Source organism: Anolis sagrei, chromosome 6 (genome assembly GCF_037176765.1).
Source record: "Anolis sagrei isolate rAnoSag1 chromosome 6, rAnoSag1.mat, whole genome shotgun sequence".
NCBI lineage: Eukaryota > Metazoa > Chordata > Lepidosauria > Squamata > Dactyloidae > Anolis > Anolis sagrei.
The window spans coordinates 72,057,600-72,634,315 of record NC_090026.1 but is presented as its reverse complement, the minus strand read 5'-3'; the positions used below and the strand labels follow the sequence as shown (position 1 = coordinate 72,634,315).

At 39.8% G+C, this 576,716-nt stretch overlaps 4 protein-coding genes across 12 annotated transcripts; 2 read left to right on the top strand and 2 right to left on the bottom strand.

The window, feature by feature from the left end:
* The first annotated feature begins 59,424 nt into the window (after positions 1–59,424).
* On the top strand, positions 59,425–109,992 carry ITPRID1 (ITPR interacting domain containing 1). Of its 2 annotated transcripts, none has more exons than XM_060781650.2 (15): positions 59,425–59,893; positions 70,661–70,835; positions 71,247–71,295; positions 74,299–74,345; positions 77,704–77,755; positions 79,700–79,786; positions 81,338–81,540; positions 83,873–84,456; positions 86,819–86,873; positions 99,728–99,810; positions 100,702–102,129; positions 103,623–103,750; positions 104,860–104,950; positions 106,108–106,461; positions 107,870–109,992. In XM_060781650.2, exons 2-15 carry the CDS (start codon positions 70,682–70,684, stop codon positions 107,924–107,926), a joined length of 3,372 nt encoding a protein of 1,123 aa, XP_060637633.2. In that variant the 5' UTR covers positions 59,425–59,893; positions 70,661–70,681; the 3' UTR covers positions 107,927–109,992. The 2 variants fall into 2 exon arrangements, with proteins under 2 accessions (XP_060637633.2, XP_060637632.2); XM_060781649.2 differs by having other exon boundaries at positions 104,860–104,971.
* An 11,646-nt stretch (positions 109,993–121,638) lies between these two features.
* PPP1R17 (protein phosphatase 1 regulatory subunit 17) lies at positions 121,639–146,186 on the top strand. Of its 2 annotated transcripts, XM_060781648.2 has the most exons (6): positions 121,639–121,945; positions 123,298–123,339; positions 135,757–135,858; positions 137,840–137,992; positions 139,328–139,480; positions 145,150–146,186. In XM_060781648.2, the coding sequence occupies exons 3-6, from the start codon at positions 135,777–135,779 to the stop codon at positions 145,227–145,229; spliced, it is 468 nt and encodes a 155-aa protein (XP_060637631.2). In that variant the 5' UTR covers positions 121,639–121,945; positions 123,298–123,339; positions 135,757–135,776; the 3' UTR covers positions 145,230–146,186. The 2 variants fall into 2 exon arrangements, with proteins under 2 accessions (XP_060637631.2, XP_060637630.2); XM_060781647.2 differs by lacking the exon at positions 123,298–123,339 and having other exon boundaries at positions 121,650–121,945.
* A 6,485-nt stretch (positions 146,187–152,671) lies between these two features.
* Positions 152,672–541,778, bottom strand: PDE1C (phosphodiesterase 1C). Of its 7 annotated transcripts, XR_009631756.2 has the most exons (19): positions 541,487–541,778; positions 380,591–380,641; positions 375,463–375,634; positions 230,207–230,320; positions 228,504–228,686; positions 226,678–226,744; positions 216,235–216,351; positions 213,179–213,319; positions 206,438–206,538; positions 202,714–202,842; positions 200,574–200,675; positions 198,268–198,388; positions 194,594–194,675; positions 185,175–185,295; positions 183,401–183,576; positions 182,150–182,449; positions 159,496–159,558; positions 157,623–157,729; positions 155,109–155,364 (listed from the first exon to the last, which is right to left on the bottom strand). XR_009631756.2 is itself a non-coding variant. In XM_060781641.2 (18 exons), the coding sequence occupies exons 1-18, from the start codon at positions 541,761–541,763 to the stop codon at positions 153,491–153,493; spliced, it is 2,490 nt and encodes an 829-aa protein (XP_060637624.2). In that variant the 5' UTR covers positions 541,764–541,778; the 3' UTR covers positions 152,672–153,490. The 7 variants fall into 7 exon arrangements, 6 of the variants coding, with proteins under 6 accessions (XP_060637624.2, XP_060637627.2, XP_067326289.1 ...); XM_060781641.2 differs by lacking the exons at positions 155,109–155,364; positions 157,623–157,729 and adding an exon at positions 152,672–153,663; XM_060781644.2 differs by lacking the exons at positions 155,109–155,364; positions 157,623–157,729; positions 541,487–541,778 and adding exons at positions 152,672–153,663; positions 451,322–451,655.
* Positions 541,779–566,691: 24,913 nt separating this feature from the next.
* Positions 566,692–575,396, bottom strand: LSM5 (LSM5 homolog, U6 small nuclear RNA and mRNA degradation associated). Its single transcript, XM_060781640.2, has 5 exons — positions 575,299–575,396; positions 571,520–571,615; positions 570,730–570,757; positions 567,669–567,741; positions 566,692–567,229 (listed from the first exon to the last, which is right to left on the bottom strand). The coding sequence occupies exons 1-5, from the start codon at positions 575,342–575,344 to the stop codon at positions 567,197–567,199; spliced, it is 276 nt and encodes a 91-aa protein (XP_060637623.1). The 5' UTR covers positions 575,345–575,396; the 3' UTR covers positions 566,692–567,196.
* Between the last annotated feature and the right edge of the window lie 1,320 nt (positions 575,397–576,716).

Sequence of the window (576,716 nt, the reverse complement as noted above, 5' to 3'; positions counted from 1 at the left end):
CTACCATGAAGCACAGTATGACCAAGCAGAGTGGCTTCAGGGCCTTTACAGTAAAGGTCAGTGTGGAGCTTTAGATGAAGATGTGGAAGGAAAGGTATATCAATCACTACACTGCCCCCAAAAGGACTTCCACATGTATAAGGGACACTTACAAAATTCTAGCTTGTAATGGCTGTGAACGTGTGTCTGTAGTGGAAAGGGGCAGCATATTAACCCAGTGGAGGACTGATATTTTTGCTTTTTGAACATAAATCCAAATGCTCAGATGACTCCTTTGAGACCATTCAAAGAGTCGGCTTTAATGTATAAAGAATACAAATGCTTTTCAATAAAAAGCCCAAGCTGTTTGTCCGTCTTCACCATACAGGCCACAGAAGAACAAACCAGAGAGAAAATCAAACTGAATAAAAAGAACAGTTGCTCAAAGGAGGTGTTTAAGAATTTTAGATGCTTTAAGGGAACATTCTCAAAATAATTCCCATTCCCCATGACTGGGGATCCATCTACACATGCTGTAAAATCCAAAATGATATGGATTATAGTGGAGGTGGCTAGAAATCACACACCCCTAATGTACACTGCATTGCACATCCACATGGAAGAAGAAATACAGTAAAGGTAAAGAACAAGTGGGAATTTGTTTGCACCCATCTTAGTCTAGCATTCTGACCACTATTTGACCCCATCAGCACCTGCTTTACAATCCAGAATGATGTGGATTGTAGCAACGGGGGGGGGGGGGGGGGTTGATGAGAAAACACACAACCTGAATGTGCATTGCAACATGTATTCATATGGAAAACACGTGTTTAAAAAGTCAGGAGAAAGTCTGAAATCAGCGATAAAATGTGTTGCAGCTGATTAGCATATGGATGCAGCAGGACACAAATTCAGGAGGAACATGCATAGCATTTGTGTAAGCAACGCTACCACTGGAAAATTTGTATAAAGGAACTGGATATGGTGCTCTCAGGAAGGTAAACACACACCTTTTCCCCACATCCCAGAGAAGAAATTACCTTCCTCTTTTTGTTTTTGCGTTGGAAGATGAGCTCCACTGCTGATTCTCATCTCAGTGTATTTCTCCAAAAGGGATAAGAAAAAAAAGTTGTTCTGCTGGATCAATTCAGCACGAGGGGAGCTTTCTGGATGCTGCAGGAGCTTTTTCATGGTCCTCGGGGAATGTGTGGAGACTTTTTGAGTTGAAATTGAATTTCTTTCATCCATATTCCAATCTGAATTACGTAGAAACAGTCTGGGACTTCCCATGCCAGATTTCTCTCCCACTGCCATCTAAGAAGACTTGGACAGCATTGACCAGGAGATGGCAACCTAGGAGTAGCTTAAGAGTGCCTACCACATCTCTCAGTGTGTAGAATCATACCTGTGTGGATTCTATTTGTGCTGTATTGACTGTATGAAATTAATATGGAAGGGAAATGCATGTATAAACCAATCATTTGAAAATATATGGAAGAAGTGGTGGAATGGATCACCTTCCCTGCAAAAGATAAACTATTCAGAGAATACACAGTTTTAGTTCCTCACTCCAGTAATCTCAATGCTTGGGTGAGAGTGAGATGCAGCATTTTTCTCCTGGGAAAGCCTGAAGCCCCTGATCATAAAGAACTTGTATGGATAAATGATCCCCCTGCCCCGTTTTACTGTCATTTCCTCCTGACAGGGTCCCCCGCCCCTTAGATAGCTTGTAATAACCACCCCCAACCTTCATTCTATTGTGCGCCCTGAGGGGTTTCTTTTGCATGTGTGCTTTTCTCAGCCATTACACATTTACCTCTGCAAGAGAAAGAGAGAATCAAAACCCCAGAAACACTTCCCTCTGCCCCCTGACACACTCCACACACTAGTGCTTTTATGTGTACATCTAGACTTTTGGCAACTGGCTGGCTGCTGAGGAAGGGGTTTTTAATTATGGGAGTGTGTGCACCTTTTTCCTGCTGTGCTTTTAAATTGCTTTTAATTCAGTTGTTATTTTTAAGATCACAATCTGTTTGATTGTGTTTTAATATTGTTCCCTACCTATTGTGCTTTTAAGTGTAGACGTTTACCACCTTGGATTCCAGTTTTTGGGAGAAAGGCAGGATATCAAGGGAACAAAATGAACACTACCTCTGAGGATGCTTGCCATAGATGCAGGCGAAACGTCAGGAGAAATGCCTCTAGAACATGGCCCTATAGCCCGAAAAAACCTACAAGAACCAAAATGAATAATATTTAAATATCTCCCTGCTTCCTTAGTGTATCATGAGATATGCATAACTTGAAAAACCTAGTTTTAAACTATGATGATCACTATATACTACGTCAATTTTTTTTATTTTTAAAATTGTGTCAGAAGCAACTTGAGAAACTGCAAGTTGTCGAAGGCTTTTGTGGCTGGAATCACTGGGTTGTTGTAGGTGCCTCTGGGGATGCTTGCCATAGATGCAGGCAAAACGACAAGAGATAATGCCTCTAGAACATGGCCATATAGCCCGAAAAAACCTACAACAACCCAAACTGCAAGTTGTTTCTGGTGTGAAATAATTGGCCATCTGTGTATGATCTTGTGGGAGGTTTCTCTCCTGTCCCCGCATCAGAAACTGGATCTCTGACAGCTCACCCCATCTCGTCTATTTGAACAGCTAACATGCAGGTCAGTAGTTCAGCTGGCACAAGGGTTTAACCCAATGGTTCTCAACCTGTGGGTCCCCAGATGTTTTGGCCTTCAACTTCAAGAAATCCTAACAGCTGGTAAACTGGCTGGGATTTCTGGGAGTTGTAGGCTAAAACACCTGGGGACCCACAAGTTGAGAACCAATGGTTTAACCCATTGCACCACTGTGGCTTTCAAAAAAAGTTTAAAATGTTTCACTACCAAATTTATTCATGCTTATGAAGGTAAGGCATCATAATAGTTTTTAAAGAATTAACCATGGGAATTGTAAAGCTGTTTGGAAATTTTACAGATGGCCTCCCAAGTGGCCATACATTCGAGGTAGGATTTTGAGGGAGAAAAACTTCCAGGTTCAATTGGTTTACCACATTTTGAACTGAGGTTGGTATCCTATTTGATCTTTATGTTAGCAAATCCAACCACCTAAATACCCCAGAAGCTAAGCAGGATAATTCTTAGGACACATCTAAACTGTTCTTTTAATGAAGACCGGAGGCATCTTGAAATCATAAACACAAACACACACATGCTTTAGAAGCCTTAAACTAAGTTTAACAAAACCATGGGATAGTCAAAATATGCCGCATAATGTGCACCAATGTGTGTAGGTGTAAACCACATTACATGGCAAATCAGTTAAAGGGCATGCTCTATTGTGATCCATACATGTGCACTGAGGCAAGGATGTTGGAGGAAAAAACAACCCCGAATCCTCTACAGTCATGAAGGCATGGATAATGTGGCTCCTAGAACCAGACTGGTGCCAAACTCTCCAGCATGTATAAGCATCACCAAGTCTTTGAACCAGTTCACATTCTTTATGTGGGATCAGCTGCATGCCTGTTCCCCTTCTACCTCTACTGCTTTTGTCCTACATTTCATGGTCAGTGTATACTTCTAATTTTACTTGGATGGAAGTCCAATAATGAATACCATATGTGAGAGATGATATTTCAGAGGAACTGGCCAAACCACCTTTGAGTATTCCTTGTCTCGTAAAACCCCATCAAATTAATGGGCTCAACATGTGGAACTTGAACACACACACATATAACCCAGGAAACACTGGGTACTCAATAAAAATAGATTGCTACTGTAGCTGAGACTCAAATAGGGTTTAGATCAAATCTACCAAATCTATCTAGCAGAAAAATCCACACAACCGTTAAGAAATGTTAATACTTTATTCTGGAAGATCCTGAGCCAAACTTCTGCTTCAGCCATAGTTTTATAAACTGAGATCAAATGCTGGAATAAAATGAGGGCTGCTGATTCAGTTACATAGTGTATCTCTTGTGTTACTTCAGATTCAACCAATCACTTCAGTTTAATAATTTACAGACAACTTCAAAAGAGCCAGCACAAAGTCCCTACACAACCCAGTAGGTATTAATTATTTATTGAGTACCTGTGGAGAATTGTTAAAACCCCTTACATATTTGTTGTAAACTTTGTGGTGTGGCTTGCTACATTTACTCTCTGCTATATTCAGAATAATCAAGCTTTATAAATCTGAAAGCTGCAGAAAACCATGTTACACTCACTTGATTAATCTGACCTGGTTTACAGTGGTGTACAAAAATTAGATGAAGAGTTCATAATATCACTTCCTCTGTGCAAAACTGGAAGGAAAAATCATTGTAACAAACAAAAGTGAGTGAAAACCTTGTTCTGGTCTTATTCTGGTGACAAGTCTGCTTCCTATGACAGAGCCTTCCCCAGGGCTGCTGATAGCAGATTAGGGCCCTAGTATTGTGTAATGCAACATTTTATATATCATCATGATTGTCATTGAAATTCAGTGGTTATACAATAATCTGATCATGATACTATTTAAAAAGGCAAACACATAGTTGGAGCTTGGATCACTGAGGGGCCATCCAGACAGGCCCTAAAACACGTGCCCTTCAAGTGGAGCATCCAGATGCACTTGATGAAAACACGAATGCTTTTGGTACAAAGCAAGGAAACTCTACTTTGTGCTGAGATCATTTGACTTCTGGAAAGAATGTCTTTCCAGCTGTGGGGGCTTTGTAGATGGAATCAGGGATTGCGCCATGTGACTTCCGGTGCCTCTCTACACAATCTGGCTTGGTTTTCTGAGCTCTTGGAGCCTGAAAAACCCAAGACAGCCCCCACCACCTCCCCAAACCCCTTGAAACAGCCTTTAAAAGGAAAATAACTCACCCTACAACCATTGTTCTCCTGGGTTGTACCAATGACATACCAAGAGAAGGAGGGATGAGGATACATCAGGGGGAAGCCCCCCCCCCCATGTATCATTGGCATGACCCAGGAGAACTCCGGAAAAGGGGAAATGGCTGCCAGGTGAGTTATTTTATTTTTTAAAGCCTTTTCTAAGGGGATTTATTTTCTGTCCTGGTGTCTGCTGGAAAGCCCTGCAGAGCATGTGGACACCCCCCCCCCCCAGAAAAACATGCACTTTCAGGGGGTGGGGGTGGACTTCAATATGAGTGCAATCACATTTTTAAAACTTGGTTGCACTTGCGTTAAAGTGCTGTCTGGAACTGTCCTGATTCCCAGTAAATTGTATCAGCTTCCCCTCTTACAAACACATCCTTGAGATGCCTTCATTGAAAAATAAGGCCATATGTTGGCTATACTGAAGGGAACAGTGGTAGCTGGTAGCATCTATATTAGCGTGGTGGCAAATCTTCTCCTAGGTTATTTTGAGTTCCACAGCAACTATCAAAGATGCTGAATTGTATTCCCAAATTGTTTTAACCATTTCTTAAAGTCAGGCTGGATTCACTGCTCCCACATACATGAACGCCATCTACCATATTTGGAAGTGGCCCCCTTAAATTTGAGCATTCAAAAGCAGCAGCAAAATTATGATTATTTATATTATTATTGTGTACCTTCACTGCCAGAGAAAGACAATTGTGTAATTTTTTTTGGATGATAAAATCTTTAGTTACTATTGACTTGATTTGGCAGGTTTGGAGTGTGGTTCTGCCTCAAGTGATTTGTTTTGAGACAGCCTTGTTTTAGGATGGGAGCAATTTGTTTATGGGCTAAACTAAGCTCTAATTGTTTTGTGTTCAAAAACATGTGATGCAGTCTGTAATAAAAAGAAGCAAAAAAGATTATGAAGTTACTTGAATTTCAGAAATATTTATTCATTCGAGAGAGTTGTCATTACAAGTGCTGCTTTACATATTGCCCTCTCCATCAGAAAACAGGCAATCTTTGTAATTAATTTCATTTGCACTACTACATATTTGCAAACACTTCACCCTGTCTTTAAATGCAAAGAAGGCTTTCAAATCGGCTAATAATGTACACGCAACTATTTAAACTCTCATCCCATTAGGTTGCTAAGAACAGCAGATCATTATGAAGCATTAACAATAGCTGTGATATCAGGCTACTTAAAGTGCATACGAGTAAAAGAAAAAACTATCAAACATCTATAAAACCTAGGAAAATAAGAAAAGGTTATCGCTTGACGCTGAAAGATAACAGAATTTGTGCTAGTTAAGCCTTTCTAAGGAAGACATTCCAAAATAAACAGGAATTACTAAACAGAGTGACTCTTCACATAGGCAAAAAATACTCATTCAAAAGGAGATTTGCATTTCCCAACTGCAGAAATTATTTAATTTCTCACAAGAATATATTCTAAAACATGGAATGTTCATCTCTCTGTGTGGGTATGTGCGAGAGAGGAAGAACAGATGGAACATGTAACATACACAGAGCAGTTGTCTGTTTCCTTGGGATTTTGTGAGATTATGGACCTTGTCATATTGATTTTCGGAATCATAGTGGATTGTGGCAAATCCAGTGGTGCCTGTTTGGGGGGGGGGGGGGCACCCATCGTCCCATGCTCCAAATCACCCAATTTACCAGAAACCCTATCCCACAAGGGGAAGGGTCTGCTGCCCAGCTTCCCACCATTGTTGCCAATGCAACACTGGAAGCCTCCCATGTTGTCACAGCAGTGGCATACACTGATTCCACTGTAGTTTTAGCAATGGAGCCCTGCTGGAAGTAGTTGTATGACAAGAGATGGGCGCCAGTGGGCTCCATGGCTAAAGCCAAACTGGTGTATGCCACCAAAAACAGCCCCACCTGATGACGTTGTATGAAGCAGATTTCTTTCCATTCCTCTGGGTATGAATGCATAGCCTTTAATTTCATACAACTGACCTCTACTTGGGAACTGCGATTCCCTTCCTTGGGCACCGATGCCCCATTCTGTACTGTGCTGGTCAAAGACCGTAATAAATCATTGATTGATTGATTGACATACAACTGACCCAAAGAATATCTACAATATAAAAGGCAATAATTTCTCTGGATAACAGTTACTCTAGGTATTCTTGTCTGACTACCTGGATACTTGAAATATTTGAATCTAACTCATACACCCCCCTCCCCCAAGTATATAGGCATATAAAATAGATATAACAAATTAACATTTACTGATTGCAAGACTTAGTAAACAGACAGGTTTCTTTTTTATGAAGTACAGCTGAAGCATTTTTTTTGCTGAACTACTGTAAAAACTGCATTCTGTTCCTAACAAATTTATGTAAATTGATGTGATATTACAATATAATGGTATAGTACAATATAGTAATATTTAATATTGACATTGTACTATAATAATAATGTAATATATTGTATGTATATATATCTTGTAAGCCACTCTGAGTCCCCTTCAGGGCGAGAAGGGTGGCATATAATTGTCGAAAATAAATAAATAAAATAAATGTAAATATTTATGTGGTGTTCAGAAACTTTTTATTGTTGCCATTTTTTGCAACCTCAGTACTGAGCTAAGGGGGTCCCACAGTTTAAGAAGCAGTGCACTCAGCAATGGTGACTCTAACAAATCCAAGTTCAGAGTTGCATGGAAAGGGTACATGAACTGGAGACTGAAGGCCCTTCAACAGAGCCATATAACCCAGAATATCAAGGCAGATAATCCACAATATCAGCTTTGAATTGGGTTATCTGAGTCCACACTGACATATAATCCAGTTCAATGGGGATTTTACACAGCAGTGTCAAAGGGACCAGAGTCATTGTCCCTTCTTGCATGTTGACTGAGGACATCCAAAACAACTGAAAAGGCACTGATATGTGTGCTAATGTGCAAAATGCACACGTGTTTTGCATTATCTACTCTGTTTGATTCAGTGGGATGGTTGTAACAATTGAATTAATCACACTCATAATCACACTTCACCATCTTGAAGTTACACATATTCATGATATAAATTTTGGCTCATCATCAGGATATTTCCCAGTGTAATTATTATGTAATGTTAGTTTTGAAATATTTTCTATTGATAAATCTGACTTCTCTTCGTTATACAGTACTGATATTCTAAAGCAGTGGTTTTCAAAATTTGGTCCACTGTGTATTTTGGACAATTCACAGAAGACACAGTAAACTTGCCCAAAAAACAGGACCCAAGGGAGCTGAAGTCCACAACCAAATAATGAGGACAACTGCTCTGAAAACCATCCAATACAAATAATCCTGTATTACCCCTTCACCCTCTTGCACCACCTTTTTTTCAAAGAAAATTCCCAGTGATGAGAATAATCAGTGTGTTCCCCTCTTTTGAAAAGAATCACGTCCAAACCAATAAAAGGATGCATGCATGGATTAAGGGGCAAAATTGCTTTACTGTTGGACTGGATTCTTTGCTAGCTACAACTCTTGCTTATCCACCACAGTACATATACCACTCGAATTTAGAAAACGCAACATTTCCTTCTGCATATTCATCTTTTGACTTAGAAGTGTTTGCAGGAAAATGTGTGAACCCAGTGAGCTCGAAGTCACAGCCTGCAGCACAGTAAACTGGTATTTTTTTTTCCTTCTGAAGCTCATAATGTGATAATTAAATTGCTAACAGGCACCTTAGCGATAGCATTTGCTGAAGATGTAGAAGCCTCTTCACAATGGTACCTATCTTTAGGAGACTCATCAGTAAGAGCTGGGTGATTGGAAGAGACTTTCAAAAATATATTTTCTCCAATGAGTGCGTTAAATTTTTATGTGGAGTGAAATGGGACAGGACTTGTTTCCTTTCCACTGCACAATGATTTATTACCCAAAAAGACCACAGAACTAATTAGCAGAGTAATTAATTAATATAAATTTGCATATTTGCATTTGCAATTAGTGCAGCCGACTGATTAGTCTGAAAATGGGAAGTTTGACTCATTAGATGCTAGTGTCTGCTGGACCGGAAAGCGGTTGCCAGATGAGGCGAAAAAGGGTGGAATAAGCATGAGCATGTGTGTGTGTGCTCATTGTGTCTTTTGTTAGGAAAATGGAGGATGATTAAAATACTTGCTCTTGGATCTATGTGTTTGGTATAAAAATTGTTGTGTTTCACTTGTCCCCACTCTACTTTCTTTTCTCTTTGCTTGCAATGGAACCACAAGATATGATCTTCCTCCCTCCCTCCCTTTCTTTCTTCCTTTCTTCCTTCCTTCCTACCTCTCTTGTCTTCAATTTCGGTCCCAGGTTTCCACTCAGTAGTGCTTTAGATAGCTAACAGTGAATGATATCACAATATATTAAAAAATGCAACTATCCAATGCAAAATAATATATACAAATCTCTAAGAAAGAAAGAAAGTTGTCATCATCATCATCATTTAATAACTTATTAATCGCCCTCCATCCGAGAATGCTCTAGGCAATTTACAGCTAAATTACAAAAGATAAAATACATACATACAAAAATTAAAAATCAACAGAGATCAAATGCTCTAGTAAAAAGCCAGGTCTTAAGTGCGAGAGTAAAAGGCCCTAAGTCACGCATGGCTCTCATGTAGGGCGGCAAGGAATTCCACAAGGCAGGGGCAGAAATAGAAAAAGCCCTGCGTCTGGTCCTTTCCAAGTGCACTTCTCTAGGACCCGGTATATGGAGTAAGTCACGTTGGGCTGGTCGTTGCGACCTCCGATGATGGGAGAAGGAGAGGCGGTCCCTAAGGTACGATGAACCCTGGCCGTAAAGAGTTTTAAAGGTCAGAACTAGCATCTTATACAGGCCACGGTACTCAGCTGGAAGCCAATGTAAATGTTGCAGCACTGGTGTTATATAGCATTTCATGGGCGTTCTTGTGAGTAGCCTGGCTGCCGCATCCTGAACAATACGAAGCTTTTGAGTCGTAGACATCAGAAGGCCCACATACAGGGCATTGCAATAGTCCAGCCTAGACGTGACCGTGGCATGGATGACAGTTGCCAGAGCCTCGTCAGATAGGTAGGGTGCCAGTTGCCTCGCTTGTCATAGATGGAAAAAGGCCTGTTTGCTGGCAGCAGCGACCTGAGCTTCCATTGTCAGCTGTGAATCCAGGATGACACTTCAGCTCTTAACAGTGGTCGATGGAGATAGGGCGGCACCATCGAAGGTGGGTAATGGAGGAGTTATATTTCCAGCTGAGACTCAAATGTGGTAAAAAATGTTGTTGATGCTCTGGAATGAAAAAGGACATCACCTTTTTCCCATGCTTTAAGGAAAAGGGACACAAGATCCAGTTTGACAGCAATTTAGTAATTTATCTAAAGGCTTCTATATCCCCCTTTGAGTGCCTATTCACAAACTTGGCTTCTCATCACACTAGAGAAAAAATTCACTTAAAATTCTGTTTCTGCTTCCTGCAGAATTCTAGGGTTTGTTGTTTAGGAAGGGGCATTTAACAGCCTCACTAAACTACAAACCCCAGAATTCTGCAGGAGGCAGAACCCGGATTTTAAGTGGATTTTTTCTCTAGTGTGATGAAGTAGTTTGTGTGTTTTACAACATTTTAAAATCACAGCCACCGATATTAGTGAGATGTATACCAAAGAAATTCTCAACTGAGTCACACTTAGACCATGTGGGACCCCCTACCCCCCACTCCAACACCCTTTATTACCTAAATAGGAGCAAGCTGCACCCGGATTGGAGAAAGTTCAAAGGTATTTCAGTCAGTATTAATATTGATATATTTAACAGAGCAAAAATAGCAAAAAACACACTTCCATTCCCACAGTGTTGTGATCACTGTCGATAGAGAGCATAATACTTCTTTTCACAAATAATGGAACAATGCATTTGGCAATTTTAAATGTACAAGAGAGAAAGAGATTTGTTGGCTTAATAATCATTTCTCCACTGAGAGTCTTATAACTGGTATGAGACAATGGAAACCACTAGTTCAAGAAGCATTTTTCTCATATTGTTCTGAATATCTCTGGTTTTGATGACCCTGTTGGTCTTATTCCCTATTCTTCTTTCTGTTCTGATCTAGGCTTAGCAAAAATATTTCATGAGAAGATTTTAGTGGTCATTGAACCACATTTCCTTTCTTTTATGAACTGGATTAGTACATGGATGAACTTCTCTAAAGCCCCTTCTACAATGCCAAATAAAATCCAGATTATCTGCTTTGAACTGGATTATATGGCAGTGTAAACTCATATAGGGTGCCCCGGTGGTGCAGTGGGTTAAAGCGCTGAGATGCTGAGCTTGTTGACCGAAAGGTCGCAGGTTCGAATCCGAAGAGTGGCGTGTGCTTTCGCTGTCAGCCCCAGCTTCTGCCAACCTAGCAGTTCGAAAACATGCAAATGTGGGTGGATAAATAGGTACTGCTCAGACAGGAAGGTAATGGCGCTCCATGCAGTCATGCCAGCCACATAACCTTGGAGGTGTCTATGGACAACATCGGCTCTTCAGCTTAGAAATGGAGATGAGCACCACCGGGGGCTCCCTATATGAGTTTACACTGCCATATAATCCAGTTCAAAGCAGATAATCTGGATTTTATTTGGCAGAGTTGGACACGACTGGACTTAATGTCAGGGGACAACCTTTACCTTTACCTTTAAACTCATATAATCTAATTCAAATCAGATAATGTAGATTATATATTTGATAATCTGGATTATATGGCAGTGTAGAAAGGACCACAGTCTTGCTTATACTGATTATAAGCAGCTCATAAGGTTTCACAAAGAGAAGTCTTTTTCAGTCTTGTGTGAAGATACCAAAGACTGGCCATGAGTCCTCTTGAATGTGAAACACGTGTTCTACTGCCAATGTATGGGACTACAATCTCCCAGTACTTATCCCTAATAAAACTAGTGCATGCTACACCTGGGTTGAGGATGGGTTACTGAATCACAAACCTTCAAGATCAGAGATGGAGCATTTTTCACTTTTGGAGGAGGATAGTGTCTAGATCAAGAGAAGTAATCATGCCCCTCTACTCTTCTTTAGTCAAACCTCATCTGAAATACTGTATTCCGTTCCAGGCACTACAGTTCAAGAGGAATATTGACAATCTGGAACATGGAGAGCAACTAAAATGATCAAAGATCTGGAAAGCATGCCCCATGAAGAGCGGCTTAAAGAGCTGTGTTTTTTTTAGTCTGCAGAAAAGAAGGTTGAGAGGAGATATGATCACCATGTTTTAAAATTTGAAAGGATAAAGAAGAGGGAGCAGGCTTGTTTCCCACTGCCCTGGAGACTAGGGACCTCTACACACAGGGCATTTTTGCCCTGTTATGCCACTTTTAATTGTGGCAAGAATGGGGCCTGCTGTGCACCATCACTTGACGCATTAACACATAATATAAAACCATAAAAAGAATATTAAAACATAGATCATTTGCATCTTTTAATAAAAAAAACTTTGTCCCATCTTGTCGTCCGGTCATTCCAATTCCTATGTCTTTTACTTTGCATTTTCAAACGCTTGCTCAAACGACCAAGTCTTGACTCTTTTCTGAAATGTTAAGAGGGAGGGAGCCGATCTAATGTCCCCAGGAAGGGTGTTCCACAGCCGAGGGGCCAGCACTGAGAAGGCCCTGCCTCTCTGTTTGTGACGCAGGCGGGATCAAGAGCAGGGCCTCTCCGGATGATTTTAAAGTCCTAGCAGGTTCATAAAGGAAGATACGTTCAGTCAGATAAGTTGGGCCAGACATTTAGGGCTCTATAGGCTAAAGCCAGCAATTTGAATTGTACCCGGTAGCAGACTGACAGCCAGTGGAGCAGACTGACAGCCAATGGAGCAGACTGACGCTCAGGGCGCAACAGAGGCATGCTCCCTGAGCGTCACTTCTGTTATTAATCTGGCTGCCATTTGTTGGACCATTTGTAGCTTCCGGACAGTCTTCAAAGACAACCCCACATAGAGCATGTTGCAGTAATCTATATGGGATGTAACCATAGCGAGGACTACCATGGCCAAGCCATAAGTTAGTATGATGACTGTGGTACTGACTATGCCATTGATTATAATGCGTTGAGCACTCCCCCCCCCCATTAACTATAGGACATTTAGCACTAATGGCCAACCACAATATCTATTTAAAGAAATATTATATGAGACTTTGGGGGGTACAAAAAAGGGTTTTGAGGCATAGTCTGTGCTTTGTCCACCTTTGTTCTGGATTTCAGCCATCAAAGCTATTCCTGAGCAAGACTTTCTCAATGGTATTTCTTAACAGTTTGTAAATGATTGCCTTTCCCAGTGCTATTATCCCCACTTGTCACACTAATCTTATTGTCCAAACTCGCTATTAATGTGTAATTTCATTCCAGATATGTGTAAATCATACTCTCACCTATCTAAGCATCTTATTATGAACATGTCACCTCCAAATAATGATGACGTTCATCAGCAATGCCAATTAAGAAAAAATGACCACCTCTCTGCTTTTCACAAAGATGTGTGATGCATCACTTGTGCCAAACACTCTAGCTCATAGACTTTCCCAGCAGGATTCTTTTTGTTCTTTCTACTGAAGATACAGCAGACCCCAAATATTGGCATCTGGCAAATCTGACAACATGAGCTTCAGATTATACCTTTCAGATTAGAGTCAATGCACTGTAGGGGTTGTTTGTTTGGCTCCCAGCTTCTCAACTCACACTCCTGGATAAAAAATTCATCAAAATGTCAAACTCAGAAAGATACCAGCTGCATTCACACACTGCAGTAATTGCAAATGTCCTCCATACCCTAGGGAAAACCTGCCTCCATCAATGGTGAGTTAGGTCACTGAAGCAATAATTAAAGTTGCAAAACAGTAGCAACAGTAGATCTTGTTGCAAAATATATTGGAGCAGAACTTCACTGCAGTTTCATAATGTCTACAGCATGTTGATGTTGAGAACCTGCCTTCATCAATGGTGGATTAGGTCACCAAAGCAATAGTTAAGGTGGCAAAACTTCTTGAAACCTTGCTGAAAAATATCTTGGCACAACACTTCATGGGATTTTTACAGCATAATAATTTTGAGATGCTCTTCCTCAAATGTCCTTGTCTCAAAAAGTCACAAATCAGGCAAAAAAGTATACTTGCAAGGAAGGTATATTTACAAGGGACATCTTTGTCTTTTGATGCCTAAGGGTGGGGCTAGAAACTATGTTCTGCTCTCTCTAACTGGAATCTATTCACGGTACTAGCCAGCCATGCTCCTTTTTAGGGTACTCCATTCAATAACCCACTCTTCCCCTTTCTATTGTTTTCTCCTCTCCAACAGTTACCCATAATTCTGGGACAAAAAGTATGTTCAGTATTTACCCTCCTCACCGTGTTTCTATGGGACTTGCAGTTTTCTGAAGCCAGGTCTGTAGCCAGAAAAACAAAACTTTGGGAGTGTGGGGGGAGTTGAAGCAATTTTTTCAGTGAATCATGTAAAATAGGTCCATAACACAAAATAATTTGAATTCTATGACCCATTCTATATTTGTATATATACTTAATTAAACCAAACTTCTATTTTGGCTACAGTTTTCAAGTATAAAAAAACTGAAAATGAGTCTTAATTGGTAATTTAGTGGTTACAAAAGAATACCACGTTTGTTGGAAACACTTGAAAACTATGCCAATACACTTTGAAATCAAAAAACAGACTCCATCAATAAACTTAATGGACAGTCAAGTGCAAGTCTAGTCAGTCTTTCTTGCCCCATTGTCCTTCTTATATGAGTACATGTTTTCAAACATTTAAGAATTGAAAATGACGTTTCATTTGTAGCTGTTGACACTGGCAATTTTGCAGAAATCTGAAGAAGTTTCTTCACATTCAGAAAAACTGTCTATCACAGAAAGACATGCTTCTAGTGCATTTGATGGTTTTTCTGCAGGTGTAATCTTTTTTTACATCACAGGTCAAACTCTTCCATCAGTATAGCAGTATCTTGAAGACATTCATTGTAAAATTCTGTACACTTCTTCAAGTTGGATATTAAATGGCCACAATTAATAGAGAGGAACACTTGTAGGTCCTGAACTACTTCCTCGAGCCTTTTAAACCTTTCTTGAAGCTGACTGCAGAAAAAGTCCAGAAATGAGATGTATACATTTGGCCCAAAATATTCCATTGGCATTCGTGAAGTTGCCCTGATGTTGCGTTGACAAGTCTGCTTAACTTCTCCACACATAGAATCCACCTCTGATCTTGCTGTTTCAAAGATCTCCTGAAATTCTTTCACAGATTCTGTGTGCATCTCCCTGGCTTTTTCTTTTGCAGACTACAGAAAATGTCCATAGCTACTCTTTGTAATGTTTTGCTAAGCTGAAGGAATGATGATAGAAGTCTTCTTAGGATGTGTATCGTTTGTTACTACAAAGTTAGCCTTCGGAACAGCTAAAAGAAGGTGTCCAGCTTGGGAAGAAATCTCACTGTTGTATAGAGGATTCTCTTTTAATTCTTCATTGTTTGCAGAATACCTGTGTACTGTGTACTTCCAGGTGGGCACAACCCGGCCAGTACTTTAAGGTAATTAAAATAAGGTCTTTTGAACAGTTTTTTAAAAATTAAAAAAGTTCACGGGTAGACAAAAGATGAAGATCATTATTGTAAAAGCCTACTATCAATAGAAAAGGTGTGCATCAGCGATGCCAATTAATAAAAATGCTCACGTCTATGTGTACAGTGTTCCCTCACTTATCGCAGGTGTTCCATTCCAGGAACACCAGCAATAAGTGAAAATCCGCAATGTAGGGATGCCTGGCTCCCCATTCACTCCTCCTCCTCTTCTCCCTCCTCGTCCTCCTTCCTAAATCTCCATCGACTTTGATGGGCTTTGTGGTGAGGCCGCTGAGGAAAGGCCAGGCAAGCAGGGAGGGAGGAAAGGATAACAAGAGAAGCATGCTGCCACCTCCTTTCTGCTCCGGTGGCTCCTTGGACAGGCAGGGAGGAAGGGAAAGAGCGTGTTTGCCCAGCCGAGGCCTGTGGTTGCTGCTGACGAGCTCTCCCTCCCTCCGCATCCTGGCCTGCCTGTGCCTCGAGGAGAACCAAAGAGGTGAGCAGGCCCTCACCTCCTGACCCTGTCCCCTCCACCTCCAGCGACTTTGGGCCTCTGGCCCGCTCACCTCTTTGGGGACTAGCTGGTTATCCTTGTGGTGCAGGTAGGTAGGCAGGCAGGCCAGGAGGTGGAGGGAGGAAGAGCTCATCAGCAGCAACATCAGACCTCGGCCAGGCAAGCATCCTCTTTCCCTTCCTCTCTGCCTGTCCAAGGAGCAGACTTCTCTCCTCCTCCTCCTCTTTCTCCAACTCATCCCACAATAAAATCATATTTATTTTTTAAAATCCCACGAAACAGCGAGTCTGTATAAAGCGAATCGCGAAACAGTGAGGGAACACTGTAATAGCTTTTTAAAATGTACATATTCCTTTGAATTCTATGTTCATAAACTCATTTCTAGTGCTGTGTTCTTTGTTGCCTTAAACCAACTATAACCAGTGCGTAAAATCAGCCAGAGTTTTAAGTACTGTCATTCCTCTTTACAAACGATGTAATGTGTAAATATTTGATCAAGGTGAGTGACTTGTTGTGTAAAGAAGGAAATAGATGGGTCAAAATCCTGTTGATTAGCTTCAACAAATTCCAAATATAGGAAGAATGCAAGCTGAGGCAGAGCAAAATAGGAATACATGAAATTCACTAGCCTTTAATCATTAAAATATAATTGGATCTCTTGTGAATATGGGTAAAGAGAGTGGAGCCGAGTACAGTATTTATAAAGATTTTAGATGTCTACTCAATTTTTCCCCTTGAAAGTTCTAGCAATTTGGAGTTATTCCAGCCTAAATTTTGTTTGGGTCTCAAGGTCTCACTATCCAGGTTGGAATGGTGTGTGATCAATGAAAATAGAGATTCCAATCAGTCTCAGTTTAGGTACTTATTTGATAACTAAAGTTATTTGTGTATAGGATCATTTTCTTGGACCACTTCTTTACATATTCCTAAATACCATGAAGGATAGAGTGTGTACAAAGAATATGTACTAATCAGCTCCCTCCATTGAAATGAATTATAGGAAGAAATAAATCAGTAAGTTCTTGTGGGTTTTTTCGGGCTATATGGCCATGTTCTAGAGGCATTTCTCCTGACGTTTCGCCTGCATCTATGGCAAGCATCCTCAGAGGTGAGGTCTGCTGGAACTGGGAAAAAGCCTTCGACAATACAATAAATCAGTAGCTGGAATTCTGATGGGATGCTATGCTAGCTCGTATAGTTGTAACTCCTAGTACAACCAGTCATTCTGCAAGCATAAGGACAGCTCTTTCTTGCATGTTTGACTTGAAGGCAGAGCTTTTAAACTGGTAATACATATAATGGGTGAGCTCAAGACGATGGTTCTGTTGTACAGTTGACTGAACAACTATGGAATTTAGTGTTAATTGCACTATCATATATTTATGCTAAAGTCTATGGGATCATGGTCTGAATATGACTTAGGCTTCTTGCAACCAAAACAGGTTTGGGGAAATCATAGTCCATAAGTTTAGTGGGAGGAAAGGTCAAAAGCACACAGCAATTTGTATGTAAAGATTGAAGATCTGGTTGCAAGCCACCTTTTAACAGCAGTTGCTCAAATTATTACTATTTTCACTGTGACCAGCCTACTACAGTCCTCTAAAGTTAGTTCACATATATAATATATAAGTTGTATAAGTCAAGGGCAGATTTCAAAATTATAGATTTTGATCTGACCCATGGAAATGTCAAGGATTATTATTATATGGATAGGGGAAAGCACTAGCACCACCTTGGTGGCAGCCACCTCTAGCCACTATATTTCTGCAATTTTCCTGCTACAGCACTTAAAAGGCCTTTTGCCAGTCCACTCTCTTTCTGAAGAGTAAAACGGAGAAAAGTGAGCCCTTAGTCCATCCTGGAAAACATAAAATACTATTGGTCCCCTATACTCTTACTGTCGTCATACTGTTTCTGGACTTTTTAAATGTCAGGGTGGGTAAATAGCAGCAGGGGGAGCTCTTTACCATTTTCCCTTCTGACAGAGTAAAGGGGCTCAGTATTTCTTTTATGTTTTCCCGGGATAGACTAAGCTCTAATATTTCCACACTCTGACCAGAGAAGGGGGTGGTTTCTTTTTTTAAAAAAAGAGTTAGATACAGTATTTACCTTGACTCATGGATCAGCCAACCTTGGTTTTTTGGTTTGACCTTCTAACTAAAATTCCCAGACTTGTACACAAGTACATACAGTAGTAATGATCACTTCAGACAAGACTCTGTACAGGGAATTAAGCACCAGTTTCCATATCTTTCTCTACACGTATACACCCAATTTTGAAACACGACTCAAGCAGCCCTGAGGGGAATATATTCTTGAGAGGATCATCTATATTTTAGGCATAGAATCAAACAATGAGAGCCAGGCTGATGTAGTCTTTTGAGGATTGGAGTACGAAACTAAGAGTGCTTCTACAGAGGTACTATAATGCAGCTTAAAGCTGGCTCAAGGTTGGTCTGTCTCCAAAACAAACACTTCCAATGCATGCTGCAGTACATTCGTTTTTTTAAAAAAAGCTCTCTAGAAAGTCTGGAATAAGTCACAAAATCTGCTGCAGCCAATCAGAGGAAAGGGATCTGGGATCAAAAATGCAGATCACTTGTCAGGATAGGGAAAGTGTTGATACACTTTAAAAATTCCCAAACACAGCTGGTTGGAAGATAGACAAGTACCTGCTCCAGAGAGGACACCATATAATTTTTTCTGGAACATACACTTCTTGCTATTTTGTCTCCATTTCTTGTGTCTTGCCACAGTGCAGCACTGATATTGAACAGACATGGATATCAGCATATATCAGCAGACTGAGTTAAAAAACAAATACTACTGGGGCCTGTTCCTATAGACTTTCAGCAGATACTATGGCCACTGCCCCAACCTCAGTTCCTGGGGCTATTGTGTAGGCACTCCATTGTGGAACCGGTTCTTTTAAATCTACTGCCTAACTTGGTTTAAATGATTGTGTAGAACTTTCCTGGGCAATCAGGATTTGAATCCCTTTTGTAGATGAGGCTGATGGGGTCTTCCAGACATAACTTAAACTTGCACAGAAGCACCACCAGTTTAAGTTCACCCCCCCCCCTCCAAACCCAGACTTTTCCAGGGAAATGTCTAGATACCATCCTGATAATTACCGGGATGACACCAAGCCAACCCGAAGCCCCCCAAACTACCCTTACGTTAAAAAAAACTTATCAGGCTGCCATTACTGTGGTTCTTGAATCCTCCTGGCATGTAGAAATGATGTGCCAGGAGACCAAAGGGGGCGGGGGCTTAGTAGGAAAATTGCTCCTTGCCCCTGTCTCCTGGCATGTTATTTATATGCACCATGAGGACTCAAGGACTATTGTAATGGAGGCCAGGTAAGTTTTTTTAAAAAAATTAAAGGGAGTTTTGGGGTCTTGGGGGAAGTGGGTGAGCTTGCCATATCTGGGCTTTTGGAAACTTGAAGGAGTGAGATGGCTGTGAGGACTCACACCACAGGTCCAGATATAATGAGATAACTCATTAATTCAGAACAAACCCTTACTAATTCAGGGAAATCCTGCTTTGTTCCAAAGTCGCTTTTAGCTGAGGCGGTGTTTGGACACCGCAAGTAAAAGCATGAAAGGACCCACATTTTTGGGCCTGTCTGGAAGAGCCCTGACTTTTGGCAAGTTAGAGTAAAGTAATGGCAAGCCTCCTCTGGAGAAAATCCTATAAGAAGTTTCTCATTAGTCAGTGTCAATCTGAGGACACATAACAATGAAAGCACAGTCACAAAAACTCATAGAAGTGTAGTTGTGTGAAGACTTCTATTTTCTCATAACAGAAAATTTATTTTCTATTTCAGTGTGAAGTAACTTCTATTCCAGTGGTTCCCAACCTGTGGTCCGTGGACCACCAGTGGTCCGCAAGACCTAAATTATGGTCCACAGCCTACACCATTGCAATGAGAGTGACTGTTCTGGCGAAACCCTCTTATAATGCTGAGGCTTATTAAAAATGGTTTTCTCTGTGTGAGCAGATGGCAAATACTGGATTGCATATTTTCTGTATCAGAAACTAGAGCTGATGTGGTCTATCAAATGCAATTTTCTGAATTAGCACCCCAAATAACCAAACCAAATCTAAAGTTGACCAAAAACCAATTTGTAACATTTCTGGTACTAATGTTGGAGAGTGGTCCCTGGCCAAAGTGGGTCCTGTTCAAAGTGTTCCCTGGTCAAGTGGTCCCTGGTAAAAAAAAGTTGGGAACCACTGTCCTATTCCAATATATCTTAGGATCTGGTCATATCTAACCCAAACAATTGTTGATAGGGAAAAAGCCAAGTGATATGCTTGTAAATATGTATGGACTCACAGCAGTTTTGCTGAGTTAACAGGAAACTGAAAAACTCAGGAAGAACAAGATTTTTACATGCATAATATATACAGTGTGTCCCTGCAAAAACTCGGCATAAGTGTTTTGAGTTTCAACTGGGTTAATTGTAGGAAGCACTCTATCTTCTAGAACAGGCATGGGGAACCTTCGGCCCTCCAGGTGTGGTGGACTTCAACTCCCACAATTCCTTGAGGCTCGGCATTTGCCCCAAAGGCTTACCTTGGCCCAAGGAATTGTGGGAGTTGAAGTCCACCACACCTGGAGGGCCGAAGGTTCCTGACCCCTGTTCTAGAACTTTTAGTGAGGGCGTCCCCTGGGCAACGTCCTTGCAGACGGCCAATTCTCTCACACCAGAAACGACTTGCAGTTTCTCAAGTCTCTCCTGACACGACAAAAAAAAAAGAGTTTATTCATAGGATAAACTACGAGAGAAAGATGGGATTTAAATTCAACTAATACAGAAATATAAGCCCAATCCAAACCCTAAATATTTGTCTAATTCTTGAAGGATATTTCCAATAACCATTGCACCATCAATGAGATACTTTGGAGTCATTCAACCTCCTCTCTTACATATTGTTCATCCATGTCATTTGTGTTTATATAATTAATTATCTTTTTCAGACAAGTGTTATATTTGAAGGAACAATACACATAACCCCCCCCCCCCACACACACACACACACACATATACACACCCTGGTAATTGAAACTTTACATCAGATAAACTTATTTTTCAATATGTCAGAAGTACACAAAGCATAAAACTGCTATAAAATCCAGACTGGAAAACCCCAGGCCAAACCATATTCTCAAAATTGAAGCCCATTTAAATTCCAAGAATAGGTAGCTAGCAAAGATAATTTTCATAGATTGACATTTTTCACCTGAGTTTTATATTTCTGGAAGAAATATACACTACATTGGTTATGCATTGATCAAACTTTTATTGTGCCAGCTGTACTTCACAGACCTGAAAAAGTGATTCAAGCAAAACAAAGGAGAACATAAAAGCACAAGTATAATGGTTTTAAATCCCAAAGAGGCAATTACAAGTTTGATTCCAGTGATGCAGCTGGACTACAATGGAAAACTAAACACTTTGCACATATTAAGTAGATATGAAGGCTAAGGCTAGGATTGTAAATAATGAATCTACACTGCAATTATATTGGCAAAGTGCAGCCCTTTTAATAAGTTGGGGAAATATGGAGGCAAAATTGGCATGAATTCACATCAAGCGATAGTTTCAGATGTGCTCAAACAGGTAAAATAAAAAGCCTATCCCTTGCATGATAATCATTTAGAAAAAGCAAATGGAGGGGGAAATGACAACTTATGCAATTGGGTGGGAAGAGGGAGGAGATTCCGTTACTTCCAATGTTTCCAAGTATAACACATTTTTAATCTTTTCATTAGAAAGATAGAACTACTAAACAAAATAGTATGGTTTTTCAAAAACAGAATGCAAGAGAGCCTTAATCCTCATGTGGTCAAAGCTTTCTGTATTTACAGTGTTCAAATATCGCCTGCCGTGTTGTTTCCATTTCCAGGTAATGGATCAGGATAAAAAAAAACCTAAGTACAAAATTCTAATCCTAGAACAGAAAGTCTGTCAAAGGGCAATTGGGTAAAAGTGCGGTACAGCCAGATCAATAAATATTCAAATCAGTAGGTGACATGTGCTGACGAAAACCAAAGCAATTTTACCACATGCTGGAAGTTTGCAATAGGGTTGCCATGTATCTTTCATATGGGGCTTAGACCCCTTCCACACAGCTGTATAAAATCCAAATTGAATTGGATTATATAGCAGTGTGGATTCATATAATTCAGTTCAAAGCAGATATTGTGGATTATCTGCCTTGATATTCTGGGTTGTATTGCTGTGTGGAAGAGCCCTTAGAAAGGGTTTTTCAGCATTGGAGACCACGAGAGAAAGCTTTGGTTCTGGTAATCCCCAAGTAAACATAGTGCAACTTTTAGCACTTCCAAAAGGTGGTACATGCAATATTTCTTTTATGTTTTTCTGGGAAAGACTAAGCTCTAATATTTACACACTCTGACCAGAGAAGGGGGTGGAGGTACCATGCAATATTCAGACAAGACAACGAGGGAGAAAGTGATCTCCAGCATGCCTTAGCTCCAAAACTTTTAGATTTCTCATTAAACAGGTTAATTTCCAAATCTTAAATTTGATTGTCAGTGCAATTATTTCCCCAAAGGTCTAACATCTTCATGGTTTACACAGACAAGCCTGTATCAAGGGGGGGGGGGGGTTATGGGTTCAACCCCCCCCCCCCCAAATTTTTCAGGTTGAAAAAAAAACTGGTTTACTCATGAATTTTAACTGGTTAACCAAATCCCCGTGCTAAGTCTATGAGACGCAAAAAATTAAGAGTCCCTCCAGAACTGCAAGCACTATCTCAAGCAAATATTGACAATGTATTCACACTGTCATTACTTGCAGCAATAGCCGATGTAGCGAAGCAACCAAGTGTTGAATGCTCTCATTAAGGAGGCCAGACTTGATGGAGGTGATTGACAGGGGCGGAGCTATAGGCTATTGAAGGCTGCTCTGCCCCTGCTGTGCTCTTTACTTCAGCATGAGCTAAGAGGCAGGTTTCAACCCCCCCCCCAATTTTCAACACCCCCCCCTGAAATTTTCAACCCTTCCCGCTATATGTGTATAAATCTAATTGCTGTATCCTTCATTCAACTGTAGCTTCTAAGTCAAAGATAAGGATAGCTCCAGACAGAACATTTTACATTTTCCAAAACATAAATTGGTGTGCAAATTTATTCCTGTCCATTGCTAGTGTGCTGCTCTCCTCTCTTGATAACCACAAACAACAAAATTCAGTTTCACACTCAATCTAGAGATGAACCAAATATTCAAAACATTCTCTTCGAACATTTTGCCTCCATCTGTGGCTGGCATTGTCAGAGGTTCTGTTGACAATGAGGCAAGTGGATTGTGTATATATCTGTGAAAAGTTCAGGGTGGGAAAAAGCACCCTTGTCTGTTTAAAGCAAGTGTGAATGTTGCAATTAGCAAGCTTGAATTAGCATTTGAGTAGTCATGAAGTTTGCAAAGTCAATTGGTGAGGGCATCTTCATAGAGGTAGCCTGGTCTTTATTGCCTGGATGGGTTAACTGGCCCTTGATTTCTTGTCTGGAGTTCTCCTGTTTCTAAGTGGTGTTCATTATTTACTGTCTCAATTCAGTTTTTTGTATACTACACTTCACTTTATACACTCTATGCACTGTATGCACTGCTGGAAGATGGCCATATAACCTAAGAAACTCACAGCATCCAAGTGATTCTGGCCATGAAAACCTTTGTCAATACATTCAAAAGATGTTTGAAGGTATATCTCAAATTCTGGAAACCCTGACAAGAAGAATTCTGGACTAAATGCATCTTTTTAGTTTAGAACTTATTGTATGCAAAATTTGCTCATAGCTTTAAGAAAAGAATTAATTCTGTTTAGAAATACTTCTTTTGCAAGAAAATGTTCTCTCCTAAAACAAATATGCTGTTTTATGTACAAAAACCTAGATATAGCAAAGAATCGCATCTCTAAATCAATACGGAACTTTGAAGCCAGGCTGAACCCAGCTCTGCATTCAGACTAAAATAACCCATTATAAATTTCCGTCAACCTCAATAGCAGTCTCATTTTTTTGTAGGATTGGCTTCTCGAGGAGCCCTTTATATCCATGGATACAGATCCTGTGGCTTGAATTTTTTTTAATCCTAAAAGCAAATCTTGATTTTGTCATTTTATGTAAGTGACACCATTTTGCTATGCCCTTGTATATAATGGGATTTGAGCATTCATGGATTTTGCCATCCCTGGGGAGGGAGGGAGGTTCCTGCAACCAAATGGCAGTGGCAACCAAAAGCTTGCTGTAGCCACATAATTCCTGCCTGAAGGACATCCAGTGTTACTTCCTTACACAAACACAATAGTCCATCATTATAATTCTTTCCTGTGCTTTTGCTTCAGAGGGAGAGAGAGAGGGATAAAGAGGGAGATAAAACAGCAGTATGAGAGTAATCTGAAGGGGAACAGTCTCTAAAAGGAGCAGGAGTGTGTCCAGCTCACTCCAAAAGCCCCCAGAGAACTGGACAGAATAAAATGCTGAAAGGCCGAAAGGAGAAAGCAGACAACATAATGTGAGGAGAAATAGAAGAGCAGACCTGGAAAGGAAGGGACAAGGAAAGAGAGCAACATGAATACATGTACCAGGAAATTTACCCAAAATTATTATTTTAAGATTCATTTATCGTGTCAGAAGCAGAATGAAGGTACAGTTGTAATATATTTAAAAACAAAACAAAGTTTAAAAACTTGGCATTATACTAAATGTCCTTTGACCAGTAGCTGGCCACTTGGAGTGCCTCTGGTGTTGCTGTAAGAAGGTCCTCCATTGTGCATGTGGTAGGGCTCAGGTTGCATTGTAGTAGGTGGTCTGTTGTTTACTCTTCTCCACACATGTCATGGACTCATTTCTTAAGGTTAGCTGATTTTAATGAAACAGGCATATAACTAGTGGCACCTACACTCCTCAATATTTATTTCATACTAGCTGTACATGGCCATGCGTTGCTGTAGCACTCAGAAAACAGAGGATTTGCAGACATGAAGCAATCTGGGCTAGGGTACTCCTCCCACCAAAGGTTTCCTGCTGGCTAGTAGAAGCCAGGCTATTAAGGTGCAAAGTGGTATGGAGCAAAGTGGTTAAGGTGCAAAGTGGTATGGAGAAGCAGCCACTGAAGCTGCAAGGCTTTTCAGTTATATTCATGCTGGCCAAAACACTCAAAAAAGCCTCTTTGAAGCAGAGGCTGGTTGGTCATCTGTTGGGTGATTTGAATGTGATTTTCCTGCTTCTTCACAGAATGGGGTTGGCCTGGATGGCCCACCAGGTGTCTCCCAAACTCTAGGACTCTCTGATTCTATATCCTTTTCTTCCCTTCACCAGTTTCCCTCTTTCTTTCTTTCTTTCTTTCTTTCTTTCTTTCTTTCTTTCTTTCTTTGTTCCTTCCCTGCTTCTTCCCTTCCTTTCCTCTCCCATCTCTGCCTCCTTTCCCTTCCTTCCTCTTTCTTTCCTTCTACCTTTCCTTCCATTCATAATCTTCTTTTCTCTTCACCAATCCCTTTCTTCCTTTCTTCTTTACTTTCCCTTTCTTTCCCCTCCCTCCTCCGGGACAGTTCATAAGGGTTTTTAAGGGTTTTTTGGGGTGTGTGTGTGAAAGGGGGGATGTGGAGCCAAAGTGGGAGAGTTCCTGGCCTTCTAATGGTTCACAGACTCCCTTCACCCAACTGGGGGGGGGGGGTGCAGCCACTCCTGCAGTCAAGCTTGCCTTGCAATCCTCTGGTTTAGGGAAAGGAGTTGCCTGGTAGCCACGTGGGCCTCACGGAGCTGCTGCAGTGGCTCCAGCTGCTGCTGGGACTTGCCTTACCAAGCCCCCACCCCTCCTTTGGGCCAGGCCTTCTCCTTTCTTCCCTCTTTCCTTTCCTCAATCCCTCCCCTCCCCAAAAGAAAAACGACTCTGCCTTCCTGCATGGAAAGGGACTCCATGGCAAGGCTTCTATTCCCTCACAACAGTTGGTGCTTCATTCTTCTCGTGCAATGGGGAGAGAGGCCTTTGTACATGGTCTGTAAGGCATTTTTTCTTTTTGGGGAGTGTTAAGTTATTTCCCCTTCATTTTTTTATGGGTTTTTTTTGTTTGACATAGATCGGATTAGATTGTGTTTTGCTGCCAAACTTGGTGTCAATTCATCCAGTGGTTTTTGAGTTCTGTTAATCCCACATTACATTTTTATTTACATAAGATCAGAGTTCACACAAAATGGAACAAAATGAACAATGTTTGCTCATTGCAGACATTTTTGAGATGGTAAACTAATTCTAAATATTGTTGTTCATTAAAACTGTTCATAATGATCATTGCAAAACAAAATGGTCCGGGTTTTGTACGTAGCAGAGCAGCTCCCTCGCTGCAATCTATTGAAAGTCAGCAAAACAAAAAAAAAGACTAAAAATCTGAAGTGTGTATTTGGAAAGTACTAGAGGCAATTGATGGACTGGGTCCAAAGCCATATTATAGTCTTCCTTTTCATTCCATTAGATCAGATACCAAGTGTGATGGCTGTGATCAGTCATGTGAAAGTGTATAGGAAGATACAACTTTTAATTATTATTATATATAGTATACAATTTTATTTTATTTTATTGCCTGACTAGATCACTTCTTGACTCTAAATAAAAACCATTTTTTGTTTCTTTCCCATACTCTAGAGAAGAGACTTCTGATCCCAATTTAATTTTGAAAAAAGATGTCTCCTAGGCCAAAATGTTCTTGCCTGTGCCTAGAAATATTGGGGAAACACTTGTGATCTATTTGTTGTTGTTGTTGTTGTTGTTGTTTGCAGAGGGATAGCCCTCTTAAGGTAAAGTTCCCTAGCTCTCTAGTTGCCCATCTCTGCCTTAAAGTCTAATATATATCTTTATTTTCTGGCATCAGAGTCGATCAACCATTAAATTATAATCCGTACAAGATTAAACTGCCTATTCCCGACACAGTCAAACAAAGCTGTTAATTTATATGGGACATCGTAGTTTAACATTTATGCTGCTAGTGTATGGGCCTGCGGTAGCAGAGTAATATCACAGCAATGCTGGCGTAAGCAACTTGATGACATGTGACATTGTGTTGGCTTTCATTGCTCTGGCACAGAGTGGGGTCTCATCTGCTGGTTCTTTAATTAAAAAGAATCTTGTTAAAGTCACTCCATTTTAGGATCAGATAAACACACTGGTCATTGTGAAGCAATCCAGTGACAGATATTTCTTTATACTTGTGGAGATGAATGGTACATGCCACATGCGTAATTTTACAACAGCAACCAGTAACCTGAATATTGTCTTCACACAAGACATTTCAGCATGTTCTCCTTTTTTATCATTTTTAGAAACTGTCCCTTATCCCAAGCTAGGCAAATGATGTAGCTGTGTCTGCCCTAGCTGGATGCACTATTGCATATTCACTCCATATGAGGCATGTGTTCGTATGTGCTTATGGGCCCTTTGGCTCCTACAACTACAGGAGACCCAAAATCCTACTGTACTGATCCCCACAATAATTTGATGACTATTAAATAAAGTGGAGATGAGTGATTTCCTCCATTTCCAAGAAGGGCTGCCCAGTTGCTAGGCAGAGTGTCCCAGGTGGAAGATGGAATCACAGAATTTGAAGAATCCCTAAGTGCCATCTAGTCCAATCTCCTGCCATGCAGGAAAACACAATCCAAGCACCCCAATAGAAGGTCATCTAGTCTCTGCTTTAAAAACTTGAAGGAAGGAGACTCCATCACACTCCAAGGCAGCACATTCCCTTGCCAAACAGCTCCTACCATCGGGAAGTTCTTTGTTATTTGTAGGTGCAATCCATTGTGTCCTCATCTCCAGATAAGCAGAAGATAGGCTTGCCCCCTCCTCAATGTAATAATAATAATAATAATAATAATAATAATACTTTATTTGTACCACGCTACCATCTCCCGGCTTCCATGAGGCCAAGCCCACAACACATCAATAAACAAAAGCAATAACAAATAATCAATACAAACGGTTAAAATAAAACTCAAAAACAAAAAATACACAATAGCAATAAACAATAACAATAATATACAGCATTTAAAAACCTATGGCCGGGCCAAATGTAGTAATTAAAATTCTAAAATGCTGGGCATGAAACAAGGTAAGGTAAACTAGGATAGGGTTTTCAAAGGAAGATGAGGGCGCGTAAACAATACTACATCAGTATTAAAGTGCATTTGAGGACATATTACTAAGAGTTTTCCTTATTCTGGGAAGGCACACTGGAACAACCATGTTTTCAGGCTCCTCCTAAAGACTGCCAGCATTGGGGCATGTCTGATGTCCTTAGGGAGTGAATTCCAGAGTCGAGGGGCTACCACCGAGAAGGCCCTCTCCCTCGTCCCCACCGATTGTGCTTGCGAATGAGGTGGGAGTGTGAGCAGGGCCTCTCCAAATGATCGAAGAGATCGTGTGGGTTCGTACACAGGAATGCGGTCACGCAGGTAGGTGGGTCCCAAACCATTCAGGGCTTTGTAGGTAAGAACCTGCACCTTGAATTGGGTCCAGAAAATGAACGGCAGCCAGTGGAGCTCCTTAAACAGGATGGTTGAGCGCTCCCTGTAAGAAGCACCGGTTAGTAACCTGGCTGCCGCCCATTGAACCAATTGAAATTTTTGGGCCGTTTTCCAGGGCAGCCCCACGTAGAATGCATTACAGTAATCAAATCTGGAGATGACTAAGGCATGGACCACCTTGGCCAGATCTGCCATATTTTCCAAAATTTAAGCATGGCTAACATGTCCCCTCTCATCTTTTTTTCTCCAAGCTACAAACAGCAATCTCTCTAAGCCACTCCTCACAGGCCTTGTTTTCCAGCACTCTGATCATTTCAGTCACCCTTCTCTGGACACATTCCCACTTTTCACTATCCTTCCTGTATTGCAGTGCCCAGAACTGGACATAGCATTCAAAATGAGAATTGATAGAATAGATGATAGGGATTATGGAACTAGAATCATAGGCAATTCCCTATAGTCTTGTACTTCATGTGCTATGTTAGCCGATTACCCCAGGTGAGATAGCTGATGCTGCCCATCACTGGTGTTGAAAAATATTAATTTATCATCTCTATATGGAATGGCAGAAGGCATCATTTTGTCCATTTTTTTCAGGTGGAAAAATATTAATTTATCATCTCTATATGGAATGGCAGAAGGCATCATTTTGTCCATTTTTTTCAGGTGGAAAAATATCTTGGACAAGCCTGCTTATTAGGGATAGTGGATCAAACTCTGCATTAAAAAAACCTTAAACTGGATGAGAGTAACAGTATACATTCCAATTGCATATGCTCTTCAACATATGCTCTTCAGCTTTCCATACTTTGTGAGTGGAGTTAGTACGCAAGGTGTGTCAATAGTACTTAAGTAAAAATGAGGCCTAAAGCAATTAAATTAAAACCTAAAAAGATTTGGAATCGTAAAAGCCAACATATTTTAATTGAACATAATTCTATTGAAGACTATTAAATTACCTCAGTGGAATAGCGGCACAAAACACATGCTAATGAGCTACCGCGTGAAATTTTTAAATGGGTAAACTGAAAAATTACAGGTACCCCGGTGTAAGACATGCCGAGTGCTGATGATATGAAAATATGAATAATTTATATCTTCTTTAAATGTGGAATGTAAATTTGTTTGGAATTAATTTCTGTTGGGAAATCACAACACAGTAAACATGTCTCTCTCTTAGGGCAGTAATAACCCTCCTGGAAAATATTAGTATTACTATTGTTATTATTTTATGATATTGTTTGGGGAAGAGTGGGAAATAGCCTGGCAGTAGACCATTACACAAGAGGAATGCAAAAAAGTAAAAACATATTTAGTTCTTGCCTAAAAGCATCAAATTCTGGATAATCTGGAGCCAGGTTCTCACAGTAGCTTGGCTGGTATGGAGCATATTGGGAGTACATAACTGCCAGCAAAATGCCAAGTCTCCTTAGCTACCATACGAGTTGGAATGGCTTGATTTTACTATTGGCATGTAATTTCCCTGAGGACTTCATCACACACAATAAAATCACCGTTTCTAGACATTAAGAAATCCATCACATGATGTAAGTCTGTACAGTGGGTTTCAGATATTTCACCTTTTCTAGTATGTTTTTTCCTACACTTCTTAAATAGATTGGCAGTTGACTTCTTTTTCAATTCCTCACATAGAGACATGTAAAAACACGCAAATTACCATGTGATGGGAATTCCCCCTTGCCCAGTTGTAAACATAACAATGATGTCATGGAGGGAGGCTAACAGCTCAGTTTTCTACCAACCCTGCTCTCTCTTCTTTTCTGCCTTCTCTCTTTCTCTTCTGCCTTTCAAACACATTCAGTGCTTAACTTAGCCACTTGGCTCCCTGGCTCCTCACCCCAGCCCTGTTCAGTGATTTCTGCTGACAGATTCTGAACTCAGACAGCTTGGCTTTTCTGTTTTTGTGCGGTGACCTGCTCCTGTTAACCAATCCGCTCAGAGGATAGCCCCAGAGCAGCTGCCCATTGGATGCGCTATACATCCGACAGCCTGCTTGATGGAGATGGATGAAATGAAAGGGGAGAGTAGGAGGAGGGATGCAGCAAAGTGCCACCACTATGTGCCCTGATGCCAGGAGTAGGAGGAGAAGGAGGGAAGAGGAGGAAAGCTGTATGGCACCGCCTCAAGCAGAACCCCTCACAAGTGGATTAATTAAACAACTCAACAGATCTTAACCTTATGGAAGGGTCTGGGTCTGTTGGGGTGCTGGGCCTGTGTGTAATTGACTTCCAGCACTGAGTTTTGTGATCCCCAGGGTCAATCCTCACAGCAATCGTGGTTTTTTGGGCTCCAGGAGCCCAAAGGAGTGGTAGGACATCCACCTCCTCCCCTCCCCAGTCCCCCATTCCTTCCTCAAAACTTAATGGAGGGGTCTGCAGGTACTCCAGGCCCTTCTGCAGAGTTCTCCTGATGCTTGGAAATGATGCATCAGAGCCCTCCTGACACATCATTTCTAAGTGTCAGGAGGGTTCTTCAGAGGGGCCTGCATTGCCAGAAGGCCTCCTCGAGTAAGTTTTGAAGAAGGAATGGGGGGCTTAATTGATCTGGGATGGCATCTATCCACCGGCTGAGGGAAAGCCTGAAACTGTGAGAGAGGGTGGGTACTCAAACCCAAGAGGAAGCTGATTATTTTAACTGCTTTCTCCTGGGTTTTTGGTAAGTGTAGAAGGGCCCTCAGAAATGGGACAGAGAAATAGAGGAGAGGACCAAGACTTAGCTTGGGATATGATTGCACTATGCATCTTTGGAGGTAAGTTGGGAGAAAGGAGTTTCTAATGGAATTCAAGTAGATTAAAAAGGGCTGAAAACATGTGAGGAGCAACTAGGAAGTTTTAGGTTCTGTCTCTATATGGAAAATGAGGACATTGGTCTAGAACAGTGTCAAATAAGCACTGAAATAAGGTTACAAGAACTTGGAAAAGATGAAAAAGGGGATGCTGTGTAAAACTAGGAATTCTAGTGTAATGCAAGTACTGAAAATTGATAATCTAGTGAGATTTCTTTACATCCCTACTAAGGTAGGCATTCTAGAGGAACTCACTTACTTGGGAAAACCATCATCATCAACTGCTTTTTTTTCTTTTTTTGACTGATAGGTCTCAAGATGCCAACCCCTTACTAAAAACATGCTTGGAAGAAGTTATTATAAAACTGATAATAAAGCAGCTAGCAGCAAATCCTTGATAATCTGAATCTATATATGTACAGGAAGCAATGTTTCATCGTAAGACACAACTACAATTATGGAACTCCATTATCATAGTTACATCTCATGGTACACCACCCCCCAAACTACCTTTTTAGCCTGGCAGAGTGTCAGTCAAAATATTTCGGTGGCCCTGCAGATGGAAATGCTGGGAAAGAACATCATCTCTCTCCTAGTATAATTTTGTATACTATAGAATTAAAGCAGCCCAGCACTACCTTGACTACCATGGCTCAATGCTATGGATTTGTGGAAGTTATAGTTTTAAAAGATCCAGTTTTAGCTTTCTTTGTCAAAGCGTGCTGGTGTCTCAACAAACTGCATTAATTCTACAATTTAGATACACCCTAAATCACAGGATTATCGAAAACAGCTGAGAGAGTGCTGCAGATTTAGGAAGTCATCACGTTGAGGTCCTTGATGCAGGGGGCACCAAGGGGCCCTGTAGGCAGCAGAGGAAATCATGGGGCAGCAGGGCAAATCTTTCACCCAGCACCCCACTACACCCACACCACCCACTTGCCCATCATTGTATAGCTTTCCGGCATGTGACCACAGGGTTCCCATTATTTATTTTTATTTATTTATTTCGGGTACTTCTACCCTGCCCTTCTCAACCCCCGAGGGGGGACTCAGGGCGGCTTACAAAAAGGCACAATTCGATGCCTGCATAAAATACACATACGTACAAAACAGCAGTTAAAAACAATTATCACAGTTAAGATAGTCGGTATATAACACAATCAATAAAACTAATCTCATGGTCCATGTTCGCCTTTCAGAGTTCCATAATTCCATTCCACTTAGTCAATTCCTGTCCATCGTCAAGGTCCTTTCTTCATCTGCCAGATTGTCCGAATGCCTGGTCCCAAATCCATGTTTTCAATTTTTTCCTAAAGGCAAGGAGGGATGTTGCTGATCTAATTTCCCTGGGGAGTAAATTCCACAGGTGAGGGGCCACCACCGAGAAGGCCCTGCTCCCCGTCCCTGCCAGCCTCGCTTGTGATAGAGGCGGAGTCAAGAGCAGGGCCTCCCCAGACGATCTTAGACTCCGAGGTGGGATGTAGAGGGAAATCCGTTCGGACAGATACACTGGGCCGGGACTGTATAGGGTTTTGTAGGTCAAGACCAGCACTTTGAATTGTGCTCAGAATTGGATCGGTAGACAGTGGAGATGACACAACAGGGGGGTGGTATGCTCCCTGTATGACGCTCCAAATACTAACATGGACAGTCTCCCAAGTTCAGGTTTTCCCTTGCTATCATGCTTCCTTGACAGAGCAGGCATGGAACTCCTGCCAAAAGTAGATGTACATTGTAGGATAAGATCCAGCGGGCTCCGTGCTGGCTGCATCAAGGAAGCGTCCTATGATGGGGATTTTTGGTAATGCGATGAGGTCCATAAACTTGCAGTGCCCTAATCTACACTGCCTTTGGCAGGACACTCTTTGACTAGGGTACTGCAAGGTTGAACATTCAGACTATGTCACATTTCTTGATTCATTCTTAGCCTCATAATTACTGAACTTGTAATTGCTGTCAACTGTTGCTTCTTTTTCTCACTTCAAACGTTGCCCTATTCTAAAAGTAGTCCCATCTAGACTTTACTTGTGAAATGATTCAGGCATAAAAACTCTCCTTTCTTCTTCCCCAACAGAAGGAGCTCACCAGAGAAGCAGATGTGATCCTGGCTCAGCCGAAGACAAAACTTCCAATGACTTCAGTGGGGCCAAGATTTCACTCTCCCCAAAGTCTGGTTGAATGTTTGTTGTTTTTCACCACTCAATCACCCCCCTCTGGATCTTTCTTTCAAAGCAGCCATCTTAAGAAGAGAGTTACTCCAGCTTCATTGTGAGAAGGGTAAAGAGACCACCAAGGAGGCCATTTTTATTTGCCTTGAATTAGAAACATGAATTTTCTTCCCCTCCTACTGGTTAGCTTTCAGCTGAGATGAACACCAAAAAAGGAAAATCAAATGAACAGCAAGGTTTCTTGGGGTATGGAAGTGCTTTACAATTAAGTAAGGTGCGACAGAGTTGGGAGAATTGTGCTGATCATCAGTTATTGGTAGCTCTCTGCTAGGCTGCAAATGAAATCAATCCAGGACAGCATTCCAAATTGCTCGCACAAGCTTTCTTTTTATTATTTTTATTCGGTTATGCTCTGACTCCCTTCCAGAATTGTACTTAATGTCCTCATCTGAAGTTGTTCAAACAGCACCCCATGGCATAGTGTGACAGTGAAAGGATATTGCCTTTGGAAGCTGCTAATGGTCCATGAAAAGAAAACAGCAGAAAAGGGGGAAGCAGTGCTTCCAAAATACTAAAGAACAAGGAAAGGAATGCTTTTGCGTTCATTGACTCCTTGCAGTCAGAAGCCTGCAAATGGACAAGTTGGGATTTTTAAAGGAAGCTGTGTTGAAGAATGTCACATTTGTGTAAATAGTAAGAAAGTAAAGAAAATAGTGGCCTTTAAAAAAACCCAGTAATTTATACCATGGGGTCACAATCATGTGGCTTTTTATTGTCAAAGGCTTTCACGGCTGGAATCACTGGGTTGTTGTAGGTTTTTTCGGGCTATATGACCATGTTTTAGAGGCATTCTCTCCTGATGTTTCTCCTGCATCTATGGCAAGCATCCTCAAAGATAGTGATGTCTGTTGGAACGAGGAAAATGGGTTTATATATCTGTGGAATGACCAGGGTGGGACAAAGGGCTCTTGTCTGCTGGAGCCAGGTGTGAATGTTTCAACTGACCACCTTGATCAGCATTTGATGGCCTGGCAGTGCCTGGGGGAATCTTTTGTTGAGAGGTGATTAGATGTCCCTGATTGTTTTCCCTCTCTTGTTTTGCTGTTGTAATTTTAGAGTTTTTAAATACTGTAGCCAGATTTTGTTCATTTTCATGGTTTCCTCCTTCCTGTTGAAATTGTCCACATGGTTGTGGATTTCAATGGCTTCTCTGTGTAGTCTGACATGGTGGTTGTGAGAGTGGTCCAGCATTTCTGTTTTCTCAAATAATATGCTGTGTCCAGGTTGGTTCATCAGGTGCTCTGCTATGGCTGACTTCTCTGGTTGAAGTAGTCTGCCGTGCCTTTCATGTTCCTTGATTTGTGTTTGGGCAATGCTGCATTTGGTGGTCCCTATGTAGACTTGTCCACAGCTGCATGGTATACGGTAGACTCCTGCAGAAGTGAGAGGTCCCCTCTTGTCCTTTGCTGAACATAGCATTTGTTGGATTTTCTTGGTGAAATATTCATTATTCAAGATTATTGTTTCTTGGGCACCGGATATGTACTTGTTGAACTTGTGTCAAAGGCTTATTAATGACATCCTAGTTATTTGTTTCCTTTTCTTGAACCGCTGACTTCATCTTAAAAACTTCTGTTTTTTAAACTTCCTAATAGCATTTCCTACCTGGATAGCCTGCTTCCTTCCATTCCCTTCTACAAAATAAAGTTTCACAAGAAATGACATCAGTAAAACAGCACTGGAATCAGAAAAAAATGATATATGAATATATCAAACTAAATTCAGTGTGAGTGAATGAGTTCAACATGGCCTTTTAACTCACTTTTATACATGTTAAACAAGTTGGATGCCTTTTCCAACCATTGTGGTTGCTGTGCATCATCAAGTTGCTTCTGATTTATGGTGACCTTTAGGTAAACCTAGGTTTTCTGGGATTGAGAGTAGGGACCTTGTCACATGGCTCAGCTGAGTTTTTCTGTTTTGCTGGCAACAACGAATAATCCTATGATGGGAAGCAGAATTTTACACTTAGCATTTTGTTAAGGCTCTGTTAATACCATTTAATGAAGAAATGGTCTGTGGCTATTTTCCTCAAAGTGTTCATTTAGTCAAAAAACTTGATTGCATTTGGCTCCAATTCAAGAGGGTGAATCTGGTTTGATAGGTAGATGTGTAGGCTAGTTTGGGCGGGACTACAGACAAGTATGGCTAGATGAAGTGAACTAAAATACCAGTTTTAGAGACATAAATTGTATTGGTATACATGTGGTTCTCGTAACACCAAGTTATTGAAGGAATGCAGCTGACCCTGTCTATCCCCATCTGTTAACATCAGCTGAGCAGCAACCAAAGTGAGTGCAGACAAGCATTCTTATTCCATCTGTTAGTGATGCAATTTGTGTGCAGATTTTACTAGCAGAGATAGTGGTGGGAAGGTGAAGAAATCTAGTATTTTGTTCATCACCAACTTCATGATAGCAAAACAAGTATGAAAATTTCAATTTTATTTTACTTTATGCTTCTGTATCCCATTCCTACCCTTCCTGCTGTACTGACAGGATTTCAAAGAAGGTGTGTGTCACCTTGTACTTGATAACATTAATTTTGCACTCATAATACAAGCATTAGATAGATATGTTTTATTGATTGGCCTAAAACCCAGTTGTCTTCCCAACCCTGCTATATACCTGCGAGACATGGATTGTCTACAGACGTCACATGCAACTCCTGGAACGATTCCATCAGTGCGACCTCCGGAAAATCCTACAAATCTCTTGGGAAGACAAGCGGACAAATGTCAGTGTGCTGGAAGAAGCAAAGAACACCAGCATTGAAGTGATGGTCCTCCGCCATCAATTCCGCTGGACTGGCCATGATGTCCGGATGGCTGACCACCATCTTCCAAAGCAGTTGCTCTACTCCAAACTCAAGAACAGAAAAATGAATGTTGGTGGGCAGGAAAAAAGATTTAAAGATGGGCTCAAAGCAAACCTTAAAAATTCTGGGATACACACTGAAAACTGGGAAGCCCTGGCTCTTGAGCGCTCCAGGTGGAGGTCAGCTGTGACCAGCACTGCTGTAGAATTTGAAGAGGCACAAATGGAGGACAAAAGAGAGAAACATGCCAAAATAAAGGTGCGTCAAGCCAATCCCGACCTAGACCACCTTCCCCCTGGAAACCAATGCCCTCACTGCGGGAGAAGATACAGAACAAGAATAGGGCTCAACAGTCACCTACGGACCTACCGCCAGTACACTGATCTTGGAAGACTATCCTACTCGGACAATGAGGAATCATCTAAGAAGAAGAAGAAGAAGAAGAAGAAGAAGAAGAAGAAGAAGAAGAAAACCCAGTGTGGTATTGTAGTTTGAGTGCTAGACTTTGGGCCTTTATTGTGGGAACTCTCACAATAAAAAGGGGCTGTCCAAACAATGTTCTGGTCAGTCCTGCATTAATTCGCTACAAACCAGGAAAACCCAGGTTTTTTGTGAATTAATTTGCTAGTGGATTTATTCCATGTCTTCTTGGAAGGTGCAAGATAAAGCCACTTTTCCCGGGTCTGGACTGCAGAATACTGCAGTCCAGACAGTATTCCCACAGTTTACCAGGTAAATAATTTCTCCAGTGGTGTAGACACCCCGTGATAATGCGGCATGTCTCATTAAGAGCCACATCCACTGTTTTAGCGTGGTGAGATGTGTCTCACACTGGGCATGCATACTCAGCAGCAGAGTAGCAAAGTGCAAGGGCAGATGCCTTCACTGTATCTGGTTGTGATCCCCAGGTTGTGCCAGTCAGCTTTCATATGATACTGTTTCTAGCGCCCACTTTTTGCTTGATATCAAAGGTCAGATACAAACAGTTTCGAATACAGCCAATAGCCTTTTATTACATTTCCTGCCAGACTGCCAATCTATAGCTGAGATTCAGGGGCATTTAAACTTCTAGCCAAACAGCAGCTAGAAGTGGACAAGTTCCTTCACCCAATGACACTGCAGATCCTTGAAGGTTCACCAGTCACCTCTGTCATGTTACCAGATGTGCATGTTTTTCTATATAATGCCTAGGTCTGTACCCTGAAAACACACTGGTTTTGGGAACTGTTTGCCCCCCATTTCCTATCTGACCAGGGCTGAATAAATTGATTTCTGTTTCTGCCTTCAACTCCTACATGTTTCATTGGACCTGATTGGAAGTTATAGCACACTGGGAGAACCTAATCTTTCAGATTGGTTTTGAAGTATTAGAAATACCCATTATTTCGGAATACTACTAGTACAGATCGTACTCTAGTTCTGCCATTTTACAGCTATTTAAACAACACCCTCTAGTCTCAAAAGTACATGTTCTCATGACTCAGTGTCTCTTTGGAAATCTTTTACAAAGGCATATGGAAATACGGTTTTTGTAATGAAGCCTTAGGTATGAGGAATAAGACTCTGTCACATTAAAGATCTGGCTGGTGAATTATTTCACTGCTTTCCGAGTTGCCATTACGCTATAAACAAAAATAAAACTGCACTCATAGAAGCTGTCATCATCAACAAATCCAACAACAAGGACAACAAAAACAACAGCAAAAAGATTGAATTGGGGAAAATACCATGTGTTTTAGGCTAAATATAATAAGTGTTGTAACAGGATCACAATAATTTCAAAGTATGAGAAATCCAAATATTTCATAATGAATGCAGCATATAGCTTTTAAACAGGGCTAACATATGGGCCACTAATGTGAATGTGAATGCAAATGAGGTACTTTTGATTGCCTTGAAATAAAGTCAGCAAAATCTGAGCTTCAAAAAGCAAATTGTGCAGCTTTAACCACCTGAGTGCCACAAAAGGAAGCATGCTCTTGCAGTATTTCCCTATGAAAGGCTGGCAATAAATGCAAAGCAAAGCCATTAATTTCAGGAAGCAATTCAAGATTATAGAGACTCTAACTTTGTCCTTTCTCTAGAAATAACCTTTGCATTGCTGGCTGGTATTTTAAGGAGGAGTTAAAGGCACAGATTGTTGGTGTGTGCATTTGTACTGTGTAGCAGCAGCTAGCCACATTGATATTCTGTTCACCATTAACTTCTCTAACCAGAGAATAATTTGGCAGATTTAGTGCTTAGTCCTCTTTTTTTTTTTTTTACAAATACACAATGACCTTCCATGAGTACTGATTGGACTACAGCCAGCCCTCCACCTTCTCTGGGGTTAGGGGCACAGGACCCCCATGAAAGTGAAAAATCATGAATAAAGAAATTGCTATTTTTTACCCGAGACAATACCTCTCTAGCAATGTATAGCTCCTTCAACACAACTCTGTAGTCAGCTTTGTTGTGCTAAGCGTATTTCAGTCAAGTCCAATGCAGTAGACACAATAACATTGCACATAGGCAAAAGCAAAAGAACAGAAAAATTTTACTCTTATTAGCAGAGTTAAAACATAAACTTGTAATGTTACAAACAGTGCAAAAAAATTACATAGTCTTTGTACGCAATACAGAATAAGGCTCCTTCATCTTCATCCAAATGAGAGAGCAGTAGAAATGGTTGAGCAAAATGCTTGAGCAAATACTCCTCGTAGCAAAAGCTGAACTGTATTCTAAAAACCATACAGTTATACCCCACTGGATGTGGTCCAAACTTACTAGGTGACCTATATTAGCAGCTTCACATAATAATTTACAGCATAAGGTTTCTTTAACACACACATACTTGATCCTTTTATGACTTACTGTAACAAGCTTTCACTGGAAGCTGATCACAGAATCATATTTTAGGACCTAGAACCTTTTAGAGAGGTGTTCTCTTGAGGAATCTCTGGGTCAGTGGTTCTCAACCTGGGGTCCCCAGATGTTTGTGGCCTCCAAATCCCAGAAATCCTAACAGCTGGTAAACTGGCTAGGATTTCTGGGAGTTGTAGGCCAAAAAAATCTGGGGACCCCAAGTTGAGAACCATTGCTCTAGGTCATCTATCTAGTGTGACCAGAGGAAGCTGACCATAGGGTTACAGTGGAAGAACAAGGGATTTACCATAGGGTTACAGTGGAAGAACAAGAGATTTCCAGAGAGAACATTTTAATCAAATCCATGAATCATCCATCAAATCTGCAAAAGTGAATCCCACAAATTGGTGTGGGGGGAGGGGGGAGGCAGAGCATTGTATATGGTAACCAAAGTCTAATCCACCAGCATTGTAGCATTAATGACAGGTGCTGAACATTTATTCCTTCTGTGGGAGAATTTTCTATGTGGATGTCAAGTACTACAAAATTGTTTGGGCTACATTAACTCAAGGACATCGGCACTAACTTAATAGTCATTGATTTCCAAGGCCCTACTAGATCCAACCCAATGGCTATTAATGACATAGCTGTCTCTGTGTATATTAGCACTACTAGTTGGATGAAACTGAGGCACTACTGTGATGAATACTAGTTGCTGTGGGTCAAACAGTAAGGCAAGGGTTAGGGAATGTAAGTCTGCCCCCCCCCCGCAATGTTCCCAGATGTCAATTCCAGAACTAGCCTCTGTAGCTAATGATGAGAGATTATGGGAGTCACAATCCAAAACAGGTTCACTACTCCTAAAGTAGGGATTGGCTATTGCCTTTGTGCTCCAGAGGCATGTCCCTTGGCTTAATAAAAGTCTTCTAGCAGAAGGACTTTGAGAATGGCAAGGAAGGATCTAATAATTTGAACCAGTTCTAACATCTGCTGTTACTGTTGATATTTATTGTGAATGTTGAATAAAATAGGGGAAGAAAAATGGGGCTGAGCATTCCAGAGTTACTGGTGGAATGTGAATCAGTGATCTGTAGGCACATGCCAGTGGACTACATTTCGTAGAAGACTGAACAATGAATAATTTTGCCTGAAAACCATTCTCTTCTGGAGAAAAGCAGGATGTGAGGGGAAGAATCCATTATTTTATTGATTGTGTTTGAGGATTTTTTTTAAAAAAATAAGAAATAAAAATATCCTTATGTAATTATTTGTCTGATAATTATTTACACAAAGCAATCTGTTTCTGGCAACAAGTCCCCATTTGCCCTTCTCATTGTGTGCTTTTCAGTCTTTGTGACTAATGAATCTCATCCTGCTTAAAAATCACCACTGAAGGGATGCATGCATCTAAGTGTGTTCGCTGAGTAATATGTCCTATTGGACAAAGTAATGTTTACTCCATAGCAAAGTTTTTTGGTATTGTAAATCGTGATTAAAAATAGATATAATGCCTGGGACTTGTGGATCTCTGTATCACCTCCTTGTCATTTAGCATTTACTCCTAAGTAGATCTCCTTTTCTGGTCACTGTGAAGGTTGGTATTCTTTTCTATCTTCCAGAACAACCAGTGCCCCATCCCCGTCCAAGATTCATGGTTTTGCTGTCATTTCAGTAGCCATCTCATGGTGAGTGGAGAGTGTGAGGCACCAGAGATCTCTTCCAGATGTTTTTCAATCATCCATACTCTCGGTTTTAATAATTCTTTATTCATGATTTTTCATTGACAATAAAAACAACTTTGAAGAGGGGAGGGGTGAGTTGGGGTGCGGGGGAAGTGAAGGGAGTGGGGGGAGACAGGGATAGGAAAGACACATGGGGGGGGGGTTGATTCTTCCGTCTCTCTCCATATAGGTAAGTGCTGTAAATATTTCTCAACTTTCTTCATTTTCATGGTAGTGAATCTGTATAAGTGAGTTTTGTTCTTATTATTGTTTCTGTTCTAATAAAAGAATTACTTTATTTTCTTTCAACCAATTACTCAGGGGTGTCCAATTCGTCGTCTTCATATGCTTATTGTGGGCTTCTGTCAGTAAGTAAGTCAGTTTAACCATACACATTATGTCCATAATTTTCTTTATCCATTCTTCTATCTGTGGCCTAGCTTCTTGTTTCCATGACTTAGCGTAGACTATTCTTGCTGCCGTAATCATATAGGAAAAGAGCCTGTCTTTGTTGATGTTCCACTGTATCTCCGTCATCCCTAAAAGAATACTTTCAGATTTGAATAGCAATTTCTTTTTTAGTACTTTTTGGCAAATTTCTGAAATTTCCATCCAATAAGATCTAGCCACTTCACAGGTCCACCACATATGAGTGAAGGACCCTCTACACTTCCTACATTTCCAGCACCTGTCATTCACATTATTGTTAAATTTTGCTATTTTGTGTGCAGTCATATACCATTGGTAGAACATCCATACTCTCCACCAACCATGGAATGGCTATTTAGGAGGGCTATCACAACAAAACCATGAGTTCTGAGGCTGATGAGCAGGGAACCAAAGTGGTGTCCTTCCTTTAGAAGTATTACACTACTCTGGGTATTATGTGATGCTATCTACTCTTCCATGAGGTGGAAATACATCGAGAAGCCAAGAATCTGGAAATGGCCATCCTTGGCCATTCTATGGTGCCAATAATATAGGAAAGAGATGGCAGAAACCATTGCTCTTGCAACCCAATAGGAATATAGTTGAGAATCATGATGAATCATGATGAATCATTGCTCATTTGCAGAAAGGGAGTGGTTTACATTTTGTCTCAACATATTTTGGTTTCACTATATTATGGTGCAGTCTTGTTTTGTACTGTCATGGTTTCAAGAAGTCTCTACAAAAAAAACAAGCCAAAATTACTTTTTTAAACTATTGCTTCAAGAATTTCATATCAGCTTGTATGCTGGCAATGAGGGAGGGGGGGATCTGCTATTACTAGTTCAGGCTTTGATAAAATTCACATGAGTTAGGGAGAAAGTATGAAGCCCTGATGTGTGTGATGTTTTAATTTAAAACAAAATGAGTTTTTAAATAAATAAATAAGTGAAGCATGCCCTGTTAAGTGTTAAGAAGTTGAGCAAACTTTGCTTGATCGAAGACACAGAGATAATGGTTAACAATTCTCAAATTCCCCATGGTTCATCCATCTCTAATTTAAATGTCACATACCATGTTGAGTATATGTGACTGGTTTTGTTGGTGAATACCTTGCAATCTAACATTCCAATTAATTTACTCCTTCTCCCACCGGTATGACTGCTATGATTCAAAATCTGCCCAGGTGGAGAAAATTATGCACTCATAAGGAAGACCTAACCTGCTATCCCTGGAGTGATAGAGACAAATTGGCATGATAACTTGATTCTTTGGGGCAGAAAGTCAGTCTCACATATTCTGTTTCTGTTTATTTGCCATGCAGTTACAACAAAATCAGACCAGATCATTTTAAAGATACAGGCTCCAATCCACCCTGGTCACAATCCACTCCAAATTAGGATGCTTTGAGACAGCACTCAAATCCATACCAAAGTGGGTTTTTAAAACTAACTTTGGCATGGATTTGAGTCCCCACAACTACCCCAAAAATCTGGGTTTTCCTGGAGGTGGAGGGGGTGTTTGCTTGTCACTCCAGTAACTACTGGGATGGCATGCAATCATCCCTTACCCCCCCTAAAACCACAGTTAAAAGTTTAAAAAACTTACCAGGCCACCATTTCATTGATCCTTCATTCCTTCTGGCACATAGAAATGAGCCCCCAGTGGCACACTTGTGCTGGTAGGACGGAAGACTGACAGGTCACAGGTTCTAATCCGGGGAGAGCGTGGATGAGCTCCCTCTATCAGCTCCAGCTCCTCATGTGGGGACATGAGAGAAGCCTCCCACAAGGATGATAAAATATCAAAACAACCGGGCGTCCCCTGGGCAACGTCCTTGCAAAAGGCCAATTCTCTCACACCAGAAGTGACTTGGAGTTTCTCAAGTCGCTCCTGACACTACAAAAAAAAATAGAAATGATGTGCCAGGAGATCGAGGTAGAGGGGAGCAAAATTTATTTATTTGTTTATTTATGCCATTTCTACCCCGCGCATATCAGCCTGAAGGCGACTCAGGGACGTGAACAAGTCGGCACAATTCAATGCCATATAAAAATACATACATCAATAAAAATGGATTATACTGCTTATGACTATGGGATCACGGTTATCCAGTTTAATGCAAACCTTACTCCACCCCCCCCCCAAGGCAAAGCAAGCATTATATTAAAGATGCAACAAGCAGCTACCTACCACTACTCCTTAATTCTGATTGAACTCAAGATTTCAACTGTTTCATTCTTACTATGGTCCAAATCTGTATCAGATTCCCCATTCCATCTCCCAAAAACAGAGGCTGTATCTACTAGGCTTGGGTGATCAAAAAAAAAAAAAGGTTCAAAACTCATTTCGGATGTAGGGGGCGCTGACGATTCGATTTTGAAATTATTTCAGAAATTTTCTTGAAAAAAAGATCAGAAATATCAGAAAATACGAATCGCTTCGTTTGCTTCATTAATGGAATATTTGCTTCATTAATGCCCCTCCCTCCCTCCAGAACCATAAAAATCTTGCCATGTAACGCTGTTTCGGATTGCAGATTAACTGAATTGAACTGGATTATATGAATCTACACTGCCGTATAACATCTAAATGAAGCCACTGGGAAATATAATCTGGAGTTTTGGAGTTCGATGCCATCTGTACGCAGATGATGCCCAACTCTACTACTCCTTTTCACCTGCTGCTAAGGAGGTTGCTCAGGTCCTGAACCGGTGCTTGGCCACTGTGACGGTCTGGATGAGGGCAAACAAATTGAATCTGATTCAGACAAGACAGAGGTACTCCTGATCAGTCATAATGGTATAGGGTTACAGCCTGTGCTGGATGGGGTTACACCCCTTCCTCTTGAAGAAACTGGTTCTCAGCTTGGAAGTTCTCCTGGATTCATTGCTGAGCCTGGAATTTCAGGTTTCGGTGGTGGCCAGGGGAGCATCTGCATAATTAAAACTTGTGTGCCAGTTGTGCCCATACCAGACTTGGCCACGGTGGTCCATGCTCGTCACATCTCGAATAGACTACTGCAACATGCTCTATGTCGCCCCGAGTTGCCTGAACTGCCCTGAGTAGCCTGAGGGCTGAGAAGGGTGGTATACAAATACAATAAATGAATAAATAAATAAATATGTGGAGTGCCTGTGAAGACCGTTGGGAAGCTTCAAGTAATCCAATGGGTGGCAGTCAGGTTGCTTACTGTAATGGTGTACAGGGAGCATACAACCCCCCTGTTGTGTCAGCTCTACTGGCTGCCAGTCTGCTACCGAGCAGAATTCAGTGCTGGCTTTAGCCTATAAATCTCTTAATGGCTCCAGTCCATTTTACCTGTCCGAACACATCTTCCTCTATGAGCCAGCTAGAACATTGAGATCTGCTGGGGAGCTCCTGCTCTCGGTCCTGCTGCCTTTGCAGGTGCACTTGGTGGGGATGAGAGACAGGGCCTTCTTTTTTTTCTTTTTTTAATAAATAATTTTTATTGATACAATATATAAATACATGGAAAGTGGGGGAATAATATGAAGAAGATAGCAAAGTGGGAAGTATCTTAGAGCACAAAAGACAATGCGAAATGCAAAGAGAAAAAAAAACAGATAACACACACGCTCGTAGAACAAAACTTGTTCCTAGGATATATTAGTCTCCTCCGTATGATGGGGGGAGATAGAGAAGAAAAAGGAATAAAAGGAAAAGGAGGTAAAAAAAACCTTGATTAAAAAGGCTTTCATCTAGTCTTTGAGGATCTTTACGAACCTTTCTGAGATTGATTCTGCGAGAGACGGCCTTCTTGGTGGTGGCCCCTTGGCTGTGGAACTCCCTCTTTCCTAGCATTTAGGAAACAACTTAACATCTGTTGTTCAAGAAGGCACTTGGTGAATCACAAGAATATGGAAATATGGAACTAAAGATAACCTCAAAATGGATGCAATGCCTTCATGTTTTATGTTGCTTTTTTATTGTTGTTTATAGTTTTATAGTTTTAATGGTTTTAATCTATTGTTATATGTGGTTGACTTGATATGATGTTTTATACGCATAAAGCATTGAATTTTGCCATGGATTATATCATGAACTGCTTTGAGTCCCCCCAGGGATGAGAAAAGTGGTATATAAATGCAATAAAATAAATAAATAATAAATATAATGCAGTTCAATGCCTTTAATCAGCATTCTGAAATTACATTATATGGCACTGTCAATCCAGCTAGAGTTGTAATACATAGAGCAAAATAGCAATGTAAATTGATCTGAGTACTTCAGAGTAAAATGGAGAAAAAGAAGATGTTGCTGCTGGCTATGTTTTAAAGTAATGTCTCTTTAGGCACACAAACTGATCTGTATGCATTGCAAGAAAACCAAATTCAGTAATTCTCTCACACACTAAGTGTGGAAGTATCTACACACGGTTTCTGTGTGTTACGATTAATGAACAACACTAGGATTTGTTACTCTAGTTTCTTCACATGCTGTTGTGGCCATCAGCTTCATGTGACAAGATCACCCTGCTGAATTAATTTTACAGCATTAGGGGAATTTGGGAAGCTTTATATAGTTGGATAATAATTTATCAGTTCGGCTCCCACAGTCCTTTGCTGCCTGGCTGCTCAGAAAGCACACAGTCTACAAGAGAGCAGTGAACAGGAATATTTTCAAGAGCAGATGGGATGTACCTTCAAAACCCAGGATTGTCCCAGTGAAACTGGGACAGCTGGCAACCCTAAAAAATTCAAACTAGATGAAATAAAAATTATGAGGTGGAGGAGCAGAAAAATATGTCTTCGCATTGATTAGCAGGGAATGTAATTAATCTTCTTCAACTCCCTTCTCAGCCCTTAATGTAAAAACGAGGAGAAATTGGGATCTTGTTATTTTGCCAAGCATTAATTTGTGAATCATAATTTCAAAGTAGTACATTTTAATGAACTTAGAAGGTGTGATTCACTATTTTTCTTCCCAAATACAATGCAAACTAATTTAACCAAACAGCCTGAGGGACATTCAGATAATCAGAAGTTTAGATATATGGGAGTGCTGTTGACACTGGGTTATCTAAGTATACGAATATATAATGAAGAGGCACACAAGGAATTCAGATCAGGAAGAGACTGTGCTCACTTTAGTTAGAAAGAACACAAAGCAGAGCTTTAAAAAGCAATGTCTCCTGCAAGAGCCCCCCAGCTCTTGGTTTTAGTTTGAACTTTAAAGGAATTATCCATGGTGCTAAACCAAGATGCACGTTCCATTGGCATCCCATTCACCTGTTTCCCTTGCCTTACAGCGATGAATTGGTATCAAAATAATAACTGTGAAGAATTTTGAATATTTGACACCATCAAAAATCCAAATACCCTAGTTACTTGAACTAAATGCTCACATTATTTGGCTAAATTACCTCGCCAAAATTAAGGTATGCATTAGACTCGCATAATACAGTAATCTAAGGCTCCTTCTACACTGCCATATAATCCAGATTATCAAAGCAGAATAATTCACATTATCTGCTTTGAACTGAATTATATGAGTGTACATTGCCATATAATCCAGTTCAAAGCAGATGATATAGATTTTACATGGCAGTGTAGAAGGGGACTTGGTGCTGAGTCAAAGCAAAAGGGGAAGCTGCTCAGGAATGCCTGGAGCTCCTATCTGAGGGATGTTATCTCTAATTTGGAACTGTGGTGTTGCAGTGGGTTAAACTGCTGAGCTGCTGAACTTGCTGACTGGAAGGTCAGTGGTTTGAATTTGCAGGACGGGGTGAGTTCCCGTTGATAGCCCCAGCTACTGCAACGCTCTCTACGTGGGGTTGCCTCTGAAGACTGCTCGGAAGCTTCAAATGGTCCAACGATCAGCAGCCAGGATGCTAACAGGAGTGGCACTCAGGGAGCATACAACTCCTCTGTTGCACCAGCTCCACTGGCTGTCAATTTGCTACTGGGCACAATTCAAGCCTTTAAAGCCCTAAACGGTTCTGGCCCAATCTACCTGTCCGAACGCATCTCCTCCTATGAACCAGTTGGGACATTAAGATCATCTGGGGAGGCCCTGCTCTCAATCCCGCCAGCTTCACAAGCACGCCTGGTGGGGACGAGAGACAGGACCTTCTCAGTGGTGGCCCCTCAGCTGTGGAATGCTCTTCCTACAGAAATCAGATCGGCCCCCTCCCTATTGGCATTCCGGAGGAAAGTGAAGACCTGGCTGTTTGAACAGGCATTCGACTAGGCAGTGTAATCAATTATTGGAACACGGAATAAGGATAATGAGACTGGATTCTGATTCTATCGATGAGATGTGATGGATGTGTTATATTGATGTTTGATGTTTAATTAATTGTTATGCTATTGCTTTTAAATGTCCAATGATTTTGAACTGTGTATATTGAAACTGTTGTTAACCGCTCTGAGTCGCCTAAGGGCTGAGAAGAGCGGTATACAAATGAAGCAAATAAATAAATAATTCTGCCAACTTAGTAGCTCGAAAACAGGAAAATGTGAATAAATAGGTACCACTCTGATGGGAAGATAACTGTGCTCCATGCAGGTCTTAAGCCTTCTCTGCCAAAGAATGCTGATGCACAACTAAGCTACAAATCCCAAGATTGCATAGCATTGAGTCATGGCAATTAAATTAGAGATTAAAGGTAAAGGCAAAAGTTTCCCCTTGATATTAAATCTAGTCAAGTCCAACTGGGGAGGTGGTGCTCATCTCTGTTTCTAAGATGAACAGCTGGCCACATAACCTAGGAGACATCTACGGACAATGCCAGCTCTTCATCTTAGAAACAGAGATGAGCACCACCTCCCCAGTTGGACTCGACTAGACTTAATGTCAAGCAGAAACCTTTGCCTTTACTTTTAATCTCTAATTTAATTGCCATGACTCAATGCTATGCAATCTTAGGATTTGTAGCTCAGTGATGCATCAGCATTCTTTGGCAGAGAAGGCTTAAGACCTGGTAAAACTAAAGCCTCCATGATTCCATAGCATTGAGCCAGGGCAGTTAAAGTGCATTCATTCTACAGCACACCCCAAAGTTTTCTTTTCCATTGCTGAAAGCTCTGGCATTCTAACACTTCTGTTTTAAAAAAAAGGAATTCTAAGCATGTAGCAACTATAATGGCCATATTACAAAGCGTGCACTTTTTGCCACTGCACATTACATTTGGCAGAAAATACTTTTTTTTTTGGTTTCATGGTTTTGAAAATTAAAGTGTGCATCAAATTCGATGGTGCATTAGACTTGAGTAAATACAGCATCTATTCATGGTTATTGCTGCTGCCATTGTTGCTAGAGTATAATTGCTGCTAAGAAGGGGAAAAAAAACCTTTCCCAACTAGAGGAAAAGGGATCGAAAAAACCTCTCCATGTCAAGCATAGAAAGTGAGCCCGTAACCTAAACACAGACAAACACACACATAAATGGAGATATCAGAATGGTTGCATTGTTAGTATTACATCTACAGATAATACTAAAAAATAAATGAAACAACCAAAATGTTTAGAATTCTACCCTTATGTTTTCTATCTTCATTTAGCAACTTAAAGAGCCATCTAGTCAACTATTTATGTTTGACACTTGTTTAAGTAGTAGTTTTTCACTTAATTTTCAAGCCTACAAGTCCAAATGACAGATAATAGAAGCAAACCCAAGGTGCATCTACACTGTGGAATGAATACGACACTATTTTAACTGCCAGAGCTCAATGCTATAGAATCATGAAAGTTATAGTTTGGTGAATCACCAACACTCTTTGGCAAAGCAGGCTAAAGAAAAACTACACCTCTTGTGATTCCATAACATGGAATAGTGACAGTTCATATGGTGTCAAATTTTCTACAGTTAGATGCACCCATAGTGAAAGATAATGTTAACAAAATAGGGGATAGTGAAGTGCTTCACTTCATATAAATAGCTCTACAGGATTTTTTTTAAAAAATAGCCACTTGTCCATGTGTTCATGCACACACATGTACATCCAGTTTGCATTCCAGGTTCTTCTTAGTAAAAGGTCAAAGCCTAAGAGTGATGCCACTAAAGTGGCATTGAGGACAACATCACTTCTTCAATAATCGGTTGCAACCCAGTGATTCTGCCCATGAAAGCCTTCGACAACACATTCTTCAATAATGTCCAAAGCTTCAGATACTGAAACTGAAATTGAATCCAGACAAGACAGATATCCTCCTGGTCAGTCAAAAGGCTGAATAGGGCATAGGGTTACAGCCTGTGTTGGATGGAGTTACACTCCCCCTGAAGATGCAGGTTCACAGCTTGGGGGTGATCCTGGATTCATCGCTGAGCCTGGAAACCCAGGTTTCGGAGGTAGTCAGGGGAGCTTTTGCACAGTTAAAGCTTGTGCGCCAGCTGTGCCCATACCTTGGGAAGTCTGATCTCGCTATGGTGGTCCATGCTCTTGTCACATCCCAAATAGATTACTTCAACACACTCTATGTGGGGCTGCCTTTGAAGACTGTTCGGAAACTCCAGCTAGTCCAATGGGCTGCAGCCAGATTGCTAACAGGAGCTACATAAAGGGAGCATAGCACCTCCTTGTTATGTCAGCTCCACTGGCTGCTGGTCTACTTCCGAACTCAATTCAAAGTGCTGGCTTTGACCTATAAAGCCCTATACGGTTCTGGCCCAGCTTACTTGTCCAAACACATCTCCCTCTATGTATCTCCCCACCTCACAGCTTAAGATCATCTGGGGTGGCCCTGCTCTCGCTCCTGCCAGCATTGCAAATGCATCTGGCAGGAACAAGAGACAGGGCCTTCTCGGTTGTGCCCCCACACCTGTGGAACTCACTTTCCAATGAAGTAAGATCAGCTTTATCCCTCCTTTCTTTTAGGAAGAATTTGAAATCGTGGTTCTGATACCAGGCTTTTGGACAGCAAGCATAAATAGCACTTTGGATATGGAATTTGACTGGAATGGTGATACGGCTGTTAATACTGTTTTATTGTTTTAATCAGTGTTCTATTCATTGTTTAAATTGTCGTTATATTGCATTGTTATATGTAATGGGTTGAGAAGAACGGGGTAGAAATACTGGAAATAAATAAATAATACTGGTGGAGCAATTCTGGAGAAAGGGTACAAAACAAATGACTCTTGGGCAGGAACATTATCATCACTGAAATTGTAATGCTTAAAGGGAACAGTTTTTAAAGCCATTTGTTATGCTTTACATTTCATTATTTATTTGCAATGACTTTGATCTAACCTTTTGTGTGGAGTGTTCAAATTAACATGTCACAACTTTTTTCTTTCAGTATTAAAATTTGGCCTCTTTCATACAGCTGCGTACTATTCTTAGGTGAAAATGACCCCTGGTGGTAGAAGACAATATCTCTGTTCAGTTAATCAATTACTATATTAAAAAGTCCAGTTTTTTCAAACCATATTTGACTTTAAATTATATATATATATATATATATATATATATATATATATATATATATTCTATCTATCTAGAATCTGTCAGTCTGTCTCTATAATAAATTCTCCAACTGTCTATGCTTATCAGGAACAAACTAACTTTTCCACTAAAGGACTTTAATTTTCCCTCTGCTGTGCACCATCTGCTATATCAATTTACCAGCACTTATTCTTATCTTATAGCAGCAATGAGTATCAGTTTTCAGCACCAGACAAAATTTTAGGAAGGACTGGAATTTCAGTAAGTTCAACTCAAAATTGGGAGAGTACATTGTCGTACAGGAGGTCACCAGTCCATGAACTACCGTAGCCAGTTTAGTTCTATCAAGATTGGTCTCAAATAATTTGAAACACAACCTCCCTGACCTCTGATGACGTAATTTTTTCTAGGAGTACCTCAAGTTATGCAGCTTCCCTTTCATGGAGATGACAAATATTTACATTGACATGACTAAATAAGACCATCTTCCAGGAGAACTATAACTCTTCCCTCCTCCCTTAATTTGTACTTAAATCAACATAATAAAATGTATCAAAACTAAAGAAAAAAATCCCCAACACTATGAAGAGTACATGGCCATAAAATGGGCGTTGGCATTCAGGGAGTGCTTAATCTTCATCAGATACCATTCCAGGATAGTGTATATGAATCTGGTGGGCCTCCAGCCTGGGCATGTTTGTTTGTTTGTAGTATTTATACCCCACTCTTCAGACACAAAGCCTCTTAGAGCTGCTTACAAATTATGTATCTGACATTTCCCTGTTCTCAAGTTTACATAAGGAAAAAGTGATGGCAGCATTGGGGGGGGGGGGGGGGGAGTCCAGCAGATGTAGTCTCCTCTTCTCACCCTCCGAGGTCAAGGCAGTGACCACTGGGATGTCAGGAAGGCCTTTCCTCTGACTCTGGGGCTAAGTGTGAATTCATGAATTCACTGAAGGAGAAGCACATGTCCCAAGTGGTGTCTCAGTCTCCATTGCCTTCCAAGTCTCTAGTCTGCTTCTCCATTAAAGCAGTATTCCACATTCTTGCCCACCACACACACACACACACACACACACACACACACATATATATCAGCTTTCTTTTTTTAAAAAAAAACAGAGAAGTATAACCCCTTGACAATCCCTTAGAGAAGTGCATTCCACAGCTCACCTGCAAAGATGAGACTGATACTCACAATAGAGTAACACTAAAAGGCCTTTGTGGTTTTTGCATAGAGTTCCAGAAATAGCTCTTATGGGAACAAGTTTGCCCTCATTAACAATACTTTCATTTATTTGCATAGCTGGAGAGTATGTGTGTTACACTGTGTACATTTTATTTATAGACCAAATTATTTGCATTTCTAACAAGGGGCATCGAGAGATACTGTATTTCTGGAACATTGTGGGTGAATGTATGTAGATTGCTTCCAATTCCAGGTAAATCAAAAACTGCAGAGAATGTTATTTTTCAGTTGTCATTAGTGGAAATTGTTTCCATTGGTATTCAGCATAGTGCCATAGTTTCATCATACAACTGGGGTTGCACTGACACATAGACTAAAAGCAGAGGCCAGTCCAGATGAGCAATACCCCAGACCAACTCCAGGGGTGACTATATTGTCCACCTCTATCCCACATTGGCAGTGGGGTAACGTCCAGATGATTCAGTAAGGCAAAAACAGTTTCAGTCCCGCTAGATTGTCACCTTACTTTGGTTGTCCCCATCACTACAACTCCCAAGGGCTCCTGACCATTGCCGTTGCCTTTGCTGACATCAGGAGGTCCCTGGATATTGTTTGAATATCTAGGAGCAATTTCTAGATATGTAACAGGGAGACAAATTTCAAGAACCTAGTTTGTTTCTGGGCACAATTTAAAGTGCTGGTTTCACAGGATTTAAAAATAAACTGTTCAACCTCTTGAAACCAGCACTTTAAATTGTGCCCGGAAACAAACTGGGTTCTTAAACTTTGTCTCCCTGTTACATATCCCACATGAGGTTGGAGTTAACCTGAATGTTAGCTTATTTCCTGACCAGGCATGTAGCCGGGGGGGGGGGGGGGCTTGAGGGGCTTCAGCCCCCCCCCCCCCGAGATTCTCGTGGTGGTTTGCGAAAAGGCCTTACTGATGCATTATTTAAACTGTTATATTTATTCATATCATGATCTGATCACCATACTCAATATATCCCATATGCATGGTGGTATTGGGGTAACAATACAAAAGGTTTGCTAGGCTAGACCCTCTTTCACTCAAACTCATTCCCCCCACGAAACTCAGCCCCCCTGAACCCCCCTGAAAATAATTTACCCCCCCCCCCCCCCCCGAAACAAAATCCTGGCTACGGGCCTGCTCCTGACTACACCAATTCAAGAACAAAGTAGTGGGGAAATTATAACTCCCTACTCTGAAAGGCAAGCACTACTAAATTAAGAAAGGACAGCTGAAACAGCTGAAAAGAAACATTCAGCACCTGACTGTAGACGTAATGGCAAGATATTTGTTTCTTTCTTGCATTCTTATCTCCTGCTCTTCCAAAGGAATAATATTCCTGGAAATTATCTGATTCACCTTCACAACAATCCTGCGTAATAAACCGAGGCACATCCAGACTTACTTAAAAAGATAAGAAATATAACATAATTTGTCCCTGTTCTTTCTGATTCTATTCTGGAAATCCATCCCATTAATACCAGCTCCCAAAGCTGGAAAGAACAGGAAAAAATATGGGATTTTCAATTACTCTGAGAGAAAGAAAGTGGCATGTTGGCTGAACAGGAATTTGAACATGAGTCATCTTAATTCTTTGATTCCCATATTTTTGGTTTTCATTTTGCTCTTAGCTAAACAGTAGCACAGTTCCAGAAAATACCCTATTTCTATCCAGTATGCAGTCCGTTCTGGAGCTTGTTCCATCCAATGTGGTATAGTGGTTAGGCAGTGTTGGATGGGAAATTGGTCGATCCATGTTCTATTTCTGCAGAGTCTTCATATCCACTGCTTGACCTTGGGACACAAACCCTATCCCAATGTGATCTACTTCACAGGATTGTGGTGAGAATGAAAGTGGGGAAGAGGAGATGAATATATACACTCCCTTGGACTCAATAGAGGAGACGTGCAATAGACAGCTATTTAAGAATGTGGGATTTGATCATCAATCACCTATAGTAGGAAGATGGGAGATGTTTTTCTCAAGGCCCTTCCAGACAGGTGCTTAATCCAGAAGTGTTATTAAAAGCCCCGTACCTTAAGTCCTCACATGAAGCCATTAGTCTCAGGAAATAGTCTCATGCCATCCAGAAAGGTTTGGATAATGTGGATTGAAGAGAACTGCAAAAGCTACAGGACACCTGCTGGAAGTTTTCTTTTCTTGTATTGTCGAAGGCTTTCATGGCTGGAATCACTAGGTTCTTGTAGGTTTTTTCGGGCTATAGAGCCATGTTCTAGAGGCATTTCTCCTGACGTTTCGCCTTCTTTTCTTCTTCTTCTTCTTCTTATTGACTCTCTGATATGCACTGCACCTCATCAGCGCTGATGTAGACATAACATAATGCACACAAGCAGATTTCCTGTCGTCCTCTCTCCTCACTGTCCTGGTGCCTTTAAGGTGTTGGATGCACCTTTGAGTACATGGTTATTGAGGTTCTGAGGAGGCTGTATTTCATAGATCAATATTAATAATAGTAGTGCTAGTAGTTGTTAGACTAGTTGTATTAATACCCCACATTTCCCCCAGTCTGGGAATCAAGGCACCTTAAAAAATACTTACAGCTAAAAAAAATTCACATGATAGAAAAGTTAAAAATATAATTGAACTTGAAATAGAATTAAAAATAGTGCAAATGTGGACAATAAACTATTCAGTACATTATTTACATTTCACCCAAGAAACCGACTATCAAAGGTCTGATGAGGCCCCATCTACAGAGCCATATAAAATCTAGATTATCTGCTTTCAACTAACTTATATGGTAGTGTAGGGTGGATCTACACTAGCACATAATCCAGTATCTGATCCTAGATTATCTTCTTGGGACTAGATTATATGAGTCTATACTGCCATATAATCTGGACTAAGAAGGGGCCTTAGTCTCTCAAATCTTATTTGTTTAAAATGCTTCAGCTGCTTCATATCTTCGAGCACAGTCAAAAAGAGTTATCTAAACATCAACAAAATCATCAGGTGACACATCCTGGGTTTAATAGGTAACAATTGGGTTTGTTTCATCAGATGACTTCTTTTCACTCTTCTTCTGCACACTGTTTATACTTGAGTGAGCAAAGTTTATACACGAGTGAGCAAAGCCCTCCTTATTCTTTCTGCTCTTATCTAAATGATACCAGATAAAGCAGATTTGAAAAACAGGTTTTGCTTTAGAAATGGGGCGGTCCTGGATTATGAAAATGTCAGCTGTCAGTGCAGAGTAGGCAAATGTTTGTTTTCACCTTGTCCTGAGTTTCCTTCTAAGAACTGCATCACAAAAGTGATTCAAACATTTTCGGGGCCGTCTTTTAGCTAACAAGTGATGGGACTTTCTTCTTTGGAGATTTACAACCAGCTTTCTGTCTCGACATAAGCCTTAGGGAAAACATGGAGGCATCACACTTCAAGAGGTACAAGAGGTAATGCTCTTTATTTTGGAGTGGTTGTTTAAGATTAGTTCCTTGATTTGGCTTTGGTTGCACAAGGTGTGAAGGGAGTTTAATTGTAAAAATCACTAGTACCCAGTACAAATCAAGCCAAATCTACTACTTCTTCACTTTCAAGTTAGAACAATTAGTACCTTAAGCATACAGATGGATTATCTGATTCATCCTAGGAGATTGCTGGGAGAAACAAAGGGTAGTTGTTGTTGGTGGAAATAACTTTATAGCACATTTAAAGGTTAAAACATTATCTCAAGGCAATTAGGAGATTTAAAAGGAAACAATGAAATGTTCAGATGTAAATACCATTTATGAAAATGTCAGCATTCAAATTCAATTTCACTCTGAATAAAATGAGGAAATTCAAAAGATGAAGAGAAAAGGCTGGGCATGATCTTGGGTGTTGATTTAATTCTTTATCATAAGTTAAAATATGAAGTTTTGGTGGTCTTGATTCTATAAGAGATTGATGAGCTTAAATGTGCCATGGTCAGATGCAAAAGGGAACTGGGGACATGTGCTTGTAAGGAATAGGGGATTTCTATACAGAAGTATAAATAACTGTACCTGCAGAAATTATCTCTGTCTTACAAGTATTAAAAGTACAAGAGCCTTGTCATCTTTTGTACCTGGCTGCATCACTGGAACAATTCAAAATAATGATGCTACTTTAGACAGTAATACAAGCAGTCTCCGAGTTACAAACATCTGACTTACAAATGAATCATAGTTAATAACAGGGGTGAGACAACAGGGAGTGAGGGAAATCTACCCCTCAAAAGGGAAAATCACTCCTGAAAGAGTTATCATAGGGAAAAGGTGTCTCAACAGAAGCTTTAACACAGCTGGTAAATCATCAGCAACTATAAGATCTATCAACCTAAAGTTTCCAAGTTCAAAGCCCTGGATCGGTGTGAGCGGCCAACCATCAGCTCTGCTCACTGTTTACTTAAGCAGTTCAAAACAGCTTTAGCTGTAATTAGAGAAATTAGGTTCTGTTAAAAGCGGGGGAGGTGTCTTACAAAGCCATAAAGAAAAAGAAGATTAGAAAATGCTGGAATGAGGAAGTCCTGATGGAGCGACAGCACCCCCTGTGGACTCGAGCCCAACCGTCTATGGCATCGAAACAACACCTCCTTCTGTGTTGTCTGTCTGTGTACTGTCTATACAAACAGCACTGAATGTTTGCTGTGTATGTGTACTTGTGATCTGCCCTGAGTCCCCTTCAGGGTGAGAAGGGCGGAATATAAATAAAGTATTATTATTATTATTATTATTATTATTATTATTATTAATCATTAATCCTTTCTACAAAAAGCTAATTTTTTCAAAATCCAATGATCATGGGGACAGAAAGTGAGGTGAAATCTTCTGAACAGGGCCACAGACAGCAAAACACCACAGGGATGTTAACCTTTCCCTATGTTATCCAAATCATTTTAAGTTGAGTCAAGTTACACTCTAAAAATATTCCTGTTTTGACTTACATACAAATTCAACTTAAGAACAAACCTACAGAACCTATTTTATTCATAACTTGGGCACTGTCTGTAAGGGCATATTCTTTGTCAAAGTAGCATCTTAAAAGTTTGCAATGAGTAATGATGATGAGTCTTTCTAAAATGAATCTTTACAAGTTAGCTTCACAACTCAATTCATAGAATTGTCCTTTGCTGCTTGATATGCATTTATTTGAGAGTAAGCCTAGCTGGAAGCAGTTAGTTCCAAGAAAAATGTGATGATTTGATGGGATGTTGCTGTCATGTTCGCTTCATAGAATGGATGGCTCTGGTTAGAAAGCAAAATGGTCAAACAAGGTGATAATCTTTTGCATCTTATAAGAAGAATGGCTATCTTTGGTCTTGTATTTGCTTTCCTGTGATATATTTCAGTGGGATGGCTTTGTTTCCCTTTGCTTTGAGTTTAATAATTTAAAATAATCTGAAGTTGTTTATGATATTCTGGTATAGAAGGCAATGAGAACCAGTGTGATGAGTTACCTGAGCATTCAAATATGACTACATCCACTCAGCCATGGAAACGTACGGGTGACTTTAAGGGTGAAATGTTGGCACAAATGTTACAGCAAATCAAGATGCAGAAAATATTTGTTGATATCACAGATTGAGCATCCCTTATCTGAAATCCCAGAATTTAATGAAGGTTCTGGAACACAAACAAAGTTTATAGAGTAGGAACACTACTTTTGAAGGCAGCACTACACAATCAAACATGAGTACACACTTTCAAGCCAGGAATAGAACTTATTACCACATTTTAGAGGCTGCCTGGCCATATGTGCAAGCAGGTTTTGTGGTATACTTATTGCATGGAACAACAGGGTGATGTGTCTGGGTTATGCATGGACCTCACTGCTTTTATCCTAAAAACGTGGGGAAAGTTGATTACATGGCAAAATCTTTGTTTGTGTGTCACAAACTTCATTACATGTGTGGAGGACAAAGTTTCTCTTGCCAGGATAATTTTTTTGTTGTCTAGTCAACTGTTGTCATGCTTTTAGGATAGAACTGATCAGGAACTGATGTGTATAACCCAGGAAGAAACCAACATAAAAAAATCCCATATTTTTTGAGTGTAGGGACATACAGAGATTCAAATATCCGCATTTCAAGCCAGAACTAGGATATTCCTGCAAGTGAAAACCTTGCCTTTTTTTTTTTTTTTTTGGCCTTTGTAATGATTGCTCCCATGTTTTCAGGATATGTTATTTGGCCACTCTCCATTTTGAATTAGGAGCTCCTGTGGTAAAGGTACTGTGTGAGTTGGCCCTAACACACTGCCCCCCCCCCCAACACACCTATGGCTGTGGTTCCCTGGACTAATGCTTTTAGCCCATTTTTTTTTCCTAATGGCAGGATTGCATTAAAACTTATTTTACATTCTTCAGTATAAGATATGCCATGTAATAGCCGGTCTCCTCTAAATGTTGTTCTTGGTAATCTTGCCCAAATTAACAATGGATGAAACAGTTATTGAACTCAGTGGCACTTCTTGAAGATATACCTATACTTGCCATTCTTACACATTCTGATATTTAATTATGAGTGGATAAGCAGCAAAGGCTGAAAAGCCACATGGATCTATCCAGGCCCATAGCCAGGATTTTGATTTTTTTTGGGGGGGGGGCTGAGTTTGATTTGGGGGGGGGGGTGAAGATCTACCCTAGCAAATCTTTTGTATCTTTATCCCAATAGCCCCATGCATATATTGCGCAGATCATGATATGAATAAACATAACAATTTAAATAATGTACCAGTAAGGCCTTCTCATGGACCACCCTGAGAATTTGGGGGGGGGGGGGCTGAAGCCCCTCAACCCCCCCCCCCCCCCCCAGCTACATGTCTGGATCTATCCAAATTTCAGGTTGAAAGTAATGCATTTCCCACCAAGGCTGATGGGAAGGCCATACCTAGAGGAAAAGACATTTACAAGGGAATTCTTCCACTGGATTTTGTGCAGTCTCTCCACACAAATTCCTCAAGCTGTGACTTTCTTCAGAATCAAGGGCTGGAGTGCAGCCCAGTTCAAATGATCCCTGGAAGCCTTCTCAATGACAAATCACATCTGGGAAGTATTCAAAACTTTTCATTTAACATAGGATTCTGTGGATACATGCACACCAATGCATGGTTCTACAGCAATACCTGTCTTAAACTAAGATTACAAGTATTCCAAATTACAATTTTCCTTGAGGGTCCCTCTGATAAACTATCACGAAGCCCTGCTCTTTGCAGGTTCATGCTTGCCAGCTCTCTGAAGTTCTTCAAGCAGTCTGCATTCAGAATATCAAGTTGTGTGTCCTTCATTGCTTGCTGTTGCTTTGCAATGCAAATTTGGAGGGCTTTGTACCAGGCAGCACTATAACCATGGCAACCAAAAAAGGGACGAGGGGTAAGTTTGCATTACTTCCTTAGTGGTGCATAACCCTTCCCCAAAAGGCCAAACTGCTTTATAGGGACAGCAGTGTCTTGCTCTGGAATGAAAGCAGAGAGGAGTTCCTGTTTTCCAATCTGCTTCAATTCAAGCCCCCCTCTCTGATTTTCTTCAACACAGTTTCCCTGACTCTCCACGATTCAAACTTTGACTGACTTCTTGTCCTACCCATCCTTTTGCAAAGAGGGCAAGGAAAGGAGCATCCAACCAATCATCCAGCCTGACTGTCAACCCAAACACAGCGTTTGGCTAAAAGCCCTTTTTGGCCTTTTATGGAAGGGCTTTTAATTCGATGGGATTTGGTAAGACAGGCCAGAGACACAAGTTCCTGTACCTTGGCATTTTGGCCCAGGGATTTGTGGAAAAACACAAGTCCCAAGGCGCCAGACTAGCAAGGATTGTCCAGTTGTCCATCCCCCGCAGCTGCAGAAGACAACACGGACTGGACTGAGAAATCTTCTAAGGACCTTATTCTGCCTTGGTAAATTTTTGTGATAATTCGTCTTCATATTCTTAATGCTTTTGCTAACATTTGCCAAGACTTTGCTTCTGTTCATTCTTAGATCTACTTTAAAGAGATGCTTTTTACAGCAAGAGCAGTAAAATCTCATGGTTGTATTGTGTTGTTCATGGCGGTGTTTCCTTACAGGCTGTTACATTTACAGGGAAGTAATCTTTTTGATTTGATGCAATAGAACACTATTTTTCTGAAAAGGTAGTTGAAATAGTAAACCTTTTGGCTATACAAAATTGTTGCTGCTGCTGTTGTTAGAATCAATAGCCACTGCTTTCAGAAGGCACTTACTTTGGCACTAGGCTAGAGAGAGAAAATTATGAAGTATCAAGATATACAAATTGCCACTTAGCACCTCTAGCCAAAGCAAATAAAAGAAATTGCTTCTTGTAATGCTCTAGTCCAAATTCCAAATTAATTGACAAAATATCTGAATGAAATTGCCACAGATAGGATCATAAAAGGACAGTTACAAAATGTGGCATTATCTAAGGATGTTTCACTGATTCCTAGATTCTTGGGCAGGATCAGAATCATTGATGGTCCAGAATTTCTGGAAGTGACAACTGGTAAACTAGGGGCACATCTACATTGTAAAATTAATGCAGTTTGGCACATTTTCTGGTGGTAAACTCCCAGAATTCCATAGCATTGAACCATCTCAGCTACTTGATGTCAAACTTCATAAATTCTATAGTGTAGTTATAACCTATGAAAGTGGTTTTCAACCTTGTGGATTCCCAAGTGTTTTGGCCTACAACTCCCTGAAATCCCAGCCAGCTGTTAGGATTTCTGGGAGTTGAAGGTCAAAACATCTGGGTAAACACAAGTTGAGAACCACTACCCTATGAAATGGAGAGACTGCTGTTGGTGGTAGTGATGACAGCAGATAATGGTTTGAAGCCTTTCTTGTTTTTTGAGAAGTAGAGATAGTTGATTTATTGTATATCCTCTAGTTTTGAACTCAAATTCAAGCTTTGTCTTCAACAAGTCAGATGATTACTGATTTAAGAGGACGTGCTTACCATTAAAAAAGAAAGAAAGAAAGGAGATGATTTTTAAATACCTTCTTATGTTGGATGTGCCCTAATCTGTTAAATAGCTAAAAACAGAATTCTGTCACATGATAAAGAAACCCAATATTAATTCTGATTCTGGCTGCCAGGTTCAAATTCAACTTGGTCTGCTCCTGGCACTTTAATAACAATTTGCTTTGAGCTAAGTAAGCTTTTACATCAAGGTTGCATTTGTTATTTTCACAGAGGGTCTTTTATACATTGATGAAGCATGGAAGCAGGAGTAGACCACAATTTGGGTGCATAACTAGCATCATGCACCTTCTTGCCACTGTTCCAAGCATCTCCTCATTTTTATTCAAAAATACAAACAAGGAGAAATATACTTGTAAAATACAACACAAAATAAAATTAAAATTACCACAAAACATTTTGATTATACATAAAAGTAGCTAACATACCTTCAACTGCAACATACAACCCATACACATTCTAAGCCAGTGGCTCCAACCTTTTTCAGACCAGGCACCACTCGACCAGGGACCACTCGACCAGGGACCACTTGACCAGGGAACATTGGAGTTTGGAACTACATCAGTGGTTTGTAACTTGTTTTTTTTACCAGAGACCACTTAACCAGGGACCACTCGCCAATATTAATACCAAAAAGGTTATGAATCAGTTTTTGGTCAACTTTAGATTCGGTTTGGTTATTTCAGGTGATTCAAAAAATTACATTGGATAGACCACATCACCTCGAGTTTCTGATACAGAATGTATGCCATCCAGTAGTTGCCATCTGCTTGCCCACAGAAAACCATATTTAACAAGCCTCAGCATTATAAGCAGGTTTTGCAAGACCAGTTCCTCTTCTTGCAATGGTGTAGTAATGGTAAGGCCGTTGGCCATATTTTATTTCTTGCAGACCACTGGTGGTCCATGGTTGGGAACCACTGTTCTAAACAAACAACTACTAAACTAATCTATGAGCCCCCACTCATTGCTTGTTGATTTTAACTTCTTATTTGTTGGTCTCTTTAAATATCACCTTATTTCTACTTCTACAGAAATTTTAATCAGATCAAGCTCAAGAGAGATGTGTTTTTCAAACAAGAAGAAAACTTGAAATGAGCATAGCAAGCTATGGCTTAGGAGTTGGTTTTAAAAGGAGTATGAGAGCTTTGGGGGCTGAACCCCCCCCCCCCCTTTCAACAGCTCTGCTCTAGTCTGTGCAGATGATGTATTTTGATTATGTGTTTTAAGCAATGTTGTAACCTGCCTCGAGACGTAAGGAGAGGTGAGTAATAATAATAATAATAATAATAATTTGAAACACCACAAGATTAGCACACAGCAAACAGGATCACTATGCTGGCTGTTGTATCGGATCCCACATCGGACACTTCCCAAGTGTCTAGGACTGTGTGATGCATCGGCGAATAATGCATGCAGATCCCAATAGGGTGGCCTTTTGCAACTGACAGATGGTAAATTTGTCAGCACCAGTTGTGTTCAAATGCAAGCCAAGGTCTTTAGGCACTGCACCCAATGTGCCGATCATTGGGAACACCTTTACTGGCTTGTGCCAGAGTCTTTGCAGTTCGATCTTTAAATCCTCATTTTGTGTCATTTTTTCCAGTTGTTTCGCTTCAATCCTGCTGTCACCTGAAATTGCAACATTGATGATCCATACTTGGTTTTTTTAACACGATTGTGAGTTCAGGAGCGTTGTGCTCCAAAACTGTCAGTCTGAGTTTGGAAGTCCCAGAGTAGTTTGACGTGTTCATTTTCTTTAACTTTTTCAGGCTTGTGATCCCACCCATTTTTTGTCACAGGCAGATGATATTTGTGGCACAAGTTCCAATGAATCATCTGAGCAATGGCATTATGCCTCTGCTTGTAGTCTGTCTGTGCAATCTTCTTGTAGCAGCTGAGAATGTGATCCATCTTTCGTCTGCTTCCTTGCAAAGTCTACACTTGGGATCTGTGTTTGACTTTTCAGTTCTGGTTATGATGGCATTTGTTCTAATGGCTTGTTCAGGCCCTCGTTCTCCTTTTTCAAAGTTCAATTTGTGAGCCACATCCATGTTTTTTCTTTGTCAATTTTGCTCTCGGTTTTCCCCAGGAACTGTCCATGGAGAGCCTTCTTTTTTCAGTTTTCTTTTCTGCTCTGTATTGCATTTTATGGTAATTAAATATAATAATAAATATTAAAATACAATAATAAAATGTGGTTATTATTATTATTATTATTATTATTATTATTATTATTAAGCAGGAACTGAAGATACCTTTGCAAGAGTGGTGCAAAAGAGGCTAACCCCTTTCTTATTTTTCTGGTCCATCTCTTTACCAATTCATTCAGTATATGGTTTAGATCCTGTCTCTGTTGAAGGAAGAACTTATTCTGTGATTTAAGCTACGTGTGTTTACCCATGCTTTTATTAGCTTAGTTAAATTACATTTCATACATTATCCAATTTTTTTTAATGTTGGTAACGCCTTAGGATTTGATTCACATCAATGGTAAACAGGTTTTCTTAATGCAGTTTTCAATCCATTCTTTTTCTTTGTCTCCAATCATTCTCTATTTAATATTTAACTAAACAGAAACCATCAGGAAGCATACTGAAAGTCTACCATAATGGAGCCTGAACTTTCTTGTTCATCTTGACTTGGATAGATCTGATAACAAAAAAAAAAAAAAGATGTGGTCCTCCTGACGTTGTTCACATTGTAGCTCTATTTATTGAACGACCTAGTGATGGAGTTAGTTCTGATTAAAGACAGAAAATATTTTCTGCATCAGATTATCATATGTGACTAGAATTTCCAATTTTTCAAATGTCAACTCCAAATATCTGTGTGCATGGTTTGTAAGAGAGGGGGAGAAAGAGACATTAGTATTCAGGGATGGGCAAGTTGTGATTTTTCCAGGTGACAATTCCCATCACCAAATATAGATAATGTTGAAGGATTCCCAAATGTCAAGGTCTATTTTCCCTAAACTCCACCAGTGTTTACATTTAGGCATATTGAGTACTTGTGCCAAGTTTGATCCAGATCCATCTTTGTTTGAGTCCACAGTGCTCTCTGGATGTAGGGCAACTAAAACTCCAAAACTCAAGATCAATGCCTCCAAAACCTTCCAGTATTTTCTGTTGGTCACAAGAGTTCTGTTTGCCAAGTTTGGTTCAATTCCATCACTGTTGGAATTTTGGAATGCTCTTTGATTGAAGGTAAATTATAAATCTTAGTAACTACAACTCCCAAATGACAAAATTAATCCCCCCCAGCCCCACCAGTATTCAAATTTGGGCATATCAAGTATTTGCCAAATTTGATCCAGTGAATGAAAATACATCCTGCATATCAGATATTTACATTATGATTCATAACAGTAGCGAAATAACAGTTGTGAAGTAGAAACAAAAATAATTTAATGGTTGGGGTCACTACAACATGAGGAACTGTATTAAGGGGTCGCAGCATTAGAAAGGTTGAGAATCACTGGACTATACTATGCCCACTTCGGATAGACAGAAATTAGAGAGAGAGAGAGAGAGAGAGAGAGAGAGAGAGATGATAGATATAGATAGATGATAGATAGATAGATAGATAGATAGATAGATGATAGATAGATGATAGATAGATGATAGATAGATAGATAGTAGGCATGAGCAAAAAAAATGGAATTACATGAAAAATCGGATATAGACACACAAATTTTACTTTTGAAGCGAGTTTTGAACTATGCAGGAAAGGTGTGTGTGGGGTGGGGGTGGGGGTGATTCCAAATTTGAACCACTTACCAATTTTTTCAGAAATATTCTGTAATGTTCGGATGTCTCCCAAGGTTATTTTAATTTTCACAACCATTAAGCAACTTTGGTAAAGGCAAGGGAACTTTAAAAATCTCATTATTTCAGCTGGTGATGTAAGAAGGGATGTGCTGGGCATAGCTAATCATAGCCATCTTAATTGTAGTTTGGGAAGGCCAGGCCCCCAATGATAGAGATTGCAGAAGGCCCTGCTGTTAAACTACATTTCCCATAATGCACGCCTGCTCAGTAGCCAAATGATGGCTGAAGGACCCAAAATATCTCTCTGTAGCAGTCTTCATCTAAATATAAAATCAAACGATTGAATCTACAAAGAGGTGTAAAAAAGGCAGCAAAGCAATAAGCAGCTTTTGCAAAGCCAAGAAAACATAAACTGCTTAAAAAACCAATCATTTTACTTTTGCCTGATTGCCATGAATGAGGCACTAGGGTAGCCAGCCACAGCCAGCCAGCCCTTTACAGTCAGTAAGTAATGATAAAATAAAATGATGATTGCATCTGCAAATAGGAATAAACAGATGTGTTGAGGGTCCCCTCCACCTCAGTAGAGAAAGCAAATGGATGTCAGGAAAGTTTGGATGGTGCCTTTCTGCCCAGAAGGGTGTCAGTCTAGATGTCCCTTGATGACGTCTGTACTATGATTTCTGTTCTTCACCAATTTAACACAGTTTGTGCCACACAAACAAAGTTTCTGGAGTAGAACAACTACTTTAAAAGTAAAGACCACCCAGTGAAACAGGAAATAACACTTTCAAACCAGGAACAGATTTTCTTTATTATTAAAAAATGTTTTTATTAAAACTTTGAAATTTACCAAAAATCAATGGATAAGTCAAAGGTTATGAAACATGGTGAGCTAACAGTGGTCCACGTTCCCTACCACTGTAGCAAATTTCATCAGGATTGGTCTAAAATGAGGGAGGGAGAATCCCCTGAAGTTTCCCAATGCCAGTGCTATTTTTCCCTACTGCACATGTGCATCCATTCGCATTAACAAATCGATTCGGAAGTTTTGGAAATTTCAGAAAGTTCTGACTTTTTTCAGAAAAAATCAGAAGTGACTTTGGAATTGAACCACCAGCGCCCCCTACATCCGTTTTGAACTATTTTGATTAACTAAGCCTAATAGATAAACAGATAGACCGATAAATACATAGAGAAATACAAAGATAGAGACAGACAGACACTTGGAAAATGGTAGACCCAGCATATTACAAAATGGCATGAAAAAAGAAGAAAAAATGGGACAAAAATGAGAACATAGAAACAAGGAATTTGAAAAAGACATGCAGAACAAGCAATAGTGCACTGGGAGGGAATATATATCCATCCCGATATTATTGGACTGCCACTTTCATCAGAAGCTCTTTAAACCTTGTGAATAATTGTTAGTTTTCTTTCTATCAAATACTTCATAGAAGCTGATGGGCTTAAATCATGAATCTCAATTTATATTCGCATCAGATAAAAAGAAAATAGAATCAGAGCTTGCAAATTTTGCATTTTGAAAATGACAGCTACTAGAATTCCCTCAGACCCTAATTCTCTGGTGGATTCTGGGAACTATAGTTCAAAAATCAGTCTTATGCATTCTGATTAGAATTGTGTCACGGGAAGCAGTAAACTACACTTAAGAACAAACAAAAAGTTTTAAATGGCATTGTGTCTCTTCTATTTATAGCAAAGAGAAATTTACTCCACCCCAGGGTTTGCAGTTGATCTTACAAATTTCTGCCGTTCACAGGCTGTTATGTGTAAATGTTTGCAGTGCCAGCCAGTGCTGTTGAGCTAGTGAAAGGAGTAAGTGCAGAATCACTCTTTCCACAAGTAACTTCACACTTCATGTGTCAGCCACCTCCTTGAGAAGGAGGGACCAAGAATCAGCTGACAGTCCAGACAATGACTTAAACTTCTAGGATTTCTGAGTTGAGAGCACTGTGACAATAGACAACACTAACTAAAACTGATTTTGAGTACATTCCAGATGGACTCACTGCAACCATGAAATTACATAAGACAATCCTTGAGCTTCTAGCAGCATTAGCAGCAACTATAAAGTACTTCTGCTGCAGGAGTGATGGATCTGTGTGACCCTCCCAATGCTACTGCACTGCAATTCCTATCCTAACAAGTCATCACCAGCAACCTTCTGCCAGTGAGCTGCTTGCTGGTGGCAGTATTGGCCCCAATATGTGTGAATGGGATATTTTTTGACTACACAAGAGCAGCTCCACAGTACTTTACAAAGGCCAGGTGAAGCATCTCGCTTCACCGCAGGATAGAGGGGGCAGCAGGGTGAATCTGTTGCCCCCATATGCCTCTCCCTTATGGCAACACTTTTCCCATCCATTACTTACTTACTTAGGTGATCCCTCATTGGACAAGTAAGATGGTCTTCCATGATGGGTTTCCTTGTGGATTCGTAGGTGGCTGTGGAGCCCTATTCTTGACCCATATCTTCTTCCACAGGGAAGGCATTGATTTCCAGGTGGAAGGAGGTCCCGGTCGGGGTTGGCTTGACATGCCTTCCTCCTGGCACATTTCTCTCTTTCACCCTCCACTCGTGCCTCCTCAAATTCTGCAGCACTGCTGGTCACAGCTGACCTTCAGCTGGAGCGCTCAAGGGCCAGGGCTTCCTACTTCTCAGTGTCTATGCCAGAGATTTTAAGGTTGGCTTTGAGGCCATCTTTAAATCTCTTTTCCTGTCCACCAACATTCTGTTTTCCGTTCTTAAGTTCAGAGTAGAGCAACTGCTTTGGGAGATGGTGGTCAGGTATCCGGACAACGTGGCTGGCCCAGCAGAGTTGATGGCAGAGGACCATCGCTTCAATGCTGGTGGTCTTTGCTTCTTCCAGCACGCTGACGTTTGTCCACTTGTCTTCCCAAGAGATTTGCAGGATTTTCCAGAGGCAGCGCTGATGGAATCGTTCCAGGAGTTGCATGTGATGTCTGTAGACAGTCCACGTTTCGCAGGCATATAGCAGGGTTGGGAGGACAATAGCTTTATAGACAAGCACCTTGGTATCCCTACGGATACCCCATCCATTAGAGTCAGCACAATACAGCAAAGTTACTGTGTTGGGAGAGAAGTGTCCACTTTCACTCCAGTTGGGGGCAGAGCCTCTGCCAGAAGTCACACGACGTCAGTGATGGCTGGCATGAGGCTGCATCCACAAAACAGGGTGGAAGCATCCTAGTAAAGGTAAAGGTAGTCCCCTGACATTAAGTCCAGTCATGTCTGACTCTGGGGTGTGGTGCTCATCTCCATTTCTAAGCCGTAGAGCCGGCGTTGTCCGTAGACACCTCCAAGGTCATGTGGCTGGCATGACTGCATGGAGCGCCGTTACCTTCCTGCCGGAGCGGTACCTATTGATCTACTCACATTTGCATGTGAGGAAGCATCCTAGGATGCTAAAATTGCCCCATCTGATGAGACCAATAATCTGTAATATTGCTCTGGTACAGTTGTTCCATGTCTCTTCAGGTTTTTGTGTTCAGATATGTGTCTTTTGAAACATTTCATTTCAGTCTTTTTGCTTATATCATTAGCCTTTTAAATTTTTTGTGCGTAAGTAGGCATTAATGTAATGAAAAGTACAACACAGTATCTCCCACTGCTGCTGAAATGAAAACCTTCAGCGATGGATTTGCAATTTTACTCTCTTGGAGTAGTAAATTGCTGGTTAAGTTAAATCTCCCTCTCTCTGCTATCTCTCAGCAATTCCCAGACTTGCTTTTCTAACTCCAGCTGCTCATATTTATATTTATTTCATGATTTTGGCTCATATAGGATTATGCAGCTTTTACAGCTTTATATCTCTATAGCTTATGTCTACATATGCTAAGGGTTTCTTTATGCTGTTTTCCACGATCATGTCGTATTATTTCTACAATTCCTTTCATTCCACCAGTGGAATGCTCTCTGCTGTCCAATGTCAAGAGGATTATGTTCTCATAAATTAAAGTTCATGGTCTGTACTGAACATTAGTGTATAATATCATGGCAAAAGGGATTTTACTATTAACATTGGATCAGTTTTATTATACACTAGTGCTCTCTTATAAAAGAGTACTAGTCTCCTTATATATGCCTCCAAAAATAAATAAATAAATTTGAAAAATCTGTATCCAGAGGTTTGACAGCTTATTACACTGCTATTGTTAGAATTTATTAATGTAGGGTAAAATAGCTTTTATCTGTATGCAGTATCATACTGCACACTCATGTTCAATTTAAGATCGGCAATAATCCCAAGAACCTGTAGTACTGCTGGACTATTATTTATCCTATACCTGTGCATTTGGCTTTTGTGACTTAAATATCAAATTTTGGTTTTGCCTCTATTGAATTTCATTTTATTAATGTCTGTCTAATCTTTTTACATTGTGTTCCCATCTTCCAATATGTGAACCACCCATCGTAGTTTTGTTTCATCTGCAAACTTGATAAGGATTCCCTCTACCACACCATCTAAGTCAGGGATCCTCAAACTTTTTAACAGAGGGCCAGGTCACATTCCCTCAAACTGTTGGAGGGCTGGATTATAATTTGAAAAAAACATGAATGAATTCCTATGCATATCTTATTTGTAGTTTAAAAAACATTTAAAAACAATGCAATAATTAAAATGAAGAACAATTTTAACAAATATAAACTTATTATTATTTCATTGGGAAGTGTGGGCTTGCTTTTGGCTGATGAAATAAGATTGTTGTTGTGTGCTTTCAAATCGTTTCAGACTTGGGTTGATCCTGAGCGAGGGCTGGGTAAATGACCTTGGAGGGCCGTATCCGGCCCCCGGGCCATAGTTTGAGGATCCCTGATCCTCATTGATAAAAATGTTAAAGAGGACTGGCCCAAAATTAAACTTGAAATCTCCTTCCAGTTTGAAGTGTAACAGTTAATAATTTTTTGCACTGTCTGTTTTGATAAGGCCAACTGGCTAATCAATAAAAAAAGTTGTTGATAACTTTTTGGGCTTGGTTCTTCAACAACTTACGAAGCTATCTGACTTTAGGAGCTGCAGCCCCTAAAGTTTATGGGCATCAGGTTGGAGAAGAGTATTCTGGCTTGTTCCCACATTTGGTTATTCTAATTTAGTCCATTTGTTTGCTGTTGTATGTTGGAATCTGCCATGAGTCCCCCTGGGGAGATAGGGCAGAATACAAATAAAGTATTACTACTACTACTACTACTACTACTACTATTACTATTTGAAACACAACAAGAAGAATCCACAGCAAAGAAGATCACTCTGCTGGCTGTTGTATTGGATCACTCGTCAGACACTTCCCAAGTGTCTAGCACTGTGTGATGTATAGATGAATAATGCGTGCAGATCCCAGTAAAGTGGCCTTCTGCAGCTGGCAGATAGTAATTTTGTCATTGCCGATTGTGTTTAAGTGCAGGTCAAGGTCTTTAGGCAATGCACCCAGTGTGCCAATCACCACTGGGACCACCTTGACTGGCTTGTGCCAGAGTCTTTGAAGTTCGATCTTTAAATCCTCATATCGTGTCAGCTTTTCCAGTTGTTTCGCTTCAATCCTGCTGTCACCTGAAATTGCAACATTGATGATCCATACTTTGTTTTTTAACATGATTGTGAGATCAGGAGTATTATTATTATTATTATTATCATCATACTTTTTCTCTTCTAGACTCAAAACACCTAACACTAAAAACGACAAAAATGTATAATTAAAATCTAAAGTATATAAACATTAAAATAGAATTAAATATTTAGATATTTTAAAAATAATTAAAATTCAGTCTTGCTTTCCACAGCTATGAAATTATTTCTCAGAATGGCTTATCTCAAAGTTATCAAACATTCACTCTTTCTTAAAAGTTTTTGCTTGTTTCTTGTTTTTGCAAGGCTTTATATTTGTGCACAGCGATGAACTCAGAGTACCGTTATCATGGAAGCCATAATATTGAAAAAAAGAAAAGAGAGCGCCTTTTATCCACCAGAAAATCATGGGTACAACAGGATGAAGATTTTTCCATTGCAGAAGTAACATTGGGGAAGCCGCCTTCTACCCCACATCTGGGTAAGGAATAGCAAAAAATGTTCAAGATCTCAATACTAAAAAGCCTTCTTTGCCCTCTTGCCACATTTCCTTCTGTTGTTTGTTGACATTCTGCTATTTCAATAGATCTAAATTATATCCATGTGCCATACTTTTGACCACTGCTCCACTCTTTGGACCATGCCATGCTATTTCCTGCCTCTTGCCCAAATAAGCACGCTATTTCTCTCTCTTAGTTAACTCAATGGCAACTACTGTTCACCCTCACATTTATAAGCTATCTTCCCTGCTTTTCAACCATTTTCACTCTGACTGTACCCTGGTCCCTAACTTATCAAAATAGCAGAGGATACATATTTTTCATCCTCTGAATTCAGCAGGTGATGAGTGCGATGGTTAAACAAATAATATTCTGTCCTATCTAATTTTCAGTGGATCGCAAGGAAGCAAATCTTTGCAGCTGGATGGATTCAGGTTTCTAGTAAGTAGGAGTGATCCTGAACAATATGCACATCTTAAAATAAAATATACGAACCTTATCCTTGTATACGTGTTTATCTTTATGGATAGATTGTTCCACTATAAGTAATTGTGACTCCATTATTGCAGTCCTAAGTATACTTTTCTGGAAAATGTCTAGTGGAAACAAAGTGTGAAATCCATCAGTTGTTATTTCCAAATTTTAGGGTGATGTGCCAAAAAGTAGAGCTGTTCTATATCTAGTATGCATATGAAGATTTGTCATTGAGATTTGATTTAAGACTGGCCTTGTCAACGCGACAAGCGTTTAGCAAACTCTTTGAGAGATTTTGAAGATAGAAACTTTGTAACTGTATTTTCTGCATATGTGCTATATCTCTTCTCTTCTTTCAAAACTTGCAAACATTCCAGGACACAGCATACTTTTCGATGAATTGTTTAATAAAGAATATCAAATTTGGAAAAAAAAAGTCCTGATATATTCATAGTCCGTGTTCCCTTCATAGGCAGAAATCAATATACATAGCTCCCCTTATCCCAGTTTGTCATTACAATCACAACTACATGATATATTTTAGGTTGAGTAAGCATGACTAGCCCAGAGCTATCTAGTGAGCTTCATGGATTAGTAAAGCTCAAATTTTAATTTTCCTAAATCGTAGTACAAATTCTAACCATATTATTTGTAAGAAGTCATACTGGTGCATTTGGAAGTATAAGGACCTCATCACATTGATGATTTTCAGTGTCCTAGGGTGCTTGCAGTGAGCTGGGAGGATGAGCCTGCTGGATGCCATCAGATGACACATGGCAGCTTTCGGCAGTCTTCCCGGCAGTCTTCCCATGTTCTCATAGAGAAGGATAGGGCTAATGTGAGGAGAAGTTGGGTGGTGATGCTCCCCCCCCCCATGGGATGAGCATCCTTCGTAACCTCCTCTTATCTTCTTGTTTCTTCCACTTTCACAAACTCACACATTGCAAAGCGGGGGAAAGGAAGGGTGTTGGAGAATAATAAGAACAAGTGCCAAAATCACACCAAATGTATCCAGGTCTTTTCCAGAAAAGATTCTTAAATCTTCCATTCTGAACTCTATAGTATTGCTCCTGTTAAATGAGTGATAGAGATACAATAGAAATCATAATAAGCAGAACATATAGCTTTCTAGTCAGGAAATGCAGAGTTCAACCTGGCTTAGGAAAGTGAAGGGTTTTTTTTCATGTCAGGAGTGACTTGAGAAGTCCCCAATGGTGCAATGGGTTAAACACCAGGATTGTGGCGCAGCTGGCTGAGTGTCAGCTGCATTAAGATCACTCTGACCAAAAGGTCATGAGTTCGATGCCAGCCTGGGTTGGAGTGGGTTTCCAACTAATTGTGTGTAGCCTGTTGTCGACCTTTGCAACCCGAAAGACAGTTGCATCTGTCAAGTGGGAAAATTAGGTACCACCTTAAAAAGTGTGGGGAGGCTAAATTAGCTGATTTATGAGGCCATAAAGAAGACTCCAGCAAAGCATTCCAGCGGGGAAGCATGCGGGGAATGCAGAAGTGTTTCATCAGTGTCGCAGATGGACGAGGAAAGCGACAGCTCCCCTGGTGGCCAGAAAAAGTTAAATAGCCTCTGTGTATGACATACAAACATATACAATGTTTGTATGTCAAAAATTGGCATTGAATGTTTGCCATATATGTGTACACTGTAATCCGCCCTGAGTCCCCTGCGGGGTGAGAAGGGTGGAATATAAAAGCTGTAAATAAAATAAATAATAATAATAAACCCTTGTGCTGGCAGGACTGCTGACCGAATGGTCAGTGGTTTGGATCCAGAGAACAGTGTGAGCTCCTGTTTGTCAACTCCAGCTTCTCATATGGGGACATGAGAGAAGCCTCCCATAAGATGGTAACACATCCGGGTGTCCCCTGGATAACGTCCTTGCAGACGGCCAATTCTCTCACACCAAAAGTGAAGAAAAGTGAAGCGAGTTGAAAAGTCTCAATGGAAGCTTTCAGCTTGAAATTGGGGAAAGCAAAGAATGAAAAACAAGGAGAGGAGTTGAAATTGCTTCCATTTCTTTACCATTTTTCAACAGCACTGCCAGTTTTGCAGCAGGAAGGCAAGCACTTCTCAGCGGCTGCCAATTACATGATAAAATGGCATTGTTCCCAGAGAGATTCTGGGTAATATATTTTTTTTTGTTAAAGGCTGCCACTAGTAAGAATGCTGTTTGATACTGTTGGTAAGCTGCCCCATTTTATTTCTATTCCCGAAATTGATGATATCCTTCTTTTTTGCCAAGGACAAATGCTGTGGAAAAGTGAAGGTGCATTTTGGCTCAGCCTGATTCAGTTTTTTATGCAAAGTGAACACTCCTAGAAACAGCGCTCAGCTGAACTCTGAGAATATCCTGTTTCATTCTTCCTGGTAAATGAATCAGAAAGAATGCTTACAAATCAAACAGTAAGAAGTGCTCTTCTTCCTAGAGTTCATATTGGCAGAAATATTTTGGAATGCAAACTTCTGTGTTGATATTGGATGCTGTATTTTTTTTCTCCTTCTGCCCCTTTGCAATGTGGTAAGTTTGTGAAACCGCTAAAAGAAGCCCTGATATTGAACCATTATGAGTTGGGAAGAAATCTGAAGAGGTTTGCATCTCATTTCACCTAACAATAGTGCATGAATGTCTCAACTGTGGGAGTTTGTTTCTAGACAACACATTTCCAAAATTCTTCTCTATTCCTGAAGAGAAGCACGTTTATTCATACTAAATTTTATTAGTATGCTGCCAGGATAAGCAAACTTTTTGCTATGAAGGTTATACATTAGGAGTTAGGATTGTGGAATGCTAAACTGGAAAAGAGCAATTGTAGAAAAACTAGATCAGCCCGCTTTCTAAGACGATTCACTTCTATTTTTTTAAAAAAGCCTTGTCACATCTGTTTTGTAAATATGTGAATGAGAATCCTCAATATTTAATCTTTTCTCTTCAACCACCACCCTGATTTCATCAGCCTATCTACAAGGAAAGACTCACAAGAAAGCAGAGACAAAGCAGCAGGTAAGACGATACTTGCATTTCAGAATAAAAGGCCATAAAGAGATTGCATAAAGTAGGTCAGTGGAAATCCTTCACAAAACATTGCACCATTTATTTAATCACACTAAACATTTGTTTAACCAAACTAACTCATTCTCTTTAGAAAGACAATTGAAAAGTGCAGGGGACAGAAGTATAGGTTAAAACTGAGTAAATAAGGAAAAGATAATGCAATTAAACAGATGGTTCTACAAGTAGTTTTCTTTCCCATTTATAACATACTTCACACCATTCTCAAACACTGCTATCCCAGAAATGTTTTTCACTCTCTGTCTTCCATTTTCTGCTTCTCGGGAAACTACTGTTTGATTTCAGATCCTCTAATAGTACATTACAGTGACTATTTTCTAAATTGATAGATTTTAAAAGACGGTGAAAGTGTTTGGGTACAGACTTTACTAGTAAAAAAATTAAAATAAAAAGGTTATCTTTATATATAATGTTTAAATACAAAACTATAAATGCTTTTATATACAATGTTTATTAACCCTTTATATACAATTTGTATGAAGCACTTGGGTGATATGTTGTCAGTGGCTCACAATGCCATACATTCTTACTTATGTTTAGGTGGAATCTTTTTCCTGAGTTTTAAAACCATCATTTATTTATTTACTTATTTACCACAGTAGTACCCCACCCTTCTTACCCAAAGGGGACTCAGGGCGACCTTACAACAGGCAGCAATTTGATGCCATACACATATATGTCCATTAAATAAACAATTAAAATCAAAGCAATTAAACATCAATTATTAAAACATCAATTAAATTCACGCAATCCAAATCATAATCCAGGGCCGTTCCATTAGTCAATCACATTAATTTGTAAATACAATACAGTTGCCATGCGGTTACACCTCATATTTGTGGTACTGGTATAAAATCAACTTCTTTAGGTAGAATTTGGAAAAGATTGTCTTTTACTGGTTTTTGTTGATTTGGGGATTATGGGTGATACAAAGAAAAATCAACATTCCCAAGCCCTTAGGATTTATGTACAACTGCTAGTTGCAATCGTTATTTGAAGTAAGAAACTTTTTGAAATAAATAAGTCTGAGGTTCCTGTTACCTAGGGATTTACACATTCCAAGCAAAGAGAGATATCTTCAAAACAACTTGGAAATATTTATAGAATATAGAAAACCTATAAAATTGATATATAGATGGGCTCTGAAATATCTCCTTGTCTCCCTTCGAAATTTGTCTAGAAGTGCGCACCTATTACTGCTGTAGAAATAAACCTTTTTTTTTCTCTATTCCTTCATGTTGTTTTTCAAATTTGGACCAATTGTGCTAGTCATTGAACCTCGTTATTGTGGCATATGCCCCTATTAATCCATCTTGCCTCATGTTGTTTTAGAAGTTTTATGATTGGGTTTAAGTCAACTGGGAACATCTCAATTCTTTGTATAGCAGAGCAAAAAAGGGTAACAGCATCTTTTACCTTCTGCACAAACCATTTTTAAAATAAATAATATTATTAGTTATGCAATAATCAAATCTACAAATAAACATTCCATACACTATCAATATAAACATAAAAATCCATAAAACAATACTATATTCTTCAGACTTCAAACTCCTTCAGCATAGTCTTCTCCCTTTCCATCATCTTCTTCGTCTGTTCATAGTTTTCTTAACCACAGCTGCATAAATTGGTTCTGAAATAAAATAAGATACCCGTATTTACTCAAGTCTAATGCACCATTGAATCTAATGCGTACCTCAATTTTGAAAACCTTGAAACCAAAAAAAGAATTTTCTGGCAAATGTAATGTGGAGTGGCGAAACAGTGCACTCTTTGTAATGTGGCCGAAAAAGGTGTGCATTACAGTGGCCGCCCGCTTATAATTCTTTCTTTAAAAACAAAGTATCGAACAATGGAAAAGAAAACCTTGGTGTGCATCTATGCTGTAGAATGATTCCACTTTAACTCCCCTAGTTCAATGTTATGGGGGTGGCCAAAGAATCTTGATGCCTGACCAAACTACAAATCCCAGCATTGCATAGCATTGAGCCATGACAATTAAATTAGAGATGACATCCCTCAAATAGGAGCTCCAGGTATAGCTGCTGAAGAAGCTTCTCCTTTTGCTTTGGTTCAGTACTAAGATTACCATATTACACTAATCTAATGACCACCCTAATTTTAAGAAGGTAATTTAGCCAAAAAAGATAAACATTAGATTCGAGTAAATCCAGTATCTTATATTCAGTAAAAGTCATTTAACTGCTTTGAGACTATGCTCCAGGTTAACCAATTAGAAGTTGCACTATCATCAAATCCCCCAATCTCGCAAACAAAAAGAAAGATATATATCAATTATTAAATCTTCTCAGTGCTGTTTGTCTAAACATTGTTCTTCTTTTCATCACTACTAGTCTTTTATAATCAAAGTTATTAGCAAATCGTTTTGATGGTCTTCTGAATCTATAGTGCAAAATGTCTCCTTGCACTATAAAACTGTAGTCTTAACAACACCATAAAGAGAGAGAATGGAACAGGTGGATGAGCTGACAACATCTGCTAGCAACACCTAAGAAGCTATACTATGAAATTTCATTTTTCATTAGATTAATCTAAAGATGTAGTTCTACTTTCTATTCCAAAAATGCTGGGCTAATGAGTTACTTTTATTTATTTATTTATTTATTTACCATATTTATACCCCGCTCTTCTCACCCCATAAGGGACTCAAGGCGGCTTACATATACAGGCAGCTATTCAATGCCATATGAACATAAATAGTAAAATAAACATATACATTAAAACAATAATTAAAAACATATGAAAACTTAATTTACCTTACTTCTATAGTATCGTACCATATATCTGTTTTATTTATGTCAATATATATCAAAATGCAAATGTATTATCCTAGGGGAAAAACTGTTCTTAAGATCTCTATTTACTTTTTCTTCTAATAAATAATTCTTGACATATTTGTGCTCCTTTCCAAAGCTATGCCTGGTTATCCAGTAAAGTTCACAACTTAATGTCTTTTCTTACTACAAAATTGTAGTATCATGATTCCACTATAAATCTTTGGGAATCCTGGAATCTTACAGAATGTTTTACTTTTCAGTTTGGGAGGTGGGTTGTATTTAAAATTCTCAACCATTATGGTATAAATGACTGTGTAACCGCACTCCATATCCCAGGAATCTCTAGAAGATTGCACGGTGAGTAAAGTGGGATCATGGTGCTGCGATTTTGTGATGTGAAAGGGCCCTAGTTAATTGATTGGTTCAACAGAACATCCACCGTTAGGTGTAATATAATAACTAACTAAATAAATATTTTTTTTTCTTTGTAGCTCTTTCACCCCCATTGGGAATGGTACAAATGACTGTGCAGAACTACATGAGGTGGGTACTCTGTGTTTAGATGTCCAATCCCAGCTTCTGCATTTCAAAATACCAAAAAGCAATCAAGGTCTATTAGATTAAATGCCTCCATGATGTTTTAACTATAGGATGGAAGAAAGAATATTCGTTAGCTTAATGATGGCATTTACATTTCCTAGTATTAAGCTTAATTACTTAATTAGTCAATGTTGTATTTGGGTGTCAATGTAATGCTTTCCCTGCTAAAATACTGATGCCTCTTTCATGCTAGTACAAGCAAGTAACCAAAAAGTTAAAGGACTACTGCACCCTCATGTATCACATCAACAGGGTGTGAGTAAGACTAGTGGCTGGTTCACACCATAAGGTTTTCCCACACATAATCAGCAATTATACATAAATCATCCAGCCAAGGAGTTGCACAGACGTGACTGTACACAGAGACATCTTAATGTCGTGTCAGTTGTTTGAGTTGCCCCATTTCCAGCTACCAGGATCATGGGAGAACTTAATAACATAACATTTCCCAATGTGGCACACATGTGCACACTACAGAATGAAGAAAACATATCAATACAACTGCAGCTAGCCCTCTCAGCCCCATTCTTTACTGCCATATAATTCAGATTATCAAAGCAGATAATCTACATTATCTGCTTTAAACTGGATTTTATTTGTTTCACTGCCATATAATCCAGTTCAAAGCAGATAATCTGGATTTTATATGACAGTGTAGATGAGGCCTCACTCACTAACACACACTGTACAATGCAGTCCCATAATGTATGTCCATAACAGGCTTTCTTCCACTTATAAGTGTTAAAAATGAGATGCCATCGCAACCATGATTCAGCACTCCTTACATTAAATATATAGGAATTCAAAATTGTATTTTTAAGAATTAAGTGTACTGAGCATAATCATAGAATCATAGAATCAAAGAGTTGGAAGAGACCTCATGGGCCATCCAATCCAACCCCCTGCCAAGAAGCAGGAATATTGCATTCAAATCACCCCTGACAGATGGCCATCCAGCCTCTGTTTAAAAGCTTCCAAAGAAGGAGCCTCCACCACACTCCGGGGCAAAGAGTTCCACTGCTGAACGGCTCTCACAGTCAGGAAGTTCTTCCTCATGTTCAGATGGAATCTCCTCTCTTGTAGTTTGAAGCCAAATGAATCTGTACATTTGGGTTCCTCCCAGATTTTTTTTTTTGGACATGGTTATCAAATTCTTTGCATTCCAAACAAACCATGTGAAGCCATGTCTTTATTTTGGTAAATATAGATTTAAAAATGAACTAAATACCTTGATCCGAATCTCTTATCAATGTTTAAGGTAACGGAACTAACCAAAGAAAAAGCCAATGTTTTGTTTATGCTGCCAGATCATGTCATTGTACCGACGAAAAAGATACCTAAAGTTGATGGATATCTGTGGTCATAGCAGTGAGAAGCAAATGAAGAACATTGTGGCTTTTGAAGACTTCACAGTCAAAATGCTCATCCTCCCTTAAAACAAACAAACAACTTAACAGAAATTGGCCAGAAATCTTGACCAAAATAAAGAGATCAATGTGAGGAACTTCCTTCAATACCCTTGACTATATATATTCTGCATGGAGCTTTATTAAAAGCTTCACGAATTATATCTTTCCTGAAGGTAGGTGGCTAGAGAAAGTGTGTTCCCCAAAGACTCCTGAAGATACACCATCTGTCAAAACCAAAGAAGATCTGCCACCTTTATAATTAGCATTTACTGGTACCTTAACACCTACATTCTAACACTTACTGTAACATACTGTTCCTGAGAATAAATGTGTTTGCCACAGTCTCAGACATGCTCTTACATAGTAACATTTTGAATTAAAATCAAGATGCAAATGTTTGCTCCGAAATGAAACTATAATGATGTCCTGGAGAACCTCACATATAAACAAACATTAATGCTGCATTCCTTTTCTGCAGATCCTTGCACAGATTTTCAGAAATGCCTGCTCTCTCACGATGGAACAGTGCAAACCCATCTCATTCTCTCCCCAGTACTCCAAAAAGGTCAGTTTTGGTTTGATTTCAATATTTATAACTGTTACATCATAGTCTAAATACCCTAAAGCCCTGATTGGTTTGGGACCATCCTACCTGCGTGACCGGATCTCCATCTACGAACCCACGCTCTCACTTCGGTCATCTGGAGAGGCCCTGCTCGTGATCCCACCTGCGTCGCAAGCGCGTTTGGTGGGGACACGAGACAGGGCCTTTTCCGTGGTGGTCCCCCAACTCTGGAACACTGTCCCCAAAGATCTTAGACAGGCCCCTACATTGGCAGTCTTCAGAAAGAACTTGAAGACCTGGCTGTTTCGCTGTGCCTTCCCAGATTAGGAAATCTCCAATACCAAGTCCCACAAGCATTTTACTAGAACTAAGATTGCTGCACACCGCACACTGCACTTGCCCTATAATGCCTTATATACCACCCGTCACATCAGCACTTTTAATCCTGTACCCATTACTCTGGCCCGGCCCAGTTTTATTGTGTCTTAGTGTATTGTTATTGCCTGTTGTTTATATTGCTTTAATTGTTTTTAATTTGCCTTAGGTTTTGTATTGTTGTATTGTGTGTTGAGGTCTTGGCCTTTGTAAACCACATCGAGTCCTTCGGGAGATGCTAGCGGGGTACAAATAAAGTTTAATAATAATAATAATAATAATAATAATAATAATAATAATGGCACCAGATCCCATCTGATCTTGAAAGCTAAGCAGGGTTAGCTCTGGTTACTGCTTAAATGTGTGATCACCGATGAATACTGGGTGCTGTAGACTATATTTCAAAAGACGGAACTGGCAAAATCACCTCTGTATATTTCATTCCTAAGAAACCCTATAGAATTCAAGGGATCACCGTAAGTCAACAAGTAACTCAAAGGCAGATACTTTCACATGAGTGCAGACAAAGTTGTTCCCCAAATATTGTGAGATACCTATTTACTTGAATCTAATGCTCATGTTTAGGGCTAAACTGCCTTCCCAAAATTAGGATGAGCATTAGATTCGCATAGTACGGTAATTCTTTTGCTGAGCCAAAACAAAAGAAGTATCTGGAGCTCCTATTTGAGGGATGTCATCTCTAATTTAATGGTCAGGGCTCAATGCTATGCAATCCTGGGATTTGCAGTTTGGCAAGGTATCAGCACTCTTTGGCAGAGAAAGTCAAAACGTTGTAAAACTACCGCTCCCATGAACCCATAGCATTGAGTCACGGAAGTTAAAGTAAATTTATTCTACAGCATAGATGCACCCCAAGATTTTCTTTTCCATTGATGGAAGAGTTGGTGTTCTAACACTTTTGTTTTTAAAGAAGGAATTCTAAGCATGCAGCAACTGTAATGCCCAAGGGGGGGCACTTTTGCCGCTGCACAGTACATTCGGCAGCAAATCCTTTTTTTGGTTTCAGGGTTTTGAAACTGGAGGAATGCATTAGATTTGATCGCTCATTAGACTCAAGTAAATACAGTGGTTTATAACATAACGATAGACTAGCTTAGTGAAAAAAGAGGTCACATTAGCCAGACGGCATAATTCTTACTGATGTTTTCTCCATAGCATCATTGAATGGCTAGATTTCTCGGAAAAGGACCCAGTTGAGGTTTTGCTGGATTTGGGATTTGGCACTGATGAGCCAGACATCTGCACTAAAATCCCTTCCCGCTTCATCAGTTGTGCATCCGCTGCTAAAGGAATCAATATCCGTGTCTTTATTGAAGCACAAAGACAGCGCATGGATTTGGAAAATCCCAATTTGTGTGGTAAGTAGTACATACTGCCTGGGAAAAGTGCTACTTCCATCTTTCTTCTTCACAAAATAGACTGTGACTTTTTTTTAAAGGAGAGCACAAGTAGGAACAATCTTCAACCGGTAATTTTAGTACTAACCTGGTATTTTGTTTAAGGGATGTGTTTTTATAAGCCATGGGTTGTTGAGTATGCAAGAGAACAGTTCATAACTCAATTTCTAACACACGTATTTTTTAAAAAAGAAAAAGAAAAGAAACTATTAAAGAATGCCATGCTATTAAAGAACCTTATAAGGCAACTTGATGCCTTCCTGTCGATACTGTCTATTGAATTATTGAGAAGATAAGAAAAAAACCCCAATTTTATGTCATGACCATTTTCAAAAGGTAGTCACCAGAAATACCACTCCTCTTTTTTTAAACTGTTTTTTTAAACTGAGTATTACAGAAGTGTATTGTTCCAAGTCCCCCAAATTCGATTTTCTTGAAAAGTGTTTTTGTTTTGTATTTCTATACAAAGGTGGGAAAGTAAAGATCTTTATTTTATTTATTTATTAAGTATTGTTTGCTAGCCCACAAGCACTCTTGAACAAATCAAACAATTAAAACAATCCAAGGATAAAACCATTTTTAAAAAAACATTATAATACACTTTAAAAATTCCTAAAATAAGTCTAAAACAATCCTAGAATCCAATTTTGAAGCATTTTCAAACACTGAATGCCATACTGTTTTGGTTGCCCACCAGAAGATTATAAGAGATAGGGCCAACCTAATAGCATGGGATTTCCTCAGTCAAGGTGCTACTATCGAGAAATCCCACTTATATGTACCCACCATCAGGAGGTTTTGGGACATGTAGCAGCAGGATCTCCTATGAAGATCTTAAATTTTTGACAGGTTCTTATGGAAGAAGGTGACATTTCAGATAGTTATTTAAGGTTTTATAAGTCAACACCAACACTTGAGTTGAGCTGGAAAGCATGCTGGAAGCTAGTACATTTCTTGCAGGACTGTTGTTACAGGTTCTCAAAAATATACATCTGATACCAGGTTGGCTGCTTCATTTTGCACTAGGCTCAGTTTTCTAACATTTTTAAAGGGTGTCTCTAGATAGAGTGCATCATAGTAGTCTAATTGGCAGATGACAAAGTTATGAACTACTTTGGCCAGATCTGCCTTTCCAAAGAAAGGATGAAGCTGGCATTCCAAGTAAAGTAAGGGAAAGACTTTCTTGGCCAATGTAACAACCTGGATTTTAAGGAGCAATGGGTGGACTAAACAGTTTACTGTTTCACCTTCACAAGAGATGAATAATCACCACAGTTTTCTTTCCACTTGTGGAGAAAATGAATATTTATGTGCAGTTCTTACCAAGTTTTCACACATCCCAGGTGAAAATTATTCTGCACAGAAATACAATTTTTCTTTGCATGAGAACTATGACTTTTTCCACAAACAAACCCCCAATTTTCAGACAGCATGGGTTCTGGATATCCACTTTTTAAATGCAAGATTGGTGGAGATTTAGGGACAGAAAATGGCAAACTTGCACGTGCACATTCATATGGCTAATTTGACTGGTTACATTTTGTACGAGTAAAAATTATTACATTCCTCCCTCATTTATTCTCAACTTCTATCACCCATTGTAAGTGATGAGAGTGAGTTAAAGAAAATAAAAATGTAGTTTAGAACATTCTAGTTAGATTAAACATGGCTGATTAAAACTTCAGATTTCTGATTACTCCCATACCTGAGGGACTTTCGTACTTTCGTATCCGTACTTTCATTACATATACCTGCATCCATACTTTCATTATATATACTTGCATCCATACTTTCATTACATATACCTGCACAGGAATTTTCTAGATCCTTAAGGTGATTCTATGGTATGCCTCCATTACAAGGTACCACAGAATCATGTTGGAGAACCTATCCTTAAGAGGATATATCTCTATCAATTGTCTAGGTCCTCCAGGATTACTTTAAGTTAATCTCCATTAGAATTTCAATAGGGACCTCATCACACTAGAGCATGGATCCACTTTAAATACTCAGCCAGACAGGTCCTAAGCCTCACTAAACTACAAACTCCATCATTCTTCAGGAGGCAGAAACCGGATTTAAAGTGGGTCCATGCTCTACTGTGATGAGGCAATAAGGCTTGTTGTTATCCATGATCTATCTGATAAGTTCAGGAACAAATCCCCTGTGGATACAGGAGTCAAACTGTACTCCTATTAATGCTACTTTTACATCTTGAATAACTTCAGAATTGAAAATTTGTTCCTCTGACAGTATAAATATATGATGTATTTTTTGCTCTCTCAAATTCAAGGGCGTTTTCGACAATTAGAAGTCCTGGATCATGTGACCAGTGCTTTTTCCTCTTTGCTACATGATGTCAGTGCAATGCAGCAGAAACCAGAAGATGAAAAAAGAGATAGGACAGCAGTAGACTCTCTGAAGGAGAAACCAGTGGTCACACAGACAAAGCGAAGGAGGATAGGCCAGCTCCTGAGAAAAGCATCCAGACAAACAACTGTACATGGTCCTCAAGCTTACCGAAGTGCTGGCCAATGCAAAGCCAAGGAAGACTATTGCCCTGCTGCTGATATGGACCTAAACATCATGACTAAGGCCAGCTTGTCAGATAGTACTGCCTTGGTCTGTCTGAAAGAGGAACTGTTCCCAAGTGAAGAGGCAGAAGCGGCAATGACTATAGCTCAACTTGCTCAGTCCAGAGCTAGCAAAACATGGGCATTGCCTCATCCAGCTATAAAGCAGCCCCGCCTTCCTTCATGCTATGAGATGGCTCTTAAAGACAGACCACATAAGGAATCCAATTTGCTGTTGACCCATATGCTCAGGAGAGTATCTGGCTTTGGTGGCAAGCCTGCAGAGTCCTTTGAAATGGAAGAGGTAAGCCAAATGGGTACATATTCCTTCCTTTTCTCTATCCCGTGTTAGTGTTTTGTCAACAAATATCAGGATAGTTGAACTCTTCCATTTCTACAACTCTTCTTTCTGAATGTGTGATCAACTGATCTAGAAAGACAACATCCATGTCCTTAGTTTGGCTTAGTTTACTCACATATTCTCAGCCTGGCTTTCAGGATTTAAGTCATGGATCTCCTCATAGGTGACATCCAATGCTACTCCTCATTCTTTCCAATTTGGTTTACTTCTGAGAAATAATCACTCTGTTGCCATAATCCAATCATGAAACTTGTATCACCACATTTCAGAGATTTCACTTATATCATATTTTCTTTGTTGTGTTAAGAGATTAAGTTCACCTTGTTTATTTCCCATGCTTTGTGCTTTGTGCATTAATGTAGAGACACCAGAGACCATGCATTATCCCCTCTCTGCTGTTTCTTTATGTTTTATCTCAACAGAGATAGGGGGGAAACTTTTTGCCCAGGTCTCTCTATAACTGTTGGGATATTCTCTCACAATAAACCCCCGTATTCAAAAACACTGTCTCCCTCCTTCAGATTCAGGTTTGTGAGATTTTTATTTTAAAAAATTCCTTCCAACCACTAAGAGACACAACCTATTCCTTACCAAAACTCCACTTTCCTTAAACCCCAGACCATGACCCAGGAAGCCAAATAGTTCCAGGATACACCATTTGGGGAAGCAGTTATGAATTTCTACTGTATTTCATCAATTATAAGGTGTACTTTTCCCAAATAAAAAGCTTCAAAAATGAAGCATACCTTAAATTCACAGTTGAATCTTACAATCACCATTTTTTCTAGTAAAATTGTCTTACCCCTCAGAGAGAGAGGGAGAAGAGAGGGCCACAGCCCCAAATTGCTATGCCAGGCCCCCACCATTTGACCCTAGCCTTAGCCAGATGATTGGTTATTTTTGCTTAGTGCTCTTCCTGCTTCTGGTGCCTCCCCAACAGTCTGGGAGAGTTGATAATAAAGATTTGTAGACAGATGACTTGTGGGCATTTCACCCCACAGGGGAGATTGGACTATAAAGATGCAAAAAAGTACTATATATATATATATATATATATATATATATATATATGCAGAAGAAATTCTAAAAGGTATTCTAAGAAAATTCCTTTTTTCCCCCTAAAATAAAACTTGAAAAATTGTGTGCACCTTATACTTGATGGTGCCTTAGAGTCAATGTTCTTGAACTGATAGGAGAGATGAAATGATAACCTGTGCATTAAGGCCCTTCAGCTTCCTACCCATGGGCTCATAATCTCATGTGATCTTCTAAAAGCTATGCCTTGTGGAGTCATTGGTTCCAACATGAAGCAAAAGGAAGAGGAAATGATTTGTGGGATTGATAAGTCTTGCCGGTCTCTTACATCACAGATTTTTGCCCAGGGAGACAACTCAAGCCATTCTGTCAGCTCTGCAAACCACTGCATCTTCCATCAAAACATGTCTCCTTGGAGTTTTGGCAGTTCCATTCCATGTGCTGACTCTTCCAGGGGCACGTGCACATTCCTTGAAGACAAAAAAAACCTCACAATTGCACTACTTGCTATTCTACATCATTACTTAAATCAATTCTGTACCTCCAGACTCACATAATGATTCCAGGTCCTTCTACTTCTATGTGCTGCATCCCACCAAGTGTCTATTTCCTGTACTGGGAAGTGGCCTCCTCCTCAAAGAAATCCACTGTGTGTTCCTCTTCCCAGACAGTCTCCTCCGCTGAGTCCAAGACAACCTCTTCTTTTCTAATATGTTGAAATGTTGATACATGGTTCTCAAGCTGCTGAACCTTTTCTTCCAAGAGGGCCATCAACTTGCACTTACTGCAAGTATAGCTAGCCACATCCTCCGGCAAGGACACAACCATACCACAACTGACTACATTGAGTTTCCTCCCTATACATTTTTAGAATTCTTAAGTGAGGAATGGAACAAAACTCAGGGCTTCCCCCTCAAACTCTCCTACTAAATACCCACATAAAGCACTCCTGTTGGCCTCACTTGGTCATCTTGCTCCTGTACTCTGAACTCCAGAAACTGGGACAGATAGACAAATTTCCAAAGGGCAATACTGTTAATTACCCAGGAATAGTGGAATATGGAAGGCATGTGTGATGTAGACCTGAAAAAATGAAAAGTAAAAATCAGTTTATTTTTAAAAGAATAAGGAAAAGATGTACCAACAACAGAGAAACATCTGGATGGTTTAGTGTTGTTTTAGTCTAAAAACCTAAAGTTAAAAGAGAAGAAATATACATTTAATAATTAAAACTCTAAACTGCTTTAAGAAGTGTTTTTCCCTGTCTCAGATCCAGAGCTTTGAAGATGAATCTTCCTGGGGAAATCCTCTTGAAAGCACTTCAGGTGGGTATTAGCAAACAAAATGACTCTGTATATTTTTAGAAGTTTGCATATGGGAAAGCCTTGAGCTATAAATGCCAAAGAAATGAACTGGTCAGCCAAACATTCCTTCACAGCCTGATGTCTTGAAACAATGCAATAATCCACACCACCTTCAGGGAGGACTTTATGGGTTTCTTGTTAGGAGCTGATTATAAATGACCAGGCGATCTGAAGGAATTGGACCACTTCCAGTTTTCAGAAACACTACAACAGGTGTTACAGAATTGAAAGAAAGGACATGCATTCAAGCCCCAACCTCTCTGCCTCTGACCTCCGCACACCTGAAAGTATAGAGACACACTATATTGTTGTTTTTTTGTTCAGTAACTTCTGACTCTTCATGACTTCCTAGCCAGCCCATGCCAGAACTCCCTGTCGGTCGTCACTACCCCCAGCTCCTTCAGAGTCTAGCCAGTCACTTCCAGGATACCATCCATCCATTTTGTCCTTAGTTGGCCCCTCTTTCTTTTTCCTTCCATTTTCCCCAGCAAACTATAAGGATGGTCAGATGAATACACCTTTGGTCCACCATCTCTGCCATTGAGAATTCAGATTGCAGAATGCTACTTTTAGCATGCAGGCATATATTTAATTGGCATGTATTTACGTTGTGTACAATGCCATGACTCTAGTCCTCATTTTTACATGTCATCATAAGATGCCATTAGACAGAGCTCAGGGCACATCTACTGGGCAGGTTAGCCTACTCTACATCTTTCCTTTAAAAGGCCCTTGATTCAGCACTTACATGCCAAATCCAGGTCTATTGTCCAGTTAGCCTTGACCACATTTGCCCTGCTTGGACTGTCACTTCCTCTGTGTCACCACTCTCAACACCACTTTTAGTCAGTCAAGCTCCATCTGAGATCCTAGCCATCACCTCTGCCAATGTCACAATGGGGCACCGCTCATGCAACCAGCAAGAAGGAGAGCAGACAAAGATGTAGGGATCAAATGGCTACAATACAGATGCTGTTGTAATTCTCCCTCATACCAGCTGGCACTTATAGCTATAAGTATGAAACAGAAAATGGTACTTGCGAGTGATAAGGCTTTTATTGTGCTCCTTTGTGCTGTTCAAACTGACATGCCTGATCTCAATCAGATAAGGCTTAAAAGTAAACATTGACTAGACTTGCTTGATTTGCAACTTCACCTATTTGCTCATTGCTAGCCATAGATTGGTCCTGCATGGAGTACATCAGATGGCATTTTTAATTTGTTTTATTGTATGTATTTCTAAAACATGGTCAAAAAAAGAATTGAGTTTGAATGTATGGTGGCCATTGGGGGTTGAGGGGGGAGAATTGTTGGACCCTTAAAGTGGCAAACAAAAATCAGCAAGTGAAATTTCTTGTAACACAAAAGGAACTCATGCATAAGCTGGAATTAGTTAATCACGCAGATAACTGGTAACAGTTGAACTTGGGCTGGAAGTGAAGTTAGGTCAGTAAGTGCTTGATGATAATAATGTTCAATTTGGTTGTATACCTCAGTTCCATGGTTGTCCACTTGCTAGAAGGTAGAGCAAAATTTGTTTTCTGTTGCTACAAACTCTAGGAAACTAACCAATGGATTAACATTGTAACATGAAAAAGTCCCCCTATCCATTAGGATGAACCTGATAGTAGTATCTGTTAGGGTTGTGTAGTCAGGGTAAATCTTGACCCGTTTTGTGTCCCGGCTTTCGATGGGGGCCCTGATCCATTTTTTGGGAGTCTCTTGAAATTGGGAGGGCAGGTATCTGTTTTTTCTCTTCAGTGCCAAAAGATCTGTTTTCTATCGGCCCATTATTTATTTATTTATTTACAGCTTTTATATTCCGCTCTTCTCACCCCGCAGGGGACTCAGAGCGGATTACAGTGTACACATATATGGCAAACATTCAATGCCAATTTTGACATACAAACATATACAGACATACACAGAGGCTATATTTAACTTTTTCTTGGCCGCCAGGGGAGCTGTCGCTTTCATCGTCCATCTGCGATGCTGATGAAGAACTTCCGCATTCCCTGCATGCTTCCCCGTTGGAATGCTTTTGCTGGAGTCTTCTTTATGGCCTCATAAATCAGTTAATTTAGCCTCCCCACACTTTAAGGTGGTACCTTATTTTTCTACTTGACAGATGCAACTGTCTTTCGGGTTGCAAAGGTCGACAACAGGCTACACACAATTGGTTGGAAACCCACTCCAACCCGGGCTGGCTTCGAACTCATGACCTTTTGGTCAGAGTGATCTTAATGCAGCTGACACTCAGCCAGCTGCGCCACAATCCCGGGAAGGTCCCCCCGACCTTCCCACCCAGGCTCCTTTTCCTGGTGCACACTTTAAGCAGGCTTCTTCTTACTTGCTTTCCAAGGAGAGTGTGTATGTGGCTTAAAAGCCCAGAAAGCCCCCGCGCTTGCCTGTGCCTGCAGCTGAGTGCCTTTTATTCTAGAGTAAGAGGCTCTCAGCTGCAGGCACTAGTAAGCGTGGGCACTCTTGCACACCACACATGCACTCTCCTTGGAAAAAGAGTGCATGTTTGTGGTGTGCAGGCCCAGAAAGCACCTGTGCCTCCCAGTGCCTGCATCCGAGCACCTCTAACTCTGTGATGCCAAAAAGCAGGCCAGGAGCCGGGACCCGCTCCTGCCGGCTTTCGTGTCAACCATATTTTTGTACCAGGAGGGGCATTCCTATTCCGTGTTCCTGAAGAAATGAAAGACACAAAGGGAACAGGAGGAACTACTTCTGCGCACAACTCTAGTATCTGTTCAGATGTGGAATAGATTGACTCAGGGTGTTGTGAAACTTAAAAGAAAACCAACAGTCCCAAATGCTTTACTTATCCAATGTGTTGTAGTCCTCAGTGAGAGGTGGCCGTCCTTTTATAAAAGGTTTTCATACAGAGGTTGAATTACTATATTTCAGAAGTGTTTTAGCTAAATAATCCAGTGTGAACTAGATGGCCCTTTGTCCCTTTCAACTCTATAATTCTGTGCTTAAATCAATGTGGCCCTGGGACTGTGTGCATCCCAAGTGTATTTGTGGCTAGATTCCTGAAATCCAAAAAAAGTGGTGAATGCCCTCTCCTGGGATCCTCAACTCCTATTTTAGTTGTAACCCTCTCTGAACTGTTTACTGTGAAGGCCCTTCTACACGGCCATATAAAATCCAGATTATCGGCTTTGAACTGGATTGTGTGGCACTGCAGACTCATATAATCCAGTTCAAAGAAGATAATCTGGATTATCTGATTTGATAATCTGGATTATGTGGCAGTATAGAAGGGGCCTGTGCGTGTGCATGTATTTCAAAACTAGAAACAATTTCAGTCTGTTTTTCCCCTTGAGGTGTTTGACAGTTGATAAATGCCCTAGATGGTCACAGAGACAGAATATTTTGGTCTTGGGTCCAATTGCACTTGTCCACTCTGTCTTAAATATTGAGTAGCCCAAGAAATGTTGCTATCTGAATCAGAGCAGCAAATAGTACATTTGCATAGCCAAGTCAAAGTACACAGGACTTAAAGTCAGCCAAGTTATTATGACCCATGAGGCCAAAAAACAAAAAGCCCTTAGGATCCTGTCACCATCCCTAGCAGTAACAATCCAATAAAAACAAGCAAAATAAATCATCACGAATACCCTTCTACTCATGCCCAAAACTGCTACTCTAATGGTGGGGCCATCTCTGGTGAAAGACCATCCCTTGGCTGCTCTATGTCATTTCTCTTCAGTCTTGTTACTTCTCTCTTTAACTGTGTCATGAGATTCCTTTATCTTTTCCTCCCTGTTCACAGAATGCAGACTTAATTCTAAAAGACACTCAAATCCCAGGCATCCCTAAATGACTTACAAGGAATACCGGAGTGTTTTTGAGCAGAAGTGAATGTGTAGATGCATGCATTTTTTTAAAAGGAAAAAAATTACAATTCTTTATTAGGCAATTTTATCATTGTTATAAATAAGTAATTGTACTGGGGAGAAGGGATAATCCTTATTTAATTAAATTCATCTATACTCCCAGGTTGGCAGCAACCAGACATATGTGAGACTAATACCCACAGCCTGCCTTGTATGCATGTGCAATTAAAAATTCACTCTACAGTTGCACTGGCAGTTTAGTGTTGCTTTTGGCATTTACAAATTCTTTTATTTTGTGACTTTTCCCCCCACCATACACATATGCTGGAGCAGATGTTGCTTATTTGTTGTTTATTCAAATCTGTAAGCTCTGGCAGCAAGCGCTATTGTTCTGTAATGAAGCCTCGCTCACTGCCCTGTATTAGGAAGCCCCAGTAAATGTCTGATGGGCAGTTAGCTCCAAGCAGGAGGGCTGTGCTATTTTACTATCTGTATCTAGCTATTCTCCTTTGAAGATATTGGCTGTGCAAAGGTACCGAAACCCACATGATATTCTGAAGAGCAGGACAGCACAGTTATGGTCTTCAGCCTCTTATTTGCATCCACATATATGGTTTAAACCAGCAGGGTGTTGTAGTTTAAGTAGTAGATTAAGAGAACAGGAATAGCCATCATAACACAGAGTCTGCAGTAGTAACTTCCCACTCTGACAGAGTAGTAATTTCCCGTGTCTCGTTTCCCTTCCTTTCTAGATTGTCTTTCCTCTTCTTTCTCTCTAGCTGTGGTCAGCTGGTTTTTCCAGGCAATAGAGGCATTGCTATTGGCTAGATTTCAGAGGAAGGAATTGGCATGATTTGCCTAAGAAAATCCTATGAAATTCATGAGGCCTCCGGAAGTCGACAGGAAACCTAAGGCACATACATAGAGACACACCACACAGAGGCATCAACCAAAGAAGGAATGGGGCTCATCCCTGTAGGGACTGCGCCAACATGGCAACAGTCATTGGCTGAGAGGCCCTCTTTGCAGCCCAAGAGGCAATCAATCAGAAAAGTAACCACCTCCATCTGGCACATGGTAGCCTGGAAACTCACTTTCATAGCATTTGTGATTCATCGTGTCCCAACAAGTGGTGCCAGGGACCAAATCGCACTTGAGGCTTTCCAGCAGCTGGGTACATTCTATTTCTCCAACATGCAGAGCTGACATATTAGCTCCCGTGACTTATTAAGTGGCAATTCTTTTAATTATCACACCTTCGCTCCTCTTTTTCTCCCATCCACCCACTTCCCACTACACATTTTGGCTCCATGGGAATATGTGGAGAAGGCAATTGGCATTTTCCTTAACTGACTGTGTTCCAATGGTGTGAATCCTCTTTATTATCCCTCTGTAAAGTACTGTACATATGGGAACGATTGCTTGATGGCAGGAGACAGAAAGAAAAAAAAAGAGAGGGAGAGGGGGAGAGAGAGAGAGAGAAAGCACACACCACAGCAATTTCCCTGTTTCTGATGGCATCAGGGCAAGTTCTGTTGGTTTTCACAGATGGTAGTTGCTTGCCAAATGCTACTGATCACAGCAAAAGGTATTATGTACTTAATCCTTTTCCCTCCTTGTCACATTTCATCAAAACCTGCCTAGTAGGGTTTTTTTTCATATGAAATTCTATGGCTTCTATATTTAGTCTCTCATTCACACATGTAGACATATACAGTAGTTCAGGGAAACAGATGCACAATCTCTTTTTGTTCATCTACAACAAAAGGTAGGATAAGGAAAATAGAATTATATTTGGACAGGAGGAGTTGTTGAGGGCCAGCATCATCTCAACTATATAGACTGTGTCTACAGTGGTGGCTTTATCCACGGCCAGAATTTTCACACAAAGTCTCACACAAATGAGACAAATCACTGAAAAATGAGCAGCAAATTGTGTTATCTGGGCCACTGGGGAAGCAACTTTTAACATTTTTAATTTCCCCTATGAAGGAATGAAATAATAAAAGGTTTACATCCCTGGGAAGGTGAGGAAAATTGGTTGTTAAAAAGTCCACCAACTACTTTAGGCAAGCAAAGAACCTGTCTTTGCCACTAAGTGCTGTAATGATGATTTAGTGAAGGCAACATCTTGGGAGCTTGCCAGCATTAGTTTGTTGTAGAACAATTATACATCATATCCATAGGAGTTCATGTGTGACTCCCCTGCTATCACTGTCAGCCTGTCATCCCGTGTCCCGCTCTTCCATGTCACCATGCCTCTGCATGTTAACAAACAAGAAAAGCATATCAGTTTGTCACTCAAAGATCCTGACCTATCAAGCTTGCCTTCCCCTCCTTCTTTGCCTTCAAAAAAGCTGTTGACACCCTGAGACCTGCTGATTGCCTCTTGGGGCCCTTCCACACAGTCATATAACCCAGAATATCAAGGCAGATAATCCACAATATCTGATTTGAACTGGATTATTTTAGGCCCCTTCCACACAGCTGAATAAAATCCCACATTATCTGCTTTGAATTGGTAGTGTGGACTCAGGGTTCATCCACACATCCCTATATCCCAGAATATCAAGGCATAAAATCCTACATTATCTGAGTGTGGACTCAGATAAGCCAGTTCAAATCAGATATTGTGGGATTTTCTGTCTTGATATTCTGGGATATAGGGCTGTGTGAAAGGGTCCTCTGATAACTCCGTTTAAAGCAAATATTGTGGGTTTTTCTGCCTTTATATTCTGGGCTATATGGCTGTATGGAAAGGCCCTATGTCCACACTGCCATATAATCCAATTCAATGTGGATTTTATACAGCAGTGTGGAAAGGGAGTTAGTTTAGTGCAGGGAGTTGAGAAAAAACTGGCTATGTCATGTGGTATGCATGTGCTTTGAGAGAAGATTTAACATAACTTTTCAGCAGTTTCAATAGCAACTTCCTTGCAGAACTCTGTTTACATTCTGATCTACATAAGGTCAGGCTAACAAAAGCTGTGGGGCCCTTCCACACAGCCCTATATCCCAGAATATCGAGGAAGAAAATCCCACAACATCTACTTTGAACTGGGTTATCTCAGTCCACACTCAGATAATGTGGGATCCTGTCTTGATATTCTGGGATATAGGGCTGTGTGGAAGGGTCCGTGGTCTCAAAGGTCTAGCATCTCTTTGACCAAGGACATAAGAAAAGCCCACTTCTGCATCTTGCTTTTCATAATGGGTAACCAGAAGCCTCTATGAGACCCATAAGAAGGGCATGAACATAGTAGGTTTTTTTGAAATTTAGAGCAATGCACTGCCTTCACAATCAGTAGTCAGCTACTTCTCAATGAAATTTTCTAAATCTCTTTGGCCCACAAGCTGTTGTTTGGGATCCTCTACTCTAGATAATCCCCTGATTTCTTCTAATGCAGGGTAAAATTGAGTCAACTGGTTTTATTCCATGTTAGGGACTGGAAATGGTTGTGGAATTCCCAGAAATGCAGTGATTTCAATTCATTTTGAACCAGCACTTCTCATAAACTGTGGAGGGAGAAGGCTTGAACAGGATCTCTGTACTTCTGACACTTGTAGCTTTGTGCCTCATTTCATTAGAACTCAGCACAGATGTCAGTCGGCTTTTTCACTGTTTGGCAGGGATTAGAAAATGGACTAAAGCCAGTTAGTAAGATGAAGATAATATGAAAAATTGGGAAGGAAGAACCTTGTTTAAATTTGGCAAAGATGTCTTAGTTATGGAGATATGGAGTCAGAGACTATTATTAAAGCAGATTAGTATGAATGTACTAGTCTCATCCACACAAAGCATAATTCCCAGCCCCAGTGAGCATTGGTTTGATCCCATTGCAGTCACACTCATTCATGTAGATCAGTGGTTCCTAACTTGTGATCCGTAGACCACCAGTGGGCCGCAAGAATGAAAATATGGTCCACGGCCTCACCATTACTACACCATTGCCTCAAAACCCATTGGCAATGAGAGCGACTGGTCTCATGAAACCCTCTTAGAGTGCCAAGGCAATGGGGATGTCGGGAGTGGAGAGGCGGACTACCCATGAAATATTACTACTATTACGTCAGCTCTAGATTATTAAATATGGTTTTCTATGGGCGAGAAGATGGTGACTACTGGATGGCATATGTTCTGTATCTGAAACTAGAGCCAATGTGGTCTATCCAATGCAATTTTTTGAATCAGCACCCCAAATAACCAAACCAAATCTAAAGTTGACCAAAAACTGATTCATAACCCTTTTGGTATTAATGTTGGTGAGTGGTCTCTGGTCAAGTGGTCTCTGGTCAAAAAAAGGTTGGGAACCACTGATGTAGATCCAAACTCCAATTGGTCTAGAAAGTCACACAGTCCTCTCTCTCCAAAGTCTCCTCAGAAATATGTTTCTGGATTATTTTAGATCATATGATCACAGTGACTGCACTTTTTTTTTCTTTTTGACATGTGTAGATAAATGAAAAAATAGGCTTCCCTGGTTTCCTATCAAGCCTTCCAAAGGAGGGCTCACATGTTGAAATCCCCTACTTTGCTCCTAATGCAAAAACTTTAAATACTGTGGCCTAAGCTCACTTGCTGCCTTTCTCTCCCTGTGCCTCCCTCAATCTTGAGCTGCTGGTTCGATATGGATTTTAATTTATGTAGACAGGGGACAGAATCTTTTCATTCTTCCTACTCTTCCATATGTATCTTGTTTGTCCTAATCTGAAATTATACTCATACACATACGTCCTTGTCCACTAGCAGCAGCTCTCTTGTTCCCCTCTTTCCATCCTTTTTGTTTCTATTTCTTTTCCCACCCTCTTCATTTTGTTTTTTTGCAAATGTTTCAGGAAGAGAATCATACCAGTCTGTGCAAATCTCTGTTGATGTTTAAAGAAAGACAAAATACAATCAAGATCACTTGTTCCTTTCAAAAATATTTTAATGCTAATGTTTAGTAGTAGTGAGGATATTAAACAATTATTATTCGTAGCACTAGGGGTAGGTTGAGGGGTAATTGTACTGTGGGTTGTGGGTTGTCTGCGTATATGTATGTGTATATGTTTGTAATGTATATGGTGGGTGTATTACATTTTTAAAATATTAAAATAATAAAAATGGAATTAAAGAGAAAAACAATTATTATTAATTGATTAATTATTATTCATTAAAAGCCAAATGTCAAATATAGGTTTGATATTTGGTTTTCCTGGGACATTTTTTGATCATAGCAGTGGTAGTATTGAACACACAATATACATTCAACACATTTCACAGCTTAAAGCAAAGACAAAATCAGTTTGTTATCAAGCCTGGCTTTTGTGTTGGGTTAATGACAAATGGAGACAGTCCCATTGGTGTCATGGGAGCTATTACACTTCAAGCCAAAAGTTGAGTGAGGGCCTCCATTCTGGATTCTTCACATAATCCTCAGGGCAAAACCATCTTTATTGGCGAGATTGTTGGTTTAAAGGCACTATTGAGGTGAAACTCTTTCCTTATTTTGTTGTAGCCTATAAGGATGGAAAATAAATTGAAGGTTCTATCATCTCTGGGTGAGGTTATAAGAGTTTTTACAGAATTTTCACATTTTGGGACTTTTGGCAAACATTTGTGGAAATGTCTTGGTACTGCAGAAAATTTCTAGTGAGAATTTTCACTCTTTTGCAAAAAGTAAAGGTTATTAATGAGGAAGAACAAAAAAAGCTAGGAAAGGCTGCCAAAAATTGCTTTTTACTGGGCCTCCTGGGAAAGGTAGATTTTGCCCCTTCTTCTCCTTTTCTCCCTGTTGAATTAATAAGGTACAAAACCACAAAAGCAGAGTGAAAAAATACATACCTCCAAACTATTAATTTGGGATAGTTTGTAGGTACATATTAAACTTACGGTTGTGTTTTAGTTGTAGCGCCATCCTCTCAACATTCACATGGAATGCAATGTCTTTGTGCTCAGTTCTTGCATTTATTCAGAAACAAGAGCTGTCAGGATCAGGTCCAAATTCTCTGAATGATTGTATTCTGTAATGTGAACTTTTTTGAGGTTGAAGGTGGGAACTTCTCTCAGATCCACCTCCCTTACAGAGGATATTCAAGAGGCATTCTCAGCAATTGATTGCAGCTTCTCAAAATCATTTTCCAGAAGGGCTTAACTGGTTCCCTCCATGGTGACCTTCCTCCTGCAAATAAATACTTTTTTTGTTTCAACAGGCCTTTGGGACATGATTAGAATTCTTACTTTTTAATGGATTTTTAAATTGTTATGATTTTGTTATGAATTGTTGAATAGTTGCCAGTTTGTAAGCTGCTCTGAATCCCCTTTGGGGTGAGAAGGGCAGGGTATAAATATAGTAAATAAATAAATAAATTCTACTTGTAATTTCATTGTATTTTAATGCTGCATTCAATTTTATAGACATATGCTTTTATGTCTTGCTTTTGTTGTTGTAATGTGCCATCAAGTCAAATCTGACTTGATGTGATGCCATCTTGACAAGATTTATCCAGAGGAGATTTGCCACTACCTTCTTCTTCAGCTGAGAGAATGTAACTTGCCCAAATTTATTCAGTTTCCATGACTCAGCCAGGACTCAGAACTGGTCTTCAAACTGCATAATATGGAACTGAAGTCACTACACCACACCCACTCTCTTACTTTATCTATTTTTGGGTTTTTTTCCAAGGCCCCATCTACACTGCTGTCTAAAATCCAGATTATCTACTTTGAACTGGCAGTGTAGACTCATATAACCCAGTTCAAAGCAGATGTGTATTATCTACTTGGATAATTTGGATTATATGGCAGTGTAGATCCAACCTAAGGTGTCTAAGTGCTAGGGAACAGATCAGGATGATGGTGATGACAGTGATGTTAAGTGAAAACACAAGTAAAAATATGAAGTTTTTAAAGGGGAGACCTTTGTAATTCTACTGAGAGGAAACTCCTATTTATATCAATGAGATTTTCTCCTAAGTAAATACATTTTGTATTGAGGCCTGAGTGTCTTTGTTTTTTAAAGGGAAAAAATATTTTGGTTCCATTGATTTTTAAAATGACCACATGAACAATGACTTCCTAGAACAAATGCCTGAGCCTCCAAGGAATTCCAAGAAAAGCGTTGTTTGAGGTGCTTCACTATTAGAAGTTCTACATTGGAGGTTTGTCTCCTGCTGCCACCTGCAGGCCATTACTTTGTGTTGATCTTGGTTGATCTTAACGTTATAACCCGGTAATGTAACTTTATTTGAATGATCAAAATATATGTATATTGCCTTTCAGCTTTACAAATATAATGGATATTTTTGATTTTTTTAAAAAATTAAAGCACAGATAATGTCATCAGAATAACAAGAAAGAAAATCAGCACATGGAGTAAAACAAGCATAATCCACCAATTAAAAAGTGGCACAGAAATTCTGCTGATAACAGATCTGTCGTGATTTGGACCATGCCATTGCCGGCTCTTGAGATCATCTAAGTTCCCATCATATGCAATATTTACAAGAATGTATATTGGGTTTTGCAGTTGTATAACTTGGGGGGGGGGGGGGTCATATTTATGGTGATCAGTGACTGAACATGACCCCTGCAAAAACTACCCCTCAAGTTAGGCAGCATCTCAAACAAAGAGCTTCTGAAGCCCTGCAGATTAGAGTGCTGGGAAATGATGATTGCAGCATTTTGTCAGCCATGGGGCATGTTGAAAGAAGCTGTGGCAGGACATTCTTTGTGTGCCTAAAGAACAAGGAAGGAACATAGTCATCATTTCTAGGAGCTTAAAGTAGATATAATGATGGTATTCAATGCATGATCTTATCCTTATGATGACATATTCTCACCTATAGACCAACAGACCTCAACCATGAAACCTTAGATCCAGATCTTTAGAAGGTTACATTTTTATGAGAACTCAGAATCCTTCAGCCAACAATAGCTTCTCCAAGCAGTACCTAAACCACTCTCTTGTCCTGAGCAACCTATTCAGTTTAAATATTTTTTCCATCTGGATTAATAGGATGCCTCCAGACAGAGGAGCTCTGGATTCCTAGGCCCCAGGCATGTAGCCGGGGAGGGGGGGGCTTGAGGGGCTGCAGCCCCCCCCCCCGAAATTCTCAGGGTGGTCTGCAAGAAGGCCTTACTGGTACATTATTTAAACCGTTATGTTGATTCATATCATGATCTGATCACCATGCTCAATATATCCTATATGCATGGGGTTTTTGGGATAATGATGGTTTGCTAGGGTAGATCCGCAGCCCCCCCCCCCCCCCCCGAATCAAAATCCAGGTTATGGGCCTATTAGGCTCCTTCTATGCTGCCATATTATGTAGTTTGAAGCCACATTATACTATCAGTGTACACTCCTATAATGCAATGTATCACCCCAGTGACTCCAGCCATGAAAGTCTTACTCCTGTGCAAAAGTTACATCTTCCTGTAGAAATTGGATGTAAAGTTCGCTGAGATTTTAAAAAGCTTGAATGTGAAAGAAAGCAAAAATAATCATAAAGAGAAGATGGCTAATTTGGAAAATATTTAGTCTTGTTCCTGGAGGCAGGGAGAGATAGAACCTCATCTTGTTCATCGGAACAGCTAGAATGCTAGACTTTATCCCAGGGATATTGAGTACCTGCTTAATAACTCTACATCATCAAGTGATTATGCAGCCAATTCTGTTCTGTCAGAGAGGTCATTTATTATTATTATAGACACTCCTGCCCTTGAGAAATAGCTAAAAGATGTATACTTTGCAATTTCATTCTAAGACATGTATACTTTACATTTCTTCAAGTGTTACATATAAGAGGAGCATGATGCTTCTATACTGTACAGAATATAGTCCATCTGTTTCTCTGTATCTCACTTTCCTTGGAATTGCATTCTTCAATTTCTACATGGCTTCAATATAAAACAAAATCAGGGATTGAACATGTAGATTTTTGTTTTAATTATTTTTCTTCTTGCCTTGATTTTTTTTATTATAGATATGATAGTAACAAGAACAAACAGTTGCCAGTCTGACAGCAGTGGTTTTCTGGAAGACCCTTCTGAGCCATTACCTCTACAGGTGAGTAGAGAACAAGAAGCTGAAACCTATGGAAAAGTCACATCTAGTTTTTAGAGAGGGTCAACATTTGGAAGAAAGGAACTGCAGAGTAAGTCTGTTGTTTTTATGTAAATCTGATTTTGAATGGGTGTAACATTTTTGGTCACGAAACTTTTCAGAGGTTGTTTTCTAACAAAAATGTTCCAGGATTCAGAAGCCTGTGTGGAAGTTATCCCTCATGGTGTATGCAATCTTACTTCAAGTTTCAAAAATATAGGAGTGCTCCATTGTCCTTTTTCTCTGTTACTTGTTCAATGCTAACTGCAACATTATTTCAGCCAAAATGCTAAAGTGGGTATGAAAGCTTCCTGAGAATAAAACTCATCAGGGATCTCCCTCATGTTGCTTGTACTTGTTATCCGTCTTCATTCTTCTCTCTCTGTTAAAAAACATGCCATTACTCTAACCTGATCTTGGTGAGCATATGTATTGTTTTCACATGCCAACACTAACTGACCACAATAAAGATCTTAAAGATATGTATCACCTTATGCTACCCTTTGAAAATTTAAGACAAAGAGTCATAATCTGTGTCCTTTTGGATCCTATTCCATTTCATTCTTCTCCCACAGCAGTGCAATGTGCTTTATGCCTGAGCATTTATTATCACTTTACACTGCATCCAAATAAGTGGGTTTAAATCCACAAAGGCTCGTGCAATAATAAAACTGGAAAGTCTTAAAATATCCTGCTGTAGTCCTTCCCCCACACTGCACTCTTCTCTTTTTTATGCTGCAAAATATTAATGTGGTTTCTTCTTTGGAAATTAGAACAAACTGTTTTTTCCTTAACGTTGAACTTGCTCTGGGGTCAGCTCACAGGAATATTAAGACAGTTTTCTTTCTCTTTCAGGCTTTGTCTCTGCCTGGAAACCTGAGACTTAGTTTCAGTTCCCACGATGGCCAATCATTTCTATGGTACAGAAAAGATTCCATTTCAACAAGTCAAGACCTTCAGTCCTATGCAGAGGGACCAAACGTTAACACAACAGCAGGCAGCAGCTATGTTGCATTATTGCCGAACCTAAGTAGAGAACATACTTTTCAAGGAGAGGAAATCTTTTATTCTATAAGTGAAGAAGATGATCTGTGTGTGAGTTCTGCTTGTCAGGAGGAGAGTGCAATCAGTGAAAATGGACATCAACTAGATGAAATGGAAATACGAAGGGAATTTGAGAAGGGAGATGTACAGGAAAGTTTTGTATGCCATCATAGTGATAATATGAATCAGGTTGAAATTAGATCTCCAGAAGAAAACTGCCTTTCTCATGGTAGGGAAGAAAACCCAAGTATATTTATTGATGGAGGACAAGTAGAAGACATTAGGAGAGAAGATGATGGAGTTTTGACTGAAGAAACAGAGATTAAAGAAATAAGCAAAGGAGATGTATGTTTAGAAGGTGTAGCAGAAGGTGTGGCAGAAAAGCTGAATGAATTGAAGGTTTGTGGAAAGTTGGACTCACCTCTTCCACTCACAGATCTCACAAGTGGCTGTCAGGATGCCGATTTAAGTGATCAAATGATAACTTTGGTTACAGCCAATACCTTCAAAATCAATAATGACATCAATACTGCACAATCAGAGGTCCATGTTATTTCCAGAACACTTCTTCCAGGTGATAGCTTTCTCCCCTCCTGCTCTGGAAAGGAAGAAACTGGCTCATTGGATAAGTTACCAAGGAGCATGGAACTGGACCAAGAGGGGTATGTTCCTTGCTTTGAAACAAATAGTAATAGCCCTTTAAAATCTGTCACTGTCCAGATGCCTTCAAGACTGCTGTCCAATATGCAAAGCATCTCACTGGGTGAAACAAGTGTTAAGAGCCATTCCATTGACTTCACATCCAAGATGTCCCAGTGCTCTAAGGATGATCCTCTCCTCACACCAGTTTCAGTGGCCTCAAACACAGAAGACAAACAAATAAAAGAAGTTTCTATTCAAACAGACAAGAATACAAGAAAGAAGGAAACTCTCTCTCAGATTCATTGTCTCCCTTCATTTCATCGGCATGGCCATCTTGTGAAGTCCACTTCCCTAGACACAGGACTTCACCGGAAACACAGATCTTGCTGTCATGAACCTTCAAGGGGTTGGTGTATCCAGCCTAGAGGTCATTGCTGCTCACTGAACTCACATCACTGCTGTTCGATGTGGCCTTTCTCCTTTGTTACTTCATGCAACCACCCTGCCGCATGTTGCTCATCTTACACCACCACAGAGCTACAGCTTCTGAAAACTCTCAAGCTATTGCAAGATACAGCACTGAGAAATATTTCTTCTGTGAGTACCATCTAGACAGGCCCAAAAACTGGGACCTGTATTAGTTTTTACCATAGGTGTCCAAATGCGAAAGCACCGGTTTTTGTTCGGGTGTGGGCAGATTTTAGTCCTGTGTGGAAGCACCTGTTAAGAGAAGCAATTGTGTCAGAATCATATACCAAAGAGAGGTTTCATATCAGTTTCCTTTTACTTGAATCTCATATCAATGTGGATAACATTGTTATCAGTGGTGTAAAATCAGTTTTATATTATTTCATTTGACTTGATTCAGATGTCATTTATGCCATCTTTATTTTTTATTGCATGGGTCTTGGAACTACCCTGACTTTTGGAGATGTCCACAAGATGGCAATGTTTCACAAATTGTCCTTGAAATGTTTTCAAGACATAGTCTGAGTATACTTTTTGATGATCTGCTGAAAAATAGCAATATTTTCCCCAACAACTCTGAGAAATGATGTGATAGATTCACAACACTGAATTTTACTAATATTGGTAGAGTTAATTCAACAATCCGGGTTGAATTGTGTGGTTTATGTCTTTCTGTAACCCATTAGCTTGATATGGAGAGAAATTTTTTTGATGTGTGCCTATTAGGGCTGGGCGGTTTTGTTTTGTTAATTCATAATTCGTTAAAAATTCGTTATTTTTTTTGTTAACGAAGCAATAACGAACCATTCTGGAGCAGCTTAAAAATGAAATGAATTTTTCAATTCGTTTCGTAAATGCTTCGTATTTCGTTATGTATTCGTTTCGTTATTGGTTTGAGGTCGTTTCGTTATTATTTCCGCATGTCTGGGGCAAGTTTTATAGTTGTTTTTTGTTTAATTAGTGAAAAAAATTATAATATCACACCAACAGTCAACAACAGAGGGAGAGGGAAGCTTCAGAAGTTCCCCCTATCCCATTTGGAGGTTTTTTAGCATATTGCGCGGTCGCGTCCGCCATTAATGAATCGATTCGTTATTGTTTCGTTATTGTTTTGTTATTGTTTTGAAATTTTTTTACCATTTACGAAATTTCGTAAATATCGAACTTTTTTTTAAAAAAAATCAGAATTCTTTTAAATATCGAAACGCAAAAAACCCCAAAAAACGAATCGATTTTAGAAACAAATTTTTCCGTTGTTACCCAGGCCTAGTGCCTATATCTTTAGCTTTGAAATGGGAACACATGAATTCTGGATCCTTTGTTTTATGAAGGCATCCTGGAGATATGCTTTAATAAAACAAATTTCTGACAACTTCTCATAAAGGTGTCTGATGGTTATGGTGAGAAATGGATATTGCCAACCAGAATCATCTATTAAAGACATAGATGTGCAGAAATGTACAAATGCAGATATACCCATGGAGACTATTAATACTTGGAAGTTTTTAGGTATGTTCTGCTCAAGACTATAGGGCTTCTTGATTTGGTACTTTTAAACAGTTTAGTCTACCAATCTTCAACAGGTATGAGAACACAGTAAATTGCTATATCTTTCTATCTAGAGTACCGTCCAGGAAATTGAAGTCATGAAAAATTCATGCCAAAAGTTTCGAGAACGTCTGGATGAGATAGAGCAACACATGCTAGAACAAGAGGCTATCTTTTCCACTTTAATGCCCAAGGAAGGACGGTAATAGCACCACAAATATATGCAGCTGCTATTTCTTTATATGACGCTGTGCACTTCTCACACAATAAAGTATGCAATGAAAGGCATCATTAAGGTAGAATGAGAGAAAGCCTACTGCTGACCCTGTGTGCTTGTGAAGGACATATTGCTGACTTTCTATTCCATGTACATAATGCAACTGCATTGATCACTTTTTTTTCTTTGTCATGTCAGGAGCGACTTGAGAAACTGCAAGTCACTTCTGGTGTGAGAGAATTGGCCGTCTGCAAGGACGTTGCCCAGGGGACGCCGGGATGATTTGATGTTTTTATCATCCTTGTGGAAGGCTTCTCTCATGTCCCTGCATGAGGAGCTGGAGTTGATAGAGGGAGCTCATTCGCCTCTCCCCGGATTCGAACCTGTGACCTGTCAGTCTTCAGTCCTGCCGGCACAGGGGTTTAACCCACTGCACCACCGGGGGCTCCATTGATCACTGAGAATCTTCATTATTGGTGATGGGAAGCCCATTATCTGCTACATTAGAGGCTTGTTTAAGAGGGAGGACAGTTCTATGTTCCAACCAAAAGAGAATTGCTGAAATGAGGCATAAGAAGGAACTTTTATGCAAATTGTGATGCTGCTTTTCAGCATCTGCAACCTAGGGGTCATTGCTTTACTCCATCTAATAGTAGGACTAGCCTGCCTCCACAAGAAAATACCAGAGGATATTCAAACTGATTAAAAAGATCAGAAAGATCAGATTTTGTTTACCTTCCTTCCAATTTTATTTTGGAGAGTCATAGCTGTTTTCTTTATTTCAGAATATTTTCTGCCAGGTCTTGGGAGGGTCAGAGATTGATTATATTAGCTCCAGTTTATTTTAACCCATAATAAAAAGAGCAGGAATGAAATCAGAGACGTCTCTATCCATATGGATGTGCCCACAGTTGGCTGAAATTGTACAATAAGGAAGTTTAGCATACAAATAAGATTTTTGGAATAAAATAAAGAAACAAGTCTGTTTCTAAATATTGAATCCAAAAATTACTATTAGATAAAAACATTGTACGTGACTGAGATTTTTGAACCATTTCTTGTCTTCTCTTTTGTCATTTTGTCATTTTCCACAGGGAGGAAAGAAGCCGACTGCAGGTCTTGAGGCAGGCTGTGCGTCGAGAGGTGGCCGAGCTGGAAGCCCAGCTACAGGATCGTATGCACCAGGTTAGGGAAGGAATTCTTACGGTATGTCCTGCAAGTAGACAGTCTGGTGATCAATGACACTGCAGTCCACATGAGCCTTTTCTGTAAACCATTTGGTGTGAGGAGTTGAGACAATCAATGGCAGCAGGCATAACTATAGCTGGGGTATTGCAGCATCTGTCCTATCTTCCTATCATCTCCTATAACATTAGCCAACAAAATTTTTGGTGCCTCAAACGTTAGTTCTGTTCTGGGTATATTTGACCTACTGATTCCAAAAATGGTACCAGGTTTCCCCTATTAGTTCTAGTTTTTGAGATAAAAAAACATATGACATCTACCAGTTGCCATCTGCTCTCCCATAGAAAACCATGATAACTATATCTAAGAAACTAGAGATGATGCTGATGTTGTCTATCCAATACAATTATCTGAATCAGCACTCCAAATAAGCCCAGTAACAAATGTAAAATCCAAGACACCTAGAAAACATATTTTTGTTGCTCTGTGTAATCTTTTCAATGCCTGTTTTTTGAAATGACCTCAAAAAAACCCCGCAGAGCTCTTTTAAGATTTGAAATATTTTATATGTTTTCTCTTGCTTAAAATATGACTGAATTTAGTCTGGCATTGCATAAATATAGTGGGACCAGCCCCACAATTCCACTTACTCTTATTAAAAAAAAACTTCTCTTTAGACATTTTCTTGGTCTTCCAACATGTTCCTATGGTATGCTTCCACCAGAAGCTAACCACAGAATTCTGATCAAAGAAATGCAAGAGAGGTGTTGTTTCTAAGCATTTTACACCCTCCAGTACAGTTCTATGGTATGCTTCTTCTGGAAGTCATTCATTTCAATAGGGCTCACCATTATCTGCAGTTTCATATTTCTACAATCAGCCTAGGGACATATCCTTTGCAGAAATAAGGACTGTTTATATTGCTTTACTTTTTACCATGCAAAGATCATAAGAGAAGAGTAAGCTAAAAATAGAAATAAATTTATAAGTTGGTAAATGTATTATCATCATTGTCATCATTTGATGGTATTATTATTAGTTATTTTAACAAACTTATAAGAGTCATTGAGGCAAAGTAGCACTAGATGGCAATATAATCTGATGGATCCAGTTTTGATTTTTTTAAAAAGATGATTCTATCGCTCTTCTTTTTACAGAATCTGGATCAATTATTAGGTGAACAGTCTAATCTGTGCTCGGAGCTTGGAATTCCTGGCTGGAGGGAAGAAAAGGCATCCAAGAATGGCCATACTCCTCCAGATTCCGATGCTGCAACTTCTTCCAGAGCCAAGTACTCAAAGAAGAACTGTCCAAAATGGACATCAAGCAGAAGTGCCACAGTCCCAAGCACTGCTTCAACCTCTTCATTCAGACAAGATGAACTGCAAGCTTCAGCTTTCATAGCAGGGAAGCCCAGCTCTGCTTCAGACTCCGAGGAACTTCATGCTAGTAAAAAGGAACCTAAAGCTCCTTCTCAGACAAAACTGGATTTCAAAGCCTTTATACAGAATGTAAAAATAATTTATGTCTGATACCTTATCCTCTATGTGTGTCTGGGCAGGTAGAATCCTCCTGATTGTGTTGTTGCAGATGGTAGTACTGTGCCTATAAGACCCTGGCTCCTGTTATGCATTCATGGTGGGGGCATTGCATAAGGAGAAACAGCATAATTCCTCCTTCATTCTACTCCTACATTCAACATCTTTATTAATGACTTGGATGAAGGTTTAGACTGAGGGCTTGGTTATCAAGTTTGGATATGACACCAAATAGGGAGGGATAGCTAATACTCCAGAAGACAGGATCAGAATTCAAAGCAATCGTAACAGATTAGAGAGCTGGGCCAAAACTAACACAATGAATTTCAATAAGGAGAAATTTAAGATACTGTACTTTGGCAGAAAAAATGAAATGCAAAGATACAGAATGGGGGATGTCTGGCTCAACAGCAGTCCATGTGAGAAAGATCTTGGAGTCTTCATGGACAACAAGTTGAACATGAGTCAACAGTGTGATGAAGCAGCTTAAAACCCCATTGTGGTTTTGGGCTGCATCAAAAGGAGTATAGTTTGTAGATATAGGGAAGTCATGGTGCCTCACCTGGAATTCTTTGTCCAGATCTGGGCACCACAGGTTAAGAAAGATAATGACATGCTGAAAGGTGTCCAGAGGAGGGTGACGAAAATGATCAAAGGTCTGAAGACCATACTCTATGAGGAATGGCTTAAATAACTGGGCATGTTTAGTCTAAAGAAGAGGAGGTTGAGAGGAGACATGGTAGTCATATTTAAATGTTTGAAAGGATATCATAAGGAAGAGGGAGCAGCCTTGTTTTCTGTTGCCCTGGAGACTAGGACTCGAAGCAATGGGTTCAAATTACAGGAAAGGAGATTCTACCTGAACATTAGGAAGATCTTCCTGACCATAAAAGCTGTTCAACAATGGAACTCGAAGTGTGGTGGAGGCTCCTTTTTTGGAAGCTTTAAACAGAAGCTGGATAGCCATCTGTCATGGGTACTTTGATTGTGCTTTTCCTGCATGGCAGGGGGTTGGACTAGATGGCCCATGTGGTCTCTTCCAGCTATATGAATCTATGATTTCCCCAACCCCCAAAAGCCATATACTGACATAAGTGGAGATTATATCTAAGTATATTGACACTAGATTCCAGCTTCTATTTTTTTTCAGGAATCATTAAGAAAACTTCCTTGATAGAATTAACCTTCCATCAGGAAAAGCCTTGGTAGATTATGATACCTTTATCAGCAAATGCCTTTTTTTTTATTTTTCTTCACCAGTTTAATCTTCACTGTGTGTTCCAAGTGTCAATGTGTCATATTTTCTATTTGTTAATCTGACTAGCTTCCTTTTAATTTAATTTCCTAATTCCTTATTCTTTTTATTCTTATCTTTTCTCAGCTGAAAAGATCTTTCCGAAATTCTTTCAACCATGATGCAGCAGGAGGAAAAGTCTGATTTACAGCAATACTTTCCTAAACTCCTGGAAGTACCTCGCAGAATGGAAAATGAGCTGCTCTTTTATATACACAAGAAGTACTCACAAACATTCAAATCATTTTTTATGCGAGAATATGTCAAAATGTATGCAGAGAGAAGAAAAGCCCCCAGGAAAAGTTTGTATTAGAATTAAGAGAAGATTCAAGGACAGAAGACTGACTGAACAAGTCATCATAAGATAGAACCTTCATGGAAGTTCTGTACAAATTGATATGTGCTGAAGATTTTGTGATTTTTCCTAAAAACCTGTTACATAGAGGACTGGTGCTAGAGCTAATGAACCTCCAGATAATTATAGTCATTCTGTGACCTCTTCCAGTAAATATCTCCATGTTGGCCACTTGATTTCTTGATGTCAAGTGCCACCTGCTGGTAGAAATTTAAAGCAGCCGATAGAAGAACTTTTCTAGCTGATGTGTCTCCTTTCCATTCTTAGTGGGGCAGTATCTGTTTTATTGCATGGAGTGTTAAATTTGCTTTTAGTCCTGGAATTTGTTGTATAAATTCTATAGAGGAAAATAATGGCTTAAATCCAATTAATACAACCAACTGGAATAGACCCACCAATCAATGAAGCATGGCCACATCAACACTGCAATATAATGCATTTTCTGAATCCAGATTATCTTCTTTGAATTGAATTATATCACAGTGTAGATCCAGCCTTAAGTAAATGTTGGCTTTCCAAGTTCCCATCGATTCAACATTTGACTAACAAAAAGAATTAGGGCAAGGGTGGGCAAACTGCAAATTTCCAAGTGCTGCTGGGTTGCAGCTCCCAGCAGTCCTAGCCAGAATAACCAATGTTGAAAGATGCTTGGTGCTATCATCTAGTAAGAGCTGGAGGGATGCACTTTGTTGTTCCTTGAAACTGGCATTTTTTATTTTAACATTTGTAAAAATTTTCTGTGTTAGAGTGAACTTTTTAAAAGGAAGATAGGTGTCTTTCCAAATGCACTAATTCAGAACACATATGACCTCAGGCCCCACAATATCTTAAACCTTGCTTACAACTACCTTTTGACAAATCTCTTCATTTTTAAAATGCATCTTAACTTGTACAAAAATGTTGGGCTTCTTTGGTGATTTTTCAGTTTTGAATCTGACAACACTGTGGTCAGAGTTTCCACTTAGTTCAATAACACATTGTTCTTTAGGACCTAATTGCTGCTTGAGGTTAAATCCAGGGTCATTGCCCCTCTGGTTATGTGCATGGCTCCTCTTACATTAAGCCATTTATGGTGTCACTCTCTCCCTTCAACCCAAAATTGACCTCTTTCTTTCATCCACAACTTCCTGAGTGATTTGGGCTTCTGGTTACTTCTCAGACAATGTGTCCTAGTACTAAATTACTGTTAAAATTTCAGATTTTCACAAATATTTTATGCTATTGTTATTATTGATATAACAAAATATGTAAATGTTCTATGTAGCAAGAAGCTATACACATAAAGACCTATTTCCTCCACACTGTATTGCATCCCTATTCTTCCCCACACAATGACAAATGAAACCTATGCAGAAAAGTTTTACTATTTCACAGACCTGTCTTTCACTATGACCAATAGTCCATAAACTCCTAAAAGATAGACATTGTTAGGCAAAAGCTAAAAATGTGACATTTGGTGCAGTGAATTTCATTCATAACAAATAACAGCTTTTGGATAAAGTCAAACACCAGACGTACAGCACTGAGTTTGGCCGCTCTTACAATCTAATAAAAGGCATGTACCCAAGGACTTCTTTGGCTACAGGAGGCCTAATTATATTCTTCATTTTTGACATAATAGTAGAGGGGAACTCATGATTCTCCAGGTATTCCCAGATCAGTTATTATCTCTGCCTATCAACCATGTTGGTGTTGATGGGAGTCCAATAGCATCTAAAGGGTTACATTCTCCAGTCCAGCTATTACTATATATTTTATCCAAGAGGTACGAAGAGGTACTTTAACTTGCCAATGTAATAGGATTAACAGCCTTCCTGAATTATTTTAGCAATAAAAGCATCTGACCATTGGAGCAAAATTTCTTCCTGATGTATCCCCCGTTTCATTGGGTATAGCAAATCACCCAAAAACCAACAGGCAAACCTTTCTCAAACACAGCCTCTATTCATTTCAGCAGGGTGTTTTCAGCATGTAATGGTGCATTGCCTTTTGACAGCAGTCAAGAAGACTGGCCTTTCAGCTCCTTGTAGCCATCAAGGAAACTTGCCCAACATCTCTTTTGCTGGTTTATATCAAGCCCGTCATTTTCACAGGACACTGTGGGCTTAGCACAGTGTGAATTTTGTTTGGGGCATCTCACCACCAATAAACATGCAGTGTTCATTGGAAGGGGGAAATTTGGAAGCAATATTTATTTCTTACCTTTTGCAGATTGCAGGAAAATCTTCTTGAGGCTGTCACAAGCAGGGGCTGAACTTGCAAACACTGAATACCATGGAAAATATTGTCTCTGTTGTTCTTTCAATTCAGATGGGACTGTTCAGTCCAGCAGACAAGATCCAGAAAAATTAAATTTTCTTCTACTTAGAAGTCCTTACAAACAAAATGAATCATGAACCACAGTCTCCAAACTGTTTACTTCCCATTTTTCCTTTTATTACTCTTAAGGTTTTGCTCTTCAGCTCATCCCAAACCTTAGAACTTTTGGGGGAAAAATTGTGCAACAACCTGTGTTTATTTTTGTGAATACAAAATTCATGTTTTGTATGTAGTCATACACATGTACCTATACACACACACAAGGAAAATTAGCAAGTAATGCATTTCCTCATCACTGCATCTCTGTTCTAAAGAAGTGGTCCATCACCGTTTGGATTCTTGCTTTGTGCCGTCACACCCAAATGCCTTAAAGATGGAACTATGATGTGCTGCCTTTTGTTTGAGCAGACCGCTGGAATCTTTCTTTAAAGAACTTAAACTTTCTAAGTAACCAAGTCCACTTTGAGTATTGAAGAACAAACAGAATATTTATTAACAAAGTCCTTGTAGACTTGGCTCAGCTTAACGAAGTTACAGACAATCAATAGATGAAACCATATAGCTATTCTTTTCTTTCTTTTCCAGTCACTGAGTTGCCTTTCTTCAAATGGTAGAAAATCCTGAGATTTTTACCTTAACCCTGAACCACTATCTATAGAAGGCGTAGGCCTTCCCTATTCCAGCCCAGGGTTAGTTTAAAGATGAAGCAAATGGAGCTCAATAACTATCTTAAATTTTATCTATAACTCTAACTCAATTCTATCTCAAAATTCTATGAACTCAGTTGCTTTTCTATAGCTCAATAAACTCCTCTATAGCTCAATAGCTCCCTAAGCCTACCTACCTACCTACCTATCTACCTATCTATCTATCTATAAGCCCAATTTACTTATATTTAGTTTATATATAGTTCTTTCTATCTATAGCCTAATTGACCTTTCTATCCTAAATTATTTAACCTTTTATCTACAGCCCAATTTATTCAGTTTAGTTTAGTACTTGCGATGGTTTTCTCTAGGGTTTCCTTGATAGCTTCCAGCACATCAGGAAGTCTTTCCAAAACTGAAGGCAGGGAGGACTCCAAAATGGAGGTCTGGCCTGGTAAAAGGGGCGGGCTCAAAAGGGACAGGCTCAAAAGTTACTCTCTGGGCCAATAGCTGCAAAGGAGGCCTGCAGACTGGTTTGCAGACTTGCTACTATTAACCTTTGGGGCTCTTGCAAACTGCAGCAGCCCTGGGACAAAATGCAAAAGAAAGCAGCCTTAAGCAGCTGAAAGGTAGGGCAAATCAGGCTCCTGGGAGATGGAACATGCTTATTTACAGAAACAGGACTCCTGTCAGATAGATAAGTTGACCACATGAACATGTAAAGCCAAGGAGATGAAGGGCTATGTTGGGTTTGGAAAAGGCTAAAAAGAGTTCAGTCTTCCCCAACCTGTCTAGGGAATTCTGGGATTTACAATCCAAAGTATCTAGTGGCAACCAAGTTGGAGTAAGAGTACAAGACACTGTAGGGAAAGGAATAAATATGTCATTTGATTATTCTAATACACAGAAATAGGACAGAATCCACATCAAAGTAATGCAGATATTTTCAATAACTTTGTCAGCCTTGAGGAAAAGTATGTGGGAAATTTTAGATAATCTGCCAGCGTCCCCTTAAAGTCCTTTCCTTTTTGTTTTTCAAAACCCCTCATTGATTAATGATCAGCATTTATGCTCACATTATCTTTAAAAAGAAAAAAGAAGGGCTTTGCCTAATAACTTCAAGGTGTCAGTCCAATATCTTGTCATTTCCACAGCTTGTGTTTTCACTAGTCTTCACGTTTTATTAGGCAGCCCTGAAAAACTTATATTTAATATCACTTCATATCTGTTATGTTGTATATCATATTTTAGTAAAACAAATTGAAACAGATGTGTAACCACTGATTAAATTAAACAGCACAAGGAGTGAGCTGTCCATAAAATATGATTCGTGCCTACTGCCAAGGACAGAGAGAAAGAACTTGGGGGCTGTGGAAATCAATAACCACCTCATGTTGTCTTATCACCAAGCAAATATCAAGGGGATGTCAAATTGCATCTTCACATTCTGCTTAGAAACCACTTGGTTTTAGTCTGTATTATTTCCATTTTAGATGTTCAACTCAGATGAGATAATTTATTATTTATTTATTTCGAGTACTTCTACCCCGCCCTTCTTAACCCCCGAGGGGGGACTCAGGGCGGCTTACAAAAAGGCACAAGTCGATGCCTACACAAAATATACATAACGTACAAAACCATAGTTAAAACAATTATCATGGTTAAAACAGTCGGTATATAACACATCAATAAAACTAATCTCATGCTCAGCGTTCGTCTTTCAGAGTTCCATAATTCCATTCCATTAGTCAATTCCTGTCCATCGTCAAAGTCCTTTCTTTATCTGCCAGATTGCCCGAATGCCTGGTCCCAAATCCATGTTTTCAAATTTTTTCCTAAAGGAAAGGAGGGATGTTGCTGATCTAATTTCCCCGGGGAGTGAATTCCACAGGTGGGGGCCACCACCGAGAAGGCCCTGCTCCTCATCCCCACCAACCTCACTTGTGATAGAGGCTGGGTAGAGAGCAGGGCCTCCCCAGAAGATCTTAGACTCCGAGGTGGGACACAGAGGGAGATCCGTTTGGACAGATACACTGGGCTGGAACCATTTAGGGTTTTGTAGGTCAAAACCAGCACTTTGAAATGTGCTCGGAATTGGATCGGCAGCCAGTGGAGCTGACACAACAAGGGGGTGGTATGCTCCCTGTATGACGCTCCGGTGAGCAATCTGGCTGCCTCCCGCTGGACTAGTTGGAGTTTCCGAACAGTCTTCAAAGGCAACCCCACGTAGAGTGTGTTGCAGTAATCTAATTGGGATGTAACAAGAGCGTGGACCACCGTGGCCAGATCCAACTTCCCAAGATACAGGCGCAGCTGGCGCACAAGTTTTAGTTGTGCAAAAGCTCTCCTGGCCACTGCCGAGACCTGGGATTCCAGGCTCAGCGATGAGTCCAGGATCACTCCCAAACTGCGAACCTGCGTCTTCAGGGGGAGTGTAACCCCATCTAACACAGGCTGTAACCCTATGCCCTGTTCGACCTTACAACTGACCAGTAGGACCTCTGTCTTGTCTGGATTCAATTTCAATTTGTTAGCTCTCATCCAGTCCGATACAGAAGCCAAGCACAGTCCTGATTGGATTCAAAATTTCATATTCCATTTACTTACTGATCTATAGCCATTTCCCAACACTAGTGCATAATCAAACTCAATTTATTGTTGGTCACAACTTTCTGTCACTATCCTATTGTAACCAAGTTCAATGAATGGAAAAAAATCCCTTTTTACCCCTTTTTACCCCTGCTGTCATTACTTCCAAGTTTATCTTTTGTCTCTCCTGTGGCTGAATTTTAGACGCACACTGCTCAAACCAAATGCTTGTCTAGTCCACCATTCTCTTTGCAGTTTTGCCAGTCAGGTGTTTATTAGAAACTCACAACAGCCCTTTCCACTTGTTTTTCTCTACAATATATATTCAGGAATATATTGTGGCAATAACTAGTAGCTGCTGGCAGACACATTCTTATGAATTCACCTAATTGCCCTTTGAAGCCACCCAAGCTGATAACCACCATTGTATGTTAAGATAATATATTTCATAATTTCATTATGCACCTTATGAAGATTATTTCTTTTTTACAGGTTCCGAATCTTCCACCATTCAGCACATTTAGATAACTCCAGGTTCTGAGCAAAATTATCTGATTTCACTTTTTCTAAATCATACCTAATTATATGTATCTCCATCGTATCTCCCCCTTACTCACATTTTCCCATTAACTACACAGTTTCAAACATGGTAACCATCTTAAACAAGGAATGTGCTCACCTATACACTTTTGGGGCATGCAGAGATAAGAAAAGCATACATTCTAGGGCTACACATACATACATTAGTGTAAAAGCATTCTTCTGCCCCCATCTCCCAACAACCATAGAATCATAGAAGATTATTAGATGAGGTTCCTAAAATGGGTTCTAGTATTACTTGAGACTGGAGTATACCTGCTTAGCCCCTTTTCTTGTCATATCAAGCGTAATTGAAAGCACTTTGAGAAACCTGAAAGAATGTTTAGCTTACTGCAAATGCAGGAGCGTTACTCCTCCCTATCCTTGTATTTTCTTTCTTTATGGATATTTTTTTTGTGTGAGAATTGCAGAGGCTTGGGAGTTTTCAAAGTACTGAAATAATGTACACTTTAAAAATAATTTAAAAATAGATAAGCATTTTTCAATTAAAGTACTTTTTGTGTTTATTCTGCAAAGAGGAAGTATAGGTTTGACTTTGAAGGGTTTTTTTAGTGAGGAAAAAAACAAACAAAAGTGGGAAGTTCTGCAAAAGGGTCTTGCCTTGCAAGAAAAGGGAAAAAAATAGGGGACAAATTCATTTCAGCAGCTTGTTGTAGCCAGGAAATTACAAAGCTGCTTGATTTTAAAAAATAAGGAAGTAACTAGGAAGAAAGGTTAATTTTTGGCTTTGCAGCAGGAACAACACCTGAAAGAAGATAGATAAGCCAATCAATTTATTTCCAGCAATCATAACCATATTTATCTAGCCATGGACTAAATAAACAAATATGCCTGTATCTTCCACACTTAATAAAAACAGCTCATGATAAAATTAATTACACACATGCTCACATGTGTGAATGATCTTTTAACTGGGTCCACAATACTTTAAATCCTCATTTGGACACAGTAAGTGGGCCATATTTGAAATAATTAACAGTGTATTGAGGTCTTTCTTAACCTCACAAAGAAATTACAAATGAATTTCATAATACTAAACATAATATTATATTTTTATATTCTTCTGTTTCAGATATACTGTTATTCTGTCTAGTCTGTTTATTTTATCAGGGTCCCTTGTTTTTTGGATATAAAATATATCAATCTGTCCATATTTCTGATGTCAGGAAATTTCTCCATCCATTCTTCTTTCTTTGGTATCTCTTCTTTTTTCCATACTTTTGCATAACAAATTTCAGAGCTTTTAGGTCCACTTAGTATCTATCTGATATGGTCTGGCTAGCCTGGGAACACACCCAATTTCTGGGAACGGCTCACAAACAGACACAAGATGTCCAATCCATGAATGACAGTTTATCAAATTTCCTGCCTCATCTCTGATTGACTCAGAGGGAGAAGCAGACTCGTATCTCCTCCAATGGGGCTACAGATCCTAGCTGCCACCCTCCAGGAACAATGAGGAATAGACGCTATAATTTCCATGCCAATTTGTCTTTTTGTCAAATGCATTTGCAGTTGCAGGTATGTAGTTCTTTGGAAGGCTATCTCTGCTGACATCCTCTCTGGCCACTGAGAATAAAGCCTCTGATTTTGTCTTCCACATGTATGAAGTCTTATCTGGTTTAGAAGTTTGGCACTTCAGACCCCAAACCAGTGATTTTAGCAGAACTGAAATCACATAATATTTTTACAGGAGTCTGGTCTGGCCCACCTTTTATGGTCTTCACTATAGTTTTTTTTTTCAACACTGGTATTTGGAAGATGGCAAAGGAGAGCTGAAGAATGGCAAACATTCAGGATTGAGCTGCAACAGCATGTCTGCAGTTGATCGTGTTTGAAATTTCAGTATATGACTTTCTGGAAGCAAGTTAAAACATGGCTCTGGGACCAAGCTTTTGGCCAATAGTCCTGTGCAATAAGTAAAGTAGACTTATGTACAATAACAACCAGAACGGCCTTTGACTATGTCCTCAGATTACATGATTTTAAAATTGTGTTTAATTTTTTTTTATTTACTTACTTTATTTCTACCATGCCGGACTCAAGGTTTTATTGTTTTTAATTTGTTTTAATGTACATGTTTATTTTCTATTGTCTGTTCACAGCATCAAATTGCTGCCAATTGTAAGGCCGCTCTGAGTCCCCTTCAGGGTTGAGAAGGGCAGGATATAAATACAGTAAATAAATAAATCTGGGAAAGAATGTGATTCTATTCTAGGTGATCTTACTGTGGGTGTATGTGTTTGCATATAACAGGCAAAGTAAACAGCTGCCTCCAAAATACCTTTTATGAATTCTCTTATTTTGAACTCTACCCCTTCCACTCCTCTTTTACTCTAAGCATTCACATTGAATCTCTGTACCTTTCTTCCCACAAATAGACATGCTATATGAGAAAGCAACATATAAGCCTCATTCTTCCTGGGCCTGCCATCCATCCACCCTTCACTGTTTCTTTGAGCAGCCAAGTGTTGTTGTTTTTTTTTGGGGGGGGGGGGTTGTCTTTCCTAAGCTTGCAAGTGCATCAGGTAGCTGAGAGCAAGTTCTTGTGGCATGACCCCATCAACAGGTGCATATATATTACACTGGCCAACACACATTTTGATGTCTCAAATGTTAGCCCTCAAATGTTAGCCCTATATTTGAGCTGCTGATTCCAAAAATGGCACTGTTTTTCCCAAGCAGCTCTAGTTTTAAAGATACAGAACATATGCCAGATATATTACACTGGCCAACACACATTTTGATGTCTCAAATGTTAGCCCTACTTCCGGATATATTTGAGTCACCATCTTTTCACCCATAGAAAATCATGATAACCATATCTAGGAAACTAGCACTGATGCTGTCTATTCAATATAATTTTTTGAATCGGCACTACAAATAACCCCAGGAACAGACCTAAAACCTAGGAAATTCTTTTGTTAGGCTGTGTTACCATTGAATATAAAGTTTGCTTTAGTTAATTTGCTTTTGCTTAATTATTACATAATGAAAACAAAGCTCTTTATTAGTTGTCCTTTCTATAACCACTTGGCAAGATGTCAGTTTCCCCACATCTTTTGTTATTTGTTTCTTCATTGTGTTGCAGAACAATATGTGAAGAAAAACAACCACTTGATAACCTTTTTTCAGTTTTTAAATGATTTTCATTGCTTTCCAACTTATTTATCATGTCATCCGCAACCAGAACATTGTATTACATTTCTAACAGAACAAAACAAACAGATAAATACAACAACTGAAAAGGAGGTTTTCAAAGGCCTTTGTAAAAGCTGCTACTATGAAATGAAAACCATTATTTTCTGCTTTTTCTCTCTTGATGCGTAAATGAATACACATTTAATTAAAACCACAGGCAAGAGCAGCTCTCTTTGCATCAACACAGTTTAAGAGACTTCTTGAAATATTCTAATAGCAATTTAATTTGGAACTTTCATTAAACACATCTCTGTGGAAGAAATGTATTTACTATATTGATTATGTGGCTCTTCATAGAAATCACATAGTACTATCTTCGGCACAATGGTTCTGCTTTGATCACATTTTCCCCAGGTCTACATGTTATATCCTACAAATACATTGTCATTCTGAAATATACCACTTTCATGAAATGTTTTTATACAGACACAGCTGAGGCTAGAAGGAGGCATTTTGTATAATTTCATGTTTCTCTCTGCCTAATTTCAAAATCCCTCTTGAAAATTCTGCCTATCCTAGAATAACCTGTAGATAAATTGTTCAAACCTAAAATTCTTAAAATTGTGTAATAGACTTGAGCAAAAACAAAAAAAAATGGGTTGGTTGGTTCTCTTCAGCCAATCTGGCTTGTTCGGCTTGTTCAGCTGGCCGTAACAGCAAGAGCTCAGCTGCCATGTTTTTTTTGTGTGTGTTTGTTTTTGCTCGAAATAACCCACACGGTTGCCAGACATGGCTTCTTCCCTTCTATTAGGTAACATGCAGCATAAGCTTCCTTAACCCCAGTCCTCAAACCCAGACTTCCTTGAAAGGAAGAAAGAAAAGGGTCCCAGAAAGGATGCTTCCTTAACCCCATTCTTCAATCCCAGACTTCTTTGAAAGGAAGAAAAGAAAGGGTCCCAGAAAGGATGCTTCCTTAACCTTGTTCTTCAAACCCAGATTCCCTTGAAAGGAAGACAGGAAAGGATCCCAGGAGGGGTTCTTCCTTAATCCCATTCTTCAAACCCAGTTTCCCTTGAAAGGAAAATAGAAAAGGGGTCCAGGAAAGATTCTTCCTTAACCCCATTCCTCAAACACAGCCCCTCTTGAAAGGTAAAAAGGAAAGGATCCCAGAAATGGAAAGGGGAGCATCGTAAGTTCCCCATTCCCACCAACAGGCCAGATCTTCCTGGATCTTTTGGCTGTCTAACCGAAAACAAATTTGTCCATTAGTTGATTTTTGGGAGGCTCCTGAAAATGAATCTGGGTTCCCAATGAAATTCAGATACCAAAAATGGATCTCCCTCCATCCAAATTGCACAAGCCTATTGTTGAAGTCCCCTTAGTAGCTTCACCTCTTCTTTTTCTTTGAATATCTAAATTGTTTTTCCAAATACTCAGATGAAGCTTTAAGTTACAGCAATGTTAGAAATTTGGGGAATGAAAGAAAAATTCACAAAGTAGCAGAATTCTGGAAAGGGGGAAATATTTTCATTTTGTCTCTTTTGCAGAAACAACCCTGCCTAAGGGATAATAAAAAAGAAGAGGGAGTGAGAAGTTTGTGACAGCAAGAGAGAAAAAATCATAGATCTGTCCAATTTTAGTATTTGCCCTTCCCCACTTTGTCTGGCATGTGGCTCATACCAAATTACTTCAACACAGGCATGTAGCCGGGGGGGGGGGGGCTTGAGGGGCTTCATCCCCCCCCCCGAAATTCTCATGGTGGTTCGCGAAAAGGCCTTACTGGTGCATTATTTAAGCTGTTATGTTTATTCATATCATGATCTGATCACCCTACTCAATATATACCATATGCATGGGGGTATTGGGGTAACGATACAAAAGGTTTGCTAGGGTAGACCCTCTTTCGCTCAGACACAGCCCCCCCCGAAACTCAGCTCCCCCCAAAAAAACCTGAAAAAAACTCAGCCCCCCCCCCCCGAATCGAAATCCTGGCTACGGGCCTGCTTCAACATAATGAAACATAGTTTACAACCCAATATACAGAGATATATATATTGTGGGCTTTATCCCACCAATAAAACTAGCATGGATGTATTTAATGTTTTTTTTTAAAAAGTAGAACTCAGAAAATAAGAAAAATGAGAGTTCAAGATTTAAATTATGGATTGGTGTGGTGCAGGTTGTGAACCACATGCAGCACCTAAAGGTTTTATATGAGGCCCCTTTTGAAAAACAAGAAGGAAATGGAGGTGTACCTCCATTATCTGGACAAAATGGAAGAAAATTAAATTCAGATGCCACCAGAAAGCATGATTCCCATCTAAATGATATTACTTCCTTCCACCCACATACATATACCCTCCCATGCCACAAATAACATTTTCACTCACCTCCAGTTTTAGGGAAATGAATAGATGCAGCTTCTGGAGATCTGGAGGAAACAGGACACAGACCATCTGTAATTGATCATTCCATGCTACTACTTATCATGGGTGTTACGTTCCAGGACCACCCACAAAAAGTGAAAATCCATGAAGTAGGAGTGCTATATTTATTTTAATATTTATACATTATTTTAGTATTCATGGGAAAATCTTTTCCTTTACCTTATAAACAAAATCCTTCAGTCACTTTAGTTGAACAGCAACTTTTAGAAAGTTCAACCCTCCCCAAAAAAAAAAAAATCAGGTTAAAAAAAAACTGGTTTACTCATGAATTTTAACTGGTTAACCAAATCCCCATGCTAAGTCTATGAAACGCAAAAAATTAAGAGTCCCTCCAGAACTAAAAGCACTATCTCAAGCAAATATCGACAATTTATTCACATTGTCATTACTTACAGCAATAGCCGATGTAGCGAAGCAACCAAGTTGGGTGGGGGGGGGGGAGGTTGAATGTTCTCATTAAGGAGGCCAGACTTGGTGGAGGTGGTTGACAGGGGCGGAGCGGCAGGCTATTGAAGGCTGCTCTGCCCCCTGCTGTGCTCTTTGCTTCAGCGTGAGCTAGGAGGCCGGTTTCAAACCCCCCCCCCCCACCTGGAATGTTTTTCTGGCTACGGTCCTGTAGACCAACACTTTCCCAAGCCTCCCAACTCTTCTCTAGAACTAGATTGTACACATGGAGACACTGGCAGCTCTGCAGTAATTCGAGATTGCAAACTCTAATTGTTGCAGAGGAAAGAAGAGAATACCAACTGCTGAAGTGGCCAAAAATAGACATATGCAGGTATACTTCTCTCTGTGTGTGCTACTTACAGGATGCCATCCATTATGCATTATGATAACAAACTGGGTTGGATCAACAGGGGAAGGTCTATTTTTTAGATTCAAGTTAATGCAATGCTAGGCATTTGAAAACTGAAAAAAAATGCAAAGGGTGAAATCTTATTTGGTGGGTCATTAACTACATTCCTGTCTACAAATTATAACAAACGACTAGTATGTAGAAATATTGAAAGCAGAAGTGATCACACAGAAATTGTTTCTGCCCAAGAACTCAACAGAAACAGTGTTAACAAGTGTTTTCAAAGTTTATACTTTCCAAGGTAAGAGGCTTTGGAATTGGGAGAGGGAGTGGCTGGCCACTAAACAGACAGGGCATAGAAATAAGAAGAATGAGTTGTCAGCAAATCTGGCACTGCTAAAATTTTGAAAGGAAATGGCCCGGGCTAATCACCCTTCTCATGTGAATAGTTAAAGGGCTTTGATTCATTATGCTGCCAACTGTGCAGAAAGTTTCCTGTTGCTTTCCAGACCCAACATGTTTGTATATCTTTCCCCATTTCATACAAAACCTCTATCCAAAGCAAAAGGCTGAAATAGCAAATGCTGGTCACTGTTGGCATGTACACCATGGCCACAGAAGACTCCCCACTTGTGTCCCTAAATGGCACCAGTGTGTAACAAACCAACCCATAAACACACACAACCACCACCGTCGTCAGCTAAGCCTTATTGCTAGACATGCCGTACCTTGCTCTGAATGTTTATGTGTTGCATCCAAATCAGTTCCTTGCCTCTCCCATCACTGTTTCTTGCTCAGCAATGGTCTAGCTTGCTCGCCTTTGGGAAGAGATATGCCAAATCTAGCAGAGCTCTAATATTTAGATTTTTATTTGGGAAAACTTTAAACTGGTGTGGACTCTGTCCAGATAACATTCTTTCATTTTCCCTGTTCTTTAAGTGGTATCTCGACCACTATCTGTGGAAGATGATCTTTTAAGCTGTACATTTTCTGTTAGCATCTTGTTTGGTGTCTTGTTCTCCTCCTCTTTCAGACACAATTGGAAAAGCAGCAAGTACAACATCAGTATATGCTGCTAGTGCACAGGCTAAAGGTTACTCTTCTTTCCCTTCCTGGGGTACTTGGGAAACAAAGCATTGTCATAGCAACTGCTTGCTACTGCTGCTCCCTAGATAAGGCGTGCAGGAGCATTCACTGCCAGCAGAGGAGAAAGTTCTTGCTCCGGTGAACACTGACTCCATATCGCACCTCTTCCAGCTCCACTGGTTGGTAAGTTCTTCAGCACTGTTGCCAGGGGAGGGAGTGTGGTGTTTTTTGCCTATGGAAATCAGACAAATTTCTGCCTGCGATGTGATAGTAATAAAGGTCACAGATCAGTTCTTCATTCAGACAGCTTTCAAGCAGACTGATTCTATCAGGGAAAAGTTAGGTACTGAGTTGAAAGTGGTGAACTGAGAGATAAGTTGAAGTGGCAAATTTAGAAATATGTATTATAGATAATATAGATTGCTTGATGGTTATATTTACTGCTTGATTTGCATCCCTCCCTAGTGCTAAGTATTCTAGTTTTTTTAATTGACCAATTAAATAATAATAATAATAATAATAATAATAATAATATATTATTATTATTATTATTATTATTATTATTATTTAATACTTTATTTCTAGACTACCCTCTCCAGAAAGGGACTCAGGACAGTTTACATATAGAGACAGGCAAACATTCAATGCCAGTTCTGCTTTCAATGTACTGAAATGCAATTCAATCTCAATCACTGAAATGGAAAAGATTTCCAAGAATGTTTGGACTCCACTGTCCAATCGCACTTATCTGTCTATTCCCATACACATTTACTTGGAAGTAAATTCACCAGAGTTTAAGAGACTTCACCTACTTATTTACAAAACTTGTAAGCCGCATTTTAAAACAAATCCACTCAAAATGGTGCACTACATCGCAAAATGTAATAAAGTCATAGGCACCAAATTAGGATAGATTCACAGGCTGGAAACATGTATGTGTTCACACATAGCATTTCTCTTTAGAGGTGCAGTAGGAATCAGCTTGTGTGTGTGTGTTTGTGTGTGTGTGTGTGAACACTCTTTTTGGTCCTAAAAGTAGGGAAGTTTGATCCACCACCCAATTACATGTAAATTTTACAGATTTATCTTGGAATCTCAAGCAGCCTTGAGTTGCTAATAGGCTGAGAAAGACGGTATACAAGTATAGTAAATAAATAAATAAAACATATTTATGCAAATGTGTGTTGCACACTGGGTTTCTGTTTTCTGTTCATTGGGTTAAATCCCTCAACATTTTAAGAATTTCAGGTTAACAGCCACAAAAAGTTTTGAAAAACATTTACCACCATTTCCATATGTAAAAGCTTTTGTTTAGAATTTTTTTAGCAGAATCATTGCAATAATATGTAGTTCTTTTCTTGTGTTTCAAATTGGTTTGATTTGGTTCATAGTTCCCTTTTTAAAATGGTGTTCAATTCATACGCCTTTTTTTCCTGCAGATTGCCTGTGGGTGTGTGGGAGTGCTTGTAAAGTTTTAAGATTTCGTAAATTTTAAGAGAGATAATTGAAAATGACTGCCTTCTATGTTTTTAAAGCTTCTAGGTTTTATGCTGGAAGTGTTATTGCAACAATATCAGGTAAAGTGTAAAAACCAGCTATTTCCTTTTCATGGATTCTGATGTTAGAATGTGTTTGTACTTTCCATGACCTGCCCCATTCATCCTTCGGAAATCATTGCTAGTGCTTAAATCAAGTAGAATAATTGTATATCACTCTTAGTGGTTTAAGGAGGAAGTTCCATTGGTGTCAGGCAGGCCCGTAGCCAGGATTTCGTTTCGGGGGGGGGGGGGGGGGCTGAATTTTTTTCAGGGGGGGTTTCGGGGGGTGAGTTTCAGGGGAGCTGAGTCTGAGTGAAAGAGGGTCTAGCCTAGCAAACCTTTTGTATCATTACCCCAATACCCCCATGCATATGGGATATATTGAGTATGGTGATCAGATCATGATATGAATAAACAGTTTAAATAATGCACCAGTAAGGCCTTTTTGCAAACCACCATGGGAATTTTGGGGGGGGGGCTGAAGCCCCCCGAGCCCCCCCCCCCCCCCCGGCTACATGCCTGGTGTCAGGGAAGCATTTCTTTCAACCTAAAGGTAAATAATTGTATCAGTGTGGACAGGCAGAAGAGGATACAACTCTTTTTGTTATCTTCTAAACAAATATGCAGGGAAAATCATATCCTAATATAGACAATATTCCTATCCAGGGTTGGGGCACAAGTGGCCTGGGTAATCTAGGATCCCTTTGACATATTTATATTATATTATATTATATTATATTATATTATATTATATTATTATAATATTCCTTTTTATCTTGCTTTTCTCCCATGGGTGGGACTCAAAGTGGCCTACAATGGTTTTAAAACACAAATACATAAAACACATACATACATACGATAAATATTCAACTAAAAAACTTTGCAAGCCAATTTAAAGCCAATAACCCAATTTGTCTACACCATATACAACAAATTAATAGTTTACAACAAATATCATTAAAAATTCCCTAACCTCGGGCTACTGAGGGAAGAACTGTTCACAATATTATAAGCTGCTGGCGAATAAGAGTTACTACAGCATGAATTCTGTGAAAACACTTAGTAACAATGTCATGTTTGCTTGGATGTGAAGCCCTTTAGAAGGGCATTCTAAGGAACTTCAGAAGATTGACTTTAAGACTCATATCTTTCTGTCTTGGCCAACGACAACCTCGTTTTTTTCCCTTCTAGTCTCACCTTTATCCTATAAGGAAGAAGTTTGTGTATTTTTAGTATTGAGATGCATGTATTAGCTAAAGCAGTGTTTCTCAACTTAGGGGTGGGGAACCCTGGGGGGGAGGTCGCCAAAGACAGTCAGAAAACACATGTTTATGATTACCTTAGGAACCCATTTGGCAGAGAAGGCTGAAGATCTCTCCTCCTGTCCTTTTCTTCCTTTCTGGAAACAGACAGCGAATCCTCCTATAAGAATGCTCTTTGATTATGGGTGAACTATAAATCCCAACAACTACAACTCCCAAATGTCATGGACTATTTCCCCCAAATTCCACCAGTGGGCATGTTGAGTATTCATGTAAAGTTTGGTCAAGATCCATCATTGTTTGAGTCCACAGTGCTCTCTGGATGTAGGTGAACTACAACTCCAAAACTCAAGATTAATGCCCACCAAACCCTTCCAGTATTTTCTGTTGGTCATGGGAGTTCTATGTGTCAAGTTTGGTTCAATTCCATCATTGGTGCAGTTCAGAATGCTCTTTGATTGTAAGTGAACTATAAACCCCAGTAAGTACAATTCCCAAATGACAAAATCAATCTCCCCCCCCCCCCAACTCTATTCAAATTTGGACGTACCTGCTATTTGTTCCAAATTTGATCCAGTGAATGAAAATACATCCTGTATATCAGATATAGTTTTATGGTTGGGGGTCACCACAACATGAGGAACTGTATTAAGGGGTTGCGGAATTAGGAAGGTTGATGAGAGTTTTTTGTGAGCAGAAATGGAGATGCTTATGCTAGGATCATCATCAGCATGGTTCATAATAGTGCAAGGAGATCTGGAGTAATGCTCTGAATTTGTTGTGGTGTTTATTGTTTCAGAGAATTTGGACATTTAGGATGTGTAGCAATGTGTTGAGAGGCATTACTAAAAGCATGGCATTTGGGAACTACAGGGAACGGTTTGGAGCCAGGAAGCTGTAAAAGAACAAGATGATCACCAATATGGGAGGCTGATATTGCTCTTGCATAACTCAAATGCATTTTTGTGGATAGTTTAAATATAATTACTATAGTATTCTTGTACAAAACAAGGAACTCATTTTTACAGGAAAATAATAAAAGGAAAAATAAGTTCCTATGATCCAGATTCCATGACATATATCAACTGGTGCACAATGGTGCACAGCAATACTACAGAAACCAATTGTGTAATAATCATTTTCATTTTTCTATGAGTTACTGCTGATATATGTGGAAGTGAATCACTTGACTTCCATTTCTACATGAATCATAAGATAACCAGTTTCAATGGTCCAGGTATCATGTGAAAGATATTACAGATGTGCAATTCGGTTAAACCCCATGCCACTTTCAGTGTCCGGATTTGGGGGAAAACTGGGTTTTTGGTTTGGCAGCCAGAAGATCCAGGAAGATCTGGCCCATTGGAGACAATGGGGAAGTTAGGAGGCTCCCATTTTTAGGGCAACACTGTTAAGAAACTCTCTATTTCTGGTGTCCTTTTCTTTAATCTCCTTCAGCTAGATCTGGATTAAAGCATCAGGCTTAAGAAACCCCTGCTTCTGTCATCCTTTCCTTTAATCTTCTTCAGATAGATCTAGGTTAAAGCATCAGGCTTAAGAAACCCCTGTTTCTGGTGTCCTTTCCTCTAATATCCTTCAACTAAACCTGGGGAGGAATTGAATTCTCCCCATGGGGAATCAAGGGAGTCAGACTATCCCCTCCCTTCATTAAAACCCCAATATTTAAACAAACAATGCCCTCCCTGATGCACTTTCACAGCCATAAATGAAATTACCAAAGGAAAAGATTGGAATTGAGTCCAAAAGCAAGATCCTAAGAGCAGCAAAGGCACTGAGATAGAACATAGAGCATGTGAGTAGCTTGGATGCAACAGGGCTCACAACCACACAGAGAAACCCATGCGCACGTAGCACTGGCTGCCTCCTTCTCCACACTCCATGTGTAGCTGAAAGAAACTGAAGGCAACCATTTTCAGCAGGCACATGGTCTGTTGCATCCAGGGGAAAAACTGGTGGTGGTGCCTGTGCCGTTATGGCTGGTTGAAAGAGCTGGAACAGCCGAAGCCTATTTTGAAAACACATCCATGCACAACCCTAAAAGATATCCATATCAAACAGATGAGGCAGTGCTATAATGGGAGTTAGAGACCCTTATTCAAGTCTCCAGGGCTGTGCAAATAATGTAAGAAGGAAGATAACCATCTGTGCTACTTTGAACTCATTGAACAAAAGGCATAATATAAATCAAAATAATAAATAAATACATATGGGGAAATTCCAATAATATAATATTTTCTTTTAGGGTGCAATCCTGTACATGTATAGCTGGAAGACAGTTCCGTGGATCTCAAATGGGCTTATCTGAGTAGAAACACATAGTTTTATGGCACGTTGATTTACAATATTGATTCTTCACAGTTGATTGGAGTAGACCTTTCTGGTGTTGCAAGGCAATAGATAACGTGTCACTTTCCTTCCTTAGGAAAAAGACCTATTCCAATTATTGCTATGTATTGCCGAAATAACAGTGATTGGATAGAAAAGTTACATCATCATTAACATATATATACGGAGGGGATGCTACATGTATTTTACCCCTTCTAGGACTTTAAAGACTATGATGGAAAGTTTTCTTGTAAGGATTCTTAGGCACGTAAAGGAACACAAGAAGTGATAACAGAAAGGTCCCTTCTACACTGCCATATAATCCAGATAATCAAAACAGATAATCCACATTATCTGCTTTGAATTGGATTATATGAGTCTACACTTACAATCCAGTTCAAAGCAGATAATATGGATTTTATATGGCAGTGTAGAAGGAGCCAAAAACAGGCATTACTAGCATCTTTCTTTAAACATGATCACAATTCCAAGAATCACAGTGTTCTTTTTGCCTTGTGCCATTAACGCTCCGCTTCTCTTTCCTTCCATAAAGCTGTAATCTTACAGCTCAGATTAAAGCATGTGCATATGTACCACAGGCCATGAACTCTATAAAATATGCATGGCTGTCATTTACTGAGCAATTGTACATCAAAAACTGAGGAAAAAATATTCCCCACTTATGCACAGGGCTTGCCTTGATCATATTACTAATTTTTATATTAGTCATTAGGGGTAAGGTCTATAATAATTTTGTTTTGCAGCAGCAGACCAGAGACTATTAAGAATACACTCTGGTAGATGAATATAACACAGTTTAACTCTCCCTTTCTATGTCAAAGAGAGAAGGTACCCACTTTTAGTCAGATCACTGCAGATATCCAGATGCATCCCATTCCAGTGAGATGCTCAATATGTGATGCAAACCATTAAAGTCATTAAAAATGAAGGAAGAGAAAGAGAGACATGGTTGGGAAAGTGAACTCACAGCAGGTTCTTCAGCTGCAATATGAACTCAGCTCCCCCCTGGCTTTGTAAATGAAACGACAGGTGTGCATACCAGCAAATCAATTGCATGTACATTTATCTGCTCATTTGTCATGCTAATAGTTCAAGGAACCTTATTTTTTGTAAGTGAAAAAAATTTGGTGGGTGGGAGGGAGGATTCTTGATTATGAGTTAAGCAAAAGCCAGCCGTTCTTACGAACCATCCACTTTTACTGTGAAACAACTGATCTAAGGAAAGGAGAGCAGAGCAGAAGAGAGGAGAGAAAACTGGTTTAAAATAAGAAAGGAATATATTTATTTTACTATTTTTATATTTATTAATTCATTTAAAGAACTTCAGTGGCAAACACATTCAGGCACATGCACATATTTTCAACAGCTCCAAGAAGTTGGTTAAATTTAGAATAAACATCTGACCCAATGTCCTCGGGTGAACTTCAGCACTAAGTGGGGATTTGAAACTAAGTGTGTCAAGTCGTAGCCTAATACTCCGTTACAACTCCAGATGTGTTGAATTAGAATTCTTAAAAGGTCCACTCTTACCATTTCTTATATCTTCTACAAAAAGTTATGTTTGTCTTCTCTTTGAATAGAATTTGGCTCTTTCCAAGGCTAAGCACCATTTAGAACAGTGGTTCCCAACCTTTTTTTGCTACCATATCTCGTGAAGTCTGATTTGGCCAAGGTGGTCCACACCTTGGTTACATCCAGATTGGACTATTGCAATGCACTCTATGTAGGGCTGCCCTTGAACATGGCCCGAAAATTACAACTGGTACAACGGGTGGCAGCCAGGCTCCTTACTGGAGCAAACTATAGGGAGCATACACCGCCCCTATTAAAACAGCTTCTTTGGCTGCCAATAAGTTGCCAAGCCAAATTCAAAGTCCAGGTAATGACCTATAAAGCCCTAAAGGGTTCAGGCCCCACCTATCTTTGTGATAGCATCTCCATCTATGAACCGGTGCAAATTCTAAGATCCTGCGGGGAGGCCCTCCTCTCGCTCCCACCACTGTCACAAGCATGGTTGGTGTGGACAAGAGAGAGGGCCTTCTCAGTGGTGGCCCCTGTCTCTGGAACGCCCTTCCAAGGGAAATAAGACAGGCCCCATCCTTCCCCTCTTTTCATAAGAGTTTGAAGACCTGGTGGTTTCAACAAATCTTCGAGAGTGACCAGTGGTAGCTCAGCTCAGACACTGTCCATACACGACCTTGCCCCCCCCCCAATATATTACCCTGGTCATTCTCCTAATAGGCCCCTGGAAATAGCCCATCCCCACTTTTGTCACTTAACTATAAGAGTACTGTACCTAAAGGCTAGACCCACCTTATGTTAATTTGTATCAGTTTTGACCCGGCTTTTTAAATTGTCCTAACCCATTCCTTTTCTATGCCCTAACAAATAGACATGAAGAGCAGACAGATTTTCTTTTAATATTTATGTATTGTTGGGTAATTCTATGCTTATGTTGTTTTTGCTTATGTTGTGACTCTATGTTTTGATGTTGTTGCTTGGAAACAGCCCTGAGTCCCCCTGGGGAGATAGAGCGATATATAAATAAAGTATTGTTGTTGTTATTATTTTGACCAGGGTCCACATTAACCAAAGCCTACTTGACCAGGGACAACTTTGGCCAGGGACCACTTAACCGGGACCACTTTGATCAGGGACCACTTTGACCAGGGACCACTCTCCAATATTAGTACCGAAAGGGGTGGGGCTGGTCAGCTCTGTGAAAAGGAGAGTAAATAAAATAAAATAAAATAAAATAAAATAATGAAGTAGGAGGTTCACAGATTTTCATTCTTGCGGCCCACTGCTGGGCTGCGGCCCACAGGTTGAGAACCACTGATTTAGAATATATTGTTAAGAACATAGCTGGATTCGGAATGGAAAATATGACTGGGGAGAAAGAGCTGCTCTCAAGATCATACATACTCATGTCTGTATTAATCTGTTTTCTGGTTCTTCTCTTTTCCTGGAAAATTACCTCCACCACAGCTTGGTATTTGTAAGATGGCTTCTGCACAGAACATACATTTGAACTCAGAACTCAGTTGGCTCTTACAGGTTTCTAGGGCAGGAGTGAGTAGCTCTAGATTTGCAGGATAGGCTGTTAGGTTTGTTTTCATAGAATCATAGAGTTGCAAGAGACCGTGCAGGCCATTCAGTCCAACCACCTGCCATGCAGGAATACAGTTTCAAAGCACTTCTGGCAGATGGTCAACCAGACTTTGTTTTAAAACCTCTAGAAAAGGAGACTTCACCACACTCTGAGGCAGCACATTCCACTCTAAAACAGCTCTTTCCATCCAGATATTTTTCTTAATGTTTAGGTGATATCTCTTTTCCTGCAGTTTGATTCCAATGCTCCATAATCCAGTCTCTGAAGAAGCAGGCACAAGTTCACTGTGGTCTCAATAGGTAATGCTTAAAAATAACTATTATGTCCCCTCTTAACCTTCTCTTCTCTAGATGAAACTACACATATCACCTTATCTCATTGAGAAATTTCACAGGACACTTCAGCCACTTTTCAAGCATAGAAAGGCACTGAGCTCATCAAATGAGTTAAACTACTTCCAGCCATCATACATAACCCTCCACAGTTGAAAAGGGCCAAAGGTGTCCTGAAAGGATGGAAGTCTGGCAATTGACCTCATCACATTGAAAAATGTCCCCATCGTAGGACACTTCAGCCTCTTTTCAAGCATGGAGAGGCACGGAGCTTATTCAGAAGTGTCTTGAAAGGAGGGAACTTTGAACATGGACTACCAATCGTGTTCAGAACTCCTACCTCTTATTGCACTTTACTCCCACATTTACAACTCAAAAACAAGTGGGACGGGAACCATCAAAGTTTCCCATCCTTTTTCATTGTCCATCTGTCAACAGTCTCTTGTGTCATATGGGGTTTGATGATCCCATGGAAATAACCTGGATCACTGTCTCTAATATCACATGGGGATTGATGCAGAACAAAATGATCCCATGGAAAAACAGTTTTAACCTGGATTACTGTTTCTTGTATCACATGGGGTTTGGAGCATAACCATTTTATCCCATGGAAAGAAGTGATTTTAAACTGTCAGTCTCCTTTAATGTAAGGGTCTTTTGCCAGGAAAAGGAATGTCTTGGTTTTGGATTTTGTTGTTTCTCTTGCTTTTTTTAAAAAGTAGTACTGACCATGTGATTAATGTAAAATGAAGGTATTACCATCTCTTAAGTTTCTGCATGTGAGTGTGATGGGGAGGCAGATGAAATAAGAGGGGTGATTCTCTATGCTAAAAGGACAGTCACCCATGCTTTCCCCTCTCAATGTAATGAGGTCCATCATCAGCTCTCTAAGATGCTCCTCATAGGGCTTGACTTCCAGACCATTTGCCATAGCCCTTCTCTGGACATATTCTGTTTATGGAATATTCTGGACATATTCCATCAATTGGAATCAGGCAAAAATAAAATATATACAATTTAGAACTTTTAAAAAGCTGACCCGATGAATTTGTTCTGAGCACCAGAACTAAGCAGAACTCACAGTCCGGCCACACAAAAATCCACTCTTGGTTATTTCACTTCACATTTCAAGATTTTGAGAAAGAGGTCATTTTGTTAAATGATGATGAATTTTAAAAACCATGCTGATATAGACATGCCAAGACATACCTTCCAGCCCCAATTGACTTTATGATCAACTGTGCTCTTCTCAACCTGGTGGTCCATGAACTACTATCAGCATGCAAACTATTGGCTATGGTGCATGGTGCACTTCCAAGGAAGGAAGAAACAATTATAATCAACAGGTAGAAATATAATGTGGCTCCCTGGTACATTAGGGTTGGGAAACCTTGCCAGTTCCCTATATCAAGTAGTATAAGAAGCACAGTTCTAGATGATAAATCACCAAGAGGAGAAACAGGCACTTCCTTTCCTTTTCAGTCATTTCCTAAGCATCTCTTCTCTATCCAGATATAGGCATATAGCGATTCTAAACTATATGTGATGAAAGATGCTAAGTCTGAGATACTGTATTTCATTTCATTTCATTTTGAAAAAGGTTATCAAATAGTTGATTAGTAAAACTAATAACACCTTTTGATCTGTTGGACTTTGCATTAATGTACTACCAGATAAAACTGCTATCACACTATTAACAATTGCTTAGTTAATTATTTACACATTTTAAAAATAGTGTAATAAATATTAGATTATATCAGGTAGAAGAAGTCCACAAAATCTCAGCTGTGGCTTTTTCTCATCTTCTCCAAAGGAGAGATTACTGACAATAGTGAAAAATCATTCATGGGAAACTTTACATGATTTAAGGAGTTGCTCATGGTTCTTGCCAAGAAGGGAAATAGAAGACATGGATCTGGCATAGAACCCAAAACTTATACGCATATTCACACAAAACAAATAGACAAGAGCCTGCATCAGGACATAAAACAAACCACCAGAACCTTTGGCAGATCTATAAGAGCTCCAGGAGGATGCCTTTGTCATCATGTACATGGCCATTGGGACATAGCTAGACACTTCTCAAATACCCACTGCTCTCTACTAGCCATTAAATGGCTAGAGAGGTTGGGCACAGAAAGAAGGTCATTTCTATGGTGGTCTGGCTTGTTGCATGAAAAAGTAATAAATGTTTCTCTCTGCAATCATCAAAGGAGTTCAATATTTTCCATTACACTTGGATATGCCATTAACAGCATGCTAGCCAACAACAGGTGGAAATATCCACAATCACACCCATTTATCCATTTGGGGAAGCCATCCCAGAAAAAAACAAAAACAGCAACTCCAAAGCTGGTCACAAGTATACAGTCCTCAAGGGAAGGACAGATCACTCAACTCTTGTATGGTGCTCAGCTGGGCCCCTTCCCCAGTTTTGCCCCATTAGAGCTGGTTCAGTCCAAGTTTCTGAGATTGGCCTTGCAGGTACCTAAATGCGTTTCTAATGCCACCCTGCGACTAGAGACGGGTTTTATGAGAGTGGAGGCCAGGGTGTGGGTGGCCATACTCAACCTCTGGCTCAGACTGTCCCGTGCACCCCTTGGCCTTGCCCCACTAACCATGGAGGATGACTTCCAATCCACATGGAAGCAGGCGGTAGCATCCAAAATCTCCCCGTTGGGATTTTCTCCAGGTCTACTATTAGCTATGGATTACAATCAAGCCAAAGCACTTATTAAACAACGTATCACAGACACAGAGTGCCAACTAGATCTGGCCTCGGCTCCAACCTTCCTTATCAATGAAGACAGCAGATACCTTGCCTCCCCTATGGCATATTTAACATACTTAGAGGTTCCTCTTCATTGAAGGGCTTTCACCCTGGCCCGATGCCACGCTCTCCCATCAGCTGTACTTGAAGGCCGCTACCGGAAGATCCCTTTCCCAGAGAGACTCTGCCCCTGTGACTCGGGTCATGTAGAAACAATAGAACATGTGCTCCTTCAGTGCCCGTTCTACAGGGATACCTGTGCCAGGCTTATCTTACCTCTGATAGACAAGCACCCAGGCCATTCAGGACAATTTTATACCTCCCTGCTACTTGCAGATACTAATTCAGCTACAACCTACAATGTCGCAAAGTTCTGTGCAGCAGCATACAAAATCCGCCAGGGAATGACTAGTTCCAAAAGTCAACTGTGTGTCCAGTAATCTTCTTCCCTGAATCTACAATTTGGTGATGGATCTGGGCATTGTATGTTTTCACCCTGTTTCCCCTTCTGCTCCCTCACCCATATTGTGTTTTTAGTAGTTATATTTATATTTATATTTTTAATGTACCAAACATGCCAGGTTTGTATGGAAATGTGACACTATTTCCTGTGCTGGTCAATGACCGAAATAAATGTTTTGATTTGATTTTTGGACAGATCACTCACTGATTGATAGTCTTCAAATGATCAGTATTTGTTTATTTTTCTAGTTAACAAGAAGAACAAAAAAGCACTTATATAGAGAATTGTTGGACGTTTAGAAGCTTACTATGGTAAAAAAAAAAAGACAAGGAAGTAAAACAAAATTGTAAATGGTCTGAATGGGAGTGAACATCACTTCAACACTCCATCATACCTTCTATGATATGGAAGTGTAGCAGACTCACAAGACTCCATAGTATACAAACTCTATCCTCCAGCAGTGGAAAATGGCCAGGAGGCTGCTGCACTGACCCATATATATCTGCTATCTGGGTATTTGACTCATAGTAGAGCCAGCAGCAGATTAGATCAGGTTTTCCTAATTTTTTTCTACTTCCGACCCCTTTCTGTCTGAGAAAATTTTATGTGACCCCAGGTAAATAAAATAGGTGTAAATATCAAACATTTGCTGATTTTCCTTTTCGTGGAATACAGCTTTGATATTTACACCTATTTTATTTAAGTGCTGCTTAGTTCTGGTGCTCAGAACAAATTTATCAGGTCAGCTTTTTAAAAGTTTTTAAAAAGTACTACAGAAAAAGCATTTTCTGCAGAGTCCATTGCAAACACTACATGTTGTTGCAACCTTTTAATTTCAGAAACCTTTTAATTTTGCCAATTTTTTCATGACCTCAACGTTAAGCTAAGGGGATCCCATTCAGGGCCAGTACCTTCATTCTAAGAAGCAATGGACTAGATTAGCCTCTTGTTTTGTTTTGGACGGTTCCAGCCCAGCCTACCTATCTGAACGCATCTCTTCCTACGAACCCTCCAGGAAGTTAAGATCATCTGAGGAGGCCCTACTCTCGATCCCGTCTGCTTCGCAAGCACGCTTGGTGGGGACGAGGGACAGGGCCTTCTCTGTGGTGGCCCCTTGGCTGTGGAACTCCCTGCCTAGGGATATTAGATCAGCCCCCTCCCTCCTGACTTTTCGGAAGAAAGTAAAAACCTGGCTCTTCGAGCAAGCCTTGGGAACCCCGGAATAGATAGTCAAGCTTGAGATGGAGAATGACCCAGGAACGGCCAAGATGATGAAACAGATGAGGAGTGGAATGAGAGGATATAGCTCTTTTTAAATTGTTATTGCACTGTCTCTTTTGTCTAAATGCACTTAATTGTTTTTGCTGTTGTATTGTATTGATGGCATCGAATTGTGCCGATATGTAGACCACCCTGAGTCACCTGTGGGCTGATATGGGCAGGATATAAGTGATGTAAATAAATAAATAAATAAATATACTTATGCAGTGAGTTGTAGCCAGAGTGAGGCAGACATCTCACAGGCGCCAGACTTCGAGTGTCCTGAAACAAATTGTTAGCTATTTAATTTGTTATTAAATAAAATACTGGGGGTGAGTGGAGAGAGAGATGCTTGTGGGATAGTCTGCCTCATGTGCCAAAATAACTTGGTTAGCTTGATGTACCTTGATGGGAGGGTGATGAGTGGCATGTGTCTAAGGCAGTAAAATGTCCCAGGCAACCCATGCCTGCTTTGGCCTGCAAACAGTAACCTTACCAAAAACCTGATAAACCATAAAATGTGACTGACTGACTGCATTTAGTTTATGGGGCCACAAGTTGTGCCCCACAACTCAGAATAAGTCTTGAAATACCTGAAAGTGTTAGTGGTTCCTCCTGAGACATTCCTTTCAACTGCCAAAGCATTCTATACAAAACTGAAACATTCCTTATATTGTCATCATTATGGAGTGAGTAAAAGAGATTTTTTTAAAATGCAAAATTATTTTTTATGGTCATTTTGTCTTAATATAAAAAAGGAAGGAACATATCTCAAGGATTATATCTGGGGTGTTGAGGGACACAAATGTTTACTGTATCAATGAAGAAAAGAGATTGTGACATATACACTAGATCCCTCTATACTAGTTGTATTATTTTGTTTCTTTTAGTTTCTGGAGAAAATCCTGAAATGTCTACGGAATATATGCAGGCATCACATGATATCTCAGAAGACAGAGTGGATGGCCGAGATACTCACTGTAACCACATAGGTCAGTCTCGTGGTGGTGATGTCAGATTGGAGAAAATGGCTTCTTGCCAGCAATAAGCACTGTCCATTGTTTTCCCCCTCCCTCACCTCCCCTGCTGAACAACTGTTCCCAATGAAACCTGATAGACTGTGCCTTCTGGTGATACAAAGGATGACAGATGGAGAAGCAATGACAGGGTCTGGGTCTTTCTCCCTCCCTTTCCCTCTCCTTCTCTCTCTCTTTCTTTCCTTCCTCTTGCTGGGAAACATATAAATATTGCCTCAAGCTCTTGGGGGAAAGTGATTAATAAACAGGATGAAGTACAAGAGAAGGGAAACAAAAGATTTCTTCTTTGCACTCTTTACATGGCCACACATGCAAATTTTCCAAACGTGTTTTTATAATCATAGATTCTAAATCCACAGATTCAACCATTAACTAATAGAAAACATTCCCTCTCACATACAACCCCAAAAATCCCAAAAGCAAATCCTGATTTTGTCATTTTATATAAGGTTATACCATTTTACTATACAATTGGATATCATGGGACTTGAGCATGGATATTGGTATCCATCCAGGAGGGTCCCTAAAACCAAACCACGGGTTATACAAAATACAAACAAATTAATATTGCCAATGAATATGCAGTATGTTATATTTCAGAGAAAGTAACTGGAAAACCCCACTTCTGAGTAATCTTTACCTTTAAAAAATCTATAAAATTCCTAGAATCACCTTTTATTAATAGGAAACATGAAGGCACATACATATGTATTGTCTTTTGAACTTTTACTTTATTGCAATACTTTCATCCCTGAAACACTTTCCTTTTTCACCATTTGAAAACATTGCCATCAAAAGGTATTTGAACTTTGCTAGCTATGTGCTCTTCAAACCTCATGATTATTCATATTTTGGAATCCTTATTTTACCTCAACGTTATAAAGAGCTCTGGTTTTACAGAACCAGACACAAACATAAGAGTACATTCAATAAATGTCAGTGTCTGGTTTGGTAAAGTCATAAATCTGAAGTAAAATAAGAATTCTGAAACATGAACACCCACATACATTTTCTTGTGATCTGAATTAACTTACTTGCTGGAACTTCTTGGGTGTTCTTATTAATACTTGATTATAATTTAACTAAAATTACATTACGTTATATCAGTCTTTTTCAAGTTAATTCCTTCCACATCTTTTTGATAATAACTAGGAGATGGAAATGTTTGTGTTTGGAAATATTTGTGAATTTTAATCTTCTCCTCACTGTGAGGAAGTTGTTGACTACTGTAACTTTTCGAAGACTATTCTCAGATCAGGAATGATTGTGTGCAAAATAACGCATGTTGATTCTTCATTTGTAGGACAACCATAACCATGGTTGTTAACAACACAAAACATTTCCTGGGCAGAAAAGTGAATTTTCTGAGCAAATGTGTGGATTTTTTTAAAAATGTGCAGGAAGCGAACAAACTAGAAGCAATTAGTATTATAGACCATTCTGAACTGGAAAGAAGCTCACCTATCTACAATTGTCCTCAGACAACTTTCCTGACACTTAAGAAACACATTTTTGCATTTTCTGTAGAAATAACTTCCAACATCTCTAGCCAATGAGGAATCAATGGAGTTATAGTTCAACACATCTAGAGGACACAAGGGTAGGGAGCCAATTGTCTTGCTTTCCATGAACCTTTTAAGATCAACATCCCCTTTTTGGCAGCTTTTTGTTCATCTTCCTAACATGTTCCAAAGGACTTGGGGATCTTCTGGAATATGTTGGCAATGCTACACAGAGCTGTAGTATAAGAGAAGGACAAAATATCTGAATTCAACTGGAATTGGAGACAGAGCAGATCACTAAGAATTAATGCCCAGGCTGAGGAAGGCTAAGCTGGGGTTTTTTTTCAGGGAGGGCCAATTTGTTAAACAGTTACAACCGAAGTTTGAATTGTACATAATTGTTTTGATAATTTCTATGTTTTTTTTAACTGCAGATGATCTTTCTGAACAGTTGCTAAAGGGCTGTGAACTTAAAAAGTTACCAAGAAAAGGGGAAACTCTGCAAGAGTCTCCAAAAAGTGAGTTGGATCCAAAGAAACCAAAGAGGAAGGATACCCCAGCAATAAATACCCCGCCTCCAATAGCAGGTTAGCAGTACTGATTTGGGTCACATTAACTACTGCATATGGAACTACAGGTTGAGTATCCAGTAAGTTTCTCAGTATGAGATTGATTATGTGTGCTCGGGCCAAAGACCAGAGTTTTCAGTCTAGGATCTGGTCTAATTCCTGACTTAGCTCAGGATGAGTACCTAAGTAGTTGGTGTAAGATCAGTTCTAAGAAAGCCTTCTCCATTGGCCTTTCTGCGTCCCTCTTAAATCATCTGGACTTTTATATGGCTCTCAAAATAATCAAACAGAGACTGGGGGACACTGCCTTTTGTGAGCTGTGTTCTTGTTCATACGTATCTTGCTCCCCAACTGCTCTGTCCATACACTATGTCAGGACTTTCCACACAGCAAACTACTTAAAGAACTTGACTGTGGCCAAATACCACTGTCTATTTTCCAAAGCAAGATGCAATGTACTCCCGTCTGATCTGCTGTGTGGGAAATTTGCAGGTATCCCATATAAAGAAAGTCTCTGCCCATGTAACAATCAGAAAGTAGAATTCATGTACCATATTCTACTCTCATGCAGTTTCTATGAACAGGCCAAAGCATACACAATCAATCCCCTATTGAGAAACTCACCGGCTTGTTCAGTGAAACTTTATGTGAAGTTTCTACTTGGTGACAATTTTCTCCACGTGACCTTGGCAGTTGCCAAGTTTCTTTCCATGGCAGCCAGGATTAGACAATTCCCAATTTTAGACACAGGCTGAAACATGCCGGTACCTTTGTAATTTTTGACTTATGTTTTTAACCATCATGTACAGTATAAAGCAGTTTTAATCCTGTATTCTAAGCAGTTTTAACTGTTGCAAATTTTATCCAACTATGTGTCTAATCAGTTGGCTGTTGTTAATGTTATTAACCTTCTACACCTATGGAGAAAAAGGTTATTTGGACCATAAGAAAATGTTTTCGTTGTTGAGCATCCCTTATCCAAAATGCTTGGTACAAGAAACGTTTGGAATTTGGGTTTTTTTTCCTGGTATATCCAGAATGAGATATCTTGGAAATGGGACCCAAGTCTAAATGCAATATTTAAAAGATGTGGAATATCCCTGGGCCCTGGACTGAACCCTGTGGCACCCACTAGTCACTTCTCTCCAGGATGAAGAGGAACCATTGGTAAGCACCTTTTGCGTTCAGCTAGTTGACCAATTCCCACTCCACCTAACAGTAGCATCATCTAAACCACATTTTACTAGCTTCTTTATTTTTATAATTTGTGTGTCACTCATGCATCTCTTGCATCATCTTATGATCAGAATATTTTACAAAATCTAATTACCTTTTCATATGTCATTTCTGTAGGTATTCTTTCAGACCACTTAATTAGAAGGTTTGATCTCTCTCAGAAACCACTAAGGGGTCATCTCACTCTAGCATGTCAAAATGCAGAACAGGAACAGAAAAAACCCAGAAGGAAAAACACCCCTGCAATAAATACACCACCCCTGCTTGCAGGTAAGAAAACCGTAAACAAGAACTTCAACTGACTCCATCTGATGTTACACTTCCTACAAACAAGGTATAGGTTTGGAAATCCTGAACATATTTCTAAACTAAATTGAAGTGCTCAGAAGCAGAAAATAAGTTCAAAATGTTGCTAAGATATATATTTTCTGTGTTCTGTGCAAAACCACCATTGAGTATTCCTTACTTAAGAAAACCTGTGAAATTCATGTGGTCACCATAAGTTGATAGGTGACTTGAAGGCACACACACACAATAAAATTGTATTGATTGACAAGATTCAATAGAACAATCTCCTAAGCACAGACAGGACATTGCCCTCATTGATTATGAATAGCAAGTACTGGCCACAGTTTGTATGGAATTTACTTAATTATTGCCATTTTCTATTAAGCAAGTACATTTTATTCATGGATTTCACATTTATGACATATCTACAGTGAGAGCACATTTCTGAGTCACTGTGTCTGTCAGTCTCCAATAACTCCAAAAAGCATAAATCGCTCAGTTACTTGAAACTTGCCTTGGGTGCCAAAGGAAATCTTTCAGTGTGTATCACAGAGTGTTTTGATTTTTAACTGAATTAATGAGAGATAATAAAACTGTTTGCAGCCCCAACTTAAACATTAGGTTTCTCTAATTTCTCTAAAGACAAGGCTGCAGCACACCTGGGAATCATGACTTCACTGGATCTCTAGATAACTATGTCCTGCTTCCATCTGCAGAGGCCAGAAAAATCCAAGAGGAATAGGGAGGAACTCTTGCTGGCTGATAAGAGAATACAGAAAGGAATGACAGTTTTGACAGACACCTTCGTTCCCAGGATGATGGGGTAGGGCCAGGCTGAGGACATGGTGCCCCAGTGATCTTTTGCAGCTGGGAGATTACATGGGGAGTCACATGAGCATCACAGCCAATGGAAACCAAAGGATTCTTGGAATCTCATTGGTTCATTTGAGGGGACAGCAAACGTGATATATCAGGCAATCAAAGATGTAACCAGGTCGGGGAACCCCGGTGCTGTAAGCCTTGGCTATGGGCCCATCATTATTAATTTGATAACTGTGTGATAAGCCCAGAAGCTGCCACAGGATCAAGTTTAAGTTCATATTCATGGTGGCATTCCAGATGCATGATTTGATAGGATTCTCAACAAATGTAGTGTGCCAACCAATTAAACTATAATCAATGAAGTTGTGGTCTTATTTTATCCAACACGTGAGGCTTTGTCCTTCAATGTGCACAGAGGGCTACCTCCATGCCTGCTCCTTAAAGAGTGTGGTAGAGGGAGAGTCAAACTTTTGAGAAAGAAAATCATGGCAAGAGGGAAAGCAAAAGGAAAGAGAGGAGGAACTGAGAAAAAATATTGTAATTCTACTAATTTTTTAATATAAGGACCAGCAACAAATTTACTTACACCTGGATAAGGTACAAGCTATGCCTTCTGGCACCGCCCCCCACAGGTTCCTAAAAGGTGGGGATTGAGGAAAGTATAAGATGGAATGAGTAACACTGTAGAGAGAAGTGCTGGGTGAAGCAGTGAAAGTCACTGCCACCATAATCTTTTTCTTTTTTTTTTTTTTTGCCTAACGCCTTTTGGCTTCACTTCCTTTTAGTGCATTGGGAATACTCAATATATATACTGAGACTACAGCACAAAGCATCAGAGAAAAATAAGATAGCAGCAGCTATGGCTGTTAGACCAATTTCGTCTATTAAAATTTTGAGATAATTAACAATATTCCAAAGTCATTTTGAAGGGTCAGTATCAGTTATGGTAACCCCTCTGGGGTACACAAGTCCCAGCATTTCCTCTGCCACTCTAGCTGCAAATAACAATGTGACCTTTGTAGACACATAGGTTACTAATGGTTGCTGCAAATAGGCTGAATTTTTTATAGCCAAATGATTCACCTTATGAGAGATCTCACACTCATAACATGATTTAACGGTCATATCTTGAGAAGAGAATTGGTCCTGATGTTGTACATCAGAACCAGAAGCACATCACGAATTAAAGCCTTTACCTAACCATATGTTTACCTCAAAATATTAAGTCCTCAGTGTGGATTATTATTTGAATTACATCCCACCTTTCTCCAAGATGGGATCAATGGCAGTTTATAGCAATTTTAAACAAGATTAATCTAAAAGCTTACTTCAGTTTAAAAGTTTTAAAAATAATCAAATAGGAAGAACTAAAATTGTATTTACATGTCCTTGATAGTTTGTTAACCACCTTGAAGAACTTTATGAAATATGAGGAAGGGAACAACTAAATAGCTTTTTGTAGAAAATTTGACCAAATAAGATCTCATTCCTACATTAATTTATCTAAGTAAATTCCATGTAGTTATTCTGTGCAAGCAAAAATCTATGTGCATTTTCAGTTGCTTGTTTTTATTATCCTGTTCAGCCTTTGTGTGTTGACTGCATGGGCACTCTTAATAAATTTTCTTCTTTTCACTGAAGCTCAATATATGCTCCCAATTTTCTTCCTCTAAAGCAGCTGTCAAAGGCGGTGTCTCAAAGGAAACAGATGGCATCACATTGTGCAAACCAATACTAGTTACTTCAGTTGTTGTATCATATAACAGATACTTCTGTGAGTGCAACTGTCTGCCCAAATGATTTTCCTTGTAAAAAAAATCCAAATTGCCAAACCATGGCTAAAATGGTCTGGCATTTTCAGACCAAGAAAATGCAGGATCATCAGATCAAGATAAGCTTTCTGTTCTTTTTTGATTGTCTGAATTGGGTTGTTGTAGGTTTTTCGGGTTGTATGGCCATGTTCTAGAAATTACTGTAAGAAAACAATTCAAACTGTAAATTCCGGATTACAATTTAAACTATATGTGAATATGTAAAGCAAAGTGTAGCAACTTTGGAGAGTCAGGGAGATATGAGAACATTTGAACTAGAATCATGTTAGTGGCATAAGTCCACCTTTATGTCTCCATATGTCTGATGTTGTTGTTATTGTTGAGAGAACAACAAAAAAACCCTCCCCAGACTTACCACTGAACTCCTGCAGCCCCACTCCACCACCACACATAGCTATTCTGCGGTTAACCGAGTGTTAGAGTGAGAGAGGTTCAGAGAAATATCTGGCTATGTCACTGTAGTGAGAAACAAAGTGATTACAACTCCAGAAGACAGTAGCAAATCTAATAATTTTGTGTCTGGCCACATGCTTCTCCCATCCCATTCCCTTTACCTCTACCAATCATGGAATGGCAGTGCTGGGGGAAGCTCAGCAATGGCTTAGTGGTAAGGTAATGACCACACATAGCATAGTTCTGCATGCAGAAGCATTAACCAATATTCATAGATTTCTTCAAATTCAGAATTCTGGAGATAAACAAACATGAGTTTCCCCATTCCTAGGTAATGGAAAACCCATTATATCTTCAGTATTTAATAAAGCATGATAGATATAGAAATTTTTCTCTGAAAAGGAAAAAAGTTCATGCAGAAAGTCCTCTGGTTGCATTTTGGTCTGAGTAAGGTATATTGAAGTTGGTGTATAATGCAATTCCATTCATGTATGTAAGTCCCACTGTATTCAATGGAGCTTATTCCTGAGAAAGCGTTACAAGGACTGAATAAATGGGTTTGGCATTTCACCCACCTTGCATTCTGTGAAGTCAGTCTCCTTAAGTTCCTCATACTTTACCAAACATGGGGTTTTAAAATTATGGTTGGGCACAGCGATATTGTGGTCTATGAATGCATAGATACAACTTTCAGTCTCTGTAGCAAACCAGATGATATTTATGAGAATATCTGTATATACTTTCTGTGTTACATAGAGGTTAAACCAGGACACAGGGAGGACAGATGCTTCTAGAGCAAACCATGTGGTTTGGGACAGGTTTGGGTTTGGGACAGGTTTCTATAATTCAGGCCAATGTGGGAAACCCTTTAGAATAGCAGCACTTTGCCACCCAGCCTTTAGGAAAGAAACCCCGAAGAAAGAAAGAAACGGTCTTAATATTCAGTGCTGTATCTATACACAGTGAGAACCAAGAAGGAGATACTCAAATAGAATAAAACACAGATTCTTCTTGTCTTCTCTCACTCCCCATTATATATTTTTCTGTTGTAATTCTATTAAATCATTAATTAAACCCACTTTTTATTTCCCTAGTCTTGAAAAGGAGGGGAATTTCAGCTTCATCCAAGTTATGGGATATTATTGTTTTCACAGCTTTCAGACAGATTCCACACTATACAGTAATGGCACTATTATTTCACTTTAACAGCCATGTTTCCACCCTATAGAATCTCAGGTTTTTCATTCTGGGAGAGGTATGTAGAATTTTTAACCATAGGGATACAATGCCTTACCAAACCACAAACCTTAGGATTCTATTCTAGATTTAGCATGGTATTTGAAATGGGATCATGCTGTATTTTTTTTTCACACACTATGATTCATTTAAAAAAAAGTGAATATAAAAATAAAAAGAACAATTAAATTGTACTGGGTGTTTGGTTAAAAATACCATTAAAACATAATAAATACAATTAAAATGCAATTCTAAGTAATATATATTATTACACATGTATTGGTTTTTAGCAGCATTTTAAGGATTCTTTAACTGAACAGATCAGTACATATAACAGTGAATTAAAGAAAGCACAAGGCGTAGAGACAGAAATCTCAGAACAGAAAATGACAAGGAGTAAAGGAGTTATAGTAGAGGAGAAAGAAGAGAATTTTGCTATAATTGAGCTGTGTGATGAGCCCCCACTCTGCACGTGGAGAAAGTGATAGAATTGGTTGAACCACTAAATGATAGAAAGCATAATGTTTGTGGGGCAATGCCCAGACATCAATGTATATTGTCTGGGCACGGCCCCATGTAAGCCGCCCCGAGTCCCCTCGGGGAGATGGAGGCACAAATAAAAAGCCACAGCTGTGCTGAAATTGTTGTTTTCGATGTCTGACTTTGTGCATGTGTGTGTTACATGGTTTCGAACTAAATATTTTAGAACTCCTAACTCTAATTACAACCAGAAACAGTCCTGTTTGTTCTGCCACTTCATTTTCACTTCATTCAGGCTTGTATATACACTCAACCTCATACCTTTCACTAGGAAGGAAAAATAAGGATTACGCACACTTTTGTCCACCCTAATAATAGAGACATCCATAATTACATCTACAGTTTAGCTCACATTACAGATAACAGTTTCCTCCCCACTCATACAGATGCTACTCAGTTCAAACTAAAACACTCTGAAATTGAAACATTTGTTAAAAAATTCTTAGACCCAGGGTTATTTAAGTAATTTTTTTTTGTCTCAGAATAGTCTGAACACCTCTTGTATGTGCAGTTTATGGAACCAGAAACAGCATTACAAAGATTGGTCAACATTACCAGCCATGGTGTCAGAAGTCATGTGTAGTGGTTCACAGGTGGGAATGGGGAGGACAGGTGAAATAATATTTGTATTATGAGTGTTGAATTTTGAAGATTGTGTGTTGTTGTTGTTGTTGTTGTTGTTGTTGTTGTTATTTATCATATACCACAATAAAAATGTATACAAAAAAGAAAAAGAAAATGTGATGTAAACTCTGCAATCACACAGTTTATGGCCCAAAGAAAAGCTTATTTGTAACCATCTGTTGCATCTCCTTTTTCTTGTTGAAGGCATTAAACTACCAAAAGAAGAGAAGCAGACTGTGATTGTTGAAGATGACGAAAAGGAGGCTGAAACTTCACCTTTTTAGCTTGTTGTCATATTGCCATTTTTTGTAAATAATTGTATATGATTGAGTAGTAATAATTTCTAAAGCTGTTTCTTTTTTAAAAAAATCAGAAATATAATCCACGCTGCCTTTACAACACAATGTCTTAAATCTTATTACTTCTCACTAGAATAGACAGATTTAGTCAGTGGGATTTACCTATGTGTCACCTTACATCCAACTATTGATTCAGGAAGTTTATTTTAGTTAAGGATAATGAACAAAATCCAAGCTAATATAATGTATAAGACATATATTAAGCCTGCTGAGGCATGTCTGCAGAAATACAGATTTTTTAAAAAACCAAATTCTTCCTAACATAAAGTATGTTGTCTGTATGTATGTTCCGTAAAGACACTTACATGTCTTGATGGATCTGCACCGAAGGTGGTGTCCATGCCCTTCATTATCCAACTCAAAAATACTGGTGGAGTTTAAATTTTAAACACCTACCCCATTCAGGGCTAGGAACCCCCAAAATAAATACATTGGTAGGTATGCAGTGCTCAAATGAAGCTACAAGAGGGCAATAGATGGATAGAAAAGCTACCTCAGAGGGCGAGCTGACAAATGGAAGAGAAATGGAGTGTCAGCAGTAAGACACTTGAGGAGTCCCTTTTGGACAGCCATAGCATTGCTATGGAGACATTCTAAAGGAGACCTTCCCAGAGGGACTGGTAAAGATGGAAGCGAGCTGGAGACAGGAGAAATATTCCTTACAATAACAAAATTTGGGTAATAATTCAGTTCTTTACAGAATTCTATATTCAGAGCACTCTATTTTTGATGCATGGAGAAAAGAATTAACTTGAGTTAATCTGTGATGAGAAGCTGAGTAATGCAACTGTTATTTTGACAGTTGTTGAGAACTGTTCTGTATGGGTGTCATTTTTTATTTGGATAAAATTCGGAATATACTGTAACATTTGGCAACATTCAGCTTGAGTATGTCTCTGTAACTCCTTTGCCCTCTCCCTGTTCTTGCTTACCTCACAATGGATGATTCAGGTTGAATCTACACTGCCATATAATCCAGTTTCTGAATCCTGATTATCTGCTGTGAACTGGATTACGAGTCTACACTGTCATATAATCTAAACTCAGAATTTGGATTATATGGAAGTGTAGATGGGGCCTCATAGATACTTCACACTCGGGTGGTTCCCCACAACCACTACCACCACCACCACCTCCTCCAAACTAACCAACAAGCACTCAATGAAACATTAGTATTTTGGAAAAGAGTTGAATTAGAGTTTAGCACTGTCTCTAGTCTGCTATAGACCAATCTGTGGTCCAGTGTCTATCACACCCAGAGGCAGCCCTAGGTAATTTTAAACGGTAAGCAAACAGTATTTTGCCCCCCCCCCCCCCCCCCGCCAACCAATCATTGATATATATTTTATGTTTGTCATGGGAGTTTTGTGTGCCATATTTGGTTCAATTCCATTATTGGTGGAGTTCAGAATGCTCTTTGATTTTAGGTAAACTATACATCCCAATAACTACAACTCGCATATGTCAAGGTCTATTTTCCCCCAAGAGCACCTCAAGAGCGCCCCTGGGCAAAATCAACTATACTGCGTATGCTTACTTTGCGTAATGGGTTGAGCCGCCCCTGATCACACGTATCCACGAACCTCATTGCAGACCCCATTGCTTATTCCGATCCATTTACAATACATATTCTACAACAGCCTTCATCCCATCTGACTTTCTAATACCAACCCAGCACTACCCTGTCCTTCTCTTTCTGTGAGTTGTATGCAAGTACCACATCATGAGTGTTGTATCATATTCATCCCATTCAAATAGCCCCTTTACTTCAATCACTAACACCTTTGTGTTTGTTAGTATTCATTTGTTGCAATGGCCTTCCCTTCATCCCTTTAGCCAACATTGGGGTTTATTTCAATTGACGGTTACACCATTTCCTATTATTTCTCCTTATGAATTGTTTTGTTTCCTTGAGAAATTATAAAGTAATGATTATGCACACAACTATTCTTGACTGATTATTACCTGGAATAATCGAATGTATGAAAAATTCTAACTCTGTGTTATGAATCATTCTTATCATCGGGTTATCACCTAACCATGGGAGCAATGTAGCAAATGCTGTTTTTGATTTGTATTGCTTATAACTGAGTTAGCACACTTCTTGTATCTTAGTGAGACACCTCTGTAGACTATTCAAAATGAGCTTCTGCCTTTGAAAAAAATGCTGTTAATAAGTGATGAGTCCATGGTTGTTTATGTTAATCGAAGTATTTCAGTTGTAGTATGAAGTTTATTATCTTCATTTGTACAAGTGATTTGGTTGCATTTTCCTGATTATCAAATGTAGATTTAATGTAGCACTCAGAATTAGAATTTGATGAGTGCAATCCATCTTTGCAACTTGTAAATTAGAAAATGCAGTGCCATCTGTATAGAGACTGCCTGGCAGGGAAATGTCTGTAGAGTGCGTAGTTTTATGTACTATATAATCTAATAAGTATACAGTAGAATATGAATTATTTGAATAGATTATTCTTTTATCATCTTTGACCTACTTTTTTGGAAGACAAAACAGCTTTTGTTTTAATAATAATAATAATAATAATAATAATAATAATTTATTTCTAGACCACCCTCTCTTCCAAAAGGGACTCAGGGTGGTTTACACACAGAAACAGACAAACATTCAATGCCGTACAAAGTACAACATCAGGATGGTTATCATTTTAGGTTCAGTGCCTACATAAAGCTTGAATGTATGTGATCACTCTTTTTCAGAAATGTCAAACACTATGATATGACCTGGTGACATTTTGTGCTGTTGTTCTGTTTTATTCACTGCACTGGTCTCCATGGTGTGAGTGGAAATGGCACAACCACAATATTAGGTATAATTACAATGCTAGGTACAAATAGCTAGGGGTTTATAACACATTCATTATCTCAATAACAAAGAAAGAATTACAATACAACAGAAGCTTAGAGGGGTCATTTTAACTTAAGATACTTTTCTTGCTATAGGAGTGTGAATTTACTGGATGACTACCCTTTATCCCAAATGCTTCAGACCATAAGTGTTTCTGATTTTTTAAAATGTGGAATATCTGTATTTGCATACAGTAGACTCTCAGTTAACTGGCATCTCCTGCAAGTAGTAGGTGCCAGGTAGATGTAGTTTTTGGTTGCTTGAGAGTTACTATTAAGAATAAACTCTGTATTTTTTTTCTTAATTTTATTGTGGTTTTCAAGGGGGTACATCTGGAAGGGTGTTCAATCAACAACATCATAATTTATATTAAAATTGTATGGGGGGTTGACTTCATATCAAAATATAATAATTAAAAGAAAATAAAGACAAAGACAAACTTAATGTAACCATTTTACCATTTCACAGAATTATAAATTCTTTTTATTTAAAGCATTATTTCATTGTCTTTTTGAGAGTTTCAATTCTTTGAGTTCTGTTTAACTGAGGGTGCCTTTACACCAGTGGTTCCCAACCTGTGGTCCGTGGACCACCAGTAGTCCCCAAGAAACAATAATTATAAACAGTTAAAAACATTACATTAATACAATAAAAAGCCAGCCTGGTGGCCATCGTTTCGCCAAGTCCATAATTAATAAATTCATTCTGCTTATCATAGTCCATTTCCAAAGCTTTAGTTGTCATTGTCCTTGTCAGTCTGCCAGATTACCCAAAGGTCTGGTCCCATATCCATGTTTTTAATGTCCTTCTGAAAGAGAGGAGAGATGACAATGATCTAATTTCCCCGGGGAGTAAATTCCACAGACGGAGGCCATCACTGAGAAGGCCCTGTCCCTCGTCCCTGCCAATCACATCTGTGACAAGAGTGGGGCCGAGAGCAGGGCCCCTCCAGAAGATCTTAAATTCCTAGGCGGGACGTAGAAGGAGTTATGTTTGGACAGGTACGCTGGGCCGGTGCTGTATAGGGTTTTATAGGTCAAGACCAGCACTTTGAATTGTGCTTTGAACTGAATTGGCAGCCAGTGGAGCTGACATAACAGAAGGATGGTATGCTCTCTGTATGATGCTCCAGTGAGAAGTCTAGCTGCCGCCCGTTGAACAAGTTTCCGAACCCCACGTAGAGCGCGTTGCAGTAATCTATTCGGGATGTAACAAGACCACTGTGGCCAGATCTGACTTCCCAAGGTATGGGCGCAGCTGGCGCACAAGTTTTAATTGTGCAAAAGTTCTCCCAGCCACCACTGAGACCTGGGGTTCCAAGCTCAGCGATGAGTCCAGGATCACTCCCAAGCTGCAAACCTGTGTCTTCAGGGGGAGTGTAACCCCATCTAACACAGGCTGTAACCCTATGCCCTGTTCGGCATTGTGACTGACCAGTAGGACCTCTGTCTTGTCTGGATTCAGTTTCAATTTGTTAGCTCTCATCCAGTCCAACACAGCAGCCAAGCACCGGTTGAGTTTGGACAGCCTCCTTGGTGACAGGTGAGAAGGAGTGACAGATTTGGACATCATCTGCATAGAATCATAGAATCAAAGAGCTGGAAGAGACCTCATGGGCCATCCAGTCCAACCCCCTGCCAAGATGCAGGAATATTGCATTCAAATCACCCCTGACAGATGGCCATCCAGCCTCTGTTTAAAAGCTTCCAAGGAAGGAGCCTCCACCACACTCCGGGGCAGAGAGTTCCACTGCTGAACGGCTCTCACAGTCAGGAAGTTCTGCCTCATGTTCAGATGGAATCTCCTCTCTTGTAGTTTGAAGCCATTGTTTCATGTCCTAGTCTCCAAGGAAGCTTGCTCCCTCCTCCCTGTGGCTTCCTCTCACATATTTATACATGGCTATCATATCTCCTCTCAGCCTTCTCTTCTTCAGGCTAAACATGCCCAGCTCCTTAAGCCGCTCTTCATAGGGCTTGTTCTCCAGACCCTTGATTATCCAGGTGTCCCCTGGACAACGTCCTTGCAGACGGCCAATTCTCTCACACCAGAAGCGACTTGCAGTTTCTCAGGTTGCTCCTGACACGACAAAAAAAAAACCAAACCAAAACATCCCCCAGAGTTGTTTTGTCCAGACACAATTAAGTCCAGACACAACTGGACTTAATGCCAGGGGAAAACCTTTACCTTTAGACCTGTGAACCAGAATGTTATGTAATTCAGTTAAAAATCAAACATAAACTAAAACAGCATCTTGCAGATTTCTCTATAAGCACTAGATGTCAGTGTTGAATAAATAACGTGGACAGTTCTATCTCTACAGCTGAATTTGGCTGTCTTAATAGGTTGTTTAAATAGGTGCCTAAGAACATTGCCTTTCAAAAACCTAAATATTAAATAACTTACTAGATAGTCATCTACAAATCCAAAATGTGATGGCATATGGACACATATAGGGAAAAGAAAACCTCATCCACACAAATGCACATGTATACAAATTTCACTTGGAAGAAATAATATTGTATTTTATACAAGCTTTTATGCAGATACTCTAATAATTTTTACAAGACTTGTGTTGTCAAAATTATATGTTCCCTTTAGTCACAGAATTAAGGTAAGTCCTCCTCAAATGAGGAAGTGATGATCAGCAACATCTGGAATCAGAGGTGAAGACAAAGCACAGTTCCAATCAATTTTAAAAGATTATTTGGACAGTATTTTTCATTAAAAACATGCATGAATTGCTCAATTAATTACGTAAATGCATTCTTGGTTATTACTTGAACAAGAAATTTCTTATCAGAGCTCACCAAAAGGCAAAGCCGTTCACAACACATTTTAGCAAGCTTTTTATACATGCCTAAGAACATGCACATGTGGAATACAACAAGCAGATCAAGTATGCTTTGGTTAAGTAAACAAAAGCAGGTTGATTTTATAGACTTTGTTTGAAAGCTTCCAAAATTTATTCAGGAATATTTTTGTTCCTTTCAACAGCGTCCACTTTTCTCGTGGATTCCATTTTGATGGCAAGTTATATATTTATATTTTCTAGCATTCTGGGAGTAGCTGGTGAGGCAGGCTTTTCTGCTTTCCTCTTTCTCTCTGTTTTTCTATTCACATAAACTCAATAAAGAAGTCCGGGGCAGCTGTTGTTTATCTTGCCTTTTAAGGAAGGCCCACAGAATACTAAGGGATCAGTATTATTTCCCAGTTTTATTGCACTGTTTACATCAGATACGCTGCTGAAATCTGACACGGAAAGTCTGTATTCCTGCAGACTTCCTTTACCATTTTCACAATCCCAATGCTAATTAAAAATAAATATAACATTTCAGACAGCCAGAGAACAATTGGGGGGGGGGGGGCTTACAACTTTACAGAAACTTGATTGTCCGAGGCATTGTTAACTGAAATATTCCTGTTCTGCCTGTTTGTAGTGTGGTATTCAACTAGCTTAGGCACAAAATATATTTTGTCCCTGAGTCTTACCCAACACTTCTCATCTGAAATATAACTGTCACATTTTTGTACCTTTCCCCAAAATCTGATAAGGAGTTCATTTCACAGGCTTCTGAATATCATTCCAAGCATCCAATAAATGATATTCTGCTAATTTCTAGGAAATGAAGCATCATTTGGAGTGTCTACGTTTTTGGTGTACCAGAGTGAGATGCAGATGATCCTGCAGCACAATTGTCTTCCTAACTTCAATTATGAACTGAAGCCATTTTGGTCTTCCTAATTTGAAAAATGCATAAACTCATCACATTTGGGTAGGTCCAGTACAATTGATAAGAAGATCACTCTGGTGTCATGCCTAGTAACAAATTTATCTCCTATAATGGTTTATTATTATCTGTGTTGAACTGGACTTCTCCACTTCTTCAGTCTTGTGGCACTCAATAACTGATTCAAGCAAGGATCAGCAAACTATTTTCCAGTTCGGTGGAATGGTCCCATGAAATATAATACCCTATGGTATAATGTTTCCATGAGATTGGTCTAGAGAAGGAGGCCCTTGACTGTTCTATTCTTTGGTTGCCCTTTATACTTTATTCATGCAATGATGATACAGAAAGAAGTATTGGGGAAAATAAAGGAGACAAGTGACAAAATAGATGGCGGGTCGTAGCTGGGTAGTGTAGCAAATGAAAAAATACCTTTGGGTCAAATATAATATTTCACTGCATATCACACTATTTTTCCTTTTGTGACAATTATATAGTGGCAGGCATGTAGCCGGGGGGGGGGGGGGGGCTTGGGGGGCTTCGCCCCCCCCGAAATTCTCATGGTGGTCCACGAGAAGGCCTTACTGGTGCATTATTTAAACTGTTATGTTTATTCATATCATTATCTGATCACCATACTCAATATATCACATATGCATGGGGGTATTGGGGTAACGATACAAAAGGTTTGCTAGGGTAGACCCTCTTTCACTCAGACTCACACCCCCCCAAACCAAACTCAGCCCCCCCCCCCCTGAAACAAAATCCTGGCTCCGGGCCTGTATGGTGGTGACTATTACAGGGTGAATCACCCACCCGTGTACCTGTAAATGAGAGCTACTGGGCCTCCCTTGGCTCTCCCACACACACACCTGCATGCCTGCTCCTCGGTGTTATGGGGCTTCCCCCAGTTCCAAGGGGCAGGTGCATGGGTAGGCAGTGCAACTATTATGTAAGGAAATCAATTTATACCAATTTGCGGACCGCAAAAATGGGTGTGCGACTTATATGTGGTGGTGACTATTATGTAATGAAATACAGTGATCATGCATTCAAGATTGTGTGATGGCCTGCTTATTTGAAAAAGTATCTGTTTTTTGCTCCCTCCTCTACTTATGTATTGCATGTAACTGAAGGTAGCAATTTATGTTGTGTGGTATTGAAATAAATAAATAAATAATGTCCTTTCCCCAGAACTTGGAACTACAACTCACAGAATTCTCCCTGGATAATTCTCCTTGGAGAATTCTGGGCATAATATTATTTTAAGAAAATAATTTTCACAGGCTTTGCCTTTACAAATTGTTGGCTCTTCAGTCATGAATGACGGGATATGTTTGTGATACAATTCATAATGAAATTATCATGCTTGGCACACAGCCCTGAATGCAAATCCAGAGGTTTTGTCCTTTTCGGTTTTTTGTGTGGATTGTGGGATTTGGTGCAACTCTACCCCCAGCATATTTGTCAGTCGGGAGCCAATATGTCTAGAGGATTTGCCCATTGCATTTGTTATATTACATACTTGTTTGTTTCATTGTCCAGTTATTACTTTGCTTTCAAAATGTCTTCTAATAATAACTGGAGATCTATTTCCGATTCCAATGACGAGAAATATGCTGAATCTTCTTCATTCTGCCTCTCTGGTCAAGCAGTTTGTATTTCATTAAAGAATCCTCAGTTTTCTTATGGAAAGGTGGTAAAGTGGTGCTTGTTGAGACAAAGTTTGGTTGCTTGGGATGGTGTATTGGAGGTTTGATGACTAGAAGGAAAGAAGATAAAAACAAAAGTAATGTAGACTGACCAATTGTTGAAGTCTTTGGAATCCCCCTCTATTCCACAGCTAAATAGAATTCCACATATGTTAGAAGGAGAGCATGTTCAATATTTTTGCAAACAATTACTGGAAAGAAGCATGCAAATTATGTTGATACAAGTTATTTGTCTCAAATTATTGCATATTTTCACTTTCAAATCATACATTTAACATTAATGTGCCTAATTTCAGTTGTTCTCCAAGACTGCACAGGAGCTTCATCAAGAGACAAGAATGAATAGCAACAGAGTCACAAGCTTCTAAAGCAATGCTAAATATGACTATACAGATGTCAGTCTAACAGAATTCAGCTATGTGTATAAGACTGGAGACATGGTGACATATTCATAGTTGTATCTTCATTGTCTTTCTTCATTTGGGAATTATATTTTTAAGAAGACCTCAGTATTTTACTGAACAAGTTTAAAACAAAGTTTTAGATTACTGAAATAAAACTAGGAAAAGCTGGGCAGCTAAAAACTTCATCATTTTAGCTATTTATTCATGTTCATAAAAGAATTATGCAGCCCTGGGAGAGATCCATACAGATCATGGCTCCAACTATGTCAAGGATAATAATGAGTCCTCAAGTACACCATCCACATCAAGAAAAAAATAGTTCAACAAAGTCTGAGCCCAATTAACCAATTTTCTGTCAAACACCAGCCACAGTAAATTGGGGAAAGGCAGAATCACAAGCACAAACAATAGAAGCCCATCCAGGTGACACACTGGTACTCTTGTGAGTATCTAGATGGTCCCTACATTTGTTGACCAAAGCAGTAGGATAGGAGGAGGTCCTTACATTGGTGGCAGAGGTGGGAGAAAGGGTTCTCCCAAACCAGTTCTCCAAAACTGATTCCAAGCTGCATTGTAGTGTCCATGTATAAATGTACCCAGAATCTCAGAAAGAGCATCACATCTGGTGGAAAGGCAGCAGACTAAGAAGTAAATCCCATAATTGGTGACAGGATATGAATGAAAAATGAAAGTATATGAATCATAGAATCACAGAATCATATGCTCTAAGCTACATGATTCCAGCCTCCACACTCAATGAACACAATTCTGACTACTGGTTGCAGAGTATCTGCAGGAAGACACAGTTGATCCTCATACTAAGGTTATGCTTAGTGGAATCTGTATATGGAAGAAAGTGTTTTATTGAATTACTTTGCAGTTTACACTTTACTCTGTTGTGTTTACACATTGTTTTTGACTGGTATCATATACTTTAATTCATTTTTGACCCACTCTATGGACAAATGAAACTGATCTCAGCATTCTACTGTGGATATTCTGAAATGAAATGTGTGCAGTTGATAGTATCACTGGTCATACTGACCAAGAGAAACAACCATTTTACAAAGATGTCAGTTTCAAAATGAATATTTGTGTGGTAGAGCTTTATTAAAGACAGCATCACAGTACAGTTGGCTGTATAAAGATTGTAAGGACATAAAACTGTGCACAAAAGTAGAGTAGAATGATTCCGATGTTAATATAAATAAACAATGCAATTTGTTGGATAATGCAAAAAATGATGAAACTTTTTAAAGCAGTTTTTTCTAAGTCTTGTTTATACATTGTTGCTTCTGATTCTTCAAGGTGGATGTTCATTGTTGTTGGTTTTCTGGTTCAGGTGATCTGGGGAGAAATATGCAGATTAATGAATTAATATTTTAAAATTGTTGCTGACAACATGAGGCTTTTTCCTGAATATATTGCCATTTTCTACAATAGTCGAGTATTATTTGCTTTGTATAAGAGATAGGGCTAGTATCCTATGTGAGTTGCAGCCCATTTTGGGGCGGGGGGGGGAGAGAAATCTGACAAAACATCATTTTTAAAAAAATTCAACTCCCATTCTGCATCCCACAAGAAATAGCAGATTGGCTTGAACGATTGCAAAACCCCTCCTGAACTACAATCACCCAGCAAAACCAACTGCCTTTTGGTTGTGATTTTGATCTGCTCTGTGGAGTGAAAAATCAGCCCCTGTCACCTATGATATAAATCTCAGGAATACATACATAATTTAGGGATGCCAGAAATGTTGATTTATTTAACAAAGCATTTAGAAACAGACAAGTAATATATCTTGACCTAGCAAGACAGAGCACTGATGTGATTTCTAGTGTGCATACACACACACAAAATACAAAAAGCATAGTCATGATAATCATTTAAAAAATACACAAATCTGTATTAATGCTATAAACCTTTGACAGTGCTTACACAGCCACGCTGGGCAGGCAGAAACAAAGTTCCCTACAGACTAAAAGTTTAAAAGATCTCCAGACACTTCATCAAACAAAGTGGAACAAAAACCAAAGGCAAGGAAAGCTAGACTGAAGGAAAATTCTGCTTGAAATCATTCAGCAAACCATTTAAAAAGTTTACTTAGTTTAACATGGAAAGTACCTGCAATCTTTCCAAGGCACAACATTGGACGATTTTGCATAATGTTTTCCAATTCTGTCTGAGGGTTTGGAAAAATTACTCCTGTCTAAAAGGCTGTGCAGGCACACATACTTTCCAAAAAAATCACTCGTCTTCCTTTGACATACTAGTTCTGGCATCTTTCATCTACACCATCAGCAGCTATTTTGTAAAGAGAATAAGACTAGAATATTTTAAATTGTTTGGAAAATGGTTTTTAAAACCATGTTTCTCAAGGATCAATAAACCTTGATAAGGAGAATATTAAACAGTGCAAAATTTTCAGGTAATCAAATTTTATATGCAGGAAACAGCAAAAAAAATTGCAAAGAAATAGCTGAAATCCTGTTAGTCCCAACAAAAATATATCCATTAACTCAGTGGGACCCATGGATCGACTCACCACCCAGCAATTGTTTCAACGGCTTTGCTCTAGTTGGGATGAATCAACAGGTTTCCAGTCATTTTTTTCTGTGCAGAAAATGCTGTAGTTGGGGACTTATTAATTGCAAAATTTACATAATTTAATGCAGAAAATAGCATTTCAGCAAAAGAATTAGCATTTTCTGCACCTAAAGCAATATTTCTGTGCAGAAAGTGCTATTTTGTGTACAGAAAATATGCACATTTTGCAACAAATCAAATCCTCAGATACTGCAAGAAAGTATCCCCCCCCCCAAATAATATTTATGTGCAGAAATATTACTTTCTGTGCATATAATAGCTTTTCTACACAAACAAATTACATGCAAATTTTGCACAGAATAATTGCCAAACTGTAAATAATCGTTGAAAATACTTATCCATTGCTCCTTTAAAGAATGAAATTATGAAGAATTACATCCTTAAACACAATTTAATTGCCATTCAAGGCCAAGCTATACCAACATACATAACAATAGTACTTTGCAAGACATGGTTGTATATTTCTACCCCACTCTATCTCACCCCGAAAGGGGAATCAGAGTGGCTTGTTGGGAATTCAGGTTTTCCTGTAATGACTATGGAGTTTGCAACTAAACTCTGAGCAAAAAGAGAAGCGTGGGGGGTGCAAAAGGATGACATCTTTAGTTCTGATAATCAAAAGGCCAGTGTATTACAACCCCGACAACCCTGTTCCATTACACTACTGAAAAGGGTATTTTCATTCGAAGGGAGAAAGATCATTAGTTGACTGAACTGTAGCTAGCTATCCATGATGTCATCTTCACCATATGCCATTGTGTCTCTGTCCATAAAAGCGGACAGTTCCCAAGTAATCCCACATGTAACAAACAATAAGCACCTGGGAGCGTGCTTCCATGTATGGATGGCACTATATTTGATTGCACTCCACTGATAAAATTGGGTATACCAGGTATCAAAGGAGGCTCTGTATTTTTAGTTCAGATCTTCCTTTCATCTAGATCTCTGTATATCAGCATGTTATACAGAGGAACCATAATGGTTTCATTTATACTAACCTGAATATTTGGGGGAGGGGAAAGTGCATGCTTTTCTTTAAAATGCCTCCAAGCTACTGGGCTGGCACACTGATGTTGTAATGCTCTTTTCTGAAGGTCTTATTTTTCTGAAAGGTAGAACACCATACACAAACGTCAACCCAAATTGGGCATGCATTTTAAGAAAACCATGATAAAACTAAACAAGCTGAAGCAGAATATATCTACCTCTAATGCTACAAGAAGCAGTGCAGCTAGAGGAAATTAGGACTGGGTAGAATATTTGTATGCTATTGGTTGTACTGTACCTTAGTTTAAGAATGGTTCCAGACAACTGGCATAAAAGTGATCTTCATAAAATGCACCTGATTGGGTGCCACCTTTTTTTTTCAGCCACTGTCACTGTCCCTGTACATTTGATGATATTAGTGATGAATCAAAATGTCAGAGCATCCATGGATCACTATGACTTGTTTGCTGGATTGTCTGGAAGAAACATCTGCTGACCTTGTTTAGCTTTAGCTAATGAAACAGCTTGTTGTATTACAAATCTCCTCTATATGATTTTTCTTTACAGCTCTACAGTATTTTTCTTTAATAAAGTTGATTTATTTTTACTAAAAGTAGAAGAGGATCAAAATGTATAGTCAGAGTGTAGTTGCAGAAATGTGTTGTGTTTCCATTTTGCTATGAAAATCTTGATTTCCTGTCTTATTGAAATTAGAAATGAGATGTCCATACTATCCATTTTCAATACTTGTGATACTTCAATACTTGAAGAAGAAAAGCATGCATACAAAACTATACATATATCCAAAATATGAACACACAAAATACATTTTTGAAAATGTGCAGAAACACCACAGTCAAATGCATATAAAGCTTGTTATGAAATGTGCATGTCAAAAGTGCATGTGTTTTGATGCAATGTGAAGATTGGTGGGTTTCTGAAAAATGACATGAAATTCAGAATGACAGGTTGTCACATCTTTAAGCATAAGAGTGGAATTCATGTTGAATAGGTTTATTTTCATCATATTAGGATTCATCATATTAGAAGAACTGGAACAGAGATTAAAAAGTAGGATATCAAATCACTTCCAGTTTTCTGGAATTGGTCATATGGATCTTAACCTTGTTATGACTGGGACCAGTCATAAATAAGAGCTTCATCAAGGCTCCTCAAGCTTCCCAGAAGAAAATCTCCTAACACAGTGGATTCTAGAAATGGAAATCTATATAAATGAGACATTGCTTCTGAATTGCATGGCAGAAAAGCTCACAGATGATGCAGGTCAGACATTAAAAAGAATGCAAATTTCCTATGGTTAACTTATTTTTTCTTTCCACAGTAGTTTTCTTCAGCAATACATGCCACAGACAACAGATTTGTCCAATAAACCTGTGCTTAACTTCAAATGATGAATAACAAAAAAAAATCATGCTAAGAATTGAAAAAAAGTTGTTAACAACAATCAAATGTTTCAAAAAACAGAAATATTTTATTGGGTTGTTGTAGGTTTTTTGGGCTGTATGGTCATGTTCTATGGCAGGCATCCTCAGAGGTTTATTATTTGAGGTAGCACCTTGTCTAAAAATATAGCAAAGGGTAGCTGTTATTTCCTAAGCACACAATGCATATAAAACATACTATACAATGTGTGTCTTTCCTAAACACCATTTATTGGAACCAAAAATCTTCTTTGATGCAGTGAAACTAATTACAAAATTTAACTTCATTATTATTCATTTTATTATCAACTGTGGCATTGATGAATGGGCACATACATCTATATAAAGGTGCATATTCTCACAAAAGAATAAAAATGAGTAGCAACTATGGTACTTAAGATTATTTCTGATCAGGCATTTCAACACACTGGGACTCACTAACCTGGCAAAGTAAGCCGATTTGTGGACTCTGGAACTGGTGCAGTTTTCATATGCTGGTTTGAACCTTTTAATAAATTAAAAGGATTAATTATAGTATCATCTGTCATTCGCTGTACACCAATCTACATGCATAAAACAAATCCATGTACAAGTGTCTTCCAAGCAACAACATATTCAATTGCAGGTAAAAACATTTGTATCCAACAATTTAACATTATTATAGCCCAGTAACATTTAATATGGAGTTGTGGCCAGTCCAGGTACAGCATTAGTATGCCCTCAACCCAGTTGTTCACAATTGTAGTGGATAAGAAGCTTACAGTTCTGAATGATAACACATTAGGATCCAACAGAGATTTGCAATCCTGAATTATTTGAATGTAAATTATAATTTATACAAAGTATCATTTGCTTTTGGACAAAACAGCCATATATCGTTTATTGAATATCAAAATCATGAAAAAGATGAAAAATGAAAAAGAAGCAAAGTTTAGAATGCTACTTTAAAAAATGATTAGTTGACAATACTTTTCCAAAACAGCTTGCTATGTTACCCCTTTGTAACACCCTACTCTGTTCTTATATTTTTATTTTTTTAAAAAAACACTTCCTAACACCAAAAATGGGAAATCTATTTAATCCTCAACATGATACCCCAATTCAATGTTTGGTGAGTAACAATAAAAAATATTAATTATGCAAAAAATCATTATATCATCTTTCAAAAGCAGGAACATCAATAATATCACCAAAAGGTGATATGAAAAGGACCTCATCACAAAGGTCCATGGATGTTGAGGCCTATGAAGCCTCTGAGGATGAGAACAAGGATTTTCTGGTTGAACCTGGTGTTCCTGTGGGGAAAGGTTGTTTTATGAGTCGATCAGAATGTTTTTGGTATATCTGTTGTTGGGGAAACAGGCAGTGATTCTCATGAGAATCGGGAGGGGATTGGCTCTAAAAGGAATGGGGAGGAGATAGGAGGGTTACAGATAACACAGTGTTTACAGATATAAGGGATAGTGCAAAACAGAGACAAATTCAGTGTTCCCAGAGACTGAAAGATAAACAAAGGGAACCCAGGTGTGAGAAAGATTGATGTTATGGGCAAGGTGGAAAATTTTTAAGGAATTGGAGTTTATGTTTGGTGGGGAGATCAACGTTGGATTTTCATGTGTCAAGTTTCCTGTCTTGGGAGCACCAAGTTAGGAGTTCTGTTCTTGTTTTCTGTTAAAGTTCCATGCCTTCTGTTTGGATTACAAATCTTGTTTCAAGTTTCAAGCCTTTGGGATTATAGTCAAATTTGAGTATAAAGCCTTTGGATTATAGTCATGTTCATGCTTTCAAGCTTTTGGATATAATTCTAGGTTAAGTGCAACAACCCTTGAATTACAATTTCTTGCTTTTGCCTTAAGGGATTTTTGAATTCCTATTCAGAATTGGTCATTGCTTTTATTAAACCTCTGGAAATCTAGTTTATGGATGTATTTTGAAACTATTTTTACATTAGATATTCTTTTCGTAATACATTTACTATTCTTGTTCATCTGTGTGATGTTTGGGTGAAAAGGGGATCAAGTAGGCAGCTGGGCTGCAACAATGTATTTGCCATGCATCGTGGCATGGAGAACCCATCACTCTATGTCCCGCATCATGTGATTTACCCTGATCTCTATCCCATGGGAGAATCACCACCACCCAGCTTCCCCACATTATCCTGAAGGCAACAGAAGCCACCCCTGCTTGCTCTCCTCTTTCCTGAAAGAGCCCAACTGGAAGTACATGTGCATCATATAATGGGCTTCGTTCTGAAAGTATAACAGCAAGCAGCACATGACAGACAAAGTAGCCCATCTGACAATAATTTTGTTTTGCATTAGAAGTATGCTTTTAATATAGAAGGTCTCAGGTTCCAGTCCTGCCCCATTACGACAGCATCCGAACAGAGCTGTCAGCACTCAGTATGGACAAATCTGAGATAAAAGAACCAAAGCTGCCAATAAAAGACAACTTCTGATCTTCTGATATCACCAAACACATGATCTGTGTCACACTTGAAAGCTGCCAGAATTCTGTATTATTACTATTGAGAGATAAAACAGAATGTTTGCAGTCGCCATATATTTGTGTCTACCCTATAGACCTGATATCTTGCAATGAGTTATAGTGAGAGTGTGACTGGCATTGACCAAATTGAATATGCCTAAGAGCTTCATACAGGTTCTGCTACAGAAGCTATGCTCCATCCTATCCCAAGCATCTACACCAGATTTTCTCAATTTATTCTCACTTCAAGTTGTTAGCAATCCCACATATGATTAATGGGCTTTCAAACAAGGAGAGCTGTCAGGAACCTAGAAGGCCACAGTGCATATAACAGTTGCTAGGAATAAAATTGAAATATTAGTAAGGCAGACTGACCATGTCGGGTGGAAAAACTGGTTTTCTTGTACAAGCTTCTGTTTTCAGTCTGATTTACTAGGGAATGAAATACACTTAAGTCAAAGTATGATCTTGTCTTCAAATTTGATTGATTCGTTGAAAGACCTTCAAGACCTTTGACTGGTTCTGCAGATTTGTCCTGAAGTTGAATTTAGTCAGAATAGAGACATTTTAAGTGTAACTACAGTCATATATATAATCTGTGTGTGTTTTGGATAGCACAGTGAAGGCCCAACAACACTTGTTTTGCTGTCTGTGCCCCTATTCAGAAGATTTCACTTCACTTTCTGTCCTGGCAACTGGATTTTGAAAAATTTGGATTGTTGTAGAAACAGTGATTGATCATACAGCTTCAGTGGAGACTCCCCCCCCCCCCCCCATTACAACCGTTTCAGGACTGATTTTCCCTTTCTGGGGGTAGATTTCCTCTCACTTTCTATTGTTTGCCCCTGTTTTACTAGGAATCATATGTAAGTTGGATGTTTGTAACTCGAGGACTGTATGTATTACTTGGAACACATTTTTGTTGTTATGGTTACCCAAACATTTGTGTTCTAATAGCTATGACAATTTAAATGTGGTAAGGGACCACAACCATTGAACCCCTTTTCACTTCCTTATGTTGGTTATGAACATACACATACACAAACATCCTGCTCCAGTCTACTAGAGTGCAAGAAAAGTCAGACTAACATTCCAATCCTCCTAAAAGTGATGGTTGAAAGGGTAAATAGTAAATACCTTCAACCAGCCCTATTATTCTAATCAGAGCTACTTTTGCACACAATGGGAATTCATGTCAATAGTGATCTCATTGGTTTTATTTGGCGATAAGATGGATACAGAAAACCCTTTACAGAAAAACTGAAAAGCTGAAAATTAATTTACACATTTAGAGACAGCAAGCCTCTTCTCCTCATAAAAATACAATAAACACAATTTTATTTAAAATATTTACCAGAACAGCCAGCATCACATGCTCACAAGTCACTTATGTTTTATATGTTAAGCTGGAACAAACTCAGAACACTCCCCAGTACCTTTCTTATTCTGGCAATGAATTAGCATATTATTTTCTTGATTTGATGGAACAATATTTGTATGATATTCCACCCCAGCAAAAACTGTCATTTCTTTGCAAAATTACAGACATATATGCCTTGCTAATGCATCTTTGCACATCCTCTTTCAAATGTAATACTGTGTTCATATTTAATTCTTTTTAATGTTTGTATATTGTAGGTTTTAATTGCATTATATTGCTTTTACCATAAGCCACTTTGAGGCTCTTTTTAGAGAGAAAAAGTGAGCATATATATATAACAGGTACATTCCAATTACCATTGGACATATACTTGGTGATAAATAGGAGACATAACCTTTAGTTGATTCCATTACAAATTCCAGCAAATATGGCATAACCAAACATAATTTATTTTGTTTATGGTATGTTAACAATAATCATCATTGAGGAGGTTGGAGGTTGGATGTAAACCATTTGTTTACATCTACTTCAGTGTTGTAGTATTTTTCCGGATCTAGATTTTACAGAAAACTGCACTGTAAAATCTGACTAAAATTTATTATAAGTATAGAAACCATACAATGTTATACTGTTGTTCCAAATTTCTATTAAAGTCTCACTCATTCAACATTGAATAACTTAATAGAAAAAAGAAAGTCCAGGAAAACAAGAGGAATCCTAAAGGCTTGTCTAATTCAGCATCTTTTTCTCCCCTCAGTGGCCAGAAATCTTATACCCTTTTAAAGCTGTCTAAATTAGAGGCCAATACCAGACATTGTGGCAGGAAATTTCATTCTTCATACATGTGTCGAGTGAATAATTGCTGAAGTTGCTCTATCTCAGACATGAGCAGGACTGGGGGGGGGGGGCAGATGCAACATCTTGGGCTCTTTTCTCAGGGCCTCTCTCTCTCACTCACCATCCTATCCTATCCTTCCTTCCTTCTCTCTTTCTTTTCTCCTTCCCTTCATTCCTTCCCTCTTTCACCCTCCCTCCTTCCTTCCCTTTCAGAACCCTTTCATCCTTCTTTCCTCCCATCTTTCCTTCCCTCTTTCTCCTTCCTTCCTTCCTTCCTTCCCTTTTTGTCTTTCCTTGCTTCTCCCTTCCCTCAATCCATTTCCTTCCACCCTTCCTTCCGTCCACCCCTCCCTCCCTCCCTTCCTTCTCTTTTTCCTTCCTCCTTTCCTCCTGGGGAATGTTTAGTTGGGAGAAGAGAAGGTAGAGAGGGAATATGAGAACCATGTTTCAAGATTTAAAAGAGGTGTCCTATTGAGGAGGGAGGGAGAAATTGACTTTCTGCTGCTCTAGAGACCAGGGCACAAGGGACCAATGGATTCAAATGGCAGGGAAAGAGATTCGATTGAAAATACATATTAGGAAAAACTTCCTGAAGGTAAGAGCTGTTGGAGAGTGTCATAGGCTGCCTGGGAGTGTGGTGGAGTCTCCTTCTCTGGAGGCTTTTCTGCAGAAGCTGACTATCGGGAGTGCTTTGATTGTGCCTTCTTGAATGGTCAGTGGGTTGGACTAAATGGCCCGGGGGGGGGGGGCTCTTCAAGCTCTAGGATTCTGGGATTATATATTAGGAGTAGGAAATACAGGGTCTAATTGATACACCTTTTCTCTCCTATCCACCATTTCATCCTGACCAAGATCAACCCTTTTGGCATCCAAACGTTTCCTGTCTTTCCTTCACTTTCTGCCTCTGAAAGAGGAACCCCCATCCCATTCCCAGCCCACCCACCCCGCTCTGGCCTGCCATGTGGCTCCCAAGTTAGAAAGTTGCCCATGACTGCTCTATCCTGATGATATCATAAGATAGCATCAAGGTAAAGGACAACAGAGCTGAGTGTGCCATATATTCAATACCATGTTCCTAAGTTGGGCTGTGTCCTTCAGATATGATGAGAAATACTGCCTTCATAGTGGTATATTCATTTGCTAGTCCAGTTGGAATCTTTATTTTCAGGACACTGAAATAATTGAAGCTCTGTGTCTATGTAAATAAAATGCCCCCCCCAAAACTGTATAAATGTATAATCCAGGCAAAAGATAACAGAAAGCCCATTTCATTCTATCACTATGAATGAGTCACTACAAAATGCCCATGTCTGTAAAAGTTTTGGATACCATTCAACACTGATTCTTAAGCTAAAAAAGGAGAGGTTTCCTAAGTGATGCCTTTAAATTTGACTCAGGGTCTCATCATCATTAAGCAACTCAAGCAGGGAGCATCGGTGGGGCAGTGGTCAAATCTGGAGGGCAGTGAGGGAAACCGTCGCCCCATGCCCCGCATCACCCCTTTCCCCATCCCATGGGGGAAGCGTAGCCATCCAGCTTCCCCCTGCGCTTTCTCTATCTTCTTATGAGAAAATGGGATGCCCTTGACAAACTACCATCTCTGTCCTGTACTGCCTACATATCTGGAGGGATATCTGCTGCACATCTTCCAATCATCTTAAGTAGATTATCATGCTACATCTTCCCCTATCTTGCATTTTATTCCTCAATAGTAACGTTTGCCATCTCTGACCACATGTTGATGTTACATATGTCCCAGTTTCTATATCTGAAATGTTAGATGATATGGTGCTGTTCCCCAAAATATAGTATAGCAAACACTCCAGTTCTGAAAATGTAACGTACTCCAGAATCCACTGTGAGCTAGCCATCATGCTTTTGTGCCAGTTAATAGTGTTGGGGGTTCTTTTTGTTTTTGTTTTGTTTTGTTTTTTGAATTGGAAACACATGTTATTACCTCCATTTTCTAGAATTTGCAGCCAATGCAGTTTAAGGCTGGATTTATACTACCATATAAAATCAAATTATCTGTTTTGAACTGAATTATATGACAGACTGCATATAAATATATTATATGGTAGACTGCCGACTGCTTTGAACTGGATTATATTGGCAGTGTAGACTCAGGCCCCATTTAGAGATTTCTTCCCAGCCCAGCACAGAGATTTACTTACTAGAAGTATCCTTCAGTCCTCTTCTTTGCAGATTCAACCATTCATTGGAACTCTTGTTGGCTGCTGTTTGGGAGGGACAAATCTCTCCACTCCCCTGATTGGTGCTTTCTGATGCTCATGCATTCTGGGAAATGTAGTTTAGGGCAGGGCCTTTTGAATTTGTTGGCATAGAGCTCCTCCCTTCCCAAACTACATTTTCCATAGTTCCATGGTGTTCCTAGCAAACATTGCTCCCTCTTTTCCCCCACTCCTAATGCCAAGACTCCATTAATTTAGAGAAAAGACAAGACAAGGCACTTAGGCAATCTTTTTGGCTTTGCTTTGCTTCCTTGCTCTGAAAGGGAAACTGACTTTGGGAGCCTTCCTAGATTTACAAAACAAAAACAAAAAAGTATGGGGTAGGAATCAATTCAAAAAAATTTGGCACGGATATTGCCTTGTAAGTACAAAATTTAACACATTTGATCCGAATTACAAAGCAAATAAAAATGCACACTTTTAGCTCTTAAATTAGAAGCATCATAAACCTCATGACTTCTCACTATCTGAGGACTTGTATGCCAGAAATGGGAAAAAATCTTTGTTAGTGTAATAAATGTAATGCACCCAAACCTCCAATCCAATATCTTATCTCCACTTCGCCCAGTGAACCAGGTTACTGATATGTTTTTGCAGCATTGCTTGTAATGTGGAGTACAAAAGCAATTGTTTGAAAGCTGTTGTAAGACTAGAAGAAATAGACTAGCCTAGAAAAAAGAATCTAGATCATACAGTAATTTCAGCATATCAGGAAGTTTACATAGAAGGAAAAAATATTTTATTTTTGATTCTATAAATTGGGAAAGAGTGCCACTGCCAGGAAACCTAGGCATGTAGGTTCCAGCTGAACCTCACATTCCATGCCAGTGTATCTGTAATTCTCTGCCTTTACCAAAATACAGAATAGAATGAAATCATCATAAAACAACTATGCTCCTTCCATGTTTAAAAATTATGCTTCACCTCAAATACCCATAAGGTTCTAGGAAATTGTCACAATATGATTTCTATGAAGTGAAGAGGTATGTTAGAGTGTAATCCTAAAAAGTGATTTGCCCAAGTGAGTCTGTGATAAAGCCCCCTAAAAAAACTTTTAAAAACCCACCCAAAACATTATCTCTACCACATGCGCTCCATTCTTATTGATAATGTCCATTTACAGATGCAAAATAGCGAGTGAAAAAATGCTTTCCCATCCTTGAACTTGTTTCCATTTCCCTACTTAACTGTGAGGATGTTTACTTCTAAAGTTTTGAAGGAGATATGAATAATTAGAGGAAATCAATTGGTGTGGAATAAGGTGAGACAAAATGGGAATAGTTTTTAACTGCTCCAGGTTGACTCTGACTGAGAGTGAATCTATTCTAGTTTTCTCAGTGAAATGTATTAAGTGGAGGTTTGCCATTGCCACCTTTCGAGACGGTCATATAATCCAGTTCAAGCAAATAATCTAGATTTTATATGGCAGTGTGGAAGGGGCCTGTGACTTGCCCAAGGTCACCCAGTGGGTGAATCATGATTTGAATCATGGCTTCAAGGAAGCTTAGTCCAATACTCAGACTCCTACACTGGCTCTCCAAAATGGGAGAAATGACCCTGAAATGTTACCCATCCTCTTCCCTAAGAAGTAAAAACGAGGGAACAATACTTTCATCACTGTCGCCTACTCCATAATACTTTTTCTCTATCTTCACTCTTCTCCTGAGAGGCAATAGTCTTACAATTTACACATGAGAAATGGAGGTGGAGATAAAACTACTTTCACAGACCCTAACAAGAGGACTATGCAGCACTGACTCTACCATTAGAGGAAGGCAATTGCAAGCATTATAGAGAGGATCTTTTCCCAATCTTTGTGATGAGGAGAAGGCAAGTGAAGCATTCCAGATATTTAAAAGACAAGTTGGAAATGGAAGTGGAGAACTAGGCAAACCATCACAGCATTGTTATTATATAGAGGTATAAAACTGGATACTTTAAAACTTAATCTTTGAGAATAAAAACCTGCATTGTTTATAGGGATATTAAACATAATTTAGAACTTGAAACAACAAAGTATGAACTTTTCCTAACATCCAGTCTTGGAAAGTAAAATCAAGGCTGCTGTCTTCTGTCCACATTTACTTGGGAATAACCAATGCTAAAATCAGTGAGATTTATTCATGACTTAACCTACAAATAGTTAACCCCCACTGTTAAAGCTTTAAAGCATACGTCTAAAAATATTTCATTAAAAGTGGTTATTCTTTGGAATGTCTATCTTTAGCATCTATTGAATACATGGGTATTCAGTTGGTGTTAAGAAAATAAATCACCTTCCCCCTGCTCCTTGCCCCCCACTCTTCAGTTTCTGGTCTTCTAGCACAGTATTTCTTAAACTCTGGACTTCAACTCTTAGAAACTCCATACAGCTTACCAGCTGTTGTGGAAGTTGAAGCCCAAAACATTTGGGGGAGCACAGTTTGAGAAACTCTGTTCTAGAGCATAAGCAGGATGAGAAGGGGAATGTTGTTTTCTACCAGGGACCTCTTCACACTTACCTTTTTTTTTTAGTGGTGTAACATGGGTTTTTTTGGGGTTGTTGTGAGTTTTCTGAGCTGTATGGCCATGTTCATACAAAACTCACAGCAACCAACTGATTCCAGCCATGAAAGCCTTTGACAACACAGGGTTTTTCTTCTTTAGCTGATGGCTCCCATCACACCCTTGAGAACTACTACCAGGGTGGCTTGGCGCTGAACCACCGCCACCACTGAAAAAATAGTGGTGGCAGACAACAGCAGAATCTCTGTCTTTCCATTAGGAAAGATTGGTCAAGACACCATAAACAGGCTTTCTTGTGTAACTATGCAGGGGAGAAGCCATGATGGAGGGGGCACAGGGTGACAGGTCCCCATGCCCCCTGAGTGAGCGCTGCTGGGATACGGTAAGACAGCATCATTCTGGTGGTAAGTGTTGATGAAGTCGCTAGTGAGAAGATGTGTGTGTGGGAGGGGGTGTCTGCTCTAAAGCAGTTTAACATAAAGAGTTAGTGGTTATGAACACACAGAAGGCTTCTATCCATACAGTTATCAGGGTTCTTTTGGCGAAAGACTACCTCCCAGCCATATAGATTGGTCATTAGTCTTATGCACACTTATATTGGATGAGCTCTAACCTTTAGAAATCCACCAAATGTAGCAATTTGTTCAAAGAGCTTATCTTGTCTCTTGCTTCAACCATAAGTGTGATTCCTTCATCCATTTGCACTACACAGTAACAGCACTGATTCCCAATAACCGCCATGGTTGCATACCGGAAAACCTTTGAATTTGTACTTTTTTGAGGTAGTAAAACTCTGTAGCTAAGAATTCTAAATATCCACTCCCAGCAAGCAAATCCCAAGATTTCATAGGATGCTGGCACTGCAATTAAAAGGGGAATCACCAAACCATAACTGTGTAGTTTGAAATGAAAATGTAGAAGAGTCCTGTGATTGCTACACAGAGGTAGACCACTGCTGGAGTTTCGACATCTTGAAAGGGACAGTCCTTCCTCCAGTTCTCTCTGTATCATTTTTAAATATCCATAAATAGTGCTAATACATTCTCTCTGAGGGTCAGGTCAAGCACGTTACACCATGCATTTGTGTATGTGTGTGTAGGGCTGGTCACCTCCGGAAGGGAAAGTGGGTAAGACATTGAAGCCATTACTCTTAGTGGATGTAAATCATCAGCGGGGTCCTAAAGCTTCTGAAAGCATTACAGAGCTGAGATAAAATAGTCAGGATAGTTTTGCTGACAGACAGTAAGAAGAGAAAAAATTCATAAAAGGAGTGACATGCATTTGTACTGGACTCTCTTTGCCCCAGAGCTTTGACATTTTATTTTTTGGACTTTATAGCTTCCCAAATCTCTCATTTAGCTTGGCCAAGTGGCCATACCCAACCAGCTGGAGTCCAAAATATTGATCAGGCATAAAGATTTAGTTTTATTCATATTGAAGACTGAACTGTTTCTTTCTCAGTTTGTTCAATGATTAAAAAATGATGGGCCACAAATCTGACTAGAGGGACTGCCTTGTTTCCCTATAGTGGTTCTTGTTTGCTTTGAGGAATTTTATAAAGAGGCTAGAAATAATCACATAGTAGACACACCTTTGTTAAAATATGTGCTTATAGAAGACAATGAGAACAGCGCAATAACCCAGGATTTAAGCAATATCCTTGCTATAATATCAGAACAACAAAATGTATGATAACATACAAACTGAGAGAAAATCTAGCAAATGAAATTTACAGAACAGGGTGGGTTTGTGTTATTGTTGAAAAAAATACTATAAAGCAGTTTAGGAATCTAGCAATTAGCTTATTTGTAAAATAGCCTAATATCTTTTGTCTGTGTATATATATAAAAAATAAGCACAAAAAAGGCAAAACCAAAACCCCAAAGCTTTAAATCATGGCTTTAGATGGACAAGATTGTTCAGTGTTGCTGCTTCTTTCTCTCTCTCTTTTGCTCTCTGTACATGAAAATAGTTCATAGAAACCACAGTGTTTTCCAAGTCTCTTTCCAAAGATGGGTCAGTTCTGTGCTTCATCATGAGAAGATTTTTTTTTTCATAAGCTGGGACTGGTGATTTCATCAAAAGGTATGCAAATCCCAACAAAGGAATTGTAAAGGAAACTTCATTTCAAAAATAAAAATGTTTTTTTCACTTACATGGAAAAAATAAAATTTCAAAAATGAACATATTTAAGTGAAAACCCCCAAAGTCAAAGCTGTGAAATAGCCAGTGAAGAGAAGAAAAGAAGTGGCTTGGAAAGCTGCATAATGCCCTTCCCAGAAACTGGTCTTTGTGGAAGGAGGTGGAGAATAATGAAGAAAAGAAATTTGCAGTCTCTTTTTGATTACACATGTGTATTTTTTTTTTTACTCTTCTGTATCTGGAAAAGAGAGAGAGAAAGAGAGAGAGAAAGTTGTCAGTGTTCCTCATCTACTGCCCAAGAAGAAGTGAAAATTGAATAAAAATATAGTCTCTAGCAATATAATGCTCTCCAACATATTAAAGTAAATTCATTATTTAAGTGCCTGTCTTTAACTAGCCTTGCCCAAGGGTTTAGGGGGATATAAGAAAGCTCACATGAACCCCAATGTTTGCCAGAATAAAATGGAATTTAAATATATTTAGAAGAAAAATCTGAAGGGGAGGAAAACTCTGAAAACGACCAAGTGGAGAACAATCATACAGACAGTCCTTGAGTTACAAACACCCAACTCACATATGTCTCCTAGTAACAAATGGGGGTCAAATAATAGGAAGTGAGAGGAAATCTACCCTAGGAAAGAGTTATCATGGAGGAAAGGTGTCACAACCGAAGCTTTATCACCAATCCTTGTTTCCGCAACAACCCAAAATTTTCAAAATCTAATTGTCACAGGGACCGAGAGTGAGGTGAAATCTTCTGAACAGCAGCACAGGCAAGAAAACAAACACCGCAAGAGTGTTAACCCTTCCTTATGCTATCCAAATCTTTTAAAACATGTCTGGAGTTACACTTACAAAATGTACCTGTTTCGTCTTACATGCAAATTCAGCTTAAGAGGAAACTTTCAGTGTGCTGTCCACCCAGACACTATAAAAAATAAAACTGCGATGTGCTTCTCTCTATGTCTGAGCGAACTGCGGGTGTCTTTCTTGAGAAGCTTGAGATACTCAGCAAATGAGGCTATTACTGGTTTTAAACATCAAAAAAGGATATTTATTTATACAAAGTCCTTGCAGACTTGGCACAGTTCATCAAAGTTGCAAACAAACAGTCAATAGATAAAGCATAGAGATGGGTTTTCCCTTCCTCCAAAAAGTAAAAGGAATTCTGGAATCCCTCACCTTAACCCTGAGCTCCAATGGTCAGAAAAAAGCAGGTTTTTTTCCCTATCTATTGCTCAAAGTTAGCTTTGGAGGCAAATGCTCAATACTATCTATCTAACTCAATAGTTCTTTCTCAATAAACTCAATACTTTCTCAATAGCTTTTCTATTAATATATCTATAATTTCTCTATATAGCTCAATACACAATATACTATCTATATTAAGTTATACACAACATAAAATGTATAGTTTAATACTCAATATATAATGTATATTAACTTAATGTATATATAGTTTTTGCAATGGTTTTCCCAGAGCTACCTGCCTAACCATCAGCACGTCTGAAGTCTTTTTTCTAAACTGAAAAGGCAGGGGAGATTCCAAAATGGATATCTCTTCCCTGGGAGAAAAGGTGGTCCCTAGACCCAAAAAGATACCTTTCTGAACCAATAGCTGCAAAGGAGGCCTGCAGACTGGCTTTGCAGACTCTGATACTATTAACTTTCAGGGCTCTTGCAAAGCTGCAGCAGCCCTGGGAGAAAATGCAAGAGGGAGCAACCTCAAGCAACAGCAACCTAAAGCAAATCAGGCTCCTGGGAGATGGAACATTAAGAACTTATCTTGTCCATAACCACTGTACTCAGTGACAACAAAATGCTTACAACCCTCCAGAGGACAGAATTGGACAGAGTTGCAAATAACAAATGACCTCCAATGTATTTGTTTTCTCCCCAGTATCAATATTTAACTGGTAGGCACAATTCCATCCTCCTTAGGCCCAGCAGACGAACAAAGGCCCCCATCTATCCCAACTACCTCTGCTATGGCTTCTAAGGGAGAGAACAGTGGCCAACATTTGCTGAACTTAATCCCTCCCTCTATTTCCAATTTCCTTTCCTTGTTTGCATCTTTTTAAGGTTGTGAGACTGAAGACAAAGAGAAGAGGAGGAGGAGGAGGAGGAGGAGGAGGAGGAGGAGGAGGAGGAGGAGGAGGAGGAGGAGGAGGAGGAGGAAAGTGATAATGATAAACTCAGGATAGGAAAAGAGATGAAATCGGGGTTATTGAAGTATTTTCAGGCTATATGGCCATGTTCTAGAAGCAGTCTCTCCTGACGTTTTGCCTGCATCTATGGCAAGCATCCTCAGAGGTTGTGACATCTCAGAGGATGCTTGCCATATATTCAGAAGAAATATCAGGAGAGAATGCTTCTAGAACATGGCCATATAGCCCCAAAGAACCTACAACAGCTCAATGATTCCAGCCATGAAAGCCTTCGACAATATAGAGATGAAATCTTTTGAATTTTCATTATTAGTCACTCTCTCATTCACTCAACCCATCCTTTGGCATAAATCTATCCATGAGTGCTTCACACAGTGAATCAGATTGAATGGACTGAGTCTACAAAAACTTATGCTAAAAAGATTTTCCTCATTATAAGTCTACAAGGTTGCCATGTAAACCTGAAGTGTTAGCTAATTTTGAAATATTGTAAATTAAGCAAATTTTTGTTTTACATACAGCAACCATGTTAGGGTGGATAAAATTAGCCATCCGAAATACTGGGAAGTGAGACAGAAAATTTACAGTAAAATTAATTAATAAGTTTTCATTAATTAATTACAGTGGAGGATTTTTTTATATAGGTCTTGATATAAAAATAGAAAGACCATTCCCACATTGGCAGCCCACCCGTTTTCATGTGATAAAACATTATGTAACCAAATATTATGTGGCAAAATGGCCAGTTACTATATCCTGAAAATGGACAATTTACCAGTGATTATAATTTGATAGTTATGCATGATTTTTTTTTTCCACAGGAAGACTTACCAAACCTGCTTTTCAGGCACAAAAATATCTGATTGAATTGCTCCTATGTTTGGGCTTTTCCAGTAAGGAAGACAATAATAACAGTATTTATCCCAAGTCATGTTCCTTTTTTTAAATCAAAGCCATGGCTTAATTCACTAAACCTGAAATCCCAAATGCATTTACAAATGTTTGCTGACTTTCTTATAACATGTAAATAATGGCACTGTTAATTGTGTGGGCAGTTTTTTGCTGAGATGAAGAAATATCAGTGAAGAAAGTATCAAATGTATTGTCAAAAGCTTTCAATGTTTACAGTCTCAGACTCTTTTTATACATGAGGAAGTCTGTAATATATTTTGTAGCCACGAGAGGGAAACATAGCCTATGACATGCATGTTGAAGTGGCTATTAAGTGACAATGATATTTTACATAGGCTCTACAGGCCAATAGATACTCCAACACAGACATCAGAAGAGCTGCAAGACCAAGAACAAGCCACGAGAGTAAAAACAAAGATCCACCCAGAGGAAATGCGCTCTTGCCATACATCAAGGGAACCACTGACCGGATAGGGAAGCTGATGAAGAAACACAACCTACAAATTATCTACAGACCTACTAGGAAAATCCAACAAATACTACGTCCAGCAAAGGGCAAGAGGGATCTTCTCACCTCTGCAGGAGTCTACCATATACCATGCAGCTGTGGACAAGTCTACATAGGGACCACCAAACGCAGCATTGCCCAAACATAAATCAAGGAACATGAAAGGCACTGCAGACCAATTCAACCGGAGAAGTCTGCCATAGTAGAGCACCTGAAGAACCAACCTGGACACAGCATATTATTTGAGAACACAGAAATGCTAGACCTCTCTAACAACAACCAGGTCAGATGACACAGAGAAGCCATTGAAATCCACATGCATGTGAAGGAGGAGACCATGAAAATGAACATAATCTGGCTTCCAGTATTTTTTTTAAAAAACCTCCAAAATCAGGACAGTAAATAAAGAAAAACATAAAAACAAAACAGGCGTATTCCAGAGAAGAAACAATCAGAGCCAGCTAACACCTCCCAACAGGCAGGAAGCAACCAGGCTTTGAAGCTGCAAGGCCATTCAATGCTAATTAAGCTGGCCAACTGCAACATTCACACTTGCCTCCAACAGACAAGAGTTCTTTCTCCTACCTTGGCCATTCCACAGATACATAAACCTCACTTGCCTAATTTCCAACGGACCTCTCAAAATCTGAGGTTGCCTGCCATAGATCTGGGCAAAACATCGGGAGAGAATACTTCTGGAACATGGCCACACAGCCTGGAAAATTCACAGCAACCCAATGGTATTCTAGTTCATCCTTTCTAAGATTTTACTAGTATTATATTGGAACATTTTTCTAAATGGATAGTCTGTTCATTGCTCATGTCAAGTTTCTCGTGTGGTAGATCAGTCTTTTCCCCCAATTTCCATGATTTTTAAAGCCCTAATATAAATTCACTTTTACATTTCACATATACCCCAATAATACCCCAATAAATACATTTTCTCTTATAAGATACATTTTTGAACATTCCAATATGTATTCTCCTTAAAATATGCATTTTGTATGCATTCTTGACCTGATAATTTTATCATCCAATTTATAGAATTCAAAAACGTTGTTGCTCACGTAATCCACAATGCGTACACTTGATCTACTTAGTCTTGATCAGTTCTAGACATATGGACATTATTCATCAATGTTCTCTAAAAGACTGGATGAGTAATAGTCATACTATGGGGTCTGTTCAGCTATTCAGGCTGTTTGCCTACAGCATGAGTTTTCTGCTATGGATCTCATGTTTTGTGTGTGTGCGTGCTTTCAAGTAATCTGTCTACTTATAGTAACTCAATACATTTCACAGTGCTTTCTTAGGTAAGAGACACTCAAAGCTGATTTTACCAGCTCCTTCCTCTGAGGTATCACATACAGCAACTTGTATTCATTAGCAGTCTCCCATCCAAGTACTATCCAGGGCTTAGCTTCCAAGATCAGACAGGATCTAGTGCATTTAGGGTATTTAGAAATGACTCCCAGAATGGAACATAAACATTATAGAAGGAATGTAAGAGTTATTTAATGGTAAAACCCTAATCCTTACCCAAACCCTTACCCTAAACCTTACCCTACCCCAAACCCTAACCCTAAACCTTACCCTAACCCTAAACATTATCCTAACCCTCCCCTCCTTTCTCTCTGGACCACGTGGTCCTTTCCCTTATTCACAACCGCTGTTGTGGAATGTGCGTAATTCTTGGAGCTTTCGGACCCAACAGTCATACTATCACCAGCACAGGGAACCATTTCAAAGATATCTGAAACTGAACTAATACGTTTTTATACCTGTGTATGCTGAACACATGAAAGTCATGAGTAAACCAAATATTTTATTTCCATCAAAGTCTACTTCATTTCTGTCTCTTGAGTGCATGATATGAAACAAGTTGTTTTATGGGAAAATCCTTTTCTTGGCACTGATAAAAACACATCTAAAACTCTGCTGTTTTTATGCACTGGCAAATCTCAGTTTTCCTGACAGATCAGAGAACGAACAACTGAAACAATTGCCTAGCATTTCCTTGTATATTATAAGAGGAGATTCTGCTCTAAAGGAGTTTTTTTGGTTCTTCTCTAAAAGGTTATATTCTCTAATATTAAGAAATGCATTAAAAACTATTTCTTTGATTTGCTTAGAGATTTTGTGAGACTTATCAGTATTTTACTAACTTAAACACTTGTAGAAAGCTATTTTGAGGTTTAGCTGAGTACCCAACCTATCTGCCATGCAGTTAGCATGAGAAGCAGATGAAAGTCTTGGACTTCCTCTAAAGAGCTGGGAAAACAGGCCCTCGGACAAGATGTGGCATGTGATCATCTGCTATACATTTTACAAATAGTTGTGGAAATCTCTAAAGTGTGATAATGCTGCAGTCATGATGCTGTTTAACCTTCCCTAAATATTCAAATCAAAGATCTTCTGGGGAGGCCCTGGTCTCGGTCCTGCCTTCTTCATAGGTTCAGTTGGTGGGAATGAGAGATAGGGCCTTCTCAGTGGTGCCCCCTCGGCTATGGAATGCCCTCCATAGGGACATTAGATTGGCCCCCACCCTCTTAACATTTTGTAAAAAAGGTAAAACCTGGCTTTGTGAGCAAGCTTTCTCAAATGCAGTGTAGCAGATAATTTCTTGACCTCGGAACGGCTGGACAATTGCGATCGGATAATGATTTTGGAAATGAGTTGCGGAGGATTTATGTTTTATTGATTTTACTGTTCATTGAATTTTTATGGATATGATATGCTTTTAACTGTTTTTATATTATTGTGGCATCAAATTGTGCTGTTTTGTAAACCTCCCTGAGTCTCCCTCGGGCTGAGAAGGGCAGTCTAGAAATATAGGAAATAAATAAATAAATATTTTTCATGCAATGTTCTCCATGCAATAATATATGGGTCAACTGGTTTCTTAGCCGATCACTAGCAGAAGGCTGCTAGTCTCACCAGTTTTATTTATTTATTTATTTATTTACTTTACTTTACTTTACTTGTATACCGCCGTTTCTCAGCCTAACTGGCGACTCAACGAGGTTTACAACAAGATAATCAACAACAATATACAATTTAAAACCATAAAAGCACAATATACAATATCAACACAACAATAACAACACAATGCATCTCTTATTATTGTTATTCCATACTACCAGACTGATTTGGCATGACAGTCAGCTCAAAAGTCCCAGCCAAGCATGCCAGCACAGTGGAAAATCATAACCTCAAATGGAGAAAAAGAGAGAAAGCCTTTGGGGCTGAAGGAGCCCATCTATTATTTCCAGGGGCAGGAGAAAAAGAAAAAGAACTAGGATCCAGACATATTTCTAAAGTTCTTCAAGTTCTACTGTCTCAACCTGAACTATCACTACGGTCCAAAAAAAACTATGACACAAAATCTCACCAATCCTAAAGCCCATGTCAAACTGATGGAATAATGAAGACAATTCCCATTCCTAGTGCCAGCATCCAACATCTTTAGGAGTAGCCCAACAGTTATCATCTTGGCAAGTCTCACCTATGCTGAAATCTGCTCTGAGTTCTTATCTCATATGTCTTTTGGGATTCCACAGCTGCAACAACAGGCAGGTAGGAATTTTTCATTTTTCTGGAAATCCTATGAAATGGCTCTATATGAAACATTTGCATTTAATTACAGTGATGGTGGATCACATCTATCTGCTTAAAGAGTTCTGTTCCTCTTGAACATGTCAATTAAGTAATTAATTCTTATATGCCAGATATCAAAGGAAGTTATTTTTAGTAATTCAAAAAGTGGGAAAAGCTTCAAAGGCTCTGGAAGACAGCAAAAGTGAAGTTCATGAGGCTCATAGGTATGCTTTCCATACTTCTGATTTACAAGTAGTATTATTCCACAGTAGTATTTGCAAGTAGTATTGTTCCACCATTTGTGGAACAAGGGCCAAACTTGAAATAATACCATTCAGGCAATTAACAGTTATGTAAAATGACTTAAGTTTATAGCAGTCAGGATGGCAACCCAGGTTAGGACAAATGTGGGAGCAGAGACAATTTATATTTTACCTTGTCTGGTTCCAGTTTGGATCAAGGCCCTCACTTATTTGCATTAGGTGTAAAGTTCCAATTGAACTCCATGGAAGGAAAGCTCCCATGGGGTTCAATTGGAATTTCACACCTACTGCAACTAGGTGTATGGACTGGGGCTATGCTGAGGGTAAGGAGTTTAAGTGACCTTCATTCTCCATGGATCCTAATTCATATTTTTCTCCTTCTTCCTTTCATTGCTAATCAGGTGGACTGTTGTCGCACCTCAGAATAGGTTCACCTTGCTGAAAACACCAAACTGCACACAGCCAGAAGTCTTTATGGCTTATTAAAAAGTAAAAGATAAAAAGTTCTTAAAAGCAAAAGTAATGTTCCAAAAGATCAATACAAAATAACTCTTTAAAGCATAATCCAAAAAGACACCAGCAAAGCAAAATCCTATGAGAACATGACTGAGTCCTGAAACCATGAACACAAGAACTGCAAGATCATCCAGACAAGCAAAGTGCAAGCTTCTTGGTTAAACAAAAAGTTGCTCTGACAAAGGTTTGGTCCCAAAAACACAGCTTAATACTCTTTGCAAAACACGAAGGCATTTCTTTGGCCTCTGATCTCCTTGTTAGCTATTCTCACACTCCTTCGAACTCTGAATTCCAAACGGTCAGCTCGATCTAAGGTTCCTGTTTCGTCAAGGTCAGTTTGTTTGTTAAGTGTTTTCCAGTTTGCCTACCTGCTCATTATCAGGCTGAGAACTGTCCTCCTTTTCTGAGTCAATTTGCATCTGCACCTGGCTAGTTTCAGTATCAACAAACCCATCTCTTGCTGTGGGAAACTGAACTTCCACACCCTGTTCCTCACTGACTATAACAGGGACATTTTGAACCAGATTGTGATCCTGAATCCCATCATCCTCATCAGAGGCGCTCTGTGGTTCCAGCTGAGTCACAACAACTGTGTCATACCTACTTTGACCTTGCCACATTCACACCCCCCTAAGAGTGTTATACAGAAAGATTCTGAACTAATTCCTCTTCATTTTCTTGCCTGTGTATCATATACTTGCTCATTTATCTCATTGTCAAACCTTGCTCCTATCGCTTCCCTTAACTTTTTGCACAGATGAAGAAAAAGAAGAAAAAACTATTTCTTTCCCTCTGATTTCTTAAACTCATTTCCCTGATCTTTGCTCTCTGACTTCTTATCGTCTTTTAATTCACCTGGAAGTCGGAAATCATACACACAAGAAGGATCTTCAATCTGTGAAGTACTTATAAAATCCCTCCAACCTAATTAGAACATTCAAGCTGAGGCTGAAGTACACAGCAGGAATGACAAAATATTTTGGCTCACATTGGCCTAAACTACTCCAGTTTTTCCAATGTGCTAGTAATAAATCACCATCCTTTTTAACATTTGGGGGGTGCCTTATTAAAGTTTTGTCAGTGTTAGTTTCTCAATTTGTCATTCATTGGAGCTTAGCTCCCTCCACGGGATGAATAAACATTAAATCCCTGTCAACTGGAAGCCTATTAACTGTGATGCACATAGTATATAAAGCTATACTCATAAACACTATCACATAATGCGCATTCTAACTAGCTCTTCCTATATTGCAGCAACTGATTCATACATACTCCTGTACTTGCAATTATATTTACCAGCATCTGACAAAATATGTAGGCATTTTCTAGCTACTCCAAGAAATTCTATGACATGGCTCCATTGGAAGTTGACCACAGAATCATGCTTGAGGGCCTAGCAATGCCTACAGAGATGCCCTGGAGAACCTAGCAATGCCAATAAATGAGTCCTTTCCAGGAATTTCCAAGGTCATCCAGCATGAGTCTAGAGCAGGGGTCCTCAAACTAAGGCCCGGGGGCCGAATGTGGCCCTCCAAGGTCATTTTCCCGGCCCTCGCTCAGTGTCAACCTAAGTCTGAAACGACTTGAAAGCACAACAACAACAACAATCCTATCTCATCAGCCAAATGTAGGCCCACACTTCCCATTGAAATACTAATAATTTTATTGTTTTTAAGTGTTTTTGCACTACAAATAAGATATGTGCAGTGTGCATAGGAATTCATTCATGTTTTTTCAAATTATAATCCGGCCCTCCAACAGTTTGAGGGACTGTGACCTGGCCCTCTATTTAAAAAGTTTGAGAACCCCTGGTCTAGAGTATAGTAGAAGGCTTTCATGGCCGGAATCACTGGATTGTTGTAGATTTTTCGGGCTATATGGCCATGTTCTAAAGGCATTGCCTCTAGATTGCCTCTAGTCATATAGCTCGAAAAGCTACAACAACCCAGTCTATAGTATAGTATAGTATAGTATAGTATAGTATAGTATAGTATAGTATAGTATACTATACTATACTATACTATACTATACTATACTATACTATAGACTGGGTTGTTGTAGGTTTTTCGAGCTATACTTCAACCAGAAAGCATCCATTCAACATTTTTTACTATTGCCTGCTGTTTTGTGCATTCACACACAAAGTTCTGGAACGTATCCCCTGTGGATATGGTGATTGTAGCTTTTATAGAAATAAGTTTTATAGAAATATGTGTACATGTGGTGTTTTTGCAGTGTATATGTATTTAAATTATTCTGTAACCTGCCTTGATTCATGAGGAGAGACTGGTAAGTGTTGTTGTTGTTGTATCGTAGTGGATAATTGACTTCGAATTTCAATCCAAGTTGCTGTTAATAACTCCTAAGCAGTTTGTAGCCTCAATACACTGCTTCTACCTACATATGCCCCCACTAGGAATTAGATCTAGCAAGATGGCCAGTTTCATAAATACCCAAACAAACATTAAATGCCAATAGTGTTCCCTCTAAAAAGATGCTGAACTGTTTGTTAAACTAGATTCCAGGTGAATGCAGGGATGGTATTCCTGTTTGAACTTTTACAAAACTAAATTTCTTAATGAATAAGGTAGCTTTAGGGACTTAAAATAGCTGCATGGTAGAATGATGAATATAATGGACTCTAGAAATAAATGATGTAATCATCCCCAGATAGTAGAAGTTCAACAAATAAAGTGTTATGCATTCAAAGGGATTAATGTTGTGTATCGGTTCATTAAAAAAATGTTTTTCCATGTGGGCAACTAATTTAGTGAATGATGATACCAAAGTGAGAGACCAGAGGCAGCAAAAACATTTGATTCAAAAATGTTGAGTACTTTTTAGATTAACACATATTCTAGCTAAAAGTGACTTCTCATTAAATTCTACCATTACTTCATTTAGTTATATTATGAGCCATTAACTTTTGCAATCATAACATCAATAAGAAGAGGGTAGAGCACTGGGCGATTGGAGAAAACAGAAGGGATGGGATTTGCCTGCTTCATGTCTTCCAAAACCAGAAATATACAGGGTGAGTGAAGCCACCATTACAACAATGCCAGCTTATCATTCTGACAGCTGGAGCCTCAGACAAGACACATAGGCAATCCCAAACAAGATTGCTAATCCAGAATGCTAGGATCCATAATCCAGTAGACAATGTATCTTTACAAAGGCTTTCCCAATTTAGGGGAAAGCTGGGTACCAGGAGAGCAATGATATAAGGGTCACGACTAGCCCCCCCCCCCCCCCATTGGCATGCGCCGGTCTGTGGAAGGCTTGGTGGGAGGTGGCATGGCATATCCCTACCTGTTCTGTAATGTGTGTGAGAGAGTCAGTGAGAATGTGTCCATGTTTGTGTAATCCCAAAGGATCATTACACTGAGTATTAAAAAGTTGTAAATGATACTTGTGGGTAAATATGAAGCACTTGATTTTCATTGTATGCCAGTTCCAGGTCTATCAGTCATTCATGATTTTGACAACAAATTTACCCCTTCAAGGCCTGCTTAGACAAGGACTTACCATTCTGTACTTGCTGTTTCTGCTGTCCTGCTGTTGGATTGGACTCTGACTCCTTTTCCACCTGAGTGATATTTTTCCCTTGAGAAGCTTCGTGTTTGTTATCACCAGTTTGATGAGTCCCATTTACATTGCTTTTATTGGCTTCTGTGCTCTTACTCCCACTTGAATTTCCTTCCTTACTCTTGTCAGTTTTGGTAGCAGAGCTTTCTTCAGCTTGTTTTTTCCCTTCTCTTTCTTCTGGTTTCTTCTCATCTGAACCCTGCTGAGCATTTTCCTCTGTTTCTTTTTTTGTTTTTTCTTCTGCATCCTCAGCGAAAGCAAAGACAACATAGATGGAAGGAAAAAATCATTAGTGGGAACTTTCATCTCATTTTTATGTCCCAATCTTGGCCTTTCAAAATGATAATATGTGACACTGAGAGTCACTTATTACCCAATTCTTACTAGTCTAGAACTGAATCAGACTGCTCTGTCCTCATCACATTGTATATATGTAAAATGAATGAACATTGAATGCTGCATGTCACCTGTATTGCAATATGCAATTGTTAGATAGAATTTTGTTAAGTCCTGTGCATGGAGAATGTAATTCTTCTAATTTTCATGGATTCAAATTAGAAGAAAAGAAAAGTCCACCAAACCTTTAGGAAAATCTAAAGGTTTGACAATAGAATAGATTGCCTGATGGTTTGAAGTTGGACCCTCCTTTCTTTATTAATTTTTAAACATAGGTGGGGTGTCCATCTTTCAGATCTGCCATAACGTATCCTAGATCGCTCTTGCAGTCTCTTCAAATTTAATTTTTTCATTCTACCTGGCTGCTGTGAGATACTGTTATAGTGAGAAGAGATGTAGCTAAACTAAAAACAGTCAAAGGAAATAATGCAAAGTCAGACTAAATCATTTGTCAAAGGCTTTCATGGTCAGAATCACTGGGTTGTTGTAGGTTTTTTCAGGCTGTATGGCCACGTTCTAGAGGCCATGTCCTCTAGAACATGGCCATACAGCCCGAAAAAACCTACAACAACCCAGATTAAATCATATCAGGACCTCAGGGGATACCCATCAATAGAACCAGAACCAAGTTTACGCTCCAACTATAGATGCAAAGGGATAAGAAATTGAATGATTCTATGATGGAGCCCAAAAGGAAAGTAAGAAGGAAGCTATGAGTTTACCAGTTGTCAAACTCAAGATGTGGGAGAGCTAAACAACTTGCATACATAATGTTGTGAGCTCACACGTTATTACCTTTGGTTGCTTGTGCTTTCCACTTTTCTCGGTTTTGTTGCACCAGCTCAGTCCACGTGGTTTTAAAGCATTTGAAGTCCACAGTGAGGATGGAACAGTTGAGTGAGGCACTTCCTTCGGATCCAGTGCTCTTGACACTTGATCGTTTAACTTCTGAGGGGCTAATGCTATTCAGACTGAGATTGCAGAACAGAACAAGAATTAACACTATGGCAGTTGCTAATATTACTACTACCACTAAAATAGTTGTGGCTGCATAGACACCATTATACCACCAGATTTTCCATTTTATTCCCCCTCTAATCCAGCAGAAAATAGCTACAAGTTCTTTATATTTTATGTACAAAACTGTACTAAAGAAAATAATAGAATATAGAATAGAATATAGAATATATAGAATATATATAGAATAATAGAATATAGAATATATATAGAATATATAGAATATTTTATATATTCTATTATAGAATATTTGAGGTAATTTCTAATGTTCTAATGCTTTCACTCTTTGTTGAGTAAATCATTCCTGTTTAAAAGCATTTCTTTTGAATTAACACATTGGGTTTAAATGGAATGACATAATTGAACATAAATTACATTGATAGAAGTTTTAGTTCACAAATTTAAAGTCCCTTCTTTTGGCAAGTATATTATGATACATATCATATGGAGGCTATTACCCCTCATATCCATTAACAGTTGTTGTTAGTGTTGATATTTTCTTGCCCATGCAATTCAAAGCACTGCACTTTTTTCCCTTACATGTCAGTAAAATATATTTCATTTTATTCATTCTAACAATTGTTCTTGCAAGGAATGACATGTCTGGGTTTTCCTTTATTTGATGACAAGGTTGTTTTGCTCTCCAAAGTAATTACATCATCAACCACACTGACTAGACAGACAAAAGTTCTAAGGAGCCCCTGGGATAAGTCATGGATAGTTTACATTTCTATGCCCTTGGGCACCAAATTTTAGCCACTAGGGTCCCCTCTGCACAGCTGAATAAAATCACACATTATCTGCTATGAACTGGTATATATGGCAGCATAGACTTAGATAACCCAGTTCAAAGCAGATATTGTGAGATTCTCTGCCTTGATGTTTTGGATTATATGGCTGTCTGGAAGGGCTCTAGGTTGCAACCCAGACTTAATCATGATTAGATTAGACATACTGAATTCAATGAGACAAGGAAACATGGCTAACTTAGGCCATGTCTACACAGCCAAAACAGACTAGACTCACCACACAACTGCTTCAGGAAGTGCAACACCCACCATTAACTCGTGTCTACAGAAGATGGGGTTTATTTTGGATCCTCCTGACACCTCCAGATGGATCATGTAGTTTCAAAGGTGTGGACAGCTTGACCAGGCTGGATCCAAACCAATCTGCAGTCCACAGTACTAGCAATGTTCCCATCACTACAGTCCACCAGTAAGCAGCTCTTTCCTAGAGACTTGCTGGTGACATTACATTTCTGGTGATATCATTTCTGATACTGAACCAAGTGACCAGAAATGTAACATTACCTTTAAGCCTCTGTGAGACAACAGCATGCTGATGGTTGTACCAATGGCCAAAGAGCTCCAGGGGTACTACTAGGGCTGCAATGCAGATGTTCCAGGGCTCTTTGCATTGAATCTATCCAGTAGAGTAGATATAGCCTTAAATAGAACTGCATTCAGATCCTATCGGTTGAGTACATTAACAAACTCTTTTCAGATAGGAAAGTTGAGCACCCCCTGCAAAATGTATCCCCTATACAGACCTGGAACGCCTAAACCCTGTCATGCCAGAGTGAGAGGCTTCTTCAATGAGAGGTGTTACAATCTTCTCTGTCATGTCAGACAGCACAGTGAAGGTGGGCTCCACAATAAAATCAATAAAACCTAGAAGAGAGAGAGAAAAGAAGCAAATGGAGGAAGATCAGCTATATCAAAATCTAAATAGTTATCAAAATGCAAGAACAAATGCATGCAACAAATACGTGCAGCAAGTATATGACTAGACCAGAGAGGATATGCATCTAGTCAACAAGATGTTACCATCTAATTGTTAGGTAATTCCTTTAAAAAGGAAAATCAAACGTTACAAACATGGCAGATGGGATTCCGCTTGTTTTGTGCCATTTTTCTGCAAATCTGAGCCAAACTCTTAATAAAACTGGTTATGGCCCAGCTTCGAAAATGAAACTGATGGCCGCAGCATAATAATGAAGCTATAATAAGATATCATAAACATGCAAAATGAAGCAGAACATTAATTCCCTTGAACTTTCTCATTCTATACTTCACATTTGATTTATCAGCAAGAGTAATCAAATGTAGTTTTGGGTGTTTTCTGTACATCTAATTTGATATTCAGTGATTGGGACATACTCAATGAATAATGTAATAATAAAAATTAGCTAGTAGGAAGTGTTTAATATCAAAAGTAATATCTTGTAGTAGTTGGCACATATTTCAAACCAGTAAAATTGAAATATTATTAACAGTTTGTAGAGCAAATTAACCAAATTGAGTACTGGGTTACATGAGTTATCTAGAGAAGCACCATCATTAAAGTATTTGTCAAATGTAATTATGAGTTTACATAATCCACTTAGGTAATGCAGTTCGCATAGGGCATTGGCCCTAATCCCAATTGGCTAAAACTACATCAAAATTTAAAGTATTCAGAGTAACATTTTAGACCAGGAATAAGACTTGAGAACTTCACCTCTCGACTATCATCACCATTAGCTAAACTGGCTAAACTGGCTAGGGTTGTTGGGAGTTGTAGTCCAATAGAATCTGGAAGGCTGTGCAATTCAAATCTTTGTTTTAGACTCAGCTGCCTAAATATTTATTTATTTACAATATTTATAGCCCGCCTTTCTTAGCCATACGGTGACTCAAGGCGGGTTACAGATTGGCACAATTTGATGTCAGGCATTCATAAAAGTGCCATTAAAAACAATCAACATTACAATATAAAATATAATTAAAACCCATGAAAGCATATAATCATCGGTGTCATCTTGTTACATACAACAAATACACTCAACAGATTACTGATGATCCATGTCATAATGATTTTTCCCATTCTTCTCTCCTTTTCACAAACAAACTCAAATGACAGGCATATATCTGAGGTTTTCACTCGGCAGATAATGAGGGCTTTTTATATGTTGCATGGTTAGCTCTATAGCTATAGGGTTTTCGTTTTTTTTTTAGAAAAGCCAGTTTCTGAATAAATTCAGTATATGACTGGAAATAGGTATATTCGTGAGAAAAGTTGCCTTGCCTTCAGCAAGCTGCCAATTGTACAATTAATCTGTTGTTGTGTGACTTCAAGTAATTTCTTACTTATGGCAATGCTAAGACAACCCTATCATTGGGTTTTCTTGGCAAGGCTTGTTCATAAATCGTTTACCTTTGCTTTCCTTTGACAGAATGGGTTTCCATGGTCAAGAAGGGATTTGGAGTCTGGTCTCCAGAGTCATAATCCGGTGCTCAAACCAACACGCCAAATCCTAATTTATTGCTACTTAATGTAAATAACAATCCAATATTGCACATACATAGTCAGTTTGGAATTAGTATCATTGGGTATGGCTCAGATATCCTGCCAAATGCATTCAGACATATGTGTTTATTTATTTATTTATTTATTTATGATTTGAACTTATATGCCGCCACTCCCCTGGGGCTCGGAGCGGCTTACAAGAATAGCTAAAATCTAACAAAATTTAAAAGCAATTTAAAACAACTTAAAAACAGCGATATCAAACATTAAAAGCCTGTCGAACCAGGTATGTCTTACATGCCCTGCGGAAAGCTGGTAAGTCCCGCAAGGCATGGACTTCAGGTGGCAGAGTATTCCAGAGTGATGGTGCCACTGCTGTGAAGGCTCTGCGTCTGGTTGCTGTTAGACGCAAGGTCTTGACACTGGGGACTTCCAATAGATCTTGGTCCTCAGAACGGAGGGATCTCTGGGGTTGGTAGGGGGTGAGGTGGTCCTTCACCCACTTGTTATCCCACGGCTACCAGGTTCATTACATTTTGACTCATAAAGCTTTCAATTTGTTAACTCAGCAAAAAGGCTGAGATGTTCCACAAAAATAGCAAATCCAATCTTGTTTGCTTTATGAGACATGTCAATTTTTGACTAAAGCCAGAACACTACAACACAAAGGAATGGCAGTCTAGAAAATGATAAATGGACCGAAGTATATCCTTTTCTTCTATGAATTCTCCTCTAAGAAACTATTCCATTATATAAATGTTTGAATTTCTGGTTTGATTATAATCAAAATGGAATAAATAAACCATCCATTTCTTCATGTCAGTATGGGAAATGAGTGACTCTCCAGATTGTGATAAACCCTGAAACTAGTTATAGTCCAATGACTTCTGAAGAAACATGTGGCTTGAAGAAAAAGGTAAAGGAGAAGGAGGAGACCACTAATATTATTGGCAGCTCAAAAAGTGAAAATTGAGAGTATAAAGCATCCAGAACACATTTTTATTCAAAAGAAATGCAAAGGCCTGTTAGTCAATTCATAGTGGATTCAAGCATCTCCATCTGATCATTAACGTTTGCCCAGTATGTTCTGAAATAGTGGGCTTCCTTCCTATAATCAAAGGGCAAAAAATGAAGAAAAAAACACCACTATACTAATCACCAGAAGGAGGCATAGATGACAACAACAAGCCGTCTCCAATCAAACAAGACTCCTACAGCTTCAGACAGAAGGAGAAGATTTTACATCTTGCAGGGCTCCTGTTGAGCAACAGAAAATTCTTGGCATGGTATTCTACTGCAATTTGGCCTAACTGATGAAAAAGCAGATATCAGCTCTGGATTCATGGTGAAATATTTAGAAAAGCTGGTATTTAAAAATAGGCTCTGACATTTAAATTGCTTCATTTCACCAGGCACACAATTCTAAAGATGTATTAACTCTCCATCATTGAACACAGTTCATTGTAATTACAAAACATAAGGCTCATTGGATATGCTTCATTTTTTCTTGTGTGTGTGCATTCCTTTCTAATATAATTTGTATTTATTTTCAGTATATTGTTCTAATTACAAAAATATTAGAAATGGAAAAGAAGATAGGTAATGTGATCTTCTTGGGTAGAGGCAACTCCACCTTGTGTTCTGAATAATGTTGCAAAATTCTTTCCAACAATTGTTGTGCAACCTGAATCCTTTGTCAGTTCAATGTACTTTATTCAATTTACAAAGCTAGTCATTGTTATTTTTAGATTTTACAAGTAGACAGTTAATGGTTCCCCATGTTTTAAAAAAAGTATTTGCATCCTGATTCTGTAGCCATCTGGACAGTTTGTCCATTTCAGAGAGTTCCATGAGCTTCTTTTCCCATCCTTCCACAGTCGGCATTGTCTGTTGTCTGCAATATTTTGCAAATAATATCCTGGCTGCTGATATCATGTATTAAAAATTTAACTCATATTCTTTTGAAATTTATTTATGAATGAGACCTGAAAGAAAGGTTTTGCATTATTTTGTGTATTGTTGTCCAAAACTTTTTAGTTTATGGACATAGCTACCATATATGGTAAAAGGAGCCAACCACTGCATTACATTTCCAGAAAATCTTTTTTTTTTATCTTAGGGAGCCCCAGGTGGCACAGTGGGTTAAACCACTGAGCTGCTAAACTTGTTGACCGAAAGGTAGCAGGTTCAAATCCGGAGAGCGACGTGAGCTTCTGCTGTCAGCCCCAGCTTCTGCCAACCTAGTAGTTCAAAAACTTGCAAATGTGAGTAGATCAAAAGTACCTCTTTGACTGGAAGGTAACGGTGCTCCATGCAGTCACGCTGGCCACATGACCTTGGAGGTGTCTATGGACAATGCCAACTCTTCGGCTTAGAAATGGAGATGAGCACCTCCCCCCAGAGTCAAACATAACTGGACATAATGCCAGGGGAAAACCTTTACCTTTTACTAGATTTTACCTAGTTGTTCTGGCATCATATACCAATGATACATTATCTTATAAAAAATCTAATGGAACTTATAGTTGCGGGTGAATTTTATCCGCCTTTTCCACATGTGTTCACATGTACTCATTTCAATATTATGTCCAATGTTTTGTGCCCATTTTGTGCCTATTTAATCATGTGGTCTTTTACTTGATCTTCCTCTGTGTCATTTTTTTAGTAATACTTTGTAGATTCTAGCAATCAGTTTGTCTTTTCTTTGCAATTGTAGATCTAATTCTGTATCTACTTCTTGGATACCCACTTTTGATCATCTTGCCATCTCTGATGAATTTGAAAATATTGGAACCAGGAGATCGAGTTCCCATCCCTTTGGAATTCCGATAGGGATTTTATTATTTTATTGTTATTTTATTATTTCTTATTATTGCATGTTTTCATGTCAGCCAGGGTGTATATTTATAATTTGTGGAATGCTTCCTGCAGTGATGTCCAATTTGGGATTTTTGAAATATATTTGGAATGCTGTTTAAGTTACATTCTAAAAAGATTATTTCTTACCATACATTTTTTAAAATTAGTGTCATTTTTTCTTTTCTGTATATTATAGACGTGCTACCCAAATTTCAGATCATATCCTTCCAGCATTAGTGGATTTTTGTTTTCTAAGTTGATCCACTCTTTAACCCAAGATAGCGCTGCTGCTTTGTAATATAGAATCTCCCTTTCTCTTTTGCAAGCTATAAATACTTTAATTTTTTGTGGTTTTTTCTCATTCCAGATAAACTTTAAGATGTCAGTGTTACAATGTTTAAAGTAGTTGCCATTTTATGATTTTAAGTACAGATTCAAGAAGTTTTCCCATCATTAGGACCATATTATCCTCAAAAAGTCTGATTTTAAATGCTTCTTGTTTAACAATACCTGGAATTTATTCAGAATCTCAAATTTTATTGGCCAAAATGTCTATTGTTAAGATAAAGAGTAGGGGAATGAGTGGACTTCCCTCTGAATTGGAAAATACCCTGAATGTTCTCCATTGATTTGTATTGCTGCTCTTTGGTTGGAGTACATACTCTTTACTCCATTGAGGAATTTGTCACCGCAATTTATAATTTTTAAGGTCTTCTCCATGAATTTCCAATGGATATTATTGGATGCTTTTTCTGCATCTATGGAGAATTAGACCCATACTGATTGCTCCGCAATCTGGCTGGAAGTCCGAAAACGTTAAATGTATATGCACACACATAGGCACATTCACATAGGCTGGACACTTAAATCCAGTTCTCTGCAATTTATACACCATATTTTTTTTCTTTTCAAAATGTATAAATTTTGCATCCCATAGCAGATTTTCATTTCCTGAAACAATTACTTTGCCCACTATTCTGCATTAGACTTTTCTATCAGAAAATGGAGTGCAAAGTAGTGGAAAAAAATTATAAAACCGTTAACAGACTAAAAAGTGTGGTTGAAAGAAGAGGAGGTATTTTATAGGTCCCATACTTATAATATTTCCCATAATTTGCAATATTTATTCACTCACTATAGGTGACTTGTAGTCTGTGATCTATATTGCTACAAGACTTATTGTAAGAAAATGAATCCACTGCATATCACTAGGGCTGGATCCAGACAGGCTTTTATCCCTGCATTTTAAAAATGTGGATTTTCCTGGGGGCCTGTCCACGCTTTCTGGGTTGGGTGTCCAGACCTTCTCTCAGGACTAGCCCGAGTGAACATCTGGAGGCCCTGTCCCCCCCTTCCCCAAGATCCCTGCCCCTTTTGAAAAGTAAACAAAAAAAAAAAACCTTAGCCGGCCTGCAGTATATTCGCAGAGCAGCTCTCCTGGCACATACAAATGATGCGCCAGGAGAATGGGGGGGGGGATTTCCCTCCTCTCCGCCCCTCCGCTCTCCTGGAGCATCACTTGTATGCACCAGGAGAGCTGCTCCGCGTGTATACTGAAGGCCGGATAAGGTTTTTTTTTACTTTTCCAAGGAACCTGGAGGCTTGGGGGAGGGGAGTGGGTATTCCCACAGTTTACCAGGCTTATTTAGCCCAGTAAACTGTGGGAATGTAGTAGTGGCTTTATCTCGCGCCTTCCAAGAAAGTGCAGAATAAACCCACTATCTAATTAATTCGCTACAAACCAGGACTATCCAGAACACTGTCTGAACAGGCCTTCCTTTATTGCAGTAGATACCACAATAAACGTACTGTCTGGATGGGCCCTAGGAAACTGCTACCAGTTGCATAAGGAGAACTGGAATGGAGTACTTTCCTATTACCTTTTTACATCATCACTGGAGGAAAATATACCTTATTTTTTGTGCACAGGCAGGGAAAATGTAATAGTTCTTGATTTAATTGCAGGGCCACTATACACAGCCATTAGAAAATTGCCCACTGAACACTCAAATGAACATTTTATAGCATTAGTGCATGGGATTTACAGAACAAATGTGGCATTTAAGGATAGTGAGTTGCATTAAATGCTCACAAATTAAGTAAAATATTAAACGTTACAGTACTGTATAAATCAGTCTTTAGTACTGATTGAATGCTTGGCTTGTTTTCCATAATTATCTTTGCTGACAGTGTAATTCACCATTAATTCTCAAGTGCACTGAATAAAGGTACTTTGATTAAAGATGAAAAGATGTCTGAAGTTCTGGCCAGAAAAATAAGTTCAAGGAGTACATTTTCCTCCTTCATGACTACATTGGGCTACTTTCTGAGAAGTCAATTTAATCAGCCTTCATGCTAGCTTCTCAAGATCTGAGATCCTTTTAAAAGCAGGAATTAAACTGTAACAGTATCTATGCACAATTTGGTTGTACTACTGAATTGTGCCCTAACCCGATATGCTATCTGACTATTCCTAAATTCTTGTAGACATTTGACCTTTGTAAGAACATCCAGATTTGCCTCAAAACCATTCAAGTAACACCCAATAAAAATTCAATTACAACTTGCTCTACTGTTTTTTTTTTGTCTTGAAAATGCCCTTTCTTTTTTCACATTTTATCTCAACTGTCTATCCTGCCAAGATAACCTAAATTGGTATTACATGCCCATAGGGCTGTAATTCTTTACCAATTTTGTTCTTGAAAACAAGTCTATCATTTTTCTTGGTGCTGTGAGAAAATCATCAAACATTTGCAGTTGCCAGAAACTATTTTCAGGTTGGGACTTATTTGGTGCAAAAATCCTATTTTCAGTGCAGAAAATGCTATTTCTTATAGAAAGACAGTGAGCCAATGAATCAAGGAAAGTTACTGATACTGATTTTGTAACCAAAAAACATTGAGGTGTAACTATTACACATTGGCAACTATTATGCAATGAAATACAGTAAATTCATGGAAAGTGACAAAAATGTAGACCATTAGAAGAAGTCAAGATGTGAGAATCATCAGAACTAAAGATAGTAAATACAACTAAAGAAATGGGACTAAGGTATATTATTTTTCATTTCTACTTGTTAGCCCTTCATGTTTGTGGATTTAATTATTCACAGATTTGGTTAAAATGTTATCTCTAGCAACTCCTAGGCTCTCCAATGTCATTATATAATCAACTTTCTCCACACATACCAGAAGGCTTAACTATTTCTAGAGAGAAAACTTCTTTACGAATCTGTAGGTCCCCCAATACAATTCTGTGTTCAGTTTCCAACAGAAGTTGAGTATAGAGTCATGGTGTAAGCCTTAGAAATTCCTAAAGAGATGTTCTTTGGTTAAAAGCAAACCCAGCATTTATTTTTAGTTTTCATTTTCGCAGGGTTTCTATGCCATGAATCCCAGCAAATATGGAGGGCTGACTGTACTGAATTCTGCTGTAGCTATAGCATATGACTCAACAATCATTTTCAATGTGATAGGCAAAAAATTGTATATTGTGGTGTTTAATTTAAATTGAATATACACTACAGAATCTAACAGAATTAAAATGTTATTTCACTTCAAAATGCCTTGAAAGATCTCTTCAGCTAGTGCAAAGATAACCACCTAAAGCCTAACCCTGCCAAGACATAAGTGTGTGCTTTCCACCTATGCAACTGTGAAGCCAACAGGAAATTGAAAGTCACCTGGGAAGGTCAAGAGCTTGAACATTGTTTCCATCCTAAATATCTCAGTGTCACCTTAGATCGAACACTAGCATATAGGAAACATTGCTTGAACACCAAGCACAAAGTAGCTGCACACAATAATATCCTGAAAAAACTTACTGACAGCACATGGGGTACAGACCCAAAATTAGTAAGAACATCAGCCCTGGCCTTACCTTGCTCAACTGCAGAGTATGCCTGTCCTGTTTGGTATAAGTCGAACGTAGCATTGAATGAATCATGCAGAATAATCACAGGATGTCTTAAACCTACACCTGTTGATAAACTCTACAAGCTAGGTGGCATTGCCCCCCCCCCCCCCCGGATGTGCGATGGGAAGTTCTGCTAAATGTGAGAGAAATAAGGTTGAACACTCTGAAAGCCATCCACTACATGGCTACCAGCCTCCTCCCAGCAGACTCAAATCAAGGAAAAGCTTTATAAGAACTACCACTCCTCTTGGTGTCCCCTCAGCAACAGCAAAGGTATCCCTCTGGGCAGCTAAACCAGAAAATCCTAACTCGATGCCCCCCTGCGATGGTCTTTCCCCAGGGGCAAACCAAGAATGGGCAACTTGGAAGTCCCTGAATAGACTCAGAAGCGGAGTGGGCAGATCAAAAGACAACCTGGCAAAATGGCACTACCTAAAATAATCCCAAACCTTGTGTGACTGTGGAGCAGAACAGACAATTTCGTATCTGTATGCTTGTCCACTGTGCGACTGTGGAGCAGAACAGACAATTTTGTATCTGTATGCTTGTCCACTGTGCCCTGCCTCATGTACAGAGGAGGAATTGTTGGAGGCTACAGACAATGCCGTTGCTATGGCTCGTTTTTGGTCAAAAAGATATTTAGCCACCTGTGTGCCTTCTATTTTTATCATTTTTATACCAATTATGCAATGCTTTTGATACAAAATAAAATAAATAAACTTCAAAATTAAGTTACATTTAACAAAGTTCAAAAGTATCAGGATATTTATATCATTTCAGGGAAATAACCATTATTAAAGCCTGATTCTTCCATTTTATATCATGCAAAATAACACATCTCAAGCAACTGCATCCCTGCCAAAATTACTTTTTCTGTTTCAGATGTGCATTAGTGGATATGCCTACCTATTTGAGACTGAGGAACCATGGTGGATTTGCGGTCACAAAGCGGGGAAAAAGGAAGCCCTAGTTCGGCTTCTTTGTCACCCTGAGGAATAAAGAGAAGGGTAAATGAATTAGGGTAAACAAGAATTCAAACAGCATATAGACCAAAGTCTTGTGGATTTAACTGTCATACATACATGCTTGCCATAGATGCAGGTGAAACATCAGGAGAGAATGCTTCTAGAACATGGCCATGTAGCCTGAAAAACCTACAACAACCCAGTGATTCCAGCCATGAAAGCCTTTGACAATAAACTGGTAAACTGTCTGGGATTTCTGGGAGTTGTAGGCATAACACCTAGGGACCCACAGGTTGAGAACCACTGGTTTAGGCAGATTGTCACACACTCGCTCCTCCCTTTGCACATAGAACTAACTGTGGTTTAGAAACAACTTAGAATTAAAGCTTTGCATCTTCTTCCTCTCATAGAAAGAAAGGGAGAAGTACATGAGGCTAACACTGGTTCATGCTTCAGCCAAATACAGTGAGTACTCAGGATTGACTGTGCTTACAAATTCTTAATTCATTTTAAATAAAATAAACAGATATTTGCAAACTCTCCGTAGGTTAAGAAATGTATCTTTCTGGCCTCAATTGAATTTTTATTTACTAGCACTACATTATTTTTGCCTAATGTGTTTGCAAAAGCATCCCAAAAGCTTTAGGACCCACAGTCCAAACAGTTCTACCCTAGATATGAATCATCTAAAATAAAACATGGCAGAAGGCTTAAAACACATCTCTCCTTTAATATAATGCATTTTAATTAAAGGGCTACAGTTTAGTCAGATGGCAGTCCCTAGAGGGATAGGGCTTTATTACAAGCACACCAGTGCTATCAGTGAGACAGACTAATACTATGCATTTAATGAGATTAATCCAAGCCAAACCTATATACCCACAGCCACCTACCACCCCCACTACATGGCAGCTGATCACAGAAGTAATATACAAATTATCTGCCTTGTGCTTCTGTATAATTGAATGGATATTTTCATTTAATTTGATTGTCTTTTTTTTCCTTCTGAGCAAGAAAGCTACATAAGCTCTGGCAAAGCACTTCCCTGCTAAATATGCCTAAATCAGCAATGCAACCTTGTTTACCTAATTGAATTTTGGACACTGTTATCCTTTCAGAACAAGCAAGATATTGATTAGTGTTGCTAGCACGTTCGCTTCTGACCTTACTGGCATTTTGTTTTCAGCATGTGAAGGCTGTGTCATTCGCTAATACTGAATTGAAAATCCCCTGAATTTATTTTGCAGTGCAGTCTATCTGGTGGTACTTGGTCTATCTGGTGGAAGATGGTCTAAAACAGGTCTAAAACAGGGGTCCTCAAACTTTCTAAATAGAGGGCCACATCACAGTTCCTCAAACTGTTGGAGGGCCGGATTATAATTTGAAAAAAATATGAATGAATTCCTATGCACACTGCACATATCATATTTGCAGTGTCAAAAACACTTACAAACAATGCAATAATTAAAACAAAGAACAATTTTAACAAATATAAATTTATTCGTATTTCAATGGGAAGTGTGGGCCTGCTTTTGGCTGATGACATAGGATTGTTGTTGTTGTGTGCTTTCAAATAGTTTCAGACTTAGGTTGACCCTGAGCGAGGGCCGGGTAAATGACCTTGGAGGGCCGCATCCGGCCCCCGGGCCTTAGTTTGAGGACCTCTGGTCTAAAACTAGTAGATAGTACAGAACAAAGGAAGGCATTTATGGACAGAGAAGCCTCAGGGACAGCCCAGGACATTTTGCTACATGACAGAGATCAAAATTATGGTTGTCATTTCAAGTCTATCTCAGGCCCTGAGATTTCAGAACCAAAACCTGATACCTAGAGATGGCTTGGATCTCATCCCAGGAGAAAGGAGGGCTATAAAACCAATATATAAAATGATCTTGCAAGGGTGCTGTTAGAAATCCTTAGTGATAGCATGAAGCATGATGCATGACACATCACCATCAGTTGCACAAAGTATGCAATTCAAATAAAAAACATTAAGTCTACCAAATGAAGAATGTGTGTGTGTGTGATATCAGACTTTAAAATGTCCTTTAACCTTGCCCCAACCTCAGAGTCACAAGGGCTGTTGGATTGCAATTTCCATTATCCCCGGCCTGCATGGTGGATAATCAAAAGTGATGAGAGTTGCCTTTAAATAACATCTGAGGACTCTAATTTGGTAAATACTAAAGAGCACCAACCATTATGTAAAACATTATAGTTCATGGATTCTCCATTCATGGATTCAATGGCCCTTTGAAGGCAACCATAGCGCTGATGTGACCCTTAATCAAAATGAGTTTGATACCTCTGTCTTAAGGTTTTTCCCCCTTGTTGTTATTGCTTGTATTGTTGTATTGTGGCTCGGCCTCATGTAAGCCGCACCGAGTCCCTTGGGGAGATGGTAGCGGGGTATAAATAAAGTATTATTATTATTATTATTATTATTATTATTAATTATTATTCCAAGAACTGGAGAAGCAGGGTCAAATACTAAAATCTGGCAATCCTAGTCATAATTATTCCCCCATCCATATACTGAAGCAAACTGTTTTGGCAGTTTTCTCTTACTTTAAGGGGCCTTCCACCACACCCGAGAGTGGTACGGTCTTTTAGGGTATGTAGAGCAAGCTGTGTAATACACCTAGCTATATTCTTTGAGAGATTAGAGTATTTTGACCTTTCAGAGAAAAACAGTTGGGAGATTGTTTATGCTACCCCCAGTTTCTGCTATCAGGGGCTTCTGCCTTCCTCTGCATAACAGTAGAGCCACTATTAGCTAGCTAACACTATTTTGGCAATTTGCATTGGTTGTTTGTTAATCTTCTTAAAAGCATTACTTATGACAAGCCCTAAACATCAGCCCAGCATATGTGGAGGGATATTTTATTTGTTTGTTTGTTTGTTTGTTTATGGCATTTGTAGCCTGCCTTTCTCAACCTTACAATGACTCAAGGCGGATATCTCTTCTATACAATGCTCTCTGTTGAAAAATACTCTTCTTTGGAATTTGTTTCTACAGTGAAATCTTATATGGATCAGAGCACAGCATTCCTTGCAGTTTGGTCATCTTTTGCCATCAGCTTCTCAAGAAGGCCCAACAGCCCACACCTCTTATGTTCAGGGAAACAGTGAAAAATTATTTATCTCCATGTGCTGTTCAAAGATACCTTTAATGTGTGTTTTTATTTACTATTTAATCTATGTGTTTCAGTTTTTTATTGTTTTTAATGTACAACCAGCTTTTCTGTGCTTGAAACATGTTATACATTAACATTTAGTGAAATTAATTGGGTACTACTCACTGGAAGAAACTGATACAGACTGCTCAGAATAAAATCAGATGGATGACTCAAGAGCCCCAACATGTCAGTTTCCAGGATAAAAAGATAAGCCGGACTTAAGGAGGAGATGTTCAGAATTACATTGGTACTGATGAGTTTTGCAGACTAGGAATGTGTTTGAAATGTCCATAAGTGAGTTCAGACATGTCACATTAGGATACATTGGAAAAGTACCATTAATAATGAAATCTAACATATTTATCTAAACATTAAATGTCACTCGGTTCATCATCTTATCATTAAAAGTCCAAGACAGTTGGCGTTCTTACATTACCTGTCTGAAAAACTCTTCTAGTAATGACATGGTCCAGCGATGATGGAGATCCCATGCCTTGGCAGGATGACTGATGTCAGCTGTATGCAACATCAGTGATAAGGCTTTTGGTTTGTCGATTCTGTAATCCAAAACACTTAATTTGTTTGTAGCCTTAGATGAAAAAGAAACTACTAAGTAAGGAAAGAAGACTGTTTCTACAGGATACTTATGGAATGTATTTGTTAACCATATTTACCAATATTTGATATCAGACAAAAGATGCATTTCGAAGTATTAAGGTACTCATACAGAATCATGTGTGAAGCTACACTGTGATTCTAGCAAATATCTTGCTTTTCTGAGCTAAAGGTCCCAGAAATTCCAGGCCAGTATGGCCGTTGACAATGCTGAATAAGGGATTCTAGGAGTGGTCGCACAAAACTGCAATTCTTCCAAGCCTCAGAGGGGATTAAAAAAACAGCCTGCAGCTTGAGAATAATAAGAATATTTACAGAGTATGTTTCTGAGGCAGTAATATCTAGGAGTTGTCTTCATCTGAGAGCAAAGCTGACCTTCCATAGTACAACATTATAGCACTACAATTCTACTTTAACTGCCATGGCTGCACCCTATTAAATCCTGGGGTTTGTTTTTTGGGGAAACAAGGCATTAGAGCTCTCTAAATGACCATTCTAAATACTGTATTTCCTGAGATGGGAGAATTTATACACAATTGTCTGTTTCACTGATGGGTCTATAGACTGTAATAAATATTGTTATTGATGATGAAAAAAATACCATATTTACTTGAGTATAATGTACCATTGAATGTAATGCACACCTCCATTTTGCAAACACATATTACAAAAATAGATTTGCCCTTGAATGGAATGCACCTAATAGTCCAGGCATAGAATGCCATGGAGGCAGGCAACATGAATGAGGCAATTTGGGAAGCCATGCCTCTCCGTCAAGCTGAGGCTGGCGAACTTGGCAGCCTCGCATGATTCCCAATTGGACTCATTCACAAGGCTTTCTAAATCAAGGGAGAGTGAGCCCAGGGAGGGTGAGTGAGAGAAACCCAGTGGGCCACCTGGGAGGCACGATCCCCAGCTAAGAGGCAGGAAAAAACTGGGTCACCAGCTGAGCATTCCTTCTCCTTCTCCAGGTGCCATGGAGCCTTGAGGCTGCCGCCACCACCAGAAACAGTCTCTTCGTGCATGTATGCATGTACACCTCCATGTCCAGTGCTTGGGGTTCTGGGCACCTCTGGGCCTTTTTATGCAGGTGGGTTTATGTATATGATTCTAATGCACCATCAACTCTAATGTGCACCTCAATTTTGGCAATGTAATGTAATCAAAAAACGTGAGCTTTAAACTTGAGTAAATATGGTATCTTTCCCATGATTCAATTGGTGGCACCATGATAGTTACAGTGGAATAACAGTACTATAATTGTATAGTGTGGTAAGGATTCAAGTGAGGTGGAAATATGACTCCTGTCATTTTCATTTTCATATTACAAAACAGGTGATTTCGAAAAATAAAGCTATGGAAATAAAACAGGTTGAATGAGTAGAAATAGCTAACATAAGTGGATTCATAAAACCCAAACAAGGCCAACCTCCAATTATATTTATGCCTATATTGTATTATACATGAAGATTTGATACTTCCCCCTGCCTCTTGCCACAGGTGTTTTTCGCTAAGATAAGAGCAATACCTATTCCATACACAAAAAAACCCATCCCCGATAGATAAAATTGTGCATGGTGGGTCTCTTAAAGGGATTATGGATGGCTGTCACTGGAGTCCGTATCTTCGTAAAGCCACCCTCCCAACTTACTGATAGGAAGCAAGTACCAGAAGAATTCCTGGAAAGAAGCAAACATAAAAAGCCTTGCTCCCCATCCAGATGGTCTAAATTCTAATCCAGAACAGAAAACAGTCTTTCACCAGTAGGAAAGGCAATTCAGGATGCTTTTAGTGCCTTCTCTAATGCTTTTAGTAACAACCGCAACTCATTGTGACAGTGGAAATGATGTGTTCTCTTTTTCAGCTTTCTCTCTAGCTGAGAAGTATTGAGCTTTATTCCTAATACAAAAGCACAACAAATATGAGTTTTCTCAATTCCAGCTTCAAGTTTGTGTGTGAGAGTGTGCGTACGTATATACATTCCTCCACTGTGAAAAGAAATACACATTGGCATCAAAGGAGGCTGGATTCCCCCAGAGAGATGTTTTTGAAGCTTGTTTAATGAAGTGGCAAAGTACCAGCTGTAATACTGGCCTTCCCTCCACACAGTGTCACAATGTGACTCACCCTTCTGGCTGCTGCAATGCATTCTTCATGGCTTTGATTTGCTGGAAGTGACAAGACATATCTGTAGCCAGCACCATCTCGATCACCAGAGTCCTGAATTCCCTTTTGGGTAGATACCCAGTCAAGAAGAAGCAAGGAGAAGGGGGAAAGTATGAGACACATCTTTGTTGTTATTTCTATGTCTAGAGATTATGTTTGACATTCTCACTCTACACTCCCATGTGCGTCACTGAGTACTTCACATTATCTTAAGGGCAGAAGGAATATCTCTTGCAAATGCCAGACCTGGAATGAGCAAATTGTCAGACAATATAGTCTACGTGTTAAGAGTGTTTTTCCAAAACTGAGTTCAGCATATTCTTTTCTAAGAAATGCTAAACTCCTGAACCAATGATCCCAATGCAAATATGATTCTGAAGATTGACAAAGCATGAATTAAAGAAAGGAGGACGCTCCTTGATAAACCCAGGCACAGCTGCTAGCTCATTCTCCTATAATAATAATAGGACTTTATTTGTAACCCATCCTATCTCCATGAGGGGACTAAGGGTGGTTTCCATCAAAAGTAGTTAAATAAAACTTTCACAGAAAATGATAAATCATGTTTAAGATGGTAATATAGTTGTTTCTTCTTGTACATCTACAGGGTGATCAGAATTGCCAACATTTCTTGTCTGCATTACTTCTTGGAATTAACTTTTTTTATTGCTCAACTAATGTTGGATGCCTTTCCTCCTGTCACATTCAGTAAAACAGAAAGACCTGCTCCCTCATGGGAAGAAATATTAGAATTTGAGGAAATGAACTGCACCACTCTATTGTTAAGTAGGCCATTCTTGGGGAAAGACAGGGGGGATGAGAGGAAGATGGAAAACTTTTTGTAGCCTAAGTCAGAGTGGCCTGGATTTGTGGAGTAGAGGAAATGGCTGTAAGGAAAAGAAATATAAAAAGGAAAAATGAGCTTTGAAATGGACTGGACCATATGGAGTGGTCCATGTGGAAACCTCTTTGGGATGAGGGGAGGGGTGGATTATAATTCTCTCAACAACTTGTCTTCTTCTGTTCATTATATTCTGAACTGGTTTCTACTGTATATTGTTGAATAATACACATAATTGTGTAACATTATTTAAGTTGAGCTGCTGTGAATTCTTACTTATGTGGCAGTATGCATTTGCATAATCAACTGAATTTTTTTCCACATACACAAACTTCTATTTCCCTCATAGGTACTCCTTTCATCTCTCTCACTCCTCTTCCATTCTTTTTATTTCCTCTACTCTTCTTCTTTGTAACCACATCCTTTTAATTATAAATAAGGACACATAATCTCTGGCTCCCACATACATAACATGTAATCGACCACTGATTTTTTGTAAATTATAACTCCTGTTTGAGGTTGAGAAAGGATGCAGTGATTTAATTGTGCAAAAAATGCTTGGCACGTGCTCAGTAACCCTAAAGAAAAAAATTAAACATATTCACTCTTACAATACATACAATACAATCACACTCCATTCTTCTTCATGTACCTATTCAGAAACATCATAAACCACAGCACATTTATAAGTAATATAAACAGTTTAATAATATTATAAATAAAGGATAGATAGTAACAGAAACTGAATTGGTATCATGTGTAAGAACTTCTGATACCCATTTGAATAGAAAGCTTTTTTTTTTTTTTTTTTTTTTAGATTTTCAGTTTGGGATTTTTTAAATATTAACCCTGGCCACTGAAGATGTAACTAAACAAAAGAAAATGAAATTCATCAATATTGTTGAGATACATCTGTTGGAACACGTGGATTGTGTAAGCACAGCATTATACTTAGAATCACTTCTTGGTTAAATCTTTGATCCTACTCTCCCACTCACCAAATTGATTAGGTGGGGCAGTTCCATTAGACAGTATTATGTAAAGGCTATAGTCGAGGAAAAAATAGTTATGGACCACAATTATGGTTTATTTCGCTATGAACTGTGTTAGAATTCATGGGTTTCAATGCAAACTGAGTGCCACTTTTATCTTCTGCAATAAGTCTGCATCCTATGATTACTATCCATGAACAAAGACTCCTGCTGAGTACATCTGAGGGGAAGACTTGAGAGCAATTTCATGGTCTGTAGTCATTCTTACCTCCAATCATCCTTTGAGAGGTTAGACAAAATGTTCATCTCCTCATCATCTTGCAAAAGGCGAAATGCTGCACAAAGGTGATGATTTTCTAGCACAGAACGATCATTATAAAGAATGGCTGTATCTGACCTAGAAAGCAAGAAGATTCAATATATATAAACAAAGCCTTGAGACTGTTATTCCCATAGAGTGAATACTTTTGCCTCATAGTTAGGCATATATATCCATAATATGTCTGTATCAAGAGTGTGCATTTATTTCAGAACAAATGGAAGTTGGAGTGGAATCTCATTCCATTCTAGTTTTACCAACCACCCTTCAAAGTATGTAAGTTATTCATTTCCAGCTATTCAGGAATTGGAGTGTTTGAATGAAATGCATCTTACTGTTGTTTCCGATCACCTTTATTATTTTTTTAACCCACAAGATATTGTGATGTTTCAGGACATTTCATGTGGGAGGATACTAATGGAATGGGCAGTTTTTGTGGAGACCACCACTTCCCCCAAGAATGTTGTGGAATCCACATAATGTCTGGGGCATTCTAGATATATGCATTTTTTTACTTCCAGAAACAGGCAGAGATCTGCATTCACCAGCAGTACAAGTGGCACCTGCACAAACAAGGTTAGTCATGCAATTCTATCCATGTTTCTGGTGAAGTAAGCCCAAATTCAATCAATAGAGCCTACTCTGAGATAAGTAGTTATATTGATGGAAATACAGAAGAACAAGCAGGCTCATCACACCACAGCTTACAGGTGTAGCATCTTCAACAGAACATTTACTTTCTATCTTCTTTTCTTGGCAAGAAAATGTGTGAATATAAGTTTTATATTTGTTTTGTGTAAAGGGAAACGGTACAGTTTTCATCATTAGAATCCACTTCAATAAAAGCTCTCACCATCTCATCAGACTAATCCAGTCTGCAGGTTGATTTACTGATATGGAGGATGTTAAAAGACAATTACACATGACAGGCATCTTTCCCACTGCATTAATATGTGACAAAAATAGTTTTCTCTTCCACTTGGAAAAGGCTATATTTCAGTTCATTCTGACACTCTTTCATACACCAATTGCCTCTTTCTCTCACACATACATGCAATCTCTGTTTCCCCAGTTTTTCATCCCTTTTTCCTCTTGACATCTATCTTGAACAGTGGTTCTCAACCTATGGGTCCCCATGGGTTTTGGCCTACAACTCCCAGAAATCCCAGCCAGTTTACCAGCTGTTAGGATTTCTGGGAGTTGAAGGGCAAAAGATCTGGGGACCCACAGGTTGAGAACCAGTGATCTAGAACTTAGAGAGTTCTACATTTGTGTAGTGATATTCAAAGATTCACCCGTCATTGTGTTCCTCTTCTTATTATTATGTTTATTTATATTCTGCTTTTTCTCTCCGTAAAGAGCAGCAAACATTAAAAGCATTACAATATAATTTAAAATATTTAAAAACATTATTAAAAACAATTCAGATTCAAGCAATAAAAACATATGAAACCCCTTCTCCCATTGACTGGCACTTCTGGTCTACCTTTCCCCTGACCAATGCTTATCATCTTGGTTGCAGACTTATTTTTGCTTCTTGTATTGTTTCCAGATCCATTTGGGTCTGGGTACCAGCTCTCTATTACTTAGTCTACTTCTGGAACAAGTTGCAACGCTTAGTTGGGGAATTGCAGAGACCTTGCACCTTGACCTTACAGACCTTGCAGACATGAACGTGACATGACAAGATGAGAAGCTGTTGGGCTGCATGCAGAAAAGTAGAATACAATAGGGGGGACTCAGACTGATGGGCAAAATATACACCATTTTAGAGATATGGAAACTACACTTTTCATGTTGTATTTGTTTTTTTCTGCTAAGAAGAATTGTATAATATTTTTTTCCAGAATTGTTGTTTCTATTGTATTTCATATTGTATTTCTTTTACTGTATAATCTAAAAATTGGGCCCATGAACTCCCAGACTTATTGAAATACAAAGCTTCCTTCTTCTCAGTACAATATCAATTAAACCATTAATTTCTAGTGAATTGTATGTAGTAGGTTCATTATGGATAGAAATCAACTTTCATCATACGGCTTACATGAAGTGTATTCAATTGTATAAGCAACATTAAAACAGCGGCTGGAAGTTAATAGGGTGTAAGTACTATACAAAGTTTCATTAACGTGAAATCATGAGGCTGTTATTCAACGCTTACTCACTGAAATATTCAAAGCCTTACATTACAATACAGATTTTTTTATCCTTGTTATTTGTTCCAAGGTTATTATCTTCCCTCACCGCCGTGCTCCCTTCCCCACTATTATTAATAGATAATATGTATAAGCAGAAAAATAACACTAGATGCCAAAAGTATGGTAGGTTGTATTGAATAATATGTATCTGCTGTAAAACAAGCAATGTATAACAAATGTATTAAACCATGATAAAATAATTAAAATATATTTTTAAAAGGTTATTATCTTCATTAGGTTGGGTGTTTCCCTTATTTCTTTCCACTTGGAGACTAAAGTCTTGTTTAAAAATAACAAATGATTCATTTAGTCAACATTACTCATTCTAAAGGGACTGTGAGCTTTGATTTGCAACATCATGCTATGCTAATGATTTGGCTGAACCCAACAGTTAGTCTTCTGTTTCTTCTTGAGTCAGAAATTGATTGAAATCTTTTCATTTTTCCTGCATTGGGGATGCTTCTAAAAAATTCGCTTCATACAAATTTTGGAGGTCAGATAGGCTTAGTCTTCTCTCTACATGGAAATTACCAAGTAGGTCTTGTCTGTTATTCCATTTTTTATCCCAATTATTATACATAACACAATGAACACTTTCATTCCTTCAATTCATTTTTCTTCATTTCTTCATCTACACATGAATTGACAAGATATCATATAATTGACAAGTAATCATCTAAAGAAGATATCAGCATTTTGTTTGTACGGTTTCTACAGATGTTTGTGTACCTGTATGCATTGTCAGAATTAAATAGAGGAACAGCAACAAAGTACTTTTGTGAGAGATTTTAACAAATTGTTTCCATAGTGCACAGGTATCAGTACAACACTACAAAAGGATATTTCTGATAGGGTTAAAATATAACTCATTGCATTCCTAATATGATCTTTAGACTAGAGGTCTGTGTACAAATATTGCAAATAAATTATTGACTAAAAGTCTTGTTTTCGTCTAATCCTATTAATTCCTAAGGTTGTTAAGAAATGTCACAGAATGCTCTGAATTCTCTCCCAAAATTTAGCACAAATTGCGACTTCCGGCCACAAGTATTTACATGGCTCTCCCATATCCCCTTGGCTGTCAGTGCACATGACATGAGTCATCTGGAGTGGCGTCGGCTGGGGTGCCATGGCAATCAGATAAGGGAGAGGGGAAAGGAAGGGGGCAATTCCTCCTCTCCTCTCTCACTCTGGCATCTTGGCAAATATCACTTCAAGCAACTAGCAATACCATGTTGAATGGCTGTTGCTATGACAGGAACAGGAGGTGGACAGTAAGGATCCAGCTTGAGCTGGCAGCAACAAACTGGGTTTGGCACTGGGTTTTCTAACATTTTGCAGAAAGTTCTGAATTCAAGATACCTACAACTGTAAACTCCACTCCAGATTTGAGTTCCATTTGACTTTCACACCATTACTAATAATTTCTTTTTCTTTATCCTCTACTGTTTCCACAGGTTCCAATATGGCCTTACCTTGTCTGAATATGAAAGTTGTTGGTGGTTCCAGTGTGCTCATAGTCATGGATGGCAGCTGCAAAGATCATAGCAAAAATTTCCAGCTCTGTCAACCAGTGCTGAAAAAGAGATTTTAAGAGGAATCAGATAACATATAACTTTTTCAAACTTTAAAAGACATTTTGTTTTATAAAGATAAGGTTCTCTTTGTTAGCCAAGAATGCCACGCTCCTTTTAACACTAACATCCAACCACTGCAGCTCAAGCATAATCCTGCAGAAGGAGATAAGCATTTATCTGAGCCAATTTATGATTGCCTGAACTGACTAGCTTCACCGACCTGTCTCAGAAAACAATTTTTCAGAAATTCTGTGAAAATTTAGTTTGGAAGCTCCTTTCAAACTGTTGGGAGAATTCTTATCTAACTACAAGAATATTGGGTTAAAATGCCTGCCATCCATTTCATCACCTGCAAATAATATAGAGTATTTGAGCAACAAATATCTGTTCAAGCCTTGTATTTGCCTACTGGTGCCCTCAATATTCTCAGGGACTCATCTTTTCTAATCTTGTTACTTGAATTCAATGAATCAAAACCTTTCCAGTTGAGTGCATTAGATTAAAGACTGTCGATATTCACGTAAGGTTAAGAATGCCAGGAATTCCAGATGTTTATTTATTTATTGTATCAGAATACAAATACAGTTGTACTGTATTTTTTAAAAACAGCAAGTTTTAAAAGTTAGCATTATAGAATCATAGAATCATAGAATCTAAGAGTTGGAAGAGACCTCATGGGCCATCCAGTCCAACCCCCTGCCAAGAAGCAGGAACATCGCATTCAAATAACCCCCGACAGATGGCCATCCAGCCTCTGTTTAAAAGCTTCCAAAGAAGGAGCCTCCACTTTATATTAAACATCCTTTAATATAAAGGATATTTTATATTAAACAGCCTTATATTAAACATCCTTTGACCAGTAGCTGGTCACTTGCTATAAGAAGGTCCTCCATTTTGCATGTGGCAGTGCTCAGACTACATTGTAATAGGTGGTCTGTAGTTCGCTCTTTTCCACACTCGCATGTCATGGACTCCACTTTGTGGCCCCATTTCTTACGGTTGGCTCTGCATCTTGTGGTGCCAGAGCACAGTTTGTTCAGTGCCTTTCAAGTTGCCCAGTCTTCTGTGTGCCCATTCCCGATGTTACAAACCACACACCTAGCAGATATGCTAAACTGACAGTATAGCCATTGTATGTAGGGATGGCAAACATATTTGCCCTTAACTTAAACAAGACCCAACTTCCAAAATAACCAGAAAAACCAACACTCTGATTAAGAACTCCTCAATCAACTTCGACATACAACAACAGCTATGTAAATCAGAAGCCCTTCCACCTAGACTTTATGGACTCCCAAAAATCCATAAGGACTCCACCCCACTCAGACCCATCGTGAGTGCCATTGGATCCCCCACGTACAACTTAGCAAAATTTCTTGCTGCACAGTTACAAAGCCATATTGGGCTCACTACACACTACATCAAGGACTCAGCCCACTTCATAGAAAAAAAAACAGCAATCTCAAGCTAAATACCAACAACAAACTGATCAGCTTTGATGTGGTGTCTCTATTTACCATGGTCCCGGTAGCAGACACCATTGCACTAATCAACCAGAAGTTCCCAGAAGACATCACCGCTCTGTTTCACCATTGCCTCACCACCAGCTACTTTCAGTGGGACAATGAATTCTATGAACAGAAAGATGGAGTAGCTATGGGGAGCCCTCTCAGCCCAGTCATAGCAAATTTCTACATGGAACACTTTGAAAAAGAAAACTCCAAAGAGCCTGAAACACAGTTAGGTAATCACTGGCATGAAGTACAATTAGAAAAATCAGAAATATTGGTAGTTTTGTTGGATAGTTATGATGATTAAAACTGTCAAACAAAGGAATGGGAGAAACAGACATAAGGAAATATGATATCTCAGAAAGAGCTTATACGCATGGAAAGAAAAATGCAACACAGAACAGAAAAAGCATTCATCATTCTATTTCCTAATTATTCCGGTGATGATATCAATTTTTTACAGTGCATAATGAAGATTATCTGCTTATTAACCATGAAATAAGGCATGCTTTTTAATTAGTACAATGTAATTCAATTTACAGAGCTTACAGAGATTTTTGGGATGGGGTTGGAGAGAAATTGTTTAATTGCTATCATTATTTTTAGTCTTTGATAATGCCACATGCCTGTGAGGTCGGTAAGACTGAAAAAGAATGGGTGGGCCGCAATCACCCTGTGCATTTCCACTGAGACTCAAATTTAGATTTCCTAAATCTCCTTCCACCAATCTGGGAAGCATATAACCGATTTTGCTAACACTTTTGTTAGGAAATGCAGAAGAAAAGCAAGATAGCTCATCTGGAAAGATAACAAAAGGAATAGGGTCAAATTCCCCTTTCTCAGCATCATTTATTTTGAAGTCTTTTAAATAAATTGTGAAGTCACAGTTTATGTGACTTCATAATTTATTTTGTGGATCACTCACATCACATATAGTTTGGACCTCAGGTTTTCCTCAGATGAGCAAAAATATTACTGACCTTTCAGTTGTGAACTGTGAAAGGAAGTATAAGGTTCAGCACATATAGCAAAATGAGGACATTATGCTGGGAAATGGCAGCCAAATAAGCCACTCCATATTAGTTCCATGTAGACCTGAAAAAAACATTTCAGGGCACTTGTGCATGGCACAAGATTTGGATCAAAATTATTTAGAAAACTCTCAGGAGTATAGATGGAGACTGAGGAGCTCTAATGGAGACTGCTCAGTTATAGGTGGCTTCAGCATGTCACTATATTTATTCCTTTTAAAATTGAGCATCTAAGCATTGCTGCCATGTATACAAAGGACTGCAGAGCAATTTCCCATGGAAATGAATGGGACTTCAGTCTTAATCTTGTCCAACAGCGAGCAAATAGGGAGGTACCACCCCCCCCCCCACACCCCCCCCCCCACCCCACACACACAGGTTGAATGGTGAGTCTGACGCTACTAGAAGTACTGTCACATACTTCTAGATGTTATGTTTTTGCCCCTCTTCTTACAATTTTATATTATATGGGTTGTGAAGCCAAGACCACTGCATTTTGCTGCTCTTTTAACCCATTTGCAATGGGTGGGTGAAAACCATATACATGCACCAAAATATCAAAATGCCTATGACATTTGGGGGCCTTCAGGGGAAAGAGATTGGGGCCCTGAAGGCTGCATTTTCTTCAGTCTTGAATTAAGACATTAAACCTTTTTGGGTTCAGAATATTAACCTATTCAAACAATGACTGTTTCAGTAACATAACATAATCTATAATAATTCCTAAAGCCTATAGGCAAAGCATTTATATGCACCCAAATAGCTATTTGTTTTAATTATAAATGTGGTTGTATTTTGTCATTTTCATTCTTGTAATTTTTTTTATTTGACTGTTGCTTTTTATTATGCTTTTTATGAGAATGTAGTCCCTTTGGGCTATGGAATGGATAATGTAACTGTACTGACAGGGTTAATGGGAATTTATAGACATAAGAGAAAGTTACAAGGTATTTCTTTCCTTTTTAACTTGGGGGAGAGAGGTCCCCAACAAGTGAAATCTCAAACTCTTATGACAGACTTCCTTCCTCTAAAATCCCAATAAAGGAGTAAGAGTCTGCTGCATTAGAGCTTACGGGAAATTCTCTGCAACACTGCCAATTTCTTTTCAGACTCCTGCTTTCTGCAGGATTCTCATTACATTTCCTAACTTAAGTCCTATGTAAGCAATGCTTACTCAGACAATACTGCCCTTAGGGTGGCTTATAACTTCAGAGTTATTACACTGACCAAGTTTTAAAAAAAAACAACCTACCAGGGATAGTATCAGAGACTTTATAATCCATGATAGCTTTATTTTATCCCTATGCTTTGTACTACTACTACTACTACTACCACTATTTTACGTTGCAGTGGGGACCATTCCATTTACAGTACCAAATGCAAACTTTGTCCTTAGTCCCAAATAAACGTAGTCATCAGTGAGTTAAACTAGAAGAAACCAAGTGAATGACATGTAGCATTATGGTCAATAATTTCTGATTTATTTGGAATCCATGCTCATTTATCCTCCTGCCCCTTCCCAGAAGTGACACAAATGTCTGCTCTGCTCACACCGTTGGTGACACCTAAAAATAGTAGTAGGTGCAAGGAGCCTAGAGACATCATCATATTGATTACTGGATTTACATCATCATATTGATTACTGGATCATGGCAAATCTAGTGGGGCCTGGTGGAGGGCGGGAGAACTCTTCGCCCCACACCCCACATCACCCGCTTTGCTACTAACCCCATTCCATGGGGGAAGCATCCGCTGCCTGGTCCCCCCCCCCCTTGTTCCTTATGCAAAATGAGAAGCCCCTCTTCAGGCACAAGGCCCCTCCAGAAGTAGATCAATGTCATGGGATGGGAGCTGGCAGATTCCGTGCCTGAAGAGGGGTGAACACAGCATAGCATGGGCAATTTTGCCCATCTAATGAGGCTCTTGGGCCCTACAAGAGCTGCACAGGTTGCCAAAAATTCCTTCAAAGTGTAAGAAAACAAAACCAAAAATAATCCAGTTCTGATTCAATCAAAACTAAATCCACTTTAGCAAAAAGAAAAAAAAACCTCAGCCATTTCATACAAAAATTATGCAAATACTTTTGTTATGCACAGTTGCTGTTTTTGCATAGAAAAGTAGATATTTCTGCCTGGCAGGTTTTTGTGCAAATCCACACAATGCTTTCTCACACACTCAAAATCACCTATATTCCTTTGCAGACTAATTTCCTCCAAACATTTTGGGATAAGTGAACATCAGGGGAGAACTGTATATAAATACTCTTTTTCTGCAGAAGGGAGAAAACTGAAAAATATTTGTTTTCATTTGGAAGAAAAAACTTAAATTATATTATTCTACTAGCTGTACCCACCATGTATTGCTGTGGCCAATCTTCCTTCCCATTTTCTCTCCTCCTTTCTTTCTCTCCTTCCTTCCCTTCCTCTTCCTTTTTTTCTTTCATTCTCTCCCTCCTTCCTTCTCTTCCTCTTCCCTTCCCTTTCCATTCCTCTTTCTCCCCTTTGTTCCTTCTCTACCTATTCTTGGACTGCAACTCCTAGAAGTCTTCCTGACTGATCTATCTATCTATCTATCTATCTATCTATCTAATCTATCTGGAGGACTGCTGGGAGTTGCAGTCCATGAATAGGACTGCATGTGGGGATTGGGATGCTCTTAAAGAAATCCAAAGAGAAGAAAGCTTGCAGCTTGATAGCAATGCATTTGGATCATCCTCCTCTCCTAAAGGGCCTGGCCTGGGGGATGCTGGGAGCTGAAGTCTGGAAGAGAGTGTGGCTATGCTATGGGCATATCCAGATAGCCCATTTAATGCCGGAGTTGCTGCAATAAAAAGGGGGAATCCCTGGTTTGTGGTGAATTAATTTGTTAATGAGTTTATTCCATGCCTTCTTGGAAGGCATTGGATAAACCAGTACTTCTGGTGTCTGGACTGTAGTCCAGACAGTATTCCCATGGTTTTCTGGGCTAAATTAGCCTGGAAAACTGTGAGAGTATCAATCCCCTTCTCAAAAAAACCCCAAAAGCACTGGAAAAAAAACCAAAATAACTTACCTGGCCTCCATTAGAGGGCTGCCGGGAGGTGGAAAATCGCTCCCGCCTCCCTATCTGTTGGTGCGTTATTTGTATGCACAAGGAGAGCGCTGGAAGCCCACTAATGGAGGCCAGTAAGTTTTTTTGTTTTTTACAGTGTTTTGAGGGCCTTTTGGGGAGGGGGTTAGAACTTCCAGGAGAACATTTAGACACCCACCCCAGAAAGCATGCACTTTCTGGGATGTGTGTGGATAGGGGCCCAGAACACATTTTTAAACATGGATGCTCCTGGGATAAAGCACTGTGTGGGAGCGGCTTATATAGAATTGTGAAAACCTAGAATAACCTGCGCTCTCTTGCTCTTTTTTTCTGGCATTTCTATTCTCTCCTGAGTTGATTTCAACCTTTTTATTGCTTCCTGCATAAACATTCTTGAATATTTGTGTGGATGTGTTTTTTTAATCACAAATATTTTTGTATGCAGCTTTCTATATCTCTCTGTATATTTTAATAATGTTCATTTTTAAAATCCATTCATGTTTTAATGCATAATTATTCCTCAAAGACTGACTTTTTTTTCTCACAAGAGATGATGTATTCCATTCTCTTTCCAGACTTTGGGGGTGAAAAATAGATAAGTCTATCCCATTGCTGCCTCATCTACAGTTTAACAGATATGTGATAAAATGAAACACTAGGATAAACAAAAATGCATCCTTTAGAACTCACGTCTGCTATTTTAGCCAAATGTGGAGGTCATTACTATTTTAGTTAATAATGTAATCATAATTTCAACCTCTCTGTTCTCGTTCCAGAGTTTCTCAATTCAAAGTTCCACAAAATTCTATGAATATGAGCAACATACCAATTCCGTGATGTGGCTAATCAACAGTTAAAATTTAAAGGATCTGAACTGAAGGAGAAAGGCTTGCAAAAGCAGCCATCCCATATTGTGCTATAAAACCCTTGAAATCCTACCTAGTATATTGTACAATAAGCAATTAAGAAATTTTTCCCAAAGTGCAGTTTAGCTTTAGTGACTTAAGAAAAGAGATCAATCTACTTACTACTACACCCGTCTTAAAAAGGAGGTAATGAACTGTCTGTGTGACATCTGCAGCATGCATGAGATTGTGGTAAGGATTTTTATGCTTGCTGTAGCCAACTTCCAAGGCTTCCACAAAGGAGACAAGGGCAGAAATTGGAATCTGCGTAAAAACATAGAAAGAGCATGCATAAGGACATGAGCCCCGCAATAACAGGTTAGAATTTCATTGAGATTTTATGCCAAACTTTAGCTTCTTGTGTACTGGCAGATTATCATTTACTTTCCAAACAAATAGTATCACATAAACCAAGCATTCTGATATTGATTGCTTCCAAATATACAACTATATTAAACACTCTATAGAGAAATAAAATATTAAAAACAATTAAATTGGCTGTATCTTTCAGGCAAATATACTTAACATGTCTGATATTAAAACAGAGCTTGGAAAGTTGCTTTTAAGAAGAATTAATATAATGACATGAGGCCATCAACACAGTCTCATCTTATAATTGTTCCATTATTGATAACTCCAGCAGATCTTTATATTCATTCTTATGAAAAGTAACTTTCTAAGGTTTCATTCATGCTGCCATTATAATGTAGATTGAACTGCATTTTATAATTAGTGTACACTCATATAATTCAGTCTAACTGTTGTAACTCAGCGTGTGCCTTATGTATCTACTAGTGCTAGTAGGAGGAAACGAGGCTTGGAAGAGGAAGACGCTCAGCAACAGCTGAAGCGCATTAGGGACATTTTCCTTGAGACTACTGATGAGGAGGATTTTCAGGGGTTTACTCGTGAGGAGATGGAAACGGAGGATTACCGTGGTGTAAAGCGAGTAGCACGCAGTTCTGATAGCGATGAGGAATCTATTTCCAAGCGTCTTAAAGACATAGCGGATTGTTATGAATCTGACAGTGATGATGAAGAGCTGGACTGGACCAGGGTCCAGGAGGTTTTGGATGTGATTAATGCTCCAACCTCCAGCGATGAGTTCCAAGGGTTCACAGACCCATGGGTTTCGGATACTGCTTCTCAGGATGCAGCCCGGAGTGCAGACTGGCAACAATGGAGAGAACGCAGTTCACCTGTGGAACTAGATGCACCTGGAGGCGAATCTAGTGATTCTGATGGGATTTAAGGAGTAGCCTTGGGTCCATCATGTTGCAGAGTTCAAAGTGTCGTGTACCTGTGTATCCTGCTCTTAACTCTTGCCTTGAGTCTTTGCATCCAGAACCGTGTCTCCGTGATCGTGCTGACTACCTTGCCTGGCTTGGAACCGTGAGTCTTGTCTCCTGTCCTGACCTTGGAACGTCTTGACTACTCTTCGCTTCTGCCTGACTCCTACTTGGACTTCGGACTGCTCCTCATGCTGCTTTTTGTATTAAGATTTTTGAACTGACTGTATTTCGTTTCTGACTTCAGGCTATTTTGCCTGCCTTACTCCTGTTTTCCTTTTTGCAGCACAGACTGCCTGGGCTGCTGTTTGTTTACATTCCTGCCAGCCGCTGACTTTTTTGTTTACAAGCTGTGCTGATAAGAGCCTTTTGACTTGTTAGTTTGCCATTAAACACCTTCTGTTAACCCTTAAGCTGCTGTTTTGCCTCGTTGCTCTGCCTGGGTCTTGACACTAACTGCTCTGAACTCAATTATGTGACCGCATAATGGAGTTCAATCTACACTATAATGACAATGTGGATGGGGTCTAGGCTCTGCATAAGTTTAAAATAAAACATAGTTACATATGGATTATGCTGTGTTTATGAGAGAGGATAAGGAAATAGATAATCAGGATAGCTTCCGAGAGAGAGAGAGAAAGCACTTTGGTGATCTACTATGATAAATGTTTCAAAAAGTCCAAAAATGTTCTCATTGTAACATAACTTCTTTCCTTCACATGCTTTCTATATAATGCATTCCATACATGACATATTGACTGAGTTTAACTGCATTGAACTCAATTATATGACCATATAATGCAGTTCAATCTACATTATAATGGCAATGTGGATGTGGCCTAAGATTGAGAATGGCTGGGTGAAGCAACATCTACTTTCCACTTACCCTTGTATAACAAAATACCACTGCATATTTATCTAGAAATAATATGGTCACATATTATCATTTAGTTTCAGGTAGCCATTGTGTGTTTTGTTTTGTGTGTTTTGTACCGGATAGTAAGCAAAATGAAATTGCAGAAGACAGTGATAAGCACTCCCGAGGAGCCTCCTAAAGTGAGGACAACTTCTGCTTCTCCCCAATGTGGGTGACGCTGGAGTTCTATTTTGAATAGAAACAGCAATGCAGAAACAAAGAGCACAAGAAACTTGTGGCTCTCCCATACCATAACATTCAAAGCGATGACAAATAAAAAGCGAGAGCTCATCAGGATAGTGGGTGCAGAACAAAGATGTAGAAGGAAAGAGATAAGCCAACAGTCCTAACAAAGGTTGGTTGGTTGAAAGTGTGTAAGAACGTATGATGAGGAAAGTCCCATCTAGACATGAACCACCAAAAAAGGAAAGACAAAATAGATGGATGGACCATATGTAAGGAACACTTGTGGTGAAAACTCTACTGGAAGCAGTATTGAATTATTTTTACAGAAAAGTCAATATATGCTTCCCATTTCATTCCACAGGAAGTATAACTGAGCCCATTTTACTGAAATATTGAGATGCTATTACAAATTCTTCAATCTGGAATTAAATAGTTGTTGTTATTGTTGTTATAATAATAGTAATAACAATAATAATTATCTGTCTAAAAAGAGATCAAAGAGGCTAACAATACTAAAAACAATGTAATATACAATTTAAAACCTAAAAAATTACAAAACACTCAAAGAGGATTAAACATTGAAACTATTAAGAAGAAACAGCTAAAACAATTAAACCATTAAAAACCTATTAACATACCTTAAAACGCTATAATTCAGCTGACACGTGTGTTACTGTTAACATACATAACCAATATGCTAACAATAGCAGAAATACAACATTTGTGATATTTTTCCTACTGGTTAACTACACAAGATGAAGATGGAAAGGCACTGCAGGATCACTGACCTTGAAACGGCTGATCAGATCATAGCGGGTGAGCAATTCATAGAAAATGAATTTCAGTGCGTGTTCCCCACTAGCATCATTTAGTGCAAATACATCAAAGGACCACTTGTCAACATTCTAGGGGAGAAACACAGAACTAAGATGTTATCTTCATCAGCTAAAGAACAAAAGCATAATTTTATTAAATATGAAGCATAATGTTTATCATTTCTAAAGCTTTCATCTAAAGTAGCCAATGTATATTTTGCTTGATGCAATTTAACATCTTAACAATGTTTTTAGTTTTAAGCAGATAACTTACATTCAATTAGCGCCTTTTCAGAGTTTTGTCACAAAGAATCAAATTTAAGAACTGCATAAGGCTGTTTTAAAATTTAAAAATAATGGAGACCCATCTTTTTGTGTTTTGCATTTGCTCCTTAGAAACAACTACATTTTAATCAGTACTTTTCCTCCCTGTTTTTCATATTTCATTATATATATATTTTATAATAGTAGTATGTTTCCCCTCTTAAGCAACATTAGATTGCTATCTGGTCTCCTGTCAAGATTTGATTAGCTATATCAAGTTTGCTATGATAATGATGATGATAATAATAATAATAATAATAATAATAATAATAATAATAATAACTTTATTTCAATACCCCCGCCTCCATCTCCCAAAAGGGACTCGGGGTGGCTTACATGGGGCAAGCCCAATCACACAGATTTGAAGAACTTTAGGTGGTAAAGAATAGACTTTAGTCATTTTTCTTGCTGTTCTTGCTTTAATAAGAACACTAGCTTGGTTATCAGGTGATGCCCAGAGATTTTGTAAGGATAAACATAAGAATTATTCATTGTTAGAGATGTATTAATGGTGTAATAAGGGTATATTCATGTGATAGAAGTATATTAGAGGTGTATTAGTGGTGTGTTAGTAGTGTATTGGGGTATATTTGTGTGGTAGAGATGTGTTATAGGTGTATTAGGGTGTTAGAGGTATATTAGTGTGTTAGAGGTATATTAGGGTTGTATTGAAATGTATTAGAGCTGTATTAGTGTATTAGGGATGTATTTGTGATGTATTAGTGTGTTAAAGGTATATTAGGAGTGTATTAGGGATGTATAAGGGGTGTGATACAGGTGTATTAGAGGTGTATTTGTGCTATATTTGTATGTTAGAAGTGTATTAGGAGTGTACTGGGTTGTGTTTGTGGTATATTATTGTGTATTCATGGTGTATTCGTGTATTAGGGGTGTATTCTTCGGCTGTGGAATGCCCTTCCTACCGACATTAGACTAGCACCATCTCTAATGGTATTCCGCAAAAAAGTGAAGACCTGGCTGTTTGACCAGGCGTTCGAATAATGAGTGCAATGATTGGTTAATGAACACTGGAATGGATCAATGGATGACGAATCTGGATCATGTTTTTGATGATGAGATGATAGTGAATGGCTATTGTAGTAATTGTTAATTGTTAATTGTTTATTAATTGTGTAATGTGTTAAGTTGTTAACTGTTTTTATACTGTAACATTGAATTCTGCTGTCTCTTATTGTTGTGAACCGCTGTGAGTCGCCTTCGGGCTGAGAACAGCGGTATATAAGTAAGGTAAATAAATAAAATAAATAAATAAATAAATAATAGAGATGTATTAGGGGTGTATTGAGGTTTATTGGTGGTGTGTTAGTGGTGTATTAGTGGTGTATTAGTGATGCATTAGTGATGTATTAGATATGCCATTGATCCTGGGAAGGAAAGGGCCACTCTTGCCACCACACACCATATATTATTCCAACAATAGGCTTTTATAATAACTTACAATATTGTAAAGTACTTTCATGAATTCTGTAAGTGCTCAATGAACCATTGAAACAAACACACAAATAAGGTAGACCTTCAAACAGCATGCACAATTCATCACAAAGAAAAACCCAATGTAGCAGGCTTCAGTGCTTAACACATAAATCATCCCTCAGACAACTGTAGTTTGGATACCTGTTTTATTTAATAGGGTTCTTTTGGACTGAACTTTCTTTTTGGATATGGTATAATGGCAAGAAAATACCCCAATTTTTCTGGTGACTATAGCAGCTTATTTTTTAAAAAAACCACCATGTGGTAATAGCTACTATATAGATCAATATGAAATGACATTGTCAAATCACACACTCAAATTCTTCAGTGTTAAAATTATTAATTTTATAACAGTAATTAATGGCACCCTCTGGCCATTCAATATATTATCACATAGCTACCGAACTACAACAGCGACAAAGGACTTTTAATAAGAATTTTATTGCAGTTTTTAAATAATGTAGCTTCAAATGTACAAATTTAATGAACAGAGGCAGAAAAGGGGAAATACCAAATCGCACAGCAAATCAGACTTACAAGGTAATTTCTGTTAACACTTCTCATACATTATACATTTGATTATAAAACCAATATCCTAATGTGACTGTAATTTTCCCCCAATGTGTTTTCAGACTGAGTGAAATTCCTCCCAGCAACAAAAGAAACCAGTGGAGTAGGAAGGACACATGCTGATACAAAATTTACTGCCTGGTGTGAAAATAATATTTTGAAAACAGGAGTATACATTTTCAGCACACTCCAAATGCATTTCTGCCATCTTGCAAACAACTTTTAATCTGTTGCACAACAAGAGGTGGTAGGTGGCAAGATATAAAGAAATATTACTGTTTGGAGATTATAGCTTTTGAATCTCTGTTGTGCTAACATTGGGCAGAAAATGTGCCTGGTGAATAAAATGATCAGTTGAAACCTCCTGAAGCCATATTCACATCAGCAACACTGCAGGTTTCCTGTTCCATCTCAAGGACGCCAATTTGCCAAACACAGCACATTTATTTCAATGTCAGTAGCATACCATATATGTTTATATAGTCAGCCCTACACATTCACTAAGGTTAGGGACCTACAATCCTTGTAAATGTGTGTGTGTGGGGGGGCGGGGACAGAAATAAGAACTGCTATTTGTTTAATCTGGGAGAACACCTCCCTAGGAATCTCGAAGGGTACTTCCAGACAATGCCAAAATCTCTCTTCCCCCAATTCTTAGTGCAAGCTCTGTTTAATATTATAAACTCTGAAATAAAGAGTTTCAGAGAGTTCTAACTGCCAATCCCACCTTTGATATAAGCGACCAGACAACAGTGTGGATTGAAATATGGGAAACTTTCATTCAAATGTTACCTGAATTAACTTTATGCAACTTGCAACATGTAACTAAAAGGGCATAATCTAGTGTGGATTTAAGACGAGGTAGTGGCCCTCCATGACCTAACCCTCAGCTAAGTTGGGCAAAACACCTAAGTCCTCAGATATAGCAAACTTCAACGTTGGCAGGGTGACCGCTTAGCAAAACCTTTGGGATCTGCCTACCTGCGTGACCGCATCTCCACTTATGAACCCACACGCTCCCTTCGATCATCCGGAGAGGCCCTGCTCGCGATCTCACCTGCGTCGCAGGCGCGTTTGGTGGGGACGAGGGACAGGGCCTTCTCTGTGGTTGCCCCTCACTTTGGAACACCCTCCCCAAAGACATTAGACTAGCACCCCGTTGGCAGTCTTTAGGAAGAACTTGAAGACCTGGCTATTCTGATGTGCCTTCCCAGAATAGGATAACCCCCAGCACTATGGCCCAGAAGCACTTTATTAGAGTTTAAGACTCTCTGCACATTGCACTTGCCCAGAATTCCAACATACTACCTGTCACACCCAGCACTTTTTAACCTGTACCCATCACTGGCCTGGCCCTGGTTTTTATTGCGTAATAGTGTAATGTTTGTTATTGCTTATGTTTTTAATTTGCTTTGTATAGTATTTTTATTGTCTGTTGTGGGGTGTTGAGGCCTTGGCCTTTGTAAGCCGCATCGAGTCCTTCAGGAGATGCTAGCGAGGTACAAATAAAGTTTAATAATAAAAATAATAAAAAACATACAAAGAATTCTGCCTCAAGTCAAAAGGGTTTTACGGAGGACAGAACTCTCCCCATTTCAAGGCCAGTTCTGACCGCCCTCACCCCGGTTACGTAAACAAAGATAAGAGTTTATGTTCCAGGCCTACACCACACAGGGGTGTCTTAGGTGCACACTATATATAAACCTATGGCTGCTTCCCGAGGGCAGGTCTATTTAATGATGAGCTCGAACTGAGCTCAATGGGGCGAGCTGCTCCCAAAGGTAGCCATGCCCTTGAAAATAGTTCCTCTGGAATTATTTTCCTCTGGAAATATGGCTGGTGTCCCTTCAGCATGAGTTGCAAAAGGCTTCCCCCCCCCCCCCCAGCTGCGTGGGGATTGGGAAGAAAATTGCTCTCCTTTTGTGCTTCATTTAAACAATTTGACAGCCCAATCAGCTGATCAGTCATTTCGGGATTATTGAAAGCAGATGTGTGCTGGTGCAGTATCCACATGGGGGAGGGAAGGAAATCACATGTTTTGCATGACTGCAGGGTTATACAGTCATGTGAATATGCACATTTTATGGCCCAATTAGGAATATAAGAGGACCTTTTCACCACATTTTTTCCTCTGTTAATGTGAATGAGCGTGGATCATCATTTAGCCACCCCCTCCTTTTTAACCCAGTAAATTCTGCATTTTAAGTGGTGTGTTGAAGGGCCCTAGGTCTCCAGAACAATTCTCTAGTCAACGTCCAACAGAAGGACCTAGAGATTCCTAGGAAGGTCTAGTGTGATTTTCAAAATTACATCAGCTTCCATGTAACCCAGCAGTATGGGAGGTGTGTGAGCACTAAAGATGTGAACATGGTTTTAAAATGGGTTAGAGAAATATGGGACCAATATCCCCCCCTCAAAAAATGTCTCTATTCCTTCAAAAATTGCAGAAATAGATTAAAGTTTTTATTTGAGATGATGCACAGTAGTAGCATAGCACTCAGTATTTGTCATGTGAATGAATGTAGTCTGTCTCCTAGACATTATGGATTAGAGGCAAAACAAGTTTCTGTTATACTAATGTTGATTATTTATTCTGGGTTCCATGTTTGCTTTTGTGTTTCTCCTCCTTCTTAAACTGGTAAAACTAGATACTTATAGTAAAGGTTTCCTTATAGCCCAGGGCCTTGTAGTCTCATTTGTAACCAAAAAAGTTACAAGTTTTAAAAAAGAAATTTAATTCAAATTGTATTTACATTCTGAATAATCTGTGCTTTTAACATATCAAACATGCCAAATCCTATTATATGTAATGCATGTTATATTCTTAAAATAACTAAGAGTATCTGTAAAGGATGCTAATATTTCATTTCACTTTTTTAAATGTGCATTTTCTAGAGTAAATGGGAAATAACTGGTTTTCTGTATGGCTTCTTTTTTTTCTTTTTCTTTTTTTGAAAGCTTATATCTAGCTACAACTAACAATTTCTGAAGGGGACAAAGGACTTGCTTTAATTTGATTTAATCTAATAAATATGAATACTATAGAAGAAAGGGTTTACATTAAATAAATAGCCTTAGCCTTGGAAATCAAAGGGTGCTTCAAAGGAAGAGAGAAGGTTAAAATGGTGATCGATATATTGAATGATTGTAATCAGGGAAATTGTCGGGAAATTGCTGTTTGGACAAACAACTGATCAGGTAGACAATTGCTGACAATTTTGTAAAATTAATTGTCATTTTCACCCTTACTCCAGAATTATTACGAATGATAGAGCCTGCTGCTATACAAGGTCCAATTGTTTCATTTGGTTGCTGCAAACATAGTATACAGTTAAAGAATGGATGATCCCCGACACTTATTACAGAACCACCAATGCATATTGGAAGCATTTACTTAAACATAGAGTAAATGAGTTATATGAGAATATAAGTATTGGTTTTTAGTTAACAGTATGGTTTTCCCTTTTGTTCGCATAAGCTGTTACTATGAAATAGAGAACTATGCTATGAAAAATCCCTATGTCTGGAGATTTATTAGCATGAAATAAATACGATTTCTCCAAAGTTTGCGTAAGAGGTCTTTTTTAAAGTCTAGACATGCTGGGGCTTCAGTCTGTGATCTCAAGGAAACAAAGCATAAACACCACCACTGAGCTATGAACTCTCCTGTGTTAATAATTCTGTATAAACAGAGGTCATGTGTTAAACTTCACCTTCTACTACAAGTGTAGAATGAAATGTCTGAATGTTTACCATGAACAAATCTCTAAAGATAGAAAGAAATCTTGCTAGACAAAGAGCTATGTTTGGGTTTTTGCATGCGGTCAAGTTTGTTGCATGTGGTCAAGTCATTTTTGAATAAAAGTAACCCTAAGATAAATCTAGGACAGGATTTTCTTGGGAAGATCTGATCAAAGTGGGTTTGTCTTGGCCTTTCTCCAAGGCTGAGAGAATATGACTTGATAAAGGTCTCCTAGTGGGTCTCCATATTCAGGTAAAGATTCTGTTGTAGTAGAGCCTGTGAGTAATGTTACGAACAGTAGTATGGGTGCCAGAGGGGGGGAAAGGGTTCCTCGGGAGCAGGAATCTGATGATGAGCAGCAGAGAAAGAGGATCCAGGACATATTTACAGCATCTACAGATGAGGAGTCGTTTGAGGGATTCTTTGGGGATGATGGGTCCAGTAGTATGGGTGCCAGAAGGGGAAAAAGGGTTACTTGGGAGCAGGATTCTGATGATGAGCAGCAGAGAAAGAGGATCCAGGACATATTTACAGCACCTACAGATGAGGAGTCATTTGAGGGATTCTCTGGAGATGATGGGTTAATGAGTGAAGGAGAAGAAGGAGACACCATGGATTGGACTAAGATAAGAGAAGTGCAAGCTATTTGTGAGGAGCCAACAACTAGCAATACCTTTATTGGGTTCTCTGGGGGTGAAGACTGGCAATCAGGGGATCAAATGGAGTCTTAGGGGAACCTAAGTCTTGACAGGAGATGGAGGACTTGGAGGGAAAGACAAGGGAATTTACGTGAAGAGCTGGGAGCAGCTGCGGGGGATAATGATCAGGCGGTGCTCAGTTCATCGGATGATGATTTGTAAATGAAAGTGGGTTCAGGGGTCCTTGCAGAAGGCAAGGTGTTGATGAACGTTTGTGTGTTGGGTGCTGTGTATTGGAAAAGATTCTTGTAGACTCGTTGCTGCTTGTTTCGTGTTCGGCGTTGGATCTGCAGTTTGGATCTCCTGATCGTTTGCGTGTTCTTGACCCGGATTGGCTTCTTGTGAATGTGGACTTCTCCCTTCCTGGACCTGGACCAGTTTGGCTAAAGATGCTGCTTCTGCGGACACTGGAGCAGCGCTGTTTCGGATTTCTCCCGCTTCCACCCTGGACTTCGGCTGACGATGCTTCTCTTCCTACGGACCCTCCTTTTTGTTAACCATTTATATACTGTGCCTTTTGGTTTTGCCTCAGAGCGCTTTGTTTGATTCGTTCCTTTTGCATCCAATTAATCTGGATTATATTTCTGTTAACCTTTTGGACCAGGTCTGGTTGTTTCTTGAGTTTTGACCACAGGCACTGCATTTAAGTATCTCTGCGTCCTTTCTCTTTCTCTTTTTAATAAACTCTGTTTTGAAGCCACTTTTGAGTCTGGCCCTTTAAGGTGTCTGTGATTCCAACAGATTCAAACTCTGGTCTCTAGAGCCATAGTCCCATGATCAAACCACTACACAACATTGACTCTCATCATGACATATATAGGCAGTAATATCTTAATGTGGCCATGTATTCATGTTTGCTGTTGTTTTTATCTTACCTTTACATCAAAGGAACCCATATACTCTTCACAGCAAGCCTGTGATGGAGGTTGACACATGTCTGCATGTTTAGTCAGTATCACCCAACTGCATGTTTAAGCGCTAACTTAAAACAACAACCTACCCCACAATTTATAGCCTAAACAAGGTTTTTTTTTAAAAAAACTGCCTTGGCCATCAGTTATATTAAGCAAGATAGAAAAGTCTAGAAATGTGCGCTACTTGTTCCCTGCCTTCCTGGAAGAGACAAGAAGTACAGAAGCAAACTAGAATAACTTTTGAAATGGTCTGCAACTATCTCTGCATTTGCCAATTTACTTTGTAAAGCATATTTGTTCACAGTAGGGCTACGTATTCTTAATAATGCATTAGAGATCTAAATCGTTAAATGGAAGGTTTGCTTGCTTATACATTCGAACTCTGTTGCAGATTGCTTCCAAATTCCCTGAGGCATTCTAATTGGGGGGAAAAGGAGTGATTGAATTTCATATGTGCGCCTGTAGTCACAACTTGGCTCCAGCTGTGAGAGGAAAAGTAAAAGCCATTCTGCACAGGCCATTTGGAAACAGTGAAACCTATTTAGGCTAAAATCTAATGGGAGTGAACTGACAAGTTCTTCAGAAAGAAAGCCTGGAACAAATTCATGTGTGTGTGTGTGTGTGTGAGAGAGAGAGAGAGAGAGAGAGAGAGAGACTGATGGATGGAAGGAAGAGGAAGGAAGGAAGGAAGGAAGGAAGGAAGGAAGGAAGGAAGGAAGGAAGGAAGGAAAGAAAACAAGTTCTACCAGAGATTCCAGGGTTTAAAATAAGAAGCTCTACGTTGGTGGCTAGGATGTAACTTAGTAGCCTACAATATAAAGCTTCTAGACTGCAGAGCCCTGGTACCATTCACACTATGCATTTATAGCACTATAAATCTATTTTATCTGTAATAGCGATACTGCCTTTAATCCTGAGATGTGAAATTTAGGGAATCCTCAGCCTTAGAGTTTTCTACTACTTCACCAAACTATTTAGTCCAAGATACTGCAGGATAGAGGCATGTAGCCGGGGGGGGGGGGCTTGAGGGGCTTCAGCCCCCCCCCCGAAATTCTCAGGGTGGTCCACAAGAAAGCCTTACTCGTACATTATTTAAACTGTTATGTTTATTCATATCATGATCTGATCACCATGCTCAATATATCCCATATGCATGGGGCTATTGGGATAACGATACAAAAGGTTTGCTAGGGTAGATCCTCAGCCCCCCCCCCTTTGAATCAAACTCACCCCCCCCCCGAATCAAACTCAGCACCTCCCCCGCCCAATCAAAATCCTGGCTACGGGCCTGACAGGATGTAATCATGGCAATTGAAAAAGAATCATAGTACTACAACTGTGTAATGTGAAAGGGTCTCCACACTTTCCCCGTATGCTTTATAAAATGTAAGAGGACAAGGATAGAGCATCCCAAGTGGGTTGATTAAAGTGATATCCAAGATCTAACTTCCAACTCGGCCAGGCCAATCAAAATACGAGGAGAAAAGGCCCAAAGGTTTCCATCGGTCTTAATGAAAAAGGGGAACTTCCCTTGCAGAAATAAACTACAGTATTTGGATCCAAAAATATGTGTATAGCTATGTTAATGACAATTGTGTACTTAACAAACATTGGCATGGGTACCAATTATAATATCCACTTAAAAACAATGGCAGATGTTATTAATACCATAGATGATTTTAGTAGCTATTACCACAGGATGGCTTTTTTTAATGGCTGAGATTTTACTTTATTCATTTACCTTATAACTACCTAGTGTGAAATCTATACATAAGATCAGGTCAGCTTGGATTTATAGAGATTCTCTGAAGGTGTCTTGCAAAATGTTTCACCATTAATAGTCTTGGCTTCCTTGATTGACTCTATCCAGTCCTTCCCTTTTCATATAACTCCCACTTTAGTAAGTACCATATTTTCTAAAGAATCATATAATCTCGTGATATGTTAGAAATGCAAAAGCTTCAGTTTGGTCATTGTGACTTCTAGAGTGAGTTCAAGCATGATATACTTTAGGACATATTTTGCTCATCCATGGTTTTTGTAGACTTTTTTCCAGTACCATATTTCAAATAAGTTGATAAGTTATCTTCCTGTCAGTCTTCTACATTATCTAGCTTTCATAGCCAAAGCCAGGAATAGGTTATACCACTAGGTTAGAACCTATGGCAGCACACTCTCTTCTGGCACGTGCTCTATCACCTGCACCCCACTCGCCATCCCACCCCTTGCTCGCCCTTTTGCTCAGTTCCTAATTGTATAACTGCAATACAGAACACAGAGAAATCTATCTTAGCATCACATTTAACAATAGCAACAGGCTTTCTTCATTGGAGGAATAGAATTCCATCTTTCCACTTACACACAAAAAATGTATGATGCCTATATGCGATGCATGTCATACTCCCTCCCAGTTTTGAACAGAAATTTGTCACTCAAATAAAGAGGCAACATAAAGTATTCTTCATGTGGAATATGAAATTGAATTTCCATGGCCAAGCAAGAATATGAGTCTTGATCTCCAGAGTCATAGTCCAACATTTGAATCATTATACCAAGCTGTCTCTTTAGACTACTATGAAAATTAAATTAAAACTCAGAGAGACTCATGGATTTCAGCATACAATCACAATGTTCTTTCAGTGTTTCACAAGAGAGAACCAATCACTGACATTACCTTTAGCACTGCAATTACAGCTGGTGGATAGCTAAGTCCAACCATATTAGATGTTCGCCTGTACATTCTGTCAAGATAAAATAATAAAATGGGTCTACCAAAAAAAATCACATAATTTATCCAAATAAAATTGCTCATTGCACAGTGGAGATGAAAAAAATTATTATTTATTATTATTATTCATTTCGGTATAATTATTCATTTCAGCACAAAAACACTTATGTAAGGAAACTAATAATAATTCATGATTTTTCTCCTTGTTTTCAAGTAACCCAAAGTGTTACAGAGGAATTAGTCTGTTAAGAAGAAAAAAAACATGCTTTTTTGTACAAAATCTGTCTTCAGAGCAAAATATATAAATAAATGAATATCCTGCATCAAAAATACTGCTTCCTGAGCCAAACACTTCCTTTCTGTGCCGAAAGTTTTTTTCACCAAAAATTCCCAGTTTACAGAATAATTCCTCTGCAACACTTCAACATGTTTAAACATGTCAAGAAAAAGTACAGAAATATTACTCTAATTATTTATCCTTGCATGTGTGGGTGAAACAGTTCAGAATTTACATTCCTAGCACAGATATAGCTATGTACAAAACAGTATTTGGAAGAACTACTGCCAAGTAATGTGCTATGTTGTGGATGCAAATTAATTTAAGATGCATAGATTCCTTAGAGGAAGATACACAGGCTATCTCTACCACCTTATAATTATAATCTTTCATTTGTTGCTCTGATTCTGCAGAATTTACACAGTATTTTGTTAGGAATGCAGAAAAACTGCAAAGTTTTCATGCTTGCAAGGCATTGCACTGAATCTGGTCTTATTTACAGATCCTTTCCCCATAGGCTCCCACAGATTGCTGTACATGTAAAACAGTCTTCTAACCATAAAAAGGGATCAGAGGATCATATGTAATAATATCTATTTGGCAGAATAGATATTATTCTGCCAAATAATATCTATTTGAAAGTAAGTCTATTTGACTTATTTCAGAATGAACTACAATGGGCAGGACTAGTTTAATATCTTCTCTTGCTACTTTAAGGTGAAATACCAACACAAACATTGGTTGTCACTGCAAAAAAATAATTACAAAAGATCAGAATTTGAGAAAGTTACTTTTGGACTATAGATCCCAAAATCCCTAGATACTGTAGTCTTGCCTGAAATGATGTAGAGTGGCTTGGTGTCATCAGTTTGGTTCTTCTTCAGTAGCAATATCCAAAGCATTTCATAAACCTGAGATTACCATTTGTGGAATGGAGAAGATTGAGTTTCTTTTACAGAATCAATTCTACAGTTTAGATCCGGGCTGCACTACCTGTGGCCCTCCAGATATTTTGGGCATCAGCTCCAAGAATTCCTGTCCTTTGGATAAACCAGCTAGTACTTTTGGAAGCCGGACTCCCAAACACCTGGAGAGCCATAGGTTGTGCAGGCCTGGTGTAGAAGAACCAATGTACCTAACAGTCATTGAAAGTATACACAGAGATTTTTTTTGTGTATTTTTTTGACCGCCCCAATAAAATTATTATCAACATACGGACTTTGGAATTTTACTGACAGCCAAACACAACTGTCCTGTGATATCAATGAAATATAACTGAAGTGTAGCAGATCATGAGGTTGTATATAAATTGAACAAATGCTCCAACTATTTGTTTTGGTGTTATTACTCACAACCATTTACTTGTTCTTGGGTTTCTATCCCCGGTCTAGTATTTTTTTATTTACTAAAAAACTAGGTGAAATATTCTGTGCCAAAGATACATTCTGTGATGTTGGACTATTGTTGGAGAAAGAACAATCAAAGTCTTCATTACCTTTCCACAAATATTCCAGCTTGTACCGCATGGACAATGCTTCTGAAACGTGGTTTTTCCTCAGTCCTTTTCAGCATCATCCCCATCTGCCGTGTGAAGGTGGAAGCCAGCCAGTCCCGTACCTCAGAGGGCACAGAATCTGACTGGATATCACTGAGCTCATCTTCTGTATCCAACAGACGCCTATGGGAGTATAGGAAGACATGGTAAACAGAAGTTCCTTAAGAGATGGCACTTCTCCTGCAATATTCTTTACAATTATCACACATACAAATCAATCTGTTGGTTGCTTTTCATGTGTGTATTTGTGCTTTTCTTAAACAAGATAGTGCACATAGGTGTCCCACCAGATTGCAAAGTAACAAGCTAAAATATAATAATAACAATGGAAGAATGTTCTATTAATTTTCTACAATTATTTACATACATCGTTTTCCTACCATTATTTGCAATTACATCTGTAACACTGCAAGAACCTAGCTTGCATATTTTCAAAAGGCAACCTCATAATTATCAAATTTTATATGGAATAGTTTTCCATGCACTTTTCCCCAATTAAAAAATGGACAATCAGTGGAAGTTGAAGACTAGTGTTCATTCCACTTATATACTATCAAAAGGGATCAGAATAATAATTACATATTTAAAAACTCCCACAAATTGGAAAGAGAGGAAAGAGTTGGTATAACATGAAATAAAGATATAATAAAATGATCAGCATTAAACTGACACTTCCACTACGACAGAGGGGAATACAGTGCGCAAATAAATGAAGTCTCTGGAGTCTTTTGGGGAGGAAGAAGGTCATTCTCTCCGGATTCCTTGAATTTTTTCTTTTTCACATTAAAAAGTGTAGGAATATGAACTGCCTTTCCAGTGAGTCTTTTGGAGGTAATTCAAATACAAATAAGTTTGTAGAGTTCCCTCCCTCTTAGTAATGCCAGAAATTACACATTTTTTTTTCAAAACCAGAAATGGACTTCCATCTGTTCCTCTTTTTGTTGTTTGTTTGTTTGTTAACTGATGTGGTCCTCATTGTGACCAAGGGCAGAAACTTGACTCACATTTGCCTCTTCCAGCACTACTGGTTGTAGCATCCAAAGTCAGGTTTTTTCAAGGTTTGTACAGGAAACAGAAGTTTGTATCTTGTTTCTAAAGTGACCAAACCACTAAGAATTGAACAGATAACAGATATTCCCAATAACTCTGAAATAATTTCATTCCATTTACTCAGCCATTTTGCGATGCTGACAAAGCTGGGCAGATGGGATTTCAGGGTAATATTTACCATTTCATACCATTTTGGGATTGAAAGTCTAGATTTCATAAATAAACTATGTAAGAGCTTCAGAGCAACTGAGACAACTGCAGTGAAAATGTATGGGAAGCTTACCATACTCTCATGGGGGGGGGGGGGAGCTTATGTTTTAATTCCTTCATATTTCACATATGTGTGGCTAAATCCAGTAGCTAATCCCAACTAGAGTAGATCAGTTGAATCACTGCGACTTTCATAAATGCTGATTTAACAAGTTCCATTCATTCAGTGGGTCTGTTCTAGTTGGGACTAACAATTACTTTTATTCTATGATTCTTTCTCTAGAAAATCTGAATGAATATAGTTGTTCAGCGAATTCTAAATCAAAATAAGAGGTGAGTAATAAAGTTACTTTTCCTTTGAAAATATATTGAAATTGCTTTACCTGGTTTCATCAATGTACACTGATTCAAGGACAGTAGCTGCATATTCCAAGTTCTTTTTTAAATCAACAACAGATGCCTCTCCTCTCTCAAGTTGCTTTACCAAGGATCGTAACCTAAGGGAAGGAAAAAAGAACCAGATTCATTTATAGAATTCCAAGGAATTCAAATTAATGTCCCACAGTAAATCTTTTTCTTCCTCTCAATGTACAGTTGCAAGAATTATACACAGGCTAGTATACAATATATATCAGTAGGCAACAATTCATAAAGAGCATTATCTGGGCACACATACTGATGTTGACTAGTGGGGATTAATCAACATCCTTACACAAACTGCTTCCCTGCCATCCTGCCATCCTGACTAAGGGTTAGCTTTCATAAAACATTTTTATTCTTTTCATATGTCATTTTAATAGGTATGTCGAATCTGAATAGGTATGGAGAAAAATCTGTCTTTCTTTTGAAATCAGAAATGGGAGTATCAAGGTACTATTGGACAAACTGCACAAAAAGCACCAAGGGTTCTGAGTTTTTTGAGCCAAACCTGAAATTTAGAGATGGCTCCTGGTGATGTTTCAAATGGAAGCCTCTGGTGATATTACACCAGGCAGCCATTGATGATGTTAGAGAGTCAGGTCCTAGTAGTTATTAATTGTGATATATTAAACATCAATCACAGGAACCTTGTGTATGTCATTCAATTTTAAAAAGATAAACGTAATAAAAATATGTATCTGGTTGGCAATTAAGTTTCCCACAATCTACATTAAATATGAGGGGAATGATATTTCTCAATTATTTTTAAGAACATGTAGGAGAAATGTTGAAAATCTAATATATCCCAGTCTCAAAGTTTTCTTTGGAGATGAGGCTAAGAAGTGGAATAGCAAAACAGAGGAAGAGGGAAGAAGAAGGAAGGTGGTTGATATAATTTGGAGAAGTGAGTTTAGAAAGAAAAGGAGGATGGGAAAAAAGAGACTGGAGAGAGAAAATAAATTTAACTGAAAAACTTGGAAGAGGAAAAAGGATAACAAGAGAGGGAAATGGGACTATGGAAAGAAAGGGAAGATGAATAAAATCAAGAGATGACAAAATGGAGAAAAAGAGAAATGTGGAGAGTGGAGAAGAGGAAGGGGGAGAAAGGTGATGTTTAGGAATTTTTGAGGAAGGAAAAAGGAAGAAATTATGAAAGAAAGAGTCTAGGGAGTGAAGGAGAAGACTAGTACAATAGGAATTACAAGTTAGGACTGGAAAAAAGAACAATCAAAAGAAGGGAAATAAACAATTAAAAGAATCCAGTGTCTAAACAAAATTGATGACATTAGTGGCATACTTTATGACCTAAAAATGACACCACACACAAGTACTTCAGAAGAAGAAAGAAATGTGTAATGTGGCATCACGTATTTAGGGGTAGGTTCATGAAGGTGGGGAAAGTGTGTAAAAGTTAGTGGTAAGACAGGAAAATTGACAATGCAGCAATCCTGGGGTATCGGTTCAAGCAACAAATACTGAGCAGTTTAGTTATTTTCCCCACACCAAGAGGGCTCTTCTGCTGATCTGTATAATGCTATGTGCTGTTTAAGAGGTGAAGAACAGGTGGGAGGAGGCAGTCTTGGAGACATCCTAGAAAGTCTCCAACAGTCACTCCAAAGAATCCTTCAACTGTGCATTGGGGTAACCTGTTACCCTGCACCCCGCTTTGGCCACTTTGTCCCTCACCTCATCCCATGGTGGGGGGAGCATCGTCACTTGGCTTCCTCCCATTGTTTCCTATGCAACACAGGTAGCCTCTTGTATTGCCAGTACTGTCTCTTATGACACTTCAACTTCACTTGAGGCACGGAGACCACTGGAAGTAGACTGATGTCATGTGATGGGATTTTTCATTGAGTTGTATGTATTCTTTCACTAATACAATATTTAAAATCCACTTAGAATTTTTCAAATTATTATCTGTCCTCAATAAGGAACAGAAATGAAGTGAACCACCATCTTTTGCTTAGCAAACACCTAAAGAAAGAAGCAGCTGCTTACACTTCACATATTTCATTACTAAAAAAAAAACACCCTTGGTAAACAAGAATTGTATATCAAGACATGAATGATACCAGAAAGCCTTATTCATTCATCAATCCCTTCTTCCATGTATTACAGTAGAGTCTTGTTTATCCAACATAAACAGGCCGGCAGAATGTTGGATAAGTGAAAATGTTGGATAATAAGGAGGGATTAAGGAAAAGCCTATTAAACGTAAAATTACATTATGATTTTACAAATTAAGCACCAAAACATCATGTTTTACAACAAACTGACAGAAAAAGCAGTTCAATACATGGTAACATTATGTAGTAATTACTGTCTTTACAAATTTAGCACCAAAATATCGCAATATATTGAAACAGCTGTGGATCCGGGTGGGAGGCAGACTGTGTTGGATAATACAAAATATTGGATGAGTGAAGGTCAGATAAGCAAGGCTCTACTGCATTCCATTTCAGAAATATAACATCTAATAGTCATATTTGCTTTTTACTACCACCACCACTAAGTCTTTGTCCAGATAACCAATATCAAACACCAATGAGATAAAAGTAGAGATTTTGATGTTATTTAAAAAAAGTGATACTCTGACCTTGAGTGTGTGTATGCCTTCATGTCAACTGTCAATTTAGGGAAACCCCATGAATTGACAGTTTCCTTAGCCAAAGAATACTCAGAGGTGGTTTGCTTGTACCCTCTTCTGAAATATAGCCTACACCTATAGCCTATTTCATTGACAATCTCCCATTCATACTGACACTACGAAGTTTCCAAGATCATATAGGATTTGATGCCTTTAGGATATTTGTCACAACCCGTGTTAGCATTAGCTGTTACTTTTTTAAAAATGTGTTATCACAGATGCTAACTTCTTAAGGCAAAGGAGACCCTCACTGTTCAGATCTTGCCAAGAAAACCTGTGATAGGTAGATCCATCGTAGTTGGAGACGACTTGAGGGCACTCGACAACAACACATTTCTCCACATATTTGTAACCCTTGTAAAAGTGAATACGGAATAGTGCAAATCGACTGAAATGGCTTTGGACTATGATTTTGGATTCCGTGGTTTTAATAATTGGTTCTATTGTTGAGATGTTTTTAATGTTTTAGTTTTTAATGTATTCGTTTATTTTGTTTGTATGCATGTGTGACATCGGATTGTTGCCTACTCGTAATCTGCTCTGAGTCCCCTTCAGGGCGAGAAGGGCAGGGTATAAATAAATAAATAAATCTGTTTTTAAAATAGTAATCCATTGCACTTTTGTTATTGACTCTTTTTTATATAAAAAAATATTTCCAAAATAGGAAAATGTCCCAGAATCCCCATTTCTTAACTTAGTGCTTCCAAAAGTTTTAGAAGTAACAAGTAAAAAATATTTGTTACACCAAAATGGCATAATAGGTTGCTATACAATTTCATTTAAAAAGCACAATTACATTAGGCATTCTTAGCCTCAAATCCCAAAGTCAAAAAGTACATAAGGATTAACAAATAGCTTTACATGTTTCTCAAGGTATTTTGAACATCCATTGTCTCTACACAGAGAACACTCCTCAGAACAACAGGAATATAATAAATATTATAAACAGCTTGACAGAACTAAAACATAAATAGAGACATTGTTTGTATTTGGATGCCTTCCTTTTTGTAATTGGCAAAAAGCCTTCTGGCAGATTTGTTCTGCAGAGTGTTTAGAATTCACATACAAGAAAGGCAGGATGAATAGCTCTGAGGCACTCACATCTATCAAAGAAGACTAGAGGCAGTGCCCAGTACATCAATCACCTTGTAAAAAAGAAGAGCTCTAAAACAAAACAGTGCATTTTGCTTGCTTATTCTCACTATTTATTATTCAAAACACCAATAAGATTTTTCTAGGAGGGATGCTGGTGCAAACGTGCCTTCCCTGAGTCCATCATTTCCTTCATTTTTATGTGATAAATGCTTTTAAAGCATGAGGGAAGCCATTCAGAAGAAGCCATACATTTTATTGATAGCAATTCTTACATATCAATTCACTTTTCTGCTGCATTTCAGTAAAAAAGTTACTGAAACCTACTTTCAGTTACCTTTTTGGACACCAATTCCCAGAATCTCATTTTTTCCTATCTCTTTTTTGAGTTAAGTGAAGCAAATGGATAAAGCTTCTCTGTGGTTAAGCACTAACAGTATGAGTTTGATCAAAGGACTGAGAAGGTCTATCTAATGACAGGTCTTTCCACATACACTTCCTTTCATGCAAAACAAAAGGTAGAAGGCAACTTATTTGATCAATGGATCCTGTATGAGCAGTATTATATACTCAGATTACTAGGTGATTTGCAAGGTCACTCCCTTGAGGGTCATTGCAACCTTCATATTTCCTTTCAAACAGCCATGCCACAAACTGCTCTTGGAAACTCCCAGATGGAGGTCACAGAGAACTATGAAACAATGTCCATGAACCCAACAAGACCTTTTTAGCACATTTAAATATGATTTGTGTTACAAACAAGGTTGTCATAATCTACTTCCTTAAATCCTGACATGGATTTGTATATAGGCACAATCAATGTTCCATTTTTAATTTCACCATGTTTCCACCTTCACACCATTTTAAAGTTGCAACTGATTTGACAGAACCCTGTTAAACTGATGGACCCAAGTTCAAATATATGTCTAGCCATGGTACTTACCAAGCAGATATTGTGTCACCAATATCAACAAACCCACATTACAGAACTAATAGAGAGAGATAAAATAGACATGTAGATTCCCCATGCATTGCAAATAAACAACAATAATATAAGCATGTGTAAAGATACTTCCAATGGGCGTTTCCTCCCTTCCTTCTCCTTCCTCGCTCTCTTTTTGTCACATGTTTTCACTAATACCGTAAAACTATGAAAATATCACAGTAGTCCCTTGAGAGTAAATACCATCTGATTTATAGTGAAAGGTCTTTTAGGGGAAAATGGCATTCATAACCTTTTTGAAAAGGAAAAATGATGTCATATTCTTTCATCAAATGTGAATCTCCATGAACATCTGGAGACCACCTTTTGAAAACCAGTAGTCAAGGAAAGGCATGACCTTGTTAGTAGTCAACCCTTTGAAAAAGTGATGTTCACAAGCATTCATGTAATGTCACACATGTAACTCACCTGTTAAACTGATAAACCGTGTCTTTGAACTGCCAGGGACAAAGACATGCTACTGTACAAAAAACATATATTTGGCTAGCAGAGTTTTAAAAATGTTTCTTTGAAGATGAAGTTGAAATTGCAGCCGCCCAAAACATATACAGTACTCTCCCTCAAAACCTCTCAGTTTAAAATATGCAGTTAGGGACAAAAAATAAAATCTTCTTTAAAAAGTAAAATATCTTGTTTACTCACAAACATCTTATATCAATTCACCATACAGGCACATTTCTTATTAAGTTCAGTTTTAGATAGGATGTAGTTTCTCTATGTTGAGAACACAGGGCATCATTTTTAATTGACAGTCCATAGTCTAAAGTCTTTAAGTATATATCTTATGAAAATCCAAACTGTATAACTATACTCACTGCTTCTCAAAGCAAACATATAATAAACTGCTCATCTATAAGTCCAAATGACATCTGCTTCCATTGAAGTCCAAAAGCATACTGCATCCACCCCCACTGAGGTCTAAAGCGAACTGCTAACACTGAAGTCCAAAAGCATACTGATAAAAATGGAGTATTGAGCTTGAACATGCTTAGTACAATCACATGTTTGTAGCCCCTCTCACACCAAAGAGGTCAGTCAAACTGGCAAATCAATATATACTTACAATACAGGTTAGCAAATATGTACAAACAAATAGTGAAGGCTTGGAAGATCGCTATTTCCAACAAGGTCCACAAGAAAGTACAGAAAAACAGCAGTAATTGAACAAAAGGTATGGTCTGGATTTCTTCAGAGATACAGAATAAATGCATTATTATAGTTAGACAACAGTTTGCTTCAGGTTTCTTGCTTTGCACCCCACCTGGTTTTTCCTCCCAAGGAAAAGTCACATCTGCTGCAAGACACAGCTATGTATTACACCGTCTGATCTATACAAACTCGCAAGCCAAGTGGTCTGTTATCCTCAACCATGGTGGAAACTATGCTCCATCATTCGTACTGAAGAAAGATTCAGCTACTGGTGCAATCAACGTCTATACATAGAATGTGGGAATAGGTTAACAAAATGACTTTAGTCAAAATGACAAGCAAGGCTACTTGAGAAAAAGGTTAAGCCCCATCAAATTTGGTTCTGTAGGTCCAATTAGGGCCAGATCTATACCAACCCATTATCCTGGGCCAGTCCAGCATGGTGTGCACCAAATCAGATCCAGTATGGTTTTCACAGCTGCCACCCCCTGGCCTCTGTGGAGAGAGGAGGAAGTCCTGACTCAGTGTTGATGAATGGACACGTTTGCTTTCTCCTCCTGTTCTTTGTATCCTGGCAATCTCTGGGTGTGACTTGGGTCATGCCAATTGCTTGTTGCCTGCAGTGACTTCAACCACAGCAATGGAGGCACGAGGGAAGGGAAGAGGAGGAATCGACCCTTGTCTCCCCCTCCTTTCCTTGATCACTTGGTCACTCTGGAAGCAGCTGCAACATGGAGAATGTTCCCAGGCTGCCCGAGCCCAAGAAACACAGGATGGTAGTGCAAATGAATTCCTGGAGGAGGTAGTTGCAGCTGGTCCCACCTCAGAATCCTGTGTTATCCTGATCAACTCCATATGGTGTTTGGCCTCCACGGGGTTGATCTGGGGACTCTTTTGCATTAAGTGGTCAGTGTAGATGTTCTCCAAAATCGGGTGCGTATTTTTATGTCATCAATATGAACTATGTAAAAAAAACACCAAATTGCTTCTCCTAGAAACTTCCAATAAAGGGAATTCACCTCTGGGGTTCCAAGTCTGCGCCGGGTGCCTCCATAGCCACGCTGCCCATCATTTGGACATTGGAACACCTGTGCGAGTGCTCGTTTTTGGGGTTCCCCTGCCTCTCCTGTTGCTTCAGACCACTTTTTCCATCAACCCACTTTGGTTGGGATTCAATGTTTACTTTTAAGCTCTTTTTTGTATTTATATTTGAATTATTGTATGTTTACTTTTAAGTTTTTTTATTGCATTTCTATTTGTATTACTTCTAAGCTTGTTATTGTATTTATATTTGAATTATCATCTCATGTTTATTATTGTATACTTAAATAGACATTTAAATTGTTTAAATTCATATGTTATGCTTCTTATTATATGTGTAATGCGGCATTGTATACCATGGATTGTAAGCCACCCTGAGTCCCCCACTGGGGTGAGGAGGGTGGGGTATAAATGTAGTATAATAATAATAAGTCCCAACACCACATTGTGGTTCTGTTGACAGATCTCAGTATTAATTCAGTATCTGATTTGCCCGTTTAGAGTTAACTGTGCTATAGAACCACTACAATGTCCTATACATTAAATGACATTTGTGACAGAAGAAAAGACTAAAAGATTGTGTTCAGTCTGCACTTCAATTCAAACATACTAATCCAAATTCAATCTTCCTGAAACTGAATACAAAGCATAATGTATTCAGGATCCACATTTTTCTTAAATCTGTGATACAGTTCACAGAAAAACAAAAAAATGGGTATATTTCAGGTAAATCATACAAAATATGCATACATTTTTAAAATGCACACCAACACGCTACCTTCAGTCAAAAATTGCTTAGGAGTACAGACATTTTTATAAACTATGATAAAAAAATTTCAACTTTTCTTTAAAAAAAGTGCATATAAATACATATACATATGTTTGCACCATCTGAAACAAATAGCAAAATAATGCAATCTAACTGTGGAAAAAAATCTGACTGAAATTAAGTTTGCTAGATTTACTCATTTCAAAATTAGTTCAGCCTCTTTAATGACAAAACAACTAAACACAGGAGAAGACCTAAATCATTCATTTTTAATTAATGGAGCTTCCTTGCATATGGATTCAAACACTGAAAGAGTTTTGGAGCTTCTTAGTATCCATAAGAACATATGTCAACTCAGGAGGATATGTGAACCAAATACAGACATTATCCTAAACGGGACAGGGTGGAATAGACTTTCGCATTTCTAGCTGTAGCCACTTTGCTGCTGTTTGTTTCTTGGGTCTGCCTGCTAACAATAAGATTCAGGCACTTGGCAGGCCAGTCCTACATTCCTGCAGTGCAGCTGGATTATACCCAAGCTCTTTTCTTCTCTCTTTCCCTTGAGAGCAGATGTGAGAGATCAACAAGCAAAAATTACAAAGGACAAGGCTAATCCAGATAAGCACTGCCAAATTCAGCACATACTGTATTTACGCGATTCTAATGCACAACCTTTTTGCCCAAATTACATGATGAAAATTAGTGTGCGCATTACAGTTGCAAGAAGGAGGCATATTAGAAAAGAGTGTGAAAGAGAAAGACTTATTGATTTATTTGTCTTCAGCACCACCTACTCCAAGGGAAGGGTGACCTCGAGAAGTGCCTAGCTCTGTTAGAATTGCACTCCTTCTGCTCCAGAAAGAGAGGCCAAGTTGAGTAAACAGTCGACTTGGTGGCAGCACATCCACTGCTCAAATTCAGTGGGTCCTGAAGGAGGGAGGAGGAGGAGATTTTAATATCAGTGTAATATTTTCACTCCTGGATGTTTCTGTGACCAACCTGATTGCCATGTTTTGAACTAAAACTGAAGTTTATTTACTTGGTGCAGAAGTAGTTCAATGTACAAGCCATCGCCCATGGTCAGAAGAACCATGAATCTGAATCAGACTGAAGGGTTATCTAGTCTATTATTCCAAGACATCTTTAAGTGATAGCTATGTGCTCGAATGGGCATCTAGTTTTAAATTTGCAAAGCCATTGGAGACAAATAATCACATACAGTTCAATCAGTGAATTGTAATTCCAACTGTTCTTTCAGTGCCTTCTGCAAATGACTGCAAACCAGAACTAAAAATAATCTCCAAATAGATATCTTGGAATTTGAGGTAGACTGTGTTTTTAATTACCGTAATTGCTCTAGGGTTCTTCTTTTTAATTGAGGTGTATTCTAGTGACCAGTGCAATAATAAAAATTATTAGGATTTTTTGGGAGTGTGGAGTAAGTGAAACTCCAATTTAGTATGCCCTTTGTCTTTGACTTTTATTATGTTATTTTGCACTGTTTATTTTATTTTGTTATTTTATGTATTTTGTTGTGATGTAATTTTTCTGTTGTTTTGTGTCTCATTATGCTATATTATTTTTGGGGTTAGCCACCCCGAGTCCCCTTTGGGGAGATGGTAGCGGGTTATAAATAAAATTTATTATTATTATTATTATTATTATTATTATTATTATTTTAATTTAGTATGATCACACTATAGCTTTGTATAAAAACAGTATACTTTTGATTCCTTGTCTAGTTTTTATATTTATTTTTATAATTATTTTTTAAAACATTATCTTTTCTAATTTTAACCAAGATCCTTTGCCAGTTCAGATTCCATCGGTGTTATGTTGTTTTGCCCAAATATGCACCAATTTACACTTACTCATCTGCCATCTCAATGCCTCCTTCCTCAGTTTAGTTGCTTTCCAGATGCTGTCCCTGTCAGCAACAACCAATAATAAAAATTAGTTGTGGCTGTCTTGAGCCCACTGCTGCCTAAATGAAATTTTTGCTCCTGCATCACACCCTGCTCCACACTGCTGGCAATTTAATATATAGCAAGTTGAAACAGATTTCAAGCAATAAGTTCTTTGAGGAAATATCTGAAAATAGCTCTTCAAAGACTGCAGCTCTGCTGGAACTGCTAGCAACTGGAAAGGAATTTATTAATTTTACCACTATAAGCCAAAACTTTAAATTATGCTCCTGAAAGTTTTTAGAAACTTCATTTCCTGCTGGGGATATACTACTTTGTGAATAGAAAGTGCAGTGTAGTATGGTGTTGTGTGTGTGTGTGTGTGATTTGCATCAGAGATGGAGCTGGAGAAAAAGAATTAAACACATCTTCCCAACGTACTGCAGTCTTGCCAATTCCCTGATCCCATTTATGCTGCATTTTACCTTTCTTTTAACATGTGCATGGTAGGTGCCATTCATGTATTTTGGCCCAAATTATAAGTGTGTAACTATCTTGGCCCAAATTCTAGAGATGATTAATATTTAGCATCCACAGCTAGACTTCCTATCTGTGAACATCCCCTATTGTAGGGGTTCTCAAACTTTTTCAGCCTTGGAGTCCTTTTTTGAAGTTTCTCATGGAGCCCTATAAAGAAAATAATGAGATGGATCCCGGCGCTGCCACCAATTATAACATAATCATCATACTGATCCCGGGGATTATTATTTTCTCTAATATATCCCACCACTGTTCATCAATTATAACGAAAAGATCACACATACGGGGGAAGAGATCTCAAAATACTACAAATCCCACAACTACCAATCTGATTGGATATGTTTCTTGGTACGGAGCGTTTAGATTGATGAGGTAATGTATATAGACTGATTGTAGTTGCTGCCACCACCCAAAGAAGTTTTGGGAATACTAAAGATGTTGTTGTCCCTGAGGTAAATCTTCTTATCCACCAACCCTCCCTTTGGCTCTCTTCAAAGTGACTGAATTGAAAGGATGTTAAAATTCACTGGAAATGTCCTAATAGAATGAATCACTGCTGAGGCTGTTTAAACAGTGAAATAGAGAATAAGTTTATTAAGATATTTGAAACAAACAACTGTCTTCTTAACAAGGCACACAAGCTTAAATGGTTCCAGAACACAATAATCTTAGTGGTTACTAGAATAGGTTTCTGAACTTAAACGTGAGCTAGATCCCTCACTCTATCCTGGTCCAGTAGCAGTGAGTCCCTTAGACGAACCAAACCCAGTTGTCCCCAGAGTAAATAGCCACCCTCTTAACAGAGTTCACTACCAGCTAAACTACTCTGACTTCAGAGAGTAGAACACTTGTGTTCTCAATCCAACACAAGCCCACAGGAGTCTACTTTGACCCTTCTGGCCAAATAGATGTAGAATCACCTGCCCCAAAACTCTCTGTCAGTAAAAATCTGTGCTCACTCAAAACTCTGCCACCCTCTCCCTTCAAAGCAAATATATAGTATATTTTAATAATATTATTAACATTTGTTGTGAGATTAATTAAGTAAAAGAAACCCTTATGCAACTTTTCCTCTTATGGACTAAAACAAGTCATCCCAGGCCTTTTTATACTTTCTTCTTTTTTGTCTTTTCTTATCAAGAGTTTGAAGTGACGTGTTTGCAAAGAGAAATATTTTCTCTGAATCAGGCTTTGATCTAGTATCTTCTCCTAAACTAACAGACATCAATATTTCAAAAGACAGACATTCAGATCTCTATGAAATATTCAAAGAAAAGATAAATAGGAAAACACAGGTATATTTGTGGTTCTATACTGCTACATTTTCCTTGCATAATTTGGATTTGTTCAGACTGTCCGTCATTGACCAACAATCAATCCTGGTGATGCAGATGTTTTATAGATAGGGTATCCTTTATTACATTAGCTGCTCAATCAAAACATGATCAACTAAAGTTTCAGCAAGTTTTGTAGTTTGCATTTAGGATTCAATATATAAGCTATGTCATATAAGCTAAGTCACTCCCTTTTCATGTCGTACACCACAAAAGTCAAGCAAGACAATCAAGTAAACTTGCTTCCAAACAGATACACAGATCGAGCCACAACACTAAGCCCATCAGCCATCCTTTCCAATAGCTTTTTAGTTGTTACTACTGGTGAACCAGACCAAAAGTTACATTTTCACACTATGCAATTCACTGTTGAAAAATACCTTACTCCAATTAACCTTGTAGAGTTTCCTAGGCAAACACAAGGTACTCTGCTGGATGGAGGTCCAATTTCTGCCTTGAAGCATGAATCTTTAAAGAAAGTACAAGTAAATCTGCAATATCTATTGGTAAGTGACTGCTTCCATAGGATTCAGTGAAGAAGTAAATTCAATAGTAGTAAAGTGAAATTAGTTGAAAAACAGTACTTCAGGTATAATAAGAAGGATATTCTGTAAAAGTTTTATAATGTGTTGTTAATGCATAATTGTGTGTTTTAACCACCTTCCAGTAATGAAAAACAAAAATGCTTCAATGTGTACCCCTATTCAGCTTAGAAATTGACTAAAATAGAAAAGGGTTTTTAGACAAATGGAATCTTTTTAGTAGATATGAGGAATGCGGTCTTCTTAGTTCTGCTGAAATTCTGAGTGTCTTACAGTACCATCAAACTATTCCGGGACACCTAGCAGAGGTAGACCTTAAGGGTTTAGTGGTATGTGAGTGTGTGTGTGTTGTGTATCTGGTTCTGAATCATCCTGTAGCGTAGCTTCCAAAGGTAGTACTGAATCACTCTTGCTCAGTACCATGTCCCTGGGCAAGTCAGTTATTTTTTTCTTCGGTGCTGGAAAACCCTCTGTGCAACCATTGAAGGCAGGAGTCCTTTTTATTATTGTCTCTTGTTATTTTTTGCCTCCAAGTAATTTATGACTCACAGCAACCCTAAGGCAAATCTATCAAGGAGTTTTCTTGACAGAATTTTTTCAGAGTAGCTTTGCCTTTACCTTACCCTGGGGCAGAAAAATTTAACTCCACGGTTGCCCAATGAGTTTTCATGACTGAACAGAGATTTGAATCATGGTCTCTAGAATCATAGTCCATACTGGCTTCCCCGGCTTTTAACAACAACAACAACAACAACAACAACAACAACAACAATTTTATTTCTTACCTATCTCTCCTTGTGGTTCGAGGAGGATTGCAGAATAAATCACAACATATGAACATTTTTAAAATACCACAAATACACATATTAAAACATATTTCTATAAAAGGTAATATTAAAACATATATCTATAAAATACATATTAAAATAAACAAAACGGATTAAACAGAGGACATGAGTTTAAAATTCATGGTTAAAAACTGGCTGGATAGGTCTTATGTTTGCTTCTCAGTTATCAGTTAACTTCACAAACGAGGTTTCTGGTTTTGGCCATTCAGCTGTTCACTACCTCATTTCTCTGTTTGAAATATTCATTAATAAACAGCTCCACAGAACCAGAAAAAGTATATTGATTTTCTTGTAAATGCTTATTTACCAGCATTGCTAACACTAAATGCATAATTTTTCCAACTTTTTTTAAAAACTGGACCTCTGTTATAATTCTCCCCACAATTCTCATAGTTGACTTACATCTAAACAGGCCACTCTTTTAGACATACGTATAACAAAGGAGTATTTTTGGTTATTGTTATGTTATGTGTTTGAAATGAGAGATAAGTCCGAAATCTAATAATTAATAAATATTGTAGAACTGAACACAAACAGAATAAGCAGGTACAAGAGAATGTGGAGTTATTGCACATTCATCAAAACAGTTTAAATTATCATGTAAGCTCTGCTAAAATCTCCTCTTCTGTATAATTATTAAAGTGACAGGAGCTCTGCCCTTTTTTTCTATTTTTCTTTTTGCATCTCAACATCATCAGCAAATGTTATCAAGGGGATTGATGGGAGTTGCCTTCCATGAGAAATTCTGCTGTCTAGGACAGAGCTACAAATGGCACCTCCAAGTCACATTGTGCCAAATGCCAGCAAGGTAATTTTGGCATGAGAAGCAGAAAATCCCACAAGCACAAATCACTATCTCTGGTTGGGGGAAAAATTGTGATCACAACAAATTAAATACCTACATATTGAACACCCTTGCATGATACCTAAAATCCACTGAGGCCAAGGATCAGATGCATCCAATCAATGGCATACTTGCAGACAGCAAGTGATAATTATATAATGTCAAAGGTTTGCTTCATGAATCAAAATGGTATAGTTATGTGATCTGTACATTAATGTCTGTTGTAAGCTATTCTCTTGAATCTTAATATGGAGAACCTTGAAAGCTCTATACAGCTATCAGCAAAATAGAAGTTTAATAGGCCATTACTAATTGCTCAGAGCACAACATGCCCAAAGCACAGAAGCCATTTGAAGCCAAATACCTTCTTTAAAATAAAAAGAAGAGAAAAAAATCACTGTGTTCAAAAATTGTGTTTGCAGCACCATGCAACACTTGTTGCATGATTTTTCAAATAATTTTCACTAAATTAAACCCATCTTTAGTTTTGCTCCTATCTCTCAACGTACAGCTACTTCCGGCAGCAACACGGTAGGCTTCCCATGTTACAGTGGGATCAACGGGGGAAAGCCAAGCAGCAGGTGCTTCCCCCATGGGATGAGGTGCGGGGAACTGGGCAATACGAGGCATGGGCCCATGGGTTCCCCATGCCAGGCACTGCCAGATTTGATACAATGCATGCTGATTCCAATGGCACATATGATGAGGTACTTAAGAAATATAAGAAAATTCTACTCATTTATAATTAAATAAGAGTGCATTTCCCTATTTAACTTAAAACTGGATAATATTTGCTCTGGGGGCATATAGGACATAGAAATTATTTATGGACTTCTGATGGAAGGATACATTAACTCAAGGATTTGAATGATTGTAAAAAGCATTTTTAACAAATGTTCATAGCATTGTAATGCTATCAGCTGACTCCAACCACTTACACTCCAAAAATAATATTTCTACATCAAACTAATTAAGGTACACATGAGTTAACTTCTATAACCTATTATTTGAGAGGAGGAATAGAAGGGACGTATTATCCCTTTTCCCATGAAGAGGTGCATCCTCCTCCTTTGATTACGGTGAAGGATATTTGCTTAATAAGTTCTTGTGTTAAAATGTGCATGTGGAGACTAAGGTAAGGGTAGATGACTATTGGGGACCAATTTTTGGCCCTGTGAGTCCCCTGCAGACCAGATCATCATGGTTTGGTACAACAGAAATGACATTAACAGACCTATTGAGGTGGGTTACATTTTTTTCACAAGGGTTTTGTGATTTTTAAGGTGGACCAATGATTAAAAATGCCTTACATGGAACCATTTGGGTAGTTTTCAGGCAAATAAATGCTGTTCAGCTATGTATCCTCTAGCCTGTTTTGTTGTATCTATTTTTCCAGCAATTTAGGTTAAAGACCAGATTCTTGGATTCAAATTGACCTAATTTTTGATGTTTTCTGTGACACAGGACAAATATCAAAGCTCAGCATCCCAACTTTGGACCCGGTTCTCCTTTACCATGTGGTTAAAAGGGGGAATAGGAACCTCTACAGACAAAATAGGTGCCTCACACCACCTTGGTAGGTAGCAAGCATGCCATCTCAATAACTGAGCTTTAGCTTTGACATCACACCTAAAGATCATTTATGGGACTTCTCATTTGGGGGAGCAAAGTGTCATACCCCCCCCCCCATTATCACAGAGTCCACATTTGCTAACATCAAGTGAAATTGAAACCTTGAGCCAGTGAGATTAAACATTATGCACTAAAATGTGAGAATAGTGAGTTTTCTAATATCTTTTCTCTAGAAAACAAATAAGAAAAATTATGTTGTATGTGAATGCATACATGAGGAAGTACACTTTTCTTCCACGCAATTATCCTTATGGGAACTCTGCTGTGAAAAGCTGCCAGAAGGTTTATTTGTCCTAGTTTCTCATTTCATTCAGTGTGGTCAATCCTAAAAAAAAAAAAACCCATAACAAGCATGGGGATTAGTAGGGGATTTCCCTTGGCACACTGTCCCATCCCATTAGTTCCTACCCACATAGGCATGTTTTTCTTTTGCTGTGCAAACTATGCAAAGCTACTAGACATTTTATATAATTTAACAATTTAGCTTTACTTGTTATAAAAGAAACAAACATAAATGCAATGCATCACTCTATGAACTACACCTATGATTACTTTTTCTAATAAGAAAAAAAATGAAAAGGGAGTATTTTAGGTGAAACGTCAGTGTGATGTAGGGAATAGAGTGCTGTATTCAGGTGTGGAAGACCCAGGTATCAATTTTCATTTAGTTGTAAAGTTTGCTGGGTGACCTTAGGTCAGTCAAACTACTACTAAACCTCATAATTGCACAGGGTAATAGTGAGTATAAATGGGTATGACATCTTGGTCTCCTTTGGGGAGAAATGCGATGTAAAATTAGGAGGAAGAGGAGACAGAAAGAATGTAGTAGTGGTTTGCACTACTATAATTTTTTAAATAAGCATTTATATGATACCTTTAGTAAACAGGTCTGACAGAACCTCTATCCATACTGGTATTACAGTTCCAATCCTATTGCCCCTATCTTTTACTATGCTCCTTTGCCTCAAGATCCGTCCCTGGATCTGGTGCCTGGGCCTTCAGGGTACACTGTTCTGGAAAAATGTGTTAATCTTATTAATTATTAAATTAAACCAGAGCTTTCCAAACCATGTGTTGCAACATGTTTGTGTGTCAGCTACACTGTGTAGGTGTATTGTGCAAATGTAATAAGAAACTTCTGAGTCTATGTACCTTATCACACTGGGGCAAATTGGTCCCTTGAAACACTTGCATCACATGACACTCGGCAGGCCCTGCCCCATTGCTCCTCAAAGTGGCAAGGAAGCATCACAAGACGCTTCTTCGGCCTTGATTGGAAAGTAAGTGTTTTTCGGGTAACTCTTTTTCACCTATTTTCCCTATCTGATGGGGGAAAGGTCAATGCATGTTACCATCCTTTCTCCTGTCTGATAGGGACAGGGCACCAGTCCACTTTGTCCCGTTCCACCAATGTGATGGGTGAACCCGTGTAAACAGTTTGGCCAGTTCCAAGACAGGGTGTCCCACATGCCTCCTGTGGAACAAGTTTGGGGGGGGGGGGTAAATGTGAAGAATTCCTAAGTGAAATAAGCAATACCAACTTGCATACATTTTTATGCTGCAAAGCTCTGCAGTAGTATATTCCTCTTGGAAAATCATGGAAACGTATGTTGTTGTCTTACAAATAAAATATTTTTAAATAATGTAAATTACACTGGTTACACACATATATGATACTTTAATACATTATGCTAATTCCACACATAGCATATGATAGCACCTTGGTTTCAAAGGTTTTCATGAGAAATGTGTGACCCCATAGTTTTTGTTATTACAGTTTATGTATGTGTTCATATCCCTTATAAGGAATTGATTTAACCTCCTGTTTGCCAGTAAAATTGAAAAAGTATATTGCAAAACATTGCATGTCTACAAAGTGTGTCACCAACATGAAAAGTTTGTAAAGATAAGAATTAAACCATCAAAGCATAGATGAAAAAAACAAAACAATGAAATTTGACATTAGCAAATAAAATAAACATCTTTATTATTATTATTTTGCAAAGATAGTACATTACAGGAACCTGGTTTCAAAGAAAATAACAATTCTCCCTGAACAGTTTTCTACTTTGATTGGTTTCAGCTGTTTAGCAGAGTAGCCTACAGGTCCCGTCCCCCCTGAAATGTTTCAAGTTTTTTTTAAAAAACTGGTTTACTCATGAATTTTATCTGATTAACCAATTCATGAGTAAACCAGGGTTTTTTAAAACTTGAAACATTTCGAGAGAGAGGGTTGAATCCTTAACAACCACCACCACCACCAACCCCCCCCCCCCCCCACTCTGGCTACAGGCCCATATAGATTACAATCTTTTACCCCACTCTAAGGATTTTATGAGTTTGCAACAATGTAGATGGCTTCTTGCCAGATCGAGAAAGACATAGCATGACCTTAATAAGTAGAACTGTTGAAGATGAACTGCATGACAACATGCTCAACATTTCTCATCTTGCCTTCTCTGAACATGACCTGATTGTACTAAGTGAGTTGGAAGATGATCAGGGATGGTGGGATGGGGGTACAGAATGGATTGGAAACTGAATGTGAGGTCTCAAGAGTAAAGCATGTAGTCCATCAATCTTGGAGGGAGGGGCACACATTTACAAACCATGCACAAGAACACACTGAGGGCTTCTACATATTCATACCACTTCCTCCATTCTAACATTCTAGTTTAGTTTCTGTCTTTCTCAGACATGGGACTAAATGTAGACAACAGGTCTACTGGAAGATAAAGCTAAAAAAACTGATGACAAAATATTTAAAACACAATTTAGAAAACAATCATATTAATTTTAACAGTGCAATATCATTTAACAATAACACAACAATAAAGATAAAAGACAGCTACCATGAGAGCAAATGCCAATTGCTACTGCAGACATGAGACAATCAAATATTGATTGCTGTACACCAGATAGTACTGCTTGCTGGTATCTTCTATGTGTCTTGATTTTTTTTCTTGTTTAATTACCGTATTTGTTGGATGGTATCCTCAATGGAACGATTTTCACTAACTTACAAAAATAAAAGCATTTTAAACCAAATTCATGAAAGCAAGCATGGTGAAGATAAAATTTAGCACGAATGCCAAAATATGAAACATTTCTATAAAGCCACCATAAATCCTTATGGAAGTAGTGACTTCTCTTGGTTTTGCATCAATATTTAGTGCATGCATTTAGTTTCCATTGAGATAAATGGGATTCAAATTATCACTACAAACATTTCATATTCATTTCAATTGAATCTAAGTGCAACTAACAACATCTTGGATCATTTCCCCTTAATCAGCAAGTTTTGTCAAATGAGGGTAACTCCATGACAGATGATGTCATATTCTTACCACTTTTCTATTTGGATCATATATTGCCAAGTTTAGATGAGACATGCTGATGCTAGGCATTAGATATTTAACCAACTATTTGAACACCAATGGATTTCTTCATCCATTTCATCCACTACAGTACCAAATTACATTAGTGCTGTTTAATTAAGAGCAATATTTCATCTGGAGAGAGATACTCTATCTGCTTCTGCCAGAAAAAAAGTAGCAGCATAATCTTCAGAGCAGACAACAAATTGATTTTATGGAATTATTACCCACTCTATTCCAAGCCGCCATAATGACACTTTTATTTATTTATTTCACTTTAATTGAGAGGAGATTGCTCTGCTCGACAGTTCCAGAGATAGAAATACATTCACTCAAAGAAAGGGCTATAAGAAAATCCTTGGAACACCGTCAGGTGGTCTAGACATTACATTATCCTAGCTATTTCCACTTCCTTGGTGTTGTTTAATCATGGCAAGGAAATAGAAAGTTTTGCTACTCAGATAGAATGGATACATTGCAATAGATGGCAAAGAGAAAATGCAACCAGTCACCTCCTATATGGTCTCAAAAGGGGGAATCGTGTACATCACAAATAAGGAGTGAGTGTTTTTATTTTTGGATTGATAAGCCCTGACACCTGAGGGTCTCCGCATCGGCAGGGTGATGAACCTGCAGCAGGGTGCAAGTTTTAGTCTAGAACAGTGGTTCTCAACCTGGGGTCCCCAGATGTTTTTAGCCTTCAACTCCCAGAAATCCTAACAGCTGGTAAACTGTTTGGGATTTCTGGGAGTTGTATGCAAAAAACATCTGGGGACCCCAGGATGAGAACCACTGGTCTAGAACTTAAAGGGACTCGGACAATGCCAGCCACAGGTGCAGGCAAAACATCAGGAAAAATGCTGCTAGAACATGGCCATACAGCCCAGAAACCATGCAACACTCTAGTATAAAGGGACTGTACAAAATGCAGAACTCTAGGTCCAAAACTCTGCATAGTTCCTTTAAATGTCAACCCAAGAGTTGATTCACTATCTTATTGACATGAAAGCCACCCAACTACCAGCCTTTTGTTAGACCTAGAGAACATCTGTGCTGGCTACTTAACACGGAAGGGCTGTAGATCAGATGTGGTAGCCAAACACCACACAGAGTCGATCCAGAGTAACATGGGACAAGACCAACTTAACACAGGCTTGCCCCCTGACTTTGAACCCTTGTAAATTGTTTGGCCAGTTCCAAGACAGTTTTCACTGCCATTCCATGAATCCCAGGTCCCTCTTGTTCTCCAAGGTGATTCAGCAAAGGAGGGGGAGAGGAGGGATGATTCCTCCTCTTTTCTCTCCCTCACAGTCCCATCAGTCCAACCGATGTCACTGTAGTCAATGGCTGACTGGAAGAACACATGCCATGGCTAAAGACTGCCACAACACAAAATGGAAATAATAATAAGGGCAGTCATCCAGTGGCTATTCTGCTGTGGAGGCAGGGCTCCCTTCTGCCTCAGCCGCAGATGAGAAGGATGGATGGTGACGCATCTCAAGACGTGTGATATCCCAGCGAATTGGCCATTGTATAACACATCAGTGTACATTCATGTCAAGTTACTTAAAGACATGTCTTCAGGGTCAATTAGTTTAATGGCATTTGGTGTAATAAAAAAAACTTCATGAGTTCTTAAAATCTCTGTCAATCACCATTGAGAAATCCCAGAGAAAAAGGTAGGTACCATAGGACAAGAAAGAGGCAAATGTCCAATATATTCTTTTTTTTTTTTTTTTGTAAATAATCTTTATTGAAATTTTCGTATATATATAAAAAAAAAAGAGAAAGAGAAGGGAAAGAGAAAGAAAAAAGTAATAATAATAATAATTTAAAAAAAGAAAAGAAAAATTTAAGAAGAAGATAAAGTATATATATATATATATATATATATATATATATACATATATATAGACGGGCAGGGTATAGAGAATGTCGAAAGGTACCAAAAAAAAAAAACAGTTACCAAAAATCCGAAAAAGATGTACAACAAGTAAACATACAAAAATAAAGAGAAAAAAAATATAAATAATAAAAAAAATAAAAGAGAAAAAAGATGTTGACCTCCTGGTATCGTCGTGGGATCTTCCTTGTCAGTTCTATTCCTGCAGTTTTCTTCAGATATTTTTCTTTCCCTCCTTTGATTGTATTTCAGTCTTTATCTATCTAGTTCATATTACTATTTCTTTATTCTTATTTTTCAAGTATTCTGTAACTTCGCTCCAGTCAGTCTCTTTCCTTCTAGTTTCCTTATTCTTTAGCAATAAGAAGGTGAGTTTGTCTAAATTCCTGATGTCTAGCATTTTCGCTATCCATTCTTTGTCGCCCGGAATTTCTTCTTGTCTCCACATTTTTGCGTAGCACATTCTCGCCGCTGTCAGTGCTAGGAAAAGGATTTTGTCTTTATCCTTATCTAGTATTTTGTCATACATTCCTAGTAGAAGTATCTCCGGTTTTAGGGGAAGCTGTATTTTTAACATGTTCTGGATTTCCTTATGTATCACTCTCCAATACCTTTTTGCTTTCTCGCACGTCCACCATAGATGGAAAAAGGACCCCTCTTTACTTTTACACTTCCAGCACGTAGTGCTTGAGTTGTTGTAAATCCTCCCCAGCTTTTTGGGTGTCAAGTACCACCTTTGTGATATTTTGACCCAGTTCTCTCTGAGCTCCACTGCATACGTGAACTTCAGTCTTTTTTTCCATATTTTTTCCCATTGCTCTCTTCTGATGTTTCTATGTATATTTTCATTCCATCTTCTCATATAGTTTTTCTCCTCCTTCTGGTCCAGATACCAATCTAACAGTTTTTTGTAAATTTTGGTGATTAATTTTTTGTCCGTGTTCATTATACTGTCCCAAAATTCGTTACCCTGTGCAAATCCTAGTTTTCTGTCTAGTTTAAATTTCTCCTTAATCTGCCAATAATGAAACCATGATATATTTTTGTCCATTAAGATAAGCTCCTGTTGTTCTTTTAATTCTTTCTTACCAAGTTTATCTTTTAGGATTTCTTTATATATGGGCCAATCAAACCATCCGAGGCATCTTCTTTGTGTGGCCTCCAACGGGGAGACCCAAAGGGGTGTTTTATTATACAATTTAGTTTTATATTTATCCCAAATTTTTAAGATTGCGGACCTCGTGAAATGATTCCCAAAATTTTTTTCTTTTTCTTTCCCCTTGTACCAAATATATTGATGCCACCCTGCTCTTAGATCTATCCCCTCCAGGGTTAGTAGCTTTTTTTTCCTTAACATAGTCCAATCTCTGGCCCATGTTAGTGCCGCCGCTTCAAAGTATGTTTTCAAGTCTGGGGCTGCCAGACCGCCTTTTTCTTTTTGATCTATTAAGTTTTTGTAATGAATTCTTGGTTTTTTGTTGTTCCAAATGTATTTCGTGATCTCCCTATTCCAATTTTTAATCAGTCCCATGTTCCTAATTATAGGTAAGTTCTGAAATAAAAATATCATTTGGGGTAGGATTTTCATTTTCACAGAGGCGATCCTTCCTAATAGAGATAAATTTGAATTTTTCCATCTGTCCAGATCTTTTTTGATTTCTTTCCATTTGTTTATATAATTATTTTGTAACAGTTGCAGATTTTTCGCCGATATCTGAATCCCTAAATATTTAATTTTGGGGACAATTTGAATCTTCCATTTATTTTGTATTTCCTCTTTTTCCCTTTCACCAATGTTTTTAACTATTGCTTTTGTTTTATCCAAATTCATTCTAAATCCAGCCACCTCCCCGTAATTTCTTATTTCTTCTAGCCAAATTCCTATCTTTTCTTTTGGGTTCTATATAACACAGATAACATCATCTGCGAAGGCTTTATATTTATAATCAAATCCCTGTATTCTGGCCCCCTCCAAAGTCTTTTCCTCTCTTATCCTTTTTAACAGCACTTCTAATGATAGCACAAATAATAGGGGTGATAAAGGGCATCCCTGCCTGGTTCCCTTTTCTATTTGGATCGTTTCTGTTTCGTGTCCATTAATTATAATTTTGGCCTCCTGCTTGTCATAGATTGCTTCCACCGCATTTCGGAAATAGTATCCTACATCGATCTCCCTCATTACAAATTTAAAAAAATCCCAATTGACATTATCAAATGCCTTCTCGGCATCGATCGCCATAAACATAACTTTTTTTTGATGATAAATTTCATAGTATTCAATCAGGTCTATTACCGTCCTTACATTATCTCTCTGTTGCCTATTTGGTAGGAAGCCCGCTTGGTCTTCATCTATATATGTTACCAGAATCTTTTTTAATCTTTCCGCCATAATAGTACTAAAAATTTTGTAATCCACATTAAGTAACGATATTGGTCGGTAATTTTTGACATCCTCCGGGTCCGAATTTTCTTTATGAATAACTGTTATATTGGCCTGTCTCCACGAATTTGGTATTTCTTTATTTATTCTTGCATTATTCATTATTTTCATCAAGTATGGTGTGAGTTCTTGTTGGAATACTTTGTAATAGCCTGCTGACAGCCCGTCCGGGCCCGGTGCTTTGTTTGGTTTTAAGTTTTTTATTGTTGTTTTTATCTCTAATTCCGTTATTTCTTTATTTAGTATTTCCCTTTGTTTGTCTGAGATCTTATGAATTTTTTGCTTTCCCAAATATTGGTATATCTTTTCCCTATCAATCTTCTCGTCCTGATATAATTTCTTATAGAATTTAAAAAATTGATTCCTGATCTCTTTTTCTTCTGTGTATATTGTATTTTTATCTTTTATCCTTGTAATATGGGATTTCTCTCTTTTTTTCCTTAATTTATTCGCCAACCATTTTCCAGATTTATTTGCGTTCATAAAATAATTTTGCCTTATATATTTAAGATGTTTTTCTTTTTCTTCTAGTTCCAAATATTCTATTTGTTTGTAAAGATTTTCTAATCTATTTTTTATTTCTTTATTTTTAGGGTTCTTTTTGAGATTATCTTCCTCCCTCTCTAATTCTCTCATGATTTCCTCCCTCTTTTTCCCTTTTTGTTTATTTTTATATATTTTCTGTTGTATGAAATGGCCCCTCATTACAGCTTTACTTGCTTCCCACAGAATTGTTGTGTTTGTCTCTCTATTATCGTTCAGTTCGAAATACTCTTTTAATTTGTTTCTAATTCTCTCAATATCTTCCTCTCTTTTTATCAAATTCTCATCTAGTCTCCATCTTTTTGTTTTTTCTCCCAATTCTATCCTTAGCTCTAGAGGACAGTGGTCTGAGTCGATCCTTGGTAGGATTCTTAAGCTCTTAACTTTTCCTAATATTACCGTTGTTGCCCACATCATGTCGATCCTCGACCAATTTTGAAATCTTGCCGAATAAAATGTGTAATCTTTTTTATTTCCATTTTTTAATCTCCAGATATCTCTCAGGTGTAATTTTTCCATCATTTTTATCATTGTGATCGGAAGGTTCCCTTTATCTTTAGATTTCTTTATAATGTAGTCTGTCCTACTTCTGTCCAGATCCCTATCTAAGACCCCATTGAAGTCTCCCATAATTATTAAGTGATCATAGTTTTGGTCCTCTATCTTCTTTTTTAATTTCTCGGCAAATTTTATTTTGGATTCATTGGGTGCATATATATTGCAGATTAATATTTTCTGATCTTGTACTTTTATAATAACCCCCAAAAATCTTCCCTCTTCATCTTTAAATACTAGCTCAGCTGGGATATCTTTATCAATATAAGTTACCACTCCTTTCTTCTTTTCCTGTGCTGAGGCTATAAATGTTTGGCCCAGGTTTTTGTTTTCTAGATATTTTATGTGATCTTTCTTTATATGTGTCTCCTGTAATGCTATAATATGAAGCTTTTTCTTTTTCAGGTTGTAAAAAACTTTATTTCTTTTATTTGGGGAATTTAACCCATTGATATTGTTAGAATATAGTTTTAGTTCCTTCATTGCTTTTTCTCTTCTTCCCCTCTCTCTTCTTCCCTTTCTCCTACTCCTTCTTCTTCTGGTTCTTCTCCCTCTTCCTCTTCCTCTTCCACATTCTCCTCTACTTCTCCTTCTCCTGCCATTTCTTCTTGGGGTTCGTCTTGTTCCATGTTATTTAGATTTCGTCCATCACCATTTCTTTTCACGGCCCTCTCCTGCTCCTCTTTCTCTCTCTCGCTCTCCTCCATCCCTGTTTCTTCTTCTGGCTTTTTTATTTTCAGTTTACCTTTAGAAATGTATTTGATCTTTTCCTTCTCTTCCCTCTTTATCTTTTCTAGAAATTCTTTTGCTCTTTCTGTGTTCTTAATCCAGTATCTCTGGTCTCCGTAGGATGCCATCAGGCCTTCCTCTCGTTCCCATCTATATCTTATCCTTCTCTTCTTTAGCTCTTCTGTCAAAAAGTTGTATTTTCTTCTTCTCGTCAGGACCGTGGATGGATATTCCTTTAGGATGATGATTTTTTTTCCTCTGAAGTAGACCGTTCTTCTGTTATTTGTTCTTAGTATTTCGTCTCTTGTGGATTTCTTCGCAAAATGTACCACAACATCCCGTGCCACTCTGTTTCTCGTCGCGAAGTTTGTATTCACTCTATAGACTCTGTCTGTAAGTTCCTGCATTTCCTGATCCGTGTATTCTAGAAATTCAGCCAAGATTTCGATTACCTTTTCTTTTATGTTCTCTTTTGGATCTTCATCTACATTTCTTAATCTCAGCTGAAACTCCAGTTCCTTCGCCTCCATCCTTTCACATTTTTCTTCCAGTCTCGCCGCTTTCTGTTCTAGAGTTTTGACTTTAACTTGTAGAACTTCCTGTGTTTTCTTAATTTCTGTCTTTTCCATCTTTAGCTCTTTGAATTCTTGTTGCATTGATGTCAGTTCCTTTTTAACTCCTCCAATTTCTTCTTTTATTTCTCTTTTCAGATCAGCTATCTGTTCTTGGGAAGCTTTTTGTGCCGCGTCCTGTTTCTCTTTGACTGACTTCAGTTCCGTCATCATCTTCTCTGTCATCTTCTCCAACATATCTTTTATTGTTTGTTCCTCTACTACAGAGAGTCTCCTTGTATTACTTTTTACTTCCTTCTGCTCTTTCTCACTCTTCTCGTTCCTCTCTCCCTTCTCCATTTTCTCCGTCTTGTTTCTTGTGTTGTACATCTTCCCAGTATTTACCTGGCACTTTGTCTTCACTATTCCTCCTTGCCTCCACTTCCTTGACCTTCTTGTGTATTCTTTATCTTCTCTTATCCACTGCTTGTGTTTTCACAGTTCCTCTGCCGTTCTTTTCTCTATTTCTTTTGCGCTCTGTAGTGCTTCTCTCTGTTCCTATGACTCCCCCTTGCTGTACCGGGGCTTAATTAGGGCTGTATTTATCTAATTGGGCTTTCCTGACTCACCCCCGCCTCTTCTCGTCTCTTCTCACGATGTTTCCTATTCACTTCCTGGTTTTCTTCCCGTTGTGGCTCTCGCGATCTCTCCTGTTCTCGCGGTATTTTTTATGTCTCCTTCTCTTCCTCTTCTCGTTGGCCCCCACCTTTCCCTCCCTCGTCGCTTCTCGCGCTGCCTTTTCCCCTTCGCCGCTTCTCGCTACTTCTCGCCGCTTCTCGCGATGTCTTGGCGCGGGTTTTCACGCGTTCTTTCCGCGCGCTCCAGGCCAGCGGTCGCGCGGCTACCCAGCAAGCGGTTCGGCGACTCAGTGGGATCGGCGGTTATTCTCCAAGGTCGCCTCCCCCTCACTGCCACTCTCTGCCGCTCCTCCTACTGGCCTCCTCCTTGTTCCCTTCGCTTCTTCCCAGCCGGGGTACCTCCTCACTTCAAGGTCAGTTAAGTTTATCTCCTTTGTTTACTTATTCGCTTGGCCAACTCCTCTCTGGTCCTAACAAAGTCAGTCAAATCCAGTCCAATTCACCTCAGTTTTCCTTGTCTATTTAATTAAATATTTGAACGATTTCCGAGAGTCTTTGTTCTCCTTATTTCGCCTTGATTTTTACTTCATGTATATGTAGGGGTCCTCCTTTTTCTTTTCCTGCCCCTTAATTCTTGCTTTTTGTTTAATTTTAATTTATTTTATCTTGTTTCCTTATCCTTTTAAATTCTTTATTCTTTATCCTTGTTTCTCCGTTTCCTTTTATTCTCACCCTTTCCTTCCCGTCTTAACTCTTCTCTGTAATTATGTTCCGTTATATTGTTATATTGTTACTTATTACATTGATGTTATCTTTCCTTTCTTTCCTTACATAGGCTTCCGTTTCAATCCCTCCTCCTCCCTTTCTTCCTTCTTCCACGTTTAATGTTCTCAGCCCCCTTTCTTCTCTCTTCTTGTGGGAAAGCTCTTTAAAGATCCCTTTCGATACCCCTTCCTTCCTTTAATTGCTCTTACCTCCTCCTCCTTCTTTCCTTCTTTCTTTCTTTAAAAGAGCATGTGGCTGGAGATATGCAGGCTTTTCAGTCTGCTGCGTCCAGGAGCGATCCGCCGTACCTTGGGGCCAATACCGGGTCCGTTCGGAGATCTCCTCTTGAGGAGAAGACCCCCTTTTGGACCATCGGCTGACCCACCCGGTTTCGCTGTTCCCTCTGTTTCAATCCGCAGTAGGGAAGGGAGCTTAAGCTCTACCCGATCTGCTCCAGCGCTCACACACTTTGCAGAGCTCTAGTGTGTGCGACTCTCCGCCATCTTCATGCACCCGGAAGTCCCCGCAAATGTCCAATATATTCTTAAGGAATGCGGGGATTCCTTAAGAATATATTGGACATTTGCGGGGACTTCCGGGTGCATGAAGATGGCGGAGAGTCGCACACAAATGTCCAATATATTCTTAAGGAATGCGGGGATTCAGGAAACTATGACCAGGGAATCTGTTACGAAGATATTCACAGACTGCTCATAATCTGTTCTCTTCCTATTAGCAAAGAAATCAGAACATGTTATAAACAAATCCATTAGTAGAAAACCAGCATTAATCTGCCAAGAATAAATCCTGTTGAAGTAATTATATGTTTAAAGGCAAAGGAAGAAAACTTATTTTAGTATCACAGTGGATTACAGGAGTGCTATAGTTGTAGTTTATCTTGAACGAGATTGCACAGAGTATTGTCCTGTTTTGTGCCTGGTATAGTTCTAAACAGTGATGAAGAGGCAGAGAGTAAATGAAACAAAACTGGAACAAATAATATCCAAAAACAAATGAATAAAATTAAAAAATAATCTTAATAAAATAGAAAACTGGTCTGAAATTAATCTCCTTTTCTTAGTTTATTTATTTATTTATTTTTATTTCGAACATTTTTACCCCGCCCTTCTCAACCCCTGGGGGGACTCAGGCCAGCTTACAATTGGCAATAATTCAATGCTGCATCATAAAATACAGAATAACAAATATAACAATTATGCATGAACATTAATAAATAAAGATTAAAACAGTATACTTACACTCTGATTAGCTATTGCCCATCTGGTGGCTAGCCATCTACTAATGATTACTCCGCTTAACTTATCCAAATCCTCTTCCATGCCATAGTCAACATTATCAATTGTCCTTTAACCTGATTGCCCGAAGGCCTGCTCCCACAACAACATTTTAACCTTTTTTCTAAAGGTGAGGAGAGATGACGATGACCTAATTTCCCCGGGGAGCAAATTCCACAGGCAGGGGGCCACCACCGAGAAGGCTCTGTCCCTCGTCCCTGCCAAGCATGTTTGAGGCAAAGGCGGGGCCGAAAGCAGGGCCTCCCCAGACGATCTTAAGCTGTAGAAGGAGATACGTTCGGACGGTTTCATTCATTTGGCAAAAATAATCAATATGAAATTGAAATTGTTTTCTTGAAGACATGGAATAAATTACCAGCAAAATTGGGGTTCCTGGGACTCAAGATCTGAGAATGAACCTTTTCTCTTCACCATGAATAAGTCAAGAGGAAACATTGGGGTCATGCCTTCTTTTAAAAATACCTAAGGTGAACACACTTAGGAAGAATTGAAGGGAAGGAGAGGGTCTGTTTATTTGAGGGGTGTTGTGGGTGGGTGTTATTTTATGCCGCTGATCTTACAATATCTATACAAATACAGATAGATAAAGGAATATGCATTTGGGGTCGGGGGGGGGGGGTGAGAATACATTCTGAAAAAAGTGTGTGGGTGGGAGAATAGCAAGGAAAGTAACCTGTTTCTGTTAAGAATACAACCTGAAGAAAGCTACAACCAACAGAGGTGCAAATTTCCCATCTCATTACCCTTCCTTATTCAAACACCTTCTTTTTCAGCCTGTGTGGAATTCAGCAGCAACATGGAGGAGTCTGGGTTATTGTAGGTTTTTTTGGGCTATATGGCCATGTTCTAGAGGCATTCTCTCCTGACGTTTCGCCTGCATCTATGGCAAGCACCCTCAGAGGTAGTGAGATCTGACCTCACTACCTCTGAGGATGCTTGCCATATTTATTTATTTATTATTTGCAGCATTTATATTCCGCCCTTCTCACCCCACAGGGGACTCAGGGAGGATTACAGTGTACACATATATGGCAAACATTCAATGCCAATTTTGACATACAACATATACAAACATATACAGACATACACAGAGGCTATTTAATTTTTTCTGGCCGCCAGGGGAGCTGTCGCTTTCATCGTCCATCTGCGACACTGATGAAGTACTTCCGCATTCCCCGCATGCTTTTTTGCTGGAGTGTTTTTGCTGGAGTCTTTTTTATGGCCTCATAAATTAGTTAATTTAGCCTCCCCACACTTTAAGGTGGTACCTAATTTTCCTACTTGACAGATGCAACTGTCTTTCGGGTTGCAAGGTTGACAACAGGCTACACAATTGGTTGGAAACCCACTCCAACCCGGGCTGGCTTCGAACTCATGATCTTTTGGTCAGAGTGATCTTAACGCAGCTGACACTCAGCCAGCTGCACCACAATCCCAGTGCTCTACAATCACAGTGCAGGTGAAATGTCAAGAGAGAATGCCTCTAGAACAGGCATGGGGAACCTTCGGCCCTCCAGGTGTGGTGGACTTCAACTCCCACAATTCCTTGAGGCTCGGCATTCGCCCCAAAGGCTTACCTTGGCCCAACGAGGTTTGTTTGGCTCTTTTTCATGGAGGACAGGCAGCAAAGGGGGAGAGACGAGCGTAACGTAGCTGTGCAGATGGCGAGGAAGGATGCGGAGCCCACAGACTGGCCTCGGAGGGAGAGAGCGGGCGGAAACCCCTGCGGGCAACGCGCCTCCTCGCCGCTTCGGCCCTTAGCAACCGCCCCGCATGGACCCCCTCCCTAGCAACGACGCCGGCTGAGTGATGAGGAGGAGGCACGTTGCCCGCAGGGGTTTCCGCCCGCTCTCTCCCTCCGAGGCCAGTCTGTGGGCTCCGCATCCTTCCTCGCCATCTGCACAGCTACGTTACGCTCGTCTCTCCCCCTTTGCTGCCTGTCCTCCATGAAAAAGAGCCAAACAAACCTCGTTGGGCCAAGGTAAGCCTTTGGGGCGAATGCCGAGCCTCAAGGAATTGTGGGAGTTGAAGTCCACCACACCTGGAGGGCCGAAGGTTCCCGACCCCTGCTCTAGAACATGGCCATATAGCCTGAAAAACACTAAAACAGCCCAGTGATTCCAGCCATGAAAGCCTTCGACAATACATGGAGGAATCTGCTTGAAAGCTTAAGACATTTTCCCACCAGCATTACAGAATGCTGTAGTTCAGGATGGAGCCTTTGGAATACTCAGCTAGAGAGGTCCTCGGCTTCCCTAAACTATATTTCCCATTATTCTGCTGGTACAGATCAGACAATTGGCCTCCATTCAATAATGCTGTTGGGACAACATCCTAGGATTGAGTAGAGCAGCAGCATGCATAAGCATCTCTGCAGAGACATTGCAGTGGCCGTCACCATCTCTCTGCAGAGAAGCTTATGCAGGAAGTCCTTATTAAAAATGGACATCACCATTCCACTCCACTTCAAGCACTCCAAATCTCAGACATGCCACATTTTAGGTTCCCCTGTGTAGCTGATGACCATTACAAAATGGTGAGCTAGGGAAGGAGGGGAAGCTGCCCTTCTTTCTCCAGCTTTGGCAGATGAGGAGTAATGGGAAGGGAGCTTCTCGCTTCTGCCTCTTCTCACCATTATCATAAACTCCTTAGGACATACATCCTCATAGAAATCACAGTGGCAATCAAGTGGGTAAGAAAATTACCATCAAGTATAAATGACTCCATTGACATATAGCCGGCATTATGCAAAAGAGAATCTTTTATTACAAGCTGTAATCTCCATTTAATTGGATTAATACATTTAAATTTCACCAATAATTTACTTCAATCAAAGTTTTTAAAAGTCTCATATTAAACCATAATTATTCAAAAACTACAAAATGACTAAGATCTGTATGGCTAAGCAAATTGTTAAGATGAAAAACTGCACCTTGAGCAGTGAGTTGGCTGGGATGAAATACTGACTTGCCAAAACAATCCACCCACCCAAAAGTTCATGCCCAGATTTGACTTAATCATGCTATGGAGGAAAAGCTTTCCTTTTAGCCTGTGATCAGCTCTCAGGATTAGATGTGCTTTATGTTTTTAACACCTTGTATTGCAGATGTTAACTGGCTTCAAATAGATGTGTTTAATAGCAGCAGCAACAGTGATGGCTGAAGAAGCAGTAATAATAACATAATTCTGTTACCACCTTGGAGCTCATCATGGGAGAAAAGTGGACTATAAATCAAATAAATAAATTGTAATCTATATAAATAAAAATGTAGTGTTAGTTCGTGCTACCATCAGAACTAAAAAACCACTGGGGGAATTGACACCAAATTTGGACACAAGACACCTAACAGTCCAATTTCTGTCCTCCACTCAAAAAAAATGATTTTGTCATTTGGGAATTGTCGTTGCTGGGATTTATAGTTTACCTACAATCAAAGAGCATTCTGAACTCTACCAATGATGGAATTGGGCCAAACTTAGCACACAGGGCTCCCATGACCAACAGAAAAAACTGGAAGGGTTTGGTGGACATTGACCTTGAGTTTGGGAATTATAGTTCACACACATCCAGAGAGCACTGTGGACTCAAACAATTATGGATCTGGACCAAACTTAGCACGAATATTCCATATGCCCAAATATGAACATGGATGGAGTTTAAGGGAAATAGACCTTGACATTTGGGAGTTGTAGTTGCTGGGATTTATAGTTCACCTACAATCAAAGAGCATTCTGAACTCCAGCAATGATGGAATTGAACCAAACATGGCATACAGGACTTCCATGACCAACAGAACACACTGGAAGGGTTTGGTGGGCATTGACCTTGAGTTTGGGAGTTGTAGTTCACCTACATCCAGAGACCACTGTGAACTCAAACAATGATGGATCTGGACCAAACTTGACACAAATATTCCATATGCCCAAATATGAATACAGATGGAGTTTGGAGGAAATAGACCTTAACATTTGGGATTTGTAGTTACTGGGATGTATAGTTCACTACAATTAAAGAGCATTCTGAAACCCACAAATGACAGAAATGGGGCAAACTTCCCACACAGAACCCCCATGACCAACAGAAAATACTTAAGGCCATCCAGTCCAACTCTCTTCTCCAGGGCAAGAAAATGCAATCAGAGCCCTCCTGACAAAGAGCCATCCAGTCATAAATATAGATAGATAGATAGATAGATATGATTCTCTCTCATACACAGAGATATAGTATCATAGATTTGAAAGAGACCCTTAAAGGAGGACTATGATATCTTGCATATTTCAGAGTAGGCAAATCAGACACTCTCCATATCAACACTGACAAAGAAACAACAAGAAATACTGTTTACTCACAAGCATAAAGGAATTACATATATTAGAAACCAACACTTTCTCATTACTTTATTTTCCAGATCATCAGACTGGGCCACAGCAACGCGTGGCAGGGGACAGCTAGTAACAATGATAATAATAACAACCTCCTCTCCCCCAAACTGCTTTTAACCAATAGGCAAATAGATATGATGTACCATCCAGAATGCCTTGGTAAGTATAGTCTGCTTAGCTCAGGAGAGAGGATACTGGTGAAAAATTCTATAAAGCAATTTATACAATTTAAATACAACCAGTTTTCAGGCAGGAAAACACCAGGGAAAAAGATAAATCAAATATGTACACTCAAGAACCATGGTTTGTTTTATTTGCACTAGGAGATGGAATCAGCTGCATTTTGTAAAGAAGCTCATGACTTTCTAAAGAAAATTTAAGTCATGTCTAATCTGTCTCTATGAATATTTCAAATCAATATAAAGCTAATCAGTTTGCAGCTACGAAAACTTTAAAAAAAATAGATTGCCTCCTATCCCCACCATTTTTATTCTATTAAAAATTGCTGGGATCCCCCCCAGGATAAATGCATGAGGCAAAAGTGCTAGTATCCACATATTGGCTCAGAACAAGGGGTATATATTGGACTATAATGTGGTTTCTTGCCAAGAGCAAGTTAATAGAAGTTGTTTTTATTGAAAGGAAAAGCCAGCAGGCCTATAACAGATTCTTTTCGGTTTTTCCATTTACTACAATTCTGTGTAGATGAAGTCATATATTTACTCTTCCAATAACCAATTCCAGCCTTTTAAAAAACATTTAAAATGTTTTTGTCCTTAATTCCCCAGAGCAGCATCCCTATACGTTCCATTTTTCATTGAAAATCTCATTTATAAATAGTTTCAAATGAAAAAGGGGGACATACATAGAAATAAAATGCAGAAATATAACATCGTGCACATATACAAAGTTCTTTTTTAGAATGGGAGTGGGATAGGTTTCTGAAACCAAAGGTTTATTAAGCATGGCTTGGAATAGGTGTACTCAATCAAACCGAAAACCAAGTTTTGCGTAAGTTTTGCTTAAGTTTTGCAGTAAGACCAAACCTTCACATATATGGCACTGTGTTCCCAATTCTGATCACTTCATGCCATACTGGTTCTATTTACATTTGAAAAAAAGAATGTTGGCTACAATTACAACATTAATCATGTCTACTGTATTGGTCCACACAGAGGCTGGTCTGATAGTCCCTCCATCTCTGCTATAATGTAATGTCTCTTTAAATAAACCCTATTTTGTTACTAAGTCAACTACAATATATGATGACCCTATTACAGCTATTTATTCAGAGGATGTTTGTCACTACCTTCCTCTAAGACCAGGCATGGGGGGGGGGGCTTGAGGTGCTTCACCCCCACCCCCCGAAATTCTCATGTTGGTCCATGAGAAGGCCTTACTGGTACATTATTTAAACTGTTATGTTTATTCATATCATGATCTGATCACCATGCTCAATATATCCCATATGCATGGGGGTATTGGGGTAACAATACAAAAGGTTTGCTAGGGTAGACCCTCTTTCACTCAGACTCAGCCCCCCCCCCCCCCCGAATATCAAACTCAGCCCCTCCCGAATCAAAATCCTGGCTACAGGCCTGTCTGAGACTGAGAAAGTGTAAATTCCCAAGGTAACTTTGACTGGATCTAGACTGTAATATAATGCCACTTGAGTAGCATTATATGGTCAGCGTGGATTTAGACAATCCAGTTCAATGTCATTTGAACCGCATTATATGGGTCTACATTGACCATACAATACCACTCAAGCTGCAATATATGGCAGTGTAGATCCAGCCATAGTGTGTTTCCAAGCTCTCTGGGAATTTGAATTCTTTCTTCAACTTGGGTAAGGAAGGTCGAGTTGAAGTCTAAGGACCTCATCAGATGGAGGTCCATAAGCCAGGGGAGAGTGGGGGAATCCATATGACAGTGGGAGAATCCATGAGGCAGCATATTGCTCCGCCCCTTTACAATCACATGACATTTTCTAGATGCCCCCGGCTTCCCACTGCACTGTCCCCAGCTTAGTGAATGAGAACACAGCCTCTGAGCACGCTGCTGAGACACAGCCATGACAGACCCCCCCCCCCCCCCCCCCCGGAAGTAGCCCTGCGGTATGTGCTGGGCTCTGTTGGGCTCCATCCTGGCTGCGTCTCAGCAAAGTCCTAGGTTGGGGGAAAAGCCCTGTGTGATGAAGTCCCTAGTCAAACACTTGAACTACAGTGGCATACCGATATGCCTCAGCATAGATATATCTCTCAGTTTGTATACTTATTTAAAAGGTTTGTACACCTTATTTAAAAGGTGCTCTTCATAGAGATTCCCAGGAAGGCCATTCTTCTGGGAGGGATGCACTGTTTAACATCAAAACCATGCCCTCCTGGCTTTATCTTTATCTTTTTTAATTTTTGGCTATCTATATGGTCACTGAAGGGTCTCATGGTTTGAAATGTTCCCCCACACCCAGTTGCAGTTGCCCATCCCTAATATATATGCATATATTTATTCACAGATTCTGCACCCACATATTCTGTAGCTTTAAAATATTCATTTTTCCCCCAAAAGAAACCTTGACTTTGCCATTTATATAAGAGACACAATTGTACTACACCATTATATATAATGAGATTTAAACACTCACATATTTTGCTGTTCACAGGGAGTCCTGGAACCAAATTCCAGCAGATACCAAAGGGCCCACTGCACCGTTTTCATTTCTATTCTAGTTAAAACCTTTACCACGATTTTAAAAAGCATTAATAAGGAAGCTAACTTCCAGCAGCAGAAAAGGGCAAGTTTACCATTTAAATAGCATAGTCAAGATTTCTCAACTATGAAAAAGATCAATGGGCTGTCAGTGGAAAGCCAACAGGGTACTGCTATATTTGTACAAATACCTGCAAAAACCATTTTGTTCTCCCTAGCATATCCCAACCCAAATTAACACACTTCTCCACATTCTCCACATTAAAAAAAATAATCTGGTATTTGCCACCAGAAACGTCAACAGGCTCTTCTGAAAATTAGTCCCTGACTAAGTGAGAAATTCATTATTTGTATTATAATAGCAGATCTTTTACAAATCATAAAAAAGATTACCAACTGAGATAATTAGTCAGATGCCAGTTTAATAGGTCAATTTTCCTCTTATCGTTACAGCTAACAATCAACCAATCAAGAGATGGACACAAACAGAATAGCAATAATGAACTAATACAGAAGCATTACACATCTCTCTGGGTGTCGGCAGTTTTTAAGTATGTAGTAAGATCTTTATATATATATATATATATATATAGAGAGAGAGAGAGAGAGAGAGAGAGAGAGAGAGAGAATGTGTTACAAACTGGTCATCCCTTATCTAGAATCATGAAATCAAAAATACTCCAAAATCCAAAATTGGCTACACCTTTTCTTTCTGATGGTTCAATGTATGCAAAGTATTGTATTAAATTACCTTCCAGCTATATAAGGTGTATATAACACATACATGTATTTCATGTTTAGACTTGGGTCCTATATACAAGATATCTCATTATGTGCATATAATAATACAAGTATTACAGAACCTGGAAAAATGGAATTCAAAGCTTTTCAGAAAAGTATTATTATTATTATTATTATTATTATTACATTTATTTATACCCTGCTTTATCTCCCTAAAAGGAATAAAAGTGGCTTGACATGAAAGCATTAGTATGCAATTCACAATATACAAATATACAAACATTAAAACAGAATTAAACACAAACAACTCTAAAAAAAATTCCCAGGTAAAATCCAACATATTCAAAATTAAAATCCATAGCACCTTCCTGACTAGATCTTAAACACCCTCATCTTTAAACGCATACCTAAATAAAAAAGTTTTAGCCTGCTGCTGGAAGGACATTAGGGAGGAGGCCATTCTAGCTTCCCTGGGCAGAAGATTCCAGAGTCGAGGGCAGCCACCGAGAGAGAAGGTCCACTCTCTTGTCCCCACCAAGAAAGCTTGAGATGGAGGTGGGACCAAGAGAAGGGCCTCCCCTGAAGATCTCAGGGCATGGGCAGGTCATACAAGAGTGTGATCAGCCAAATAGCCTGGACCTGAACCATCTAGGGCTTTAAAGTTCATAACTAGCACCTTGAACTGTGACCGGAAGCAAACTGACAGCTAGTGGAGCTGTTCCAACGGGAGGGGGGGTCCACTCCCTGTAGCCACCCCCAGTGAGCAACCTGGCTGCGTGTCTTTGGACCAACTGAAGTTTCCAAGAACCTACAGTGGAATCATTTCATGAGATTATATACACAGATTTTTTTTAAAAAAAGCAAGAGAGCATTCAATGTGCAATTTGAAAAAGTCCAGTCTATTCCACCACATCAGGAGGTCTCTACCTCATTCCAACCACATGCTGCTACATGAATAGATCCAGCCAGTGCCATAAGCTATAAAGAGTGCAACTTTGAATACCACTTTACCCAAATTACATCACTGATATCTCATGTATTGTTTTAATGGCACTTTAATGATGCAAAACCAATTTACATACTTATTTATTTATTTATTTATTTATTTAAAACTCTTGATTATCTACAAATCCAGGAAGGAATAAAGTTGGTATTTAATCTACACAAGAAAACTTGGATGATAGTCTAACGTTTGAAAAGAAAGAAACTTTTCACAGACATAGGTTTTCATATAGCATTGGGGACTGTGCGGTGGTGGGGGTATGTGTGGAGGGATGGGTGTGTTGTTTTGTGGAGTGTACAATCTTTTTTTTGCCCCCAAATGTCTTTTAGGGAGACATGGGGCATTTTCACTATAGCTTTGGGCATAGAGGGGTTTTTAATAACAGAAGGAAGCAGATGTCACTCACAGTTTTAAAAAAAAGAGGTCCTAAATGCATCTGCAAAATTTGCAAAATGCATTCTTTCATTTCTGGAAGGCCAAGGTGTATCCAATGACCTTGTCATAAAGACCAGGCAAAAAAAAGAGGGAGCAGAGCGAATCTGTCTCTCCGCACACAGCTCACGACACTTTCCCCATCACATGGGGAAAGTGTCGCCCTCACGAGGAAGTCCTGTGCTGGTTCCATTGGAACCAGCACAACACAGGAAGTTTCCTGTGTTGGGGGGAAAGAGTCCAGCAATGCTTTCACCCTGGTATATGCATATCCCTTTCAGAATTTTTGAACAAAACATTCTTTTACTACTAGGGAACTTTGGGCATCACAAAAAGGGTCCAAGGGGAGGTAATTTGCCTACCCTTGCTTTAAAGCTTCATCAGTCAACTGTGGCCTTCATGATGTTTTTGGTCTTCGACTTTCACAATTCTTATCGTTGGCTATGCTGGCTGGTGAGAATCACAGGACAACACACTTGAAAAGCCATAGTTGCCCTCCCAAACTGAACATCTTGCTTTATTTAGAATACCTTACAGAAAACATTATGCTAATTATACAAACAAAAACTTTCTTGGGTATTCCAGTGACCAATTCTCAGAAGCTTTATGAAGCTTTATGCCAGCAGTTGGAAACTCCTCTCATCGGAGTCAAAGCAATGGATTCATGGACGGTCCTAACACAATAACAATGGCTTATAAGGTAGCAATTACAGTTATCTAATCAGCTAGAATGCCCAGGGGTAGGGAAATGTCTGGATGGAGGTGAAGATCTCCCCCAAAGATCTTTAACTCGGAAGTTTAGTAAGAAGGAATGATGTTCTTTGGTGGTTACATCCAAGACATATTTTTCTTGATTTTGCTTCTATGTAATTATGAATTAATGTGCTTCTGTTTAGTTCTGGGCTATCATTCTCCATGGCACAATCCAGCAACTGTTGCTACTTTTGCTGTTGTTGTTGGGGGGTGGTTATCCTAGAAGAAGCTTAAGATCTCAAGTACTTAGTGTAATTACACTGAATAAATGTGATAAGGAAGACATCTGTGTTATTGTTTAAATATAACTAATTACACTTTTTTCTGCTTATTCCTTTTACACTACATTTCATGCTGATGATTTTTTTCCAAATGACATTCAAAACAAATCTCCATAGAGACAGAAACTGAAAAGGACAGAATCTGCTTTTCCACTTAATGGAAAAAATAATAACTTGCACACCATAACAGAGGAAGACAATTAACAAGTATAATACTATGAGAGATACAAAACATGCCACAGCTCCTGAGAAGATCTTTGGATACTGTTACATCAAAGTCGTCAAACAATATTCTCCTCATATTATACAAACTGTTCATAATAGTAACTCATTTTCATCAGATGTCCATCTATCCTGTATGAGTGTCAGCTAGTAATCATGCAAATCAGTCTTAAGGGTACCACAAAATCCTTTCAAGCTCGTTTTTACACGGATATACATAATTTTGCAATGTTTATTCTTTCTTTCCTTCTTTTCTGCTGAAATAAGTTAACATGGCTAAGAAGCCAGCAGCAGGAAGATCCCTTTTTTGCAGGACAGAGTTCCCCTAAGAGCTCTGCGGAGCACAGTTTGAGAACCACTGTCCTAGGACAATATGAATTATCACGGTTACTGATTCCAGCCGTTTACTTGAAGGCTGCCCTAGGGGCATTTCCTGCCAAACCACAGAGTTTTTCAGGAGTGATAAACCCCCCTCTCTGGTCCCAAGTGGAGCCCCCTTGCTAACAAGCCAAGCCACATAACCTAATATGAAGGGAGCTGCTGTCCCTCATCATGTGCTGAGGGAAGAGGGCTTCAAAGCAGCCTTTTCCCATTGGCCTGGGAGACTCCCTTACATGAGGGCCCAAATTCCCCCCTTTGCCTCGGGATTCATCTTTTGAGGCTTTGAGTAGGACAACTCTGCACACATACACAGAAGCTTCAAGAGGGCAACATCTGAGTCCCATGAGGGGTGAGAAGAGCGGGAAAGAAATGAAGTAAATAAATAAATATAATTTCTTCAAGATACTCCATGGGATGTGTATGCCTATATGACACCAAGAAAATAGAAAGAGCTGTAATGTTTTGCCTATAAGCAGTAAAGTGGAAGTGAGTGAGAATGGTAACAATGCATACCATAACAGCAATGACATCTGAAAAATATTTCTCATGCTTCTCCAAAACATGCACTCAAACACATCAGTAAGGATGCTAAAGTCAACATTTAAAAAAAAAAGAAATGACAGGGTTTTATCTTGTAAAGTCCTCTTTGCAAACAGCAATCTTATCACACACAGTTGAACAGATTACATGGGGATTACTGGATGGAAGTATTCCAAATCTGAGAAAGTAGGTTTCCCTGTTCCCTGATGAGAGCATCATTTTCAGCAAAATGCAATGCCTGAAAAAGGTCAACATTCCCCACCCTGTTCTATCGTCACTCCTTTTGTGAAATCGAAATCTCTGGAGTAAAGGGGACAAAAATAAAACCATTCCATCTTTGACTATAAATATACATCAGGGAATAGAGGAAATGCCATTCCATAGAAAATTAAAAGTGGGCAACAGCAAACACTATAATCTTACTGACTGACACATCTCAGGGTAGAGGAAGCTTTGGGCCTCTATATATTTAGAATCACACTATTCACCACCCCTTAACATCGGCCATGCAAGCCTGGATCAATAGGAATTAAGCCAGAACAGCTGGGCCATTGAAGTTTCCCCATCTCCAATATACGAGCTGCTGTTTTGTGTCACTCCAATTTGTGAAATCTGAATGTTTGTAAAAACTCAGCTAAATCTTTGTCCTTGGGTGTTTTATACATGCAGAAAGGATTTTTATATAGGGGAGCAGGGGGCATGCTGTGGTACAATAGGGATGCCACAATCTCCAGTCCAGATGTTGGAGTATAACTCCATCTCACCCAGGATTTTAAAATCCTATCCTTGTGTTTGACCCTGCCCACTTGGCTCTATTTTTTCATTATTTATGCTATATTCTGTGTTTATTTTATATTATTTTCTTTTGAAATATTTTATTTGTATTTTATTTGATGTATTATTGTATGATTGTATGCTGTATTCTTTTGCCTTGTTGTAATTGTTGGACTTGGCCTTATGTTAGCCGCCCCAAGTCCCCTTGGGAAGATGGTGGGTATAAATAAAGTATTATTATTATTATTATTATTATTATTATTATTATTATTATTATGCCTCACTTGCTAAGGCTGATGGCAATTATCAGCAGCATCTGGAGGACCACGTTTCCCAGTTCTGTAGTAAAACAACGTAAGAATTTGGTCCTATGGAGCTTCTTCCCTTCTCAGTTTCAGTTCCCAAGTGGGTAACATTTTCAAATACATGCTAACTCCTAGCATCTTTAGGAATTACAGCCACATGAACAAAACAACCAAAAACTTAAAGGATGTTGTGTTGTTGTTTATTCATTCTGACTCTTTGTGACCTCATGGACCAGCCCACGCCAGAGTTCCCTGTCAGCCATTGCTACCCTCAGCTCCTTCAAAGTCAAGCCAGTCACTTCAAAGATACCATCTATCCATTTTGCCCTTGGTTGCCCCCCTTTCCTTTTCCCTTTCCTTTTCCCCAGCATAATTGTCTTCTCTAAGCTTTCCTGTCTTCTCAGTATGTGGCCAAAGTACTTCATCTTTGCCTCTAATATCCTTCCCTCCAGTGAGCAATCGGGCTTTATTTCCTAGAGGTTGGACTGGTTGGATCTTCTTGTGGTCCAAGGCACTCTCAGAATTTTCCTCCAACACCACAGTTCAAAAGCATCTATCTTCCTTCGCTCAGCCTTCCTTATGGTCCAGCTCTTGCATCCATAGGTTACTACAGGGAATATCATTGCTTTAACTATGCAGATCTTCATTGCCAGTGTGATGTCTCTACTCTTCACTACTGCTCTCCTCCCAAGAAGTAAACGTCTTCTGATTTCCTAACTGCAGTCTGTGTCTGCAGTGATCTTCGCAACTAGAAATACAAAGTCTGTCACTGCCTCTACATTTTCTCCCTCTATTTGCCAGTTATTGATAAATCCGGTTGCCATAATCTTGGTTTTTTAATGTTGTAATGGTAGCGATATCTACAAGATTTTATATATGCCATCCAAACATTACGACCCCATCTACACTGACCATATACAGTTCAAACTGCATCATATGGCAGTATAGATAGAGCCTCAGTGGAGAAAATAATTCTATCTCCATGGTGAAATTCTGCATAAGAACATCGAGCGACGCCAACAAGGAAAAATGTCAAGTAACTTCAACAGAATGACCTCTTTCACTGCACTATCCATTCTTCACAGATTCAGACAAAAGACCTGAGCTTAAACAGGAAACCCGAATAACAATAGTTTCATATTTATATAAAAAAGGTAAATATGGTGGAATATTATTTCCTCTGTATGTTTCCTGAATCAAGAGAATTCTCAGAGGATTAGAATTCCTATTTTGATTTTGCAACAATATGCCACTGATTGGAAAGCGGACTTTCTGCAGCAGTTAACAATGCTAAATGCTACTTCTCAAGTGGAAGGCAGCTGCTATCTGTACAAAGAAATGGAGTGTGTGTAGAATTAACCTACAAAACATTATTCTCTCAGGCCACTGCTCTTTCCTCAATATGATATAAAAGAAACCTTTTAAAAATACATTCTTCTGGCATCAGTCATACTCATGTCACAGATAACTCCAAAGGAGCCCTAATTTAGGAAAAGGAGCTGCAATTTAGGGAAAACAGGCTCTGATGTTCATACTGCATTATTCATAGTGAATGCATTTTAAAATGTAATCCTGCCATTGCAGTGAATGTGTTGGCAATCTGTAGGCAGATGTCAGCCATTATATGCTCAGGATGAGCTGAAACAGGGGCTGTTACTATTGTCACTTACGTCAATGGAAGTTTGGCAATTAACCATGCTGAATGCAGAATGGGATCTTATCAACTTTGAACATTTGCATTTCATTGTTAGGATTTTTTTCTCTGTACACTTAAAAATGTTAACATCCACAGAACTATTTTTGATGTCAAGACCAAGATCCCAAATTTACTTGTCCCAAATGTCAAGACCAAGATCCCAAATTTTATTTGTCCAATGATATTATTTTCAAACTTTTCTGTCTAATGAAAGTCACACACAAATTACTCGAGAAAACCCATAGTTTTCCTACAATGTCACTTGGGAAAGTAGAGGGGGCTGCTTTCCCAAGGAAGTACAATGTGACCTTGCTCATGCGGAATTAATCTTGTAGCCATTGGGAATTTAGAAGCAATACCAAGACATTTCATTCCTACCACTGTGATCATTTTGTTTCACAGAAGTCAAATCCTAGGCAAATTTGCTTGAAAGTAAATCCCATTAGCTTCAAATGGGCTTACTTCCAAGTGCTATTTAGGATATTATTCCGTAACTACTTTGAAATGTGGTTTGCCATATGTCTTTTTTGGTGTGGCCTTGATTGAATTGGGTTTTCACCTTTATAGGATTTCAATGCATACAAATTGAAAAAATCTGATTTTCAAAACACATCTGGTTCTAACCATTTCAGATAAAGGATATTCAACCTGCATCTCTTTACTATAATGCTGCTAAAGACTCCAGGCAGATCCTTTTATTTATTTATTTATTTAATTAATTAATTTTTTGTCATGTCAGGAGCAAGTCGTTTCTGGTGTGAGAGAATTGGCCGTCTGCAAGGACGTTGCCCAGGGGACGCCTGGATGATTTGATGTTTTTATCATCCTTGTGGGAGGCTTCTCTCATGTCCCCACATGAAGAGCTGGAGCTGATAGAGGGAGCTCATCCGCCTCTCCCCGGATTCAAACCTGCGACCTGTTGGTCTTCAGTCCTGCCAGCACAGGGGTTTAACCCACTGCGCCACCGGGGGCTCTTTAGGCAGATGCTAAACATGCTCCAATGCATGTGCCCCAAGGCTCCTTTACAACAGGAGATAGATATTGCCTGACAGTACACTGACAAATAAGAATTACAAAGGGAATAGTTAAGTAGAGAAGTGACAAAGTTTCTTGGTAACACCAATCTGTTTTAAAGAAAAGAAAAGAGAAAAAAGTCATTTGGGCAATGGCCCAAATATCTCACCTAGCTTAGCATACTAGATATGGTTTTCTGCAATAATAAAACTGCTATGTTCTATCCTGGTGTTTAGGAACATGCTCCTGATTTTAAAGGCGGGTTTGAACCCAAAGAGGCATGACCCTGGAGATACATGAATGGATTTTCAAACATTTGAAAGGCTTAAAAGTAGCAGTGGGAAACAGAATAGTTTTGAGGGCAGCAGTGCTGCAGGAAAGGTGTTTAAGATTTTCACGGTTTTCTTGATAGTGACTGCCTACACCCCTAGTCCCAAAGAAACTGTCAGCCCCATAAAGGAAAAAATGACTTGTATAATATTCTCCCTATGTATAAACACCCCGCTCTACCTCTCTAAAGTACTTCAAATTTAAAGAAGCTGCTAAAGAAGTCAGAAGAACAGTAGATTTAATCTATGCCCATTCAAGTGAGTTTTAAGCATTTATTTGGTTATTTGGTTAAATGTTGAAAGCTGATAAAACAAATGCCTCAGAACTTTAACACATGAACCCACTCTTCCACTATCCCATGTCCTCCCACAATACATTTCCCTTACTGGGTGGATGCAGAGGTGATCATATCTGGATGTGAGTGATAAAATCCTTATGGATGATACCAACTCCTTCCTTCTGGCCCCTTAGTCTAGACCAGTGTTTCTCAACCTAGGGGTCGGGACCCTGAGGGGTCATGAGGAGGTGTCAGAGGGATCGCCAAAGACCATCAGAAAACACAGTATTTTCTGTTGGTCATAGGGGGTCTTGTGTGGGAAGTTTGTCCTAATTCTCTCATTGGTGGGGTTCAGAATGTTTTTTGATTATAGGTGAACTATAAATCCCAGCAACTACATCTCCCAAATGTCAAGATCTGTTTTCCCAAACTCCATCAGTGTTCACATTCGGGCATACTGAATATTCGTGCCAAGTTTGGCCCAGATCTACAATTGTTTGAGTCCACATGCACTCTGGATGTAGATGAACTACAACTTCAAAACTCAAGGTCAATGCCCACCAAATCCTGAGACTTTTTGCTTCCAGTATTTTCTGTTGGTCATGGGAGTTCTGTGTGCTAAGTTTGGCTCAATTCCATTGTTGGTGGAGTTCAGAATGTAGGTGAACTATAAATCCCTGAAACTGCAACTCCCAAATTACAAAATCAATCCTCTTCAACCCCACCAGCATCCAAATTTGGGCGTATTGGGTATTTGTGCCCAATTTGGTCCAATGAATAAAATTAGATCCTGCATATCAGATATTAACATTACAATTCAGAACAGTAGCAAAGTTACAGTTATGAAGTAGCAACAAAAATAATTTTATGGTTGGGGGTCAGCACAACATGAGGAACTGTATTAAGGGGTTGCTGCATTAGGAAAGTTGAGAACCACTGCACTATAGCCACATTATTGTTGACAGTGGGTACGTAGAACATTGAGACCTTTGATAGTATACATCTCTTCAGTAGCACAACTGCTCCAGTTTGCCAATCCATGGTCGCACAACTGTACGACCATTGAACCTTTGAACCACGCTTTGAACCACACTTACCCTCCTTACTGCTGTTCCTTCTTTTTTTAATTCAATCATTTAATAAGGAAAAAATAAAATAAAAAGGAAAACAGCCAGTTTGGGAATAAGAGAGGGAGGAGAAGAAGGGGAGAGGAGAATCCTGCCCTTATCATGACTTTAGTACAGAAGCGAAAGGGACCCAACACACCAAGGTAGGTTATGGAAACATTGTGGGATTGAGAACTATTGACAGGTTTTACCAGTTAATAGCTAGAAATGGGATAACTAATTAGAGGGGAAGCAAACTGGCAGCAGGATTCCATGACATCTTGTGACAGGGACTAGCTGAAATGCCTGTTTTGCCTGCCTTATGCAATGAAGTCCTTAAGCATAATTCCTATTAGTCTCATTAATGTAAAAGCAATAGGCTGAAGTCTCAACTACAATAAACTCATTGAATCAGTGCTGAATAGAGAGGCAACACTTCAAGCCAAGACAAGTCATATTTTATTTGTATCGAGTCATTGCAATTTTAACAAGTACGGTACATTTCACTAACATGACAATCATAAAATAATGATACCATCACACTGCTGGTTAATTTAAACAATCATATATCAAAATTATCTCTCCGCTACTAAGACCAAAAAGCCTCTGTTTGTATTAATGAATACAAATAGCCCAAAATAAATTTGACCTAGAAAGAAAAATGGATTGTGTGTGGATTTTTTTTTTTACACATGGACAGGCTGAAGAAGAAGAAGAGTTAATTATAATCCTTAAACAATACAGGATTAAAATTGTTATCTTGGAACATAGCATGTTGGTCATCTAAGCAAATCAAAAACCACTTTTTACCTTATGGCACCTATTTGGTATTTTATTTTGCAGGAGACATGGCAGGAATAACCTATACAGCTGAATGTATATGAATAACATCACTTGGCAGCTACACCTTCTGCTCAGGATAGAAAGGCACTAGCAAGTTTTGTTTCACCAGTTAATAAGGCAGATGCATTTACAAACTTTGTAAATATCTGCCAACGACTTTGCCGATTAAATGTATTGATCAACACTTATGTTCAATGTTTCCAAAGTTATAATGACCCTTTTTATCATGTTCTTATCCTTACTGTTGCTATATGACCTATGCACTTTACTCACTAGCCCTGGTTGAAGCTTAATCCGGACAAGACAGAGGTCTTCTTGGTCAGTTGTGGGGCTGACTGGGGTATTGGGTGGCAACCTGTGCTCAACGGGATTACACTCCCCCTGAGGTCGCAGGTCTGTAGCTTGGGGGTCCTCCTGGACTCAACGCTGTCACTTGATGCTCAGGTGTCGGTGGTGGCCGAGAAGGCCTTTGCACCACTCAAATTCGTGTGCCCGCTGCGACCATACCTCATGAAGTCTGACTTGGTTACATCCACATTGGACTATTGCAATGTGCTCTATGTGGGGCTTCCAAGTCCCTTCAGGGAGATGGAGGCGGGGTATAAAAATAAAATTATTATTATTATTATTATTATTATTATTATTATTACTCCTGACCATACTGACGGATGGTGATGAATTTGTGATTTTACTGTGACGATCTGGCCTTATGTAATTGTATGATCTGTATTGTAATGTATTTTATGTATTAATGTATTATGATGTTGTATGTTTTTATACTATTGTCTATGAATCTCCTGTTGTGAACCGGCCTGAGTCCCTCTTCAAGATGACCGGGTTATAAAAGCTCTAAATAAATAAATAAATATGCTCTTGGTTCAGGACTTTGGAAATATAGGGTTCTGCTTTGCAATCATTCAAGCATGGAGAAAGCTAGACATGTGCACTTCCCTTGAGTCGGGACTATTTTTCTTTATTTCAGTGAACACGAAGTGTACCTTTCTTTCAATATGGGCCACTGTCCAACAGCACTTTTGTCATAATGCAGGACATTATGCATGTCACTCTTGACAATATAAAGTAAGGGTGAAAATTGTTTGGCCCTTTCAGATATAGACTGTAGCTACCAGTGGCTCTAATAACCTTTGGTTAATGGTGAAGCACACTGGGCATTGTAGTTCAACAACAGAACTAAAGTTACACAGACAACTAGGTCTCAGCCTCATGGACCTACAAATCAAAACTAAGAATGGGGAAATAAAAGGAAGAAAGAGAGAAAAAGGCAGGCAAGCACAGTTACATGTAATGACAGCTAGACTAAAGGTTGGAATGCAGATTGATGACATGAACTGTACAGAAATTGGTAGAGTGCGTTGTGAATGCAGAATCACCACATACATGTCAGGAAAGGAATTGTACACATGGTAGAACAGGGGTTATTGTCATTTGAGGACTTCTGTTAAGCCAATGAAGGTGGAGTTAGAGAGTCATTATTAGGATCAGATAGGATTATAACCAAAAAGTTGGCCATGAATATTGTCCAAAATGTAGTTGGGTTGTTGTAGGGTTTTTTCGGGCTATATGGCCATTGTCTAGAGGCATCCTCTCCTGACGTTTCGCCTGCATCTATGGCAAGCATCCTCAGAGGTAGTGAGGTCTGTTGGAACTAGGAAAAAGGGTTTATATATCTGTGGAATGACCAGAGTGAGACAAAGGACTCTTGTCTGCTGGAGCTAGGTATGAATATTTCAACTGATAGGGACCACCAAAAGCAGCGCCCAAACACGAATCAAGGAACATGAATCAAGGAACAGAGAAATCAGCCATAGCAGAACACCTGATGTACCAACCTATATCTGTGGAATGACCAGGGTGAGACAAAGGACTCTTGTCTGCTGGAGCTAGGTGTGAATGTTTCAACTGACCACCTTGATTAGCATACAATGGCCTGACTGTGCCTGGAGCAAACTTTTGTTGAGAGGTGATTAGATGTCCTTGTTTGTTTCCTCTCTGTTGTTGTTCTGTTGCAATTTTAGAGTTTTTTAATACTGGTAGCCAGATTTTGTTCATTTTCATAGTTTCCTCCATTCTGTTGAAATTGTCCACATGCTTGTTTATTTCAATGGCTTCTCTGTTTAGTCTGACATGGTGGTTGTGAGAGTGGTCCAGCATTTCTGTGTTCTCAAATAAAATGCTGTGTCCAGGTTGGTACATCAGGTGCTTTGCTATTGCTGATTTCTCTGGTTGAAGTAGTTTGCAGTGCCTTTCATGTTCCTTGATTCGTGTTTGGGCGCTGCTTTTGGTGGTCCCTATCAGTTGAAACATTCACACCTAGCTCCAGCAGACAAGAGTCCTTTGTCTCACCCTGGTCATTCCACAGATATATAAACCCTTTTCCTAGTTCCAACAGACCTCACCACCTCTGAGGATGCTTGCCACAGATGCAGGCGATACGTCAAGAGAGAATGCCTCTAGACCATGGCCATATAGCCCGAAAAAACCTACAACAACCCAGTGATTCCGGCCATGAAAGCCTTCGACAATACATCAAAATGTAGTTGTTTATTAGACATAGAAGAGAACTGGAAGTTAAGAGAAGGTTCTGGACTTCATCTTTCTGTTGTTCTTGGTGCCAGCGATTGCTATAGCTAGCTTTAAAGAATGTAAAAGTAACAAGCTGAAATAAATACCCATGTGATGGTCTGTTTTTCCAAGAGAATATTCGGTTTTCCCATTGGGTCTCAAACAGTTTGAACTCAGTACAAAAAGTTGCTATGTGCTTTTTGTGGATTGTCAGAAATAGTGCAGCCAGATGGGCCCTGTCTGCACTTTCTTTGCTTTTGGCGATAGCACCTTCATATACTATGGATCAAAAGAACAAAATGCACCAAAGGCAAACCACTCTGATCTTACAGGTCTGGCAGTACAACACATCTTCGCTTGACTGACAAATCGATATGCAAGGAATAGTCTTAGTAAAACTGAAATGCGGCTTTCACAGATGAACTTAATATATTTACCTCCTCATTAAGAAGAGCTCCCATATTATTTAGCCATATTGTGCAGGGAAGGAATGGAAATATGCTGCAAAGGAAAAGTTAATTAAATTTACTGGAGAAAATCAATGTGTAACTGATAAATAGCCAGAAGCTATAACTAGGCAATCATATTAAAGTAAAGAGAGCACAAGGAGTGCAATTCATTTCTAAGCAAAAGATTTATGAGAGGCTTGATGGCTGGCAGAAGGAAGCTAACATCTTGGTTAATAAGAAAGAAAAAGGTTGCTAAATCAATAGCTGACTGCTACTGAAAGCTCTATAATGATGGTTAGACAGGCACATGGAATTTCTGAAGAAATAGATTGCTCTGGGAATGCAGGTGGTAAAGCTCTCTTGTAAATTATATGAAGAAAGCTAAGTGGGTGGAAAGAAACAACACCAGAACAAAATACATCCTGTGATGGAATGAACTAAAAGGGATGTAATGGTTTTGGTCAGTAGTTTCTCCACTGAGGGTTTTAGGAGGCAATGAACAGGCTTCAGGCAACCTGGCTCAAATTCAACATGATTAGGATTCTGATAAAAATAAAATTTTAAAAAATCAACTTTAAAAGATAGAAACATAGAGTTGGAAGATACCTCGTGGGCTATCCAGTCCAACCTCCTGCCTAGAAGCAGGAAAATCACTTTCAAGGCACCCCCAACAGGCAGCCATCCAGCCTCTATTTAAAGGCCTCCAAAGAAGGAGCCTCCACCACACTCAGGGGTAGAGAGTTCCACTGCTGGAACAGCTCTCACAGTTAGGAAATTCTTCCTTATGTTCAGGTGGCATCTCCTTTCCTGTGGTTTGAAGCCATTGTTCCACATCCTAGTCTCCAGGGCAGCAGAAAACAAGCTTGCTCCCTCCTCCCTATGACTTCCCCTCACATATTTATACATGGCGATCATATCTCCTCTCAGCCTTCTCTTCTGCAGACTAAACATGCCCAGATTTTTAAGCTGCTCCTCATAGGGCTTGTTCTCCAGACCCTTAATCATTTTAGGCACCATCCTCTGGACACATTCCAGCTTGTCAACATCTCCCTTCAATTGCGGTGCCCAGAATTGAACACAATATTCCAAGTGTGATCTGACCAAGATGTCCTAAAATTCCTTGAGGTTTATGGTTTTTAAGCAACTTTTAATGTGGATATAAGTGATTTTAATGTTTGTATATATTTAGGGTTTATGTCCCGGCATTGAATGTTTGCTGTATATATGTTGTGCTCCGCCCTGAGTTCCCTGTGGGGTGAGAAGGGTGGAATATAAATGTTTTAAATAAATAAATAAATAAATAAATAAATCAGGATTTATTATATAATGGCTAGATAACTAAAAGGATTCATATCCAACACCCCCTAGAATTGCTAAATGGGTGCAAAGAATTTTATGAATGAGTGTATACGGTCAACTGTTCTGCTGAGGACTGTTCACAAAATGACATTTCTTGCCTTGTCAGAATATTATGCACACATTTAATTCAGGAGTATTGTAAGTGTCATATTCTATTATTACTAGTCACGGGATACTCTTTCAAGTGGAAAACAGTCCTCTGAGATGCCATCCTAGTTTCCAAGGATTATATACCTCACTAAAAAAAAAATTGAAAATAGTGTGACATATCTACACCAGCTATTCCCAACCTGAAAAACAGCATTTCTATCATTCCATCTAGATATCTACTTGAGCTGAGTATGTGCTCCAGAACAGTGGTCTCAGTCTTGGGATTGTAGTCTAAAAGAAAGGCCAGAATTTCACCAGAGAATTGGTTTATGGTTTATGCTGAAGTCAATTATTACCACCGGCCTTGGCCAAAACAATTGAGAAGGTTGTGTAAACTGATAATACTTATCAACATCTAAAATATGTAAATAACACAAAAACAGAAAACATCGCATTTTAAAGATGATCTGATGTGGCTGCACAGAAGACCTGAAAAAGCCAACTTTACCGGATTAGGGATAGATTTAGATATCAGTATTTTGTATCATGGATGTAGTCTAATAAGTGGGCTCCACAACCAACATTCTTCTGGTAAGCTAACAGACTACTTCGTACAATACTGAGATGGTTCCTGGGTCAACAAGGCAGGAAGATGACTATGAAAAACATTCATATTGAGTAACAAAGCCACTGAAAATAAGAAATAAATTGGAAGAGATGGAGGATTTCTCAAATACCATATAGATAAAAATTGCATTGATGTATACACAATTAAAAGAAGAAATAGAAATATGTTCCAATCCCTAGTCCAGTGGTTCCCAACCTTTGGTCCTCCAGGTGTTTTGGACTTCATCTCAGAAAACCCAGCCAGCTTTCCAACTGTTAGGAATTGTAGAAGCTGAAGTCCAAAACACCAGGAGGACCAAAGGTTGGGAACCACTGCCTGAGTCTCAAGGTTGCCACATTGTTTCTTTACTTCCGAATTGATCTCAAAATCTATATAACCTGCTGAACAGTAATAAAGATAATTCAGATGAAAGCTAACTCATTTCTGGCAGTCAAGATTTTTGATAGATGACCAGCTACAATTTGTTTCAAAAAGACTAATGGATCAGGCTTTAAAATATCTATTTATCCTAATGTATTCTGAATACTGTACTCAAGAGGAAACAGTAATTGTTACACTTAGACAATCTAATTAGGTTGTCTGATAAAGTATGGCAGTTTATGGCATGTCATTGATATTAATGATGAATGATAAATGCTACTTGGTTACCACAATGATAATTCCACTTTTGGCTGCAGAATCTTGTTAATGATTATGTACTAAAAGCCACCCATATTTTGGAGAGAAGAACTGTCTTATGAAAAGGTAAACAGATTTCAATTGCAAAACGTATTTACATCCCAAAATGTCTACAAAGATCTCAGTGAAGCTAACATGTGACATAACAAACACATACCAAAATCTTTGCTTCTAAATCTGCTTTGTTTTCCTCCTGTTTTGTTTAACATGTTATTTGCTACAATATTACAATATGATTCAATTTGAATATCATTTTTTAAATCAAAGACAACTAGTAAGGAATCTGTTAAATGAATCATTGTTTAAAAAGCAACAACTATGTGGGTTTGGTTACGATTACCAAAACAACAGCAACAACAAAAGATCTGCTGAAGATTACACACTCATTGAGGTCTACTTAGTAACTTCCAGGGTCATAGGTATATTTATTTATTTATTTAGTTAGTTATTTATTTATTTAGACCATTTTTACCCCGCCCTTCTCACCCCTGAGGGGGGACTCAGGGCGGCTAACACAGGCAACAATTCAATGCCAACAGTATCAAAACAACAATATAAAACAGCAATATAAAATCCATTACATAACAATTAAACAGTGATATTAATTAAAATTACATAACCACATAGAACAGATCACCATAATCACAGGTCATAAAGCTATTTCCAATTTTCAAACAATCCTATTGTCCAAGTTCAGTGCCTAAAGTGCTGTTGTGCCCAAAGGCCTGGCTCCAAAACCACGTCTTTAGTTTTTTCCTAAAAATAAGGAGGGAGGACGCCGATCAAATCTCGCTGGGGAGCGAATTCCACAAGCGGGGGGTCACCACCAAGAAGGCCCTGTCCCTCATCCCCACCAGACACATTTGAGACACTGGTGGGACCGAGAGCAGGGCCTCCCCAGTAAATCTTAAATGACGAGGTGGAACGTAGAGAGAGATATGTTCGGATAAGTAATTATGTATAGTTGCTATATATTATACACATGATTGGCATTCTGAAATAAGGCAAAATCTATGTCTTATATATAAATTAATCAAAATGGCAGATATTATCAAAAAAGCAATAGGGGAGAACAGATGAAAACTAGTTTGAAATTCCTCTCCTACATTCTGAAGTAGGTTGAAGCTGAGAAACTGTCAGCCAAAGTGCTTTTCAATGGAGACGTCAGACTGGAACTCTCTCTTTATATAATTTAAAAATTATACATTTGAAAAGAGAATACGATGCCCAGCCAGCAGTGATTTTTGCTAATTTAGGAAGTTTTGTGCATCACTTAATTGACAATGTTGATATTTCATTGTAGATGGGGCGGACTAGGATAGTGGGTTAAACCGCCTGCTATAGAAGATCCTGCCGTCTGGAAAGTTGGCAGTTCAAGCCAAGGTCAAGGTGAGCTCCTGCTGTCGGCCCAGCTTCTGCTCACCTAGCAGTTCTAAAACAACAATGTAAGTAGATAAATAGATACCACTTTGGCAGGGAGGTAAAGGGAGCCCTGAAAAACATGCTAGCAAAAATCCCACTAGGAAAGGGTACATGAACAACAGGCTCCTCGGCATGGAAAATGAAACAACAGCACCTCCCCATGGCCAAGTTGAGCATAGCCAGATGCTGGTGATGAAAAGAGAGAAGGAAGTCTTGCCTCTGTTTATGTACTATCTGTCTCTGTCAATTGTATAATGGCAATGAATTTTGTCATATATGTCCTTGTAATCTGCTCTGAATCCCCTCGGGGAGATAGAGCAGACTATAAATAAAATATATTATGATATTTCATCTGCTGCATGGACTTTGTATTTTCAAAGACACAGTTTAGTGATAAATAAGGACTACCACTTTGCTACTAAGCCATAAGCCAGAAACCGAATGATTTTAGCCCTACTCATTTGGTAGACCTCAACAAACACCATTTTTGAAAGGATAATAATTACTAATGTAAAGGTTTTCTACAAAAAAAACAGGTCATGCCCCTTTAGCATACTACCACATTACAAAGCAGTCTTATGCAGTAGTAGCATTTTTTCTTCTTTTTGGAAAAAGGTAATCCAGCTCAGAGGCAGGATTAGTGCAAGCACATCCTCTTAGGCATATTTTAGGTGCTGAATCTCATGGCAAAGAAGCTTTCCCACTTCCGCCTAGTAATCCGACTCACATTCATTCATTCATTCATTCACACTTTCACTCCCAAAAAATACTGCAACTGGGTTGACATCAATGGAATGGATGGATTCTCTGTACAAACGGAGGATCCCTATCCTCTGACAGATGAAAACCAGACTCCAGAGATTCAATTTAGTATTGAAATCATATTGCTCCAGAACTGAACCCCTACACATATTAAGCCCATACATGCAATAAGAAAACTGCAGTGTGTGTGTGTGTCTGTTTGCCTCTGTGTGGTTCTGGAATGAGAAGGGAAATTAGCTTATGTTACACAGATTGTGATCTTGTGAAACACTTGAAAGACAAAAAATAACTTTGCAACACCTTTGCCTTATCTAAGTTATTTAGTCAAACTCAGCACTGCCTTGGGACTGACAGCTGACAAAATTAAAAAACAAAACATAAAACACAAATAATTCACCCACATCACTAAAATCCAAAAAGGTATATTTAAACTATTAATAGAATTTTTTAAATGGTTTACTAAACAGTCACTTACAAAACAAATGTGGCATATTCTCCAAAATTTCACAGAGGAAACCAGGACACATGGCCAAGCAATATCAGAGTGCGGTCAAAATGCCAAATGTTGTTAATGAGGAAGAACGCCTACACTTTTTATTATTTAAAAGATCTTCGCACATAAACATTCAGTTGCCAAAGGCTTAAGGAACACCCCCCCCCCCAAAAAAAAAAAAAGGTTTCACTTGCTACCAGTTGAACAATGGGAAAGGAACCAGGCTAGTCTCTCATACTCATACAAGGCAGTTCTGCAAAATAATAAAATGGAACAAAATATATTTTCTTTCCAGTCTTGAAATTTGTTGTTTTTCTGTATTATCTACTTGTTTTCTGTATTATGTACTTTTTTCCCTTAAGCTGTCAAATGTATGCAGGAATGATCCCCACTTTTTTCTATTCCAGAACAGGAGAATTTGTAAATTAATCCCCCCCCACCAAATCTGATTTTAGACAGTTTCAGGCAGAGAGAGAGAGAGAGAGAGAGAGAGAGAGATGTTGCTGGGTGGGCAAGCTATTAAAATGCAACATTCATAAATGTATTTTAATGTTATATTAACTGTTATTTTATTTCAGTCCAAATGTTAGAATCATAGAATCAAAGAGTTGGAAGAGACCTCATGGGCCATCCAGTCCAACCCCCTGCCAAGAAGCAGGAATATTGTATTCAAATCAGGATTGAATGTAGTAGAAAAGGTTTTGCTCACAAATCGTTTGCATAAGATTACTGCCATCCAGGAACAAGTGTTTTAAAATGCCCTATCTGTGCATTTCTATGAATCCGTGGCAGTGAGAAGTCCAGCCGTGGAAGCTTCTCTTCACTCAATGTTGAGAGAAACAAAACAACTAGCCAATTAATATTACTATTCCATTCAAAGGTAAAGTCAAGTTAGTCTGTATGCAAGGCGATCTTTATAGCACCTTTGAGACTAGATGAGACCCCATATACACTGCCATATAATCCAGTTTCTGAATCCAGATTTTCTGCTTTGAACTGGATTATATGGCAGTGCAGACTTATATAATTCTGTTCAAAGCAAATAATCTGGATTCAGAAACTGGATTATGCAGCACTATAGATCCAGCCCGAGAGAAAGAAGTTTCTTGCATAAACTTTCATTGCCTTAAGTCTACAAAAGCTTATGCTACCAACTTCTTTCTCTCAGTTGGTCTCAAAAATGCTGTAAGATCTTCTTTCCTATTGCTATTAAAGTTATGGGAGCATAGTACAAAGTAAGATGTTGCCACTGGCAAACAAAATGACATATAACAGATAGCAACTAATATTTTATCTCAATATTGTGCAAATTCTCAACTATTTCATCTCAAATCCAAGAACAAATAATTGTAGCAGTTTTTTCCCTTCTTTACAAGAATAATTCCTCTGCATATTGAAATGTCCCAAATGTTAAGGAGGAAATATTTTTTGTGCTGTCGCGCGCTGGGCTCCTATAAAAGACTATAAACGGGACTTAATTTCTGTGAGCCCAACAGGAAGCCGGGGTTGCCTCAGAGAGAGGTTTTTTGGGATTTTCCTGAAAAGATGGGCTTCAAAGTCTTTAAAGATGCAAAAAAATCTTTATTACTGAACAAATAACAAGCTTCAATGATTGGATTCAAAGTTTTCTTAATAAACTGTTGGCTTTCTCGATCTTGCCCCCAAGGGCAGGCAACTGTTCCTTCACTGTTGGGAAAATCCCCGACCTCTACCCTGGGCAATCTGTCTTCTCTTCTGTTGGCATGGGGCCCCTACACCCGGTCCAATCTGCTTTATGGTTGCCGCGAAGGGCCCTTACCGAACAGAGACCTTTGCAGAACTTCCAGGAGGAGGAAGATGTTCACTTCCCAGTGATGGCTGGCTGAAGCGCTGTGGGACTGGATCCCTAGGAAGAGAGCTGAGAGGCTGTAAGTTCCTCAGCAAACTGTAAAGTCCCCAGCAAAAGCTGTGCTGAGACTGTATATCCCTGGCCAAGCTATGGGGTTGTTTCTCCCTTGCCAAGCTGTAAATGATAAAGCCTTTTACAGGAGGTCCTGGTTTAAGTCCTGTAAGAAAGACTTCTCTGTGTGGACTGACCTAAAATGGCTCCTATTCCCTCCAAAACCCAAAAAGGGGGCGGAACTAGGGAACCTAATGATAATTGACAGGTTATTGACCCAATAACTGCAAAGTAAGGGAAGCCATCTAACTGCAAATGCATAGAACTTTAAAACACATACAACACTCAACAAATAGCAAGATAAGCTGGAGCTCCTGGTACGGCTGTAACAGAACATTTTGTAGCAATAAACACACATGGATAGTTGCATAAATTTGGTTTATGTTGGCTTGTTTGCTGCATGTACACAAAAGATGCTGTTGAAGTCCTGAATTTAGAAAAAATCAGTCTAAACATATTTCCCCAAGTTTAATAACAGGAAATGTTACTGGTTTTGGGCACATCCATTTCTTTTTATTTCAATTAGAAAACAGAAAGATCTGCAATTGTTTTCTTTGTAGCAAGTTTAATCCAGAAGAAAGTATTGGTTTAATCAAGCCTCTGGTGTCTTGACAGTATTAACAAAGGAAAAGAAGGGATTAGTCATTTAATCTAAAATATAACTCGTGAAACAGCACACAAGCATTCCAGGAGCAGAAATTCATTGAAAGAGTATGTAATTTTTGTCTTTTGCCAGGATTCAAACAATATGCTTGAGATCAAACCATTGCATTCAAATTATTAGCCTTCAAAGATGAGCCACATTGCGTGATGCTGTCACCTGGATGCATATTCTTTCTTACAGACCTGTTCTTAACTGAAATTGCCCAGTCATGAACTCAAGAAATGTCCTCATTTTCAAACACAAGGGATGAGATCCACCCAATCAAAAAAATTTTTAAAAATTAACCCTTGTTGTTTTCAATTGGAGAGAACAGCATTCTGATTCAGTTAGAAATAGTCATGATCAAGCCTGGCTGAAAGAAAGAGGAATTAATCAGCATTTTAGTCACTCCTATCTTGCTGAAAAAGTCAGACAGAAAATTAGTCAGGACTGATTCTACCAAAGCAGGACAATTGTCAATTACAATAATATTGTGTAAGCCCTTTATAACGAATGCCTAGGACTGAGTTCTACCTGTCCAAGGAGAGCAGAGCTCTACTATGGAGAACCATGGCTACAGATGCTGGAGAGAAAGATATGATTTTGCAAATAAGTCAGAACATCAGTATAGGTTCCCATATATGTTTCCAAACACTCAGCTGTAAAGAAGCTTTACAAACTGTGTGTCATGACATGATATTGTGTCAGCTGTAGTGTGTAAATATTTTGCATGAACATGAGAAATGACAAAAAATCTTGGAAATGTTATTATCTTACAATTCAGATATTTTTAAAAATATAAATGAAAGGTTTTTTAGAGATATGTTGTGTCCCATACATCTCATTATCTTAATGTAAGTATGCATCTGTATTTCTTATAAAGGATTGTTTAACCTCCAATTCACTAGTAAAACTGAATTACTGTGTCACGAAATGATGCATCTCTAAAATTGTGTTGCAAATATGAAATGTTTGGAAAGTTCTGGGCTAAAGCATGTGCATGATTAAAGTGGTGGAGCACATGCATGCAAAGTGCCCCAGAATAAGTACCAAGCATCCTCACTTATGGTTGGGGAAAGCCTCTGTGTCTGAAACCCCGGAGGTGAGTCCTCCCTTTGAGTCCCCCCAGGGGTATATAAATACCGTAAATAAATAAGTAAATAAGTGTATACTGACAGGCCTGGAAAACTCTTGGCTGGAAAAGGCTGATGTAAACAATAATGGTATAACTCAGTGGTTCCAAACCTTTTTTTGACCAGGGACCACTTTAACCAGGGACCACTCTCCAACATGAGTACCAAAGGGATTATGAATCAGTTTCTGGTCAACTTTAGATTTGGTTATTTGGGGTGCTGATTCAGAAAATTGCATTGGATATACCACATCAGTTCTAGTTTCTGGTACAGAACATATGCTATCCAATAGTCATGATCTGCTTGCCCACAGAAAATCATATTTAATAAGCCTCAGCTCTATAAGAGGGTTTCATGAGTAAGTAATAATGGTGTAGTAACAGTGAGTAATGGTGAGGCCACAGAACATATTTTAGCTCTTGTGGATCACTGGTGGACCACTGGTGGTCCAGGTTGGGAACCACCGGAATAAATTAAAAATAATCAGCTTTGTATGTTTTAAAGCATTAAAAGAAACTAAACTCAATGTTGTATAATTGAGAATTAAGAGTCCAGTCCTTATAACACATTGGTCAGTGCCCTGGTAGGTGATGCGACTTTTACTTATTTGATATCTAGACAAAGTGTTGCCTCTGCTCTTTTTCTTATGCTTCCAAGAATTAAAAGATGAACAGGTTTCCTCCCAATCTTTTGCTTTAAATGGAAACTGAATATTTATGAAATGGCTGGATATCCTTGAGGAACCAGCTCCCACAGTTACAACCCTGCTGCTAAGTACAGCAATAACAACAACTATTTATTCTCGCCAAGTATTTGGAGTCTGATGAGGAAATTTACATTACACAAAGGTATTGCAGTTACGCTAATGTGTTCCGTTTCACATTTACCATCTGCCTTCATGTTTTAATTAAGATTTTTTTTTTAAAAAAAGAAAAAGCAGGTTGTAAATGTACATGAATGACTAAAGAGGAAGCCAACATACTCTGTATGGATAGATGTTTTAACTAGATCTTAGATAACTTCACACATGGAATGCATTTATCCCATTCATATCAAGTTGTATCCCTACTTGTAAAATTAGCAAATTATGTTTTGCTTTGGCATTTTCTTTATAAAGTCATGCTTTACTCAGCAGTATTTAGAGGTTCAACATAATTCTACAGAAAGTTACTCAAAACCATTCTGCAAAGGGGATTTTTTTAAAGAAAGATAGAATACAAATAAGTATCTTGGGAGGAGAATCATATAATCATAGAATCAAAGAGTTGGAAGAGACCTCATGGGCCATCCAGTCCAACCCCCTGCCAAGAAGCAGGAATATTGCATTCAGAGCAATGACAAATCTTGATAAAATAGTGAAGAGTAGAGACATCACACTAGCAACAAAGATCTGCATAGTCAAAGCAATGGTATTCCCAGTAATAACCTATGGATGTGAGAGCTGGACCATAGGGAAGGCTGAGCAAAGGAAGATAGATGCTTTTGATCTGTGGTGCTGGAGGAAAGTTCTGAGAGTGCCTTGGACAGCAAGAAGATCCAACCAGTCCATACTTCAAGAAATAAAGCCTGATTGCTCATTGGAGGGAAGAATAGTATAGGCCAAGATGCAGTACTTTGGCCACATCATGAGAAGAAAGGAAAGCTTAGAGAAGACAATTATGCTGGGGAAAACGGAAGGAAAAAGGAAGAGGGGCCAATGGATGGTATCCTTGAAGTGACTGGATTGACCTTGAAGGAGCTGGGGGTGGTGACAACTGACAGGGAGCTCTGGCGTGGGCTGGTCCATGAAGTCACAAAGAGTCGGAAACAACTGAACAAATGAACAACAACATCTTTGAATAACTGAAAAGAAAAAACTCTTAATACGATATGGTGTTCTAACAATGCAAGCTTTCCTTGTCACCAGCGGAATCAAGGTATCATTTCTTACTCATGTCATGCAAAAAAGGAAAAACAGATTATTTATTTGTGTGAATGCATAATTAATAAAAAAATCTACAGAATTTAAATGCAGAACATACTATTGTGTTTGTTGAATCTTCCTATCCTTTGATTTTCTTGGACTGCGGAGAGAGGTAAGACAGAAACTCAGAACAAAATCATTCAGCTACTCAGTAATAAATTCATATTTCATTTGGGCTGTAATCTTAAATACACTTACAAAGAAGTAAGGGCCCTTCCAGACAGGCCCTATATCCCAGGATCTGATCCAAGGTTCTCTGTTTATCCGAGATTATCTGGCAGTGCAGACTCATATAATCCAGTTTAAAGCAAAAAAAAACTGGGATTAGATCCTGAGCTATAGGGCCAGTCTGGAAGGAACTTAAGTCTCATTAAATATATGGAACATTATATCTGAGTAAGCATCTCACTTAGGATTCGGCTGCAAAGGAGATATACCAATTCAGTCATGCTAAGAGCAATTTAATTTTAGAAGTTGAATGTATAAAGGAAGAGGAAAGTCATGGCCAAGGTTATTATGCCATTTCTGCAGCAAAGACTTCGTAAATAAACTATAAGAGTAATTTTGCACCTATTTTAAGATTTATTATTCTTGACTGCTCACCTTGAAGGGGAAAAAATTAATTACTTTGGAAGTGAATGTCAACCCACCTGGTAAGTTCCCATAATAAACAGCAAGTTCTACCTCCCAAATTAAGCACAAATTTAACCAAGTGACAGTATCCACTCTTCTGGCTTTCTGAACTACCAAAAAGGTGCTGTGACAGAGCTCTAGGGGTCCTTGGAAAGTTTACTGAGAACCATGGAAGAATTGCACAAAAAAGATGGATCTGTAATTGTTTAAAAGGAGACAGAATATAAGAGTAGAAACCAGTTTCATTGTACAGATGGATCCTTTTATAAGTATACTCTTTAGCAGCTAGTTTGTGTAGCTTGCTGTTGACCTTTGCAGCCTGAAAGACAGTGGCATCTGACAAGTAGGAAATTTAGGTACCGCCTACAAGGGGAGGCTAATTTAACTAATTTACGATGCCATAAAAATCTCAAGCAAGCCTGCAAAAATGAGGAAGTACTTCATTAGTGTCACAAATGGATGGTGAAGCAACCGCTCCCCTGGTGGCCAGAAAACGCTCATGGAAAGTTAAATTGCCTCTGTGTCTGTTTATATATGTTGTGTGTCTATGGCATTGAATGTTTGCCATGTATGTGTACATTGTAATCCACCCTGAGTCCCCTGCAGGGTGAGAAGAGTGGAATATTAATACTGTAAATAAATACATAAATAAATAAATAAATAAATAAATAAATAAATAGACCAATGGGTTCCCTGCTGATTGGTTCAGCATCTTCTATCTTCTCTCTATATGTCACTTTTAGCTATAGTTATTATTATGTTTTTTTAATCTACCCTTTTTCCTGCCCTGGGACTTTTTTTTTACTGATGGAGAGACTCATTTTGAGTAAGAACTGGGAACATGAAGTCCTACAACTTAGATAGCTTCTTTTGTTACATCATTCGGTATGTAAATGGAATCCGGAATCTAACATATATTTTTAGCCAACTAAAATCACACAAGTGTAATAGGCTACTAGATCTGAAGGCATAATTACTGTAGAAGCTCTTTAGTCTCTTAAAAGCACATCTCAGAAACAAAGAGGCAGGTTTTCAGAATCTTGTAAAAAACCTCCAGTACAGGTACGTTTTGAATACTACTTACAGGAAGAAGAGTTTTGAAAGAGAGCACTCTATTTAGCAATTCTTAGCAGCAATTTTTACTCCATTCCTCTAAATGGTGACATTTTTACAAATTTGTGATTTTAAAAAGCCTACTGGGCTCTGGGTGGGGCTGCCCTTGAAGACGGCCCGGAAGCTTCAGCTAGTCCAGCGCGCGGCAGCCATGTTACTAACTGGAGCAGGACGCAGGGAGCATACAACGCCCTTGTTGTTCCAGCTCCACTGGCTGCCGATCTGCTACCGGGCCCAATTTAAGGTGCTGGTGCTATCCTACAAAGCCCTAAACGGTTCCAGCCCAAAATACCTTTCGGACCGCATCTCGGCCTATGAGCCCACGAGGACCTTGAGATCGTCTGGGGAGGCCCTTCTCTCGATCCCGCCTGCCTCACAGGCACGTCTGGCGGGGACGAGGGAGAGGGCCTTCTCGGTGGTGGCCCCCCGGCTGTGGAACACCCTCCCTGTTGACATCAGACAGGCGCCCTCCCTTATGTCCTTCCGTAAGAGCCTGAAGACATGGCTATTCGAGAAGGCATTTAATTAAGTGCTACAGTAACTGGAAATGACAACTGGAACGGAATATGACTATGAGACTGATTATGATTCTACGATAAGACGAAGCGGATTATTTTAGTGTAATTAGATGTTTGTGTAGTAGTGATATGTTGGTTTTTGTCATGTTGGTTCATTGTAAACTGTCTTTTGTAGGTTGTACACCGCCGCGAGTCGCCCTAGGGCTGAGAGCGGCGGTTAATAAATGCAGCAAATAAATAATAAATAAATAAATAATACAAGTTTTTATCTAGAAAAGAATATTACTGTGCAAAGCATGGTCACAGCGCCCAGCTTTTCAGTCTTTCCCCACTCTCCTAAAGCAGTTACACAGCTAAAGCAAATTTCACTGCACACCTTGGTAGCATTCTATTTTACTTTGAATACAAGTATCATTTGTCACTGAACCAGCAGTGTTCCTTCTTTGCCTGAAGGCAGAGCTAGACTTACACATTAAACAACTGGACTATTGATAAAGTGATGAATTTTTGGCACTGATATCTTCATCACTGCTTGGCAGTTCATTAATCATGTCAGTTTTTCTTCCTTATATCAATAGCTGCAATAAGAAAAGGAGTACGGTATATAAAAATAATTTAGATTTCCGTTTGAAACAAAACATGGATGAACATGATTCTGAATACAAGTCAAGACTCATAAGAGCAAAGTTCAAAAACTAATAACAATAGACTGATGGATGAATTGGAAATAACCAGAAGATTTTCTAGAGAACTTGCTCCAAAGTAAGCATAGTACACGAAGGGTCTGCTTCAAATATGATACACATCATATCCCAGAAGGGTGCTTTCCTCTAAGGTCAGAACCACACACGCATTATGAAATAATTACGCCAATTATGCAACAATATATTGCATTATATTATATAATATCATATCATATCATACTATATTATATTATTAGCATAGCACAGGGGACAAGGTGGAACTGTCCCTTGGCCTCCCCTCTCTTCACTCTGGCCCAGAGCAGCAGTGGGTCCTGGGGGGAGGGATCCCCAGCTGATGACATATGCAGGAGACAAGGTGGAACTGTCCCCTGCTCCCCCCTTCACTCTGGCCCTGATTAGAAATGTCTATCTAATCCAAATTCCAGGTACCCATAGTGACTACTCAGATTCCTTCCAGAAGCCCGGCACAAAGGCAGTACCACTCCTCAGTTATACTTTTGAGTAATGAGTATTCAGGTACATTTACATCTCATAATTACTAATAGCACATTTCAGTAGTCTGAATGCTTATCATGGCAATACTAGTATATTTTTGTCCCGAATTACTGTTGGCATTTTAGCTACACAAACAACACAAAAACATATATTCCTGATTAATGCTGCCTGACTTTAATTGAAATTAGAACATAAACAAAAGGAGTGTGCTTATTTTTGAAGCCCCAGATTTGATAGTGGTCAGCAAGTACGTGTTCCTTTCTACCTGCTTGCTATCAACATTATCTCCAAAGAGGAACTCTACCATGTAATATCAAAAAGGAATATCTATTTTTACCTGACATGTGCTGGAGGGTAAAGCTGGGGGAATAATGCCAAGCAATGAAGTCAGACTGGAGTTACAAGCCATATTAAGGTGAATGAAACCACAGTTCCCTAAGCCATTATCTGTTTTGAACAGGCTGCATCTCCTTGCCCAGCGCTGCTAGCATAAAAAATAGTACAATGCAGGTCTTTTTTCTTCTGCCTATTATCACTACTATGAGATGACAGGTGATGTGACAGGAAAGGTCCTTGTTGGATCTTCAGGTCTCTTATCCAAAGGAGGGATTCTATTGTGAGAGATGAACTCAAGCGTCATAAAAGCCGATAATAGTTTCATTCGTGAAAACCCCAAAGGCCTTTCCTAGCTTGATTTAACACAAGGAGTCTTTCTGTGAATAAAGACAAAATGTCAGAACAGTCCACAAGGAACTGAAACAAGGGCTGAATAGTCCCCTGCCCCTTGAAAGCTCTAAAAATGAATTATAATAGACAGCTCCTTGGGTGCCCATCTGTTATCATATACCGCACATTAAAATGTGTTCTAAGAACCTTGTCCACAAAATGACATGACAGACTCAAGTGGGTGAAACGAATACGGTATGACATTTGGAATGTTGATAAAGCTAGCTATTGAGATTAATTGGCAAGTCCCCAAATGCTACAGCTCCCTCCAACCAATTGCAATGGTGGTGGTAGTGTTGATGATAATGTTGTTATTATTGTTGCTGTTGTTAGCTGAGTTTCAGTGCCCAGAAATGGGCACGTGAGTTATTCCTGCATTTCAGAATGAGAGGGACTAGAAGATCTGGATAATGTACTTTTTATAAAGGAATGGGTTACCAACATGGACTGTTCCTTGAGCTTTTGCTCTCAGTAGAGACCTAAGAAGCTTTTGCTGCTCTTACTGGAGATCTAAGAAGCTTTTACCTCTGGGAACACCCATTTCCATTTTAGACTGGTACCTGAGTTATGCCACCTCCTGGAAAGAAATAGCCTAGCTACTTATTTATTTTTTATTTATTTGTCGTGTCAGGACAACCAGTCAAATTATATTACATTTCTAACAGAACAAAGCAAACAAACAGACAAAATACAAAATTTGTGAGTTTGGTAGTTGATTAAATGTCCTTTGACCAGTATCTGGCCACTTGGAGTGCTTCTGGTGTTGCCTAGCTACTGCCATCCATGTACTGATAGTCTCAAGATTGAACTAACTTTGAGTGTATCTACGTGTAGAATTAATGCAGTTTGACACCATTTTCACTGCCATGGCACAATCTTATGTGCTTAGGTAATGGAAGATTCATGCAAATGTGTCAATTTAATGGAAGAATGAATCAGAAACAGGGAGGGCAACGCTTTTATAGCGATGGAGCAGAAAGTACAGTCCATCACCTTTTTAATTTTTCTAAAGTCTGTTTGTGTCTGAAACATACTCTACAAATGGCCTTTTTCCAACCGAAAATTATGTCAAATTTTAGTTCTGGATCATGTCCAGCTGGAAAGGGGTCTTCCCAGGTCTAAAATGGCCCAGAGAGGATCAAAATGTGATGAAAATACCATCTAGAGGACATTTGGGAGTAAAATGTCACACTATGGATGTGTTTGGAGACATGACCATGCTAGATCCCATTGTAGGACGATAGGGTCTCCAATGTCCAACAGTGGGCCACCCCTACTCTAAAACAAAGGGATGTCTAATAAAGATGTCTCAAAAGACAGGTTCAATCAAATGGCTGGAAGGCCAGTTACAACTTTCAATGGCCCTCATTTCTTTTCCAGTTTCCCCAATTTTTTTTTAAAAAAAGCTGCTACCACTAGCAATGATTGAAACCATTTAACCAATCAGTGTTACATTAGAAAATGTTGACAATTTCTGCTACCTTGGCAGCCACCTCTCCACAAAAGTCAGCATTGACACTGAAATATAACACCTCCTGAGCTCTGTGAGTGCAGCATTTTTCTGAATGAAGCAGAGAGTGTTTGAGGATCAGGATATCCATAGGGATACCAAAGTGCTTGTTTACAAAGCTATTGGCCTCCCAACCCTGTTATATGCCTGCAAAATGTGGACTGTCTACAGACCTCGCACTCAACTCCTGGAATGATTCCATCAATGGTGCCTCCATAAAGTCCTGCAAATCTCTTGGGAAGACAGGCAGATAAATGTCAGTGTGCTGGAAGAAGCAAAGACCACCAGCATTGAAGCAGTGCTGTGTGCCATCAACTCCGCTGGACTGGCCGCATTGTCCAAATGACCAATCATTGTCTCCCAAAGCAGTTATTATACTCCGAACTCAAAAACGGAATGTTGGTGGACAGGAAAAGAGATTTAAAGATGTGCTTAAAGCTAACCTTAAAAATTGTGGCATAGACACTGAGAATTGGGAAGCTCTGGCCCTTGAGTGCTCTAACCGGAGGTCAGCTGTGACCAGCAGTGCTGTGGAATTTGAAGAGGCACGAATGGAGGGTGAAAGGGAGAAATGTGCCAAGAGGAAGGCACATCAAGCCAACCCTGACTTGGAAACCAATGCCCTCACTGTGAAAGAACATGCGGGTCAAGAATAGGGCTCCACATTCACCTCAGTATTCACTGCCAAGACACGACGCTTGAAAGGCCATCATACTTGGACAACAAGGGATCCCCTAAGTAAGTAAATAACCATTCATTCTCTTTTACATGGCAATTACATGAGAGAGAAGTAAGGATCCCAGCAACAGCTCCCCTACTTGTGCTGAAGAAAGAGGTGAGGTCATACAGATGCCAGCGCCTTCTAAAATATTATGCTCGCTTTGAGGTTTCTGGAAATAAAAATCCTCAGGAGAAATGACTGGGAAAATTCTCAGGATTCAAGCAAGCAGACAAGGCACTTTAGAATAATTGGCAGAAGTGCATTATCTGACTGGATGAAAAGGGGTTGTGTTGGCTGCTATGCTTCCAACAGTTGCTCCTACCATTGCTGTCTTTCTCCTCTTCCTTTGCCTTGCCTCCTCCTCATTTGGTGGTTTCTGGGTGCCAGGAGCAAAGGAGGAAGAGAGTGCCAGAAGGAGATGAAGCATCAGAGGAAGAAATAATTGGCTTACAATATTCAGTGGGAAAACATGATAACTGAAACAAACGGTCAATTGAAATGGGGATTGTGTAAACATTGGGGGGAATGGGAAGAATGAAGAGGCACTTTACAACTGCACAGGGGCCACAAGTGTTCTGTGGGCCATCCAATGTTCACCACTGCCGTACAGTGATCAGAAGCAATAAGAAGCAATAAGCATTAATTATGTCAACAACCAAAAATTACAACAAACCATATATAGTAGAACCTAGAAAAGAACAATTGTGAGGTTAGCAAATATCCTAATTACGCTTATCCACATGGCTTTGGACACCACAAAAGGCTACATATTTGAAAGGCATCTGTAATAGATTCTAACCTTTGCCGGCTAGGCTGAAGCCTGAGAGTCAGTGGGCTGGATCTCCATCTTGGTAGGGCAGCTTAGAAAAAGCTGACATCTTAGGATAGGCAAGGAGGCAGGGGAGGAGTCAGCCAACTCCTGATTGGTTTAAGCACCAAGGGGAGGAGTTGGGTGAGAGGGGAAAAGGCTGTCACTGCTAACAGAGAGGGAGAAGGGTTCTAACGAACAAAGAGAAAGATTCTAACAGAGCAGGGAGAAGGATTTTAACAGAGAGAGGGAAAGTTTTTAGACAGGGAGAAGGAAGTTTTGAGTGAGTTGATCTGATAGGGAATACAGAAAGGGACAAGGGCTTCAGCAGAGCTGTACTAGGATAGTCAGTGAGAAGACTTGTCAGCTTGTATTTAGGAGAGAATACAAGTAGGCTTATTGCCCTATAGTGAAGAATAGACTAGAGGAAGTCTGGTTACTCTGTAAAGACAGTCAGGGTGACTGATCTTAGAAACACACTGTTTCAAAGGGTTGAATAGTGTGAAGAAGATATCTCACTTCAAATAAAAGCTACTCCTTCTGTAGAAACCTTATGTCTAATAAGCCTGAGCCTCAGTAACAAAAATACGTGTGTGTATCTCTCATTTTATGAGTTGTCATCTTCTTGAAGTTCAATAAACCTGTTATTAGTTCATCGTTAACTGGTGTCTGCCTCGGTCTGTCATACTTAGTGAAACCAAGTCAGCCTAAATCTCTTTATAGTCCAGTCAGCAAGCAAAGGAGCCCAAAAAGAGGAACCAGAAGCCTGGGTGCATATTACCTCAAATACATTCACACCTTGTTTCCTCAAACAGTAAAATTGAGGTGGTGGCGGCAAAAATCTACCAGTATTATCGGTCTCTCATATCATTAGTCATTCCCTCACTCAAATTCCTGTCACACAAGGTGATCAGTCAGCATTTCTTTATTACATAGGTGGCAGCGGTGGGATTGAAAGGTTCCCCCCGTCACACAGGTGTGATAAGAGACCCCTCGCCTTTCGTTCTTTATTACATTGGTGGCAGCGGTGGGATTGAAAGGCTTCCCCCCTGTCACACAGGTGCGATAAAAGAGACCTCCTCGTCTCTCGTTCTCCCTTACAGCATCAGATACCATCTACACCAAAGTCATCTCCGGTTAGTACCTGGATGGAGGACCACCAATGAATACCAGGTGTTGTAGGCTATAGTTCAGAGGAAGCAACTGGCAAAAGCACCACTGTTCTTCTTTTTAAAAACTTCATGAAATTAATGTGGCTGTTACAAGTAGACAGATGACTTGAAGGCACATGTATACATACCCACACTGGAGGTAACAAATTTGCTGGAATCCTGTTGTGTTAGCATAATTATGCCAGTGCAAGCGATGCTTGCAGAAAGAAAAAAGACTGTAGGCATAGTAGATAGTGAGAAAAGAAAGCCTTGGATAAATAGGCTGCCTAGAGATAGCAGATTTTGTCTGCCTTCCCTAACCACTGCAGCACAATCCTTAGATCCTGGATCCCGGCCAATATCATTATCTTAAATTAAAATATTTATGCTATGCGCTACATCAAGAGATCTCAGGGCAACTTAAAATAGCATGGAGACTGGGTAACAGATTTAATATAGTAAAATAATTTAAATTAGCTAATGCATAATTAAAACATGTTAAAACAGATTTAAACATTTTTAAAAACTACATACAACAGTCGTTGGGTTGAATATCTTGCAGTTGTTAAAAGAAACTCGCATGATACATCAGATAAGTGAAGAGCAATGTTCTATTCAACGGTTTAGGATCATATATCTCACCTCTATATCCAGAAAGGTTAGGGGTGCTGGGCCCCACAAAAATAAAAGGTGATGTGTGCAACAGACACCTGTCAACAGATCCAACAAATATCTCCTTGACTCCAGAATCCCTCATCCAGATGTTTAAACCCTTTCCAGACTATCAGTCTCCTCACCCCATTCCTCTTTCTCCCAATCCTCTCTTTCCTTCCTTAAGAGCCAGTTAGATTTTCAACTTTTTTCCAGCCCATTGATTTAACTCCTCATAAATAATCAAATCTGTAAAAGAAAAACCACATATCTGGAGGGCCAACGGTAATAATCTCTTCATCCAAGAAATTAAAAAAGCATATGTTTTGTATTTCCTTTACAACCTAGAACTAAAAACATATAATTCTTATCTCAGGCAAGAAATGGAATCCAAACACTAAACTGATCCATCTCACTTGAATGGGTTATAACATGGTGGGTTACAAAATCTTTCTCACCATTGTGAAAGCAGCAAAGTGAATTGAAATTGAGCCAATATGTAGCTCTATATTTACATTAGAGAAAAGGATGCAGTTGGGCAAATAGAAAATCAGGTTATAAACTCCTGGTAGGAACCCTTTCTGTTTAGCATGTCTTCATGATTTCATGAAACTCATAATGTGGAGTACATCTGAAGCAAGAATTGACCAGCAGAAACTTAGATCCAAGTCAGATGCTACAATAATACATTAGCACTGTCCTAACAAAATTGTAGTGACAAGGTTGAAGACCACGTATGACTTTCAGGTCACTGATTTCAAAATCAACAAAACATTTGTCTACTTACACTGTGTAATGTTCCAATACTACTATAAATGTTCATAGAAATAACTGAAGAACCAAGAATCGAAAAGCACTTGAAATTCTAAGAAACTTTATTTGGAAAAGGCTACAGCTCACTTCCTTAGATGCCATCATTAAATAAAACTTGATGGTTTTGAGAGTGTCACAAAACTGTGGATTTTTACTGCAACAGACTAGCACAACAGTTTCTTTGAGGTTATGGCCAGGGGAAAAAGCAATGAAGCAACAGAGTGCGGCATTTAAAGATTTCATGGGGAATACTGGTGCCCATAGTCATATTACATTCCTTAGACATTTCAAACACTGTGCAAGGTGACAGATTAGGTTGCTCTGTTTATCAGCAGTTCATTAACACTACTTTACTTGTTAAAACGACTCTTCAAAGTGGATGTTCTTTTTGAGACATTGCATTGCCATACTTCTGCTGCTCAGTTGAAGCATTTTTTAAACATATGACATTGGAGAGTCTAAAATATATGTGCTTTTTATGGTAATAACTGGAAAGTATAGATTTAGGTCTGAACATAAAATGTAGCTAAAATTAAATAGTATTTTGTGATGTCACTTTGATAGAATCATGAAGTCCTACCTGACTAGAACACTCCATAGTTGCTGCTATGCCAGTAGGGTGCCTCATCTTACAGTGTTTCTTCAGTGCCTAACTCTTGGGAATTCTATGACTAAACCTTCTGGGATAGTGAGTTGAGAACTTAGCTCTCCCTTTTTGACAGCATTTCTGAAAAGGACACACTTCCCAAGCTATGCATTGACAAAACAGGTCACTCTAGAAACCTGTGCCACTTGTACCTTCTATACATAGATTTTTCTTTCAGTAATGTCACTCAAAGTAGAATTCAATTCAAACTCTTTGAAACTGAACACACGTTTTTCATGACCTTAAGGTGTTATAGTGGAGGCACCGTACAATTCAAACCTCGGTATGGTTGAGGAATAGTTAGAACATGGAGTTATAAATACATAGGACCTCTTCACATGGCCCACGGGGTCCATGCCGTTGTAGCGGCAATTGCCGGCAAAAGGGAAGGTGAGCGGTGTGACTCATGGCACCCCACACATTCTCCTTCCTTCCCTCATCATATGGTAGGGACAGGATAGGGTGTGTTGGTGTCCTGTTCCTGTCCCCATCAGATAGGACAGAGGGCTGCCAAGTGCATTGTCCCACTGACCTTTCCCTCATCATATGTGGGAAGGAGGAGGAAAGTACAGGTAGCTCCATCAGAGCTATCCAAAAAACAGTTCCATCCCTGTTGTGGAGGAGAAAGTGCCTTCTGATGCTTCACCTCCACTTTGGGACGAATGTGGGTGGGGCCTGCTGAGCATTGTCTGATGACGCTCAGCAGGCCCCATCCAAGCTCCAGCTAAAAGTGCCAAAATGGGGGTCCCTACCAAACATTACGTCACTGTCTCAATATATGCAACCCCAACTATCAACCAAGGAGTTAAAAGATGTCTTTGGCTATTACATAAAACAGAAGCATTTTGATATAAACAGTGACATCAGTTGTATGAGATTAGTTTACATGGTGCAGTAGTTTGAGCACTGAAATATCATGCTAGAGACCAAGATTAAAATCCTCACTCAGCCAGGGAAGTTGAACACATAACTTCTGGGTGACCCTCTCAACTGAGTGGCCTTCCTCTCAACTTCAGAGGAAAGCAAAGACAAATTTCATCTGAACAAATGTTGCCAAGAAAACCCTGTAACAGGTTCATCGTAGGGTTTCAATAAGTTGGAAACAACTTTGATGCATGTATCAGTAACAAATTGCATTACAAAATAATATATAGATTACAGTGAAATAATGAAGATTCTTGTGGCAACTTCATGTAAGCACCATAATTCATCAGACGCATCTGCTATGACAGCTCATTAACAAAATGAACTTGTTCGCTCCTTATTGTTTTTGCCATAACAAATAGATACTTCCGTTGAGCTAGACAAGACCAAAAATAAGAACAACTTAAGTCAGGGGTCTATAACCGATACATAAAGTTTCAATCTTATAGTATTCTGACAGAAATGCAATCATATATCTTTTACAAAACTTTTCACAAAAAAATTAAGGAATTCTGATTCACTGAAATTGGATGCATTATACAGTAAGGAGGAAGGTAATTCGTGGGTTGCATATAACTCAAAATTATGGCTTATACTAGCCTGTACCTAGCTAGAATCATTAGCTTTATATAGTGATGAGAGTAATATTTCAAAAATAAATTACAATTACTTGTAAAAAGATATTGTTGAATAATAGGGTATCCTCTTATGGATTCAAGCATCAAATTTTATAACATTCCCATTCCACTTACCTCAAATTAAATCAAAATGAGCACTAAGTACGATGGTGGTTCTTTTCATATTGCATGAATACAGCATGCATATTACTATTCCACCATTTTACAATACATATAATTTAGCCAGAATGACTTCATTTGTGCTAAACAGCATTGCAATTACTTGTGGAAATTTAAATGATTAAATAATTGTGACCATGCTGCAAGATGAGACAAAATATGAAAAGGAAACTAAGCAGAAGTTAACCGTGATGACTTTTAACAATACGTTGGAACCTGATATACATCAGATGCAATGGAAACTTTCTTCTTCACCCCAAATAATAGGAATAACTGCTGTCACTGAACCTGTGAATACTGTAGTTATTAATCACCTTTTTCTGCTCCTACTAATTATTCAGAAATTCAGTTAACTTCAACAGCTGAATAAATGGAAAGTATTTTTCCAAAGAGCAACAACACATGAGCTAATAGTGTGACAGATGCTAGCACTTGGAAGAGTTAGAGCTCTTGCCTTGTTTCCTCTTTTCAGAAGAGGAAAACTGCAATTTTAGGTTTTTCTGATTATGGCAGAAAAGGGATGTTCTGACATGGATTCCCTCTTCTGACACACTCACACGAATAGACAACATGTACTAGTAGGCCTTGTTGGGGGACACGGGTCAACTCTAGAATTCTAATTAGAAGGAAGTGAGATTCACTTATCCACTGATGAGTTTCTGGACAAGTTAGATCCTCTTTTTTAGGAAGGCATTTAGTATGTAGTTGTAATTGGTTGTCTTCATTTACCTATTTTGGCAACACACACACTATTAATTGCTTTTCATTCTTATGGTTTTGTGACTGATTTTGTTTCTTTATGTTTAGGATTTTTGTTATTATTAGAGGAAAGTTTTAAAATGTGAAATTGGTCAGTTAGTTCTAAGCCATTTCAGACTCCTTGGAGGCAGAATAAGATTATTAAATGACAAAATAAATAAATCCCTATAGCATATTTCTGTATTAATGCTCACAACAGATAGTGTATGTTATTTTGCTTATTATAGACGAATGGGTGAAGAAGTGCCACGAGAAGCACATGGTGAGTATCTGAAATGCCAATTGCATGTTGGTTTCTTATCTTTAGCAAACTGGTTGCATGTAAACCACTTCCAAATGTATGTAGTTGCAGGTTTTGACAAATTGACATACACTGGTGTCACTTGAAACACAATGCTTGTGGTTGCAAGCCAAACACAGAAATCTACATGCAATAGTAGCTTGAAGGGCAATGAGCCAGCATATTAAGGTTTTTGAGCACTTTTCAAGTAGCCACCTCTAATTCATGAGTGTTGGCCCTATGATCATAACTCATAGTTAAACACAGCTGGTTTCCCTCCCCATGTCTTTGCTTATGTGTTCTATATATTCATTTACACTTTAATTTCTAACATTCAAAGAGAAAGAGAGAAATTATCAAGTATAACCACATGAGAGCAAAAGATTTAACTTGCTACTGTAGTTAAAATTCCAGGCACAATCCATTTTCATACAGTTGACTTAAATGCACTCCAATCATATGTTTGTGTCTGGGATCAATTTATAAGAAATCACAAACTAACTAGCATAACCCTCCCATTTGTTTAATATGTTTAAAATTTAAGATTGAAATTGGCATGAGCAGATTTCAATTATAGGTTTGAGACTAAGATCTCATAGTACTTAACCAATAATGTAAATTTGATTTCATGTCATGCCTTCAAAAACTAGCTTTATTACAACTAAAATCCCCTCTTCTTTTTTGAATTTGTATTTAAATTTGAAGATTACAATCCATACAAACAGAACCAGTTGGCACCAGAAGTAAAAGCCTTGAAGGGAAATGTGTAAGTTTAGTTTGTATGTTTATTGTTTCTCTTCTGAAATTATTTGTCTTGATGCTCTTTTCATATTAGATATAGTGCGCTGGATTCAGACTTGTACTTCTGTTTATAGAAGGAATCCTTCACTTCATGAAGGGAAGGATTTCTAGTGGAATTCCTGCTGCAAAATTTGGGTGAGGCAATATTAATTTGCTGTCAAATAAAACAGGATGCCTCAAACCTACACCTGTTGATAGACTCTATAAGCTATCTGGCATTTCATCCCCCCCCCCCTCCCAATGTGCGACGGGATGTTGCTGTTAACTGCGAGAGAAATAAGGTTGAACACTGTGAAAGCCATTCACTGTATGGCTATAAACCTCCTCCCAGTAGACTCAAATCAAGGAAAAGCTTCATGAGAACCACCACTCCTCTAAATGTTTCCCCAGCAACAGCAAGAATATCCCTGTGGGCAGCTAAATCAGGAAATCCCAAATGGATGGGCCCCCATGAGGGTCTCCCTCCACGGGCAAACCAAGAATGGCTAACTTGGAAGTCCCTGAACAGACTCAGAAAAGGAGTGGGCAGATCAAAAGACAACCTGGCAAAATGGCACTACCTAGAAGAACCCTCCACCTTGTGTGACAGTGGAGCAGAACATTCAACTCCGTATCTGTATGCTTGCCCACAATGTCCCCCTCATGCATAGAGGAAGAATTGTTTAAAGCTACAGACAATGTGGTAGTTGTTGCCCGTTTTTGGTCTAAAATTATTTAGCCACTTGTGCTCCCTCTATTTTATCAGTTTTATACTTATGCAATGCTTTTGACACAAAATAAATAAATAAATTTGCTGTCAGCTACAATTCTCTCCATTAGCTCCTGTGCTGTTCTGGAAGATCCCTGATATTCCAGAGCAGCTTTTGTGTACAAAGCAGGTAACAGGGGAAAGGGAAAATTAATGGACATTGGTTACCTTGCCCCTTCCAGTAGTGTTAGATGCCATGGCCAGAATACCATGGACATTAGGTTCTATCCAACAGAATACATATGAAGGAGTTGTTGGCATAAAGTTACACATTACACATTCAGCTGGTCTATTGCAACTAGCCTGATTAATTCAATTTTGACCAAATCTGAAATCTCATCCATGCCCTGTATTGTTTTCCTGAACTCAGCCATTTATGCTATGCTAGAAATGCTGTAACTGCAATATCGTGTGCAAAAGGTCACCACATCTGATGTTACAATAACAGTGCCAGATCCTGAGAACATCCTCTTAAACAGCAATCTATCCCTGCATTCTGTGCAGGTCACATAGATAAGAATTACCATGTATGCATTAGATATTGCTCATGGACACTTTGTTTTTTTCTCTGTAGCTATGAAGTTCTATAACCACTGCTTCGTAAACTGTGGGTCCCCACCCCAAATGGGGTCTCTTTGGCTGAATGTTGGAGTCACAAAGCATTTGGCAACAATAAAATGTTTCTGCATGCAACCCAATTACAGAAATCTGTGAGCAACAACATACCATGTTTATAGTGGACTCTGCAGAAAACGCTTCAGCTGTACTTCGCAAAAGGGAAAAACAGCCTGTTTAGCAAGCCGTGCAAATGCTGATTTATTTTCAGTAAATATTTGCTTTTTATACCTATTTTATATACCTATATACGTAGAGCCACATAAAAATTTCTCAGGTGGAAAGGGATTGCAAGTGGAAAAGGTTTAAGAAACTGTTGTAATATACTGATACTTGAAATAAACTCTTAATTATCTCGACCAGTGCTGTTATACTATACTTAGTATTTCCTTTGGGCAGTTATTGTTTGTTCTCTGTTTGCCTTCCTGTTCAGGTTCAGGGATCATCCTGGCTTTGTCTTCCACTTAGGAGAATATTATGGAACTGACATTTAAGTCTTATCCCACAAAATAATCTCACCTTAAACAAAGCAGCACTTTTGTGGATTCTCCCACCAATGAATACACAGAACCTTTTTTCTTCTTCAGCTATCAGAGTGGGAGAATCTCTCCTTAATCTAGGAGTTCTTGGGGCCCACTTTAGAAACTGCTCCCCAAACAAAAATGAACTATCTTGAAAGAACGCAGGAAAAAGGATCTACTTGGTCACAGTTCAGACATAGTAGGATACACTGCCAGAAAAAGTGCAGAGCTATGCTTCCTCGCAGAGTTGTTGAAGGCTTTCATGGCCAGAATCACTGGGTTGTTGTAGGGTTTTCGGGCTGTATGGCCATGTTCTAGAGGCATCCAGATTTTGTTCATTTTCATGGTTTCTTACTTTCTGTAGAAATTGTCCAGAAGCTTGGACAGAGAAGCCATTGAAATCCTCAAGCATGTGGACAATTTCAACAGAAAGTAAGAACCATGAAAATGAACAAAATCTGGCTACCAGTATTTAAAAACTCTAAAATTAAAACAGTAAATAAAAAAACCAACACTCAAACACAGGGGAACTCCATACAAGAAACAATCAGGGAAAGCTAATCGCCCCTCAACAAAGAATTTCCCCAGGCAATAACAATCCATACCTAAAAACTGTCAGGCCATCAAATGCTAATCAAGGTGGCCAGTTGAAACATTCACACCTAGCTTCAACAGACAAGAATTTTTTCTTCCACCCAAGAATTTCCAAAGATATATAAACCCCTAGTTCCCAACAGACCTCACTACCTCTAAGGATGCCTGCCATAGATGCAGGTGAAACGTCAGGAGAGAATACTTCAAGATCATGGCCATACAGCCCAAAAAACCTACAACAACCCACTTCCTCACAGCCCAAAAGCCCAAAAGCCCTTTGTCTCACCCTGGTCATTCCACAGATATATAAACCCCTTTTTTCCCAGTTCCAGCAGACCACACCTCTGAGGATGCTTGCCATTGATGCAGGCAAAACGTCAGGAGAAATGCCTCTAGAACATGGCCATATAGCCCGAAAAAAACCACAAGAACTGAGTGATTCCAGCCATGAAAGCCTTCGACAATACATCTGAATATTAATCAGGTCTTACTTTGGCTTTTGGTATTTCATAACATACAATCATTTTAGTATGTACTTTTTAGCGAATATTTTTATATTATTTTGTACATTTGCCTTGTAAACTACCTTGAACCAAGGACCGGTAATACTTTAGCAGTATGGCTAATCTTGTAAGTAACTTCAGTAATCTTACAAGAGTCGTCACAGAAGCTGCTGTTTGTTGTATGCTGTTTGTTCTCTTTCTCAGCCTTTCCATTAATTTATTATGATCTGTATACGAAACTTGTGAAAATTTATGCTCAAATTACTTCCTCAAGGACAGACAATATACATTGTTCAAATGAGTTGAAATCCACAGACTTTATGCTCCTAATCAGCGCTGAGTTTCACTGACTCAGTAGAGGATCAATAAACCATCTTTTCACCAAGTTGATCTTGTTGAATGCTCAATGTTAATTTAAGCAGAGAGCTCTAAAGAATGAAACTTTCTTTGTAAACATTCAGATTTTCCAGAACAGAATGATGCTCAACAGATTGAAACTAGAGATTTCTAGATCATTTCTTCTCCCTTCCTCCAGTGAGTTCCCTAGTCCATAAAATAAATAGTCCAAACAGTTAACTACTCTTCTATCATTCAAGACTGTGTGGATGTGAAAAAAATGAGCAAACCTGATTAAATTCCCTGTGATTTCTGGTCTTGCGATGCTTGCTGATTAAATGCACTTCCAATCCTTAGATCAATGAAACTGCGGTTTGCTTAGAGATGTGAAATTCCCACCTTATAAGTGAAATTTTCAGCAGGCTTCAAAAATATTACCACGTGATGACCATATATTTCTTATTTAATTGCACACATGAGGGCATAAAGGGAACTTAATGGTTCATCTATTCCAGCCTTCAATTGCCCTGGCCTAAACTATAAATTATTAATTGCCACATCAAATGCAACCACAGTATTGTTATGTGTTCTCTAAAGATCCAAACAAATTCAGGTAGAAGGTCTTATTCAGGGGTACACAAACTAAGGCCTGGGGGTTGGATATGGCCCTCCGAGGTCATTTATTCAGCCCTCACTCAGCGTCAACCTAAGTCTGAAAGGACTTGAAAGCACAAAACAGCAGCAGCAACAACAACAACAATCCTATCTCATCAGCCAAAAGCAGGTCCACACTTCCCATTGAAATACTAATAAGTTTATATTTGTTAAAATTGTTCTTCATTTTAATTATTGTATTGTTTTAAAGTGTTTTTTGCACTACAAATACAATATGTGCAGTGTGCATAGGAATTCATGTTTTTTTTCAAATTATAATCCGGCCCTCCAACAGTTTGAGGGACTGTGGGCTGGCCCTGTTTAAAAAGTTTGTTGACCCTTGATCTTATGTATAGTTTCATAATTATTGAACATAAGGTTGCTATATCACCCTCACTGTTGCATTTTAATTCAGCTTTTAAGTACAATACCCTGTGCTAAATCTATTATATTCAAACCTGTAAAGCTGTAAAAATTCTAAGAAGGAAATAATTTTGATTCTGTAATTTTTTTGCTCTACTATTAGCGCCAAAAAAAAGACCTATCTCTAGGATTATCATCTAGAGCAGTGGTTCTCAACCTATGGGTCCCCAGGTGTTTTGGCTCACAACTCCCAGAAATCCCAGCCAGTTTACCCGTAGGGGTCTATATCGTTTGTGTTTTGTGTTTGTTTTTTACTTTTTCTGTTATGTAATTCTGCAGGGAGCTTCTGGGGCTCCTTTCTCCCAAGTTTCAAAAAGTTTCAGTCATTCACAGTTTTTGGGGAATTTAAAAAAGTTTTTATGAACAACATTTTTTAAAAACTAGGCTGATTCATATGTCCTGTCCTTCCTTTTGGTCCATGGCCGTGTGCTCTGTGTCAGGAGGCCTGATAGTTGGATGGCTTGAGATAGAGATCATGACAAAGAGCTATCTCCTTGAATTTCTATTTCCAATGATACAACATAACCAGGGCATCATTCTACCCAAGTTTCAAAAAGATTTGCACATCCACTGATTTTTAGGGAATTTTAACCAACATAAACTTTACAGTACTATTTCACTGGAAGACCCCAGAGGCCATCCAGTCCAACCCCCTTCTGCAGGCTGAAAAAGCACAGTCAAAGCATCCCCAACAGATGCCCATACATAATAATAACAAAGACGATGATGACAACAACAACAACAACAACAACAGGAGACCTACTCGGTAAATTTTGAAGTTACTGCTTTTCAACTTTGCCTACCTTACAGGGTTGATTCAACTCCCAACAATACCTTTTTATTTCAAAATCTCTTTAGAAAATTAACATGGGTTTTCCCCACCAAAACTTTCAGGGAAGAGAAGGAGGAGGTACAAGGCAGTAAGCAGAATTCTAGGAAAAGTCGCTTGAGAAAGGCAAGGACACCTGTAGCAGACAATTCAAAAGGCCCCACCCTAAACTACATTTCCCAGAATTCTGCTCACTTCCTATCTTAAAGCACTTGAGTTTTCCCGCTCCAATTTGGAGAAGTTACTTTTAAAATGCAGGTACTGCATTGCCTCCAGGTCAGCAGTGCCAGAGAATTCCAAAGCTTTGCCTTAAATTACATTTCCCAGAATTCTGCTCACTTCCTGCATTGCCTCAATGTGAGTGTGGTGTCTGCCCCTCTCTCTGGGTCAGTCATGTGCTGAAGAGGCTTCTTTTTTGCCTGGCCAGGCATCCCTTCCTCCCCCTCTCCTTGCTACCCTCTTTGGAGAAAAAAGCAGGGCTCCTCTGTCCACTCTGGTCTCACCACCCTCCTCTGGACCCTTTGAGGGAACCAACCCCAGCTCTCTTGGGGGAGAAGCGGTGCTCGCAACAGTGACCTGGAACCATTTACGAGATTTACATAACTCATCTGAAAGTCATAGGTCAATGTTTTGAATCGTAAGTTTTTTGCGTGGCTAACCCTCATGTTTCTAAATATAGCTTTGAACATACAAATCTAACAAATTTGATCCCCACTAATGAGTTATAAAGTTTTACACACCCCTATTAGACATCATTAGTAGAATTGATGGAAGTTGTGATTTGGTAGCATGTGGAAGACTGTAGTTTGTTCTGTTTAGTCAGGACAGTGGGGAATTGAGATACAAGGCTTGAGGATATGATTACTGACTTTAACATGTACTCAGAGCCACAAGTACTGTGGGGTTGCAATTCCCACTATCACCACTCCGCATAATCAAGTGATGGGAGCTGTCGTTCAATAGCACCTTGGGACCAAAAAATAAAGAGCACTGACCACTATGTACAAAAGTTATAGTTGGCCTTCTGTATCCATGGATTCTTCATGCATGGATTCAATTGACTTTTGATGGCAATCATACGGCTAATGTGATTCTCTGTAAAAGTGAGTTTGATATGCCTGATTTAGAGAATAAAACCACCCTAAAGAAAAGACAAAGTAATCTTTCATCCCTTTAACCCTTCCATCATGACAACTCTTGTTAAATTCATTAAATCGGGTGATCTCCAAAGGAAAAAATTGAGGAAAGTTACTTTTTATGTATGGTACTTACCATACAACATTCATCAAAAACTTAATGGTGTTAAATAAGTATGCAGAATGCGAGAGAAGGGTCACTATATAAACTATTTAAATAGAAAATAATTACTTTCCCTTATATTCTTTCACCTTTCCCTTATATTCTTGCATTATATATGATTACACTATTTCCGTATCCTGGGAGTATGATAACTACATGTTAAGTCAAACTACAATGAATACTGTGGAAAGTAATTATGTAGCATCTTTGAGACGAAATGAGGAAAAAAACTAGTTTGTAATGTAAGCTTTAAAGGACTCATATGACAAAAGATTGTCCTACAAATGTTTTTCTTTCTCAGTTAGCTACAAAGGTACCATAATGTCCCTTTGCATATTGAGTTAGATTAATATGGATATTTTCTTTGAATTCTGTGATGAATACTGTCTGTGAATACACAGAAGACTTATTCCCAGGAAATACCAAAAAGATGAAATTATCTCACTACTGCAAATAAATATGTATGCCACTCAGCAGAGTGGTGCCCAAGCCACACAGAAGAACATCCTCAATAGTCTCTTTATGGTTTGGTCTTTGCCATGTACTCAATACTTAGAACTTCCAAGGGAGCGAAGAAGAACCGAGAGTCCTTGGCAACATATGCTGAAATGTTCTGAACTTTATTAAGGAGGATTTTGATAACACCTTCCTTGATGGAAAAACCTGTTATAAGTCTAATCAACGTTTGATCCAAACTCTAAATGGTTACATACATAATCATGTGGGATTTACAAGGACCCTGTGTAAAATGTAATCTAGTTTTAATGAATTTCCCCACCAATCTTTGAATGATAGCACAGAGTTGCACTTCAAAATCATACTGTAAAAAAATAAATGGAAGTAACATCAAATGTTTCAGAACTGACACAATAGAAATAAAAATATTAAAAGACTTTTATCAGAGCTGCCCACAATAGAGATAACTACCAGCAACAGATACACATGAAAAATAACATATGTATTATGTAGTCCAAAAATATCCAGTATTACTCATTTTCATATAATGTACAGGATGGTAAAAGATTGGCTAAAGTCACAAATTAATTCTAATTTATAGGAACACGAATAAGGAATACAATTAAGCTGTATACCCTTCAATAGTTATCAGAACAACATGGCAGGATTTCTGGCCCTTTCAATTTTTATTTGCAAGAGTATGATGCCATTTTTATTTCTGTTACAAAGCACAATAGAAACAGGCAGATTAATCCAAAAAAAGGAGAAGTACATTTATTAAGATCCATACAGCTCAAGAAATCTATCCTGATAAACTCAGACGGATTGAGTTTTGGGTGCACATACACACATGCATACATAATTGCAGTGTAAAAGATTAGTTTAAAAATCCAGGAAAGTTTCTCTTTGACATGTATCAATTTACATAGTGAAGAACCAAGTGGCATGTAATCGATGGGCCAAACCACACCTGCCAATGCATATCTTAGAAAACCATTTATGGGTGAGTTGCAAAACCAGGCCATATAAGTCAATGGGAAAGTCTTTGGTGGAATGGGTTTTATTTACCTAGTCCTTATACTGGGCTCACAGCATTCCAAAAATCAAAATTATAAATAACAATGAATAATTTAATAACCATATTTTGAAGTCTGTCCAAAGATTCCTTTCAAGTTCTTCTGTGATTCTTACCTCTGTGATGTTTTCTTGTATTTTCTCCTGCAGGAAAAGAACACAGTAAAGAAAAGAGAACTAAGTAGGGTACTCCTGAAATGTTGGTGAAATTCAAGAGTGAATCAATGTTAAATATGACAAGGGAAAAAAACCAAGTTGTTCGTATTGAACTCAAGAAATAATAAGCTCACAAATTACAAAATTATATAGCTGATAAACTTCTTGCCATCAGCTCCAGCATAGACTGGTTTTCTTGGGATGTCTCAAATGTGATGTCTATAATTGGGAGAAAAGAATGTGTTCCATCCTACTTTGTACCTCTTCATGTAAAGACAAGTGTTCTCAAAAATAGTTTCATTCAGTTCATGGATGATCTAGGGGTTCTCCTGCTCACCAAACCACTGCACCTCTGAATTGCGGAGGAGTAAGGAACTCCCTATTTTATCTCAGCTCTCCTTAAACTGTCAAAATAGCATAGTTACTTTTAAATAATTTAAAGAAACATAAAATCTAATTAATATCTAGAATTTCCATAAGCCGGAGATATATAGATTTCTAAAATCAATATTAAACTTGGAAAGGACATTTTATTACCTAAAAAATAGTATTATGGCTTGCAATGTTTTTGTCGATACATCTGGGACTTTAGTACTTTCTCTCTTATATTGTGCTTAATTTGGTTTGTGATACAAAAATTGCAGTTGTTTTCTGACTTTCCTGAAGTTGCTCAGTAGCATTTTCTGAAAAGATTTTATTTCATCCAGAAAAGAAAAATGTATCTGTTATTACAGTTGGAGTGAGGGAGCAGACATAACAATTGTGAATATCTCTAAAAAGGCTCCCAAGCCAGCTAAAGTATAATACTCCTCCACATTAACTGTAATTGGAGTACAGGGCCTTTGTTAAAATAGAAAAATATGAATAAAAACACAATATTTTTAACCTAACACCTTTCTAGAAAGCTCTAGGTCCCCCAATGTGACTCTGTAATCATCTTGCAGCAAAGTCAATCATAGAGGTACACTGGAAGATTTAAAGATTCCCAGAAAGACCACATTAAACAAATCAATGAATGATAAAATGCATAAAATTCAAACTCGCAAATATGGAGGGTTGACTGTAATTCAAGTTTCCTTACTTTCAGCAGAACATAAGCTGGTTGATGACACCTCATAAAATGTTATTTCTAAACTGTGTATATCCATTCCAGTCACTATAAAGAAGCAATATAAATCAGTTGGTATATAAAACCGTCATTTGCATGTTACAGTGGAAAATAATGTACGAACAAGATGTTCCTATGTCGGCTTCTACAGTAGTAATGACTGAGGCCTCGTCGACATGGGTTGCTTAATCCAGAGCAGAAATGCCCAAGAGGTAGCCACACACATTTTGCCTAACTCATGGGCGGGCCAGATGGGTGAAAGAGGCGTATTTTTCTGGGCACAGGGCTGCTCTATCTCTTTTCCATATCCCGGGTGTCCCGGATGCCTGCAGCATGCTCCGCCCTTCACTTACACTTTCCTGGTTGCAGTCCTTTAGACTTACTTACACTTTCCATGTTTCAGTCCTTTAGACACCAAACGAATAGCTACAACTTCAGCACTACTCTCCAAATGTGTGATCCACTGAAACAAGGAGGGCAGGCATGTAGCCGGGGGGGGGGGGGGTCTTGAGTGGCTTCACCCCCCCCCCCGAAATTCTCATGGTGGTTCGCCAAAAGGCCTTACTGGTGCATTATTTAAACTGTTATGTTTATTCATATCATGATCTGATCACCATACTCAATATATCCCATATGCATGGGGGTATTGGGGTAATGATACAAAAGGTTTGCTAGGGTAGACCCTCTTCCACTCAGACTCAGCCCCCCCCCCCCCCGAAACTCAGCCCCCCTGAAACCCCCCTGAAAAAACTCAGCCCCCCCTCCCCCGAATCGAAATCCTGGCTATGGGCCTGTAGGGTGGGAATGGAAAGCTGCAAAAGGGGGGGGGGGGAGGGGGAAACACAACAAAAGGTAATGTTTGGGGAAATAAAAAATACAGAATAAAGGGGTTTTTAAAAGTAAACTACACAAACAGTGACTTAAAAAAAATAATTTATATGAAGTGGTGAGGTCTTGCTGTCACATGACCAGAATATGAGCAATACTGAAAGTGATCATCCTAGTAAATTTCCAGAAATCTGTAATTGTGTGAATGCCATGGGATGGCAGTAGTTTGCACTTAATAAACTTAAAAGAGGCAAGAAATAGGCAGAATAATGTAGTTCCCGGTAAGGTAAAGCAAATACAAAATTCTGTAGTCTCTCTTGGGCAGTGTATTCTTCCTCCTTACTAACTTTTGCCATCTTAATATCATCGGATGTTTCTTAGTTACACATTTCCCGGCTTTGATTTGTGAAATGTTGGAGGGTATGTTTCTGAAATATCCACACAAATCTGGACTGGGAAATGCCTATATCTGAGACCCAAGAACATTTGTAGTGGTACTAGATAGACCAATGGTCTTACAGCTTTACATGCTCAACAATTCATGTTGAAAATATACACATAACTTTAAGAAGCAACTCTTTGTGTCAGTTTGATCCAGTGAGCCAACACTACAGGATACCTGGGGGCTTATTATTAATTATCGCAATTAGAGCAGATCTATCTTAGAAAAGAGAAACACTGTTAAATATAAAGTGTGTTAATATTAAGGTTATGATTCATCAGTGAGTCCTCCAGGAAAACTTCATGGAGTTTGCACTGGTTCTTGAGAATATAATGACCACTTCAACTGGCTGTGCAAACTAACCCTTGGAAGTGGAGAAATTCCAGAAAACGCCTCACCGTGGGTGTTTTCCTTCATTAAAATGATATGGGATAATAGAAGACGTTTCTACAAAAGCACAATCTCTGCGCATCCCCAGTTGATCACATGACTTCATATCTTCGTCAAACGAAATGCTTCTTTACTCCTACTCAGGTTTTAAAAATAATCTGAATTACTTTATGTTAAATTTGCCTGTAGATAACACCTCAGTAATTGACACTGCACATCTCTCTATTTATTGTATCTGCACTTTCTTAAGTAAATTGAGTGCATTTGCAAGTGAGAATACCTTTTTTAAAATTTCCCAACCAAGCAAACTCCACTTTGTGCCTGTCATCCTAAAAGATAACTCCCTCCGTTAATACCACCTTTTGAAGCATTGTGATTCATAAGATTACAAACTACAATCTCATGCACATAACATTTCCTATATTGCATTTGTAACTAATATCAAAGCAAGATCTTTTCCCATAGCGGTATTCCTAGGCATTGGTGAAAACCCAGTTATATACTCTTCAACATTTCATATGTGAAAACCAGAACATCTGTGACTGAACCCCATCAGATCAAAAGGGTGTGACAAAGAGATATAAGTTATTGCAGAGGAATAACACATAAAACTACTAAGTTAAGAAATCCTGAAATGTATGTAGTAAGGTTAGGAAGGGCAAGACTCCAACCCCTCTTTTCTGCTCCCTTTTGCTCAATTAATCAACTGCAAATTACCTCTGCATTATAAAATCAGTTTGCATCAACTGAAATTAGATGAAGACAAAGGGGGGGAAATGGGAGAACGGGAAGAAACTTAGGCATTTTAAAAGGAGCTGAAAAGGTGGGAGAATTAATCAAGGCTGTCCCTGTCAAACTGGGACAATGTCATTCCTCTTCTAGGTACATTCATTGAGTCTGGCTAAGAAAGCTATAGAGGTCAGATCAGCGAAATCAAAATGGCTTGAACAGAATAAGTAGTTGGATTGTTTGCTACATATCAACCAGCTGTTTTACCAAAAATGTGCTCAGAAGTACTAACAGCACTAAACACAGAACTAAAAACAAAGTCTAGGTTAAAATATTAAACCCTATCAAAGATAATATATTTCTATATGGACCTGTTATAGTGTTGCAATCTTCAGGTGGGAGTGAGGCTTGTGTCTCTCTGCCATCTCAGAGTGCATTCAGAAATGCCTACAATGCGTGCCCTCCTGCGTTTTCCCCTGGGGCATCCAAATGAAACCTCAGGTAAAAGCCAATTCCTTCAGCATAAAGCAGAAAAACCCTGCTTAGTGCCAAAGTAATTTGACTCCTGGAAAGATCCGGGTCTTTCAGAAGACCCAGGTCTTTCTAGCTGTGGGCACTGTGTGGCTGGGGATCAGGGATTATGCCAGGTGACTTCTGGTGCCCACCCACACATCTGTTTCAGGTTTCTTGGGCTCCTGGAGCCCAAGAAACCCAAGACAAGCCCCACACCCTCCCAAAACCACTTAAGAGGTCTTTAAAAAGAAAATAACTTACCCGGACACCATTACTTTGCTGCTGCCCCCCTCCTCACACATAGAAATGATGTGCCAAGAGAAGGGGGAGGAGGAAAATCAATCCTGCCCCCTCTTCTCCTAGTGCATCATTTCCACATGCCAAGGCTGGCAGCAGAAAATGGTGGCCAGGTAAGTTATTTTGTTTTTTAAGGCTTTTCTGGGAGAGGTTGTTTTGTGTCCAGGTGCCCCGCCAGAATGTCCAGCATGGCATCTAAACACCCCCCCCCCCACCAGGAAAGTATGGATGTTGGGGGGAGGTGTGTGGGCTTTATACCGAGCACAATCATGTTTAAGAAACGTGATTGCGCTCAGCTTAAAGTCCTGTGTGGAACCGCCATCTGGTATGTTACACAATGACATAGGACAACATCTTCTTAGTAGCTGTTTCCAGACTTCCATGCAACAGGAAATTTGGTAACAATCTCCCCCCCCCCCCCCACCGGAGCTCTCGTTCAAACAGCAGGCAAATACCATTTTATTTAAGAGATCTTTGATTCTTTACTCTTGTTGCAGAAGGAACTTGCATTGGGGTGTGCTCTTTTTATTTCTTTTTTTTAAAGTTATATTTTAAATGTGTTTTAAATTAACCTTTTCTTCTTAGCTTTAAATTTTAACACAATCATTTATTTGTTTATTTTCAACTCTTATATAACAGAATTTTAGCTCTACTTTGTTTTAATTGGCTGTAAACCATATTCCCATTTTTCAATCAGCACGAGAGCAAAGGTGACTATAGCAAATTATAAGAACTAATTAAACAACTAATAACACAATAAAAGATAGATCAAGCAGTTAACCAGTTTTCATGCAAAAATCTACTTGAAACATCTATGATCTTTGCCAATGAAAGAGATTCGCCCTAGCCTTTGGATCAGGAGGAGTTCTGGACTTTAGTTATCATAACTGTTTAGACTTATTTTTATCTCCTTTTATGTCAAAAAGTTTAAAATCTCCTGCATAATGATGGAGTAACTGGAATACACTGAAATCCTTTCTGCCTGTCATCTTACTATATAAAATCAATACCCCATGTATTTTCTATTAATAGTAGAACTAAAGGCGCATGAACTAAAACATACTGTATTATTAATAAATCATAGACTGAATCATGTTGCTAGGAAAAGTTGGGTATAATTTAGTTGTATTTTTGTGTCATTAATGTATTGTAATGGCTTTGAGAGGTTTCAGGGATTTTTAGCTAGTTTTTATTTGCTTGAAATCAGTCATGCTACAGAAATAGGTAGAGATTTACAGAATTTTTATTGCTATTTCACATTTATTTCCTTTTTTTATTTAGAGATGCAAAGTGGACATTCTAAGGCCCTCTATAACCTCTGCCACCCCAGAAGCAGCGGAGGAGGCACCTCCTTGCCGCATGTGCCTCTTGCTGCCGCTTGGGCCCCGTGACGCCTCCACTGCCTCCTCAATCACTCCAGAAGCGGTGCATCCTCTGCTGGGACTGTCCATTTCTGAAGTGATTGAGGAGGCAGCGGAGATGTCACAGGACCCAAGCAGTGGCAAAAGGGCCAGGTGGTGACGAGGTGCCTCCTCCGCTGCTCCTGGAGCAGCAGCAGCTGTGGCGCCCGGGTCAGGCCTGTTAGCGGGAAGGGAGGCGGAGGAGGAGGAGGAGGAGGAGGAGGAGGAGGAGGAGGAGGAAGAAGAAGAAGAAGAAGAAGAAGAAGGTAAAGAGAGCAAGGAGGGAAGAAGAAGAGACAAACATAAACATAATTAATCAAATTTCCATTCTGTTGGTAGTGATGTCTGAAAGCTGGCTAAATCAAGATGGGAGCCAGGTGTTTTGTGCGCACCCAAGATAAAGGGGGTTCGCTGGCTACACAGTGTTTTGACCCGTTACAAGACCCAATTTTTGAGACAGATGGTATCCATCTTTCTGATTTTACCAACACGTTTGGTGATTAGAGGATGGTTTTTAGAGCTGTGGTGAGGACTTGGTAGGGGATGGGGCAAAATAGACATCTGTCCTCAATCTGTGGCGATAAATAATTCAGAAAAGCTAATAATTTGGTGTACGCCCAAGACACACCCTTCAGGGGTGAAGGCCATTAACTAAAACACTCGCCTAAGGTTCAGTTTGATGGTGAAGGGAATTATAATGGCCTAAAAATAGAGAGATTATGGTCTCGGATACTCTGAGAGGGACTTCTCCAACACATTTCCTTCAGAGGTTACATGGATTGGGTGTCCAGGGGACCCGGGTGTTTCACCCTAACTAGCCCAGAGGTAGGCCGGACAGCGACACTACCTCGGCTTTGCCACCAAGTTCAAGATCCATAAAATTGAGATCCAGTCAAAGTTAAACAGGTAACAATTAATAAAAGTTGCCCATATTTCAAATTCAAATATTGGTGTGTGGTCTGGTTATTTTTTTTTGGGGGGGGGGGTTAGCAGGCAAACATAATTAATCAAATTTCCATTCTAAGTAACTAGTTGCTGTGTGAAAAAATATTTAACATTTGATCAAAAATCAGATCAAATGCTTCTAAGCAGTTTTCTGTTAGATTTCAGCGACAGAACATTTGGTACCATCCTCAAAGTACAGAATGGGGGGGGGGGGGGAGATACCCAAACCACATGCTGGCTTTCATTCCTGTTCCTGCAAGCAGATTACAATGCTCCTTAAGTAACAAATACAGAGGTGAAAATTATTTCCCCCCAAGATTGTGTCTCAGATCCTGACAAATGTGTTGAACATTACATGGCAAGGCAGAAAACCGACCACTAAGACAAAAAAACGAGCCTATTTATTGATTTTTAGCCCCAGGAATGCATCAGTGTTTTCGACATGCTGCTTAAGTGTGTCCTCCCTACCTGTTTGCTAGAAAACAAAACATTCAAAAGCAAATAATATAATACATTTTGCCACTTAAGACACATTCATTTGGAACAGAGACAAAAAAGAATCTTAGCAAAATGAAGGGCGATTGTCCACATTAACGGCTCAAAGGCAAGAATCTTTTGCTTTCATCCTGCTTTAGTTTAAAAAACAGGGGTTTTTTGGGGAGGGGGGTTCCCGCAGCACTTGAAAGAAGTGAGTGAGCCACAACATCTCGGTGGCATTAATTAGCACATGAAAACTCTCAAGAATTCAATGGACAGTTGCTCAGTTTTGATTTGTTTGGGATGTTGACAGCAGGAGGCAGGAGAGGTGTATGGAAAGTCACCAGCTGCAACTCAGATTAAATACTGAGAAAAGAACCAGGAACTGGAGTTGTATCAGGCCAAGACATAGCTGCTTTCATCTGTATCTTACTCTAAGCTCTAGTAAACCTGTTACTGTTGCAAACCCCCTCCCATTACTACCGCCATCCTCCAGTCTGCTACTAGACAGCTGGCATGACGCAGAATTTTAAATCTCATGTTTGTGCCAGAACCTTGTCTTAGTCTGCAGTACAGGCTGAAACACTCAGAATAATCTTTAACAAACCTAAAACACACATATACACAGCACGTAAAGTTGCAGAGTTCCTTTATCTAAGCAAGCTTTTTTGTCGTGATGGTGGCGGCGATGTTTCTGCTAATTAGAGATCCTATCTTCCAGATTTTATTATTAATTTATTCATGTATTTAATTGTTTCTCCAATTACCCAAAGTCTGGTCCACTGCAGACTTAACACAAAGTAGATCAGTTTATTCTCCAGCAAATGAGCACAAGATTTTAACGTTTGCAAGTTTACGCAAGAAGCATGCATATATAGGAAAATAAAATCAATGCAGCTCATTTCTTATATTTAAGGATGCCCCAGATTTCAGCCTAACGTATTTTTTATTATGGTGAAAGCTTCTTCATCATCATCATCACCTATGGCTTGATCAGTTACATCACCTACAGGCCCCATCACTCCCCTCCTTTCGTAAGAGCTTGAAGACCTGGTGGTTTTAACAAGCCTTTGAGAACGACTAGTTTTAACTCAGGCCTAGACATTGTTGAATATAGCCTTATTTTTCCTACCAATTACCCAGGTCACTTCCTCTAATAGGCCCTGGAAATGAACAGCCACAGACCCATACCTATTATTGTTGTTGCCTGCTATAGAACTGCACTTAATTCCTGGGCTCCCTAGAATTTTTGAGCTTTCACTAATCTCGGCCCAGCCTCTTAAATTGCCTTGAACATGCAGGATTACTTTTAATATATATGTGTTATGGCGACAATTTTTATGCTTATATTGTTTTGTTAATCTTATCTTCATGTTGTTTACTCTGTATGTATCGTTACTTGGAAACCGCTCTGAGTCCCCTCAGGCAGATGGAGCGGTATATAAATAAATTTTTATTTTTATTTATATACAACATCATTAAAAAGAGAGATAAAATACTATTAAAAGACATACAATGAGATACACAGAGTTAAAATACAAGTTAAAATCCACTGATGAAATCCAGATTAAAATTCACAAACTTAAAATTGTCCGGATAGGTCTGTTGGAAGATATGGGTTTTCAATTGTGTCTTAAATTCCAAGAGCTAATCTAGCTCTTGACTCCCTTATGGCAGGTTATTCTGCAGCCTTGGCACAGCTGATGAAAAGGTCATCTGGGTGATAGTGGCCAGTCGGGCTCTGGCTGGCTGGAGTAGATGCCCTCCAAAGGACCTAAGCGTGTGGGGCCAATTGTACGGGATAAGGGAATTAAGTAGATAACTTGGACCCAAACCATGTAGAGCTTTAAAGGTCAAAACCAAAACTTTGTACTTTGCCCAGAAACTAATTGGCAACCAGTGGAATGACTTTAGAATAGGTGAAATATGCTTACTCCTGGATGTTCCTGTGACCAATATGGCTGCTGTGTTTTGAACTAATTCATTCAGTAATTACATTTTCCAGGCTGCCTAAATGTACACTTCATGCTTTTACTAGTTATGCATCTATCAGTTAGATCAGGGGTAGGAATCACACTGCCTTTCAGATGTTGTTAGGCTGCAACTCTCAGTAGTGTAACCAATGGTGAAGAATGTGGGGAGATGTGATCCAACATTTGGAGGACTCCCTAGGCTTTATGACTGAGATCTTGCTGATTGTCTTCTGTATACTCCACACTAGCTTAGTGATTCCTCCTGCACCAGAATATATTTAGGGTATGTGAAAGAATGGTGACAAGAAGAGTGGCACCAGTTATGACCAAAGACTCAAATTCAGAGTCATAAATACTATTTTCCAAACTGTCATAATTCACTCTAATCCCATCTTCTGAATTTCAGCAGATAGGTAGATAGATAGATAGACAGACAATAATTCTTATCAATATAATAACACCGATGGTGAAAAATACATAAATAATAGGCTTTCCTTATGCAAGCCTTTTTCCTTAAAATATTGATATAACTGCGCACAGCGTGAAAATAATGGTCAGTAATTCAAACAACAATATGAAGAAGCTTTGGATGAACTTGATAATATGTTGATACATCAGAAAAAGCAGCCATGTGCCAGGCAGCTTAAATGTACGCAATGGTAGAACATGATGCAACAACAGACTTCCCCTTAGTCCAGCAAGCAGTTTATTAGGTAATCATGTCATTTATGTGAGCTTAAATCAATGCTGGTAAAAGCATTGAGGCAAGGCAGAAGGGTCCTATTTAACACTCAAATCTTTTGTTCAAAATAATGGATGTCAAATTTTAAATCTCATGGTGATAGGAAACATTTTACCCATTGTGTGTGGTAAAAATTAAGCATGTTCCGTTCACACAGCAGCTAATATTTATTTTCTACTCTTAATGGAATATGATTAAAATTCAGAGGATGATGATTGAGGGTTAAAAGACCTAAGCTTCACCTCTGGAATATAGATGGGAAATCAGATATAGACTGATATTTATAGTGTTGGATATTCCCCCCTCCCCGTTGCTATCCCAACTACCTCTCTTTAGACTGCGTTTGGATAAGCTCGTGGGTTGAGTTAGGTTTTAATAACTACTTATATTGGTTTTTAGCTTCGATTTTTAAAAAAATTGAAGTTTGAAGTGTATAACCCCTTGGGTTTGATGTGGATGTACAGGACTGGGTCCCCCCTGTTATGATCTGGTCATAGACCGTAATAAAGTTTACTTACTTACTTACTCTTAATGGGAAATATGCATATTTTTTGTAACCTGCCCTGACAAATGTTTGAATGGAGAGGTGTTGTATAAATCATTTAAAAAATAACAGTACTAATTAAATACTTTACTTACTTACTTACTTACTTACTTACTTACTTAACAAGTAAGTAGGCCGCACCGGTGGAAGGGAGGCCCTGTAGGCTGTGCGGGTGGCAGCGAGGCTCCAGAAGCTGGGTGGCACAGGTGCCCAGCGGAGTCCCTGAATGCTTTGGATAGCCCTAAGGGCTCTGCAGAGCACTGTTTGAGAACTGCTGGTCTAGAGAACTGATGGGGTCCCCTTCTCTGAACATCTTCAAAAAGAAGCTAGTCTGCTACGGGTGCTTTAGCTAGAGATCTTACACTGAGCAGGGGGTTGAACTTGACAAAATGAGGCCCCTCCCAACATCATGATTTGATGATTTCATGACTGTTGTGATAGTATTTAAAACGAAAACATACTGTTCACTTGAAGAGCACATAGAAAAAATATTGTAAGAATATCTGGCCCAGACTTTGGACTTGGAGACTCTTGTCATATGTGGGGGAAATGTGCCCTCCTGTTTATAGTGGTTCCAATTTTTGTGTCCTTCAAACAACAAAAACTCATGCTAGAAAGCCTTCTGATGAATTGACTGCCTTCCAAAATTTTCATTTCTTTGCTTGTCCCAAAGAAATCACAACAGCAAGCACAACTCATAATTTAATTCATAATCAAAATATAATTTGGTCCATTCATCAAAATCAGAAATGTATGCTTTGGGGGCTGATTAAAATTATCGTAATTGTAACCACTCACACAAGGATGCTATTTAATGATAAAAATTCCCCAGAGAGATTCGGGGAGTTGGAGAGCAGCAACAGAAAAACCAGTAGTGACTGTCATACCTCCAGGAAAAATTAGCACATTTGTATTATTTTTTTTAAAAAAAGCAACAAAAACAACAACTACAACAACACTCAAACATGGACTAGCTTACAGATTACTTTAAAAAGATATGCTTTTTGGGAGATGTTGAAATTCTTCAATCACTGATGCCAGCTAAAATACTTAGGGGACAAGGCCAACTGTGTGTAGTCAACTTCTCAGGAAGAAGTTGACTTCACACAGTTGGCCTTGTCCCCTCCTTTCAAGACAGACAATTGAAAAGGGGTGCACAGAGTGCTAATATTTATGATATGCTTTCCTTTAAGGAGGAAAGGTCATTGCAAAGCCCATTTAAGATTCTAAATAATCATGTGCAAGGGACAACTTAAATGGCTATAGCCATTCCTTCATCAGTTGGTCAATCAGAGGAAACTTTATTGAGGAATTTTGCTGGCAGTCCTTGCGGAGCTACAGGTATCTATAGTGTACAAGATTCTTGTTCTTTAAGGGTTTTTTTTCCTTTGCAAGAAAAGGGAGATCATACACTCTGAAAAAGAAGTAAAATACATCATGGGGAACAGAATGCATTCAATTTTCAATTTCCTTTTCAACTGTATTGGAGACTGTACTAGAAATGGAGTAAAAGTCATTATGAATCAAGCAATTTAGCATTCTAATCCCACAGGCTGAAAGGAAGATTAAGGTTTTTTCGTTTCCTTCTTTACTGGGGTGGAGGGGGGGGGGGGATAGTCAATGCTTGGTTAAATATTGTATTATCAAAAATGAAGTGGATGGTTGTTGGAAGGTCTCTATAAAACCGATGCAGGAACTACATTACTACAGACTTACCAGAAGAGAAAGAAATTTATGTAACTGACCAAAAATAAGAGGAATGCTTGCATACTACTTCTTACATGATGTTTACTTTCCAAAAGGCTATCTCAGGCATGCTCGAGTAATGCCCTCTGCTTCTACCTGCTTTTATCAAATATTGGGGCTGTATTTGGTTTAGTTGATGCCTTTTAATGCTGCCTTTCATGTTAAACCTTGACAATGCTGGATTTTTTTTTTTTTGAGATTAACAGATTAAATTATGCTACGATTCCACCAGCAAGATGAATAAGCTTTGTGTAAGGACCTGTAAAACTGGTAAGACTGTTTCAGAGGCATTCGAACCCAAAATGCAATTGTATGTTAGCTATATCACAATTTCACCCCCTGCCTTATGTCCAGGGTATTGCTTCCAGTCCAGTCATTACAGCAAACTTGTCTCTAAGCGGGGGGGGGGGGGTCTACATAACCATATAATGCAGTGTAGAGTCACAACAACCTGGTTGGCTCTACATAATGCACTCTGACTCATGAATGTTTACTTGCTTAGTATGGTTGAGCCACAGGTTTAAAAAAACCCAGGGGAAAATCTGGACCCCGAATTTCCCCTGTGTTGTTGGAGTTGGAAAAGCCATCCTGGATCCCTATGCCTCGGAGGCAGGGCAACATCCACACAAGCTATGCAGGACCCAGGATTGTGTCACCACAGCCATCATTTGCTCCCCATGCTCAGGTGACAATACTGTCCCCCTACCACCTAGCACCCTAATTTAGTCCCCCAAAGACAGAAAATGGAATTTAGCTTGAGCTCTACTTGAGTTCCTGTATCCTTTCTACATTATTGGATCCAGAAGCTTTAGAGAAGAGGAGGGGGACTCACTCTGCACAATCAACTTTGCTCAGTCACATGGGGCAAACCAGGAAGTAGAGAACCGGCAGATTAAAGTAAGTGCTTTTTTCTGTCTTGGGAGGGGAAAATTGGTGTTGGAACCCTGCCCCATTCCCAGTCATACTAAGACCAGTTTCAGCATGGCTGGGCTGCGGGGTTACTGTCTCGCCTCCAAGGCAATTGATAGCAAGCCTGTGTAGCCATAATGCAGCACCAAACTGGTATTTTTTTCATATTGGCTGAAGCTGAACCACATTAAGCATACATTTACACTGTACAAATACTACAGTTTGGCACAACTCTATTTACCATGGCTCAATGCCATGGAATACTGGAATTTGTAGTTTGGTGAGGCACCAGGACTCTTTGTCATAGAAGGTTAGAAATATTGTAAAATTAGAACTCCAATGATTCCATAGCATTGGGCCATGGTAGTTACAATGGTGTCAAACTGCATGTATTCTACAATGTAGATGCACCATAAAGCTAAAAGAGCCCTCTACCTTTTCCTACATAAAAGGACATGGGCGGCTGACCTGGAGCCCTTCCACCCTACTAATTATAGCTCCACTTAATTGTTATGGAGTTCTGTAGTTTGTAGTCTGGGGAGCACTGGAACATTCTGGCTGATGCCATATTTACCTGAATCTAATGCTCACCTTTTTCAGCTAAATTACATAGCCAAAAGTGAGGGGCACATTGGATCTGATGCTGCATTAGAATTTATTTATTTATTTATTCGGTTTATTTATATCTCAATTTTTCTCTCCATACAGAGACTCAAAGCAACTCATAATTAAAAGCATTACAATACAACTTAAAACACACCAATATAAAATATTAAAACAGTATTAAACATCATTAATATTTTTAAAAAAATCAGGTTCAATCCATAAAAGCATATAAAACCACAGCAGCCTCTGACATGATCTTTAACACCTTCTTCTTTAAATACCTGTTTGAATAAAAAGGTCTTAGCCTATTGTTGTAAGGACAGCAGGGAAGCGGCCATTCTAACTTCCCTTGGCAGGGAGTTCTAGAGTTGAGGGGCAGCCACCAAGAAGACCCACTCTCTTGTTCCCACCACTGAGATGGAGATGGAGGTGGGACCAAGAGAAGGGCTTCTCCTGAAGATCTTAGGGCCTGGGCAGGTTCGTACAAGGGGATGTCGTCAGCCAAATAGTCTGGACCTGAACCATGCACATAAACCCACCTACATCCCTCCATCAGGCCAAAGATGGTGAAGTTGCCAGCCTCAGCTTGATTAAGAGGCACGGCTTTTCAATTGATCCCATTCATAAGGCCTGCTAAACCTCCCAGTCATTTTTGAAGTTCTTGGTTGAGAAGCCACTACCTGACTGTCAAGCCAAGCATGGCAAGTTTGCGAGCCTCAGCCTAATGGAGGGGCATGGCTTCCCCTTTGCCAACAGGCAAAGGGAAGTCATGCATTACATTTGACAAACTTTTTTGCAATGCAAAAAATGTGCATTACAATCAATGGTGCATTATACTCAAGTAAATATGAACTAAAAGCCCCTCCCTAAACTGAAAATCCAAAAATTTCACACTAGATGACCATGGCAGTTTCACTAGATCAAAATGTTCCTTACATTTTTGGGTAGAAGCAGAAACCACCAGAGAATGAATTCTTCCCTAATTTTTTTCTCAAAGAAAGAAAGTAATATTTGGAAACTATGCAGTTTCAAAATTTGGGAATTACTTGCATGGGTTTTACCCCATTGTAAACAGTATTTCTTAGCCAGACATTGCTTTTTCTGTACACAAAGTACTGTTTTCTATGCAAATCAGCCATTTGAAATGAGTTCTCAATTTCCACAATTTTTTGCACAGAAAACTTTTTTTTCCATCGAACAAATATTATTTCTATATTTTCTGCACTGAAAAATCTGTTTTCTGTGCAGAAAGTGTTGTAACTGGGTAACTGATCTGCACAAAATTAATGAGAGGTTGTTTTGACCAGAAAATAGCATTTTTGATGCAGGGAAAGAAATTCTACACAGAAAAGCCTGTTTCTTGCACAATTTTCATTTTGCACAGAATACGTTCTGAATTATGAAGATTACCATCAGTCAAAGCTTCTTTCTTTTGAAGTTTTTACATTTACAAATATGTTTGACTGTTATGTGTGTGTGTGTGTGTGCAGACAGTCATCTTCTGAACAGCACAAGGTAATACTGCTCTAGCCTGAGGCTCATGGGAAATTCAACGGTGCCGAGACCCAGTTACTCAGCACTACACAGCTCACCAGTTCGTGGGGAAATAAAAAGAGGCAGGCATCATAATGGATACTATCAATAGAGACAGTTTATGAGGGCAGAAAGATACCAAAAGTGTGCTATGAATTTTGTGACCCAGCTACTTTTTATTGGTGCATCGCTCACATTTCTCAAATCACTTTATTCATTGGGTGGATAATACATATGTAAAAACCATTCTTTGGTGGCTGTGGTGACACTGAGTAAGTTTGGACATGCTCATCCTATTCTGTTTCCAGCTCTCCCTGTTCCTGGTGCTTCCATGAGCATCTTGCCAACAGTGAAATCCCATTAAGAACCCAGAAGGAAAAAGCCATGCTGTCAGATTCACAGTAACAGATACTATTTGGCACTTAAGACATTTTAACAATCTATACTTAACCTTGCCTCCGTGTCATGTGATTTCCAAACTGTCTCATTTATGTGTCATTCGCCACCCTCAACTAAAGGCGTAGGCAGTGGGTAGGTGGAAAGAGAGTAAAGTGTAACCACCAAATGGAAGCTGCTAGGGCAGTGGTTCTCAACCTAGGGTCCCCAGATGTTTTTTGCCTACAACTCCCAGAAATCCCAGCCAGTTGACCAGCTGTTAGGATTTCTGGGAGTTGAAGGCCAAAAACATCTGGGGACCCCAGGTTGAGAACCACTGTGCTAGGGCATAAATTGTTCTCAAGAACAAATGTGAAGAGCAAAATAACTGGACGCTGGAAGCAACATACAGCCATGGAACTATTAAATCAGGGGTGGAAAAATACAACACTTTTTCTGCCATCCTCCAGGACCCCAAGACCTGGACTTTGACATCTCTCCAAACACACAGCAAAACAGGCCCCAAACATGTTTTTGCTCCATTTCCCTCAATCTCATAAAAGTTAAATTTTTGCCAAAGTAGCAACCAAAAATGTTGTGATGTCACATCTAGGTAACTGGTAATTAACTGGTCGGTTTGCTAGATGGAGCGTGAAGTTGCCTACCCCATAAGATAAAGGAATCTTGTTTTGTATTGTGACTGAAGCAGTAAGACTTAAGAAACCAATAAGAAAGAGGAATACAGCAGTAAATATGTAGCATTTTCAAAGTTAAATGTCGCTTTCTCCTTTCCTCTGCAGATTGCGTGTTCAAGTGCCTGGATTCACACACTGTTGCAAGTGACGGACTCAAATAAATTTCTTTTTTATCTCCACCACATTCTCAGAAATGCATATTCAGCTCAAAAGAATTTCTACATCTTTCTTCCTTTGCTATTTGCATTTTATTCCTCTGAGTGCATGTAGACAGCCATTTGCTAAAGTGAAAGCCATTTAAAGCAATTTTGCACAGATATAAGAAGTGAGAGCATTTCCCCTCCCAAGTACTTGATAATTAAACTAAAAATCCCTGTTTGCCTGTAGGCCTACACTGTATCTCATTCAGCATCTCACAAAATCCTAAACTGTTGGATGCAGAAAGGTGCTGAAGCACTAAGAATACATCTTCTGCCTGCTGTTTTGAGATGTGATTAAGAAGTATCTTTGAAGTAAGATTTCAGACTCCCAGATATAAAAGGTGTGAACCATCAGCCTTCCTCCTGTTCAGAGAATAAGTGAGTTTCTGCTTTTCCTTCTGTAATGAGCAGCAGTCAAGGAACTGTGAACACGTACTCAGCATGATCTAGAAACCGTCATTTGTATGGCTTTGTAAATCTGTCAGTTGTCAGGAGAGAATTCTCTTTAGAAACAAACATGAAGTTTGTTAAGTACACATTCCATCAAAATACATTGCTGGGTAGTATTATGTTCAGCCATCAAGAAATGAACAAAAGGAATATTTCCTCTTATTATAGACTGAAAACACCAAATAGGGCAGAAATGTCTACTGAACACAGATGTCTGGTGTAAATCAATAGCAGTGCTTTTACATTAAAAGGTGAGAAGTGTATAAAGGACAAACTCCTTCTGTTTTTATAAATGTTGAGAAAAATCAGAACCAAGTTTTTGATTCCTGATTCATTTCCTTAGTTAATTATGTGAATTAATTTCAACATCAATTAAGCAAACTTCAAGTTCAAAAACTAAGGAGCGGCATAAATGACTCTGGCCATGTGACTTAATGATTTAATGGCTGCAAAATCAAGAGTTGACTGGGAATATGAATTAGCCTTTATATATTAAGCGTTACACACCAAAAATAGAAAATTCTATCTGTTTAGATAACCTCAAAAGCATCATAATGTGGGTAGTCAAGACCGTACTTTCTGTCATAAATTAGTTTGCACTCATGGCCACAAATGATCAAGTACTGAGCGACCCAGTGATGAAAAACTCAGGGATGAATTCCAAGTGTGAAACATTACTTCGCCTTGAAATTATACTCTGCAGCAGTGGACATTTTATTATATTTTGTAATCTTGTTTAAGTTGAAATTTTATTTTAACAGCTTTCTTTTGGAAGGGTGCTCAATTTTTGTAATGTTCATCTCAGGAAAAATGTTCATCTGCCCTTGGAGAGAAAGTAAGTCAAATAATGTCATTTTGTAGAGTCACTAGACAGGCTAAGGTGCTCCTTACAGTCAAGAGGTGACATCTTGAGATGGATGGCACCACTTTTAGATTTGGAAATGTCATGTTAGGTACCTAAATAGCAGTAAGGCTTTTAAAGATTGAAACCATGTGGCTCTACCACCTGCTGGTGCTTAGCTGATGGGTCAGATTTTAACAAGTATAAAACCTAGAATGCCCTTCTGGACTGTTCTCAGCTACCGGTTGATGGTTATTGATGTTCTTATGTTTTTATGATGCTCCGTTTTATTGTTTTAATTATTGAAATGCAATAGATTTTAATTATGCTATATCTTATTTCTGATTTTTGCTGGGCTTGGTCCCCATGTAAGCTGCCCTGAGTCCCTTTGGGGAGATGGTGGTGGGATATAAGGATAAAGTTGTTGTTGATGTTATTGTTGTTGTTGTTTTTACACCCATCTAACCCTACACACTTCTCTAGAGGTCTTTGTTGACAGGTCAATACTGGTTTTGTTTCTCAGTGACTTTTTTCCTGCATTTTATATATGTTTGTATTATTTATTTAGTGGGGTACATTTTTTATTTTGTGTTTTTGTATCAGCCAGATGCTGACATTGGTTTTTTCCTTCTAACTGAAATTTGGACTTCATGAACAATGGGGTATACACTATATAAGCTCATCTTCAACCAGTCACCAATTTTTTTTTGAAAAATCAGAGTATTTTGCAGGAGACCAGAAAAGCAAGACTATTAGATAATGGTAGATTTTATATCAGTTAAAATCTCAACCATCAGCTACGATGCCTGATTGCTGGCTGCAACTTCTGTACCTTGGAATCTTGTCTGTCATGCAACTTTTGAAATTTGGGGTGCTCCTGAACTATGGCTCGTAAATTCTGGACACAACCTCATTGCTTGGCATTCTCGTATTTGGCTGATTCTGGACTGGACACTTGGTTTCTCCCTTTTTTTGCACTTTGGAAATACCCATGGGCAAAGTAACCATTTGATCAGTATCAAACTGTAAAACACCTCTTGAACTATAAAAAGATAGGCTGAGGTGATAATACTTAAGAACCCAGAGGTGTTTCAAAACCATTTCATTATGCCGTCAAATGTTCTTGTTGCACACAGAAATAGAATGAATATGCATTTAGAGGAGGGGTAAAGTATAGATACATCATGATTATATAGATCTCTATGCTGGATGGATGCTTTGCAGCATAAGATACCTTGCAACCTAAGTTGTGTAATAGAATTCACACAAGTCACTTTTGTTCTGGCACTGCTGAAATTTCATAACATTATGTTAATTTCCAGGTTGGAACAGTCTCTTATTATAGTAATATTATACCTATCAGCCATCAGAGTTGAAGCATTATCTTCATACTTACTGTGTAAAGTTAAAGAAAAAATAGGCAATGTATGAACCAAAAGCCTATCTAGTTCTCATAAAAGCAACCATTGCTCTCTATAACTTGGGAAGGAGCTGAGAAAGGAGGCTTAAAACTGCAAATAGTTTATTTTAGAATGGAACCAGGGTGTCACTATTCGATCGTGGGGACAAAACCACCTCCTACATCCAAACGTTTCTCTTAGTTTCCAAACAGCATTTCAGTCACTTCAAAATTCAGTTGGCAATTCGAAAATACGGTCAACTTAGGACCAAAACTGCAAAGCAACTGCAAGCACAGAAAATACAAGTTCTAAGTCCATTCTAGGCAATGGCAAAAATTTGAAGACTGGAGGAAAATCTGATTTGAGGGAGAATACATATTTGGGAGAGAGACAATCTCCCCCCCCCCCCCATATCTATACCCCTGAAGGGATACCCAACATCTCTTCCATAGGTAGGGCTAAGAAAGATACCTGTGTGAATTAGTTCAGTCAAAGAGTGAGAAAGGTCCAGAGCTCAGACATTCAGACTTATGGTGTGGCACAACAGCCCCTCTCCCCTCTATTTTAGGGCAAAATTGGAAATTATTATTTTTGTCTTTTGTTCCTGCAGCAATGGGTCTTCTACATGGTCTCAAAGGGGCATGTGGTCTTTAAAATACAGGGGTATATATGGCTCTCAGACCACAGTTTCTTGTCCTTTGTGGAGCAAATTCTGAACTAGATGAATCAATGGTCTGATCTTGTGTATGACAGTTTTCTTAGTTCCTAATACAACAGATTCTTTTCACCAACCTACTCATACTCAGTATCCCTCAACTATACACACAGAGAGATGCAAGAGACAATCTACCTTATTAACATAGATGCCTCTGAGCTAAATTAATTTCCAGAATGAAGCAGAACTTCATTTCTGAGTCACAGCAAATTTAATGTATCTACCCAGAGCCCATTAAGAGAATGATAATTTACACATTTGGAAAATAAACAAACATTGCCCACCAGTGGTTCTTCACTGGGGAAATGTGGTAGAAAAAGAGGAGCTATGCTTGCTCACGCCTTTAAATGGCCTGTTGCTTGAGTCATCTGGGAGTGCCTAGCTCAGTTTGCTCTTTGTCCTTCAGGCACAATTGGCTATGGCACTGCTTTTGCTTCCTGCACTCAGTTTGTGTCCAGTAATGATGATGAGAGGTTTGATAGCCAAATGATGTTGTACAGAAATGGCTTGGGACAGAGCAGTCCATTTCTATGCCTTTAGGGGAGCTGGGATGAAAAACGTCAAATGTTCCTTCCAGGCATGCAATTTTGCAATTAGACACTGATTACAGTCAACCTGTGATCAAGTGATGCTCAATCAATTCCAATTACTTGGTAAGCTGCCTGCTTTGAAGTAATACCTATATAACATAGAGCAGGCCCGTAGCCAGGATTTCGTTTCGGGGAGGGGGGGGGGGCTGAATTTTTTTCAGGGGGGTTGGGAGGGTGAGTTTCGGGGGGGCTGAGTCTGAGTGAAAGAGGGTCTAGCCTAGCAAACCTTTTGTATCATTACCCCAATACCCCCATGCATATGTGATATATTGAGTATGGTGATCGGATCATGATATGAATAAACATAACAGTTTAAATAATGCACCAGTAAGGCCTTTTCGCGAACCACCATCAGAATTTCGGGGGGGGGGGCTGAAGCCCCCCAAGCCCCCCCCCCCCCACTACATGCCTGACATAGAGGCATTGTACTTACCTGGCTGCGAGAAAGAGCAGATTTTGAGCAAATTTCAAGCTTTATGCCAATCTGTTGTCAATTCTAAAATGTTCCTCAAAAGCAGTTACACATTATTTTCAAATGTAATGATAATGTGTTTACAACACTGGGCTAGATGGACCTATGGTCTGATTCAGGATAAGAAAATTTCCTATGTTTTTATGATGGGAGGGACAGACCAACTGCATTGGGAGGGCAGCAATCACCCCACCTCTAAAATAACCCCATTATGAATGCCTGCTCTGAAAGCCAGTTTCCAAAGGATGGCTGCATAGCATTTAGAAATCCACAACTATAGGGGCAAAACTAATTGTGCAGTGCCACCCACCAACCCTTATTGATGGCAAGTTGCCAATCCTGCAGGGAAGAGTCAAACAATTGTCCTAGAAGTCTACAATTGGAAGGACGAATCCCGCAACAGGGATGCAAACAGCAGAGAGCATCAGACATACTGGATGCAAGCCCATGGGATAGTAAAAAAGCACACCTGTTTGCAAGAGCAGAGTTGCCAGAGTTGCTTTGCAGCTCCAGCCCTTTGAGTTTAATCAATAAAAATAATTTTATATATGTAAAATAATTTTATATATGTAAAAGAAAACACCACTGCGTGTGTGCAACCTTTACATCCTGACCACTGCCTTTTTAGCGGGTGTTGAATATTTGAGATTCTCTGTGCGCTTTTTTCCATGACTAAAAAGCATAGAATACATCAGCTTGAGGCAAAATGCTGAGTTCTTCTGGTAGCCCAAATAAAAAAAATTATTCATACAGTAGCCATCCTTTCCATATGAATATAAACACTTTACATAGAGATCTGATTTGTGTAATAAGGGCCATTCCTACTACTACTGTTAAGCTAATATTCTTTTGCCAATGTGTTTTTGTTTCCCTTCCCAAAGAACCACTCTCCAGAGGAATAATATTATGTGAAATTATGTGCCAATGGACGGATATATTAAATATATTTGGACAGGGCTGTGTACTTTTCGGGAAAATGCTGCTTGAACTTTTGCACTACGTCTTTATGTAAGTGCAGCTATTTGTTTTAAAATGACAGAATGTTTTTGCTTACATGTGGGAGATTAAAAAGGGGAAAGGAAATTGAGAGATCAACTATGAAATACGTATACCCCAGAGCTCAGCCGGTACATGGCACTCCCTGTTTGTAAACAGTTATGTCCCCAACTGAAATACTTGAAAACATCAGGATCTAAAATACAAAACATCTTGTAGAAAGAGATTGTAACACTTCACAGTAAAAGTTACAATTTTGGAAGTCTGTTTTTCAGTTCTGAAGCTACCCAGAGAACTATTAATGCAGAATCAAAAGGAATTCAGAGTGCTTATCATTCTGTGATAAATTATTAAGTATGATAGAAGCTGGACCCTTGGATATACCTACCTCATCTTCAGTCCAGGCAGAATCAGATCAGAACTTGGCCATGACAACAGTGTAGATGTTGATGTTGATGTTGATGTTGATGATGATGATGATGATGATGATGATGATGATGATTATTATTATTATTATTATTATTATTTGACACACAACAAGATTAGTCCACAGCTGTTGTATTGGATCGCACGTCGGACACTTCCCAAGTGTCTAGGACTGTGTGATATCAGTGAATAAAGCGTGCAGATCCCAGTAAGGTGGCCTTTTGCAGCTGGAAGATGGTAATCTTATCAGTACCAATTGTATTTAAGTGTAGGCCAAGGTCTTTAGGCACTGTACCCAGTGTGACAATCACCACTGGGGCCACCTTTACTGGTTATTATTATTATTATTATTATTATTATTATTATTATTATATAGCAATCTCACCAGCAATATTTTAAAACAGCACCTCGTGCTTTAGAGATTCAAACACAATATTTAGATATTTGAAAATCAAGGATTTTCATTCTAAAGAGCTATTCTATTTGGAACTTATATGAGACACCTGTTGTTTGGGTTGATTACATTTCTTCACAAAACAGACTCCTAGCAATGATCCTCAGAGTGATGCCAATTCATCTTGTTCTTAAATAATTACAATGCTTTCCGATAATACGATGCCCAAACACCAAGTTAAAAAATATCCTCTCCCCTGCATAGACTGAATGACTGCTTGATATTCACATGTGAATTCCTGAAAGGTGTTTGGAAAGAGAAGGTGGGAGTCAGGTTACTTTTATATGTATTCTTCTCATAGGCAGCCCATTCCTACAGAAATCACAACCTGCTACATTAAGACGAAGGGAGGAGGGAGAGACATTATGTTCTGAACATCTGGACAGATGCAGCTTAGCATTCTAACAGTCTCTTTAGGATTGATCAGAAATGGAATAAAGCAAATACTGTACATGCATTAAAGAGATTTAACATGTCTAATAACTCCTTGTCAAATATATACACACAACCTTCTGTCTGATGTGTGTGTACACATCAGACAGAAACAAGAGATGCAGCCATGGAACAAAAAACATGTAACACCTTCCCAAACTACTGAATCATACTTTTTCCTGTTACCTCAACCTTTCCCCTGTCATGCACTACTTTCAGAGTAGCACAAACTATGTTCCCTTGAAAAGTGGAATTAAACAAATACATACTGAATCACAAGCATAAACATGAAGCAATCTATGTTTGAAGTTCCTGCCATTAAACATACATTTCGATACTGTCTTTCTCTGCATGTTTCTGGGAAGCTTGGGGAGATGGGGAGCAGACTGTACCCGCAAATACAGAGAACTATGCATATTCCTAGTTTTTATAGGACAGAGATGTAACTCATTTAGCTTCGTGACTGCATATTAAAACATCATTGAAATATTTTGTTCCTAATGACTCCTTTTCCACTGTAACATGCAATTTTATCATACCAGATATAACATACTGTACTTGGTTTATCCTTCGGAGTGACTGGAAGTTACTAGGTATACAGTAAGCAGGTATAAAGAACATTGGATAGTATCAAAAAGCACATGGGAAAAGAACTGGAGTCTAAAACAATATCACAGGAGCTACAGGAGAGAGAGAGAGAGTGGGGAACAGAAGATAAAGTAATAAAGTTTTACTTACAATCCTCTGAGACGAAGCCATATTTTCTCTATTTGTTCCGGTTGCAGGTACTTCAAAGAGTTGCTCTCAAATTCTTCTATTTCCTTTGTCGGAGACTCCATCGCTCAATGTGGTTCACTTGGTTAAAGCTTAGAAAAAATGGATGCGTCCCCAGAAACATGCACACGATCCACGTTGGTTGTGGGGGTTCTTTTTTCAACACTGATCAAAAGCCAGCAAACATTTTTTCCTGCCTCTCAGTACTCCTGCCCCCCCCCCCTTGTTCCACACTTTGATTAGAAGGAGCGTGTGCAACCGGCAAGAATTCCAGGTGTGCACTGAGAGTAGTCGTGGGGGAATGCCATGCTCCTCAGAGTGATGGACGGGATTACAGGCTGATCTCCAGATTGAATGCAACCACAGATTTTTATTTTTATTTTTATAAGCCAAAGACACAAGCAGTAATACCAGCTTGAATGATCTTTACCACAGTGAGGGAGGGTGGAGCAGAAAACCCTTGCTGACAATTAAGCTGCCTGGATGGGAGGCCCGAAAGTATTGGCAGATATACAGATCCCAATTATACGCCTTGCTATTTGCTGGACCCTGCGTCTTCCTTGCTCTCTGCTATGAAAGGCAGTCCTCATTCCTTCCAGGACTGAATCTCACTCCCTCGCTCTCTTTTGGTGACACACACCCACAAATGCCCTCCCCTTCTCGTGTTCTTCCACTTACCAGCCGCTTTGCTGACAGGCAAGGAAACCGACAACTGAGGAAAAAGTCATCTTTTAATTCAAGTCTGGCCAGTCTCTCTGTGTGTGTGTTTCCCACACACACACAGAGGCACATACACACTTTTTCTTTCATGCAAAAGCTCACAGAACTATAGGAAAAAGGAAGGATAATCCCAAAAGGGGGAGAAGCCAGCTTCAATTAAAATGGAACAAGCAACAGAGTGAAGCAATTTCACTAATGCATCTCTGCAAAAGTCATCTGTCTGAGTATAGCTAGTGTTGCCTTCATGAGACGGAGCCAACAGCAAAGAGAAAAGCCACAGTCTGAAACTAGTCTTTGATAGGTAAAAATCAACTAGTGACTGTGTTGATTTTTGAAATTGATAGCGAACTGCTGATAGAATAAAACATAACCAATTAGTGTAACTAAAAGAAGTCAATTAATAATAATCATAATGATAATAATAATAATAATAATAATAATAATAATAATCTTTATTTCTACCCCGCCACCATCTCCCCGATGGGGACTTGGAGCGGCTTACATGGGGCCAAGCCGGACAACATAATACAGAAATAAAATCAAAGCATATACATCAGACAACAACAACATTATCAAAATGACATTAAAATAATAATAACATAATAATAGTAATAATAAAAATAAAATAAAATAAAAATTCCAATAGACACAATCATGATAGAGATGACAATGGGCGGGCCATGAAAGAGGAATCATTACTCTGTTGATTTGAGATGGCTTAAACAATTGATTTTAAAATTGGAGATGACTGGTTTTAATGTTTATTTATGTTTATAATTTATTGTATGTTCTCACATTGAATGTTTGCCGTATATATGTTGTGCTCCACCCTAAGTGCCCGTCGGGGTGAGAAGGGTGGAATATAAATGTTTAAAATAAATAAATAAATAAAATCATAGCTATGGGATGGTTTTAGTAAAGAAGACAAGTATCTGTCAACAGTTATTTCAGCACATGGTGTCTGTTTTAATGTAATGAATTCCACTGGATGATCTCAGTGACCTCCTGTGATCATGTTTTTCTACAGGTTTATGAAATCTGTAGATTGTGTTCGGTAGGATTATTTTAGCAATTTTAGTCTGCAGTGTTACTAAATACTTTACAAATCCTCAGTTGTGACACATCTGCCAGCAAAGGATTATCCTGTGTCGATCTGATGAAACAGACTTGTCCACAAAAGCTTACACTATAATTAATTTATTAGTATTTAAGATGCCGCAAGACTCTTTGATGTCAGTAACACAGTAACATGATTCTCTCCACAAAGCAGAAGTGATGTCGTTGTGATCCAAGAGGTGTTTCAAGGATCCATCTGTACAGTTTACAGTTTCTCCACCAAGACATTTGGCTTGTGGAATACAACCACTTATCAGTTGATATTTAGTACTCAGAGGTGACTGGTTCCAAAATATACGTCAGAATCCAATGGAGTTGTTCTATTGATGGAGTTGCTTCCATCAGCAGAACTATGGGGTAGTGGTGAAGTTCTGTTTCATGAGGCCCCCATGCACCATATAATTATAGCACTATCATTCCACTTTAATGACAAAGGCTGCATTCTGTAGAATAATGGAGTTTACTGTATGATGGGACACTGCAGCATTCCCACTGAGAATTTCCAGCAATTCTCCTTTGACCGTAAAGTCCAGGATTCTGTAATTGTAAGACTCTGTGTCACATTAAAGAGCCTTTGGATGATGCCAAGAGCTAGAGATGAGATAGGAAAGAAGGGGAACGGTGAAAGTCATATTGTGCTGCCATGTTGGGCTTAGGTCACAGAATGTGTATCCCCCTCTCCATTTTATAAAAGGTATTTTCATTTATTTTCTATGTTAATGTATGTTAATGTACACAAGTCTTCCCCTTCTGCTCATGATCAGATTCTTAAGATGGATTCACAAACTTATATGGAACAAGTATGAATTCATTATATATTCTACTTCCAAGACAGCCCTAATTCAGAAATACTACCTTTATACAGTAAGGAATGTGCATAAAGAGAAACATGCAGCTTGATAAATCCACCTTGACAATAAGTATTTAAAAGATTGCAATCAACAACAACAAAACTTTATTTATATACCGTTCTATCTCCCCGAGGAGACTCAGAGCAGTTTCCAAATAACATAATCAATACATACAAGAAAAACAGCATAAACATAAAATTAACAAGACAATATAAGCATTAAAAACCACAATAAAACATACATATTTAAAATAATCCTGCCTATTCAAGGCAATTTAAAAGGCTGGGCCGGGGCTAGTGCAATTTTAGAGGGCCTGGGAAATTAGGTAGAGTCTATGGCTGTACATTTCCAAGGCCTAATAGAAGAAAGTAATCTGGGTAATTGGTAGAAAAAGATATGGCCAATTTCAACAGTATCTGGGGCTAAGCTAGAACTAGTCGTTCTCAAAGGTTTGTTTCAACCACCAGGTTTTCAGGGTCTTATGAAAGGAAGGGAGGGATGGGGCCTGTCTTATTTCTCTAGGAAGGGTGTTCCAGAGGTGGGGGGCCACCACTGAGAAGGCCCTCTCTCTCGTCCCCATCAACCGTGCTTGGGACGGTGGTGGGAGCAAAAGGAGGGCCTCCCCAGAAGATCTTAAAGTCCGTGCCAGTTCATAGAGGGAGATGTGATCACAAAGATAGGCGGAGCTTTATAGGTCATAACCTGCACCTTGAATTTGGCTCTGCAGCTTATCGGCACCCAGTTAAGCTGTTTTAAAATTCAAAAAAAAATCCTCCATATGTCAAGATGGTTGAAATGGAAGGATGGGGACATGGGTTAAAATGGAGTAAAGTGTGAAGGAAATTTAATGCAAAGTGAAGGAAATGATTCTTAAGTAGAGATGGAGGGAAAGATATATATCCTCCATGGAACTTCACCAACAGTAACTAGCTTTCAAATTTCCCATCAGCCAGATGGGAGTATTGTCAGAACATCTGGATGGTTCCATGTCCTCCCTCCACACTTTATCCAAAGAGTTCGCACTTGATTCTTAGTAATAAAAACACACAAGAAGCATCACAATAATTGAAGAGTTCTTTCTTCCTATATGAATCAATGTGTTGTTCACCATCAAAGTCTTTCCTATGCATGTCACTAGTGAAAGAGATATTTATTTGGCAGGAACTGGGAGGGGGTCCTGCTTGCTATTGGCATCCCAGTTCTAGCCCTCAACTCAAGAGATTTGGATGGTCATCTCATTGTAGACTTTGAGGATTCTTTCAGACAAGATTGTGACTGTGCAATTGCACTGCTTTGATAATGGAAGTTTCTGGGAGATCTTCAATTCATAAACCTCTCAAGTTTCTCCCATCTTTCTTGAGTTCTTACTTTTACAAATAAAATGTATTAAGGTAGAAAGGCAGAATAGCTGCACGGTGCTTTTTAATTGTGAATAGTGAAAGGCTTTTGTCTGCCAACACCTTTAGGCACTTTTTAATTAAAGCGGTTTCCTCTGTTTTGCACTCTGGCTGGTTTCTTATTTCTCAGTTTTTGAAAAAGTTGTCCATTTTTAGGTTTTGCCTTGATGCTTTTAATGTTGTGACTCCCCTTGTGGCATCTTTTAAGCACTAAAAGGTGGAATAAAAATACATATACAAATAAAAACACACAATCATGCTGCTCTCTTATAATAATGTCATTGTCCTCTGAGGAGTAACAGGAAGTGCCGGTGGGCAGCAATCCTCACATTAGGTTCAGCAAGGCAAAGAGATTTTCTTTTTGTGTGCTTGTCTAATAGCACTTTGCTTTATTAACTCACCTGCTAAAATTAACATCATGAACTGCTAATTCCAAGGTCACTTTATTGCTTCCTTGTAATTGGATTGCAAGCTTTGCGTGCTGGACCCCCAATTTTTATTTATCTCTCAAAACAATACCTAGGGCTCTTTTATGCTAAATAAGTATCAAATTATGGTTCCATCCTATAGGATCCTTGGATATATGTTTTGGCCAGGAACTAGAACTCCCTGGCTGAGAATACAACTGTTCCCTGCATATTTAATAGGATGGAGCCATGGCAAGTGCTGCTCTCTTATAAGGGCCACTACTCAAAATAATCATTCATCATCACCACCATCATCATCATCATCCCTGAGACTCTTTTGTAGAGAGAGAAAATGGATATAAATAAGTATAATAATAATCATTATTATAATCGTAGATAATTATATACTCTGCCACCCGAAGTCCGTGCCTTGTGGGACTTACCAGCTTTCCGCAGGGCATGTAAGACGTACCTGTTTCTACAGGCCTTTGATTTTTAATATTGCTGTTTTTAAATTGTTTTAAATTGTTTTTAAATTGTTTTAGATTTTAGCCATTCTTGTAAGCCACTCCGAGCCCCAGGGGAGTGGCGGCATATAAGTTCGAATAATAAATAAATAAATAAATAAAATATAATCATCAATATTATTTATATTTATTTATCATTATATGGAGCCCTTGGTTGCACAGTGGGTTAAACCGCTGAGCTGCTAAAGGTCACAGGTTCGAATCTGGGGAGTGGTGTGAGCTTCTGCTGTCAGCTCCAGCTTCTGCCAACCTAGCAGTTTGAAAACATGCAAATGTGAGTAGATCAATAGGTACCGCTTCGGCGGGAAGGTAATGGTGCTCCATGCAGTCATGCTGGCTACATGACCTTGTAGGTGTCTATGGACAATGCCGGCTCTTCAGCTTAGAAATGGAGATGAGACCACTCCCCAGAGTCAGACACGGCTGGACTTAATATCAGGGGAAAACTTTGTTGTTGTTGTTCATTCGTTCAGTCGTCTCCGACTCTTCGTGACCTCATGGACCAGCCTACGCCAGAGCTCCCTGTCGGCCGTCACCACCCCCAGCTCCTTCAAGGTCAGTCCAATCACTTCAAGGATGCCATTCATCCATCTTGCCCTTGGTCGGCCCCTCTTCCTTTTACCTTCTACTTTCCCCAGCATAATTGTCTTCTCTAGGCTTTGCTGTCTCCTCATGATGTGGCCAAAGTACTTCAACTTTGTCTCTATTATCCTTCCCTCCAATTAGTAGTCGGGCTTTATTTCCTGGAGGATGGACTGGTTGGATCTTCTCGCAGTCCAAGGCACTCTCAGAACTTTCCTCCAACACCACAGTTCAAAAGCATCGATCTTCCTTCGCTCAGCCTTCCCTAAGGTCCAGCTCTCACATCCGTAGGTTACTACAGGGAATACCATGGCTTTGACTAGGCAGATCTTTGTTGCCAGTGTGATGTCTCTGCTCTTTACTATTTTATCGAGATTGGACATTGCTCTCCTCCCTTTACCTTTACCTTTACCTAATCATCATTACCATCATTGCATCCTCCATTCCTTGCACCTTGATTCATCTATGGCTCAGCTTGATCACCTGGTTCTCCTAACTCACTAGAAACTATATCATATTAGCATTTTAAAGCGGTCTCCCATTTTGCTATCATGTGGCTCCCTCCTGCAGAATTCTGGGAAATATAGTTTAGGGCAGGGCCTTTGGAGTCCTCAGTTAGAGAGGTCCTCAACTTCCCTAAACTACATTTCCCAGAATTCCGTAGAAGGCAGCCTCACAATAGCAAAGCAAGAGCACCCGCTTTAAAATGCTAATGTGATAACATTCTAGGACTTACCTACTTTGCAATAAAAAGAGTTATCCTTTTATATAAGGCTGTTTGCTATATTAAAAAACAATATTTTTTTCTGTCAACTTCATTTCCATTTATTTATTAACTATTTTGCAGCATTGAAACCTATTAGCCAATCTAGAACCCCCTAACTAGAGAACGAGCCTCGTTATATTGAATAGTTTTGAAAGTATCTTTCATTAAACATGTGTACATGTATGTTTTCAAACCACCTGATAACATATAGTGACCCCATGAACTTCACAGTTATTTCAGATCCTTTCCTTTCTCTGAAATACAATAATGGGGATACATTCCATGACTTTTCAGGGATACCCAAAATTGTGGATAGTAGTAAACCCAATATTTTGATTTTACTGGGACCAGAGACATACCACAGACTCACACTGGAGGACTTAGGCCCACATATAAAATCTTTCAGGGGGAAATATTCTTTTAAGCATGGCTAACTGAAGCCACAGGAAGGCATGTAGCCGGGGGGGGGGGGCTTGGGGGCTTCAGCCCCCCCCCCGAAATTCTGATGGTGGTCCACAAAAAGGCCTTACTGGTGCATTATTTAAACTGCTATGTTTATTCATATCATGATCTGATCACTATACTCAATATATCCCATATGCATGGGAGTATCGGGGTAATGATACAAAAAGTTTGCTAGGGTAGACCCTCTTTCACTCAGACTCAGCCCCCCCCCCCGAACCAAACTCAGCCCCCCCCCCCCAAAAAAACAAAATCCTGGCTATGGGCCTGGCCATAGGTATTGAATAAGGGGGTGTTCATTGCTGGTCTCCCATCCAAATAGAAGCCCTGCTTGGCTTCCACAGTCAATCAGGATCTGGTGCCTTTAGGGTATTTATAGAAAGAACAAAATTGATTCTGTAATGACAGACCAATACAGGCTCTAAATATCTGAAGCATACATAATGAACCAGCTAGGACAGATAGAACCATATTATTAGGAGAAAAATATCCATCAGCAGAAAGCCAAATAAGATAATTGGAATGGAAGCAGTACAGTTTTATGTGATATGAATTATCCCAACATCATACAACAGGGAAGTAATATTCAATTTTGTTTTAGTAAGAATTCATAATACAAGACCAAAAGAGTTTAAACGATCAATTTGATGTGCGCCTTCAAGTCATTACTGATTATGGCAAAGCTATAACGGGATTTTCTTGTCATGATTTGTTCAGAGGGGGTTTGCCTTTGCCTTCCTCTGAGGCTGAGCAAAGATTTGAACTAGGTCTCCACTACACCACACTGACTCTCTGAAAGCATCAGTAGAATTCAGATAAACCCAAGAAATGTCTCCATTATGGTGAACCAATTTTCTTTTCCGGCAGTAATTCATAACAGATTTCTACGCTAGAAGGAAGCAAACACTGTCACCCATTGAATGATAGAACCATTAGACTCATCTAAAAAGTACTTTACTTTTGTTTCTATATTCTAGTCTATAATTCAAAAATAATTCAAAAATCACCAAGAAAGCTATTAAAGAGGGAGCATGAAAAGAAAGTGCAGAAGGATATCTAACATTCCAAACCCACAAACACCAAACCTCTTTCAATTACTAGATAAAATATAGCATATGCTATATTTACAGGCAATCCCTAAGTTACAAACATCTGACTTATAAATTACTCATAGTTAAGAACAGGGGTGAGACAACAGGAAGTGAGATAAATCTACCTCTAGGGAGGGAAATTTACTCCTGAAAGAGGGGGAAAGGTGTCTTTACTGAACCTTTATTGCAAATCCTTGTTGCCAATTTTTTCAAAATACAATTCTCACAGGGACAGAAACTGAGGTGAAATCTTCTGAACAGGGGCAGAGACAGCAAAACAAACATCACAAGGGTGTTAACCAGCGGCGCCTCTGTAAATGCCCCTCGACCGCCACTTGAGGAGCGCCCCCCAGCTCATAACAGCCCTAGCAGTTCGGGGGGAGCTTCGGCTTTCTTGCCTCGCTGCCCTCTTCCCAAAGGGGCTGGGCCCTTGAGCCTTGCCTAGCCCCTCTCATTCCTGCTCCACCCAGCCACCGGGTGCGCGAGCAGAGTCGGCACTCAATCGTTCTCCACGTTCGATCCTTTCCCCATGACCGGCTCCCTTTCCCGATCCCCTGGTGCTCCACCCACCTCCTCTCCTCTCCCCAATCCGTGAGTGGGCCAGGGGGCGGAGCCGCCGCGTCTGGCCCACTTCGGGTCCGGAGGCGTATCTGAAGACCCCAGCGTTCGCACCAAAAGTCGCCTCTTCTCCTGACTTTCTCTTCAGCCATTGGGACCAAGAGAGAGAGAGAGAGCCCCCACCTCCGCTCCCTCCTTTGTTTTTGTGCCTACCTTCAGGAAAGGTGGGCATCTCCACCTCTGTCTCTGTCTCTCTCTCTTTCTCTTGGCTGAGGAGAAAGTCAGGAGAAGAGGTGACTTTTGATGCACATGCCGGGGTCTTCAGGCATGCCTCCGGACCCAAAGCAGGCCAGATAAGGGAGCAAGTGCGGCAAGTGTAGTTACTGGGATGTATAGTTCACTTACAATCAAAGAGCATTCTGAACTCCACCAATGATGGAATTGAACCAAATATGGCACATAGAACTCCCACGACGAAAAGAAAATATATATCAATGATTGGTTGGGGGGGGGGGGCGCCAAAATACTGTTTGCTTACCTAGAGCCGCCTCTGGTGTTAACCCCTCCCTATGCTATCCAAAGCTTGTATGTGTGTGTGTGTGCAGCTATAGTTACACTTTTAAAAAAGTATGACTTACAAACAAATTCAACTTAGTTGTTGTAGGTTTTTTCGGGCTATATGGCCATGTTCTAGAGGCATTCTCTCCTGACGTTTCGCCTGCATCTATGGCAAGCATCCTCACTACACCTGAGGATGCTTGCCATAGATGCAGGCGAAACATCAGGAGAGAATGCCTCGAGAATATGGCCATATAGCCCGAAAAAACCTACAACAACCCAGTGATTCTTAAGAACAAACCTACAGAACCCATCTTGTCTGTAATTTGGGGACTGCCTTATCAAATTATATATAACCTAGATTAAATTATTTAAATTCACTACTGGATTATGATTGGGTCTTTAAAATGCAAATGGGGATATAGTGGTATAATAATGGTTTTTCACATCTTTAGTATAAAACATTACAACACAGTATTTTGTGTCTTTTTTTGTATGTGTGCCCTTTGTTGCATAAGAGGCACATTCCGTAACACTGAAAAATTCATATAAAGTAGAAACAACACCAAAAAATGTTGCATTTGACAAGTGTTCTTGACTAGAGTGTTCTAGTCAAGCTCCACACAAGGCAAATCCAAAATTTCCAAGAAAAGTCCTTTGTTTGGAGTACAAAAAATCATTTACAAAAAAATAAAACAAGAGGTTGGGAAACAGTAAACAAACCCAAGAATATAGCTAGATTTTATATATGAAGGGAAACAGAGCATGGTCTAATACAGGGATGAGAATTATGTCATCTTTTAGCTGCTGCTGAACTGCAGCTTCTATCACTTTTAATCATGGGCTATGCTGGTTAATGTTGTGGGAACGTGTGGTTCAATAATATCTGGGACCTCTTCACAAGGAATGAAATTCAGTTGCAGCAACTGGTGGGTTTTGGGGGGGGGGGTGTTTTGTTTTTGCAATTTCGCCACAGAGCCTGCTGGCTCTCATAACACACAATAAAAGTACTTCCGAGGTGGCTCCAGAGCAAATATGCAAAAAAATCATTGCCAGCACCGAAAAATTGCCAGCGACACATTAGAAAAGATGGGTTGAGCCAGCTTAAAGAGTCTTCCATCCATGTGATGAGGGTGAAGCTGAGACAGTGTGGGCCAACTCTGGTAACATGAAACACAGGCTGAGTGAAGAAGAGAGAGTGGAGGGAGAAGAATTGGTTGCTTACCTTGAATCATGTTTCATGGATTTGTCCATGCAAGCGCGGTGCAGATCAGAAACTTTAGATCTCTAGAATGAAACATTTTGGCAGTAGCCCCGCCCATCCTCCCCATATAGTATAAGTAGCTATGGGCAGATCACCACTTGGTTACAAGTAAGCAACCAATTCTTCTTTGTGGTATCTGTGAAATCGCATATATGGGTGAATAGAAAGCTACCCACCTTGAAAGGCAGGATCATGCCAGTAAGGAGAAGGGCACGGTTCTGCCAAAGGCAGTTCCCTTCCTGGACAAGGCACCCAGTTTGTACAGTGGCTCGTGGATGTGAGAGGAGTGGACCACATTTCTGCCCAGCACCTGCCTTGAAGCTTGAAGCAGCTGAGGAAAAAAGGAAGAGTGAAAGAGAAAATTGCTGTGTTTCCCTTTTGAAAGCCTGAACCCAGGTGGCTTAGGCTTCCCTTCGTGTGATGAGAGGAATGAGGGGAAAACCTGGACGGTCCAGGGCACAGGGTGATAGGTCCCCATTCCCTCTGGGTGGGCGCCACCGGAATCACCTCAATTCGTAGCGATACTCGGTGATTCTGATTATGAGTGTGAAGAGGTCACTGGAAGCCAACAAGGTTCTCCCCCAATCTCAAACCATTTGCTAGTCTCAATTACAGTAAGGGTCTCATCACACTAGAGTTTGGATCCACTTTAAATCCAGTTTCTGTCTCCTGCAGAATTCTGGGGCTTGTAGTTTAGGGAGGGGCCTTTAAATTTCTCAGCCAGAGAGATCCTGGTCCTCACTAAACTACACATCCCAGAATTCTGCCAGAGGCAGAATCCAGATTTAAAGTGGATCCTTGCTCTATTGCAGTGATTCTCAACCTGTGGCTCTCCAGGTGTTTCGGCCTACAACTCCCAGAAATCCCAGCCAGTTTACCAGCTGTCATGATTTCTGGGAGTTGAAGCCCAAAACATCTGAGACCCATAGGTTGAGAACCACTGCTCTAGTGTGATGAGACTGTATATCTCATGCAATTTGGGATGAACTTGAGGTTCATGTTTTCATTCATCTCTTTGCACAGACCTGAGAACCTACAATGACCTGAGAACCTACAATGCTCGAGTGCATCAATGATGTTAAAATGTGGGTAACTTATCACCCCATAATGCATTTAGATGGAACATTGCTCTCTTCTTAAAGTTTAGTAATTTTGTCACTGGGTACATCCTTTGCTAAAATCTTGATAGCTTCAAATAACCTTTTAACACTGAGAACCACAGTAACTTCTGTGCCGATAACTTCAGACTTTGAAGACGCCATATGATTTTTCCCTTAAAAAGGAAAAGAATGGCAAACTGAACATATTTCTAGCATCAGACCAAGCTTATCATAACACTGACATGTTATCATGATGTGCCTAAGGGACCTCATATTCTGAAAAAAGGTTCTTCATGGTAAACATGATTGAGAAACAGTAGTGGGAAGATAATTGGCATGGAGAGGTAAGAAACAGCTTTACTTCATCAGGAACATATGGAGTTTGGCTGTGGAAATATACTTTATAGGTGCAACTACTTGTTCATTTGGCTGTCCTCTTGAGGACATCAGGTTCTGATGCTCACACTGCCTTATTATAAGCATCTTCTGTATATCTTAAATTCCCTCTTTTGGATGATAAAACATAACACATAAGTTGAATTTATTTAGTGTATGGTCAGTTGATCTCCCCTTGCATTAGCCATTGGCTTGTGAAAAACAACACTTTTACTGGTGGATTAAGATGTTTTTTCTCCACAAAGGAGACTCAAAGCAACATAACATAGCTGCTATTTTCTTTTGGTTAATTTATATGTTTCTTCGACAATATGTGAATGGGACCTCATGGAGTAACATGATGCAAAGAAATAGCCCTCACCCCCTTCTTGCATTTTGGGGTACAACTATTGGGCTTGATAGATTCACAGGACTCCATCAATCTCATTCACATATTATTGGAACAACATGGGTCCAGGCATAGGTGAAAATCCAATTATGTCACCCAAGGCTGTTTCAAAATGAGCGGCCAAATACAAAATGTGGAGCTGCCAAATATGTGGAAGGAATACATTTCTACAAGAAAATGTGGACAGTTAATTTCAAGTCATCCAAAAGTTGCTGATATTACCTTCCTTGGCTCGGCTTTCTTCTGTTTATTCACATTATCTGGGCACAAAACCAAAACAAGAGAGACAACAACAACAAACGCCAATGTTGTTGTTACTTCTCATGCCACCTCAAGCCTTGGCTTGTAGAAACAGCAATCACATGCCTAAACTTTATTTCAACCAGAAATGATTTGGTTATCCACATAGCAGGAAAAAGACATCTCCCCACTATTAACCCTACTACTGTTCAAGAAACACATACATTTTCTTCCTTCCTGCAAGATGTTTGCAGTACAATCTTCTGGGAAGTTCAGAGGAACTGTCATTGAAGTGGTGATTATATGAGAGAAAGTAGAAGATCGAAACAAAAAAGCAAGGGGAACCAGAGAGAAAAAGACCAGAAATCATCCAGATGGGAACACAGAACAGTTTTAACACACCTATCAATACTGAGAACTGAGAATTCTGCTAGGGCTGCTAGTAAGGCTGCGAGGAGTTGCAGTCGGAAAATATCTGGTGATCTGCATCATTCCCACTTCATCTCTAAGCAAATGAAAGTTAAGACATTTGTTCACTTTAGTGAATATCTTATGCCCAAATAAATGTCTTTAAGATGCCACTAGACACTTCTCTCTCTTTTTTTTTACTGCAACAGATTAACACAGCTATCCCTTGCAGTGGTGCTGGACCATGCCCCTTCGTAGTAGCCTGATATTGTAAAATCTCTAGTAATATAAAACATGTATTTCCATCTGAAAGTCACATTACACTTTCCTTTGCTTCCATTTCACCAATTCAAAATTATGACTCATTCTATCACAAATGTACTACGAGAACAGCAGCTATCAAACACAATTCCAGAAATCTTAGAAACTATGAACAGGTTTTTGTGGGTGTCTTGGGGACCTGTTTAAAATTTTATGATATGAAGGAAAGGCTGGCATAGTTTCTTACAAAGAGAGCATTTGCCCTCCAGGTATTGCTGTTACTTCACTGCAGCATATATCAATACACCAACTGTAATCATAAACCAAGGAAGGAAACCTCTGGTAATAACATCAAAAAGCACATTATTTCCTCAAACAATGAGGCACCCTGGGGAAAAAAGGCACTCGGTGTATAAACCATTTTTATCAGTCACCTGCAATACCAAGAGTACACATGCATACATTACTACATTGCTTTTTTTCAAAAAATAACCACATGTGAAGTTCCAGGAATAAATGTTGATCACTCAGTCACTGTAAGTGATGTCAATGTGCAAAACTGCTATTTCAGTTTTTTCTAAAATCCATTGAGCATTAATATAATTTAATGCATAATAGTTCAACTACACATCTTTGGATGAGAAAGTTCGGCATCCAAATCCCCACTCAGCCATAAAACTACCTGGTAGCTGTGGGCTATGTGCTGAATGATTTTCTTTTCCTCTTAAAAGTGCAAAACTGCAAACATCATGAAAGCATAGCAAAATAAAAAAGTTACAAACTTTTCCAAAAATAGATTTTTTTAAAAAATAAAAAAGATGATCAACCGTTATAACTAATCCATGACAACCACGCAATCGTTAAAACAGCTCACAATCAACAAGAAATGGAACAGAGTGAAAAAATGAATAATTCAGTGCAATTGGTTGGAACAACATAAATCATGAACAGAGTTGAAGGTTTAAACCATCCAGGTCATTAAAAGGCTTTAGACTTTGACAAGATCATTAACAAGGGCACAAAACAGGGCTTTCTTGACAAGCACTCAGACCATGAAGATCTATGAAGAGCTTTGGAAGTTGTGAATGTTTATAAAGTTGCACTAGCAACAGAATTGTTGCCTTTACAAACATATTGCATGTCCCTTGCAATCCCAGTTAACAATTCCGATGCAGCATTCTAGACCAACTTATAGTTTCTTGACACAAAGATTAAGGTTATTTATTATTGTTATAGCCCTCCATTCCATCTAAGGCATTAAAAGTAGTGGATGTGGTTCTAAACTAACCCATTTCATCTTCACAATGGTGTTCTACTCGGCAGAAGCTGTGTGGCTAATTCATAATCACCCAGAGAGTTTATATGGCTGCACAGGGATTTGAGTCATGATGTGAGTCCAACACTCTTATTGACTAGTGTGACTTCCCCCTGTCGAGCCGATTTTCTACATACAAGTTACTTGCATGTGGGTTCTGATAAAATCAGTGACTTCTCACATTAATTTTAGTGGGACTAAAATGCAGCTACATTAATCTTGAATGCTCCAATGCTTTCACCAAATGGGAGTCGCCCCACGGTGCACTCTATCAATATAATAAAAACAGCCATTCCTCGACATCCTACCACCATATTTCTAGTTGGCATCTCATTTGTGAGTTGGCAAATGCTTCCGTACTTCACTAAAATGAGTATTTCCAAATACATTACATTCCGGGGGGGGGGGGGGTTCACTCTTGTTTAGAACACTGGAAAGTGCACTTATCCATCCCTCAAGTTAATCTCAGAATTTTGTATTCTTAATGGATGCTAAGGCTTTATGCAAGCAGGAGTTAATGTTCAGAAATGAAATTCATAAGCTGAAAAAGAAAATAATAAGATACTATTTCTGCTGAGCTCCTTTTCAAATGCCTTGCCAATTAATCAGACAGACTGAGGCAAACATGTAACAAACAGACAAATTAATTTAGAATACTCACATGTTATGTGTTGTTAGCACACTTATATAAACTGTACAGATTAGTTATAGTCACTTCTGCTATTAAATATTGTGTTAAATCAATATTTTATTTTGCAATAATCTTAAGCCTCTGTGATAATTTCTAGGGTTGTTCCTTTCAACACTGTAGAATGAATGCAGTTTGACACCATGCTAACTGCCATGCAGGGGCGGCTCATCCATTACGCGAAGTAAGCGGTTGCAGAACACTTTTTTTTGCCAGGGGCGCAGAGGCGCCTCTGTAAATGCCCCTCGACTGCCACTTGAGGAGCGCCCCCTCAGCTCACAACAGCCCTAGCAGTCCGGGGGGAACCTCGGCTTTCTTGCCTCGCTGCTAGGCAATCCTCTTCCCAAAGGGGCCGGACCCTTGAGCCTCACCTAGCCCCTCTCATTCCTGTTCCACCCGGCCACCGGGTGTGCGAGCAGAGCCGGCGCTCAACCGTTCTCCGCATTAGATCCTTTCCCCATGACTGGCTCCCTTTCCCGATCCCCCGGCGCTTCACCTGTCTCCTCTCCTCTCCCCAATCCGCGGGTGGGCCAAGGGGTGGAGCCGCCGTGCCTGGCCCGCTTCGGGTCCGGAGGTATGTCTGAAGACCCCAGCATGTGCACCAAAAGTCGCCTCTTCTCCTGACTTTCTCTTCGGCCATTGGGACCAAGAGAGAGAGAGAGAGAGAGAGACCCTCCGGCTGGAGATATCTCCCACCTCCGGTCTCTCCTTTGTTTTTGCGCCTATCTTCAGGAAAGGTGGGCATCACCACCTCTCTCTCTCTCTCTCTCTCTCTCTCTCTCTCTCTCTCGGTCCCAATGGCTGAGGAGAAAGTCAGGAGAAGAGATTACTTTTGGTGCACACGTCGGTGTCTTCAGGCATGCCTCCGGACCCAAAGCGGGCCAGGCAAGGGAGTAAATGCGGCAAGTGTAGTTACTGGAATGTATAGTTCACCTAAAATCAAAGAGCATTCTGAACTCCACCAATGATGATATTGAACCAAATATGGCACACAGAACTCCCACAACAAACAGAAAATATAGATCAATGATTGGTTGGGGGGGGGGGGCAAAATACTGTTTGCATACTGTTGAAAATTATCTAGGGCCACCTCTGCTGCCATTGCTCAGTGTTATGGAATCCTAAGACAGTGGTTTTGAACCTGTGGATCCCCAGATGTTTTGGCCTTCAACTCCCAGAAATCCTAACAGCTGGTAAACTGGCTGGGATTTCAGAGAGTTGTAGGCGAAAACACCTGCGGATCCACAGGTTCAGAACCACTGCCCTAGGAATTATTTTATGAGATTTTAGCCTTCTCTATCAAAAAGTGATGGGGCCTCACAAAACTAAAAGTCCTGCTGTTTCATAGCATTGAACCATGGCGGTTAAAGAGGCATTGAATTGTAATACTTTTACAATATAGATACACCATGAGATTGACTAAAGTATCTTTCATATGTTAAGGAAGATACAAGTCTTACTTGTGCACTGTAATCCTCTTTGAGGTTACCAGCCACATAGGCTTTCAACAGCATTCCATTTAACTCTGGTAGAATTCTCTTTCAGACCTTTGTGCTGACCTGCTCCAGGTCCAATGCCCCCCTCACACACACACATATACACACATCAAATGAATGAAAATATGGAGGACGTGTAGCCAGTCTGTATAGATCAGTGGTTCATAACCTTTGGTCCTTTTGGAGTTTTGGACTTCAGATCCCACAATTCCTAACAGCTGATATATGGCTGGGATTTCTAGGAATTGAAGTCCTAAACACCTGGAGGATCAAAAGTTGGGATCCACTGACAGAGCGGCAGAAAAAAATAGGTATTGGACTGCAACACTCAGAATTCAACAAACAACATAGCCATACTGCCTGGTGGTTCTTAGAGTTGTAATCCAAACACGTAACTCTACCAGGACATGTATGTGGAACCCTACTTTTGCTTTTATGTGTGCAATTTTGAAAAGACCAAAATGGTAGGAGAAGAGACACATGACAAAGAACACAGGATAAACACTGTGGATCCAGTTCATGTCAAACTTTTTTTGAAGGGAAATACCCCCTTTTTAAAGAACTACTGGTGCAGACGGCTCTGGCAGTGACTGGACAAGAGCAATAGAGTTCCACAGGAAGAAGCGGTGGAACCAGACTTCAATTGATTCTTTCCCTCTTCAGACGTTTTCCTCCCTAGCGACAACTCTGTACAGTAATATCAGTTAGTTGCTGCAAAGTCCGTTTATTTAAAGCAGGAAAATAAATAAGAAAATCTGGCATTGATCGATGAATGTTTTTCTGCCATGCAAACTAGCACAGAGAACAAAGAGTACTTCACATCCCAGACAGCCAATCTGTTTGGGGGCTTGGGAGTCCCTCCCCACTTCCCACCTCTGCCCAATAAGTGGAGACTGATCTGTGTGCAGCATACAGTGGATACCAGCAGTACTAGCAGTATTATGACAATGCCACAGGCAAAAAAAACAGAGCTGTAGTCACAACAGCATGTTACCTATGTTTCACAAATTAAATATTTCAGAAGGCAAAGTAGCCCTTTCCCATAACAAATCAAGCCCCAATCATTTCAATAAAGGTATTGCGAATGAATAATTCATTTTCTGCACCCTTTTATACCAAAGCAGCTTGTGAGAGCTATGAGGAGCTGAGGAGCATCTAATTTCTTACTAAAGCTGTGCATTTTGCACATGATGGTTTATAATATCTTTCACATCAGCTTCATACAATGATAATGCCATGATAGTCCACAAGCCAAGCTACAAAATATGCTCATTATCATGCAACATAAGATCCTCCTTTTATGAAAAAATAAATGCAAGTTCCCCAAATGGCATCGGGATATGAACATTTATGAACTCATCACATGTACCTAAACAGCATCCTAGGATGCTTCCACCCTGTCTCCCCATGCTAGCCATCACATGACACCATTTCACTTCTGTTCGTGGCCCTGCCCCCAACTGGAGTGGAAGCATTGTTTGATAATAACATGGGATGTTTCCCATGTTGTGCTGGCTGTAATGGAGCCAGCAAGGATCCTCTGCAGAATAACCACGCTTCCCACCAGGGCCATAGCCAGAAAAAAAATTTGGGAGAGGTTGAAGTTTTCGGGGGGGGGGGTTGAAAATTTCGTGGGGGGGGGTTGAAACCTGCCTCCTAGCTCATGCTGAAGCAAAGAGCACAGCAGGTGGCAGGGCAGCCTTCCATAGCCTGCAGCTCCGCCCCTGTCAACCACCTCCACCAAGTCTGGCCTTCTTAATGAGAGCATTCAACACCCCCCCCCCCAACTTGGTTGCTTCACTACATCAGCTATTGCTGCAAGTAATGACAGTTTGAATAAATTGTCAATATTTGCTTGAGATAGAGTTTGCAGTTCTGGAGGGACTCTTAATTTTTTGCATCTCATAGACTTAGCATGGGGATTTGGTTAAGCAGTTAAAATTCATGTGTAAACCAGGGTTTTTAAAAATCTGAAACATTTCAGGGGGGGAATGAACCCCTAACCCCCCCCCCCCCTCGCTACAGGCCTGCTTCCCACATGTGATGGGGAAAGCATCACCGAGAAGGAGCTGTGCACAGGGCGACAGATTCACCCCACTGCCCTTCTCTTTTCACCATGCAGATTGGAAAAGTTTCAGCTGGTTTTTATTTAAGAATGTATAGGATAGAAAGATGGGTTTGAAAAACCAGAGGGAAAACTCAATTGACACCAATGCAGTATGTTTAATTTTTTGAAGAAAAAATAATAATTCTACGTAAAGCAACAAATATTTAGATTCAACTCAGGGAGTGAGATACACCTCCAGTTCGCACACTGGTATAAATCCTGATGGAAATCAATGTGTGAACACATAGTGTGACCTTATAAGAAGTTAGTTCTGGATCAATAGAGAGGCAGTCCCTTCTGAACAATAAACATTTGACTTAAATGAGAAGTCATAAAAACACCAGAAGCATCCTTGTGGGTCAGACCATAACTCCATCTAGCCAAATATTCTATTTTCCATTTTGTCTAACTAGATAACTTGATTAAGCCATGGATATTGTTGGAATACTTCCAGAACTGAGACTAGCATGCCAGATAACAACTGGCAATCCTATCCTGTAGATTTTTCCCTAAACCCCTCTGAAAGCTATCTAAATCAGCATCCATCACAAAGTCAATATCGTTCTAGCACTAGTGGTTTAACATCCCCTCAGATGCAGACTGTAATCAAGTACACAAATCAGCATTGAGTAACTTAGGGTGCATGTACACTATAGAACTGATATATTTTTTACACTACTTTAACTGTCATGGGCCAATGTCATGGAATCACAGGAGTTGTAGTTTTGTGAGGCACCAGTACTATTTGGTAGATAATGTAAAACTATAGCTCCTACTATTCCATAATATTGAGCCAGGATGGGTAAATTTATGTCAAACCGCATTAATTCTGCAGTGGATGCACCCCAAACAAGGAATTTGTTCATTATACAATGGAACCAAAATATAAGAGTTAAAATTCAGAGTACTGTATTTTATTACTAAGCAAAAAAAAAAAAACCCAAATCCTCCAGGCACTCAAAATTTCATGGGGGGGGGGGGGGGGGTGTTGAAAGGGGAAGAATATCTAACACATTCCCTTTGATAGCTAAGCTCCATGCCATGTTCCTTCCCTTTGTACATTTCTAAAAATGTTCATTTTTAGTCCTGCCAGGCTCACAGAATTTTATTAAAGAAAGATTCCATGCCTCCCTGCTGTTTACTGCCATTGCTCTTTGGCTGATTTAAAAGTTCAATCTCCCACTTCCGCTGTGGTGCAGCATGGCCATGGCATATCATTCAAAAGTTCAACAACTTCTTCAAAAGTCTTTAGGCCATGTGCAATGCATAGAATCGGAGTACCTTAAAAATCGAGATCCTAAATTATTTATGAATACAAGGCACAGTACAGAGTTTAGAAAAAAAACATTTGACACTTCTCTCAGAAACAGAAATATTGAAGAAAGAAGTATTCTCTCATATATGAATTAATTCTGAATGTAGGTAACTTTGAAGTACTCTCAAATGTCCTCTACTGCAGGAACCTGTACAAAGATCAGCCATACACTATTTTCATTCCCCCTACAGATACCATCTAAGCAAGAGGGGGGGCATCCTGAGGAATTCCATATACTCCAATATTTTATAGATGAAAATCAGGACACGTTATGGCCAAGCAACATCAGAATGTGATCAAACTAGTAACAGTTGTTAATGAGGAAGAATACACAAGCTAGGGAAAGTTATAGCAGTGCTCCTGGATTCGTCTATCCAAATATCATCCCAGGTAGATGTGATGGTCAGGAGTGCTTACTTTTAGCTTTGACTGATAAGCCAGAGGACCTAAAGATTGTAATGCATGTACTGGTAACCTCAAGGTTGGACTTCTGTAATGCGCTTTGCATTTGGCTACCTTTGTACCAAATTTGGAAACTCAAGTTGGTTCAAAATGAAGCAACCAAATTGGAACATCCAGAAGTGAGCATATTGCACCCATACTAAAGTCACTCCACTTGCTGCCAATTAGCTTCTGGACAAAGCAAAAAGTGTTGGTTTTGACCCCAACATGGATCGCCTTCCCCCATGCAATCCACTCCAAACTTTTAGGTCCTCTGGGAGTGTCTATTCCAGCCTGCCAGAACCCAACTGGCAAATCTTCACCCAGAGGGCCTTTTCATTAGCCCCAAAACTGCGGAACAACCTGCTGGAAAAGCTCCAAAAAGCTAAATGAGCTGTCAGAATTAAAAACACATATTAAGACCTATCTCTTCCAGCAAGCCTATCCAGTCAGTTTTAATCATGAATTTAAAACTCATGTCTTGTGTTCATAATATTTTAATCTTTGTTCTGCATATTTTTATATTTGAATGTGTAGAAATATGTTTTAATATACATACTTTAAATAATATGTATGGTATATCTATTTTATTTATCATGTCAAAAATGAAATGTGTATAGTGATTATATATTTTAACCATGTCATAACCTCCTAAAGCCGTTTCCTTTTTCCTGAGCCTTCTAGGAAGGGCCAAGACTCTGGCCTCTCTTCTCTCTCCTCATGATAGTATTAAATTCGAACTATTTTTGCATTTTGAACTCAGTTTGAAGTAATTAAGCAAGCTCGGGACAAGTTGGGAAACTGAAAGGAGGAGAGGAAAAGAAATGGGGTCATTTTTAAAGAAGCTGAAAAAGTGGGACAGCAAAAATTCATTGGAAGTGTGTCTGACAAATCAGGGCAATTGGAGGAAGACAAGTTTAGTCAATTCTAAAAATGCCTCTTTTGTAATACCAGGAGAGGTAATTGAAAGAAAAATGACTAGAATCATATGATGAAGCCATCCATAAGTGGACAGATCCAGAAAAACGCCATTCATTCTTCTTAGGTGTAACTTTCTAAGCTTTCATTCAATGACACATACTCAAAACAAAATGAAATGGATAAGGCCAATTGAACAGGTCATACTCTAGTATAAATTGACACGATCCACATCTCTGGAGCTAAAGTAAATATCAAGACAATGAGTCCCCTTTGGGGTGAGAAGAGCGGGGCATAAATATAGTAAACAAATACATAAGTTAATAAGAAAGAACAACACAATATTTAAAATGAAGAACAATTCTAACCAATATAAACTTGGAGGGGGGGAGGGGAGGGAAGTGAGGAGCCCCTGACTCTGCAGAGCACATTTTGAAAACCATTAATGTAGGCAATATAAGCATTTCGCAATAATATTCAGTGACAGAGAAAGCCACTCAGCACAGTATTTCTATTCAAAATGGGGAATATTTCAGGAACTGAACATCTCTACAGAGGGGGATAAAATAATGATGATGATGGGACAGCCATCTACCTACCTTAAAAAACAAGAAGTGGGTCACTGCAATATGTCCCAACGTGCAACCCTCTGCCATAGGACCATCCATGGTCACATCTGCCACACCAGTGGCCCCCAAGTAAGACCTGTGGGCCAGTTGCAGCCCTCCAAGGTTGTTTACCTGACCCCCGCCCTAAACATTAGACTTAGGATTGTCCTAAGTCTGAAACGACTGGAAGGCACACAACAATTCTAATTAATTTGTCTGTCCCAATCAAAAGCAGGCCTACAATTCCCACTGAAATACTGATAAGTTTATGTTGGTTAAAATTGTTCTTTACTTTAAATATTGTATTTAAGTCCCGTCCCCGTCCCCGTCCCCCCCCCCCAATCTGAGGGGCCATAAACTGGCCCTTGCTTGGTTTGCAGACTTCTGTCCTTTGTGAATTAGAGGTTACTGGGGCAATAGAACAAGCCTGACTCAGGAATTGACCTTCAGTTATAATAACTTTGATCTATAGTTGGAAGCAGCAATTTATTTTCAGATTCTTATATTAAAAAATAAATCAATTTACAGGATTAAGAACTGTAATAACATTCACCAACCAGACAGGAAAAATGTCTCTTCAACCGTGCAAGACTATTATCAATTCTGTCCCGAACCAATCTTCACCTTCGAGAATATTTTGCAAAATGATGAAGGTCTCCACTCGGGAAAGTTTGGGATACTTCTGTCCTTCTTTTGTAGATTTTACCAGTCATTAATACCTTCAACATCAGGAAAACTCTGCAGTCTTGCAACAGTGCTGCCAAGTTTGATGGGTAAGACATCCTTTAGAATCCCATCCTCCTCCCGAACCACCACCTCTGACCATCTAGGACAAACTAAGGCATGAGAGTCAGATACGACCCTCCAAGGTCATTTACCCGGCTCTCGTTCAGGATCAGCCTAAGTCTGAAATGACTTGAAAGCACACAACAACAACAACAACAACAACAACAACAACAATCCTATCCCATCAACCAAAAGCAGGCCCACACTTTCTATTAAAATACTAATAAGTTTATATTTGTTAAAATTGGTTTTAATTATTATATTGTTTTTAAGTTGTTGTTCTTTTTGTACTACAAATAAGATATGTGCAGTGTGCATAGGAATTCATTCATGTTTTTTTCAAATTATAATCCAACCCTCCCACAGTTTGAGGGACTGTGGCCGGCCCTCTATTTAAAAAGTTTGAAGACCCTGATCTAGGAAGTATGAAGGAGGCTAACCATTATCTGTTAAAGGGCTCTTTTGACTCATTTTTCCTAAACATTTTATATAGTTTTGTTTAGAACTCTTACTGGTGCATTATTTAAACTGTTATGTTTATTCATATCATGATCTGATCACCATGCTCAATATATCCCATATGCATGGGGGTATTGGGGTAACGATACAAAAGGTTTGCTAGGGTAGACCCTCTTTCACTCAGACTCAGCCCCCCCCCCCGGAACCAAACTCACCCCCCCCCCCCCCCAAAACAAAATCCTGGCTACAGGCCTGCTTCCTGCAGTACTGCCTGATTAGGGAATACCATTCAACTGTCGTAATTTGGTAAAGGAGGTCTCAATTCTCTGTCCTCCAACTATTTCTGAAGTGGTCCAGTTTTGCGTCTTTCCTCCTGCTTTTTCCCCTTTGTCCTCAGCTTCTGCAAACTATGCAGATCTGCCATGGAATTTATTTTGCACTCAAATTAATGCAGATATAGTTTTTACGCTATTAACACAGCAGAGGGAGAGGAGAGGGAAGATTTTTGGTCTTCCCAGAAGAAAACTTCTGCTACTTGGTTTTTCCCCCTCATTAATAACCTCGGCCATCTTCATCACACTCTGGTGTTGCCTGCCCACATGTATCCCAGGTTTTATCTACAAAATGTTGGAGGATATGAGTGTTTCAAAGTAAAGATAAATCATTTCAGTATCACCTTGCCTGGAAAGGACCACACTCTTGCGGTCTGAATAGTGTTAATGTAAAGGAGATAGAGCATAGAGAAGGGGGAACAAAGTACTCGTTGCATTCTTTCCTTTCAATTGTTATTTATTTATTTATTTATTTATTTATTTACAGCATTTATATTCCGCCCTTCTCACCCCGCAGGGGACTCAGGGCGGATTACAGTGTACACATATATGGCAAATATTCAATGCCAATTTTGACATACAACATATACAGACATAGACAGGCTATTTAACTTTTTCTGGCCGCCAGGGGAGCTGTCGCTTTCATCGTCCATCTGCGACACTGATGAAGTACTTCCGCATTCCCCGCATGCTTTTTGCTGGAGTGCTTGCTGGAGTCTTTTTTTATGGCCTCATAAATTAGTTAATTTAGCCTCACCACACTTTAAGGTGGTACCTAATTTTCCTACTTGACAGATGCAACTGTCTTTCGGGTTGCAAAGGTCGACAACAGGCTACACAATGGTTGGAAACCCACTCCAACCCGGGCTGGCTTCGAACTCATGACCTTTTGGTCAGAATGATCTTAATGCAGCTGACACTCAGACAGCTGTGCTATATTATTCTTAAAGCTATATTATTCCCGGTGCTATATTATTCTTAAAGCTATATGATTTTCCCCCTACCAGAATTTTATCCCATGACCCAGGTATCAGTTGCAAACAAGCCTGTAAAACCAAGTCAGCTGGAAATTAAATGCCTCGGGAGCTTGTTATCTTCCCAGTTCATTGCATCTGGATTTGATAAATATCACCACTTGTAAGAGAGATGGCATCTTAAAAATACAGCAGTAGCAATAAAAACCTTTCAGCAAGGCAACTTAAGAAAGAGGTAAAACTAATATGATTCCCTTGCTAGATGGCGCTCCTTCAGCTTGCAAACTTTTAATCAGCTGCATATTCCTAACATGTTGAAAGTTTTGGTTCACATAGAGAGTTGGTCACATTATCTTTTTATTGCTCTGTTTTTGCATGTGTTTAAAATAAAATTGTATTGAAGATAGTGATATTTTAAAATTAGTCTGAGTTCCTTGGTGTGTTTTCAAAGTCTGACAAGTGTTCAGTGAGACAACTATGGCCAGACCACAAGGAAATATTTTATATCACCCTTTCTGTAAAAGAAAAATGTTTCCAGAGCATGCATCTGCCCAGAAGTACTCTGGAAAATGAAATGGATGAGAGATGTGACTTTCTGGAGCTTCTCTCTGCTGCTGGTGGAAAGTCTTCCTAGCAGAATGCTTAAAGAAAAGAGACTGCATTATACTCTCCATCTAGTAATTAGGGAATATATGCACGCAAAGTCTGCTAACTCTAAAAAAAAAGTGCTGTACACTCATCTCAACAACTTCCATAAAATGGATAAGTTACAGTGACATCTCTTCTAATTGCATATGCGTTTTTAATAATGTGACAATTATGTCTTCTCAGGATTATTTTTCAGCATAATTAGAGAAGTGATTATAAAAAGGCCCTTAAAGAAAAAGTGAAAGATGACAAGGGGCTAAATATTATGCTTGGAAGTTATTGGTGATTTCATTGAGTCATCTAATTCTGAGAGTCTCTTTTGGCTTGTCTTCTTCGCCTGGCTGGAGAACAACCACTTTGAATAAGTCTAGACTGTTATTAGTTCCACAGTTTCTCTTTTTCATACAAAAACTTTTTCCAGAGGATTTCCAACACATTGTGTGTGTGTGTGTGTTTTAAAGAAGACTCAAATAAGTGTGGTAACAATAATCCCGACAGATAGCCCCATCCATGGATCATGGAGACAGTATTAGGAAGTCTGCTAAGTTTTATCTCACGTAACCCTTGATGGCTTATAGCACACTTCGTATCTACTGAGTGTTACCTGACTTTGAAAGCTTTTATTTATATGCATCTTTGGGAAGGTCAGTGCCAAGAGAAACTGAAATGTAAGAAGATCAAAAAGTTATTCCCATAAAGGAGCCCATTAACCAGCACTTGGTTGTGGTAACAGAAGACTCAGTTGACTCATGTAATGGGGGGGGGGAGGTGTTTTGTTCCTACTGAAGCCAGTGAAAAGAAAGTCCAACTTCTACTTGCTCAACCACTTCTTATTACAGTTGGTCTTGAAAGCAAGATGCTCTTTATTTTTTCCATTTTGCTGCAGGTTGCTTATTTATTTATTTATTTAGTATCAAAAGCATTGCATAAATTAGTATAAAACCGATAAAAATAGAAGGAGCACAGGTGGCTAAATATCTTTTGACTAAAAACGGCAACAGCAACGGCATTGTCTGTAGCCTCCAAGAGTTCTTCCTCTGTACATGAAGCAAGGCATAGTGGACAAGCAGACAGATGCAGAGTTGTCTGTTCTGCTCAACAGTCACATAAGGCATGGGATTCTTTTAAGTAGTGCCATTTTGCCAGGTTGTCCTTTCATCTGCCCACTCCACTTCTGAGTTTGTTCAGGGACTTTCAAGTTGCCCATTCTTGGTTTGCCCCTGGAGGAAGACCCTCACGGGGGGCCATCCAGTTGGGGTTTCCTAGTTTAGCTGCCCAGAAGGATACCCTTGCTGTTGCTGGGGGGATGCCAAGAGGAGTGGTAGTTCTCATAAAGCTTCTCCTTGATTTGAGTCTGCTGGGAGGAGGCTGATAGCCATGTAGTGGATGGTTTTCACACTGTTCAACTTTATTTCTCTCACATTTTGCAGCAACTTCCCATCGCACATCGGGGGGGGGGGGGGGAATGCCAGCTACCTTGTAGAGTTTATCAACAGGTGTAGGTTTAAGGCATCCTGTGATTATTCTGCATTTTTCATTCAATGCTATGTTCACCTGCTTTGCATGTGCAGACCTATGCCAAACAGGGCAGGCATACTCGGCAGTTGAGTAAGACAAGGCTAGGGCTGATGTTCTTACTAATTTTGGGTCTGCACCCCATGTGCTGCCAGTAAGTTTCCGCAGTTTTAAAACATTTGAAAAGTTGCTTATTGAAAACTTAGCATGGGAGGATTCTCTGATGAGTGAATTTGTCCACAGTGACCAAACAATTGTTAAAGATGAAAAAAGAAGATTTGTTTCCTTATTTCTTGATAATGGACTTAGAATGGAGCTTATCATTGATTGAATTCATTGATTCTTTTGCCAATTATTGGCTGAATTAGAGCAAGGGTCATCAAATTTTTAAAGTCAAGGGCCAGTTCATGGTTGCTCAGACTGTTGAGGGACTTGACCATAGTTTGAAAAAACCATGAGAGATTCTTATGCACATTGAACATATCATATTTATAGTGCAAAAAAAAAACCCATGAAAGAATAATAAAATGTTTAAAATGAAGAACAATTTTAACCAACATAAACTGCCCAGTACTTCAGTGGGAAATGTGGGTCTCTTTCGACTAATGAGATAGTCAAGTTAATGGGATTGTTGTTGTGTACCTTCAAGTCATTTCACACTTATGGAGACCCTAAGTCTAAAGCTTAGGATGGGGCCAGGTAAATTATCTTGGAGGGCCATAACTGGCCAGAGAGCCTTCGTTTAAGGACCCCTGAATTAGAACTTCAAAAAACAGTAATTGAAAAATATTATTTGTAGCATGACTGAGTAACAAAAGGAAAGCCTGTTCTCAAAGCTGCTTTGGGAAGGAGGTTCATTTACAGCTTTATTCGTATCTCTAATTTACATAGTGCATAGTCTATTTTAAGGTTTCCTGCACTAACATTATTTATTGTAATTTAATGCTAATGGTGGGTATAATGCACCCAACTTTAAGATTTTTAAATGAAATTCTATAGCAATGAATAAATTACATTTGCATTAATGGGCCTTGAAATCAATGTACTGTACTCTGGCTCCTAGCATTGTTTCAGTGCAAGAGGGATAAGCTTATATTTGGCTGTGCCAGCATGTGGTAGAAGGGGAATAAACCCTGCACATATAAAAGAATAACAAATAGAGATGAATGACAGTATAAATTACTCTGCGATACAATATCTGTCTCTCTCAAATGCCTGTTTTCCAGGGTCAATTAGCTGATTAGATGTTTGCTTACACAACCTCACACTTGTATCTTGAAAAGGTACTGTCAATGTGTTTTTGATGAATTTGCAGATCAGCTATCAGAGTTGTCCAGTTTAGGCTAGGCTGGGTAATGAAGTAACCAACAATATACACAGTTGTTGTTCATTCGTTCAATCATTTCCAACTCTCCGTAACCTCATGGACCAGCCCACCCCAGAGCAACCTGTTGGCCGCCGCCACCACCCCCAGCTCCTTCAAGATCAATGCAGTCACTATACATTAGAAATATGCAAAAAATTAAACACAGGTTGTAAATTGTAATTATTTTGGTAAATTCGTACTTACAATGCAATTTATGAACCCAGAGCCCCCCACCGAATGCAGGCGAATCAAAACTCCCATCCCTGAAAATTCTGGACTAAGTTCATTTTAACAAAGTTCAAGAAGAAAGACACAACAAAGCCAGATGAACCTTCATATTGTGACAAATTAATTTCTTTCTAGTACACAAACAATATCTTTCTGAATTAAATATATCAGAAGGGCAAACACAGCTTTATGCCTATGTAACATGTCACTTCTCTGGTTTAATGCTGCTGCTTCTGGATTCATCTATATCAGGGGTCCTCAAACTAAGGCCCAGGGGCCGGATGCGGCCCTCGCTCTGGGTCAACCTAAGTATGAAACGACTTGAAAGCACACAATAACAACAATAATACTATCTCATCAGCCAAAAGCAGGCTCACACTTTCCATTGAAATACTAATAAGTTTATATTTGTTAAAATTGTTCTTAATTTTAATTATTGTATTGTTTTAAAATGTTTTATGCACTACAAATAAGATGTTTGCAGTGTGCATAGGAATTCATTCATTTTTTTTCTAATTATAATCCGGGCCCCCAACAGTTTGAGGAACTGTGACCTGGCCTTCTGTTTAAAAAGTTTGAGGACCCCCGATCTATATGCTCATCTACAGTAATAAGGAGTGGGCAACCAAGAGGAATAGTTGGGTCTATTTGTCAGATGTGTATTTGTTTTATGCTTTGGGCCAAAAAATATTTCCCTGTCTATCTGGTAGGAAACTAGTACCAGAAGTCTCGATGATACTTTCATTGTAAACCTTTTCAAATAACACAGAGGTGAAATTGCTTTAAACACTCTCTTTCTTGCTATTCCTTAATTGTGTTTGGATTTATTCTGGTTCTACCTTATGAGGCTGAGATAAAATATCCAAGAAATATGACATTCTCCTCTACTGATTTCAATATACAGTGTTACCTCACTTATCACAGGTGTTCCATTCCAGGAACACCCGTGATAAGTGAAAATCCATTATGTAGGGATGCCTGGCTCCCCTCCACTCCTCTTTCTCCTCCTCTTCCCCATCCTCTTCCTCCTTCCTAAATCTCAATTGGCTTTGATGGGCTTTGAGGTGAGGCTGCTGAGAAAAGGCCAGGCCTGGCCCTCAGGCAGGCATGAAGGGAGGGAGAAAGGGAGAACAAGGGAAGCATCTCACCGCCTCCTTCCTGCTCTGGCAGCTCCTTGGACAGGCATGGAGAAAGGGAAAAGGTCCATTTGCCCAGCCATGGTCCTGCTATTGCTGCTGATGAGCTCTCCCTCCCACCGTCTCCCGCCCTCCTGAGCCACGAGGAAAACCAGTTGGTCCCCAAAGTGGTGAGCGGACCCTTGCCCTCCCGACTCTGTCCTCTCCGCCTCCAGCACCTTTGTGTTGGAACTCAGCCTGTGATTGTGTTTCAGGATCAGGATGCTTTGAATGTGGGTAGTGATGTCAATGAGTTTCAAGATGGCAATGGTTTGGTCAATGATATTGATGCAGAGAATGACCAGGAGATCCCCGTTCAAAGTGTAGTTTCCCATGAGAATTGCTATCAGAGAGTTCCCATGATTGGGAACGTGAAAACAGCTCGGCACCTGACCCAGCTGCAGAAATTAATGAGCAGATAGATAGATGGGATCCAGCGGCTATGCTTGTCCTATTAAAACAGAAATGACTGCAGAGCAACTTAAATGTCAAAATACTACAGCTACACTGTGTGCCCTTGAGTTCACCTTTAAACTGTACTTTTCTGTCAGTGGGGTGGCAGAGGATTAGTTTAGGACTATCCTGACAAATTGGGGCAGTTGGAGGGTGTTATATTCCCTAAATAACTTTTTTGCCTTTTTATAGGGATCAGCAAAAACTTCAATAGGTGCATGGAGACACTACTGTGGGTAAAGGAGAGATAACATGATGGGGGGAAAACCCTGAATTCACAGATTTTACCACTGAAAAAAAAAATATCAACCCTGCTCCATTCTGAATCCAGTGCCATCCCACAATGCATGTGAAGGAGGCTACAGCTGCGAAATTACACCCATTTAGCTGCATTGTGAAACTTAAAGAATGCTATATCATTACACAGCATTCTTCCTCAGAAATATTATGGAGCTAGAAGGCATTTGAAAGAGTGAATTATCACTTTCATCTACCAGCAAAATTTGTTTCTCAAAAGACAGTTGAAAACTGAGTCACTGACCACTAAAAATATAAGATCTCTATCCTACAGTAAGTGACCTTGAAAGCTTTTAGAATGGCTTTAGCCTACCCATTAGCATACAGAACTTTCATCTGCCCTCTGTGGCTTACATAGTGAATGATGTCTGCTTACAAGTCTGCTGCGTCTGGTAATTAATTAACCTAGGATGTAGATGTAGATCAAGAATAGGGCTCCACAGTCACCTACGGACCCACCGCCAGTACACCGATCTTGGAAGACAATCCTACTTGGACAACGAGGGATCACCTAAGTAAGTAAGGTTTCAGATACCTTTGGGGGTTGGGTGGAATGTAACTCCCACAGATATGATATTTTTAAGTACAATTTCATATCAGTGATTGCTTCATAATGTATTTGTAAAGACTGAGAAAAGCACATCACTGTGTATACACTTTTTGAAAAATCAAAGTAATTGTGGATTGTCAGTTAGAGCTGCCTCTGGGATTGGACTTTGAAAGCAATGTCTTTACCAACGGAATCAGGACAGTCAAAGGGTATGCTATCTATTACCCCAATTTCCTTGCAACTGATGTTTTCATTTGACTGTATCAGTGCTAAATTTAGAGGGTGTAAATCCCTCTGGCTTATGCACAGTTAACAGCTTGCTGTCAACAAATTCTTTTGCCTTACAGAGGCTTGGAACCATCTGCAACTATCACAGGCTGTTTTCAAAGAAGGAACCATATTAGTCTCTTGCAGTATAAAAAGGAGAAAAGGGGGAAGGGGGAAGTCAGAAAGGAAATAAGGCAGCATATTCAAGACTAACTGGTTTTCTTCTTGACTCATGATGAACTAGAAAACCTTGGTTTGCAGTATATCATGAGTTTTCGTGGATATACGCCCACCTTTTCAGATGCAATATCAGGTGCTGTTACAACCTTGGGTACAATGCATACCTATACAATTGTGGGGTGGGACAGAATGCAATAGAATCCAGAAATTGTAAATGCTGTCCATTGCTATAAATGTTCAAAGATGATACAAATCTTTCAGATCTTTACAGTGATCAATTGGTGTTGGTATGTTAAAGCAATACATCTACTTACCAAAGCCTTTTTCCCTGGGTTTACTACTCTCTTCTAATAAAAAGAATCTTCTTGGATAGAGTTTTGAAGAGAAACCAAGTGTGATATAGTTCTTGCTGGACTACACCACTTCTGGCAATTCACATCAGTCTTGTCAGTGAAAATTCGATGCTAGGGGTCACTACTAGCTCTGGGCCCTTCAAGGTAGTGGCAGGGCACTTTATGGTCATTTGGTAAACATTCACAACATGAACCCAGAAGGCTATACCTACTCTGGAGCAAGCAACACAATACTCACTCCAATAGAGTTAACCATATACATTCACTGAGGTTAGGACAGAAGACCTCTGTGAAAGTAAAACATCCACTATTTTCTTTACCTACATCCTACAAGAAATGCTCTGATCGGCTCACCAGGCAGAGACATTGTGGCAGTTGGCATCTTCCCACCTGCAATTGTGCCGGGGGGGGGGGGGGCTTCTCAATCCAAGAAGCCCCTATGTGGTGGGAAGGCTTCCTGGTACCCTCCTGATTGGCTGGGGTCGGCCACTACTCAATCCATCAGCAACCTACTTATGGCTGCCCTAGGCCGCTTACTGGCAGTTCACCTTTCTTTGATGTCTTCTACTAAAGAAGTATTCTCTATGTCCTTTCATGTGACTCTATCGGGAAAATGTCCGGCAGAAGTTGTCTACAGAGTTGCACTGGAGGATCTACAGATTCCTAGAGAGATAATTTTAATTGAATCTGAGAATAATAAAATCTGCAAAGGTCAAACCTGCAAATGTGGAGGACTAGCTGAAATAATATAAGAGAGAGGGTGATAGGGAGGGAAGAAAGTAATTCTATAATATTTTTTAAAAATTGTTTTATTGATTTTTCCCACTCCCACGCTCCCCTCCTTGTACACGCAATTTATACATCAAACTACAGAAGTTACATTTGAAATATCAGTCTCAGTCTTAATTTTTCTACTCCACATCTTAGCACATTCTCTAAATAATTCCTAACTGGTTCCCACATTCTTTTAGTTATTATAACTTTTTCAATTTTTTCTATATTATTCAATTTGCAATTTGTTATTTCCACATTTAATATATTAACTATATAGTTATACCAATGAATCAGTGTCCATTTTGTTTTATCTTTCCAACCCCTCACTAAAACAATTTGTGCACACGCTATTAATTTGTCAACCAATTTTTCCTTTTGTATATTCTTCACTTCTGTTATCCGTGCATGTAGTACATTTCTATTAATTATTACTATTTGTAAATTTAACATTCTATTGATTTCCCCTTCAATCATTTTCCAGTATTCTTGCACTTGATCACATTCCCATATCATATGATTAAACACCCCTCTTTGTTCACAGCCATGCCAACACCTATCCTTTATCCCTGGTACAAAGTGTGAAAGCAATTCTATAATACTTGATAATTCTTATTGCCACTCTTTACTCAAAGTACTGAAAACTGCTAGCAACAGAAATGAAACACTAATTATATGAAATTTCTGCCAGATTCTAATTTCCTTCCAATGTAGTTTTTAATAGCTTAAAAATGTTGTATCTTGGTCAGTGAACGTTCATTAGTATTTCCTATAACCTTCCTGTTTAATAAAATATTGCTGGCATTTACAATGATAATATTAACAGCATTGCTAAGGTAATTAAAGAAATGGAGAATGTCTCTGATGGATGCTGTTTTTAAAATCCAATATTCTCAAAATTTTGCTTATGGAGTAATTTGATACAGTGGCCAAGGAAAAAACATTATTGGAAATTAGTTAGTCATTAGAACTTGGCTGAGATGAAAAAAAATTGCCCATTTTGAATCCACATTGCAGATATTAGTAAAGGCATGACCCATCACTTTGGAAAAATTACTTTTTGCCAGCCGTTGCCTTGTGAATCTTACAGCCAGGGGCGGCTCAACCCATTATGCAAAGTAAGCATTTGCAGTATAGTTGATTTTACCCAAGGGCGCTCTTGAGGCACTCTTGGGGGAAAATAGACTTTGACATATGCGAGTTGTAGTTACTCGGATGTATAGTTCACCTGAAATCAAAGAGCATTCTGAACTCCACCAATGACGGAATTGAACCAAATATTGCACACAGAACTCCCATGACGAACACAAAATATATATCAATGTTTGGTTGGGGGGGGGGGGCATCAAAATACCGTTTGCTTACTGTTGAAAATTACCTAGGGCCACCTCTGCTTACAGCTACAGGTCTTTGAATCCTGCAGCAAATATGACCAGTGCCAACATAGGATTAGACATTACAGGACCTGCAGTCAAAAGCTATGGCAACGATCAATACATTTCATTAAGTCTTCATTTGGTTATTCTCAAAATCACAATGCATTCATGCCTGAGATTGCATCCCTAGCAATAGAGACCCAGAAAATGTCAGTCACATTTGAACAGAAGCCACACATTCATCAATTTATATTCCAATGTGCAGTCTATTTTAAAACTTGTAAAGTTTGCAGAAGTTCCTCCTCCTCCTAACCTATGAAACTACAACATATAAGCAATTCATTCCATCTCCAATGCAACTGCCTGACCTCATAATACAGGCTAATTTTCCCATCATACGCTGCTTCCTCTCCCCTTTTGCCATGGAGCCCATTCTGCGACGTGCATCTCCTTACAGCAGGGTTCGGTGGGAAAAGGGAAGAGGAAGCAACAGCAACCCGTGAGGCTTCCTGTGTTGCACTTGGAACAATGGGGGGAACCTGGGCAGTGGACCACTTTTTCCTCCCCCTATGGTATGGGGTCTGTGTAAGTCAGGCAATGCAGGGTGTGGGGTGACGGGTTCCCCAGGTCTCCTGCTGAGCCCCCACAGATTTGCCAGAATGTGTGGTGAATCCATAGGTTGATGTGATAAGTTTGAGACAACACCATAAAATGTCCTTTTTTCCTTTTTTTTCTCCCCCCCCCCTATTTTTTGATCCCCACCCTTTTCCCTTCCTACTTTTCTTTCACATATTGTTCTCACACTTTTGCTGTAAATCTATCGTGATTTTATTAGTTTTCTTACTCTCCAATCTTCTGGAAACAAATTATTTTCAATAAAAATAATGATTAAAAAAACCTATAGGTCATTATTTTATCAATTCCATGAGCAGCAGCCATGACTTCTATTCAAGCAATGCTGACAAGCAATGCCCCCCCCCCCCCCCCGGGGTTGAGAAGGTTGGGGTACAAATATCTGAAATAAATAAATAAAATAAAACTTCAATACAATGGAGTGACAATCATAAACTTTGAACCAGTGACATTGTCAATGTGATCCAGATTTTATTCTGTTTCTATCCTATCCTAATTTTCTACATAAAGCTTCTAAAGCAGCCCACACATTTTTTTAAAGTAAAATAATGCAATCTTTTGTAAATAAAACAAGCTTTTAAAAACGAAATCAAAACACAAAAAACAACTGTTAGGATTCTAGAAAAATGAAAGCAACAAAACAATCTACTAAATACCACTGACAGTTGAAAAGGTTAACAATCAACAAAATAATTAGGAAAATGTTTCAGCAAGAAAACAGATCTCTAATTGATATGAGAAATACCTAGCACTGGGTTCTCACCTAATCTCATTGAGGAGATAATTCCACATCATCATCATCATACATTTATTGCCCACCTCTCCTTACGATACAACATCATTAAAAGAAAGAGGTAAAGCACTATTAAAATACAAGATACACAGGGATAAAATTCACTGATAAAAGCTGATTAAAATTCCCAACCTAAAATTGACTGAGTAGTCTTACAAGAAGAGATGGATTTTCAATTGAATCTTTCATTCTGATAGAGTCTTCTAGCAGGTCATTCCACAGTCTTGTGGCAGCCAATGAAAATGTCCTCTGGGTGACAGTCGCCAGTCTGGTTGGGGCAAACTGGCTAGCTGTCCACCCCATCCCCCAGAGGACCTGAGTGTCCTAAAGGTCAGATTGTACAGGAGAAGGCAATCCTATAAGTAACCTGAACCCAAACCATGTAGGGATTTAAAGGTCAAAACCAATACTTTGTATTTTTCTCAGAAACTAATTGGCAAATGACTTTAGTATGGTGACTTTAGTATGAGTTTAGTGTGCTCATGCATAGACGTTCCTGTAATGAGTCTGGCTGCCATGCTTTGAGCCAGGGGTCCTCAAACTAAGGCCCGGGGGCCGGATGCGGCCCTCCAAGGTCATTTACCCAGCCCTCACTCAGGGTCAACCTAAATCTGATACTACTTGAAAGCACACAATAACAACAACAATCCTATAACATCAGCCAAAAGTAGACCCACACTTCCCATTGAAATACTAATAAGTTTATATTTGTTAAAATTGTTCTTCATTTTAATTATTGTATTGTTTTTAAGTGTCTTTTGCACTACAAATAATATATGTGCAGCATGCATAGGAATTCATTCATGTTTTCTTCAAATTATAATCCGGCCCTCCGACAGTTTGAGGGACTGTGACCTGGCCCTCTGTTTAAAAAGTTTGAGGACCCCTGCTTTGAGCTAACATTGCAGAAGTCCAACACTGAGGTGCTTTCCTCCAAATTGCAATTAAATGACCATAGGTTGTGGCATAGTAAGCAAAACTAACCTCTCACCCATCCTGAAATACCACCCTTGTACTTCATAAAGTAGTTTTAACCAAATGCATGGTTTCATCCTGTATAACTGAGAAGGAGCTTTCCTCCTCTCCTGTATCAAGGGCTAAGCCTCTCCCTCCTGGGACCTGTCATCATCTGCCTCTATCCTCAAAGGTACAAAATGTGAGCAGCCAATCTTAAATCTGACTCAGTAGGCATAGATTCACACTCACTAGATGAATCCTCTGATGGGAGATCAGTTACACCTTCATGAGACAGTTTGCTTCAGCCCCACTATTTCTATTTAGCATTTAAAATACAGTAAGCTCTCCACCTCTCGTCAAAGTTGAATATAAAGTTATGCCAGAGGACCTAGAGCTTCCTAGAAAGGACATAGTAATCAAATATGTGAATAATCAAATCCACAAAAGTTAAACCCGCAACTGTATTCAAAATGTTTTTGTTGCTCCAACATGCACAAAAGCTTTTTTACATAGCTATTAAAGTATACCATCATGAGTATATAGCTTTCTATTATGCAACTCCCATCATTGAAAATCAAGAGACTTCACTTTACAAAGTTTGTAGTCTCAATAGGTGAGGAAGTCAATGAAACATTTAAAAAATTAAACAAGAGTCTCCATTAAAACAGTTTTACGTTATAACTACCACATTGAATATGATTCAAGGGAAAATCAGATACTTCTTTTGTTCCTGTTGTCTTATCAGTTTCTCTCCAAATTACAGTTTAGCATAGATATAATAAGGAACTAAACTAAACTTAATCCGTCACTCTGAAGTTACTGTCAGAATGAGAAACATTTTGTTCTTACACTAGAAAATAAAATCACAAAGGTACTAACTTTAACAGATTATTCATGTAGAGAGGAGAGAGAGAGAGGGAGACCATTTTCTGGAAGTGCATTTTAAAGAGAAGTTAAATTACTTTAGTATAGCATAAAACCCAAAATTCTAATAACTTTCTGAATACAACAAAGGAACACCAAAGACCTATAGTTCCTGAATGATTAATTTCCTACTGAAATGAGTTTTCTACAAAAGGAAATGACAAGAAATATAAAAGCCATCACCACCCATTAATAATTTTGAATTGTACATGCCTCTTTTCAAAATTCTGACAGGGATTGTGTGGTGTCAATGATTATAGCAGAAGCTGCAGTAAATAAATACAATAATTTAGACCTCTACAGCATGGTCAACATGTATGATGTCCAGAGTAGTGTGAAAATTGTGAGTTTGAGGTCACTGGTTAACTGTTCAACAGTCTTACAGCAAAAGATCTATGATTGCAAAAGGAATTGGAAAATTTGATTGTTTCTGTGATTCCTTGCTGCATCCATTTGCAGCCATTTATGTATTATTAAAACTGCTTTTTAAAAATATATATTTCATCCTGGTTTAGAAGGGAAGGTGATGCTCTGTCTTCCAGATTGGTAGGTCTTTATGGTGCAAGAAGGCACTCTGGCACTTCTCTCCGTGACAAAGAGTTATCTCTGCAACGTTGCAGTGGCAATCTCATAGCTACCCTCAACTGTCACTGCCTCCCATGGTTTGGGAGACGTCCAAAGCTCCCCCTCCTCAGATGTTCCCCACACCTTGCATAGGCAAGAGATAGAGCTGTGCCCAATATCCCCTCAACCATGCAAGGGACATGCTTATTGAGAATGGAGTGAAAACAATATAAGAATTGGAGTCTCTGTGTGAAGCAGTCTGTCTGTGCCGCCGCTGGGTCTAAATAGAAGACAGCATTAACTTGGCTCTGAGCAGAAAATCCTATGGGAATAAGGATTCCTTTAGTCATGTGATGGTGTACAGAACTCTTTGGAAGTGTTCATGCCTCTTATGCTCAGCTTTTATATACTGTACATGTAAATAAACCTTTTATCACACAAATACCATATGTCTCTAACACCTCCTTGTAAGCGAAATGAAACTGGAGTGAGAGCTCAGCATTTGAAATGTCTCACTGCTCAGAAGCAAGGTGCATACTTGTGCTTTTCAGTATCACAGTTATTCTTGTATAACTAAAGAGGGAAAGCTGATGGTAACAAAGCAAGAATGTGTACAAGTAACTGTAGTTATCTGATATCAAAATCCACCTGTTCAGAGGAAGAGACTGCTAAGTATTATGAAAATTTCAGACCGCTCCCACCCAGAAATCTGTGTGGTTCATATAAAGTTGGAGACACATATAAGTACTGTATATTAGGGGGTTTTTTTACAAAGGCAAAATCAAATATGACATACTTGTTGACTCCTCTCTCTTATGTATGACCTGATGCCAAGCAGAGACAAATTCTCTTAAATCTGCATCTATTCCTAACCCATTCAACCCATTTTCCCTGTCCTTAATAAAGGCCAAACTACACTGCTTCCCCTTCTTGGGCTCCTCCTTCACAAATGTACTTTTTATACACTCTATCTCAGGGGTCCTCAAACTCAGGGGACAGAACAGTACTGATATGGACTCTAGAACCCATATGTCAGATGACAGGTGTCACCTCCACCACAGCCATTATTCAAATAAGAAATAATAAGTTACTTTTTGAAAGGAGTAAGTTCTTTAAAAATACAATCCCAAGCTCTGTTTCTGTGTTAAAATTTGAGAATTTTTTTTTACCACACTCTTCATTTTCCTTAGGGAAAAAAAAAGATCATCTGGTCATCTGGTTTACAGATTCAGTAGACTAATAGTTAAGAAAAATATGGTTTGACATCTATATCCATCAAACCTGAATGAAGTTTTGACAAGTGCTTCGGGACTCTCCACGGGTGGCAGTTCTTCTGCTAAGATTTCTTCAGGAGGTCTTGGATCAAAGACGATATTTGGTTTGGGCTTTTCCTTCAGATTTTCCGTAAGCCCGCCAATAATGGTGTTCCATAGGCAGTTCTGAGATTTTGACCCTGAGCAGAAATAAAAATATTAATCATAAATTAGGTTCAGTGCTCATCTTTTCAGTGGACTAGAGAAAGACACTGAAGAATTCTGTGCCTTTGATTATGAAGAATTGCAGATCATACAAGGGATAATTCCAGATAAGGCTTTGGCTGTCCATCACATTCCCTCATTCATGGAAGTTAACAGGAGATCTGAATTATGTTCTAAATTTGTTTTCCCTTTAACTTTTTTCAACTCTTTTCTTGCCAGAGAAAACCAATTTTGTGTATGCATGTGTGTAGAGAGAACGAGAAAGAGATTCACATGCATTATGTGCTTATGTATCACTGTCTCAATATGTGACAATCTTCTGAAAACACTCCCAGAAGATGTCTCTTGTATGAAAATTGAAAACCTAAGAAATTCCATGTGAGCTTTGCAAATTGGAATCTGATCTTATTCTTCTTTTAAAAAAAACCTGTGTGAGAAGATTTCACTTTGTTGTCCCAGAGGGACCGCCTTCCATTGCTGCAATTACCACTCATGCTTTTTTTATTTTCCCTTATTGTTCAGTGTCTCCCAAAGCTCCTCTCATAATGGAAGCATGAATGGGAAACAAATCCCTGAGAGCAGAGATTTATCCCTACATCCATACCAAAGAACACAAATTCTCAGTGATGAGGTAGCACTGGCTCTTCTGCTGGGGTTCTAATAGAATAAATTTAATGTAAAGCCATCTCATGTTCAAAACTTGGGATAGCAAGGGGAAATTTTATAAGTAGCGTTTAAGCAGAAATTACAGTAATGCATCCAAATTGCTCCCAACTCTATAATTTAACATGACAGACATAATTCCTATTCATGCAACCAAACAGTGTCCTATTCATGCAACCAAACAGCATGTAATAAGAAATTCAATGTGTAGATTTGATAAATGTGTTTTAATATGATGTGTGGGAATGAATGGAAGAATGAAAGATGAGTGTATGGATGGAGCTAATAATTTTGGAAACACCAGTAGAAGACCCAGGACTGCAATAACTAACTACCTGCTTGCTGGACTGTAATTAAAAGTAAGCTATGATAAGAACTGGGACAGTGATAACAAATGTTTGCAACATTCCTTATGTTAAGAAGGAATCAACATCTGGCCAGGAAACTGAGATGGAGCCAGGATGGAAGACGTCTATCATTCCATGGGACTACATCAGCAGAGGATTCCTATAAAATACTCAGACTAATAATGCTCAAAGTGTGGCACACTGAGGTCTGTTCTACCCGCTATGCTCTACTCCATGGGAAGGAGAGAGATAGTGTACCTATGGAGAGTGGCAGATCTGCACGGGAGCGGTCTGGTCACTTTGGGGCTTCTTTCTCAAGGGAAGAAGAAGAAGTACGCTTTTGGAGTCTTGGATTTTGTGCAGGGAGTCAGGTTCTGCTGTATGGAAAATAGAGATCTGGTCCTTGGCATTGTTCTTAGGGAAGAAGTTTTGGCATTTTGGCGTTTTGGAGTTATGTAGCATTATGGAAGTTATGGAACTGTATGTTGACAGGCTGCAGGAAAGCAAGGTCTAGCCTAACAAGTGCTTCTCCAAGGAGGGAGAAAAGGATATGGTAATATTTGAATGCCTGAGGATGAATGTGTGTACATGTGTGTGAATGCTGAGTGAAAATGTAATTCCCCTTTGTTTGTTAGCCATGTAATTGTAATTCCAATGTAATTGCATAGAATCTGTATGTCTGTATGTCTAAATGTTTTTCTGTAATCTGATATACCCTCTCACACTGGAAATTGCAATAAAAAGAACCTATGCTTCAAAGTGATTGAAAAGTCATTCATGACAAGCATATATGGATACACATCCATATTAAGAAATGTAGAGGACTAAGTAGGGAAGAGAAGATGTGCACAGCATGTCTGAACAACTGGGAATGTATATTGCTTGGGCAGTGGAGGGGAGGGTAGAAGAAAACTCTGAGTCTCTGGTCCAGCCGTCCCCCCAGTTGGCCATTTTGTGGAATTTGGAAAAACCAAAGCCAAACTGGGAAGTAATTCCAAAGCAGCTGCTTCCACTACGAGTATATTAAAGACAATTCCAATGGGTCTGTTCTACCACCCTAAATTTTAAAGGGGTGGCCAAAATTATGCTTTGTTCCATATGGAAAGCTGCTCCTATTTTTCCACTATTTCTTCTTTCTTTGTCTTTACTAGAGAAAATACATAAAAATGGATTAGACAGAATGGTTTGTTGACTACTACTTTTTAGCAGAAACTTGCAAAGTCTGACCAAGAAGACAAAAGGACATGGGATGCTTTTGAAGGAAGTGATATGGCTACAAAGTTGAAGACATAAAAATGGTTAGGATGGGGGCTACATGGCACCATGCCCCCATATACATCTCCCCTCCACATATGCACAACTGACTTGTTTACATTTTTGTATCTGTGTGGGACACAAATGTGCCTCCATCCCTTAAAGGAAAGAAAATAGAATACCACTTCAGGCTCTCAGGGAATCATTTTGAAGCTGGAAGTCTCCTAACTCTAAAATGCCCTAGGATATCCAAACATGGAAGGGGGTTTTAGCCCAAAAATCTTTCAGAAATGACTTTGGGATCTACATGTATTTGCAGCCTGGATCTTTGCTACCCTGGGACCAAAGGATGTCCACCACTGAAGAAACGAGATGAGATGGCCATATGTCCTCTTCAGGCATGTAGCCAGGGGGGGGCTCGGGGGGCTTCAGCCCCCCCCCCCCCCGAAATTCTCATGGTGGTTCGCGAAAAGGCCTTATTGGTGCATTATTTAAACTGTTATGTTTATTCATATCATGACCTGATCACCATACTCAATATATCCCATATGCATGGGGGTATTGGGGTAATGATACAAAAGGTTTGCTAGGCTAGACCCTCTTTCACTCAGACTCAGCCCCCCCCCCCGAAACTCAGCCCCCCCGAAACCCCCCTGAAAAAAAATTCAGCCCCCCCCCCCCCGAAACGAAATCCTGGCTACGGGCCTGGTCCTCTTTTATAAAGAGGAGTTCCATATTCAAAAGGCACATGAGACAATATTCCACCATTCAAAATCATCCATTTTCCATTTGAAGGGTTTCTGAGTCCAAATGCAATTTTAAAGAAAAGGATTATAACAAGGGACAACAGGAGCTTTGCATATTGAGCCAGTACACACACCAACAAGTCGCAGTCCTCCTCACCCAGGAGTGATGTACTATATTTCTATTTTTAAAACATAGTAATTTTAATGTTTTTATCTAAATATATCCATTTGCATATGAAAATTATTTGTATGTGTGCTTTGGAAATGATGCGAAAGTGGGACAATTATAAGTTTGTCTGAAAAGTAGTAGAAATGAATGCCTTGTGCAATTTGAGGGAAACAGTTTATCCCAATAAATGGCATCAATGTATTTCCTTCTCATATAAAATTTCTTATATATTAATGGCTAACAGATTTCAAAAAATGTAATCAGTAGCCAAAAACACTATATTAGTTGTTTGCTCTTTTTATATTATATTTTCCCTATTTACTTCTGGAATTGTGACCTTTTGGCATTATATCTGTCTACTCATTTTAATCACTTTTTCAGTATTATGTTTGATGTTCAGTACACATGAATCAATCCTTTGTTTATGGAATCTAACAACTTATAGCTGCACAACAACCATTTACTCCAATCTGAAGAGACTCTTTGCCTACATAGTAATATCCCCACATTTCAAAGGCATATTTTCTTGAGTCTTGGCAACAACATTCAACATAAAAACACAAAATTCCCACAACATATGTGAAATTAATAATCTGTTTATTTATATTGTAGCTATAATTTACTAGAGTGAGAAAATTCAAAACATGGTTAGAATGCCACCAAGTGATTATTTGGAAATACTGCATCCAAGTTATGAAGGTGAATTCAGATATTCTTTTTCTATCTGAATCTCTATGTTCATTTCTGAGCTTAAACTAAACAGACCGATTAGACTGGGCACCTACAATTCATGTGTTATCTTTTCTACCCTTTGTTTTGTTGTGTCCGGTTAACTGCAATCCTATCATAGGTGTTTATTGGAAAGATTTATTAAGAGGAGATTCTCGTAGATTCAGACAGCATGACATGTCTAAGGGTTTCCTTGGTTGAGCAAAGGTGTTAACTCTGGTAACCTACAGTACAAACACTGAAACCACTACACTGTCTCCAAAGAGCCAACAAAGGCCACTTTAAAATATCCAAGGATTTCTTCAATATATTGAGACGTGTCTCCCTTTCTTGTAGACATGTATACATTACTAGAACAGGCAAATACATATGTGGATATGTCATTCTCTAACCCTCAGTGCTTTATTTAAATAGAAATGCCATTCTTCTCATCATAGTAGGGAAGATTGTGACTAGTGAGAATGCTCGCCTGCTGTCCAGGTACTGAGCTATGAATCTAGAGGAAATCATCCAGCTCTCCAAAGGTTTTTGAACTACACATTCCAAGAGCCCAGGCCAATGTTAAGGAGTGCTGGGAGTTACAGTCCAAAAACATCTGGAGGACTATGTGTCCCCCACCCCTGTGCTACATGGTCAGCGGGAATCACATGGACCTTGGTCTCCTGTAGTTCTACCCCATGGTGGAGGCATCATGGAGAAAGACCTCAAAGGCCCCTTCTACACAGCCATATAAAATCCGGATTACCTGCTTTGAACTGGATTATATGGCAGTGTAAACTCAGATAATCCAGTTCAAAGCAGATAATGTGGATTATCTACTTTGATAATCTGGATTATATGGCAGTGTAGAAGGGGCCAAAGAGGGACTTGCTTTCAGGGAGGCAGAAAGGAAACAATGATCCATAGTTGGGTTGCAGCAACCTGGATTCAGATGGAAGGTTGTCTGGCCTCTTAGACCCAAGCTTCTGAATGCATTTTAAAAAAAAGGAACAGAGAGCAAATCAACAAGATTGGTTTACTTACGGGCAAATCGTGAAAGTGGCCGAGCATTTTTGTCGCCTGCCTCATTTGCAACTGAAAAAGAAAGCAAATATACTATTAAAATGTTGATGGTAAAGCAACATTTTGATGCCTCAGTCCAATATACATTTCCTCAATAGTATTCCAGATGTGCTTTCACTCCCAAATAATTTAAGTATCAAACAAGCAGAATGTATTTTAAAAATTAAAATTTTATTTGTTTTATTTGTTAGCAAGTCTCACTGAATTCATATGGCTTAATCCTAAATGAACAACATAACACTATAAGAAAGTTTGCACGTAATTGAAAAGTCTCTTTCCATTTTCATTGGCCAGTAGATGGAAATACTATAACATCCGGTATTGCAGAAATGTCTCTTTCAACCTTTTGCTCAAATTATTTTACATTATGTCCTTTGGAGCAGTCCCATCACTATTCTCCACGCCAGCTTTTTTGAGTCATCCTTCAAAATTTCCTCTCCCACTGGAAAAAAAATGAAATCTGTCTTAAGTGTATAATTAAAAGTGGATTCACTTGACAAGAATAATTTCAATTTTCAGAAAACAGCCCAAAGTTATTCTGAACTTTTCCCCTGTTTAAAATAAAATGACATGTGGAAAATATAAATGCTTTACCTCAGAAACACTTGAGGGACTGCATAGTGCATAGTGAGAATATTTCCAAAACTAACTGAAAAGCCAGACAACTCAGGTCCTCTGGGAAATATCGACAGTGGATTCTCCATATCCATGGGAATTGGTACCAGGAAGTACCCCCACCCACCTGCCTGTCCGCAGGATGCCAAAAAAAAAATGCTCATGCTCAATTCCCCTTTAAAAGCAATGTAGAGCACTAAGATGTGGTGGCAATCCCAGCCATCAGGCTCACTACATTGAGTGCAATACTCTCAATTTCTGAGCTACTGCCATTGGATGAAGTCCAGCTTAGATCGAACTTCTCTAAACCATCAACTGTAGGCATCCTTTCAAAAAGTAAGGGTACTCAAAACAGCCTCTTTTACCTTTTCATAATCCAAGGAATCAACCACCTCATGTGCTGATCTAACCAGTGATAAGGGCTGGTTTGCTCCAGACGTCAAATGCTCAAAAGTGTTTATAAATATATCTGGATCATTATCAGGCCCCATCTTATTCATCTTGATAGGAAGAGGGGAATGGAACATAAGCATCCCTGTTGGGTGAGTTGTTGCAGGATAAATGGCATGATAGTTGCTGGACAGTCACAGATTACTGATACTCGAGACTGTTGCATTGACATTTGTCAAAGTAGGTTTTGTTGCTGTTCTTCAAACCAGGAAAACATGTGTTGTTGAGTGCCATGTTGGGCACCAATGTGACATGGTAACCCTGTCCCCTTGGAAGGGAAATTTGGAAATCCTTGGGTTGCATCTTTAAGAAGCTCAGAAAGCATTGGAAAATAAATAACATCTACTTATTTCTCAGCAGTTCCAATAAATCAGGAACTTCACTCCCACTAATCATTAGATGGATCTAGTATTTAGCGGTTCTCTGGCAACAATTCCAAGTAGACTAATATCTACTCACAGTAGATTTATTTCTGATTTATCACAGATAAATCCATTGGCATTCTAGACACAGGAAATAACACAGAATCATTCCCTCTTCCAAGCATCTGTGCTTCAACAATGTTGCGCATAGTGTGTTTCAGTCAGGTCCAATGCAGAAGACACAACAACACTGCACACAGGCAAGAGGAAAAAGAACAGAAAAACTTTACTCTTCTCAGCAGAGTTAAAACATAAACTTGCAATGTTGCAAACAAAAAGAAACAGTGCAACAAATTTACATAGTACTTGTAAGCAATACAGAATAAGGCTTCTTCATCTTCATCCAAATGAGAGAGCAGTAGAAATGGTTGAGCAAAGCTGAACCGTATTCTAAAACACATACAGTTATACCCCACCGGCTGTGGTCCAAACTTACTTGCTGGCCTACATTAGCAGCAGCACATAACGATTAGCAGTATAAGGTTTCCTCTCTCACAACTCTCCCTCCCCATCATCTCCTCCCCACCTTCTTTTCACACATTCCTATACATTTCCCATTTGTTCTTCATCAAAGTGTCCTGTCCCTCTGCATTCTTTCAAACTCTACCAGGTCTCATTAACCTTATGAGCTTCTGGCATTGTTTGTCCTTGAGCACTTCCCTCCCACATCACAGCCTTCATACAGAAATGTATTAGCCAAAGTACAAAAGTCCTGCAACAATTTTGTATAGATTTCAGGGATAGTTTTTAATCTCATTCTATCTAGACCAGAGTTGCTATTTTTCCTGATAAGAAAGCCAGTGAAGGTTCAACAGCTTGCATAATATAATGTATACCTTGGAGTTGACCCACAAAAGATATTGCTGCTTGTGGATTTGGGGTTTTGTTGTATTTGATGCTTAGCCAACATGACAACCCCTGAATATTTCTTTTCCTAGGTTTCAAAATGCCAAACTTAGCCAATCTGAGGACTCATAAACAAGAAGGAACCAAAAACCGGAGACTTAACCCTTTGAGGTTTTCTGTCTCAAACAAAGGACTCTTTCATTGAACTACCTCTTGGGACTACAATTTAAGTTTTACCTCTACAGCACCTAAACATTTTTACAGATGTGACATTACAGAGACTCATTTACTCATCAAGGAACAGTTTACTTTATATAGGAAAGGGGCATCTACATCTCAAAAAATAATAGAATTATAGAGTTGGAAGAGACCTCATGGGCCAACCAATCCAAACCCCTGCCAAAAAACAGGAAATTTATTTATTTATTTACAGCTTTTATATTCCGCCCTTCTCATCCCGCAGGGGACTCAGGGAGGATTACAGTGTACACACATATGGCAAACATTCAATGCCAATTTTTGACATACAAACATATACAGACATACACAGAGGCTATTTAACTTTTTCTGGCCGCCAGGGGAGCTGTCGCTTTAATCGTCCATCTGCGACGCTGATGAAGCACTTCCGCATTCCCGCATGCTTCCCCGCTGGAATGCTGTGCTGGAGTCTTCTTTATGGCCTCATAAATCAGTTAATTTAGCCTCCCCACACTTTAAGGGGGTACCTTACTTTCCTACTTGACAGATGCAACTGTCTTTCAGGTTGCAAAGGTCGACAACAGGCTACACACTATTGGTTGGAAACCCACTCCAACCCAGGCTGGCTTTGAACTCATGACCTTTCAGTCAGAGTGATCTTAATGCAGCTGACATTCTGCCAGCTGCACCACAATCCCAGAAAATCGCATTCAAAGCACTCTTGACAGATGGCAGAACTTACTTGTCTGTTACTCATGAAATTTGAAACTTTATTATGTGTTTTCTATGACTCCTTATCTTTATCCCTGATAAGGGATTTCTGCCTGTACTGAAATTTCTCAATACCAACTGGCAACATCGCAGACAGAACATATGAGGTAGGTGACTCTAACATTTTAACCACTTTTGTCCTCTATTCTCCTTACATATTTACCTGATCAAGAACTCAATGAAGATTCAAAGATTTGGATAAAAGTGGGCCCCAGTCAAAGTGGCCCCAGTCAAGTGGGCCCTGGTCAAAGTGGACCCTGGTCAAAGTGGTCCCTGGACCTAGCCCCCAAAAGGTATTGCTGATTCTGGATTTTGTTGCATTTTGTTGCTCAGCCAACACATTACCACTGATTGTTATATTATCCTTCTAATGGTGGATCAGTTTAAATTGAGCATGATTAAGATCACTGTAGAAAGATGGAATTTATGTATTGAAACAACCAGCACCACCTATCCACAAGGGAATCTAGCTCTGTAAACAGAGCAATACCTTCTCCTCATTATATTAAACATTTGCCTGATTTTCAAGGTAAGTGACCAATCTATCTAGGAAAAGCTGGTCTTTTGAGCATATAAAGCAGTATAAACTTCCTCCTTTTTTCAAATTTTCCCATACATCATAAAATACCATAAATGAACATTTTATCCCTCCTCTAGTTTTATCTTTAAAAATTGTGCCTGCAAGGAACAGCACATGGATTATTTGTCCTTTGGAATCTAGGCCACCACTATAAATTATATATATGTTAATATTACAGTGCTTAAAGCTAACCTCGCACAGTCTATGCCAAAACATTACATGCCATGTGGAAAGAAACATATGGCTCTTTTTTCATATTGGCTTTCTCATATACCGATATAAAGTAGGTTTTTTTTACTGATTTTAACAGAAATATTACAAAGAAAAGCAAAAACAAGAAAAAGAGAGATGAGATATACAGTATATGTAAGAGTACACATGCAAATACCATAAAAACTAAACTAGAGCAAAGCAAAATAGAACTAAAATGAATAACCACACCCCTAACCTAAATTTCAGATAAAATCTCAGGGGGCTCATTCTTGCATTAAAAATACAAAAATAATTGTTCACTAAAAAAAAGTGGCTCGCTGTGTAGAATTACTGACTGACCAGAATTTACAGATCCTATCGACTGTTGTATCCTTGGTCTGTTAACAAATAATTTTAGAGGCAATATTATATATAGAATGGAAGGACACTAATGTTGTTCTTGTGTCATAAATTTCAAAGAGCACAATTCAAAGTGCTGGTTTTGACCTACAAAACCCTATACAGTTCCGGCCCAGCATATCTGTCCGAACGTATCTCCTTCTACGTCCCGCCTCGGAATTTAAGATCTTCTGGGGAGGCCCTGCTCTCGGCCCCACCTCTATCACAAGTGAGACTGGTGGGGACGAGAGACAGGGCCTTCTCGGTGGTGGCCTCTCACCTGTGGAATTCACTCCCTGGGAAATTAGGTCATCGACATCCCTCCTCTCTTTTAGAAGGAAATTAACATGGATTTGGGACCAGACCTTTGAGTAATCTGGCAGACAGACAAAGGACAAGTGACGACTAGAACTGATGGACTTGACAATGTGAAATTGAATTTACGGACTCTGAGCTGGCAAACGCTGAGCATAGATTGGTTTTATGGATTTTGATATATGATGCATAATGGATTGTTTTAACTGTTTTAATTACTGTTTATATATGCTTTATTTTTATCTTGTTGTGTTGGCATCAAATTGTACCTTTTGTAAGCCGCCCTGAATCCCCCCTCGGGGGTTGAGAAGGGCGGGGTAGAAGTGCGAGAAATAAATAAATAATAAAAATCACAGAGTTGAAAGAGACCACATGGGCCATCACGTCCAATTCCCTGCCATGCAGGAAAAGCACAATCAAAGTACCCCCAACAGATGGCCATCTGGACTCTCTGCTCAGAGTGCCTCTGCTGAAGGTGTCATATCTCTACTGGTGTGCATGTATGCACAGAAAACATAGGCACCGTGCAGCTGTGTTGAGTTTTTATTAATAGTGCCAATTTTTGGCACCACATTGACATCCAATTTTAGAATCTAGGACCCAGAGCAATGGGTTCAAATTACAGAAAAGGAGATTCCACCTGAACATTAGAAAGAACTTCCTAACAATGAGAGCTGTTCAGCAGTAGAACTCTCTGCCTCAGAGTGTGGTGGAAGCTCCTCTCTTGGAGACTTTTACACAGAGGCTGCATAGCCATCTGTCGAGGATGCTTTGATTGTGCTTTTCCTGCATGGCAGGGGGTTGCACCAGATGGCCCATGTGGTCTCTTCCAGTTCTATTATTCTATGAGTCCATTATTCTAATCTTTTCCACCCCAAAGGGATAAAATGTACAGAAAGTTTGAACATAACTTTTTTCCTGTATTTTTCGTGCAAGGTAAAATTAGAATATCTCATATAGAAAGATGACATGTGGGTGTAACAGTAAAGATAACAAGCAATATGAAATTGCAAAGGAACCAATCTCTGCATGCAAGGCTGTTGTTGACATGGAAAATTTTTCAGTCTGTTCTGCTAATAAATAAAAAAATCCTGTGGGATAGTTTGCTTTGTTGTCTTTCCCCAGAGGAGCTTAAAGCTGCAACTTTAAATAACATTCACATCATATTGTCACCACAGTGCCAAATGGAAAACTATTTCACTAGTAAAAGCAACAAAGATTTTTTTGCAGCATTTTCCTTTCAAACAATGATTTAGTCACTTTTAATTTCTTATTTTTGATTGAGCTTTTCCTACATGGCAGGGGGTTGGACTAGATGGCCCATATGGTCTCTTCCAATTCTATTATTCTATGATTGACATTTGTCCCAAACTAATGCAGACCTTCTTCCCACCAAGTCAATTCGTTGTCATTTTTTCAGGTTCCATTACCACTGAAGGGGATTCTTGTGATATATGTGAAACTGCATATCACCAGCACTTCACCTGCTTTGGAGATGTAACTTACGGCTTTTGGATTTGATCATTTTGTTCTGATTTTCTGCCCATTGCTAAATGAAATAGTTTGCAAGCTTAAAATCAATATGGTGTGTGTGTGTAAAATATCATTAAAATGAATTGATACAGCCTTGTTATCCCAAAAAAAGTTTCCTTTTACAACTGTAATTCAAGTCACTTGGCATAACAATCCTAATATGATTATTTAGAGCAGTGTTTCTCAACCTGGGGGTCGGGACCCCTGGGGGAGGGGTCGCGAGGAGGTGTCAGAGGGGTTGTGAAAGACCATCACAAAACACAGTATTTTCTGTTGGTTATAGTGGTTCTATGTGGGAAGTTTGGCCCAATTGTATTGTTGATGGAGATCAGAATGCTCTTTGATTCTGATGAACTATAAATATCAGCAACTACATCTCCCAAATACCAAGGTCTCTTTTCCTCAAACTCCGCCAGTGTTCACATTTGGGCATATTCAATATCCATACCAAGTATGGCCCAGATCCATTATTGTTTGAGTCCACAATGCTCTCTGGATATAGGTGAACTACAACACGAAACTCCTGGAAGACTATCCTACTCGGCCAACAAGGGATCGCCTAAGTAAGTAAGTACATCCCCATGTTATCTTTCTACTCTTAGGATTGACACATAACAAAAAGAATTCAAGCCCTACTTCAGCCCAATGGCCTCTCTTTTCCAGCATTTGGTTCTAATGGGGCAAATCATGTGCAATGGGAAATCTTGTGATGGATACAATAGTCACCAATAGTAGCCAATGATACCTTCATCTTTGAATTCTCTTGATTTGTGGTATGCACTGTGTGCAAATGCGACATAGCTAACTACATGGAACGCACTGCCATTTAGGCCGAAATGCACACTCATTTGTTCACATGTGGAAAATTTTAAGTGGCCTTTAAGGTGTCACCTTCAAGGTGTTACCTTAATTTATGAGCTACAAAATATTTCCCCATACTTTGTAAAATTCATATGAATAGAATTTGGGTGTTTTATGATGTTCCAGAAATGAAGAGTGGAGAACAGCTTGGAAATACCTTTCTTGTCAAGTACCAGTGAATCTGCTCTGGGCTTTTTTCAGAGGAAATCCAAGTTTATAAATCTATTTTAGGATCAGCACGATTGATAGCTCTTTTAAATTTGAGACTGTTAATATTACGCGGTATTACAAAGCCCAGTGTGGTTAAAGTAATAGGTATTATAACTCCAATGATAGCAAAAATGTCCCCGTTGGAGATTATGGACAAGGAACTGGATAATAAATGTGAATTACTTTTTTGAAACTTAACAGTGGCAATGAGAAAAGAATGGATTCTTGAAGTGGCTGTTAGCCCAAACTGCCGAATTAACATGGGTTTTAAGGTATAAATTATTTGAAGAATTTTTGACATTAATGGAATTTTTAAGAAATAAAAAATCGAATGGTGTAATAAGTTATGGTTATGAGTAATTCTATGACGTTTTTCAGTTGGATCTGTGATGGAAGAACATTATATTCTTTCTATCGATTTTTTTCATTACAGTTTGTAATGAGGAAATCAATGTTAGTGTTTTAGTTCATGTTGGGATTTGGTGGTTTCTTTAGTTCTAATTTAGTTTTAGATCTTCATGGATATATCTAACATATATAAGTCTTCTCTTCATTTTTTTGTTTTATATTTTTGTTTTTCCTTTATAATATTTTCTCTAAAATCAATTAAAAACTATTAAAAACTCAATCTGTGGAGCCCTTTTTCTTCCTCCAGCCTTTAGTCATTGGCACTAGTCACAAGCAAGGAAGTGCACTTTTTATGGCCTCTTAGCAAGGCTTTTTCATTATAGATTTTTAATACAGTGTTATTGGCCAGGAAAGCACTGGATGTGGGGAGACAGACTAAATGGATATTTCAGCACTATGAATAAATGCCATACATTAGCCAGCTACAGACTTTGTTACATAACCTTTTACTTTAGGTGCCTTGTTTGTAAAATCAACAACTAGTTCAGTGAGTCCCCAGGGCAGGCAATGTCAGCAAACACTATAATGCAGAAAAAGCAGACTTAATTCCTTGGGGCTTTTTTCTGATGCAGGAGTGTTTCTGTTTCTCAGTAGTCTCACCTATATTTCTTGGCTGAATGTTAACCCCAAAGGGTCTGGAACGGACTGGTGTAAAATACCTCCATTCTATTCATTTCTTGGCATGCATTTCCTTGGCAGGAGTACTTTCATTACCTAGGATCAAGTCTTCAGAAAAAAATAGCAATCCGGTCCTTGTGAGTTGTAAAGGGAGATTTGGAAGGGTCCAAGCAAGGAGCAAGTGGAAGATTACAATGCCTTGATTCCTCAGATTCAGCCATTACATAGACATTAGAGCAGTTGTTCTCAACCTGGGGTCCCCAGATGTTTTTGGCCTACAATTCCCAGAAATCCCAGCCAGTTTACCAGCTAGTAGGATTTCTGGGAGTTGTAGGCCAAAAACATCTGGGGACCCCAGGTTGAGAACCACTGCATTAGAGACAGTGGTACAGCTATGGAAGAAGGGGGTACGTTTCTTGCCCAGCACTCTATCCACCAGTAATTTTTTCCTTCAGTACCCAAGTTTTGGACCATTGCAATAACTTAAAACTTCAGTTGAGCTTTTAAAAATACAGTTAAGACATGCAGAGAAAGGGAGAAGGGGAAATTAATAAGGGGTAAGAAGATGACAAATATAAGAATTCTGGCTGCGAGTGATTTTCAAGGTATTTGTCTCTGCAAAGTGAGATATTGATGAATGAAGGACATTTTCATTAATAGGGTGGAATCCATGCTTCAATATATCCCATAAGTTTACCTTTAATCATAAAGTCCTTAGATCTTTTTCCTAGGCCCAGGCATGTAACTGGGAGGGGGGGCTTGGGGGGCTTCATTCCCTCCCCCCCCCCCCCAAATTCTCATGGTGGTCCACGAGAAGGCCTTACTGGGACATTATTTAAACTGTTATGTTTATTCATATCATAATCTGATCACCATGCTCAATATATCCCATATGCATGGGGGTATTGGGGTTACGATACAAAAGGTTTGCTAAGGTAGACCCTCTTTCACTCAGACTCAGCTCCCCCCCCCCCCCCGAATCAAACTCAGCTCCCCCCAAAACAAAATCCTGGCTACGGGCCTGCCTAGGGCAACACTTCCTCAGCCATTAACCAGGTATGTTTGGACCACAGCTTTCATCATCCCAAACCAGTGCAATCAATGGTTGAGCTGGAGGGGTCCAACACCCCTAATACTGCCCAATACACCCCCTAATAAACCCCCAATGCACCAATGTCTTAGGAGTGTGCTAGTGCTAGTGACCTTTTGACCTCTGATACCCCCTAGCCATGATGGGTATGTGTGCCAAGTTTAGTCTCTTGATGCGGCTGGATTGCAACTCCCATCATTTTGGGTCCACCCCCACAAAAAAACCACAAGTATTTTCCATTGGTCATTTGTGCCAGGTTTCATCCAGATCCATTGTTGGTGGGGTTCACGGGGTTCTCTGGATATGGCCGGAGTGCAACTGTCATCATTTTGGGTCATCCCCACACCCACCCAAGTCCTGCATTATTTTCTGTTGATTATGGAGGATCTGTGTGCCAAGTTTGGTACAGATTTATCATTGGCAGGAGTCACAGTGCTCTCTGGAAGTGGGGAGAGTTATCTTGAAAAATTGGTAAACAGATACATATTTTTTTTTACTTTTATTATAAGTATATTGAGATATAGAAGTGAGTTTGTGTTTATGCATATATTTCAATGCACATTTTTGTTGAATCCATTGTTTTTGTTTGATTTCTAAATCACCATGAACCTCAATGTCTGAGATTATTTGCTATTTTACTTCATTTCTATCTCACCTTTACCTCCAAAGAAACTCAAGATGGCTAACAATAACATGACACAACCCAATAACATTTAAGAAGAAGGCAAATACAAAAATTACAAAACAATGAAATATTTGTGCCATTAATACAAATTAAAATACAATTAAAATACAATTAAAATTTCATTTTAAAGCTAAACTGTAACCCAACACCCCACTTAGAATCATAGAGTTGGAAGAGACCTTGTGGGCCATCCAGTCCAACCACCTGCCAAGAAGCAGAAACATTGCATTCAAAGCACCCCTGTCAGATGGCCATCCAGCCTCTGCTTAAAAGCCTCCAAAGAAGGAGCCTCAACCACTTCCCCAGTAGCGTGCCCCTCATCCTCCCGCAAGTGCATGATGGCAAAGATATATATTCACCTGCTTCCAAAAGGCCAGCCTGGTCTCTCTTGGGAGATCTGCCAAGCCCTCCTCTGCCCTAACAATGGAGGAGGACATTGAAGAGAGCCTTCTCAGATGGGGTGCCCCACTTCTGAAATACCAGCTGGTAACAGTGTGGGTTTTTTATTGCACAAGATGAAGATTTTTTATAGAAATCTCTGGAGCCTAACTTACTTTTAATGTGGATTTTAAAACCTTTTTCTTTATTCTAACTTTTTGAGTTGATATATTTTTGTCTTGTTTAAATTAATGTCTTTAATCTGGTTTGTTTTAATTGTTGACTCTGTTTTATCTGTTTGTCACCCTGAGATAAAATCAAAGGGTAACCTAAAAATATTTTAAGAATAAACATTTAAAATAAAATCCTATTCATGTCAGTTCAGAACAAAATTCCATTGTGTTCAACTGGATTGTCTCTAGAGTAAGGGTGTTTATGCTTCCTTTGGACTGTCTTGATGATGTCATGACCAGATTTCATAGTGTGTGAAGCGGTCTTAAAAGCACTTTCAGCTTTCCCTTCTCCTCCCCTGAAACAAGATTGATTTTTCAAGTGTTAATTCCCCTTCTTGAAGCCATCATACAGTCAGACAAAAGGTTAAATCCTTCCTCCACATTCCTTAGAAAGTGAAGGAAGCGTGGGGAAAAGGCTGATAGAGAAGGCTGTTAAAGAGAATGGGCAAACATGCCACCACAGTAGAGATGTAACTAGATTTTCTTCTAGAATTAAGTAGTTTCCATCATGCAGTGAAAAGATCTTCAAAAATTGAGCAGTTTGAGCCTTGTTTCCTGTGCAGAAAATTCTTTCTCTCTCTTTGCAAAATTTTATGTGAATTTTGAACAGAATAAGATACCAAACAAAGCCATTCTGTACAGAAAATCCTATTTCAACCCCGAAAAGGCTGTTTTCTGTGGTGGCAGATAAAGACCTGGAACAGAACTTGCAGTTACTGGTTTACAGTGTTCCAATCACTTCAGGAGAGATGGACTCAGAAGATGATTGTGTTAGATTTTTGTCTGACACCCTGACCACTGCTGTATAGGGTTTCTCAGAGTTCAGTTCCGATCTCCATGCTGTTGAACGTGTAACTGAAACCATTAGGAAAGGGTGCTTGGAGTTTGGGAGTTTAATGTAATCTACATAATAATAATAATAATAATAATAATCCTTTATTTGTACCCCGCTACCATCTCCCGAAGGACTCGGTGCGGCTTACAAGAGGCCGAGCCCAAATACAACAATAAAAACAGCAGCAACAACAACAACACAATAACTCAAAAAACAAAGCAATAACATTAACAACACCCAATGACGCAATTAAAAACAATGGCCGGGCCAAATGTAATAATTAAAATTAAAAGTGCTGGGCATGACAAGGTGGGGTGTTTGGAGGGGGGTGGTCATGCAGATATCTGATAAAGTGCGTTGGGACATAATGCTAGGAGTTTACTTATTCTGGAAAGGCACACTGGAACAACCACTTTTTCAAGCTCTTCCTAAAGATTGCTAGCGACGAGGCCTGCCTGATGTCCTTAGGAAGAGAGTTCCAGAGTCAAGGGGCCACCACCGAGAACGCCCTATCCCTCGTCCCCACCAACCGCCCTTGCGATGCCAGTGGGATCGTAATTAGGGCCTCTCCAGATGAACAAAGATGATGATGACATCCAGGACTCCTGGTCAGTCATAAGGAATAGGGATTTCCTATGCTGGACAGGGTTACACTCCCCTTGGCTTGGTGTATCTTGAAGTCAACTTTGAGCCTTAAAGCCCAGGCTTCTGTGGTGGTCAGGAGGACATATGCACAGTTAAGAGTGGGCCATTCCTTGAGATGTTAGTTCTGGCTATGGTGACATCTGTCTTGGTGCCATTCTGTTTGAACGACTGTAACCTACTCTTTGCAAGACTGCCTTTCTGAACTGTTTGGAAACTTCCATGGGTCCAATTTCTGAATCAGAATGTACCATAAGCCTCAAGAGGCCAATCTCTTATTTAAAAGCCTTAGCATTAGTAAATGAGATCCCATGTGAATTTGTCAAGTGCCATTTTCCCCTCTGGTTGAATGTTGTTGAAACACCAAGGTTAATGTTCCAAATGGAAAAGTCTTGCAAACTTTCCAAAGGATAAAACAGCTACCCTTAAAAAGAACACAATGACATGTGCAATTTTACGTCTAATCCCTCCAAGATATCATTGGAGATGAGTGCTGGCTGATATTCTGAGATACTGTGATCCTCTTTAAGTAGCAAAACCTCAAAGCAAATACAGCTAACCACAACAAACAAAGCCAGTTCAAGATGGTGTCTCCAACTCACTGTCATCTATACAGATGGACAAATTATTTTAGCATGAGAAGAAAGTGCCTGACATCATCTCTAGAGGTAAAAATGTAATAATAACACATTTGAAAAACAGAACCTGGGCAGAAAATTTAAGAAGGCCCATCCAATTCAGAGAAATGTGGAATAAAAAGTTGAAATATACTTATGCGACGGATTTAAAGGAAAATTGGTATAAAATGTTCTATAGATGGTTCTATAGATAAATTAAGACACATGTATAAAAATGTCTCTGACAAATGCTGGAAGTGCAGTGAGCAAACAGGTACATTCTACCATATGTGGTGGTCCTGCAAAGAAACATCTAAATATTGGTCACTAATACATGAGGAAACACAAAAAATACTGAAAAGGAAGTTTAAGAAGAAGCCTGAGTATTATCTACTTGGCTTCACAGACCTGGATCTACAACTTGAAGAAAATGAAGACAAATTATTAACATACATTACAACGGCAGCGAGGATTATTTTTGCTAGATATTGGAAAAAAGAACAGATTCCTATTATTGACGAATGGATAGATAAGGTTAAAGAAATAAGAGACATGGATGAACTAACTTTTTTGATGAGGAAAAATACCGGAAAATCGATAAAAAGGACAGATTGGACCCTTTTTTATGACTATGAAAAAAAATAGAAGAAAAATAGAGGCTAAGAATACATAGATTAGACCAAGAAGTATCTAGAGAAGATCCTGAGGCTGGAGTGGAAGCCATTTTAGAACTGTTGAGGTGTGTGTGTGTTTTTGGACTTTTTTAATTTTTATTTTTAGGCCTTTTGGCCTAAAAAGGCCTAAAAAGTGGCTCCGGTCATTTCTGGAGGGTCGTACTCAGAAGGTGTTGCTGGGGGACTCCTGTTCAGCGCCACAGCCGTTGATCTGTGGCGTTCCTCAGGGTTCCATCTTGTCCCCCTTGCTGTTTAACATCTACATGAAGCCGCTGGGTGAGATCATCCGGAGTTTCGGGGTGCGGTGTCACCTGTACGCAGATGATGTCCAACTCTGTCACTCCTTCCCACCTGCTACTAAGGAGGCCGTCGAAGTCCTGAACCGGTGCCTGGCCGCTGTAATGGTCTGGATGAGGGCGAACAAACTGAAACTAAATCCAGACAAGACAGAGGTACTCCTGGTCAGTCGCAAGGCCGAACAGGGTATAGGGTTACAGCCTGTGCTGGACGGGGTCGCACTCCCCTTGAAGGCGCAGGTTCGCAGCTTGGGTGTGACCCTGGACTCATCGCTGAGCCTGGAGCCTCAGGTTTCAGCGGTGACCAGGGGAGCATTTGCACAGCTTAGGCTCGTGCGCCAGCTGCGCCCGTATCTTGGGAAGTCTGACTTGGCCACGGTGGTACATGCTTTGGTCACATCCCGCCTCGACTACTGCAACGCTCTCTACGTGGGGCTGCCCTTGAAGACGGCCCGGAAGCTTCAGCTAGTCCAACGCGCGGCAGCCATGTTGTTAACGGGAGCAGGACGCAGAGAGCATACAACGCCCCTGCTGTCCCAGCTCCACTGGCTGCCGATTCGCTACCGGGCCCAATTTAAGGTGCTGGTGTTATCCTACAAAGCCCTGAACGGTTCCGGCCCAAAATACCTTGCAGACCGCATCTCGGCCTATGAGCCCACGAGGGCCTTGAGATCTTCCGGGGAGGCCCTTCTCTCGGTCCCGCCTGCCTCACAGGCACGTCTGGCGGGGACGAGAGAGCGGGCCTTCTCGGTGGTGGCCCCCCGGCTGTGGAACACCCTCCCTGTTGAAGTTAGACAGGCGCCCTCCTTGATGGCCTTTCGTAGGGGCCTGAAAACTTGGCTCTTCGAGCAGGCCTTCAACTGAGTGTATCTTGAACGACACTGGAATGAACTAGGACTATGAATTTTGGCTATGACCCCAGGACTTGACGAAGCGGATTTTTAGTATAAGTATATGTTATGTTTGTATTGTCTGGTCTGTATTGTTGTGATTTATTGTACACTGTTTCTTTTTGTTGCTGTTCACCGCCCCGAGTCGCCCTCGGGCTGAGAGGGGCGGTCAATAAATGCAAAAAATAAATAAATAAATAAATAAATAAATAAATTTTTTCCCTCTTTTTTTCGGGTTTCCTACTTTTCTATCTTCTATAGTATTGTTCTCCCTCTTTCCTTGTGTTGATGTCTAAAATGTTTAATAAAAATTATTTAAAAAAGAAAAAGAAAAACAGAACCTGAATGCTGCTGTGGCTAGTAACCTTGAGGCTGGACTTCTGTAATGTACTATACATTGGGCTACCCCAATTAGTTCACAACATAGCAGCCAGATTAATCATAGAAACATCCAGAAATGAGCATATTATATCTATACTAAAGTCACTTCACTGGTGGCCAATTAGTTTCAGAACAAAGTACAAAGTGTTAGTTTTAGCCTTTAAATCCCTACATGGTTTGGGTCCAGGTTACTTCTCCATACAATCTGCCATGTATACTGAAGTCCTCTGGGGGGCATTTACTCCAACCATCAGAACCCGACAGGTGACCATCACCCAGAGGAATGGCAGTACTTATTGTAGAATATCAGGCAATCAGGATGGCCACCAAAGTAAACGGCCCTGCTAAAAGTATCAGTTCATGTGATAAAGTGCATAGAATGCTAATTGGCTGGTGTGGATTGAACATGTGGCAAATACACTAAGAGAAGGCACAGCTGGCTGTGTTGAGTGCATTTCCAAAGCAAGGGCTCCTCAGGTAGCAATTACAAAGCATTAAGACAGTTTTTTCTGGGGGTTTTCTGCACTCTACATTTTCCATGTCTAGGAAAAAGACAGAAGAAGTGGTAAGAAAGAGAGAGGACAGCAAGTGGAGGGCAATATTGACTTGCAAAGCTCTCAATGAATGAGTCAGGATGACATCTCAGTGAAAAGCCTTGCCTGTGATTGTGCTGAAACACGGAACCAGAGTGATTCTTTTTAGTCATAGCAGGCAACTTTTTCTGCACTGAGTCATAGCCAGGAGCAATTTCAGGGAAGATTTTACCAAAATTCAAGGCAAACCACCTGCTGCCTGTTTGGAGCATGATTTTAAAAGCTTTCATTTTTAAAATTAAAAAACCTATTTTCTAACCCATGTAGTACATGGGGCAAAATGTGGAGTCATTCTTCTATCCAATTGTTTGTGTGAAATAAGCCTGCTCCTGCCTTTAAAGGCAAGCTCACACCTCTGATTGACACTTGTGACCCACCCTTTTTCCCTTTTAGTTTTCAGTTCCTCCAATCTATGTTAAAAAGAGGAAAATCAAGCTTTTCAAGGGAAGTCTAGTATAAGCTTTTTGTTAATGTTGTTGTTGCTGAGTTTCTGGAAAAGAAATTTTTAAAAAACAATACAGCCTGTTCTGTCATGCGCTGGGCCTGTTATTAATTGCTTTTAAAATAGGACGTGCAACCTTTGCCCAGCGGGAAGCCAGGGCCCCCCGAAGAGAAGTTCTCAAGGATTTTCTACCACAAATGGTCTTTAGATGGCTTGTGAAGTATAACAAAGTCATTTATTAATGAACAATCAAACAGAAACTTCTCTTGTCTTCAATAAAGTTAAACAAATGCTTCCAGGCCTTTATGCAACTGGTGGCTTCCTAAATCACATCCATGAGGGAGAGGCAATTGTCTTCAATAACTGTTTCTTACTTTAAGAAAAATCCCTTTTTAACTTCTCCCAGGCTGACTGTAATCTAAGCCTTACTGATGTGGGCTCCGCTACCGGGTCGAACTGCGTCTCGAGCACCGAGTGGACCTACCAGTAAGGCCAGTAGATTCTCCAGCTGGAGTTCTTTGGTCTTCCAAACTGTTTACCCTCCGAAATTCCTCAAAGCTTTAGGGCTGCTTCCCTGGAAATCTTTGGAAATCTTTGTATGCTCTTAAGACTGTTCTCCCCCGGAAAGTCTTAAGGGTTGAAGCTTTTGTACAGGAGAAGCTTGTACATGTCCTCTAAATTAGCTTTCCTTACTGAAACTAACTAAAAATGGCTCCCTTCCCTTCCCAATTGCCCTGAACAAGGGGCGGAACCAAAACTTAACGATGATGGACAGGTGACTTGCCCTACGACTACAACCAAAGGAAGCCACCTTTCTGCAGTATCCCTGAAACCTTGGACTGCAAGCAAACATTTAATACAAAGCAAATAAAGTTGGAGCTCCTGGTACTGCCGTACCAGCACACAGCCATTGGGTTGCTGTGGGTTTTCCTGGCTTTATGGCCATGTTCTCTCCTGATGTTTCACCCACATCTATGGCAGGCATCTTCAGAGGTTGTGAAATCCATGGGCCCCTCAATACAGCCATATAACCTAGAATATCAAAGCAGAAAATCCCACAATATCTGCTCTGAACTGAGTTATCTGAGTCCCCACTGCCATATATTCCAGTTCAAAGCAGAAAATGTGGGATTATATTCAGCTGTGTGGAAGGAGCCTGTGACTTCACAACCTCTGAGGATACCTGACATAGTTGTGGGCAAAACTTCAGGAGAGAATGCTTTTGGAACATGGCCATACAGCCCAGAAGACTCACAGCAACCCAGTGATTCTGGTCATGAAAGCCTTCAACAACACAATACAATCATTGTATTGTTGAAGGCTTTCACAACAGGAATCACTGGGGTATTGTGTGGTCTCCAGGCTGTACGGCCATGTTCTAGCAGCATTTTCTCCTGATGTTTTGCCTTCATTTGTGGATGGCATCTTCAGATGATACCAGCCACAGATGCAGACAAAATGTTGAGAGAAAATGCTACTAAAACACAGCCATACAGTCCAGAATCCACACAACACCCCAATATAGCCATTGGGCTGGAGAAGATATAAGAAGGCAGCATAAGAGCTTAAAAAATAACAATATTTAAGGTTCTATTGAGACTTGGTTGTCTTGATGTAGCAACGCTGTACTGTTTTATTACATATTGAAAAAAATGCAAGTTCTTGTTTATGAGCAGTTTGCATTCTCCCACAGCCTTGATGAGGGAGGAAAAAAAGCCTTTCCTGTTATTGTCATCTTCTCACAACCCAAATTGACCCCACACTACTGTCCTCACTCCCATCTCTCCTCGCAGCACTTTGCTTCCCTCTCTCCCTGTTCTAGTCTCACAACAGCTATAACACTATTGCTGCCTTCTGTCTGCTTACCTGCTCTCTATCTAAAGCACTTCTGGCAGCTTTGTGCACCCACTGCTTCCTTAGAGGAGAGACATGAAATAGAGCAAGGAGGGAAATGAAGAGAGGGTAGGAGGTGAAGCTGTGAGTGCAAGGGAGGGAAGTGTGGCAAAGGACATGGGGAAGCACAGACATAAATGTAAGGAGCAAGAATCTAAGATGTGTGGAAAAGGGATGAAGACAATGAACCCTGCAACTGACAGTGATTGCAAGGAGCAAGGGAGGGAGGGATGGTGTGAAAGGAAGGTAAAGCAGGCAAGGGAGAATGAGAAATGTACCTTGAGATCATCCGGGGAGGCACTGCTCTCTCTCCCTCCACTGTCTCAAACACGGTTGGTGGGAACAAGGGAAAGGGCCTTCTCGGTGGTGCCCCCCCCCCCAGCTCTGGAACTCCCTCCCTAGGGAGATCAGACAGGCTCCTACTTTGTCCTCTTTCCAGAGACAACTAAATACCTGGATGTTCCGGTGTGCTTTTGATTAAGCAGTCCACCAGTAATTTTGCTGTCCCTACTTTAAGTTCAGCACTTTACATCGGCCCTCTTTTTGTCTACCTCAACACTTTTGATGACACTATTCCTAGCCCTGTTTACTTGATTGTTGTATTTTTCTTGTGCTCCCTTCAGGATGTATTGCCCTCATTGAGCCTGAACCTCAGCTATGTTCTTTTTCTCAACCATATTGTTTTGACGTTGTTTACAATTGTGAGTTTTATATTTTATCTGATGTTTTTAATTGGTTGTATTCTATTTGTAATTTTTGGGCTTGTCTCTTGTAAGCCACCCCGAGTCCCCTTGGGGAGATGGTTGGTGGGGTATAAAAATAAAATTATTATTATTTGAAACACAAGATGAGTCCACAGTGGACACTCTGCTGGCTGTTGAATTGGATCACACGTTGGACACTTCCCAAGTGTCTAGGACTGTGTGATGTATTCGCAAATGATGCGTGCAGATCGCAGTAAGGTGGCCTTCTGCACCTGGCAGATAGTAATTTTGTCAGCGCCAATTGTGTTTAAGTGCAGGCCAAGGTCTTTAGGCACTGCACCCAGTGTGCTGATCACCACTGGGACCACCTTTCCTGGTTTGTGCCAGAGTCTTTGCAGTTCGATTTTTAAATCCTCATATTGTGTCAACTTTTCCAGTTGTTTCCCTGCAATCCTGTTGTCACCTGGGACTGCTACATCAACAATCCATACTTTGTTTTTTAACACGATTGTGAGGTCAGGAGTATTATGCTCCAAAACTCTCTCTGTCTGAATCCAGAAGTCCCAGAGGAGTTTGGCGTGTTCATTCTCCGTAACATTTTCCAGCTTGTGATTCCACCAGTTCTTTGTCGCAGGCAAGTTCCAATGAATCATCTGAGAAACGGTGTTGTGCCTCTGCTTGTAGTCTGTCTTATTATTATTATTATTATTATTAATGGGAGGATGCAAGGAGCAAAAGGCAGATTTGAAGTGAAAGAAGGTAGAAAAAAACAGAATGGGAGGCAAGGAAGAAAGAGGGGATGGTTGCAAGCCATAGAAGACAAAAAGCAATAGAAGGGAATATGGAGAAGGTGCAAGGTGAAGCAAGGAAGGAAGAAAATGGTAGCCATTGAGTAGAGGAGAGGCATAAGGAAAGCGAGAACAAAATAGAGGGATGCAGCAATTGGGGGGGGGGGGAATACAGAGAACTGCAAAGACCAAGAGAAGTATGGTCAAAATGAAACAAAGCGCAAGGAAAAAATGTGTACATTGGTAAAATTGACCTCTTTTTATTAGCACATTTCCCTCTGAATCAAATGACAGGTTCATATTTTTTTAATTAATCAAAACAAAAAGAAAGATTTTTTTTGATCAGCCAATTGGCCTTATCAAAACACACAATATATAAACACAACGTACGGTATACGTCTAGTCCGAGTAGAAATATAAATATACAAGTACAGAGAGAAAAAATGAGGGTGGCCAACTTGTAATCAAATTAAGCTTAATATTAAGTGTATACATCAAATGTCCTTGTCTCCCTTACACTGTATACCAACCTGAGCAATATACTTTAATCTCCTTTTAGATGCTTTGTACAGATAAAGGGCAATAACCAGCTGGAAAAATGTGGGTTTGGCCGCTGTATCCCAGCTTGTTTTATTACAAATAAAAGGCCATAAATGTTGTTTCCTTTCTTTTTCGTACTAACAGCAGTTATGTGATATGTGGTTTAGATTTTCAACTTCGGCTTCAGGGGTGCTACAGATACAGAGTCTTTCTTCAGGTGGGATATGATTGAATCTACCATGAGTCCACAGGCTCCAAAGATTGTCCCTATGATACTATTTGAGGCCAACATTTGGGGTCTAAACAAATGATAGATAATGGAATAAATCCAATCAAAATTCCTAAGACAGATGCTGGGGGATATTAGAATATATTGATCAGGTTGGTATACAGTGTAAGGGGGACAAGGAGATTTGATGTATACACTCAATATTAAGCTAAATTTGGTAACAAGTTGGCCATCCCCACTTTTTCTCTCCGTACTTGTATATTTATATTTTTACTCGGACTAGATGTATACCGTACGTTGTGTTCATATATTGTGTGTTTTGTTTAGGCCAATTGGCTGATCAATAAAAGTCATTTCTTTTTGTTTTGATTAATTTTTTTTTTAAATCCTCTAATATTAAAAAAAAATTCTACAGTAGTAAGGGATGTGTGTGTGAGGGGAGGACATTCCAGCCTCAAATATCACTTCAGTACCAGAATGCCAGCACAGAAGTTGAATGACTCCATCACACAAGGTTCATGACAGAATTGGAAGCTATTGTCTGATTTTTTTTCCTGTCAACAGCAAGGGACTGGCTAAGAATGGGGAGGAGGCAGACAGGCATCATGCTTCGATATCAATTTGCCTCCCTTGTTTGATTAAGTCCCTAATCTTTCAACTAGAAATGCTGTTGACTGAGCGCAGAATCTTCTATATACCAAGCACATTTTTTTCACAAAGCTGTGTCCCTTAACCCTGTTATTAGGTAAATTAGCAGTTTTGCTTGCTCACTGCTAAGAATGGAAGAGTGGTGTTTTATTGGCAGATGTCTTGTCACATTATTTCTTTTACACCAGCTTCATAATTGCAGCATGTTGACTACAGATTACAAAGGGATCATTTCGACTGAATACAATAGAATAAGGAGTGCCATCTTCAATGGCAGCCAAAGAAAATTTGACGTACCTTATTTAGACTTCTTCAAAGTCTGAACAGAAGATTGTAGCCACAGATAAGTGTTCCACACAGCTGACATTCCAGCCACTTAAACTTATGTCATGTCATTGGCATGCCATCACAAAATCAATATTGGTTGCTGGGTGGCAGTGTATTAAGATTTCAGAGGCTGGAAATCAAGTTGAATTGGGCTAACTTCAAGTACTGCCTTGGAAAAAAACTGGCAAATTGAGTTGACACAACTATGTCATGAACGTTGCACTAAGTAGAACTGGAAATGGATATGTTGATCATTGAAAATCATTCCACTGATGAAGACCAACTAAATAACTCCATACATTCCCATTGTGGATCAACGTTCCCATCATATGTAGACTCGTCATAAACATTTTTGATTGATGTGTCTCAACTCAACATGTTAAATTAGATATAGTTGTCTTCTGATTCTAATTTAACATATTGAGAAATCGGAAAGGACTATGGTAATGATGAATGGACTTATGGCTATCAGAACTCGGTGAACGTTGGCCACTAGATTGGCTTTTAATTGTTATTGTTTTAATTGATTGTTTTTAACTATTGTGGTTATTGCTGTTATGTAATTTATCTGTTGAATTGTTGGCATCGAATTGTGCTGGTTGTAAGCCGCCCCGAGTTCCCCCTTGGGGGTTGAGAAGGGTGGGGTAGAAGTGCCTGAAATAAATAAATAATAAATAAATATTGAGTTGAAGCACAGAAATAAAAAAGGTTTATGACGAGTCTACATATGCTATAGTTGTCTTCGGAGCTACTGAGCTTGTTGACCGAAAGGTTTCAGGTTCGAAAGGTTGCAAGTTTGAACTGCTAGGTTGGCTTCTGCCAACCTAGCAGTTCAAAAACATGCAAATGTGAGTAGATCAATAAGTACCGCTCTGGAGGGAAGGTAATGGCACTCCATGCAGTCATGCCAGCCACATGACCTTGGAGATATCTATGGACAACACCGGCTCTTTGGCTTAGAAATGGAGATGAGCACCAACCCCCCAGAGTCAGACACGACTGGGCTTAATATCAGGGGACAACATTTACCTTTACTTTACCTGTCTTCTGGTTGATTCTTAGTTCTGCCACTAGTTTGTGAGATTCTCACCAAGCCTTCATTTTGGAGATGTTACTTATCTATTTTGTGCTACCTGCACAAAAAGTGGTATTAACATTGATTGGCTTTTTATATACTGTTTCTATTTTTTTTTCTGAAGCAGGTTTATTTATTTATTCTGGTTTTGTGTGGCATGGCTTCCTGAAATAAATACCATCATAGCGCTGTAACACAAGGTCGTCACGTATTTGCCTTGGTTTAAAATTCATTTTTTACGTGTAAATATGCTCTGCACCAAGAATATCTACCCACTCTGAGCCAGTTTGGATTATATAATAAGAATGCTGTCAGTATCAATCTGTAAGGGAAAGTGTAAATGAAAAAAATCAGTTTGCCAGCAGGCCCTTGCCCTGTGCCCATATGAAAAGCAGCTTAAGTTGCCCAGCATTATAACTGTCCAAAGTATTGAATCACTATATAAAACTATGCACTGGAGGCCCTCGTTTTCTTAGAATGCCCTTGAGCAGGATATGCCTAGAGGATTGAATAGAAATAAAATGTCACATAGCTTACAGCTATGTACAGAATAGTGCAACAATATACTGTATAACGTTACTGCTCCACATAACCAGCAAACAACCTCACCACTGGCCACAGAGCATTTTATGGAAAGAGGAGCCAAACCATGTGCCAGCCTTAAGTATTCATGGGAGTTGAAACAAACTTAATGGTGTTATCAAAGTGTGAAATGTTTACTGGAGTTTACTCTGCTGGTGAATGTCAGCCTTGTTCATGTCTGTTCCTCTGAACCAGACTGCACACAATTCACTATTGTAGGACCTCATTTTTTCTGTGATAGTGAACAAATTTGGTCTTTTCTCACCATGTTTGTCAGGAGTGTTTTCTACTCATTTGCCTCGCTTTTGGCATGGATCTTGTGACAAAAACTAGTTTCGGTTAAAGCACTGTGCCGGCAGGACTGAAGACCGACAGGTCACAGGTTCGAATATGGGGAGAGGCGGATGAGCTCCCTCTATTAGCTCCAGCTCCTCATCCTCGCACAAGGATGATAAAACATCAAAAATCATCCAGGCATCTCCTGGGCAACGTCCTTGCAGACGGCCAATTCTCTCACAACAGGAGCGGTTGCTCCTGACACGACAAAAAAAACTCAACAAGTTACAACTAGCCTTATTCAGATCTGCTTCTGGTGTGAGAGAACTGGCCGTCTGCAAGGATGTTACCCAGGGGACGCACGGATGTTTTGATGTTTTTACCATCCTTGTGGGAGGCTTCTTTCATGTCCCCACATGAGGAGCTGGAGCTGATAGAGGGAGCTCATCCATGCTCTCCCCTGATTCGAATCTGCAACCTGTTGGTCTCCAGTCCTGCCGGCACAGGGGTTTAACGCATTGCGCCACCGGGGGCTCCTAACCTCAGTGAACAGCACCCATATGATTTGGATCCAACTCCATGATAATGGACAAACTAAATCTTGTCTCCCTATAAGAGTGTGAGGAAGGCAGAGAGCCCCACCATTGGGAGTGAAGAAAGCAAAATCCCTGAATTGAACAGAAAAAGACACAATCTGTGGTTTAAGACATACCGATGAATATCGGCTGAGTGATTGTGTGGGTACTGTATATACTCAAGTATAAGCCTAGTTTTTCAGGTCTTTTGGGGGGCTGAAAAAGTCCCTCTCGGCTTATACTCGAGTCAAGTTATTTGTTATTTTACTCCATTATTATTATTATTATTATTATTATTATTATTATTACATTTATTATTTTACTTTATTGTTGTTATTATTACATTTATTATTTTACTCTATTTATTATTGTTGTTATTACATTTATTATTTTACTCTATTTTTATTGGAAGGGTATGCAAGTTTTATGTAAATATTCAAAAACATTTAACCTCCTGATGTCTCAATTAATGTAATTTTATTGGTATCTATTTTTATTTTGAAATTTACCAATATCTGTTGCATTTCCTACCCTTGGCTTATACTCGAGTAAATCTGTTTTCCCAGTTTTTTGTGGTAAAATTAAGTGCCTTGGCTTATATTCAGGTCACCTTATACTCAAGTATATACGGTATGTGTGAGGGGTGGGTCTGGGAGAAGATAAAAAGGAAAGATGCGGACAAGAGATGGGGAGGAAGGTCAAACGTCTTTGGATGTTACTGCCAAGAGACTGCAATAAAAGGACTATTGTGAGTATCTTAAGAGTTTGCCTGCTTCTGCTTGAAGACTCTTACCCTGTGTTTACCTTACTCAAACAGTGAATGAATACCTTTAAGGCATGCAATAACTATTACCTAGTTATTCAAAAAATACTTTATAGTTTAGGAAAAATTAAAGTATATTTTTTAAAAATAAGAACAAATTATCATAGTTGTTATATACCTGGAAAAAATCCATAAACAGTATTTAAACTTATGTTTTTCTTATGGAATTTATCCTCGGAAGTCTGATTCTGATGTCAGTTTTGGTGGATTATATTGTCTTTACATCAAAAATGTTGATTAAACATCTGTGACGTCAAAACATAGTGGCTTCCACTATGTCGATTATTGTTGCTATTGCAATGTAAATTGGCAAAAAGGTGGGCAATGATAATGTGAATAAATTATCGTAATTTGGTTGGGCTAGTCTTCCAGTTCTAGAGAAACTCTAATTTTTGTTTTCTCGTAGATTTAGCATGAGAATTTGGTTAACCAGTTAAAATTCATAAGTAAATCAAGTTTTTTTAGCCTGAAAAATTGGGTGAGGTGAACCTGTAAACACCCCCCCCCCCCCCCGGCTACGGGCTTGCTCCCACATGAGTATACCATGCTTTTTAGCATCATATCTGATGCTAAATAGACTTGTTGCTTCAACTGCTCAAAATTTACATTTTTGCTCACGAATTTTTCCTGCCTTCTGGGTGTTCATCACATCTGGCAAGCTACTCACCAGCTTTCAAAGCAGAAAAAGTCACATCAAGACCAAATCATCCTATGGAAAAATAATTACAGAGCTTTAGCCTCAAGGCAGATGTCTCCTTTCAAAGAAATTCTGGTATCAAGCTTAATGTTGTAAGATAATGGCCTTTCTTTCTTTCTTTCTTTCTTTTGGAAATACTACCCACAAAACAGACATCAGACACAAGTGACTAAGCATAACATATAAACATACACCACCGGATGGGAATCTCTCCCTAAGGTTTCATTTAAATATTGGTGTGGAGACAGATAGAGGTAATTAAGCATGTAAAGGAAAGCAAATGCCTGATATACTAAACAACTAGAACAAAATGGTTATGTCGTGCTCAAAAGGGCAGCATGTACAGAAATGACAAGGGCAAGATTTCGCTGGAAAAGCAATCTAAGAAAATAGCATAAAGTATTGTAATTAATGGAGCAAATTAGAATGAAGGTGTGAGAGAATAAACAGATCTCCTCTGGAAGAACATTCATGCTGACAACTTTGTCAGCTGAACAAGCACATCTTCCAGAAGAAGGCTGATCTTCGTAATCGGAGGTGTTGTAATTGGCATTCTCGGTGCTTATGCACACCCTGATTCATGAACAATTAAACATCCTGTATCAGCCATCAACTTGGGAATATGTATGAGAAACACAGAACGACACTGCAAAAGAAAACTAATGGCACATCTTGGAAAGGAACAAAACTGTGGACACTGGAAAATGCTAACGAACTACACTTATGACCTCATCATATGGGTTAATTTGCCCATTGTATGCTGCTTACTCTCCCCTTTTGCCACGGAGCCCATTACATGACATACATCTACGTCCGGTGGAGCTCCAGGGCAAAAGGGGAGAACAAGCAGCATCCACCACCACCATGACAGCACGTGGAGCTTCCCGTGTGGTCTTTGCAACAATGGGGGGAAGCTGGGAGGCGGGGCCAGTGGTAAGTCGAGTGATGTGGGGAGTGGGGTGGCAGGTTCTCCATGCTCTTCACCAGGATCTCATGGATTTGCCATGATGTGTGGTGAATCCTGATCTTAATGTGATAAGATCCTTAATGAGCCATACAGCAAAACTGCATTGTATGGCTATTCAAAAGTAAGATGCACTACATTCAGTTGCCCTTACTGCCACTTAGGAAGGAGCTGTGGAAATCATGCAACCCTCCAGATATCATTGGACTAGAACTCTCAGCATCCTCAATTAGTTGCTATTGAGACTAGGAATACTGGAACTGGAGACTTGGAGAATTGCATGACTCCCACTCCTCAAGTTCAAGATTTAAGCCCAAGAATATTGTATGACCTGGCTATGAAATCACATTAGCTGATAGATCTGTCAACGGAAAAACAACTTGGATCCAGGATTTAATCCTGGAGGAGCGGGCAGATCTGGCGTGCATCACGGAGACCTGGCTGGATGAAGCGGGGGGCGTAAACCTCTCCCAGCTCTGTCCTCCAGGTTTCTCCGTGCAACACCAACCAAGAGCCGGAGGACGGGGAGGCGGCGTCGCAGTGGTCTATAGAGATTCCATCCATCTAACCAGGAGCCCCATCCCGCAGACCACAAATTTTGAATGCATCCACCTGAGGGTGGGTGACCGGGACAGAACAGGGATTCTGCTAGTGTACCGTCCACCTCGCTGCACTACAGTCTCCCTACCTGAGCTAGCGGGGGTGGTCTCGAGCCTGGCGGTGGAGTCCCAACGGCTTCTTGTGCTGGGGGACTTCAACATCCACGCCGAGGCAACCCTCACAGGTGCGGCTCAGGACTTCATGTCTGCCATGGCAACCATGGGGCTGTCCCAACGAATAACTGGCCCCACCCACTGTGCTGGACACACATTGGACTTGGTTTTCTGCCAGGGATGGGAGCAGGGTGGCGGTGTGGAGGAGCTGTCTATCTCTCCGTTGCCATGGACCGACCACTTCCTGATTAGATTTAGGCTCACTGCGCCCCCTAACCTCCGCAAGGGTGGAGGACCCATTAGGATGGTCCGCCCCAGGAGGCTAATGGATCCGAGTGGATTCCTGATGGCTCTTGGGGAGTTTCCCGCCACCGCGGTAGGTGATCATGTCGAGGCCTTGGTCGCTCTCTGGAATGGGGAGATGACCAGGGCTATTGACAAGATCGCTCCGGAACGTCCCCTCTCAAGTAACCGAGCTAAACCAGCCCCTTGGTTTACTGAGGAGCTGGCAGCGATGAAGCGAAGGAAGAGGGTTCTAGAGAGCGTGTGGCGCTCGGACCCAAGCGAGTCAAACCGAACACGGTTTGTGTCCTTTTTAAGGGCATATGCCGTGGCAATAAAAGCCGCAAAGAAAACTTTCTTTGCGGCCACTATTGCGTCTGCAAAAAACCGTCCGGCGGAGTTGTTCCGGGTTGTCAGAGGTCTTTTAACTCCCCCTATTGCAGGTGGGAGCCATGACGACTCGGCAGCGCGCTGTGAAGCATTTGCTCGGTTCTTTGCAGACAAAGTCGCTTTGATCCGCTCTGGGCTGGACGCCACATTAGATGCAGTCTCTGTGGATGTGACACAAGCACCTGCTTGTCCGATTTTGTTGGATTCTTTTCAGTTTGTGAAACCCGAGGATGTGGACAAGATACTTGGAGGAATGAGACCCACCACGTCCATCCTAGACCCCTGCCCATCCTGGCTTCTAAAGGAGGCCAGAGGGGGATTGGCCGAGTGGGTAACGGTGGTGGTTAATGCCTCCCTTCGGGAAGGCAAGATTCCAGCGAGCCTAAAACAGGCTGTCGTAAAGCCGCTGTTGAAGAAACCATCACTCGACCCCACTAAATTGGACAACTTTCGGCCTGTTTCCAATCTTCCCTTCTTGGGCAAAGTCATGGAAAGCGTGGTGGCCTCACAACTCCAGGTATTCTTGAGAGACACGGATTATCTGGATCCGGCACAGTCTGGTTTCAGACCGGGGCATGGTACCGAGACGGTCTTGGTCGCCTTAGTGGATGATCTGCGCCGGGAGCTAGACAGGGGGAGTGTGTCCCTGTTGGTGCTCCTGGACCTCTCAGCGGCCTTCGATACCGTCGACCACGGTATTCTTCTGGGGCGCCTTGCAGAGATGGGTCTTGGGGGCACTGCTCTGCAGTGGCTCCGGTCATTTCTGGAGGGTCGTACTCAGAAGGTGTTGTGGGGGGACTCCTGTTCAACGCCACGGCCGTTGACCTGTGGCGTTCCTCAGGGTTCCATCTTGTCCCCCTTGCTGTTTAACATCTACATGAAGCCGCTGGGTGAGATCATCCGGAGTTTCGGGGTGCGGTGTCACCTGTACGCAGATGACGTCCAACTCTGTCACTCCTTCCCACCTGCTACTAAGGAGGCCGTCGAAGTCCTGAACCGGTGCCTGGCCGCTGTAATGGTCTGGATGAGGGCGAACAAACTGAAACTAAATCCAGACAAGACAGAGGTACTCCTGGTCAGTCGCAAGGCCGAACAGGGTATAGGGTTACAGCCTGTGCTGGACGGGGTCGCACTCCCCTTGAAGGCGCAGGTTCGCAGCTTGGGTGTGACCCTGGACTCATCGCTGAGCCTGGAGCCTCAGGTTTCAGCGGTGACCAGGGGAGCATTTGTACAGCTCCGGCTTGTGCGCCAGCTGCGCCCGTATCTTGGGAAGTCTGACTTGGCCACGGTGGTACACGCTTTGATCACATCCCGCCTCGACTACTGCAACGCTCTCTACGTGGGGCTGCCCTTGAAGACGGCCCGGAAGCTTCAGCTAGTCCAACGCGCGGCAGCCATGTTGTTAACGGGAGCAGGACGCAGAGAGCACACAACGCCCCTGCTGTCCCAGCTCCACTGGCTGCCGATTTGCTACCGGGCCCAATTTAAGGTGCTGGTGTTATCCTACAAAGCCCTAAACGGTTCCGGCCCAAAATACCTGGCAGACCGCATCTCGGCCTACGAGCCCACGAGGGCCTTGAGATCATCCGGGGAGGCCCGTCTCTCGGTCCCGCCCGCCTCACAGGCACGTCTGGCGGGGACGAGGGAGCGGGCCTTCTCGGTGGTGGCCCCCCGGCTGTGGAACACCCTCCCTACTGAAGTTAGGCAGGCGCCCTCCTTGATGGCCTTTCGGAGGGGCCTGAAAACATGGCTCTTCGAGCAGGCCTTCAACTGAGTGTATCATGGAATGACACTGGAATGAACTAGGACTACGAATTTTGGCTATGACCCCAGGACTTGACGAAGCGGATTTTTAGTATAAGTGTATGTTGTGTTATATATGTCTGGTTTGTATTGTCGTGATTCACTGTACACTGTCCTTCTTTGTTGCTGTTCACCGCCCCGAGTCGCCCTCGGGCTGAGAGGGGCGGTCAATAAATGCAAGAAATAAATAAATAAATAAATAAAATAAATAGACTCGCATCCAGTTGGTAATTGTGCAATGGTTTAAATCAGGGGTCCTCAAACTAAGGCCCAAGGGCCGGATACGACTCTCCAAGGTCATTTACCTAGCCCTTGCTCAGGGTCAACCTAAGTCTGAAACTACTTGAAAGCACACAACAACAATCCTATCTCATCAGCTAAAAGCAGGCCCACACTTCCCACTGAAATTCTAATAAGTTGATATTTGTTAAGATTGTTCATCATTTTAATTATTGTATTGTTTTTAAGTGTTTTTTGCACTACAAATAAGATATGTGTAGTGTGCATAGGAATTCATTCATGGTTTTGTTTTTTTCAAATTATAATCCGGCCCTTCAACAGTTTGAGGGACTGTGACTTGGCCCTCTGTTTAAAAAGTTTGAAGACCCCTGGTTTAAATGATAATTACCAGAACTATTATGTAATTAATTCCTAGAGATATTAAACAACTCCAAGATATATGTGTACTACAAAATGAATCCAAATGAGTTCAAGAAAGTGACTCATATTTCCGAGAACGGAGGCTATATAAGACACCATCAAAATCTCCTCCTACATTATTAAGCTAAATGAAGTAGCAGAATGGAGACATATCAGCAGCAATAAATCTTTTTCTTATTCCCTGGGATATTCTGGGAAGGATCATAGTCTCTGTGAGACCCCTGCCATCTCTGGCCTTGACAGAACAAACATCCCTGAAATAGCACAAAACTTCTAAGACAACACTGTGAAGAAAACCATGATTGCTATTCTTTCTAGCTCCTACACATGAGCTGGTGAACCACCCTCCCTGTGTGGCTTAGGATCAAGGAATATTGGATGCCCTTCTGTTCTGTTTTGAATGCATATTTTTCAGGTAAAGGCAAATCCAGATCCTTGTGGAGGCCAGCAGTCTTTAGTGTGAGTGCCACCTCCTCATTTCCTAATAAGACAATATCAGAATGGTAGAAACCCAACCCACCTTCCCATGCCAGTTTCCAAAGCAGGCAGAAGCTGCTGTAGAAGCTGGCGCTGGCTCATCCAGGTTTCTCATGTTTTTGCTAGGTGCAGGAAGGAGGAGTCCTATAGTAAGTCCCATGGGATTTGGGCAGGCTTGGAGTATTTTATTTATTTATTTATTTATTTATTTATTTGGGGCATTTATATCCCATCCTATCTCAACCTCCCTGAGGTTGAGATAGGGCAGTGGTTCTCAACCTGTGGGTCCCCAGGTGTTTTGGCCTACAACTCCCAGAAATCCCAGCCGGTTTACCAGTTGTTAGGATTTCTGGGAGTTGAAGGCCAAAAACATCTGGGGACCCCAGGTTGAGAACCACTGAGATAGGGACTCAGGGCGGCTACCAACTGGCACAGCACAGTGTCAACAACAGAGTAAAACAAGCACAAATATACATAATAAAAAAGATATAAAAATACATTTAAAACAGTTTGCTGATTTAAGTCATCACCCTAAAAACAGCCCCTCATAGTCCATTAAAACAGTATCTTTGCCAGCTATTGGCATTCAAGCCATTTCCAACTTATGGCATTCCTAGAGTAAACCTATCATGAGGTTTTCTTGGCAAGAAACAGTTTGCCTACCCCTGACAGAGTGTGACTTTGCCAGTATCACTGTGTGGTTTACAATTAGCAGGAATTCAAAATCTCATATCCAGTGTTGTAGTCCAATGCTCAAAGAATTACATTTGCAGCTCAGATGAGCTCACATACTGATACCAGAACATTACTGCTCAAGCAGGGAGCTTTGAGATGGTAGAACAGAAGCTCTCTGAAGCTCTAGGTGCTCTTACTGCCTATTACAGGGAAAACCAGCTGATCCCCAACCCATCTAAAACACAGACATGTGCCTTCCATCTCAAGAACAGAGAAGCACCCCGAGCTCTGAAGATCACCTGGGAAGGAATCCCACTGGAGCATTGCAGTGCACCCAAATACCTGGGAGTCACTCTGGACCGTGCTCTTACCTACAAGAAGCACTGCCTGAACATCAAGCAAAAAGTGGGTGCTAGAAACAATATCATACGAAAGCTGACTGGCACAACCTGGGGATCACAACCAGATACAGTGAAGACATCTGCCCTTGCGCTGTGCTACTCTGCTGCTGAGTATGCATGCCCAGTGTGGAACACATCTCACCACACTAAAACAGTGGATGTGGCTCTTAATGAGACAATGCCGCATTATCACGGGGTGTCTGCGCCCTACACCACTGGAGAAATTACACTGCTTAGCCAGTATTGCACCACCTGACATCCGCCGGGAAGTAGCAGCCAATAGTGAAAGGACCAAGGCAGAGACATCTCCAGCTCATCCCCTGTTTGGGTATCAGCCAGCACGTCAACGACTTAAATCTAGAAATAGTTTTCTAAGATCTACGGAGACACTCACTGGAACACCTCTGCAAGCGAGAGTCCAAAAGTGGCAGGCACAAACCCAGAACCTCAACCAATGGCTGATACCAAATGAGAGACTCTTCTTGCAGCAACACCAGAAGCACTCCAAGTGGCCAGATACTGGTCAAAGGACATTTAATCAACTACCAAACTCACAAATTTTCATAGAATCATAGAATCATAGAATCATAGAATCAAAGAGTTGGAAGAGACCTCATGGGCCATCCAGTCCAACCCCCTGCCAAGAAGCAGGAATATTGCATTCAAATCACCCCTGACAAATGGCCATCCAGCCTCTGTTTAAAAGCTTCCAAAGAAGGAGCCTCCACCACATTCCGGGGCAGAGAGTTCCACTGCTGAACGGCTCTCACAGTCAGGAAGTTCTTCCTCATGTTCAGATGGAATCTCCTCTCTTGTAGTTTGAAGCCATTGTTCCGCGTCCTAGTCTCCAAGGAAGCAGAAAACAAGCTTGCTCCCTCCTCCCTGTGGCTTCCTCTCACATATTTATACATGGCTATCATATCTCCTCTCAGCCTTCTCTTCTTCAGGCTAAACATGCCCAGTTCCCTAAGCCGCTCCTCATAGGGCTTGTTCTCCAGACCCTTGATCATTTTAGTCGCCCTCCTCTGGACACATTCCAGCTTGTCAATATCTCTCTTGAATTGTGGCGCCCAGAATTGGACACAATATTCCAGGTGTGGTCTAACCAGAGCAGAATAGAGGGGTAGCATTACTTCCTTAGATCTAGACACTATGCCCCTCTTGATGCAGGCCAAAATCCCATTGGCTTTTTTTGCCGCCACGTCACATTGTTGGCTCATGTTTAACTTGTTGTCCACGAGAACTCCAAGATCTTTTTCACACGTACTGCTCTCGAGCCAGGCGTCACCCATTCTGTATCTTGTATTTTGTCTGTTTGTTTGCTTTGTTCTGTTAGAAATATAATATATTTGACTGGTTGCCCTGACACGACAAATAAATAAAATAAACCAGAACATTGTTTTTCATAACTAGAACTTGGAAGGCTGAACAGAGAAATGTTGCTGCCTGAGGCAGGTGACAATATGCACACAAAAATAAGCAAAACACTATGCCATATAAAGCTGACTAACAAAGCTGAATTGTACCTCTCTTCAACATGAGTACCTTGATCATGTCTCCATCACACCCAAAACCCATTTATTAGCAACAATATCTTAACACAGTTATTGTTAATAGCTGTCCAGCAAACTTACAGGAAGAGATATGAGTATTCTAACAAATAGGAGATGATTAAGAGATAAGAAATGTGAAACAAAGTTGTTAAAGGTGGGATTTATAATCAGATGTTGATATTTCAGGATATGTGACAAATAACAGTCATTTGTTCTGGGGTAGATTGTAGCCATTTTTATGAACTAAGAAACATCACGTTGCATGTAAAATATACTTTATTCAAACATAGGTTGTAAGAAGTTTTATGGAATAGCTGCAGAAGACTGAGTTAGGTGAATTTAGTTCACATTGAAATCAATGGAATGACAGGCATAATTAAAGAGACACTGATCTCACCAGAACAAAAATACATAGCTTCTCTTCCATAACTAGGTTCATTCCAATGTAAAATAGGATACTATTCATGATTAAACTTTTTAAAAGTACTTTTCCTATTGTTATAATGGAGTTGTTAAAAATGACAATAGGAAAATACTTTTAAAACAACGATAAATGCAGGAATAGGAAACACTCTTTCTCCCTCTGGGAGAAATCAAAACCATCAGCTCCATGAGAAATTTGAGCACCAAATATTGTGAATAAATCTGACAGATTTGCAAAACAGGAGCCAAGTACATATGGACTCACACCTTGTCTTTAGCAATCATTCCTATGGAACTGTTTCCCTTTGTGATTGTTTAATTGTAACAATAACTTCTGTCATAAAATAAATCTGCATTTCTAATATATCTGTTCACATTGAAGCTTTGTAACACATGTCTAGGGAACATGTTGCTCATGGTTCTCCTCTCTTTAGTAGTTATATTATAGTATTATAGTATAGTATTATGGAGCCCCCAGTGGCGCAGTGGGTTAAACCCCTGTGCCAGCAGTACTGAAGACCGACAGGTCGCAGGTTCGAATCCGGGGAGAGGCGGATGAGCTCCCTCTATCAACTCCAGCTCCTCATGCGGGGACATGAGAGAAGCCTCCCACAAGGATGATAAAAACATCAAATCATCCGGGCGTCCCCTGTGCAACGTCCTTGCAGACAGGAAATTCTCCCACACCAGAAACGACTTGCAGTTTCTCAAGTCACTCCTGACACAACAAAAAAAAGTAGTTATATTGGAACATAGATTGTATGTTCTATATCTTTATACAGCATTAAGTTCCAACATCGTTCCTGCAGTTAACTACACATATTATAATGCTGGACTAGGGGACTTGGGTTCCCAACCTCACTCATTTAAGAATCATCCCAACAGGCTTACTTCCTCCAGAAAGGCAATGAGAGCATCCAAATTCACAAAACTGTTGTAGAAGCAAACTAGATCAAAAATCTAAAAACATGTAATACATGAAAACGCCTTAGATCTTGGTTTTTTTTAAGACACAAAAATCATAAGCAAAATAACAAATAATTGTTCCTATCACTAAAGTCACTTCTTGTGCAGTCTTTTTACCATTACATGCTCTACACAGAAAAAAAATCTGCTTTAACAAACATTTTATGATACTCAACATTAGCTTTGCCACTTAAATCAAGGAAATTGCCATACACTTGATCCTATGTGAAGATTACAGAGTCTGCAAATGGCAAGCTATGCAAAAGTTTGTTTTTATGCTGCCCTTATAAAGAGCTTGAAACTGTGCCTATGAGTAACATTTCTAGATAGTTAGAAAGTACAGAAGTTATCAATTTACTGCCAACTCTACTCCCAATATAGAATAATAGAATCATGAAAGAGACCTAATGGGCCATCCAGCCCAAACCCTGGCCAAGAAGCAGGTGAATCCCATTCAAAGCACCCCGACAGATGGCCATCCAGCCTCTGTTTAATATGTGCCCTTTAAAATCCCAAAATTGATGCCGACCCTTGTTATAATTGCATTTGAAAAGCACATAATGTGCAATTGCTCAATTGCTCATTCTGTGATCTTGATTGCTTTGTTCTATTGTAGCACAAGATTTTAGAAAATGGGCTCCAATATCAGGTCATTGCTTTATGAATAACAGATGTCTAAGGGATCTGCCTGAAGCACCGCATCAAAAAAAGAAGAGCCCAAAGCCCCTTTAAAAGGTTGCCAAAATTCTCTCAACACAGAAATGTTGTTTTTAATGTTGATCAGAAGACTACATTTTTGTAAGTTAAGTCCATTGCAATCCTGCTTTTTGGATGGCAGAAAACAAGTCTTTATTTTCCTCTCAGCTAAACAGCAGAATTATGCCCTTCCTCATACTTCTCCAAGTACCCAGCTCGTTCAAGGTTCCTCATAGATATTCCTTTACAAGCACCATCTTCCTTGCCCTTTCAGAAATCATATCTTTTAAAACAGCACCAGAATAAAAGTGAATACAGATATATATACTGTTGAAGTTGTGGATGTTGCCTAAAACATGATGGATAACTAGGAAATGAACAAGATATGAACTTGAAGAATGAAGATAAACCATTGAATACCAAAGTGTTAACTGCCCACGCTATTGTATGTTCTACTTCTATGTCTGGTTGTTGAAACTGAAGAAAGCTGATAGGAATGTAATCGACTCATCAGAAATGGGATGTAGGAGAAGAGTTCTGTGGATAGCATGGACTGCCAAAGAAACAAATGAATGGGCTGTAGAGTAAATCAAGCATGAGTTCTCCCTAGGAGCCAAGATGACTAAACTGAGACTGTCATATTTTGGATGTACCATAAGAAAATGTGACTTTCTAGAAGAGGCAATAACATTAGGCAAAGTAGAAAGCAGTGGGAAAAGAGGAGGGATGCGTTACTCAAGCAGAGAAATTCACAATCCTGAGTTTAACCTCTGAGTTCTGCTGGGTCCTTTTTTCATGAAAAAAAAATAGGTAACTTTATTTGTATAACAGTCTGCCCTGCTCTTTAAGCTATACAATGCCTTTGGCAATGAAGGTTTGTTTCTTAGGTCCTTCTCAACATTGATGCGTCTGAATCCTGTGGCTTTCCAACTGCTGTAACCAGAAAGTCTTTATGTTCATTCTCTTTTCCACAGCTCTCTCCTGGTCCCTGCAACTGACACTCAACTTGATCCTGGGCCAATGACTCCATAGTAATGGTGGGAGAGAAGGAATATGAAGTAGCCGAGGTGGTGGACTTTCATATGTGCCATGGTCAACTGAAAGACTAATTGATTTGGTGGAATAGAGTTCAGAAAAGTGCTCTTGGGAAGATGCATCCACAGTCCATGCCCACATACTAGTACAAAGGTTTCACTGAACAGCCCTTCTCTAGGAAAGATCACATGGGAAAAAAGCAGTATCATAATTCACCCACTGACATTGAAAGATTCAGACATAAAAGAGTCAGATTGCCAGGAATGTACAGCTCAAGATTCCATGGATCTGGGTGCTGTGGCAGTTTGGAGGCCCACTCCACAGCAGGAGCTGGCAGATGCTGAGGACTCACCTCCATCCTTTGAAGATTGTCAAAGAGAGACTATACAGATCCAAAATTTGTTAAAAGGAAATATTTGCTCATTAAGTACCTGGTATTCTGAGATAGCTGCCTATAAATCTTCTAACAGCTCCTGACATGTTTGTTTCTTGCAACCATTATATCTTGGTAACGGTATGAATCACTATATCAGGAAGAAGGCAGAATAGAAAAGTATATAAATAAATACTCTCAGGATTTGTGAACTTTTGACTTTGGAATGACTACAACCAACAACTCTGTTTTCTTCCTTGCAGACCTCATTTATTTGGACTATTGATTTGCTGTCACATCTTGACCAGCTGATAACTTCCCTCTTGTTTCTTCTTTCATCTTGCTAGATAACCTGTGATTGACTAAAACTGGATCAACCACCCAACGGTTTTTGCTTTACAAACATCTGCCTCATGGGTCACTAGCTCAGTGGAGCATACGGCATCTTCACAACAAAGCAACTGGCTTACACTTGCTGTAGGTGTGTTTATTGTGGTTGCAGGCAACAAAGCAGCAGGTATATGTCAAGTCTCCTCTAAAAAGTCTCTTTAACTCTATTGAACAATCTAAATTCTGCCTAAAGTAGTTCTTTTAATTTATTGCTTTAAGGTTGCTTGAGTTTCTCTGAAATGCGCCTCCTCAGAAGATAACATTTTAACTTTCTGTGGTACAGACTATAGTCCAAAATTAAGAAAGGGTTCTAAAATGGACAAAAAACAGTTTATGGTTAAACCAGAACCTTACCCAGTATAAAAAAAGAACCTAGGAACTTGTGCATGCAAACCAAGGAACTAAGTCCATAAATATTGAGTGTGAAAATTAAATTCCAAAACAACTGCTTTATTTTTCTGCCAATATCCCAGTGTTATCTATCAAAGGAGAACAACCAAACTGAAGATAAGATTTTTTTAAAAACCCAAATATTAGGCCTGGGTAACAACGGAAAAATTTGTTTCTAAAATCGATTCGTTTTTTGGGGGGTTTTGTGTTTCGTTATTTAAAATAATTACAAAATTTTCCTTTTAAAAAGTTCGATATTTACGAAATTTCGTAAATGTGAAAAAAATTACAAAACATTAACGAATCGATTTCCGAAACAATAACGAATCAATTCGTTAATGGCGGACGCGACCGCGAAATACGCTAAAAAACCTCCAAAAACTTCTGAAGCTTCCCTCTCCCTCTGTTGTTGACTGTTGGTGTGATATTATAATTTTTTTTCACTAATTAAACAAAAAACTTGCCCCAGACATGCGGAAATAATAACGAAACGACCTCAGAACAATAACAAAACGAATACAATAACGAAATACGAAGCATTTACAAAACGTGTTTAAAAATTCGTTTTTTAAAAAAATTGCTCCAGAATGGTTCGTTATCGTTTTGTAATTACAAAAATTAACGAATTATTAACGAATTACGAATTAACGAAACGAAACCGCCCAGCCCTACCAAATATAATCCATCTTGGTTTAAATAAAAAAAATGACCACCCTGCCTTCCCCAGAAGAGATTTCAATGGAATTGTCGCTACTCAGTCAACAAAGGCAGGATATAATGTCACAGAATGGTTTGAGTGACTGTGATGATATTGTTCTAGTTTACAGCTCTCGCTGTCTGCTGGAAACCTAGTAGAGATCTTATTAAGAGCAACTGGTAATTGCTACAGGTTTTCTTTTATTGTGAATTGAACTTTGAAAGCAGATTGCAAAGCTTTAGTTATTGGGGATATAACAAGAAAGATGCTTCTATGATTCTAGTTTGAAGTTTTCATTAGAATCATTAAATGAGATTTGGTTCGTTGAGCTGCAAGGGATACTAGGAAAAATCAATACACCCATTTATGAATTCCTAGTAATGAGCACAAAAGTAAATCTTATAAATGCTATACCAATCCAAACACTTTGATTACAGACCACATTCATTTTTCCTTATCATCTGGGAATTTTCCATATCACTGAGAATTTAGAATACAAACTTGGAGCTTGTGCTTTTCTGCAACTTTCATTTTTCATAGTATGCTAGTTTGAGACCCAGGTTCCAGTTGTATTCTATCAGTGACTCTGTGGTGGCCTTGAATTTGCATTTTGCCAGTGAAGCCCCCGGTGGCGCAGTGGGTTAAACCCCTGTGCCGATAGGTCACAGGTTCGAATCCGGGGAAAGCGCAGATGAACTCCCTCTATCAGCTCCAGCTCCTCATGCGGGGACATGAGAGAAGCCCCCACAAGGATGGTAAAACATCAAAACATCCGGGCATCCCCTGGGCAACGTCCTTGCACACGGCCAATTCTCTCACACCCGAAGCGACTTGCAGTTTCTCAAGTTGTTCCTGACACGGCAAAAAAAAGTTGCCAGTCTTCAACAAAATAGAAGAGTTGGAGGATTATGTTGTTCCTGTTGATGTGTTTTGAAGTGTGTAATGTAGATTTCAAAGTGTGTTTGTATGTTTAAAATGTAATGCTATGTGCTGAGTGTTTTTCCTGTGTGGAAAGGGTAAACTGAACCATGAAGGAAATCGGCATTCCTAGAGAGGTCATAAATCTTAGTACAGAGAGCAATGGACGCAGCAGCGTGCGTCGTACGTCATACGTCACTCTGGAATGCAGGAGGTGTGGACTAATGCTGATAACAATGTGTTCTATGTTCGTGATGTAGCTGCCAAGTGGAGAGGAAGCAGTTTTACCATGTGTTTAGCTTCTAATGTAAATAGTTGTACAATAAATTAGTTTATAACCTAAAGGAGACTGTGATCGATGTGTTTCCTTGCCTTGCTGTGCAGCGATACCATTGACAGTTCCTGCCTGCTGTACATGTCTACACAAATATCCTTACATATGCCATATCATTTTGTCTTCCCTTCTCAATTTATGCTTAAATCATAGTCCATCCCCGACTGTTTCCATTTCTCCTTCCTGATGCTTTCACATCATCTCCACCTAGAACAGTTTTCATCTCTTATTCTTTCCCTCTCTATTGTGTGTGGTTGTTGCAGTTGTCAATGTAGAACTAAGATTATTGTGACGACTGTGATCTGTTTTACAGTCTAGTGAGCATTACTGCTAGGCTGTAATTTTGAACCATTAGTATTTCAAATTCTATTTAGAAATCAAGCTTTGTTAGTTAATGTGGGCTCTTCAAAGCAATATCACTTCTTGTAATTGTGTTACTCTGACCCTTTCAATGCAATTTTGTTCAGGTGTTTTGTTAAATCTATTTGAAAAATCTATCAGAAATAGGCTTTTTTTCTTCCCAAATTCCTTTAAAAGCATCATCTAGACTTTTTTTTTTTAGAATAAGGAAACCCTCTCTTTCTTTTCCTCAGTCTATATTTCATTTTTCCTATCCACTTATTTTCCCCTTATTCCTCCACTAGCCACATATAGGTACCTTGTTCCTGGTGCTCAGAAGTGTTCTTGTGGAACTGATGAAAAAGCTTACACTATGTTTAGAAGATGCAGCTATCTCAAGTTTCTCCTCAATTCCAGCATATTTATTTTACTTATTCAAAATATGTTGTATTCCCTTTCAAGTCAAAGCCTCTTGAAGATAATAGACAAAATTAAAAGTTAAATCGCTATAGTAAAAAGTGCAATAGTTATTTTCACCTTCCATTCTTTCTTGGAGTCCATCCAGACATGCCCAAAACACAGAACCTGTCCTGGGTTTACCTGAGGTGTCCAAATGGCACCTCAAGTAAAAAAAAAATAATCCAGAGTAAACTGGGATTTTCCAGTTTACTCTGAATTAATAAAACACCTGAAAATAATCAGGTCCAGATCTTTCCAGGTGTGGGTGCTATGAGGATTGATTTCTCCAACTGCTTGTGCAATTCCGGGAGCAAATCCCCAAAGCAATCCCAGTTCTTTGGGCTCCTAGAGCCTAAAAGAGCAGGATGGTACCCCTCCCCTCCCAGTCCCCTATTTACCCCCAAAACATATGTGGAAAGCTCCTGGTGTGTCAAAATGACATATCGGGAGGTTAGGGCTCTGGAGAACCTCCCCCCCCCCCACACACACACACACACAAACACCTCCTGGCGCATCATTTTGACATGCCGGGAGCTTTCCATGGAGTGGCCTGAGTATGCATTTTGGGGGGAAATGGGGGGCCTTTTCATCGTCTGCCCCAAGACTGTGGAACAACCTGCCAGAAGAGTTCTAACAGCCAAATGAGCTATCGGAATTTAAAACACATCAGAATACCTAGCTCTTCGAGCAGGCCTACCCATACAGTTTTAATCACAAATTGTAAACTCTTGTCTTGTATTTTAATTCATTGTTCTGTATATTTTAATATGTATTTTATAGAAATATGTTTCAGTATGTGTGTTTTATATAATGTTTAAAATGATTGTGTGTGTTTTAATTAAGTTTTAATCCTCCTTAAGCCATGAGGAAAAGTGGGTAAGAAATAAAATTATTATTATTATTATTATTATTATTATTATTATTATTATTATTCAAATCATTAGGAGTTAGATAAAAATACAAAACATACCCAAACACCAGCATGCAGTCCATTTGTATATGCACTGCAGATTTATCAGGCCAAGGTTACTTAATTCAACATTTTGATTTAACCCTACAAAACTCTAAAAACTCTAGTTTTTTAAAAGGATGCCTTTAAAATCCATCTAGATGGAGAAAAACAGTCCAAAGTTATCAGTCATAGGACTAAACACAATAATAAAAATTAAAAAAATGTATCTTAGGCTGGAAAACAGCACATCTCATAAAATAATTATCCATGTAATCGCTTGCTCTTCTTTTCCTATTCTTTTTATTCTCAAAAACAGATGCCATTCTTGGAAACTCAGTCATTTCCTCCACTTTTTGATTTCTCCAAATAATTAGACTGTCATGTGGAGACAGAAATGTACAATGTAGTGTTACATAAGGGGTGGAGGGGGGTTGATCTAAATAGAACACAGCATGAATCAAGGTCTCTGTATTTCTATTAGGATTTCTTCCCCAAGGATTCAAGAATCTGCTTGCTGTGCTTTTTCTTGCCATGATTTTCAGTATTCCCATCCCACTGCAATTTCCTCTCAACATAAAATAATAAGATAATTGTGTTATGCAGCCACCCTGCAGTTATTTGAACCAGGCTCAGATAATATGCTGTTCTGGCTCATATGCAAGCAAAGTAAACAAATCTTGCACAGAGCTCTTCAGAATTTTGGGGGCAGAAAAGCAGAGTAGCTCCTAGCTCTCTCCTTTCTGATGTTCATGTGAAAAATCCAGTTTAAGAAGTAGGCAAACCACAATGGTGATATCAAAAGATATCCCACTCATATATATCTTCTGAACAAGACCAAGGACCAAGTTTGGAGTAACAGTAACACACCAATTTATTTAAATACAAGCCTTCCCTGTCAGATATGAAGTTGCCATGAACAAGTCCTAATTTTAGAAAACAAGAAAAACACTGATGATCAAAGTGATCTCTGGGTTGTTGTAGGTTTTTTCGGGCTATATGGCCATGGTCTAGAGGCATTCTCTCCTGATGTTTTGCCTGCATCTATGGCAAGCATACCTCTGAGGATGCTTGCCATAGATGCAGGCGAAACGTCAGGAGAGAATGCCTCTAGACCATGGCCATATAGCCCGAAAAAACCTACAACAACCCAGTGATTCCGGCCATGAAAGCCTTCCACAATACAAAGTGATCTCTCTTTGTGCCTACACACCAAATCAACTCTTTTGTTGTTGCTGCTGCTGTTGTGTGCCTTCAACATACTTCCAACTTACAGCAATCCTAAGGCAACCCTTGGACTTGGAGTATGTGTCTTACCTGGGATCACACAGTGGGTTTTCATGGCCAAGCAGAGTCAAATCCTGATCTATATATTTATAATCCAACACTCAAACTGACTCTTTCTTGGATGATATACATTGCTTAGGAAAGTTATAATCCCCACAATCCCGGTAAGGCCAGTATCCTATTTGGTGGATACAGGCAGCTATCATTTCTAAAGGTCACTTTTCTGTACTCTGGTGACATATTTTTGGAGAGTCTTTCCACACAACCACATGGACTTTTTAAAACTGAAAAAATGTTCCTCTTGCCTTAATTATGACTGAGGTTATGACTTGGTACTGTTTGGTCGAGGTCCGCAATGATCTCACCCAAGTGGCCATGTTCACTTACAAGCAGAAAGCCCTAATCAAATTGATGCAGGACTGCAAATTGCAGGATCACTTGGAAATAATCAGTTTTGGAACATATTCCTTGTCACATTCAGATCATAATACAAGAAATGTGCAGTTTCAGACATGTTGATTATTCATTGACATACGGTCCAATCAACACATATGTTGTGCATTGTGACAGCTGTCAAGAAGCAAAATGCTTATAGGACATGCTTCCCATGCTGTTTGTGTGCTTTCCTCATTATGCATATTCAGTGTAGTTGAATACCCCACAGACTGTGTGGGAACCATTTCATGTAATGGTTTTACCATGTGGATAAGCCACTATGGTGCTAATAAAATTCAGGATAAAGAGAGTGGTGAGGGGAAATGCTGAGGAATCTCTGAAGTCCATGAAAATGGCCTCAGGAATAATGTTTTTCCCACTCTTGATTTATCCATATTCAGTTCATAAATTACAATTCAATTTTTCTATGGTACACATTTTTAGAATGCAGTTTAGGACTTATGCATCCAGTCACTGATGAGGACATTATTATTTAAGTTAAGTGTAATTAAGCATATATTAGGAATTAAGCATAATATCCCAATGTTATAGAGCATCTATGTATTCTACACCTCTTTTTCAGCTAGTCACAACCATGTGAGGACATACGGAGCAGGGAGACTCCTGCCCCTATCCATATATTTATTGTATCTCTAGAAAAAAGGACATCAAAAGAGCTGACATCTGTTTCAGATATTAGCAGATGTTCTAACCAGTCAAACATTTGTAATATTTTTAATTCACATTTTTCTTGTTTCCATATTTCACTGTCTCCTGTTTTGAGGTGTTTTTAAGCTTACTACTCCACAAAAAAATACACATAATTGGTACTTATTTATCGTGTCATGAGCGAACCAAAACAGTTGTATTGCATTAAAAACAAACAAACAAACAAAACATAAAGCTTGCAGGCTAGGTATTCTATTAAATGTTCTTTGACCAGTACCTGGCCACTTGGAGTGCCTCTGGTATTGCTGCAAGAAGGTCCTCCATTGTGCATGTGGAAGGGCTCAGGTTGAATTGCAGTAGGTGGTCTGTGGCTTGCTCTTCTCCACACTTGCATGTCATGGATTCCACTTTGTGGACCCAATTTCTTAAGGTTGGCTCAGCACCTTGTGGTGCCAGAGCACAGTCTATTCAGCACCTTCCAAGTCGCCCAGTTTTCTGTGTGCCCAGGAGGGAGTCTCTCATTTGGTATCAGCCATTGATTGAGGTTCTGAGTTTGAGCTTGCAACTTTTGGACTCTCGCTTGCTGAGGTGTTCCAGCGAGTGTCTCTGTAGATCTTAGAAAACTATTTCTTGATTTAAGTCGTTGGTGTGCTGGCTGATACCCAAACAGGGAGTGGGCCAGAAATGTCACTGGCTTGGTCTTTTCACTATTGGATGCTACTCCTATTGGATGTCAGGTGGTGCAATACCAGCTAAACAGTGTAAACAGTGTAAAATAATTGGTGAGGTATAAACTGAAATGACCAATCAATTTCAGTTTATAAACTGAATAATAAACCTTGAGTAAATAGCTATTCCACCATAGCTTCCTTCAGAGTAGCTTCTCCATGCTGCTCCCCAGAGTAAAGCCTTTGAGCAAAGATCTCCTCAAAGAAAAAGCTCTCCAGAAGCTCTCCACCACTCACACCCACCAAATGAAAAACCCATACAGATATACACCATTGGGTGTGGTCCAAGCTTGCTGGTTGACCTACACTTCCAGCTGTACATAATAATTAACACCATAAGGTTTTTCTTCAACACACACATAACTTGGTCCTGCTATGACTTACCGCAACACTGACTACTCACAAAAGATTACTACTACTACATCAGCTACAGGTTATTAAATATGGTTTTCTGTGGGCGAGTAGATGGTGACTACTGGATGGCATATGTTCTGTATCAGAAACTAGAGCTGATGTGGTCTATTCAATGCAATTTTCTGAATCAGCCCTAAATAACCAAACCGAATGTAAAGTTGACCAAAAACTGATTTGTAACCCTTTTGATACTAATGTTGGAGAGTGGTCCATGGTCAAAGTGATCCCTGGTCAAGTGGTCCCTGGTCAAAAAAGATTGGGAACCACTGCTTTAGATCCTCTGTATCTTATATAAAAGAAAGTGCTCTTTTGGATATATTGGCTGCCACAATGTCTATTCAAAAAACAACGTTCTTCCTTAATGCATTTGTTTTAGCATTTTCTTGTATCTGCTTTGATTATATTGGCACATTATATGTAACTGAGATCCCTTTTGAATGTAAATACATTTTATTAACAAATAAGAAAGTTCAAACAAAGTACCTTTCCACAGGAAAACATAGTTAAATTGTAGCAATCACTGCCACAAAATATATCCCAAATATCAGTAGCACTTGACCTAAATACCAGCTCCTGTCTGATCTTGGAAGCAAAGTATGCTCAGCCCAGATAGTACAGTACTTGGATGAAAAATGTAGTACTTGATTGGAAAACCACCAACGCATACCATATGCTATAGACTATATTTAAGAGGAAGGAAATGACAACAATAACCACCGAGTAGTCCTAAATCCTATACATTTCAGAGGTTACCATAAGTTGACAGGTAACTTGAAGGCACAAATACACCCACACATGACTGTCACTATGACTCTATATTATATTAGTTGTGATTAGTTGTGATAACACATGACAGAGAAAATACAGTTGTGCTCATGCCCTCCCATAGGCAACTAGCTGGGCACTATGTGCACAAAATACTGGATGAAATAGGCTTTGCTCAGATCCAGCATGACTTTTATGTTCATTTTGGAATGTATTTGTCCTTACATATGCACATTTTTGGCATTTGAACATAAACATCATTGCACTTTTCTATCAACAGATAACTCTTTTTCAGAATGTTGAGATATTTTAAAAATCTGTCAAGAGAGCAAGAAGCTCTCAGTTTTTCAACAACAACCTTAAACAGTAATGCTGCAATTAAAAATAAGGCAGCTGCACATTGATGGGCAAACAGGTGGCTAAGTTCACTCTGTGATAATCAAGAGTTATAGGCCCATTGTAAAGACAGATTGGATCACTATGAAAGGACTGTCATTTGGAATCAAATGGTTAGGAGAGAAGCCAGGGAAAACAGATACCAAGCTAAATAGGTATAGCTATGCACTGGAAATCTCTTATGTAATGTAACCCACCATATCCCTAACACTGATCATATGTTCACTGTGAGTGTTTGGAAGTAGCTAGACACAAATAACTAATTATTTATAGTGAATTCCTTTTCCTTAATAATGTTTACATTGAAGCTGTAATTCAACTTCACTACTTTAGCAGCACAAATAGAGCTTCTTAGTTTATTTTACAATTATAGGAATATGACCTCAATAAATGGTGGAGAAAAAATATCACATGTTTCAACTGCTACTGTCTTGTGCTTTTTTGTGGATTTTGAGATGGCAGTGAATGCTTTGTACGAGGATTGAATGAAAAGTAATGTCTTCACCTTCGTAACTCCTCAACAGATGGTAGTATGGTATGCGGCAGGTATTGGGTTGTTCAGTAGGCTCTCCTCTACAGTTCCATTTTGGTGGGAAGTCTTAGCATTGAATGGTTGTGTTGTTAAAGTGTGAAGTATGGAACCATGTGCAGACGGTCGGTCAAGGTGACCTAAGCAACGTGCAAGGTGACCTAAGCAATGTCATTGAATTATTGACAGCAGAAGGTGACAGCAGAAGGAGATTCATCAGAGAATGCAAGCTGTTTGTGGTGATTGTGTTGATGTGAGTACTGTGCGTCATTGGGCAAAAACGTTTAGAGACGTTGAGGTCAATACTCATTGCTTAAGTCGCATTGATCGACCATCTGCGTAGGATTCCATATGTCGCACTTTAACAACACAACCGTTCAATGGAACTGTAGAGGAGAGTCTACTGAACAAGCCAGTACCTGCTGCATACCAGTACTGCCATCTGTTGAGGAGTTATGAAGGTGGAGGCATTACTTTTCATTCAACCCTCGTAGCAAAGGCCGCAATCCTAATTTCTTTTTTATTTCAGGAGAAACATTAAAAACAACTATTTTAATGAGAAATAATAATTTTTTAAAATCTAGTTATGTAACATCATCACATGTAAGTTCTCCTCCCCCCCCCCCCCCCCCCGTTTCCACATACTTCTAAAACAGTTAATAGATGAAGCAACACGGATCCCATTATATGATGTAAGTGGCTTCTGCCTCTCCATGCTGCTTCATCTGTGAACTGTCTCTGAAGTTTAGGGAAACAGGAGGCGGAACTGGAACCAATTAGAAAGTGTTTTCCGACCTTCCAATATACATGGGAATGGGGCAAAAGAAAGGAACAACACTTAGGATGGGTTCTGCCAGATTTGCCCATGTTAAATAGCTTCAATGACATGGAATAATGGGCATTCTTATGGGCGGTCTCCTACCAAGCATTGACATTTCTCTCCCAAATTCCTGCTTCATGAGCCTGGCAAGCTAATTTTTAAAATTTATTTAATCATTAGAAATGCCACAATTTCAAGATAACATTTTGTTTCTCCTGTCATATCTCCTTTATAGTAAAGATGGCTTTTGAAATCATGCTACTGTGAGCATTTTAACTTTGCTTCTCTTTTTTTTACCAACTACAATAAGTTGTAGTACCTAGTAGGTTTTGAACTTCCGTGATTGAGAGTAAAGAGATTGGGAGGGAAATGTAAGGAGCCCATAGAAAGAAATGTTGTCTGTCTTAAGAATGATGCTTCTTAAGAGTAAGGAGATTGAGAGGGAAAGGAAAGAAATGGTGCCTCCCTTAAGAACGATGCCTTCTGTCTCCTCTATGGATGGCTGAGCTAGAGACAGGAGGAGACAATCCTGTGTAATGGGATAAATTATCCATTTTCTTTAAAGATGGAATCTCACATTAAGAAGATTCTATATGTGAAGAATTTATTTATTTATTTATTTGGAGTGCTTCTACCCCGCCCTTCTCAACCCCCTAGGGGGGACTCAGGGCGGCTTACAAAAGGCACAATTCGATGCCCAACAGTTCACAAAATACAATATACAAAATACAATATAACAACAACAGTTATAACTAATTAAAACAATCAAATAAATACAATAACAGCAATAAAATCATCTTGTGGTCAACGTTCATCAATTCATAAATCCATAATCCATCCGGCATTGTCATTGTCCTTTCCTACTCTGGTCGTCATTGTCTTTTATCCATCCTCCAGCTTACCCAAAGGCCTGGTCCCAAATCCAGGTTTTTAACTTCCTTCTGAAAGAGAGGAGGGATGTTGATGACCTAATTTCCCCGGGGAGTGCGTTCCACAGGTGAGGGGCCACCACCGAGAAGGCCCTGTCCCTCGTCCCCACCAGTCTCACTTGTGATAAAGGTGGAGCCGAGAGCAGGGCCTCCCCAGAAGATCTTAAACTCCGAGGTGGGATGTAGAAGGAGATACGTTTGGACAGGTATGCTGGGCCGGAGCCGTATAGGGTTTTGTAGGTCAAAACCAGCACTTTGAATTGTGCTCGGAACTGGATCGGCAGCCAGTGGAGCCGAAATAACAGGGGGTTGGTATGCTCCCTGTATGATGCTCCGGTGAGTAATCTAGCTGACGCCCGTTATTATTATTATTATTATTATTAACTTTATTTGTACCCCGCTAGCATCTCCCGAAGGACTCGATGCGGCTTAATGAAGTTTCCGAACAGTCTTCAAAGGCAACCCCACTTAGAGCTCATTGCAGTAATCTATTCGGGATTTAACAAGAGCGTGGACCACCGTGGCCAGATCAGACTTCCCAAGGTACGGGCGCAGCTGGCGCACAAGTCCCGGCCACCACTGAGACCTGGGGTTCCAGGCTCAGCAATGAGTCTAGGATCACTCCCAAGCTGTGAACCTGCGTCTTCAGGGGGAGTGTAACCCCGTCGAACACAGGCTGTAACCCTATGCCCTGTTTAGTCTTACGACTGACCAGTAGGACCTCTGTCTTGTCTGGATTCAGTTTCAATTTGTTAGCTCTCATCCAGTCTGACACAGCAACCAAGCACCGATTCAAGGTCTGGACAGCCTCCTTGGTAACAGGTGAGAAGGAGTGACAGATTTGGACATTATTTTCCACACCTTCTCCCATTTTCCCCAGTTCCATCTGATGAAGTCCTGTTTAACTACTTGCAGGATGGGTTTAGTTATTAGAGGCAACTGCAAATACAGCACCTTCCCTACACCTGTTAATAATTTGTCATCCCTCAGTTACTTTATATAATTCATGAGATAGCTTCTAAAAAGCATTTAAAGGTCTTTAATTAGAATTTTTTGTATATGTAAAAGGGGGGGGGGCTTTTATACATTATTCTTATGTCCCGTATCATCAACCAAATGTCCTGAACAAGAGAGATTAAAATATACACATATATACATACACATACACCTTGTTTATACATTTTTAAAACACAGTGTACTCTTAAAGATGGCACACCATCTGCTAATGAGTGGCTGAAACACCCCTGCCTCCTACATAGATTGTAAGAGATTGACAGACTTTACACATGTGATGCTTACCTATAAGTCACTCTCCAAGCTTACCGCTATTAAATGTTCAAACACTCCAAAGAGAGGGATAACTATCATACTGGAGGTAAAGAAAAGTTTTATCAAACCTTTGTCTGGTACAACAGCTATATGGAATAATGTAGATTACAGCATTTAGCCCACCCAGGAAGGCACATTATGCAGTTATAGCACTGTGGTTCTGGTTTTGATTATCATGGCAACATCCTGGGATTTTGCAATTTAGAGGATATGCCACATTCTCGGTCAGAAAGCTCAAATGCCTTACCAAACAATAAACCACAGAAGCAATATAGAGCAATATATAGTAGACTCTCAGTTAACTGGAACTCAAGAGCAACCAGAACTCTCAAGCAACAAGCAAAACAGGAAGAATGAGAATTCCATGAAAGGTGGAACAAGCAAGAGTCACAAAACTTCAAATTGGGAAATGACAGGAGACGAGGATAGTTGATGCATATATCGACAGCTAAGCTACACAGGTTTCAAGCTGAGAAATACCTGTATATTTGTATTTTATTTTAAGAGGACTAGATGTATGTTGTATGTTGTGTTTGCACTGTTTGTTTTTGATAAGGCCAACTGGCTAATCAATAAAATTGATCATTATTAAAATTCTCTCCAAACCCAAAGACTACAGCAACAGCTCATCTCACCCAACCAACCTGCAGTTCCTAGCTGGCCATACTCTGAACCAATCAGCAACCAGGGTGACAAAGTCCTTTGTTTCAAACTGCTGTCAAGAGTGCTATAAATATTTCTGTATGTTTGCATTGAGTTACATCAGTCTTTGGAGTTCTACGGAGACACTCGCTGGAACACCCCAGCAAGTGAGAGTCCAAAAGTGGCAGGCTCAAACCCAGAACCTCAATCAATGGCTGATACCAAATGAGAGACTTCCCCCTGGGCACACAGAGGACTGGGCGACTTAGAAAGCGCTGAACAGACTGCGCTCTGGCACCACGAGATGCAGCGCCAACCTTAAGAAATAGGACTACAAAGTGGAATCCACAACATGCGAGTGTGGAGAAGAGCAAACTACAGACCACCTGCTGCAATGCAACCTGAGCCCTGCTACATCCACAATGGAGGACCTTCTTACCTGTCCAAACGGATTCTCCCCTATGAACCATCAAGGTTGTTAAGATCTTCTGGAGGGGCCCTGCTCTCGGTCCCACCATCTTCGCAATTGCGTCTGGTGGGGACGAGGGACAGGGTCTTCTCGGTGGTGGCCCCTTGGCTCTGGAACTCTCTCCCACTGGAGATTAGAACTGCCCCTTCTCTCCTGACTTTTAGAAAGTTGGTGAAAACTTGGCTCTGGAATCTAGCATTTGATGAGTGAGTCAATAACTTTTGACCACACGGACGGATGGTGATGAATTGTGATTTCACTTTGACGACTTGGCCTTATGTAATTATATGATTGCTTTTTAATGTATTTTGTATATTAGTGTGTTATGGGGTGTGATGTTTTAAACTATTGTTTATGAATCTTGTTGTAAACCGGCCTGAGTCCCTCTCCGGAGGTTGAGAAGACCGGTATATAAAAGTTCTAAATAAATAAATAAATTCTTATAGTAACACCAGAGGCACTCCAAGTGGCCAGCTACTGGTCAAAGGACAAGCTTGCAAACTTTGTGTTTTGCCTGTTTGTTTGTTTGTTTGTTTGTTTGTTTTGTTACAAATGTAATACAACTGTCTGGTTGCTCCTGACACGATAGATAGATAGATAGATAAATAAATAAATAAATAAAGTCTTTGGAGTGCAAATTCTGCTGATATCCTCTTTTGTCCAAAGGAGAATAAACCTTATGAGCTTTGCTTTCATCCCATCTGTGTCTCATTTGATCTTTTGGGAGCTTGACATGCTGGATCCCAAACCCGTGGTTCTTGCAGTAAGTGAAATCACTGGACATACTTACCCGCGTCCGAAGAAAAAATATCTCTAAGAATTGACTTGGGCCTTTTGCTAATTCTATGGTATGCATGCCCCAGATTTTACCATAGAATCAGAGCACTAAATCAAGTTCCTAAAAAGATTGCCTCCTATGCAAGTCTGTGGTATGCTGAGATTAGAAGTCTGCTGGTTTAAAGGTTTTCAGGCACATAACTGGTGTATACTGGGAAAATATCCTCATGGATATGAGCATCTTACTGTACAAAAGTATTCTTCAGGGTTGACCATAGAGGCTATCCCAAGCCCTCTTTTCTTCTGTCAGTTGCCCCTCCCTGCAGATAATGTCTCTTGAGAAAAATAGATATGATACAGGCTTATTCGAGAGGTACAGAAGAGGGGAAGGAAAACAATGGCTACCAAAATGAGATCTGGCAAAACCAAGATAACAAAAAAGGGGGGAAAAAAACAATCTTCCTGAAACCAAAATGTGAGCCACCCCTCAAAAATAATTATTAATTGCATGTTCCATTTGTCAAAAAGCCAAGGCAATTAAAGCATCACCTGTTAAAGAATGATAACAGAAGAGTTTGTTTATTTGAATTATAAATAACATTTCAACTTTGATGAGTAATTTAAGTGTAATTCTCTTGCATGCTATAAGAGTCGGAAATCTAAACCCCCTCATAATAATTGTATTAAACAAGTTTTAATATTGTCACCATTCCTTTCTCTTGCCTCTCTCCTCACTTTGATGCATCTACAATTAAATGTGCCCACGTGCGCTCTTTAAACCTGTTTCTCATGAGCTATTAATCCAACCCAGTTGCCTTTTGTATATAAGAATTATTGTACTTATATATCGCAGCTTGGGTGTGATCCTGGACTCATCACTGAGCCTGAAACCCTAGGTTTCGGCGGTGACCAGGGGAGCACAGTTAAAACTTGTGCGCTACTTGCTCCCATACCTTCGGAAGTCTGACTTGGCCATGGTAGTCCACGTTCTGGTTACATCCCATATAGACCACTGCAACACGGTCTGCGTGGGGTTGCCTTTGAAGATTGTTCAGAAGCTTCAAATGGTCCAACGAACGGCAGCCAGATTGCTAACAGGAGCAGCGCTAAGGGAGCGTATAACTCCTCTGTTGCACCAGCTCCACTATCTGCCAGTTTGCTACTGGGCCCAATTCAAAGTGCTGGTTTTAGCCTATAAAGCCCTAAAAGGTTCTGGCCCAACTTACATGTCCAAACGCATCTCCCCTTATGAACCATCTAGGACCTTAAGATCGCCTGGGAAGTCCCTGCTCTCGTTACCGCCTTCGTCACAAGTACGTTTAGTGGAGACGAGTACGTTTAGTGGTGGCCCCTCAGCTGTGGAATGCCCTTCCTATAGATATTAGATCGGCCACCTCCCTTTTAACATTTCGGGGAAAAGTCAAGGCTTTTTGAACAAGCATTTGCAAATGCAGAATAACTGACACAGGAAAATGGAAAGACTAGACAATGAGTCCGGACAACATTTTTAACAAGGAGACACTATGAATTTACATTTTGTTGATTTGTTTAGTTTTGATTATATGTTATGTTTTTAATTGTATTTAAGGCATTGTAAGCACGAGAGGACATAGTTCTTTGTTTTTAAATTATTATGCACTGTCTTTATGTTTAAATGCACTATTATGTTTTTTGCTTATCAATGTATTTATTTTTATGGCATCGAATTGTGCCGATTGTGTATACCATCCTGAGTCGCCTTCGGGCTGATATGGGTGGGATAGAAATAATGTAAATAAATAAATAACCACCTTGAGTCGCCTGTGGGCTGAAAAAGACAGTATATAAATACAGCAAATAAATAAATAAATAAATAAATAATATTGTATGTCAATTTGGCAGCAAGGGCATGGAGGCAATAATTGGGAAAAATTGTATTGGGGGTGATGATATGATATTAAAAATAGATAAACAGAGACAATACGTATAGAGAATGAGCGAATCTAAGATGCGATATTCTAAAGGACCACTTTGACACCCATCACAGTATAGGCAGACTTCACGTTGTAAAGTTTTTAAAAATAATGTACAGTAGAAATGCTGCATCTTCTATCTCTGGCAAACAGGATGGATGCACACAGAATGCACATACTTAGAGTGAATCAAGACCAATTTTGAGCTACATCAAAATTGCCCCTATAGTAGTGATGCTAACAGGACAGAGCTTTCGAATAGATGTGAAGGACCCCATTCAATAAAGTGAGCAAGCAGGCCTCCCATTTGGGGCTAAGTGGAGTGAAGTACCCCATCTAAAAGATATAAATGCCAAGTCTAGAACTACTGAACAACACTACAACTCTCTGACATGGAGATACTTGCATGGCCTCTTTTTTTTTCATTTCTACTAACCTTTGTAGCTATTAGCCCTGAGCCAAGGCTGTCATATTTAAGTCTGAAAGTGATGCAGTCAGAGATAAATTTAGCAGTTTGGAAGCAAAGTTATACACAAGTGGGACAGTTATTTTAGAAGACAGGAACAAAATACAAACATTTTGGACAAGACTTGTCATATTTCCTTGCTGTGTTCTATCTCATCATTTCTTAAAGTGTCCCACTTTGTTTTTAATACCACAACAGCCTTCTGAGACAGGTCCAAGAGAAGGTGATTTGCTCAAGACCAAAGTAACTTCATAGTCAGGATTTAAACTTGGAAAAAGGAGATGACATCCAGGCTCAACACCCGACGTTTAGAGTGACAGCTCCCATCATTTTTTATCATTGACTTCACTGCTAATATGGGGATGCCAGATTTGATAAAGCTGCCCAAGTTTTATAGGCTGCCATTACTTTCCCATCCAGATGATTTATTACTTACAGTAATTTGTTGAATCTGCATTTGGAGTCTTTCTAAAGTGCAGGTATTTATTTATCGTGTCAGTATCAACCAGACAATTGTATTACATTTTTAACAAATTTTTAACAAACAGACAAAACAGAGTTTGCAAGCTTGGTAGTTGATTAAATATCCTTTGACCAGTATCTGGCCACTTGGAATGCCTCTGGTGTTGCTGCAAGAAGGACCTCCACTGTGCATGTGGCGGGGCTCAGGTTGCATTGCAGCAGGTGGTCAGTGGTTTGCTCCTCTCCACACTCGCATGTTGTAGATTCCACTTTGTAGCCCCATTTCTTGAGGTTGGCTCTGCATCTCGTGGTGCCAGAGCGCAGTCTGTTCAGCGCCTTCCAAGTTGCCCAATTTTCTGTGTGCCTAGGGGGGAGTCTCTCATTTGGTATAAGCCATTGATTGGGGTTCTGAGTTTGAGCCTGCCACTTTTGGACTCTCACTTGCTGAGGTGTTCCAGCGAGTGTCTCTGTAGATCTTAGAAAACTATTTCTTGATTTAAGTCATTGACGTGCTGGCTGATACCCAAACAAGGGATGAGCTGGAGATGTCACTGCCTTGGTCCTTTCACTATTGGCTGCTACTTCCCGGCGGATGTCAGGTGGTGCAATACCGGCTAAACAGTGTAATTTCTCCAGTGGTGTAGGGTGCAGACACCCTGTGATAATGCAGCATGTCTCATTAAGAGCCACATCCACTGTTTTAGCGTGGTGAGATGTGTTCCACACTGGGCATGCATACTCAGCAGCAGAGTAGCATAGCGCAAGGGCAGATGTCTTCACGGTGTCTGAGTGTGGATATGATTTGTTGAGATGGTCCTAAGGTTTAAAGGACAATCTTTCTTCCCTTGAAGTTCAATTAATGGAAAATTCTTAGACATATAGTGCAAAAGTGCTGTTTTATAATCAGAAAAAAATAAACATTGTGCCATATCCAGGTTCAAAACTCTAACGGATGCACTATAGCACTATGAATCTTTTTTTTAAAAGTAAAGGAAAAAGGAAAGAAGAATAGAATGAGGCTTTTTGTTCTGAAATGTTCTGAAATGAAGACTGTTCGGAAACTTCAAGTGGTTCAACGGGCGGCAGCCAGATTGCTCACGGGAGTGGTGTACAGGGAACACACAACTCCACTATTGCATCAGTTCCACTGGCTGCCAGTCTGCTACCAAACACAATTCAAAGTTCTAGCTTTAGCCTATAAATCCCTAAATGGTTCCAGTCCAGCTTACCTATCCGAACACATCTCCCTTGATGAGCCAGTTAATGCATTAAGATCAGATGGAGAGGTCCTGCTCTCGGTCCTGCTGCCGTCACAAGTGTGACGAGAGACAGGGTCTTCTCAGTGGCAGCCCCTCACCTGTGGAACTTCCTTCCCAGCATGATTAGATTGGCCCCCTCCCTCCTGGTATTTAGAAAACAACTAAAAACTTGGTTATGCAAACAAGCATTCAGTGAGTGACAACAATAATGTAGCAGATGGATGACAACCTTGAGATCAGTGCAATGTTAAAATGTTTTATGTTTGATGGTTTATAGTTTTTAATGGTTTGATTTATAGTTATGTTATTGTTTTAGATATGTGATATACTATTTTTATTGTATGTGGGGCACTGAATTTTTGCCATTTATTTGAGTCCCCCCAGGGGTGAGAAATGCCGTATATAAACACAATAAATAAATAAATAATTTAAAAGAAACCTATTTAAAAGTGGGAATGAAATGGTACAATTGGGCCCCTGGAATTGACAGAAAATTGTCCAAAACAACAGAAATGTTGCTACGATTATTATTTTTTAAATATGATTACTACGGCAACAGGTAGCACAATGTTCTGACACATCTGTGCCATCCAGAGAAGCCTGTCACCAGCTTTTAAATTATATTTTCACTAGTTTTAACTCTTTTTGTTTATTTGCTGTACATCACCTTGGGAGCCCTAGAAGGCGGAGAGATAATAAATGAATACTGAAACAAAACAATACATAAATATAGAAACTGCTCCCATTTGTTTCCTACGTATTCAGAGATATGGTTGAAGGCTCTTAAATATTTCAAATAGAAATACCAAAGTGTTCCCTGAGCACTGTCTGAAATATTATGTCCCAAATTCAGCTTAACATGAAAAGGGTGTGTCTAGGTATATATGCCTAGACATATTGGCTTCTACATGTTTTGTGCGTGATGAGAGCCTTTGCAATGTGTTCAACTGGACTAGGTACTGGAACATAGTCAGGAGGTATATCCATGTTAAGAAATGGCTAATATGTCTGCCCTCCTTCATTTTCATACCACAAAGTGTCAGTCATTTCTCAAGTAACTTCCTTTCTGTTTCCTGTTTACATAATTTCGACATACTTTGTTTGCATGATTCTTCCTTGTGAGAAGATGCTAGCTGTTATGTACCTTCCACGTGGTTGTATTCTACTCTTCTGTGTACACAAATCAGTGTGCATTCTAAGGGTCATAGCCCATTATAATTTAACTCACCATGGCTCAATATAAAGATAATTTCTCCTCTAATGCAAAAGTAGTATCAACATCTGAAGTCTGGTTACATAATACTGCTCAGACCTTCCAAACATCAGGCTTCTAAATCAGACACAATTACCTCTGTTAGGCTTGTAACTCAGATCAGGTATAATGTCTAATGATGTGCATTAGCTCAGGCACACAGAAAACAAGGGCTATAGTATGAACCCACACCTTAACTACTAGGCATAAATATATGAACTTGGTTTGGTAGATTTGTCCATCTAGGCCAGGGGTCCCCAAACTTTTTGAAAAGAGGGCCGGGTCACAGTCCCGCAAACTGTTGGGGGCCGGATTATAATTTGAAAAAAATGAATGAATTCCTATGCACTCTGCACATATATTATTTGCAGTGCAACCCCCCCCCCCAAATCAAAAACCAAAAACCCACACTTCTATATAAATAAAAATGTAATGTTCGTTTGTGGGATTAACAGAACTCAAAAACCACTGGACGAATTGACATCAGTTTTGGACACAAGACACCTAACAACCCAATGTATGTCCTTCACACACACAAAAATTGATTTTGTCATTTGGGAGTTGTAGTTGCTGGGAGTTATAGTTCAACTACAATCACAGAGCATTTTGAATCCCGCCAACTATGGAATTGAACCAAACTTGGCACACATTTCTCCCATGACCAACTGAAAATACTGGAAGGGTTTGGTGGGCAGTGTGCTTTCGTTTTGGAGTTGTAGTTCACCTACATTCAGAGATCATTGTGGACTCAAACAATGATGGATCGGGATCAAACTTGGCACAAATACTCAATATGCCCAAATTTGAACACTGGTGGAGTTTGGGGAAAATAGAATCTTGACATTTGGGAGTTGTAGTTGCTGGGATTTATAGTTCACCTACAATCAAAGAGCATTCTGAACCCCATCAACGATGGAATTGAACCAAACTTGGCACACAGTTCTCCCATGACCAACAGAAAATACTGGAAGGGTTTGGTGGGCAGTGTCCTTTGGTTTTGGAGTTGTAGTTCACCTGCCTCCATAAATCACTGTGGACTCAATGATAGATCTGGACCAAACTTGGCACTGGTACTCAATATGTCCAAATGTGAACACTGGTGGCGTTTGGGGGTTGAATTTGCTGGGATTTATAGTTCAATCAAAGAGCATTCTGAACTCCACCAATGATGGAATTGAACCAGTCTTGGTACACAGAACTCCCACAAACCACAGAAAATACTGGGTTTAGTGGGCATTGACCTTGAGTTTTGGAGTTGTAGTTCACCTGCCTTCACCACGCCAGCGTTCCCTGGCCACACCCACCCAGCGCCACTCCGTCAATTGCGGACACCCTCTGCTCCAGCCGCTCTGCTCTGCAGAGGACCCACCTGGGAGGCTTCTCCCTCCCACACAGGCAGAGCGGCCGGAGCAGAGGGTGTCCGCAATTGACGGAGCGGCGCCGGGTGGGCATGGCCAGGCCAGGCCATGCGGGCCGGAGAAATGCCCTCAGCGGGCCACATACGGCCCACGGGCAGTAGTTTGGGGACCCCTGATCTAGGCAGATGGCTTTGGAGGTTAACATTGAAAACTTTTTTTTTACTCACAACTTTGTTTATTTCCTGTAAATATACAGGCACATTTCTTGTTAGTTTATACTTTAAAACTTTTTGTTTGTGTCTTTAACTCTCAGTCTTGATCAGTCTCTTCAACACTATAGAGCTCTCCTTTATATGTTTGGCGGAGATGAGAGACAAGGCCTTCTCGGTGATGGCCCCTTGGCTGTGGAACGCCCTCCCTATACATAATTTTTAATCACTTTCTGTTCAGATAGTCAAGATCACAGTTGGCTGTTTTATTCCCTCAGAAGGTCCTCATCTTCAGGTTTCATTTTGAATTGGTTTCGGGAATGATTCCCCCAAAAGTTACACAATTCCTCATGTTCAAAAGCAACTGGCAAAAAAGCAAAGAAATAATACTTTAAATCAGTGGTCCTCAACCTCCCTAATGCCGCAACCCCTTAATACAGTTCCTCATGTTGTGGTGACCCCCAACTATAACTTTATCTTCGTTGCTAATTCATAACTAATTTTGCTACTATTATGAATTGTCATGTAAATACCTGATATGCAGGATGTCTTTTCATTCACTGGATTGAATTTGGCACAAATACCCAATGTGCCCAAATCTGAATACTGGTGGGGTTGGGAGGGGGGATTGATTTTGTCACTTGGGAGTTATAGTTGCTGGGATTTATAGTTCACCTAAAGTCAAAGAGCATTCTAAACTCCACCAATGATGGAATTGGGCCAAACTTCCCACACCAAACTCCCATGACCAACAGAAAATACTGGAAGGGTTTTGTGGGCATTGACCTCGAGTTTTGGAGTTATAGTTCACCCACATCCAGAGAGCATTGTGGACTGAAACAATGGAAGATGTGGACCAAACTTGGCACAAATACTCAATATGCCTCAATGTGAAGAGTGCTGGAGTTTGGGGAAAATAGACTTTGACATTTGGGAGTTATAGTTGCTGGGATTTGTAGTTCATCTACAATCAAAGCACATTCTGAACCTCATCAATGATAGAATTGGGCAAACTTCCCATATAGAACCCCCATGACCAATAGAAAATACTGTGTTTTCTGATGGTCTTTGGTGACCCCTCTGACACCACCATGCGACCCCTCCAGAGGTCCTGACCCCCAGGTTGAGAAACACTGCTTTAAATAAACATTAAAATGCATGTATAATACAGTAAAATTATTAATTAAAATTAAATTACGTTCATCTCTATTTGTCTCTATCTGTTTTTTATTATTGCATTTTAATATTAATATCAAGTCAATACAGAGTTTATGATATATTATAGTATGTGGCATGGCAATAATTCAGCCTATTTTAATAGTAACTCTCAAGCAACTGGAAACCACATTTATTCCACATGTACCAATTCCCATGCGTGTTGGTTAACTCGGAGTCTACTGTATTAACAAAAGGAAAGAAATTTAAAACATACACTTAAATAGCCTAAAAAGCCATAAAACTGTTAAGTTTAAAACAATACAGCACACCCTTAAAGCATTTTTTTTAAAAAAAAAAACCTTCAGTTTTAAAATCTTGTTGGAATAAAAAAAATCTTCGTATGTTGGAGGGACAGCAAAGTGGTGGCTACTCTGGCTCCTTTGGAAGGGAGTTCTTGAGCCTAGAAGTAGCCACCAAAAAGGTCCTTTTTTACATTTACCTATTTTATTTATTTATATATTTATTTGAGGCATTTATATCCTATCCCAGTGGATCTCAACCTTCCTAATGCCGTGACCCATTGATGCAGTTCCTCATGTTGTGGTGATCCCCAACCATAAAATTATTTTCGTTGCTACTTCATAACTGTCATTTTGCCATTGTTTTGATTCGTAATGTAAATACGATTCTTGACATGAGTACTCAAATGGCCAAATGTGAACACTGGTAGAGTTTGGGGGAAATAGACGTTGACATTTGGGAGGTGTTGTTGCTGGGATTTATAGTTCACCTACAAAGAGCATTCTGAACCCCACCAACGATAGAATTGGGCCAAACTTCCCACACAGAACCCCCATGACCAACCGAAAATACTGTGTTTTCTGATGGTCTTTGGTGACCCCTCTGGCAACCCCTCGTGACCCCTCCCAGGGGGTCTCAACCCCCAGGTTGAGAAACACTGTCCTATCCTATCTCACCTCCGTAGAGGGGCTCAGGACAGCTAACAACCAGCACAGCACAGTACCCACAATAAGAAAAGCATAAATATACATATTATAATAAAAACAGTATTAAAACAATATAAAAAACATTAAAACATATCTGTGAAGTTGATAGAACTGAAAGAAGGCCTCTCTTGAAGATTTGTTTATTTACTGTATTTGTATACCCTTCTCAGCCCTCAGGCGACTCAGGGTCTGGGCAGAGTCAAATGAGGAAACTGGATGGACCTATGCTACAGGGTCATTTAATACTGATCCTTAGTACAAACTTATTGCACCAATGTTGCACATTGCACATTTAGTATGACTTGACCTGGAAAGTTTGGAGAAACCCACAAGAAGATGAAATTGAACAAAATCTATTATGGAATATAAGACTTGGCAAGAAAAAGAAGGACTTTCATAAAACTGCTGAGATGGGATCCTTTTGGCACAAACACTGGGTTCACTGGACAAAGGTGACCATCAGATAGTACAAAAACAAGAAGGAATGTTGTAAACAAGTACCCTATATAATTTACTTTACCCCATCACACAGGATTGCCTCCTCCCAGCTCAACAATCCGCTTAGAGGAGACAGGAGGCATCATTCTTAAGACAAACACGACTTCATTCCATGGGTTTCTTTCTTTTTCTGCCCAATCTCCTTACTCTCAAGGAGACAGAAGGCATAATTCTTAAGGCAGACACCCCTTCTCTGAGTTCTTCTCCTTCCCTTACCAATCTCCTTACTCTCAACTGTGGAAGTCCAAAACCTACTAGGCACCAGAACTTACTATAGGTGTTAAAGAAAGGAAAACAAAGTTAAAGAGCTAGCCTAACACAATTTTGAAAACCAAGATTACTATGAAGGAGAAATGACCAGAAAAACAAAGTGATGATATCTTGAAATGTGGGTGTTCCTAAGGATGAAATTAATTTTAAAAACTTATCATGCCAGGATCACGAAGCAGGATTTTGGGAGAGAAATGTCAATGCTTGATAGGAGACTGCCGATAGGAATGCCCATTACTTCATATCACTGAAGCGATTCAACACAGGCAAATTTGACAAATCCCATTGTTTGATGTGCTCTGTGGTACTTCATCAGGGAACTGTTTTAGATGTGTTTAGAAACTGGGGAGGGGGGAAGATTGCATGTGATGATGTCCCCAGTCTACTTGGTGTGGTCCTACTACCTTTCATTCTGCCATGTACTATATTATCCTTCTCCAAATGTGAAAAGAACTTGAAGTCCGGGGGATCTCTAGGTGTAAAATAATTAATAAGAGCAAGGTTTCCACTTCCAGGTGCTGGTTGAGATATTCCCCAGAGTGAATTACTAGAAATTGTTAGTTTTTAATAATTACTCTGTGGAGCTGCCATTTCAGCTCACACCAAGCTAGTGTTACACCTTCTTAATGGGTGTTAATATATCTAACAGTATCTTTGCTGGAAGGTGAAGTCACAAATTGAAACAAAGAATCACAGATTAGTATTTGGACAGTTTCAGGCACCCAAGCCATTCCAGTTTGCATATAAGGTGTTGTGTCACTATGAAAAAATAGGGGAAAAGCTCAATTGCACCCATGGAGGATAAAAAAGTAGTAAATGCTATGCTACATCAACTCTTAGCTGCTTAGAAAATGAGGGTCCCTGTGCCACAAATTCTGTTCTCTCCATTAACATACACGTGTTTGGGTTAATATTTGTTCCAATTTTATGGATAACTTCTAGAGACATATAACTAAAATTATATCCTTAATAGCTGCATTTTTCTAGTCTGTTTCTGAACCAGTGAAGGCCCATTGGAGATGAGGTGTTAATTTTTCCCCTAATTTCAGAAAGAAAGATAAACCTATTGATGGGAAAACATTCTCTCATTCAGGTCAATGAGTTGTGCCACCTTATCCCATGCATGTTGTCTTGAAAAGAAACTCCAGTCTTTCTGAAGGGATTTACTCTGAAGAAAGTGCATGTAGGACTGCAATCAAATGCTTCATTTGGCTAGATTAAGCACAACAGTTTAAATCTTGTTTTTGTTTGTATTTATTTATCCACTTCCACAATATGTTACAACAGAATGTTTCTTAATGCCACAAAGTATAACATATATAAAGATAGCACACTAAAAACACAATGCCCAACAGCAGCAACAACACATGTAGCTCCTATTCAACATCTTAGGTTTTTGTGGGATGAAAATAGTCCTTTTAATTCTTTTATGATCTTGTATTGGATTATGGTGGCAGTTGGAATGCAGCAAGTAGACTCAAGAACAGCCAGTACTGGTCAATCACTTCTCCTTTATTTCTCCAGAATCATTCAGTTTTCAAGAGAGGAAACATCACATACGCATTCACCATGCAACTAATCCAATCTGAATTGATCAAGTCCAAAAGGGCCATCAGATGGACAGGAATGATCTGCAGTTCAGTCCTGCAGTGAGGGTTAACTGGAAAGTCCCTCACTTCTCTGTCTTCTTTTAAGACAGAAGGCCACACAAAGAAGATGATCCCTACACAAAGATGAGTGAGATGTGATTCTGTGATTTCCCCATAAAACACAAGACTTGAAAGCATTAAATGCTTTACCTAATTTACAATATGGGGATGTGAACATGCAAATGTACAAGGATACCTCCTTACAAACAGCAAAAAAAATCTGATAGAGGGAGCTCACCCTGTTCTCTGGATTTGAACCGCTGACCTTTTGGTCAGCAATCCTGCCAGTACAAGAGTTTAACCTATTGCACCATCAGGGGCTTCTTCACTCAATTAATCTTTTGTTAGCTAATCCAATGACCTGACTGTTCACCTAGTTATCACCAGCTTCAAATAAATCCCTTCTGCTATCCCCCATGAATAGCTGATCATTAGACTTGGCAGAAGGAAAGACCCTCATCTAGGGTTGACTCTATTTTATTATCATTACTATTTAATACAGTGTTTCTCAAACTGTGCTTTGGACTTCAGATCCCCAATGCCCCAGCCAGTTTACCAGTTGTTAGGAATTGTGGGAGTCCAAAACATCTGGAGGAGCACAGTTTGAGAAACTCCATCTGTCAGGGGTGATTTGAATGCAATATTCCTGCTTCTTGGCAGGGGGTTGGACTGGATGGCCCATGAGGTCTCTTCCAACTCTTTGATTCTATGATTCTATGATTCTATGAATGTGTTGAACCTTAGGCACTGGGGAAGGAATGTGCAACAATTTGGTATTATTGACCCATGAATAATTTCACAACATTGTCATTAAACAACAGTGGCCTGGGTTCCCAGTAAAGAGATTAAAAGTAGTATAACTAATTAAATCTAACTGCCCATATTCTACCCTACTGCAGGGGACCCACAGGCACAGAACCAGTTGGAATATATTATCTCAAAGCTACTTAGCTGAACAATTCTGCACTGGTGAGTCATTCAGAGGAAGAGGAACAGTGATCTTCCTCTCTGTGGGCTGTACATTCAAATCCTCTGTGATCCTTTAGTACCTAGACGCGAGATTTGTATTTGTAAAGGTCATTTTAGCAGGTGAGATGCTCACAATTTGCTCTCATTATGCTCCCATGCAAGGTCAAACATGCTTTTTCTTACTCATATGTTTTCTAGGTCAGCAGACTTTGCTGTGGAGGAGCTATTAGTAGAGAGTGACTCAAACACCGTGATGGATGCTAGCCAAGACAAAACAGTGACTCTTTCTACTATACAGCAGTTTGATCTTTCTGGGACAATCTCTTACCATTTGGTTGATGTTTGTAAGGATGTGCATTCATATATATTTTCTCTAAAATTCAATTAATATACCTGGATAGAATTATTTTAGTTTCCCTCTCAATATGCACACAAGTTTTACATAGCAACACTGTTTGTCACACTATGCTCCTCTCTTACTAATCTGTAAATGTAAGGCTCATGTGTGAATACTGAAAACAAGTTTGCTGACAAATCAAACACTTGTTTCCAAAATCAGTAGAGATATTACCAATTACTTTATAGATAATATTGGGGAAATAACATGGAAACTATTACAAATTTGGAAAACAAAACGTCTAAAATGCTAGCTAGCCTTGTAAATAAGAGAAAAAGAAAGAACACCATTCTGACTATAAGACAGATCAATGGAAGCATTACAATTGATTCAAAATGGTCCTTTTAGTGAGCTCTGTAAAAAGCTATATACTTCTGAGATAATGAGGAAAGAGGATCTGAAGTGCTACATGTTGGGGGTTTTTTACCAACAAAATTTGTAAGCACTGAACATAGGGCTAAACAGACCCGTTACTCCAGAAGAGGTAACTGCTGAAATAAAAAAAATGAAAAACAGTAAATCTCTGGGCCGGATAGATTTGGTGGTGAATTTTACAAGGTGTTTCAGGAGATGGGTCCCCTACTCAAAAGGAGATGCGTCTTCTGATCATTGGGATTTGGCACAAATTGTAGCAATTTTGAAACCCGAACACACCCCACTCACTGTGAGGCCTCACATATCAATTTCTTTACTCAATGTAGTAAAGAAACTGATTGTATCACTCATGAAAAAGGCTGAACTTTTTTATTCCAAGGTATTTCTACAACGATCAGCTTGGTCTTGTGCCAGCCAGACAAATGACAGATTGTATGCTTTCAACATAATCAGGAAAAGATTGCTAATCACCAGTTGTTATCATTCCTAGATGCCATGAAAGCATTGGATAGATTGGAATCATCACTTTTGCTAAGCTAAATAAACAACGATTTGAGGGAAAATGGTTAATTATTAGCAAACGTATACACTGAAGCAAAGGTTCATATAAATAATTTAAATTCATTTTCAATTTGCCTTTCTAGGGTTACCCACCACAGATACCCCTTACTGGCAGTCTTGTTCATAATTACAGTGAACCCACTTATCAATTTTTCCAAAACTGTTCACATACCAAAAGTTTCAAATAGAGAAGGAAGTGGATATTTTATTAATATGTATGCAGATGACATATTACTATTCCTAGAAACTCCACATATAGCTTTGCTATCTTTGAAAGTTTCCCAATACCTATGGGCTATATTCTGGTTTTAGGGTTAACTACAGTAAGTCCAGATTACTCTGTGTCTTTAGAGGCACATCACAAAGTACAAAATTGTCTAATTTATCACTGCATTTTTTTTTGTATAAAGTAGCCCCTTGATAGATGACTGAAGGCAAAATTCATTCAATAGAAGCACCTGACTCTATCATTATTAGGTAAATTAGCTCTGAATAAAATGTGTGTCCTCCCCATGTTTGGTTTCAAATTCTTTCTTTGCTCCATCATCTGTAAGCAAATGATGTCCAATTCAAGTACTCCTTTCCACCTACTGCTAAGGAGGGTGTTCAGGTCCTGAACCAGTGCTTGGCAGCTGTGATGATCTGGATTAGGGTGAACAAATTGAAATGGAAACCAGACAAGACAGAGGCACTCCTGGTCAATTGTAAGGCCAAACACAGTGTTGGACGGGATTACGATTACACTATCCCTGAAGACACAGGTTCGTAGCTTGGGAGTGATCTTGGATTCATCGCTAGGCCTGGAACCCCAGGTTTTGGCAGTGACCAGGGGAGCTTTTGCACAATGAAAATTTGTGTGCCAGTTGAGCCCATACCTTGTGAAGTCAGACTTGGCCACAGTAGTCCACACTCTGGTTACATCCCGTATAGATTACTCGAACACGCTCTATGTGGGGTTGCCTTTAAAAACTGTTCAGAAACTCCAACTGGTCCAACAGTCCAGCCAGACTGCTCACCAGAGTGGGGTACAGGGAGCACACGCCCCCCCCCCCAATTGCGCCAGCTCCACTGGTTGTCAGTCTGCAACCAAGCACAGTTCAAAGTGCTGGCTTTAGCCGTATCCAGCCCCCGACCCTTAGTTTGAGGACCCCTGCCCTAAAACATTTTTGGTTGGAGTGCCCAAAAGTTAGCAAATTCTGGGATGAGGATCATGCATATGTAGCTGATCGAAACAGTAAGTGATGTAATGCTTTATTATTGCTTTTAACCATATTTCAGGGTGAAAATGCAAACTTGCAGCCAAAGGTGCTAATATTCTTTTTGCTTTTGGCAGTACACATAGTAATATCCCAACACTGGAAGGTGCTCAATACTTTATGCACACGTTCCTAGTTGGAAGGAGTCTGGGCAATTGCACTGGCCAAAAGTGTACTCAGCATTTGAGATGAGCCAGAGGTATGAAGATAAAGGATGATTTTGAATATATTGGGTTTAGTTTTAATTTAAATGCTAATAAAGAGGTCACTCTGTAGGGTCACTCCCTTTAATGTTTAAATTTTGGAAAATTGTCCAAAGTGTTTTATTGTAATAAGAGACTTCGTGATAATAATAATAATAATAATAATAATAATAATAATAATCTTTATTTATACCATCTCCCAAGGGACTTGGTGCGGCTTACACGAGGCCGAGCCCACAATACATCAATACAAGCAATAACAACCACAATACGAAACAAAATACAACTACTAGTACAAAGCAATTAAAATAAATCTCATACACAAATAGCATGAACATTGAACAATAGCACAAAACACATTTAAAACTATGGCTGATGCTAACTAGTTATTCTTCGGTTGTTATGTTATAATACCCTTGTTCATGTTAATTTTTAAAAACAATTATTTTTGTAATGTGTATCAGAAGAAGGAATTTACTAAAGTTAAAAAAGAGCACCTATTAAGTTTTCTCACAGTTTAATGGTGGCACATTTCAACAGTGACAAATGCAAGATACTCCACTTAGGCAGAAAAAAATGAAATGCAAAGATACAGAATGGGGGATGCCTGGCTCGAGAGCAGTACGTGTGAAAAAGATCTTGGAGTCCTCGTGGACAACAAGTTAAACATGAGCCAACAATGTGATGCTGCAGCTAAAAAAGCCAATGGGATTTTGGCCTGCATCAATAGGAGTATAGTGTCTAGATCCGCTTTGAGTCCCCCCAGAGGTGAGAAAGGCGATATATAAATACTGTAAATAAATATAAATAAATAAATCCAAGGAAGTCATGCTTCCCCTCTATTCTGCCTTGGCCAGACCACACCTGGAACATTGTGTCCAATTCTGGGCACCACAATTGAAGAGAGATATTGACAAGCTGGAATGTGTCCAGAGGAAGGCGACTAAAATGATCAAGGGTCTGGAGAATAAGCCCTATGAGGAGCGGCTTAAAGAGCTGGGCATGTTTAACCTGAAGAAGAGAAGGCTGAGAGGAGACATGATAGCCATGTATAAATACGTGAGAGGAAGTCATAGGAAGGAGGGAGCAAGCTTGTTTTCTGCTTCCCTGGAGACTAGGACGTGGAACAATGACTTTAAACTACAAGAAAGGAGATTCCATCTGAACATGAGGAAGAACTTCCTGACTGTGAGAGCCATTCAGCAGTGGAACTCTCTGCCCTGGAGTGAGGTGGAGGCTTCTTCTTTGGAGGCTTTTAAACAGAGGCTGGATGGCTATTTGTCAGGGGTGCATTGAATGCAATTTTCCTGCTTCTTGGCAGGGGGTTAGACTGGATGGCCCATGAGGTCTCTTCCAACTCTATGATTCTATGATTTTATATACATGGCAGAACCACCATTCTGCTGAGGAATCAGTCCTTAATTCTATCAGTATTACAATTGCTCAGTTACTTCTCTGCTTGAGTTAAATCTACACTCAGGGCCATAGCCAGAAAAAAATTTCGGGGAGGGGGGATGAAACTTTTTTTAGCAAATCATGAAGAGTAGTTTGATAACACAACAACATTTTTAATACAGTCCGAAGATCCTTATTGCTCCATACAAGGTATAAGATACAAGGTATGCAAGGTTAGTAAGACCAAAAATAGCAAAAACAAATAGTTGTTGTTTTTAACCTGAAAAATTTCGGGGGGGAGGGTTGAACCCCTAAACCACCCAGCCACCCCTGGCTATAGGCCTGTCTACACCGTAGAATGCATGCACTTTGGTTGCTTTGGCTCAATGCTATGGAATCATGAGACTTGTAGTTTTACATCATCTTTACCCTTTTATACCAAACAGTGCTGGTGTCTCATCCGACTACAACTCCCATGATTCTGCAGCATTGAGCCCTCTCCCCATTAAATTGTGCATGAGTAGGTTCAGCCCGCATAGATCCGCATAGTCAAAGCAATTGTATTTCCTGTAGTAACCTATGGATATGAGAGCTGGACCTTAGGGAAGGCGGAGCGAAGGAAGATAGATGCTTTTGAACTGTGGTGTTGGAGGAAAGTTCTGAGAGTGCCTTGGACTGCGAGAAGATCCAACCAGTCCATCCTCCAGGAAATAAAGCCCGACTGCTCATTGGAGGGGAGGATACTAGAGACAAAGTTGAAGTACTTTGGCCACATCATGAGGAGACAGCAAATCTTAGAGAAGACAATTATGCTGGGGAAAGTGGAAGGTAAAAGGAAGAGGGGCCGACCAAGGGCAAGATGAATGGATGGCATCCTTGAAGTGACTGGACTGACCTTGAAGGAGCTGGGGGTGGTGACGGCCGACAGGGAGCTCTGGTGTGGGCTGGTCCATGAGGTCACGAAGAGTCGGAGATGACTGAATGAATGAACAACAACAACAAGGTTCGGCCCATGTATCTGGAACAAGTTCCCTGACTTCCCATGGCTCATGTTCTCAAGTTCATGTTGCTTATACAGAAGAGTTTTAACAACTATAAAACATGGTGTAAGAGACAGCAACATTCAATGGCAAAAGTTAGTATGCACTACTTCAACCAGAACGAAACTCTGATGTTACACATATTTACATAGTTCAAATTGATAAATGCAATTTAGAAGGCAACTTACAAATGCAGCCTCATTTGCTTCTCAAAAAAAATACTCACACAATTCATAAAGTAAAATAAGACTGCAAGATAGTTTGCTTTATTAAGATACATAGGGATTTTCACTGTAGAGTGCAGTCAGATGTAAAATGTCCAAAGAACAGTCTATATGGAGCCCCCGGTGGTGCAGTGGGTTAAACCCTTGTGCCGGAAGGACTGAAGACCAACAGGTCCCAGGTTCGAATCCGGGGAGAGCGTGGATGAGCTCCCTCTGTCAGCTCCAGCTTCTCAGGCAGAGACATGAAAGAAGCCTCCCACAACGATGGTAAAACATCAAAACATCTGGGTGCCCCCGGGGCAACGTCCTTGCAGATGGCCAATTCTCTCACACCAGAAGCGACTTGCAGTTTCTCAAGTCACTCCTGACATAACAAAAAAAGTCTATGTGATATACCCTAGGAATCTAACCTTCACACAATGAGTTTGATAAGAAATGTGTTTTCTAAAAAATAATAATAATCTGGGGGAGGTAGTGACACCTGTTGCTTTGAGCAATTTGTCTTCTTTGCTCCATGAAGATAACAAACAAGGCGGACAAACTGATCTTAGGTTCAAATAACATGATTTAATATCAGGTATGGCTCTGCTCTCAAAACTCTTTACAATCAAAAGAACTCTGAAATAATAACAAAGTCAATAATGTATATGAGCATACACAAAGTGTCTTCCAAAACTGGATAACCTATCACAATCAGCTTCCAGTCTCTGAGATAATGGACAATCAGGCATGTTTTCCACACACGCATCTGAACACTTCTCTTCTTAGAAACATACTCCTATTTACAGCTGGAACACAGGAAACTGGATGGAATTGAGTTTTCCAAGTCCATTTTGTTTTTTCATTAATATCTGAAACAGCAAGCTCAGGAAGGGCTTGACTCAATTAATAGTGGCATGGTTTCAAAATCTTTGTTAGTTCATTGAACACCCATGTAAGAAAAACAAACAAACTCAGGGCATGCACACTGGGCTTCTGAGTTTGTCGGGAGGAAAAGCAGCACACAAGTTGGAAATCTTGTAATCCTGAATTTCCCGAGATACAAAGCCTGAGCCTTCCCCAAGAAATAAAAGTTCTGCCTCCCTCTGGGAAAAACCTTGCCAAAAACATTATGAAAGCATGGTTGGAAAAGGCACATTTCCTGCACAAAGAAACTCAGTAAAGAGAGGGAAGCAGGGAGACCGAGCAGAGCTAAAAGTTACAGGATGGCGACATCTTCAAAAGCATCCTTGGATCCATCATCTGCTTCACACACACACATACATACACACCCCTTCTACTAGAAACATAAATACAGACATTCACATATACACTCAAGCACTCACCAATTGTGAAGCTGTAGCCATCAATGCTGAAAGTGGCACTCCGGCATTTTTTAAAACCTTCTTTTCTGTTGCTTGGTTCGGTCATGATGATCCTGCCAGGAAGGATTCTTGCTATGAGCAGAGCAACAGCAGTAACAGCAGCCGAAGCAGCGGAGATTCTCCCCTTGTGGGATGCAGCCTTTCCAGAGATGGCAATTAGTTGCCCTCAAATCTCTCCTGCTGGCAGCAGCACTCACAACTGACTTCACACATCTCCTAATGCACTGTGCTTGATCCACGAAGAGGAGGGGGGGGAGAAAGAAACACACACCCAGCAATAATTCTCCACCCCCTAAGCTGCATATTACTGACATATCTTACTCAGAGGTTTTAACAACTGGTTAAGAAATTCTAGAGAGCTAAGAGCAATTAGAGCAACATCACTTTCCAGGTTTATCGCTGTGGTGGCAGAGCTCCCCAGATAAGTATTCTGCCCCCTCCGTAAAATGTTCCTTCTGCCTCTAAATTCTAGCATTGTTCAACTGTAATTGATAGTTTAAAAATACAGTTTCGGCATCGAAAGACAAGGGAAGGCAAAGTTAGCAAGGGAATGTGAACGCAACAATTATGAAAGTTCTAGGTGAAAATGATTTTCAATGTCTCATTTTCTCCAGTGTTAGACATTAGGGGGTTCAATGAAATGTTCGTGGTGGGAGGGGGATTTTAGTTGAGAGTAGAATGTCTTCATTCCCCTTCTTCCAGCCCACTCACCCAGCTACAGCTCATTCAAGCAGATCACTTATATTGTTGTTATTTGGCATCAAACTGACTTCGAGTTATGACAGCCCTATGAAAGATTTCCAAGCTCCCTCATCTTCAATCATCAGCTGCCATGTTCAAATCTGTGGCTTCTTTGATTGAATCTGAAGTTACATAGCAGTCCTTGTTATAACAGATTACAATAATCAGTGGGATACAAAATATTGGGACATATGTAGGTTGTCAGAGCTACAATAGCAGTCCTTGGGAGGAGGGGGGAAAAGAAGAAGAAGAAGAAGAAGAAGAAGAAGAAGAAGAAGAAGAAGAAGAACAGGAGGAGGAGGAGGAGGAGGAGGAGGAAGAGGAAGAGGAAGAGGAAGAGGAAGAGGAAGAGGAAGAGGAAGAAGAAGAAGAAGAAGGTGGTGGTTATTTTCCTTCCCCGCCTCCATCTCCTTGAGGAGACTCGGGGCGGCTTACATGAGGCCAAGCTCAAAGCAACATACAATTAAAAATAGAAATAAAATATTAAAATAGCATAAAAACAGCATAAACAACAATAAACAAACATCATAAGCAACAACAGACTCATTTTTCAGGGACAATATGCGAAACGAGTTAAAGGATAGGCTGGTCCAATAAGGTGGACAGAACATATAGTAGCATAGAAATAGAGCAATTAAACAGGATAATTTCAGCTTAACTTAAAAATGTAATAATCAAATATAGGAATTTGAATTCTGGTCATTGTTAGAGACCATTTGTCAAAGGAGTCATCAGTTGCATACACAACAAAACATCCACATCTTTAGTTCCTTAAAGAATATGGATAGGGAGGGTGCCAGCCTAATCTCCCTGGGGAGGGTGTTCCAGAGATGAGGGGCCACCACCGAGAATGCCCTTTCCCTCGTCCCCACCAACTGCACCTGAGACGGTTGCTAGAGCTAAAATCGTAGCCCTATGCCTCCAAAAAGAGAAACCTGCGGTTCTGTACCCTAAATACTTCTCAATAACAACAACAACAACAACAACAATAATAAAGTATATACATCTCATTTGCTGTGACATACTGTGTTTTTGTGTCAGTAAAATAATAATAATTATTATTATTATTATTATATCACTCCACCATCTCCCCAAGGGGACTTGGTGTGGCTTACATGGGAGCAATCACAGATTAAAAACAACATTAAAATCAATCAATAAAACATAACACAGACACAAACAACAATATCATAAAAACAATAACATGGATGAAAACATGTTACTTTGGGCTTGGGTCTGGGCTCAAGTAAATGCAATAAATTCCTAAGTAGAGCCGAGGGAAAGTGCAAAAGCATCAGTCTAGAGGGGGTACCTCTGACCATAAAGTGTCAAGATTAATAACTTGGCAAAAAATAGACAAAGTATTTAGGATTTCAAAGAAGGGTCACTTGTCCCTTTAAATAGAGAAATTTAGCTCCCACAAGAAGCTGGTTTGGGGTTGTCAGGAAAGGCCAGAAAATTATTATTTATTTATTTTCTTATTGCCTGGAATCCTGCCAGCTAGTCCCAATTAGAGCAAAGGCATTGAAACAAGTGTTGAAGGATGAGTCAACTCATTGGCAAATCCAATTGACTGAATGGCTCCCTTCTTACTTGGAGCTAAAATAGGATTATGCCGTTATTGTGTGTGTGTGTGTTGTATATATATATATTGTATTGCTGCAGAGAGGAAGAGATGTTTGTGGAATTATGTGACTCAAGTACCAATATAAATTGGCTACCTTGGGCATTGTGGACTTCGATTTGCGTGGGTAGCATCATTTGCTGCACTGCCTGAAGCAGAAAAATATTTTGGGCCTTTTCACCTGCCAAGGGTCTTCTTAAAAGTTTTCTTGAAAGTAGGTCATTAAAAAAAGCTTGGCACGATTGTGAAATACATTGATCCCGTGTTTTCTTGCTTGCCCAAGGTTACAAGTTCAAATTCTGAGACAGCTCACCTCTAAAGTTTTCCATCACAAAACACACTTGTAGGGAAAAGCAGCCATAATGAAACACTGTCTCTTATATAGATACTTAAAGGTTCATGCTCCAGATTTGGAATTCTTACATGCCGATATTAGGGTTACTTGGGACACCTCTACCTCCAGTAAAGTCTTTCTCTACTTTAAAGAAGGAGACACAATAGGACAGTGCACTTCCCTATCAAAAGTGAAAGGATTACCCTACCATCATTGCAAATTCAAAGATTAAGTGACATTTGCCAAACTAATTGCTATTTCTGTAGCAGAAAAAAAAACATGTTTGTTCTCCAGAGGCCTGACACTCATGGAGTAAGTGGTAGAAGATTCCGTTCTTTAAAAACTCATTGTTTAATACACTGCCAGTGCACAAGGTCATGCCATGAATATGAGAATAAGGAACATCAAGTCAGGTAGAGTCCGAATAAATAGTCACATTGGGAAAGAGAGTGAAATTTCCTGAATTTATCAATATGCTGTGACTGTGTATATGTGCCTTCAGATCACCTGTGTATTCATTTCATGAATTTACTGGGCAAAGAATACTTAGGAGTGGTTTTGCCAGTTCCTTCCTCTGAAATATAGTCTACAGAACCTAGTGCTTGTTGTTGTTCATTCGTTCAGTCATCTCCGACTCTTCGTGACCTCATGGACCAGCCCACGCCAGAGCTCCCTGTCGGCCGTCACCACCCCCAGCTCCTTCAAGGTCAGTCCAGTCACTTCAAGGATGCCATCCATCCATCTTGCCCTTGGTCGGCCCCTCTTCCTTTTGCCTTCCATTTTCCCCAGCATAATTGTCTTCTCTAGGCTTTGCTGTCTCTTCATGATGTGGCCAAAGTACTTCAACTTTGTCTCTAGTATCGTTCCCTCCAATGAGCAGTCGGGCTTTATTTCCTGGAGGATGGACTAGTTGGATCTTCTCACAGTCCAAGGCACTCTCAGAACTTTCCTCCAGCACCACAGTTCAAAAGCATCTATCTTCCTTCGCTCAGTCTTCCCTAAGGTCCAACTCTCACATCCGTAGGTTACTACAGGGAATACCATGGCTTTGACTATGCGGATCTTTGTTGCCAAACCTAGTGCTTACTGGTGCCATAAGACCATCCACATAATAACTAAGACTGACCCTTTCAATATCAGATAAGATCTGGTACCTTTAGGCCATTTAGACCAGGGGTCCTCAAACTAAGGCCCGAGGGCCAGATATGGCCCTCCAAGGTCATTTACCCGGCCTTTGCTCAGGGTCAACCTAAGTCTGAAATGACTTGAAACCACACAACAACAACAACAACAACAATCCTGTCTCATCAGCCAAAAGCAGGCCCACACTTCCCATTGAAATACTAATAAGTTGATATTAGTTAAAATTGTACTTCATTTTAATTATTGTATTGTTTTTAAGTGTTTTTTGCAGTACAAATAAACCGCATTGAGTCGCCAGCTAGGCTGAGAAACAGCGGTATACAAGTATAGAAATAAATAAATAAATAAATATGTGCAGTGTACATAGGAATTCATTCACGCTTTTTTCAAATTATAATCCGGCCCTCCAACAGTTTGAGGTACTGTGACCTGGCCCTCTATGTAAAAAGTTTGAGGACCCCTGATTTAGACCTTCCACTTATGATCAACTGTGGAGGTCTAACAAACAAGGCACCTCCTTGGCCCTCTCAATGTTTTTGAAGCATCTGAATAACTAACCTCTCCCTCCTACCCTAAACTCACTCTCCTATCATGAACTCTCACTACTTCAATGCTTTTAAGTTAATAATGTAGGGGAAAAGGACTCCAATATGCAAATTAAATTCACCTGCTTGCCAAAGTTCTGCTGGTTAGTCATTAATTTATGAATACATATCTGCTCTGTTGGCTGAAACAAGGGATAGAGTCCACCCATGGAAGATCTGAATAAAGGAGAATGCTCCAGGAATAACACGCCTAAAAGCAGGGGTCCTCAAACTTTTTAAACAGAGGGCCAGGTCACAGTCCCTCAAACTGTTGGAAGGCCGGATTATAATTTGAAAAAAACATGAATGAATTCCTATGCACACTGCACATATCTCATTTGTAGTGCATAAAAACACTTAAAAATAGTACAATAATTAAAATGAAGATCAATTTTAAAAAAATATAAACTTATTAGTATTTCAATGGAAAGTGTGGGCTTGCTTTTGGCTGATGAGATAGGATTGTTGTTATTGTTGTGTGCTTTTAAGTCATTTCAGATGTAGGTTGACCCTGAGTGAGGGTTGGGTAAATGACTTGGAGGGCTGTATCCACCCCCGGGCCTTAGTTTGGGGACCCCTGCCTAAAATAATCCCACAAACAAATTAGAGAAACAAAAATCCCTTGCATTGTCAGCCAAAGATGTCCAACCTTGGTCTTACATCAACCTGTAAGAGAAGAGTTTGAAAGCAGGACAGCATTATGGAGATTCTCTATCACTCCTTGCAAGACATATAGGAAGTAAAGGCATTAAGAGGCAATTCCCAGCGTATCTGTCCGAATGTATCTCCTTCTACTTCCCGCCTAGGAATTTAAGATCTTCTGGAGGGACCCTGTTCCGCCCTTGACACAAACGAGACTGGCGGGGATGAGGGACAGGGCCTTCTCAGTGGTGCCCCCCCCCCGCCTGTGGAACTCACTCCCCGGGGAAATTAGATCATCGTCATCCCTCCTCTCTTTTAGAAGGAAATTAAAAACATGGATATGGGACCAGGCCTTTGGGTAATTTGGCAGATTGACAAGGAAAATGATGACAATGAGCTTTGGAAACGGACTATGATAAGCTAAATGGCTCATCAATTATGGAAAACTCGGTTACATGATGGCCACCAAGCTGGCTTTTTCTGTGAGATTTTATTGTAATAATTTAATGTTTTAACTATTTATAATTACTGTGATATATATTGCATTGTGTTTAAATGTAGGCAGCTCCATTGGCTGCTGTTCATTTTCCAGTCTCAATTCAAGGTGCAGGTGCTTACCTACAAAGCCCTAAACGGTTTGGGACCCTCCTACCTGCGTGACCGCATCTCCGTATATGATCTCTTCGTTCATCTGGTGAGGCCTGCTCACGATCCTACCGGCATCGCAAGCGAGATTGGTGGGGACGAGGGACAGGGCCTTCTCGGTGGTGGCCCCACGACTCTGGAACTCCCTCCCCAAGGACATCAGGCACTCCCCAACACTGGCATTTATTGTTGCATTATATTGTTGTTGTTGTGTTTTTGTTAATGATGTACTTTGGGCTCGGCCTCTTGTAAGCCGCACTGAGTCCTGCGGGAGATGGTAGCGGGGTACAAATAAAGGATTATTTTTATTATTATTATTATTATTATTATTATTATTATTATTATTTGCCAGCTGGAAGCCACCCTGAGTCCCCCCTAGGGGGTTGAGAAGGGCGGTGTAGAAATGCTCGAAATAAATAAATAAATAAATAAATAAATACATTCTTAATAGAGAAGGGACAAGGCACTATGGCAGAATGTGGCCCCCAACTAAGAATGGGCATAAAGCATTGAAGGCTACTTACAAGGACCTTGAATTACATTCGTAAGAAAGTAGTAGAGATAACATAGTCAGGAGAGATCAGGATCACACTTTCTACACCATGGCTCCCTCTATACATACTCCCACCTCTATACATGCTAATTTCTTTGCATATATTTATAAATGGAAAACATTGTGCCGTTCTTTAAATAAAAATCAAAGAAGTGCCCTCTGAGTCTTAGCGTTTAATACATGTCCCCCCCAGTTCAACATCTCCAAACCTGCAGTGGGAGATTTAAAGCTTTAAGTTATCTTTTGAAAGATACAAATAATAAGCCTGCTTTAAAGTACTGCTCTGTACTCTGACTCACTTAGAAATCCTTCCCCCTCCTTCAATAAGTGGCTTTCTAGGTCACTTAAACAGTTGAATAGCTGCTGCATTTTTAAAAATGGAGAAGCCACAAAATTCACCCGTTTCAGACTATGTGGAGTATTCAATATTCATATTTGCTACTGTTCTCATCTAATAATTTTCTACTAAATCCTAATGATTTCTCTCCTCTCCCGTCAGAATCATGTCCTGCACTCCAAAGTGAATTCATTTTGCTTATTTCAGTAACCTTGTGGTTTCTCTTAAGACAGTCTTAAGCCGTGCCCTTTATTGTTAGGTAATTTGTGCCACCCACTGTCAAATGCCCTGTAGCTGCTCTTCGCCATCAAACAACCAGAGCTGCAGATAGGTTGCTAAACACGTTTGAATCCTTTGAAAAAGGGGGAAATCTGGCTATTAATAAATGAAAAATATGATCGTGATGCTTGTCAGCAGAGCTCGGCATTCATGCAAAAATTTTATCTTTGAAGATACAACCTAGTTTAATTGTTTATCTTAATTTATAGAGAGGGAAGATGATTCATACTAGTAAAGAAAATGTTTCATCATATCACACCAATAAAGCATTTAGTTTTCTATATACATTACTACTGGATTAGAAGTAGAGTGCCTTTCTGAATAGTAGCTGGTGGGAAAACAAGAGGAAGGAGAGCTGCTGCTGTCATGTCCTGCTTGTAGGCTTCCCAGAGGCATTTAATCAAGATTGTTGAGGTTTCAACCCAAATGGTACTAGTTCTATTCTTACGTTCACATCTGACATACAGTGACTAGGACAACTTCTCCACTGCCTTCTTTCTGTACTGTAATTCCAGTTCAGAAAAAGTAGGGACATTATAACAAATCAAATAATTCCTTCATACTGTATACTACAGGGGCAAATCATCCTCAAACATGGCTTGGGAGAATGGCTTTATCCCCCTGTTATAATCATCAGTTATAATCACAATGATGACATGATGGCAACAGTTTTGAACAGCAATGGCTCCCAAAGTGACCCATTTAAAGTGGAATCCGGTGTCAAAAAGGGATGTGTTATTGCCCCAACTTTATTCTCCATCTTCATCGCTATGATGCTTCACCTTGTTGATGGGAAGCTTCCCACTGGAGTAGAAATCATCTATTGGACAGATGGCAAGCTATTCAACCTCAGCAGACTGAAAGCCAAAACCAAGGTTACAACAACATCTGTTATAGAACTCCAGTATGCTGATGACAATGTCGTCTGCGCATTCAGAAGAAGATCTACAAGCCACTCTAAACACCTTCGCAGAAGCATACGAGAAGCTCTGTCATTGAACATCGAGGTGCTGTTCCAGCAGACACCAGCCAACCCCTCTCCAACGCTAGCGATACAGGTTAATGGTATACTTTGGCAGCCACCTCTCCAACAAAGTCAATATCGACACCGGAATACAACACCGCCTGAGCTCTGCGAGCACAGCATTTTTCCGAATGAAGCAGAGAGTGTTTGAGGACCGGGACATCTGTAGGGATACCAAGGTGCTTGTTTATAGAGCTATTGTCCTCCCAACCCTGCTATATGCCTGTGAGATGTGGACTGTCTACAGACATCACATGCAACTCCTGGAACGATTCCATCAGCGCTGCCTCCGGAAAATCCTGCAAATCTCTTGGGAAGACAGGTGGACAAACGTCAGCATGCTGGAAGAAGCAAAGACCACCAGCATTGAAGCGATGGTCCTCCGCCATCAACTCTGCTGGACTGGCCACGTTGTCCGGATGCATGACCACCATCTCCCAAAGCAGTTGCTCTACTCCGAACTCAAGAACAGATAACAGAATGTTGGTGGACAGGAAAAGAGATTTAAAGATGGGCTCAAAGCCAACCTTAAAAACTCCAGCATAGACACTGAGAACTGGGAAGCCCTGGCCCTTGACCGCTCCAGCTGGAGGTCATTTGTGACCAACAGTGCTGCAGAATTTGAAGAGGCATGAATGGAGGGCAAAAGGGAGAAGCGTGCCAAGAGGAAGGCACATCAAGCCAACCCCGACCGAGACCGCCTTCCACCTGGAAACCAATGCCTTCACTGTGGAAGAAGGTGCAGAGCAAGAATAGGGCTCCACAGCCACATACGGACCCACAAGAATACTGGAAGACAATCCTCCTCAGAAAACGAGGGATCGCCTAAGTAAGTAAGTAATAATCATCAGTTCTCCTAAGATAGCAGGACCAGCATTCCAAGGTCTGCTCGTTACCACACACTGATGTGGATATAGGACCATAGCCAAGCTTCTTATATTACCCGTTGTAATTCATACACTGGGGCCCCAGTGGCACAGTGGGTTAAAGCACTGAGCTGCTGAACTTGGTGACCAAAAGGTTGCCAGTTCAAATCTGGAAAGCGGCATGAGTTCCCGCTGTTGGCCCCAGCTTCTGCTAACCAAGCAGTTTGAAAACATGCAAATTTTTCTTTTCTGTCTTTCTTCCTACTTTACTATACATGATATTGTTCCCCCACTTTCAATATTAAAATACCTTTTTTTCTTTATCATTATTAGTTTTTTAATATATTTTTCTCTTCCTTCTCTCTCTCTCTCTCTCTATATATATATATATATTTCTCTCTTCCTCTTTTTTCTTTACTCTTTTTTTACATTTCCTACTTTACTATATATGATATTGTTCTCCCACTTTCAATGTTACAATATCCATTTTTTTCATTTCCTTAAACAAAACTCTAATAAAATATATTTTTTTAAAAAAAGAAAGCATGCATATGTGGGTAGATCAATAGGTACCTCTCTGGTGGGAAGGTAAAGGCACTCCATGCAGTCATGCCAGCCACATGACCTTGGAGGTGTCTACAGGTAACGCCAGCTCTTCGGCTTAGAAATGGAGATGAGCACCAACCCCCAGAGTCGGACATGACTGGACTTAATGTCAGGGGAAAACCTTTACCTTTACCTAATTCATATACTGCATTCCCTTCTGTCAAAAATATAATGGTGTTGGATGAGGACTCATAACTCACTGGGACCAATATGTCCTAGGCCCAGTGCTGTTCAACATCTTTATTAATGACTTGGATAAAGGTTTAGAGGGCACACTTATCAAGTTTGCAGATGATACCATATAAGGAGGGATAGCTAATACTACAGAAGATATAATCAGAATTCAAATGACCTTAACAGATTAGAAAGTAGGACCTGCAGAAGAGAAGGGTGAGAGGAGACATGATTGCCATGTTTAAATATTTGAAAGGATTTCATAATGATGAGAGAGAACAGGCTTTTTTCTGCTGCCCTGGAGACTATGAGTTGGAGCAATGGGTTCAAATTACAGGAAAGGAGATTCCACTTGAACATCAGGATGAACTTCCTCATCACAACACCTGTTCAACAGTTGAACTTTCTGCCCAGAAGTGTGGTGGAAGCTCCTTCTCTGGAAGCTTTTGAACAGAGACTATATGGCCATATGTCAAATGTACTTTGATTGTACTTTTCCTATATGGTTAGAGGGTTGAATTGGATGGTCAATGTGTTCTTGTCCAACTCAATGATTCAATGATTACATGATTCCTGCTCAGTCTTGTATGTCCAGCTAGAGCACTTCCAGCAGATAGCTCTATGGTCTTTTTTGAAGATGTCAGTTGAAGAAAACCTCCACTACCTCTCTAGGTAATTAGTTCCTCTGCTGAACCACTCTTAATACAAGAAATTATTTCTCACCTTCAATCAAAATCTAGTTCCCTGTAACTTCAAGCCATTAGACTTGGTCTGATGCTTGCACCCTCTTCTCTATAACAGTCTTTGGTGCATTTTTTAAATTCTCTTGACTCAAGGAGCTAAGTCTATTCTTCCACACTAACAGTTATCCTCCACCTCTCCCTCTCAAGTTCAAAAAAATAAGGAAGATTTGCTTGAAAAGGCTACGGAAAGAAGGACAACAAAAAGTCTTAGCACCAGTTGTTCAACTTTTTCTCAGCCTTTTCAAATTTTGGTTGGAATTTTTCCAAAATCTCAAATTGATTGGAGCAAGTTTGATATACCTCTGAAATCAGCCCTGAATTGTTTCAGAAAAGCCTTGAGATTTGGTAAGCTATTCTGTATTTGGATAGCATGCCTCATAACATGTCTTCCCACCACCTCTTTGTGATGCCCTAAACATACTGGGCCTTCATCTTTCACTTTCTGTCTGGCATGAAATGTAGTATGGACAGGACATTCTTGTTGTTCATTCATTCAGTCGTTTCCGACGCTTCGTGACCCCATGAACCAGCCCATGCCAGAGCTCCCTGTTGGCTGTCACCACCCCCAGCTCCTTCAAGGTCAAGCCAGTCACTTCAAGGATGTCATCCATCCATCTTGCCTTTGGTCAGACCCTCTTCCTTTTTCCTTCCATTTTTCCCAGCATAATTGTTTTCTCTAAGGACATTCTTACCTCCCCAGAAATGTATTGAGGGGATGAAGGTAAGTAGACAATTTCCATGGAAAATGGCACATTGCCATTCATCAATACATCAAAGTAACTGCTCATATATCCAAGGAAAAACTAAGACAATGCAGCCAGAAGTGGAAATTAACACCGTCCTGTTCGGGAATTTTCCAGCAGACTGGAGCTAAAAAACATCTCCTGACTTGGACTTACAAAGTCACTGCTGATCCCATGAATATGCTCACAATGGATCATGACAGGAGGTACATAACTTGGCCATTTTAAAAGAACCTGATCAGTACAGGGGAAGTCTTACATAAATTCTTAAAGTTTAGGGATATTCCATATGATTGGAAGTAGCTATCATTCATACGTCATGAAGCAGTTCCACGTGATCAATTTTAACCATCAATTATATCACTTCATTGTGTCCCTCATGTTAAATTTCTCCACTGACCACTAAGAGTCCATAAATGCAGTTGCATCTTTGATTCTGTGTGCAAGACAGAACGATTAAAATATTGAGTCAGTGACAAGGTTGATTAACTATATGGGAACTTTTCCATATGGATGTTTAATGCTCTAATCTTTTTGACTTAGAGTCATGACTCAGGCACTACAACATGCCCTCAAACATGAATGAGTATAAGCTGTACAAAGGACTCTCAGAAGAAGAGGACTGGATCCCTGTAAATATACTGTGATAATTTTCAGAAAGCTAATGCGATTACCCCGGTTCAGATTGGTTATGGCAACTGTGACGTCTATGCTATGCTTGAAAGATGCTGAGAGCCTTTTTTCTCTAGAAAGACACCATCTGGAAATTAGGATGACTTCATCAAGCACATATATTCTACTTCAGTGATCGGTTTTCTTATACAGAATAGCCAGAAGGTAATTTTTTCTAATGTTCAGCTGTTTGAAAGTTTGCTTTCTTTCCATTTGCTCCAAAACTGACCTTTTTTCCACACAAAATGCTAATTGAGCATTATATGAAGCCCTGGGAAAAACCCAGCATTTATGCCATTTCAGACTTTTCACTTGGTGTACCCATCCATTTAATGTATAATGACATTACATTGGAAGGGAGAAAAAAAATCACAAATTGAGGGCACTTTTAAAAGGATGAAAGAAAGGCATCAAAATTAATGATGGTTTGGATTCAAACCAAGGCCTTTCATTCCACTCCATATATGAATTATCATTCGCACTACTGTCATGTTCAAGAATGCACGTATTTGTGATAGATTAAATTCAGCCAAGAGCCAAATCAGTCATCCTAATTTTGCCAGATGAGCACAGATATACCACATATGCTTTTATTACATAACTAGCTTGGGGACCTGGTGGTGCTCGGGTTATTTGAGAAAGACATTGTGTGCCAAGGTTGGTCTTTATCAGTTATTTATGTGACTCGCAGTGGTCTCAGAAAGTTAGTGAAGGTACTGTGAGTCCCAGCATCCATGGCCCATCTTCCTCCAAATAGCACCAGGATGTAGAGTGGGTCATGGGGGCTCTGTGTGCCAAGTTTGGTCTTGATCGGTCAATGGATGAGGGTCACAACAGCCTCGGGAAGTGAGTGGAGGTACTTCAAGTCCCATCATCCATGGTCCTTCCTCCTCCAAACTGCAGCAGGATGTAGAATGGGTCATGGGGACTCTGTGTGCCAGGTTTGGTAGGCATGTGCAACCATAGTTCTAAATGGTTCTAAAGTACTTACAAAACTAAAGTTCTGGTGGTGAAAACTAAGGGGTGTTGATGCTTTGCTTCTACAGGGTTGCTAAAGTTCTGGTGGTGAAAATGTCAGAACTCTTACAAAACTTTCAAAATTTCATTATTATTTCATTATTGGTGATTTTAATGACAGAACCTATTAGAAACTGCCATTTATAATGAAATTTTGAAAGTTGTGTTAGAGTTCCGAAAGTTTCACCACCAGAACTTTAGCAACACTGTAGAAGCAAAGCACCAGCGCACCCTAGTTTTCACCACCAGAACTTTAGTTTTGTAAGTACTTTAGAACCATTTAGAACCATGGTTGCACATGCCTAAAGTTTGGTCTTTATCGGTCTTTGTTGGGGGCCACAGTGGTCTGTGGGAACCAAAGGGTTTGAAAGTACTACAAATGCCATCATCCATTATCCATCCTCCCCAAAACCTCACCAGGACGTAAAGGGGATCATGGGGGTTATGTGTGCCAAGTTTGGTCCAGGTCCATCACCCGTGCTGGTCGCAGTGGCCTGTGAAAGTGGGAGCCAATGAGAAAGATGCCACATACACCGCTAAATACAAACATTCACTTTTATTATATATATAGATATAGGACTTTAACCACAGAGATTTAACCTCCATGCCCTAACTCACCTTTATAGACTATGATTAGGCAAGCACCAGGTGTCCTCTTGTCCTAAAAACAGCAATAATTCCTCCTGGAGTGTAATCCATGTTATTTTTTCAAGCAGTAGTAATCCATTCCCATTTCTTTGTCCTGTGCACAATGTAAGACTAAACTAAGGGCTTTTCCAAAATTCATTGCATATAGTAAAATCTGTAAAGGTGCTTTTTTTTTTAAAGGCATTATCAAATGTCTCTGTTACGAACAGCAATGTAAATGGTGCAGCCTTCCAGACATTGTTGAATTGCAACTCCCAGCTGCCACAGGCAGCATAGATAATAGTGAAGAATGCTGGAGGGTTCAGTTGAAAAATATACTAAGACTGGCAAAGTTTCCACCCAACCACTGGTTTGAGCTTTCTTAAATACCAAAGAATGTACACCAGATTTGGAAATTATGCAGCACTCCAAACTAAGGTGGTCAGGTGCAAACTACCCCCCCCCCCCCCCGGCTACATGCCTGCTTCCCACCCACCCTGAAGACCCGAGACTTAGGGCCATGCCCTGGGATCTGGAAACACGTTGGGCTCCTATTTCCAGCATCTCTTACTTTTAGCTCTGCTGGCTAATAGTACTAGGACTCCATGTCCACCAACATCTGGATGGCTACATGGTTTCCATCCTGACCTTCACAATAAATTTATAAGGTTGCAATTGATAAGTCAATTAGTGTTTTTTTCATATGGACTACCGGAGACATTTTACTATCTGAAGCAGAACAACCAATTGTACCATCACAGCATGCAACATAAACCCAGGTTAAAGAGCACAGTATTCGAAGCTGATTGAGCTACTTGTGCCACTGAAAAGACAATAGCAAAACATTAACACATTGCAATCCTTCACAAGAATAAAAATCTGATGCTTGAGGCAATTGTCTCACTCTTCCTAGTTAGAAGAACAGCCCACCAGTGAGAGCTAGGGACTTCATAAAATAAGGCAGAGCTTTTTCTGTGTTACTAGCTGCTTGATCTATTAATCTGGAAAAGCCAGAAACCAAAACTGGGATCTTCTGCACTCAAGGCATTTGTTGTTATCTCTCCATCAGTTTATAAACATGATGTGATTGTTTTAATCAGTCATATAAAAAAGGTACCTATTAGCAAATTCCAGAAATGTTCAAGCCAAGCCAATTTCATTTCCTGACAGAAGCCTTTCAGACATTTCCAAATGTCCTTGTTAGCATCTGAATTGTTAGTAATATTTTGTAGTTCTGTGCCAAGAAATAATCAATGTGACATGCAAACTGCACGGGGGAAAAAAACTTCTCTCTTGAAATATGTAAGAAAATTGCATAAAACAGAATTTCAGCTTCGATTCAGATATGGAAATAATTAAGTCAGGTGTGTCTTTATTTTTTTTATAAAAATACAAAGATATGTTAATTTACATATTAGACAATGTACAAGTTGGTCAAGCATGATCACTTTATACTTTTCCCTCCATGATGATGATGATGATGATGATGATGATTCACTGGAACTTATGTCACAAGTACCACCTGCCAGCAGTAAAGAATGGGTGGGATCATAAACCCGCAAAGGTCGTGGAAAATGAACAGGCAAAAATACTGTGAGACTTTTGAATCCAGACTGATAAAGTTTTGGAACACAATACACCAGACATCACGATTGTGGAAAAGAAAAATGTCTGGATTATTGATGTTTGCCATACCAGGTGACAAGTCATATTGAGGAAAAACAACAGGAAAAACTCAGCCGCTATCAAGAACTCAAAATCGAACTGCAAAGGCTCTGGCATAAACCAGTACAGGTGGTCTCAGTGGCCATTGGCGCACTGGGTGCCGTGCCAAAAGATCCCAGCCAGCATTTGGAAACAATAAACATCGACAAAATCATGATCTGTCAACTGCAAAAGGCCACCTTACTTGGATCTTGACGCATCATTCGAAAATACATCACACAGTCCTAGACGCTTGGGAAGTGTTCGACTTGTGATTTTGTGATACGAAATCCAGCATATAGATCTTGTTTGCTGTGACATACTGTGCTTTTGTGTCAGTAAAATAATAATAATAATAATAATAATAATAATAATAATAATAATACAAAAGTAAACAAAAGAAGGATAACATTGTGTGGAGAGCATATGAGCAAAGAAGTGGAACAATCATCAGAGAGAGCAAATCAAAACTTACATATTCTCAAGCAAAGCTAAGAAATCCCTCGTTAATACATGGTATGTGCAAAGCCTCCAGCACTTCATAAACAAAAACTAGGACACATGTAGCTGAACAACATCAGAATGTGGTCAAAAGGTTATGGCCAGGCAACAAGAGAACAAAAATTATTAATGAGAAAGAACACAGAGAGCTACTATTTTAAGCAGAGAAACCCAAGAATTGATGTCCTGAGTTGACAAAAGCCTGAAACCCAAATAAGACTACAAGGAAGGGCAAGATAGCATTCTCTTCTCTTCCTCTGAGTGAGCTGACTGGACAATATTTTTTCACATGGAGCTCAATGTCCAGTCACTGAAATAGACTGAGGATGATGAAGAAAAGTTGGAGAGAAATTGTGACATTTTAAAAGTACTTGAGCAAAGTAGGTCAGCAGAGGATCACCATGGGACTTTATCATCCCAGCTAGTTCTCTCGCAGCTATTGCATTATTTAGGAAAATTGGCACATACTGGAACGATCTGGATCAGAGTTCTCTGTATTAGCAGTGTGGTGCTGCTCTAGCAATGCATGATCATGTTATCACCCTAGTTGATCTCTGGAATGGGAACAGCAAAAGGACAGCAACAGAAAGACTCAACAGCATGCCGTGAAGAATTTTCCTTTCCTTTGTAAATAGAATTGTTTGGATTCACTCTGTCAGAAACCATAGTTGATACAGTTCAGGTAGATATTATTATTATTGTTGTTGTTGTTGTTGTTGTTGTTGTTATTATTATTATATCCCGCCAACCATTTCCCCAAGGGGACTCAGGGCGGCTTACAAGGGACAAGCGCAAGAATTACACATATAACCTCAGCACCTGCTTGTCCAGTGCAGATGGACACTTTCAAGTTGTGTAGGATGTGGACAGGATTCTTGGAAGATGAGTACCACCTCACGTGTTCTAGATTCTAGCCTTTCCTGCCTCATAAAACCAACCAATGGGATCTGGCTGATTAAGTAAGGGAAGTAATAAATGACCTCACAACTTCGGAGGATGCCTGCCATAAATGCAGCTGAAACGTCAGGAGAGAATTCTTCTGGAACATGGCCATGCAGCCTGAAAAACGTAAACCAACCCAGTGATAAATGACTCTTTGCATTAAGACAGAGTCTCAACATACATAAATGAGGCAGTGGTAAGACCTTCTACAGAAACCTTCCCTATATTCTACTGCACTTGTGGCCTAGTCTCCAACCTGTCATTTTTGGGCAAGTACTAGAGCATATGGTGGCCTCTCAACTCCAGGAATGCTTGAATGAGGTGGATTATCTAGATTCAGACTGGTTTAAAGGCTAATTATGGAACAGACACAGCTTTGACCACTGGCAGATGACCATTGAGAGAACTGGACAGGGAAGTATGACCCTGTTGGAGCTATAGAATCTTTCAGTGGTTTACAATACAATCTACCGTGGTACCTGAGTCATCTCTCTGGGATGGAGCTTGGAGGTTCTGTACTTCAGTGGCTATTACATCATCCTCTCAAATTCATTTGGTGGGAATGGATCTTTTCAGTGTTCACTTCCAGACACTGGAACTCCTTCCCTAGCAAGATTAGGATGGCCCCATCCCTGCTGGGCTTCATACATAGATAAAAACATTTCTCTGTCATCGGGCATTTATAAACTGATGAGGGGTAGGATTTTAAAGATGGTGTGATGGATATTAAGGTGGTTTAATATTTTAATACATTTAATGGTTATAATAATATACGTATTTCAGTGTTTTTAATTTTTATATTTACATAGTTTTAACTAACATTATTTAATAATTATTGTTAAATGCCTTGAGCCCTTATATTGGAAGAAAGACAGGATAAAAATGAAGTAAATAAAAATAATTAAATATCACCTTTCTTCCTGTGCCTGTCCTACTTAGTTCATGTATATGTGTGTTTTATTTTTTGCTGCAGTTGCGCAATTAATGCAAAACCTTATTCAAAGAATGAAATGCTTATTTCTTTTGTCCTCAAGATTTCTCTCCCTCCTTACCTTCTGTCCTCTGTATGTTTGAAGATAATACAGTATTTATTTTCAGGAGTAGGGAAATCTTTTCCTATGGAGGTGGGAAGACTGCTTTGCTGAGCATGACAAAAGAGGAGGCAAGGAGTCTGAAGCGAACTCATGCATGGTTAAAAACAAACAAGGGCACTAATGAGCTCCTTTCTGCTTCTGTGAGAAGCTCCCACCAGTAGCAACCAAAAACAAAACCAAAACAACTCACACAAATCCACAGGACACAGAAGTTGCTAGTTCCAGTCCTGAGGTTCCTCACATGCATCCTTGCCAGATCAAGAGCTTGTGTGCATATTTCTAAGCGGACTAATGACCCATGTATTTGCTTGCTCTCCCTCTCCTGCCTACCGTCCTGGGTGCAAACTGCCAACCCACCCCTCTTTTCCTCATCTCTAGAGTATGCATGAATACTTTCCACAAGAGAAAGATAAGAGGGAGAAAATGTAAAGAGGGATGATTTTTTTTTTGTTGTGTCCTGAAAAACTGCAAGTTACTTCTGGAGTGAGAGAATTGGCCATCTGCAAGGACATTGCCCAGGGGATGCCCGGATATTTTTGATGTGTTACCATTCTTGTGGGAGGCTTCTCTCATGTCCCCGCATGAGGAGCTGGAGCTGACGGAGGGAGCTCATCCACGCTCTCCCCGGATTCGAACCTGCAACCTGTTGGTCTTCAGTCCTGCCGGCACAGGGGTTTTAACCCACTGCGCCACCGGGGGCTCCTAAGAGAGATGATGTAAGAGCAAAAATGTAACCAACTTTGGAGGAAGCCTAGCTCCATTTCCTTTGTAGTGACTTCCCCTGTTTGGGGATACCAAGGGGGGAAAGAAAACTTCACTCACTAACACCGTATGACTGTCACAACTGCAACAACAATGGAATAATAATAATAATAATAATAATAATAATAATAAACGTTTATTTATACCCCGCTAACATCTCTCGAAGGACTCGGTGCGGCTTACAAGAGGCCGAGGCCCAACACATCAAAAAACAACAGCATAACAAATACAACAATAAATAACTCATAAAACAGGCAATAAACATTAAAACAATAGCAATTAACATTAGACAATAACACCATGACACATTTAAAACTAAGGCCGGGTCAATGTAATGATTAAATTTTTTAAAATGCTGGGCATGACAGGTGAAATAGATAGAATTTTGGAGATAAGTGCGGTGTGCAGACAATCTTAAATCTCTAGTAAAGTGCATTTGGGACATGATGCTTGGAGTTTCCTTGGAGTTGGAAAGCATCACATCAGAAACAACAATTGAACAATAGCAATGCTGTGGCTTTTTCCCAATAATGAAAAGGGTCAAACCAATGATCAAAATAGAGTTCAAAAATGGAGAGGCATAGCATCATATGATAATTCCCTCCCAAATACATTATTGTTCTCCTGTGATTGTGATTTACTACCTCGTGTGATAATGCCCTGGACTCTTCCTGCTAAACCAAGACAGTTGGGGGATGTTCATGTGGACCTCCAGGCCTCTCAATCCAGACTTCTGTGCTCTCCTGAGGATAGGTCCAAATTTCCAGGCTTGATCATTTATTTATTCCATTTAGTTCTGTTCCTAAACTATAAAGCTAGATGGAAAGAATAAATTAAGCGAGGAGAAAGCCTCTATACAAGAATTTCTTTCCTCCATAATATATTGGACAAAAGCATAAATGGTATCTCTAATCCTCTTGTGGTCATACCTACTGCTAGAAAAGAGCCCTTGACATGTTTCAATTGAGGTAAAAGTCCTTAGCAAGTTCATCAATCCCTATTGTAGTGTAAGCTGAAAGAAAACAAAGTGCTTTGTATAAATTCCCAGAAAGAATCCATCCTTCCTCTGTTATTGTTGATATTTGTATGTGTGCCTCCAAGTCTTTTCTGACTTATGATGAACCTAAAGTGAATGCATCACGGGCTTTGCATAGCAGAATATTTCAAAATCAGTTTGTATTTGTCTTACTATAAGGCTCAGGAGTTTTGATTTACCTGAAGTTATCAAGCAGGTTTCCATGACTGATGTCTGGTATTTGAATTCCGGCTGTCCAGTGCAAATAATAAGTACAGTTATGACCATTTATATCCAGGTTTCAATAACAACATGGAAATGGAAAGAATATTTAAAAGTATTTTCAAATTGTCTAAAATAGGTTTCTTGTCAGGAACTCTTGAGATGGAGAATCCTAGACAGTCAGGAATATTTGCAGTTTGGGACTCATTCTGTGTGAGGAATGTACATGGGTTTTTTGCACACAAAAATAGCTTTCCTACACAAAAAATAGCATGTTCTGTGTAGAAAATAACATTTCTCCATAGAACATGTGGTTTTCTGTACAAAAATTGTATATGATTCTATATACGAGGGTTATTTTTTAAGTAAGGTCCGTTGGAACATAAATACACAACGAAAGTTTATTTCAAAAAAGTAAATTTATTTTCAGAAGTACATACTTCACTCTATTTTTCAACATAGTTGCCAAGTTTGCTCAAACACTTATCATACCTCTGAACCAATTTTAAAATACCCTCTTCATAAAAACTTGCCGCCTGCTCGGATAACCAAATCGTTTGTAATCAAAAAAGGGCGACCAGAGCGGTCCTCATCATGGACGTTGTCACGGCCATCTTTGAATTGTCGTACCCACTTACGCATTTTGCTTTCACTCATAACAGTATCACCGTACACTTCACAAATCTGTCGATGAATTTCTGCAGCAGACAGGTTCCTTGCTGACAAAACTTTATCACTGAGCAAACCTCACATGCGGCGGGTGAGTTGATAGTCTTAAACATTTTTAAAGCACAGAACAGAACCGTACAGGTTAGCTACAGAGCGGAAACTGAGCACAGTTGTTCCCGAGGCATGCCGGTACACGACGCACGTGCTCGTTGCGGTATGCGCGCGAACTACTAGTGTCTACAACAAAATGGACCTTACTTTAAAAATACCCCTCATAGAATAACTTTCATACCTCAGATAGTTTTTTGAAAATTGTACAGTTTGTGGTGATTTTCTCCCAGCAAAGAGATAAATGATGAAATTATTCCTTCTCACCTATGAGAATCAAATTTAGAAAGATTCTCAATTCTGTATCATTATCATCATCGTCACCACCTCCTCTTTTAGATGCATGGCTGCCAAAGCAATTACTAATAAATTCAAAATAGAATAATAAAATCACATTATTATCACACTATATTTTTCTTTTAAAAATATCACATGGCTCCAGATCTAAGCCCGAAATCATGCCCACATCTCCCACTCAGTACAAGCTATGTTATGTTTTGCCACCTACACACAAAACTTCACTTTATCTCTTCAGTATCAGTACAAAGATAGATTTATTTGTACATCCAGTCTGATAGGAGATGCTTTTGGATCATAGTGAAGTGGCTCCTTAGCAATCAGATACTAAACAATCCATTAAAATTGTTGTTTTTTTCTCATTGGACCCAATCTATGAAGCATCACTTCAGTCTATATGAAATCTATGAGATGTGCATGAGGTATTACCTGCCTCATCCTTTGTCACAGTGGTTATTACATCAAATAAAGATCCAAGTATTGACACACTGAGTCTCCTTTACAAAGCAGTAATTGATTTTTCTGTCAAGTAATGCAACACCCTTAGAACTGTGTGTTCTGGAAACTCCTTTTCTTTTCTCCTATTACACATTGGGAGGAGGGTGTTCTTGGACATAACACAAAAAAGCTCCCTTGAAATCAACAGAATGTCTGTCAAAAACCTCTCGTGAATTGCAACGAGCGTCATTTCTCCCCACCTTCTCTATGTTGACAATACAAGAATCTGCAAGAGAAATGCTCCTTCATTCTCTAAAAAAGACAAAAGAAAATCCCATTCATTGTTGCCTATTTAAAATACAGCAGCCTATCCTTAAACAGCTTATTATACTCCGATATGGTGAAAGAACCTCTTCTATCACCAATGTTGAAGTAGTATTCATTTGCTAAGACATCTTTTGTATCTGGAATGGGAATTGACATTGGATATTCCACTTTAAGCAGAAAAATATTCATGTCTGGCCATGGATTTGTTGAGGCCTATGTCTCAACAAATCCTAAGACAGAAAAAAATTCCACAGATTGTGAAAGTAACTTTTGATGACTACATATCTCAGAATCCCCAGCTAAAATGGCCACTGGCCAAGCTCTGAATCAGCTAAAAACAAATGATCTTCTTAAGGAGTACATGTGGGAGAAGACATTCTCTTGAGACAGTGTGTGTGTCTGTGTGTACATGCCTTCAAGTTGCCTGTCAACTTATGGTGATCCCATGAACTTCATAGGGTTTTCTTAGAGAAATGCTCAAGGGGTAAGTCCCATCCTTGGCAAGTCCCATCTTTGGCACTTGGAGTGCTTCTGTGAGCTGCCCTGAGTTCCTTTGAGGAGATGGTGGTGGGGTACGAATGATGATGATGATTATTATTATTATTATCAAATATAGAGTACAGCATTTGATATTTGTTGGCATTATAGAAGGCTAAAAGTAAGCACCAGTACCTTCAACTGAACCTGCTGCAGTGCTAGCGGGCTACCAGTACATGTCAGCCCCTTTGTAGCTCACTTATTCTTATAATCTCCAGTATAACTTTCCTGCTCCTTCCCCTCATCTTTATTAAAATAATAAGTCTCCCATCATCTTAATAATAATAATAATAATAATAATAATAATAATAGTAATAATAATAATAAGACTTTATTTGTATTCTTCCCTATCTCCCCAGGGGAACTCAGGGTGGATTCCAACAAACAAAAAACACAGAGGCAAACATTCAGTGTCTCAAGACAGGTATAAACACGAATACATTAATGACCCACCCAATCCGAAAGCAAACCAACATCGAACAACTAATTATAACATATAACTTCTTTATTGAAGACTGTTAAATGGTGTGTTGTACTAGCATCTTTCCCACTGGATTATCCATTCGTGTTTTCGATCTTTGGAGCAAAAGATATATTAGATACTAGTTGAAATGCAGTTGATACTGACCAGTCCCATATCCAATACCCCAAAAGTGATTCCTACAATGTTTTAGCCCTCTCTTCTTTCCCCATATTTGTTCCTGCCTTGTAACTCTTCATAACAGCCTCTCAAGATAACCTTCACTTGATTTATAGCTGAATTGTACTCAAGACAGCCAAGGTTTGTAATGAAGACTGAAAAGGTCTCCATGGGGCATCTTGTTCCTCACATTCCTTTTGTCATCATGAATCCTGTCACCAGTGCTTTCAGAAAGCCTTCTCCTATCCTTTCAAAAAACCCTCAGGAACCTGAGCAATAATGTTTTCGTCGACTCCTGTTTTGCATTTGTCCTCCCTTGGCAATCTTAGCAGCAGGGCTTCAGAGCTCTCTCTCTTTAAAAGAAAATGCTTCCTGAAAAATGGTACCACTATCCAAATTATTGTTCTGAATTTCAGTTCAAAACATGGACAACAAGCTAAAACATTCTGTCTAATCTTGTCACATCTACTATGTTGATCCAATAAATTATGGCAGCCCCCTTTTTGGTTTCTAGAAAGCCCTTTCTTTGATAATTCTATTTGAAACTGCCCACTGGAATTTGAATGGCAACCAAATCACTGAGACATAGACTGCAACTTGAACAATTCCTTGGAGGGAGGGAGGAGACACAATTGTAGCAATTTGTAATTCACATTGCATCACAAATGGTAAAAACTGGAACCACAAGGGGAGAGTTATTTACAAAACATGGGGATCAAAAATGGGAAATGTCCAATTTTTGATCCCATGAAATGTAGAATTTTATTGATTGTTGTTTTATCATGATTTTATCTGTTTTGTTCTCCTGATTGAAGAATGTTTGTATTCTGTTGGTAAGCCACCTTGGATCTACGTTGCAGAGAAAGGTGGGATAGAAATATCCAGTAGATAGGGTCAGCTGGAGTTAACCAATTATGAAACTTTTTCTTTATTTAGTTCTCATCAGGGGTCTGTTGAAGTTTCTAGGTCAGCCACCATAATTATATCATCAAAAAATTGGAAGACTTTATGGAAAGAAAGTCAAGTTAAGGCCTAGCTGATCTACATTATTTCCCCGCTACTACCTCCCAGCAAGTACAAACACTGTTTGTTACATAAGCAGAGCTCTGGACCTTCTACAATTGGCCATCATTATTTTTAGGTTCTAATTATTGTTGAAGAGGCTCAATGGAATGTGACATTTGAACTCCAAAGCACAGCGGGCAATGGTGACATTCACATTAATTTCTGCAGGAATGAAAACACAGGTCCCACAATCACAATTACTTTAATAGATTTTTTAGATGGCTTCTTGGTGTTAAGAAAATGAAAATTTAATTTTCCTTGGCATCCTGATTTTGTCTACTAAAAAAACGCACAGCAATAAAACCGAACTTGAAAAACAGACAGAAGCCTAAATCCTATTGTTACTCCAAACTAGAGTAGACCCATTGGATTGATGGAATTTCTGTATGTATTGGTTAATTCTTCAGCATTTAATTCATCTATCTGATATGATGTTGGCTATGATTCTCCAACCAGTACAGTCAGGCCATTCTTGCTAGGGGTTATCTGTGCTGGCTATAGGATTCCCTGAATCGTAGAATGAAAAAAGATTTTTCTAAATTCTGCTATAAAGCCCAAGCACACTTATGGGAGAGGGAAATCAGGATTATGCCTCCCCATAACAACAGACTTTTGACTACCAGCTCCAGTATGAGTCTAAATAGTGCACATGTCAGACTTGCCTAGGCAATACAAGCTCTTCCAAAAGATAGAAACCTATGATCAAACTGATTACATCTACACAAGTTTCCACATCTTCACTTTCCAAGAGAGGCAGAAATTTGAATATCCTAGAGATCTTGAACTGCAACTCCCAGTATTTATTATCTTTAAATATGCAAAAGAGAAGTGATGGGAGTTGTGTCCCAACAATGTTTGGATGTGCACACAATTCTCACTGCTGCCCTACATTAGAAAGCACTGTTTCAGCAGCTTTGAGTAATTGTAGTCCCTTTCTTACCTTACGACCTTATTCCATCAGGGAAGGGGGGGGAGAGTGGGAAAGTGTTAATAGTGGGGACATGACCTACCCCGGCAAGATTATTCTTCTTCAGAGATGACCAGCCATCCCACAACATTTCCTCGCTTTCCTACGCTTCCACATACTATCTTCAATCAGGAGTCAGGGGAACACCCAGCTCCTCCTGAAAAGGAACATTTCTCTCTATCGGTCAAGAAGTGCGCAAATGTTGATGTGACAAATTCTGATTTGATCCTTCTTAATACATTTTGCCAACAACATGCCTATGATTATGATCTCCTTCCCAGATACTGCAACAATTCAGAAACAAAAACATTATCCTATTTATGGTAGCTATGAACGACCCATCAAACAGCAAATTCAGTTGCTCAACCTCCAGATGATCCTTCGTTGCCAAGCCAACTCATTCTGAATCTTCTAAAGTGACTACAGCTAAATGGCTGTGGCTGTGCTTTAAAATGAAAGGTTGGAATTCTGTATCCAGATAGAATAGAGGGAAGAATGGATTGTGTTGCTATTCTATCTTTTTCCCTTTAACTGATTTCTTGTCAAGAACCAGAAAAAGCCATACAAATTTAAGAGGGTTTACAAATTGAATAAGGTAATGTTTAGACCCAGTAAACACTTCTGCAATTTCACAATAAACACTTTGCCTGGAAGCACTTTGTTTCCATGGATAGTCGGGTAGCCTTTAGTAGGCAAATACTGCTCAACTTTAATGTTAGGAGCTAGAAGCTTTCAGGCTTTGGATTATGTGAATTCCTTCTTCAAATGGCAAAAGGTGCCTTCATGGTCTCTTTTTGTGCCTTTCAAAGACGTAAGGATGAACAATGCCAGAGAGTTGGTTGCATTAGGCTTCAGGTGAGTAATTTTCAATCCGACGAACACAGGTTATCCTCAGAATTTCACATCCTCAGAGACATCCAGATGTCTGGAAGCAATGGGCTCAACTCCTGCTATCAAGACTGGTTGTCTAGAAATCGCTTACTCTTCTGTTTCCTGTGAGGGTTTGTGTAACTCAAGGGAAGATACAGTACACAAAACTAGTCTCCCATATTCTACCAGTTTCAATTATGGCTGTACCAACTACCAGCTGCAGGCCCTTGGTGACTTCTTTGTGAGCCAGGACTCCTTTATGTAGTTTCTGCCATCTAGGAGTAAACACAATCCTTTAATATTTCAGCTTGACAGTCAGAAAGGAACAGAATCTGTATCAAATGTCTTTGAAAACCACCACCACTTATTTGTCTGTCTTCATTCTCTTCAGGTAGTGTTGCTGTAAAACTTGATCTCTTATGTGCCACTCATGAATCCAGCCTATAGATTTTGTCAAGCTCCCATCTGAGATCTTCTTTCTGTCTCTTCAAGAGATCTGCTTCAGCATCTGCCTTTCTTTTATTGTTCTAAAATCCTTCTAAATCAGAGACATTCAGCAAAGCCTTTGCATCTAAATGTAGTTCTCAGTCTGTGAAACGTTTCTCAGTTGTCTCTTCTAATTTTTTGTGTCTTCTCTTCCAAGGATTGTTTCATTCATCTGTTTCATCTCTGCAGTTATCTCAGTCAAGGGCTGATTTATTTCCTTAAATTATACCTTAACTTTCACCTTCAAAACTTTAAAAACTCACTCCTCAAGTTAGACCCCATCTCATTTATTGCCGATGTCATCTATTCTTCCCAAAATTGTCTGATTTGAACCAGTCATTTTAGCTGGTTGATCCACATAAGCTCTTCTTGCTCCCTGGATTCTTATCTTGTATCTGGTATCTATAGCCATTCTGACAGTTGTCAAAATGCAGCAAAAGAGAAGAAGCTTCTTTTCAATTGTAGCAGTGGTTCCCAAACTGTGGTCCGTGGACCACCAATGGTCCACAAAAACTAAAACAGGGTCCGCGCCCTCACTGTTGCAACAAGAGCAACTGGTCTCATGACACCCTCTTATAGTGCCAAGGTTTATTAAATATGATTTTCTGTGGGCGAGCAGATGGCAACTACTGGATGGAATATGTTCAGTATCAGAAACTAGAACTGATGTGATTTATCCAATGCAATTTTCTGAATCAGCACCCCAAATAACCAAACCAAGTCTAAAGTTGACCAAAAACTGATTCGTAACCCTTTTGGTACTGATGTTGGAGAGTGGTCCCTGGTCAAAGTGGTCCCTGGTCAAAAATAAAAAAGGTTGGGAACCAACTGAATTGTAGTTAATTGTCTTCATTACTGGGTGTCACTATTTGCCTCCACTAACTAGCAGCCATTCTTGTTTACACTCTGCAATTATTTATCAGTTAATTTTCAGTTTACATTCCCTTCCCTTCCTCTCAACACATTATAGCCAGTGACCTTACCTGCATCATGGAAAAAAGTACACAAAACTTTTTTCCGCATGCTTAAAATGTTATTAATTCTTTAGCTCTTTCTCTTTAAACCAAAGGTATAATTTCTTTCCAAAATTCCCAGCATTATTTATCTTGTTATTTTAAAGTTTTAATTGTCTAATTCAATAGTGCTGCTTTCCACTTTTAGAAACAGTTGTGTCTGTAAGCTGTTTATTTTGAGTGTTACAGGTGTGGGGAGTTAAGTATCCCCATCAACTGGAGGACATCCTTCATTGCAGCTAATGATACTGAAGTTAGGAAAGTTAGGAAAGTTGAAATTGCAGCATTTAACAGTCTTTGGGGGCCAAGATGCAGCAGGGAATGATGATTCCCTCTCAGTTCCATCCAAGTTCTGGCAACATTGTCTTCAGGATGTGGACAGTTGTGAGAGATCCTCGGATCCTCCCACACAAAGGAGACTATTTACTCTGGATGATGTTCTTTTAGTCTGTTGGTTGCCATGTCTACTCCACAGCCTCTCCAATGACAGAATTTCAACCTGCCTAGGGCTACATCTCCACCACATTTCTCTAATTCATTCCCGCTTTTTACCTGCTGTTTGATTCATAATTGTTATAGCAGCCATGGATATATACTGTAATTTGAAAAGTATATTGTTAAACAGATTGAAAGCAGACTGAAAGAGACATGCCTTTACAATACTAGCTTCATACAATTCAGAGAGCATTGTGATGAAGCTTGAACATTAGAGTATGGTTCTGGAGACTCGAGTTCGCCATTCACTGGGTGAACTTAGGCAAGACAATTACTTCAGCCTTAGAGGAAGGTGACAAATCTGAACAAATCTTTCCAAACAAATCCTATAAGTTCACCTTAGAGTCGCCATAAGTCAGAAACAACTAGGAGATACACAACATTGCAGAAATAAAACAGAAGCAAGAAAGTAGAATATACTTTAACCATTCTGTGAGTTGTACTAGAATTAGGAAAAGATGCCTTGAAAAATTTGTTTTTACAGAATTCATAAGATTTGAAGAAAAAAGGAACTTTATTCATTACAAAATGCATGCTATAGTTGCACTTCAAGTGTTTCCCTGAGCTTCTTTCCCTTGAGAAAGCAACTTTGCAAATAAAAGCTCCTGCTTTTATCATCCTCAAAATCTTGTTCTGAAGACCAGCTTTTACTGAAGCTTCTATAGACAAGGGTGTCACATGTATTTCAGTTTCTCTAATAGTTCCACTTATATTTACGACGATCATTATTATTATTATTGTTGTTGTTGTTGTTATTGTTATTGTTATTAATTACTTCCTTCTTTATCTCCCCAAAGGGGACTCAAAGCAGCTTGACATAAGAGCATTGGTATCCGATTTAAAATATACAAACATTAAAACAGAATTCAACACAAATAGTATTAAAACTTTTAATTAAAAACGATCACAACACATTCAAAATTAAAAACCATAGCATCCCCTGACTAGATCGTAAACACCTTTATCTACGTAAATAAAAATGTAATGTTTGTTTGTGGGATTAACAGAACTCAAAAACCACTGGGCGGATTGTCACCAAATTTGGACACAAAACACCTAACAACCCAATGTATGTCCTTCACTCAAAAAAATGGATTTTGTCATTTGGGAGTTGTAGTTGCTGGGATTTATAATTCACCTACAATCAAAGAGCATTCTGAACCCCACCAATGTTTATTTTTTTATTTATTATTCAAACTTATATGCCGCCACTCCCCTAGGGCTCGGGGCTGAACCAAACTTGGCACACAGTTTTCCCATGACCAACAGAAAATACTGGAAGGGTTTGGTGGGCAGTGTCCTTTGGTTTTGGAGTTGTAGTTCACCTACATCCAGAGATCACTGTGGACTCAAACAATGATGGATCTGGACCAAACTCTACATGAATAATCAATATGCCCAAATGTGAACACTGGTGGTGTTTGGGGAAAATAGAATCTTGACATTTGGGAGTTGGAGTTGCTGGGATTTATAGTTTACCAACAATCCCAGAGCATTCTGAACCCCACCAAACATCCTACACAGAACCCCCATGTGGGCCACAACAACGCGTGGCAGGGGATGGATAGTCTTTAAATAAAAAGGTTTTAGCCTGCCACCAGAAGGACGGCTTCCCTGGGCAGGGAATTCCAGAATCGTGGGACAGCCACCAGAAAGGCCTGCTCTCTCACTCCCACCAACCGAGCTTGAGATGGAGGTTGGACCAAGAGAAGGGCCTCTCCTGAAGATCTCAGGGCCTGGGCAGGTTCATACAAGGGGATGTGGCCAGCCAAATAGCCTGGACCAGAATCTTCTAGGGCTTTAAAGGTCATAACCAGCACTTTAAATTATACCTTTTCAAGAAAATCAGAAAAAATGCGGCAATAGTATCCAACGCTGTAAGAAAAAGGTACTGTGCTTCTGTCCCTGAAACTCAATTTTCTCTCAAGCACCATTTGTGAGACCTGCTTCTGTGCTTACATAATGTGGGGCTGACATGAGTGACAAGGAGAAAAAGAATAAAACTGTGGTTTTATACTGACATATGAACCCCTGAAGATGTTATGTTTTTTCTAGGCTTTATTGTCACAAATATTATGGTCACTTCTATACCTTTCAAAACTGAACCATCGATCCCCACCACATTATTGAAGCAATGCTGATTTAAAAAGACTTAGAAAAACAGCACTTCCTGAGCCCCCTGGAATATTCAACACAAGTGTTAGCAGGTACTTACTTACACAATATAACAAACTACTATTATATAATGGCCTTGGAACAATTTTTTGAAAAACAAGAACACAAAATATTGCATGAAAAATACTCAAGCAAAAAAAGTTTTCCTCAGTGAAAGGGATAATATCATGCATAGTTTATGAAATCTAAGAGAGCTTCTCTTGGGATCTTATCAGATGGGCCAGGGTAAAGCGTGGGAAAACTGGGGAAAGTGTGGGACAGCGGAGGGAACAATCTGGCTCCATTCCCTCCCATTAGGATACATCTTCTTTCTTCCCACGTCATTTCCCCATATTTCCCTGCTTCCTCTTTGCCTCCTCTTCCCTTTTTCAATGAGAGTTGGATAAACACCCAAATACTCTGAACTCCACTTCTCTCCACTGCCAGAAGTAGCCTTGTGTCATGTGATGGGCTCCATGAGACTCCATTCTGCCAGCAGAAAGAAGAGGGGAGAAGACGCTTCTCTCCCTGCGCCTGATAAGGACCTTAGAGGGGCAGGGTGTATGCATCTGTGGTAAGGTGACATGATTGTGAGTGTAGACAGGATCCTTGGAGAGGTAAGAGTCACCAATGTATACCGGATTCTTCTTTTCCTGGCTCTTGAAAGCATCCAGAAGACTGGCCAAGTGAGTATAAGAACTGGTACAATAAGGCAGATCTCCAACAAAGAAAGTGCAAGAGACACCTGCCCCACTCCCCAAACCCACCAAGCTAGAGAAGTACTGGCCTCACAACCCTTTCTTGATCAAGGTTCTAAACCATGTTGGTAATCCACAGATTCCTAGATTATATGGATTCTCTTGATCTGTGGTGGGCAAAATATAATAAAGGCAGGCTGCATGTACCCTCCCCCCAATCATTTAATGCCCCAAAAGGTTAAAATTGTATTTTTTTAAAAAAATTCCAAAAAAAACTTTTTTCCTTAAAAATGCCTCTAAGCATATGGGGGCATTTTTGCTCTGTTTATCTTCCTTCAGGTTATTTTGGACCAAGGAATGACCTTTTTTTAAAAAAAAAACTTGAAGTTCTTTCCTGCTTTGAAAAAAAAGAAGCCTTCCTTGGGTCTAAAACGGCCATGGGGATCTGGAGATTCAGTGTCCACAGTATACTGATAACAACCTATACCCTAAACATATTCAGAAACAGAATTTAAAGAGTTGTGACTAATTAAGATCTGTATGACCCTTTTTTACACCTAGGAAACACCCCTAGTGGATACTTTCCATTATTTGTCTACAAATTCTTACATACATTTTATATTATAAGCCATATTGTAAGCATTAAAATACCACAACTACTAAAATTATACCAGTCTAATAACCTATAAAAGCTCCGTTTGTTGCATTTGTGCCTGCCCTTTCTTTTGGGAACTCAAAATAGCGAAGTTCCCCAATGTACGTTCATAGCAACCTTATGAGGCAGATAAGACTAAGCTGAGATGGCCTAATAAATGTAATATACAAGAGGAGATCTAAATCAGGGTTCTAAGCCCTTATCAAATCCACTGCATTTTTCTGCCTCTTACGATCGGATATATAGGTTTCATGGTGTATGAGGCATCACTTATTCATCTGAGACATGCCACAGCCCAGAATAACATTCTTCAGAGGGTCCCTTTCTCCTTTTTTTGTAGCTTGCCAACACCAGCAAGGATTATTCAAGGCGAACAGGTTGAACTTTCCGCCTCCACCTGACCCCCATGTTCCATACAGGATTGTGGAGTCAGTTTTCATCACAGCCACGCACACGGAGTGTTAGGACTGTAACAGTGTAAGAGAACTGATAAAAAGAGATTTTAAAAGAAAGGGTGAAGATGTTTTGTTGCAATTTTTAAAAACACATGCACATGGCACTATTTTATTTTTAAACCATAATCATGATATTGCTGGTCATGCCATATGTCATATTTGACAAAGCACAAATGAAGCAGCATGGGTAAAATGAAAACAACCATGCTTGGACAAACTACTTCCACTTTGTGCCCATACTATGTGAGCCATCCACTAAGTCAAACAAAGGACCTCATCACACTGAGGTCCTTGATGTGGGCGGGGGGCAGTGGGACAAACTTGTGGACCAATGTATTACAGTAAATTGTAGCAGGACCAAGTGTGTGTGTGTGTTGAAGAAAAACCTTATGATGCTAATTATTATGTGCAGCTGGTAATGTAGGTCAACCAGCAATCTTGGACCACACCTGATAGGGTATAACTGTATGGGTTTTTAGAATACAGTTCTGAAGAGCTTTTTCTCTGAGGAGATCTATGCTCAAAACTCTGCTCTGAGGAGCAGGTTGGAGAGAAGTCGCTTTGCTGCTCTAATGGAGGCTATGGTGGAATAGCTGTTTGCTCAAGGTTTATGTTTTCCTTTCTCATTTGACTTAAGATGAAGATGCCTTATTTTGTGTTACTTACAAAGACTATGTAAGTTTTTTGCACTGTTTTTTTTAATGCAACATTGCAAGTTTGTATTTCATCTCTGCTATCTCGGCCCGGAAATTACAACTTGTCCAACAGTCGGCAGCCAGATTAATAACATGGGCATCTTAAAGGGCGCCGTCAACCCTTCTGATTAAGGAGCTCCATTGGCTACTGTTCATCTTCTGCTCCCAATTCAAGGTACAGGTTCTTACCTATAAAGCTCTAAACAGTTTGGGACCCGCCTACCTTCATGACCATATCTCTCTCCATGAACCAACCTGAACTCTTCGATCCTTGGGGGAGGCCCTCCTTTCGCCCTTGCCAGTTTCTCAGGCTCACCTTGTGGGTACAAGGGAAAGAGCCTTTTCCTCTGTGGCCCCCCGACTCTGGAACTCACTGCCCGGAGAGATTAGGAAAGCCCCTACTTTAGAAACCTTTAAAAAGAGTCTCAAGACCTGGCTCTGCCATTGCGCTTTCAGAGAGTAGTCACATCATTCTATGCTATTGCTCCCTCAACATTCTTGCCCCAGGAGCCCCCCCCCCCCCCCCGTACAAAGGTTTGTTTATTTCTCTATGAGTTCTCCCTTACAAACCGTTCTGCACCTTTATCTCACCTTGAGTTTTTAAATCATTTTATGTACATGCGGCCCGCTCTCTGTCATTACGTTTGGTTTCTATGTTTTGTGTATATTGTTTATATGCTTTGATGTTTTATACTTTATTGTTATGTTGTTTATTTTATTGCAATTTGTATTTTTGTATTGTAATGTGTTATTCGGGCTTGGCCCCATGTAAGGCGCTCCGAGTCCCCGTTGGGGGAGATGGTGGCGGGGTATAAATAACAATTATTATTATTGTATTGTCGAAGGCTTTCATGGCTGGAATCACTAGGTTCTTGTGGGTTTTTTCGGGCTATAGAGCCATGTTCTAGAGGCATTTCTCCTGACGTTTCGCCTGCATCTATGGCAAGCATCCTCAGAGGTTGAGAAGGTCTGTTGGAAGTAGGAAAAATGGGTTTATATATCTGTGGAATGGCTGGGGTGGGGCAAGGAGCTTTTCCCTGCTGCAATTAGGTGTGAATGTTTAGCTGATCACCTTCATTAGCATTTGAAGGCCTGCCTGAGTCTGGGAAAATCTGTTGCTGGTAGGTGTTAATCTGTGCCTGGTTTTTTCCTCTCTGTTGTTTAGCTGTTATAATTTTAGAGTTTTTTAATACTGGTAGCCAGATTTTGTTCATTTTCATGGTCTCTTCCTTTCTGTTGAAATTGTCCACATGCTTGTGGATTTCAATGGCTTCTCTGTGTAGTCTGACATGTTGGTTGTTGGTGTGGTCCAGCATTTCTGTGTTCTCAAATAATATGCTGTGTCCAGGCTGGTTCATCAGGTGCTCTGCTATGGCTGACTTCTCTGGTTGAAGTAGTCTGCAGTGCCTTTCATGTTCCTTGATGCGTGTCTGGGCGCTGCGTTTGGTGGTCCCTATGTAGACTTGTCCACAGCTGCATGGTATACGGTAGACTCCTGCAGAGGTGAGAGGATCCCTCTTGTCCTTTGCTGAACGTAGCATTTGTTGGATTTTCTTGGTGGGTTTGTAAGTGCTTTGTATGTTGTGTTTCCTCATCAGCTTCCCTATGCGATCAGTGGTTCCCTTGATGTATGGCAGGAACACTTTTCCTCTGGGTGGATCTTCATCTTGACTCTCGTGGCTTGTTCTTGGTCTTGCAGCTCTTCTGATGTCTGAGGTGGAGTATCCATTGGCCTGGAGAGCCCAGTTGAGGTGGTTCAGTTCATCTTGGAGGAGGTGGGGTTCGCAGATTCTTTTTGCACGGTCTGCCAAGGCTTTAATGGTGCTTCTTTTTTGACTTGGGTGATGGTTGGAGTTTTTATGTAGATATCTATCTGTGTGTGTGGGTTTTCTGTAGACGGTGTGACCCAATTGTTGATCTGGTTTGCGGATGACTAGGACATCTTTATTTTATTTATTTATTTTAAAATAAAATAAAGGAAGACTGCCTTTTCTAGATGTCCTAGTCATCCGCAAACCAGATCAACAATTGGGTCACACCGTCTAAAATTATAACAGCTAAAAAACAGAGAGGAAAAAACCAGGCACAGATTAACACCTACCAGCAACAGATTTTCCCAGACTCAGGCAGGCCTTCAAATGCTAATGAAGGTGATCAGCTAAACATTCACACCTAATTGCAGCAGGGAAAAGCTCCTTGCCCCACCCCAGCCATTCCACAGATATATAAACCCATTTTTCCTACTTCCAACAGACCTTCTCAACCTCTGAGAATGCTTGCCATAGGTGCAGGCGAAACGTCAGGAGAAATGCCTCTAGAACATGGCTCTATAGCCCGAAAAAAACCCACAAGGACCTAATTATTATTATTATTATTATTATTATTATTATTATTATTATTATAAATTTTCTGTTCATTTCTACTTTTGTCTGTGTGTCTTGTGCATAGGACCTGGCTAGGATCCGCTTGCTGCACAACTTACTTACTTACTTAGGCGATCCCTCATTGGATGAGTAAGATGGTCTTCCATGATGGGTTTCCTTGTGGATTCGTAGGTGGCTGTAGAGCCCTATTCTTGACCTGCATCTTCTCCCACAGTAAAGGCATTGGTTTCCGGGTGGAAGGCGGTCCTGGTTGGGGTTGGCTTGATGCGCCTTCCTCCTGGCACGTTTCTCTCTTTCACTCTCCATTTGTGCCTCCTCGAATTCTGCAGCACTGCTGGTCACAGCTGACCTCCAGCTGAAGCGCTCAAGAGCCAGGGCTTCCCAGTTCTCAGTGTCTATGCCAGAGATTTTAAGGTTGGCTTTGAGGCATAGCCCACATTGTGTGCTTGCTCATCACACACCTTTCCGGTGTGCACTTGCACTGTCCCCATGATTTCCTATTTGAACACGGGTAGTCTCCCATATTAAGATTTCCCCCTCTTACCACACTTCCCCGATGCAGCTGGCATGGAGCCCTGCCAGAAGTAGATGTGCATCATGTGATGAGATCCAGCAGGCTTTGTGCTGGCTTGCCTGGACAAAATGTTCTAGGACAGGGAATTTTCCCCATGTGATGAGGTCAACAGCCTACCAGAGTCCCTGCCATGTTATAACAAATTGTATAATTTGGTGACACGCAAATATTGCTTTTCTATTACAATTCACATTCCCTTTCTCCTCATCACCCTCAAGTATGTATAAGTGGCCATCCACAGAGATTTCACATCGTGCAACTGATGAAGTGGACAAGAGTTTATGCTGGAAATTTCTTTTTTCTCAGCTAATCTCAAAAGTGCTATGAGATTCCTTTACAGCTTTTTATTCAATAAAATGTTAAACAATAAATGCTAAACAGCCACCAAGGAAAAGAAATAAAACTAAAGTATTTTTAAAATTATCTGGTTAGAACAAAACCCTACTGGTGCAAAACAGAAACAATTGTTTTCATCACTTTGTTAAATGCTGTGACAAAAGTGGTAACTATCCACAAACATATCTCACATCTTGTACACAGAGAAGCATTTCTTTTTATATCAAGTTCATTGCACGGTACATCATAAAACCTGGCAGGAACACTCAGAACTGAGAAGTATTGAAGGGCCAACGGAGATACAGAGCTGGAAAATCCATGCTCAGATCTCTGAATAATTTTTTAAAGGTTAATGTTGCCTGGGAGAGAAAAATCAGATTTGGGTCTACAGTACTGTGGAAAGGAAGCTTATTCCCAAGTCTTAATTCTCCCTCCAAGCTATTTGTCCCACAAGGACAATGATAAGAGTTCCTTTGTGTTTACCCCATAAGGCAACTAACAACTTTGGAGAGCTATGATATAAATTGAGCATACTTGATAGTTTAGTTTTATGTATTACTATCAAGGAGTTTTTAGCTTCGTGCTTTAATCCAACCTGTTGAATTTTTATTTCAATGTGTATACTTCATTGTATTTATTCAGGTTTTTTGAGTATGTTGCTAGCTACCATGCATCCCATCCATGGCAGAAAGATAGAACATAAACCATACAAATATAAATATGACATAGGGAAGTTAAAACCCTTGGCATGGTCCTGATCAAATTTAAGTCCTCCTACAACTACATCAATCTTTTAAAAGTCAAAATTCAAGATCTGATTAAATATCTTCCAACATGTCATCTGGTTTGTTCCCAGTACACAAATTCCTTATTTGTCATCAAACCATCCAGAGGTACACTGAGTTGTTGTTCATTCGTTCAGTCGTCTCCGACTCTTCATGACCTCATGGACCAGTCCACGCCAGAGCTCCCTGTCGGCCGTCACCACCCCCAGCTCCTTCAAGGTCAGTCCAGTCACTTCAAGCTACACTGAGTATTTATATCATAAATCTGAGATAGTTTCAAATCTATTGGCATAAAGGAATGCCCAATGCAAAAGCAAAGCAGGCATGGAAAATATATTTCTAGAGGTTAAAAAAAAGGTTTCTCAGCACTGCTGTAAAAAGACTTTTGTATTTTCTCCAAAGGCTTATTACAAACTCCAGCATCCTCATCCATCCAAAGATCCTGATTGCTGATAACTACTTTCAGGTGTCTACTTTCATTTTTATCACATCCCCTTGAAGGAAAGGCTTTTATATAGCTAAATATTTTTTTGTAAATTTTCATAGTCACAGGATACTACTTTTTAAAAAGTAATTCACTATGCTAACTCTCAGTCCATACATGGAGCCCCCCGGTGGCGCAGTGGGTTAAACCTTTGTGCCAGGAGGACTGAAGACCAATAAGTCAACTGTTTGAATCCAAGGAGAGTGCAGATAAGCTTCCTCTGTCAGCTCCAGCTCCCCATGTGGGGATATGAGAGAAGTCTCCCACAAGATAAAATATCAGAACATCCGGGCATCCCCTGGGCAATGTCCTTGCAGACGGCCAATTCTCTCACACCAGAAGCAACTTGAGGTTTCTCAAGTTGCTCCTGACATGAAAAAAAAGTCCATAATGCAAGTTGTTGAAAAGGTATGGAGTTCTGTATTCAAATATTAATCCAAAATTCAAATCCACATCCCTTAAAGAGCTGGAATTGGGACATGTTGCTCTTAATGCACAATTACATTATACCTTCCAATTATCCCAATGGCAAGGACAGTCCTTTGACAATCCATTCCTTCAATACCTTTTTTAATGCACCAGTTTTTCTCTCCTCCTCTCACTACTCCTTTTTTTCAGCTTACTTCAACTGATGCAAAGTTTGGTCGAAGTATGAGGAAGAAGAGGAAGAACTTCCTGACTGTGAGAGCCGTTCAGCAGTGGAACTCTCTGCCCTGGAGTGTGGTGGAGGCTCACACTCCGGGGCTTTTAAACAGAGGCTGGAAGCTTTTAAACAGAGGCTGGATGGCCATCTGTCAGGGGTGATTTGAATGCAATATTCCTGCTTCTTGGCAGGGGGTTGGACTGGATGACCCATGAAGTCTCTTCCAACTCTTTGATTCTATGATTCTATGATAAGAGAGGAAGGGGTGAAATCTTGCCCTTCCTAGTAGGCTTCACCACACACAAACTACTGCAGCCCCTCCTATGTTTTGTGCTGTTTTTCATTAACAACCTTTACCATCTTGACCACACTCTAAGGTTGCTTGACCATATTCTAGTGCTGACTGACCATATATGTCCAAGCTTTCTTCTAAGAAATGTTGGATAGTATGACATACGTATTCATCCTTGGGGCCACCAAGGTCTAGCAACATATGGCTCCTTCAGTCCATCTTCAGCAACTAGTAGCCCCTCATTAGGGTACCAGCAAAACTTTAGAAGCAGTACTGGATGTTCCCTCTTGCAAAAGGACAGGATCCTCAAGATGCCCATCTGCCTTATCTCTGGAAAATTTTGGTTTGGCAAGAAGAATTCGTTGCTATTAAAATCTGCAGAAAGAATCCACTGCTATTAGAAACTGCACACATATTTATGTGTATCCCTATGGTAATTATTGCATTATTTCTTAAAGCGATGAGTGATGAAAGAGATGCAAATCAAAGAGTTGGTTGAAAAAACAAACCACTGCATATACAAATATGTATAAGTGGACTTGAATTAGTTTGTATTAAAAAAAATAAGAATTATTTTCTTCCAAGTCTGCTGGCATAAAAAAGTTTGGAAACAACACTCTGTGGATGATAAAGCAGGCAAGAATATCTCAACTGTTGAAATACAGACAGTCCGCAATTTAAAAACATCCAATTTACAAACAACTATAGGTAAGAACTGTGTTGAGATGACAGGAAGTGAGAGAAATCTGCCCCTAGAAAGGGAAATTGACTCTTGAAAGAGTTATCACGGGGAAAAGGTGTCTCCACTGAAGCTTTATCGCCAATCTTTGCTTCAACAATTCAAATTTTTCAAAATCCAATTGTCACAGGGACAGAAAGCGAGGTGAAATCTTTTGAACAGGGGAATAGATAACAAAACAAACCCCACAGCAGTGTTAATCCTTCCCTATGCTAAGCAAAACTATATCTATATCATATATATATATATATATATATATACACACACACACACACACACACACACACACACACACACATATACATATACATATTTGGCTAGAGCTACACTTTAAAATGTCAGTGTTTCAACTTACATACAAATTCAATGTAAGAACAAACCTACAGAACCTATCATGGGGACTACCTGTACAATATTTGATTTGTGTATCACAGTACTTTCCACAGTGAAGTCCTAAAGACCTTGATGACACCAGATCTCAACTAATCTTGACAGCTAAGCAGGATCCACCCTCAGTAATTTTTGAGTAGGACAATGCCAAGGAATACTAAGTGCAGCAGGTAACATTTCAAAGGAAGCCAATGGAAACCACCATCAACTATTCCTTGCCTAAGAAAAATCTATGAAATTCAGGGATTGCCTTAAGTCAACAGAAGAACAGAAGAACATTTTTATTGGTTAGCCAGTTGGCCTTATCAAAAACAGACAGTGCAAACACAACATAAAACATACATCTAGTCCTCTTAAAATAAAATACAAATATACAGGTATTCATCAGCTTAAAACCAATGTAGCTTAGCCGTAGATATACGCATCAACTATCCTCATCTCTCCTACACTGCACCCAATCTGATCTATGTACTCGGATCTCCTTTTAGCAGCTTTAAACAAATAAAGGGCAACTTTTGTTGTCAGAATGGGGTTGTAACCAGCCAACAAAAATGAGGTTTTGGTCACTGTATCCCAGCTTGTTTTATTGCAAATAAAAGGCCATAAGTATTGTTTCCTTTCTTTTTCATATAGATTGCAGCGATATAAAGTGTGGTTCAGATTTTCGACTTCAGGGGCACCGCATATATATAGTCCTCGCTTAGAATCATAGAATCAAAGAGTTGAAAGAGACCTCATGGGCCATCCAGTCCAACCCCATTCTGCCAAGAAGCAGGAATATTGCATTCAAATCACCCCTGACAGATGGCCATCCAGCCTCTGTTTAAAAGCTTCCAAAGAAGGAGCCTCCACCACACTCTGGGACAGAGAGTTCCACTGCTGAACGGCTCTCACAGTCAGGAAGTTCTTCCTCATGTTCAGATGGAATCTCCTCTCTTGTAGTTTGAAGCCATTGTTCAGTGTCCTAGTCTCCAGTGAAGCAGAAAACAAGCTTGCTCCCTCCTCTCTGTGGGCTCCCTCCTCCCTGTGGAGGGAGCCCACAGGGAGGGCTTCTCGGCCTTTTGGCTAAGATCAAGTGTAGTATCGCTTAAGTCAACAGGTAACTTAAAGCACATATAAACACACTCCCCATAAAGACTATGGTTTAATTTGTAGATTTTTGATTTCATACTAACACTACAGTTGACCTGAGATTCCCAAACATCACCTATGCATTTTTGAATCAAAGATTACAAAATAACTTGATCATACTGAATTCAATAACTACAGCTGTAAATCCCTGCAAAGGATGGGATATGAGTGTGTACCTAGCACTCTCCTAGCAACAGCTTCAACAACAGAACTGCAAAACAAAAGAGATTGTAATGAGCACATTTAAAAAAAAAACCTTTCCAGTTCAAAGACAAAGAACAATTCATTGCCAAAATGTCTTTTGTAAATGGATTTAACATGTGAAAATGTGTGCATATACCACTAAGCAAAGCCATTTCATAGTTACTTTGAAGTAAAACGGAAGGGCAGGAACACAATATAAGACAGAACTTCATGTCTCTTGTTCAAGAAGAAAACAATGCATTTTACTGGACTGAAAAGATGACTGGTTATTAACCATATCGTTTATTGGTTAAATTTTAATTTTAAAAGGTTCACTCTTCTGTTGTCTCTTATTATCCCTTTTTCATCTTTCTTTGTTTTCCTTTTTGAACTACTTTAATCATTTTGAAATACCATGGGTAGGAATTTTTCTAAAAAGTATATGAATTATACAGATTTATTCATTAATATTTATTTTGGTACAACAGAAATGCAGGGATTTGGGTTTCAAGAGTATGCAGTAGAATGATCACGAGACCACAAGTGGTCAAATTGGTGTAATTGGGTGAATAAAAGAGAGGTATAGTATTGAAGGTGCTCATCTCAATATGGGTTCACTATCAATGATAGTGTAACTGTCATGGAACAGCGGGTTCATGCAATAAAGTCCTACAAATAGGGATGTAGAAGATGGTGCACCTTTGTTTTCAGCTGGTCCAGTGGATTTAAATTACAACAAAACGACTCTATCTAAACATTAGGAAGAACGTTTTTAATGTAAGAGCAGCAGAATGTATTTCTTCAAAGGGTAGAGGACTCTTCTTCTTTGGAAGCCTTTAACCAAGGAAAAATGGGCACCATTCAGGAGTGTTTTCGGTTTTGTGTTCCTGCATGGTAGGGAGTTGGACTTTTGGTCCCTTTAAATTCTTTAAAATATATTTTATTGATAAACACTATTTTTAATATATAAAAGGGTATACAAGGCAAAACTAAATAAAACAACTGCAAACTAAAATAACATACTTATAAAATCTTAAACACATATAATATATGCCTTAACCAAAATAATTAAAAGATGCAAGAAAACAAGTCATTTGCAATTTTCTAGCTTATAGTTGTAGGTATGTGCCGTCGCGCTTGGGGGCTATTAGTCTTAATGAAGAAGGGATGGACGTTGCACCTTTCCCCCAAGGGATTGCTTCTTGCCCTCCTATAGGAAACTGGAACTCCCAAAAACCCAAAACACTGTAAATAGCTCAAGATAAGCTTTATTTATCACAAAGTCATTTCTTCAAAGCAATGAGCTGGAAAACTTTAGAGGGGTGAAGGAAAATATACGTTACAGTCTCAATTAGTCCTGGGTCCAAGGGGTTTGAAGCTGAGAAGCCTCACCAAGATTCCTCTTTCCTCAATGGCTGTGAATGCCGGAGCAAACCACAACCCCAGTTCAGATGGCCTATGTTTTGAAAACTCAGGATCTTCCTCTGGTGCCAAAAGAACCGGCTTGAAGGTGCTTGGGAACTCCTCAATGTTATCCAGGACGATCTGGACATAAAGCATGAGTCCCAAGGGTAAAAAACCTCAGTGGTGCTAAGAGGTAACTTAAATCAGGGTCCTTTAGAATCAAGTCTTTTACTCACATCCATATCATAGGAACTCTGATGGCAGAATGAAAAGAAAAAGGAAGATCTCCCCTCTTGCAGGAAGAGGTGGAGCCAAACAGTACTGATTGACAGCTACAAGCAACCAATCCATACAACTATACATAAGCAGGGTAAAAAGGGGCAGGATTAACCATGATACAACAGTTTAAATTTTACAACTAACAGTTCTATACATAGGTGGCGCCACGCACACCGTCACAAGGTGCTTACTTATTCTTCAAATTATTCTTCAAATCCTAATGTTCATAGTTTCCCACACATTCCTTAGGCTTGCTCAAAACAACAAAAAAATTGCCATGCTACTTCATAAACTATTTCACTTCGACTTGCATAACACAATACTCATTTATTCTCTCACCTCAGCTCTATCAATGCCTTTCTAAGCTAATATAATACATCAAAATAACCTTACAAAATAACAGTAAATTCAAGATTTTTAACACACTTGCAAAGTTTTCTTAGAACCTCATCACATAGAAGCTCCCGGTCGTGCAGTGGATTAAACCCCTGAGCTGATGTACTTCTTGCCCGAAAGGTCGCAGGTTCGAATTGAACGCCTGGTCCCAAAGCCAAGTCTTCAATTGTCTTCTAAAGGACATGGGGGAGGTGGACAGCCTGATGTCCTTAGGGAGGGAGTTCCACAGATATGGGGCCACTGCCGAGAAGGTCCTGTCTCTCATCCCCACCAACCACATTTGCAGAGTTGGTGGGATGGAGAGCAGGGCCTCTCCTGACGATCTTAAGCTTCGTGATGGTTTGTAACAGGAGATACATTCGGACAGGTAATCTGGGCCAGAACCATTTAGGGACTTTCATGGATTTCTCATGTCCACTTCTCATAGCCCTTACCTTAATTCATTAATCCCATGTGTTCATTCATTGATTAACCACAGATATACACTTTTGAGGTTCAGCACAAGTTTTAGGCAAACTTCATCCATTAAACTATTTAAATTTTTGTAAATACCCACTTATAAACACATGATGCTTTCCCTTTTGCCACACCATATTCACAGGCTTTGTGCCTCTCTCGGGTAGGGGGCAGACTAACAGACGGATTGAATTACTGAATTATGTTTTATTAATTTTCCTGCCACTCAGAGAACCAACCATAGAAGCCACTCCATGGAGCATCCAGCCAATGAGAGCCTGGATCCTAGCTGGAAAGTTTTTCAGCCAACAAGAGGCTGGTGCGGGTATTATGAATGTCAGCCAAAGTGAATAAAATTGCTCAGCATTTTCTAGTACTTTATGTCAATACTTTGAGCACTAGCTCTGCTGATATCCTTTCTGGCCAGGAAGAATAAAGACTTCTGTTTTTGCCTTCACACCTGCTGTGTCCTGATCTGACCTTCTGGCTGCTTGCCACTCCCAAACCCGTGATTTTAGTGGAGCTGAAATAACATAACAATTATACATTAAGCACAATTGGAAATTAAGATTTTTTTTAAAAAAAAATCCAATTTTCCCCACCTTTGATTTTATATCATCTTCCCAAAAGCTGCTTTTTACAAGCACAAAGGAGTTATAGTATAAGCAAAGTATAATAATTCTCCCGATTGTTTTTAACACTCTTCCAAGTGATGGTTGTAACAACACATGGGAGTTGTAGTCTAAATAATTTTTACCAAGCAAAATTAAAGGTTTCCAAGCTCTGGTTTTAACGAATTGTTGCCATTAACTAGTGAGCTGGTCACCAACATTTTCTTTTCTCTTTTATAATTAGAAAACCTCCCTTGCCAATTAAAATAAAAATCATACTGACAGTATACTTAAAATTACCAGATACAGTGGGAGATGAGAAATGTAGCAAAACCAACAAGGCAACCGTTAAACATGTCCACTCAGAAATAAGTATTATTGAGTTTAATGGGATTTACAGCTTTAAATTGCAGAGAATTTTAACATACCCTAGTCATGGTTTCAAGTGTTTCTTGCATATTAAAAGAAAAAAAATCAAGAGGCAGAAGAGAAGGATGGTGTTATGGGTAGGGCTGTGCAAAATTATTGTTACTCCTCATAAGTCATATCAAATTTGTTAAATTCATGCATACAAATTAGTATTAGAAAGATGCAGGAAAGGGGGGAGAAAATTTTAGAATCGTAACATTCACCAATAATTTTCATTAAGAACATTCGGATGCCTCCCAAGGTCAGTTTAATTTTCATTAAGCAACTTTGGCAAAAAGGTTATTGCTAGTGTTTAACGCCATAAGGAAGGGTAGCCAGGGGCAAGCATAGTAGAATTGGGTGGGAAACTGAGAACACAGCATTCTGGGAAATGAGGGGACCAGAAATTAAATACAGTGTTGTATCAAGCTACCAACAATAGCAGGTACGGGTCTGTGGCTGCTCATTTCCAGGGCCTATTAGAGGGATGACTGGGGTAATAGATAGGAAGTATGAGGCCATATTCAACAATGTTTAGGGCTGAGCTAGAACTGGTCATTCTCAAAGGTTTCTTGAAACCACCAGGTCTTCAAGCTCTCACAAAAGGAGGGGAGGGATAGGGCCTGTCTTATTTCCTTTGGAAGGGCGTTCCAGAGGTGGGGGGTTACCATCGAGAAGGTCCTTCCTCTTGTCCCACCAACCATACTTATGACGGTGGTGGGAGCGAAAGGAGGGCCTCTCCGGAAGATCTTAAGGTTCGCGTTGGTTCATAGTAGGAGATGCAATCTTGTAGTATTGAATTTTGTGATACTGAGGCAGCAAATGCAGAGGCAACTCAGTATTATGTCAAACTAACCACTTCTTCCTGTTGAGTTCTATACTAACCTTGATTTAAAAAGAAAAGTTAGGGAGAAAGGGCCAATTGAGCTCCTGGGCACAGTTCTAAGCATGCAGAAGCTGGAGAGGGGGGCTATCATCTACTAATAAATTAAGATATCCATTTTCAAGGCAATGCTCTCAGCTTGAGATCCTTCTCTCCACCCAAAGACTTGATGGAGAGGGGCCAGGCCAGGAGTGCAGATAAAGGAGCAGCCATTGTGTAGTGCTTGCCAGGAAAAAAGAAGAAAAGCTGCATATTCTCAAGTTCTTTCTTTCACGCAGCTCTTGAAAAAAGAAAAGGGCCCTCTCCAGTTCTGCATGCTGTTACCCAAGGAGACAGCTGTAGCCTCCCACAATGATGTTCCTGATTACTGCCTCCTCTCTAATCCCATCACCGAACAGCAACAAGAAATTGTTTGCATGGTACTGGGGGGCGGCAGGGACAGAAGTGTGTTCTCACTTCTTGGTTAATTCCACTGAGATGAGTTCAGCCTCTCACAGAATCTAGTATATGAACATTTGAAGGCCTGGAGCGAAGTTTTAATAAGTCAAAACTGTGTGGATGGAAGGAGGTCTTTAGAGCAGACTTCTTGTAAAACCTACCATAAGGTAAACAATATATTATTATAGATGCATATATTAATCCAATTTTGGTGCCCAAAAGGCTAAACAGATCTGCTTAATTCCGTTGATTTTGCATAATTTATTCCACAGCGTTACTAGTCTGCATATTCTGTTCTTTTTTTTTCTTTTTGCAAAACACAGGGAGGAGCAATGGATTATGCAAAACATGAAAGGCCTGATCCAACTATCATGTATTCCAGCATATAAGACAACTGGGAGTATAAGATGACCCCCAACTTTTCCAGTTAAAATATAGAGTTTGGGATATACTTGCCGTGTAAGACTACCCCTCTTCCAACACACACCAAATAAAAAATTTAAAAGCATCAGATTTGATTTCAATATGGTAATTTTCCTATTACTGTACCGCCTTCTCTACCTCTCATCTCGCACATGCACACCTGCACTGCTTCACTGAAGTTTTCAGGAGCGAGATCTGAGAGGCAGAGGAGGAGGATACAAGGGCGGGCCAGACAGGTAAAAGAGTTGTGTTTTTCTGGGGCTAGAGCCACTCTACCTCTTTTTTCCATACCCCGGGCACCCCGGGCACCCCGGATGCCATACCCCGGGCACCCCGCCCTTCGCTTACACCTTCCTGGTGAGGCGCCCCTTCACCTCACCATCGGGACCACATTAAGTCCATGAATCCTGATGAATGGATTTTCTTCTACCATACTTGTACAGCATTGCCCGTAATGCTTTCATACAGTCGCTACATACAGCAGAGATGCGGCCACTGCCATTTTTGAGCTCCCCCCACAATATGCAGCAACCACAGATTCTCCAATCTGGATTGGAAGTTTCAGCACCCACTCTATAAGATTACTCCCGGCGTGTAAGACTACTCCCGCATATAAGACGACTCCCATGCATAAGGCTACTCCAGTGTATAAGACGACTACTGTGTATAAGACTACTCCCGTATATAAGCCGACTACTACGTATAAGACGACCCCTGACTTTTGAGAAGATTTTCTTGGGTTAAAAAGTAGTCTTATACGCCAGAATATACAGTACTAGTAAACACTGTTGTGCCATGCCATTTAGAATCATACGATTGGAAGACACCACACAGATCATCCAGTCCAACCCTGTCTTGAAGGAGCATACAATCATAATATTCCTGACAGATGAGCATCTGAAGAAGGAGACCATCAAACACTGAAGCAGCATCCTTTTTTCTGGTAGTAACTGCAAACTGGCTTGATTGCACGGTTGATCTATTTTTCAACAGCTCTGGTTTCTAAGCCCACATATTTTCAGGCATAAGGACTAGAAATAATGTTTTCGAGGCCAAAATGTTTGGAAGGAATAAAAAGAGATTCTTACAGCAGAGTGAATATTGTCTCACTTTATTTAGCCCTCCCCTACAATAGCACAAACAGCCCTTGCTGTAAGACAAGGGAACATTGACTTCTGGTCAATGTTGGATTTAAAACATAGTAGAGAGAGTTTAAATGAGCTGCCTTAGTACTTCATTGAAACTTTTGCTTTGGTTCTTGAAAAGGAATTGGATAACAATGAATCAGATATTGTTTCCTTTCCAAAAAATGTCATAAGGGTATCTTCTTTATTATTGTAGTGGATAACAAAAAAATATAAGTCATTGTTTAAAAATGCTAAAAGGATTGCTTTTGTTTTGTTTTATAAAGCTGACAATGAGAAGGGAAAAAACACGTCATCCTGCTAAAATACTGTGAGCAACTGCGAGTACTCCCATCAACATTTCAAATGAATGGAGATGTTGTGTGGGTGTTACCTTTGTTATTAATGCTGCTATCTTTTTATACTGGCAACATGGAAATTAGAACATAATACAGATGATGAGATACAGAGGAGAGCACACATGCTAGTGAATATGGCAGAAATGGTAAGTTTAAAAAATGGTTATCAGTCTCAAATCTGATCAAGGACGTCTTATCAGGCCTGCTTGAATGGAGAGGAATGGTTCAAGGCTTTTCTCAACAATGCAAACAATATCACCATGCGACACTTGACTTCATTCACATTCTCCTCTCTCATGAGGAAAAGAAAATGAACTAGACACACAATTCCAACTTCACAGAAAAATTGGGTTTGTTTTTTTTCCGTGTCAGTAGCTGCAAGTTGCTTCTGGTGTGAAAGAATTGGCCATCTGCAAGGAGGTTGCCCAGGGGATGCCAGGATGTTTTGATGTTTTACCATCCTTGTGGGAGGCTTCTCTCATGTCCCCGCATGGGGAGCCGGACCTGACAGAGGGAGCTCATCCGTGCTCTCCAGAGATTCGAACCTGTGACCTGTTGGTCTTCAGTCCTGCCGGCACAAGGGTTTAACCCACTGCACCACCAGGGGCTCCTAGAAGAATTAGTAGAACTTACACATATTCTTTAAAATAAATAAAGGGCACCTGAATCAGGAAATCCTGGATTCAAAATTAAAATTCAGCAGAAGTCAAGTTCCTTTAACTATGTACCAGGCATGTAGCGGGGGGGGGGGCTTGAGGGGCTTCAGGCCTCCCCCCCCCCCCCCCCCGAAATTCTCATGGTGGTTCGCGAAAAGGCCTTACTGGTGCATTATTTAAACTGTTATGTTTATTCATATTATGACCTGATCACCATACTCAATATATCCCATATGCATGGGGGTATTGGGGTAATAATACAAAAAGTTTGCTAGGCTAGACCCTCTTTCACTCAGACTCAGCCCCCCCCCCGAAACTAAGCCCCCCCCCCAAAAAAAACCCTGAAAAAATTCAGCCCCCCCCCCCCCGAAACGAAATCCTGGCTACGGGCCTGCTATGTACCTGTCAACTTAAACTGTCTACTTTTAAGAAGGTCTTATCTGCTACCTCTGTCCATGTTTCTAGATGATCTTTTAGCAAATAAAAACAAATACTATCAAACTTGTGTATGTGGTTGTGCATGTCACCTACTACCTTATAGCAACCCCATGAATTTCACGGGTTTTCTTAGGCAAGGAATATCCATAGGTGGTTTAGCCAGTTCCTTCTTCTGAAATAGCACTACAGCACCTGGTATTTATTGGCAGCATCCCATCCAAGTAGTAACTGGGGCTGGCCTCCTTAGTTTCCAAGATGAGACAGAATCCCTTAGAATGTGTAGACCCACACTAACCCCAGGGCCTATAAATGTTAGCTTTTAGAGCAGGGATAGAGATAGTGTGACCCTCCAAATATTGTTGAACTGCTACACCAGCATCCCTCACCATGGACTGTGTGGTCTAGCTAGGTTCTCATCACAATGGCCCATAGATTCTCCACACATCGTGGCAAATCCATGGACTCCCAAAGGGGACATGGAGAACCTATCACTCCATGCCCTGCATCACACAAATTGCTTTAACTCTCATCCCATGGGGTGAAGCATCACTGCCCAACTTCTCTTCATTGCTACTAAGGCAACAGAGGCAGACTCCCCTGTTGCCACCACAGTGGTGTGCGCCACATCCTCTCCTCTTTCAGCATGGAGGCTGGCCAAAAGTCCCTGTGTGTCATCTAATGGGCTCCATGTTGAAAGTGGAGAGAAAGTTGCATATGACAGACAAATCGGGCCGTGTGATGAAGTTGTAGGACTGCATGAAAATCCATCCCAACATTTGGGAGACCACTTTATTTGGACATCCAGTTATGATGGGAAGATTCAATCCATCCAGCTCTGTGAGCATTCTATAGAACTAACATTTCTATGCAGATTTGATTATATGATATTAAATACATTTCTATAGCAGGGAATAATATGGCCAGTGAACTGTGTGTAGGACTCTAAAGAACATTTGAAACCCTAGAAAATTCCCTATCTCAAAAATGGGGGGGGGGGGGGGTGAAGACAACTGTATTTAGCAACTAGATACAGAGCCTGTTCCCATAGTTTTATGGAGGCTTTAGAGCCTCCCCAGCTTCTGTTTCTTTAACGTAATGGGGAGATCCGTACAATGCCTACAGCACCCAGGATAGAAAACTGAGACCAATATCCTGCTCACCTCTACTATAGAGATGCTCAAACAACTGGTGAGGGAAATGACAGCAAAGTGACCATTAAAAAAAACATTGAGGTTTATCAACAAAAGAATGCAACATTTTCTTGTTGAGATCACATGCATTAACACTCAACATATACTTATTTGACCCAATGTTGACATTACTTTTTGGCATGTGGTGGTGTTGCTGCCGTTCTACACTAGTATGATGAACCTAAGGAGCACAAGATCATGATGGCACCAGAGGATGGTCTACCACTTCAGAATATCAGGATATGGCCATTTGCCTCAAAATGCTTCTACATCTAAAACTCAAGTTTCTCAAGTTGCTCCTGACACCCAAAAAAAAAACACCCTAAAACTCCATGCAAACCTAATGCATTATCTCTCCATATACATGGAACATCTGAAGGAAATGTGTTTCCAAACAAGCACCCTCTCCCCACATGTGTTCTCAGGTGGCACAGAAACTCCTGACAAATCTATATTCGCTTGGCTCGATGTCATTCATTCTAAACAATGTTTTCTCTCCTGCATTTTGAATGCATCTTAGTTTTCCACTGAGAACAAAAGTAGAACTTCCCTCCATGTCTCTTCCATCTTCTGACTCCCCTTTACTGGATCTCTTAACTATCAGTGACACCAAGAAGAACATCAAGAGTCTGAAATATGCAATCGTGTGACTTTATATACAGAGGAAATTAAATTGTCTGATATTTTGGAAAAGGGTGAATTTCCTTAACAATGGCTTTCATATTACCTAACACTGAGTTGGCTCATATACAAAGAGCAGGGTGGGGGAGGTTGTTGTAATGAAAATGTCTGACAAAAGCATTTCAGAATTAAATCATTCATGCTACCATTTTCTGCCACTGGAAGTCTTTTATGATGGTAATGTGGAGTGTCTGACTTGCAAATCATGTATCAGGCAAAGATGGCAGAAAAACATCACTGGTATAGATTCCAAGCTTAATTATGAAAGTTAAGTCATGAAGCTCTTTGAATGAAGACTTCTTCCTTGAATTAGACATAAAAGATGAGGAATGACTCTGAATTCAGGTATATCAGGTGGATAAACAAATTGTTCCATTCATATGAAATCTTTGTGTTTGGAGAACTAGAGCTTATGTAATAATTGGGGGGGGGGGGTCTGATTGCAAATGGGGTAGCCAAATGCATATATTCAAAAGTGCACGGTATATAAGGAAGGCTCAGAGGTTATACAGTGACAATTATAGACATGCAAATATGCAATAAATGTCTAGTGTCAAGAATGAAAATGATCCCAAGTGCTTCTAGATTATGCCACAACCCATAAGAAGAACTAAAGTAGGATAACAAAGTGACAGGGTGCAATGTTGTATTTATAGTGCAAGGCATCACTGGTAAAGCAGAAGGTTTATCGTTGTTTCAGAGGTAGAGGTACAGTTGGACAAAATGGAGACAAAGGATACCCATAAAAAGGATTATCTCCTGTATCTGGAAGAAATAGGCCTAAGCAGAAGTAAGAGCCAATCTTTGCCTAGATCTTGCCAGCAAAGTCATTTAAACCTGTTGTGATAGAGTCTGCTGGCAGTGATAGTAACACTAGTTGTATTAGGAGAGGAAGGAAAACTACTCACGAGCAAGACTATGAAGAAAAGCAACAAAAGAAAAGAATCCGGGAGATACTTAGTGAGCCAACAGATGAGGATTCTTTTGAAGGTTTTGATGCAAATGATATGGATGATGGGATATCAGATTCTGGGTCTGATGGGATGGATTGGACAAGGGTTCAAGAGATTTGAGATATTTGTGCTGAACCCACAAGCAGTGGCACGTTTGAAGGTTGGAGTAGTGAAGACATGGATGGGTCTTGGGGAACTTCAGAATTAGACCAGAGATGGACTACTTGGAGGAGTGGTGGAAGAGGCACAGCTGGGGATGGGTTGGGCTGAACTAGGGGCGACTCCAGTTCGGATGAGGAGCTGCAACAAGATGCAGCTGGGACAAGGGTGTTGGCTGAATCAAGTTCTGACGAGGAGTTGTAGATAAAATGGGAATGTTTGCAATTGTAACTTTGCAATTGGCAAGGAGTCTTGTTGGGCACTTTCTGGATCTTTGTGTTACAGAAGACGGGTTTGGAAGAAGACTTTGGGACCTGCCGCATTGCCCCGCTGCTTTGGCTTCTTGTGTTTTCCATTGGATTGGGATCTGACCTTGCAGCTGTTCGTTTCCCTTCGGACTGGACTGGACTGGACTTCAACCACTGTCATTATATTCTGTTTGGGGTTTTGTGGGTTCTTTTGCCTGTTTGGGCTATTTCACACTGAAAACTAAGTGTTTTTTGCTCTGTGGTTTTGTTTTGGGCTGTTTTGTGTTTGTTTGAACAATAAACTATACTTTTTTAATTGGCTGGCGTCTGACCTTGACAAAACCACAGCACATGGAGGTAGAGAAAGTTCACAGTTAATGGGGCATCTAAGGATGTTGCCTCCAGCTTTTGAAATACCTTTGTAACTAGCTTGATAGTCACCCACAAATAGGTATGTGTTGTCATGGTGCATATACATTCTAGAATTAAGTTGTTGTTGTTGGGTTGCTGTGAGTTTTCCGGGCTGTGTGACTATGTTCCATATATGGCCATACTTGTTGTTTACGTTCATTATTGTTTTATTTTTTATTATACTTATTTATACCCTGTTTTCTTTCTCTACAACACACTTACAATAAAATCAATGCAATACAATTTAAGACCTAAAATATGCAAAGATTAAAACTGAATTAAATATTATTGGTATTTAAAACATTTACAAACCTTAAAACTGATTAAAAATGTGGAATCTTGGGATTTGTTGTTTTGTAAGGCATGAGCACTCTTCAGCAAAAAAAAAAAAAGGTGAACAGCCTTGTAAAACAACAAAATTCAGTAACATTGAGCCATGGCAGTTAAAGTGGTCTCAGATGGCATTAATTCTACAATGTAGAAGCACTCTTAATCTTGCAAAATATTTTGAAGTGAAGACTCAACCTAGGAGAGTTGTGCCATTTTCTGTTAGTTTTTTATTTAAGAATAAATCTATTTAAACTGATTTCAGTCTCAGTTTATGCTTTGAAAATCCTCTAAGAGTAGACTGACAAGCTAAGTCTCTTAGATAAGTGAGAGGAATTATGGGATCTTAGCTGTGGCTTTAATAAACCACAAGACAGGATTGAAATTTGAACCTGGTGTTAAAATCTTCAAAAAGCTTTTGTATTGCTTTAGTGACATAGCATCCTACAAAACCAATGTGTAAGGTGCACATTGAGATATATTGAATGTATGATTGTATTTGCTTATTTTCAATAAATAGTAACAGAAGACAGCATCTTTATCAAGACCATATTGCAAGGGACTAACCTTTTCTCTTCTAGGATAAGGAGTAGCTTCAGATGACACTTTTCATTGAAAGATAATGTTAAATCTGCTTTAAACAGTGATTTGGCAATATCAAGTTTGGGGATCCGAAAGCAATATCTTTCACTGTTTAACGATTCTTACAGGAAAAAAAAATCTTCCTAACACTTTGGTGGAATTGTTTTGGGTTTTTGTTTGTTTGTTTGTTTGTTTTTGGAAGGACATTTCACAATGTTTCACTTTAAAATTTGGAGAGATATTTCACCAGAAAGCATAATATCTCTCCAGATGACCTAAAGCCATTGTTCCATTTTGATTGCAGAAGCAATATGACAGAGGTGATCCACATTTTTTTTTTCCTGGCAAAAAGATCTAAGGAATAAGCCATTTTAATTAACTAAAGCCTGTATCCCTCTTGCTTATCTGTAACATCAGTTAATTATTTCTAAAAGTAGCACCTCATCTTGTATTCACTTTTTCCCCTAAAAATTATATAGCACACATTGCTGAAGACATGGCGACAGAAAATATGGATTACCTAGCAACATTGGTTAACACTTTTTGGAGAATAAATAGAATTTACTAAAATATAATTTTACTCTATAGAAGAAATAATATTGGAGGTTGGGAACAAAATCTTTCATCCTGTGCCACTCAAAGGTTTTGTCTATCTATCATTAGTAGAAAATTAAGTCAATAAGTGACAAGCATTTTGCTTTATTTGAATAGTTGTTCTGTATGGATTTCTAAATGGCCACTAATTCTAATTTGCTAAAGGTAGTACCCAACTTATGAACAAGAATAGTGTGACCCTCTATATATTGTTGAATTGCCACTTCAGCATTCCTCACTATGGACTATGTTTGGTCCCAGTTGCAGCCATTCTTCCGGCAAAGTCACGAGGAATGGTTCAGGGTTTCAAATGTTCTTAAGAGTCCTACACACAGCCCACTGGCCATATTATTCCTACCCCTGCTATAGAAATGCATTTAATATATGACCAAATCTGCATAGAAATGTTAGTCCTGTAGAACACTGACAGACCTGGAGGAAATTAATCTTCCCTTCATAATTGGATTTCCAAATCATGTAGCCTCCCAAATGTTGGGCTGGATCTTCATGTAGTCCTACTACCACATAGTCCACAGTGGGGAATGCTGGTGTGGCAGTTAAAGAATATCTGTAGGATCACACTATTCTTGTTCATAACTTCATTCTTTAGGTTTGTTCTTAAGTTGGAACAGGGACATTTTAAAATGTAGCTTAAAATAAGGGGCCAAGCTTAACACAGCAGGCTAAACCACTGTGCTGCAGAAAAATCCTGCTGATCAGAAGGTCAGCAGTTTGAGCCCGGGTGAGGTAAGCACCCGCTGTTAGCCCCAGGTTGCCTGTCCACTTAGCAGGTCAAAAGCAGAAATGCGAGTAGATAAATTAGGTACTGCTTTTAGCAGGGAGGTAATAAATGCACTCTCAAAAGGACACTGATTGGAGGAAAGCTCCTTGGCATGGAAGAGGGAGCGACTGTAGCTGGAATCAAGCACAGCCTCAAAGATGCCGGAAATAAGATGGGAAAATCTGCCTTTATCTCTGTTTGTGTTTGTCTTTCCTTGTTAATTGTATAATCGGCACTGAATGTTTAATAAACAAGTATGTGTGTGTGTGCATATATGTATGTGTGTGTGTGTATGTGTGTGTATATGTATACACACACATAGCTTTGGATAGCATAAGGAAGGGTTAACATGCCTGTGCTGTTTGTTTTGCTGTCTGTATTCCCGTTCAGAAGATTTTACTTCACCTTCTGTTCCTCTGATAGCTGAAATTTGGGGAAAAAATGGCTTGTTGTGGGAACAAAGATTTGTGATAAAGCTTCAGTGGAGACACCTTTTTCCCCATGATAACTCTTTCAAGAGTAAACGTCCCTTCCTAGGGGCAGATTTCTCTCACTTTCTATTGTCTCACCCATCACCCCCGTCACACACTTATTTATAAGTGGGATGTTTTATAAGTGGGATGTTTGTAACCTGGGGACTGCCTGTAATTCTAATTCATATCTAAATAGGCCCATATGCAATTCAAGATTAAGCAAAGTAGTGTTAAAATGATGTCAGTTTATCTGAGGACAAAAAGGGTTTTTACTAAAAGCATCCATATGTTTTCAGAGGGTGTGGGTGACCACAACATGCAAAGTAGGCATGCTGTCTCTCAGTTCTTCTCCTACCCATATGAGACTAGTCATATCCACATGGTTATACAATTTCAGGTGTACGCTTTGAACCTTAGGGGCAGCTTTTCCCCCATTCACATACTAATAACATTTTCTCCCCCCCCCCCCTCGCCCCAGTGTGTTATGCATGAAAACAGCATCTCACAATCTGTTTTATTCCCCAGCTCCCTTTGGAGTCAGCAGTAGACAGCACCAGGCAAATTCTGCTAATTGGTACCACTGCTGAGATGGTACATTTGTACAAAGGCTTACTGCTATACTTGATTTCGAAAAAGGTTGACTGATGATCACACGTTGTGCCCTGGACCTGGTCCAGAAAGGCAGCTCATAGATATTAATTCAAACCCACAAATAAAAAGCATGCCAAAGACCAGATGTGTGGAGAACTCTTTGTGTTCCCAAAGGCAACCTCGTCCTTGTAACTATTCCACATGTTCGGAGTCTGGAAAACAACAGTAAAACTAGGCTCTGGTGTATCTTAATTTAAACTAAACCTTGCTTATTGCAGCATGTTGATGTGACTAGTATATATAATAAATGGACCGAATTGTGTATTTAGAACATAACCCTGCCAAACTTAAGAGTGTTTGGGATCCATTTCAGCGGGGAATTATGTAACTTCCCTTCAGTCCCACTGGTGATACTTCAAACAGTTATTTATACTTTCTGTGGCCAGTTCAACACCTGGTGCCCATCTATCCATCTCTATACTTAGCTAGGCAGCTGCTTGGGTAGCAGATTGCCATTGGAACCATAGCGGATTGATACAACCTGTTTAGGTTTATATGCTACTGGCATACAGATGCTCAGATTCAATTCATTTCCACCCCAAAGTGACATAGCCAAGGAGAATTGTATGATGATAGAGATGTACAATAGGAATGGAACAACGGAAAATGATACTGGATTGTGGTTTGGACGATGAGACGACGCGGAATGGCTTTTGTAGTAATGATGATGTTTTTTGTTAATGCTGGATTGTGGATTATTTTATATTATGTCTTGAATTTTGAACCTTGTTCTTTTTATGTTGTACACCGCTGTGAGTCGCCCCCGGGCTGAGAACAGCGGTATATAAGCAAAGTAAATAAATAAATAAATAATACAAAAAAAACCCTAAGATGTTAAATGTGGTGCCCTTCTGCTAACACCCTGGGGTCCCTTCCCTACAGGCCCTATGTTTCAGGATCTGATTCCAGGTTTTCTGCTTTAAACTGCATTATATGAATATGCACTGCAAGATAATCTGGGATAAACAGAAAACTTAGGATCAGATCCTGGGGTATAGGGCCTGTCTGGAAGGGCCTGGGAGTCCTGCAAATAGATCTGTGTGTATATAACAATAATAATAATAATAATAATAATAATAATAATAATAAGTGTCCTAGACACTTGGGAAGTGTCCGACGTGTGATCCAATTCAACAGCCGGCAGAGTGTCTGCTGTGGACTCATCTTGTGTTTCAAATCATCATAATAATAATCTTTATTTATATCCTGCCACCATCTCCCCGAAGGGGACTCGGGGAGGCTAACATGAGGCCAAGACCAGAGATACAATACAGCAAAATAAAGTGCAAAATACAACAACAAAAATTACATCACAATAAAGTACATACAGTGGCAAAATAAAGTAAACACAGCAAAATAGCATAATAGAAAATAGAACACAATGGGCAGGCCAAATGGACAAGATAAACTGATAAAAATCCTGGATGCGGTAGGACAGGCCCGTAGCCAGGATTTTGTTTCGGGGGGAGCTGAATTTGATTCAGGGGGGGCTGAGTCTGAGTGAAAGAGGGTCTACCTTAGCAAACCTTTTGTATCGTTACCCCAATACTCCCATGCATATGGGATATATTGAGCATGGTGAATAAATGATATGAATAAACATAACAGTTTAAATAATGTACCAGTAAGGCCTTCTCGCAGACCACAATGAGAATGCCTGCGGTAGGAGTAGAAAAAGTGTATTTGAGAGGAGCCCAAAAAGGACGAACAGTACGGTTAGGCCTTCAATTTAGGATGCGGGAAAGTGCATCATAAGGACAACATCGTAGATGGAACAGACAGAAATGGGATCAATGGTCACTCTCCAAATTTCTAGAGACAAATCCCCAGCACATCGCCTCACATTACAATGAAGATTTATTTATTTATTTATTTATTTATTTATTTATTTACGGTATTTGTATACCACTCTTCTCAGCCCTCAGGCGACTCAGAGTGGTTCACAATAGCAAAATTCAAGGCTTAAAACATCATAAAACAGTTAAAAACAATTAAAACAATAGCATTATAAAAATCAATTAAACATCTCATTATCATCTCATAGTTAAAATCAAGATCCAGTCTCATCAGCCAATTGTTCCATATTCCTATATTCGTTACACTGCCTATTCAAATGCCTGCTCAAACAACCAGGTCTTCACTTTCCTCCAAAATGCTAATAGGGAGGGGGCTGATCTGATTTCTGTAGGAAGGCCGTTCCACAGCCAAGGGACCACCACTGAGAAAGCCCTGTCTCTCGTCCCCGCCAGACATACTTGTGATGCAGGCAGGACCGAGAGGAGGGCCTCCCCAGATGATCTTAATGTCCTCGCTGGTTCATAGGAGGAGATGCGTTCAGACAGGTAAGTTGGGCCAGAACCGTTTAGGGCTTTATAGGCTAAAGCCAGCACTTTGAATTGTGCCTGGTAGCAGACTGGCAGCCAGTGGAGCTGGTGCAACAGAGGAGTTGTATGCTCCCTGACCACTGCCCCTGTTTGTAACCTGGCTGCCGAATGTTGGACCATTTGAAGCTTCCGGATAGTCTTCAAAGGCAATCCCACGTAGAGAGCGTTGCAGTAGTCTATACAGGATGTAATCAGAGCATGGACTACCGGGACCAAGTCAGACTTCCCAAGGTACGGGCGCAGCTGGCGCACAAGTTTTAACTGTGCAAATGCTCCCCTGGTCACCGCCGAGACCTGGGGTTCCAGGCTCAGAGATAAGTCCAAGATCAAATCCAAGCTGCGAACTTGCGTCTTCAGGGGGAGTGCAACCCCATCCAACACAGTCTGTAACCCTATGCCCTGTTCGGCCTTGCGACTGACCAGGAGTACCTCTGTCTTGTCTGGATTCAATTTCAATTTGTTCGCCCTCATCAAGACCGTCATATAGATCCCTATATATTTTTCTCTCTACCCCATTCCATGGTCCCAATCCACTGCCTAAAAAGGAAAAATAGAATGGCAGATCGAGGCTTGGATCTTAGCTATCATCTCTGACATTTAACACAATATTTAACAAGTAGTGCAAGTCTAACACTGCAATCCCACACAACTCTACTCAGATATAAGTCCCACTGAGTTCAACTGAGCTTACTGTCAGCAAAGGAGGTGCAGAACTTCAAACTAAGCTGCTTTTCATGTGTTAATTTTTACACAGTCTCCTCCCTTGCCTAAAATCTCATATCCTGTTTGCAAACTCCTTATATGATATATTTCTTTGAGCAGCTCTGTAAAATGTCAGTTACAGTTAACACCAGCCTGTTTGATTTAGACTTGTCAGCTAGTCTCTTTCTGAAACACAGGTATGTAAATTTCACCCAAGTTTGCAAAGTTCCCCTCTGCTCTTTGAAATGTAAATTTTAGGACAAAAAACAGATGTTACAAAGAAAAATGTAAATTTCAGATGAGTTTGCTTCCCAGCTCCCCCGAGGGGTTTCGATCACAATGGCATATATTGACACAAAAGAAAGTAAGTTGGCAAGCACCCAAGATAGTCAAATAGCAATTTGATACAAATATTCACAGCCAGCTATTTAAATGAAAAATGCTGGATGCCAGAAATCTGACTGTGAGCATGAGATAGGTCAGTGACAGTGAACATCCCAAATTATGACCCTGGTAAAATAATCTCAGTTAGTAATTGGGGGGAAACTGCTACATGGGAGATTTCTCTGCAGTGACGCTTCCTCCATCGCACGGGGGAAACATAGCCCAAATGTGACAGAAGTCACATCCAATGGAGCCAGCACAACATGGGAAGGTTCCCTTGTTTAGGGGGAAACATCCAAGGATTACTCCACCCGGTTCAGGGCAGGGCCTTCGCCAGAAGTCATACAATGTTGTGTGATGGCCAGCGTGGGGCTCCGTCCCCCGAAGAAAGGTGGAAGTGTCCTAGGACACTGAATTTGGTATGTATGATGAGTTCTTTAAACTTCTAATTCCAGAAGCCATTGTCCAGTGGTTCCCAAACTGGTCCTCCAGGTCTTTTAGACTCCAACTCACAGAAGCCAGAATTTCGGCTGGTATTCTCAGTAATCAAGCATTTGGAGAACTGAGAACTACTGACTTCTATGGATACCTTGGAGAACTGCTGCTGGTCAAAGTAGATAACAATAGGTTGTTCTAAGTTTTTCAGGCTATATGGCCATGTTCCAGAAGCATTATTTCCTGATGTTTCACCTGCATCTATGGCAGGCATCCTCAGAGGTTGTGAGGTCTGTTGGAAACAAGGAACATGAAAGGCACTATAGACTACTTCAACCAGAGAAGTCAGCCATAGCAGCGTACCTGATGAACCAACCTGGACACAGCATATTATTTGAGAACACAGAAATGCTGAACCATCATAACAGTGAATAAGGAACAACATTCAAAAACAAAGGAACTCCAGACAAGAAACAATCAGGGACAGCCAGGCCTGTAGCCAGGATTTTGATTCGGGAGGGGCTGAGTTTGATTCGGGGGGGGGGGGCTGAGTCTGAGTGAAGGAGGGTCTACCATACCATATTGTTACCCCAATACCCCCATGCATATGGGATATATTGAGTATGGTGATCAGATCAAGATATGAATAAACATAACAGTTTAAATCAGGGGTCTTCAAACTAAGGCCCGGGGGCCAGATGCGGCCCTCCAAGGTCATTTACCGGGCTCTAGCTCAGGGTCAACCTAAGTCTGAAACGACTTGAAAGCACATAACAACAACAACAATCCTATCCCATCAGCCAAAAGCAGGCCCACATTTCCCATTGAAATACTAATAAGTTTATATTTGTTAACATTGTTCTTCATTTTAATTATTGTATGGTTTTAAAGTATTTTTACACTACAAATAAGATACGTGCAGCGTGCATAGAAATTCATTCATTTTTTTTTTCAAATTATAATCCGGCCCTCCACCAGTTTGAGGGATTGTGACCTGGCCCTCTGTTTAAAAAGTTTGTAGACCCCTGGTTTAAATAATGCACCAGTAAGGCCTTCTTGCAGACCACCATGAGAATTTCGGGGGGGGGGGCTGAAGCCCCTCCCCCACCCCGGCTACATGCCTGGGGAGAGCTAATCACCTCTCAACAAAGGATTCCCCCACACAGTAATAAGCCACACCTTGAAAACTGCTAGGCCATTAAATGCTAATCAAGGTGGCCAATTAAAACATTCACAACTATCTCCAAATGACAAGAGTTTTTTCTCCCACCCTGGACATTCCACAGATATATAAACCCAATTTTCCTAGTTTCCAACAGACCTCTCAACCTCTGAGGATGCTTGCCATAGATGCAGGCAAAACATCAGGAGAGAATGCTTCTGGAACATGGCCATACAGCCTGAAAAACTTAAAACAACCCAGTGATTCCAGCCATGAAAGCATTTGATAATATATTGATAACAATAGCCCGAAGCCATGGTACTCATGCTTGGGCCCTCAAGTGTTGTTGGACAACAGATCCCAGAATATCTCATCTTTGTCCATGCTGGGTGAAGCATCTGAAGATTTAAATCTAACAACAGCTGGAGACGCAAGGTTGGAAAATAATAGAAATGGGTATTCAATGACCTTCCAAAATCTGCTTTTCTCTAATTAGACTCATCACAGAATGCCTTCAAGTATTCATAGGAAGCTATTCTATATGATATAATCTATAATATTTGAAAACTCCTATTGAATGCTCAGCTACCTTAATACGTCTTTCTCATGCAAAACCTAATGGGAGAAATACTTCCTAACACATTTGTCTTTTCTGAATTGCAGGCCCTAAATCCAGCTCTTCCTCCTTTCCATTTACAGAAGTCAGCAGAAGCAGATGGATTGTTATCTTAGCAGTTCGGAAATGAACATAATTAAAGATTGTGGGGCATGTTTACAAGTAAACGCACATTTGTACCATAGCAATACATTGGAATAAAGACGATAGGTGTGGACACCTAGATTGCTATGAACTCAATTGCAATGTTGTAGTGCAAAAATCTATACTGAAAACCTAGATTTAAGTACCTTATTTGGCTCCTCTCCTTCCAATTCCTACTCAATGGCCTGAGCAGCAGTCATGATGTTGGTCTATCAGAAGGTGGCACTGTTGGCTGCAAGAAATCTGCTGTATTTCCTTTGCTTTGCCCCCAATTTTGGAGTTTGTTCTGCCTTGAATCCCCTCTGTGTTCTTACAAGCTACACCTGCTGGACTTCTTTCTTCCAAACACACTTCTTAAAGCTATACAGTCCTCTTTGACATCTCTAAGATGTCAAAGAGGACTGTAAGACCTTGCATGTGCTTCCCCACTGAGCTATGATAAAATGGTTCTTCTATAAAAATAGAAAATTCTTCTATTCAAACAGATACTTCTAGTCTTTTTCTGCTGACAAGCAGCTAACTTTCAGAGCTGAGCCATAAATCTACCATTCTAAAACAGACACAGTTCACCTACTTCTACCAACATGTAATAGGTATGAAGAGGCATTCCTTACTGATAAAAAATACAAATCTAATAATTACACCAATCAATAGCATTACCGTTCCCCAGGTGGTGGGACCGCATGCTCCCGTGCTGTCCAGTAAGGTTTCCCTTGCCAATCAGGTTTTTGCCGAAGAGCCAGGTTAAACATACCAAACAGCTAGTGGGCACCAGCAGTAGTAGTGAATGACACTGGTGAAGATCTTTGAGACAACAGCCAATGCTCATGCGTGACCACATTTCTGTGTACGAACCCACATGATCTCTTCGATCATCTCGATGTAGGGGACCCCCTGCTTAGGGGACCCCCTGCTTGGGGTCCTTGCTGAGTCCATCACAGAGGGCAGCAAAATGAAGAGAGTCTAGTCTCCAGAGGTAAAGCAGAAATCTCTTTATTTCAAGTGTGGCCACACAGGGAGAAACAGCCCAGACAGACCAGTGTCTTCAAAGAGAGCTGTCTCTCATATTTGGATATTTCAGTCTCCTTATATACATGTCTTTTCACTGTGTCATGGGCACACACCTCTCTTATCGGATCAACCATTCAAAAACATGTTTTTCTCATATTTTGCCACTCCAATGTCTTTCACTGCTAACCTTCTACAAACTACGTAAACACACACATTATTGTTACAGATAAGCATTTTGGGTGTTAACCCACCCTTGGGTACTCCCTGGGCGTAGTAACCCACCCTGGGTGTACTTGACAATACAGCATCTTGTGTCTTCTAGATACATTATCTCCTCTTAGCTTCTGGTCTTCTGCAGGCCAGAGGAGAGGCACAAACCCCTCTCTAGGTTTGCATTTTAGAATTTCAACATTTCTGAGTTCTGTTAGCCCCTTCACTCCTCCATTTTTTTTTTGCGAAAGCTGATCATACAGAAGCTGAAGCAAGATCAATATCTAGTTATAACATTTTTATGATACCCCAGCATTCTTGTAATCACCACCAATTGCCACGAAGTGGGAACCGCACTTGTGGTGAACTTATCACACATCTTCATGATGATGGGAAAATACATCAAGGAGGGCTCTCGTGCACACACACATTCATTCATACTCATGCCCACACAGGCCTTCTCCGGCAAAGATGATCAGTCTTTTCTGAGGAAGCGTGGACACTCCATTGCTGCAGTTCAGGAAGCATGGAGATTGTCAGGGGTCCCCTGCATTTATAGGCCAAAATCCATTTTTCTTCAATTCAACAGCAGGTTGCTCTGTCCTCTTACTAAAGGACAATATGTCTTTGTTCTCTCCAAAGTTCAAGACATTCGCATTCCAGGCCTCATGACTTATGGGGTACCTCCTGCACTCCTTACATGCTCGGCCGCATACCTCATTGTCCATTGTTGTTCAGTTATGCCTTGCTGCCTCCTCGCTTCGACTGCCAAGTTCATCCCATATCATGCCTTGCGAGAACTCCATGTTGGTTTTTCTTCAGGCCTGTTTCTTCTCTTTTCCATGCATTCGAACATTCATTCCTCACATATTCCTCCCCTTGATACATAAATGCTAATTTATCGTATCACATACATGATCCATACATGATAAGCAATTCAGTGTTGGTTATACTTATAATCAAACTTGATTAAGTGTAGAGTATATATCTTTAGGTTAATATTGAACTTGTATGATTAACCAAACATCATAGTTCATAATTGTGTTTCTAAACACGTTAACTTGTTTTCAAATATAGATAATCGATTTGTCAATCCTGTCATTTGTCTAAGAGGCCATAAGATCCAAATGATTGGCAGCAATATAAGTATCCCTATCCATACTATTAAATGTATCCTATGAAGATATCATACCAGTGGTGTTCTGTGTTTCCACCAATATAAATCATTAGGTGATATAGCACATAGGCATTACATTCCATTGTCATATACCATGGTTTTGGGCTTTAGCTTTTGTAACCTGCAGATTGCATCTGCCATTTCCAATGCACATGGTTCAACTTGTTTTACTGTTAAAGGACATACATATCCCATTTATTGCATCTATCAATATCAATTATTTCATTCAAATTTGTATATTTGGACCTTGTGCATATGGTTTTCTTGGATAACAAATATGGAACCCAGAACCATTTTCCCACATGCATAGGCATAGGAACTATATCACAAACCAAATTTTTTTTCCAATATTGACCATTTTTCCCAAGGTTTCCAGTTTCAATCTTAGTATATCATCTTCCCAAGAATATTTGACAAGCTTACTCCATCCTTTATAATCTGTTCTTAACCAATAATGTAATTTTGTTAATTCTAGGAAGGCTTCTGAGTGTCCTCCCATTATTAACATCAACATTTTTCTCTCCAATCTCTCAAATTTATTTCCATAGTCAAACAACTCATAGACTTACTTATTTGTTGTAAGGTTTCATTTTTAGCTTTCATTAAAGCAACCAAGGAATGATTCAGCTGGTCAAATATACTTAATTGCAATCCGGCAGTAATCCCATATACCAAAGCTGTACTTCTCTATTTGAAGCTCAATATTCTTCATCCGTTGTATTCTGTGTCTTTCCTTCTATCACTTGGTTGATCTGATTCAAAACATCATTTCATCCTTATTTTTTCTATACCCTTTATACAATAAATCTTACACTTTATACCATATATTGCTTTCATTTGTGTTAGAGCAATTGTTCTTTACCAATCATGTAAACCAATCTTAGCAAATCCTGCACTTTTGATATCTCATTTGCTTTGTTTTTCAAAGAGGTCTGATGCTGAATAGCTCTGGCCTCTGAAAAAACAACTGCCAATAGGTTCTGGTACCAGATAATAATATGAGTCACCATTATTATTATTATTATTATTGCACTCCTTAAAAACTATAAAACACAAACAATACATATATTTACTGTTCCAATTAATAGTCCAATTGCAATTTTTTTTTCATAAGCTTTGCATCCTTTTAATTGGTGGCCAGTTGCATTCCTGTTTAGAAACCAAATAAAACTGTTAATTAACTTGCACAGCTTTCCAAGTTTTTCCTGGTTCGGATGAACCCACTTCTATTTATCATTAGCCTGTAATCAATAAGGATAAGGATCTTCTGTTCAAAACTGCAAACACTTTATGAAAAGTATCATCAATAAGAGTGAGGCTAAATAAAATCTAAAATTACATATGTCATGAATGACTTTTCAATGATTTTAAAGCAGAGGTTCTTTTTTAGTGCAATTTCCAGTGTGAGAAGGTATATAAGATTACAGAAAACATTTAGGCAAAGAATGACATTGGACATTGGACATACAGACATACAGATTCTATGTAACTACATTGGATTCACAATTACATTGGTTAACAAACAAACCAGAGGTTCCCAAAAGACATCACGGCTCTGTTTCACCATTGCCTCGCCACCAGTTACTTTCAGTGGGACAATGAATTCTACGAACAGAAAGATGGAGTAGCTATAGGGAGCCCTCTCAGCCCGGTCATAGCTAACTTCTACATGGAACACTTTGAAAAACAAGCCCTGGAGACAGCAACCAAAAAGCCCACGATATGGTTCAGATATGTGGATGACACCTTCACCATTTGGAGCCATAGAGAAGAAGAACTCAAACGGGTTCCTGGACCATCTTAACAGCATCCACCCAAACATCCAGTTCACCATGGAAAAAGAAAATGAAGGAAGACTGCCTTTTCTAGATGTCCTAGTCATCCGCAAACCAGATCAACAATTGGGTCACACCGTCTACAGAAAACCCACACACACAGATAGATATCCACATAAAAACTCCAAGCATCACCCAAGTCAAAAAAAGAAGCACCATTAAAGCCTTGGCAGACCGTGCAAAAAGAATCTGCGAAGCCCACCTCCTCCAAGATGAACTGAACCACCTCAACTGGGCTCTACAGGCCAATGGATACTCCACCTCAGACATCAGAAGAGCAGCAAGACCAAGAACAAGCCACAAGAGTCAAGATGAAGATCCACCCAGAGGAAAAGTGTTCCTGCCATACATCAAGGGAACCACTGACCGCATAGGGAAGCTGATGAGGAAACACAACATACAAACAATCTACAAACCCACCAAGAAAATCCAACAAATGCTACGTTCAGCAAAGGAAAAGAGGGATCCTCTCACCTCTGCAGGAGTCTACCGTATACCATGCAGCTGTGGACAAGTCTACATAGGGACCACCAAACGCAGCATTGCCCAGACACGAATCAAGGAACATGAAAGGCACCGCAGACTACTTCAACCAGAGAAGTCAGCCATAGCAGAGCACCTGATGAACCAGCCTGGACACAGCATATTATTTGAGAACACAGAAATGCTGGACCACACCAACAACCACCATGTCAGACTACACAGACTACAAGCATGTGGACAATTTCAACAGAAAGGAAGAGACCATGAAAATGAACAAAATCTGGCTACCAGTATTAAAAAAAACTCTAAAATTATAACAGCTAAACAACAGAGAGGGAAAAAAAACCAGGCACAGATTAACACCTCCCAGCAACAGATTTTCCCAGGCTCAGGCAGGCCTTCTAATGCTAATGAAGGTGATCAGCTAAACATTCACACCTAACTGCAGCAGGGAAGAGCTCCTTGCTCCACTCCAGCCATTCCACAGATATATAAACCCATTGTCCTAATTCCAACAGACCTCACACCTCTGAGGATGCTTGCCATAGATGCAGGCGAAACGTCAGGAGAAATGCCTCTAGAACATGGCTCTATAGCCCGAAAAAAAAACCACAAGAACCTAGTGATTCCAGCCATGAAAGCCTTCGACAATACATTAAACATAGGGGAATTACATTTTCACTCAACATTCACACACATGTACACGCATTCATCCACATGCATCCAAATATTACCATATCCTTTTCTCCCTCCTTGGAGAAGCACCTGTAAGGCCAGACCCTGCTTTTCTGCAGCCTGCCAATGCACAGTTCCATAACTTCCATAATGCCATAACTTCAAAACACTGAAATGCCAAAACTTCTTTCCCTAAGCACAATGCCAAGGACCAGACCTCTGTTTTCCATACAGCAGAACCTGACTCCCTGCACAAAATCTAAGACTCCAAAAGCGCACTTCTTCCTCTTCCCTTGAGAAAGAAGCCCCAAAGTGTCCAGAATGATGCTTTCCCATAGCATATCTGACACTCTCTAAATACACAACCTCTGTCCTTCTCATGGAGCAGAGCATGGCGGGTGGAAGTACTGGAGTCTGTGTCTATTTTTTCTCTGAAAGTGCCTAATGCAACCTGTCTCACTAAAAGCAGAACCTATCTAATGTTTTTAAAAGTACTTATGACACATATGGTGGGGGCTGGGATTCCAGCTCTAATTGTCCTTCTGCAGAATCAAGGTATATGACCTTCTTACTTTCACCATTAAATGGTGCTGTTGGATTGGCAAGTAAGGGCATGCAAGAGGGAGTTTCTTTGCAACATTTTAAAAGCCAAGGAGATCAGGTTTGCAACACAACACTCCATGCATTTATATAGCAAAGCTAATCTAGATGGTTGGCAGCTATGTAACGAAGGTATTGCCTTACTATTTTCAAATCATAAGTTCCGGTTTCTGACCATCTGGGATTTAAATTAAATTTCGGCCATTCCACCTGACACAGAAATTGCAATTTCTGGGCATTGTTACATTCTGGCATCTGTTGCCTAAACTTAGAGAAATTCTTAACCATACATTCCAATGGGCTTGAGCATTTCTTACTCCCTTTTTGCCCCATTTTCCTAAGGGTGGTGCCTATTCAGTTGTATCACACTCCCGAACAGACAATACTTTCCAACCTTCCACCCTTCTGGCGCCTGTTTACTAGTCTAGACTTTCCCTTTCCCCAAGAAAACCTCTACTCGCCTGGTCACGATGACTTGCGTTCCCTGACGTTCCTGGGGACGAGATTTCCAACTTTCCTCTCAAGTGGAGCGTTCCTGCTGACGAGGGCACCCAACAAAGATGAACAAAAGGATCGGTCTGTTGTTTTGGGATCCCTTCTCGATCTCTGTTGATACATCCCAATTGGGCAGCCTTCGCCTTCAGGAATGGGTTGCCAACAACCTCTAGAATCTCATCAAACCGGCACCTCTGCTAGATCTCGGTGGAACCTCCAGAAATGTAGGGGACCCCCTGCTTGGGGTCCTTGCTGAGTCCATCACAGAGGGCAGCAAAATGAAGAGAGTCTAGTCTCCAGAGGTAAAGCAGAAATCTCTTTATTTCAAGTGTGGCCACACAGGGAGAAACAGCCCAGACAGACCAGTGTCTTCAAAGAGAGCTGTCTCTCATATTTGGATATTTCAGTCTCCTTATATACATGTCTTTTCACTGTGTCATGGGCACACACCTCTCTTATCGGATCAACCATTCAAAAACATGTTTTTCTCATATTTTGCCACTCCAATGTCTTTCACTGCTAACCTTCTACAAACTACGTAAACACACACATTATTGTTACAGATAAGCATTTTGGGTGTTAACCCACCCTTGGGTACTCCCTGGGCGTAGTAACCCACCCTGGGTGTACTTGACAATACAGCATCTTGTGTCTTCTAGATACATTATCTCCTCTTAGCTTCTGGTCTTCTGCAGGCCAGAGGAGAGGCACAAACCCCTCTCTAGGTTTGCATTTTAGAATTTCAACATTTCTGAGTTCTGTTAGCCCCTTCATCGAGAGGCCTTGCTCTCGTTCCCACCTCCTTTGCAGGTGTTATTGGTGAGGACGAGGGAGAGGGCCTTCTTGGTGGTGGCCCCCCGACTCTGGAACTCACTTCCCAAGGATATCAGGCAAGCCCCCACATTGGCAGTCTTTAGGAGGAGCATGAAAATGTGGCTGTTCCAGTGTGCATTCCCGGAATAAGGAATAATTCCCAGCAAAATGTCCTCAGAAGCACTTTAACTATTTGTTGGATTGCGCTCCCTTTACTTCTTTTAAAACCCTCCTACCAGATATATCCTACCTTTGTTCATGCCCAGCATTTATCTTTTAATTTTAAACTATTACATTTGGTTCAGCCATAGGTTTTTAAATCTTTGTGTGTTATTGTTTATATGTGATTTGTTTTCATTGTATTCTTTTTGTTTATTGCTTTTTTGTTATTGATGTGTTGTCAGGTTTGGCCTCATGTAAGCCACTCGGAGTCCCTTGGGGAGATGGTGGCGGGGTATAAATAACATTTTATTATTGTTGTTGTTGTTGTTGTTGTTGTTATTAATAATATTGTGAATGTTTTAACTGGCCACTTTGATTCACACCTGGCTCCAAGAGACAAGAGTTCTTTCTCCCACCCTGGACTTTCCACAGATAGCTCAAAATGGCCAAGGACCTTTATATCTTAGGGACCGCCTCATTCCTTTTCCCCATCAGTGGTCACCTCGATCCACCCAGGAAAATCTCCTATACATACCGGGTCTTAGGGAGGCACATTTGGAAGCTACAAGGCATAGAGCTTTTTCAATCTATGCCCCAATTCTGTGGAACTCATTGCCTCCATATATTAGAGCAATGTCGGAGTTGTGACCTTTTGTAAAGGTGCTCAAGACTTGGCTGTTTGGTTGTGCATTTAAGTAATCGGATCAAATTTTGCCATAGTCACTGCTGAATGTTTTTATGTTGAATGTTTTTATATTGAATGTTTTATATTGTGTATAAGATATTTTAAATTGTAAGTCGCTCGGAGCACTTTGGTGGAGAGCGACTAATTAAGAAATAAAGTGATGATGGTGATGATGATGATGATGAGATATATAAACCCCATTTTCCTAGTTTCCAACAGACCTCACAACCTCTGAGGATGCCAGCCATAGATGTAGGTGAAATAAATAAAGATTATTATTATTATTATTATTATTATTATTATTAAGATCACAATGATTCTAGAAGGGCAATGAAGTACATCAGATCCTATATCCACAGGAGCTTGGTTCCAGTAACCCCGTGGATACAAAAATCTATGGATGACTGGAACAGTAAAATGGTATCCCTTTTATGTGAAGTTTTCATTTGGGAATTTTACAGGAGAAGGGGGGATATTTTCAGGCCATGCATGGTTGAATCCGTGGATGCAGAATCTGTGAATCTGGAGGGCCACTATGCCTTTAAGAGCATAGGTTGTGAGAAAATCCCTCATTGTTTTGCCAAGGAAGTACTCAAGAGAATTACTTCAACAAGGCAAAAATTGTTCCTTATCCATCATGTAACAGCACCAATTTTAATCCACCAGCATTGTTCGTTTCTCAGTTTGCCAGTTTGTCCATTCAGAGGGAAACTGAGTTGCTTTTGTTAATTTGTGCACATTTGGCAGCACTAATTGAAAGGCATCCATTATCTGGAGTATTACCAGCTGGGCCAGACTTGAAACAGAAAGTGCTTCTCTCTTTACATTCAATTACAGCAGGACACTGATTACAGCTTGGATAAAAAGGCTGCAGAGGCCAGTTTTGAAGACCTGCAGGAAATGGCAGAAGCGCTCTCCTTGCCCTTTGCTTACTATGAGATAGTCGGAGGCAAGCAGCAGTGGACAAACCCTGGAGCGGGCAGCAATACTGAAAGCAGTCCAGGTCTAGCTGCTCAAGACCCCATCAGGCAGGAATGTCAGGCGAGGCAGATGCATAACCTCAGTGTATATTGTCTCGAAATTCCTTTTTGCCACATGCACGAAACAACTGAACGAATGAAAAAACTCAGTGGTAAGAGTAGGGATGTAAATTATTTGCTAATTTCATCCCTGAAGGAAGCATTGAGCAATTTTCTTCCCATTGCAAGAATGTCTTCAAAACCCAAGCAGCTTTCAAAGTCTAATTGTAATTTGGGATGTATTATATGTAATATGAAATGTTCATATGCTGGACATCCCAAACTGTAAAGATTCTCATACTAAAAGAAGCATACAAGCTATTAAACTCTGATAACTTCATTTTCACTGGCTAAACTGGAACTAAAAGGTTCTCAATAGGAAGAGGCTGACATTAGGATGTAATATTTTGATGGCTTCATGATCAGGGTTTATAAAATTTACTTTTGGGGATTACAATTCCCAGCAATACCACAGTATGGCAGCTATTCACGCTGGTGTGGGATTGTAGGGGTTTTAATCTCCAAACACGTTTTCTGATCCCATTGTAAATAGTGTCTGACCTAGGATTTGACCTGAGGATGAGACATCTGTAACATGTTTTCATTTCTTTTCACACCAGAATGAGAACATCTGGAGAAGGAGGAAGTGACTACAACTATGGAGACCAGAATTTGTTTCCCCACTCAGTCATAGAACCCACTTAACAACCATGAGCAAGCCATGCTTTCTCAGGGCCTTTCCCCACAGCCATGTAACCCAGATAATCCACAATATCTGCTTTGAACTGGGTTAATCAGAGTCCACACTGCCATATAATTCAGTTCACTGTGGATTTTATACAGCTGTGTGGAAGATGCCTCAGGTTCAGAGGAAGGGGAAAGCAACTCCAGTCAGAACAAATCTTGTCAAGAAACCCCTGTGAAACGTTCATCTTAGGATCATCATAAATTAGAAATGCCTTGAAGGCACACTACAACAAAAACTCATTGCATTTATATGTTGTGTTTGGTTTTATTTGTAAGTTGCCTTGTGTCCTGATTTTTAGTAAACAGAAGGATACAGAAAAGGACAATAAACAACAACAGTTTATATAAATCTTTGCTCCATAGATGGCACATTACACCTAAGAAATTAGGCCTGATGTATAAAAATGTCTCAAACAAATGTTGGAAATGTCATGAACACGTAGGGAGTTTTTTTCCACATTTGGTTGTCCTGTAAAGTAGCTTCTAAGTATTGGAAAGAAATTCATGAAGAATCTCAAAAATACTCAAAATGGCTTTCCCAAAAAAGCTGGAGTATTATTTACTAGGCATCACAGACTCAGAACTGAGTTTGGATGAAAACAAGGATAGGTTATTTACATATATGACTACGGCAGTGAGAATCTCCTATGCAAAACTCTGGAAACTTGAGGAGATACCAGGGATTGAAAGCTGGATAACTAAATTGAAAGAAATTAAAGATATGGACAAACTATCCTACTTTTTAAAGAAGAGTTCAGCAAATACAATAAAATGGACAAAATGGAATTTGTTTGAGGAGTATGAGAAAGTTAGAAATAGCCAAGTAGAAACATGTAAGAACAAGGCAGGGGGAAAGACTATTAAGAAAGATAAATTGAACCGCAAAGCATGGAATAGAAGTCAACATGAACCCTCCTTACTCTCCCCTCTCCCTTTTTTTTGTGTGTCTGTCTGATTTTCCTACTTTTCTATAATCATATTGTTCCACCTCTTTTATGTAAATAAAACCCTTTGTGTGCTTAATAAAAATTTATTATGAAAAAATATATAAATCTTTGCTCATGCTTACTTCCAAAATCCTGAACCCCATATATTTCTCATCTAATTTATTTCCCATATTAGTTCAATCCAACAAGTTATGAGCTATGCGTAGTTTAATATTTTGAAACATTTGAGCCCATCCTTATTATGTAGATAGAAGGTGGCATGCAGTTTTGACTGGAAGCCTGATCTATCTCTGTCATGAACATGACGGATTTTCCTTCCTAAACAAAGTCTTGGAGGTCTTTGGCCATCATTGGTCATCCTTTCAAAGAGGAGATGACCACTTTATACAACATTTTCTTCATGTGGGTACATTAAATGTTAATTCATAGGGTGTCTGACAGTGGAATATGATTAACAAGATGAGAAGCCTTGACACTGTGCACCCCTTACTATGTGTTGCTGTGGTTACAAGTATCAAAGGCAGCAATAAAACCCAGTTAAGACCGGATATGAAAAATATGGATTACCATCATTTCCTCATCTCCTTCACACAAAAGATTTCCAGGAGGGTTTGATCAGAGCGGGCTTCAAAGGAAAGGCACATTTCATCACTCAGCATAATTGTCATACTGAAGAGTCATAGTAACTGGCCTGTAAAGTTCACTCCTTAGTAGGCTTAAACTGGAAGTGCAAAATTCACATTCTGATCAACGTATTGGCTATATTTCTATTCTTTTTCTGAAATTAATGACATCTGTAAGAATTTAATTAGAAAGCTGTGTCTCTGAAAATCAGAGATACTTCCCAGATATTGCTGTTTGTTTAAGCTTTTTCTCCTGCTATTATCTCTGCTGCTATTTCCAAATAAACAACCCAAATCAGCAGAATTTATCTCAAAATTTACTAATTCACAACTCTAATTAATGCTTTGCCTGGGTGGAGACGTTGCAGCGATAGGCATCCTCCTGCCCACTATTGTGCCTGGGGGGGGGGGGGGGGGCTGCATAACAGGAAGGCTTCCCATCACATGGCTAGCCAGCCAATCAGTAACAGGCTGGCCATGATTGACTGCCCCGATTGACTGCGGGCTGAGCCACCGCTTGATCCACTGGCAGCTTATTTAAGGCTTCCCTAGGCCTCTCACTGGCAGCACGCCTTTCTTGGATATCCCAATCCACCCACCCTTCATATGTGTTTAACTGTTCAATGGTTTTGTTTCCGCTTTGTTACTTTAGCACAACTTGCAGGTGTGCATGTGGCATGGGTCCTGGATTTAGCTTGCTTATTATCCCCCTATTGGAGGGGAGGGCATGCGCCTGATGTTTACCAGAGGTATGGCAGTAACAGTATCCCAGTATTGTGCCAGCAGCATCCCCTGACATGGTCAGCAGCCCAATCCCTGATCTAGAACCCATGCATGGCTGCCAACCATGTTTCTCTTATCAATAAACAAGTTGTGGCCTTTTGTTATCCCAAATGTGAGTCATCGTTGGGTTTGCTGGCCTCAATTTTTATTACATTATTAATCATTATTAATTATTCAGTACATTCAGTTCAACTTTGCCTGAAACATCTGGAGCCATGCATCTTAATTTAAAATTAGCAGGTGCCAGAAAAGGGCTAGTTTTTAGGACAGCTTTCAGCAAGTGCTCACTCCTTTAGTTAATACATATTGCTTCTAACAGAAGATTTTTGTAGTTTGGCTTATTTAGATTTGTGGAGGGAAACCAATCTTTTATCTTTTCTTCCTCCCTTGATAATATGAACTCTGTGGGCAGTATGTATTCAGTTATTTTTGTAAACACTTACTACTACTATTGTTCTGTCACGTGCTGGGCCTGTAAAGAATTTCCTTTAAAACAGGACGTCAACCTTTGCCCAGCGGGAAGCCAGGGGGCCCAAGGAGAAGTTCTCAGAGGTTTTCCACCACAAATGATCTTTAGATGGCTTGTGAAGTATAACAAAGTCTTTTATTAATGAACAATCAAACAGAAACTTCTCTTGTCTTCGATAAAGCTAAACAAATGCTTCCAGGCTTTATGCAACTGGTGACTTCCTAATCTTGCCCACGAAGGTCAGGCAACTTTCTTCAATAACTTCTTCTTTACTTTAAACGAAAATCCCCTTTTCAACTTCTCCCAGGCTGACTGTAATCTAACCCTTACTGATGTGGGCTCCGCTACCGGGTCGACCTGCATCTCGAAGCACCGAGTGGACCTACCAATAAAGGCTTAGATATTCTCCAGCTAGAGTTCTTTGGTCTTTAGGGCTTTTTTCCTGGAAATCTTTGAAGACTCTTAAGACTGTTTCCCCCCAGAAAGTCTTGATGCTCTTAAGACTGTTTCCCCCCGGAAAGTCTTAAGGGTTGAAGCTTTTGTACAGGGGAAGCTTGCACACATCCTGTACATTAGCTTTCCTTACTGAGACTAACTAAAAAATGGCTCCCTTCCCTTCCCAATTGCCCTGAGCAAGGGGCGGAACCAAAACTTAACGATGATGGACAGGAAACTTGCCCTATGACTGCAACCAAAGGAAGCCATCTATCTGCAGAGTCCCTGAAATCATACTTAAAACTTTATATCACCTAACATCACCTCCACAGTTGACCTTCAAAGTCTAATGGGAGAATTCCTATGTTGCTTTCAAGTTCTGCTTTCCTAGTCTCTTTTAGCAATAGTCATACATTCTATATTCCTTGTAGAGCCTTCACCCCATATTGTCTGATTCCTAGTGAATGAGAGACCACACTCAAACCATTTACAGTGATGGCACTGAAACCAAGTAGGACCACCCTAAAATATTATAAATTCACCATATGCTCTCTGATCTTGGAAACTAAGTAAAGTCAGCCATGGTTAATACTTGGATGGGAGGTCACCAATAAATATTACAGTATGGTATGTATTTCAGAAGAAGCAACTGGCAAAACCACCTCTGAGCATTCCTTGCCTCAGAAATCTTATGGAATTCATGCAATCACCATGAGGCAAGTTACTTGAAGGAGCCTACACATATACCTAAACCATTCCTGGAATCCTTTGTTTCTTACAACATTACATAAGGAAAGATATTTAAACTCAGTTACTTTGTAGAGTAGAGAGGAACAAATGGTTCTCCTGATGTTGTTAGATTTCATTCACATTATCCCTCAATATTGGTGATGCCAGCTAATGCTAATAGGAACACCACATATTCAAATAATAGAATAATTGAGTTGGAAGAAACCTCATGAGCCATCCAGTCCAACCCTCTGCCATGAAGCAGAAAAATCGCATTTAAAACACCCCTGACAGATGGCCATCTAGCCTCTGCTTAAAAGCCTCCAAAGGAGGAGCCTCCACCACACTTCGGGGCAGAAAGTTCCACTGCTGAACAGCTCTCACAATCAGGAAGTTCTTCCTAATGTTCAGGTGGAATCTCCTTTCCTGTGGTTTGAGGCATTGTTCCATGTCCTAGTCTCCAGGGTAGCAGAAAACAAGTTTGCTCCCTCCTCCCCATGACTCCACCTCACATATTTAAACATGGCTATCATGTCTCAGCCTTCTCTTCTGCAGGCTAAATATGCACATGTCTTTAAGCCCCTCCTCATAGGGCTTTTTCTCTAGACCCTTGATCATTTTAGTCGTCCTCCTCTGGACACATTCCAGCTTGTCAACATCTCCCTTCAACTGCAATGCCCAGAATTGGACACAATATTCCAGGTGTGGTCTGACCAAGCAGAATAGAGGGGGAGCATGACTTCCCTGGATCTAGACCCTATACTCTTATTTATGCAGGCAAAAATTACTTATCCTTACAACAGTATGCAATGTTAAAGACACTATGAAGAATCAAGGAAAATAGGAGATACTATCCAAAAGGATAAAACAGCTTGTAGCAATTCCAGCATAAAGAACCCATACTGAATATGTGTGGAACTGAAGATGAATCTTCCCTATCACAGAGTATCTCAATTCGCCTGGAATTACAAGTAAGCACATCTCGATTAGATTGGAGCATGTGACCTTTTTATAAGCTTTTATCCTAGCAACACTTACTGTATGAATAAGGTATAATAAATTACTCTCTCTAGTTTTATTACCGATATTCTGTTTTTACGAACATCTCACCACTATTGCAACCTTCCTGAGATCTATAAAAATAGATAACCCCAAGCTATAAAATGTATAATATTGGTGAAGGAGTCTATGTAATATTTTTAAATGTGGTGACTGTTCTTTAGCCCCAGTAGAGAAGGCAAAGCCATTTTAAATGATGGTCAGACTTCCTGACTGCAGTTTATCTTCAACCTTTGGAACATGAACAAAATCAAAACCAAGTTCATGGCTTCCACAACAGAGACATTAACTAGCAAAATCACCATGTTGTTATTAACTCTAATTGGTGCCTCCAATTTACAGGTACAAAGTGAAATAGTAAGACTGGAATAATAACCCAGCCACGGCTTGTAACTAGGGACACAATGGAAAACATTCAGTGGGCACATACCAATTTACACCCAACATAAAATACTTTTAGGACTGAATCATTCACAGTATTTACAGTCAAAGCCATCATTAATGCAGACACAAGCTCATTCAGAATTTGGCACAGATGCCAGAGTCTGTTCAGGAATGTCCTAAGCCTGGAGTTGCGCTCTCTTATATGTCAAAAACTCTTATGCTGCAGAAGAAATTCAAGACAGCAATCTGGGAAACCAGCTTGAAATCATCTGGATAAGAATCAAGGGAACTGGGACTCAAAAAGATGTCGTTGTAGGCGTCTACTACAGACCCCCAAGCCAGGAGGAAGATCTTGATGAAGTCTTCTGCCAACAGTTGACCAAACAGGCACAGAAAAGAGATGTAGTAGTCATGGGCGATTTCAACTATCCCGATATTTGCTGGAAAACAAACTCGGCCAAGAGTACAAGGTCCAACAAATTCCTCGCTTGCCTTGCAGACAATTTCATGGTCCAGAAGGTAGAAGAGGCAACAAGGGGATTGGCTACTCTTGATCTCATCCTAACAAATGCGGAGGACCTGATCGATGCGGTCGAAGTGGTAGGATCCTTAGGGGCAAGTGACCATGTGCTCCTGCAATTTGAGGTACAAAGGAAGGCCGAAACTAAGACAAGTCAAACCCGCATTTTGGACTTTAGGAGAGCTGATTTCCAAAAAATGAAGGAAACGCTGAGCAGCATTCCGTGGACACAGATACTAAAAGACAAGGGAGCTACGGATGGATGGGAATTTCTCAAGAGTGAAATACTCAAGGCGCAATTGCAAACCGTGCCAACAAAGAGAAAAAACAGGACAAGTGCAAAGAAGCCAGAATGGATGTCCAAAGAACTTCTAACTGTGCTAAGACACAAAAGAGACATGCACAAGAAGTGGAAAAAGGGAGAAATCACCAAAGAAGAATTCAAACAAATAGCCAACACCTGTAGGGAAAAGGTCCGCAAAGCTAAAGCAAAAAACGAGCTCAGACTTGCCAGGGACATTAAAAACAATAAAAAGGGCTTCTATTCTTATGTCAGTAGAAAAAGGAAAAACAAGGAGGCGATAGGACCTCTTCGAGGAGAAGATGGGGCAATGCTGACAGGGGACAGGGAAAAGGCAGAACTACTTAATGCCTTCTTTGCCTCGGTCTTCTCACAAAAAGAGAGTCTTCAACCTCAGCAAGATGGAGTGGATGAGGGATTGGAGGACATCCAACCCCAAATTGGGAAAGAAGTCATCCAGGAATACCTGGCCGCTCTAAATGAGTTCAAGTCCCCAGGGCGAGATCAACTACACCCAAGAGTACTGAAGGAACTAGCGGAAGTCATTTCGGAACCATTGGCAACCATCTTTGAGAGTTCTTGGAGAACGGGAGAAGTTCCAGCAGATTGGAGGAGGGCCAATGTGGTCCCAATCTTCAAGAAGGGAAAAAAGGACGACCCAAACAACTACCGTCCGGTCAGCCTCACGTCGATACCGGGCAAGATTCTGGAAAAGATTGTTAAGGAAGCGGTCTGCAAACACTTAGAAACAAATGCAGTCATCGCTAATAGTTAACATGGATTTATCAAAAACAAGTCATGCCAGACTAATCTGATCTCTTTCTTCGATAGAGCTACAAACTGGGTAGATGCGGGGAATGCCGTGGATGTAGCGTACCTGGATTTCAGTAAGGCCTTTGACAAGGTCCCCCATGACCTTCTGGCAAGGAAACTAGTCCAATGTGGGCTAGGCAAAACTACGGTGAGGTGGATCTGTAATTGGTTAAGTGGACGAACCCAGAGAGTGCTCACTAATGCTTCCTCTTCATCTTGGAAAGAAGTGACGAGCGGAGTGCCGCAGGGTTCCGTCCTGGGCCCGGTCCTGTTCAACATCTTTATTAATGACTTAGATGAAGGGCTAGAAGGCATGATCATCAAGTTTGCAGATGACACCAAATTGGGAGGGATAGCCAATAGTCCAGAGGACAGGAGCAGGATTCAAAATGATCTGGACAGATTAGAGAGATGGGCCAAAACTAACAAAATGAAGTTCAACAGTGACAAATGCAAGATACTCCACTTTGGCAGAAAAAATGAAATGCAAAGATACAGAATGGGGGACGCCTGGCTCCAGAGCAGTACGTGTGAAAAAGATCTTGGAGTCCTCGTGGACAACAAGTTAAACATGAGCCAACAAAAAAAGCCAAGGGGATTTGGCCTGCATCAATAGGAGCATAGTGTCTAGATCTAAGGAAGTAATGCTACCCCTCTATTCTGCTTTGGTTAGACCACATCTGGAATATTGTGTCCAATTCTGGGCACCACAATTCAAGAGAGATATTGACAAGCTGGAATGTGTCCAGAGGAGGGCGACTAAAATGATCAAGGGTCTGGAGAACAAGCCCTATGAGGAGCGGCTTAGGGAACTGGGCATGTTTAGCCTGAAGAAGAGAAGGCTGAGAGGAGATATGATAGCCATGTATAAATATATGAGAGGAAGCCACAGGGAGGAGGGAGCAAGCTTGTTTTCTGCTTCCTTGGAGACTAGGACGCGGAACAATGGCTTCAAACTACAAGAGAGGAGATTCCATCTGAACATTAGGAAGAACTTCCTGACTGTGAGAGCCGTTCAGCAGTGGAACTCTCTGCCCCGGAATGTGGTGGAGGCTCCTTCTTTGGAAGCTTTTAAGCAGAGGCTGGATGGCCATCTGTCAGGGGTGATTTGAATGCAATATTCCTGCTTCTTGGCAGGGGGTTGGACTGGATGGCCCATGAGGTCTCTTCTAACTCTTTGATTCTATGATTCTATGATTCTCTCCAAGGAAAGGAGACTGCTCACGAAAAGCAGCTGAGGAGCCGGGATTGGTTCCTGCTTGCTTTCGTGTCAAGCTGACTTTCGTACTGGAAGGAGGCTTCCCGTTACGTGCTCCCAAATGTGCCGGAGGTGCCACAGGTATCAAAGGAAACGGGATCCATGCACAACCCTACTGTAAATGTAAAATGTGTAGTGTGCATAAGAACTGGTTCATGTTTTTTTTTCAAATTATAGTCTGCCCCCCCCCCCCAAGAGTCTGATGATCCGTGAACCTCTGCTTAAAAAGTTTGAGGACCTCTACCTTAAACATATTTCAGCTTGGTTGGGTCATACTCAGTGTGCCTTAAGCCATACTGTAAAAGAAAAGACTGGTACAATCCTAAACTGGAATTTAGGGAGTGGAGATGGCATCACTACAACCTACAAGTTGGAAACTTTTAGAAGGCACACAACAACAACAATAATAATTTAAATATCCTCCTTCAGAAGGACAACAGCTCCTCAATTCAGTTGGTCAAGCAGAAATCCTGGGCTTGGGGAAATCTTTTCTCAGAGCCAGAATGATCTAAGAAGAGCAAGTAGGATGAGCGAAGTAGTGGGCGAACTTTCTGAAGTTGCTATATTGACAATTACACAACAGCTGCAGCAGAGCTTTCTACTGTTCTGTCTATTAAAAGTTACTATTAATAATAACTATCATGTTCGCTTCAAGACCAAATGGAGTAGAATGAACACATAATTGTAGCAGGGAACAATAATCTTGAGTCATTTCTTACACTCTTGAAAAATCACAGTAGGTTGCTGCTGTAATTACACCCTTGGCAGACAACAGCACATTGAAAGTTTTCATTGTGACTAGTAACTATTTATATGCCAGCAAGTGGAATGCAATAGATGAAGGAGTTGTGCAAATGGAATTGATATGTGACAGGATACTGGCCAGACCTATATGATGGGTTGTACTGAAGTACAACCCATCATATAGGTCTGGCCAGTATCCTGAAACATGCACATACTGACATACTGTTTAAAGCAGTGTTTCTCAATCTGGGGGTCACAAGGGGGTTTCAGAGAGGTCACTAAAGACCATCAGCAAACGTATATTTCTGATGTTCTTAGGAACCTCTTTGGCAGAGAAGACTTAAGATCTCTCTGCCTGTCCTTCTCTTCCTTTTTGGAAACAGACAGTGAATCCTCCCACAAAAAGCCCTCCGCTGCTGTGATTGGCTAGCCTCTCAGCTGGTCTTTCAGTCAAGGGGAGAGCTGTTTCTGAGACTCCCAGCAGGGAGAGGGGAGTAGATGTGCTCAGCACATGGCAGCATTGTGTGCATGTGCAGATGAGAGAGCGCATGCAAGGTTGGAAGGAGGTTCGCACCAGTGAGTCCCTTCAAGGCATGGGGGTTCTGTATAGGAAGTTTGGCCCAATTCTGTTGTTGTTGGGGTTCAGTATGCTCCTTGATTGTAGGTGAACTATAAATCCCAGCAACTACAACTCCCAAATGTCATGGTTTATTTTCCCCAAACTTCACCAGTGTTCACATTTGGGCATATTGAGTATTCGTGCCAAGTTTGGTCCAGATCCATCATTGTGTGAGTCCACAGTGCTATCTGAATGTAGGTGAACTACAACTCCAAAACTCAAGGTCAATGCCCACCAAATCCTTCCAGTATTTTCTGCTCGTCATGGGACCAGAATGAGAATTTCGGGGGGGGGGCTGAAGCCCCTCAAGCCCCCCCCCCTCCGGCTACATGCCTGATCCTGCGTATCAGATATTTTCGTAAAGATTCATAACAGTAACAAAATTACAGTTATGAAGTAGCAACAAAAATAATTTTATGGTTGAGGGTCACCACAACATGAGGAACTGTATTAAGGAGTCGTGGCATAAGGAAGGTTGAGAAACACCGGTTTAAAGGCTATAATTTAAAAGCAAATGCGCCTATATTATTGCACTATATTTTGAGCATATGTAATTGGCATAGTATATAGTTTATTGATCTTAATGAAGATTAGATCAAGTTGATATCCTTTTATTGTTTTCATTCCATGTGCCCATTTTGGAGAGAACACATAATACTTTTTCACATCGTAAAACTAATTTCTTAACCTTTTATTCTGTGTACAAGTTTTTTTTAAAAAAAATAAACACTCATGCCCTGGAGATTTTCTTCTTGATTAGTTTTTCCCCTCAGTTGCCTTGATTTGTTTCCTGAGAGATCAATGCATGACATTAAAGTTTCTACTTTGGTAAATTTGATCCACAGTCTCTATGCTTTCATACCCATCTGTGTAACAGTACACTCCACTTGATTTCTATGCTGTGCTATTAAAGTTAATGTAACTGCATGCTGTGTAGCTATCCAACCATGTTTCACAAAGCCAAAAAGAGCATGAAACAAAAATATCTGCTCAGTTGCCAGAATATGGAAGTTTGCTTTGACAAGAACTTGAGTGGCACATCTGTTGACATGATTATATAAATGTATTATAAAGGCTGGGTGAGTTATTCAACAATATGGAATATGCATCCATGCTTTTACTGTTAAGGAGAAACAGATTTATCTTTAATTTTTGATTTCTCTTTTAATTATTAATCAATTTATCACCATCGCTTTCATCATAGCAACAATTGCCTCCTAGATAAAGCATGCACCAGCACTGTTCACTGTCAGTACCAAAAGTCAAATTTTGATTTTTCACTTCTAAACCCCTATGATACCGAAGACCCATTTTAGTTTTAATCTGTATTGTTTTTAATTTGTTGTAAGTCTACTCAAGTCTCATTATTGGTTGAAGATGGCATATAAATGAATACAATTAACAGCACTGGTATTAGTTTCTCCCACTAGTCCCTACCTTAACTAGCCTTTCAGCTTTTTAAATGTACCGGTTTATTTTTCTTTCTCCCCGTTTCCACCTCAGTTTACTTAAATTGCTGTGAATTGAATTTAAAGAACAGAAATAGTCTGCACTCACATAGCTCAGTAATGGGAAAAGAGGAGAGGGGGGGAGGAATCTTGCCTTTTCCAGATGTCTTAGTCATCCAAAAACCAGATCAACAATTGGGTCATACAGTTTACAGACAACCCACACACACAGATAGATTTCTATATAAACACTCCAACCATCACTCAAGTTTGTTTGGTTTTGTTTTTTTGGTTTTTTTTTTTTAAAAAGCACCATTAAAGCCCTGGGAGACCGTGCAAAAAGAATCTGCAAACCCCATATCCTCCAAGATGAACTGAACCACCTAAACTGGGCTCTACAGACCAAAGGATACTCCACCACAGACCGTGAACAAGCCATGAGAGTAAAGACAAAGATACACCCAGAGAAAATGTCTCCTTGCCATACATCAAGGGAACCACTGATCGCATAGGGAAGCTGATAAGGAAACACAACCTACAAACTATCTACAGAACCACCAAGAAAATCCAACAAATGCTATTTTCAGCAAAGGAGAAGAGGGATCCTCTCACTTCTGCAGGAGTCTACTATGTACTCTGCAGCTGTGGACAAGTCTACAGACGGACCACCAAATGCAGTGCCCAAAAACAAATCAAGGAACATAAAAGGCACTGCAGACTCCTTTAAGCAGAGAAATCAGCCATAGTAGACCACCTGATGAACCAACCTGAGCATAGCATATTATTTGAGAATTAGCAGTACCCGCCACATGTGGCCAACCTTCCCTCCCTCTTTTTCCTTCCTTCCTTTTTTCTTTCCTTCTCTCCTTCCCTCCTTCCTTCTTTCTCTTCCTCTTCCCTTCCTCCCCACCCCCCTTTTCTTTCCCTTCCTCGTTCTCCCCTTTCTTCCTTCTCTACCTATTAGTGGACTGCAACTCCCAGCAGTCCTCCTGATAAATCTATTTATCTACCTATCTATCTCTATCTAATCTATCTATCTGGATGATTGCTGGGAGTTGCAGTCCAGGAATAGGAAATTGGAAATATGCATGGATTGGGGTGCTCTCAAAGAGATCCAAAGAGAAGAAAGCTTGCATCTTGGAAACAGCGCATTTGGATCATCCTCCTCTCCTAAAGGGGACTGGTCTAGGGGATTGCTGGGAGCTGTAGTCTGGAAGAGAGTGTGGATCTATTGTTGTGGAGTGAGGGGGGGGGGGTTGCCAAGGTATTCAGTGACCATGCGCTGTAGCATCTTTTTGCTTTTTTGGCTTTTTAAGTCCCTTCCACTGTGTTTTTCAGAGTTTTTATGAGTGATGGTCACTCCTTAGCCTGAGAGGTATCTTGCATCCAAATTTCATGTCAATTCATCCAGTGGTTTTTGAATTATGTCAATCCCACAAATGAACAATGCATTTTTATTTATATAGATACAGAAATGCTGGACCACTCTAACTACTACCATGTCAGGCTACAGAGAGAAGCCATTGAAATCCACAAGCATGTGAACAATTTCAACAGAAAGGAAGAAACCATGAAAATGAACAAAATCTGGCTACCAGTATTAAAAAAAACCTCTAAAACTATAACAGCAAATAAAGAACAACACTCAAACACAGGAGAACGCCAGATAAGAAACAATCAGGGACAGCTACTCAACTCTCAACAAAGGATTCTCCCAGGCAGTAACAAGCCACATCTAAAAGCTGTCAGGCCATCAAATGCTAATCAAGGTAGCCAATTGAAGCATCCACACCTAGCTTCAACAGACAAGAGTTCTTTCTCCCACCCTGGACATTCCACAGATATATAAACCCAATTTTCCTAGTTCCCAACAGACCTCACAACATCTGAGGATGCCTGCCATAGATGCAAGTGAAATGTCAGGAGAGAATGCTTCTAGAACATGGCCATATAGCCTGAAAACTCTACTACAACTCTTTAGCACAAGCGATTAGCCTCCAGCTGTAGTCAATCTTGCCAACTGAAAGGTTGACCGTTTGAAGCCCTGGTCAGGGTGAGCTCCTGTTGAAAGAGCATTTCCTTTCTAAATCAGATGTTGTTCAATTAAAAGGACACTTTTACCATCATTAGTTTTGCCTCTTGGTTATTCTGATTTTTTTTTTCAAACTCCCAATATCCCAGATGTGATTTTTAAAAAGTGACTCATAATTATAGGTAGGGGATTTTACTTATTCTTGTTACTTTGGACTTTGTCACTCTTAAGAATAAGTCTTTCCCCCCTTGATTACTTGGAAGACAAATATACCAGGGGTATATAGGAAGAGCTAGGAGGAGGATTGAAGTTGGTTGTACTTATGCAGGAGCCAAACACTTCTCCATAATCTGGATTAGAAAACTTCAGTCATCCATGCATTGTTTAACTACAATACCCAAGATCCTTTACTATTGGAATATTGAGGAACTGAAGTCCTAAATATCTAGATGGCCAGGAAACATGATATCTTAGGACAAAAATGGGAGGGAGGCAGATATGGATGGCATAGTTTATCAAGCATTTCTGTCTCCCAATTGTCAGTAACAGTGGCAGAAAATGCTCCCCCTCAACTGCCGTTCTACCGAAGTAATAAATGCTTGGGGATAATTTCCTACAATGCCCCCTAAATATCCTCACAGTGGGGTCTTGTGAGAAATTAAAGTAGAAGATAGAGCCCATTACTGATACAAGGAGACCTACCATGTTGTTTTATGTGAAATGTCCCCGAAGTTGGCATTATATTCAGACTAGAAACGCCACTAGCTGTGCTATTTGGTGATATTATTATTATTATTATTATTATTAACTTTATTTGTACCCCGCTAGCATCTCCCGAAGGACTCGATGCAGCTTACAAAGGCCAAGACCTCAAAACACAACATAACAATACAAAACCTAAAGCAAATTAAAAACAGTTAAAGCAATATTAAACAACAACAATAAACAATACAGCAAGACACTATAAAACTAGGCTGGGCCAGAGTAATGGGTACAGGATTAAAAGTGCTGATGTGACAGGCGATATGTAAGGATTATAGGGTAAGTGCAGTGTGCAGTAATCTTAATTCTAATAAAGTGCTTCTGGGACTTGTTATTGGAGATTTCCTATTCTGGAAAGGCACATCGGAACAGCCAGGTCTTCAAGTTCTTTCTGAAGACTGCCAATGTAGGGACCTGTCTAAGATCTTTTAGGAGAGTGTTCCAGAGTCGGGGGGCCACCACAGAAAAGGCCCTGTCTCGCGTCCCCACCAAATGTGCCTGCGACGCAGGCGGAATCACAAGCAGGGCCTCTCTGGATAAACAGAGATGCGGTCACGCAGGTAGGATGGTCCCAAACTGTTTAGGGCTTTGTAGGTAAGCACCTGCACCTTAAATTGGGCTCGGAAGATAAATGGCAGCCAGTGGAGCTCCTTGAACAGGAGGGTTGACCTCTCTCTGTAAGGAGCACCAGTTAACATCCTGGCTGCTGCCCGTTGGACCAGTTGGAATTTCCGAGTTGTTTTCAAGGGCAGCCCCACGTAGAGCGCATTACAGTAGTCTAATCTAGAGGTGACCAAGGCATGGACCACCCCGGCCAGATCAGCCTTTGCGAGGTACGGTCGCAGTTGGCGCACGAGTCTCAATTGTGCAAAAGCCCTCCCGGACACCGCCAACGCCTGATCCTCAAGCATAAGCGATGGATCCAAGAGGACTCCCAAACTGCGGACCTGTGGTTTCAGGGGGAGTGTAACCCCGTCCAGCACAGGCATATTCCAAAAAAAGTCATGTTACAAAGTTTTGATTATATGTGTGTGCCACATATAATCCATGTTTCATCAATCAATTAATATGGGAAGTAATAAAGTAAAAAAAAAAGCATGAATAAACCATTATAATCTTGCCTTGACCAAACGATTTTAGCCCTCCACATTTTGTAAGTAGCTCACCTTGCTAACCACTAAGGAGTATATTTCAGAAGTTCTACTTGTCCTCATACATAAATAAACCCTCAGGAGCCCAATTTAGAAGTACACATCTCTTGATGGCTTAAAAATAAAATCAGACACTTAATGTGTTTCCTTTGTGATAAGCAGAATGGACTTTGGTAAGCTAGTTAATGAATTGGAACATGTTCTTTGTACCAACAGTGTACAGTTTTAGAAAGAAAACCTGGCTTCACTAGTGAACGCCTTATTCATGATACTGAATTTATTTATTTAAAACTTTTATATCCTGATTTTCTCAACGTCTGTAGAGGGACTCAGACGGGCTTACAGCAAGGATTCAATGCTAATAGTACAATCTAAAAACATCATATAATAACGAGTTAAAATACATATCGATTAAAATTACAAATAAGCCAAAGCGCCAAGATAAAATCATGAATTCTCATAATGTTGTACAAAATAAAGGTTGTCATCTGTTGTTAAATAGATGCTTCAGTTCTGGATTTCCTGTACTGACAAAGAATTGGACTAGATGTCCCTTGAGAACTCTTCCAATTCTGTATCTCTGTGATTCCATGTTTTCTCTGGGGTTTTTTTAACTTTTATTTAAAAAATATGAACATAAAACACAACCTGTGTTATCTTACAAGTTGACTAAAGATCATTTGAAAGAAATGATATAAATGTTTCCATTGCCATGGACAGAATCACCAAACTGGAAAGGAATGTGGATGTCATCGGGTCTGAATCCTCAATTCATTTCTACTCAGTTAGGTTTAGTAATGCAAGATGCAATCCCAGAATCCTTAACAGTTGGTTAAATATCTCCAGTGAAATAAGCTATAAAAAGAGTCTTTAAAAGTTACATTTTTTGGTATACAACTCCCACAATTCTCAGCCCAATGTGGCCATTGCTCATGGTTGCAAGAGGATTTGTTTGAGAACTCCTTGTCTAACCAAACCAATGGTTCAAACCAAAATTATATTTGTATAGCAAGTGCAGCTCTACAAGCCACTCTAAATACCTTTGCAGAAGCATACGAGAAGCTCGGCCTGTCATTGAACATCGAGAAAACCAAAATGCTGTTCCAGCAGTCACCAGCCAATCCCTCTCCAATGCGAGAGATACAGCTTAATGGTGCAACATTAGAAAATGTTGACCATTTCCACTACCTTGGCAGCCACCTCTCCACCAAAGTCAACATCGACATCGAAATACAACACCGCCAGAGCTCTGCGAGTGCAGCATTTTTCTGAAAGAAGCAAAGAGTGTTTGAGGACCGGGACATCCATAGGGATACCAAGGTGCTTGTTTATAAAGCTATTGTCCTCCCAACCCTGCTATATGCCTGTGAAACGTGGACTGTCTACAGATGTCACATGCAACTCCTGGAACGATTCCATCAGCGATGCCTCCAGAAAATCCTGCAAATCTCTTGGGAAGACAGGCGGACAAATGTCAGGGTGCTGGAAGAAGCAAAGCGATGGTCCTCCGCCATCAACTCCTCTGGACCGGCCACCTTGTCCGGATGCCCAACCACCATCTCCCAAAGCAGTTGCTCTACTCCGAACTCAAGAACAGAAAATGGAATATTGATGGACAGGAAAAGAGATGGGCTCAAAGCCAACCTTAAAAACTCTGGCATAGACATTGAGAACTGGGAAGCCCTGGTCCTTGAGCACTCCAGCTGGAGGTCAGCTGTGACCAGCAGTGCTGCAGAATTTGAGAGGCACGAACCGAAACCGCCTTCCACCTGGAAACCAATGCCCTGATTGCGGAAGAAGATGCAGATCAAAAATAGGGCTACACAGCCATCTACAGACCCACAAGAATACTGATCCTGGTAGACTATTCTACTCGGCCAACAAGGGATCGCCTAAGTAAGTAAGTAGTTAAGTGGCACATACACATATGGGATACTATCAACTAAGGGGCAAAGACCACTGTCAACGAGGATATAAATGATCATTTTGCAATGCTGTCAATATATCTGAAGTTTTGTATTTGTTGCTGAGCCCATTTCAGAATGGAAGAATTGCTATCCTGCAGGATATGCTTCTCACATATTGCTTTAAAAGTTCATTGATATGTTTTAAATAATTACTTTAAATAATTGATGGATTTTACTAATACTTTTATGGGTTTCCGATCAGATTTCACCAGGTGGGGCTATCAAATGTAGGTCGCCCTGAGTCAAACCTTAGACTTGACAAAAGAGTGATGATAACCTGGGATGTTCAAACCATATGTCTCCATGAGAGCTAAGAAAGTTCAGTGATAGTCAAAGGAAAGAACTCTTTCCTTCAGCCATGGGGAGTAGGACAGTTGCCTGTGTATGAAAAGAGCAAGAAATGGCAGGCCACTTTCACCATCCCCAGGCTACAGCACCAATATTTTTACACCTGGTAACTCTAACACTATGTAACAAAATTTGAAAAAAAATCAATTCCTGGTTTGAAAGTATTATTTCCTATTTAATTTTGCAGTACTTCCATTTAAAGTTGTTATACTCCAGAAGCTTGGTTTTGTGGCTCCACAAACTGTTGAATGGGTTAAGATATCTTGATGGGGTATTCTCAGTGGGTTGAACCACTGAGCTGCTAAACTCAAAAAAAATTGATTTTGTCATTTGGGAGTTGTAGTTCTTGGGATTTACCATTCACCTACAATCAAAGAGCAATCTGAACTCCACCAGTGATGGAATTGAACCAAAGGTGACACACAGGACTCCCAGGACCAACAGAAAACACTAGAAGGGTTTGGTAGGTATTGACCTTGAGTTTGAGAGTTGTAGTTCACATACATCCAGAGACCACTCTGGACTCAAACAATGATGGAACTGGACCAAACAAGAAAACATAATGAAAGCCCTCCTGACAAAGAGCCATCCAGCCATAGATATAGATAGATATATATGATTCACACACACATATATATAATATCATAGATTTGAAAGGGACCCCTAAAGGACAATAATGTGTTGCATGTTCCAGAGTGGGCAAACCAGACAATCTCCACATCAACACTGACAAAGAAACAGCAAGAAATAATGTTTACTCACAAGCATCAAGAAATCCCATATATTAGAAACCAACACTTTCTCATTACTTTTCCAGATCACCAGACTGGGCCACAGCAGAGCATGGCAGGGGGCAGCTAGTAAATAAATAAATATATTTGTCTGGAGTTACACTTATTATTTATTTATTTATTTGGGGTTTTTTTACCCCGCCCTTCTCACCCCGAAGGGGACTCAAGGCGGCTTACAAAAGCAAAGGCACAATTTGATGCCTGCATCATAAAACAATCATACACAAAATTGCATCAATTCACAGTTAACAACAATTCATGCATTATAACCATAAAATCAATAAAATAAATAAAACCAATACAGGCCCGTAGCCAGGATTTCGTTTCGGGGGGGGGCTGAATTTTTTTTCAGGGGGGGAGTTCGGGGGGGCTGAGTTTCGGGGGGGGGGCTGAGTCTGAGTGAAAGAAGGTCTAACCTAGCAAACCTTTTGTATCATTATCCCAATACCCCCATGCATATGGGATATATTGAGTATGGTGATCAGATCATGATATGAATAAACATAACAGTTTAAATAATGCACCAGTAAGGCCTTTTCGCGAACCACCATGAAAATTTTGGGGGGGGGGGGCTGAAGCCCCCCGAGCCCCCCCCCCCCTTGCTACATGCCTGAACCAATACAAACCCAATTCCTCCTCTTACATGGTTAGCATTCGCTAACTCATAGATCTAGTTTTACGTTCCACTTCATCAATCCTGTTGGTCTTACTCGCCTGATTGTCTAATTTAATTGCCATAGTGTCCAAAGGCCTGGTCCCATAACCATGTCTTCACCCTCCTCCTAAAGGTGAGGAGGGATGATGATGCCCTGATTTCCCCCAGGAGTGAGTTCCACAGGTGAGGGGCCACCACTGAGAAAGCCCTGCTCCACTTGTACCTGTTGCGACTTACATTCAGCTTCACAACAAACCCAGAGCAAACCTTGTTCCTAACTTGGAGACTGCCTGTAGAATTCCTCCCACTTCTCCCAGTGACTCAAGCTTCAGGGGGGGGGAAAGTTTGGCCCAAAGTTTAGAAACTTTTCTTCCTAGGGAAGCTCCCAAATATGGCTCAACCACAAGACAGGGGGCTATGACCCCTCTGTAAGGCAAAAGAGTAAGGCAAAAGAGTCTTAAACCGAGCAGAAAGGCGGAAGAATAGCCTCAAGAAGTGGGGAAGGCGAGGGCTCACTCACAAGCGCTGCGGCTCCGGCGGCGGGTCAGGGGCAAAGGCAGCCTCTTCTCCAATGCTGAGCGTTTCAGCACCCTGGACAGCTCCCCATGCCTGGGTGACGCCTTCTCTTCCTCCTCCTCTTTCCAGGCTCCCGGAGCAGGCGGAGAGGGGCGCTGCTTGGGGTCCCCTTTGCCCCGGTGTTTGGAGCCCCGAGGCTTGGCAGGGGCTGGCTGGGGCTCGGCGTCGAGCTGGACCACAGCGTTGCGGGAACGGCTGAGCGCGGAGGTAACCGAGCCCATGGTCTCTGGAAAGAAGAAGAAGGAAGCACGGCAAGAAAGAAAGGAGAGGAGGAGGGCGCGGGTCCGAGTGAGGACTTCGCCCCGGGGCCAAGCCCTCCTGCGCCTCCGGCCCCGCCCCTTTGCCAAGCCCCGCCCATTCCCCTTCTCCCCAGCTTTGTGGCTCTTGCAAAACTTCTCAGAGTTGCCATTTATTTATTTATTTCTCGTGTCATCAGCAACCATACCATTGTATTACAGTTCTAGCAGAGAAAAGCAAACACGCAGATTAAAAAGAAAAAGAAAAAAAAACACAGATTTTGCAAACTTGGTAGTTGGTTAAATGTTCTTTAACCAGTATCTGGCCACTTGGAGTGCCTCTGGTGTTGCTGCAAGAAGGTCCTCCATTGTGCATGTGGCAGGGCCCAGGGTGCATTGCAGCAGGTGGTCAGTGGTTTGCTCTTCTCCACACTCGCATACCAAGGATTCCACCATGTAGCCCCATTTCTTAAGATTGGCTTTGCATCTCGTGGTGCCAGAGCACAGTCTGCTTTCGTATGATGTTGTTTCTAGCGCCCACTTTTTGCTTGATGTTCAGGCAGTGCTTCTTGTAGGTCAGCGCCTTCCAAGTCGCCCAGTCTTCTGTGTGCCCAGGGGGGAGTCTCGCATCTGGTATCACCCATGGATTGAGGTGCTGGGTTTGAGCCTGCCACTTTTGGACTCTCGCTTGCTGAGGTGTTCCAGCGAGTGTCTCTGTAGATCTTAGAAAACTATGTCTAGATTTAAGTCATTGACGTGCTGGCTGATACCCAAACAGGGGATGAGCTGGAGATGTCTCTGCCTTGGTCTTTTCACTATTGGCTGCTACTTCCCGGCAGATGTCAGGTGGTGCAATACCGGCTAAGCAGTGTAATTTCTCCAGTGGTGTGGGGCACAGACACCCTGTGATAATGCGGCATGTCTCATTAAGAGCCACATCTACTGTTTTAGTGTGGTGAGATGTGTTCCACACTGGGCATGCATACTCAGCAGCAGAGTAGCATAGCGCAAGGGCAGATGTCTTCACTGTATCTGGTTGTGATCCCCGGGTTGTGCCAGTCAGCTTTCGTATGATATTGTTTCTAGCACCCACTTTTTGCTTGATGCTCAGGCAGTGCTTCTTGTAGGTAAGAGCACGGTCCAGAGTGACTCCCAGGTATTTGGGTGCGCTGCAATGCTCCAGTGGGATTCCTTCCCAGGTGATCTTCAGAGCTCGGGATGCTTCTCTGTTCTTGAGATGAAAGGCACATGTCTGTGTTTTAGATGGGTTAGGGATCAGCTGGTTTTCCCTGTAGTAGGCAGTAAGAGCACCTAGAGCTTCGGAGAGCTTCTGTTCTACAGTCTCAAAGCTCCCTGCTTGAGCAGTAATGGCACGATCATCAGCATAGATGAAAAGGCACTGAAAACAAAGCACAACAATAAGCATGCATAGGGAAAATTAACAAACTCATGTCATTGTCCTGCATAACCGCATCTCCGTCTACGAACCCACGCATTCTCTTTGGTCATCTGGAGAGGCCCTGCTCGTGATCCCGCCTGCGTCACAAGCGCATTTGGTGGGGACACGAGACAGGGCCTTTTCTGTGGTGGCCCACCGACTCTGGAATACCCCCCCCCCCAAAGATCTTAGACAGGTCCCTACTTTGGCAGTCTTTAGAAAGAACTTGAAGACCTGGCTGTTCCGATGTGCCTTCCCAGAATAGGAATCTCCAATAGCAAGTCCCAAAAGCACTTTATTAGAACTAAGATTGCCGCACACTGCACACTGCACTTACCCTAAAGGTAAAGGTAAAGGTAGTCCCCTGACATTAAGTCCAGTCATATCTGACTCTGGGGTGTGGTGCTCATCTCCATTTCTAAGCCGAAGAGCCGGCGTTGTCCGTAGACACCTCCAAGGTCATCTGGCTGGCATGACTGCATGGAGCGCCATTACCTTCCCGCCGGAGCGGTACCTATTGATCTACTCACATTTGCATGTTTTCGAACTGCTAGGTTGACAGAAGCTAGGGCTGACAGCGGAAGCTCACGCCACTCCCCGGAATCGAACCTGCGACCTTTCGATCAACAAGCTCAGCAGCTCAGTGCTTTAACCCACTGCGCCACCGGAGGCTCCTTGGACAAGTCTACATAGGGACCACCAAACGCAGCGCCCAAACACGAATCAAGGAACATGAAAGGCACTGCAGACTACTTCAACCAGAGAAGTCAGCCATAGCAGAGCACCTGATGAACCAGCCTGGACACAGCATATTATTTGAGAACACAGAGATGCTGGACCACACCAACAACCACCATGTCAGACTACACAGAGAAGCCATTGAAATCCACAAGCATGTGGACAATTTCAACAGAAAGGAAGAGACCATGAAAATGAACAAAATCTGGCTACCAGTATTAAAAAACTCTAAAATTACAACAGCAAAACAGCAGAGAGGAAACAACCAGGCACATCTTAACACCTCTCAAGAAAAGATTTTCCCAGGCTCAGCCAGGCCTTCAAATGATAATGAAGGTGGTCAGTTGAAATATTCACACCTAGCTCCAGCAGGGAAGAGCAACTTGCCCCACCCCAGCCATTCCACAGATATATAAACCCATTGTCCTAATTCCAACAGACCTCACTACCTCTGAGGATGCTTGCCATAGATGCAGGTGAAACGTCAGGAGAAATGCCTCTAAAACATGGCCCTATAGCCCGAAAAAACCCACAAGAACCTAGTGATTCCAGCCATGAAAGCCTTCGACAATACATTAAAACTTTTCAGAGCTGCCATATTATTTATTCCTGGTCCAAGTATAGTTTGTGCTCGTAAAAGAAGCCACTGAAAACAAAGCACAACAATAAGCAAAGGTCTCCATGCATAGAGAAAATTAACAAACTCATGTCATTGTTTATTTATTTACTAGCCGTCCCCTGCCACGCGTTGCTGTGGCCCATATGGGGGTTCTGTGTGGGAGGTTTGGCCCAATTCTATCGTTGGTGGGGTTCAGAATGCTCTGTGATTGTAGGTGAACAATAAATCCCAGCAACTACGTGTCACTGTGGCCCAGTCTGGTGATCTGGAAAATAAAGTAATGAGAAAGTGTTGGTTTCTAATATATGTAATTTCTTTATGCTTGTGGGTAAACAGTATTCCTTGTTGTTTCTTTGATGTCGAGATTGTCTGGTTTGCCTACTCTGGAACATACAACATATAATTGTCCTTCTTTAGGGGTCCCTTTCAAATCTGTGATACTATATCTGTGTGCAAGAGAGTCATATCTATCTATATCTATGGCTGGATGGCTCTTTGTCAGGAGGGCTTTGATTATGTTTTCCTGCCCTGGCCTTAAGTATTTTCTGTTGGTCATGAGGGTTCTGTGTGGGAAGTTTGCCCCAATTCTGTCATTGATGGGGTTCAGAATGCTCTTTGGTTGTAGGTGAACTATAAACCCCAGTAACTACAACTTCCAAACTCCATCTGTGTTCATATTTCCCCCAAACTCCATCTGTGTTCATATTTGAGCATATGGAACATTCGTGCCAAGTTTGGTCCAGATCCATCATTGTTTGAGTCCACAGTGCTCTCTGGATGTAGATGAACTACAACTCCCAAACTCAAGATCAATACCCACCAAACCCTTCTGGTGTTTTCTTTTGGTCATGGGAGTCCTGTATGCCACGTTTTGTTCAATTCCATCATTGGTGGAGTTCAGAATACTTTTTGATTGTAAATGAACTATAACTCCCGGCAACTACAACTCCCAAATGACAAAATCACGTTTGAGTGATGGTCACTCCTTGGGTTAGTAGATGTCTTGTGTCCAAATTTGGTGTCAATTCATCCAGTGTTTTTTGAGTTATGTTAATCCCACAAATGAACATTACATTTTTATTTATATAGATAGATCTTGCATAATTAAGAAAAATGCAATGGAATTAAATACCATGCTGGTCATGCTGGGTGGAAAATTATGAAAAAGTAATTTTGGAAAATAACTAAGAATCTCGCATTTTTTTCTACTCTATGCTGGTTGGGGGATTATGGAAGCTGCCATCCAAAAATAAGTTTTGTAAATTCTGAGATATATTATAACCTTAGCCTTGCTCTATTCCACAGGGATTCGTACTGCTCCTCTTTATTCTTGCAGTCTTCACTGCTCACTTGTTTCCTTGATAAAGCTCCAGCAGAACATATGCCTAGACTCAGTGATCTAAGCAGGGATAATTTTGTTGATCTTGTTTCTTCCTGTCCCTACATATGTTTACAATTCATTTGCTGGACCTGTAGGAGGACTGTTTATACCCATCCATCATCTTGGGACAACAAATCTGTGAATCATTTTAGACACTGATGTATTTCAGTGTTTAAAGGGAGCTCATACAGAAGCTCTTGCCAGTCTTGGAAAATGAATGTGTATAAAGAGTAGCAAACAAGATTATCTCAACACAAGTAGTTGACAGTGCAATACAGGACCTATCTACAGTGACCATTTAAAGCAGTTCAAAGATAGCTTCAAATTACAGCAGCAAGACAACAAACTCCCACAAAAGTGTGCAAAATAAAATCCTTAATGCATTGGTTTGAAACTGTATTAAATGGTCAGTGTAGATGGGGCCACAGAGACACAGAGGCTCTTCTAGCGGGATGTTATTAGTACTGTGCAACTATTTCATCTTTCCAGCTGTGCCTCTTTTTGATCTACTGCCCAACTGGTGTCATTTCTCCGCCTCTTCCTCTCTGCCATTGGGTGAGATGCAGATATATTTTTCTAGTATTCTGACATAAAGAAATGATGTGAACTTAAAAAAGCCATAGAAAACACCACATACATTATTTCTAACCCAACATTATTCCATAGCTGCTGGTCAGATAATCTGGAGGTCTGGGAAGAAGACTTAGGGATTAAAATAAGTGAAAAAGAGTGGCAACAATTATGGGGACAAAGACATTTAAAAAACTTATCTATAAGGGTTAAAGAAAACTATTACAAGTTAGTATGGAAGTGTTTTTTGACACCAGTAAGAATAGCATATATGAATAAAGATAAATCAAAAAATTGTTGGAGAGGGTGTAATGAACCAGGAACATATATACATATGTGGTGGCAATGTAAATATGTAAATAATTTTTGGGAGAAAGTATTTAGAGAAATAGAAGATATAATGAATATGAAAATTGATAAAAGTCCTAGTATAGCCTTACTATCAATATTTAATAATAAGCAATTGAAAAAGGAGGATAAAGAAGCGATAACAAATTTATTAACAATAGCAAGACTGCTCACAGCAAGGAATTGGAAAAAAGAAATGAATATACAAATAGAGGAGTGGTATAAGGAAGCATGGAAATTAGCAATAAATGATAAGTTGACATGTATATTAAGGGTTAAAAAAGGTACTTGGAAACAAAGCGACTTTGATGCTGTATGGGGAAAATTTGTTGTACATGGTTTAAAAAATAAGGAAGGGAAGTTACCGTCACAAGAAGATATGAGATTTTGGACAGATGATATGTAAAAATTGGGGCTTGAGACGGGGGGAGGGGAGCACAGTGGTGGGGGAATAAATGGGGGGGGGAATGTTAAAGCAAAATAAGAAAATAAAATGTTAAAGAGTGGTTGAATAATATGTAACAGCAATAACAAATGTATAACAAATGTAGTAATGGTGATAAATCAATAAAAAATATTCCAAAAAAAATGATGTGAACTTAAAACAGCCATAGAAAACACCACATACATTATTTCTAACCCAACATTATTCCATAGCTGCTGGTCAGATGATCAGCTTCAAGACTGGGAGCATTATCCTTGTTGCTGCTATGAGCCTTCAAGTCAACTTCAACTTATGGCAATCATATACTAGGGTCTTCTTGGTTAAGCTTTATTCATTTCCTTATACTAAAATTGAGTGACTTGAGCGTGGAAGCCAAAGGGTTTCTATTAGGCTTGTTTGATTTTTTAAAAATAGTTGAAAACTTGTTTCAGGTGGTTCGACTTGGAAGTCAATTCCAATTTTCACAGAAAAAAATGTTCAAAAATTTTCGAAACTTCCGAAACTTCCGAGACTTCCGAATCCTTCCTTAATGGTTTGAAAGTGTTATTTCCTGTTTCATTGGGTACTCCTTACTTTGAAAGTAGTTGTTTTACTCCAGAAAAGGGGGTGGGGGAGCAAAGGCAGGAAATTCATCCAGTCTAGTTTTAAATGCTTCCCAGGCTCCAGCCCAGAAGTGAGGGGAAAGGAAAGGCAGGAAATACATCCAGTTTGTTTTAAAACTCTCTTCAGGCTCCAGCCCAGAAGCAAGGGGAAAGGAAAGGCAGGAAATACATCCAGTTTGTTTTTAAATGCTTCTCAGGCTCCAGCCCAGAAGCAGGGAAAAGCTGCATCATTTCTGGCTCACTTACTGCTTCATAACAAAAATGGTGGAAAAAGCTTCAGAAGGGCAAAGAGACTTCCAGTTTCCTTAAAAACTTCAAAATCGCTTCAAAAAGCAAATATTTCCAAATTTAATCCAAATTACGAAAATTCTGACCGAACCTAACCATGTCTAGTTTCTATGGATGAGCGGGGAATTTGGTCTTCTGAAGTCTTAGTCCAACACTCAAACCACTACACTATGCTTGCTCAGCACCATACTCATTCTATCCTTGAATTTAACAAGGGATATATGATAGTTATATGAGCTAGAGAAGAGAAGATCACTGTTGCTCAAAATAATACCCCAAAATAGGATATCAAATGTGCAATAATACCAGGAAGAAAAAGACAATGGTTAGCCATCTGGTATAGCATCCCCCCCCTTCTGACTTTTCAAAGAAACTTGGCTTTTTGAGCAGGTCTTCGCAAATGCAGCATAATTATATGAAACCAGCCATCCCCTGCCACGCTTTGCTGTGGCCCACATGGGGGTTCTGTGTGGGAGGTTTGGCCCAATTCTATCGTTGGTGGGGTTCAGAATGCTCTATGATTGTAGGTGAACTATAAATCCCAGTAACTACAACCCACAAATGTCACGGTCAGCAGGTGTGCTCAGCACATGGCAGCATGGTGCAAAAGTGTGGGTGAGGGAGAGCATGTGAGGCTGGAAGGAGGCTTGTGCTAGCAAGTCCCTTCAAGGCGTGGGGGGAATAAAACTTGACATATGCGAGTTGTAGTTATTGAGATGTATAGTTCACCTACAATCAAAGAGCATTCTGAACTTCACCAATGATAGAATTGAACCAAATATGGCACACAGAACTCCCACAACGAACAGAAAATATATATCAGTGATTGGTTGGGGGAAATACTGTTTGCTTACCGTTGAAAATTACCTAGGGCTGCCTCTGTTGGGTTGCTAGGTGTCTTGTGTCCAAATTTGGTGTCAATTTGTCCAGTGGTTTTTGAGTTCTGTTAATCCCACAAAAGAACATTACATTTTTATTTATATAGGTCATGGAATGACTTGATGATGCAACTGAATAATGACTTTGACAAGAAGATACTCACGACAATGTTTTTTATGGCTTTGTATGGTTTTTATATTTTTGTATTTTATCCTAAATGTTTTTAACAGTATTTTATTATTGTTTTATCTGCTAATAATTGTTAAGGCATCAAATTGTTGCCAACTATGAATGGTTCTGAGTCGCCTCCAAGCTGCGAAAGGTGGTATACAAGTGTGGTAAATAAATGAATAATAAATAAATAAATAATATTTATAGTTATTTTATGTCCTGGCATAGAATGGTTGCCGTATATACGTTGTGCTCCGCCCTGAGTCCCCTTTGGAGTGAGAATGTTTCAAATAAATAGGATATGTTGCCATGGATAATCCTCCTCTTCTCCTTTTGCATGGTGTTGACATAGGCCCTGAGCAAACCCACCAATTCCCACATGGAGAGTAGCAAAACACTCTCAGGCTTCTTGGTCTATAATTTCGGACTTATTGGTATTTTATTCTCCTCGAGGAAAATTCAAATATTCCCAGCTAGGGCTTTAGGAAACAGCTTCTTGGCATTCCACAGAGAATCTGAAAATTGCATTCAGTCATAATTACTGTAATACGACACACATCACTATTAAGGGACTGATAATAGAGTAGAAGGAAATTTTCTACACAAAGGTTGTGATTATACTGATCACACCTCTGTGATATGCAGGATGGGAAATATATTATTACTTGTCTACAACAGCTCAGAAGTCTGTAGATATCTGTATTATGTGTAATGTAAAATGTCTAAAAGAGATACACATTCCTGTGTTATGCCTTGTGTTGCTGGGTAATTTCGGCATTGTAGAAACGAACACAGCAATAATTAAACAAATCATCTCTATGAGCACAAAAGCTCTTCTCTCTTTCATAGTGCAGTGTTTCCATTACTTTGTGATCGAAAGTCTCTGGGCTCAAAGGAAATTTTCTTCGTGTTATGCAGTTTAGGTCTCTTTCATACGACAGAGTAAAGGTAAAGGTTGTCCCCTGACATCAAGTCCAGCCATATCCGACTCTCGGGGTTGGTGCTCATCTCCATTTCTAAGCTGAAGAGCTGGCGTTGCCCATAGATGCCTCCAAGGTCATGTGGCCAGCATGACTGCATGGAGCACTATTACTTTCCTGCCAGAGTGGTACCTATTGATCTACTCACATTTGCATGTTTTTGAATTGCTAGGTTGGTAGAAGCTGGGGCTGAAAGCAGAAACTCACGCCACTCCCCAGATTCAAACCTGTGACCTTTCGGTCAACAAGTTTAGCAGCTCAGCGGTTTAACCCACTTCGCCACCTTATAGCATTTAACCGCAATGACGCCATAATATAAAAACTTAGAATTCATAGTTCCTGAGCTCTTCACTGCACTAACCATAGGATTCCACAGGATGCAGTCATTTACTTTGATATACCTATGTAGCTACATAGTGTGAAAGAGCCCTGATACTGCCTCCCAATACACATCGAGGGATAAATACTATTGCGTTTAGCTGGACATTGAGTAAACATGCATAAGATCAGATGATAGACATCTATCTAGGATAGTCTCTGTTCCTTTTTGCCATGTCATTTTTGGGATACGTGAGAATCTTTCACACTATACAGTTACAGCACTATGATTCCACTTTTATTCCCATGGCTGCATACTATGGAATTTTTTGTTTCTAGTTTGGTGAGGCACAACAACCCGCTGACAGAGAGTTCTAAATATCCTTCCCTAAACTGCAAATCCCTGTATTCCACAGGAGAGAGCTAACGTGGGTAAAAAATAGCATAATTGTGTAGTATGAAAAGGCACATAAGAGATTTTTTTTATCTTCAGCAGTAGATGGCTCCTGCTTAACCACTTACATATAGAGCTTTAAGTGATAACCCACACCCTCCAAAGTTACCCAAAGCCAGCCAAAGTATTTTGGAATACAGTATGTCCCCCATTCCAGAAAGTAAACAACAACAACAACAACAACAAAGCACATGAGAAACAATGCTCTGTCCTTTTGTTACAATAAAAATATATATTATTTAAACAGCTACTTCACACTGGGTGCATCTACACTAGAATTAATGCACTTTGACACTACTTTAACTGACATGTAGTTTGGTAAAGACCAGCACTCTTAGACAAAGAAGACCCTGTAAATCTGCAAATTTTATAATTCTGTAGGATTTTGCCAAGATAGATGATGCCAAACTGAACTAATTCTACAGTGTAGATCAGGTATGGGCAAACATCAGCCCTCCAGGTGTTTTGGACTTCAACTTCACTGAAGTTTGCCAATGCTTGGTGTAGACACTCTCTTATTCTAATGGGAAGACTAGCCCCACCTATTGTGCTCTTATTATAATATGATGGAAAACTAAATCAGCTCAGAGGCACCAACATCCCAAGGAGTTTCCACTGCTAATGAAAGTATCTCTTGTGTGATTACACTGTAAACAATTCATTTTTTGAAAAACCCACTAAGGCACAGATCAAACTCAGTCCCACAGTTTTTCCTTCATTGTTCTTTGCCCCGGTCTTCCTTTGGAGTTGGCTCTTGTCTTTTCCCTAAGGAAAAAAAGCACAGAGTAGCAGCCTCAGAGATACCATAATAGGTGTCAAAAAGAGTCTTTTTATCTCAAGGGATGTTCCTTTGCTGGTGACTAAGGAACAGCATTTTCCTATTATACACACAGAATGATCAAACAAGTGAGAGTGCAATTATTAGGTAGATTTTTAGTTTCATAATCTCACAACCAAGATCACTAGGCAGGTAATGATCTCCCATAAACATTTTTAAATAGCCATATAAGGAGTTCTTCCCTTTTAAATAAAGTTGTCAGGTGGAAATCAAAGAGTCCTCTTGTGACTGTTGGACTGCAAATCTCAGGAGAGCCATGTTGCACCAGACAAAGGTCTATCATCTAGTCTAGTGGTTCCCAACCTTTTTGTTGTTGTTGTTTTGACCAGGGACCACTTTGACCAGGGAACACTCTCCAACATTAGTGCCAAAGGAATTACAAATCAGTTTTTGGTCAATTTTAGATTCAGTTTGGTTACTTGGGGTGCTGATGCAGAAAATTGCATTGGATAGCCCACATCAGCTCTAGTTTCTGATACAGAACATATGCCATCTGGTAGTCGCCATCTACTCACCCACAGAAAACCATATTTAATAATCTAGAGCTGATGTGGTAGTAATAATCTATCATGGGTAGTCAGCCTCTCCCCTCCCAACATCCTTGTTGCCTCAGCACTATAGGAGGGTTTCACAAGACCAGTCATTCTCGTTGCCACGTGGTTTCAAGGCAACAGTGTAGTAATGGACCATATTTTCATTCTTGCTGACCACTGGTGGTCTATGGACCACAGGTTGGGAACCATTGTTCTAGATCAACATTTCATTTACACAGATGTTCAACTGCATCTTCCATCTTGTTTTTCTTTTACTTATTTGCCCTGGCTCTCCTACTATTCAGCTTCAGGAGATGATCTCAGGTCCTAGCATTCTAGCAGAAATATAAAAGCTTCTTTCTCCACACAACATATATTTTAATACATCTCTATCAAAGTTGGCACACAGAACTCTCATGACAAACAGAAAATACTGGAAAGCTTTGGTGGGCTTTGACCTTGAGTTTGGGAGTTGTAGTTCATCTACATCCAGAGAACACTGTGGAGTCAAACAATGATGGATCTGGACCAAACCTGGCACAAATACTCAATATGCCCACATGTGAACACTGGTGGAGTTTGAGAAAAATAAACCTTGACATTTGGGAATTGTAGTTGCTGAGATTTATAGTTCACATACAATCAAAGAGCATTCTGAAACCCACCAATGATAGAATTGGGTCAAACTTCACACACACATCACTCACTCTCCCTCGTCCGCACATATGCATCATGCTGCCATTCGCCAAGCACACCTGCTGTCCCCTCCCACCACTTGGAGTCTCAGAAACAGCCTTCCCCTTGGTGAGAGGCCAGCCAATCACGGTTCCGGCCCAAGATATCTAACTAACCGCCTCTCGGCCTATGAGCCCACAAGGACTTTGAGATCTTCCGGGGAGGCCCTGCTCTCGATCCCGCCTGCGTCTCAGACACGGCTGGCGGGGACGAGAGATAGGGCCTTCTCGGTGGTGGCTCCTCGGCTGTGGAACACCCTTCCCGTAGACATCAGGTTAGCCCCCTCCCTGTTGATCTTCCGCAGGAAGCTGAAGACTTGGCTGTTTAAGAAGGCTTTTGAATAGAAGTGCAATGACTGGTAACTTGACCATAGGAATGGAACTACGGAAATGGTATCGGATTGTGAATTTGACGATGAGACGACTCGGAATGATCTTGTAGTAAGGTTGATGTTTTGATGATGTTTTGATGATGTTTGATAATTATGTATTGTGGATTATTTTATTGTATGTTGTTTTTTTGCACCTTTTCATGTTGTACACCGCAATGAGTCACCAGTAGGCTGAGAATTGCGGTATATAAGCGTAGTAAATAAATAAATAAATAAATAATAAATAGAGGAGGGCTTTTGGTGGAAGGATTCACCGTCTGTTTCCAAAAAGGAAGAGAAGGACAGGCGGAGAGATCTTCAGCCTTCTCTGCCAAAGGGGTTCCTAAGATCATGAGACAGATATGTTTTCTGGTGGTCTTTGGCGACCCCTCTGAAACCCCCTTGCGACCTTCCCGGGGGTCCCAACCCCCAGGTTGAGAAACAGTAGTCCAAATGAAGTGTTCATCAATTTCCAGGAATGGTTTTACACTAAGAGCTCTCTTTAAAAACAAATAAACACCAAAATGAAAACATAGTGGAAAAAGCAGTGAGAGGCTGTAAAAAGAAAAGAGAGGGCCTTTACTGGAAGAAAGCAATTAAGCCTTTGAAGTTTTCTAGATGTTTTCTAGATTGTCCACCTACTTCTGGACAATATTATCAGTGAAAATACTGACTGCATACTACAGCCATCATTTATTTGCATTTCTAATATACTTAATTGATTAATCTACCTATGTACTGCATGTTTTTTTTAGAAATTTGAATAATTAACACAAATGCAACAATTAGCAGCATTCATAATTGAAAGTGGCATTAATGAACTGTAAATTGTAATGTCCTTAAACACAACCACACAGCTACTGGCTGCTGTTAGTGCACAGACAGCCACTGAAGCTTAAACACGATGGGAAAATGACAAATTAAGTATGCTTCAGTTAGCAACCCATCTAGACAAAACAAATCCACACGGTTATCCCAGATCTCAGTTGTACACAAGCTCTGCTTGAAGACTGTATCTCTAATTTTTGCTGAAGCTTTGGTCAAGACATTTTAATGCCTGAGGCAAATGTCCATCCCATTCCATTTATAGTAGCTGGTTGGCATGGGAGATGAATCTTGCTTCAACACTAGTAACAGGAAAGTGCTCTGAGCCACACATGCGTGGGTAGCAGGGCATCTTAGAGATATACAGCTCTTTCTTACAATACCTCTCCATGTTAGCACATTCTGCCTGTAAAAAGCACCTCAGCATTTATTGGTTTTTATTTTGAAATATTTTTTACAGTTTTAACTGTCTAGTTGCACAACATTTTCAGAATCAAGGAAGCATCCAATGTCAACTGGGAGGCAGGGTATGTACATAGACAGGCACAAGTGTTTGTTGTTGCTGTGTGCCTTCAAATTGTTTCTGATTTATGAAGACCCAAGGTGTTCTTAGCAACAGATGTGAATGGGGGTTGTCTTTGCCTTCCTCTGAGTACAACTTGCCCAAAGTCATCTGTAGATTTCCATAGTCAAGTGGGGATTCGAAGCCTGCTCTCCAGAGTTGAAGTCCAATGCCCAAACCACTACACTACAAAATATCTCTCCCTCCTCACACACATGACATGCTGATTCCCCAATACATACAACCACCCTGTTGCGCCAACTCCACTGGCTACCGATTTGCTACCGGGCTCAATTCAAAGTGCTGGCGTTGGCCTTTAAAGCCCTAAACGGTTCCGGCCCAAGCTACCTATCCGACCGCATCTCTGCCTATGAACCCACCAGGACTTTGAGATCTTCCGGGGAGGCCCTGCTCTCGATCCCGCCTGCTTCTCAAGCACGGCTGGCAGGGACGAGAGATAGGGCCTTCTCGGTGGTGGCTCCTCGGCTGTGGAACGCCCTTCCTACGGACATTAGATTAGCACCATCTCTAATGGTATTCCACAAAAAAGTGAAGACTTGGCTGTTCGAGCAGGCGTTCGAATAATTAGTGCAATGATTGGTTAATGAACATTGGAACGGAATAATGGATGACGAATCTGGATCATGTTTTTGATGATGAGACGATAGTGAATGGTTATTGTAGTAATTGTTTATTAATTGTGTAATATGTTATGTTGTTAACTGTTTTTTACACTGTTGCATTGAATTTTTGCTGTTCTTATTGTTGTGAACCGCTGTGAGTCGCCTTCAGGCTGAGAACAGTGGTATATAAGTAAAGTAAATAAATAAATAATAAATAAATAAATAATCTACAATTAGATTGCAGTTTACCCATCTCTACCATCAATAGGTATTTAGGGATCTACGAAAGCAGATATTGGCTTTGATGACCCTTTAAAGAACAACTGAAGGCAGCTGTGGGTTGTGCATCCCTAAGCTAGACGGACCAACTATTGTTCAAATGTCAGGATACATTAATATTAATAATATTCATAATGAAATATGAATTATACTGAAGTAGCTTTGTTCATTCTAACTCCCTATCAAAAGTTGTATTCTAGTGCAGCATGAAATGACACCCATATTGTTCTTTCTAGATTGAACAAAAACTACCCCAAGGATACCTTATTTTGGGGATTTAAAATTTATTTTTGGCATGGGCACAGATGCACTGCCAACAGGCATTGAACATCAGATAAAACCAAAAAAATGCAGTGCAAAACTGTGCAATGTTATGTGGATGTGAGAGCTGGACCATAAGGAAGACTGAGTGAAGGAAGATAGATGCTTTTGAACTGTGGTGTTGGAGGAAAATTCTGAGAGTGCCTTGGACCGCAAGAAGATCCAACCAGTCCATACTTCAGGAAATAAAGCCCGACTGCTCATTGGAGGGAAGGATATTAGAGGCAAAGATGAAGTACTTGTCCACATAATGAGAAGACAGGAAAGCTTAGAGAAGACAATGATGCTGGGAAAATGGAAGGAAAAAGGAAGAGCAAGGGCAAGATGGATAGATGAGATCCTTGAAGTGACTGGATTGACCTTGAAAGAGCTGGGGATGGTGATGGCCAACAGGAAGCTCTGGCGTGGACTGGTCCATGAAGTCACGAAGAGTCGGAAACGACTGAACAAATGAACAACAACAAGCATTTACTGCTTTTTTATCCTCCACAGGTGCATTGGATTCCCCCCCCCCCCCTATTTTTTCATAGTGACACTTTCAACAGTGGAACATACTTGATATGCAAACTGGAATGGGTGACTGAAACTGTCTAAATACTAATTTGTGACTCCTTGTTTCAAGTACCACCTTCCAGCAAAGATACTGTTAGCTATATATTTGTTGTTGTTGTTCATTCGCTCAGTCATCTCCGACTCTTCATGACCTCATGGACCAGCCCACGCCAGAGCTCCCTGTCGGCCGTCACCACCCCCAGCTCCTTCAAGGTCAGTCCAGTCACTTCAAGGATACCATCCATCCTTTTACATTCCACCTTCCCCAGCATAATCGTCTTCTCCAGGCTTTGCTGTCTCCTCATGATGTGGCCAAAGTACTTCAACTTTGTCTCTAGTATCCTTCCCTCCAATGAACAATCGGGCTTTATTTCCTGGAGGATGGACTGGTTGGATCTTCTTGCAGTCCAAGGCACTCTCAGAACTTTCCTCCAACACCACAGCTCAAAAGCATCTATCTTCCTTCGCTCAGCCTTCCCTAAGGTCCAGCTCTCACATCCGTAGGTTACTACAGGGAATACCATGGCTTTGACTATGCAGATCTTTGTTGCCAGTCTGATGTCTCTACTCTTTACTATTTTATCGAGATTGGACATTGCTCTCCTCCCAAGAAATAAGCGTCTTCTGATTTCCTGGCCACAGTCTGCATCTGCAGTAATCTTTGCACCTAGAAATACAAAGTCTGTCACAGCCTCCACATTTTCTCCCTCTGTTTTCCAGTTGTCAGTCATTCTTGAGCTATATATTAACACCCATTAAAAAGCTATATATTATTATTATTATATATAATATTATATATAATATATATATATTATATATAATAAGCTATATATTAACACCCATTAAAAAGGTGTAGCACTAACTTGGTGTGAGCCGAAATGACAGCTCCACAGAGTGATTATTAAAAACTAACAATTTTTGGTAATTTATGAGGTCCATGAGGTCACGAAGAGTCGGAAGCAACTGAACGAATAAACAACAACATTATAGATCCTATTGTTTCCTAATAATTTTTCCATTGAAGCAGAAAAAAGTAATGCAATGCAGCAGAATCATTAGAAGAATGTATTTCATCTGCTATTATCTTTTCATAACTAGACAATGAAAGCTCAAACTGTCATTTTATTTATATCTGCGTGGCAAATCTCTGGTTCTATTAAAGAAACTAAATGTTGACAACCATTTCTTCCATAAGAAAATATGCACCCAGGAAAGCCAGACATGCCACTTGCTGTACTAATTAGTGCTAAATAAATGAAAGGAACAGCTGCTGCACTGTCACAACTTTTGCAGACCGTAAATTAGCACCATCCTAACACCCCCATGGGAAGGGATTGCAGTAAAACCAGTCTTGATTTCCCACTTTCCTCATATTTTTATGTAGAGTTTTTTCCCTTACAACACTTGCGATTTAAATGTCCAGGACAGACATGGACCAATCTCACATTAGCACAGCCTGACAACAAGATCCTATCTGGAGACACGTTGCCATGTGTTGATTACCACTGCAAAGCCCAGGATAATATGAATCATTCATATATTTTTCTCTTTGGGGAGGTTGCTTTTTCCACAGTGTTTCCCCACCACAAGCTGCTCCGATTTTAGGAATAACCTTTGGTTTCTCTTGATACTAAACAGGTTGCCATGGTTGTATGTCTTCACATTAGCTAATCTAACTCAGAGTTTATACTTGTCCCGAGTGCAGAATGGAAAAATGCAAAATAACAACTTAGCAACAATTTTTTATGCAATGTTTTCAGTAAACATTATACACAAATGCACACACATCGTTTGAGGACAAGCAGCAACACCGAACAGTGTTGTTTTGTCTTCCAGGCTATCTATAAAATAGGCTAACAATAGAAGGGCTCTCAAACTATTGGCGGAGCTACTGTGATGTCACACATATTCCAGTAAAGGTGAGAGCTGCTTACAACAAAACAGCCTGTATGTTGAGAACATGGGAGGGACGGAGAGGAAGAGGAAAAGGTCGTCTGTAGGAAAATGAACCACGAGGGTGAAAAAGTGTTTAAAATAGAAGATTAAGCAGTGGACTGACATATTGAGTCAAGAGAGAAAAGCACATGCAGAAATATAATAAGTGAACTGAGAAAAGACTTGCTTAGGTCCTCAAGACAATTGGGATAATTTGGTTTTTTTAAAATTATCTTTATTGAAATTTTCTATAACATGATTAAAATCTAGAAACAACATTAACAAGCAAATAGAGAAGAAAGGAGGAGAAAAAAGGAAAGAGAGAAAAGAAAGAAAAAAGGAAAAGGAAAATAGAGAGAAAATATAAAATATAAAATAATAATAAAAAAGAAAAAAATAGCAATAAAAATTATTTTTCCTTCGTGACTTCCAGAGTATTTTCTATGAGGTGTCCTCCTCATAGAAAGTAAGAAATATTAAAGAAGAGTATAGGGGCTTATTGGATTGGATGAGGACTAACAAATTGAAGTTGAATCCAGACAAGACAGAAATCCTCCTGATCAGTCGAAAGGCCAAACAGGGCATAGGGTTACAGCCTGTGTTGGACAGGGTTACACTCCCCTTGAAGATGCAGGTTCGCAGCTTGGGAGTGATCTTGGATTCATCGCTGAGCCTAGAATCCCAGGTTGCTAACTGGAGCAACATACAGGGAACATACCACCCCGCTGTTGTGTCAGCTTCACTGGCTTCCGGTCCACTTCCGAGAACCGTTCAAAGTGCTGGTTTTGACCTATAAAGCCCTACACGGCTCTGGCCCAACTTACTTGTCCGAACGTGTCTCCCTCTTCTTCCGGTGTTCTTTCTACCTCTGATACCAAATTTTCTGTTAAGGAAGACGTGCCCAGGAGTACATCTACTTCATTAACTGAAGTGTACCTGAAGAGCATAGCACTGTCAGTGAGTGAATTCCTTTGACCAGACCAAGAAAAATTGTTCAGATAAATAATTCCAGCCCATGCTCTGGTTACATCTTGGATAGATTACTGCAATGCACTCTACATGGGGCTGCCTCTGAAGACTGCCCAGAAGCTTCAAATAGTTCAATGGGTGGCAGCCAGATTCCTCACTGGAGTGGCATACAGAAAGCATACAACCTTCCTGTTGTGTCAGCTCCACTGGCTGCCAGTCTGCTACCGGGCTCAGTTCAAAGTGCTGGTTTTGGCCTATGAAGCCCTAAATGGTTCTGGCCCAACTTACCTGTTTGAATGTATCTTCCTTTATGAGCCAGTTCAAGATCAGCTGGGGAGGCCCTGCTCTCACTTTGTGTTTTCATATGTTATATGTTTTTAATCTGTTACATTGTTTTGTGTATTTTATTTGCTTATATGTTTTAATTGTTTTATAATTTGATGGAGTATGCTGTATTGTTATATTGGTTTTATTGTAACGTCTGTGATACGGCATTGAATTCTTGCCAGATTTTTTAAGCTGCCTTGAGTCTCCTGTGGGGTGAGAAAGGCGGGGTATAAATGAAGTAAATAAAATAAACCATTCCAAACACCAACATTCACCATCTGTATAGCACTATACAATAGTAGCATATAATCCTAAAAAGTGCATATTAAAACTATACTTTTAGAATGGACCTTGAATCCAAATAATAACCAATGGTAATATTGCAATGCCTAGTCTAATAAAACGACAACAAGGTGAGGGTTGGGGATCAGTCATACATTAAAGCAAAGAACAGAAGTGAATCTGTATTTTTCCACTGGTTGAAAGCAATTGACCAGCTGCTTTGTGAGTCCCAGTGCATCTGGTGTGTGCAGTTGCCTAGTAACTTGTCATGTGCTACTTCACATATACTATGTACATTTTCAGAAATGATGTTGTTGGCCTGGTAATCTTCAGAGCCAAATAACATTTGTGAAATATCCGATGAATAGTCGTTTAATTTCATGTTGGAGTGGATTTAGATTATTATACAACCCTGTGTTTAATTCAATAGATCACCAGTTACCTTTTAAATATAAATCATACACTTTAAATATTTTTAACAAGTATATGGGATTTGCAATGTTTTGGGGAAAAAATAACTGTCAGTACAGTCGAATCACATCCACTTAGAAGTAAACCCCATTGAGTTCCCAGTGTGGTTTACTCTCAAATAGGGGTGGCTTGCATTTTGAATTAGGGAAATGCCTCATCCCAATGTGGTAGGGGAAGCCCCCATTCCAGCTCACTGTATGTTTACAGGCTAGTAAGAATAGGATTATCGATAAGAATAAAATTAGTGTATATATTCATGTATAAGTCTAGACATTTTTGTACAACAAAATACCCCAAAAACTGGGTCAGCTTATCTATGGGTCAGTTTGGTGGATGGATGCTTCTTCGGAAAAAAAAAACCATTTACCGAACAAATTAAGAATATCTACATAAGAAAATTTTAAAAACATAAATTTTATGCAGAGAAAGTATAATAATAATAACAATAACAACAATAACAACAACAATGCTACCATCTCCCAGAGACTCAGGACGGCTCACAAAACACTCAAGGTGTGACATGCAAAATACAACAAGTGCAAAACAAAACATATGAGTAGACAATAAACAATCGGCACAACATATAAATTCATGGTACTCCTGGTAAAAACAATAAAATGCAGCAACTGCTGAAGATAAAACAGCAGTAGTCGATCTCAGAAGTATAAAGTGCTAATAAAGAATCTAAAGGTTCTCATATATATTATTAGAAAGTCTAAACATGGCCAAAGGCTTCTTGGAAAAGTCGGGTCTTTAATTGTGTGTGGAAGGTTTGGAGGGTGAGGGCTAGCCTGATCTTCTTTGGGAGGGTATTCCTGAACCAGGAGGCCACTGCAGAGAAGGCCCTCTCTTTCATTCCCACCAACCACAATTGAGATGGAGGTGGGACCGAGAGGAGGGCCTCGCCGGTAGATCTTGAAGCACGTGCTGATTCATAGGAGGAAGTGCGGTCTCGAAGATAGGTTGGACTCAAAGCATATAGAGCTTTATAGGTAATAACCTGCACTTTGAATTGGGTCCAGAAACTCACCAGCAGCCAGTGGGGCTGCTTTAGTAGGGGTGTGGTGTGCTCCTATAACCAGCTCCAGTTAGTAATCTGGCCACTGACTTGTGCACTAACTACAGTTTCCAAGCCATCTTCAAAGGCAGCCCCACGTAGAGTGTGTTGCAGTAGTCCATTCTAGATGTAACTAAGATGTGGACCACCATGGCCAAATCAGGCTTTTTGAGGTAAGGTTGCAGCTGGTGCACAAGTTTTAATTGTGCAAAGGCCCTCCCAGCCACTGCTGACATCTGAGCATCAAGCGTTAGCACTGAGTCAAGAGGGAACCCCAGACTGCAGACCTGTGCCTTAAGGGGGATTGTGACCCCATCGCACACAAGTTGCCACCCAGTACCCCAATTGCCCCCCCCCCCGACTGATCAAGAGGACCTCTGTCTTGTCTGGATTAAGCTTCAGTTTGTTGTCCCTCATCCAGTCCATCACAGTTGTCAGCTACTGGTGCAGGATCCAGGGAGCTTCCTTGGAATGTGGTGGAAAAGAGTAGTAGAGTTGAGTATCATCTGCGTAGAGATGGCACCCAACTCCAAAACTCCGGATGACCTCACCCAGCGATTTCATGTATAAACTTACACAAGATAACTAGAAAGTGTAGATTTCAGAATAATTTAAATTTTCTTCCCTTTTGCTCTTATTATTTGCATAAGTCTATTTACCAGGTGCCTCAGTACAGAGAAAGTATTACCTAGGACCAACCCAATATTGTTCTCTCTTTCCCCATTCTCCCTGTTTATTTATTTTTCTCAATAAGCATGTGAAAACTCATCTATAGAATAATTAAATTCTGAAATAAGATACAAAGGAAATATAAATTGTTAGTTTAAAAAGTGTACTGTGTCCCCGTTTCAAATTGCTGTTTTTAAAAAGTGCTCTGAATTCCTGCTTTCATTTTTGCAAACAATATTCTCATCCTCGTACACCTTGTAGCTCTGCCTCTTTCCCTGTAAAGGTTGAGCATTCCTTATGGAAAATTCAGAATCTGAAATACTCCAAAATCATCCAAATAGGTGACCAAATGATATCTTTGCTTTTTGATGGTTCTAGGGAAACCAATTATCTTATCTACAAAATTATTAAAATATTGATTTAAAATGTTGTCTGAAGTTTATTGTGTCAGAAGCAAATCAAGAATACAGTTATAATGTATTGGGTTTTTTTTTTTTAAAAAATAAAGTTTAAAAGTTGGCATTATGCTAAATTTCCTTTGACCAGAAACTGGCCACTTGGAGTGTCTCTGGTGTCGCTGTAATACGGTCCTCCATTGTGCATGTGGCAGGGCTCTGACGGCATTGTAGTAGATATTCTGTGGTTTGATCTTCTCCACATTCGCATGTCATGGATTCCACTTTGTAGCCCCATTTCTTAAGATTGGCTTTGCATCCCGTGGTACCAGAGTGCAGTCTGTTTAATGCCTTCCAAGTCACCCAGTCTTCTGTGTGCCCAGGAGGTGTCAACCACTGATTAAGGTTCCGGGTTTTTACCTGCCACTTTTGGACTCTTGCTTGCTGCAGTGTTCCTGTGAGTATCTCTGTAGATCTTACAAAGCTGGTTCTTGTTTTAAGGCGTTGGCATGCTGGCTGATATTTTATTTGTTATTTTATTTTTCTACCCCGCCCTTCTTCCCCTAAAGGGGACTCAGGATGGCCTCACACAAGCATATGATGCTATCAGCATATAAACAATCAAAAGTTACATTTAAAACATTAAAATCATTAAAAACACATTATTCAATTCATTAAGCAATAAATTAAACATGCCAATATTCAGAGGATGGGCTGGAGATGTCAACGTCTTGGTTCTTTCATTACAGGCTGCTACTTCCTGGCAGAGAGCATGTGGTGCAATACCAGCTAAACAGTATAATTACTCCAGCGGTGTGGAGCGTAGACATTTTGTGTTAATATGGCATGTCTCATTATGAACCTCATCTATGTCTAAAATTATGTTTAGGCTATGTGTTCATACTTGGGTCCCATCTCTGAGATATCTCATTATGCAAATACAGTTATTCTGAAATTTTAAAAAATCCCAACCCCCGCCACAACCTGGAATTCAGGCACTTCTGGTTCCAAGCATTTTGAATAACGGATATCAACCTGTATCATTCTATTAGCTTTATCGGTTATCACTTTAGCTCAGATGGTCTCCCTCTAGTGGGCTTTTAATGCCAAGATTCTGAAAAGTCATTAAAGCAGTAGCACCTAAGAATGTGCAATGTTCATTTTATTTGTCAGATTGATTTAATCTCTACCATTCATCATAAAAGCTTAGTCTTGCATTTAAAAGCCTAGCAAAAAAATCTCTTATTACCTTTAAAAAAACAAAAAAAATGGGGAGTTTAAACACAAAATTACATAATTTAAATTACAACTTTTTATTATCATTGATGACAAACATTTGCTAAAGTGCTATAAAAGCAAGATATAAAGCAGCAATCAAAGAAAAAATTCACCACCTCCATTACTCCTCCAAAGTTGGCATAAATAGATATTTTAACTGGTACCTTAAAGTCGTCACTAATAGAAAAACATTCCAAAACCAATATGGCACCACTGAAAATTACTTACCACACGCAACAGCCGAACTATGCACCCTCCTTCATGGCACCACCAACAGATTTCTTCAACAGATGTTAAATCCTGAGTTGACACTGAATCAGGTAGTTCTTTAAGTGCCTGAGTAATGGATCATTTAAGGTGTTGTATCTTAAAACCCTGTTGCATGTCCCAACATCTTAAGCAGTCACGATGGTGGGTATATAACAGGGTTTTCTCTGCAGCAATATCTTGATAGTAGAACTCCCTTTTTAAGCTTCTGAAAAATGGCCAAAACAGTGTTGTTTTACATGGGATTCAATGTTTACACTTATTGCTTGAACTGATTCAAAATTGGATTATTTGATTTATTTTTTTAGACTTTTGTTTATTGCTCCGAGATCCTCTGTGAGCTTGGAGGCAACATTAAAAACCTTGAAATAAATATGTTGGTATTATTATTATTATTATTATTATTATTATTAATAAACCTTTATTTGTACCCCACTACCATCTCCCGGAGGACTCAGTGCGGCTTACAAGAGGCTGAGACCAAATACAACAGTAAAAACAACAACAATACAGCAAAATAACTCAAAAACAAGGCAATAACATTAACAACACACCGTGACGCAATTAAAATCTGTGGCAGGGCCAAATGTAATAATTAAAATTAAAAAGTGCTGGGCATGATCAGGTGAAAAGGGTAGGTGTTTGGAGGAAGATGGGCATGCAGATATCCTGGCTCTCTGATAAAGTGTGTTTGGGGACATAATGCTTGGAGTTTCCTTATTCTGGGAAAGCACACTGGAACAATCACTTTTTCAAGCTCCTCCTAAAAATTGCCAGCGATGGGGCTTGCCTAATGTCCTTAGGGAGAGTTCCAGAGTCGAGGGGCCACCACCGAGAAAGCCCTATTCCTCGTCCCCGCCAATCGTGCTTGCGATGCAGGTGGGATCGTGAGTAGGGCCTCTCCAGATGAACGAAGAGATCATGTAGGTTTGTACACAGAGATGCGGTCACGCAGGTAGGCGGGTCCCAAACAGTTTAGGGCTTTGTAGGTAAGCACCTGCACCTTGAATTGGGACTGGAAAATGAATGGCAGCCAATGGAGCTCCTTAAACAGGAAAGTTGACCTCTCCCTGTAAGGAGCACCAGTTAACAACCTGGCCGCTGCCCGTTGGACCAATTGAAATTTTCGGGCCGTTTTCAAGGGCAGCCCCACGTAGAGTGCATTACAGTAGTCCAATCTGGAGGTGACTAAGGCATGGACTACCCTGGCCAGATCCGCCTTCACAAGGTACGGTCGCCGTGGGCGCACGAGTCTTAATTGTGCAAAGGCCCTCCCGGCCACCACCGACGCCTGAGCTTCAAGCATCAGTGATGAGTCCAGGAGGACACCCAAATTGCAGACCTGTGACTTCAGGGGGAGTGTAACCCCATCCAGAACAGGTTGCCACCCTATACCCCGATCTGGTTTACGATCGACCAGGAGGACCTCTGTCTTGTTGAGATTGATCTTCAGCTTGTTCCTCCTCATCCAGACAGCCACAGTGGCCAGAAAGAAAGCATGGGAGATGCTACAATACATTATAACTGCAGCGAGAATCATCTATGCACAGAAGGAACCACTAATCTCAAAGCAAAAAAAAATGACTGACAAAGATCTGCAAGTTATCTGAGATGGAAGAACTGAAAAGGCTGATCACAGAGAAATCTCAAATGAACTCCAAGAAAGATTGGGAATTATATTTTCACAGCAACAATGGGGAGGGGGGAGGATTTCAATTGTTGAATTCATGAATTTGAGGACTAATATTACAGGTATAGTATTATCTAAAACAGTGGTTCACAACCTTTGGTCCTCCAGTTGTTTCTGACTTCAATTCCCAGAAATCCCAACCATCTTACCAGAAGTTAGGAATTGAAGGGGGAGGGGTGAAGTACAAAACAGTTGGGAGGACCAAAGGTTGGAAGTCACTTAATTCTAAAAGGAGTAGGGTAATAGGAGGTAAAGAACATTTGTATAGTAAGTGTACGTAAGTGTAGGTTGGCATAATGCCAAGTTTTTAACTTTGTGTTGTAAATACCGTATATTCCAGGGTACTAGATGACTTTTTATGCCTGGAAAATCTTATTAAAAGTTGCTAGTATACTGGGTATAAATTAAAATGAGTTAAAGAAAAAATAAAATTGCCCTTAATAGTGCGGCTTGAGGAGGGAGGGGGAGGAGGGTGGAGGGAGGGCACGGGGAGGAGGTGGCAGGTCACATTGACATGGGGGTCAATGGCCCACTGAGCTTTCCCTTTCCCTCCATTCAAGGACCTCCTCTGCCCTCACCGCTTACCTCCACTGAAGGCTTGCCTAGGCCCAAGGAAGTGCCTCCAGACACCGACTCCTAGCAGTGCTAGGGTTACCTTCGGGTGATCCTAAGTCCGAAATGATTTGATGGCACACAACAAAAAGTAAACTACATGGTATTTTAATGAACATTTTATAATAATAGTCCCTGTTTTCAGCACATTGTGAGAAAGGGGAAAAAACAATTAAGAGGGCAAGTGTAAAAGAAATAATCCCCTTACATTGGGAATCACAAATTAACTGAACAATGCACCAGTGAGTCAATTTTTTGATAAAAATAAAATAAAATTATTTTGAACAAGAACTATAAATGTTATAAGTTTGTCTGACATCAAATGTTCACATTAACCACATATCAAATGTATATAAAAAAACAACTTAAAAAGTTCTTTATTGCCTTGCTCAGTACAACAAAATATTTTTTCTTTACAGCAAAGTCATGATATTAACTTACAAAGTTATCATCAAAGGTGTACCTTCCTTGAAATGGAAATTGTACTTTATACTCAAAAATCAACTTGAAATGGAAAAGCAAAATGTAAAGTTTCATCAAGATACTATTACACAATATTTAACAAAAAAAATCCTCAGTGAATTTCAATGAATTCATTTATACTTCCGGTCCTTCTCCTCCAGGGACCAACTGTAAGGATTTAAAAAGAAAAAGAAAAAAGGCTTTGTATCATACAAGAAAATGAACACCACAATAATTTTATTTGTAAAAGTTGTGCATCAACTACTATAGCCTTTCTAAAGGTCTGAGTTAAAGGAATCAAATGGCCTTCCGTCTCTCTTGAAGAGACATTAATGAGATCCATTCCATTAACCTACTTCATCCCAATTGTACTTAAACTTTGCAATATGCTAATTTTAATGGTGATAGGGTAAAATTGTAAGCACTGAAAAATTAAAATGTTGATAAATAGCTTTAGGATTCTAAGAGAGTTTTAAAGCATTACCTGGGAGATTTACAACTAACAAAACATCAATTACTAATTAACTAATATTCTAGTTAATTAAAACCTAATTTCATTGCAGGGATTTAAGGGAGTAGGGAAATTAACTATATAAAAATTACTTACCATTGTTATATTATTTCCATTCAACAAAATCTGATCTAATTTTGTAATTCTTCGTCCTTCAGGTGTGATCTCACTGAAAAAAGGTTTACAATTAGCTTTCAAGAAAATAAGGACAACAACAACACTTTTAATTTATTGTTTCTTACTCCATAAGCGCTACTGAAACAATATAAAATGCAGAAACAATATAAAATGCACAAAAACCTTCTTCACAAATAGAATGAAATATGTTATAAATCAAGTTTTCTCAATGTATATAACCAAAACAATGCCAAAAGCCAACCTGACTTTTAATGACTGCATGCTACTGACAGATGGCAACATAAAGCTTCCCTTGGATGGGAATTCCACAACTGCAACTAGGGATGAGACATAAAAGAAGAGCCCATTTTAAAGATTTCAAATTTTGTGCAGTCTTGTTTGAAGGGAGGCTTTTTCTCGCCTGTTAAAGAGTACTGTAAGTTAAAGCATGTACATGGAAGGCCATATAATTGTTCTGTGATCTTTAAAGTATATATCAGAGAACAATCCGTCTGCCACATTTCAAACCAGCTGCAACTTCCGAACACTCTTGAAAGCATCCCCAATGGAAAACAGACACTGGCTGGGATTCCTTAGTGGCCCACAGAGGCGTGAATTCTACACTTGTGTACATCTATTTTTAGTTGCTGCAGAAGTTGGTATTCAGTTTCTCCTTCCAAAGCAATTCAAGCTACACTTTGTAAACCCAGTGAAAACCCCTCCCCAAGCATTTATGCCTGGAGGACAGCAGGGAAAATCAGAGAAGCATTTTGCTAGGTTCTCATAGACCAGTGGTTCTCAACCTTCCTAATGCCACGACCCTTTACAGTTCCTCATGTTGTGTTGACCCTCAACCCTAAAATTATTTTCGTTGTTTTTGCTACAGTTATGAATCGTAATGTAAATATCTGATATGGTGGATGTATTTTATTATTTTTATTTACTGTATTTATATCCTACCCATCTCACCTTGAAGGGGACTCAGAGTGGCTTTACAATAAACAACAATTCGATGCCACATAAAACAGACATATAATAAAAACGTATCAATTGAAACATAAAATTAACAAGCATATAAACATTAAAACTAATCATTAAAAACCATACAATCCAAAGTCATTGTAACATTTTCCTTGTTACATAATTAAAGCATAGTGATTAATCACGAAAACAATATTTAATTATATATGGCTGGAGTTGCACTTAAGAATTGTACCTATTCTGGCTGACATACAAATTCAGTTCAAGAACAAACCTACAGAACCTATCTTGTTTGAAACTTGGGGACTTGCTCATATATGCTTAAGAGAAGGGATGAATTTGCAAAGACTTGAACAGAGCTGTGGATGAGAAAGTTTCTTTTTTAGAGGAAGGCTGCTCTGATGTGACTTCACACCAAACCTGGCTTTTGGAAATCTTAGGCCAAAACCATCAGGGTTTATTTGATCAGATTGTGTTGTCACCATTGTCTTCCTCTGAAGCTGATAAAGAAATATAGGGGAGAAAGGGAAGGGGGAGAGAAAGAGGGGAAAAAGAGAAAAGAAAGGGCGAGAGAAGGGGAGGCTGCAAAAGGGAGGGAAAGAAAAAGAAGAAAGGAGAGTGGGCCACAAGAGAAAGAGAAAAAGGAAGGAAGGAAGGAAGAAAAATGAAAAAGAACGGGAAAGGAGAGAGGAGAAAGAAAGGGAGAGAGAATCACAAGAGAGAGAAAGGAGAGGAAGAAAGAGGAGGAAAGAAAGAAGAAAGAGAAGAGAAGGGAGAATAGGGCAGAAGACAGAGAAAGGGAAGGAGAGGAAGAAAGATAAAAAGCAAGTGAAGAGAGGGTGAGGGTGAGAGCTAGAGAGAAAGGGGAGGAGAGGAGATGAAGAAAGAGATGGAAAAGAAGGGAGGGAAGGAGAAAAGAAAATGAGGGATGGGTAGAAAAAAGGAAAGAGGAAGGAGAGGAGGAAAGGGAGGATGACAGACAGAAAGAAAGAAAGAAAGAAAAAAAGAAAGAAAGAAAGAGAGAGAAAGGGGGACAGTTAGAAAGAAAGTGAGGTGACAAAGGGAGGGAGATAGAGGAAAGAGAAGAGTAAGAGAACTATCAACAGAAAAGGGAGTTATAGAGAGAAGAGACAAGAAGGGAGGGAGAGAAGGGATAAGAAGGGAAGAGAAAAGAGAAGTGAGGAAGACAGAAAGAAAGGGAAGGGATAGAAAGGAGAAGTAGAAAAGATGAGAAAGAGGGAGGCAAGAGAAAGAAAAAGGGAAGTAGAGAGAAGGAAAAAGGAAGGAGGAAGAGGAAAAGAAAAGAAAATAATATAAAAAGAAGAGGAGGAGAAATGGAGAGGGAGAAAGAAGGGAGAAAGGAGGAGGAGGAGGAAGAGAAAGAAAAAGGAAAGAAAGGGATAGAACAAGAGAGAAGGAGAGGGGAGAAAGGATGAGAAACAAAAAGAGAGGGAAAAGGGGGAGAGAAAGAAAGGGAGAGAAAGACAGAGCCCACCTCCTTCTGCTGCATGCTGCTGGAGGACTAGGAAGAGGAGGACAAGCCCTTTTCGGACCCAAAGGAGGCAAAGCAGCGACCCCCTGTGAATGGTCGTTCAATCCCCAAACGGGTCACAACCCACATGTTGAGAACCACTGTCGCAGACAGAAGTGAGGAAGTTAGAGCAGTCACTGAAACTTCTAGAGGACCTCAGCACAGGATGTAATTACCAAATAACAGTTCCCCAGCATCACTTTGTAGGAAGATTTTGTCATACAGGACTGGAAGAACAGCAAGCTGGGTACCTACATCAGTCCAGGACATCATGACTGTACTGTTTGTCACTGAGAGAACAAACATACTGTACATCACACATTGTTTTTCTGAAAGCATATACAGAAGTCCGCAATTACAATATGCAATTAGATCCCCACATAATATGATATCATTAATGTAGATAAGAGTATAAAGAAGAGGTCAAGACAGCAAGTTTGGAAATGTGATCGGGAATAAATAAGTTAGTAAAAGGAGTAATTACTCATCAAATGTGCTGAGACTGGGAGGCAGAAAAATTATACTTACAATTCAGTAACATCTTCTAATACCATGTCTAGAAACCGATGTCAAGGAATAAAGGTTTTTGCTAAAATATTCTTCCAACATTGACCTGATCAGTGGATATTGAAGATAAATAATATTGTTTGCATAATATCATAAGGTAAGGGGTACTTTGATTGTGCTTTTTCTGCATGGCAAAGGGCTGGACTGGATGGTCCATGTGGTCTCTTCCAACTCTATGATTCTATGTTTCTAAGAGATGCTTTTATATTCTTGAGCCACCACAAGAAACAGCCTACTGTATGCAAAACGGCAATTATATACACATCCTGGAAGTGAAAGCACTGAAGGTTCAGTTTGTTAGCTGAAAGCATAGATAAATACCACCAACCTTTTGATGTGCCAATTCAAACACTGGCTATAAGCTCAATTACACAGGTAGTCACCAATAAATGCACAAATCATACTGTAGATCAATGTTATCTAAAGAACAGTACCGCAAAGATCCTTCAGGGAACCCTGACTTAGTTTTGACAAAAGAATTACAGTACATCGCCTTTCCTTCAAATCTCCAAGATCAGTAATGTACATTTTAAATATCTCTCACATCATTTAATTTTTTTAAAAAAAACTAGGACACGGTATTTAGCAATTTTGGAAGTTATTTCTGGGAATCTGTGCTCTAGCAAAAAGGAGACACCAGGCCCATAAAAGTTTCACACTCTTGCTGTCAGTTTAATCTAATATCATTCAAAGCATGAGGGTAAACTGTCATAAAGTGCTACTGGATTTTATTCTTTTTTGTAAAGGATACTGACAAAGTCATCAAATCCTAGGAGTGTACCAACGATTTCTTTGTCACTTTTCATTACGATGTGAATGCGAGAGCCTATACACTTGTCCACCAGTTCTGTTAAGGATAAAGAAATTTTAAAAGGAGATGTTAATTGTTTTTCTCAGCTGGAGAAAAGAAGTCTCTGCAAGAAACCTGTGCTTGGTAAACCTCCTCTTAGACCATACATAGACAAGCATAACTCATGCAGGATTTCAGTGAAGCCCACAAAATACGCTTGTCCCAAAGCACCCTTCGCCTAACTCCTCCCTCCACTGCCACAAATTGTACTCCAACAACATTCCTGCTATTTGGCTGTTTAGACTATCTGGAGGTAGACACCAATGAGGGAAGGCAGGAATATGTTAACTGTTTTTCTCTGCTGGAGAAAGGAAATCTCATGCTCTTATCACCACCAAACAGATGACAGGTACCAGAGTTTAAAAGTGTTATTTCCTGTATAATTGTGCAGAATTTACTTTGAAAATAGTTGTTCTACTCCAGAAACTTCACTTTTGTGGCTGCCACAAACTATGCTGAATTGAAATACTATAGCAAAATGTGCTACAAGATGTCCTGCAAAAATGAAGTTTTTATAGTTTAATAATCTTTTACCGTATTTTGATGATAGAACCAATTAGGAAATATCATTTATAACCCAGGAACAAAAATTGTGTTACATAGTGTAATAAATGTTGGAAATGTGAAGTTCATAAAGGCTCTTAGTATCAGATGTGGTGGACCTGCAAAAAAAGGCTTAAACATTCTGGACACAAATTTATGGGCTCATTCAAGAAATTCTTAAAACAAGAATCAACTTCCAGCCAGAATGTATACTGCTAGGACAGTTGAACAATCAAATAAAAAGGAACATGAGAGAATGCTGCAATAAATGTTAACAGCAACAAGAATTGTATATGTTCCAAGGTGAAAAATGACAGAAATACCAACTATAGAAAATTGGACAGTCAAGATGCAATAAATAATAGAAACAGACTAATTTAACAATGTTGTTGATAGATAAGACATTGGGCACAATCTTAGAATAGAAACCATGTGTTGTCAAAGGCTTTCATGGCTGAAATCACTGGGCTGCTGTGATGTTCCAGTAGCATTCTTTCCTGACGTTTTGCCTGCATCTGTGGTTTGCATCTTCAGAGGTTTGTTCTGAGGACTGTTGGAAGTGAGGCATGTAGAGTGTATATATCTGTGAACTGTCCAAGGTTGGGGGGGGGGGGGGACCTTGTCTGTTTGAAGCAAGTTTTGCAATTAGCAAGACTGAGTAGAATTGAGTAGCCTTGCACCCCCCCCCCCCCGGTGGTTCAATGGGTTAAACCACCAAGCTGCGGAATTTGCTCACCAAAAGGTTGGTGGTTCAAATACGGGGAGCATGGTAAGCTTCCACTGTTAGGCCCAGCTTCTGCCAATCTAGCAGTTCGAAAACATGCAAATGTGAGTATATCATAGATACCTCTTCTGTGGGAAGGTAACAGTGCTCCATGCAATGATGCTGGCCTCATGACCTTGGAGGTGTTTATGGACAACAGAGGCTTTTTGGCTTAGAAAGGGAGATGTGCACCACCACGCAGAGTCGGATACGACTGTTTTATGAAACCTTTACCTTTACTAGCCTTGCAACTGCAGAGTCAGTCAGTGTTGTAGTCTGGAGATATCTTTTGTTTGCCAATAATAGACTTGCAGAATACTACTGGAACAGCCCGAAAAACTCACAGCAACCCAGTGGAAACCATATTATCAAGATATATCTGGGGAGAATGAAAGACTTTATATATAGGTTTGGTGACATAAAATGTTGGGATATTCATTTGCAAATGTTAAAGAAAACTAAAGTAAACAATTGGCTGGATATAAAGTGGAAGAAAAACAATTAAATTGATCGAGAAACTGAAAAAAAGAGATGTTGGAAATCCACTTTGAAAACTAATGTTGTAGAGTTGTAGGTAGAAATGTATGTTCTTCGGGTTGTCATACTCTAAGTATGTCATGTTTTATGTACAGGGTGAGGCAGCATAACTTCCTTTTTAAAAAATGTGCTCAATTTAGTCGGCTGAAGACGAAGTGGAGCGCTAGTGGTCTCATTCGAGAAGCGGGAGTATAAAGTTTTGTCCTGACACAGTTCAGTCCATCATGCATTGGAACAGTGAGGAGCATACTTTTGCCATTGAGGCCTACTTTTCGAGCGGATTTGGAGTGGCCGGCCAGCTCTCCAGATTTGGCCCCTTGTGATTTTTTTTCTAATCCCGTGTTTATGCGAACCGTCTAAGGACCCTACAAGATTTGAAGACCAACATCCAGGAAGAAACTGCCAACATAATGCCTGCTATGCTGCCAAGTCATGACAAACACCAGAAATTGCTTTACTCAGTGTATGGCGAATGGGGGACGTCACCTACCTAATTTGATCTTCAAAACTATGTAAAACAAAACTTTAGGTATGCGGAGCTTGGAGCAACGTCAATTCCAGACAATTTCACCCTATGTCTGGAAGCTCTGTCAAACTGGCTACGTGCTAACAGACTGAAGATGAACCCAGCGAAGACTGAGATTCTCTGGCATGGTCGCCTGGCAGGTCTGACTCCATTACCCACCTTCGATGGTGCTGCCCTATCTCCATCGATCACTGTTAAGAGCTTAGGTGTTGTCCTGGATTCACAGCTGACAATGGAAGCTCAGGTCACTGCTGCCAGGAAACAGGCCTTTTTCCATCTACGACAAGCGAGGCAACTGGCACCCTACCTATCTGACGAGGCTCTGGCAACTGTCATCCATGCCACGGTCACGTCTACGCTGGACTATTGCAACGCCCTGTAGGTGGGCCTTCCGATGTCTACGACCCGAAAGCTTCGTATTGTTCAGAACGCGGCAGCCAGGTTACTCACAAGAACGCCCATGAAATACCATATAACACCAGTGCAGCAACATTTACATTGGCTTCCAACTGAGTACCGTGGCCTGTATAAGATGCTAGTTCTGACCTTTAAAACTCTTTACAGCCAGGGTCCATCGTACCTTAGGGACCGCCTCTCCTTCTCCCATCATCGGAGGTCGCAACAACCAGCCCAACGTGACTTACTCCATATACCGGGTCCTAGAGAAGTGCACTTGGAAAGGACCAGACGCAGGGCTTTTTCTATTTCTGCCCCTGCCTTGTGGAATTCCTTGCCACCCTACATGAGAGCCATGCGTGACTTAGGGCCTTTTACTCTCGCACTTAAGACCTGGCTTTTTACTAGAGCATTCGATCTCTGTTGATTTTTAATTTTTGTATGTATGTATTTTATCTTTTGTAATTTAGCCTAGAGCATTCTCTAGGTGATTAATAAGTTATTAAATGATAATGATGATGATTTAAAAAAAATTCTGATTCATACAATGGGTTTTATTAAGTTTTGAAAAAAAGGAAGTTATGCTGCCTCACCCTGTATTTACAAGTATTGCTCCTTTTTGTGTTTTTGTTGTAAAAAAAATAATTAAAAATATTAGGAGAACAAAATAGAACAAAGCTGCTTCTCGAGTTCCTTCATCCCACTTCCAAGAAAACTGACAGAACTTCCCTGACGCAGGGCCTCAAACATAGGTTTCGCCTGAAGCTAATGGCCAAGGAAGCGGGGAAAGAGCATTTACCACTTCAGTCATTTATCTTTTTAATTTGCCAGACAAATATGACAGCTCCCCACTTCTCCCAAACGCCACGCTTCCCCTTCCCCTTCCTCCTCGTCGCGTTTCCCTCAGTTTGTTACCAAGAGGTAGAAGCTGAGACGGGTTGGTCGTCGCGTTGGCCGCCATCTTTGCGCCAGACCCAACTAATCAATTCCACCCCCTCCGCGCGGCGCTGCTTCGAGCCTATTGGCTAAATAAGGATCACGGGGGCTGTGACGCCACAAAGAATCGACCCGGCGGCACCGCTCAGACAGGTCCAACCAATCGATGAGCGAGCAGTCGAACGGTTTCAACAGCGGGGAGGAAGAGGAGGCGGGGACGAGCTCATCTAGTCACATGAGGATGCTTCACTGAGCGATTGGTGTATGGTTTATAGCGGGATCCAACTCTAAACGAAACGCAGATCTCAAGCTATTTTGTATTGTACGGCACCCACCACGACAAGTTGCAATGACAGCAGGAATATACACACTGCGAATACGATTGCTTCCTGTGTATTCATAGAATCACAGAGTTGGAAGAGACCTCATGGGCCATCCAGTCCAACCCCCTGCCAAGAAGCAGGAATATTGCCTTCAAAGCACCTCTCACAGATGGCCATCCAGCCTCTGTTTAAAAACCTCCAAAGAATGAGCCTCCACCACACTCCGGGGCAGAGAGTTCCACTGCTGAACTGCTCTCAGTCAGGAAGTTCTTCCTAATGTAGGTGCATCCACTCTGTAAGATTAATGAATCCTACAGAGTGGATGTAGGATTCATTTGAACTTCTATGGCTCAGTGCTATGGAAATCATGGGAGTTATAGTTTCACAAAGTCTTTCACCTCCCTTAGTGCTGACCCATGGCAGTTTAAAGTGATGTCATACAGGACGTACATAGGGGGAAATGAGAAATAGTAACTAAAGCTACTTTAGGTAAAGTTAAAGGTTTTCCCCTGATATGTAGTCCAGTCGTGTCCAACTCTGGGGTATGTTGCTCATCTCCATTTCTAAGCCGAAGAGCGGCGTTGTCCGTAGACACCTCCAAGGTCATATGGCTGGCATAATTGCATGAAGCGTCGTTACCTTCCCGCCAGAGCAGTACCTATTGATCTACTCACATTTGCATGTTTTCAAACTGCTAGGTTGGCAGAAGCTGGGGCTGACAGCAGAAACTCATGCCGCTCCCCAGATTCGAACCTGGCTGCAGTCTGCATCTGCAGTAATCTTTGCACCTAGAAATACAAAGTCTGTCACGGCCTCCACATTTTCTCCCTCTATTTTCTAGTTGTCAATCATTCTTGTTGCCATAATCTTGGGTTTTTTAATGTTTAGCTGCAACCCGGCTTTTGCGCTTTCTTCTTTCACCTTGATCACTAGGCTCCTCAGCTCCTCCTCGCTTTCGGCCATCAGAGTGGTGTCATCTGCATATCTGAGGTTGTTAATGTTTTTTCCAGCAATTTTCACCCCAGCTTAATATATAATATATAATAACATAATATATTGTATGTATAAATAGCT

Excerpts from the sequence above, each read along its gene's own strand:
- ITPRID1 (XM_060781649.2), top strand. The coding sequence starts at position 70,682 with ATGAACTCAGAGTACCGTTATCATGGAAGCCATAATATTGAAAAAAAG. Across the intron at positions 79,787-81,337 it reads CTCCCCAGTACTCCAAAAAG|CATCATTGAATGGCTAGATT; the intron begins GTCAGTTTTGGT and ends TTTTCTCCATAG. Across the intron at positions 106,462-107,869 it reads TCAAAGCCTTTATACAGAAT|CTGAAAAGATCTTTCCGAAA; the intron begins GTAAAAATAATT and ends ATCTTTTCTCAG.
- PPP1R17 (XM_060781648.2), top strand. The coding sequence starts at position 135,777 with ATGTCTACGGAATATATGCAGGCATCACATGATATCTCAGAAGACAGA. Across the intron at positions 137,993-139,327 it reads TACCCCGCCTCCAATAGCAG|GTATTCTTTCAGACCACTTA; the intron begins GTTAGCAGTACT and ends TCATTTCTGTAG. Across the intron at positions 139,481-145,149 it reads TACACCACCCCTGCTTGCAG|GCATTAAACTACCAAAAGAA; the intron begins GTAAGAAAACCG and ends TTCTTGTTGAAG.
- PDE1C (XM_060781641.2), bottom strand. The coding sequence starts at position 541,763 with ATGGGCTCGGTTACCTCCGCGCTCAGCCGTTCCCGCAACGCTGTGGTC. Across the intron at positions 216,352-226,677 it reads CTGTAATTGCAGTGCTAAAG|AATGTTGACAAGTGGTCCTT; the intron begins GTAATGTCAGTG and ends TTTCTCCCCTAG. Across the intron at positions 194,676-198,267 it reads TAGAAGAGTTTTTCAGACAG|GGTGACAAAGAAGCCGAACT; the intron begins GTAATGTAAGAA and ends TTTATTCCTCAG.
- LSM5 (XM_060781640.2), bottom strand. The coding sequence starts at position 575,344 with ATGGCGGCCAACGCGACGACCAACCCGTCTCAGCTTCTACCTCTTG. Across the intron at positions 570,758-571,519 it reads AGGATTTGATGACTTTGTCA|ACATGGTATTAGAAGATGTT; the intron begins GTATCCTTTACA and ends ATCGGTTTCTAG. Across the intron at positions 567,742-570,729 it reads TTAGAAGATGTTACTGAATT|TGAGATCACACCTGAAGGAC; the intron begins GTAAGTATAATT and ends ACCTTTTTTCAG.